This window comes from Alligator mississippiensis, chromosome 9, assembly GCF_030867095.1.
Source record: "Alligator mississippiensis isolate rAllMis1 chromosome 9, rAllMis1, whole genome shotgun sequence".
NCBI lineage: Eukaryota > Metazoa > Chordata > Crocodylia > Alligatoridae > Alligator > Alligator mississippiensis.
Genome location: NC_081832.1, coordinates 42515243 through 43005553, shown reverse-complemented (window position 1 = coordinate 43005553; position 490311 = coordinate 42515243). Strand labels below are relative to the sequence as shown.

Genomic DNA, 490311 nt, shown 5'->3' with positions numbered 1-490311 from the left:
GGCTTGGGCCTGTATGCAGGATGTGCACCAGTGGTTTTGGAAACATCTGAAGCCCCAGATGGGGGTGGAGGATGTTTGCTGGTAGTAGGGCCACTTACAGTTCTGGACTCTTGGATTTGGAATTAGTTTTGGCTAATTTGGCCTCCAATATAAAAAAAAGGGGAAAAAATTTCTCCACAGTCCTCGTCCCATCCAGTGGAACAGATGCCCTGCCAGGGATCAGCACTCCCACCCAGCAGAAATGCGCTTTGCCAAGAGCTGATGCAATGTGTGCGGCTGGGACAGCAGTCTCTCATTAGGAGGGGCCAGAGCAGGAGGAAAGAACAGTACTGCCGGATCTGAGCTCTGACTTGGCACCAGGTTTCCCAGATGGCAGCAGGAGGTAGCCAGGCCACTTTAGAGACAACCCAGAAGGTGTTAAATCCACAGGGTCCTTTAAGAGAATGACCTGAGGCAAAGGAGGGGAAGGAGGGAGACGATGCCCTTCACCATGTTGTATACCAGTGTTTCTCAACCAGTGTGCAGCAGCACAAAAGTGTGCTGTCAGCAATGAACAAGTGTGCCACGGAATTTTACCATGGCCAAGGACTTCAATAGGTATGAGGATGGGGAATGCCATAACAGGTGTGCTGTGGAAAAATTTTATTAATGCAAGAGTGCCTTGGGCTGGAAACGGTTGGGAAACACTGTTCTACAGTCGGCAGGCAGGAGAATTCCTTGGATGTCTTAGTGCTGCTGGTGGTAGTGATGGGTCAGGAAGCAGCTACAGCCTTCTTTCAAGGTCAGTTTTGACCATTATGTGGCTTTGTGATGTGGGACTGCTGTAGGCACTGCCTTTCATATGTTACATAAAAAACAGGACCCTGCTCACTTCTGGTCACAAGAGCTTCTCTGGTGCTCTGGCTCTTAATATCTGGGTGATCAGCTGCACATTATCTGGGTCAGATTAGCTGGGTATAGTATAAGAACATAAGGAGATCTCCTGGTTTCTTTTAGGAAAGAAATAGCATTAACCCTGTCATCCTGGCCAGATACCAACTTCTTCATTTATACAGCCTACTTATGTAAAATTCTCCCTGCAGTTTCAGTTAGAAGCTGGGCCTGGTTTACCACTACCCTGTGTTCAGTCCTTTATATTCACCTTACACTCACTTTCCAGCAATGCAAATAAGTAGATGAGTGCAGAGAATGGATAACCAGGACCATCTTGTTGTGTATTATTTTTGAGAATGTTTAAACAGCTGCTATATTCTACCTTAGAGTGAATGCATTTCACTGGTGGGTAAAATAAATTAACATATTGTTTAACTAGATACCTTATCCACTTCAAAAGATTGTTGTCTAATTTAAATTGTTAACCTCAGTAAACTGCTCTGAAATTCTTGTGTGAGAAGATACTAACAAGGTAAAATATTGTTAATGGTTTTTCAGATTAATTGTATGGATAATCATAATGATTCCTTCAGCAGAGCTGCAGGATGTCTCTCACTGAAGATAGGGAGGCTCTAAGCAGGGGCAATGTACAGATGCCAGGCAAAAACAAAATGTTAAGTTGCATAAGAAATAGGGTGGAGAATGATAAAGAGGACAATGTCAGATCTCCATATAAATCCATGGTGTATAAATCCATGGGCAGTCTAGTTACCTCATCTTCAAAAGATGTTGAAAAATTAGAAAGTGTTTTAAAAAGAGCAATGAGAATGGTTAGGAGCTTGGAAAATTTCTCAAAGGAAGATGAATTGCAAAGAATTGGGTTTTCCATAGAATAAACAAACAAGAGGAACTCTGAAAAAAGTATACCAAATAATAAATGATCTAGAAAAGACAGAGAAATGGAAAGCTCCTGATCAGTCTCATAAACAAGGACATGGAGAGTCCATGAAACTAAAAAGTGGCAAGTTCAAAGCCAATAAAAGGAAACCCTTTCTTATTTATGACATAATCAGGTGGTGGAAATCCTTGCCAAAACATAGTAAGACTCAAAGAGGGATTGGATGCTTGTAAGAATAACAAGGACATCCAGAACTATAATGCTACCAAGGCTACAAACAGATGTTGCATTTTAACCCTGGGACAAATTGCAGTTGTTCAAACATCCATGCCCAATGTCCTAAATCTTTAAAATGGTCATGAGATAAAAAGTGCTAACAATTTATCCTAGGCTATCACAAAGTGTATCTGAACAGTTGTCCCAGGATTGCAGTAAGTGGCAATGTATTTCAACTCTTCACTAAACCCTGATTAGATGGGTAATGTATGTATTTGCCAATCCTGGGACATTTTTGTTTTGGGACAAATAGAGGAGCAACTTGGCAAATGTAAGAAGCTCAAGAAGAGCATTGCCTGGAAGGTAAAACCCCCTGCTTCACAGCTTAAACCCATCTCTTGCCATTTGTAATCCAGATGAGAAATGATGCGAGAAGCACACATCTACCTATGGTGAGGTTCTTACCTCTTCCTCAGGATCTGATCCACTCAGGTCTCCCTTCTTTCCCATGAACATTTTTTCATCATGTGTCTTTTTCTTGTAATGTTAAATGAAATGTTTTTAGAGATGGATTCTTTGTTGAATTTCCAAAGAGGCATGGGCAGAAGGCATAGATAGCTCAGGGAGCTGGGCAGAGCCCAGAACCTGAGCTTCTGTGAGGGTCCAACCAGTCTTAGATATAATTTTAATAGAAGGCTGTTACTTAATGAGAGGCCAGGATTCCCATAGCACTGAATGTTACAGAAGTATCCCTTGCTGGTATTAGTCACATTTCCTAGACTGGCCTGTAAGAGGATGGAGCAGAGGTCCTATGTCAGCAGAGGGTTCTTCCCTGGCCTTCGGTCTCCTCTGCTCTAAGACCTCTTTGCAATATATATGTGAAGGGTGCAGTTGGCATTTTACTCACAGGAAGTCACCCAATCACTTTTAAACTTGCTTAAAAACTAGGCATAGAGCTTTAACTGGCATTTGCCTCTGAGTACTAGGTGTCCATGATGCTAGGGGCACATCATTCCTGACCTCATTGATCTTACAGGGGTGGGAATTGGGTGGCTACATCTAAAGCCTGGCATTATCAGGGCATTATGGTGCTTGCATCAGTTTAGAAAATAATTCAAGTCCTAAAAGCTGGGGCAACTGCTATAGTGAGAAATGATGGCTATTCTTCTCACCAAGGGATGTAACACCTGTAGTTATTTCAGTTCCTGGAAGTAGACTCCTCTGCACAGGGTGATCCACAGCATCACCTCACAATATGACATCCAGCCTTGTTTCCTGGATTCCATTCCAAGTTTTGTCTTTTCACTGCTTCTGCTCAGCTGCATTTACACATCTGAGTTTACTAATGAAACTAAATGTCAACAAAGCAGAGTTGCTCTGTGCTGCTCTGAATATCATCTGGATGTCAGTCCTCCTTTGACTGTTCCTTCTGTTACCTTGAACTCCTAGGTCCAAAGTCTTGATGCCAGTTTCAGTTCAGAAAGGTGCATTAACAGCATGATTAAAAATTCCTGTGATTGTTGTTGTTGTCTCTAAGAGATATTAGCTGGGTTTGGCAGCCCCAGTTCACACCCCAATTCTTGCCTGAACTTGACTGTTGTAATTATGTGTTGGCTTCTGTTCCTTTTGTTTCCTCCAGCCATCATCATCTCTTATAGAATTTGGCAGCTGGGACTAATAACGTGGACAAAACTGTTTCATCATAATATTACAATTCCAGCTGTGCTGAACAGGCTTCTAGTTCAACAACAAAGCACTGATGATTGCCCAGAAGACTGCACTGTTTATTTCCCTGTTACGTAACTTTCTGCACTGGGTTCTCCTCTACTTGAGTTTCCTGCCATATTCCACTGAACAGCCAGTGGGGCATCTGATACAGGGGCAGTGTGGGAGGTGTGCTTTGCATGACTTACCTGGCATACTGCATAGCAAGAGGATGAGTTAAGCGAGATAGGAAAGAGGATATATTATTTTGCCAAGGAGACCTTTTGCCTGGTCATTTTTCCAGTCTATGAAATTCTTGGAGCATGTAGTCACTGGGCATGTCTACATATGTGTTTTAATGTTCAGTAGCCTATTTTCCTGCGCATTAAAGCACCATGTCAAAAACCATGTTAATGTGCAGTAAAAATAGGCTACTGCACATTAATCATCACTAAAAAAGCATGTGCTTTCAATACTGCGCAGTAGGGCAGCCTATTGCACATTTATTTAGTACCTTACTTTAGAGGTACTAAATTTAGTGTGCATTAGATAAAGTGCACACTGTGGATCACATAACAAGTTATATCATTCAAAGGATTTATAATTGAATTGATGCCATGTTCTGTTCTTCAGAAAATATAAAAAAGATTCAGAAGTTTTAAAATTTAATTTCTGTTAAAAATTAAAAAATATCAGAAGATAGTCTTGTCTTTTGTGATTTTTTTGTAGGACTCGATAGTGGTCTCATAAATAAACTCTGAGATTTCTCAGCCCTTCACTGAAGGGCTTAGGTGTTCAGTCTTCAGCGTTGGAGTATTGGAGTTAAAAAAGATGCATAGAGTTTTTAAGTTTGAACAAAAAATTTTCCCCCTCTCAATTAATTAGGTTTCATTTCCGTGGTATCTCTCATGTTGTAAGTGTTGCCAAATCCCATGATTACATCACAGTTGGATTTTGGTGACTGCTGGAGGTAATCTTATCAAAAGCAATTTCAAGTTTCACCCAGAAGCTTTGACTGGTTGCCTTCCTCAGTTTCCCTCCTCCAAAAAGGGGCAGGGGGGAGGTGGTTGGGGGCAGGAACAGCCAATCAAGGTCATGTGGAAGGCAGTGTGTGCTTGTTGTCTTCCATTGTGGGGATGTGGACAAGAGAGGGATCACCTATACCATTTTAAACAGCAGGGAAGGAGGGTGCAGTTTGGATCAGTACTTCTCAAACTATCTGATGTGGTGGACTGGCAATTTTTTTTCCAGTGGGCCAGGTACCGGTGCCCAGTTCAGCCGGTGGCAGCAACTGCATGTACACAGCGCTACACAAATGCATGACCGGCTGTTTCTTTCTCTTTCCTCACCTCGCATGACGTGACGTCACCTGGAGTGTTGGAACGTATGAACTGTGGTGCTATGACATATCAATGTTATGCTTCTGAAAATATATTTCTTTCTTTCCTGGCAACTCGCTGCGGACCGGTGAATATATTTCTTTCTTTCCTGGCAACTGGCAACTGGCTGCGGACCAGCGACCGGTGGCTCACGGATCAGCAGCGGTCTGTGGACCGCCACTTTGAGAAGCACTGGTTTAGATGGCTAGTGAAGTCAAGCCTATTATTAGTTTTCCCAATATCCCAGATTCTGACTTGAGCTACCACATTTCTTAGTTTGTCTGTGTATGGGTGCAGATGCTCAACTATATCCACTGGGAGAGGAGCCCCTTTCATAAGTGCTACAGGGATCTTTCCTCTGATCTCTGGCACTCCTCTAGCATAGCTGGCCTCACAGTCAATGGCAGGATCCTTGCCCAGGGCATGAGATGCAAATTGCAAACTATGCATCTGCTGCTAACAGAGAAGCTGGGTGGACAGCCCTGGATGACTCCTTTCTGCTCAAAGGTGTCTGAGTAGACCTCAGGATCTTCTTCAGTCCCCTTGTGAATAAGGCAGGGCTGGTGCTTGCTGCCAGCCTGCCAAGGCAACAAACTAGAATTGAAACTGATGGAACTGGAAGGGAACTTGGAAGTGGCATGCCTGTAAATCCACAGTCTCCTGCCGCTGCTCCATCAGTCACTTCACTGTCTCTTCCATTTCCTCACTGCAGCAGGTCTTCAATAACCACTTCCCAGCCATCAGTCAGTTAGAGCAGGTGCCTTTCCCGGCTTGCTCTAAAGCAGGCCCCACATGCTTACATGAGTGCACAGCACTCCACCCCTCTCCTGGGCTTTGGCTTTCTTATCATGAGCATTCTTATCATCAACGTTAGCAAGAACTTGGCATAGTGCAGCCCAGTTTCTCCTATCATTGGGTTTCTCCTTGGATTTCTTTCTGAGGGCTGTTTGGCCCATCTGCTAAAAACTCTCCCTCAGAGACTTCTTTTATGCCTGCCCATGGTAAAGAACCACCTGCCCCAGTGAGACAGCAGAATTTACTTAACCCTTTTCATCAGGATGTCTTATGGAAGTGCTGTATCAAAGAGACATCTTTTTCTGATTGTGTATTACATGGAAATAGGGTCAGCTCCAAGTTGATCGGCTTCTGAGACTGGCTCAGTGTAAGATTAGCACTTGCTTGGGTGTTGTTTTAGGCAAACACTCCAGTGAAGTAAAAGTGGTTTCAGGTGCAAATCCTGTCCCCAGGTCCCCATGCCAATTTCAAGTGTTTTACAAGCACATTTGTCTATATTTTAAAGTATGCTTTTCTTTTCTGTTACTGTGTGAAAAATTCTCTATCAACAGTAGGGGAACCTGGCTAAAAAATTGACCGTGGAAAGAAACTAGTGAAACTGGCTGTACACAATGTGCTCTCAAATACATAAAGTAAACACGCTGGAAAAAGTAGAAATACCTTTGTGTGAATTCCTTTCTGTTACTGTAATTGCAGCGGGGGGCAGGGTTGTGTAAGAACAATACATAAAAACCCAGAGAGAAGTGTATTTTTATTTTATGTTGCTGGCAGTCCCTTCCTGTGTGTGCTTTTATGAAACCATCTTTAACTGCATGATCACATATTGCTTTCACCCAGGAGCCCTGCCCCATTCTGTGCACAGAGTAGACTGCGTGCACTGAAAGCAGCAGCTGCTCAGTATTTATACTTATCCTCATACATACCTTTATAAGTAATTTGGAATGAACCAGAGCTTCTGCAGGAAAAGCACCCTATTGATCATGAGCCTGCACATTCAAAATGAAATTCCAGCCTGCTTTCCCATGCATCCCCAAGCTGTGCTAAAAGGGTGAACACTCACATTGAGAAACTGGCTAGTGAATGACTAGTTATTGAATGTAAAATATCACTCATCTCACTGTATGTATGTACTCATGGTCTATGTCAATAGCACTCTGGAAGCACACAGCACACTCCTTAGTAAAATCCTGGTATCACAATGCAAATATCACTGCTCAGGCATGAAATACAACTATGATATGCAGAGCCCTAAACCCTGCTCCCCTTGTCTGAAGCAGCAAAAAGTGAACACAAACTACTATTTGGCAGAAGCCGCTGCAGTGCTAGGATTGGCTGTGTGTGGGGAGGAGCCATGGTCATGGAAGTCCAAGGGACTGAGAGAAAAGAAAAGTGAGTGGGAAAACAAAGAAGCAATAGAAGTACTAGATCATGATCTTATAGGTTTGTAGAAATCTCCATAAATCCACAGAGAGGCAGTTCTAAGGGGGCAGTGTATAATGAATGGCTGATCAGAGCCCAAATCTGATGCCTTATTGCCAATCTAGGAGAAGATTCCCTACTCCCTAATAATCTAGTAGTGGGGTCTGACATGCAAGGTCATAGCTCACAATAGTCCATGAGCTAAATCCAAGAACATGAAATATCCCCTTTCCAGTCACATAAAATGCAACAGCCAATATATAATGGTCTGGCAGAGGGTCGTGTTGAGAGCATCATATGGGCAAAATCCCCAAAGAGCACTATCCAATAACACCAGGTACTCAGTAATGGACCTATGGGAGATTATGGGTTAGCCAGAGGTTGCTGAGGAGGATAGAGGGATATTAATGAGGAGGAGAGATAAGACATTATAGGCTCGTTTTCTCATGGAGTGATCCTCAGAGGGATAATGGGAGATACACTGTTGTTGGAGCTGCACCTGTTCCTTTTGGAAACAGTGCCAATGATCCCCTGGGTGAAGTGCTGTAGACAGGCTCCATCCTGTGACAGAATGGAAGATTACACCCTGGCCACCACTACAATGATTTAAATGTTCACAGGTACCTCTGAGTTGCCCCAGTGTGTAATCATCTATGTGGCACTTAACTTCCCATCCCTGCCATCTTGTGGCTTCTGCCAGGCTCAGACTATTCTGGCCATCTCCCTTGGGGCTTCCTCCCCACTAGAGTCATTCATGTCTTCAGGGCAGGGGGCCAAAAAGAAGCCTCCATTTGGAACCCATCAAAGCAACACAATCAGCCCAAGGAATTGCTAGGAAAGCAAAGCTCATAAAGGAGCTCTGTGGTGGAAAGGAGCTCTGGGGTGGAAGGAGGGATTCGGGGGCGAAGTGCCAACATATTATACACAAACATCCTGTAAAAGATGCCAGGGGAAATTGGTGAACTACCAGTGAACTTTGGGATGCTGTATCGAGAGCCCTGTGTTGGAGTGTAGAGGGGATAGGCCTACCTGTGGGGCTCTGGTGAAACCAATGGCTAGGATAACAAGCGCACATCTGGGCATCCCAATAACAGATCAATTGGAAGGAATTAAGAAGAGAGCCACAAAAATTATTAAAGATCCTGGTTTATTCCTGGTCTTGTGAGCACTACCACAATACAAATAGGACAGAACTAGTAATGAAAGGGCCCATGAGAAAGATGAAAAGCAATAAATACGAATTTGAGACCTCTTTACTACTATAGGTACCATGTGGGTCCTGAGGAGGGAGAGGGGCTATTTATGGTAGACCAAATAATTTAGCTAAAAAAGTACTGGGACATCCTCTGGTCCGGTGGATAAGACCCTAGCCTGGGTTCCAGGAAATCAGTGTTGTAATTCAGGCTCTTCCACTGACCTACTACATGGCCTTGGGTGAGTCACTTCTCAACTTTCTTCCTTTCCCCTCCTTTCCTGGGCTATTTTCATTGAAAGATTTTTGCAGAGAGTAACTGCCTCTCACTGTGTCTTGGCTAGGATTTTTCTGTGCTAGTGCAGGACTGTCCAACTCCAGAATGGCTGCATTCTATGTGGGGACCCCCCTACAGTGCACTGCAGCACACCATGCCATACCACGCAGATGTTGCCCTATTTCATGGGAGCTCCAGGCACCTGAAAGCTGCAGGGTCCCTGGGCCCTGTGGACTGTGCTGCTTTGTCTGACCCCCAGGGATGGGAGCAGGAAGCAGAAGCTGGAAGAGTGAGGGGGAAGCCCATAGATGCCAGTGGCAGCATTAGTAGCTGGAGCTGTGCAGGAGGCAGTACTTATGCAGGAACCTGTGGGCCCCAGATTAGTTTCTCATCTTGTGGGCCATGAGTTGGACAGCTCTGTGCTATTGCTTTACAAACAGTAATATTAGGAGCAACTCATGAGCAGAGGGAAGATAATTATAGGAGCAAAAGTAGAGGGCTGGGAGATAGATGCAAGGCAAGGATCAGAGGAAGATAAATATTTGGTATAAATGGCTTGAGGGGCTGTAGCTTTGGGGTAATAGGTGAGACAAGAGGAGATCAGTACAGGAAAAATGGGTAGACTCTGGGCTACAGCTACAGGGGCCATGGGATGAAATTTACGAAAGAAATATCCTCTGAATAGCAAGAAAACCTCCTACAAGTGAGATCTTTCAGACTATGAAACATTCACCCACAGGAATTAATAGAAGTTCCATCCCATGAGTCAGTTGGACAGCCCTGATTTACAGTATCCTATATGTCCCTTTGTTGCCCAGATGGAACACGTCTCCCCACATGATCACCCGTAGATGCATTTCAGGCTGCTTCCTGCACCGGTTTCACACAGGCTAGGCTGGTTACAGTGCAAACATTCCTTGTTTGCTCATGTGTTTTGGGGTATGCTGTGGTATTTGCACTGTACACAACCAGGCAACTTGTTTGCAAAGTTATTTTGTAGAAATTTGTAGCAAAATCCAGGGCAGAATGTTATGTCCAAGTGAGTCAGTGTATTGTAACAACACTACAGGTCCCTCTCAAGTCAGACTTGTCTCACAGAGACAATACCAAGGTCTGATCAATGTTGTGGTGTTGTGTGCTGCCAGGTTTTACTACCCTGATAACCCTGTTAATGATGGGCCTGGAGACTGAGGGCTTGTCCTCATGCTGTCTGGGGTAATACATGATGATCCATTCACAGCATTCACAGTCAGCTTCAATCAGTACAGTTGTGCACAACACTTCCCCAGGCCCAGGACAGCCACTCTTGTGGGAACACCCACTTCTTTGTATTATGCCACTTGAGAGCCTTAGCCAGGATGGTGAATGGTGATGCACTTTAGTCTGGTGTCTCCTAGGTGACTGATATTGAGGGACAACTGGAGCTCCACCTGCCATGGAAACCAAGCACAGCTGTCTAAGCGAACAGTGAAAGCCCTGAATAGGGGTGTACAGTCCTTTACTTCCCAAAGATTTCCTTCTTCACCCTCTTTCTCCTTCTCTGTATTACTCATTTTGTTCCTCACCATCTCTGTTAGGGAAAGGGAGGGAGGTTTCTGAAGGACAGCTTTTAAATCAAGAGGCTCAGACAGGAAAATCTTGCAGGCAAGCTCTTGCAGCATTCTCTCAGCAAGCTAAGGAAGTATGGGCTGGATGGATGGACTGTAAGGTGGATAGAAAACTGGCTGGAACATTGGGCTCAGAGAGTAGTAATCAATGACTTGATGTCTACTTGACAGCCAGTATCAAGTGGAGTGCCCCAAGGGTTGGTCCTGGGGTTGGTTTTGTTCAATGTCTTCATCAAAAACCTGGAAGATGGAATAGAGTGCATTTTCAGCAAGTTTGCAGATGGCACCAAGGTTGTGGGGAGTAGTAAATAGGCTGGAGGTAGGGATAGGATTCAGAGTGACTTAGAGAAATTGGAGGATTGGGCCAAAAGAAGTCTCATGAGGTTCAACAAGGACAAGTGCAAAATCCTGCACTTAGGATGGAAAAACCCCATGCACCAGTACAGGCTGGGGGCTAACTGGCTAGGCAGCAGCTCTGTAGAAAAGGACCTGGGGGTTACAGTGGACAGTAAGCTGAATATGAGCCAGCAGTGTGCCCTGGTTGCCAAGAAGGCTAACAACATACTGGGCTGCATTGGTAGGTGTCTTGCCAGTAGGCCAAGGGAAGTGATTATTCCCCTCTATTCAGCACTGATGAGGCTACATCTGGAGTACTGTGTTCAGTTTTGGACCCCCCACTACAGAAAGGATGTGGACGGATTGGAGAGAATCCAGCAGAGGGCAACAAAAAATGGTGAGGAAAGACTGAGGGAACTGGGCTTATTTAGTCTAGAGAAGAGGAGACTGAGAGGTTCTTTAACAGCGGCCTTCAACTACCTGAAGGGAGGCTCAGAAGAGGATGGAGCTAGACTGTTCTCAGTGGTGGCAGATGACAGAACAAGGAGCAATGGTCTCTAGTTGCAGCAAGGGAAGTTTAGGTTAGATACTAGGAAGAATTTTCTCACTAGGAGGGTAGTAAACACCAGAACAGGTTACCCAGAGAGGTGGTGGGAGCTCCATCCTTGAAGGTTTTCAAAGCCTGGCTAGACAAAGCTTTAGCTGAGATGATCTAGTGCGAATGGTCCTGCTTTGAGCAGGGGGTTGGACTAGGTGACCTCCTGAGGTCTGTTCCAACCCTAACTTTCTATGATTCTATGACAATCTCAAGAGGCAAGACAGTGCCTGGGATGCAAGCTGTAGATCGGGGCCCACCATGATACATCTGAATCTCTCATGGATGGCCTATAGCTATGGGAAGCCTGACCCATATCCAAGTTCTGGACTTTCACTACTGATACTCATCTGAGTTTAGTGCTGGTGAGAGATCTCAGATGGATAATCCTGATGAATGGGATTCTTTATCCATGGAGCAGGGATAACATGGGAAATAGCAAATGAAGCTCCTTCCTCAGTTACCTCTCTAATTTGACTGGATCAACCATAGGATGTTGGAGAGAATTGTTGTGTCCTGTTCAGTCCCTGAATACCAATACATCACTATACCCAAAGAAGTGATGAGAAAGGGCTGCTGTTTAGTATTGACCAGATATACTTCAGCTTCAGTGACATTCAAAGAAGCATGATTCCTGCAAGCTGACACCAAACAACTTCAGAGGCTCCTGTTAGGTGGAGGCTCAAGAACTGTATCATGATATTAGTCTTGTGTAAAAGGCCAAGAGGGAGGAGCCATGTCTTTCAGGCTTGTTTACCCAAACAAAGAAGCAGCTACACTATATTTACACACAACTAAGAAGAATGACAGTGGCTTGGCAATGATTAAACATCACTGTCTCGTGGCACTCCTACTGCAACCAGAAACACGTAGCAGGAGTTTACCTGCTGCTTGGTTATCAGGACAGGAGGAAATGTGCTATAATTGATTCCCATTATCTCCATACTAGCAATAATGTAAGACACAGTGCTTTGGTTGCAGGGATTGTGTGTGTAATTCACAAAAGTAGCTTTAACTAGGCACTTCCCCTGCATTAGGTTTTGAATTGTCAATCTCTGCAGGGACCATAAGATGGTATGGTGTCTCTCTCATCCGTCTGCTCTGCTCCAGATAAGTTGACCTCTCATTACCACTATTATTAGGCCAACAGTACAGTCCACTCTGATGAAGGAACTTTCTAAACATAAAAACCAGCACAGTCCCTGTACCAAAGAGCTTACAGTCTGTAAAAACAAAACTAGATGAAGGAAGGCAGATGGGGCAGATGGTGATAAAGCATGCAAAAAACCATGGTGGAGGTAGGCACTATGTTAGCTTCATGGAAGTTTTAAGATGATTTGAGCAATCAAACCAATCTGCCTTGCAATCACTCCTTTTGAAAACGGAAATGAGTGCTTGAAAGCATAGATTTTTAGGCTCTTTGGGTCTCTGCCAAACTCAGACTTAGGTTGTACAAGCCTTCCCCCCACCTCACCCCCACATTTATTTGTGTGCATCCCTACCCTGTAACCTTCCAAGGAGCGTAGACAAGAGCAGTGTATGTTGGCAAAATGGAGCACATATAACTGAATGACAGGTGGGTAGGGGCAGCACACTAGGCTTTCCCCATTGTAGTAAAGAGTGAGGCATTTGTAAGTGCTTTGAGTATCAGTCCTAAAATTCATGCCATGCTGAAGGAACCACTGGCTTAGGGGAACAGTCCTTATTTCACAGTGCACTGAAAAACACATTCCTGCTTTGTCAAAATCAGAGAGACCAATGTATCCCATTCTGTACCAAAGGGATTTAGTTTGTGCTGGCTTCCTTGTGCTTATTGTAGTACTATCTAGCTCATATACTCAGCAGCACTGCTTGAGGTATAACAAATGAGCAGTAGTATACTGTAATGCTGCTGTGGTGCCTGCATCACTATTTATGAACAGCAGTTGAGGTGGGCTTCAGTGCTATTATAGCCATTTGCCCACTGGTGATTCTCTGACTTCCTCCATGGCTCCATTTCCTTTTACTCAGAGATAAGTCATCTCCTTTCCTTGGAAATTCCTAGGAGAAAAATGGTGCTGTAGAAGGACTGTGTGTTTAATTAGTGTGAACTGATCTTAGGATGACCACCTGGATGTTATCAGCAATACATACTTGCAAGATGATCATTAAAGTTTCAGCAATGCACAGAGTTTGGAATTGTTCTGATTTGGGGCTTTTTTACACTGAACCTTTACAAGTCAGGATTTTGCTTGCCTGTGGGAGCAACTGCCATTCTGGGGGCACAGCTGACACTAAATATGCCAGAAGAGTTGCACACACTGTACTTTCACAGAATCCTAGCTTGTAATTGTTCTTCCTGCGACATTTTTCAGAATCTAAAATAAAAATAATTGTAATAGCATAAATTCCTGCCTTTGAAAACTAAAGTGTAAGGGCAAGCTGTGTCAGAGGACTAGTGATAAAGAGCCTTACAAGTCTAGTCTAATACACCTTAGAATGGAGACAGCTCAAAATCATTACTTTGTGAAAACTGCTTGATAGCCCGGGTGAAATGGGTTGTTGGTTTCATGTCAGTTCTATCATTCAGATGCCCACATCAAACAAATAACTATCATAAAGCAAACCCCTTGGGAGGGAAAGTCCTACTATGTGTAGCTGAAAAGTGTGATGGACTGATAGGAGGCATTGCAGGGAATTCTATAGGGCAGGGATGGGCATGGTGGGTAGGTGCCAGCTGATGGTCACTGCTCATGAAAGCCCTGCTGCAACAGAAACCACACAACAGGGGTTTACCTGCTGCTTGGCAGGAGGAAATGAAACATATCCTTTATTCTTTCAAGATGCTGGGTGCCAGGCACTATGTATGGAATTTGCAAATGTGGACAGACATTGCAGTAACCTTTGGAAAACTGATATTTGCACCATCCTTCCAGTCTTCTCAAAGATGTTTATTTTTGGGGTCTTAAAGCCTATGTAGGGAGCCAGCAGACACCCTACTGAATGACCACGGCAAGGGACACATACTTCCTGCCATACACGCCATCCTGAATTGCCACAGAACTGAGGGCACATCCTTCCCTCTTGCACGCCAACCTGAATTGCCACAGCATTGTGGGTGTGCCCTTCCCCTGACACATACATCATCCTGAATGACCACAGCTGTGAGGACACACACTTCCCTCTTACGTATACCACAGAAGCCACAATTCTGAATTATCACAGAAGTGAGGTCAGCCTTTCTCCTCACAGACATGCGATCCTGAATGACCACACCATTGAGGGTGTGCTCTTTCCTGTACACACTATCTTGAATTACCACAGCAGTGTGGTCATGGCCACCCCCCTCCCACACACTGCAAGATCAGCCATCTTGAATTATCTTTGCCTGATGAGGGATGCCCTGGCTCCTCTATAAAATCTGGCTGGATTTTAAAGATGTTGTAGGTTGGAGCAAGGTGACATACATAGGAATCTGCAGTTCGGCCTCCCCTGAGGGAAATAAAGAAGCCAACTGACTGTTCACAAAGATTAGTCTGTGTGAAGTAACTACAAAGTTCAAGCTTGTCCGCAGAAGGAAGGGATGTACAGCTACAGTTCCAGTTGTCTGGCTTGGCATTAAGACCTTTGTGTCAGACAGCTGATGTTGGTGGTGGGTTCTGGATGGTGAACTCCTTGCTAGAGCCATCAAACTGGAAATGAGACAAGAGACAAACACATGACAATGCCATCAGCAAGTCAGGCAGTGGCTGGTGTTTTGGCACAGGGTGAGCACCAAGAGTGAGTGGCATCCCTGCCCAGAAAGCACTGGTTCCACACCTTCCTTCCTGTCATGGGCCAGCAGGTCAGAGTGTGCCCGATCTGTGTCACAGGGCAGCACAAAATACAACTATTCCATAGCTAACAAGAGACGTGGAGAGAGACTGGAAGGAAAGAGAAAAGGGGATAGAATGAATAAGAGGAGATAAAGGAAGGGCTGTCCTCGGAATTTCACACCCAGTGGGGTTTGGTTCAGGTGGTTCAGGTTCATTTGAACCATTCGCAAAGCCTGACTCCTTTGGTCGTCACCTCTTTCACTCTCAGATGTCAGGTGGTTTCATTGCTACCCTGACTCCTCAGCTCAGATTTCAGTGCTTCCCGAGAACATCCCGAGCTACTGTCTGATCTTTCAAATCGTGTACATTTGTAAACAAGTGTTTAGATGGGTCAGCCCTAAGAGCTGCTCACATTCATGCCCAGTGACTGGCTGGTTGGCTTGGGGCAGCATGAGCAAGCCATGGCTAGTGTTTGCCGGGCTAAGCTCCTTATTTTGATAACAGTGTTTTGGGCTGTGCTTCCAGGTGTTGAGCTGTGTTTGTCCTAAACAGGCTCCGGACTGTTATAAAGGCAGGATGACTGGAATCTCACGAGTTACTGCACTGCTCAGGGCGAGACGAGAATCAAGGACTCTGCTGCAGAGGAGTGTGGCATTCTGACACACATGGGGGAGCCGGTACCTGAACACCAGCTGTCTGATGCAATGAAAATGGAGGCAAGTGGGGGCCTCCTTCCCTGTGTGGGACCAGACACTGGTTTGGCCAGCAGCAAAGAGACTAGTCCAAATGAGCCCCACAGCAGAAACTCTGTGGTAATTTGCCAAGCAGTTGGCCGAAGTATCTTCACTTCCAGAGTCTCCACAGCAGCTGAGAGAGTTGGCTTCATGCTGCAACAGCAGGAGGAGAATGATGCAAGCTGCCCGCTGTTATTTATACAGCTCAACGAGCTGCTCAACACGTCGGAGGGCCTGGAGTGGAAGCAGACTGCCAGGTAGGTACATAGGTGCAAAAGGCATTGCAGATAGTGAAGCTCTGTACGGAAACTCCTAATTTAGGAACAAGGGGATTGCCAGAGCACTATGGAACTGGCCCACAAGACCTGGTCTTCTGCCTCTGATGAAGTTCAAAGCTGGGTACTTCAGAGAAAGACCTAAAATCCCCATGACCCTCCTCATGGTGCAACATTATTTCATGGGGGAGAGTGGGGATTTTTTCCCTTCCTCACTGAAACATGATGATTATTCATAGGTAAGTTAGATTGAAATGAAAGATGTTAAATTCTAACCTAGCTTCTGAAGGCTAGCACGGGGGCTGTCTTGCAGGAAATTCTCCAGGCCAACATCAAATGACTCAGTTCACATGAAATTACTTGAAAATGACAGATTCTTGCCTCAGTCCTGTTCAGAAATGCTGCAGTTTATATATTGTTAAGAAAAGTTGTTTGTTTCTGTTTTAATAATAGTTGCCTTTTAATCCCACTATCTGACCCTTTCTGTCTCTATGTGCTACAGGCCAGGGTAAAGGTTACCCCTTGGGTTATTCCTATTTAGAAAATCCACCTGATGTGACCTTGCAGTCTGTGCTCTCAGTTTGACGCCCCGCATTCTCAACCTAAGGTGCCTCAGCATGAATATTTCATGAAGAAGCCAAATGAAAAATGGGGTTATATTATTCAGCCAGTGTGAGAAGATGCAGATCAGGTTGCTGACATTTGGGGTAAAAATAAAATATGGTGCTAAGGGAGACACTGCTACAGATAATGATGTGTGACCCAGCACTTTCCCTAGTAGATGCTGCTGTTATTATTGCAGAGAGAGATTCCATATTTCAACAACTTGTAAGTGAACTTTGTCTGAGCTACTTCCGAAAATAAAAATATCCTTAACTGCTATTGATGGGGAAGCTGAGGCACAAAGCAGCTACGTGACTAGCCCAGAGGCAGGGAAGGGGGATGGGACCACAGCTCAAGAGAATTTGACCCTCAGGCTTGTATTTGGCTGCTGCTGCCTCATGTACATGTATGCCTGAGCCTCAGTGCTCTGACCCTTGGTATGCATCTCATTCATTTTTAAGGTCACATTACACCCTGGATCTACATAGCTTGGTTCCCATAGTTATTAGTGAGAGTGGCTTCTGTGGCTTAGGGTTCGAGGATGCAGCCTGTACAGCTAGTCCCCATGGAATGTTTTGTTTGGGTTTTTTTGGTAGATTTTATAGAAAAAGGCACATTTCTGAATTTCTGCTACCCCCAAAACTGGGCAATCCAGACTTTTTACTTCATCCTTTCTTCAGGGCTGCTCCACACATTATCCCAGTAGGTAGATGCACCTGCAGTACTGTTTACGTTATGCAGGAAACACTGACAGTATCCAACATCTGTCCCTAAGGCACTCCTAGTGTGAAAAGCCAGAGGCATTATTCCAACTGAAATGTTTTGTGGAGTGCTGCTGCCATGGCTTATCAGTTTGTGCTGTAGTTCTCTCCCCCCAGGTCACTGCTGCTCTCCTCTTCCTTGTCTCTGATCCCCATCTAACTCCTCTCAACATATACTACGTCCTCTACAAACCCATTGCCACTCCAGCTTCCGCTCTACCCCAACTTGCATGTTTCAGATTCTTGACTCATGGTAAAGGCCCTACCTCCCCATCTGATTTCCTGTCACATCCTTCTCACCTCCCTTACTGCTCTAGCAGAGCCTACCACTTTTCCAATTCTTCCTTTACAGTCTTCTTCCACATGGCCTGCATGGATAGAGAGCAAATGCCCTCCCAACCCTGGTTTAGCAGATGACCAACATCTCCTCTTGCAATATCCCCCACCAAAGTCTTGCCATATAAAAAGTATACCTGAACCAAGCACTATGAACTGTTCCTTTCATCTAGCTCTCCTAGAGTGGGATATGTTGTCTGCCCATTTAAACTCCTGGCTCCTGCATGCAAGGACTATGTCCTTTTCTCTTTTCGTATGACACCAAGCATACAGATGGAGCACAATGCACTCTAACAGTGTGTAATAATTACTGCTACTGTTAGGTGCCAAAAGCTTTACCACCATCAGGAAAATCTATAGAGACAGAAATATGACCAGTGCCTGACACTGCTCCACTCCCCGGCCCTGACACCATGTGCCTCCTTGCTCCCCGAGGCGATGCCGGGGAGAGAGCAGTGTCCCCCAGCTCATTCGGGGCAGGCAGCGGCTCCTCCCCAAGGTGAGGCAAGGCAGGGATGGAAGCTGGGGTTGGGGGCTGGCGCAGGCTCCACGGGCTCCAGGGAAGTGCTCCACTCCCTGGCTCTGATGCGGGGGAGTGCAGCACTTCCCTGGAGCTGGCGGAGCCTGCGCCAGGCTCCCACCTCCACTTCTCCTGGTGTGCGGCCTTGAAAAGGCTGTGCGCGGCACACTTTTAGTTGTGTGTGGCTGCGCACACGCGCACCTAAGAGGGAACCTTGCTGACAATTGTCACTGGTAATGCTTCTAATATCTGACCCTAGTGCAGCCACTAAAAAGGGGAGTTACATGATCAAACTAACCTGAATGGAAAGACACGTAGAGCAGAGTTCTATTCTATTTTATGTGCCTAAATGTTATTTTCCAGCTGTGTAGGTGGTCCTTTTGCCCTTTCTATGCAGTTTATGATTCTGTTATGCATGTAGCATGGATATACAAGCATCTACACAACTACTGAGCATATGCAGTAGCTTATGTACTAACCAGTAGGTACATAGCTACATGCATGCATACCTGAGCATAAGTCTAGAAAAAATGAGGACATGGGTGGCCCTCATGTTTCTATGCCAATAGGTAACTGATTTGCGCACTTGCCCAAATCTAAACTCAGTTGGGAGGAGATTTGAAGTAGCGTCTCTCTTAACTACTTTGCTACAGGTTTAGGCAGTACTTAATTACCTTACCATCCTTTCTCTTGGAGCTGAATCCCCAGTGTCCAGTGGGGAAGTTTCTGATCCTCTGGGAAAAAGGGTTCAGGCTAGAACATACATCCTGCGTCTTGCTACAGCACCATCCACCTCATTGAACCCTCCAATTTGTTCTTTTCTTCTTTGTTACACATCTGCCTCTCTTCGCTGACCGAAGAGCCAACATCAAAAGCAGGCAGTCTCTACTATCTGACCAATAGCCTGGTGGTTAGAGCAGTGTGCTGGAAAGCCAAACAGATACAGGCTCAAACTTGGTTTGGGCTAGAACCAAGATGCCTTGCTTCAGGGGTAAGTGCTCTAACAACTCAGCTACTTAGGAACAATACTGGGGTAGTCCCTTCTCCCATAGGCTTTTGCCAAGTATAATGTCCAGGTCTTGTACCCATATGCATGCATACATAGCTGTATACCTGCCTGGCTACTATTCATGTGTGCACTTATGGGTCCACAATGCAGGGAAATGGAATTGCAGACCAGCTGGAGAACTGCCACTTGGGCTCACGAAGTGGAATAGAATTCTGCTCTTACTGGCAGCATTTCATATGAATTGAAAGAAGCAATATCTAGGAGACCAGAGAAGGACTGGCTGATAACTAGAGACCATAAAAGCTAAAGAGGCGGTAGTCATGGGGGACCTAAACTACCCGGACATCTGCTGGGAGACGCAGACAGCAAGGTCCCATCGCTCACGCAGGTTTCTAACTTGTGTACAGGACCTCCACCTGACACAGGAGGTGCATGGTCCCACTAGGGGGAATGCCATACTGGATCTGGTATTGGCAACGGGAGATGACATGATAGGGGACCTCCAGATCGGTAGCTATCTGGGAGACAGTGATCACCTTATAATAGAATTCAACATAAGACGGCGAGTGGGTAAGGTAACTAGTAGGGTGAAAGTGCTAGACTTTAGGAAAGCTGATCTCAATGCACTCAGGCGATTAGTCAAGGAAGCACTGCAGAGTAGGAGTTTTGATGGGATGGGTGCCCAAGAAGGGTGGCTGTGCCTAAAGGAAACGATCCTTCGGGCACAAAGCAAGACGATCCCCGAGCGAGGCAAAAGAGGGAAAGGGGCCAGAAGGCTTCCATGGCTGACCAGAGAAATCCAGGGCAGCCTAAGGGCCAAAAGGGGAGCACATAAAAAGTGGAAACAGGGTGAGATCACTAAAGATGAATATACCTCCTCTGCTCGTTCTTGTAGGGAGGCAGTTAGGCGGGCCAAAGCTACCATGGAGCTGAGGATGGCAACCCAAGTAAAGGACAACAAGAAATTGTTTTTTAGATATATTGGGAGTAAAAGGAAGGCCCAGGGAGGAATAGGACCGCTGCTAAATGGGCAGAAACAATTGGTGACAGATAGGGGGGACAAGGCTGAACTCCTCAATGAGTTCTTTGCCTCAGTGTTCCTAAGTGAGGGGCACGACAAGTCTCTCACTGGGGTTGTAGAGAGGCAGCAGCAAGGCGCCGGACTTCCATACGTAGATCCTGAGGTGGTGCAGAGTCACTTGGAAGAACTGGATGCCTTTAAGTCGGCAGGCCCGGATGGGCTCCATCCGAGGGTGCTGAAGGCACTGGCCGACAACATTGCAGAGCCACTGGCGGGAATATTCGAATGCTCGTGGCGCACGGGCCAAGTCCCGGAGGACTGGAAAAGGGCTAACATGGTCCCCATTTTCAAAAAGGGGAGGAAGGAGGACCCGGGCAACTATAGGCCGGTCAGTCTCACCTCCATCCTTGGTAAAGTATTTGAAAAAATTATCAAGGCTCACATTTGTGAGAGCCCGGCAGGGCAAATTATGCTGAGGGGAAACCAGCATGGGTTTGCGGCGGGCAGATCGTGCCTGACCAACCTAGTCTCTTTCTATGACCAGGTTACGAAACGCCTGGACACAGGAGGAGGGGTGGATGTCGTATACTTAGACTGCAGGAAGGCCTTCAATACGGTATCCCACCCCATACTGGTGAACAAGTTAAGAGGCTGTGATGTGGATGACTGCACAGTCCGGTAGGTGGCGAATTGGCTAGAGGGTCGCACCCAAAGAGTCGTGGTAGATGGGTCGGTCTCAACCTGGAAGGGTGTGGGCAGTGGGGTCCCGCAGGGTTCGGTCCTTGGACCGATACTCTTTAATGTCTTCATCAGCGACTTGGACGTGGGAGTGAAATGTACTCTGTCCAAGTTTGCAGATGACACAAAGCTATGGGGAGAAGTGGACACGCCGGAGGGCAGGGAACAGCTGCAGGCAGACCTGGATAGGTTGGACAAGTGGGCAGAAAACAACAGGATGCAGTTCAACAAGGAGAAATGCAAAGTGCTGCACCTAGGGAGGAAAAATGTCCAGCACACCTACAGCCTAGGGAATGACCTGCTGGGTGGCACAAAGGTGGAAAGGGATCTTGGAGTCCTAGTGGACTCCAAGATGAACATGAGTCGGCAGTGTGACGAAGCCATCAGAAAAGCCAATGGCACTTTATCGTGCATCAGCAGATGCATGACAAATAGGTCCAGGGAGGTGATACTTCCCCTCTATAGGGCGTTGGTCAGACCGCAGTTGGAGTACTGCGTGCAATTCTGGGCGCCACACTTCAAGAAGGATGCGGATAACCTGGAGAGGGTACAGCGAAGGGCAACTCGTATGGTTAAGGGCCTGCAGACCAAGCCCTACGAGGAGAGACTAGAGAAACTGGACCTTTTCAGCCTCCGCAAGAGAAGGTTGAGAGGCGACCTTGTAGCTGCCTATAAGTTCATCACGGGGGCACAGAAGGGAATTGGTGAGGATTTATTCACCAAGGCGCCCCCAGGGGTTACAAGAAACAATGGCCACAAGCTAGTAGAGAGCAGATTTAGACTGGACATAAGGAAGAACTTCTTCACAGATCGAGTGGCCAAGGTCTGGAACGGGCTCCCAAGGGAGGTGGTGCTCTCCCCTACCCTGGGGGTCTTCAAGAGGAGGTTAGACGAGTATCTAGCTGGGGTCTAGACCCAGCACTCTTTCCTGCTTATGCAGGGGGTTGGACTTGATGATCTATTGAGGTCCCTTCCGACCCTAACATCTATGAATCTATGAATAACTAAGACAGGATATAATGAAGGCCTGAAGAGATTTGGTTGTGATGAAGTCAACGAAAGGAGGATTATAGGTAGGACTTAAACTGCAAGTATGGAGTAGAATGTTTAGAACAATACAATTAGGAATTCAGTCTTGGTTGCATTCAATTTCTTGAATGCCAAGTTGTCCAAGCAGAGAGGTGAGAAAGATAGGCTGAGACAGAGGAAGGGAAGGACACAGTTTTTTGATGAGGAGAGAGATTTGAAAATCCCCATAACAACTGAAACCACAGATCTTCACACCAGCATAGATCCCAAGGCCCAAATTCAGTTGGGCTGTGAGCATGTCTGGGGGCAAAAGGGGGTGCAGTTGAATGAGGCCAGAGTGAGTCTACATTGGAGTAGTGTGCCTACTGAGAAGGAGGATAAAAGGGATGTTATCCCAGCTTGAATTCCTTTGAGATTCACTCAAAATTTGTTCTCTAGTCTGATAAACTGATACCAGAGTTCAGAAAACTGGGGACTTATTTGCTGGGCCAAAAGCTGATGCTGCTAGAATCATGGAAATGTAAGGCTGGAAGGAAACTTAAGATCTCATATAGTTGAATACCCTGCAGGACCTTCTCTAAACAGGTTCATGATTAAAGTACTGCAAGTGCAATCCGGGTGATACGTGGAAGGTACCCCTTCTCCAATTGAAGGGATGTCAGTGGGTGCGTGTATGTTGTGGGAGTATGGCTACCAAGCTGTAGGCCAGCTCATCTCCTTTTCCTACAGAGCAGAGCAGAGACCGAGAACCCAGTGATATTTAACTATTTACAGGTTTAATGATACAACATAATATAAAACTTATAACCATGAACTTTACACATATACATACATGTACATATATCTATATCTATATCTATATATCTATATCTATTCTAATATTATAAAAGCTGTAGTCTGTCTGTCTGTCTGCCTGTCTGTTCATTACGCTTTATTTGCGCTCCGACTGGCTGTCTCAGCAGCCAATCAGAGTGCTCTCAGAGCGTTTGGCCTGCAGGTGGTGGCGGCAACACAGTGGACTGCCAACATGACAGCAGGGACAACAGGGACAGAGGAGACGGGGGAGTGGGGACAGTGCAAAGGGGGTGGGGAACATTTCTGGACCCATGGCAGTGGCACGAGGGAGGTGGGGAATGGGCTCAGGCCTACCATGGCGTGGGGGAAGAGCAGGCCCTGATGCTGCCATAACAGTGGGAACAGAGGGGAAGGAACAGGAGAGCAAGGCCAGTACAGCTCCTGGGAGCCAGTGGTGATAGAGTGGACAGAGTGAAGGATGAGGCCAGCATCCCTGGCCTCGCCCCCCACCCCTGCTCCTTGGATGCGGCGGTGGCACAGAGTACTGGGTGGTGGCGCTCCGTCCACGCTCCCCACCCCCTGCCCATCATTCATGGGGAGGGGAGACAAGCAGATGCAGGCCAGGTGGATGGGGGGCAGGGGAAGCAGGCCCAGACCCAAAACGGCAGCAGGAAGGGTAGGGAGGGCAGGCAGGGTGGTGGGGCATCATGCTGGGCCTGGCCTAGCCCAGCCTGGCCTGACCCAGCCCTGCATCGGCAGTGGGGCAGGCCCAGCCCCAAAATGGCAATGGGCATAGCTGGGGAACTGCACCGGGCCCAGCCTGGCCCTACAATGGCATTGGGGTGGGGGTGCACAGGGCCCAGCCCAGTCCAGCCCTGTAACAGCAGCAGGCAGAGTGGGGGGAGAGGAGCACCAGGCCCAGCCCCACAACAGCAGCGGGCAGAGGAGGGGTATCACCAGGCCCAGCATGGCCCGGCCCCACGGCGGCAGAGAGGGTTGGGGAGCAGGCTCAACCCTATCGCAGAGGGGAGGAAAGGGGGAGCAGGCCCTGTCCCTGAAGGTGAAAGGGGGTGGGAGGGCCAGAGGTAGGCCTCTGTCCCCGCTTTCACCCCCCACCCCCTGTCATTCTTGATGGGCATTTGGCTAGTGTGTGTATGTGTGTGTGTATGTGTGTGTGTATATATATATATATATATATATATATATATATACACACACACATACACACACACATACAGATAGATAGATATATACATATATATACCTCTCTCTAGATATATACATACACATACACACACAAATGTTATTTACATATACAGGTTTACACAGGCAATAGCTCTTTTTAACCTTGAACTCAAATCAATGACAGGAATATCACGGGCCAAGGAGGAATACTCCTCCTTGACCCGTGAGTGTAGGAGGGCCATTAGGAAGGCCAAGGCGGGGGTGGAGCTCAGGCTGGCAACCAGGACTAAGGACAACAAAAAGTCCTTCTTCAAATACATTGGGAGTAAGAAGTGGGCACCGGGTAATGTAGGGCCCCTGTTAGACTCAAATGGTAATCTTGTGGGTACACCAGACGAGAAAGCCGAAATCTTTAACAAGTTCTTTGCCTCTGTTTTCTTGGACAGGGAACAGGACAGCTCTCCCACCACAGGTAGGGGCAATCATGAGGATAGCACTGCCAGGCCTTGGGTCTGCGCAGAAGTAGTTATGGATCTTCTGGAAGGGCTGGATGTTTTCAAATCTGCGGACCCTGATGCCCTCCACCCACAGGTGTTGAGGGAGCTGGCGGAGGTCATTACTGTGCCCCTGGCCTGGCTGTATGAGCAATCGTGGTCCACGGGCCAGGTGCCCAGAGATTGGAAACTAGCTAATGTGGTCCCCATCTATAAGAAAGGGAGGAAGGAGGACCTGGGAAACCATAGGCCCATAAGCCTCACATCGGTCTTGGGGAAAATCCTTGAAAAAATCATTAAGGAGCACATCTGTGAGGGGCCAGCAGGGGAGATCATGTCCAGGGGAAATCAACATGGGTTCATCAAAAGCAGGTCCTGCCAGACCAACCTGATGGCCTTTTATAACCAGGTAACTAAATCCCTGGATGATGGTGTCGCCATGGACGTAGTCTTTCTGGACTTTAAGAAGGCCTTTGACACTGTCTGTCACCCCTTTCTCATTAATAAACTGAGCAACTGTGGCATTGATGCCTACACAGTTGGATGGGCCAAAAATTGGCTGATGGGGTGCACCCAGAGAGTGGTGGTGGACGGGTTGTACTTGACCTGGAGGGATGTGAATAGTGGGGTCACCCAGGGCTCGGTCCTGGGGCCTACACTGTTCAACATCTTCATCAGTGACTTGGACGAGGGGTGGAAAACACATTGTCCAAGTTTGCTGATGACACCAAGATGTGGGGAGAGGTAAGCACGCTCAAAGGGAGAGAGAGGCTGCAATTAGACTTAGACAGACTACAGAAGTGGGCAGATGGTAAAAGGATGGGGTTCAATGTAGATAAATGCAGGGTGCTGCACCTGGGGAGAAGGAATCCACAGCATACATACAAGCTGGGGAGCTCCCCCTTGCGAGCACGGAGGCAGAAAGGGATCTTGCAGTCATTATTGACTCCAAGATGAACATGAGCCGCCAATGCCAGACTGCAGCCAGCAAAGCCAACCACACCTTGTCGTGCATCCAAAGATGCATCTCAAGCTGGTCCAGATAGGTGATACTCCCCCTCTATGCGACATTGGTCCGGCCTTAACTGGAGTACTGTGTTCAGTTCTGGGCACCGCACTTTAAGAAGGATGTGGCCTGCCTTGAGAGGGTTCAGTGGAGGGCCACCCGCTTGGTCGGAAGGCAACAGGGCAGACCCTATGCAGAGAGGCTGAGGGACCTGAACCTGTTCAGCCTCAGCAAGCAGAGGCTGAGGGGGGATTTGGTGGCAGCCTACAAACTCATTAGGGGAGATCGGCAGCAAATAGGAAGAGCCCTATTCTCCCCAGCAGCGCCTGGGGTGACGAGGAATGATGGCCAGAAGCTGCTAGAGAATAGGTTCAGGTTAGAGATTAGGAGGCACTATTTCACTGTCAGGGTTGCTAGGATCTGGAACCAACTTCCTAGGGAAGTGGTCCTCGCTCCTACCTTGGGTAAATTCAAAAAGAGGTTGGATGAACACTTGTCTGGGGTCATGTGATCCCAGCATGTGCTTCAACCAGTGGCAGGGGGTTAGACTAGATGATCTATTCAGGGCCCTTCTGACCCCTAACTACTATGAAACTATGAAATATCTGGCAGTGATGGGACAATAATTAAATGCATACAAGAAGGTTACACCAAATTAAATACACATATATACAGATAACCCACGCAATGAGTTCAGATATAAAGCAGCTTACAGTCCTTTACAGTACAACACTAAGGACACAGGGTTACAACAGGAATCCCAGCAGCATAAGGAACAGCAGCGGGCGGGGCTGGGGCACAGAGGCTGTGCCCAGAGAAGAAATAGCAACCCAGGGAAAGATCACGATACTTAACAGAACATCATTACCCTCTCCCAGGTCACTCAACTAGGAGCTCCTCAGGGGCTTCCCATTGATCACGGCAGTAAGGAAGTCCCCTCCAGCTCTCCGGCCCTGTGCCCTGATCTGTGCATCATGGGACCTCTGCTGCTTGTAGAGTTTGGGACCCAAGCTACCTCATGCAGTCCTGAAGTCCCATCAGCTCTCCAGCCCTGTGCACCAATCCATGCACCGAGGGCTCCTGCCTCATGCAGGGTTGCGGACCCATGCTACCTCATGCAGCCACCGAGGTCCCATCTGCCTCCAGATCCTCCATGCAACGACCTGTGCACCATCGCTGTGGCTCCCTCTGCAGCAGGGCAGGGATGCAGCCACTTGCTGCTCCCCACTCAACAGAGGCATTTTCAGGGCACTTCTGGGGCCACTGCTCTGCCCCACTGGTCAGCTCCACCAGCTCTTCTCAAGCCCCGTCTTTGTCATTCCTTATCAAAGCTGCCCATGTGCTCAGCACGTGGGTTTTTATTCCTGCTGGAAGCTCTGCTCCAGATTGGGACTGGACCAATCAGGAAGCCTGAAAAGTTAGTTCTCTCTCAGGTCCTCTCTTTCACCTCAACACTGGGTCAGGGTGAAGCTGCCTTCCTTCTGCCTTCCCCTGACTGGTAGGGAAGGGAAAACTGCTTCCACCAATGGGGTCCTGAGCCCTTTGGATGCAAGCTAACAATCCGGGCTTCCAGTGAGGCCACTGGCCAGCCTGCCACGCAGGTTTTCTGCATTCAAAGAGAAATTCAAATAAAAGAACCCAAGGACTGAGGCATGGACTGTGCTGTCCTGCTCATTTGGAGACATCATCTTAAACCTGAGACTCTAGGCTGTGACTGGATCTCACAAGTGCTTGGCACTTTCCTCTGCTGGATATATGTAACACATGACTCTGTGAGTTCAGGACCTTTCACTGTGACCTATTCAGAGGAATGGTTGGGCATCCTTTCCCTGTATGCAGATTACTCTGTCATGTCACACTTATTTTGCAGAATTGAAGCTAGCATTCATTGGAACAGATTTCCAGACTGTTCTTAATACAAAGGAAGCCTCTGTGTGTTGTAGGAGTTTGAATGTTTGGAATCTGGTAACATGCATGGGCGTTATATGGCATTTCCCATACACACTGAGGCACTCCCTCTGATGAAGTTTAGATAGCATTGCTGCCTTCATTGCCTGAAGCAGGAAGGTAGATTATTAAATACCTGTTTTTAAAGAAATATCCATATTTTCTCATATATAACATGTGCCTTTCTCCCCAAAAACATCAGTCCCCCCAAATTGGGTGTATATTTTAAGCAGGGAACCTGTTTTATTTTCTGCAAGAAGCCAGCTGGGAGAGGCATGCCATGCAGCTGCCAAGATGACTACAGTAGAGTCCTGTATTAATCTTCTTACAGCCATGACTATTAATCCTCTCACAGCCAAGGCTATTGGCTGAGCACTATACCTTGTGTCTGAAGCAGCAAGTAAGCTGCTGGTAGTATCTTGATGAGGCTTGTGATGTGGAAACACTTTATTTACAGGAATTTATGTAAAGAACTACTTACAGTAAAGAACTAATTAGTCTTGCTACTTGCAAGGGTCTGGGGACTAATGTTGTGTGACAGAAAATAACTCCTCTTGGAAACATAAAGTATCCAGTAAGTATAGCTTCCAGGAGACAGTCTGGATGAGGCAGCTGTCACCAGGAACTTCCTGGTGCCACATGTCCTGGATACTATGTTTCCAGGAGGACTTACTGTATGTCACAGTTGGCTATGACTCTGGAAATGTCTTTTTTCTACATTCTGCCTTCCAAAAACAAGGTGTTTGTTTTATTTGGGAGGGTTATTATATGTGAGAAAATATGGTAAAAGCTCAGTTTTGAGCTGGTGAAAAGTGCCTGGCTGATAGTCTTGGAACCTGATGTAGCCTGGGTACACCCAGGGGTGTGCCCTGTCTGCCAGTGGAAGGGTTGGGGTGGTCAGGCAACAGTGCTGAGAGACGGGCCTGCCACTGGGAACCAGGAGCGGTTCCCTCTCGTCTCTACAGAGCCAGGCCAAGACCAAGCACTTAACTATATACAAATATATTGCTACAATAAATAAATATGAATAAAAAACATTAAATATTTACAGTAAAATCAGTATGTGACACCATATACAATAACCTGCAATCAACATATTGTACCACTTTGAGGGATTTCAAAAACATAAATCAGGTGATTCACAGCATATGCAATAATTAACCTCCCTGCACAGAATAAGCATTAACACTTTGGAACAGATAAGTCAAGGCATCAACCCAATAAACACATATTAGCATCAATTTAGATAACCCAGGTAAAGTGAGGTAGCAATTCCATAGACGTACACAGGCAACAATACAAGTATGTTCTGATAATAGGCAATAAACACACATAGGCAATGAAGACAGATAAACCTCTATAAACTCCCTTAAGGAATACCCAAAACTATATTAACCTCTACAGTACAAAAAAACAACAATCACAAAATAAGGGGGTGCACTCAGCACCTCACGGGGGGTTCCCAGGAGCCCCTCCCCTTTAGGGCCCTGGGATGTGGACACACCCCTCCCACAATGGAGGAGGGTGGAGGTGGCAGACCCTCCTTTCCCAAGCTCACCTCCCCTGGGGGACCCACTTCCCCAGCAACTCCCACTCCCACTCTGAAGCAGCCAAGGCTCGTCCCTGGTGGCCAGTCCCACAAGGGCCTCTCTCTGGTGGCGCCTCTGGCTCCTCTCAATGCCCCGCACTAGGTACCCTGGGTGCTCCCACGGGAGCCAAGCCCTTACTAGCTCTGGTTCCCTCACACCAGGGGCCCTTCTCTTTCCCAGGCCCTGCTCTGGGCACCAGGGCTCTTTTAGTTTAATGAAGAGCCACACTGCAGGGCTCCGGTTACTTGGCTTAGAGCCGGGGCTAACTTGAGCAGCCTTGAGCTGCTCCCAGGGCTGACACTCTGTGTGCTGACCTGCACACCGTGTGGGGCCCAAGCAGCCTCGAGTTGCTCCCAAGGCCAGCTCTCTGTGCACCAATCCATGTACCACTTACTCAGCCGCTTGCTGGGTTCGCAGGCTCAAGCCACCTTGAGCGGCTCATAAAGCCTGAGCACCGTGCACCAAATCGTGCACCATCGAGGCTCAGGCTGAGTCCTGAGGACTGTCATCTCCAAATCTCTCTCCTTGCATCTCTCTCCTCCCAGCTTGCTGAGCACACTCCCCTTTTATAGCTTTAGGGGCTCCACCCCCAAACTTCTCTGGACCTGGCAGGGCACAGTCTCAAATCAGGTCCAGACTGCTCCTTGCCCCATCCCTTTGGGGAAAGGGCATGGCCTTGCTTATCCTGGCTTGCTTCTGATTGGTGGATGGGCTCCTCCAATCAAAATTGCAGAATCTCAAGCCCAGGACTCATCCAGAGCTCAAAAAGTAAGTCTGCTACACTGAAATTCTCTAGCTGCTGAGCAGGTCTAGCAGAACCATTGGCATAGTTACATCCACTTAAAGCTCATCTTCGCTCTAATTTGGAGACTCTTATCTTCAAGTGTGAGATGCTGATCAAGTCACCAATGCTCAGCCAGTCTTTGTTTTCTCTACTGATACTCTACTGAGTCTGTATCCCATTGTCAATTCTGTGAGTTATCCTGTTATATGAAAGATACACCTAAGAGGATCAGCATTTGATGGTTTAATACACTGTTCTATTTTCTCTCTGCAGCAACCCCTAAGGATGCAGTATCTGCATCATTTACTGACCTTGGGAAATAATTCACTTCTTAGGCAACTTTATTTCTGACAGGTTTGTGAAAATGGGGCTTATGAACTGCAGTGCATCTTCTTGTTTCACTCTTCCCTGACAGAGACATTTGCTCAGTGAGTTATGTGGCTTCCCGCACTGGGAGGCAGCAATTTCTGTATCCCTCTGGAAACCACATATTGCTTCAGCCTTGGGCACTTCCATCAGTTCTGAACAATGGGGGTTCTGATGATGTCCTTTCTTTCTCTTTTTGCAGATGGATTAAGTTTGAGGAGAAAGTGGAAGATGGGGGCGAGAAGTGGAGCAAACCTCATGTCACAACCCTTTCCTTACACAGTGTGTTTGAACTAAGAACATGCATAAAGAAAGGGACTGTCCTTCTGGATTTAGATGCTCACAGCTTTAAGCAAATAGTTGGTATGTAGAAACTGTGGAGAAATCACTTCTCTGGGATGCAGCCATCCTGGGCTATGTGTTGGGTTACTAGGAGCTCCTTAATTAAAAGCATTGACATTTGATAGCAAGGTACATACATACTGGACTTTATTATTGAGACAGCAATAGAACCTCAACGTCCCAAGTGAGGCCAGGGCCTCATTGTGCTAGGCAGTGTGCAGACACATTGTAAAACCCAGTCCTGCAAGCTTTCTGTTTAAATGGACTAAACAGACAAAGGAAGCCCTGTGTTAAGGTCACGTCTGGATTCTGCAGCAGAGCAGGGACTTGAGTTCCATCTAGGGTGTTGTTAAGTAGAGCCATAACCGTAAGTGCATTTTATGTCATGACTTTAAAGTCTTGTCCACAGGGCTGAGTGTAAAATCTGGTATAGAGTATTTTGGAGACATCTCTTCTCCAGTTGTTTCAAAGTCCTGGCTGAGAATCTGGGAGATGTCTTCAGGATTACACTAAAATCAAATGTAGCATCATTTCACTATCCAAATTACTAGATGTTTTTCCTACTATGACAGTGCAATTTTCTTAGTAATCAGTAGGTTTCTTCCATCTTTAGCTTTGATAAGTCCATTGACTTGAATGGAAGCTCTGGGTGTGGACTAAGGATAATGTAAAGGCCTGGGTCTTTGGGGCATCTTTGTTAGGGCTCCATAGGAAAGAAGATTAGGACTAAGATGCCAATTGAGGCAGGAATGTAAGCTACTTACATTGCATATTGTATTGATGGGTTTGATAGACTCTGCATCACTATACCCACACCAGGTAGAAGATAAATCAGGGTGACATCTTCAAGACTGGTTGTTTCTGAGAGGCATAAGCCTTCATATACGACAGCCTGCTTCATCAGATGCTATGAATGGACTTGAAGAAGGAAAGCGCTTTTAGTATAAGAAATCTAAATACAAAGGAAAGGGGAGGGGGGAGAAGGCACTGCTGATAAAAACAAAAGGTGAGTTGAAAAGGTCAATAGAGATAAAAAGGCAGCAGTTAATACATAAAGTCATATAGAAATACACAGCTGGAGTTAAAAGCTAGTCCAGGTAATGGAATAAGAAACCATTCTTTATTGAGAATATGTTGAGAACACTATCCAGTCTGTGGATGATTTCTTGTCCTGCAATTTCACGTTCAAGTTGTTTTTAAAAGCTTTTGTTTAAGGACAGCTACTCTGAAGATAGAGATGGAATGTCCGGGGTGGTTTAAGTGTTCTGCCATGGACTTCTGTGTGTTTTTGGAATTGATGCCAAATCAGGGGCCATTTATTCTTTTACATAGGGATTGCCTCATCTGGTCAATATAGACAGTAAAGGGGCACTGTAAGTAGGTAATGGCATATATAATGTCAGTAGAGGAGGTGAACAAACCTTTGATGCTACATTTCATGCAGTTTTTTCCAGTGATAATTTGGTCTGTGTTGATAAGGGGGCACACCTGGCATCTGTAGCTCCAATTCTTATCTGGTGAGAATTGGAGCTAAGTAATCTGTTGCTGGAGAGGCATGATTTGAGGTTGGGAGGCTTGTCCCCCTATGGCTACCTTGGGAGGATGATCATTTTTCAGGAGGGGTGGGAGGTCATCAATGATGTGTTCCAAGTATTGAAGCTGGGAGCTGTAGATCAGTGGTTCTCAACCTTTGGTATCTTACATACCCTCTGCCAATTGACGCGGCAAAAGCAAAAATGGAAGTCCCACCATGGCACTTCTGGTTTTGCTGCCACTAGCTGAGTCCCACTTTTTCCACCACGACCCAGGGCAAAGCAGCCTGTGCGGGGCCTCCCTCCCTATCCCCTGGCACACTGACGCTGGGGAGTGAAAACCCCAGTATGCTGGACACAGTGAGAGGGGCGGCAGCCAGAACTTCCAGCCTGAGCAGGCAAAGACACCTTCAACCTGCTGGGTGGTGGGGCTCGGCCAAAACCAAAATGCAGCCCCCGTGTACCATGGCTTGAGAAACACTGCTATAGATGACAGCCAGAGGGATTCTATTGTCCTTGTCACAGGGTTGGTATTGTAGTAAGTCAAAGCAAAGCCTGAGCCTGGCTGTGTTGATTCAAGAGGCTACAATTTTGGGTTTATACTGTAAGTGTAGAAAGCCCTGCTCCAGATCCCTAAGGTGTGCAACCTGGTCAGAGCAGATTCAGTTGTCACTCAGAGCTTAGCTGTAAATTATGGATCTAGTAGAGTGCAGAGGATGAAAGCTAGTGGTATGGGGGTAGCTGTAGTGATCAGTTGTTTTTTGGTTTCCTATACAATGTACACTATTGCCTACAAAAGCTCATGCCTTTCTGAACCAGTTCATTTCTAAGGTGCCACCCTGCCCTACCTTCTACCAGACTGCAGACAATAGAACTAACCGCCCAAGCACCAACCCAAATAAGAGCTGTGCTCAGGAGTTCTACTCCTTGAGTCTAGGAATAAGTCTGGGGTTAGGATTCTATCTGTTGAACTTCAACATCCAAACATCTCCAGATTTCCCCTACTGCCAGTGTTGTATTTCTTCTGCTGATCTTGGTGAGCTGGGATAACTCCTGAGGTGCTGGTTGATGAGGCAATTAGAGGGAACTAATGACCCACACCTGCCTAGCCAGCTGACAAGAAGGGGCAGGGCCTGGCTCCTATATAAATCACAGGCAGGAGGCCAGGAGGCAGTTCCCTGCTGGCAGACAAGGAGGAAGGAGTTCTGCCTGTGCGAGCAGAGGCCTGAATGTATCAACAGTGAGACTGGTAAAGGATGGAGCACCCTAGGGGTGGCTGGATTAATGTTATAGCCGGATGGCTGGAGTTTGTGTTGTAGCCTAGGGGCTTGTGTTTTGTGTGCTGGTTGTAACCGGTGGTTTGGGTAAGGCTAAGAGGGGATGGAGGAGGCCTCATAGGGGACCTGTAGCAGCATGGGAACCCTAGCCCCAGAGAGAGAGGGGGCAGCGAGAAGCCCCAGAGAGGGGCAGAGATTGCTGAGTGCCGGAGAGGGTGCAGAGAGAGATGGGGCCGTGGAGAGCCCAAGCGCCAGAGGGGGCGCAGAGAGAGACCGAACAACATCAGTTACATCTGCAAGGCTTGGGGTGTGGTACAGGGGTGGTTGGAGCCACGCATAGCCCATAAGGCTGGGGTGTACAGAACACCCAATACAGGAACAGGACGAGTGATAACAGGAGAACCGTGGCCAAGAGTATGAAGGGCAGCCTCCTTATAAAATACATAGGATATCAAAGTCGTGGCAGAAAAGAATCTGAGGGTGCTTGTCAGCAGCTTGGCACGGTAAAGGAGGCAGCAGGGGAGAGCACGGCGACCCTGACCGCCTTCCTGTTACACTTGGATGCAGAATTTTATCACTTTCATCAATTTATGACCATGGCACTGACTCACTTCAAAGCTACACCAGAGGAGCACCAATACCCAGGAAATCCATATGGTTGAATGAATGCACTTTGAGAAGGGGGAAAAAAAGTATCTGCCACTTAAACGAAATCACTGATGTCGTCATTTTGCATTCAAGAGCAGGTGATTGCTGTTCAGATTGAGGAGCACACCCTGAGACCAGAACTGAGGAAGAAGCTAACACATGTGCTGCTCCGCAGACCCCAGCACCACACCACAAAGTCTGAGCTGAGGGCAGTGGCTGAGCTCACTGTTGCCTCCTGCAGAGGTAGGGGCTCAAATCCTTGAAGCTATGTCACTAGCTCTAAACTGAAACCGAACAGGACCCTAAGCTTAGAAAACATCTGCTAGTATGAATCTTTTAAAAATTAATGAGTGGAAACTTAGGGACCAGGTCCTGACCTGAGAGCAGGCTGCCAGACAGAGTCTGACAGACATTCTAGCACAGTTAATGCCATGGTTTGGTACATGGTTAATTTGCCACAATTAAGCATTTTGGCAGACTTCATTTTAGTGTCTCAAGATTAAAAGATCTTGGATGCTGAAAGTGAGGGCCAGGAGCACTGGCACAGCCAAGTAGAGGTCCAGAACTGGAAGAGTGAGGCTGCAGGGCAAGGTTAGAGTTGATTCACAGAGCATGACAGTGGTTTTAGGACTGGAATGACCTAGGGTGAGGAGCATTGGCAGAACTTAATGGATGCCCCAGGATAGGAGATGCAGGGTGTGTCTACATGTGCAATTAATGTGTTCCTGGGCACCCATCTGAACATGCACCCATTGGGAGCAAATTTGCAGGGCTGACAGTAGGCATGGGCTGGTCCCAATCTCCACAGTGCAGGGGGAGTTGTCCCAGCTCTGGGGGCAGCTGCCTCCCACCCACAAGGAGATCAGGACTGGTCCCAATCTCCACAAGGCAGAGGGAGCTGTCCCTACTCTGTGGTCAGCTCTCTCCCAGTCACGTGAAGATCATGCCTGGTCAGCATCCCAGTCAATGTCTACATGTACACTTCAGCGCATTACTTAATACACCATTTATCTAGTACTTGTATATATTGGTACCAGCAAATGGCATATTATATTATTTTCATCAGAAGTAATTGCTGTGCATGTGTAGACAATGATGCTTTACTGCTTATTAGATTAGTCTAATAGTAAAGCATCTCATGTAGACTCACCCACAGTGGTGCAACAGGTCAGAATTCCAGCACATTGGCAGAGCCTTGCAGGCACTATTACACAGCACCTGCCTGCACAGTATGTGACTGAAGTTAAGTGCTATTACTCTCTCATCTCTATAAGCCAGGGCTGGGAAAAATGTGCCCTGCGGGCTGGATGCAGCTTGCCAAGCCATTCTATCCGGCCCACAGGGCCCCTAAAAAATTTAGAAAATTAATATTAATCTACCCTGGGCTGCCTGTCATGCGGCCCTCGATGGCTTGCCAAAACTCAGTAAGCGGCCCTCTGCCCAAAATAATTGCCCTCCCCTGCTATAAGCACTAAATGCACACGCTATTTTAAAAGCAAAAAGCTATAGACACTTTTCTTCTAGAGATCTTGCCTGTAGGAACAAGTCTAACCAATGAACAACTAGGCTTTAATGATACTGCTTTGCGTACCCTTTACGCTTGTATGTTCCTTTGTCCTTCCTGTTTTTAATGTTTTGTCCCTTTTCCTTGTAGGAAAAGCTAGTAACCTGACAAATCGAGGAGCTGATGTCTCAGAAACACCCCTTAAAGAACAGGTAAAGAAGGCAAAGCTGGACAGAAAACATTAAGTTGTTAGTATAGCTGGATGAAATGTGTAGGTTTGTTCCCTAAAAAACTTGACTTGTGTTCATGCCACTGTGTGTACTCCTAGAGGGATGATGTGATTTGTGCATGGGGCAGGGGAAGTTGTGGACTGCCCACTGTGGGCTTGGGACTCCCTGCCCTGCTGCCCTACCCCTGGGGGCTGCCATGGCCCAGCAAGCGGGACCTGCCATGGAAGGGCAGAGCAGGGTGGGGAAGCTCGCTGCTGCCAGCACTGGGAGCCCTGTGCCAGCTGCACCACCATGGCAAGGTGCCCCCTGCCCACCTGGCAGCAGCAGGGACAGTGACAGCAGCAACAGTGCAGAATAGTGCCCCCTTAGGCAGGGGGCATCTCACCTTGGCGGTGCAGCTGGCACAGGGCTCCTGCTGGTGGCATCACGAGGCCTCCTTGCCCTGTTCCACCCTACCATACTGGGTCCCACCTGCTGGGTTGCAGAGGCTCCCAAGGAGGGGGCATCGGAGCAGGGAGCTCCACGCCCCACAGTGAGCAGTCTGCATCTTCCTCCATCCTACATGGACTCTGCTAAGCTCCTATCTGGCTGAGCTGCCTGTGGTGGGGGAGCAGGAGGGAGAGGGGGAGCATGCTCTGCTTGAGAAGAGCTCAGGCTGGGGGCCCCCTCCATTAGGGCTGGAGGGTGCCGGGGGCTGTGGGTTGGAAGTGAGGGGCACCAGCAGGCCCAGGGGGCTGCGGTTTGGTAGTGAGGGACAGTGGCAGGGCTTGGGGAGGCTTTGGCTTGGGAGTGAGAGGCAAAAGCTTGGGAAGGGGCAGAGCATTGGCATATCAGGGCTGCTCAGTACCACAAAGCAGGGAGGGCTTAGCTGAAGTTGGACCCACATTCTGGTGAGTGAAGGGGACAGGGGGAGCTTTGATTTTTTCCATGATAAAAAAATCAAATGCCAAAACATATAGGTATTTAGAAATTATTTTATTATAATGACTGAGGCACTGGTAGGCTTCCAAATTGCTTTAAAATTGTAAATGTATCAATTAAATATTGTGTTCAACTGATACCTATATTATATATTTATTTTTTTTTTATCAGAGAATTTTGGATTTTTTTAAACATAAAAAACCAGGATTCCTAGTTGTGAGTCCCATGGCTGCAGGGTAAAATGGGAGAAGTCTTGCTGGGGTGCTTACAGTGGCTATGCATGGGGGTGCATGAAATTCCCTCCCCCCCCTCCCCCCAGTTGCTGACTGGCTGCTGGGGGGGGGCAATGCCCCCCCAACTCAGGAGACACCAGTCATCCATGGGTACTTAGCCCATAGAAGAGAATGGGCTCATGAGGCAATGAGATAGTCAAATTGGATATAACATTGTACTAGTTCTGTTCTGAGCCAAAAAGCCAAATATTTAGGGCTTAAAAACATTGATTTTTTTCAACAATAAATACATTTAAAAATCCACAGCAGAACCTCCTTTCCTTAAAAAGTTGTAATAAAAAATCCCCCTTCATGCTGGATCCAGTGTCTGTGGTGACTTGAGAGGGTGATTTGTGTCCTGGACTTGGTGCCACAGGTGCTGGATCCAGCATGCAGCAGGGGGGTCCTGGACTGGCCCTGTCTAGATGCTGTGTGCAGCACTGGTCCCAGAGTGGATGCTGCATGTTGTGTGTGTCCCAAACCAGCCAGGGTGGGTGCTGTGTGCAGCTCACATTCTGGGCCCTGCACGTGGGGCTGGTCCGGCTTGTGCTGTATGTTGTGTGTGGGCAAAGTTAAGACCCAAGGGCAGCACCAGGGGCCAGATGATGGGACTTTGCTAGCTGGATCCCACTTGAGGGCCATATATTTGACACCTCTGTTATAAAGCAAAAGTGTGTCTAACAGATTTGTGGATATAGATGTTTATATCTTCCAGCAATTGGCTCAGGTAATCTGGCAATTGTTGCAGTTATGATAATGGCTGTTTGGTGGCTTACTCAAAAGGAGTTGATGGGTTTAATTCTGATCCCCAGAGGCATAACAGGACAGCTGGGCACCCAGGGTAGTGGCAACGCTGAGACAGGAGCAACTTTCAGCTGTTGCCATGCTGCCAGCCTGGCTGTACAGTCATGGTAGCAACGATTATTTTTCTGATGCTTCTCCCACACCCCAACAAATCAGTGCCTAGTGCTGCTGCCTCAGTTGCCCCACCTTAATTATGGTACTGCTGATTTCTAATGGAGAAACATCCCCCCAAAAATGTTTCTAATGGAGAAACATCCCCCCCCAAAAAAATCCCACATCCCCCAAAAAATCCATTTCAACTTGTCCTAGCTGGAATCTACACAGAGAAACCAAAGTCCCAATGGCATGAGAAGACTGAATTCACTTTATCCTTAAGTGTGGGTTTTTTTCAGCCTAGATTTGAGATCTCTTGATGGAGTAGTGTGCAAGGGGCTTGACCATCGCTGCCCATGCTGAAATACCCAATGGGTGCATCTACACGTCATTATGGCGATGTTGTTACTGCGCCGTGACTTAGTACTTCCTTTTGAAAGTACTAAATAGCAGTGCAGTAACAGCCCCTACTGTGCCGTAAGTGGAGCGCATGATTATTTTTAGTAGCTACTCCACCGTAGCAGTGCACTGTAATCGGGGAGTGCATTGCTACCTCAAAGTAGCTGCTGGTCACATGTAGATCCCCGTAGTGCATTGATAGGGTGACATAATGTTATATGTAGACATGCCCCATGGGTAACTTAAAGAGTGCAGCCTCCAAGGCTAGGGACAGACATTCAAAAAGCTGGAGCCTGAATTGATTCAATATTTGAAAGTTAGTCTAACCTGGCTAGGCTAAATCAGTTTTGTAACCAGACAGACATCCCAGAAATGCAGGTACATGCCTGCAGTGACTCAGGCTAGAAGCCAGGGAGCTCTAGAGCAGCCCTCCCTTCCTTCCACAGCATGGAGCTAAGGGGCGTGTGGCCAGGCTCTGGCAGGAGCTCTGATTAGCCCAGCGGGGAATTGATAACAGTGTTTATCACCCAATTAAGAAAACAACAGAGGGACATTACCAGTTACTTGTTGATTCTGCCTGTTGATTCGGCAGGGACTGTAGCTAGCATATGGTCTGCTAGCTAATACACAAACACCTCCTCAGCAAGGCAGAGGGGAGTGGGGAACTCCTGCTTAGCAGGGAACTATGATGGGAGTGAGGAAGCAGCCTGCAAGTCTCTGGAGCTCCAGCCAGGGAGCAGAGGGGAGTGACCAACCCTGCTATGGATCAGAGAGCCCTGCCCAGCCCAGAGAGCATGCTGGGGTTCTGGGGGAGTCTGGTTTACCTTAAACCAGCAAGGGGGCTGGGACAGACATTGCATAAACTGGTTTGAGCCAAATCAGTTAAGTCTGATACTACATTCATCCAGGTTTATCTCAAACCAGTTTCAGCCATTCTCAAACTGGTTTATGTGCACTGACCTGTTCTGGTACAGGTTTAAACCAGTTTCTGATCACTTAAACCGGTATATGTGTAATGTTTGTCCCTAGCCCAAAAGCCCAGCCAGTCAAATACGCTTCATCAACACTAAGAGCCAAATACCATTTCACCTCTGTATGTCTAAGTGTCACTTATGTAGCCATAGAAGAGCCATCTTCAGTGCTTATGCAAACTTTAGATTCTGTTTCCCTGGCCCTGCCCCCCTGGAGCAAAAACCATCCCACTGCTGTTTATCCATTTCATCCGATGACTGTTAGATGTAAAATGCAGAAACATGCTGCAGAAATATGATGGCCACTTACATGGCTAGGGAAATGGCACTTAGGTGTATAACAGCAAAATAGGATTTAGTCCTAATTTACCTTGAAATTATGTTCACAACTGTAACTGCCTTGTGTTCACAGAGCTTGTAGCAGGTCATGGGGGGTTTAACCCACAAGTGGTGCCCTTTGGCAGCCACTTGTGACCTGCAGGGCTACAGCCTTCCTGTATGCTATTCCTGGGGTTGTCTGTAATGCCTTGATCTTAAGCAATTTGAGAGGCAGTCCTCAATGAGTCCAGAGCAACACTAGATGCTGCTCTCTGCTCTGATCATCATGGGGCACCTCTAGATGAGCCGATCAATAGCACTGCCCTTTTCCCTGGGCTTGCTAGCTCACCAATTAGTCCAACAAAGTTAATGCCCTCACATAATCTCTTGTATTAGGCTGATATATCAATTACTGTTAAATCAGGACCTTGCCTGCTGTTATTAACTCCTTCTTGCCTCCCCTTTCAGCCTACTTGCAGAAACCTGTTATCTTCTTTGCCAGCAATTCTGCTTAAGTACAATAATGGTCCCAGGTATAAACCAAATATAAATAGTCCCCAAACAAACAATACCAAATCAGTCCTCAAAACAGAAAGCCTTTGTTTCAGGGCCTTGCCCCATTCCTGCTGGTTGATCCCAGTTACAGTCCATAACAGACCTACTTACAGTTTCTTCTGCAGTCTCCATCAGAGCTCCTATCAGTTTTCTTGCCTGAATCAGACTGACCCTTTTAGCTGCAGGGCTGGATTTATATGCTTCCTAGGCCCATCTCTTCCAGGTTCCATGTAAAACAGTTTATCTTGAAGGAGTTATGTCCCTTATCCCCTCTTCTTCCATAATGGGGTAGAGGCTGCTATAACACAGATTATTTTGTTTGCAGCTTTCTGGACAGCTGGACTAATACATTTCATTTTATTTCAGCTAAAAAATCCGTTCAAGAAGAAGATCCCAGCTGGGGCTGAAGTGTCGAACATTCTTGCTGGAGAAGTCAACTTTCTAGATAAGCCATTTATTGCCTTCATCCGACTAAAGGAGGCAGTGGGACTTGGGGCCTTGACTGAGGTAGCTTTCCCAAGCAGGTAACACTCAAACAGAGACCATCTCTGTAGAGACTCTTGGGCCTTTTCTTTTTCCTTCCTATCTCTTCAGTTCCTCTGCATATCACACAGACATGTCAATGGTTTGGAGCACAGAACTGATTGGTTCAGGATTGGTAATATAAAATAGAATTTTACTTGCTGAGAACTAAGTGTAAATCTTTCAAAAAACCAAGCATAAAGCCTCCACTGAAATCCCTAGGGAGATGTTCCTTCTTAATGTAGCTTATCATGACATCTAGTTAGGAACTGATCTTGTGGGTATCACTTAGTAAGAGACACTGAGGAGAATCTCACAATTCTCCTCAATGCCGACTTATTTCCCTACCATAGCACTGGGTCTCTGTCAGTGGGTGTGATATGTCCTATAGCTGTTCCTGAGAGCTGTTACCTGCTTCCTTTGTGCTCACCTGCCACACCTTGATCTAAAACAAATAGAGGGGAAGCTGAGTGTTGCAAAAAAGGAAAACAGAGCCCTCTTAACAGGGAATACATGGTCTTCACAGGGATATACCTCCCCTACACCCTGTCCTCACCCCACCTGCTGGGATGGATCTATGATCTTTCAAGTATGCCCAAGTCTTTTGACCCCTGGCTCACCCAATTTCCCACCACTTATTTAGACCTTTCCAAGTCACAAATTCCCCAGGGCTCAATTCATATGCACACTCTAGACCAAAGGGGTCCTTATTTATGGCTATTCACTCTGAGATTCCAGCATCAATCACTAAGTCCTTGTACTTCTTTGATTGATGGATTTTTTTTTATCAATTAATTCTTTTTTATGCCTCCTCAATCACATGTTCACTGTCCTCGAACTTATCAAATCAGTGAGCCTTCCTTAGTGATACCCTTCAGCCAGTCCCACCATTGCCAGCCTGTCAGCTCAATAAACTGGCTCCCAGAGAGGCTTCACAGCCACTCCCTGCACAAAGATGCTTACCTCATGTCCCAGTCCCAGCACCGGTGGGATGAGTGGCTGACACTTTTCTCCACTGGTTACTCTTCACCGGCTTCTGCTCCAACTGCCCAAGGCTTGTCTCCAGGCTGGGACTCAGGTCCGTTGTGCTCCTGGACTCTCTCTGTGCCTCTGCACAGAAATGCACCACTCTCCTCTGGGAGACCATGCACTCCCCTCTCCAGGGGTGTTATGATTTGGCCCTCTCTCCTTTGGGCCCGCTGCACCTCCCAGGGGCCAATCACCCACAGCTCCCCAGGCATATGGCTGCCTGCAGCTGGGGCCCACTGGCACTTCTAGGGTTATTCCAAGATGGACTTGCTGGCAGCAGTCAGCCAATGACCCTGGTTGCACTCGGGGTCCTGCTCATAACAGGGTCTGGAGAATGGCTTCCTGTTACAGTATCCATTCTTGAAAGTGGCTGACTGAAGGAGACATGGTCATGAGTATCCAGTGGCATTTCTGCTGTTGGAGTGCCTGTCCCATGCAAATCCAAGAAAGTCAAATGAGATCAATGTCACTTTATCCCAATTTGTGTGTCCCTGTCATACAAATGTATCTTCCTATTAAAGGATAAATTTGCTGGGAGCTGCTCTGGCGTCAGTGTAACATATTCATGGTCCCCTATGGGACTCCTAAATTCTACCAGCACCAGGAGCCACATAAACAACTTCCAGGCTGACAGTACAGGGTCTCTCAATCATATTTCTCAATCTCAACTCAGGTATGCTGCAGGGCCCCACCTAAAATACTGACACTGTGCTGTCAGTCTCTCCTAATAATCTACATTTGGTAGAAGCAACAGATAGGACACATACAAAGTAGGTCACAATTTCCCACTTGTTGCCAGAATGGAATAACAGGGGCCTGATGGGGCCCTGGAGCGTGAAAATCAGGGGAAAATCCTGCACTGGCCCACAAGGGGCTAAATAAGATGGGTCTCAGTAGTGAAGCTTCTCTAGCACTAGTTGACTCTGTGCTAGCAAACATTTTGCAGATGATTTCTGAAGACTTGGCAGCTTTGGTTGCATTGTGTAAGCAGTGAGCTGGAAACAGGAAGAGCCTGATTTAAAAAAAAAAAAACTTTTGCTTTATAGAACTAAGCCCTGTGCTGCTGGTGCTGTGGCTTCTACACAAAACAAACCAAACTGTCTTGTGAACTGTGTGGGATCTCAGTATCACCACTTTCCTTAGACAGACAGCCCTCTCATCCCTTGATTCCTCCTTCCTTCCAGCTGCCTTGATGGACAGCACAAGGGCTTCATATTTACTGACGGGATTTTCCAAAGCCCTCACCATTGGTCTAACTATGCTGCTGCTAAAGTCAATGCCTTACTACTCCCACTGAATTCTACGGCAGTTTATCATAGTTAACTCTAAGAAGCAGAGGCATAATGGGCAGTGTCTGTGCCCTAGGTAAACCTGGCAAGAGAGCTGGGGGTGAGGGGGAGGGTAGCAGGTGAGGTGTCACTGCTGTGCACTGGAAGGGTGGGGGTTCCAAGACCAAGGGTGGGTGTGGGACTATTACCTATGCTGGGGACTCAAAAGCAGTCCCTGGCTGCTGTAGTGACAACCACAGCATGGTCTGCTCACCCTGGTTGTTGCTCCTACAGCAGCAGAGCTGTGTTCAGGCATCCAGTTGCTATGTCAAAAGCAATGCCATCGGGCTGCTCTTTTTCCAGGGACATGGACTCCTTGGGGGTGGCGGCCAATTCTGGTACCTCTCCTAAGTTGGTACCTGGGGCTGGTGTCCCAGTTGCCCACCCCAAGATACACTATTGCTAAGGATAGCCCAACACTATTTTAGACCAGCACTGTTCACCTTTCATAGATTCATAGATTCATAGAATCTATGAAACACTAGTTCACTAGTCACTGCAGAGTTCAGAGGATAGGTAATGGTAATACATGTACTTCAATCTGACAAAGCCTTCATAAACCACCTTCCACAGCCTGGGGGACCATGTTCTCTTTCAACAGCATGCCAAGACCACCTCAGAGAATGCCTCAGTCTCTAAAACACCGAGTCCTGCCTGTAGGAAGATCTCTGAAAAGGAAAAGAGCAGTTACTCTGGAAATCTGTGTTGTTTCTGTGTTCCCTTTAGGTTCCTTTTCATCCTCCTGGGCCCCAGAGCCAAAGTGAAAGCTTACCATGAGATTGGAAGGGCCATGGCCACGTTACTCACGGATGAGGTGAGTCCATATGTCTGGAAAAGTGCTGTATGTATCTAGAAGTTGTATGAGGTGTCAGCATTAGCCCTTTGTTCCCTGTGTGTAAGGCAAGCTAGAAAAAGCTAATGGGAGGCAATGGGTGCTCTCAGTACCCTGCTAGCACTGCCAAAAGCTGGCTGAGCATGCAGGACATGGTGGGTTATAAGAGTCCTTACTTCAGATCAGGACAGAAGTCATGCCCTAGCAGTTCCTCTGCTTATACCTGTGCAGGGCTGGTGCACATAGTTTTCATCACAGACAGTGGCTGAGCACAGGGATGGATTTGATGGTATAAATGCATTTCCTTCCAGCTCTTCCAGAGAGTTGCTCATTGGGCTCAGGACAGAGAAGACCTCATTGCAGGAATTGATGAGTTTCTGGATGAGCTGACAGTGTTGCCTCCAGGCAAATGGGACCCAACCATCCGAATCCCTCCACCAAAATGCCTGCCCTCTCCACATAAAAGGTACCAAGGGATGAGCACCCAGCAAGCAACTAGGTCTCTTTTTCTAAAGATCAGAGGTAGGCCCAAGGCACAAAGTAAAGCTCAGCACTAGGCATTTAGGTCCAGACCAGATCAGCTAGTGCTAGTCAGTGGCTCTTGGAGACTGGGAGATTAAAGCCACCCCTGCTGATTCTGGCCCAGTTAACTCAGATGAGCTTCAGAACAGGGTGTTCTTGGGAGAGATGTCGCTAATTCCTCTTTTAAAAAATAAGTGTTGTGTGTGGCCACTACCTTGCCACTGGACCCTTCATTTCATGTGAAGGTAAAAGCACTATAACATTGTCTCCATTTCTGGTTTATTCATGCTACTGTGGTGAAACTTAGTGCCTCTAGGGTGAGCAGTTGTACTCAGACTCCCAGAGAACAGTCAAGTTAAGAATCCAGTAGTAAAAATCACCAGAGGAAACAAGGTTTGATTTGTTTGTGAAGAGGGTTCTGATCTGAAACTGTCCATCTGGATTCCTTTGTGTTTGTCTTAGGATATCTATGCACTTACGGGAATGGAAATCTCACTGCAATGGGAACCTATGTGCCACTGAGGACAGACATGCCCATGGGCACCAGCATGTCAGTGAAGAGCTAAAGAGAACAGGGAGGTATGCACCCAGTCAAGGGTTGGGCTTTTCTCCAGAATCATCCCCAGAGAAATCTGCTTCACAGACAGGCAGCCAGATTCAGCCCTTGTGTGAATTCAGCAGAACTTGCAGGTGCAGTTCCATTTAGTCAGTGGATTAGTGCCCATTTATACCAATGCTCAGTTTGGTCTTGAACATGGGAGTCCCATAGAAAGTGTACCATCCTGGCACAGAGTAGATGTAGGTTCATTCCTTAACCTGTTTTTCTTCCTGTTAGCATGGCTTGGGGCTCTCTCATGTGGTACTCACATGAGAAACCTGGGCTGGATTTCCATACCACAAGGTGAAGGCACACCTAAGACCCAGATTCAATTTTTGGACCTGGGTTGGATTCCTAGGGACAGTCAGAGGAGATACAGTGAGGTGTATACTGACTTCATGTTTTTGTGTTAGTATCCATCAGAGACAATCCCCATATAGTAGTGTTTTCATAGTGCCTCACTATATGGGGATTGTCTCTGATGGATGCTTCTAAGACCTGCTACAAGACAAATAATAAATAAATAATATTGATGGTGCTGGTTGGGATTTTCACTGTAATATGGGAGCTAAAACTGACTTTGGGCCAATACAGGCAAGGCTTTTTTGGTTATATCTTTATCACCAGAAAGATAACCAAACTTATAACTGGGCTACTAAAAAGAGCAGCCTGAACAAAAGCATTCGGTTCAGTTGCTTCTTTGACCTTGTTGCTTCAGGAGAGGAGGTGGTTCTGCTATTGCATTCTCTTTGCAGAGCTTTCTCAGGTTAGGCTTGGGTAAGCAGACAGCTTTGCTCCCATGGGGTAGATTGGTTGGCTTGGTTCATTATTAATCTCTTTCTTGAATTTCCCTATTTCCATGTTGGCCTGCAGGTTATTTGGAGGACTGGTAAAGGACATCCGAAGAAAGGCCCCTTGGTACTGGAGCGATTTCTATGATGCACTGAACATCCAGTGTTTTTCAGCTATTCTCTATATCTACCTGGCGACTGTTACCAATGCAATTACTTTTGGTGGCATGCTGGGAGATGCTACAGATAACATGCAGGTCTGTGTTAGCTTCACGCTCAGACTCCTTCCTACAGGCCATGCGATATGTTCTCTCTGCAGTTGCTTCATTACCTTTCTTGCCCTGGTGAACATTTTGTCAAAAGTGGAATATATCAGAACTAAACCAAGTGCTGGCTGCCCTAAAGTTAATGGTGATATGTTTAAGGTGCATATAAGAGTATGTTGTCAGGAAGGGTGCATCAGAAAGCAAAGCTAACACTGTGGTCTCTCCATAATATTATTTGGGGGAAACAACTCAAGTGTTTTCCAACTCACGCTCATTAGTTCTCACATGCTGTGTGCATCTTTCTGCCAAACTTGCAGCTGTTGCTTATGCTTTCAATTACGCACCTACTATGCAACCACTTTGGCCAGAAAACTGGTTGTAACAATTCCTGCATAGTGATAACTTTCACTCTCCTCTATGCATGAGATGCTGGGGGCCATCTGCAAGACAAGACAAGACAAAACAAGATAGTTGATATACATATGCATAGTTGATATAAATATGCATCGATTCCCTGGAGTTTATCACTTGGAGATCTCAAAGCACTTTAGAAAGAAGGATATCATGATCCTCATATTAGAGATGAGGAAATAAAGTATAGGCAAGTCAGTAGTCTCACCCACAATCCCATAGCAAATCAGTGGCACAGACAGTAATAGATCTCATATCTCCTAACACTCCCTGCAGTCTTTTATTTTAGCCACTAAACCACAGTGTCTCATTTCTGTATACTGGTTTGCTTAGCATGCAGATACACCACATAGTACATTTCTGTCTCTCTGAGGAGTGGGTATGGCAGGGATGGCCAACCTGTATGACACAAGAGGCATAGGAAGCCTCTGTGTGTGACAAATGGCAAGAGGGGAGGCAACAGGCAGATGGAGCAGGGAGCAGAAAGCAGAGCAGCAGGTCAGACAAGGGAAGGGAAGGGAAGTGGCACTCTGGGAGGCTAAGGGACTAATTAGTGGCAGGCCTGACAAAAAGGTTGGCCCTCACTGAGCTATGGTATGGGGCATGTGGGTTGAGAGAGGTTGCTTTGGAATAAAGTAGCTAATGAACAGGCAGAACAATAGACAGGAACTGTACCCAACTTGAAGTGCCTGGAGAAACACCAGCAGGGGGCTCTGGCACTCTTGCTAGTACCTGTCAGTCTGCCAGTTCCTGTAAGCCAGTGTTTCTCAGCCTTTGTATATTCAAGGCATGCCTCGTTAGGGTTGCCAAATCTGGCTGAAGCTATTCTGGGAGATTTTTTTTCCCCAACGTGATGTAATATCATTAATTGTACTGTTCAACCCGTTCACAATATCAATCTCCCGGATTGCTTTCAACAGTCACTGGGAGATCAATGCTGATTCCAGTAGACTCCTGGCCAGTTCGGAAGGGTTGGCAACCCTACACCTTGTTAGACTCAAGATGCCCCTCAGAAGATGCTAGCTCTTAGTTTTCACTCATTTTTGACTACAGAAAAATAATAGAGCAATTCTTCTGATGCAAAGAACTCTGAAAGACCTCAACAGGTCAGAATATTTTTAACACATGAATTCCTATTTGAAATCTCTGGATTTATCTTGTGAATCATGTCTGCACGCCTAACAGTGCTAACATTGCATGACACCCCATGGCACCCTTGAAAGGATCTCAGGGCATTCCAGGGTGCTGCATCACCCTGGTTGAGAATAGGTGCTGTAAATCAAGCAGGTGCAGTTGGAGACAGATGTGAATGGAAGGGGAAAGGTTCAGTTACAAGGGTTCCCTGGAATGACTGAAACTCCTGGCTGAGTTTTGTCCCTGAAAGCAGCTGAACAGTACCCTGGATCCAACCAACTGTGAGCTTCTCTGCTGGGTTTCAGTGTCACCAGTATAACACCACCACAATTCTTAGATAAATTCTACACTCCTTTATAACCTAAATTAGAACCATGGGTCAAGCCTTTATCAGATGAGCTAAATCCTCTCCTAGTTACTTAGGAGCAGAGCAAGTGCCTTAGAACCCCTTTGGGCAACAACACACATGCAAACCCAGTTCATTACTCTGACACTGCAGAATTCACATTTAGCACAGAGATGGCTGCCCAGAGAACTCACTTGCCTTGGCCATGTCCTCCTGCCTAAAGAGTCTGAGCTCATGGGGTCTTCAGAGTGAGGTGTGATGGACTAGTCTGTGTGCAGAACATTGTGCATGCTCCTCTTGCCTTGTTCTGTCTCTGGTAATAATCTTCTGTGACCCTGAACCAGTAGCATAATTTGGGCTGAGCAAGTAGGGTATCAGCCCTGGGCCTCCATTTAGTGGGACACCAAAGTTGCACCTCCCCAGAGAATCTATGGAGCTGCAGCAGCAGCTCTGCACTAGTTAGGCAGGCCACCCTGTACCAGCAGCAGTCAGGGACTTCGAGTCCTTGGGGCAGGTAGAACTGACCACCCCCTGCTCTTCAGTGCTGTACATTCCTTTGCCCCCCAGCAAGGTTTTGTCCAGGGCACAAAACCTACTAGAAACACCTCCGCCCTGAACTGGTCATTTTAGTTATCTGTGCCCTGGCTTAACTATTTTATGGGAACTGAGAACCCACAGTTTCTGGGAACTGAGACCAAATAAGTAAATCTTGGTCAGCACTTTGCAGTGAAGGGTGCTATATGAAGCCCTAGGGTTACTGGCTTCTCCTTTCTCTGGCAGAATAACTCAGCAGCAGGGAGATGGCATATAAGGAAATGGAGGCATAGGTAGGAAGAGAAAGATAGAACTTACTCAGCCTCTTGGGCGTAAAATTTTGGCAGTTGTTAATGTTTTGTTTGCGTGACTAGAACTTGTTGGCAGTAGTAACAATAAGTGAGTGAGCAGGACATGAGCCCTAGGCGCTGCCTAAAAGGGGGAGCTCTGGAATTGAGCTGGGGGAAGGGCTCATCTTCCTGGCCCTGGTCCTCTTCTTCCCTCCCCCCACACAACCGTGCACCTTCCCTGAAGGTGACTCCAGCTCCAGCAGTCAGAAGAGCAGAGCAGAGCACAGCAATGGTGGCAGCACAGGGTGTAGTTGGTGGAAGCAGCGCAGTGTAGGGGCAGTGGCCAGAGGTTCCCTGCTATGGGGCAAAGATGTCACCTCCCTCTTTTGCTGCTGAAAATTGGTGTGTTTTTGGCTATCCAACGTGTCTTGGCAGGAAAAAAAAGGAAATGACATCTCCCACAGCAGCAGCAAACCTTCAGCCTCTGCTTAGCAGCAGCAGCTAAACATAAGAAAATGATTCATAGTCACAGAGAAAATGTCTTAGGCAGAGGTAGCTTGAACAGTGGTGGGCTGAACATTTAAAGAGAATGGCACCACTCCTGCTAGCAAATCCTTTTTCCAAGTACCAGCTGCTAATCAATTCAGGCTGACAGAACTAGCACTAGGGGGATAGCTACACTGCTATTTAAGATTGACCCTCATGGCTGTGCTCTGCCAGAAGAAGCAATGTGTGTTGTGGAGCCTTGTCTCTGTGTTACTTTGTGACAACTGCTCATTGCACTTCCTGTTCCTTGAACAGAACCCTTCTAGGAATTAGTCTGAAGACCACTTATCTTTCCTTCTGTGTTTGTTTCTAATTATAACCAATATACATAGAAAGTATAGAAGGGCCAAAAGTTCAGAGTAAGGGACTGTGAGATAAGTGCTGGAAGACTTCCTGTGCTTGTGCCTTGCCACCCTTTGGTGAATTCCTGACACATTGCAGGGAGAAGCAGGCTCCACCTTGGACCCCAAAGTTCAGCCTGTCTTTTAAAACTGAGCTGACTGCTGCTGAAAAGCAACTTTAGGGGTATTCAACGTAGCTCAGCAACTATGAACTGATGCTTAGTTGAGTTTGGTTCTGTTTCAGGGGGTGCTGGAGAGTTTCCTGGGTACTGCCATTGCTGGAGCTACCTTTTGCCTCTTTGCTGGCCAGCCCTTGACCATCCTGAGTAGCACTGGTCCTGTGCTAGTATTTGAAAGACTCCTCTTCTCTTTTAGCAAGTAAGTAGAGCACTTCTGCAGAATGTCCTTGTCCTGAAGGAGTGAACGGGCACCTGGTGGTCTCCCCAAACTTCTTCTAATGGAACTTTCAGCTCTTGGGAAACTGGCTAATCCCCACTGCTTCACGTAGGGGTTGTGCCGGGCTAAGGTTTAGGGTTAGAGTTGCATTAAAGGCAGAGGTGTTAAACTCATCCTCCCTGGTAGGCCAGATGGGTGATGTGGGACTGGTCTGAGGGCTGGATTAGGCCCATTGATCCTTTCCCCCTTCTCAGCATACCTGATCAGGTGGCTGCTCTTTCTGGTCTGGGACCTGTGCTGTGTGTGGTGCAGCACAGGCCCAGCATCAGCTAGAGCAGGCATCATGTGCAATGCGTATCCCAGAGCAGGCACCACATGTGGCACAGTCCAGCCAGGGCAGTCATTGCATGCAGCATAGCTGCTGCTCCAGTCAGACTGTGCCACAAATGGTGCCCATTCTGGCCGCTCTGGGACCTTTACCCCACACAGTGCAGGACCCAGACTGGCTGGAGTGGCTGCTGAATCAGGTGTGCTGGGGGAGGGAGAGGGGAAGGAGGGGGGTGAGGGGATCCATGAGCAGGATCCATATGTTTGACATCCCTGCTTTAATTGAAAACAATTTCTGTGAGGAGGGGCCACGCTGCTACTCCTGGAAGAAGCCAACACCCCCACTGCCCTTATTCCCTCTTCTAAAAACCATCTTGTTCCAGAATCCTGTTTTGACCTAACTCTCTTCTGATGTGAGGGTCCAGATGCCACATACCCCCAACCATTAGGTCACTGTGTCCATTCTTACATATCTTGCACCCCAGCATCAGAGCAGGGACATATTCTAGCTGATTTAAACTATAGGACTGGATAGCAAATTGTATCTGATTTAAACTAGAGGACTGGAGATAGCCAGACATGATACAGTTACCCAGAGTGAATCCCTAGACACACTGAGATTGGTTCAGCCACTGCTGACCCAGAGTTCTAGCTTATTGCTCTGCCTATGGCCATGACATTAGAAGATGCTTTTAAAGCTCAAACTCTGCCTGAGAATTAGACAAATGGGGTATATTCCCAACTCGATGACTAACTCACAGCATGTCTTGGTGTGTAGAAAAAGCATAACTGATGTTTATACAGTACCTTGAGATCTTTGGACACGGGGCTAATAGAGCTTTTTGGCATGCTTTCTGAAATGCTCGAGTCCATTCCTTCCACCAGAGACTACAGTCTGAACTATTTGGAATTTCGCCTCTGGATTGGCCTCTGGGTGGCATTTTTTGGCTTGATTCTGGTAGCTACTGAAGCAAGTTACCTGGTGCAGTATTTTACCCGCTTCACTGAGGAAGGCTTCTGTGCCCTCATCAGCCTCATATTCATCTATGATTCTGTGAAGAAAATGCTGAGCCTGGCTGATTACTTCCCTATCAACTGGAATTTCAAGATCAATGACATCACCCACTACAACTGCATCTGCAATTTATCTGGCACAGGTAAGAGTAGATTTCCTGCATTTGGAGGACCTTTTGTTTTCTTCAGCTGCTGCCCCTTGGCAATGTGCTTTGGTCAGAAGAGCGGATACCGACACCTCAGTGCAGAAGAAATAATGTTTTTCCATAGTGTTGCTCCACTCTGAAGAGTGACTGTTATTTATTTTTGTATAATGGCTGTAGAGACCAGGAATCTGCTCTGCAAAATTTTGCATAGACCAGGGGTATGAAACTTACTAGGTCCCACAGGCTAGATCCAGACTAAAGGGCTGCTCACAGGCTGGATTTAAACAGTGGGACTTCCTACAGGCTGAGTGACCAGAGATGTATTTTAGTCTTCAGGACCAACTAAACCCCCTGGTTTTGGCAGCAGGTAAGGGGGAGGCATTAAAGGGGGGAGGCATCAAATCTCTGGGTTCTAAAGCTGTGCCAAATCAGTAAGGATTAGTGTCAGCTCCAAAGGTACTCTGGCAGCTATGGGGATGAGCCCCATGGGCCAGATTCAGCCCACAGAGTTGGGTGGTCCAGCCCACAGGAAGCTCCCTGGGCCATGTTTCACACCCCTGGTATAGATATAAACCTAAGAGAGAGTCTTTGCCATGAACAGCTTTCAGTCTATCAGGTAGACATAAGTATTAAGAAACAATGAGACGATGTCAGTCAGCAGGAAAGGCTTCTTTATGGCCTGCACTGAGTAGGCTGAATTACTGATTATAACTAATCCCTCCAAGAACATGGCTCTTGCTTTGTTTGTGAATCAGTCTTGAGTTCTGTGAATATATTAGCCCCTCACAGAGATTGGCCAAATAGTTTGGAAGAACCCACTTGCAAGCAACTGCTCCTGCTTTCAGTTCTTTCAATAAGCTAAAGTAATCAAGCCCTTCTGGGCTCACAATGAACTCCAGAAAACCCATGACATATGGGAGCATGGTTACTATCAAGGTGACTGTGTGGAAAGGACATCTGATCACTAGCTTTTTTGTCAATACCACAGTCTTCAGGCAGTGAAACCTGCTGCCAGCTCGTGTGGGAGATGCAGTGAGCCATATTTTGCTGGAACAATTGTCCTATGAGCACTTCCCCTGCTGTTCAACCACAGCCGATGTCCGCATAAGGGATGGTGGCATAAGGAGTGCACTTGCAGAGATGCTCAGGGAGCTGTTACATGATTTAGTCACTAGGGGATGATAAAAAGCCACATTACATAGACCTGAGTTACTCCAGGTATATTTTTTAGTATATAATTTAGTTCCCAGGCAAAAGGCAACATTAAAACAGAACGAAGTCCAAGAACAGGTATCAGTAACTTCACAGCAAAAACGTTTCTGGGATGTTGTAATTGTTTTATACCCAGGATCTATACACCAGGAAGGCTGATTTTAACTCCAGGAAGGCCAATTTAGACTACTCCCCCCCCCCAGAGGTGGTGCAAGCACCTACTCTGGACTCCTTCAAAAACAGCTGGATTTATTTCTTGCTGGGGTCTCTTGATCCCAGCTGACTTCCTGTCTATGGTGGGGGGACTGGACCAAATGATCTCATGAGGTCCCTTCCAGCCCCTAATGTCTATGAAATCTATGAACCCAGTAAATTTGGCTTTCAAGCTGTACATCAGAGAAATCTAAATGTATTAAAAAAACAACAGCTAAGGCAACCAAACACTTTAACTCTGCCCATAGGGGGCACAATGAGAAAAAAAGTAGAAAACAATCTAATGTGTTTCTGAATAGGCTTTTAATGTAATCTAGGACCATAACATTAAAGAGTCATCCTCCTAATTGCACGGTGATGACAGAGCTTCACAATCCCTTTGGGGCATTTATCTCCTCTTGCACAATAAGCATAGTGTGCAGATTTGTGCAGATTGCACCAAGGCACTCAAAGTTCTTTGATTGTCCAGCCACCGGTCTCAGCAGAGCACAAGCACAGACAGTGTCTGGATACTCCACCCAATATTTCTACTATTTTTATAGAGGATCACAGAGATCTTTACATTGCTTCTTGCAATTTGCTTTTCTACATCTCATCATCTCCAGCCCCATCCTGAGTCTTGTCTAATTTGTTATGAAGTATGAGTTCATGAAATGGGCTCTTGCATGTTTGTGAAGAACTAGCCTCCCCAAAGTCAAGACAAACTAATTCACAGGGAAGCCTTGTGGAAATGCTTGGCTCTTCTGTCCTGACCACAGCAAATGGTGTTCTGTAGCCACTGGGTGCCACTTTGGAGAATGGGTTCTCTTGTTCACTCTGCCTGGCAGCTTTCTACCATCTCTCATCACTTTGACTTTTCATAAGAATATAGGAAGTGCCGCCCTGGGCAGTGCTGGATTTAGGTTTAAGCCACTTAAGCTATAGTTTAGGGTCTCACAATATGGGGGGGCCTCTAAATAAGAAAAAAGACTGGATATTTTCATTCTAATATGAAAACAATATACATAGATATGGCTCCACAGTTATCATTCATATTGAGTTCATAAATTTGTGCAGAAATAATTCATTTTAAAATGTCATGAAAATCCATTTTTGTGGATTATTTTTATCATATGGGGCCTCTTAAACTAGACATAGTTTAAGGCCTCAGCATATCATAATCCAGCACTGACCCTGGGTCAAAACAATGGTCTATCTAGCCCAGTAGTCTGTCTCTGAAGGGGGAAGTAGTAAGTGTTTTAGAAGGACAGCATATGAACAGGACATGTCTAAAATGAGCCTTCCCCTGTCATACCTTCTCTGGCATCAACTATCATTGGATTTGGGATGTCAGAGGATAACATCGCTTATGTTCTATTTAATAGCTTTCTTAGGGTCCAGCTCCTCCTTGCTCACAGGTCACCAGCTAACAGTTCTGCAGGGGGAGAATAAAACTCTCTCGTACACTGGCAGGGGCCTTAATTTAATTCCTTTTTGAAGGGAGGAAAGGAGAATTGTCCAGTATGGCTGGAAGATGTAGGGGTTCAGCACAACTCTAGCAGATTCAACCAAGGCCTCAACTTGGTCTGTTGACCCCCTCAAACCATAATCTAGCATACCCAGGGGTCTCCTGCTCCTGCATCAGCCCTCTGTCCAAACTCCCAGATACACCTCCCCAATCATCTCCCTGAGGCGCAATTGGAGCAAATCACAGAACCCACATTCCCAGTGCCAGGATAATCCCAAATGCTCTTGGAACTGGCACCATCCTTGCTGCTCTCAGCAATGGGATAATTGTCACAGTTCCCTGTTTGCTCCCTGACTCATGCTACATGCACATTCCTGTTTGGTGCACAAGGCCTCATCTCACTCCAGCAACTTTTCTGGGTTCCTCTTCTTTCCCCCTATGTTGCCTGTTAAATCTCTTCTTTTTGGTGCTTAATTTTCCTTCTCCTCTCACTCCCTGTGTAGCCCTGGTTGTCTCGATGGACATGAGACTATGCACCCAGATCCCACCAGGCTGAGTTGTTGGGTCCCCTCCAGAAAGAGGCTTCATCTCTTGCCCAGATGGCACACCAGTTTTGTGCTGAAGGGCTGCCTTCCCAATGCAGAGCTGGGATACTCTGCTTGTTTCCCACATCAAAGAGAGGCAGTGTTTGACTGCCTCCACTTGATGCTACTCCTTTGCTGGAAGGCAGTGTGGAAGAGTCATTTCCACACTCCTGTCTGTCACAGAACATTAGCATTAGCATTTGGAAGAGTGCTCAGCCCAGGTGCTGCTTCATCTCTGTTCTTCACCACGTACACCTCTCTTTCTCCTCTGTTTTGTCTCTTGCCCCATCCCTCCTCTGCTCCTCTCTCTCCTTTTCACCCCTCTGTAGTCAAGTCAGGCATCTTCCTCCTTTGTCTCCATGCTAGCGGCAGGATCACTGAAAATTAGAGAGACCAACCATCAGGCAACTAACTCTGACCCCCAAGGAACAGCACCCCATGAATGCAGCCCATAGCTGCCTACCAAGCTAGATGCAGTTTAGCCAACATCAGACAGTGCCAGGCTGGTGTGCTACGGCCTCTCAATAGCATGCTTCCTGGATTCCCATTCCCAGGTGTCCTTGGGGCACTGAGACAGGCCCAAAATGTAGGGCTGTTCCAGAAAATTAAATTGGGTCACTTTACTGGGAACACAGGAGAGAGGATCTCTTTGCTGTCAGTTCTGGTGCTTACTGCCACAGCAACTCCTAACAGGTAGGAGCAGGAACTGCAAGGGAAGTCCTGCTGTCTCAGGACAGAGCATGTTCAGTCACCCTGTGGGAGCAGTGTGCTCAGCACACATGGGCTGTAGAGGATGGAGCACACCCAGGACAGACATAATCTGTGCAGAGTTTAGCAGGCAGCTTCCAACAAACCCTTGCTTAACTTATGCAAAGGGCCATTTTTCAGATATTTGTAACTTGGCCAAATTTGGATGGGGACATCCCTGACACCAGCATTATCCACCTGCCACATCCCATGTCCCTATTCCCAGGCAGGGAGGCACTGGAGCATCTCAATTAAGCTACTAAAAGGTAACCTTTAATGTTGGCAAACCATGTATTTCTCTCCTCAGTTCATTCTCAGGAACATCTCGACCATTCTTACTCTTCCAAAATCAAAAAGCATGAACCAGACACTTTCCATTGTCACAAACTTGGCAAACCTGAAAGCTACAGATAATGGATAGTGTTGGGTAAACATACACACAACAGTGCTCCCAACCCCAAATTAGGGGGAGGAGGCAGCACCATGTTCTCTCTCAGGAGGTGACAAATGTATCAGAGCATGATTTGGGAAGTACAGGCCTACCAGTGTCCCCAGAGGACGAGTCTCAGTTAAACCCCTTAGATCAGAACATAAGGCTTTGACTTCTAGAAGCCAACACCAGACTCAGCTGGCTGGGAGTCTTTGCATCACCTCTTCCTGGCACTGCATCAAGCAGTGTATCGGGAGGTGGGGAGTGGGGCACATGGAATGGTGCTCCCCTCCCTGCAGATGCGGTGTTTAGTGTGGCCCGGGGCAGGGCAGCACAGGATTTCCTCCACTGCTACAAAGTGGGGGAGGGATGGGGAGCACCACCAAAATTCCCCTCACCAGGAGTCTTTGTGTGGCAAGGCAGCACCCAGGGTGGGAGCCCTGTTCACCCTGCTTTCTGTATGCTACTGCATCCTGGGAGAAAGCTCTGGGAGCTTATGCTACTAATTGGAACCACACAGCAATGTGACATCCTGGGATGTCACATCCCAGTGTTTGGGAAGGAGGACAGGAGTACATGCATGTTTTTCTCTTACAGGCAACTCCTCCATATTGAATAAGACACTGCTTCCAGACCCTGACAGCCTTGGGGAGGTGAGGACCATTCTCTTCTGCTGTTAAGGGAAAACAAAGGTCTAGAAGTGTGCATGCTCTGCGGTGATGACTGGAGCAGGAGCTCTCTGTGCTCCTGGGACAGAGCCAGGGTCTCTGTATCCCTCCAAGGAGCAGGAAGTCTCACTGATCAGCCATCAAAGTGGTAGAGGTGAAACCAGGCCTTTGACCTGAGGAAACCAACTGCTGTACTTATGGATGGCCCTGCCCCGCTTAGGAGCATCCACAGGATTTATGACCTGCATCCTATCTCTGAGTCTGGGCTTCGAGGATACTGGTACCAATGCCACAAAGTTCCTTTCCTGCAGCAGGAGGGGTGGTCCTTTCAGAGCTGTGTCTTGGCAGCTTCCAGCTCAAAGAGACACCTGGCACTGGCAGGTGTTCATCCCTGATGTGTCTGTGACCCCTTTGAGCCTTTCATGTGGGCATGTGTCCACATGGTACCATCAGTTCAGCCCATGGCTGAGCAAGGCCCGTACTAGTTCTGCCATAGCCCACTTCTGTAATGGTGTGGGTCAGTGTGCTGAGTGTGGGATGGACCACCAGGAACACAAACAGGCAAGCATCCAGTGTTAGCAGCCTCTGTTACCAGCACTAGGCAGTTCCAGTGACGCTTTCCTCCCCACCCCGCTCTAGAGCGATCACTCTTCCAAGCTCTGGACAATCTGCCCCATCCTTTGCTCAGGGCTGCAGCATGCCTACCTATGGTAATCTGACAGTGTTTCACTCTGGTGCCTCTGATCCATCTGCTCTGGGCAGAGGGATGCTGTTCTTGAACGAGCAGGCTTTCCTCTTTGCCTGAAATATTTCTCTGTTTCTCCACAGTACTGGGGTCTGGAGCCTGCAAACAGGTCCCAGCTGACGAAGAAGGAATGTTTGCAACTAGGGGGCCACCTGGTGGGCACCAGTTGTAACTATGTGCCTGACATCACATTTATGTCCTTTGTCTTGTTCCTGGGGACGTTCCTCTGCTCCATGACCCTCAAGCGCTTTAAATTGAGCCGCTATTTCCCCACAGCTGTGAGTATTCCTCTTCCCTCCCCATGCACTGACAGTTTCTGCAGCTTTAGGAGGAAGTTTAGCTGCCTCTCCTGTCTGAGCTTTGTACATGATCCTTACAATGTCCTTTCCAGACCTACTTTCCTATGATCCTATGATGATGGCCTTGTGTAGATAGAAAGCCCTCACAGAGCTCCAGCAGGTGCTGTATATGCAGACCTGGCTCTGAAAGCCCAAGAAATATCCCTGAAAACAGGAATATTGCTTAAAATATTATAACATTTTACAGCTATTCAATCCAGCGAAGTCTGATGTCCCATGGATGGCAGAGGTTGTTGGGAAACCCATGGCAAGTTGTGCTCTCTCCTGGAAATGTGTATCTAAAATGCCATTAAATACATACATAGTGCCTCTCCCTGACAGAATTTAGAGTAGTTATAAGGAGGGGAAGCATCTTTAGTCCCACTTTACCTTGAGGAAACTGAGGCACAGAGCAGGTATATGGCCATATTTTCAAATGGGCTTGCTCCCTTTGGGAGTTCAGGGGAATGCATTTAGGGGGATCAAGGTGGACTCTCAACAACTGAGGAACCTAAAAGTAGTGGCCACTTCTGAATGATAAGCATACATGTTATGGCCTAGGCCACAGTGCAAATGAATGGCAGCACTAAGAATAGAGTTTAGACCCAGCTCTGAATGGCACCCAACACATGATGAACAACGTTCAGAAAACCCCTTCCCTTTCCAGCACTCACAAGACAAGAAACAAGTATACCTGAGCTCACCGTGGCTCACACGATGTGGCTTTACTGTTTCACTCACCAGCAGAAATATTAACTCTTATGTAGAAGTCAGTAGTTGTGATCAGTGGGCTATCCTGATTTTTAAAGGATTATCTGTTATAGCGGCAGAGATTGCAGGGTCAGTGCTTACCATCCACCATACTTTTTTCTATGCTCTCCAAAAAGTGGGAAGAGAGCCAGGAGACCTGCTTGGCTCACCAGCAATATTAGGGAGCTACTGAAAAAGAAAAAAAGAAGTATATATGCAATGGAGGAACAGCTCAGCAACAAGGGAGGAATACGCCTGTATCACCAGGGCCTACAGATACAAGACACGGAAAGCTAAGGCAGGACTGGAGATCAAACTGGCAACAGGTATAAAGGACAACAAAAAGTCCTTCTACAGATACACAGGGAGCAAGAAAAAATCAGGCTCCACTGTGAGACCTCTACTGGATACCCAGGGGCAGCCCACAGTTGACACACATGAAAAGGCAGAACTCCTAAATACAAACTTTGCGTCGGTACTTCTGAAACCCAACGGGGGCTGCTCTGACCAGAGCCCCAGGAAACAAGGGGAAGGTAACAACCTACACAAAATCAGCCCAGAACAGGTGAAGGATCTTTTACAATGCTTGGACATCTTCAAGTCTGCTGGACCAGATGACCTGCACCCAAGAATCCTGAAAGAATGACCAAACTTACAGTAGTGCCATCAGCCAAGATATTTGAAGAGTCATGGAACTCAGGAGTGGTCCCTGATGACTGGAAGAGGGCCACTGTGATGCCCATCTTTAAGAAAGGGAAGAGGGATGACCCCACAAACTACACGCCAGTCAGTCTGATCTTGGTCCTGCGTAAAATCTTTGAAAAGTTGGTTAAGGAGACCATCAACTACAAGCTGGTAACAGATGGGGTGCTAAACAGCAACCAGCATGCCTTTGTCGAAGGAAGATCATGCCTGATGAACCATGTGTCCTTCTATGACCAGGTCACTAACCATCTGGAGAAGGGGCATGAGGTTGGCATCATCTACTTAGACTTCAGTAAACCTTTGACTCTGTATCCCATGGGATTCTCTCTAACAAACTGGAGAGTACTGGGCTGGACCAATCTACAGTAAGGTGGGTGGACAACTGGCTCAGAGGCTGCTCTCAGAGAGTGGTGATTGATGGGATGGCCTCATCCTGGAGAGCCGTCTCCAGTGGGGTCCCCCAGGGATTGGTGCTTAGACCCATGCTATTCAATATATTCAATAACGATTTGGATGAAGGGGTAGAAAGCACAGTGATTAAGTTTGCAGATGATACCAAGCTGTGGGGAAATCCAGGCACACCAGAAGATAGGGCAGAGATCCAGGAGGACCTTGACAGACTGGATTTATGAGCGGAATGAAATCAGATGAGGTTTATCAGGGAGAAGTGCAAGGTCCTTCCCGTGGGTAGGAAGAATTCTCACCACAACTATACAATGGGTGGTGGCCTACTGGCTGGCACAACAGCTGAATGAGACCTGGGGGTCATGATTGACTGGAAGATGAATGACCCAACGGTGTGATGAGGCTGCCAAAAGGTCCAATAAAACTCTGGCGTACATCAGCTACTGTGTGGCCGACAGATCTAGAGAGGTACTGTTGCCTCTCTATTCAGTGTTGGTGAGGCCTCAGCTAGAGCACTATGCCCAGTTCTGGGCACCACACTTCAAGAAGGACATGGATAAGCTCAAAAGGGTGCAAAGAAATGCCACCCATTTGATTAAGGACATGGAGGGTAGGCCCTATGAGGAGAGGCTCCAGGAACTGGGCCTGTTCAGCCTGAGGAAGGGAAAGCTGAGGGGTGATTTGATAGCTGCCTACAGGTACCTCAGGGGGAGCATCAAGAGCTAGTAGAGCAACTATTCAGGAGGGCACCTCAAGGGAGGACGAAGGCCAATGGACATAAACTAATAGAGGGTAAATTCAGGTTGGATATAAGAAAAAACTTCTTCTCTGTAAGGGTCACCAGAATCTGGAACACACTCCTAGCAGAGGTGGTGTAGTCGCCCTCCTTGGAGGTGTTCAAGACAAGGCTGGACAGGCGCCTTGCTGAGCTCATCTAAGTCCAATACTTCCTGCCCATGCTAGGGGACCAGACTTGATGATCATACTGGTCCCTTCCAGTCATTTGATTCTGTGATTCTAAGCATGTTTAGCATTGAGCATTCTACATGCAGTGCAAGTACTGCTGATAGGGGGCACTCAAAATGCTCTTTTACTTTATCCCAAGTTCTCTCCATTACACACAGTGGCTGGCAACCTTCCAGAGCCCTGGGCTGGAACATCCTGGCTCCAGTCTGACACAGGCCAGATGTTGCCAGCCCCTGCACTGCAGGAATAGAAGTGGTTAGTGTGAAGTCAGGCAGAAGGCAGAATAGAGTTGCACATTATAAACTAACTGAGTTAGAGATGTATAAGCTTTTGTAAGCAACAGCTTACTTAATCTGATGCTATGGATGGCAGTCCCTTCATAGCATTTAATGAAGCAAGCTGTTGTTTATGAAAACTTATGCATCTCTGATTTAGTCAGTCTATAAGATGCAACACTACAGGAAGAGGCTTAGAGTATGGGAAAGAGGAAGGATATTGTCATGGCTTCATTGTATGACTGCTTTTCAGTGCAATGTGTTCTCAGGGAAGAACATCAGCATATCTGGGTTGTACACACAGTTCTCCTTCTGTTCCCTGAATGCACAGCAGCTAACTACTTCTAAAGCCCCTACTGACCAACTACCAGCTCTGTATATGTCAGTCATGGGCCATTTCTGCTAACTCCCCCAACTTCTTTCTTTGATCTATTAGCTGAGGAAGCTGGTGAGTGACTTCTCCATCATCCTGGCCATTCTCATCTTCTGTGGAATCGATGCTTGTCTTGGATTAGAGACTCCCAAGCTCATTGTCCCCATTGAGTTCAAGGTAAGAACTGAAAGCATAGTGGGGCTGCAGAAGGTAGAGAGGGTACATGAGAAGGATTGCTAGAGTGGAAGGGGATGTCTAGGGATTTGGGGGTGGGAGAAGGAGTGCTGGAAGATTAACTTGTGTAGTGATAATGGCTGAGAGTGGGGAAAAAGCCTATGCAGTGAGAAATGCCTATCGGATCTTGATGTAGCTTTTCCCTTGGACTTTCTGCTGAGACCTTGGAGACAAGGCTCATTTTCATATTTAATTCTGGGGTGAAACCTGTTCATGCAAACTAGATGCAGCCTTGAGCTCCCATTAAGTTTCTGCCTCATCCCTCAAGTGGACAAGATCTGAGATCCCCTGTTTCTGTTGGAAACACTCTTGCTCAGTAGGTGCCATGGCTGGAGGGGATATAGCTGAATCACTGTCTAAGGCTCTGTTGCTGAGGATGTACAAGGACATGACCAATAAGGCACCCAACATGCTGTCCACACAACGTGGCAGGAGTCATTCAGCAGCTAACATAATCCTGAGACATTTTCAGTTGGGATATTTTCAGTGCAAAGTGTATGTTATCCTGGGATGACCGACTTCTCATCACCTAATCTTTCCATTTTAAGGAGGGGGCCTCATAGTGTTCATCTCTGTGTCAGTCTGGGGCCCTGCCCTTTTCTCCATAATTTGGAGGGGTCCTGGAATAAGAGCTGTTGTAAAGGCCTGCCATTCTTCTGACCTCTCCCCTTGGTCTCTTCCCCCATCCTGAAAAAGAACAAACAACCCTTTAATCTGTTCAGCAAGCTGACCACTGTAGCTGGTGCCTAAATGAAGAAGTTGTCTGCATTGTAGATGGAGCCAACTTGCCATCAGGACTTGAAGGCTTGTCAGGACTTATCTGCAAACAGCCTGGGAATCAGGCAGCTCTGATCATAAAGAGGAGCTTTAGAGACAGGGAGGCCTTTGCCTGAACTCACCTGCCAGAGAGCCACTTCAGAGGGGTTCCCTGCCCACTGTGGGTGTAACTACCATAAGATCCGCCTTTCCCAAGGGGGAGACAGGCATCCCAGGTTCTAAGGTCATAAACCTCCTCCAGAATTGTTTAACCCATTGTGGAGGCCATGAAGAAAAGAGAGAAACAAGGAATTGATACAAAATCTTCTTCTGGAGAGAGAGTATCTTTCCCGGAGGAGCACTGAGTGAACTCATTCACAGGCAGCTCAACTTGAGCATCTCAGGAGTAGGAGGCAGAATGTTCATCTTGGAGACTGAAGTCTTCACTAAGCATCAGAACAGCACAAGCAGTGACAAGGTAATATTTCCTCAGTTTCCTCAACCCTGCCCTGGAGTGAGACACAAGCTCTGTTTCCATGGTCTGGTTAGTTCTGTTCCTGCTGAAACTGTCCAGAAAGTGCACAGCATCTGATAACTCCATTGATGGCTTTGTGACATGATCACCCCCCTACTCCCAGCTGGATGGAGAACCCTATCACAGGACCCCAAATAGCCCTCACATAAAATTGACTCCCCTTGCTGGCCTCTATAATAGTTGGTCACTTCCCCACTGGAAATGCCCAGTATAACTATAACTGTCTCCTGACCAGCTTATTGGCACCTTTCCTAAAGATCACTTCTCCACTCCCCCAAGATGTGTTAAATAGTACCTCCTTTCAGAAATGGTCTGTGTGAGACAGTAAGCCAGCTCCTCTTCCCCAGCCCTGCATACATACTAGCACGTGTGTGGCTGTCAGACAATCAGTGGCACATTCCGTAGCATTATGCTCAAGTCCTGAGAAATGGTGGGTGTACAGAACAAATTCAGAACAAGTGAAGACCTTGCTATGGAACAGGGAGAATTGGGTTCCTGTACTGGGCCACTTCCCACCCTAGTGTGACTCTACTGACTCCTCTGAGCTGGCACCTAGGATAAATCTGCTCATGTGTTTTTCAAGCAAACTCCTTCCCTTTTCCCTTTCAGCAGTGCAGGGCCAGGAGGGATCTACAGAGAACCAGTGCAAATAGCACTGGGATTTTCCACTTGCCGATCTGAGATTTTCGGACCCTTAACTTGACACCCTGTACTCTGCAGAGCAGGTTTCTACTGGAGCTGTCCTTGCAAATAAGTAGGCGTGAAGCTCCAGCCAGTCCCATGGTCTATAAATAACATCAACTTAGCAACTGGGCGCTAACTAAACAGTCATGTAATCATTCAAATGATGCCACAACATGCAGCAAAGCAGGAGACACAACTCAAGTCTGGGCTTGGGCTTCCTACCCCAGGCCTGGGTGTGGAAATGGATTAGCAGGGACTCCAAAGCTAGCAAACAGTCTCCATCTTATTCCCCAGTGCTCTGTGCCTGGTGGATTGTGCTTCAGTGTAATGAGGTAGATGCCTGCCTAGCCTCCAAGCTGGAGGCAGAGTGTCACTTGGCAAATGCAGGGGAGATGTCAGGACTGAAAGGGGCAGCACCAAGCACTCTGGCTAGAGCAGGGTGGTGTTGCGACTTGCTTTGGCTGCAACTCTTTGTGTATTAATGTGCGTTCAGTAATTCATAACTTGGACCTTCCCTCCATAGATCTTGAAGGGCATTTATTATATTAAGCAGCATGCAGCACCCTGGAGGGGTAGGAGGGGCTCACTTATCGCCGTGGTAGAGAAGCTTCAGCTGTGGTGCCAAGAAAGCATTGCAATAATAAACATCAAGCCAATGGAAGGGCTCAGGATGGAGTCCAGGGGTTGATTCCATAGATCCCTCTTCTAACTACTGGACCACTGGCCTTTGGATATGCCCAGTTTGGAAGGCACACATATAAATCTCTTTTTACATGATCACGTGTCTAAACAGACAGTACACAGGCATGCAAAGAGACACTGCACAAGAATCTGAAAGCTAGAGCCACAGAGCCTACCATCAATCCAGAATTGCCAGCTCTTGCAATTATATTATGGCTCATACAAAAATAAGCAGTTTTTCCCAAAACATCAGCTCCTGGAATCATGCAGAGCTTTCATTTAACAAGAAACATTCTTGGCCCTTATAATTGCAAAAAATAGTTTGAAAACATGACTCAGATGCAGCCTAGATGTTCAAAACCCAGAGAGCAGAGAAAGTGAGCTCTGCCTTTACTGCTTTCTAAACAAAAGCTTGCAATGTTTAAGTCAATCTCCTGATCTTTATGGGCCTTACTCATAAATTTTCAATCCCTGAGGTCAGCAACAAGGTGAAACCATGGCACAGACTCCCTACCATGTCACGGGTTCAGGTATTCTGTAGCTTCACAGAAATAGTCTCACCTCATCTCTCAGAATTTATACCCAATAGATCCTTGCCATACAAAAAATATCTCATTGGTTAATTGGTTTAGAGCCTGAGCGAGTACAAGTGGGCAGTTCACAAGTGCCCATTTCACGGAGTCTGATTCCTGCCGTCCCTAGTATGTAGAACAGCAGTCACCATTCTATTTCGTCTGGATGCCTTTTTTTCCCCATGTACTGCACTGCACATGTGGGGAGAGTGAGGAACTCACTGTACTATGAAGCATCATGCAGCAGCTATTGCTGGAGGCCAGTAAGTTTCATGCCATAGTCTGATTGGCTAACCCACAACAATCAGATGTTGCTCAAAAAGTTTTTTGCTATTTAGCAAATGCAGAACAGTATACCAGGTCACTTAAGACAGCCTTAGATAAGGCAGGCAAGCATTTCAGTTGTGCAAATGGCACTAGCCATATGCCAAATCCCAGTGCTATCAATACAAAAGTACCACTTAAGCCAATTTAAACACACCTTTGAATTCATGTAGGAGCAGCCTGCACTCAGCAGTTTGCACTTCATTAAGCTCCTGACCTTGTTGCTCAGAGTGCCCTGCCTCTATTGCAAGCTTCAGAATTCAAAGGGGGCAAGGTACACTGTCCTATGGAGAGTGGCACCCATGGGATCTGCTCTGCTCAAATGTTAGCCCTCAGGACATTTGCAAGTAGAATGTGGGTTTCAGTTCTGCCCCCATAGCAGAACTAGGACATGCACAGAGTAAGGATTCTCTGGGCAGCTGGTACACAAGACCCTCTTTCTGCTTTTCAAATCCCTTAGTAAAGTATTGCAATAAGGACACAAGGTGTATGCAGCATTCAGACCTCTGTTCTAATAGCACCTTTGAAATGAACAGGACCTAATCAGATTCAGGACTGCACAGAAAAGAGAGCAGTTGAGGTGGGCTAGAAGGATCAACCCATCCCACATGTCAGGCTTCTTTTCTGACTGCTGTATACAGCTGAGACTGTATCCTAGCCCTGTGATATATTATGTAACTCTTCTTATTCTCTGCAAAGCCCACCAACCCACAGCGAGGCTGGGTTGTATATCCTTTTGGAGTGAACCCCTGGTGGATGTGCCTGGTGTCAGCAGTTCCCGCCATTTTAGTCATCATCCTCATCTTCATGGACCAGCAAATCACAGCTGTCATCCTCAACCGCAAAGAGTACAAGCTGCAGGTCAGTTTTGGGAAGGTTGGCTCAAGGGTGGTGATGCTGGTAGGGCTGACTTGGGATTAGAGGATGCTTTAAGTGGTGGGCAGACCAGACAATCTCCCAGGTTTTCATAGATTTCATAGACATTAGGGCTGGAATGGACCTTGCAAGATCATCAGGTCCAGCCCCCTGCCCAAGGGGCAGGAAGTCAGCAGAGGTCAAATGATCCCAGAAAGATAGGCATCCAAGTGTTTTTTGAAAGTATCCAGTTTTGTTCTTGGACACAGAATGCAGAGCCAGGTTTCCATAGTAGATGCCTAGCACGGTTAAAACAGCTTGCTGGGCTTCATGTGTTCTGGACTTGTGACTTCCAATCATCTTGCAGTGATGGGGGTTTTCTGTGAAAGTCCTCCCTGTCCCCTAAGATCAGGCCAATAGCAGGCCAGGCCCTACAGGGCTATGTGTACATGCAGAGCTGAGAAAGCAAGTGTCTCGGCTGTGTTCTTTCTCAGTTTCCACCAAGATGGAGAATCTAGCTAATTGGGGACTGAAGACCTGGGGTGCTCAACTCGAAAACAATGGAACCTCTGATCTAAGTGTCTGCATTTAGGGGTGTTGCGACATTTGAAAACAAAAGGCTGTACAAAACTTGTGTAGTGGGTAAGCACTCAGTATGGCCTACTCAGGTGGAGTCTTGTGCTAATGTGGGTATACTGCTTTCAGCTTGTTCCAGCACATTTGTACAGCACTGCATCATGTGCCAGGGAGCAAGGTGCTGAGTCCCCTCAGTTGACACTTCTTAGCCCTTCCCAAGACTGAGCACTCAGGGTGTGTCTAAAGCCGCTCAATACATAGGAATACAGTCCCCAGCAAAGCAAGTAACAGCTCCTCTGAAGGAAACATGCCTCTGGAAGCATCATCTTATACAGAGAAAAAGTGAAGCATAGAGACTTTGGGGGCAGGTCTTACTCCACGCACAAGTAGACTTTGGGGACTAAATATGATCCAATTCCACCTTGTTTGAGTCCTAGAGAAAACATTAAGGCACTTGTGTAACACACCATCATCTTAGCCTTAAAATAAGTCACCAGAAAAAGCAAAGAGGAGGATGACCCACCCACGTACACTTAGGTGCCTAATAAGTAGATACGAATCTGGCCCCAAGCAACTTGCCCAAAGTTACCAAATGTTAGTCAGGACTAAAGGCCAAGTCTTTTCCATGGGCCCTGGATCAAACCACTGGACCACGCTGTGCCCTTCAAAAGGTGCCAGGAAGGAAGTTTCTGTACTCTTGGTCTCCCTCTCTTTCTTTCATTTGCCATAGATTGACATTCAAATTCCAGCTGCATGTCCCAGTTGTAAGCTGGCTGGACTGTGTGGGAGAGCTGAGCAAGTGATACTGAGTAGCAGCATGCCCTCTGACACCGCTGCACTGACTAATCTGTAGCTTAGCCCATGGTCCCTGACTGTCAGGGCTATTTACTCAGGGCTGAGCCTGTTGGCACTTGTTTCCTTCATTAAATTTACTGAGGTTTTCCTAACCTGTTCACACAGCCTGAGCTCAGAGCTAATGACAAAGACTTTTCTAAACATAAGACTTTATGCTAAAAGAACTAATTTTCTGGGCCTGGGAATACATATAGTTTTGCCTGGCAGCACTGAGATTGTGACTAATCTGATTGTTCTTGCATTGCTTGTTCACTCCTTCTACACATCAAACTCATTTCCTAAGAGGAGTCAGCAGGAAGATGCAGTCCCATTCCTTCCTCTTTGCAGCATTGTCCTACATCTGCCATCTTGTCAGTCCCAATTTCCTGCTTTCTTATAAAGGCTAGATAGAAATGCCCAGGTAGATTTGGGGAAGAGAAGGAGAAAGTGACCAGAGGTGCTATGAAAAGCCTTCAGATACCTCAACACACAACAGTGTCCCCACCAGGACCAAAGGAATTTGCATTTGTGAGGAATCTGGCAAATGCAAGTGCTGAGTCCTCTTCACTGTGGTCCGGGGTCAGAGTGTGTTTGCTGAACTTTCAGTATTGTCTGTGTTGACCCCATTCCAGATGGAGTATGCATCTTATGCATGCAAGGTCAGAATTTCTGAACAGTGAGATGGAGCCACATTGTGTCTGCTTGGTTCTTCTAGGTGTTGACTTGTAGGGCAGTTAGTTCTAGTTAAGATTCATTCCCTGAGAAAATCCTTTTCTGTCTCCATTTTTGTTAAAGAATCTCTCATAGTTTTGTTTCCTTGCCCTGCCCACCTCCTCTGTTTGGGTAACTCTCACACAGTGGCTGTCTACAGTGTGGACTATTCCCCTCAGTTGCTCTTTCTCAAGGTGCTTCTCAACCTTCCAGCTGTATTCTACCCAGACCTTTCTTTTTAACCTTCTGTTGTAGGCTAGGCCACCATCAGGATTAGTTATCTGGGAGACATTGGCTGTCCACCTTGCTCTGCCCCCATCTCCTATGGGGGCAGGGGAGCCGTAGGAAGAGCAACCCCTGTTGCATCCCCTGGCTGTGTAGCACACTTCTGCATGCTATTGCAGTGATTTTATAAGCACTCTGATGAGAGAGGGGCACAGTAGGTGGTTGCATGTTTGTCTGTGGTCTAAAGCATTCCACATTTTATGTGCTTCACATCAGACTGGAATTTGGAACACTTCAAATGTAAGCTTGTTAAAAGCCACAGAGGTTACCAGGTTTCTATCTGTATCATGGCCTTAAGATGGCAGTCTTTCAGACAAAGAATGGCCACTCACTAGTCAACAACAACCTATCAATTATCTTCTAAGAAAGAAACCCAGTTTCTCTCAAAGGAAGCCAACCACTTCTTTGTCCAACAACTATCCTACACCATCACCAATGCAACATGTTTAACAGAAAGTTGGGCATCAACCAAAAGAGACCAGAACCATCCCTGAATCCTCTATTTTTGGTACTGTGTATCCCTGATTTCCCAGGCTTGGCCTGGAAGAGACATTGATAAGTGAGCACTAGAAGTTATTTCTTCTGTGTACCCAGTCTCATACCCACCTTGTTTTTCTGTCTGCCTTCAGGAATTATTTGCACATAAAACAATTGAAAGGCAATGCAGCTGCCTTGCTTTGCCTAGAAGTTCCAGAGAAGATCTCTCTGGAATTCAGAAAAAGAGGTTTCTACTGATGATGTTTTCTTATTCTGAAGAAAAAGGAGGCATATTTGTTTTGCCCTCACATCTGTATGCCACTTCAGATTCAGGATGGCAACACTTACTTCATCATGCATTTTTACAGGCTCAAGATAATTTGTGACTCTCACTTTGGAAGATGCACACTTCTATATTGCGACCCATCTGGCTCAGTGTTTTTATTTTCCATTAGGGCCCAACTATTAATCAGTTCCTCCAGTTTCTCTCTGAGCAGCACACAGAGTCTTCATAAAATGCATGCATGTAGTAGTACAGAGACAAGGCATTCGTGGCAATCTGTATCTAGATGATTGGCTTAGTAGAGGTTGGTCTCATCAAGATGGTTCCACAGCCCTAAATGCTGTCCTTGACTGGTTCAGAGAGTTGGGCTTGATAATAGACAATACAAAAATATTGCCCAATTATTTACTGACAGTAGACTTAAAGGAACTCTGATAAAACTAGATGGACAAAGGCTTGCCTGTCAAAGGCAGACATTTCAGCTTATCAAGACTAGCGTCTCCAAAGGCAAGACAAATCCATAAATCACAATGGGAACCTGTCTCAGATATATCAGGCATATAAGCCATATTGTCAGTTTGCAAGTACATAACTAGACTTCAACTACACGTGTTACACAGCTGGCTGAAGTCAGCATAGTTCTCTGAGACATCAAATGGACATGCATTTTAGAGTCCTAGCTGCTATCTGGTTTTTGCAAAGTGTTTGGAAAGAAGTAATCTGCTCCACTTTATTTGTAAAAGCACTGATTATGGCACCCCTGAAACATGTTGGGGACTCATCTTTACCATCTCCAAAAATAGGGGACTTGGTCCTCAATGGAGGTAAAACTCCATGCAAACTTCTTGGAAGTCAGGAAATCAAATAAGTTTACAAAGCTTTCCTGGTGACTGTAAAGACCTCTACCAGACAGATCATAATAGATAACATGCTTGGGTTGTAGAATATAAACAAACAGGGAGATGCCTATTACTCACCCCTATGTCAAGAGGCATTCAAACTACAAACATGGTGTTAACTGTCTGGGGTAACCCCAATTCCTCTTCCATATCCCGGGTGCAATCATTTGGAAGATTTTCTCAACAAACAATCTGTCACTAATCCTAAATGGTCTCTGGAGAACTCTGTCCATAGATTGTATTTCACCAATGGGAAGACCTTCTTATAGATTTGTTCACTGCAAAAATAATTTTCCTTATGACTGCTGAACCAAAATGTAAATTGGTTCAGATAGACTTGAACTTTTTTTTCCCCAGATTTTTGGCAAACATATCTTCTTCGAAGATCAAATCAGTTTCTGAAATCACTCCCAGACTGCCTAGACACAGTAGCTCAGAACCATGATCATATATTTTTTGCTGACTTGAAATTAGTGTTGGCTGGTTAAGTGCTATTGACAAAAACTATTTACTACTGGCTTGGGGTCCTGGGTATAAGTGAAAACTGTACTGGGAGCCTAGATAAAAAGGGGCCAGTTGATCTCTCAAGATGTGATTTGCATTAGGTGAAACCAGAGAAGCTGGATTGGCTGGAAGCTGAGAAATTATTTGACAAGGGCAGTCCAGGACATAGGAGGACCTAGTACTGACCAATATTGGATCAGGAGGGGAGATATGACCAGCAGAGGATCGGTTACCTTATCCATTAATTTGAGTTGAGTTGCGCTTGTGCTTTAGTTGATCCAGACTTTACCGGAAATAGACTCTGTGAAAGACCCAGAGATTGGAGTGAAGAGCAAATCATATAGGTAATTCTTGATAGTTGAACAGTGATTCACAAGTATGTCATCTGGGTGAGTAAAGGACCAGGGTGTAGGGAAGGAGGAGCCCTGAAAAGGACCCAAAGCAAGAGATGGCAGTGAGAGACTTCACTAACAGGGCAGACATTCTTCCTGTCTGCAATAGGAACAACAAAGTGTGGTGGGTGACAAATTAACAGACAGTGGAGTGTAAACCCTAGGAAGGAAATCAAGTTAATGACTAGTCATTAACCAGTGGATCAGCAAACTCCCAGCTTTTACTGCTGACCCTCCTCACACAACCTTACTCAGCAAGAGGTAGTACTGAGACTTCATCTTCATGAAAGTTGTTTGGGAGGGTAATTTAAATCAAATTGTAAATCACCTTATTTTCTTTCCAAAACCCGTTTTTTCTCTTTAGGGGAAGCAGAACATCACATCTTGGATATTTCAAGGGCTACGTTATGTTACCCAGTATAACATTTAGATAATCTTGGCATCTCTTTGTTGCTATAAGCTGCAATTTTAAGAGAGGTCCAGAAAGTAGCTTAATGCATTGCCAAAGTATGTTAACCAGCTATCATACATGTGATGTACTTCACTTACTTACCAAGTATCAAGGCTTATTCTGCCACAGCTCAGACTGCCTTTTTCTGAGGTTGGCAAGGTAGACATTTGGAGGAATCACCTTGCTTTTGTTAAACATTATGCCCTGAACTTGGCCACAAGGTTGGGTGACAATTTAGGATAGCAGTGTTTCGATCACCAGTAGTTAGTGGCACCTAGTACTCTTTTATCCCACCTTCCAGGGGAGCACTGAAAACAGTCACTGAGAGTGAGATCCACATGAATGCTGACTGTGATTCTTCACACTCTTTTGTCCATGTGGATTCCACGATGTGGCTGCTGTTTAGTGTCACCCTTCCCTAAAATTCTGAATGAATGGGAGAACTGAGGTATTATTGTAGATTCTGTGTCCTTCATACTCTTAGGGTAAGGGATGAGTAAGGAAGTGAAGGATGCAGCTGTGGCTCAATAGACAATGCTATTCAGATATTCCAATCTTGCATGTAGAAGTTGCAAATACAATTTAAAGTCATACCCATGCAGACAAAACCTCTCAAAGGCCCATCATTACTACAAGGTAAGAAAGCATTTTTTTATCACAGACCCTTTGGGGGTTTTTGCTTTCCTCTGTACCCTTTGGGGGTTTTTGCTTTCCTCTGTAGTGGGAGCCTTTACTTGGAATCTTTTGTGTGTATATTAACAACCTTTTACCGAAGCAGGACATGGGCTACCATGGTTCTCCTGCTTTACTTGTGGCAGGTTCTGTCAGGGATGATGGTACTTTTATGAGTTTAAATTATGGATTGCATAAGATGGTTTGGATAGGGATGATTCTGCCTCAGGCAGGGGGTTGGATTAGATGACCTCTGGAGGTCCCTTCTAGCCCTAGTACTCTATGATTTTTATGATTACTGAGAACTTGGGCTGCTGGCAGGCACCTGTGAAAATGTTCAAAACTCTGGAACTTCAGTCTGAATGCTGAAATTCCACAGTAGAAGGAATGTCACTTGTGATATATTATTTGCTATTTATTATCCTTTAATTTAAAATGACTAATATATCCAATCAAGAACAGAAAAATGTGACTTAAGTGACCTGCCACACCCCAAGGAAAAATACTTGAAAAAACTCATGAACAACCCACATTCTACACTTGATAGATTCACAGTATACAGCAAATCCTACCAAATACTGAAAACAAATTCAAGATATTGGGATTAGAACACAAATGACCTGCTAACCAAAAAAGGGGCAGAGACTGTGACAGAAGTGTGACTGGTCATAATTCTATAATGCTCTTACTTTTATTTATAAGCACTTATTGCACATACTCTGCAGATCTCTGAACACTTATGCATTCACACTGCACAGGAGTAGGGTCACAAGCTGTATCTACGTGCCAGAAATGGCAGTTAAGTGTCTGGGCAGCTGCCATGTGAGCATGCAAAGTAAAAGAGGGCTCTTCTGATAGTTTTTCTACAGAAAAATGGACAGAAAGAAACACAAGAAAATTAGAAATCCTAAAGAGAACGAGTTCCTCCATTTTAATTAAAATTAAAATAGACCATTCCATTCAATTAATTAATTGTCCCTAGAAGGGTAGGATTCCACTGAGGGCTCAGATATTATTAAAGGCAGTGGAGCACTTACTACATAAAAGTTCCCAGTGCATTCTCATTGGATTACAACTGAATCTTATACTGTGCCATAAGCTAATCAGGAGCCAACATGCTTAGTTCAACTTGTCCTTCCACTAAGTTTGATTGGGTAGTTAATCATTCCAATGCAGAATCTTGAAGGAGTAGATATATAAACATATTTAGATTCCTAAAAGAAAGTGCAGACATATGGGATTTTTCAAAAGCACCTAACCCCATTGATTCCCACCAGGAAAACCTGATACCATTAACACTCAACCCCTTCACGGTTTAGAGCCTGGAGATAGGCACAGCAGCGTGACCTGTTAGTCCTAGCCTGGAAACAATTCCTGTAGTCAAAAGCTGTTCACAGAAAATGTTTTATCCCCAGCCTTTAGCTAAATACTTTAGCTCGGATGCGTCAGCTAATCCTGACTCCCTTGTAATGCCATGTGGGGAGGTGACCCCTGCTGGCTATGGAACCTCTTTGTGCTATTATGTACCATTATTAGGGCCAGATTCTGTCCCCTGGTAGCATATACAGAGCTCCTGCTAACATCAGTCAGATCCAGGCAGGCACCAGAAACAAGCTGTAACCCTTAGCCCCCGTTCCCGGCAGGCTGCTGCTTCTCTAAGCACTAACGTATCTCTCATTCCAGAAAGGGGCAGGCTTTCATCTGGATTTGTTCTGTGTTTCTCTGCTGATGATCCTCACATCTATGATGGGCCTTCCCTGGTATGTGTCTGCCACTGTCATCTCCCTGGCTCACATGGACAGCCTGAAAAAGGAGAGCATAACTTCTGCTCCAGGAGAACAGCCTAAGTTCCTTGGAATCAGGTATTGTGGAAAGCTATTTCCCAGAAAAAAAAATCTTGGCAGTTTCAGGACCAGTCCTTGCAGCTTGGAGAACATACCAATCAGATCCTAAGTGCCAGCCTGACCATGGAATCATACGACAGGGGTGCTGCAGGCTTTTCACAAGATATCACTGTTAGAAATCACTAAAGAGTGAAGAGTAAATGTTTCTTACTGATGATCTGATTCTAGAAGTTATTTGGAAATGGACAGCCTCTTTGTCTTCCTAGCCATTCAGATCCCATATTTCAGGTTATAGGCCAATTGCATGTGGGAGTCAAGGCAGAAGTTCCCCTTACTCTAATTCAGGGCTGCACAGCTGGGCAGCCACTTTCAGGAGTTTTGCCTTCCTCCAGAACACCAGGCATTGTCAGAGCAAGGCTCTGAGACTATTTGTATGGTAGTTCTTTGGAGCATTCTGGTTGTAAAAAATTAATGAGTGTATGGACTTGAATTGGATTAATATGCCCATCTGTCTGTGCAAGGTAACTATCAGCTTGGACTTTGCTTTTAACTAGAAAGATCTGGATATGATCTCTTGCTCCTGGGAAGGTCTCTAGTTGTGTCCCTATAGCATGTACTGACTATATGGATTTTGTTCTTACTGTTTTTCATAGCATACCAATTCACAACTTCACATACAACTGAGCTTGGTTCCAAAATCTTTTCAAGATGCTCTTACAAGTCCTTTACACAGCCCATCATCATTGTGCTACATGAGCGAGGCAATGATTTAGGGCCAGGGATATATCTGGGAGGATGGTGTGGCAAGATGGGCATCCCTTACTAGCCACAGCTAGCTCCCCACCTGCCTCTGGGCACACCACCCACCTGTCTCATCCGCCACGCCTTGTTGGTAATTAATAGAAGTTGGTAATTAAGGCAGGAGGCTGCCCATTGTTGCACCCCAATATTAGGGGATGTCTGTGGCTCTGTACCACCCCTACACCGCAGCCCAAGCCTCGCAGATGGCATCTCAGGCAGTTAACTGGACCCTCGCCTTCACCCATTAGCTGTGGCCCCCAACCATGGGGACCTTCGGCTTTCATAAGCCCTGGCCCCATCTCAGGCCCAGTCGGGACCCCAAGTTCCCTCGCTCATAGTGGGCGTCCCTCGTGGTGGGCCCTTTGGCCTTTTGACCCTTAGGTCCTGGCCCCAGCATTGACCAGTCAGGTCCCTCAGCAAGGTCTTCGCCTCCTGTCTGCATTTTTGGAGTGGGGTTCCCCCACTCCCAGCTCAGGTGGTCCGGGGAGCATGCTTGGCCCTACAGGGCCTCTCCCCAACTGGCGCTTCCCAAAGCTTACCTGGCCACTACTCCTTTCTTTGATCGTATTCCCCTCATTCACACCATGACTGGTGCTCCTGGGTCTCATGGGGACTCTCACTCCCCCACTAGGGCAGCAGGTCATTGTGTTGGCCTTAGATGTTACTCTCTACCCACCAGAAGGTGAAGGCTGGGGTTAAAGTGCCCCTACTCACCTTACACCAGGGTGATCACTGGCCTGGCATTTCCTGGGGGCTCCTGCACCACTGAGAGCCCCGCCAGGCCACCCACTCCCAGCAGGGTGCAGTTTTACGTGGTGCCCAGGACCAGAAGCCTTCAAGCCATCCCCTACAGCTCCTCCCTTACCTCCAGGAGAATACCAGCAGCCTTGCAGCCAGGCAATGAGGCTGCCTCATCTTCTGCTACCAGGGAACTGATCCCGTTATAAAGGCAGCCAGGGATTTAAAATGACTGCTGCAATCAGGCACCTGCTGGCAGCTTGGCTCAGGCCCTTAAAGTGGCAGGCACTTACAGTGCCCTGCCACAGGTGGCATTATGTGTCTTCTCAGCTCTTTGGAGTTGGTTTCTTCTGCTTTTGGAACCCCTATTTTGATGCCTCTGATATTAAGGCAAAGAAATAGTGGCAGAGTGGGTTCAGAGAAGGTTAGTAAAGTGGGGTGGGCAACTGAACAGGCCTGTCTGACCTAGGGCCCGCAGTTTCTGGCTTTATTGTCATCTTAGCCCTAGCAGTGAAGCAGAAATGTAGCCTTAGCAGATGTAGAATAGATATGAAAGATAGTGTTACTTTTAGGTGGTGCTGGAGCAGGCTACTGCTTCTCTGCTTTGAATCTGGGCACGCATTGGTGGGGAGGGAAGGAAGAGCTGGGGTTCAAACTTGAAATGCCAGGTGACTAACTGCAAGGATGATTGTCCACAGGGAGCAGAGGCTGACTGGTTTGGTGGTCTTTATCCTCACAGGAACATCTGTTTTTTTGGCACCTATTCTCAAGGTAATAGAGCTTTGTGTGCTTCACTTCTTTATTCTATGAGTGGGAAAGTATTGGAATATCAGCAGGAGAGCTAGAACGATTCCATGTTTCATCATTCAGCTAGTTATTGCTCGCTAATCATTCCATCACGAGACAGGATTAGGAGCATTCTACCATGTACGTATACAATTCAAAATGGACAGCAGGGAGCAAATGTAACAATATATAGTTTTAAAAAGTGTGAAAAAAACAATATAGCTGATAAAATACTGAAAGAGCAATGGTAAGAAACAGTGCCCTGAGAGTTTGGATGGACTAGATGAGACCCAGTAAGTTATGTCTTCATTCTAACTTCTGTGGGCCAAATGCTAAAAGCTTCAATTTGTCTTATTCACTCCTCACTTGGATCAAACCCTCCCTCAAGATAATGTGTATCACTGGCCTGAGCATTTTGGACCAGTCTGTGTAGCAGTTTCTTCCCCAACAAATGTCTCTTTGCCATGATCACTGTGCTATGCACAGGGCATACCTTGGGGAACAACTGGAATGAGGAGCTCCAAAAACCCCACAGAAACAACCTCTTCCCAAAAAACTAGAATTTAACTGACATGTTTAACATACAAAGCATGCGTATATAGGGAAGATGACAAAACTTTTGTGATGCTACCTTTGATTTTTTTCATCGTATAGTATGTAGTGTGATAGGGGGACAGTTAGGGTGTTTGTAGAACCTTAACTCAGAATTTCCAGTTTTCAAATATTTGTGTTTTGAAAACATTATCTTTTGGTAGTTTCCTGCTTTTTAAGCATGTTTTTGATCATCACAATAGTCTTACAAATTGTTTCCTGAAGAAACTAATCACGTCACAAACTTATCTTAACAAACTTTGCTGCCTGGGAATATATTCAGAGTCTGATTTCTTTGTAACTGTTAAGCAATAATCATAAAATTAAAACTGAAATGAAATAAGTAAACCAAACAGCCATATTTTAAGATTGATTTGGAAGATAAAGCTTTTAGAATTTAACTTCATGAAGAGAGCTGCATTAAACAATGCTAATACATTGCATTGATTTTTTCCAGTACATTCCTATGCCTGTGTTATATGGTGTCTTTCTGTACATGGGTGTGGCTGCTCTTAGCAGTATCCAGGTGAGTATAAATCCAGCCATTGTGCCACATAGCTTACCTTGACAATGTGCCAGGGTCTGGTTTTTCTATGCATGGGGTGAATCTGGGGAATGTAGCATTTTTGCTCTATAATATATATTACATCATGTAACCTGATTTTTAAATTTGCTTGTGTGTGTGCATTAATGTGTGGCTTTAGTATGAGTGGTGATACCACGAGTGCATTGTATAAATCACCCAAACAAAAGCTGGCAGACTCAGTCCCACTACATTTGTCACACTAAAACTGTCTGAGACGCATTTTAGGGAGTATATTTATCCTACACCAGTTGGATAGCAGTTGGATGTCTGGTGTTTTATGGCCTACAAGGCTAGAATTGGAGGCTTACCCTATTTGAAAGGAGAAAGATTTTTAATGGGCCATATAGCAAGGAAGGGCCTGAGCCATCAGTCCTTGAGATCACAATATTCTCATTTATCAAAAAGATATTTTAAGCCAGTTTCAGAGGTTTCTATAATTGTGCTTATTTATATTTTTTCCAGCTCTGGGCAGCCAGCTTAGGACCTGGGTAACAAAACCCCCTGGTTTTACAGTGCAAATAAAATAAATATACACTTGCTATAAAACATTCCACAAATAGCAGCTCGGGACCACTTGTGGCTAAGAGGGAATACCTGGCTAGGTAGAGTGGGGATGGTATAAAGGATCTATTGACTCCCTTTTGGATGACCTGCATAGCCCACTTGAGGTTTCAGCATCCCAAACACATGCCAATGAGACTGTTCTCCCACACTGACCCATCAAGCATTTCTATATTCAGCATTCACACCAGGTCTTTTGACAGCTCATATTTTCCAGAAAAGGCCTTAAGGAGATGTTTTAAGGCCATAGAGATGTCTTAAAAGTATTACAGCCCTTCTTTTTCTGCCACCCATCCAAAGAGAACTGACCTCATAGAAACATGGTCTGAAGGAGTTTGTGTGAGTGATCTCAGTGCTGGGAGGGAGCAGAGAAGCTGGCACACCAATTTCCCTGTAGAACAACAATGCCAATGTACATATTCAAACCAGGGAAGTTGAAATGATCATCCCTTCTGTGTTCACTGAACCAGAGTCTGTAGTAACAGAAGGAAATCTTATGAGGGAGGAGTGGTTACAGATGATAAGCCAAAAGAAAGACAAATTGAAATTGTCTCCTTTTCTGCATAATTGTAGTGCAGAAATGAGTTTAGGGTTTTGTAGGTGTAGTTTCTTTTGTTTATTTTACTACCTAACAATTGTAAGGCATGTGAAGCCTTGTGTTTTCCCTATTTTTGCTGGAGGACTTCTCTGATGACCCAGGAAGGAGACTGAAAAGAAGGGTAGTTGAATCATTCAGCAAAGAGTACTTTTCTCCCAAGGTATCAAATCTAAGTGCTAACACATTCAAGCAAAATGAAGTTTTAAGCAATCTGAATAAAAGCACTTTCATCTTAGATTACTCTGGGTTCACCTCGTGATGCTTCTGACTTCATAACCCTGACAGTTCTCTGGTCAACCATGGAGTCTTCCAGGAAGAATAGGGCTGGTAAGACCTGAGTTTCTAATGCAAATAAGAAAAGTAAGAGAATTTTTATTTTTCTTGGTAATAAAACTGTTTCAAGGCTTCTTTGTCCAGCAGAAAAGGACACAACTAGTTTTCCTCTTTTGTAAGGCAGAAGGTAGGGCAGGATGGCACTTAGAGACTACCTGTTTTTTCAACATAGCCAGAAACTCAATGCCAGAGACAATGGGGAATCCTGGCTTTCCACACTTGTGGATCTTAGGTAATAAGTGGGTGCTTGGCTTGGGTAAAAGGAGTGGAGCAGCTGGGGGTGCAGGGTGGAAAGTATATATCCTCTCTTGCTTTTCAGAGGTAGAGTCTTTAAAGAGGCTGTGTAATTCCCTCCCATATTGTTCTGTGAGGTCTGTGGTCAGGATTTTGTAGAACTCTGTGTTGGAGTGGTCTCAGGCTCCTGTATATGTACTGTTTTGACCATGACAATAGTGAGACCCTCCCTTATCAGCCTGTTGTATGATAATATCAGGGTTGTTTTTAAGACCAAGTATGGCTCTCTGTCCTATAGGACTAAGGTTGTAACATAGGCATTGTTTTATGGCAATCTCAGGATTGGCACAGAGGCAGAAACAATTTATGTACAGGTCCAAAGCAGGGCTGTGGCCCTCAAGTAGAGTCCAGAAGATGTTTTTCCTCCTGTTCTGTGTAGGGGTCAGGTCTTTGGTGCATTGGTCATTGCATGGCTCCACGTCATGGTAATCCTTCCTTTGTTAGAGGTGGCAGATAAAAGCCTCAAAGTCCCCATATAGCGGTAACTTATTGAATTGTGTAGTGGGGCAGAAGAAAAGTCCACATGATAGTACTGACACATCAAGGGAGCTGAGAGTGTGGCTGGATAGACTGATGATATTTCCTTTGGATTTTGGAATTGCTGTTGGAGAATTTAAATTTGGAAGTTTTGCTTACTTCATCCTCCCTTACAGAGTTTGCAAGAGGCTTCGTGGCTAGATGCAGAGATCTCTTCTTGGTAAACAGCTGTTTTGTCTGGATAGCTCCTTGTGCTGCTAGTTCTGCAAGTCTGCTGTTAATTTGTTTCTGTTTTGCAAGGTGTCACCCTGCCCTACCTTCTGCCTGACTTCTGACTATTGTGGCTAACCACCCCTCCACTCTCTTTTGTCAGTTATCTTTAACCCAGAAAGAACATTTACATAGAACCACTCTCAGTGAAATATGAAGAGGTTGGAGCAATCTGTACAGAGCGGTCCATGCTGTGTCCCACTGGTACTGCTGGATGTCAGACAGAAACTCCTGTTTGAGAAGGAACCAGCACCTGGGAATATCACAGAAAATCCCAGGGAGCCACTGCCAGGTTCTTGTTTTCAGCACTGAAAAAAACCCCAAACAGTAAGACAAGAGACTTTGAGTTCAGGGAAACACTGTCCAACTCCCAGGAGTGGAATGCCATATTTACATGCATACCATGTGTACCTTTCCCCAAAAGTCCTCCAAAACTGGGGAGTGTGTCTGAAGCAGGGAAGCTGTTTTTCTGCATGGACCAGAAGCATTGAGATGCTGTATAATGGCTCCTTCTTCTTTTCCTTCTCTTTCCCTGAGTAGCCACATGGAAGGAACAGACCTGAGTCTTGCAGCAGCTACAGTCAGTGGTATAACTAGGATGGGGTGACAGGGGCAGCTGCCCTGGGCATCAACTTGGAAGGACAGAAAAACAATGCTTGTCACCATAGCCACACAATCACGCCAGTGGTGGGGCAGCAACCAGAAGTTTCCATGCCCCTGTGTGTAGCAGCCTCCCCTTCCCTCCCCTCACTCACCCTCTTCTTCCTGCTCAAGCAAAAGCAGTCAATTAATCTGTGAAAGGGTTTTCTGCCTGAGATAGTTTTTGCCTGAGCAGGAAAGGGAGAGTGAGTGAACTGAATATCAGGCTCTGTCCCTGCTCCAAGCTCCCATAACTCTGGAAAAATCTTTTTTCTTTCTTCATTCTGCCTTTCCAAAAACAAGGTGCATGTCTCACTTGGGGGGAGGGGTGTAGTGTGCCAGAAAATACGGTATGCCTCTGACTCTGAGCCTTCCCTAGAGCCCACTTCCAGCATATGATCTTAAACAATTATACATACACACACACTTTTGAGCAGGTCTTATTTTAAGGTACATCAGAGCCGCTGCAGGTGAATGAAGCTGAGAGATGGGAGAATAAATGCATTTTGTGATGTGCCGTTTTGAATACCAGCCCCTCACTCTTTGTAGACTGTGAGGAGTCAAGAGTTGTAGCATGTCCAGCTAGAGGTGTAACTGGTCATTACTGTACTCCCTCCACTATACCCTGCATCTTCCCTTCTGTGGCTCTGGCTCCAGCTCCAAAAGCAGAGAAGGCAGAGCAGTGATGGTAGAGCAGAGGCAGGAGCCAGAGGTTTGCTGCTGCTGAGAGAAATGTCACTTCCATTTTTTGCCACTGACGTTTGTCAAATACCAAAAAAACCCAGTCTTCAATACCAAAAAGGAGGTGATATCTCCCTCCAGCAGTACTGAATCACTAGCCATTACTCCTCCTGTGCATGCTACCATCACTTCTCTGACCTCACTGTTACTGGAGTTGGAGCCTCTGCAGGGAAGGTGCAGACCATGGGAGGAAAGGCAGGATAGGGGGACAGGAGAGTAAAGTGCCCTCCTTAGCTCCATTCTGGTACCTCCCTTCCTCCCCTTAGGCAACACCTGGGGTTCATGCCCTGCTCACTAACCCATCATTACATTACTGGGCCCAGTGTTTCTAGCTCTCAGCACTTTATTGAAAGCATTGAGAGACTTGGTGTTCTTTCAGCTGCAGCTGCAACTGCAAGAGTCAAGTAATTATGTGAGTATTCTTTGGGTGTCAGGTGCTTGCATTACTTTGTAGATCTGTGTCTAAGAACCAAGAAGGGAATTCAAATAACTCAAAAATTATTATTATTATTTTGTAAAAATCTCATGAGTTTTGGGGCTTGTTTTATGATTTCTGAACACTTGGGGTCTGCAGCACTGACTGTTGTGGGAAGGTCTTTGTCACACACAGGTAATAGTCTCATCTGAGCTCTGATTTTGGGGTATGACATCAGTGGCATTGTGGGGGGTGCAACCTAATGCAGTGTTATGCCTTAGAAGAGAAAATGGTTTGAACTATGCTATACATAATCCCTAACAGGAAATTGGGGGATTATGAAAAATGAAATATGAAAAATAAACCCCAGTGGATTGAAATTTGGAAACCTCAGGATCCTGGGCTTTCTTTACAAAAGATAAGATCCCCTGATGATGTGTAAAATCCATGTTCATAATCTGGGTATCATGATCCATCCTGGGGACTCTTACTATATGGTTTTTGATCTGTGTTCCATTTTAGTTCATGGACAGAATGCAGCTCCTTCTTATGCCAGCTAAGCACCAGCCTGACTTAATTTACCTTCGTCACGTGCCCCTGCGCCGAGTCCACCTCTTTACCTTCATCCAGATGCTCTGCCTGGCTGTGCTCTGGGTCCTCAAGTCAACTGTGGCTGCCATTATTTTTCCAGTGATGGTAAGAAGTCCCTCTTGATGTCCCCCCTAGCTCCTGCATGGAAGAAACTCAGAGGCCACAAGGGAGGTTGCCTTTGTGCCCCGCAATTGTTGAGGATCAAAATTCAGTCCAAATTAGCAGTGCTGATTCCCCCATGTCATTTAAGAACTGGAACCACATAACCTCCCTCTGTATGTTTTATCATGGCAACTGAGGGCTGCTGGAGTCCCCCTGCTGTCTGGGCCTGTGAGTCTGATGCCTTCAGTGATGAACACCATTGCTGTGGCAAGGGAGAAATGGTTTGGAATGGCCAAAGCTTCCACATGGAATCTCCATTGATTTGTGACATTTAGGGTTTGATCCTGCTTTCAGTGAAGCCAATAGAAATTCTCTTCTGACTTTCCTGGTAGAGGTTCAGATAAGGGTCAGGACAGAATATACATACAGGATCAATCCTCCACTGGAAGGTCACGTGGCCAATTTAATAACAATGCTTTGTTCTAAACAGCTGCTTTTGTTTAAGGACTGTGGACCTCAAAGGCTCACAGCAGTGTGATTTTATGGGTGGGGAAACCAAGGCACAGAAAAGACTGTGTTTCTTGGTTTAGGGCTCATAGATCAGTGGTGGAGAAAGCAAAAGAACCCAGTTGTCCTGACTTCAGCTCCCGTAGCGTAATCTCTGGATGATGCTTTCTATAGGTCAGCAGTTTTTCTGGTTCTTCTGATTCTTTCCACTGTGCTTAATTTCTAGTAGGGGTGCACCAATAGAGATTTTGGGGCCGATACCAATAGCCAATATTTAAGGAGGCATACTGGCTGATACCAATCTGATATCTGATACAGCTGCCATCAGGTGGTAAGTTCAATGCAGTGGAAGAGGAGGGGGGAGGGAAGGAGCATGGGGGTGCAGATCAACACCCCCTGTGGTGAGGGAGGAGGTAGGTACAGGCGCTGCCCAGCCGGGGTGGGGGGGGCATGGGATGGAGGTGTGGCTAATGGTGGGAGGGCATCTCCCGTCATTGCTTGCACCCCGGGAGGGCAGGGGGGCATAGGCCTCTGGATGTGCATAGTGCAGGGTGGGCTGCAGCTGTGGGGTGGAGCCGGAGCTGGGGCTGCACAGCTCTTCTCAGCAGGGGCTGAGCTTAATGTGGGCTCTGATGGCACTGGGAGGAGGCTGCAGCCACCCCAGATTTTGCCACAGCTCAACTTCCAGCCCCACACCACCGCCTGGCACAGCCCTGGCTTTTCCTGGTGCTTGGGTGGAAGTGAGGCATTCAGCCGGGGCTACGCAGGGTGGTAGTGAGGGGCTGGGAGCAGAGCTGCAGCAAAATTTGGGGTGGCTGCAGCCTCCTCCCAGTGACACCAGAGCCTGCTCAGAGCCCAGCCTCCAGCGAGAAAAACCCTGCGCAGCACTGGCTCTGGCTACACCCTGCATCTGCAGCCCACCCTGAGCCGCACAGATCTGGGACGCATATGCCCCACCCCGGGTGCAAGCAGCAGTGAGAGCTGCCCCCACTCCATAAAGCGTGCCTCTGTCCCATGCTCCCCCACCCCAGCTAGGCAGCATATGTCCCTGCCACCTCCCTCACTGCAGGGGTGTTGATCTGCAACCCCCCCCTCCGGCCCCTTCCCTCCCCCCTCCACTTCCAACTTACCAGCTAGAAGCAGCTCTCCATGCTGCCAGCTCTGCTCTGTGCTGCGCTGCAGCTGCATGCAGCATGGGCATTTATCAGCTAAATTAGTGGTCCCATCGGGCCAACATCTGATACAGACAATTTTCTTTATATCAGTACCGATCCAATATCACGCTGATGTATCAGTGCACCTCATTTTTAGGGATGGAGATTCCATATCTTCTCTAGATAGCCTCTTCCAATCTTTAACCACCCTCATAGTCAGAAAGTACTTTCTAATATCCAAACTAAATTCCCATTGCTGCAATGGCCTCAAACTGTAGTGGAAGAAATTTAGGTTGGAGGAAGAACTTTCTGACTATGAGGATGGCTAAGCAATGGAACAGGCTACCTAGAGAATCTCCTCCATCCCTGGACATTTTCAGGGGCAGGTTGGACACTTGACTGGGATGGTTTGGTCAACAATGATCCTGCCTTGAACCTCATGAGGTCCCTTCCAGACCTACTTTCCTATGATCCTATCTGAGCTCTCGTTTTGGCCCAAGCTGCTGGCTCTAGTGGGGATACGGAAGGCAATGGAGTACATCTTCTCCCTGCATGACCTCAGCTGGCTGGATGACATCATGCCTGAAACAGACAGGAAGGAGGAAGAAGGAAAACTGCCAAGAAGTCCAGAGGCAGAGGAGAGTGACAGTGAGGAGGTAGGTGAAGAAACAGCATCATGTCCTATCTCCTTGAGCCCAGGCATAGGGGGACTAGTCATCTGGCCAGTCATCCATTCAGGACTATTTAAGTAGACTGAGCAATGGACTTGATGACAGGGAGTGCCTTAGCCTCTTTTTCAGAGATGCTGAGCTCCACATGACATCAGTGGGAGCTGGAGGTGCTCAGTACCAATGAAAACAGCACAGTCTCAGGGTCTAAGAGAGGCACTGTCTAATAAAAGATCACTTTCGAGGATAAGAAACTTGCCCAAAGTTACACAGTGTCAGAGCTGTGAGCTGAAGTCAGGGCTTTAAGTGCTGCTTGGCTGTGTATATAGCTCCATAGTGTGGTAATACAAGTTAGTCACTCCTCTGTCACAGGGAAACCACCCCCACAAAGCTGCAGGTAAAGCTACTGGATTTTCTGAGTGAGACTTAGCAGCAAGTTACAAAACAAGCAGAGAATGGGTGTTGGCTCCAAACTGGGTGTGGAGAATGCAGCTGTCTCCCAGTGTAAGTGTTTGAATGAAGCTACATATTCAGTGTCCAGGCTGCTCAGACTGTGATCCTTGCCTTGGCCTCTGCTTCTTTCTTCCAGTCTGAATTAATGTACCTTGAGAAAGGACCAGAAATCAATATCTCTGTGAATTAGAGGAAGTGAGGCTCACCGGTGGGACAAAGTGAAAGGTGAGGGGAAATAATTCATGTGATTCATCTTGTTTGGGAAGTGGCAAGCTCATGGGCCTGTGTGCAGCCAGGGAGCTGTGGGTCTTAAGGACCTCTGGAAATCTGTAGGAGCAAGGAGGTTACTTGTAACAAAAAGAGCTTCTGTCTTACCTCTCCCTGCCTGCCCCCAGCTCCTGGCTACCACCTTGTTCTTCCTGCCAAATTGAATGTTTAGTATTATCCTGATTCATGAGTAGATAGCTCCTTCAGCTTATGCTGAGACTAACCACAGCCTGTACATATCACCCAGCACTGCCTGGGAGGGATGTATGTGTTACCAGACTCATCTGGAACATTTGGCAGCACAACAATGGATTCTGCTGAACCCAGCATGGCCATCTGGCAGCAGAGTGAGTGAGCACAGTCACCTTCTAGCATGGCTGGTTGTGTATAGGGAGCCACCAGCAGCACCACTGTTGTGTTTTGTGTAGTGGCTCTTACCTGGCACAGTGGCACAGTGTATTTGCTGTAGTATTTGGTTGTAGTAGCACAGTGGATTTGCTCCTTGAAGTATATACAGTGCACATAGCAGCAGACAGTTCAGCCACCACTCTTGATGCATCTGTTTCAAGAACCCTTTTCCATTGAAAAGTTGGGCGTGGTCATTGCTGGGATTTGCTGCTGATTTGGTTAGATTCTTCCTGTGATCTGCAGCCACACTGCTGACAGATAAATACCAGGTGCATCTACCAATGTTTACTGCAGAGCTGCCTAATTAGCTCCACAGTAAAGTCTCTGCATCTATACATGCGGCCCTATTATGTCACAGTAAACTAAAATGCAGCTGTACATTAGCACTTGTAAATGTAAATACTATCCTGTGGTGGTGTTATTTACTGCACAGCAACACGTGTAGATGCTGACAGGGCTGGTTAGGAAATAAGGGTTCATCAGTGTGGGGACTGCATGCTTGCTAGCCCCACACTGGAGCATCCTTGTGCCCCAGTGAGCCCCTCTGCATCACGTTGAGCCAGGGGGAAGAAGAAGACTGGCAGGTTGACCCTCCCCCCAGGCCTCCTGCCAGCTGGAGCTACTCCAACCTAGTTCAACATACTGCATCCCTGGGCACACATGTATATGTGGTGTCCAAGAGCAATAAACTCCGGTGCTGTATATAATGTGACAGTCATTTCTGCCAGACACACCCAGAACATTGAGTGTATGGCAGGTGAGATCTTTAAATGCACCTGTGTCATTAACCAGCATATCAAGAGAACCAGGGGGACCACGAGCAAATAAGAATACAGGAAAGAGTATGAGGAGAGATTAAACAGGCCAGGACTTTTCAGCTTAGGAAAGAGATGCTTAAGAGGAGACATGATAGATATTTACAAAATATTAAATGGTACAGAGAAAGAATAGGAATTTATTATTTATAATCTCTTACAATATTAGAACTAGGGGACATAAATTAAAACTATTGGAAAGTAGGTTTAAAATTAACAAAGGAAGTTCTTTTTCACACAGTGTGCAATTAACTTGTGTAACTCATTGCCATAAGAATTTGTGGAGGCAGGTAGTTGAACCCAGTTCAAAGGTGGATCAGACCAATTCTTGGAGGAAAGGCTCATTAGAGGTCATTGAACATGGTCGATAGGGGTGCAACCTTGAAGCAGAACTTCTGAAACCTCTGAATGCTGGAAACTGCAGTGGGAGAGAAGCAGGGAGTGGAAAATGCTGAATATACCCCAGTCACCCTCCCCCTCTTGCATCCACTCTGCCACTGTGTGAGACAGGACTTGATGGACCTATGGTCTGACCCAGTGAATGGCATTTCTTATGTTCTTAGTACCAAAGGTTACATGTATTTGACCATACCCCTAATCACAGCCACTGACACACAGTCACACAAGGAGCACTGGAAAGTAGGGTTGTGTGAAGCTTCAGTCACTGATTTGATTCAGCAGAGATTCGGCCCAATTCAGTGACTGAATCTCCAAATCGAATCAGGAGACCCTTTAATCTCTCTGAATTGAATCAGAACCCTCCGAATTGATTCGAAAAGATTTGGCAATTTGGACATAGACACAGCTTTAAATGTTTTTTCTACATACCTCAAGGTATCAGGCGGCTTGTGAATGCTGTGATGCTGGGGAGGGTGGAACATCTCACGGGAGCGCCGGGGTGGGGGGCACCAGCGCGCTTGACAGCAGACCCAGAAGTGGACTCGAAGCACTTCCGATCCACTTCTGGGTCTGCTGGGGAGCACACAGGGCCGGCCCCCCCACGCCCCCTCCGGCTCAGTGACTGGTGCCTCCTGGATCTGTGGGGGTAACCAGGGTCCCCCATGGCCGATCACCAAGCTGGGCGGGGTGTAGGGGGGAGGTGCCCAGCCCGTTCCCCGGCGGACCCGGAAGTGGGCCGAAAGTACTTCCAATCCACTTCTGGGTTCACCGCTGAGCGTGCAGGGGCCACCCCCCACACTTCTGTGGGATGCTCCATCACAGCATTCACAAGCTGCGACTGGTACCTTGAGGTATGTAGAAAAAACATTTAAAGCTGTGTCTGTGGCTGAATCGCTGATTCTCTGAATCAGCATTGAATCTTGAGATGTGGATTTGGCCTAATCGAATCAGGGACAGTGATCCAAATCAACAAATTGAATCACTGTCCCTGATTTGGGCCGAATCTGAATCTGAATTGAATAGGGCCTGTTTCGTACACCCCTACTGGAAAGAAGCCCAGGCAGTGCCAGCATATTTAAAAAGTATCAGAAGTAACTGCTAATTCAGGAAGGTCAAGTCTCAGGGTGTGCACGCACACACATATCATTTTCCTAAGGGATGATGCTGGAAGCTGCATGGTAGAATAGTAGGAGATGGAGAACTGACACAGAGAGCAGGGCTGGTGAGACTCTGTTGCCAAAAATGTCAAAGTACTCTTGCATGTCACAGCTATTCTTCAGGCAGATGAGGACAACATAGGAGTCTAGCTCTCTTACTGCCTGGTGGGTAATAAGGACTGTCATAGGGGAGGCAGCATGTAGCCATATGTCCTACAGGAAGGAATCAGCCACTGTTGGGAATGAAGACACCTCCACAGGAAGGAAGAAGAGCAGGATTCTTGGCTTTAGTGTCTCTGTGAGATATGCTGGGACTTTTTATTTTGTAATTAGAACTGAGCAACAGAACTCAACTGCTAACAGTCTGCTTTATCAGGTTTCTCTCCCAAGCCACAAAGATCACAACACAGAAAAGCAAAGCAGCCTGGGCTCTGTGCTGTCCCCATCTAAATAATTCCTAGCACAGCTCCTCTTGCCACACAGGAGCCTCAAGGGCTCAAGCCACATACTGTCATAGGGGCTTTGCCCACAGATCAAAGACATTTTGCTAACAAACAGTAAAAGTACCAATGTTCTCATGTGATTTCCAACATGGCTTCTCTGTTGGGCAGGGAGTATTTCCTGATGGTCTTGCATATGCAGGAAGAAGGCAGCTTGCATTCTGGGAGAAGGTCTCCAGAGCTCTACTGACATCTCAGGTATCAAGCCCAGCTGGTGCACAGGTGGTTTATAGGAAAGGTGCAACACATGGAATGAATGTACCACGATATTCAATTTTATGAACAAAACAGACAGGTAGTCTCTCTTTCGCACTAACTCTCTTTCATATCTCATGATGCTGGATAGGACAACAGCATTTCCAAATATTTGTTCTTCGTTGTCTCTAATTGGATACCATTAGCTAAACCCTGTTTGCCACTGGGTAGCCCAGAGAATCTAACAATGTATGAAATAGGTGTCCTGTCTATTAAACTGATATTCCTCTGTCATCTCAATCCCTTGGTTGTAAATTCTCTAGCCTCATTCAATTAAAATGAAACCATGCTTTCTAAACTGATTCACTCATTCCCATTGTATTGTGCACGCAGGGGAATAAGTATTAGTGCCAGGAACAATCTTCTCAGTGCAAGAGTCACACCAAGCATTGTAAGTCTCTAACTGATCCAGAAATAGTCTCGAGCTCAATATGCTGTCTTGGAGCATCTACAGTGCTAGAAGGTCCAGTTTCTCAAAGAAAATAAAGGAGGGAGGTTAAACTCATGCTCATCTACAACTCATGAAAATCTTTCTATCCAGTGTTTACAGCTCCAGACAGCACCAAGGCATATCTCAAGGGAAAGCCTTTGGATCCTACCTTTCAGGAAAGAAATCCTATAACATCTGTAACTCAGCACAGACATATTCCGTGGTCAATAGAAGTGGCTAAAGTTATAGAATTTTACACCCTGGATTGTGGCTTCTTCCTCTCTGATAGGGATGGTGTGCTCATGAACACAATAGCTTTCAGCAAAGATGCTGGGATGTGATGGAATGTGGCATGCTGGGGGCAATAAGTTACATGTCTGTGTTAAAGACAAAAAATCTGCAGCTTGCTCCATTTTATGCTGACCAAAGGCTAAGGATATTTTTACAGCAGGGGTGACCAACCTGTGGCATGGGCAACCTCTGCGTGAGGCAGATGATAGATCAAGGAGGGGACAGCCTGCAAGCAGATAGGGTAGGAAACAGAAAGAAGAGCAGAAGATCCAGTAGAGGAAGGGGATTGGAGTGGCACTTGGGGAGAGTGTGGGGCTAATTTGTGGCATAGCTTCCAAAAAAGGTTGGCCTTTGCTGTTTTACATGAAAAGAAAATCCCTCTGTACTCAGGTGACTGTTTCTTTTGGTTTATTTTTTTCATGCTCTACAATAGGAGTCAGTTCTATATGGAACTGCCCTCCTTTCGCCACATATCTCTATCATATCCTGCTGAGCAGCGAGATAATAGTTTCTGTGAGGGCTGAGTCCTTGCTCCCTCAGGATGGACCCACATCTTCCTGAGGATGGGGCTCTCTCTCACCAATGCTTCTGGGACAGGCTGGGCCCCCCAGGCCCTATCTCCAGAAAGGTATGGGTCCATTTTGAAGGAGCCCACATGAGCTATTCTCATGCTGACACTGCCTAGTAGGACATGATAAAGGTATATGATTAGGACCTCTCATAGTGTCTTCTATTGAGAAACAGACCCCTAAAGCAGATTTCAGACTTTGTAGGAACAGGTGAATGGGGCAGGTGTCATCTCTCAAGACTGTTGTTTCAGGCTTTCTGCAGACTGAGGCAGATTACTGCCACATGAATTACACTTAGGTCACATTTTCAAGTTTTTCTTCTTACTTAGAAGGCTTGGAAACATTTTTAAGGGCTTGGGGCCTTGCACACAGCCCTCTAGTGACTATGGCCATTTTTATACATGCTTTGGGACATGGCATCAGGCACTTTAATTAGCGAGCCACAGTAATTAAAAGTGCCTGCACATCACGTGTATCAGCATTCCCACACGGAAAAAATGGTGGCAGGGAGCTTTGAACTAAAAGGCATCAAACATGTTTTATTTCAAAGTGCCCCACCACCATTTTTTCAGCACCGAGACATGTGGGGATGCTGATACACTGATGTGGAAGGCTGCCAAAGCACATCAATTTCCGTGCTCCAGCAAACTCGATTAATCAAGTCTGCTCCAATGCGCTGGATTTCCAGTGCATTGGGGCAGGCTCTGCTCATGTCTATAGAAGCCCTATATCTCAAACCAGCCCTGGCAGTGTGAATCTTAATGCTCCCTGGAGGTGTGAAAGCAATTGTGTAATATTGTAGATAAACCTTTTCACTTCCAAAATGTGACCAGCTGGTGCCACTTTTGCTATAGCCATGATGAGGTTGAACATCTGTGCCTACATTCCAGTGGCTTTGGAACTTCCCATGAAATCCAGAGGAAAGTACCTTTTACTCCACACTCTTCCCAGCCATCTTCTGATGAATTTTATTTTCTGCTACATACTTATTTGAATATGTAAAAATAGATTTAATATTTGAGACAAGCTACAAAAGTTATTGATATCATAACATTCAAGAACATTGAACACTGAACAGTTCTACAGGCCTAGTGAGAGGCAGATTCCCACCTGCACTGGAACTGCATTTGGCACCTCAATTAAGAGATGGGATGCAGAAGTAACTTTTATACCTCCCTTCATGGTCTCTTCATTCTCGAGGCTGTTAGGATTCAAACCAGGCCTCAGCACAAATTAAGGCAGCCTCAGGATAAATCCAACTTGTCTGGTACTTGAAGTTCACCATAGGATAGCTAACCAGTCCTAGTTGTTCCTTCCCATCTCTGACTAGCCCTCCCAGGCCCCAGAAGATAGGTCATGAAGGACTGGCATTATCAATTCCATCCTACCTGAGGTATTCCCTATCAATGGCTGCCAAAAGGTTTCCTTTGCACTTCTGGAATTTCTCGAAAAATTAAATTAGCTTGTGCAGAACCTGGTTCTGGTTTTGAGCTAGCTCAGGAATCTCTGTGCAGTTGTGCTGCACTACATTGTCCATATACATTATATATAATAGTGGCCCCTATGGTAGTTCCTAGATCAAGATTCTCTCCTGCCTTTGAGAGGAGAGAACAAACTTAAACTCTGAAAGCTCTACAACACTTCTAATTCTGCCTTGTTGAGCTGGGTTCAGTGGAATCAACCCACTCTACGGAAAACACACCAGTCCTGCTTAACTGGTCTTTATTTGGCCTGGATTGCTAAAACATGAAACATTTTGGATTAGAGATATTTTCATATAAAGAACATTGTTACAATTACTTTGTAATGACATTCAGTGGAAAGTTAAGAGTTAATAAAATATTGATGAACAACCTGACAAGTTTTTGAACCCAAGACATTTGAAATATGGAGCAGACTGTCCATTTGCCAGTGTTTAAAAATCTGTTTCTTGATCCTGTGAATTGAATAAAAGTGGATGAGAATGTTTCTGAAAATTCCAGACTTTTTCCCCATCCTGCACTGGGGTAAAACTGATATCTTTGAAAGTTTTCGTAAACATTGAACAAGACAGAAATAGACCTACCCACCCATCTCAGAGTATGGGAGTGACTCACCGTAGATTGTGGGTTACTGAGGTTCAAATATTGCTCCCAATGAGGCACCCTAAAAAATTACATATACTGTATCTCTCTACTGCAGTGTTTCCCAAACTTGATACCTGAGGCACACTTTTTTCTGGATTAAAAGTGGCAGGATGATTCACTTGTACACCCAAAAAAGTGTGTGTGTGTGTGTGTGTGTGTGTGTGTGTGAGTTCACAGGCCAGATCTGGTCCACAAGCTTGATCTCACCTTGTGGTCAGGGTCTGATTCTGTTGGTGGCAGAAAATGTGGAAATTTGATGTGGCAGAGAAGTAGCAGCAGTGTTAATTGCCACCACTTCCCCACTGCCAGGTTTCCAGATCCATGGGGAGCCCTGCGGTCTGGCTGATATGGCTCTACAGGCCAGATCTAACATTGCTAGGGTGCAGCTACACAAGATACTTTACTGTGCAGTAGATTAGTCTACTGCTCAGTAACATGTCACTGGCTATAGAAAATAAGTCTACTGCTCAGTAATTTGTCACTGTGCAGTAGACTAAATTTCTGTGCAGTTAACTTGTACCTGTAAATGCAGGTACTAAATGAAGTGTGCAGTAAGTACTGCTCGGTAGCACATGTGTAGATACTGACCGGGAGCAAATTTGCTCCCCGTCAGCTAAACCACAAGGAGGGCAGCTTCCTGCCTGAGCCAGAGTCACAGGGCTGGGAGTTTATCATGCCCATGGCAGGGAAGGCTTTTTACCTGTCCCAGCCTGGCCTTTAGACCCCTCGCCTGACCCTAAGGCCTGTGCCAACTGCTGCCAGCCCCTGGGCATCGGGTCTTAGAGGTGTGAGTCCATGCTGGCCACAGCAGGCTTGTGATCCCAGCTCTGGCCCCCAGGGCCTGCTCCACCACTTGTATGCCTGCCAGGTACTGTGCCCCTCTGCTGAAGGTAAGTGCCAAGCCCTGGAGGCACTTGGAGTCTCTGGCTGAGCCACAAGGGTCTGTCAAAGCACCCACGATGGCAGCCTCACCAGTGCCACAGACAGTGTCCTGGGTCCCCAGCTGAGCAGAGGGAGAGACTGCTGACCTTCCTTCACTGTGGGGCGATGCTGAGGTGCAGATCCAGTGAGGAGGACAAGCCGGGGAAGACACCAGCTGTGACCAACTCCATATCCTCCCCAGAGGGGGCCACTGCCTGGGCAGCCCAGGAGCCATGCCTCTGTGCCCTGAGGCACTGTCAGCAAGCCACACCACATTGCTGCCTGCAGGGACAGACTTGGGCCACCAGGACTGCCTGCCATCCCCATCCGGTAAGCCCCACACAGAGAGGAGGGCCAGGGAGGCAAGGGAGTGCTATGGCCACCTGTGCCCATGCCAGCTCTTCTGCCCACCCCTGGGCTGCATACCTGGCCCCCCCACCCTGCTTGGCCTGGCTTCTGGAGTTCCCCCCCAACAACACACAGAGAGGCAGGAAGTAGTGCAGAACTTCAGTGAGCAGCCAGTGTCCTCCCAGCTGGGCATCCAGAGACCTGTCACATGCAGAGAAACTTGTTAATGGCAGTGGCAATCTCCTCCTTGGCTGCAGGCATCAGGCTTGTAGTGTACCCCTCCAGGTGGTGGCACACATTGCAGAGAAGCTCAGGCTTGCCTGGGGCACCATCAAAGCTCAGGGTCCTGCACCAGGTTCTTAGGTGCACCAAAGCATGGCAATCAGCAGCAACAAGGAGTAGTGAGTTGGGCACCCCTTGGTGTGCTCAGACAGCTCATTGCTGAGCACCTGAGGGACTCTCAGCAGGTGTATGCTCAGGATGCAAGCCACATGCCATGGGGGCCACTCCAGAGAGGCCTAACAAGAAGGGAGGACAGGGGCTAAGCAGGCTACCTGGCCCCATGGAGAGAGTGGGAATGGAGGGTTCAGCTGGTGGCTGCCTTTGGCAGGGGCCTCCTGGTCAATTTACCATGGTGCCTGGGCTCCATTGTGCACGTGACCCCCAGTTTGAGGCCAGGTGATGCACAGCCCCCTCAGTACAGTGCATGTTATCTCTGAAATGTTGCAAACTCTCACAAAAACCCTCTTTGTCCTTGCTCTGCAGGTCCAGCAGCTGCACATGGGGTAGAGTCACCAGTTGCCGCTGGAGATGCACCTTCAGGGACACCACTACTATCCACCACCAGCGCCCTCTGCATGTTCTGCCTCTGCCAGTGGTGCATGCCAGATTGCATCTTTCTGCTGGACCAGTTAGTCACTGTGGCAGAGGAGTGGCTGGTAGACACACAGGCCTTGTGCACCCAGGATGTGGAGCGCAAGTGGGAGAGGGATCAAAAGGATCATGCCTTCTGGGACAGGCTCCTCAACCTCAAGAAGAGGCTCTCCTCAAGCGGTTGCTGGAGGCACAGGAATGGTAGGCTGCTGTAGTAGCCTGGGCAGTGGAAGCCATGGAGGAGGACCGCCAGGTACTGGACTCCATAGTAGCCTTGGCGGTTACCTTCATAGTTTCATAGTTTCATAATTGGTAGGGTTGGAAAGGACCTGAGCAGATCATCAAGTCTGACCCCCTGCCATGGGCAGGAAAGAATGCTGGGGTCAGGTGATTATCTAGCCTCCTTTTGAAGACCCGCAGGGTAGGAGCAAGCACCACTTCCCTTGGAAGTTGGTTCCAGATCCTAGCCACCCTGACTGTGAAGTAGTGCTTCCTGATGTCTAGCCTGAACCTACTCTCGGTCAACTTGTGGCCGTTATTCCTAGTTACTCCTGGTAGTGCTCGGGGAAACAGGGGCTCTCCTGTTCCCTGGTCGTCCCCCCTAGTAAGTTTATAGACGGCCACCAGATCCTCTCTCAGCCTTCTCTTGTGGAGGCTGAACAGGTTCAGGTCCCGTAGCCTCTCCTCGTAGGGCCTGCCCTGCTGCCCCCTGACTGTGTGAGTGGCCCTCCTCTGGACCCACATCCCTCCTGAAGTGCAGCGCCCAGAACTGGACGCAGTACTCCAACTGCGGCCTGACCAGTGTCGCATAGAGGGGGAGGATCACCTCCTTGGACCTGCTTGTGATGCATCTGTGTATGCATGACAAGGTACGGTTAGCCTTACTGACCGCATCCTCACCTTCATGCCACCTACCACTCGGCCCCCAGCTCTGACCCTGCCTGCCTCCAGGCAGCTACCCGTGCCCTGCACCAAGCCCCACAATGGGCTTGAGAGAAGGTCCAGCATTGCCTGCAGAAGCTAGAGCCCCCTGCCTGCCCCTGCTCCTGTGCTGGGTCCCCTGGCAGCCATGCTGCCTGCCTGGGCTGACACCCAATGCCCACTCTCCTTCCATGAGGCCCTCAAGTGAGAGATGGCCACTGCTGGGCCAGCTCTGCCCAAAGACTCTGCTGGCCCTGGCCCCATGGAGGAGGAGGGAGAGCAGGCTGGACAGCGCCTACTCTTGCCCCTAGTTGAGTCTCTGGCCCACCAGCCTCACTGCAATGTCTGCACCCATGGTGGTCCCTCCAGAGGCTGTGGTGCCAGGCACCTCTCCCTACACTCTGCACCATAGGCATCTCCAGCCAACCGTTCCCCCTAACACTGCATCAACCACACTCTTGTAAATAGCTGCATGGAGAACACCCCCAAAAATCTGTTGATTTGGTGGTGGTCATTGGGGCTTGGGGCGGGTGGGCTGTTGTTTGGGAGGGAGGATGGAAGGGAGTGTGTTGTGGTGGAGGGAAATAAAGATGGTTGAGTGGAAACTGTCCAGAGTATGTGTGGTCTTGGTGGGGTGCTGTGGGCCTGGGGTTCATAGGCAGCTGCCCATGATCATGGTACCCTGTCCACCCTGCCAGGGATGGGGGGAGGGCAGGGAGTGTCCATGGTGAATTCACCACAGGCTCCTGGGACAGCTTCCCCTGTCAATCTGAGCCTGTCCCCCTGAAGACCTCTGCCAGGCTGAGCCTGCCCCACCAGGAGCCCCCTGGTATCTGGGCAGTTGTAGCTGGAGCTTGCAGCTCTCTCTGGCTGTTCCAGGAGGTCAAAGCAGGGCAGAAGCAGGCCTGGATCTGCTTAATCCTATAAGGACCAAATCTGCTCCCAACAGGGTGTACATGTAGATGCATTCCCAGGGCTGGCTGGCTTTGAAAGAGTTTACTGCTCAGTAAGCCTAAATCATATTAATTGCATATATAGACATGCCCCTAAAAGTATCATTTTTTGCGGCACATTCCCACTGCTCACACAGCACATTAGTGAGCCACAGCTCACCCTTTGGGAATTGCTGCTCTACTGATAATTTTCACATAAATGTATTAGTTTTGACAGATCATCATTTTCCAACAGAAAAGTCTTTTGCTTTAGAATTCCCAACCAGTTCTAGTGGTGACTAAAGCTCCTGTGGCACTTTCCAAAATATCGGTCACAAGTGTCAGGTCAAATGCCAGCTCTCATAAAATTGCTTTCTGGCCACCCTCCATCTAAGCAGTTTCAGCTGCACATGATAGTCTTGATTTCCTGTCCTGATTGGTTGTATGGTGTTCCTATATGTTATGAAACAGCTGATGAGCCACACCCCAGGAGCGGCTGCATTTCATTCATGAGTTATTCTTTTATATAGTTTGTATCAGAGGCAATACAAATTCTTACTGACTTTTGTTCATGTAAGCAGTCCCTTTGAAATTAATGGCACTCCTTAAATGAATATAGATTTGGGAAGACTTGCAGGTTTGATTCTTGAGTTTAAGTCTGGAAAAGACTCAGACTCTTCTGGGTTGGCTGGCAGCACAGACACCTCTGACCATATAGCATTCCATGGCCTTTAATTGGTATTTATGGGGGCTGAACAATACTAGTTTGGCCACCAACTTTGTTAGTTGTTATTATTGCAATCAAAATTAAATGACATCAGTGCAATAACTATAGGGCTACAGATCTGAAACTGGGCAGCATTCTCTACATCTTGCTGAAACAGGAGAGCAAGTAAATCCTCACTGCTGGGGGTTTTGCTTCTGTAAGAGAGAGACATTTCTGGTTAACTTATACAGATAAAAGAAAACAATTATCTATTTTTAAAGCAAGTTAAGAGTGCCTGTAAGAGGGTTTCCTCTAACTAGAGTAATGCAAGTTTGCATATAGACAAGACTGAAGGCGACAGATACCTCTGTATAGGGCATATCTTCATATTAGTGGTGTGATTGGGTGGTTAGACATACAAAATAACACTGTGCATTTGTATAGTATTTTCCATTCTGGGTTTACAAAGCATATCACCAGTGGTTAAACAACACCAGTGGTTCTCAACCTTTATTGTACCAGGACCCATTTACAAACACTGATGGCCAGTCCTGACCCAGTAAATAATTTAAGTAGAAAACAGCCCCCTGGCCCTGGTGGTGCCCCTCACTCCCAGCCCACTGCCTTCCCACCCCGAGTCCCCAGCTTCCCAGTGTGTAGGGCAGGAGGTGTGTGTGTGAGGCAGGGGGATGTGTGTGGGGGTATAGGAGGACATGTGCTCCCCCAGATTTGTGTGTCCACAGTGGACACAGGGCTTCAGCCTGGCTGGAGCTGCCTCTGTGGCCCAGTGGGTGGACCTGACATGAGAGGGTGGAGCAGTGTGGTGAGACTCATTGCTGTGCTCTCTGACTGGGTCCATGAGGGTGTTTTCTACCAGCATTCCCACCGGTGGCCAGCACTGTCACCTGCCCTTCAGGTGCATGCTATTATGCATCTTCAGTTTCATGAACACATGCCATTTCCCAGGCACAGTGTCAAATTTTTAAAGTCTAAATCCCTAAATGATCCCTATATGGGAGTTCTTGTCATGGCATCTATTAGCCCATCTATTAGCCCTGTAAATGAGAAATGTTCTTCTTGGAGAAGCTTTGTAAACTGCTCCCCTGTCTTTGGGAACTGTTATACTGTAGAGAGAAAGAAAATGGGAAAGAGCTGCCTCATGGTGGAATGGGGCTGCAGGAAGCCACATTAGACATTATTATTTGCAGCCTCATCATTATTAGAATATATTTGGTTCTGGCACCTTTTGTATGTCATGTGCAGAACCAATATATTTGGTTTTGCGCATGACAACCTGACACTGCACTAGAGCATCTACCTTGTGAAGACTCCATGCTGTCATATAGTTACATCACATGATAGGCACAATGCAACACTACAGTAGTTCACCATGCTGGGACCATTAGGTGGACCTAGTCAGTTCATGGGAGCTGCATCCTGTGCCCTGATGATCTGGATGTGGCTGTGTGGTTTGGTTACCACTGTTCAATGCTCACTGTTTGGTGATCATTGAATTCTGTGTTCAGAGACAACTACTTAGTTACCAGACATTCTCTTCTATGCCTTGATTTCACCCAACCTACATTCGACCCCTTTACACTGCTCTTCAGCATCTAGGCATTGTCTTTTAGGTCATCCAGCATCTTGAAGTCCTGTCCCTGCTCCCAGCCAGTGATCCTTGCACCTGGAAAGGGCCATGAAGTATGATTTGCTTTCCTGAACACAGACTGCAGATGCCCCAATATAAGCTTGGACTGTTATATCATAGAATCATAGAACAATAGGGCTGGAAGGGACCTCAGGAGGTCACCTAGTCCATCCCCACTGCTCAAAGCAGGACTGCCCCCAACTAGATCATTTCAGCCAGGGCTTTGTCGAACCAAGCCTTAAAAACCTCCAAATGGAGATTCTACTACCTTTCCAGGTAACGTGTTCCAGTGCTTTGCCACCCTCCCAGTAAGAAAATTTTTCCTAGTATCCAATCTAAACCTCCCTTGCTGCAACCTGAGACCATTGCTCCTTGTTCTGTCATCTGTCACCACTAAGAACAGTCTAGCTCCATCCTCTTTGGAGCCACCCTTCAGGTTGTTAAAGGCTGCTATCAAATCCCTCTCAGTCTTCTCTTTACCTGACTAAATAAGCCTAGGTCCCTCAGCCTCTCCTCAGAATTCATGTGCCCCAGCCCCCCTAACCATTTTTGTTGTCCTCCACTGGACTCTCTCCAACTTTTCCACATCCTTTCTATAGTTTGGGGGGGGGGGGTTGTTTTTTTGTTTTTGATTTTGTTTTTTTTGGGGGGGGGGGGGGCAAAACCAGACACTACTCCAGATGTGGCCTCATCAGTGACAAATAGAGAGGAATAATTACTTTCCTCAATCTGCTGGCAACATTCCCAGTAATGCAGCCCAGTATGCTGTTAGCCTTCTTGGCAACAAGTACATACTGCTGACTCATATTCACCTTATTGTCCACTGTAACTCCTAGGTCCTTTTCTGCAGAGCTGCTGCTTAGCCAGTTGGACCAAAGCCTGTACTGGTGCATGGGATTCTTCGGTCCTAAGTGCAGGACTTTGTACCTGTCTTTGTTGACCCTCACGAGATTTCTTTTGGGCCAATCCTCCAATTTCTTGAGGTCACTGAATCCTAGGCCTACCCTCCAGCATATCTACTACACCACCCAGCTTGGTGTCATCCATGAACTTGCTTAGAGTGCAATCCATCCCATCTTCCAGATTGTTAGTAAAGATATTGGACAAAACCAGCCCCAGGATTGACGGCTGGGGCACATCACTTGATATCACCTGCCAATTAGACATTGAGCCATTGATCACTACCCATTAAGCCTGACAATCCAGCCCGTTTTCTATCCACCTTACAGTTCATTAATCCAATTCATACTTCCTCAGCTTACTTGCAAGAATGCTGTGGGAGACCATATCGAAGCCTTGCTTAAGTCAAGGTGTACCACATCCACTGCTTTCTCTGCATGCACAGAGCAAGTTATCTCATCATAGAAGGCAATCAGGTTGGTCCAGCATGGCTTGTGCTTAATGAATCCATGCTGACTGTTCCTGATCACTTTCTTCTCCTCCTGTTTAAAAATGGATTCCTTGAGGACCTGCTCCATGATTTTTCTGGGGATTGAGGTGAGGCTGACTGGTCTGTAGTTCCCTGGATCCTCCTTCTTCCTCTTCTTAAAGATGGACATTATATTTGCTCTTTTCCAATTGTCTAGGACCTCTCCTCAAGTGCCACAAGTTTTCAAAGATGATGGCCAGTGGCTGTGCAATCACATCAGCCAACTCCCTCAGCATCCTCAGATACACTACATCTGGCCTCATGGATTTATACACATCCAGATTTTCTTAACAGTCTCTAACCTATTCTTTCACCACTGAGGGCTGCTCACCTCCTCCGCAAACTTTGCTGCCCAGTGCAATAGTCTGGGAGCTGACCTTGCCTGTGAAGACTGAGGTAAAAAAGGCATTGAGTACTTCAGCCTTTTCCTCATCATCTGCCATTAGGTTGCCTCCCCTGTTTAGTAAAGGACCCACACTTTCCCTAACTTTCCTCTTGTTGCTAACATACTTGTAGAAACCCTTCTTGTTACTCTTGATGTCCCTTGCTAGCTGCAACTCCACTTGTGCTTTGGCCTTCCTGACTTCATCCCTGCATGCCTGAGCAATATTTGTGTACTTCTCCCTAGTCATCTGTCCAAACTTCCACTTCTTGTAGGCTTCCTTTTTGTGTTTAAGCTCACTGAAGAGTTATCTGCTAAGCCAAGCTGGTCACCTGCCATATTTGCTATTCTTTCTGCCTATCAGGATGGTTTGTTCCTGTGTCCTCAATAAGGTTTCTTTAGCATACAACCAGCTCTCCTGGACTCCTTTTCCCCTTAGACTGCTCTCCCAGGGGATCCTGCCCATCAGTTCCCTGAGGGAGTCAAAGTCTACTTTTTTGAAGTTCAGGGTCCGTACTCTGCTGCTCTTTTTTCCTTTTGTCAGGATCCTGAACTCAATCATCTCATGGTCACTGCTGCCCAAGTTGTCATCCACTTATACATCCCCCTACCAATTCTTCCCTGTTTGTGAGCAGCAGGTCAAGAAGAGCACGGCCCCTAGTTGGTCTCTCCAACACTTGTACCAGAAAGTTGTCTCCAACGCTCTCCAAAAACTTCCTAGATTGCCTGCTGCATTGCTGTCCCAGCAAATGTCAGGGTGATTGAATTCCCGCATGAGAACTAGGACCTGTGATCTGGTAACTTCTACTAGTTGTTTTAAGAGAGCCTCATCTACCTCATCCTCTTGGTTTGGTAGTCTATAGCAGACACTCACTATGACATCACCCTTGTTACTTTAACTTTAACCTAGAGACTTTCAACAGACTAGCAGAAAGACAAGCAGAATGAATACCCAGGTAGCAACAGGGGCCCGGGCAGTACTGAGATTAGGGGACCAGTGCACACATCTTCAGGTCTCAAATGCCTCTACACAAACGCTCATAGTATAGGGAACAAGCAGGAGGAACTTACCCTCCTGCTAGATGACACCAAGCCAAACATAGTGGGGCTCACAGAAATGTGGTGGGACCCAACGCACGACTGGGAGGTGAATATCAAGGGCTATAGGTTGTACAGAAGGGACAGGGCAGGGAGGAAAGGTACATCAAGAAGGAATACACATCCTCATCAAGTAGCACAAGGTCAGATGAGGGACACACTGAAGTGCTCTGGGTTAGAATACAAGGGAGTCGAGGGGAAAGGGACTTAACGGTGGGGGTCTACTACAGGCCACCCAACCAAGGGGAAGAGCTAGACCGGGAATTCTTAAGTCAGCTCATGGAGGTAGTTAGGTCAAAAGACGTGGTCATCATGGGTGACCTGAACTTTCCAGACATCTGCTGGGAAGAGCAGTCAGGCAGGTCTGACCGCTCACATAGGTTCCTAGCTGAGATACAGGACCTCCATCTAACCCAGGAGGTGCACAGCCCCACCAGGGGAGGCGCCTTGTTGGATCTGGTGCTGGCCACAGGCGACGACCACATGAGGGAGCTGCGGGTGCTCGACCACCTGGGTGACAGCGATCATCGCCTGCTGGAATTCACCATCCGGCGCAAGGTGGCAAAGGTCTGCAGCAAGGCAGCAGCCCTGGACTTCAGGAGGGCAGACTTCAATGAGGTAAGGAGAATAGTTGGGAAGTACTGTGGTCCCTGAGGGGAGAGGAGTCGGGTGTCCAAGAAGAGTGGCCGTTCCTTAAGGAGACGATCCTCCAAGCCCAAAGGGAGGTAATCCCAACAAGGGTCAAAGGGGGCAAGAGGGCGCAAAAGCCCCCATGGCTCACCAAAAGCAGACGGGAACATCTCCTAGCTTAAAAGGAGGTGTACACCCAATGGAAGGGAGGGGCCATCACCAGGGAGGACTATACCTTGGTTGCTTGGGGCTGTAGGGGGGCGGTCAGAAAGGCCAAGGCTATGGGACCTGGGACTAGCTACCTGGATCAAGGACAAGAAGAAGTCCTTTTTTAAATACATAGGGGGGAAAAAAAGGTACCGGGTAACGTGGGGCCTCTGCAAGACACGCTAGGAAATCTGGTCGTCACACAAGACAACAAAGCTAACCTATTTAACAATTTCTTTACCTCCATTTTCCTGATCAGGGACCAGATCAGCCTGTCCGCCAGGACTCCCTCAGGCCCCAGGGGAGGCGCACCCAGCCGAGGGTCAGTGAGGATTGAGTCAGGGAACTTCTGGAGGGACTGGATGTATTTAAATCAGCTGGTCCTGACGATCTCCACCCCAGAGTGCTGAGGGAATTAGCAGAGGTCATTGCGGGACCCCTCGCACGGCTTTATGAGCTCTCATGGTGCTCTGGTATGGTGCCAGATGACTGGAAAAGGGCCAATGTGGTCCCCATTTTCAAAAAAAGGAGAAGGAGGACCCAGGAAACTATAGGCCACTTAGTCTTACCTCGATCCTGGGTAAGCTTTTTGAGAGAATTACCCTGGTGCATGTCTGTGAGGGGCCAGCAGGGGAGGTTATGCTTAGGGGCAACCAACATGGGTTCATTAGAGCCAGGTCCTGTCAGACCAACCTGGTGGCCTTCTATGACCAGGTCACAAAATCCTTGGACGCAGGGGTAGCAGTGGACATAGTCTTTCTGGACTTCAGGAAGGCCTTCGACACTCTCACCCCATTCTCATTAAAAAACTAGGGGACCGTGGGGTCAACATCTACACAGTCAAATGGTTCGCTAACTGGCTGCAGGGCTGCACCCAGAGAGTGGTGGTGGATGGGTCATTTTCGACCTGGAGGGATGTGGGCAGTGGGGTCCCCCAGGGCTTGGTCCTCGAACCCGCACTGTTCAACATCATCAGTAACTTGCACAAGGGGTAAGAAGCACCCTGTTCAGATTTGCTGACGATACTAAGATGTGGGGGGATGTGGACACGCTAGAAGAGAGGAATAGGCTGCAATCGGACTTAGACAGGTTACAGGGGTGGGCAGATGAGAACAGGATGGGTTTCAACACTGACAAGTGCAAGGTGCTGCACCTGGGGAGGAAGAACCAGCAGCATACCTACAGGCTGGGGAACTCCCTTCTCGTCAGTGCAGAAACAGAAAAGGATCTTGGAGTCATTATTGATGCCAAAATGAACATGGGCCGACAGTGTGGGGACGCGGTCAGGAAGGCCAACCATACCTTGTCATGCATCCACAGATGCATCACGAGCAGGTCCAAGCAGGTGATCCTTCCCCTCTATGCAGCACTGGTCAGGCTGCAGTTGGAGTACTGTGGCCAGTTCTGGGCGTCGCACTTCAGGAGGGGTGTGGACAACTTGGAGTGGGTCCAGAGGAGGGCGACTCGCATGATCGGGGCAGCAGGGCAGGCCCTATGAGGAGAGGCTAAGGGACTGAACCTGTTCAGCCTCCACAAGAGAAGGCTGAGGGGGGATCTAGTGGCCTGTTACAAACTAGTCAGGGGGGACCAGCAGGCATTGGGAGAGTCCCTGTTCCCCCGAGCACTACCAGGAGTGACTAGAAATAACGGTCACAAGCTGGCAGACGGTAGATTCAGACTAGACATCAGGAGGCGCTACTTCACAGTCAGAGCGGCTAGGATCTGGAACCAACTTCCAAGAGAAGTGGTGCTGGCTCCTACCCTGGGGGTCTTTAAGAGGAAGCTGGATGAACACCTTGCGGGGTCGTTTGACCCCAGTGCTTTTTGCTGCCATGGCAAGGGGTCGAACTTGATGATCTGCTCAGGTCACTTCTGACCCTACCAACTATGAAACAGGCCTATCTCCAGTTTCATACTGGAGCTCTGAGCAATTATATAGCTCTTTTACACAGAGCACTACTCCTCCTCCTCTTCTCCCCTGACTGTCCTTTCTGAACAGTTTGTACCCATCCATGTAGTTCCACTCATGAAGCTATCCCACCAGGTCTCTGTTATTCCAATCACATCATAGTTGCTTGACTGTGAAAGGATTTCCAATTCTTCCTGCTTGTTTCCCGGGCTCTGTGCATTCATGTACAGGCACCTGAGATAACTAGAGAATTGCCCTACGTTCTCAGGAAAATGTGGAGACGTCCCGTTGCTCCCTCCTGCTTGTGCTTCCCTTGGTTCCCATGCTCCTGCAAACCTAGTTTAAAGCCCTATCCTGGGGGCTGTCTCTTGTCCTCTCTAGATCCTGCCACAGTTCAGTCAGCCTGAACAACTTGGCCCTATGGAAGAGGGAGAGGTCCCCAGCACTGCAGACATTTGGTGGTCATGCAAAGAAGGCTTCCCAGTGCAGATGCTCAAAAGAGACCCCTGTTCTCACTTCTAGAAGCCATGGGAGCTGTAAATCTATGTAACCAGTGTGCCTGGACCTAGCTCTGTGTGGATAAACCCAGTTTTTGAGTCCAAGGACCAGCTCTGATCTGCTGTGACTCTGGAGTTTATATGATTAACTAATGAACCCCAGCCTTGCTCAGACTGCTGCTCTGGGACTCCACCTTCCTGATCATCCTCATGTGATGAGCAGAATGTGAGAGAGAACCTGAGAGTATCTGCTGGCAGGCAGGTATTGGACAGGCTGGGTGTCGTGAACACCCAGCAAAACATGGTCTTGGTCAGGATGGGGGCAGATATTCCTTGCATGTGATCACATGTCTCAAAACATTAGAACTAGCCCTGTGTAGAGAGATCCCTCCTTATCATGGGGTTTGGATATGTTGCTCTGGGTGGTCCTGTGTTTTTCCTTAGACACAGAGAAAGTTAGCTTTTGGACATACATCCAGTTTCTTTCACCAACACGGTATCCACACGCAAAATGACATATCACTTATATCCAGTGAAAGACAACATACCCTGCACAAGTCATGCCAAACGATGCCTCCAGAACATATTGATGGTCTTGCAATTTATGTTATATAATTCACATTATAACCAACAGGCCAAACTCCTCCACTGTGATCACTCTTGGACTGGGATCTTTCATTCTCTCTGTTTTGTAGAGGTTTTGATGGTGCCTGTCACTTTAAACTTTAAGCACTTCCCAAATACTCTAAGCACTTTAGACTTCAAGCACTTCCCAAATATTTTACATGTTTGTGGAACCACATGGTGCTTTTTGGTTTTATTTCATTCCTGGCAAAGGAGTCTCTGCTTGGGGAGTATTTTAAAAAGATCATATTTATTATAGTGCCAGGTATGGTAGAAACTGTCTTTAAATGGCATAATTCCTGAGAAGGACTGTTGCTGGTTGGAGACAGAATCACTCATGTAACAAGGTCTTGACTTAGGCACAGGGAAAGGACTACAATCAGGGATAAGACTAGGGCTTAGGAAGATATGATAGAGGCAGACTAGGAATTAGTGCAAAAAGAGAATGTAGAGTATGCCTATACAGGGCAGACAAGTCCATCAGAGAGCACAGGTGGCCTGTGACTACTCATTGAGGGCATTCAAGTGAGCTGCAGATTCTGGGCCTCATTTTGTGACAAGTTTGGTATGCAGTCATGCATCCTGTGCACACATAATTACTGTAAACACACCTGTAAATTTGGCAAAGGTACGTGCAAATGAATAATTGCAGTTTTTTGTACACGCACTTACATGTATCTACAAGGATTATTGCACATGTAAACTTATTAAAAAATCAGGTCCATATCAGCCAGGGGCGCTCAGATGTCTCATTCTTCTCAGCTACTGTCTGCTTTCTAAAAGATACATGGGATTGATGGGAGCAAAAGGCAAGCTCAACCCCTGAACTCCATGCACTGTGCTGGATTTGCATGGCTGCAAGTTATACAGGATGTGCTTCTCAGTGGTTTATAATGAACAACATGAAAATCACTTCAGACCGGGGGAATAATTTTCATCCACAGATTTCAAAGGGCAGGTCAAGCATAATTATCTCCATTTTATACGTGGGAAACCCAGAGATCACTTAAGATGAAAATATTTCATGGTGTCTATAGTTATCCCCAAAAAACCTGAAGCACTGAAAGCCCCTTAGACTATTTTGGCCTAGTGATTTGCTCAAGGTCACATACCGAATCATGGGATTACAGCCCAGGTCTCCTGACTCAAAGTCCCGTGCCCTCCATTCCCACTGAGCAAATTGTGACCGATCAGTTCCTGTGTTAAACAAGTAACAAGAATGTTGCTTACAATTATTACAGTACAACAAATTCAGCTAGATCTGGCATGTTTTGATCTGTGAAGTTCCAGAAGCAGATCTGGAAATGCCTCACCCTCTAAGAAAACCATAAATCAGTAGGAGAAATGCTGCTGCAAAAAATGGGCACTGCATCTTTAAAAGAAAGTGGAATCCAGCACAAGTTCTTGCAGTGCAAATGCTGGGTTTTCAATTAAGGAACAGCCACCTCTGCAGGTGTGAATGCAGGGGGAGATGCCAGGATTGCCAAGTAAAGGTCAATCAAGATGCATTTGTGGAGTAGTAACTTCTCCCTTTCACCACTACATAAGGGCTGGGGATGGTTGAGAAGTTGGGCTATGCCCTACCCCTGCACTGATGAGCAGGGCTGTCTCAGTGCAGAGGATGGAATGTGCTTCAGTCATTCCAAGAACTATAGTGCTACATTCTGGTATGCTAGTCACAGGAGTCCTAGCAGGGATGTTTCTGCTTCAGGACTGTGGTGCAGCCCAGCCTCTGCACCCTGCTTAAGCCTGCAAGAGAAAGAGTAGAGTTTTGCTGCCAGGCTTCAATAATCTTAAAATTAACATAGGTTGAAACATCTGGGTATTGGGAAAGAAAGGTTTAATACTGGGAAATGTTCTCATGGACTTGGCAATGTGTTAGTGCTGGGCTTTATTTATGAAATGATTTTGTGCAGTGCTTGCTCTCTAAGTACAATCGCACTGTAACAGGGCAATGGAGCCAAAGGGATACTGACTAGAAAGAACAGCAGGCTTATTTGTTTCCTATTGTCACAGACAATTGATTCACTTAAAGGTGATCCAATGGTCCAAACAGTGAGTACTACAGATTTGCAAAATTAGCAGTTTTGGTCAACAAAGGTGTTATTGGCAATCTAAGTAAATACAGATATATTGTTAATTGTTTTTTAACCTTAGCATTTGCCTTTTAAACAAGTGCCCTTTTCTGGGGCCAACAAATCTGATTATTCAATCTCTTGCAGACAAAATTGCTGGAAAAAAATGCAGTTCAGCCCTCAACAAGACCTTGGCCTTTCTGTTGCTCCCAACGTGAAGTGCCATGTAGTCCATCCTTGATGGTTGCTGCTGTGCTTCAGCCCTTGGAGAACAACTTTCTTTAAATCTCTGGTTACCTGCAGAGTCCTATGATCTATAGTATACACAGGTTTTCCTTTTTGCCTCACAAGTTCTTTGTCCTATTTTCTCCTTCTTAAGCTGTAGGGCGAGTGACTCCTGCTGGTAAGCCACTTACTTGCTGTTCTGGACCCCTGTGCAGTGAAGTGCAGACTGACAGAACTGGTGGGAGACAGTGAGAATGATAGGGGTATGGAACACTATCAAGGGTGGCTTGCTTTCAGGATTACTGAAATGCTAAGTCAACAGGACTCAGGACAGAAGTCTCAGCAAAACCCCTGCTTACCAGGAAATGCTGTTACATATTTTTCCTTTGGGGAATAAACAAAAGACACCAGTCATTTCTCCTTTCCCCTCAACTTCTGGACCAAGGTCAGAAGAGCACAGCCCCAAACTGTTTCTGACTCCCCTAACAGGCCTGGGAAACTCAGGCAGGGTTACCCAAAGCCAATATTAGAAAGTTTTGCTGGTATAACTAGATGGGGCAGGAATGTGAAAGATCACAGGGCCTAGCTGGCAAAGTTCTTCTGGCAACCTCTCCCTCCCCCAACCTGGACACACCTATGCCAATAGAAAAGGGCTTCTGCTGACTTAGCTTAAGCCTACTTTACACTGTGTTTGCTGGCCCAACAGCTGTGGCACTCCAAGCTCCTCTGTGCAATCAGCAGAGTAAGGCTCCTGCTGCTATCCAGCAGCTGCTTTAAAGTGCCCATAGACCAGTGGCTCAACCCTTTCAGACTCCAGGCACCTGTCATGAGACTGGATGCATGCCTCAGGCAATGTAAGCTCTTAGTTTGCACTACAGAAAAATGAGAGAGAATTTTTCTATTGCAAAGACCTCTGAAAGCCACAGCCAGTCAGAACAATTTTGACACTACAGATTCCTATTTGAAATCTCTGGTGTATCTTGTGAACCATGCTTGCACACCCAAGAAGGCTGACCCTGCCTGGAGTCGCACAGCACCTGGGGTCTTGACAGAATCTCAAGGCATCTCTGGGAGCTGCAGCAGCCTGGCTGAGAATTGCCAGTGCAGGTGCTCCCCTGCCTTCCGCTGCAGCCTTCACCTGGGGCACGTTGGCAGCATGGATGGCTGCTAGGTGAAGGCAGAAAGGCCTGGGCCTTTAAGTGCTGGCGGTGGCTGCGACAGCAAGGGCCAGCAAACGCAGGCAAGGCCCGGGCGCCGTGTGGGGGGCTGAGAGAAATCTCCCCCACCAGCGCAGCAGGGAACAAGCCCCGAGCCCGCGGTTCTTTGCTTGTTAAACTGCGACTGGTGAAGCCGCACCCCGCCCCGCTCCCGCCCCAGCCGGGCGCCGACGAGGGGCCTCCGCGGGCCCGACCGCGACAGGAGGCGAAGCTGCCACTGCTCGGCGCCAGCAGGGCCCTCCACCGCGCTGCGCGCCCACGTGGTGCGGGGGGCTGGGGAGCGCGGCGGCCCCCATGCGGAGCCGCCGCTTCAACAATGGGCGCGGCCTGGGGAGCTCGAGCAGGACCGAGCGAGCCCCGAAGCCTGGTTGAGAAAGACGCGGACCATGCGGGCAGGGCGGCGCGGAAGGAAAGAAGGAAGAAAGGAAGTCGGGATCTCAGCTACATGACTGGCATCCCGCTCGTCCAATCACGGCCCCGCAGCGGACCGGGATCGGAGCGGGCAGCGGGAAGTGACCATGTAGCTGTCGGCATTGATAGACGTGGCTCAGACCCAATCATGCAGCCCGGCCAAAGGAGCTGGGGGCTTGTTCCCACTGACTGAGACCTTCAGACAGAGTCGAAGGGGAGGAGGCGTGACAGACTGGGACATAAGCCAATCATACGGCGCCAGAGTCTGTGCCATATGACTGATCCGACATTTGACCAATCAACCTCCGGAAAGATTAAATTAAGTTTGATTGACGGTAATCCTATCCAACCAATCATTAGAAATTCCGGGAGCGGCTTGACTGACAGGTCAGCTACCAAATCGGATTTCTGCAAGTTCAGGAAGCGAACTAGCGAGAACTGGGCGGGGCGCGGGGTACAAACCGCCTCGGCGTGTGCTCTCAAGGCAGCATGCTGGGAGCGCGTGACGAATGATTGATTGGCGGCAGCTGTGTCCAATGGGACTGCGCCATAGGCCGAGCGTGGCCAATGGCAATGGTCGAAGCGGGCGGGTTGGGCGGCGCAGAGGCCGTGGGCCTGGTAGGTTGTGAGAAGTTAGTGGCGCTGCTGCTGGTGCTGTGAGGGGACGGAGACGGCTGGGCTGGGAGAGCAGCGGCGGCCCCGGATCAGCGTGATGCTCACGGACGGCTCCGCCGCTCCCGTCGGCGACGAGGAGATAGACTCGGTCACTCCCCGCGCCTCCGCCACCGCCGAGCCCCCCGCCGCGGCCGGGCCCGCCCCGCTGGGGCTGCGGGCCGTGCGTCTCTTCGGGGAGGCCGGGCCCGGCGGGCCGGGAGGCCCCGGAGCGCCCGGCGCCGGGGAGGCCGCCCTCGACTTCAAGCTGGCAGCCGCCGTGCTGCGGAGCGGGGGCGGCGGTGGCGGTTCCGGCAGTGACGAGGACGAGGTGTCCGAGGTGAGAGCGAGGCCGGGCCGCCGCCGCGCGGCTTCCTGGCCAGGCCGGGGCCCGGAGCCGGCGCGCCGCGTTCCCCCGAGCGGCGTCTCCGCCCCTGGCCTTGCGTCCCCCGCGCACCTCGCCCTCTGGATCCCCGTTTCCCGCAGCTCCGCCGCGTCGGCGACCGCCGGGGCCTTCCGCATCCACCCGCTCCTCTCGCGGCGCCCAGGATCCGCGTCAGCTCCCTGCCCCGAGCCTCTGGGCTCGTGGATGGGGGCGGGGTCTTGTCCCGGCGCCCGCACTTCTCTGTCCGGGGGGCTCGGCTCCCTCGTGATCTTACCTTTGTAGGTGGTCTGGAGGCATCGGGGGTTTTGCGCCCCCCCCCCCCCCAACACCTCAGCCCCACAAGCTGTTTGGAGTCGGAGGTGCTGAGCACCACATCTGCACTCAGGCAGGGGGAGGGGAGCCAAGCACACATTTCTTTATCATCATTTTGAAGACTGGGCTGGGCCAAGATATTTTTCATTGAGTCTTTTTCTAAGCTGCTCGGAGACCATCATGGCTTCTAGCAGTTGGCCACTGAACCTAGGGAAGAGAATTCTTGCAGCAGCCTGCTTGCCTGCGCCTAGCCTGAAGGGGCATGTGACATTCCCAATACTAGTAGAAAGTGCACTGTTCTCTGCACCTAGCTGTCCTCCCCATGTCACTGGTTTTTGTGGAGAAAGAGTGCTCTTTCCACCTTCTCCCCTAGATGTAGTTTGAGGAGAATGAAGAAATCCCAATCTCGGATCTTCCAAGCATGCACACAAATTCAGGGGAGGGAGACAGGTTTGGTTACCTAATCTGCTTTACCCCTGGTGGAGTGTTGATAGGTATCTGAGCTTCCAGTTAACACTTCATCTAGTTTAGGGAGGGAGGAAGAATGTAAGATTTAATTAATTATTGCCACCACCTGATAGTCTTATGATGAGAGGCAAGTCTTATTTCCCTGTCCACCAAATATAGAGGGGAAAGGTTTGAGGTCTTACCCACCTCCATTATTACTCCATCAGTCTGGAAAGAAGTAAGGAGATGAATTTCAGCATCCAAAGCACGTGTGCTGCTGCTCTCCCCTACCTCTGCATGACTTCAGGAAGAAAAGGGAGTAACAGAAAAATTGGTGCCAAGTTTTCCCTGTAGTAAAATACATGGAGGTCTTCAGTGGACTGATGCATGAATTTTCCATTTCCCAGTCTCTTCTGAAGGAATGGAAGGGGGGAGCTCAGTGCTCATCCTCACTTTTAGGAATCCACTCTTCATGAAATGTCCACAAGGGTTTGTATCCATTTAGCTAAACTTTGTTTAAAATCTGACAAGCTGCTGCAACATTCATGGGTAAGCATTTTCTTATTTGAGATTGTTGCCCGCATATATAATACAACACACACATTTTCTCTAAACGTTTCCAAAATTAGTATATTTCAGTGGGGTTGGATTTTATTTGTACACTGTTTGCAGCTCCTTCCCTTCCAAGAGAAGAAAAAACAACTTATTTTCTGGCATCTGCCACCTATGAAGTTTCTTACATCAGTCCTGTCATACAGTAGCATGATTCTGAAAACATAATACATGTCTAGATGAGAAATTCCATGGAACAATTAAAGTCAGAAAGTATTCTTTAAAACATAGTGTATCAGAATCTCTGACGGTATCTTTATTGTATTGACACCATCACTCTATTTGTAATTTCTGCTTTGGAAACATTCTTTTTGGTATCTACATCTCTAAGGGATGCATCTTAGTTGAGATCCTCTTAATGATGCTAGGGAATGGTAAAGTACTATAAATAGGTTGTCTTTGGAGTGTGTTAATTCATTATAAGCAACAGGGTAAATAGACTGATTTTTTTTGTATATGTGATTTCTTAAGATTGAAATTTAGCTAATAATGTTTTTACCTGAGAGAGCCTTTTAACCCATTTTATTTTAAGTCTCTGCCAAACAGGTTGGTTTGGCACTTCAGTCTTAGCTTGACCCTCAGTATATTCTTGCTACCTGTACCCATTGTTTGTAGAGGTGACTCTATGGCGGGACTGTGACATGAATAGGTGAGCCTTTCAAAAAAACGGTTCGATGCTAAGCTATTGCAGAACAAGGTTGATTGATGTCGGGAGATAATTTTTTGACCTCCTTTAGAAACACCTGTTGCTGTTGTCTTTTATGCCGCAGAAGACTATTACATTTCTTGGATGGATATTTGACTTAAATAAAATTGTTTTGAAGACCCGGCTACTGTCTGGGAAGGACTGTCCGATGTCATGAGTCATGTATATCTTGAGGGTAGTACTGGGGCCTGGAATTAGGAAAAACTAGAAGGAAAACTTCAGAAAAATAGAATTTTAAATAGTATTTGACACATTCCCTTAATTTATGCTTTAAAAAAATATATATATAGCAGTGAAGTCACAAAAAAGGAACCATCATAAAATGGCATTCAGTACACTTCTGCTTGTGCATGTGCAGTAGTGCTTAATTTTTATATCCATATGTGAACGTTACTTTAATATGTTAGAGTAATTAAATTAGTCAAAATGCAGTTTAAGGGGGAAAAGATCAGGGAAGGAAAATTTTCTTACCTGGAATTTTAAAATAGCTTGAAAGGAAAATGTCCTTCCCATTTTACGGATGAGAAAACTGAAGCACTAAAATGATGCAATTTATCCAAGGTCACATTGCAGTTCTAGGTGAGAGCTGGGATATAACTTGGGTCTTCCAGTTCCTTGGTCTTTTGTCCTATTCACTGCATCATTTTGATTTTCATAAGATGCTAAATGGAAAAATACTTGAGGTGGGAATCAAGGAACATGCAAAATACTAATGGTAGCTTAATAAACTTTTTAACAGTATTTTTGTTTTGTTTGTCTCAAAGAATTATAGTGTAGATTGGGTCACAAAAGATGGCTGCCAGATATGGAAAATGTTCAGAGGAGGAGGAATACTGAAAGAAAACTTGTCTTGACCTGTTTTGAGGCAAATCTATACTTGAAAGAGTGGGAAGCCTTGTGATCACATGTACGTCTGTTTGAATAGACATACTACATAGACGAATCAGTAGGTGTGAAATTAGTTGTGTGAATGATCTATGGAGAGATTGACAGGTTGTGATTTAGGTGTCACTTTTCTGAATCTCCTCAAAGCTCACCAATAAAGTATGTTGGAAACACAGCTAGGCAACAGATTCAGGCATAATTCCTGGGTACCATGTGAACTAGAATATTTATTGGCTACTACTACTGAGGGCGAAAAAAACCTGAGAGAAGCTGGAGTCCTTGAGCTTGCAGAAGATATTGAAACCAATGAGACAATATCTAGATGGACACCATTTTGAAATTGCTGTGGATTGCCCAAGAATTTGCCGATAACGACATGAAACTTCTGGCCTTTGTTGCTACATTAAGCTTGGTCACAAGTCATATGAACTGCCATTTTTGTGCCTGGATTCTGTTGGTGCTGTAATTGGTTCCAAATGGAGTAAATAGGTATTGATAGTAAATGAACTTTTTAACACTAGCTCTGATACCTTTAGGTCAAGATAAAACCATGTTGGCAGGACACTATGCATGACAATGTAGAGTCTGTAGGGAATCTGTCCTTTGGCTATAGAGGACTTCTGGAGTTAGGGTAATTGCTATACTAATCTGTTAGCTTTCACTTGTATTATACCAACCGAAATATTTGACTCTTCTCTTTTAAAGAGAAAATCAGGCTGCAGAAACAAATGTGCAGTTGTAGGATTTAGAGTATTCTATGCACCTTTTACTTATAAAATGACTATTTAATGATAAATGTACTCAAGGGTCTTGAGTTTCAGTTCATTAAGAAGTGGCTTCTGGCTGTCAACATATACAATCTAGCAAATCTATTGTGTTCCATAGTTGTGGATTTGTTCAAAGGCGATTGGACTTCACTACTTTCAGCTAAGGCTTGTCAGTCAGTTTCTCCATATCTCTTTCATAGCAGAATAGTTGACACCAGTCAGATTTCTTTGCTTAAAACATGTTCTTATTGCATAAGCCTCTAGGCTTATTTCCATAAAGAACAAGTTAATAAATCAGATATAACCTGCCTCCTAAAATAAGTAGCATTTAGAGTTCTAGTACTGTGCAGCTCATCCTAATACTTAAAAGGTTTTCTTGTTTATAAGAAAAAACAAATATTATGTTTGCTCTTTAATTTTTCTTTAAAAATATTTTGATTTTAATCTTCCTAAAATGAAGACATATTATGTTGCTGTCTAAAAAGTATATGAATATATAATCTCGTAAAATAATTTAAATTGTGTTGTAAATTAGCTCTCTGCAAATTTTAATGAATTAAATGTTTTCCTTTTTAAAAATCCTGAAGAATTGGGAAGTAGACAAATACACTATGTATTACATTAAGCATTTATATTTACAGTTCAGTGATTACTAGTATTTGCACTGTTTACTGTGCAAGTACCTTCATAATTTGTTGTGTAGAAAACCTTTTGCCTTAATTATTTTTGTATCCTTTTAGTTAGCAGATACAAAGAGAGTATTATCTCTGTGCGTTGGCTGGTTTAGGGTTGAGAGAATGATTGGGAGTTGAAGAAAGAAAAGTTGGTTTTCTTCTCAGTAAATAAAAAGCAGGCAAGAGTGGACAAGATAGTCTAAAAATTTGAAGGAAAAGAAGCCTCATTTTCAAAGACATTTAGGTGCCTAAAAACGAAGTAATTGCTTCATGGAATTTTTCAAAAGTGCCTATATAGGTTAGACACCTTATTTCCATTGAAGTCAATGAGACTTAGACAGCTAACCTGTTTGGGCACGTATGTAAATCTTGCTAGGTACCTAAATATCTTTTAAAAATTTGGCCTTTGGTGACGAGACAGTCCTTTGATGTACAAAAATATAATGTTTCCTTTGCTTAATAATCATTTATGTGATTTATTAAAATGTTTATGAAAATGTCTATATAACTAGCATATTTGATAGTTGTTGTATTTAATTAAAACAATTTAAAATGCTTTAATTGTGCATTTTCAATGACAATTTATTTCCCCTCTGACTACAGTTTGACATTACTAAAATAAGAAATGCATCTTTCACCATTTTTCTTGATGTAATAAAATGTAAACATTAAGATTTTAAAAACACTGTAAGTAAGGCTATGTAACTGTCTACATTAGTGCATCCTTGTAGTTGGCAACAAATATCAGATTTGGCATAAAGGCTATATTTAGATGGAAATCAACATATTTGGATAGATAAGCCAATGAGCAAACTGTTTTAGGAAAATAACTGAAGTACAAATGCAAAATGAGATGAAAGTACTTGGTTTTAATCAAGGTTTCCTGTTTTCTGAGTTGAATCAATCCATGCTAATTTCTTGTATCCAGTTAACAGTGAAGAAAATACTTTATGCACCCATCCATAACCTTTTCTGCCTACAGTCAACAATACTGAACAGGTAACATGCTGTGGGCAACTGCATGCTTTGTTTTCCCTGACAGTCTCGGATTTAAGTTTTTAATTTTCTGTGTCTGTGAGCGACACTGGAGAGTTGTGTGACCAGCTTGTTACGCTTGAGCCACAGGTCGGGGACCAAAGCTTTAGGCAGATATAAAGCCTTGTATACAGCAGATGGTTGCTGCTTTTTTCCATAAGTGACATCAAAATGGCCTTGTTAAAGAAAAGCCTGTTTCTGGCTATTAAAGAACCCTTCCCAAGGCTTTTCCCTTTCCAAAACTTATCAAGCAAGAAATGTAGCATATACAATTAGGTCCGGAATGTTCAGTGGTATTACCTAAAATTAAAAGCCCTGTACCTAGGGAGTAAGTTGGATCACTTTACTTCCTAGAGTGGTTGACCAGAAAAATATGCTGCTGAGAATATCACCATAGACCTTTCAATAATTCTTATAATTTGTTGTGCAAATGGGCATACCTGTTTGAGAAGTGGGGGGGGGGGGGATAGCTTAAGTTTATTGAAATAATTTGTAAACCTGTAATTAAGTCCGTTTGTAAAGTTGAGAAACTTATTAAAAGATGATGTTTTCATGGTGTATGAAATCTGAAATATGTTTCTACCTATGGGGACTTGTACCTTCTTTAATTTTCCCTAAGCCTGAGGAAGGGTACATGAGCCCAAAAGCTTGCAAAGAAAGATTTTTTTTTCTGTTTGTGATTTCTTTGGTGGTCTAATAAGGTATCAATTCTGAGCCACGAATTTTAGGGTTTTGCATTTCTTTTTTGTCTCAGACCAACACAGCTACCAAATACATCCCTGAAATATGAAATCTGAGACATTTAAGAGTTAAAGTTCATTCTGTAATTGAAATTTTCATTTGCACTTCAATTTCTATGATTAGACTCAAATCTTAGTTTAACTTTTGGTAATTTAGTTTTTCTATAACAAAAGATCCTTACTTAAAAAGCCACCCTATCCCAAAGTATGAAAATGGACAGACTGGTAGACTGGTGGATTAAAATCAAAGATGGATGGGCCACTTAACCAAGAAGAGGTGTTGAAGGCCTGCAACACAATCAAAACTTCCATCAGTAGAGAATTACCTTCCCCCTAGATTTCAGTGTTTAATCCAGTTAATTTGTGGCAATGAAGATATGGGGCTTTATTAATGCCTTTTTTGAAGGCACTGTTGAGCTGCTGAAATTTAGGGGAACAGAACAGGTCAAGGTGTATTGCTTGCCTTTCTGTAATTCATAACATCTTAATACCTGTTAATGTTAATTAGGGAGTTTGTCCCTAATTTCTCTTTCTTTTTTAGTAGTACTTTGTCATAATTTTTTGCAATATTATGTATCCTACATCAAAATGGGTCTAGAGGAGGTGTATTAATACCATTTCTGGATATTGTGAACAAACAAATAGATGCTACAAGTAGTTCCGTTGCCTCTCAATTGTACTTTTTATGAGAACTCTAATTATTCCTCTTCTCTCTCCCTTTCCACCTTGGACTTTGGAAAGCTTTTAACAGTTTTCTCATAAAGTAGAGAGAATATTTCTTAACTTTGGCTAAGCAGGGTCAATCACAATTCCTAATGGAGCCATTTTGTTTCACTTGTCAGACAGCTGGCTTTAAATAGATGATTCTTGCAGTTTCCCCTTTCCATAAGGGCCCATCATATCTGCTGGTCTTCACTTGATTGTATATCTCTACAAGATCTATCAGCTGGCCCTCCTCCAAGAATTATAGTCTTTTTGAAAATGGAAGGCCTAAAATATTTAAAATAAATCCTGTAACATTTCATGGGTATAGTTTTAGCTAAGCTCACAAGTTATTCCCCTCAGTTACCTTCAGTAAAATATAACTTGTTACCTAACTAAAGAAATCCAGCAGAAAGCAGGGTATAGTCAATACACTTTGTAGACTAACTGAATCAAAGTTCAAACTTCTGCCATCAAAAACTTCCTTATTCTAAAAGCCTGAGTAAAATGGTAAATGTTACAATGTTAGGCATGTTAACAAATATCTCCTGTTTCAAACCAAAAAGGAAGGAGATGGTCAGCTTTTAGGGCTGAATGGTCCATTTACTTACCCCCTAATCTTTCAATTTTTGGTAACCTTTTTGAAAAGGAACTTCCAAGTTTTTAACCTTTTTATTGCCTGATTAAGTTCTTTGTGAAACAGAGTTTATAGCACAGGGGTTTATGCTGCTGTAATGTTTGCTGGGATGGACTTCTAGTCAGGACAGCTCTTGAATTAGAGTTTAGCCTATATCATCTGTTGGTTTCTTAAGGCTGTTCACACTGAGACAAACTTGAAACAGGCAGCTTTTACAGACTCTTAATGTATCTGAGCCCTGACAGTGTTGCTTGATCTGTGGCTTTGATTTGGAGTATAAAAATGGTGCACTGTTAAAATGTGTTGGAGAGATGTACATGTATACAACTTTTCCTTATGTAAGTAAGGTCCACTTGGGCAGATTAGTAAGTAAAGAATAACAAACATAGTTTGGAAGCCAAAATTATAATACAAGTCCATTTCCCCTAACTCCCTTTCTGATATTGAGAAAGGAAATATGAGGTTTTTCTTGAAGTGGAGTTCAGAGGTGATAAATAAGACTGCAAAAGAAGCACACTTATTAGAGAAGAAGCATGGAATTTCCTTTGTTCCCAGGAAGGGGGATTTACTTTAATTCAACCTGTAATATGAAGTAGATGGCTTTCTTGCTTGTCTAGAATTACTGGTGATATAGGCAAGTTTCAGCAGAAAAGAATAGAAAATAGACCCAAGTAAAACTAAATTTTAAACAATTTGTGCTTTTAGTTTGTTAATTAGGAGGTCTGTTTTTGATATTTGGATTCCTGGGTTGACTTACTCAAATAAGAGTCTTTTTTTTTCCCCTGGATAAGCTATTTCTACTTCATCCTGCACTGAGATCATAATACTGACATTCTTAAGTTTGTATCTCTATATCCATGATTTACCTAAGCATAAAATTATTTCTTTGGAAATAATGTTAGAAATTAAGACATACTTGCAGGATGTTGGGGATGTAAGGGCTGGGCATGGCAAGGAATGTTTATTAAATAATGAGAAAAATGGGGCATGTATGTTAATCTGGAAGTTGAATACATGTAATGTCTAACAAACTTAGCTAAGGCATATCTTAGGCACTAAGGTTTAGTGGTCTGCTTCATTTAATGGTTTTCTTGAGTGTAAGAGTAGTGTAATCTGCATGTGTACATTTTAACTCTCATGAAACACTGATAAACTCCTACTAGGAATTTTGAGAGCAGAGAAGACAGCACTTGAAACTAACTATATTGGTGAATCCCTTGTTAGTAATTGAAAAGATTTACTTGTAAATAAAACTTCCTCAGTCTGCTTATTAGTGAATCAAATTCCTGGGATAAGTCCTAGCTGCAGTCCTGGTTTTTTTCATTTGAGTACTTTTTGAAGTGTTGTCTAGGTTGTATAGCTTGCTTCTGAGCTGTTCAGAGGAATTTCATAGTGTAGTATGTTGTTTTGCAGTAAGAGGAGTTGTTCTTTTTTTTCCCTGGTATCCTTATTTAACCCCCACAAAATCTGGGTTGCAAGCATACCTATGTTCTGAGCTATTGCCTCTTAAGAGTGTCAGTTTAAAAAAGAAAACTTTGCATATTTCCTGCTCAAGGTTGTACTTCCACAGGCCAAACACTCTTATTCAAGTCATGGCTGTAACCTTAACTTTGGTCCAGTGAAGTTTGCAGTGTTCTTGAAATTAAATATTGCTTCATTTTAAGTTTTGTAGTTTGGTATAAGGAAATCGTTTTCATTGTGTATCTACAGAAGTTAGTTCTCAAGGGTGCCCTTTGGCATTTAGTGAGGTGTGAGGAAAGGGCTGTACTTGATTGATTAATGTGCTTCCTTGGGGGCAGAGGAGGATGAGTGGTTTTGGGGACAGTCATGGCCCCCCTTTGAGGCTAGGTACAGACGGTAAAAAAGCCTGAGGCTGAATCAATTTGGTCTTTCCTGCACAAACTAATCTAAGATGCACAGATTAAATTGGAACAGAAGTGGACAGACATTTACCTTTGATTCATGGAATTCAGCCACATGCGTGCAGTGGCTGAGGCTAGAAGCCAGGGTGTGCTAGAACACGGCTCTCTGGCTGTGTGTTTACTTCCTCTTCCTACTGTCCCATAGGTCTCTTGAGATTTGCAGTCCAGAGTCACAGCAACAGGACTCTGTAGGATTGCTCATGACTTCTTTTTGCTTCCAGGTGCCTCTGGGATTTGTAGTCCACAGTTGCAGCCAGCAGTAGGTTTGAACAGGGGAAGGGGTGTTTAACCACCCTCCCTGGCCCCAGATCTCAACTGGTGTTTGGGGAAGCATTCCTCCACCCCTTGTAGACTGGGGTGCATCCCCAGCCAGGCTTGCCCCCCTACCCCCTTGTCAGCCTGTCCTTACTGCTCCAGGAAGGGAACGGAGGGGCGGGGTCAGCACTGCTCTCTTGAGCAGACAGCACAGCACAGTCCAGGGCTGGAAAGCATGCTGGGGGACTGATTTAACTTGAACCAGGAAGGGGTCTGGGACAGGAGTTTCATAAAAAGGTTTGACCCAAATCAGTTAAGTCTGATACTACGTTCAACCAGGTTTATCTTAAACCAGTTTGTCATTTTGAAACTGGTTTATTTGCACTGAACTTCTATTCTGTTACAGGTTTAGACCAGTTTCTGATCACTTAAACTGGTTTATGTGTAACTTCTGTCACTAGCCTGAGAGAGAGAGAGCTATGCTATGGTTTGGTAGGGACAATAAGGGGGATACAGACACCCCTGTGCATGAGGCAGGGGATTGGGAATGGGAATTCATGGGAAGGGAATATGTTGGGCATGGGGAAGAGGAAATAAGTGATGGTTGGGAAGGTAGATCACGGGGTGGGGGGGGGTTTATTGATCAAAGGTGGTGTGGATTGCTTTCAATTTTTAGGAGGATTTTTTTTTTTTGCCTTGTGATGTAAGCTGCTCAGGACCTTTTTGGGAAGGGAGGCATATATATTTAATGGTTTTGTTTTGTTCGTTTTTTGTTGTTTTTTTTTTTTTTTAAACCATAACATTAAATGTCCTCATCCTAATGCAAGCTTTGGGTACCTAATTCAATATATATATATATTTTTTTTTTTTTTTTTGATGGAATCTGGCTGGGACGTGCATATGTAAATAAAATAGTTAAGAGCATGATGGAAATTGATTTATCTTATACAGACTTCTTAATCAACTCTTGCCTTCTGAATATATTCCCTAAAATATTTGAAATTTTGTTTTTTGAATAAAAGCATGAAAAAATGCAAAGTCTAGGACTGTGATTTGCTTAACTTTTAATATGGAATGAATGGAGAAATGCTCCTGTAATGTATTTGCATTGGTTGGGGGGGGGGGTATGTGTAGACACTGATGTATATTTTTAGAAATGACTGGTGATTTGGGGCCTATCTTGAGGTACTTTGAAGGAGCCTGTTTTTTCCCCTTCCAAAGGGTAGATTCTCCAAATACCAGGCCTCTAACTTGTTGAACACCTGTAATCTCTATAGTCACATCTCAAAATTTAGCCTGGAGTGTGTTGTTAATTGTTTAGATTATTAAAGCAAAGAAAGTATATAAATGTTTCATGTTGCAATATGATTCATTAGGAATCCACAATACTCCTGTGCTTGAACTTCAGATTTTTGGGGCATGTCTGCTTTGAAAGTGGTTCTCCTTATATACTTTGTCACTGAGCATAAATTGCATATTGTACATGCATCCTTAAAGTGAATCCATAGTTGAGTCTCCATTAAAATGTGCTCTCCTGCCCTGCCACTGTACAGTGACGTGAGAAAGGGCATGTGGTGTCTGAAAACTTGTCCAGCAGCTCTCCTAACCATACAGTTGGTCCAGTAAGATATCACAGAGGAGCTTTGCCACTTGACAGGGTACAGTCTGGATTTCTTGTCTGCTGAGGCAGATACTGCATTATGGTTTAGTATAACTGGCTTATTGTATGAATGCAGCTTAAACTCTGAATTTTCTGGTCCTGTAATGTGACCAACATTATTGAGAGGTAATGTGTGCTTAAAATCATATGCCTGCAACCTCATAATCACCTTAGTAAATATTAGGATAATAGGATCATACGTTTAGAAAGCACCTCACAACATCACCTAGTCCAACCCCCTGCTTAAGGTAGGATCATCACTGACTAAACCATCCCAGACAACTGTCTAACCTGCTCTTGAAAATTTATAAGGATGGAGGTTCCACAGTTTCTCTAGGTAGCCTGTTCCAATGCTTGACCTTATAGTCAGAAAGTTCCTTCTAAATCACCAGCTTGAATTTCCTCTAGTACAGTTTAAGGCCACTGCTCCTAATCCTGTTCCTTACAGCCACCGAGAAAATCTCTTCTCCATCCTCTCTCTGTAATGTCCCTTCAGGTATTTGAAAAGTGTAATTTAATCCGTCTCAGTCTTCTCTTTTCCATCCTAAATAACCCTAGTTATCTTTTATTACAATTTCCTTTCTTGACTTTATTGTGGGATTGAGGGGGGTAGGGGTGGGAAGGATACATGTAGGAGTAAAGGCCTACACTTAAGCATGTCTTAAATTGTGATGAAGTGGAGTTACTTCAGTGAGCAGTTTGAGCAGAATCTCTTGCTAGGCTCATTATGTGGTCTAATGAAGGAAGCAGGGGAACTCTCTTCTCTCTTCTTGCAACTACACAGTATTGGCAAGAAAACTAAGTAAGTTCATCAGCTTCTTGGTGTGGTTTAGGGCCAACCAGCTCCCTTTCCCAAAACCAGTATCAGTTTTTTAGTCTCCAGCATCTGGTTTCTTTCCAGCTAAAACTAGATTATTGAAGGTAACTGCTTGCATGTAGTGGCTGATAAAGCTATTTTAGTTTTTGGGATCTACAAAGTGAGGTTCCTTGTGAGTGTCCTTAAACGTTTTACAGCTCCTGGAGGTTATGGTGGCCTAAATGTTCCTTGTATTTTGTGTGCATCAAAGTTCAGTAATTGTTCTTGAAGTGTTGCAAATCCAAGATTTGGAGGGAGGTGGGGTGGGGGAATTGTGGTTATACAGTGATTTAGGATAATTGTCTCTTCCATTTGCTTTGTCATTCTTCCTGTACTTGGCCTACGCAGTAAAGTCCCCAAAGTCTGTGCCTCCCGTCTACCTGTGTGCACAAACACCTCTTGCTGCCTTAAGAACTATAATAAGCAACTCTAGAGCATCTTAGATAGTCTGCAGGAGGTGGATATTGAAAGTAGAAAAAAAAGAGGCCCTCTTTCACAGTGATATATCTTATTCTTTATGTCTTGAGATATGTCTTGGGGCTAGAAACTTAAATCTTTATTAAAGGAAAACCAAGTCCTCAGAAGTTACAGTTCTCATTTGTCAGTGTACCATTCTGATGTTACTAAATTGATTAAGCTAACTTAATTATAATTAAATGCTGCTCATTTTGCACTACTTTTACTGAACTAATCTACTTAAGCTGGTTCCTTTCTTTCTTGTTCTGAAATTACACAATCAAGTAGTGGACTAGGCCAAAAAGGTTCAGTCCCAACAAAAATGTTGCTGGCATTGTTATGCTGGCAAAGGGTGTGACTTCTTCCTAACCGACAGCTGAAATAGCTGTGTTGGCAAAAGTCCGTGTTGTAGATGCAATTATAGTAGCAAAATGTCTTGTTACCAGTATGGCTTATTCTGCATGGGAAACAGGTTTCAGCTATGCCAGCAAAGATCTCCTGCTGATCTAAGTTGTAGCTCTGTGCGGGGTTTGCTGGTAAAGCTATATTTTGCATAGATAAGTTCTGTATTTATGGTGTTATTTAACTCCTAAGTCCTTGTCTCATTTCATCATCTTTGGAATAAGCTATCCTGAGTCCCAGGTTTAATTTTTAAGTTTGGAAGCTGATATTCCTTAATATGTGGACTTTGGAGGGCAGCTGAAATTAGACTTAAAATGTTACCTTATGTAAAACCTTAATTTGCCTCAAAATAAAGTTAAGTGGCAGGTGCCATCCCATAACTGCTTACCTTCATTTATCAATACTATTTTTAGAGCAGAAATGATATTGATGGTAATGCTTTGGTACCGGCAAACATTCATATTATTTGAACTGATTTAAACAAGAACTGGGTAACTTAAATCATGGCTAGGCTTTGAAAGAGTTTAAAACTAGCTACTTCAGGACTACAGCATCCATCCTTTTCTTAGCTGGGGCTGTTAACATCGCTTTCCCCTTCTCTGGATAGCAGCCCAGAGAGGTGGAGGGCAAGGGCCCAGTGCATGCACCACTATGGCCACCTGAGCTGAAGGATAGAAGGGCCCAGCCAGTCTGCAGTCTCTAAAGCCCACAGGCTACCATGCAATTGACAGAAGTGTTGCGGGGTGCAGAGGGGGTTGTAGTATTTTTATTTAATTCTTTAATGTGCTGGGAAGAGGGAGGGAAGGGGAGACTAATTGTGCTGTGGCTGTCCCCAAAACCCCCTCAGAACGGGATGTATGGACTTGAGAGGGAGCTCCCCTTGGTGAGGGGCAGGAGAGTGGGAGTGGGTAAAGATGGGAGAGAACATGAGAAGAATACTTTTTTTTTTTTTTTTTCTCCTTTAATGGGGTGCGTGGGGTAAAGAACATTGGAAGGTGAAGTTATGCTGGGCAGGAGATGGTGCTCTCTCCTCTGTGACAGACTGGGAGCAGGAATGGGTTTTGGGTGGAATTTTTAAATTTTGGGGTATTTGGGGAGTTTTTGTTGCATGTAAATCTTTTTTATATTTTGTACATTATCTTTTTACTTTAAGCCACCCTGAGCCTTTTTTGAGGAGGATAGTACATAAAACAAATAAAATACCCTGATCCTAACCCAAGCTTTACTGGATATTACTAAACATTACTCGATTTTTTTTTTTTTAAGGAATGAGTAGTCAGGTGCTATTCTGTGATGACCCCTTTCAACTTAATTGCCTGGGAAAACTGAATATGTCAATCTTAAAAATAGCTATATTCTGAAAATATTCAGTATCTCTATTGATTTCCATCAAATTAATGTTATTTTAGAAGTATATCATAATGGGGCTTATCCTACAAGTGACTGAAAAATCCAAAAAATTAAAGAAAATTGGTTTATCTGCACTGTGCCTAGGACTGTTAGTCACAAACTAGGACCTTGTTATGGTAGGTGACATATAGACGCTTAATACAGAATGGGTCCCAAACAATGCATATAGCTTTTTTTGTGTGTGTGTCTAGAAAACTCAGACCTAAGAAATTGGTAGCACAGCAGCCTTTTCTTTCAAGTCCCCAATTCGTTTCATTTTGCTTCTGAATAACTTTTTCTAGGGTTAAAAGTATCTTGGGTGAGTAAAACAAAATGTTTTCTTGCTTGTTGTCTATACCATCAAACTTTTTGTAGTTTAGCTATGACAGCATCCACTCCCAATGTGACCCCACTTTGTGCTGGTAATAAGTATTTTTGTGGTATAGATGATCTTGTTCAGTAAGCTGGTATATGACACCTGGTGGTGGAGGGGGGTGGAGACCCTGTTTGTCAATAATTGAACATGCCATACTAATTTTGCCAGTGTAGAAATGTTTCAACAAAAAACACACCTCAACAGATGTTGCTGTACAAGGAAATGTATCTAATGTAGATTTGGTCTTAGTCTCTTTCTGACGCATTTTCTCTGTCCCTCTCTGCCATGGAAGTAATCAGCAGCTGGGGAGGGAGGGGAATTCCCTTCAGTTCCCCTGGGCTTGGCAACCCAGGCACCAGTCGGGGACACTTGGTTGGGCTGGCAATGGTCAGCAGACTGGGGGACATGCTTTAGTACCCCCTGCCTTTTCCAATTGAAAACTGAACGTGAGTTCAGTTGGTTACTGGTTCAATCTATGCAGCTTAGAGAAAGCTGCCTGAACTGAATTGATTCTGCCTCGGGCTTTTTGACCGTCTGTACTTAGCCATGATGTTGGTTCAGTACCATGCACCCATGACCTGAAGTAAACCCAGCCATGCTATTGACATATGAACACCAATATAGTTGTGTCCAAATATTTGTGAATGTAGCTGCTAGAGAGAGAGGAGATGGTATGTAACTCTATATCTGTAGAGCTGTCAGTGGTTGCTGCAGTCTTCTGGCAGTACTTCAGCAAAGATCCGTCAGATTCCTACAAGATGAAAGTGAAACAGAACAATGTTGCCGAGAGTGCCAGTGTTTAGTGCTCCTGCTCCTGTCCCATACGTCCAGCTGCTTATTGCCCAATAGTAGTTTGCCAGATCATTTGGATTCTTAGTACTAGGGGTTTGCTCCTGAATTTTCAGTATCACTGTCCAGTTGCAACTAGATTGGCCACCTATATCTTAAATCAGCACATTAACAAGCATTTCTAATGAGAGTTACCAAATAAGATGCTTATTAACTGCCCAAAGCAGCTAGCAAAAGAGTCCAAAAATAGCACAGTGACTGGCTGGTCTATTACACTTCTGATTGAGCTAGAGCTGAAACTGCAATACAAGCTGCCATATTAACACTTTTAGAAGCTTGAGGGCTGAACCTAGCTTGCACAAAGTTACTTTTTGTTTAAAAACTTACTGCCTAATGTTTGACTTCATTTCATTCATTGTTACATCAGTAGACACTGCATTTTTTAGTTCATTACTAATATAAGCCTGGTAAACCAATTTATTACCCTGCAGCTGTATAGATAGAGATTCTGTTTGTTTTCCCTGCTGACAAAAACCTTGTCCTGGTGTTTCAGAACCTTTTCTCCTCTCTGTCTGACTGTAAAACTTTCTTTTCAAAAAGGTCCTGGCAACATTGGAGCTACTTTGTAACTTTTATATTTGCATATTCAGTATTTTCATGTTTAAGATCTTCTAGTGTAGGGGATATCAGGTGTGGTCATGAGAAACAAATCTGAAAATGTGTAATTATAAATGCTGTATAGCCTCAGCCTTGTGTGGCTTTAAATAATGGCATATCTTCCTTTATTCAGTCCATCTCTAGCAGGCATACTTTTTATAAAAGAATTAAAAAAATGGGCTCTGACCCATATTTGAAACCATAAATTTAAACCCAGTGTATTGATCTGAGCCATTGTACTTCTCATGTTGAATTGCTTGCAAGGGTTTAGTAGTTCATGTTGTAGCATGAGATGGGTTCTCATGTTGTAGGATTAGTGGGCAGTACATTTCTAAAGTGAAAACACTGTACTTGCAGTAATATTGTCTTTGAACTTTAAAGGTCTTTTTATTTAGTATTGTGCTTTTTTTAGTTTTTGCAGGTCATTAGAACATAAAGGCAAGCTGTGAAAAAGTGGGGTACAAAAGGGTCTTGGGGAAGAAAACTACATTGCTATAACAGTTGTACCTAAAACCTCTTTGTTTTGAAATTGGTGTTGTCGTGACTCTCACAAGTGTTATGTTTTGTCACAAAGTTCAAATGTAGGTATGTGGTGAATAATGAGCTTCATCAAAATATGACTGTTGAATACAATCCCTATTTGAAACAGGTTCGTCTCACTAAAACATGGTATTTGGGGAGTTGAGGGTAAAATGTATAGTCTTAGAGTGATAAGGAATGGTAGTCTATTATTGATCAAGTTAAGGAAATGTGTTTGTATGCACTTTTCATATAACTAAAAAGCTTGAGTCTGGGGTAATGGCAGCAGTCAGTTAAATTGTCCTTAGTCTCCAATCCATATATTGAGGCTTGCTCAAGATATCCATGAACACTACACTTTCTTTTTTTAATTTCAGTACACATGCCTGTGTGTGAATATAAAAAACCCCAAAACAGTGATGACCTTGCATCTAGACTGATTAACCTACTTTTGCCCATAATATTGTCAATTTATCCTTAAGACTGATATCTGTTTTCTAGAAATCATAAATATTTTGTAGGATTATAAATATAAACTTATATATTTACTTTATATAAGCTTATACACTTTGCAGAATGGCACAAAGATTTACTCTCATTCCCAGTAAAAAATCTATTAACTAATAAATAAACTACTAACACTCTCACACACCCCTAGGGTTGGCTCTGGCCTGTGGGGGGAGGGAGGGGTGGCAGTGAGTGGCTGGAGCACAGGGGTGGGTTGGGGGGGTTCCCTCTTAAATGTACTATGACCACCTGTCCAACTTTTAATTGTTCAATACACAGGATAAAATCTTCTTAATTAGCTACTATTAAGTATGTCCACTGAAACAGGAAACTAGTTCTGTTTTGCCTGCCTTGAACATGCATAAGGAATAAATTTTAAGTTGGGACATGGACAAATATAGTCTTGGGGTGGGAACTGTTATGTATGCAGGAGACTATAGCAATACAAATTTAGCAGAACTGCCCCAAGTTTAACTCTGGAAGAAGCAGGGTTAGAGTTGAGGTAGTTAAATGTTAGTGCAACAGCAGCGTCTTCCCTCTGACTTTTTGAAACCACTACAAATAGGGGTGCGCTGATGTATTGGTTGGCCATTGGATTGGCACCGATAAAAGGAGAAATGACGTTATTGGCTATCAGCCATTTTTTGGTTGTTGTAGCCGATTTATTATGGCCACGTGCCCATGGCAGACTGCAGGTCCACTGAGCAACGGGAGGGGTAGGGGTTGCTGGGGAGTGGTCACGGAGCACACTAAGCAACAAAGGGACTGTTACTGGCTCCTGCTGCCACTGTCAGTGTCATGGCACTGCCATGCACAGTAGGGGCCTGAGTGCCGGGACTGGCGCTGAGACGTTGGGCTGAGCATGGGTGGGATAAGGTACCTTGTGAGGGACATTCTGCTCCACCAGGCATCTTTGAAAAAGTAGTTTCTCCCTGGCAGTCAACAGAGCTCAGCTGCTGGGGGTCTGCCAGCACTGAGACAGCAGCATGCGCTGGGGCTCCAAACAAGCCTGGTAATGCTGTCTGCACGAGGGTCCTTCCTGCCTGCCTGGGATAGCAGCACAGGCTGTGTGGGGAATGGGTAGGAGCTGTGGGTAAGGGGGCTATGTAGGAATAAGGGAGTTGCTGCCTTCCTGATTGAGTGGACAGGAGGTGTGTGTAAAATGCAAAACAAACCAACAGAAAGGTTTGTTTATATCAGTAGTTTAAAATGCCTTGTGCTATTACTAAACATTGGTTATTGGTTTGCCATCAGCCAATATGCTTGGTTAATCATCAGCTATCGGTATTGGCTAAGAATATCTTTTATCGGTGCATACCTAACTACCAAGTGTATATTTGTCCCTGCCCTCAGTCCTTAACTTTGATCTTTAATTTGAATAGACATCAGATGACTGCTTTGGACACTGCAGGGGTAGTGCAAACCATTTAAAAATGCTGTGCTGTCACACGGCACAGCTTGATACTCTGGGATGAGGCATTTATTAAACAAGTTGTATATTTTCTGATCTGCATTTACACTTCCTCTTACAACATGACATTACTGAGTCTGTAGACCATCTCATATCGTGTTTTAAACGGGAATGGGAAGTTCATACTTTTATCTCATTGGAATGTTATCTCTAAACTATAATGATGACATTTTCTGTATTAGCATTAGCTACAGATCACTTAATTAATGTGGGATGGGGTATTTGAGAACTGACAAGCAGGAGAAAGAGGGCATAATGGAACAAAATGAGAGCAAGGATAGCAATGGTTCTAAAGGAGGGTATAATTTTGAAGTGATGCTCTTCATGCCAATAAGGTTCTGAACAAATTTTCAATAGGGTGAAATATAAATCTAAGTAATAATAACGGCCTCATTTTTATTGTAGAGCTCTCATTGCAGTTACTGGTAGGTTATCCTTAGGATGGAAGAAAGTATATAGTGTTAAATATACACTGCAGGTGCCAATTTAAAAACAATTTTCCTCTGTTCCAAGAATGAGTTTGATATCCTTGTATTAAACTTTTTCACTCTGACAGCCTTCCACAGTATAAGATTATTGCATCTACATTATTCTAAACTGTCAATTCTTTGAGTAGGTTCATAAGCCTTATTTTAAGATCAGGCAGACCAGTGATACACTCCACTGTCTCTGGTGCCAGAGCTTCTTGTGGCAGCTGCTAAAGTGCATGTGCACCGGAATGCTTTTGGTGGTTCCTTTAAGCATCTCTGCCACCAGAATGCAAAGTCACGCTGGAGAGGTGGCAGACAGCTCAAGTCTCATGATTCATAGATTCATAGATGTTAGGGTCGGAAGGGACCTCAATAGATCATCGAGTCCGACCCCCTGCATAGGCAGGAAAGAGCGCTGGGTCTAGATGACCCCAGCTAGATGCTCATCTAACCTCCTCTTGAAGACCCCCAGGGTAGGGGAGAGCACCACCTCCCTTGGGAGCCCGTTCCAGACCTTGGCCACTCGAACTGTGAAGAAGTTCTTCCTAATGTCCAACCTAAACCTGCTCTCTGCTAGCTTGTGGCCATTATTTCTTGTAACCCCCGGGGGCGCCTTGGTGAATAAAACCTCACCAATTCCCTTCTGTGCCCCTGTGATGAACTTATAGGCAGCCACAAGGTCGCCTCTCAACCTTCTCTTGCGGAGGCTGAAAAGGTCCAGTTTCTCTAGTCTCTCCTCGTAGGGCTTGGTCTGCAGGCCCTTAACCATACGATTGGCCCTTCTCTGGACCCTCTCCAGGTTATCCACATCCCTCTTGAAGTGCGGTGACCAGAATTGAATGCAGTACTCCAACTGTGGTCTGACCAGCGCCCGATAGAGGGGAAGTGTCACCTCCTTGGATCTATTTGTCATGCAATGACGAGCATGAGTATTTACTTGTATTTTCATCTGTCTGCAATGTGGCAGCAGAAGCCTTACTCTGTTTCAGAAAGGTGAATTGACCCTCCCAAGCAGTATAGACGGGATCTGCTGCTGTGAAAGCACTCAGTTTTGATGGTAGAACTGGATGGTAAAAATTCATTATGTAGGTTAAGCCACAGAATGACATTCATATTAGTGAGCTGGGATTCCTACTGCTCAACTAATCTTTCTGTTCTTTAAAAAGAATTGGTAAATTAGAGTAAACATAAATCACAAATTGGATGGCACATTTCTTCCACTTAACTGGGTCTACTGAGAATCAAGACAGTCTTTTGACCTGTACATTGAAAGTAACCTTTCAGCTGGAGACTGAAGACCTGTATCAAGCAGGAACTATATGGGTGGCAAAAGTAAATACCTAACCTCCAGATATTATTTAGAAATCACTTGTGACACTTAGAAATGTTATGATCAGCTCCTCTCAGGCAGTTCATGAGGAGGCTGTATATTTAAGTTAGCCCTATTGGTTGGGGGTATGATTTTCTTCTTTATATTTGCAGAACTGTCAGTATAAGCCTGAGAGTGCAGGCAGTTGTGATGCAGCAATGTTTGTACTGGTGTAAATGCATCTGCAACATGAATCCTCCCTTCTCCAATATTTAGCTAGTTGTCATAACTGTACCAGGAACATTCTTCTAGGTAGAAAAGACCAAAGTGACTTTTTTTAATGGGGTTGTCTTTCTATAGGGAGTTCATCTAAGATCACATACTTGGTCTATGAGCACTTCTGATTTTGGCTGCCCTTGATCAGGTGAATTAAAAGTAAAAGTTTCTGTTCATTCAAAACATCTTAAATTCCATGACCTGGTCCTTGGAAGTGTATCTCTAATTCAGAATCATTTGACAGGAAAAACGTTAACATTTTATTTTAATCTTGCATGTAATACTGTTAAATATTTGGAAGTCTTACAGATTTTATTTCTCTTAACTTTTTTAAAAACAGGTTGAATCGTTTATTTTGGACCAAGAAGATCTGGATAATCCAGTGCTTAAAACAACATCAGAGTTATTTTTATCAAGTCCTGCAGAAGGAGCAGATTTAAGAACTGTGGATCCAGAAACACAAGCAAGATTAGAAGCATTGCTAGAAGCAGCAGGTACACTGTTTGTTTGTATAGTACTTTTCATGTCAATGGAAGCCTTAACTTTATTTTACAGAATTGCAGCCAGATGTCTCTCTTGGTCATTTAGACTATTTGAATATATTTGATATAGAGAGTCTGAGCTACAAGAGAGCTTTTAGTTCCCATAAAAAAAGTTTTTTAGTCAGTAGTTCTTTACTTATTATAATGTGAGAAACTATTGAAAGAAGTAATTTGTCATTGACCATAATAAGGGTATAAATATTTTGAGGGAGAGGACTGAGATAGCACAAGATGAAACTGGTTTGCTAAACTGCCATTTTTCCCTTCTCTCCTACAGTACACTTGTAATTCTTAATTTGTCTTACAAAATTTTAAAATTGAAATGGGCTCTGATTTGGCTATCAAATATAGCTATAACCCTCTGAATCAGTTTGATTTCTGCAAAATAATTTATTTTTATTTTCACAAGAGCCTTCCTGATGCTAGTTTTTCATGATGAATATTTTTTCTAACTTGGGTAGACACACAATGGGTAGGACAGTGTTTTAGTGCCTTACGTTTTGTTAAACTTTAATCCAATGAATATTTTTATCGAACCACTTCCTTAAACTATTTTCAAGCTGATATTTGCAGCATTGTGATATTGCATGAATATTAGAAAGCGAATCTGGCTTGTCATTGTTCATAATTAAAGCAAAGTGGTGCAAAAAAGTATACAATGTAAATAATGTAGAGAGCAAATGGTCAACAAACCATGAGCTAAGATCAGGCAAAACTAGACAGACGCATGAAAAATCACATAGATTGATGGTTAAAATCTTCATCCCCTTCTGTTGCTGACCATTGTGTATATGTACCAGGTCTACATGGGGCCAAGCCAAATTTTCCTTGTAATTGCTCTTCCAGTTACTAGAACTAAGAGTAGGAGGTCTGCTGCCTTGTGCTTTTAATGCCTTACCTATCCTTGGTGGCCTACAAGCCTTTCATGTAAAGGAAATATAAACGCACAGGGATTGAGAGCTGAACTGAAGGCAGGAGTTAATTGAGAGAGATGTAGATCAAAGTCCCATCAGATCAGAGAGTTTGGTGGGACTTTGACTTGAGGTTGGAGAGGAAGAGGGAAGAGGGAAACTGGGATTGGTGGCTCAGCGACCATGACTAAGTCCAGGAAGCAGTGACTCGTGGTTGGATATAGTGGAGAAATAGATCCAGCATGGAGCTGTGATGGGGAAGACTAGGATTAGCTGAGCAAGAAGACTGGTTTGCAAAAGCTTCAGTGGACTGTGACTGAGTATACTAAGAGAATGGGACCAGGATGAAGAGCTATGATGACGAGGCAGGAAAGTGAGGGGAGAAGGGAGTTAAGTGTTGATCAGATGTCCACAGGCAAAAGAGTCTAAGACCACTGAAAAATATTCTCCTGACCTTGGAAAGGAAACCAAGATTCCAAAGTCTCACCATTCTTGTGCTTTCAGCAAACATCTGATCTGCTGACAGTGTGTCATCCCCTTCTAATGCTGGTCCACAGAGAGAATGACGAGCTGCTTGCCTTTGTCGCTCTGTTAGCTCATGTGGTAGAAATTGGTGAAGTGGATCTGCAGGTTACATCCTGATGATGAACCATATGACTGTTATTATGCTGCCATGTGATGAAATTTTAATTTTTCAGTTGCAGGCTTTATGATGATGCATTTTTGTGGGCAGTTCATGGATTCTTAAAAAAAAAAAAAAAAAAAAAAAAAAAAAAAGCAAATCAGGTACTCAGAAGATGAAGTAAGTTCCTTTTGCAACCTTAATTAGATCAGTGTGTGTGTGTGTTTTAAGTATCCATCTCAGTCTTTACTCAGCCAGTCCAGTTCTCCCCCCTGCACACTGGCCTCTTTTTAGATTTTCCACCACAGTAATGCACAGTAAGTTTTTGTCCATTTGGTCCTTCTCCCAGCTGTTCATCTGATCTCAGTGCATTCCTGTTCCATCTTACTGGTTTGCAAGTCCTAGGGTCACCTTCCATTCTATCCTCTGAATCAGCTTACAGCCTTACTTCTGGATTGCCTAGTTCTCCTTCCTGCTCTGCCAGACCCAACATGTGACTTGCAGCAGAGAGTCATACTTACATTTCCCAGCCTCTAGTCCCAGTCTTGCTAGATTTCTTATTTCAGTTTATTTCTGCCCCCCTGCCCTGTTTTTGGTGCCTTTACCTGGGTGTGTGTTTGAGAAAGGTGGAGGGAAAGTTTAAAAAGGGACTGGTTCTGTGCTTTTGGTTCCTATGCTTGGCCTGGCCTGACCTGACTCGACCCAACCCAAACAGTGACTGCAGAGAACCACTGCCCTGCCCCCCCCCCCCCCCCCCCCCCCCAAAAAAAAAAAGACTAGCTAAATTTTTGCTGTTATTGTTCAAGTGGGGAGGGAAATCATCAAATCTAAGGTTATCTTCTCTAAATCTTGAGTCATGTGTCAAAGGTATGGAGGTGTTTAGAGCTTCTCGAGGAACAGTGTGCCAGAAACTTAGCTGGCAAATCAGTGCATTTTCCCTAACCTCATACTTAGAAATAGGTAAACTCATTTTGCTCAGCTTGAAACTTTTTTTTCCCATGTAAATATTTTGGAAAAATTTTAGTCCGTTGAAACTGGATCTTCCAATGGGAGGTGTTGGGCAACCTTAGACAGTGGTATCATCCCTACCTATAAACAGTTTAAGTGAATTGTAATGAGTGAGGAAAAGAAAGGAATCATTTTCAGAAATATCTGAAGAAGTGGACATCAAGAAGAATTGTTGTGGAATTATTTCTGTGATTTTAGGCCATTGTGAGCATATCAGGCCTTTGATACTTGGACTAATTCAGGTGTCAGCTTAAGATCTTGACACTGGATCTCAGCTATGTCCAAAGACTAAATTTGGATCTGTGGACCCCTGTGAAAGTTGAATTTTATTGAGATGATGCAGATCACTAAATTCAGAATGAAATTGTGTATTTATTTATTTATATGTCTTGAGCACCCTTTTTTCCAGAAAAGCCAGCTATCCAAAAGTGGGGTGCATGTCTTAAGTGGAGAAGCTGATTTTCTACACTAGATTGGAGAAATGGAAGCATAGAAATGACGTGAAATAACTGTGATGCTTCTTCCTCTGCCAACCTCAGTGGTGCTGAGTTTACCGTTCAGGGTTAGCGCTACAGCGTCAAGTCTTTCACAGCTGCTGTGGAAGTGGCAGTAGCTTTTGGCTGTGGAGTCCATAGCTTCTGCCTGTCCACCAGTGGCTGTGAGAGGGTTACTGTTTTTAGCTTTTTGCCTTAGCAACATGGGCCAGAATTCAACCATGTGGACAGGATCCCAGGCAGGCAGAGATCAGCTCTGCCTCTAAGAAAAAATCAGTTTTTTTCTTTTCTTCTTTCTTTTGCTTCCTCAAAACTTTGTGTCTGTCTTGGCAGTATGTAGGATGTAAGAAAATGTATAGTTACGTGAGGTGGGAACAAAGCGTTCTGCTTTGACCTTGCCTGCTCTGCAACCACCTGTTCCCGCCTCCAGTGTCTTTTCCTCCCCTCCCCCCTGTTGCCAGCCAGCTGCCTCCACTTACCCTTGTTGCTGATCCCCACCTCTCTTTCCTGAGGGTAAATTCAGACTCTGTGGTGAAGGGGAGTACTGCAGAGCTGGGGGAAGAAGGGTGGCATGATGCTGCTCTGTGCTGCTAACCCCTCCCTGCCCCAGACCCATGCTGGATTGGACCACTTTGTTTGCCAGATCGGGTGTACAAGCTATAAGTTGTTGACCCCTGTTCTAACACCCTACATTCAAACACTTCTTTCTGTTTTCACTCTTCAAGTTGTCTCCAAGGAAAAAAGCAGAGTGCCAGAGTTTCCATGAAGTCCAGCAAGGACTTCAATAGTTATATTGCTTTTCTGTGGAAAAAGCTTGAAGGCCATGGTAATTAGCAGTGTAGAACCCAAGATAAAATTATACAAGTCAAAGGGTACAAGAGAAGCAAAGGGCAGCCCCCCCCCCCCCCCAAAAAAAAAAAAAAAAAACAACTTTGGCAGAATATCAGAAATGTCATATTTCATTGCTGACCTGACAGTTAATAAAGTAGAAATTTTGTCTGTCAGGCTTCAAACAAATGTCACCCTTGTTACAACATAAAGTTTTCTGGTGGAACAAACATGAACGTATAAACATCCTTGCCACTTGTTCTGTCACAAATGTCCAATAATATTTGTGCAGCAATATCTGTAAACAGATTGTTCCACATTATTGAGATGGATGTCTACATGGTTATGTTGTGATATCGGGGAGTATGGGAGTCAGAGGCAGGAACCAGCTAGGGGTGCGGGGATTTGGGGCAACTGGTGCTCAGGAATGAGCAGCTCAGTGGGACTTGATGAGGGATGATCTCCATAGCCTGGGGCTGCTCACGCTCTCCAGCTGTCCTGGGAAGGCTCTGTTCTGGGTTGCAAAAGGCTCCATTGGATAAATGGGGAGATGCTAGGAAGATGGGCAGGAATGGGCAATCGGTATCCCCCTCCCCCACCATAGGCTGGGCAGCCATAGTCTGCACATCCTTCATTCCTCCCTGCCCTTGACTTGCCATAGAAAAGTGGTGGTGCATCCTACTTTTGAAAACCTTTTTGAAATGTGATGTCTCGACATACCAGTCAACATCAAGGCATACATTGGCACAACCAGTGCTACAACTGTAACGTCTCTTTATAGTCTCAGACTTAAAACAAGACTGGAGAGATGACTAGAGAGAAGAAATAAACAGTACTAGTAAACTGTGGAGAAGTACATCAGTCTTGAGTTTGTCTTAGCAAAAAACTGTTAGTAGCAAGCAAAAAAGGCATCTTTTAAGTGTATGGGATTATAAATATAACTTGTATAATCAAGCACTTGACTTTGAAACGTTTAAATATTTTCAGGTGAGTCTGTTTATGAAAACTCAAGTATCCTTGGGTAACTAACTGAAGAGGTGTACTAAAACAGGATGCAGTCAGACTTCGTACGTTCTGGTGGATTGACCAGGGGACTAGTAATCAAGGCACAGAGTTCCTCCTTTTAGTTCTGTTATTAACTCACTTGTCTTGAACAAGTTATTTAAATTATTTTTCCTCATCAAAGTGGGAAATATTGTGTATATATTCAGTGTTGTGAAGATTAACCAGCCCCCTGGAGATGCAGGGTGATAAAAGGACTTAGAGTACTTTTGTGAAACTTTTTCTTAGCTTTTGTATTGAAGTGTCAAACACTGAAAGTGTCATTAAGCTAAACTAAAGGAAATGCTAAAAACTTTGTAGTTTTTAGTAAAATCTGTAATATTTAAATGATTGAAAAGGAAACCAATACCTCTGCTGGGAGATTTCCATATATCCTAACTTGGATTCACATTCCCTTTGAGCTTCTTTGACTGGAAATACTAGACTTTTCTAGTCTCATGTGAGGCTTCCAAACTGTCCATCATGCATTACAGACTGTATTGCCTTATATGCTGTATTTTATTTTTTCTTGCATCCCAGAGGAGAACAAGTTTCCTGCTGATATAACCAGACTGCATTATTAAGGTTGGCCTACAAAATGATAGACGGCATGGAAACAGCCACTGTTCAAAGCAGCTGTTTAACAGACAAATGCAAGGTGTTAGCATGTAGGGAAGAACAATCAAAAACACAATACACAATGTGAGAGATCTGTTTAGGTGGCAGCATTGCTCAGAAGGATCTTGGGGTTTTAGTGGATTACAGATTCAGTGTGCCTTAGAGTGGCAGTATCACCTCCTGTGCCTTACACCTACTTGGCACTAGCTAAGCCTCATCTAGAGAATTTGTGTGCAGTTCTGGATGTTCTGTATTTTAAGAACGATGTGGAGAAATTGGAGAGGGTCCCAAGGCAGGTGACAAAAAGATAGGAGTTGTAAGACAAGCAGTATGAGGAAAGATTTAAATAATTTAGGTATGCTTAGTTTGAAAAGGTGATGAAGATGAAAGCAATCTTCAGGTATGTGAAAGGCTGCTACAAGGAAGAGGGAGAACACCTTTTCTACCTCAGCGGAGAGGTACAAACTGATGCAGCAGCATAGCTATAGATTAGATCTTGGGAAGAACTTCTTTACCCTTTGAATAGTGGGGCACAGGAATAGCCTGCCCAGGGAAATGGTGGAATCTTCTTTATAGGAGGTGTTCAAGAAGAGCTTAGATGAGCATTGGGAAGGATGGTATAAGAGTAGCTAGCATTCATGCAGGGGATTTGGCCAGATAACCCTTGAGTTCTCTTCCAACCCTGTGATTCTATAGTTCTAGCTGCTCTCTGTCCCTGAAATGGTGCACTTTTTCAGTGTAGTTGGGCTTTGAGCCTTGTTTCTTTCACATGGGTTTTCTACCTGTTTATTATTACTCTCCAGACTCTGAAGTGGGTACTTGAAAGTCCAAGTGGCATGGTCCAGTACCTGTGTATATTGGTAATGTCTGAAGTACGTGTTAATTCTTTCCTGGTATCCCTCATGCACAAGAAATGGCTAATAAGGCTGTAGCTGTATTAGTTTTTGTTGTGATAAATGTAGCTCACAGAACTAGTCTGCTTATTCCTATGAATTGCGAAAACTGTCTAGGTCTGTCATGGATCTGTTGATTTATTAACTCTGGCTCCTAGGTGGCATGCTTTGTGAAAGACTTTAAATGTGACATCTTTAGTCAGTTAGCTTACACTTTTTCAGCTGAGGTGTATTAAGTCATTGTATCCTGTAAGCCATGTCAGGAGTAACTCTTTTCACCTCTGTTTACTAGTGACCATTACATTCCCTTTATTCTAGTGCAGGGTTGTTAGATTTATCTAGAGCAGCGATACTCAGCCTTCTTGGTTGGAGGGCAGATGGGTAGTGCCTGGTTAGTCTGGCCCATGGTCCTGATCTGGCCCCCTCGGGTGGTTGTGGTGGGATACCATCTGGCTGTGCAAATGGGGCAAAGTGGGGGCAGTCCAACCTTATGCGGGAAAGGGGGCTTGGTGCAGCTGCAAGCTTCCCCGTGTGACAGAAATGGGTTTGACCTAGCCCCAATATTGCTGCAGGAGGAGGGGGTTGTGGCCCTGGGACAGTTTTTTAGCCACAGGGAGGAGGGAAGGGTTGTGGTCCAGTCCTGGATACCATGGCTCTGTGGGCCTTATTTGGCCCACGGGCTAGACGTTGAGCATTCCTGATCTAGAACATGAGGCTGGGTCTTTGGGCAGTTTCAAATCTGAGAGGCACATCTGACCTGTGGGGTTGGAAATTCAGCAAAAGCAGCATAATTTCTGTGACTCCACTGCCAAATTTCAGGCCCTGCAGGCAGCCCTGCAAGCCATATCTTTGACATCCTTATGCTAATACATACATCTAAGTTAAAGTAAAACTACATGTTAATATTTCTGTACTTAACAGGTACCTAGAAACACTATATTCAGGGGTCTTTTTCAGTTCATCTTTCATGAGAGGATAGGAGCAGTTTCTAGATGCAGTAAATGGAAATATTTTGTGTTCTTGGCAGCCTTGAATGGGATTTCCAGCATGAGAAAGCAGAACTTTTTGTTGACTATGTAAAAAAAAAAAAAAAAAAAAAAAGCCTCCATATGTATTAAATAGTGGTTAGATTTCTATTCCTAGGGTTGCTTAATGCTTGCATTATTTTCAGTGGAGAGGTCTGTGGGCACTAAAATCAATCTCTTTTAAATAAAGCAAAAGGGATTCCAACTTTTTCTTTTAAGGTTATGCAAAACTAAGTACTATTTAAATACCACTCACACCCCCAAATTCACTTCATATTCATATGGTTGTTAAAACTGTTAAGTTCCTATTCTAATGTCAGAAAGGATGGAAGACAGGTTGTCTTAAACTTTTCATTTGAAATATGAGCATTTTGTGCAAAGCAATGAACGTTTACTAATAACTGCATCTTGACTTTGGGTTGTACTCTTAAACCAGGGTAATCTTAGGCTGAAGGAAAATGAATGGAAGAGCAGCAGAAGAGGCAAGAATATATCTGAATAAAAATGCTAGTGAAAAAGAAAATGTGAAATTGATTGTGGATTTTTAGCTATCCAAATGTTCAGTTTGCAATTAAAGGCATAGCTTTATGTTCCAAAACAGTGGGCCCAGAAATGATTGCTGAAGTGATTCAGTGCTTTAGCAGTGTTAACCTGATTAATGTTCATTTATAATATATTGAGTTCTCTTTTGGAGTTTTGGAAACCTCTTATGTGGAACTCCAGGAAGGCTGGATGTACATGATGGCTATAGGGAGATTATTTAACTGGTGGAGGGAGGGTTTCTCCCCCTGTGACTCCTGTGGAACATATAGTACTGTATTATAAATTTTAGGGTTGGGGTTGGGATTGAGGGGTCCTGATCACCTTAAATCAGCCTAGCATATTTTGTTCTAGATCAGACAGAGTTCTGCCCAGAATCCACAACCCTTCAAGATTTCTTGGTTTTTGCATTTCTTCGCAGGGCACCACTCTCTTAAAAGAGAAAACGGTCATCTTGACAGGTCAGCTGTTGTCTCACTTTCTGGCTCCTCCTTCTATTGAATGATTACCAGGGTGGGAGAATGTCTCCTTGGTACAGAAGTAGTCCTCTCTATACTAAAAGCAGTGTTAGAAAGAAGCACCAGCAAAATGTCAGTGGGACAGAGAAAGTGTGGGGTACCTGGTTTCAACAAAATTCTATAAACTCAATGTTTGAAAGCACGTGGAACCATAATTAAAACAAATAAGCCAGTAAGGAGCCATATATTAATGGGCACAATTTTTACTGTATTCCTTGTGCCGCATACTGAAGTGGGCACCAGAAGGCAGCAGCTTAGTTGTTCAACAAGAATGATTCTGTTGCATTCTACAGTGGTTTATATGTTATGTGCATGATAAAACTGTTTGTAATCAGCTGAACAAAATTCATAAAGTACTTGAGGATCCTTTGGATCGAAATAACTTAATTTGTAAAACTGACCATATAAAACTAGAAGAAAAACAAAAAATGTAGCCTTGAAAGTTGGACTCTCACTTCTGAAAATGGCAATATAACATTAAAGTTGTACCCAGAGCATAGAAAAATCATGTCATTCTTAACTGTTTTCATAAGATCCATTCTTTAAAATATTTCAAGTAACATGGTTTTTCAGTGAGTTTCTTTTGGAAAATTGCATGAAAGTGTGTTGACCTGCACTTAGACTTGGAAAAGGTGGTCTTTTAAGGCTCCTATATGTGTGGAGCCTGCTCTGATGCAGTGGAAATCCAGCGCGTCAGAGCAGACTTAATAGAGTCTGCTGGAGCCTTCCATGTCGTGTGTATCAGCATTGCTGCGTGTCTCTGTGCTGAAAAAATGGTGATGTGGTGCACTTTGAAATGAAACACGTTTGATGAGCTTTAGTTCAAAGTGTCCTGCTGCCACTTTTTTTAGTTCAGGGATGCGCATCAGTGCTGATACACGTGATATGCAGGAGCTTTTAATTAGTGCGGCTCACTAATTAAAACACCCAGCTCTGCGTCCCACAACACATGTAAAAATGCCCTTAAATGCTACTCAAAAAATGGTATGCTTTCTCAAAGCAAACTCTTGAAGATGTATACTGATAATCAGACATTGAAGAAAAAATGCTGAAGTAAATAGTGAGTTTGTTTTAGCTGGGGATTTACATAGGAAAATGATGGAAGGCACATACACAGTTAATTTTACTAAAGGATGAAGAGGACTGAATAGCATGTTGCCAGTTTGGTGCCTATATAACATATGATTTTGACAGATGACTCTTTTTTAGTCAGTGCTATGAGTCTAGGGGTCATAGTGCTTGTATAGTAGGCAGAGAAGAACGGTATCAAGTTTGCACAAATTAGTTACTTAGGACCTAGGTCAGGGGCGGCCAGTTATTTTGGGCAGGGGGCTGCTTACTGAGTTTTGGCAAGCCATTGAGGGCCGCATGACAGGCAACCAGGGGCAGATAAATGTTAATTTTCTAAATTTTGTAGGGGTCCTGCAGGCTGGATGGAATGGCTTGGTGGGCTACATCCGGCCTGCAGGCCACATTTTGCCCACCCCTGACCTAGGTAGTAAAAATGAGCAGCAGGACTTTATGGGAGACTCTTAGAAATCCTACTTGTGTTGTGGGCTGAAGGTTTCTATATTATAGAATGATCAATGGGGAACTTCTTATGTTTTGGAGTGAGAGAGCATGTGTACAACTAAAGTTTGGTGTCCTGTCTGCTAACCTACAAGTCTGAGAGGAGTCCAGAGTGCAATTTAATTTGGGAACAAAGAGTGGAGGAGAGCTGTATTCAAACAGATGAAAACTGAAGGTAAATAAGAATATAAAAAGAGAAATGAGGGAGACTTGTATCCTCACACTTCTGGCAGATTCAGATAAGGGTGACTTAGATTGCATGCGAGGTAACTAGAAATGGTGAAACAAAAATCTGGTTTTAATAGAAAGTATTCACTAAGGCCATGGACATAGGTTACAAATGTCTTTGTAGTGCTACAGAAGTTGAGAGGACAGATGTTCTTGCCTCCTGCAGGAGGCAGCTACAAAATGGTCAAAATGCTTACAAAAATATTGCTGGATAAAATGACAACTTCTCTCTAATGTTGCCTTTTGTAGTTCCACCTATAATATTTGTGCACTGTACTGTAGTAGTGCTACAGAGGATCTCTTGCTTCCCTAACTTCCCATAGTGCTTCTCTTATCCTGTCTGCCCTCCAAAGGGAGTAGGGAGGGAGAACAAGGTGGACAGTCACTGTCTGCATACGCGCATTCAAATAATCTGGGAGAATTTTCCCCATGTTTTTCCTCCTGTTAGAAAGAAGTACCCAGAACTTTGTGTACATACAGTTGAATGCTGGGGCCCTGAAGAGTGGAGAGCTTGCAATGCAGTGTGAGGGGCGGCCCTTTGTACAGTGAATGTGGTGACACTGGGACTGGCCTGCCTTGCTGTCTGGCCTGCCCAGCAGCGGGACACATGTGGCGCTGTCTCTCCTCATTCAGAGTAGCGGCAATGAGGTGTAGAGCCCAGCCTGCAGCTGCAGCCTGCCGTTGCTTCATGCACAGATAAAAGAAAGTAGATCGAAAGAAAGTTACCTGCCTGCTGGGCTGGTTGCGATCCTGGCTGCGCAGGGTATAACTGTCAGAACTGCAATTTTTAGATAACTGGTACCCCCTTTACCCCACGCATGCTGGATAACAAAGCTTTTACTGTATTTGAAAATGTCCTTCCTGACTAAATGTTACTAACTGGGCAGTTAGTTCACTCCTTGAAACTGGGGGTTGGCAGCAGATGGCCTGTGAGCCAGATCCAGCCTGCAGGGCTTCCAATCAGCTGCTGCTTCCACTTCTTCCTGTAAGACCGGCGGGGCGAGCAGGAGAAGCAGGAGCAGGAAGTGTTGGCCCACCTTGAACCCATGCTGATTTAATTTGGCCTGTATTGAAAACCTTATGGACTGCTGCTTGATAGTAGTTCTGAGATTTGTATTCTGATTCAGCAGTAATGCAAAAATAATGTCCTTCATCTTATGTCCCTTCTGTTTCGTGCAGTTTTTTGGGGGGGGATACAGGGGGGAGGGAATGAGGAAGAAGGGGGTGGAGTTAAGTAAATTTTTCAGTCTTATGCTGTGATGGAGGGAAAAATCAGCATAGCAAAAATGCTGCTCTCCAGGATAAAGTTATAGCGTTCTAGTATACACAGAGTTGGTAAAGGGTGTAACTTAATATTAATCTGCAAGATGCATTAAGAATTGACTAGGCATTTCTAAATTGGCAGAGTTGCATTGGTTGCCATATTTATTCTGAAACTACATGAACTAATACTTAACCCTGCAGCATAATTTTTGTGTTCTGTTTGCTTTATGTTATATCCAACAAATAGTACCTTAAATACATCTGGCAGACCTAATTCTTGGAATGGATTTATTTAAAATAAGATTGTTTCTATGATATTCACTGTTCTTTTTGGTAAAAATTGAATCCTTTTGCCTTTGAAGATATAGTATATTATGGTGACACATGCATTTCTTTCTTCACCATCTAAAGATTCAGAATGGGAAGGAATATATGGTATGTGAAACTTACAAAAATGTTTGCTTTATTGTATATTGATTAAGCCATCTAAAACTTCTTGCATGCAACTTTTATCATTTAATCTTTTATTTTTCTTAGCTTAAACTTACAATAGTTTTAAAGTTTTATGCGCGATTAGTTTTTTTCCTAAAAATCATAGGTGTTTTCTAGTGTAAAGCACGCTTAGTTACCATGTTTGTAAAGTGTTTTAATTCCAAAGGCTCTGTTTTTGGTCCCTATCAGATAGGTACTACTAGGAAGAACATTTTAAAATTGCTGTAAAAACACTTAAATTTAACCTTTATATGACAGCACAAAGAGAATCTTTTTTTGAAATCTGGCAAAGAGAAAGTGCTGAGATATTCTAATAGTTCTAAAACTTCCCACCTTTCAGGTGGGGTAAAAAACCCCCACAAACCCCAAACTAACTGAACTTCTAACCTCCATGACTCTTTTTAGACGCCCACTTTTATAAGGCTTTGGCTCATTCTCGGCAGATGTGATATGAATCATATGAATAGACTGAATGATATGAATAGTATTTTCAGGTTTATTTTATTCACTCTTGATGCAATTCAGGAGGGAACATAGGTGCCTAAAAGAGAAGCTAGATGCAGTTCAGGCTGTTGAGAGACATTGAACACCCTCCCTCTTCCCCACCTCCCAAACCATGCTTTATTAGAAGAAGCAGCATATTAGTTTGATCCTGGTCTGCAGCATCTATATAGATTGCATGCTTCAGTTTGGCTTTTGGGTGCTCTTATGTAATAGTTGATTGACTCTAACTAGGCTATTATTTAAAATATTGAATAATAACTAGGTTATTTAAAAAGTAACTACTACCACCATGCGAATCATGAGATACCTTTGGCACTTACGTGTAAGTGTTAACTTTGGGCAGTGAATCTTAGTCTCACCCAAGCGCTTGACTTGGGCTGCAGGGAAGTGTCTTGAGTCAGGAGAGATCCAGGATTTCAGACATGACTCTTACTGTTTCCTATTGCCTGGCTTAGGCATCCACCTGCTCAATCTGAGTGTTATGAATCCTTTTCCCAGAAGTGCAGGCCTCTTTATTTAAAGTAAAGGGAAGGTTAGGTATTTAACTCAAGTTTGTCAACTCCATTCTTGCAGCTGGGTGTTTGGATACCTGTTGTACTGTGCCTAAGTTCCTTTATAAATCTTGTTCTGTGGTTTGGGTTTTTTTGGCTTTCTTGCACTGAATTACTTTTAAGCTATCAAACTTAAGTATTAACAAAATCTACTGAATATAAATCTTATTGTACTTTGAGTAGAAGTAACTATAAACTCAACCATATAATTCCATGCAGTTGGATAACTGTGATTCTGTTTAAACGTCTATTTAAAATGACTAGCTTTAGCTATAAAATGATTATTACTTTAATTCCAGTCAATGAGACAGAGAACTTGGGCCTAATTTTTCATTTTACTCGACTCTAAACCTCCTAGAAAACTAGGTTCTTATTCTCTTGTTTATATTTATTTATGAAATGACTTCTGAAACAAATATCAAATTCCAGTAGTCCTATTCATATATTCTGCTCAAATTTTCAAAAATCCTTTCATTATCTTAGTGTGTTGAAGTGCCTTAAATAACAATAAAGCTGTTCTCTTAACAATTTATGGTTTTTGAGAGAATGAAAGCACAGTGGGTTCAAAACTTTTTTAAAAGTATAATTCTGTTTCTTTATACTGTACTGCTAATTCAGGTGGAGCCTAACTTGTACCAGAATGGAAACATCTCTAGAGGATGTTTCTGACTATAAAACAGCTGGGCTTTTACACATTATAAGATTTATTGGTTGATATTGAGAAAATAATAATGTATGATTGAAGAAATCAAAACTGAACTGCTAGAGAAGGGAACATTGGGAGCCAACTTTATTTTGCATACTGTCTCTGTAAATGCATTTGGGACTTGAGCAATTAGTGAATGGATTCAGTGTGGAAATGATTGGATTGGGCATCTTTCAATGTGTTGTTGTCTTTCAAGGCTGAGACAACCTTTTTGCAGTAGACACTGCAGAAGTTTTTAGGACAAATGGGTTTTCTTTTTACAGCTAATGAAACTTATTGTGGTATGTGCCTTTCCCTTCCCTTTCCTGTCTCTGTCCATAATTAAATGCCATTGGGTTGGAAAATAGTTCTTTATGATTTCAATGGCAGATGTTACGATCATGATTTGCAGTCCACAGACTGTCCATAGCTTGTCCTTTAAAAGCTGCTCTGCAAGAATAACCTTCTACCACTAGACTTGTTCAGTCTGGACATACTGCATGTTAAACTATATGCATACCTGATGCACTTTTAAAAATAATAGTATTGGAACAAGCATGTTTCTTTTCATGTCTAATCACAAGTTCATTAAAAATGTCAGGTATAACTTTGACTTGATGATTGCTTGCGCTGTTTTTGTTCAGGTCTGTTTTTAAAGAGAGACATTCTCACATACCATCAGTTTCAGGAGAGCAGTTGCATCTTTTTTATTGCTAATATCTTGAGCATTTGAATGCTTAGTTGGGGTGGGGGGTTTTTTGGTTTTTTTTTAATTTAATCTGTATTTTCCAAAAGGCCAAAGTGTCTGGCTTGGGTATTGATATGAGAGAAGCTAAGTTACAAACCTTCCTTTTATAAGGTGGGAAGGGAAACAGATGTTTGCAGTGTTAAAGCTTACTTTAACATTGCAAAGAGGTGTCAAAGATATAGCCCAGAGCTCAGTCACCTGGCCCATGATGCTGCCCCTTGGTTTGAGTTGACCCAAGCACTGCAGTTCCTGGGCCGGGGGGGAGATGAGGGTGGGTTGTGACCAGTGTGGCCTCCATATGTAGTGTGGGTACTGTGGGCACTACAGTAACTACAGTGTAGCTTTTTTGGTAAGCTAAGGAGGCATTTAAGACCCAGCTAGACAAAGCCTTGGCTGGGATATAGTTGGGGGTGGTCTTGCTTTGAGCAAGACTTGGCCTGGGCTTGGACCAGATCCCTTCCAGCCCTAACTTTTTATGTTTCTAGGAAGTTTCTCAATTTCAGTGATTCTAAATCAGGGGTCGACAGTGTTTTTTGGATGGAGTGCTAAAACACCCGTAACCTTCACTTGTAAAATGTTGGCATGCCATGGGTGGATGGTGGGGGAGCCATAAGGGGCTTGATCCTTTTTGTGGCAGTGTAGCCCTGGCCTCTTCCTCATCATCTGCCCTGAAGCACACGTGCCAAGAAAAAGGCCTTTGTGTGCCATGCTGGCATTTGTGCTGGGTGTTGCCTACCTCTGTTCTAAGTATAGTCTTTAGAGCACTAAAGCACAGACAGATTTAATGTTTGTGTCTTTAAAATGCTGTAAAGAAAGATGAACGGGCAGGTGGTACATTAGTATTATGCATTGGTCTAAACCAGGAGTGTCAAAGATATGGCCCTCAGGCCAGGTTCAGCCTGCAGAGCTGAGTCACCTGGCCCCTGATGTTGCCTCTGGGTCTTAGCTGACCTATGCAGCACAGTTCCTGGGCCAGCAGGAGGGTGGCCTGTGACCTGGGCAGCATCCATGAGTAGTGCAGGTACTATGGACTCTGGATCCAGCTTGGGGAGGGCGGGGAAGAGCATGGATTTAGTCCTGTCCATGGACCAACCTCTTTTCACTTATTTGACCTACAGGACTAGATGAGTTTGATGCCTCTGACATAAAGTATATCAAAAATGGTTCTTGATGAAACTGGAACAAGTCTGAAGTGCTTCAGATTATGTTTGTTGTCCTGATTAGAACAGCTAGACTTTGCATGCATACTTGTTAAAGAATAGGTGGTAAAATCTGTTGGCACTAGTAAATTTATTTCTTAGCAGCGTTGCTTAAAACAGAAAAGCAGCTATGTGAAGTCTGTTTACCTAGATACAGGAAAAGCAAAGAATACTTTGTATCCCAAACCAGTGTATCCAATGCTGAGTTCATGTACAAAGAAAATTCTGGGAATTGTTGCTTCTGAGCTAAATCTTTATCCATAGAACGTGCTTGCTTCATTTTGATGCAGTGGATTACGTATGACTCTTAGGATCATAGGAAAGTTTGACTGGTAGGGAACTCATGGGGTCATCTACCTGAGGTCCCTGTTCAAGGCAGTACCCCATGGCTAAACCATCTCAGTCAGGTATCTTTCTAACTTCTCTTGGTAGCTTATTCCAATGGTTGACCATCCACAACTTCTCTAGGTAGGGTATTCCAATGGTTAACCATCATCATAGGCAGAAAGTTCCCCCTAATCATCACCCTGCACTTCCTCTGCTGCAGTTTGAGGCCCTTGCTTCTAGTTCCATTCCTTGTAGCCACAGGGAAGTCCATCTCCATCCTCTTTGTAATTGCCCCTCAGGTATTTAAAGACTATTATTAAATCCATCCTCAATCTTCTCTTCTCCAAACTAAATAATCCTAGTTCCTTCATCATTTCCTCATAAATCATGCTTCCCAGGCTTCTGATGATTTTTGTTGCTTTCTGCTGGACTCTCAGTCCACATTTTTCTTGAAATGTGTAAAGTTTTGGGACCTATATTAGCCCTGGTAAGGCCTTGCCTAGAATAAATAGAGCAGAAGAATCACTTGATCTGTAAGTCACTTACATTAATACAACCAGGTATGTTGTATTTTTTTTCCCCATTCCTCCCCACAAACAAGAGCAAGCTGTTGGCTCATTCAGTTTATGGTCCACTGTAGGGAGCTTGTTTTTGGGGCTTCCCAGCTGGTGCTAAAGGCTAGGGTAGGTGAATTGGAGTCCCTCCACCAGGGGGGGGACTCCAATAAACCTGCCCCACAGTCCAGTGGGGAGCTGAAAAACTCACAGACTGAACTCCCTCTGCTCCCTTTCCTCCACCTTCTCATTCTGAAAACAGCAACAGGCTGTAATTCTCAACTACCTTACAGCTGCCAGATGCAGGCTCTGTGTGCTTGTCTTACACAAAGTAAAATGGGATACCTTTGTAGAAAGCCTAGAAGTTTTGTAGAAAGATGAGTGTTGACCTGAACAGATGTGCTGAGAAAATATTCCAGTTCTTGAAGCAAATAGCAATGGTGTGGATTCTCTACAGAGGGGGATGTTCATGTTCAATTATTGAACTATTAGAAGTAGCTGCATTTATAACAGCAAAATTTAGTTGTTCCAAAAACATCATCAATTCCTAAACATAACACCACTCTCTATTTATATGTCCTGTTCCTGGCAGTTGCCATTTTACAGCACAAAAATTGGCCTTTAAGTGTATAGAAACTCGTGCTCTAATTTTAATTCCAAAGTTGTTTTCAAATGGAGTGTTGAAAATACTTAAGTGCTAGTTAGTGATGAAAATCTCAAGTAAATGACTGAGAGAAAATAAGCACGTGATGCTGTGGCTCTCTCCATTTTTGCCCTAGTACACGCATTAAAACTGCAAGAACTGGGAGGAATTAATTTTTTGCTTTTTCTCATGTTTTATTAAGCACCGTGTTTTTTAAAATATTGAATTGTTAATGCTACGGGATTGTGTACAGAAAACTTTTGACACATTTGTACTTGAATATTTTCAAAATTTTAAAAGTGATGATAATATTTGTATTTATTTTGATCTTTGGCTCCAGTAGTTTTCTAACATTCATTCCCTACATGTAATGGTAATGCAGTAAGTCAGTATAAGGGGCTGTAGAATACAATAATGTTTATTATAAACTTTACAATATAACAAATTAGATGTAGGCTCTTGACAACTGTTTTAATGGGGTGGGGGAGGTTTTAAATTACAACCATTTGGCCTTGACTTTGTTCAAACATCTAGAAACTAATGGTGAAAGGTGATGACAATAACTAATGTCAATCATTAAGTCTAAGTCTAGAGTAGTCAAACAGGCAGGTCTGGTTTACAGCCTGAAATGATAACCACCTGTTCTGGGTGTGGCTAGAAGTTAAATCTTGGACAATACATGCTTAATTTGGAAATAAGGTTACTTGCTATTTGTGTTGCGCATGAGAGTTGCTTAGACTATCTAGACTATTTACCATGACTGGTGCTTCTACTTGACAGAAGCAACAACCTTGTTCTTAAGTGTGAGCTAGAGTGGTATAAATGCATTTAAAATGCCATAATTGAATACATTTAATATGTTGGCTTCTTACCATTAGTTTTATTTTAATGCAGTGTTAATTTTTAGATTAAACTGAACAAAACCCGAATTTGCCTAGCTTTTAAAAGCAGAGTAGATATTGAACAGAGTGCCATTCATATTTGGTCTTAATTAGCATCTTTGAACTTGCTTGTTCTTCCAACCTGTTTGACTCCAAGACACAGCAGCGCCCCAACATTACTTTGTTAAAGATGTGTTAAATGCCTAGATAAATAAAATGGACAAAACTTAGTATGCATAATTAAGTATATAGCCAGGTGGTTTTCAACTTACGGGGGGGGGGGTGCTTCAAGCCCCCCAAAACTGATTTGTTCTTGAAATGGGGTGCTACTCAATACATTTATTACAGTACTTACCTCTTGATAGTGGAGGTAGGGAGAAACATCCTGCATTTATTTCCCCATACCTTGTCACCCTTCAAAAGATCCATGGCACTCCACATTGGCCCATCACCCTGGCTCCCTGCCTGGGAATCACTGTATAGCAAAACTGTTTCAGTGTTGAAATGACATACAGCTTATTTTACTAGTAAAGTTCAAGTGTAAATTACATAAACTCATTTTGCTGATAGTTGAGTTTCAGTTCAGATTAGCCATTGCAAATAGTATGTAAATGATTTTATTATAGTGGATCTTAAAAACTTTTTTTGGTATAGATCACTTGGAAAGAACTCAACTCAGCTACCTACCTAATGTTAAAATTCATCACCACAAGGCAAGTAGGGAATTATTTAGAATGCTGAAAAACACTAATTTGTTTATTAACACTTTATTGAGAACTTCAAATCTCATTAAAAGTAGTAACTTTCCAATTAGGACCCACATTGCCTTTGGGAAGACTTGCAACTTCCTGCAAAATCTATAACTGCCTGTAAAAACAAAACAAAAAAAAATCTGTAAAAAAAAACAAACAAACAAAAAAAACAACCCTGTAACTTCAGAGGTGCAAAAACATCTTTAGAAAAATGATCTTCATTTGTCTCCCTAGATGGCTGCTATTCCTCAACTGTATGTCACGTCTTCCAACTTGTCGGATGCAGTTGTATTTTTGTAGAAAATAAAACAAATGCTCCTAAGTCTGTAGAACAACACATTTCATCCTCAATGTTTAAAAAGTGTTCAAGCTGATGTCCATTTAAACTAGTCCTTTCCATCATACCTGGCCATTCCAACTATGGAAAAGCAGTATGCAAATGAATAAGAGAAATAGTCTAGATTCCAGCAATTTGCTGTCAGCTTTAAATGTGTAAGTGCGTGTTTCTTTTGTGCATGTTTGCTGTAGCAAAGCATTCTAAGTTTCTTGGCCTAAACTTGTTAGGAAGATTTAATTTGAAGTGGCTGGATAGTCTCAATAATATTAGTTTTTAAACTTGCAAAAGTATTTGGATGACTCTGAGTAATCAGTTTTCCATGTATGCAATATAACAGTTGTACTGAACATCTGTGGAGATGGCTGAATTAAATATAAAATGTTTAATTTATTTTTCTAATGATAGATGAAAAACAATTTTATGCTAATTTTTTAGCATCTATCTGTATTCTGAGACAAGATCTTAAAGAGTTCTGAACAAAGTGCAGTTGTGGGAACCTAATGACCTGCATAAAAGATGTCAACGTATAACATTTTATGTAATATCTTTATTTCATAAAAATCAAATTAATTACTGACCTCTGTTTTAATTCTGTGTCTATAGTGATCCCTGATTAAAAACAGTTCTTCAAAATAACTTTGGCCATATGAGGACAGTACTGGAAATTCTTTGCATACAACACTTCTATTTCCATTCATCAAGCTAGGGAGTGGGGGTGGGGACTAAACAGTATAAATCAGGAAAAGGAGATTAGGACTCAAGAAGATCTAATTTACAATCTATTTAGACACAAATAGTAGGCATCTACCTGAGAGGTTTTACTTCAGACCTTTAGTTGGAGAAAGCTATTTGAATTCTCTTCTTTTTTACACCCATCAAGTAAATGTTCATGTGTAAGACCTGATCCTTGTCTTGAGTACAGCACAAGGGAACATTAACGAGCTAGAAGACTTTCATCCTTTTCATTTCTAATTAAAAATATGTATTTGAAATGTAATAAACTTGTTATTCTGTATTAGTTTTTGTAGTGACACAGTAACTTCCACCTGTAAGCATTTAAGTTGCATCAGAATTTATTCTCCTGAGTTTTCTTCACTCTGGAGTTGTGGGGTTGTTGATATTTGTAGCCTCCAAAAAATCATAAGCTCTTAAACAGATTACGAACATAAAATGGTTCAGTTAATTTGAAGTGCCAGGAATTCAAAATGGATTTTTTTCGTCTCCTTTGTAGAGATGGATTTGGAGATATTTCCATATACCAATCACCCTTCCACATGCACAAAAAACCACTTTTTTGTGATAGTGCTATTTTCAGCCTCTTCCCCATGGACAGCATCCATCAGGCAAACTTGGTGACAATAGCAGCTTCACTAACATAGAATCACAGACTTCTAGAAAATTAGGGTTGGAAGGGACCTGAGGGGGTCATCTAGTCCAACCCCTTCTCAAACCAACCACCCCAACTATATCATCTATGGATTTGAAAGCTTAAACGATTAACTGTTTAACCAGTAAGCCCATTGATAACCAGGTAGCTTACTGATTATTATCGTTTAGTGCGGGGTAGGGTACAGTCTGACAGGAAGTAGGGGGGAAGGGAGGCTGTGTGGTGCCCCAGCAGGAACCAGAAGGCAGCAGGGCAGGCAAGAGAGGAGTGGGGGGGGGGTGAGCAGAACTAATACCCATAGCCTATGAGGTTAAAGAGGAAAACAGCAGACAGTCTAATGACTTATCAATTAAACAATTTGCTCCTTGTTCACAGGTGCTCCCTCATCCCAGCAGGGGCTTTGATGGAGTGTGTTGTCTGGCTGGGCTTGCCACCTTCCCCCTCTCTCCCCTCTGTCAAAGGGCACGGGGGAGCGGCTCCCAGCAGCAGCTGCATCTGAGTTGCTGTTATCAGTTCACCATTTAACAGATATAATTAGAGGATGTTAAATGGATAATTTTTTTTAATGATATTTACATCCCTAATATCATCTCAGCCAAGACTTTGTCTAACCAGGTCTTAAACCTCCAAGGACGGAGATTCCACAAACTCTCTGGGTAACCTGTTCCAGTGCTTTACTACCCTTTTAGTGAGAGTTTTTTTCTTAATTTCTAACGTAAACTTGCCTTGTGTCTCGGCCGGGCTGAACCGACTCGAGGTGATTCAGAAATTACTCGTTCGGCAGGGCGGGCTGGTGAATAGAGAGGCTGACAAGGCTTAATGGTTGCAAAAAACTTACGTCGCGGGTGGCTGCGACGGAAACGGTTCGGTCGTCTGGACAACAATGTGAGTTGCTCCAGCTGGCGAGGCCAATGCCAGTAAACTCGTCCGTAATTCAAGCCGGCGGGAAAAGGGTACGTCTGGGACTGCGTTCGGTGACAGGAAGAGGGATCGATAGGTGATCAGTCTATCGATCAGCTAGCCGCAAGTCGGATTTCTAAGAGGCACTCTGCAGCGTGCTCAAAGCTCTTCGACTTGGGCGGAAGTCGTGCTAGTTTTTAAACGGCCAGCAAGCCAATTACCGGCCACCATGTGTGAATAATTTAGCACTAGCCAATTGCGGGGCACGAATTTGCATCCGAATGGCGGGAACTCTTTGCACCGTGCATTTCTGTGCTGCAAAGAGAATGCATCCTGCAAAGACAGCTGCAAAGTGGCGGGAACTCTCTCCTGCACGCGGGTTCTTTATGCAGCAAAAACCCTCGCTGTGCAAGAGGCTCTCGTGTGTCAAGAAAATTCCATAGTGCCGAGGCACCAAACTCATTGGGTTATGACATGCCCCCTTGCCGACGGCACAACTGGAACTTTCGACACATGAACACATCATACGGCATCTTTGTTAGAGGATTCACTGACTTGGCAAAGCCTTTGCAACCTATATATATATATAAACAAATAACTTTGAACACATAACAACAACTGCTGATCATCGTCTGATTGGAGAACATTCTGCTTCGGTCCGTCTTCTCCTAAAACAGACAATGTCAGTAAACACAGCGAGTCCTGAGCAGATGGGTTCTTTGCCGACTCAGTGCCTCCCTCACAACCATTACTCTTTGGCTTCGAATGGACTGCAGTCTGGTCTCATAATCAGATGGTTGTGGATTACTGCTTTTGCTGGGGTCAAACCTGTGAAGAAAACAGAATAACAGGACAAAACACAACAAAAGAATCATAACTGGCTTCACTGTAAGGATACTGGGTGAACGTCGGAACGGCGAGTCATCCAGTTGTGATGAACAATAATAGGGGGACAATCCGGCTTCTCTTCCAGTTGGACAGAATAGGTATTGGGATATTGTCCCGGCCGTTGAACTGTCCATTTGTGAACTTGTGGGTGAGACTGATGAGGGTGAGGTATTGAAATCCACACCAACTCGTCAGGTTGGAACTTGGGCTCCCAAGGTGGGGGTTTCTGGACATTAGCTTCGTCCCATAACGGCTTAATAGTGTTTAGTGAAATAAGGACATCGTGATTAAATTTAGTCCAATTTTTAAACGTCCCTCCTCCTCTAAGGCGAAGCTGCTCCTTGTATAGACCTATGTGTCTCTCCACAACGCTGTTGGACTGCGGATGGTACGGCGGATGAAGATGCCATGCCACATTGTGAAGATGAGCAAATTTATCCAAAGCATTAGAGTTAAACGGAGGTCCTCCATCAGACTGAATTTCATGAGGGGGTTGCCAGGTGGCAAACACAGCAGTCAAGGCAGCAATAACAGCAGTGGCATTGCTTTTTCGTAAGGGAATAACCTGCAACTGTCTGGTCCCCAAATCAACCACAACTAGTCCTTTATTTGGCGGTTTAGACCCTGGGAAGGGTCCCAGCAAATCCACTTGCCAAACTTTTCCTGCCTGAAACTGAGAAGGATCGAAAGCTCCGATCTGATGCTTGGTTTTATGACACTTTTCTTTAGCACACGTTTCACAGGCCTGAGCTACCTTTTCCCAATCCCGCCTGGCTCCATATGAGGCCGGTTCTGTAATGGTTCGGCACCAACGTTGATGACAAGCCCGTGGTCCTGGGTGACCCCAATTTTCGTGAAGCCACGCGAGGAATGGATTTGCTTCAGGATCAGTGGTAGATGTGACAGGCAAAGCTATGTCAGTCCGGAGTGGATCCTCCAAGAGCTTATCAATTACCTCATGCACTGGATCAGTATCTGAATGATGGGACTTAGTGTGCCTAATCAATGGAAGGCGTACAAATCTAATTAACATCCTCCAGATGTCTCGCCAATCATCCAAGTTCTCAGTGGGAAAAGCTGTGCCCGTAAGAATTTTGTAGATATACTGCGAATCAATCGCGATGATCGGAACTGGGAGTGTATCGTTATGATGCATCAAACAATGTTCCAGTACCTTCAGGAATCCTAATAATTCACATTTTTGGCACAAATTATCATCTGGGTCGGCTTGAAAAATTTCCTTATCATGACAAGTTTTACAGTAGTACCCATAGGCTTCTTCATGTCGGGAGGTTCCGTCCGAGGCCATCCACGCTGGGGCAGAAGTTCCATACAGCGTAGGAACCTTTTCCTCATCTTCTGGGCTTGGATCAGGTACCGTGTCTTCCAACCTCCAACAATGCCAATTATAATGGTGGGTTAGTACTAGCGTATTCCACGTCTTAGATTCCCCTTGAAAATGTGGGTCGATTCTTCCCGCGTCCAGCAAGGGTAACAGTGTGGCACCAGGAGCGCGTAACGTCCCATGCCCCCTTGCTAACGGCTCCACCAGTTGTTTGGCTAGGAGAATCTTTCCCATAGCTCCATATCTATGTTGCGCCGCTTGAAGCGTCTTATGGGCTGTATATACCAACTCATCGCGGGGGTTATGCACGACAGCCCACACGTGATTGGTGGTGAATCCAAGGGTTATGGTTAGTGACTCACCCAGATCGATGGCATGGAGTTGTGTACCTTTAACCATGGTTAGCAGGCGAAGCAGATTCTGCTGATCCTTTTCCGTCCAAGGTGTGGACTTTCGGGATTTGTCACGAATCTGTCGCTGTCATTTAGTGAGGAGTGCCAGATCACTAGGTCCAATATAATGTCGATACCAATTTAAATGACCCAAAAGCTGTTGAAAATGCCTCTTAGTGACAAGGTGGAATGTTTTTAGCGGATCGATGTTAGGACCCTCATGCGAAACTCCGTGGCGGATGGAACCAGTGTATCGAGTGCCAAGGAACGTAATGTCATCTACAGGATGTAGGCTTTTCCTCGTTGATGGTCCATCCCTCACTTCGAAGGTGAGCAACTAGTTGGTTTACTACACTGGCAACTACAGAGCTATCGCGACCCATGATGGCAATATCAACATAACTCCAAATTTTTAATTCCTTTTCTGGGGGAAGAGAGTGCAAGGCTCGAAAATTCTTCAGGGTGTTATTCATGGCACCAGTGGCTAATGATGGAGCGTTACAATATCCTTGTGGACAAACTGTCCACCTGTACATGATGCCATCAATACACATATTCAGTATTCCCTCTGGGTCAGCTATTGGGATAGAAAAGAACATATTTTTCAGATCTAATGTAACTCCGACCCACGGACTTTGCTGGAACTGTGTCATCTCAAACATACACTGTGGCAAAGTAGACGGATTAGGTTGTTGAAGTACTTGGCATCTTTTATTGACTTCTCGATAGTCCACGACCAACCGAGCTTCATTAGGCTTCCCAGGTTTCACCACTCCCCATCCTGATGATAGATAGGTGCTGGCTGTTACGGTCTTAATACAGCCTCGTCGCTCGAGTCGCTGCAGAAGGTTAGTAAGGGACTGTTTCAGAGAATCCTTAGTTGGGATTGGCCGATATTGCCAGGTGGAGGTGTCACGAAGCGTTGGTCGATGCCAGTCCTGCTCTGGGATAATTATGGGTAATGCCTGTAGCACTTGTTCCCTGAGGTCAAGCGTTTTTATCCCCGGGATTCCTAAAATGTTGATGCCCCCTAGAACAGCTTCTAGGGGATATCAGTGGTCCTGAACCCAAAACTTGACCTTCGTTGTGACAGCGATAGCATTAAGCTCTTGTACTTTGATCGTCTTGGTGGTCTTTTGATGAGGTATCATTGAGGTAATCACATTGGTCTGAGCTCCAGTGTCAAGAAAGAAGGATACCTGTTGTTTGTCATCCGGATCGGTAGGGTTGTAAACAGTGAGTTCAGCATATGGTTGAGAATCAGTAGGATCAGGTCTGAGTTGAGGAAGGCCGCCGGCAGAGCCGCCAGCCATTACTCGTTTTTTGACGGATCCTCAAAATTAAATCCCATTGTTTTAGCCATACTGGCCTGGGCCTTGTCTCCCAAAAGTCTCAATTGAGCCTTTGTTAGTCCGGTGTGAGCGAGAAGAAATCCGAACATAGTTCTTTCCTTCAGAATTCTTTCCTTTGAGGTTCTTTCTTTTGGGGTCCTTGGAGGTGACCCCCATGGCTCTCGCTGAGGGGTATACCCTTGACGCCTAGGCCTCAATGTTGCAGCCAGGTATGCTGAAGGTCGATCCCTTGTGTCATTAGAAGCTTCCTCACCTTGCTTCATAAGTGCCTGCAATTGTGGGAGATGGCCTAAAAGACTTCCCACTGGTTGTCCTGCTATTGGGTTCAAGAAGAGTCGGAGTGTAACAGCATTCGCTCCGCCGTACACCTCCACGCAGGCATCTATAGCTTCCATGGGCGTTGGAATTGCCCCGGGGTCCGATAGGTGACGATGAGCCCATCTCTCTTTACGCTGGACTGCTGTTAGTCCCATTGGATTTGTTCTTGGGCTCCATGAGAGATACGACACTCCAACTATAGCCAGGAGAAGTTGTTCTGCTGTAGCCTTCTTCGGGCAACCCTCGTGCCAGGTGTGAAATTTGTGGGTTACCTGTCCTACCACAAGCGCCGGGAGCAGGATGGGCCAGTGGGCACTGTCAGTGACCACATTCAAATCAGTAGCGCGCCCTCCGCTCCACGCTGCTTGTCGTGTCAGGGCACTCGCTTCTTCTTTATCCAGAGTGTCGGATCCAAATTCCACTATCAGTCTTCCTAACCATATGGCCAAGGTTTCTTCCGGCCTGATTTTAGAGTCTTTGCAAAGCTCTTGAATCTCTGGTCTGGTGCGTGTACGAGAGTTAGTGGTGGTACGTGTAGCACCATCTTCATCCTCAACAAGCTTCGTCACAGCTATCGGGTAAGCTGCGGCAGAGAGAGGGTTAAATTCTGCGTCTGGGAGCGTTGAGTATATTCCTCCTCCCATTGCCCCCTCCCTGTGGTAAAGAGGCGTGATTACAGGGAATGACATCACCTCAGGGGGTGAAGTCACCAAGGGAATCCCCGCCGGGTCTTCCATAACTCCGCCCCTCCTTTCCCGGTTCCCCTGGTAGCTCCGGCTTCTTTCAGCGCCATTTTCTGCTAACAGCACCATGCGGCCAGCACTGTGAACAAACGCTGCTCCGGAGCCCTTTGCTGTCCGCTCCAGTGACTCTTTAACCGCAGTATACATCTGAGCCTCCAGATTCGCGTATTCCCTCAATAGGCCCGTTACTGCACGGAACAGCACATTCATCATCTTTCCCTTTTTCCATTTAATTAGACCCCACTTCGGCTTGTGACGGCCCTTAGTTTCTAAATCCTCCCGCAGCTGAACGAGGAGCTCATGGCCCCGCGACTCTGGCACCAAATCCGGACAGTTGAACCAGTCCACGGGGGTGGGTTCCCCCCCCCCCCCCCCCCCCTTCAAGTATCGGGTGCATTGGGCGAACTCCTGAGCGGGGGTCAGCTTTTCTGCCTTCCGCGCTTTCACCCTGGCTAGGGATATTGTTGATGTTTCTTCCGGGGGCCGATAGTAAACCCGGTCGCTCCCCATTATGCATCCGAACTCCCCTAGGGATAGCTTTGTTCTCCACTCTTTAACCATGGCTTCTTCTCTTTTTACGGATAAGTAACCATCAATACTTCTTTCCTCCCCTTCTACCGCCTGGTGGTAAGCGATATGCGCCCATAGATCGTTAGCATTTTCTACGTGGCGGTTCCCGGTGCGCCAGGGGCAGCACCCAATTAAGTTCTTCTCCATCACCGTGCCCTTTGATCCCCTCGGCATGTGCCGCAGTGATCCCGATCCCATCCTCGTCGCCATGTCTCGGCCGGGCTGAACCGACTCGAGGTGATTCAGAAATTACTCGTTCATCAGGGCGGACTGGTGAATAGAGAGGCTGACAAGGCTTAATGGTTGCAAAAAACTTTACTTACGTCACGGGTGGCTGCGACGGAAACGGTTCGGTCGTCTGGACAACAATGTGAGTTGCTCCAGCTGGTGAGGCCAGTGCCAGTAAACTTGTCCGTAATTCAAGCCGGCGGGAAAAGGGTACGTCTGGGACTGCGTTCGGCGACAGGAAGAGGGATCGATAGGTGATCAGTCTATCGATCAGCTAGCCGCAAGTCGGATCTCTAAGAGGCACTCTGCAGCGTGCTCAAAGCTCTTCAACTTGGGCGGAAGTCATGCTAGTTTTTAAACGGCCAGCAAGCCAATTACCGGCTGCCACGTGGGAATAATTTAGCACTAGCCAATTGTGGGGCACGAATTTGCATCCGAATGGCGGGAACTCTCTGCACCGTGCATTTCTGTGCTGCAAAGAGAATGCATCCTGCAAAGACAGCTGCAAAGTGGCGGGAACTCTCTCCTGCACGCGGGTTTTTTATGCAGCAAAAACCCTCGCTGTGCAAGAGGCTCTCGTGTGTCAAGAAAATTCCATAGTGCCGAGGCACCAAACTCATTGGGTTATGACACCTTGCTGCAATTTGAGACCATTGCTCCTTATTCTGTCATGTGCCACCACTGAGAACACTCTAGCCCCATCCTCTTCCAGTTCTGGGTGCTGCACTTCAAGAACGATGTGGAGAAGCTTGAAAGAGTCCAAAAGAGGGCCACACACATATGGTCTGTCCTTCAGACCTCTAATCATGAGGAGAGGCTGAAGGACACGGGACTGTTCAGCCTGGAGAAGAGAAGATTTAGGGGAACTTGGTGGCAGCCTGTAAGTATGTAAGAGGCAGACATCAGGGGCTGAGAGGGCATCTGTTCACCAAGGCACCCCAGGAGAAGACTAGGAATAATGGACATAAACTGCTAGAAGTTCGCTTCATGTTGGACATAAGGAAAAACGTCTTTAAGATTCACGTGTCCAGAGTCTAGAATAAACTCCCCCCCCAGAGGTGGTACAGTCATCAGCCCTGGAGATCTTCAAAGACCACTGGATGCGCACCTTGCTGGGGTCATCTTTCCCCAGCAGTCTTACTTTCCTGCCTAGAGCAGGGGAGCTGGACCTGATGAACTCATGAGGTCCCTTCCAGCCCCTAACTTTTACAAATCTTTGAACCAGCTTTCAGGTAGTTGAAGGTTGCTGTTAAATCCCCTCTGTCTTTTCTTCTCCAAACTAAATGAGCCCAGTTCCCCCAGTCTCTCCTTAGAAGTCATATGCCCCAACCCCCTAACCATTTTCATTGCCCTCTGCTGGACTTTCTCCAATTTGTCCACATCCTTTCTGTAGTGGGGGGGCCCCAAAACTGGACACAGTACTCCAGATGTGACCCCCTGAACGGTGCCGAATAGAAGGGAACAGTCACTTCCCTCGATGTGATGGCAGCTCTACTACTAATGTAGACCAGTATGCTGTTAGCCTTCTTGGCAGCTAGGGCACACTGTTTCTTATTCAGCCTACTGTCTACTGTAAGCCCCAGGTCCTCTTCTGCAGAGCTACTGCTTAGCCAGTTGGTCCCCAACCTGTAACGGTGCATGGGATTGTTTTGTCCTATGTGTAGTCCTACTTCGTCATCCAACTTTGCACTTTTCCTTATTGAACCTCATAAGATTTCTTTTGATCCAGTCTTCCAATTTAGTTGAGGTCTCTCTGAATCCTAGCTGTACCTTTCAGCATATCTACTACTCTTCCCAGCTTGCTGTCATCTGTAAATTTGCTGAGGGAGTACTCTGTCCCATCTTCCCAGTTATTGATTAAGATATTGAGCAAAACTGGTCTTGGGATCCATCCACTTAAGACTGGCTGCTAACTAGACCTTGAACCATTGATTACTATCCTTTGAGCACAGTGATCCAGCCAGTTTTCTGTCCACCTTAGAATCCATACATCTAACCCAGGCCCCTGTAGCTTGCTTGCAGTGATAAACTGTTCACAATTTCTTTGTTTCAGTTGAGCAGTCACCTTATTTTGAAGCAGAGCCTCAGCCTTGGTTTGGTGATAAATTGTTGGGGCTCATAATGATCAAAGGGACAAGATCCTTCTATTCATCTTGAAAGATCACTCACTAATCCTTTTACGTAAATGGACCTATTAGCCAGAAACTAAAATAATTGACTTCTTCCTAGATGCTTTTGGTTACTTATTTGGCTTTGGTCTGGTTTTATGTCATCTCATGGTATAATATAATACAATACCTGTACCCCATATTGTGGGTGCAGATCTCTCCTTGAAATGTTCAGCACTTCCTCCTTTGGTCCTAACTGACAGTCAGTTTTGCTTCCTGTGATAGTCAAGTACTGACTAATCTAATGTTCATTCAGGTAAGCTGTAAGGAACATCCCAATGAGTTGTCATAAGGTTCATGGCTTCCGCTTTTTTTTTTTTCTCCTTAGTGATGGTTCTGAACCTTTTTTAGACTTCAGGTGTCCCTCCATAACTTTGTGAATCAAGTGGCACCCCGTTTCAAAAAACCTAATTAATGTATTACAGTGCTTGAAAAGATTTGTCTTTTCAAGGAGGAACACCACCACCCTTTGGGATGTCCCTTGAAGTTGTAGGTAGAGTGATTTAATACAGGGCATATTGACCCCTGCTGTTTTGGTTTCGGACTGGAAAGGATGAATGTAAAATCTGTTTAATACATTGTGTTTAGTAGATTAAAATCCATTTAATTGGCTTTGCCTGCCTGAACAGTAAATTAGGAGCAACAAAATCTGTACTGTTCCTGTCATGTCATTGGAAAAATTGCTGGCAGAAAGAAAATTGCATAACTATGGAGGAATAAATTCCCCTTTGAAGTTCCTAAAATAGATATAAGCCTGTATTACTATGGCCCAGGGAAAGGAGGGCAGTGTTATATTGGTGCTGTTGAAAATTTTTGAGTGGCTGATGGTTACGCATGTTTTCTAGCAGTGGTAGCTCTGCTACTACTACGATTATCTGAAGAGATGGGGGAGGCTGCTTTTTTTTTTTTTTTTTTGCTCCTCAGGTTGTCGTGTGAGGTGAAGCCTTCTATAGCAGTTATAAGAATGGATTTTTAAGTGAAGTATAACTTTTTAACTTGTGACTTTCAGAAGTGGGTTAATATGGAACTAAGTACTGGGATAGTTCACTGTTAAAAGAATAAAATACTGAATATTTCACCAAGTATTATGTGAAACGTGTGTGTTTTGCTTTTTGTCGTCTTACCCCCCCCCCCCCCCCCCCTGTTTTTCCTTCTTTAAAAGGTAGTCTTTCTGATAGTACCTCTTTTATGGAGAAATCTACTTTGGTTTTTGTTGCAAGCAGATTGTAAACTTTTACGTTCTGTTCAGAATTTATCTTGATGGGTTCTATTCTTCCTGAATAGTGACTGTTATGCATTGAGACTACCAGTTCAAGGAGCAATTAACGTAAAGTTTTTCCAGCACGAGTACACATTTTCATTCTGTAACATCTCCCAAACTTGTGTTCTGGAGTTGTGGGACTTTTCTGTAGTTAGTCGTGCCAGCTTTCTCTCCCTTAGCCAAACAGGAGGATCATGCCAATTTAAAAACCACTATTTAGGCTGTGTGCATAGTAGTGAACTCTGTTTTATTACAGATTATCTAATGCCTAAAACAGTTTCCTAAAGGAGGCTTAGTGCTTGATAGAAAGTGAGAAGGCATTTTTTCGAAACATTTTTCTTATGCCTTTTCAACATACAGGGTGGGGAGTTCCCTTCTTGAAAGCACAGTGGTGGAAAGGGATCTTGGAGTCATTATTGACTCCAAGATGAACATGAGCCACCAATGCCAGACCGCAGCCAGCAAGGCCAGCCATACCTTGTCATGCATCCAAAGATGCATCTCAAGCCGGTTTAGAGAAGTGATACTGCCCCACTATGCGACTTTGGTCAGGCCGCAATTGGAGTACTGCGTCCAGTACTGGGCACCGCATCGCACTTCAAAAGGGATGTGGCCAGCCTGGAGAGAGTTTAGAGGAGGGCCACCCGTTTGGTGAGAGGGCAGCAGGACAGGCCCTATGAGGAGAGACTGAGGGACCTGAACCTGTTTAGCATCGGCAAGAGGAGGCTGAGGGAGGACCTGGTGGCTGCCTACAAACTCATCAGGGGAGATGAACAGCAAATAGGAAGAGCCCTTTTCTCCCCAGCACTATCTCGGGCGACAAGGAACAACGGTAATAAGCTGATGAAGGATAGATTTAGGTTAGAAATCAGAAGGCAATATTTTATAGTTAGGGTGGCCAGAATCTGGAACCAACTTCCCAGGGAAGTGGTTCTCATCCCTACCTTGGGCAAATTCAAAAAGAGGTTAGATGATCACCTGTCTGGGGTCTTGTGAACCCAGCATTCATTCCTGCCTGTGGCAGGGGGTCAGGCTAGATGATCTGTTCAGGTCCCTCCTGATTGTAACTACTATAAACAAATTATACTAGTTTTGACTTCTGTACTGTTAATCATCAATCGGTTATAAGTGAGGAAGACCAAGTGACCCTTTTCAAAGGGGTGTGGACTGATTGCTTACTTCAGGATGTAGAACTTAAAGTTTTCAAAAACAACTTGTGGTTTTGGGGCATCTCATTTTGTAATGTTTTAAAAGGGTCTGATTTTTGTGAATGTTGGTTGCTCAGCATTTCATCAAAACTATGACCTCTTGTCTTATTTTAGACCTCCAAAATTGCTAGTCAGTTTCAATTTAGGCCTAGTTCCTATTTAGATCTTAATGTCTCAATCGTAGTGGTGTAGTAATTTCATGTTTTATGTGGTCAATGTGGTTCAGTTCACTAAGGGCATTTTATACATGTGCTTGCGGGGTGGGGGAAGCGCTTTAGAGTAGAGTGGCTCCGAGAGCCGCTCTAATTAAAGCAGCCAGAGCATCTCGTGTATCGGTGTCCCCATGCTGAAAAATGGTGGCAGGGATGCTTTTAATTAAAGCTAGTCATCCAACGAGTTTTAGTTAAAGCGTCCCTGCTGCCATATTTCAGTGTGGGGACACTGATGCACATGATGCTAGAGCGCCATAATTACCATGCTCCAGCAGAATTAATTGAGCGCTCTGACACGCTGTAATTACAGCGCATTGGAGCAGCCTCGCTGCATGTGTGTAGATACCATAAGTTCTATTATGCTGATGTTTGCTGCGGAGAATAGGTGACATAAATGATTCTGGGTCTATCAGTTGGGTATGTCTTTCTAGAAATGTCCCAAAAAATCTAACTGAACTGTTCAGTTAATAGTTGGCTTCCTTCCTTCAGTAGTCAAGTGAATTTTGCCAGGTCATACCTTTTCTTATATGCTTCCTTGCAGTATATTTCTACACAACACAGAAAAGGGTAACTAATTCAGCCACTCATGAAATATTCTTGGTTAATTTGCCTCTTAATTTTCATAAGCTCGTTAATGGGACCCATTTGATCTTATAGAAGTGCATGAAGAGAATCCAGTGATATTTGGTTTTTAAAAGAATATTGGTTAATATAATCTATACACTTCTTTTATGATATTGTGGGAAAAATTGTATGCAATTCTGAGTGCTCTTATTATGTCAGAAACATGGCTCTAAATTTCTTTGTAAACAAACAAAAAAAAAGTGAGTCCTTGGTGGTGATTGTTGGATGGGTTTGTCTGTTAAAATGTCTGAATGATGTAATTCTCCTTATTGTAGCTAAATTAAATAAATTATTACACAGTGCCTTGGTTTGTAGAAGCATCTCTCGTTCATTGTTAGATCTCATTTTACAATGCCATATCTAGTCAAGTGGATAACTTCATTAGACCTTTTACTGTATTTTACAGTTAACTTGGGATATAGAAACAATTTTCCTTTCAGTTTGTTATTCCAGTGTAGGTGACTTTAAATATATTACAGAATTTACAGTCTGAAAATGCCTACGGTTTGTATGGCAGGGATGATCCCTTGTTGACATGTGGGTGACAGTGATTAGAGACAGAATATCTGGGTTGCAACTGTCCCAGGGTAGTGCAGTTTCTTGCTGAATAATCATGTTGTGTGACTCTTTCCTATTATAGTTCTTAACAAGCAGTCCCTATTGATTTGAAACAATTACAGGGGTTGTTTTTTTTTTCGCTAGGCTGGTCTCCTGCTTTCTCTGTTAAGCACAGGGAGTAAACAGAACCTGCCCCCCCTCCACTCCCCCAAATCCAAATAATTTGGCCTCTGCACTTGGTGTGTCTTGTTTGGCCTTAGCTCCAGAAAATAATATTCTATCTTTGGGACCCCGGTATGGCAGTTTCTGGATGGTTGGATCTTCTTTCTCTCTTCAGCTGACTGATGCTCCCCTCCCAAAGGTCTATGAAGACCCCAGGGACCTTGATCATATATATCAGAGGATATAATTTAAAAGCAAAAGTTGGGATATTTTCTTCTTCTGACTAATTTTCTTCATACCTTCTTCACTGTCCTCTGAACTTTCCTTGCTGCTGCTTGTCTTGCTGATTGGTTTCTGGGGAGATGAAATGTGACAAACTAGTAAATGTATTAGAAAGTACATAGTCGTTGGGGAAGGCATATTTGTATGCTTCTAACTTGTAGCTTGTGTGACAAGTAGTTTTGTGATTGGATCCAAACTTCCTGGGACTTACGTAATGATCTAGAGGTGGTGGCTGAAAAAATTACCATGTTTGGGACCAAGTTTTAGTTAGTTCAGCATGCCTACCTACAAGAAACCTGAGGATGAAAACTCTAGATATGTTCTGTTCAAAATATGTACTGCATTAGTGGCTGTTCACATGATAGTTATATAAAACTTGGCTGTTCTACTAACACCCATATGAACAAGTTCCTATAGGGCTGAATACTCTTCTAAGATTTGTATTGAGAATGCCAGAGTGCTATGTGGTACTCTGGGCTTCAGTTTTAGGGGCTGTTGTACATTATTGTGCTTATTCTTCATGTTAAAAGCAGCACAGGTATCTGCTGTTTAACTTGTGACAGTAGCACTAGGCTTTATTTTCAGACTGATAGCTTTTTTTAGTCTGCGGATTACCTGCCACACGTTCTAGAGAATATGGTAACTCGGTAGAGTCTGCAGAGTTGGAAGCAACTGCATGTCCAGTGCAGAAACCTGGTGGAGGAGGGGAAGGAGGACAAACAGACAATTTCTTGCAGCCCTTCTATCTCCCAGCCTGACTGCTACAGCAACTTCTAAAGTCCCAAGCCACAAGAACAGCTCATATTGACATGCACATTCTCTTGTTTGCATTAGCAGCACTCATCTCTTCAAAAATTCATGTAGTATGGCTTCCTCAGCTGAAACAGCACCTCCACTGTTGGTGAAGGGAATAGAAAAGAAGCTCCAAAGAGCAACAATTTAAAAAAATATTATGGCAGAAATTCGGGTGATAAAGGAGTAGAAGAAGTAGAGGAAGGTGACTGCAAAAGTACTAGTGGAGAATTGGAACATCCATTTGAAAATCCATCTTGAGGAAGTTCAGTAGAAAAGCTGGCAGGGTACAGTACAGAAAATGGAAGTGAATGGAGATATAAGAAAGGACCACAATGGAGAAATCAGAAACAAACATTCTTAGTAACTATATAAAGGTTTCTATAACATAACTGAATATTCTTGAGAAAATGGAATAATTTGTGTTCATGTCTCTCAATGATGAATGTGACAAAACGCTTGGGATTCTGATAGGAGCTAGTTGTGATGATGACTCAGACTCAGAAATCTTTCGTTCTGTGCACGCTCTGTTTTCTGTATGTAGAGTTCCTTTACGACCAAACTCATGTACAGTTAATATCATTCCACCACTTAAGGTAGGTTCTTGATTGTACAGTTTCTGCAGTAAAAGTGCCTCTTCATTTTTGCCAGTCCCCATGTAGTAGACAGCTGTATACATTTCCAGTTTAACTACTCATGGTTGTCAGGCAGTTTATGCATATTGACCTCTTTGAAGGAGAATAGGGTCAGAATTATAGACTTATCTGAACATAACGAAATGGATAAAGTAGAATGGATATCAGTTTAAAACATTAGTAGTAAAGCGATTAGGCTAGTAAAGCGACCAAAACGCTGGCTTGCATCCATAGATGCTTCTCAAGCAAATCCCGGGACTTCATTCTCCCCTTGTACTCAGCCTTAGTGAGGCTGCAGCTGGAGTACTGCATCCAGTTTTGGGCTCCACAATTCAGAAAGGATGTGGAGAAGCTTGAGAGAGTCCAGAGAAGAGCCACGCGCGTGATCAGAGGTCAGGGAAGCAGACCCTACGATGACAGGCTGAGAGCCCTGGGGCTCTTTAGCCTGGAAAAGCGCAGGCTTGGGTGATCTGATGGCCACCTATAAGTTTATCAGGGGTGACCACCAGTATCTGGGGGAACGTTTGTTCACCAGAGCGCCCCAAGGGATGACGACTAGGTCGAATGGTCATAAACTACTACAAGACCGTTTCAGGCTGGACATAAGGAAGAATTTCTTTACTGTCCGAGCCCCCAAGGTCTGGAACAGCCTGCCACCGGAGGTGGTTCAAGCGCCTACATTGAACACCTTCAAGAGCAAACTGGATGCTTATCTTGCTGGGATCCTATAACCCCAGCTGACTTCCTGCCCTTTGGGCAGGGGGCTAGTCTCAATGATCTTCTGAGGTCCCTTCCAGCCCTAATGTCTATGAAATTACAAGGGCCTTGGGAAAGTTCCTTTATGAGCTTATAGAAGGGGTGCTCAACCCCTGATTTGCAGGCTAGATCTGACCCATGGAGCTGTCATTTGGCCCAAAATGCTCTCTGGGGGTCCAGGAATTTGGCAGTAGGAGAACAGTGGCCTCTCCCCTGCAGTCAGATTTCCAGACCTTTGGGGGGAGCCCCACAAGCTGGATAGCATGGCCATGTGTGCTAGATTGGGCATACAGGTCCTGATGTGGGCACAAGCCAGGAAGAGGCATTGTGCTGGTAAGCAGGGGGTGGGACCAGAGGACTATGGGGGAGGGACCTCTGCCAGGCCCCATCCCCTGCCTGCTTCCTCAGCCCCTCCTGAGCGCACCGCCCCCTCCCCTTGCTTGGCCCCAATGTCCCAACTCATTGCGCATCTTGAGAGGGCATGGCGGAGGGGGTGTACCCCCAGATCTGCACAGGGCGGGGTGGACTGGGGCTGCGTGGGGCTTTTCCTGGCGGGGGCTGGGCCAAGCTGTGCTTGAAGCAGGTAGTGGTGGTGCTGGGAGGGGCTTATGCAGAAGGGGGTAGACTGCAGCAACCCCAGCCTGCCCTGTGCAGATCCAGGCCCCCCCACCGGTGCCCTCCCAGGGTACGTGCAGCAGCGGGAGCCCCCGTGCCTTCCCCAGACTAGCTGTGGCTCCATCTCCTGCCCGGCCCCCACTCCCTTCCTCACCATGTGGGCCTTGATCTGTCAGCCCCCCCTTTCCTCCCCCCTCCCCTTCCACCACAACAGACTTAACAGCTGCACATAGGTTTCCAAGCTGCCAGGCTGTGTTCCTTGCCACCTATGCTGCACTGCAGCAAGGAGATACATCAGGCTGATTTCTCATAGTCAATTTTCTTTATATTGGTACAGATCCAATATTATCCCGATGTATCGGTGCACTTCTAGTAAGAGGGTGAACGATGAGATGCAGAGTGTACATATGCATATAACAGCCATACGAGGAAAGGCTGAGGGACTTGGGCCTTTTCAGCCTGAAATATAGAAGGCTAAGATGGGACTTGGTAGCAGTTTACTGCTGCATCAGGAATATATTAAGGGTTTGGCAAACAACTGTTCACCAGGGTACCCTTGGAGAAAACCGAGAGTAATCACCACAAACTCCTGGAAGACCGTTTCAGGCTTAACACTAGGAAAAACTTCTTCATAGTTAGGGTGTCCAGACTGTGGAATAGGCTCCCTCCAGAACTGGTGCAATCACTTACCTTAGGAATCTTCAAGAGGAGACTGGATGTTCACCTTGCTAGGGTCACCTGACCCCAGTTGTCTTTCCTGCCTAGTGCAGGTGGGCTGTACCCAATGGTCTTTTAAGGTCCCTTCCAGCCCCTTACAATCTATGATTCTATGAAAAACTATATTGAGTGAATTAGATACTGAGGGATTTAACTGAACTAGGTTATTAGTAGGGGTCTACTGAACTCAGAAGGGGGTAGAGGAACCCGGCTAATTGTGTGGGCAGAGCCTTCTGCCATTTTTTTGCGGGCTGTGTGCCAGGGCCCTCCCACGCCCCTGACTGGCTGAAGGGCCCTGGCAGTCCCACACCTCCCTGCAGATTGCCATATGGCCTGAAACTATGGCTCAAGTACCCCGTTAAGTTTGGGGAAGCTATTAATCCACATGTTGTTAAGCATGGTTTAATGCAGGGATGGGCAAAATACGGCCTACGGGCCAAATGAGGCCTGCCAGGCCATTCTATCCAGCCCGCGGGCCCCTAAATATTTAGAAAATTAATATTAATCTGCCCTGGGCTGTGTCATGCAGCCCTCAATGGCTTGCTGAAACTCAGTAAGTGGCCCTCTGCCCAAAATAATTGCCCACCCCTGGATTAATGGCTTCCCCAGGTTTAACCGGGTAATTAAGCTGCAGTTTCAGGCCATCCTGAAATGGAATGCTCTGATTTTTGGAGGCCTCACTACCAGGGGGAAAAAAAAAAAAAGACTTCTTCACACCCCTCCGGCCCCGACCAGAAACAAACACAAAAATCTTACTGGCAAGCTGAAAAAAGGGCAAGAGTCCCTGCAGTCTTGAAATGAGAGGGAAGGATACAGGGAAGTGGGGGCAGGGCTTACAGCAGGAGCCTTCCCCTGTTCCCCATCAAGTTCTATAACTGCAGGGCTTCCCACACTTTTCTCTGCCTGTCAGTAAGGTGTTTTTGTAGTGAGCCTATTGTGTTTTTTTTGCAGAGCCCACCTGAATTTGTGGTTTCTGCAGAAATCACGCAATCGTGAGTCTAGTAGGTCCCTAGTTATCAGCAGAGATCTGGGTTTTCCATTTTCCATGGAAAAATGCAGATTTTGTCTTTTAAAGGAAAAAGCATGGGAAACCAGAGGTTTCCCCTTGCAGGCTGGCAGAATCCCAGCCTGCAAGGAGCTGCTTGGGGCTGGGAGGAGCAAGGAGCACTATGTACATGTGCATGACCACATGCACGTGGCAGCCAGGCAGCATGGTAGAGAGCAGCTCCTACAGCTTCCTCCAGATAAGTCTGTAGGAGGAGCGGGAGGGACAGCACAGGCAATGCATTGGGAGGGCAAGTATCCCCTGCTTTTCCCCCCCACACACAATTTCTCTGCCCACAGTTGGGTGCGAATCTGCAGCCTGGCTGGACCAGCCCCAGGCAGGAGCCACCTCCGCAGTCCCATGCTGCCATGGTGAGCTGCCCCCTGCTCATCTGGCAGCAATGTGGGGCACAACTCAGCACTGCCTGCAGCTGCATTTCACTGGAGGTGTGGTGCTCCTTTCTGCACCAGATCCAGCCCTGCTGTGGGTGCAGAAATCTGGGGGGAGGGGGCATGTGTCCCCTGTGCCCCCAACACATTGCCTGTGCCCGCCTGCCCTGCCCCCACACATTGCCTGTGTCTGTATCCTCCATTCCCCACACACCTACCCCCTTCCTCACAAGCTGGGGACAGGAGACCACGGGGGTGCTATGGGGAATTTTAGGGTGGCTCTAGCTCCCCAAGTCCTCCCTAGTACACTGCCACCTGCTTCGTGCAGACCTGGCCCTGTCCTCCTCACCGGAAAGAGGCCGGAGCAGCCCCTGGCCCCACGCCCACAGTGGGCAGCCTGCCTTCTCCCTGTACACAAATCCAGGGGGCACCTGCCTTTCATGCCACCCCTGGGGGTGTGTACAGTGGCAGGGGACCCCCCCCCCTGCCCCTGCACCCTGTAGGTGAGCAGCCCATGGTTCCCCCTCATGCCCCACCCCGGGCTCGCATTCACTGCTCTGGCTGGGTAGCCCTTGCCCCTGCCCCACTCCCTTACTTTGGGAGCCTTGATCGTCTCCTTCCCCTTCCCCCCCCCCCCCCCCCCCCCCCGAGCACACACGCACACTGGCAGGAGGTTGCTCTCCAAGCTGCCAGGCTGCATTTCTGTAAATTGGCTATCAGATCCATATTGGCTGATATGGCTGGTTAATAATCAGCAGGGACCCATGTTTTCCATTTGTCGTGGCAAAACAGAGTAGACCACAGGTTTTATCTTTTACCAGAGGGAAACATGGATTTCTTGTTTTACAAGAGAAAGCCACGGATTTTGTCATTTTGCAATGAGCTCCCTGCAGGATGGCAGAGTTCCAGCCTGCTGGGAGGAAGGCAGAGAGAGACATGCACGTGGCCCCAGGCAGCCTGTAGAGCAGCTCTCCAGCAGGTCAGTGAGAGGGAGAGAGAGCTGGGCAGGGCTGAGGTTGCTGCCCAGCCGGGTGGGGCTTGGGGCCCAGAGCTGCCATGCAGAACTGCAAGGCCCCAGTGGGGAGCAGGACAGAGCCATGGGTGGCTCATCTGGGAGAGGGGGAGGAGGAGGGCCTGCTCCCCACTGCTGCACGCACTCTTCGGGAATAGGGAAGGACTCACACCAACCAGATCTGTACCCAGGGCAGGTGCAGGCTCGGGCTCCCACCACGCTTCCCTCCCCCGGGGCTTCCATAGCCTGGCGGGCATGATCCAGCATGGCTGGGGACAGCAGGGTCGCCTAGGAATCTCCTCACCGCTGCTTGCCCCGCACTGTCCTCGCTTCTGTACCTGCCACTGCCCTCACTGAAGGCCAGTGTGCAGGAGGTGCATCACTGGGGCAGTATGGGGCGAGCAGCAGCAAGGAGATCCCCATGCACCTCTGCTGCTGCCTGCCGCACTGGGTTGAACCCACCAGGCTCCAGAGTTCCCAGGAGAGGGAAGCAGGGCGGTAGGGAACAGCTGAGCCTCATGGAGAAACTGCTAGCCACTATTTCCTACTGCCCTGCTTCCCTCCCCCGGCCCCTCTGGAGCCTGGCAGGTGTGACCTGGTGCAGCAGCGGCAGAAGGCACAGGAAGCATGTTGCCAAGGTAGCGAAGCATGAGCAGCAGTGAGGAGATCCCTGTTGTACCCAGCTGTACCGGGTTGTGCCCACCGAGCTCTGGAGTCTCCGTGGGAGGGAAGCAGGGTGGCTGCTTGAGGCTGTAGACTGCACCTGCCGTAGGTACAGGTCTGGGGGGCATGGTTCTCCCTGTCCCCTGGGAGTAGGTGGGGCAGTGGGGATCTGTCCTGCCTGAACCTGCAGCAGGGAGGAGTGGGGGCAGGGGGATGCAAACCTGGGGCCATAGTTCTAGCAGGTGGGGGCCCCCCTCAGGGAGGGCTGGAGTGGGGAGCAGAGGCTGTGGGTGCAGAATGAGGGGGGGGGGAGAACGCTTTAATTTTAATTACCAAGGAGGAGGGCTGGCTTGGGGGGAGGGGGGGGGGGTTAGCAGAGAATTGGGGGTGGGGGTTAAGCAGAGAATTTGGTATTGTTTTTATCAGGGAAAACCAGGATCCCTGATAATCGGCTAGTGTTATCGGCCCAGAAAATCTTTCTTGGCGCACCCGTAATTGAAAATATGAAATCAATAATAGTAGTAAGAACGTAGAAGGTAATGAGTGGCACAGGGGTAGTACATTGGAAGATCATGTTGTTCTTACTTTGTAATAATGGGAATTCAGTGGAAATAAGCGACCCAGCACCAGCATGGCTAACATTCAGTTTTATTCTTTGCTGTCATTAATGTTTAAGCTTGAGATATGATAAATCTTCTGTCTCAGAGCTTAAGTCAGTAGTGAACTATTAGAGATTAGGAGTGGACAATAAAGGAGATGTATTATCCCTCATCTGTCTTTCTTGGAGTTTCTTGAATGGTCCTGTCAGGTGTAGGTAAGCGATGGATAGGGAAGCAGGTGAAGTTGTGAATTTCTGAAGTGTGAGTGTTGCTAGAAAACTCCAGAAGATGAGCATTAGTTTCTGTTTAAAGGTGGCTGTCTGTTGTTGAATGTACTAGGTAGTTTCTTATTCTTAACTGTAATATATGTGAGAGTTGATCAGTATTGCAGATGGGAAGTAAGTTTAACATCCGTGTGGGGATTTATCTGACTCGGTGTTGAAGGAATAGGTTGGAGACTGGATTGAAGGAAAAATAGGTAATTTTCAAATGAAACTTAATGTTCCCAAGAATTTATAAGTGAAGTAAGGATTAGGGTTATATCAAAGTGCAGAAATTTTTGTTGTGTTTTTTTGTTTTTTTTTTTTTAAATCAAGGTCAAATGTACCTTTTTTACGAAACTAACATGCAAAGGCAGATGATTCAGTAAGTGATTCATTAAAGCAGCTGTAATAATAGGAACTTTAAATTATCATTATGCCTTTTCAGTAACTCTTCAGCCTTACTCGAGATCAAAAATGATTGTCACTCAAAAAGTAGTGAACATCAGCTTTAAATTGGGAATGTAAATATCGTTTTAAAAGTATCTGTTTAACTTCCTCTAATTTATATCAGTTAAATAGTTAACCAGTAACACAGAAGCTCAGACAGAGCTGCTGCTGGGAGCTGCTCCTTACCTTTAGGTGGAGGGAGGAGGCAGTGTCAAGCCCAGGCAGACAACACAGCCCATGGGAAGCCCCATGGTGGGAGGGAGGGAGCATCTGTGAATGAGCATGAGTGACTTAATTAATGCCTGTATGCCTGTTCCTGCTGGGGCATCATGTGGCTTCCCTCCCTCTCCACACCCGCTTCCTTTCCAGACTGCACCCTGCCCCTTTATCACTGGGCTTATCAGTTAAATGATTAATTGTTTAACCTTTCACATCCCTACTTAAATTTTGTATAAAATTAGTAGTTTAAGGGAACAATTGAGATATTTAGTCCTAGGTGGATGCCTCTAGACCAGTGGTTCTCAACCTTTTTTAGATTTGAGGCACTCCTTGGAAAATGTCAGCTCTTAATTTTTTCAAGTGTTTTTTGACTATATCAAAATAATAGAGTAATTTTTCTGTTGCAGAGAGCTCAGAGACTGCAACAGATCAGAAAGTTTGCAACAAGCCAAATGCCCCTGGCATCACTTCTCTAAACAGATATAAAGTTTCAATACAGAAAGTTAAATGAATAAGACATAGCCATTGCTTCCATTAATGTGGAAGGGTAGCTGACACACAGAGAGAATGACCTAATAATGACCTCAGGCATATGTTTGGGGGGGAAACACATTTGCATTTAACAAGAAATATATATTTGTTGAAGATTCCATGCAGGAATTCATAGATGGTTAGGGGCTGGAAGGGACCTTGTAGATCATCAGGTCCAGTCCCCCTGCACTAGGCAGGAGAAGACAACTGTGGTCAAGTGACCCCCAGCAAGGTGACTGTCCAGTCTCCTTTTGAAGATTTCCAGGGTAAGTGACTGCACCACCACTGGAGGGAGTTTTCCACAGTCTGGACACCCTGATTGCGAAGCAGTTTTTCCTGGAATTGAGCCTGAAGCAGCCTTCCAGGAATTTAGTATCCATTGCTCCTGGTCTTCCCCAGGGGTACCCTGGTGAACAGCTGTTCACTGAATTCTTGATGTACTCCCCTGATGCACAACCACTAGCAAGCCCCCCTCTCAGTCTTCTCTTCTGTAGGCTGAAGAGGTCCAAGTCCCTCAGGTTCTCCTTGTATGGCTTGTCTTGCAAGTCCCTGATCATACGAGTAGCTCTTCTCTGGACCGTCTCAAGTTTTTCCACATTCTTGTTGAAGTGTAGCGCCCAGAACTGGACACAGTACTCCAGCTGTGGTCTCACCAATGCAGAGTACAGTGGAAGTATCACTTCATGCATGCCAGTGTTGTTTGCCCTGCTGGCCACAGCATCGCACTGCTGGCTCATATTCATGCAATGGTTGATCACTACCCCATGGTCCTTCTTGGCCGTGGTGCAAGTCGAATTGTCGCCACTGAGCCTCTGGGTAGGTTGTGGATTGTTTACCCCCAGATGGAGCACCTTGCACTTCTGAGTGTTGAACATCAGAGTGTTGAATGCTGGAAAGTATGACTTAAGTGGTTTCTCAATTCAGTCAGAATTTTTAAGCGTTGGTCAAGAGCATATCTTTAATCTTGTTCTCAAAAACTATTGCTTTTTCTGAAACTTTCAGAATAATTAATTTGAGGCAAATAATACATCATAAAAAAAAAAAAAAAAAAAAGTAGCCTAAACATTTTGGCTTATCTGGAAGAGCAAGGAAACTAATATTACAGCCAAGCCCTCCAATACCACCAAATTTGCACTAAGGAGAATACCCATGACCGACTCCTTCCTAATCTCTAAAGCGCTTTCACCCAACAAGGACACTCCTCCAGAGAGAGAGATTGCTCTTTCAAAAGTGCAGTCTCAGATACCACATGAAGAATTGCTGCATTACAGAAAGAAAATCCTGATGAATCGCACACCATTAGTTATAACATACCATTGGCGATGCATAGGAGGTGCATGCGAGTACATATGCGCCCCCTGAGATTGGGAGTGCATCCCCTTAGGCTGGCTGCTGCTGGCGGTGCCTGTGGGCAGTCATGGCTCGCCACCCCTTCCCCCCTTGCTGCTGATGCTTCTGGTAGTGTCTGCGGGCAATCGCTGATCACCGATCCGTGCTCACCACCCCCTTCTCATATCCGACACTGCTGTGGCTGCCTGCAGGAACCACCCATCCTAGCCTTTAAACAAGCAGCAAACTCTGCCAATCTCATCACCAGAAGCAAACTTGCTATTGCCCAAAGCACACTGAATGGATCTAGACTATGCCAGGACAAAAACCTGCCAACACATCTCCACTACTCCCACAATAACTACAACCCACAACAGAATCATCACTGTTCCTGGATCTTATACCTCCACCTTCAGAAATGTAATACATCTCATCCAGCTCACTGAATGCCCTGGTGGAACATATGTAGGAGAAACCAAGCAACAACAGAATGCCAGAATGAATGCACAGTGCAAATCCATCAAAGACAAAAATACCCAATTACCTGTGGGTGCATTCTTCTCACAAGAAAACCACTCTTTCTCCAGTCTCTCAGTTGTAATCCTGAAAGGGAATTTACAAAACACCTGTTGCAGATGAGCCTACGAACTTCACTTCATCAACCTACTGGATAAAAAAAATCATGGACTAAATATAGGCATTGGATTTATGGCACATTTTATAATCTGCCTGCCATCTGGTAACACAAGGTAACCTGTATGCATTTTGGCAGCTACATTCTTCTATCACCAGTTAAACATTCCTTCCCACGCGCCCCTCGCTCCCCCCCGGTCCCGCACCTATTGTCTTCCACACCTCTGATCCTCACTGCCATGTATTTTCATTTTCACAGACCTGCATTTTGCATATTGGCTTTTATTTTACCTAGGAGAGCACACATTTCACCAGCAGACTCTCTCTATGCCTGAAAAAATGTGCAAGCTTTTGGGCTCAAACAAAGAACAATTTTTCTAACTATTTAGTTTTTCTAGTAAAAGATCACATCTACTCAAAGAACCTTGTCTGCCTATGTTCTTAGACCAACATGGCTACAAGCAGCAACCCTAAATCATGGATAAATATTATCATATATTATATGAGTTATAGGCCACCCTTCTGAGCAAAGGTTCAGGGAGGTTTACAGCAAGAGATGCCACTCAGGAGAACCATCTTTTATATTCCTGCAAATTATATTCGTCTGACAGCCTTCAAATAAATACACATGGATAAAGTGTGATTACCTGAACTGGGATAAATTATCAGTTTGTGGATGAGCTGCGTTAGCATCATCAAGAGGAAGTAAGAGCCCCAACTAACAGACATTTTTATAGGCACTGCTTGTCGTGCCCATCATAGCAGTGCATCTTAAAGCCAAATCTGTGCCAGGTCTTAAACCTCCAACGATGGAGATTCCACAACCTCTGGGTAACCTGTTCCAGTGCTTCACCCTTTTAGGAAGAAAGACTTTCCTAATATCGAACCTAAACTTCCTTTGATGCAACTTGAGACGGTTGTTCCTTGTTTTGTCATCTGTTACCACTGAGAACTGTCTAGCTCCGTTGTCTTTTGAACTCCGCTTCAGTTGGTTGAAGGCTGCTATTAAATCCCCTCTCAGTTTTCTCTTCTCCAGGCTAAATAAGCCTAGGTCCCTCACCTCTCCTCATAAGTCATGTGCCCCAGCCTCCAAACCATTTTCATTGCCCTTTGCTGGACTCTCTCCAATTTGTCCACATCCTTTCTATAGTGGGGGGACCAAAACTGGACACAGTACTCCAGGTGTGGCCTCCTGAACAGTGCCAAATAGAGAAGAAGAATCACTTCCCTCAGTGTGCTGGCAGCTTTCCTACTAATACAGTCCAATATGATGTTAGCTGCCTTCTCAACAAGGGCACACTGTTGGCTCTTATTCAACTTACTGTCCACTGTAAGCCCCAGGTCCTTTTTTGCAGAGCTGCTGCTTAGTCAGTTGATCCCCAGCCTGTATGTGGGATTATTCCATCCTATGTGCAGGACTTTGCACTTCTCCTTATTGAACTTCATGAGATTTCTTTCTTTCCAATCTTCCAATTAGTTGTGTTTTTTCTGAGGCCTACCCTCCAGCATATCTATTATTCCTCCCAGCTTCCTGTCACCTGCAGATTTACTGAGGGTGCTCTCTCCCCCGTCTTCCAGGGTCGTTGATGAAGACCTTGAGCAAAACTGTCCTCGGGAGCAATCCCTGGGGCACTCCACTTGAGACCATCTTTGTACTAGATATCAAGCCATTGATTGCTACCTTTTGAACCCAGTGATCCAGCTAGTTTTTTATCCAATTTAGAGTTCATTTATCTAACCTGTACTTTCTAGTTTGCTTGCAAGAATGTTGTTTGAGATCATACCAAAAGCCTTGCTAAAGTCAAGGTGCTGCATCATGCCCACTGCTCTCCCCACATCCACAAAGCCAGTCACTTTGTCATAGAAGGCAAACAGTTTGGTTAGGCATGACTGGCCCTTGGTGAATCAATGTGTCCCTATGTTTTGCTCACAGGAAGTAGCTCACTAATAGTATAGGATCCTCTTGGTTTAGGAATTTGAACTGCAACAGGGGTGTTTACCATGTGCTTGGTGGTCAGAACAATTATTCTAAGGAGACAAGGATTCTTTATATACCCATATCTTGACTGATAGATCTGAGGAAGAAGCTCAGTTGTCACCTTAAAGCCTCTTTTTCGTGCTGATTCTGAAAAGCAGCGGGAAAGAGTGTAATTTAATTGGAACATAATTCATATGAGCAGGACTGTATTCCCATTCATGTTTTCTTCTATAAGAAGATATACCTATTATAATGGACACCATAATTCAACTTCAGTCATAGTCAAATGTATTAGCTTGAATAAGCTTCAAACTTTTGCGGGGGACAAACTAATGAATATAACAACATAGCTTGCCTGACTTCACCATTACCCCATAAAGACTAGTTAAAAATCCAGTTTGGCTGTCCAGGAAGCAAGTGGATATGAGGGTCAGGCTCTTGCAAGGATTCCTCTCTACATTAAACTGGCTAATATGCTGTCTTCAGATGTGAGGGGATGTGTTCATAGCTTTGGATAACTCGTTCGCGTGCGTTGTCTCCTTATTAAGCTTATTTATACATAAATATCCTGAAACTTAGACATCCATTGGGCATGACAAATATTTCCTCCTTTGTTCCAGAAAGCCCAGGTGTGAAGTTGACGCCACCACAACTATGTGTTATCTTCAGATAAGGTTCAGCAAGGTTTTCTCCATTCAGTCATGAAACACTTCGACTAAGGTCTTCTATTTATCACTGAATTACGTTAGAGTAGTGGTGCTCAGCCTTTTGGCCCTGTGGCTCAGATGGCCTGGAGTTGGTCTGCTGGTCAGGTGGAACCTCATATGCCAAGATGGGCCCCTGACCCCATCCCTGCACACTGGGATTGGGCCCTGGGAATCCAGTCCTGGCCCTGAACCCCAGGATTGGGCCATGAGGCTTGGCACTGCCCTCTCCCACCTCCACATTCTGGGATTGGGTCTTGGGGGACCTGGCATTGCCCTTTCTTGTCCCCCCACACTGGAATTGGGGCCTGGCACCACCCTGCCACTGCCCTGTGTGGGACTGGGACAGCACACAGTGCCTGGGACTCCTTATGACTGGGAATTTGGCAGCAGAGGAGCAATGCAGCTGCTTCTCCGCTGCCAAATTTCCAGACCCATGAAGTGGCCCATGAGCCAGGGGTTGAACACAAGGTCAGGCATTAAGAATTTGTTAGCAGATAACTTGAGCAGAGAGCTCTCAAACATGAAGTCCATGTAAGACTGTTGCAGAACGTACCCCATTAAGTGGGCATATGCCCATCTTTTATGTTACAGGGCAGAGCAAAAAAAGTCAAATACTTTGGTGCAGAGGACGTTTCAGTCTAAACTGAAAGAGGAAAACTACAAGAGCATAGCTTGTTTAGTAAAATGAAGGCTGAGAGGGGGAAATACTATTGCTCTCTAAAAATACATTGGGATAAACCCCAGGGAGGGAGAAAAACTATTTAAAATAGATGACAATGTTGGCACAAGAACAAATGGGTACAAAAGGACCAGGAATTAATTTAGGCTGGAAGTTAGAATTGGAGCTTTAAAGTAGAAAGATTCTGAAATGAACTTCCAACTAGAGAGGAGTCTTTATAACTTTTAAGAAGGAATTCAGCCAGTTTATGAAAGGTATAATATGACGTGTGCCTGAGATACTGAAGGACTTGACTGTGACATAGTGTTCTCTTCCATTTTTACGTTTGTATGTCTTTGGCTGCCATAAAGAACAAGGAAGAAAAATCCATGCTGTTGTCACGGTTTCCTTTTATTTGTGGTGAGTCCATATGAATATCTCTAATGCAGATTGATATGGTTCTGGAGTCAGCTGAGGAACTGACCAATCTTTGGATAGTTTTTGTCACAATAAAGTGGTTTGACATTTTAGGCAAGGGAGCACCAGGAAGAGAATAACTCCACTGGCTTATACTTTTGAAAGCACATTATTTATATTAACTAGCCAATTGCCTGTCAAGAATGACTGGGGGGGGGGGAGAGGGGGGGATGGAGCGCTGCCACCCACCACTCTGTGCCGCCGCCACCACCTCCTGGGGGAGGGGGTGTGATGGAAGCATGGTCTGCCATCCCCCTCCACCAGCATCCTGTGCCGCTGCTGCCTCCAGTGCCACTGGCCTCGTTTCACTGCCGCCCCCACACCCGGGCCCTGCTCCTTGGAGGTGGTGGAGTGCTGCTATGATGGCAGGGATGGAGTGGGGGTCAAGGCCAGCACCACTGGCCTCCATCCCCCTGCTCCATGCCCACCGTGTCTGAGGAGCAGAGGCGGTGAGGCCAGCACCTCTGGCCTTGCCCTCCCGCTCCGTTCCAGTCGTACCATAGTGGCACTCTGTACTCTGGTTGTTTCAGTAACCAATCAGAGTGCTCCAAGAACGTGACAGACAGATGGACTAAGCTCTTTATTATATAAGAACTCTTTGAAAGGCAGTGGGAGCTACTGAGCTGTCAATACGATACACAGCTGGGGGGAAAAAAAACCAGCGTCATGTGACTCTTGGACTGTAGAGAGCGGATTTAATTGGTGGACACAGTTTGAGAAACGTTCCTCTGAAGCATCAAGTGTCAAGGAGAAGTCGAGATGGACCAGTGGTCTGATTTTTATTTCAAAATCGTATGATTGTATGAATGATTTTAGAAAGCATAATTAGATTCAACAATTTTTCAAATAAGATATATATGGAATGCCAGGCACTGTAAACCCCTTGAAAAATGATCTTGGTGTATAAGTCTGGAAGGAACCACAAGAATTTAGTCTGTCATTTTACACTGATGCAGGATCAAGCATTCCTGGACCATCCCTATGACTGTTTGTCTTGCTTCTTAAAATGAAGGAGGTTCCACAAACTCTGTATGTTGCCTACTCTGGCATTTTGCTTCCAAACAGGCTTTTAAAAAATATCCAGCCCAAATCTGTGGTGCTTGTCTTTCTTCCACTGGCCAGAGAGAACAGTTACTCATTGCTTCATTTATAACAGCTTCATGTATTGGAAGACTTACATTTCTCCCGCTTTCTTCCTCCCTAATATATAATAATATTTCTAAATTAAACCCCAGTTCCTTCAGCCTTTCCTCATAGATTATGTTTTAATAAACCTTATCATTCCAGTTGCTGTGTTCTAGACTCTCACCTGCTGGCAGGGCTGTCCCCGGGGGGGGGGGACCCTGCCCCAGGCCCCACTGCTCCACCCAGCTCCACGAGGCCCCAGAGACTGCTTTGGGGGGCCTGGTGGAGCAGTGGCTCTGTGTCCAGCCGCTTGCTATTTCTCCGGCCCCTCCCCCCCGCCCCTCCCCCAGTGACAGCTTCTTCGGGTCTGTGGCCCTTGGGATCGAAGCGGGGGCTCATTTAGTTTGGTGCACGGTAACCCCAGGTCCTTTTCTGTTGTACTGCTGCTAAACCAGTTATTTTTTGCTCTGAGAAAGAGGGGAAGAAAAAGGGAAAGAAAACAAGTTCTGAAACCAACAAGCTATTCAAAAGTTCCTTCTAATTTGTGAAGATTATTTTGAATTTGATTGTCTTCCAAGGTTCTTGCAATGTCTTCCAGCTTGGTGTTTTATATGTATGCTGTGCTCCATCTGTCACTAATGAAAATATTGATAAGAATTTGCCCTAGAAAAGACTGCCCCCCCCCCCCCACACACGCACCCTCCCACAAGCAAAAACGCATCACCAGTGGAGCTCTGTACTTTGCAGTTTGGTGGTGGGAACCACCCCTGAATTCCTAGCCACTCCAGGAGACAGCCCTTGGGTCGTATTTTTGGCACCCATGTTCTATAGCAGGGCTGTCCAACTTCTAAGTGGCTGCACTAGTGAGCCACAGGTCCCTGGGCCTCGTCTGCCCCTCCCCCACCCCTGTGCACGACCCCTTGTTGTACTGAGTATGTGAGCAGCACCCACGCATACTGCTGCATTGTGCTCACAGGTGGCAAATGCCCTCCTCCCCCCCCCCCTTTTTTTTTTGCATCACACATGGGGGTGTTGCTTCCTCCTGACCACGCACATGGACAGCTCCCACCTAAGCTTCCTTCCTGCATTGCATCATAGGCTCCCTCAGCAAGATGGGGTACACCATCCTACCCTCTGAGGCAGGACCAGGAAGTGAAAACTGAGGGAGGGAGCCTAGGGAACCCTGTTGTAGCAGCAGTTGGAGCAATGGGGGGAGTGGTGGCCTAGTAGAAGCTATGGGTCTACACACTAACCCCTTGCAGGCTACAAACAGGTTGGGCATCCTGTGCCACAGCGTAAGTTTCTGGAGTTGCTGATCAAGACCTACTAGGTAGGTACACATTTGGTTAGTTAATTAAACTTGGCCTTTTTTTTAAATATACTTGATTTTCAGGACAACTCAATTTAGTACTTCATAGAAGTTATCAAGTATAGTACTGGTTATATGTTGAAATATTAAATAATTTTGGTGTATCTTATGTTGGAGTGAAGTAAGAATGGTTTAGACTCCTGTTCATTTTTCAGAAATAAATGATGGTAGATGACATGCAGCAAATGTGGAAACATGCAGCTGACCCCTTTGGAATGCTGTAAAGTCAGTGCTATAAGCTAGAAGTTAATACGCTTAAATGAACTTAAATTGAAGGAAGAGAGGACTTAAGATAGTTTATGGGAATATAAACTCTGATAACAAGGAACAAGGGGATATGTGAAATACTTTACAGGTTATGTCAGTGTTTCTTAGGCTGGGAATTGGGAATCTTGTGCGATACATGATGGGTCTCTGGTGGCTGGAAATTGCAGAGTTTAAAGCTTAAGTGTAAATGTTCCCTTTCAAAAGTGTGTGTACTTAACAGCTAAGTACACACACAAGAAATTACCACTTAAAAATCTGAAGGCGTGAAGAACAATATTTTGGACTCAAGCTTGTCTGACTCTATTCTGGCTATGCAATTGATCCAGTAAAATATATCACTCAAATCCTTGCCTCTTGTTTAAAAATCCCGAATTTCTAAAATCTGTCGCTGTGCTATGTTAAACTTGGCTGTTTATTACAGGGTTGTGAACAATTGAGTTGTTTAATGGATCAGCTCAGTGATAACTGGCTCTAGCTTACAAATCATGATTTAGTTTAAGCACAGGCCAAGAGGGAAGAAGGTGAAGGGAAGCCCTGCAGTGCCCCAGCAGGAACTGAAAGGCAGCAGGGCAGGAGGAAGGAGGAGGGGAAGGGTTGCTTGCTCCCTCCCTTACAGTGTGTCAGCAGCTGCAGCAGGCTGGTAAAGCCCCTTGTTGGCTGCTGCCTGCTTGGCAGGGCTGTGCTGCCTGCCTTCCTCTCCCCACTGCCTCCTGCATTGGCACAGCTGGTCCTGGGGAAGCCATGCGCTGGTGGCTACAGCCTCTTGGCTGTGTTGGGCAGCACAGCCCATGAAGACCCAGTCAGTAGTAGCCAGCAAGGGGCTGCAGCCACTAGTTGCAGCTCCCCAGGAACAGCCACCTGCAGCAGCACAGGAGGTGTGGGGAGGGGCAGGCAGTACAGCCCTGCCAGGATGGCAGTTCCCTCCTCTCCCCCTGTGCTGCTGCAGCTGGCCCCAGGAAGCCATGCGTGGGTGGCTGCAGCCCCATGCTGGCTGCTGCCCCCTGGGGCTTCCTGGGCTTTGCTGCCTGCCTGGCAGGGCTGCTTTGACTCCTGACTCGACATGCTGCTCTGGGCAGATGGGTGCAGCCCCTGCTCCCATGAGAGAGTGGGGCAGGGCAAGCTCAGCACCCACCCCTCCCTGCAACTTCACAGAGCCATGGGCTGGAGCCCAGTGCTGCTGCACCTGTTCCTATCCCTGCACCCAACCAATTAATCATTTAACCTGTTGTCATTATAATAGGTTAAACAGATATTTATTTAATCAGTATTTTACATCCCTAACTTATTGGAGGCGCTACATTTATCGTACTCTGTGAAAAAAGGAAAACTAATGCTTACTTATATAGAATGGGGTATCTGAAAGGTACATACTAAAATTGTATTTCACCCCCCCCCCCAAATAAAACTAAGACTTGTCGATGTGTTACCTTCCACTCTTCTCTTGAGGCCCTAGCCTTTTATTTTTAATCTTTATACTAGATCTTCATTTCTAGAAGTAATCTTCACCTGTCTTGATAAATCTGAAAGCATCAGTTCTATGGAGTCATGCAAAGACAATGAATTAGCAGAGAAGGAAAAAGTTATTGGAATATAGCCTATGTTCAATGTAATGCAGGGGTATCAAACTCATTTGGCTCTGTGGCTCAGATGAGTGGTAAAATACCAGTTCACAGGCTGAATTGGATCCATGGACCATCTCCCACTCCCCTCACTCCTGTGCTTGAGCCACCACACATGACATCTGTTGTGTCTGCTCCAGGAAGTTCACCACATGCTGTGCCTGTTCCAGTTAGTCCAGGACTCGCTGGAGTCAGTGTTGTATGCAGTGTGTGTCGCAGATTGCCTGGGTTGGGTGCTGCATGTGGTGCAAATACCAGAGCAGCTGGAATGAGCAGCATGTGCAGTTCAGTCTGGCCGAGGTGGATGTCATATGTTGCACAGGTCCTAGACTAGCTGAAGTGGACACTGTGATGTGCCCATTCTGGCTGGACTGCACCACGTGTGGCATCTGTTCCAGGATCCACACCACACGTGGTGCCCCCTGGCTAGTCCAAGGCACACTGCATGTTGTGCCTGCTTTAGCAGGTTTGAGATGCCTGTGGGTGCCACTTACAGTACAGGACCCAAACTGGCTGGAGTGGGTTCTGTGTGCAGGGTGCATCCTGGACCAGCAGGAGCGAGTACGAAAAGGGGCACTGCATGTGGTGCATGTCCCAGGCTTTACCCTTGAGGCCAGGCCAGCGCATGTGAGTTGACTCAGACCTAGGGCTAGTGCTGGGAGCTGGATGATGGGTTTGTGGGAGAAATCTTTGATACCCCGGTGTAATTGACTTAGCAGGCAGAGCCAGCCTTGCTGAATTTGGCTTAGTGGTTTAGACTGCACTGGTAAAAATATTAATTTATATAAGTATTATATATTTTTAAAAGTCTATTCTATGAATAACCTAAGAATGCAGAAATGAAATAAGACCTCTAGCAGTATATATCCTCACTTTGTTTATGCAGATATAAACCTTGCCAATAAAACAGTCGCTGCACGCCAAGTCTACCTACCTACATAACCATAGCTCTGCTCCAATACAGATGACATCTTGCCAGCATCTGACTCTTCCAGAATTCTCAGCGTGACCTGGCTCTTTTTCTCCCATCACCTCTCATTTCTGTGCAGTTCTAGATAATACTGACTTCTCGTATTCCAGTGAGTGCTGTCAACTTCTTTCAAGAAAGGAGTTTTCCTTTCTTTTCTTCAGGAAAGAAGTTCATGGCCTTCAGCAAAGCAGTAGTTGGTTAAATTTCAGCATTTTAACTGCAATATGAATGACTTTGGTCTAGCAAAATAGGTTTCTCCTTTTCCAGAAAAATTACCAATTTTGAATGCAGAAAACTTAACTGGGTGAATAAAGTTTGTAATTATAAGCTTTTACTTAAGATTTTTTGCACTCTGCATTGGAAAATGGAAATCATTGATGAAATATTCTGGTTTCAAATAGTGGAATATAAGATTCAGTTATAAGTAATAAAGCTAGTATTTGTTTGTAAACAAAAGAATATTTATGTGATCCCAAAGAGATCCCTAAACTCATAGTTTGTAGAAACTGGATGTTCCATTGCTGGTCATTTAGATGAGCTTGCAATCATGGAACTTAAAGCATGGATGGTAAAGCTAATTTGTTAACCTCATTTCAGTCTGGTAAGTTTGTTGAAACATCAAAAAATGCAGGTGTTTCTCTGAAAGGATAATAAATCCATTTTTTTCAGGGAGAAAATGGGTGTTGAACTCCTGGTCTAAATGCAAAATAGTCTGGCTTGAACTTGTCATAGCAAAGTTGTTGCCATTTCGTATAAAACAAAACAACAGTCTGAATAGGTGTCCTCAGCACTTGAGCTTCTTTAAAGCTGTCCCTCTGACTGTACTCGGACAGCCTGTTCTGATTATTTAGTGAATCCAGAGATTGGAGTGACTCTTTGGGTTGGGATAACACAGTCTCCTGCAGCATGACTTAGAGCTGGTCTTTCTTCTAAGTAGAATGGGTAGTAGAGCATACGTTTGCTAGGCATGGCATCTGTATATTACATGCACTGAAAATTCCCATATTGGAAGAATAAATCGCTTTGCTATCTGATAAGGCAGCTGCTGCTTTCCTTGAAACATTGGCTTGCCTGCACATGAATCTGATTAGTTCTTCACTACTGTTTTTGGACAGTGATCGATCAAGAATTTTGGAGCCAAATATATAGAACCTTAGGTTTATAAATTTTCAACAGCAGCGTAGTGTCATTGAAAAATGTATATTTTTCATTTGAATTCGGTTATTTGTTTGACTCTTGGTCTAGGGTATTCTATCCTAAATTGTTTTCAGGTTGGAGAGTTTTGCAAACTCTAGGTTTCTTCATTGGTGAAAAGAGGAATTTGATGTCCTAATAAGTTTCCTGTGCCTCTAGTCTAGTGTATGAATCTCTGAAAAAACCTAGAAACCATATTTAAAATATGGTTACAATCTTTAGATGCTTAATAGAGTTATGAGCTGGAGAAAACAAAAACAAGGAATTTCAAAAGTAGGAAGAAGTGTGCATTCCAAATATTAAAAACGTGAGATTATGAAGAATAATTTTCTCAAGGTTTTATTTTTCTAGATCAGTCATACTTCAACCTGTTGAATAGTTTAAAAAGTCACTGATTCAGCAGTAGCAAAAGTAGTTCGTTGTGAGTAAACATGAGATACTGAATTACAGTAAAAGTAATTGTGCATGATACTGGAAACTGTTTCCTGATGCTTGACTAGTTGTAGATTAGGCCTTATGAACACTGCAGGGACAACTGTGCTAGGGTGTTTGCAGATGTTCAGCATGTCTTAAAAACTGTACATACATGTACCACTCTGCTGCTATGGATCTCCAAGGTGGGCACTTTGAATATCTACAGTGGCAATTTTGTGTAAGTTATGTTTCTTTCCTTTTAAAGAAACTGGAATCAATACTGTCAATCATGATATTTGTATTCTTCAAACCTAAAATGTATATACATTTTTGAGACTCCCTGTATCAATAGATAGGATTTTAGTCATGTATATATCCTTTGGTAAAATGAGTTGTATTGGGTAAGCATATAAGTCAAATTTAGTAGAATCTTTCATCAGTAATGAAAAGATATACATAGTTGGTATGTAAGTGGCATTGTGACGAATGAGGTAAATTTTCTGAGGATAAAAACTGTACTGTGGTTAGATGAACACCTTTATATCTAAATTGTGCCTGTATTTGGACCTTTCTACTTAAGAACTCGATTTTTCCAGTAATTTACTATAAATTAAATGTTTTCAAACGTGTTACATTTATTTGTACTGAGAACTAATTCCAAAGTAAAGTGCTTACATTTTATATTTGTTACTTCTGGAGTTATTTATAGGAGAGGAGCATTTGAAAATTTGGAGTGAAAAAATCTTCATATTGAAGAACCTCAACAGTTGCATGGAATTACATAAAAGTTTCCCAAAGATTTGCCTTTGGGCTTGGTCCTGTGCTTGTTCTCAGTCCTAGAAAGTCTTTTTTCCCCTCCAAAAAGCTGAAAGCCTGAAACTGGGGGCATAATGAAATAGTCAACTTAAAAAATAAAAATAATTTTACTACTGTGCTATAATTACACTTTCAGATCAGAGAAAGACAGATGTTAACTTATAACTTTAATTATATGCAATTTTTCCAGCATGTTTGCAAATTATTTTTAACTAATAGTGCATGTGGCTGAAATTTAAAATAGTGTTTTTGCATTTTTTTTTTGTGTGTGGCTTTCATACTAACCTGATTGATGAACGAACATACACTGAAGGAATTGGTAAATTATCCACTGCCGATGGTAAAGCCTTCGCAGATCCTGAGGTGCTCCGAAGACTGACATCATCTGTCAGCTGTGCGTTGGATGAAGCTGCTGCTGCATTGACCCGGATGAGAGCAGAGAACAATCACAATGCAGGACAAGTAGACAAGTATGTATTTAATTACTCAAATTTTCATATAAACTTATGGTATGTACATTTTCAGTTTGTACGTTTCACCTTTTTGCAATTTGAGTGTTCTGTAATATCAGCAATTCTTAACTCATGACCAGCGATCTGGGATTTTCATTTGTCACAGAAAAATGTGGATTTTTCTCCTTTAAAGGAGAAAAATGTGGAAAACGGTGGATTTCCCCTTGCAGTCTGGCAAAATTTCAGCCTGCAAGGGGCTGCTTGGGGGGGGGGGGGGGGTGCCACGCCTATGTGTGTGCACATGAATGTAGCAGCCAGGCAGTGGTGGAGAACAGCTCCTTCCAGGTAAGTTGGGGGGGGGGGTGTACATAGGCAATGTGGGAGAGGAGGGGAAGCACAGGTGACGCAGGTTGGGGGGAGGCACATTCCTCCCCCCCCTCCCGATTTCTGTGCCCACATTGGGGCTTGGAGCTGCAACCTGGCCAGACCAGCTCTGGGCAGGAGCAGCTTCTGTGGCCCAGTGGGCAGGACCCAGTATGGGAGGGAGGGCTGTGTCAGTCAGGCCACCAAGGTGAGGTGAGACCTGCCTGCCTGGCAGGAGTTTGTGGGGTGGGGTGTACAACTCTGTGCTGCCACCATGCGTCACCATGGTGGCATGGCATTCCCTCCCACACTGAGTCCCATTGACTGGGCTGCAGATGGGACCCAACCAGGCTGGTCCGACCAGGCTGCAACCCTGCAGTCCACTGGGTGCAGAAATCATCTGGGGATGGTATGTGCCTGCCTTCCTTGTCGCCTGAGCCCACACCCCTCCTCCCCCTTTCCCCACATACCCACCCCCTTCCTCACACATTGGGGGCTAGGGCCTGGGGGTAGGGGGCAGTGGGTCAGGAGTGAGGTATACCAGAAGGGCTGGGGAGTGTGGGGGGCTGTGGGTTGGGAGTGAGGTACACTGGGAAGGCCAGGGGGCTGTGGGTCAAGAGTGAAGAGCACCAGTAGGGTTTGGCGGGGGGGGGGGTATGGGTTGTGAGTTAGAGGCACTGGTGGGGATGGGGGACCATGGGTCGGGAGTGAAGGTCACCGGGGGCGGAGTTGGAGGCTGTGGGTTTGAAGTGAGGGGAACTGACATATCAAAGCTGCTAAGTGCTGCAAAGGGGGTCTGGGGTGGGGGGGGGAGCATCTGCAACTGGACCCATGTCCTGGTGAGTGAAGGGGCAGAGGGAGCTCTTGCTCTGAAAAAAACAAAATCAAATGCCAGAATGTATAGGTATTTAGAATGTATTTTATTATAATGACTGAGGCAGTGGTAGGCTTCCAAATTGCTTTAAAATTGTAAATATATCAATAAAAATTGTATTCAGTTGATACCTATATATATAGTGATGTTTTATTTAATCATGGAAAAACATGGATTTGGGGGTTTTTAATCGGATAATTTTGTGTTTTGTTAGAGAATTTTGGATTTTTAAATGGAGAAAACCAGAATCTCTGCTAATGATGGAACTTGTTTTCCTATTTAATAGCGGCCAGTTTTCAAATCTCAAACGCTAAAAAGTCATAACATTTCACACAGTGTTACGTGCAGTTTAACCACTGGAATTGTCTAGAAAATTTTAAATTCATAGAAATCATTTTGGTTTTGGGAATAGCAGTGGACAATTCCTAAACTGATAGCAAACTAGAGGAGTTTTATTAAAAGTGTGTTTTAACTAGAAGTCAACTCGCCAGTTAATCTTGAGTTAATGGAAAGCAAGTTTTGTCCAAGATAAAATTAAGTAGTCTAGGGCTCAAACAAATCTATGTTATGAATTAGGATGAGATCTTTATGATCAAATTAGATTATTCGAAAGCCATCTTTAGAAGTGCTTCTTGGATCTTGCTGTAGCTTCTGGGCTGGCTTAGGCATAGTGCTGACAACGTGGGCCAAGAGTCTCATCCAGAATGTCAGTCCCCATGTCAGTTGTAGATTTAACACCTGGGTGTTTTTAAGTATCTGTTGTAGTTATTTAAATTTTTGGACAAAAGGTTCAGTCTGGTAAATGATGTGTGGGAAGTTCTTATCTAGGAAGCAACAATACTTTCATTGTTAGAGAGAGGGAGAAGTCTCTTCTAATTTTTAACTAATTGTCATAATTGGGGGGGGGCAGAGTTTCTGAGGTAAACAGTGCATTTCTTCCTGCCTAAGATTATACACCTGGAGGGTCACAGCTGAGAAATTTTTGGAGCAAGTTTGCATATGCAGAATAAAAGAAAAAGGCAAACTTCCTCCAAATGCGCCTTTGAAAAATAAAATCCCTTATCTTTATTCCTTGTGTAGGAGAAGGCACATGGCTTTTCTCTCTCAAGCTAGTGGGAATTTAAAAGTAGTCTAAGTTTTAGTTGCTTGCAAGTCATCAGTACCCTGCCTACATTATATAATAGTTACATTATTATTATTATTATTATTATTATTATTACTACTACTACTATTATAATACATTTATTAATAATGGATTATTGAAACGAGTGCACCTGAATTGGTGGTGAACATGGCTTGACCTTGTTCACACTTGCAGATAAAGATCATTCAGCACTGGTTCAGTTGCATCTATTGCTGACTCTGTCAGAATTGAGCTTTCAGTGCAGAGTAAGACTTAAAGGACAAATAACTTCAAATTATTTTAAGACCAGTGGCTGTTTTTTTCCAGTTTGCTTCGGGTCATGTTTGTTTGTGGCCTAAGATCCTTGTTTTGTTTTACCCAACTGTAGTTTCCAGTGGCATACTATAAAGGAGATTTTTGCTTTGTTTTTGAAGCCCAAATAAGGTACTTTTTTATTATGCCAGTATCCTCCTTAGACTCAACTCCTGTCATGCATCCTTTTTAATATTTTAGTTTGAGGTATTTGAGGTTTTTCAGTCAACATTGTTGTCTGGAAGAGGTGTTAAATACACTATACTTTCCATAGTAATGTCTCAAGGCTGTTTAAACACTGTGTAAAGAGTTTTGAGGTCTTTAATGGTACCAAGATCCTGAGTTATGCCATGCTGAATAGTAATTACAAGTAAGAATTTTTGCTCTTTTAATTAAAGCAATAGCTGTAATTAAGGACAATTTTAATTAAATGATTCCACTTGTATATAATTTTTTTATGCTGCTAATAATTTGGGGTCTAAAAACTCTTCTTCAGAAGCCCATGCTTATTTATTTTTTTTCCCTCAGAATTGGGATCCTGAGGGAGCAAACTACCGAGCGCTCATTCTCCCTATGCTATAACTTGTAATTGTGCAGTGTAATGGAATGAGAGATGAAGCGCATGGGAAAACAGTGTAGTAATACCATGGTAGTTTCTTCCTCTTTGTGATTTAGACCTCATTTTCACACCTCATTCTTATTGCCCAGTTCTTCCTCCTTCACTGTTCATGCTTTTCGCATGCTGCTTGGACATTCAGTAGATCTTCTCCAGTGCTGGCTCAGCCATGACATTTATGTTTTTCCCACATTTAGGTCTTTGTTTTTATTCAATAACAATAAATATCCAATGCCCTAAGGGCTGATTTTAGTAAGTCCTAGTTGAGGTGGAATAAATATAACATGGACTATTAGAATAAACATACTTAAATTCTTCAAAATATTTTAAAACTTGGTTAACGATTTGGTAGGTCAAAAATCATATTACGAGATATTTCCAGTAATATTTCTAATTTACAAAACTTGTCTAAATTTTTAAATAAAAAAGGATACTTGGAACAAATTACTTCAGAGTACAGAATAGGAAATAGTCTTATGCTTAGAGCAGAGGACTGGAATTAGGAGGCCTGGTTTAGTCTTTGTTCTGTGGTATTAATTACTGTGACTTTCAACCGTTTACTTTGGCCTTTTCTCTTATACTGGGAATTTGCCTTAGTTCTTGGACTTGATGGCTAGCTACTGTCACAGCTGCATTGGTGCAAACCCCAGGTGTATACAAAGGAATCTATGATTTGCACAGTTGAATTAATATCTGTTTGATGTAGCTATGTTGTTGTAAATTAGGATATGTCTTGTTTGAACTTGGGCTTAGCATCAAACTTCCATGTCAGTTGATTGTGGGAATTGGGGCTAACTTCAACTGTAGACAAGGGACCAGATCCTACTGTACCCGTTAGGCTCATAATTTTCCACTCTGCTTGAATCTCTGGAAAACTGTTAATACAAAAGATGACAACTGGATCCTTCACTTTGCAGTTTTCTTGTGATACACTTTTTTCAGGCTAAGATGACAGCATGTTACAAAATTAGATGTATTAATGGATTTTCAAGGACTTTCAATAGGGCAGAATAGGCAGAGTAAGATGTGGCCAAAACCCCCTGTCCTTCCCAGTCTGTCTATAAAAAGGCGTTATCTCCTATGTAGGTAGTGAGTCTCATCTTTCTATATTTTTCTGGTAAAATGCTTCAAGTATTAACAGCCAGCTAATGTGTCTAGTTCACTTAGGTGAAAGTCTTCTGTTGTGCATTTGATTTTATTGTATCAAAACCGACTACCTGCCTCTTGTGGAATTGTGCATGCGTTTTGATTATACGGTAAACTATTTTTCCAGCCGCAGTTTGGCAGAAGCATGCTCAGATGGGGATGTAAATGCTGTTCGGAAGCTATTGGATGAAGGAAGAAATGTAAATGAACATACTGAAGAAGGGGAGAGCCTTCTTTGCTTGGCCTGTTCAGCTGGGTATTATGAATTGGCACAAGTAAGTAGGAAATGCACAATAACTTATGATCTAACCTCAGGGAGTATTATACAGCTGAGGTACTTTGACAAGTAAAAGTTTTACACCTTTTGATTAGGAAAATGTTGTTTTCTAAATTGGAGTATTAAGTAAAACAACAAATACCGTTAACTTTTTACTGCATGTAAAGGTTACTGCTGTAAACATTGTCAGGTTTTTCACTAAATTATGCCTTTTATATAAGGGTAGGTAATAAATTTATATTGCAACATAAATTATACTGTTTAAAAGGTATGTCCTGTATATTATCTTTGATCTACCTCTAGTTTCCTGGCATATTAGATGAAGTCTACTTCTATGGCCAAGTATGTTTAAAGTCTAACCTCTGAAGATTACTACAAAACAAAAAAATTACTTTACTTTTTTGTTTTATGTTATCACTTTCTCAGTTGCTTTTATTTTTTTTTTTTCTCGTGGCTTACATACCTACATTAACTAAATTCTGACCCCAGGGCCAGTTTTGCATTGTATCCTGATTCTACCTTCTCCACTGATGGCAATTACTAATAGTGGATTACAAATAATGAAGAAGCCCAGTTTAATTTGCTTATCTCTAACTTGGTGTGCTACAAGAAACCTGTTTACTTGGGTATGGAAATAATTGTTCTGGAATCATTAACATGCGTGTAAAAGTTATCAGTTGTAACACTTTTTTTACGCTTTATCTGGAATAGTATATTGCAATATTTTCTTTCTTTTTTTAATTCATAAATATGACAGCATAAAAGGAAAACAGTATAGTCCTTTGCTTCAGTCAGTGTATGTAGCAATCACAATTTGGCTTTAGACAGATCCATACCTACTTGTCTCCCAGCGCTTTCATAGAGAGTTTAGAAGTAGGGAAGGGAAGTGAAATAGATCGATTCCAAGTTCTAAATGCTACCTGTAGCTTTTAACTCTGGTGTTTAAGAACTAAGTGAACTTGTTCTGCTTTATATAGGTGTTACTAGCGATGCATGCAAACGTTGAAGATCGAGGGAATAAAGGAGACATAACTCCATTGATGGCAGCTGCCAGTGGAGGCTATGTTGACATTGTAAAATTGCTTCTTGTTCATTGTGCCGATGTCAATGCTCAGTCTTCAACAGGTAAGTGTGGAATCGCTGGTGGGAGAACTAACCAGATTGGCACATGTTAATCAGCCTCTTCCTCTGATTTGCATGTTTGGGAGGATCTGGTATCCACGTGCATTTGTTACAGAAAATAGTGTGTGAACTACTTAAAAGTATATAGCAAACTTCACTATTACATATTTTTAATAAACATTCCTGTTCAGTGCTTTACCTGAACCTAAACTGCTGAATGAAACGAGATGGTATTTCTTTAAAGTTGATGTTAACTTTAATGTAAAGTCATTTAATCCAGTGAGGAATAGTCCAAAGCAATATTTCAGGGTTGGCAATAAAATATACCAATTTTAGGTTGTTTTTTTTTCTTATTTAGTGTTATAATTCAGTAATTAATACTTGCGTTTCCTTAGTATGATAGTGGTATGTTAAGAAGAAATCCAAGCAAAAACATAGCGTCATGTTTCCATGCGTCAAGAAACTAACCTTGACTAAAATGTTTGGAATTAATTTGAGACCTGAGGAAGAATGCCCTGCATTTAAAAACTATTCTAACCATGCAGATGCAGTTGGTTCAGTACATAATAGCACCTACAAAAATCCTTGCCTGGCACTCGTTAGTTCTTGGGGTTTTTTGTTTTTTTCCAAATTAAATGGTTAAATGTAACCCCTTTGTTCAGACTTTAAAAAAGAACTAGCACCTGAATTCCAATTTGTACTTCTATCCAGATTGCTATTGTAAACTGAAATAGAACCAGTTTCAAAAGTTGATTTTTAAAATTAGGAAAAAAATAATTTGGTTGTTTGAGTTGGTTGGCTGAAAATAAGGTCTGATGCTTTAAATGAATACCATTTCTGGAAACTAAATTTGTTGAGTGATTTTCCCCCCCCCCCCCCCCCCCCCCCCCCCGTTTACATTTTTCTTCGTAATGTGTTAATATGTGCTTAGGCTAGTTCCAGAAGTCTTCTGACATATATCTGTCTAATTAGAGTACAAAAGCAATATGTTGCTTTTAACTATAAAATAGACCATTTTGCATAATAAAGAATTAACTAACCATGAGTTTCAAATACATAGGGACTGTAAGAATCAATAATAACAAATTGCAGTAAATATTACATTACAGCTTAATTACAGGAAAATTTGCAACAAGTTGCAGGCATGTCATGATTGCAAAACTAGAGTGGAGAGACTGGAATGCTAAGGAAGCTCATTGCAGTCTAAAAGAAGGAAAGAAACTGACATAAGTTATTTAGTGGCATCTTGAATGACTTCTGCCAGCACTGGATATGTGTTAGAGCTGTGATTTAAAAATCACAAAAGCTCTGGAGAGGGAAGATGGTGAATCTAGTCTGCTGAAATGTTCTAAGGTACTTATGGTCAAGCTCCTCTTGAAAATGAAGATGGGGAATGAAACTGTGCTTAGAGGTATTGCATTTGAACAGGTAAATGAGTGCTTGACAAAATCACTGAAAGTGTTTTACCAATTTAGAAACTTGAATTCTGGGAGGTAGGGAAGGTGGTACAGGAATGGTGCAAGAGAGGCTAAATAAAATAGTCTCAATATTTAAGTAGATTTATTTTACATTTTGGGACTGGTTAAGGCATGAAGGATTACATTTATTGTAAGTTTTTGTATGTTTTCCCTTCTCTTAGGAAACACAGCACTCACTTACGCCTGTGCTGGAGGATTTGTTGACATAGTAAAAGTGCTGTTGAAAGCAGGTGCTAATATAGAAGATCATAATGAGAATGGACATACCCCCTTAATGGAAGCAGCCAGTGCAGGTCATGTTGAGGTTGCAAGAGTACTGTTGGAATATGGTGCAGGAATCAACACTCACTCCAATGAGTTCAAAGAAAGTGCACTTACACTGGCATGCTATAAAGGTATAATATTTAAATATGTTTAAGAAGAAATGTTATTGTGTTTGCACTTGCATGTAGTGCCATGTTCTTTTAAATTGTATGATATGCACTATGGTTAATTTTGTGCTCAGTCTAAAATTTCCAGGCAGCCTTTGACATGGTTAGAAATTTCTTAAATAACCTAACCAGAGCAGTGCTATTTTGAATTTAGTTTATTAAAGTCAGAAACTGAGGTTAAGTTGCAGCAACCCTTCTTTCCTATTACGTTCCCTGCTAGAATGTGAAATAATCATATGAACTTATGCATTAGACTTCATCGTGGACCGATGAATAAAAAACTGAGTTCCTGCACCTAGTATTTGGGGGTAAAATATTTTAAAAAGTTGCCATCTTCAGAGTCTTCCTCCATTTAGATTTTGTTTGTAGATTTTTATACAGGAGATTTGGAATCTTTTGACCAGCAGTATCTCCAGACTGTCTTTGATCTCTGCGTTCCCATGCCCTGACCACCCACCTACTTACTAAACAGCATATAGAACAGATTGGCCTTAGTTTACCTTTCAGTGTCAATTTACCACAAATTCCACAGGCAGACAAAGTTCTTTGGGTGAATCTGATATCTTTTATTAGATCAGGGGTTGTCAACCAGGGGTACACGGAAAGGGGCTCGCTAGAGGGTATGGGTGGGTGGGGATGAAGCGCTACCACCCACCACCCTGTGCCGCCACCTCCCGGGGGTGGGGGCAGTGGCTTCCCTCTGCGGGCCTCGCAGATGCTGCCCAGCTGGCCAGAATGCAGGGGGTGGTGAAACTTGCATGCAGCGGCAGCTGCCACCACCTTACACCACTGCTGTGTGCATTGTGCATAGAGTGCTTTTCTTTAATCTTTACTAATCTTTTAGGAGCCTCTGGGAACCCCATAAGATTGGGCCTCTAATTTAGTCCATGGCCTGTTGTGACCTATTTATAAAACTTTTCTATAAAGGTTACGTGAATATATTGTCTCATAGTATATAATTAGAAGTTATAATCCCTATTCCATCATGATATCTTTGAGCTTTAACATGAATTAAAACTATTTGTATACATTTGTTTGTTTTTTAATGCATCTTAACAAAAATAAAAAATATGATGAAATCAAAAAATCTGACTTAAATAAAAAATGAGTTTTTTGGGGTTTGGTTGGTGGTTTGGTTGTTTATTTATTTTATCTACCCTGATGAAGGGGCAGTTGCCATCTTGTTTGCTGGTTGCCCTTTGTGCAGCCTTGCCCCCTCTGTGTTGATTGGTGGAGAGGCCCTGGCAGTGGGGAGCAGGGATGAGCAGGCAGCCATCATCTTGTCTGCTGCATTTCATACTGCCCCACCAGCCAGTGGCTTCCTCTCCTGGCAGTGAGGAAGTCTAGTTCCCCCTGGGAAGCCAGCATTGTATTTTTATTAATTTTTTTTGTTGTTTGTGAAATCTGCAAAAATTAACAATTCCAGATTTTGCAGTTTTCCCAAAATTTGCAAAACTGCAAATTAAGTGGGTCCCTAATAATGGACCCCCCCCCCTTGATTTTTGTCTCTGGGGTGAGAAACTGGAGATAACCAAGAACAATATTAATGGTAGTTAAACAAATAATGATGAAGAACTTTCACCAGTACAGTAGACTTTTGGTCTCTGAAGGGTAGTATACTTGATCCTTTATATACCATGAGTGCAGTTTTATGTTGAAAAGATGATCTGAAAGAAATGACTGTGGCCAGAGGTTCAGGATACATTGATTTAGTTGTCAGTGCAGCACAAACTTCCTGTGTCGCTTTCAGTGAGCCACTTAAACTACCCTCTGGCCTTAGCTTCCCTGTAGGGAAAGATAATAAAACTCATTAATTGTGAGGTATACAGCTATTAGAGCGAGAGAGGCCATAAAAACACCTAGATGGTGTTGGGGGTTGGGGTGGGTTTTTTTTGGTTTGTTGGGTGGGTTTTTTTGTTTGTTTGTTTTTTTTGCACTGAATAAAATGTGATTGATATAGGTGAAAGTAGAAGGCAGGGCATGGTAGCACTTTAAAGATAAACAGGTTCAGAAAGGCATAAACTTTCATAGGTAGCAGTCTATTTTTATCAGATGCGATGAATGGACCTAAATTGAAATGGAGCACAAAAAAAATTGAATGCTACTGTGGTAAAAGAAAGGTTAAGTACTTTGTAGCTTTCTCCTGGTAAGCTTTTTGTCCTCTAAATAAGATGTTTCTTCTCAACATTTTTTTTTTTTAATTTGAAGATAAATTCTAAGTAGGAATACTTAAGTTACTGAGGCTTAAAAGACAGACTTGCTAATTTGTTTATAGTTGTCAGTGTTGGAACAGCATTTTTCTGTCTCTTTATCAAGCTTGATTAATTAGTTAAAAGAAACTCTAATAACTTTGTGTAGTCAAAAGGTAATATCTCCTGGATAAAACTGCTGTCCTAAAGTTGTCATCTGTTTGTGCATTGTAATTGTTTTGACATTCTTAAAAGTGTTGTGGTTTACATATTACAATTACATAAACTTGGAATCTGCAAGCACTTAAATTATGATATTTGAGAATTCTGACTGAACCATGTAAAGCTTGGAATAAACTAATTAATTTTGTTCTGTTTTATCTGAAGGCCATTTAGATATGGTTCGCTTTCTGCTTGAAGCCGGAGCTGATCAAGAACATAAAACAGATGAGATGCATACAGCTCTAATGGAGGCCTGCATGGTAAATAGCCTTTACTGAATCAGCTTGGTTGAAAAAGTGGTAAAAGGAATTGGGGTGAAATAAAACAAGTTTTTATAGATCAGACATCCAAAATAACTTTTTTTTTAGTTGTCCTTCTAGGCAGATCTCTAAAATATATTTTAAAGAAAACTGCATAGCTCTCACTTCTTACTTTCTGGAGGCAAAAAAAATGTCAAGAAGTTTATATGTAGCTTTTCCTGCTGTACAGTATAGAATGCAGTTGACTTGTAGTGTTGAGGAATAATTCAGCAGTTTAAACAGCCAAAGCCATTTACTCCTGTGTTTTGAACATGAAGATACTGAGGAGGAAGGCTGCTTGTATTCTAAATACATTTTTACAGACTCATCCTTGTTAAGAGAGCTTTCCAGTAGTGTCTCGAGCATCATAACATGTATATTATCCTATGTTTTTCTCACCTTCTCTAGAGGAAAAAATGAGTGGGGTGCCATGTTTTGGTATGGGATTTTTTTTTGTTCTAGCTTTTTAAGATGTTTCTATGTCTTTTTCACACACAAGTGTGGTCTTCCACTTGGCATGGAAGATGAGGTGATTTGTGAGAGTGTTCAGTTCCTAGGGCAAATCATATTATTTAGGATCAGCTTTAGAACAAAAACGTGGCTTCCTGCAGGGATGATTTTTACCTTTTTTCTGTAAAGTGTCATCTTGTCAAAGGAACATCTGTGGTCTTCATACTAGAGCTTGAGATGGTCTTTTTTGATAACCGTGGGCCAGACTAAGTAGACGTGTGTGTGATCTGCTTATTGCTGTCACTTGAGTCTGTGTTGTATCTGAGTTGAACTGGTCAGATGTGTAGACTTGGAAAAGAACTGAAGAGGAAATTGATCTGTGTGGCTTTCCATAAATAAGATTAAGTGATAGGGGAGCAGCGTCTATTGCTATTTGTTGGATATGGCCCAGACATGTTCTGGTTCAAGTGAGACGACAGTATTTTAAGGTCAACAATGTTGAATTGCTACACAGTGGTTTAGAAGGATGAGAATAAATTACTATCCTTTGCACCCAAGGGATTTTCAATTTGTCCTGATCTGAGTTCAGATTGTATTGGGTCTATTTATTAACTTTAGTTGAATTGAACTTGTAGTTGACTTTTTGGGGGGTAAAGTCTCTCCTGAATATTGCTTTGTTTAAATGTAAGGGAAAACTGCAGTTCAACAAGATACTTAAACATTTGCTTAAATCAAATTTATTGAAATAATGTTCTGAACTGAGGTTTTAAAGTGTTTGGGAGGGAAAGAGTTGTTCATTGTCTTGTTCCCATTTGATCAGAATTTTGTTGAATTAATTGATTTCTGTAATGGGCATCAGCAGTCATCTTGGGATCATACAAAGAAGCTGTGCTTCAGGACTGTGTGTGTTAAGACCTGAACCACAATCTAAGCATTTGGGCTGCTTGCCCAAATGGAAAAAAAAAAACTTCACTTCAGACTGCATGCACTCCCATGCTGAACCCAGCGTATGCCCAGAAGAGGCAGTGCATTAGTTGGACCCAGCTCACTCAATGTATGTATAGATCAGGTACTTCAGTGAGGCTTTTGGTGCTTTTATCTAATAGCTGATTGACTCAACTATTAGATAAGAGCCAAAAAGCCTTGCTAAAGCACCTGATATATACAGATCCTGCAGAGCTGGGTTGAAAATAACGTGCTGCTGCTTCTGATAAAGTGTGTGTTTTGGAGTTTTTTTGTTTTTGTTTTTTTAAATGTGTGCAAGCAGGCTTAAAGACCTAAAGCACTAAGTGCAGCAGGAGGTCATTCATGTGGCCCAGGGGCCTGTGACCCCTGTTGGTGTGGCCCCTGCTGGTGTGGCCTGCAGGGCATATCCTGTTTCTTAGAAGTTGGACAGACTTGTTTTTTTTATAAGTAGGACCTGGTTTAAATTGTTTTCACTTTTTCCTGAAAATCACAAAATTAAGCAATTTTCCCCTGCCGCCGCCACCCCCCCCCCCCCCCCCCCCCCCCCCCGTGAAAAATGAGATTTGCAGTGAAGTGCCAAGATAGGGCTGTTTGCTGGGCAGTTCTCCAGCAAGCAGCCATATTATGTAGGGGTGTGCAAAACGGGCCATATCCAAATCCGAATCAAATTCGGCCCGAATTGCAGACAGTGATTTGATTTGTTGATTCGGATCACTGTCCTGACTCCATTTGGCCGAATCTGAAGATTCGATGCTGATTCAGAGAATCAGCAATTTGGCCATAGACACAGCTTTAAATGTTTTGTCTACATACTTCAAGGTACCAGGCTCGGGTTGTGAACGCTGAGATGGTGGGGCAGATGGAGTGTCCCACAGGAGCATGGGGGGGCCCCCCCATGTTCTCAGCAGCAGACCCGGAAGCGGACTGGAAGTATTTCTGGTCCGCTTCCAGGTCTGCCACCAAGTGCGTGGGGGATCTCCCTCATCCCCCTCCCCCTCTGCACTGGCTTAACAGTTGGCCACAGGGGGACCCTGGGTGCCCCCCCAGACCCAGGAGGCACCGGTTGCTGGGGGCTCCCTGTATGCTCCATGGTGGACCAAAAGTGCTTTTGGTCCACTTCCAGGTCTGCCACCAAGCACGCTGGGGACCCCTGCATGCTCCTGTGGGGCATTCCATCTGCCCCACCATCTCAGCATTCATGAGCTGCCTGGTACCTTCAGGTATGTAGGAAAGACATTTCAAGCTGTGTATGTGTCTGTATCATCGAATCTCTCTGAATCGATTCGGAGGGTTCCAGTTCAATTTGGAGAGATTAAAGGGTCTTCTGATTCAATTTGGATTCAGAGATTCGACCGCCGAATTGAACTGAATCTCCGCCTGATCAAATCAGTGACTGAAGCTTCGCACAGCCCTAATATCATGGCATTTCTTTGAAACAAATTGGCTGCTGCAAGCTGGGGAATACTTTACCCAGCCAGCAGCAAAAGCCTAGTTGCCCACAGGAGTGGGGAGGGGGTAGCAAAAGGGACAGAGGGAGGAGAGACCTTGGGAAGCAGCCTGGTGTCCTGGTAGCAACCAGAAAGCAGCAGGGCAAGCAAGAGAGGGGGAGGGTGAAAGGTGAGGGAGCTAGTTCCCATAGGCTGTGAGGTTAAGGAGGAAAACAGTAGACTACCTAATGGTTCATCTGTTAAGCAATTAACTCCCTCCCAGTCCAGGGCTTCAGTGGGCTGTATTGTCTGGCTTGACTTGCCACCACCTCCACCCCTCACCTCTCTGTCAAAGGTCCCTGGGCGGGGCTCGCAGCAGCAGCTGTCTGAGCTGCTGTATTGTTGGTTAACCATTTAACCAATACAGTTAGAGGAGGTTAAATGAATAATTTTTAAAACTATTTATAGCTCTACTGTCTTACCACATTCACTTTTTTATTATTGGCAGTGGTCACTGACTGTGGGAGGATTACTTAGCTTAAAAATTATTTTTAGCATATCCTGTATCATAGATATTACTATAGTGCCTAGCATGCTTTTCAGTGCAAGTATATAAGAAGTCCTAAATCTCTGACAATAAAAAAACTAATTGTTTTTAAATTGCATTGTTTTAGCTGAATCAAGAGTTTTTTAAGTTTGTTTATTAGTAGCAACACTTGTAATAATGTTGTACGTTCCTTTTCTAATGGAACCCAGTGATTTTGTGTTTTGTACTCTAGAACAATATTTTACTTATCTCAGATCTACCAGATGGATTTTTTTATAATTCCATTTTCCAGACCCTGGTGTGATAAGTTCTGTAACAATAGCGTCTTAATTGAATTGGAATGTTTCTGATTTTGTCTTTAACACCTGCTCTATTCTTAGGATGGACATGTGGAAGTAGCTCGTTTGCTTTTAGACAGCGGTGCTCAAGTGAACATGCCTGCAGATTCATTTGAATCTCCATTGACACTGGCTGCTTGTGGTGGACATGTAGAGCTAGCAGCTCTACTGATAGAAAGGGGAGCAAATCTTGAGGAAGTTAACGATGAAGGCTATACTCCGCTGATGGAAGCTGCCCGAGAAGGCCATGAGGAGATGGTGGCATTGCTACTAGCACAAGGTGGGACAAGAGTTATAAATTACTGGTTTTTTGGACCTTAATAGTAGTTTTTAGCATTACTGTTAGGGGTGCACCGATAAAGATTTTTTGGGCTGCTGCTGGTGGCCGATTATTAATGAGACATATAGGCTGATACAAGTCTGATTGCTGATATGCAGCCCAGCATCTTGGAGAGCAGCATCCAACTGATAAGTCTGTTGGGGGTGGGAAGAGGGGCATGCAGATCGAGGCCCCTGTGGTGTGGGAGTGAGTGGGACTGGGTGTAGGACAGAGCCATGAGTGGCTCATCTGGGAGAGGTGGGGGTGGCTTCTGCCACTGCACACACCCCCAGAGGAGCCATAGGGAGCATGTGCCCCCTGAATCTGTGCATGGGGTGAGGGCAGGCTTGGGGCACAGGGCTCTTCCTGGCAGAGGAGCTGGGTCTGGGCTGTGCTCAGGACAGGTAGTGGTGGTGCTGGGAGTGGGAGCTACCACCCTGTAGGTCCTCCTCCCAGCACTGCCACTTCCCACTCCGAGCATAGCCCTGGCCCAGCCCTGCCACCAGGAAGAGCCCAGCACCATCCCTGGTCCCAGCCTTTAGCAACAGCCTGTCCTTGCCCTGCACACAGATCTGGGGGGTTCATGCCCCCCATGGCTCCCACAGTGTGTTTATTGGTGGGAGCAGTCTTATGCCCCCTGACAAGCTGCTTGCGACTGTCCTGTGTTGCGGGGGCTTCGATGCCCCCCCCCCCCCTCCCCGCAAGCCCTCCCAACAGACTTACCAGCCAGATGTTGCTCTCCAAGCTGCCAGCCTGGCCCTGTGCATGCTGTGGCTGCGCATGCATGTGGTGTTTATTGGTGACATTGGTGACATCAGCCAAAAAAAGCCAATTGCCAATAATGTCAATTTTTGTTTTATCGGTGCTGATATGATATGAACTGATGTATTGGTGTACCTCTACTTACAGTAATCTTACTTTAAATAACTAAGTATTGACCTTACTTGTCAGAGTACAAAGGCCTGTTAGGGTTTGCCATTGAACGTGACTGTAAAATTGCTTTGTCTATAAAAGGTTGTCCAATTGGCAACTACAGGACTGTATGCAGCCTGAAAATTATTAACTTGTAAACTGCATATCCCAACTGGTTGTCACTCCCCTCCATCACTCTTGCTGCTGCTGCAGCTGGGATCTAGAGGCTTACACACCCTCCTACAGCTTCTACTTCTTGCCCTCACTCTCTGGGGGGGGGGCAGTGTGGTACAACCTGCCTGCTTTGGTGGGGTGGTTGGGGAGGACCCATGTAGTATGTGGCTGCTCAGATGTTGATTAGTCCTAGTGCATGGGAAGAATCAAACTCTCAAGTTATACTGGCTAGAAAACTGAACTGAATGTGAAGAGAGATGCCCATGATGTTGACCTGCCTGACTTGATTGATAATTGAACCTCTGTTTCTTAGGAGCAAATATAAATGCACAGACAGAAGAAACGCAGGAAACAGCTCTTACCCTGGCATGCTGTGGAGGATTCTCTGAAGTAGCTGACTTTCTTATTAAGGCCGGAGCTGATATAGAACTTGGTTGCTCTACACCTTTAATGGAGGCTGCTCAAGAGGGTCACCTTGAATTAGTGAAATATTTACTGGCAGCAGGTATGTTGACAAAGTACTAAGTGGCTGCCATAAAGGTAATTTAGACCATGCTAATCCTAAACCAGTGTTTCTCAACCTTTTAAGTAGCAAGTACCCCCTAACTTCTGAAAACTTTAACAAGTACTGCAACACTCAATTTTCCAGGGGATTTTATATTTACAGACTAATGTGCCATATGTTGAAAGAAGGCCTGCATCTATAAGGCCGTGCTATGACAGATGTCTGATCTGGTGTGGGTAGGGTTGCCACCTTTTACACCAGGGGTGCACACCAAGTATGTAGCTGGGCTAGAGGTCGTGTTGGCCAAAGCTAAGAGGGCTGAATGCCAAATTATTCCTGGGGAATTTTTTTCCATAGTTTTAAGAGGAAAAGAGGGCGAGAGTGTTGAGGGGTACACGTGTACTCCCTGCCTGTCTCGTGTACTCCCAGGGGTATGTGTACCACAGGTTGAGAAACTATGCCCTAAACCATGGACTATATGAATTAGCAAATAACAGCTACATTGTAGCAGGACATGCTATCCTTACAAATGTTTTTAAAAAATGAAAAATTGCCCATTCCTTTTCACCATCAATTTTATGTACAATACTATAAAGAACCTAATCCCTAACTTCAAAAGACTTGCTTCTATCTACAATAGGTATCCAGATGCATTCGTGTACCCCACATTCAATATGGAGATTAGTCTTAAATTACCTTATATGGTCTTATATGCTAGTCGCATTTTAACTTTGACTATAAGTCTTTTTAGATGAGCACAATTGATATTCTAGAAACTAGACCATGGGGAGCAAAAATGCATGAAAGGTGGGTCTCAAAATATGTCAAAAAGCTTACAGATTAACAAACTAGTTGAAATATTGCTACAAGGGAAAGGGGGTTATGTTGATCAGTGCATTTTATATTCTGTTATGTTTGCAATTTGAGATTTTTACAGAAGAAGAGCTTTAAATTTTTGTTAATAGCATGTACATCTATTCCTGTTAGGAGCAAGTGGCTTATTTAAAATAATTGTACGTTTCCCAAAGTGAAATTGATGTTTATAAAAGTCATCAGATTGGTAAAGTTGGAAAATGACATGCCTTAAACTGTGGGTAAGAGACAATGGCAATCAATGTCTCTTCATACTATAACTACAAAAAAGCTTCAAGCTGTCTTCACCCTTAATATTACTGTTAGTGTATCTGCAGGTATTGCCTAGTTTGAGGAAGCCAAGAGGTTTTCCTTGGCATCAGTGGTGTTTGTAAAAATAGCTAACAACACTTTTGGGAAATATGAAAATAATAAATCATTCTGATGGTTTTGATAGCAAAATAATTCCTACTATAACAATAGGGAAATCATGCATGAGTGCTGTCATGTAGGTCGTTAAATTATTTCAGTGTTATACCATATGAATGATAACCTGACAAAAGAATTACATTGGCATATCAAAATATTATGTCCCTATAGTAATAATATTTACTCCAAATTTGGTTCGGTAACTTTTCTAGTAATGTAGATATCCACACAGTCTACTGCAGAGTAGATACTAAAGGTAAGTCAGTGCAGTCAAGACTGTCAAACCAAATTACAAAAAGAAAGATAATTTCAGAGATGCTGTAGGACCAAAATCTTCAGTGCTGTAGGGGAAATTTTGTTCCCTTTGACTACTGTCAGATGTGCCAGACTTCCCTTGATTCCTGCCCCTACTCTTCACCCACAGTTGCAGGCGTCTTTCCCCATTAAGTTAAATTTCATTGGGCAGTGAGAGCTTGCCTGTAAATAGGAGAGAGAAACTGTAATTTTTATTGTTGTGGAAGGAAGGTTGCTATTCCTTTTGTTAGTGGATTCGCTCAACTGAACTGTTTGGGTAGGGGGGGCAATATTTACAGTAAGCAGTAAAACTAATGTTGTCTTCATAGGAGCTAATGTCCATGCTACAACAGCAACCGGAGACACAGCTTTGACCTACGCCTGTGAAAACGGACATACTGATGTTGCGGATGTTTTGCTCCAAGCTGGTGCTGATTTAGTAAGACTTCTCATATGTATCTTGCCCATTAACTATTTTGATTGCAAACTTCACTTATATTGCAGTAAAAGATTGGTAAACATAAATGCTGTGTGCTTAATATAGGGCCAAGTATCAGGCTTTACAAGGGTTAAGGTATGTATGCATGGGTGTATTAATCTAAAATAGAACTTGATAGCTTGCAATATCTGTCCAAGTTACTTTGAGAGACTCAAATATATACTAACTCTAGGTGATCCTTTAAATACATGCACTTGGTGACAGTTGATTTTTCGTTTTCAAGGTGCTCCATTACCATTCTGCAAGAAATATTTTTTCAAACTCTTGTATTTTTTCTAATCTCTTATTCCTCATCCATGTCCCAAAATCATGAGATTCTATTAATAGATTGAAAATTTTATCTAATCCACTTCTCAGCATTCATCTCTGGACACTTCTAAAAATCTTTTGGTGTTCTTTCAAGGTTAGCTTTCAAAAGCTAGATATTTTGTGCAGTTAAATGCCTTTTGAATAACCAGAATAATTTGAATTGTACTAACATCCCTACTTTCATGTCCTAATGATCTGCCTTCCAGGGAATTCTCCTGGTTTCCCCATGTTGCTCCCTGGTCACTTAAATTTTATGGAAAACACTCCTGCAATACTTTAAATTAAACAATCAGTTCAGTTGTTGTTTGGAGTTTATTGCTGCCTGGCAGTTATCTGGTCAAAATTTGCTTCTGAATTTATTGATCAGCTGCAGGAATCTTGCACTTTTTTTTTAATTGTGTTTAGAACTTGATTGTTAATTGTAAATAACTCAAAGAATTTTAGAACATACTTGTGAACTCTCCAGTCCTCTCAGCCTTCTGAGTCCCAGTCTAGATGAATGGGGAATCTCCTTGGAACCTTGAAACTACTGAAGAAATAAGCATTCTAGCTTTCTTTTATTCCCAGTGCCTCTAGTGTACAAGGAAATGGAAAACTAAATTTTACTTGTTTTCTAAATGTTATGCCCATACTGCTTGAGTAGTGCTTTAAATGATCTAACTAATTACATTTACTTCTTTGGCAGAAAAAACATTAGAATTAAAGTACATCATCCTTAAAGTAACTGACTTGAGCCTGGTCCTTGATGTTCTCATTTAGCTACTTACATGGGCACATCAGCATTGACATCTATACTTAAAATACTGTTTTTAAGTGACACGGTTCTTTGAGTAAACTAGATATCTTTTATTAGACCAACTAAAATAGTTGGAAAAAACTCTTCTTTGCAAGCTTTTGGGTACAAACATCTTTCTTCAGGCAGAGGAAGCGTCTGCAGTTATGTACTCTTCCTGGATGGGATAGAATAGAAGCCAGAGGTCAGTACAGGCAGTCCTCAGACTTAGGACACAATTGGTTCCTGAAAACCACATCTTAAGTTGAAATGTTGCAACTTGGAACCGATTTTGGGAAACAGCGTTATAAATGGGGGATTGGGTCCTGAACCAAGGCCTGATACCCTATTTTCACCAAAAATAACCCAGAATTTTGTACTCAATCAATTATAGATGAGTAATATAGCTACATTTAATGTATTTATATTGTAAATACCAATCATATAGATTTGGAAAGACTTCTTTGAGGTGACTTTGGACTTTCTGAAGAGTTCTTGGCTGGAGTCTTCTCAAGAGTCTTAGCTACAGGTTTTTCTGGAGTCTTGTCTGCTTTCTTAAAGGTCATTGTCCAAGGAAGTTTGGACAGATGTTCTCCAGGGAAATGGGTGACATGGCAAACTTGTTCTCTGGCATGGCGTGGTGTCAGATCAAGCGTTGTAAAGTTGAAACTGATGTCAAAGTTGAAACAGGGTGTCAATTTATAGACTTTGTAACTCGAAACGTTGTAAGTTGAGGACTGCCTGTATTCAAGAATGCCAGTCAGTGAAAATGCAAGTTGTGGCAGACAATGGATGAGAAACAGGAGTGGGGTGGGCAGACAATGTAGACCTGGTCATAAGATGTAGCTGGTAAATAGCAGAGAAGTTGCCTGGGGTATCAAAAGTTAGGCACGTTATAATGTGCCATAAATCCAATGTCTGTGTTTAGTCCATGATTTTTTGTATCCGCTAGGTCATTGAAGTGAAGTTCATAGGCTCGTTTGCAAAAGGGGTTTTGTAAATTCCCTTTTAGGATTAGAACTGAGGGATTGGAGAGAGAGTGGTTATCTTTCAGATATGTGCCCCCACAGGTAATTGGATATTCCTGTCTGTTATATTTCCAGTGTGCATTCATTCTGGTGCGCAGTTGTTGTTTGGTCTCTCCTACGTATTTTCCATCAGGGCGTTTAGTGTACTGGATGAGATGTACTACATTTCTGGAGGTGCAGCTGTAAGATCCAGGAATGTTGATGGTTCTGTTGTGGGGTGTAGTAATTGTGGGGGTGGTAGAGATATTTTGGCAAGCTTTACATTTCTTGTCTTGGCATGGTCTGGATCCATTCGGTGTGCTTTGGGCCATAAGTTTGCTTCTGGTAATGAGGTTGGTAAGGTTTGCTGCTTGTTTAAAGGCTAGGATGGGTGGCTCTGGGAAGATCTCTTTAAGAATTGGTTCTTTTTCTAGTATGGGTTGTAGTTGCTTGTGGATTTTCCGCATAGGTTCTAGGGAGGGGGTGATATGTCATAACTAATGGTGTGCGATTCATGGGGATTTTCTTTCTATACTGCAGCAGTTCTTCACATAGTATTTAAGTGGCTCTTTCAAAAGTGCATGCACTCTCTCTCTGGAGGAGTGTCCTTGTTGGGTGAAAGCGCTTTTGATATTTGTGAGGTGATGTGATGGGTGTTCTTCTCAGTGCAAATTCAGTGCTATTGGAGGGCTTGGCTGTATATTACAGCTTTCTTGGTGTGTTTAGGGCGATTGCTGGTTCTGTGTAGTTGGTCCATGGGTTTCTTGTATATGGTGGTTTGTATTTTACCATTCTGGATAGTGATCATAGTGTCTAAAAAGGAAGTGTTGGTGCTGGAGTATTCAAGAGAGAGTCTGATGGGGAGGGGTGATGATTATTGAATTTGTGATAACCTGCAATCTCTGATTGATTTCTTTCAGTTCAAATGATGAAAGTGTCCTTGATGCATCTTAAGTATAGTATGGGTTTGATGGTGTAGTCCTTGAGGAACTCTTCTTCCAGGTGGCTCATAAAAAGGTTGACATATTGTGGGGTCATTTTGGTGCCCGTAGCTGTGCCCATTATCTGGTGAAAGTGTTGGTTTTTGAAAGTTAAGTTTGTTGCGTATGGGGATGAAGTGTATAAGTTCAGAACTATCTTTAGGTTTGTACTCTGAGTTGTAATATTCCTCCTGTAAATATGCAAGGCAGGCTTGGGTGTCATCCTGGTGTGGGATGTTGGTATACAAGATGGTAACATTTTTAAATGAGGCTTTAGAAATCCTGTGTTAAAATCATGGTTGTGATACTGCATTGATGAGCTGCTGAGAGTTGCTGCAGTTTCAAACTACCTCAGTTCTTGCTTGTAGGCCTCACATTTTTCTCTCAGCAGTTGCAAATGAAAATTTCTCATTAAAGACCTGGAAATCATTGTCCTTTTTCTCTCCCACAAAGGAAATTACACGTTAATTACTTTTTAGGCTATACACAGATGTTGCTAAATGATGTAGATCAGCTGAGCTGGGAGGTGTCTCAACACAACGGATCTACTTCATTGAGCATAAGTAACCAGTGTTCCCTGTTATCCCACAGGCTCAGGGCCTTGCCACCTTGGAGGCCCAGTCCTGCAAGACAGCACTCAGGGTGCACCTCTGCAAATGGGGGATTCCATGCTTGCAGAGTTTTATATACCCCAAATCGGAATCCTTAGGGCATGCCTTCGTAAGGGAAGCACTCCCAGAGCTTCAGGGGCCTGATCCTACATGCCCCAGGAATTGATGGGGCAATTCTTGGGACATATAGGTTTGGGCCCCAGAAACCCCAGGAGTGCTTACCTGGGGTGCCTGGAGAGCATGGGCAGCTCCAGACTACCTGCTGTCTCCCACCTTAAAACAAATGGATATCAGCCACAAAATAGCAGCACAAATTAATACTGCATTTTGTCGTGGCCTCAAATTTTGGCATTTATGATATGACAAAGGGCATGGAAGACTGCTTGTTTGCTTTTGCTTCATATTGCTATAAAAATTTTTATGGCTGCACAAAGGTGTCTGGCAAGGTTGTCCTACTGTTTTTCCCTTAAAAAATGTGAAAAGTATTTGCTTAATCTAAGGCTTAATGATGGCCCATTATTCACTGTGAGACGTTTCAAAATCATGAAGTGTTTTTGAAAGTCTGCTCAAAAATCAACAGCTTTCATAATGTACATTTCTTAGAAACAAACCTGTTTCAGATGCTATTAACAAATTTTCAGAAAAGTCTTTAGTCATCTTCTGTATTTTCCACTTAATTTTTTTTTGTAGATAGGTATGAATGAGGCATGCAGGGCAATAATCATGGTTTGCGTCATCTTCTCACTGTTCAGAAGCTAATGCATTTTTAAAGGAAAAGTATATTTTCAGATGCATGCATGTAACAACTTGTAGATCGGAATGAAAACAGGCACCAAGAAGACTGATAGTAACTCTTCAAATAAAAAGTTGCTATTGGTAATGACCAGCTGTAGGCTAGACAAAAAGCAGACTGTTGTGAAAGCATTGTAATCATCTTGTCATCAATTTGCATAAAGAAAGAAGTTTTTTAAAATCAGTTACTTTTATCACAGGATTTAAAATTCACCTAGGGCAAATTTAAAGGGCAAAGAAGTGCACCATCTTAACAAATTTAGAAAACGTTAATATTCATTTTCCAAGGGGGTGTGTGATCAAGGCTATTTGATAATAGTGCAGTTATAGTCAAATAATTGGCTAGTATGGTTGTCATGTATTTCTTTGCCTGTCCAGACTGGGCCAGAGAGACGCAAGACAGACTTCACTACTGAGATGTCAGCTTGATTGTATATATTCTGTTTGGAACACAAAAAACACTTACACTACTACTTTGAGCCTCTCAGCAGTTCCCTTGAGTTGAACTTCTGACTTCCTTGTTACTTTGGCTTATTACTAGATGTGTCATCAGTTTTTAATAAACTCACCATCTCTCTACAAGTTGAATCTGGATGTCTTGCCATCAACACCAATAATAAGAATTTTCCTAATTTTTTGTTTCCTAATTACTGTAATTGGAGTATATCATAACCTTTCTTGAATATAGTTTCTCAAAAACCTCCATTGCAACTTTCTTTTAATATTAACTCTTAATCTTTAGCTTCTGTGTCAATTAATTACACTGTCTTCTTGTCATCTAGGCTCTTCAGCCTTAAATGCCATATTCAGCTACTCTGTCCTGCTCCCTCACCACACATATCCCAGGCTGTCACCAATCCATCAGTTTTTCCCATATAATATCACCAGTTTTTTACCTTCACGTCTTCTGTTTAGTTTTCTTGGTCCTTTCATCTTAACTACCATAACTTCTATCTCCCTGACCTTGTTGCTTTCCTGCTTGTTCTTCCTTTAGTCTATCCAGATGTAGCTCTGAACATTTTTCTTTGTGAACCATTTCAATACAATATTTCTTCGAAAACGTACTTTTAAAATGGAAAGATGCAGCTTAATCTTAGATTCTCTATTAAGGTCTGGAGCAGTGGTGTTTGGGAAATTCTGTTAGTCTGCGTCTGTGTAAAGTTGACCAGTATCAACTTTGATTTTAAGATGTTTTAATTTTACTGAGTGGATTTTCTGTGTACTGTCTATGCCCAGCTCAGGTTCCAAATAAATTTTTTTTCTGTGGTTGTAGGAAACAGCCAGTAGTAAGAGAAGTTTCCAGCAGTCTCCATTCATAGTTGGTAGGGTCGGAAGGGACCTGAGCAGATTATAAAGTTCAACCCACTGCCATGGCAGAAAAAGTACTGGGGTCAAACGACCCCAGCAAGGTGTTCGTCTAACCTCCTCTTAAGACCCCTGGGGTAGGAGCCAGCACCACTTCTCTTGAAAGTTGGTTCCAGATCCTAGCTGCCCTGAGAGTGAAGTAGCGCCTCCTGATATCTAGCCTAAATCTACCCTCTGCCAGCTTGTGACCGTTATTCCTTGTTACTCCCGGTAGTGGTCGGGGGAACAGGGACTCTCCCATTGCCTGCTGGTCCCCCTTGGCAAGTTTGTAGGTGGCCACCAGATCTCCTCTCAGCCTTCTTTTGTGTAGGCTGAACAGGCTCAGGTCCCCTTAGTCTCTCCTTGTAGGGCCTGCCCTGCTGCCCCTGATCACGTGGGTGGCCCTCCTCTGGACCCTCTCAATGCTGTCCACATCCCTCCTGAAGCGTGGCGCCCAGAACTGAACACAGTACTCCAACTGCAGCCTGACCAGTGCCGCATAGAGGAGGAGGATCACCTCCTTGGACCTGCTCGAGATGCATCTGTGGATGCATGACAAGGTACGGTTGGCCTTCCTGACTGTGTCGCCACACTGTTGGCCCATGTTCATTTTGGCATCAATAATGATTCCAAGATCCTTTTCTGTCTCTGCGCTGACGAGAAGGGAGTTCCTCAGCCTGTAGGTATGCTGCTGGTTCTTCCTCCCCAGGTGCAGTATCCTGCACTTGTCAGTGTTGAAACCCATCCTGTTCTCATCCACCCACCCCTGTAACCTGTCTAGGTCTGATTACAGCCTATTCCTCCCTTCTAGCGTGCCCACATCCCCCCACATGTTAGTGTCGTCAGCAAATTTGAACAGGGTGCTTTTTACCCCCTTGTCCAAGTCACTGATGAAGATGTTGAACAGTGCGTGTCTGAGGACCGAGCCCTGGGGGACCCCACTGCCCACATCCCTCCAGGTCGAAAAATGACCCATCAACCACCACTCTCTGGGTGCGGCCCTGCAGCCAGTTAGCGACCCATTTGACTGTGTAGATGTTGACGCCGCAGTCCCCTAGTTTTTTAATGAGAATGGGGTGAGAGACAGTGTCGAAGGCCTTCCTGAAATCCAGAAAGACTACGTCCACTGCTACCCCTGCGTCTAAGGATTTTGTGACCTGATCACATAAGGCCACCAGGTTGGTCTGACAGCACCTGCCTCTAATGAACCCATGTTGGTTGCCCCTAAGCATAATCCATTTGAGCCCTTTTTAATTTCTCTTTTCAGTATTTCAATTTGCCTTCTACTACTTGCAGGGACATTTAGTTTGGGCCTCTGCTCTGAACTATTTTTTGTCCGTTAGTGCCAGGGGATATGTGCACCTTATTGACTAACTCATTCAGAAATGTACCCCTCTCTCATGTCCATTATTTTATTTTGAGCAAAGGGTGTTTGGGATTTTTGTGTTTTTGGTTTTTAATAGCTGCAGCTATGGCAAAATTGGAAAGCAATGCTAGACCTATGGAGCAGGAGTGTTGACAATATGTGGTTATTGCTGGCAGGACTGCGTTAGGCAGATGACCCCTGTTCTGAGGCAGCTTCCCTTAGCCCACTCAAAAATAGCCTACATCAGCCCTTACTCTCTACAAGGCAGGAACACCTGAGATGCAGAAGTTATTGCATATTAGCTGTGTAGCTGATAACCTAAGCTAATTGTGAAAGCTATAAAGCGAAGTAACTACTTCCAGTGCCTGCTTCAGAAGATCAAAGCACACTTGGCTTTTGGAGTGCTTTCATCTCTCACCAGTCCACAAGTAGACATTGCAGCAAGACCTAATGACGACTTTAAAATGGCTTAGCGGATGTTGAAACCAGTGGAGTCCTACAGCTACTTCCTGCCTCTTGGGACATGTACCTTAAGTAACTTCCTCAGTGGTATAGTGTACATGCATTGGTTCCAGGATTCCATTCTTCCAGTATGCTACAAAAGCTGCATGTTTAGCTTTCAAAATGAACCCTCTCATTGTAAGAGTGACTTGCTACTAATTCCTTCTCTGTCTTACTCATAATGGAAAAATACTGTCTTCCATAGTGGCAGTTGAACCAGGTTCTACTTGCATATGACTCTTAAAGTGTTAAGCTGTCTGTAAAAGTTTTGAGAGAAAGCTCTAGTGATAACTACAGTTTGCATCTTGCCTTTTAACTTTAAGTACCTAATTGGGGACTTCCTACATAATCTGTCAGGTGTTTAAATCTTAAGTGTGCCTGTTCTGGAATGGGTAGAACCTGAGAGAGTATATTAATTGTCATGCAAATTATTCTCTTGGTTTATGAACCAGGATATATCTTTTCCAACTTTTAAATACTAAGTATACTTAACTTCTAGAAATCCTGCTAAACTGATAAGAGTGCATTACCTTAACTTTGCATGACCTGCTAGAGGGTGGTGGATGAAAAGATGAAGTGACTTCTTTCGTTCCATTGGAACCAAAGTCATTTTTTGCCCTTAAGGAAAATTGTTAACTAAGATATCTTTGCAACTGAACATTTAGAAGAGTTTCTAATGTGGACATCACTCAGCTGGGAAACTGTGGCAAACAGTTCTGTAGCTGTGGGTATTCTGAGGTAGGTTGAGCTGCAGTTTCTGAGGCACTGTCTGATGATTCACGCAATACTAGAGAGGTCTGATGTACATTAGGAATGTGGGTACTGTTGTACCTGAGTAGGCACCCATAAAGGCCCCTTATCTCAGATAGTTATGCTCCTCTAAATCCTTCTAAACTTGCTGGAAATTCTATAAAGAACTTTTCTTAAAAGAATCAGACTGATTATTCATGCAACTTGTACTCTAAGAAGCAAGGAAATTCCAGGCAATGGACGTATCTTGATTGTATCCTACTGCTTAAACAACACACTTCTCAGTGAGTGATAAATTCTTCATCACAGGGATCTTCCTTTTTGCCTCCAGTTGATAACACTACAAATTTCCCTTGCACAGTAACAAAACTGTAATTAGAACCTCAGTTTTCCTTGAATGCATAACATACTGAACGCTTAACCTATGTGCTTAAGTTGGTGCTGAATACGTGCTAATATTTTGGGAGTTGCAATTGAGGATTTGCATGACGTTGTAAGGAAAATCAGTCTGCTTCCCTCTGTTGTGTGGAAAATCTGGGGAAAGTGATTAGTAGCAAGTCTAGTAGTGAGATTGTTCAAGTTGTCCATCTTCACAAAAAACCTACAAAGGACACTGAAACTAAATTCTTGCAGCCATTGCCTTCTGGTTGTTCTGCTTGGCCTTACTGAGGTGTTACAGAATGTGCAGCAAGCCCCTCTCTTTCCTGCTGGGAGTGAAGAAGAAAACCCCATCTGGTATTTAATTTCCAAGGTTGCCATGTGTAACTTCCACACTCCTTAAGAGTCTTGGGTGGTTTAGGTTGAGGTCATGATGGTGAGGAATGCATCTTACAGTTAATTACTGTGCTCTCCTTGCAAATTCCAACAAAATAAAATTCTTCTAAAAATAGTTTCAGCTGATAGTGCTGGCCAGTTGAAATTGTAGTTTCCAGGTCTTCATGGCCAACATGAATTTTATTTGCAGAATAAGATCCGTGAGTTCTTCTTTTTCCTTCCGCAGGACAAGCAGGAGGACTTAAAGAAGACTATTTTGGAGGGCATAGAGACGGCCAAGCATCAGGTGAGGTTGGCCTTTGATGCTTGTAAGCTACAACCTCGAGAAGAGATGCTCACATCAAGCATGGCTTGAGGCACCTAGATTTCAACAGAGGTGCAAGGACTTTCTGGGTAGCATAGAAGATCTTTGTGCTCTACTTCCATTTTTTTTCTGCGAACCACTGGGTTTTTTGATCATTTAATTTCTTAATTACAACCCCACTCTTCCAAATAAGGGAAAGCGTTACTTCATCTCGGCTGCTTTCCAAAGGTAGGAGTGGCAGGACTCGGTGTATGATAAACGATGGCATCACATCACCATAAGTTCTTTTGATCTTTAACTATTCATGTAAAACCAAAAATCCATTTGGGTTTAAGATTATTCAGAAATTCTTGTACCTCAGATTTGTTTGTAAAGGATACCACAATGGTTTTCATAGCATTGAATTTTGTGATCAGAGTTCAAGTCTTAAGAAATATATAAAGAGGACCAAATTCATTAGAATTTAATTTGTTTTTCTGTTGAAAATTTGATGGGATGAGAAGTAGTCAAATTGACTTTACCTAGAAATTCTTTGGAACAGTACATTGAACTAGATACTTTTTAAAGGATTTGAGTTTAATTTAATTGAAGGTATTAGAACCCATTGAAACTGAGAGGCTTATTACAAAAGAATTCAAAAGAAACGTGGTTTTGTTCCTTGTTTAAAAAAAAAAAAAAAAATCGTATGCTGCATCTGTTAAGTATACAAGCATGTCCCAAACATTCAAACTGTGATTTTTTTTTTTTTCATTTTTTTTTTTTAAGTGCGGTAGTCTGTTTGCTTTATTAAGAGATCATTTTCTTTATTCATCTAGGAATAACTGTTATAATGTACCTACAGTCCAGTATTGAACATGCCAATAACTAGCTGGTCTAAGATAGATATATATATCGATATTTTATTTTTTAACTTTACATTGGCTTTAACTATTTCATGCAAAAACTCTTTTTATATGTGATCTAAGAAACTGAGGGCTTAATATCAAAGATAAAGGTAATCGAAGTAGTCATTGTACACTTGAAAGCAGTAAGCCCGATTTATCTATATTTGCCTCATTTGGAGCTTCTCTCAGTAATACATCAGCTTCTCAAACTGTATCAAGTTGTACCTAAGTTGTCTTGCACAGTTCAAGCCTAAACATACACATCATTTCCAGGGGATCTAGTTCAAAGTAGCTCTGACTCCCTATGCCTGAACTAGGCTGGGAAGTCTGTATAGTCTTTAGTTGATGCATACCATACATCTGGCTGTAACAGTATAAAAACCTGCCTACTCCACAGATTTGTTGTTCATAAATCTTTTATATCTTCAATTGCGTGATACCTGAATTCTCATAAAACTTTTACTATAGACAAGACTTTAGTAGTCATTAAGGCTGCTTACAGATGTGGAGAAAAAAATCAGCGCTTTACTTTCAGATTGGGACACCCCCGCATCAAGCTCAGTGCATGCCCTGAAGAGGCATTGCATCAGTTTGACCCAGCATGCCCAATATCTATGTAGATCATGTGCTTCAGCAGGGCTTTTTGATGCTTTTATCTAGCTAATAGCTATTAGATAAAAGCACCAAAAAGTCCTGCTGAAGTGCATGATCTATACAGACATTGGGCAAGCCAGGTCAAACTGACATGCTTTCTCTTTCAGTAAAGAAAGTTTTTGGGTTTTTTTCACGTCTGTCAGTGGCCCTAATTGTTTCCTGTAAAATACTATTTGACATTTCCATAAAGCACCAGTTGGCTAAAAGACTTCTGCTCAGTCACCAATAACTTAAGATTTTTTTCATCCCAGTTGGGAATGCCATAGCATAGTCTAGCTATGGAAAGAAACAATGGGACAGCCATCTTTCCTATTTTGAATCATTTAATTCTTAGAAACTTATTGTTCAGCTGTATGGTCTGTTTGTAACACGAGTTTCACCTTGTATAAATTGTAGGCTTCAGTTGCTGATATACTGATGCATTCTGCAGTCTATGGTAAATGAAGTGATTTTAGCGTGTGCACAAAATTCTTTTTCAGAGATTGTCTAATCTTATTGTACTCACCTCTTTGTATCTGTCTTAATGGTGCCTTATACCACAAATATTAAAATAGTTTATAGATGTTGGATTAAAACATTCAGTATGTGCAATTTTCTTGCTAAGAGTAGTTTATAAGCATATGCATGAAAACTTAAATGAAAACACATTTCCCAATATATGTGGTCATGCTAAAGCCTTTTTGGTTCATGAGCAAATTGGTAATGAAAACAATTTGAAATATAAAATAAACTACATTCAGGAGTCTTGTGAATGGTTTTTACTGAGAATTGGGCCATGCTACCTTCTTTGGCCCACCGTCTAGTGAGTAGAGCTGATGTTGCAACAAGGCCTTTCAGAACCACAAGATTCATCTCTCCTAGAAGTGTCCCTTATGTTATTGCCCTGCCTTGTCTTTATCTCAAATGGAAAATGTATGTCTAATGTAGTAGTAAGCAGTTTCACAAATCTTATTTTTATATCCTTTGAGCTTGTATTTCAGGACAAATTTGCAGGGTCCAATATTTCTGATGCCTGTGAAATCCCTCATCTCATTGTCTTGTGTACACACATATTGGATTCTTGCTGTTTCTCACTTAAGAGCAAAAGAAAAAAAAACCTTTTCTTGGCCTTTTTCCAGTGAAATTCTTAAGAAACTTTATCTTTTTGTTTTCTACATTATATACTTGGGGTTCCCATCAAGCACTTCAGAAGACATCTCCTCTTCCATATGCTGTTTCCATATCTATTTAGCTGGGAAGAATTTATTTATTGGTGTTAAGTGAAAGTTTGGTTTTGTAACCTGAAAAAATCACCTCTATGACATTAGGATTCATTCTGTAGGTTACTTTATGGCTCCAAACATTCAGGCCTGGTATCATAGTAAATTAAATTATAGAGCTGTAGTAATTGAAACTATTCTGTGATTTATATACCTACTTCCTCTAGTAGTCCATGTCTGTTACTCCAAGCACAAATTATCTAGAAGTTATTGGATATAAGAACACTTGCTCTGTGTAGGTAGTGGGTAGTTTGTGTTCCATTTCAGAAGAGGTATCATTCACAAACCAGTGGAATCTTCAGCACATTTGGATGTTTCAAAGATGAAGTCAGGGATTGGACAGGCAAAGAAAACTAATTGTTTTTAAGATAAACAAGCTGAGCCAATATTACTTCTGACTTTTTTCTCTCTTTCTGGAAATTTTGGTTTGGGACCGTAGTATGCATTTTGCTCAAGCAGTAAAATTTAAATTATTTAAAAAGTGCTTTGCCTCGGAAGTATTTTCTTTCAAACCTATCTGTATATGGTACTGTGTGTGGGAAGGTAGCAGCAACTGGCTACATATCATCTGTATCTCGGTAGGTGAAGAAAGGGAAAATTAGTGGCCACGACACCAAAACAAACTTTTTCAAAGCTTAAGGCTCAACGTTTGTTGGGTTTTTTTCATGTTCACACAGAGTGCACATATTACCTTGATTCTCTTTCTTCTTTTCTTTTAAAAAGATTTTTGCACAATAAGCTACATAGAACCTCCAGTTTGACTCTCTTATTGAGATGTAGAAATCCTTTGAAGGATAGAACCCAGTTTGTTCTAATAGTTCACTTCACTTAATTTCAGTCTAGAGCAGTAGTTCTCAGCCAGGGTGTCATGGCACCCTGGGGTGCCACAAGATCTTTTTAAAGAATGTCACAGGGATGGAAATGCATATGATTCACAAGTCAAACCTAGACATTTCCAATAGGAATTCAGTGTCAAAAAATTTCTAACCTGTTGTCATCTTTCTGAGTTCTTTGCAATAGAATCGTGCTCTTATTTTTACATAGTGAAAAAATGAGTAAAAGATAAGAGCTGGCATCTTCCGAGGGGTGGCTTGAGACTTAATGAGGTTGGGAACCATTGGTCTGGATTAGGGCTGTCAAACTCACCATGGACCTTGAACTGGATCTGGACCACAGGGCTCTTCTCAGGCCAGGTCTGTGGGGCCAGCAGCTGCAGTGAATCCAACAGGTACCAGGGACAGTAGTGGTAAATATGGGGGTGGTGGCAGGGCCAAGTGTCAGGGTTCCATGGGGATGCAGAGCTAAGCAGCACAAAGCCAATTTTGCAGCTGGCTACACCCCTCCATAGACATGCCCTCCAGCTTCTCCAAATTCCTGGTCTAGAGCAGAGGTGTCAAACGTATGGCCCATGGACCAGATTTGGTCTGTGAAGCTGCTCTATCCAGCATGCTGAGAATCCAGCGCTTCACCAGAAGCGTGGGGGCAGAGAGGGGGAATGGCTTGTCATAGAATCCCAGGGTCTTGAGCTTTGGTGGGCATGGCAGTCAGCAGCAGGAGAGCAAGTGAGGATGGTTGCCCTCCAGTTGCTTCACTTGTTACTAGTCACAGCCCTACCTCCTCAGTTGCTGGCCCCATGCTGGAGTTGCTGCCATGGTCACGGGGCACACAGCAAGAGCTGGAGCTGCATTGTGTGCCTTGGGTTGGAGCCAAAACTGCCACTGCTGCATCAGGTCAGAACTGGAACTGCTGCTGCTGTGTGCACTGGGCTGGATCCAGCCCTGAAGGATCCCTGCTTTCTGGATCTGGCCCATGGCACAAAGTAAGTTTGACACGGCTGGTTTAAAGGAATTAAGTCTCTAACTACATGTTATTTACACAGCTTAATAGACTAAATATTTTCCCTAACACAACATTTATCACTGAATAAAGTAAGTGAATTAAGAGTTCAGTGCACAGAATAAATCTGCCTCTTCAAATAGTCTCCAATAGAAGTTTTATAAGAAAAGTCTGTGTCTGGGTACCTTTCCAAATGGTGAAAGGCGGACTTTATCGGTTTGATCTCCATAATATCATAGTGTCTCTTTTTGGGCCACTGACTTGCTTAGCAGGTTTGATCGTTCATTAGTGCCAAAGATTTCTTCTCAAATTCATAACCAAAGGATTATTTTTAGCTAGATGGCCAAAACATGCCAAGGGGGGGTGCACAATGCCATCAGTCAACTGAATGCTTAGATTTATTGTGGGAGAGAAGTTGATTTGCTCTGACAGATGTAGTATTAATCCTTCAGCATTGATAAATAGTACAAGGAATAAGTTGCAGTCTTAATATATTAATACATTTTCACTGCCATATGTTAATGCAATTGCAAGGGAAAAATTAAATTAGAAATTATTTTCTTATGAAGTATTTAATTTAATTTAAATTTATTTTGAGAGACAAGTGGAGATGCTTTCATTGACATGACACTTGTTTCTTTTGCTGTCGTGGAGTAATTGCTTGTTGTTCCTCTGCATCCTTTGTAGTGTTAATTATTTCATATACAACATGCTGCTGCTTTTCCTCTGACTTCTATTGGTTCAGATAGAAATGGTTGTTGAAAACTGAAAGGATGCAATGTTCAGAAGTTGTCATCGTTGTTTCTATTGTAAAATCTTCTGTGCCACTTACCAGGGCTGTGCGAAATTTTGATGGGTGTTTAGTTTCGAAGCTGTTTCGCTGTGTTTTGAGCTTTAAAACAGCAAAATTGAAATGAAACAAAAGACTTGGAAACAGCTTTGAAATGAAATGAAGGCACTCAAAACGTTTCAAAGCAGCCCAGTGATGGGAGGCGGGGGAGAGCCAGGGCTGCGCTTGGAGTGGCTCTGCCAGCCCCACAGAGCTCAGCCTGGTGGCAGGAGCACCAGTGGCAGAGCTGCTCGGAGCGCAGCCCTGGCCAGTAGCTCTCCTGAGCCTCCTGCCACCAGGCTGTGCTCGCCAGGGTTGTGCTCCAAGTGGCTCCACCACTGGCTCTCCCACTGCTGGGCTGAGCTCAGTAGGGCCGGTGGAGCCGCTTGCAGTGCAGCCTGGAGGTGGGGAGAGCCAGGGCTGCTCTGAGTGGCTCCACCAGCCCCATGGAGCTCAACTTGCCCTCCTAGCATTGCCTGCTGTTCCCGGGGGTGCAGCCCCCCAGATCTGTGTGTGGGATGACAGAAGGCTGCCACTCCTGCCTGGAGCCAGTGGAGGCAACAGTTTTCCTGCTTCTGGGTGCAGGCTGCACCCAGTGCCAGTCCCAGGCAGTAGCAGCAGCCTACTGTCATCCCATGCACAGATCCGGAGGGCCCGCACCCCTGGAAGAGTCCAGCACAGCCCTCCTGGAGGCATAGGCCCCTAGACCTGGTGCTGGCAAATGATATGAATTTTACTTTTAGCAGTTTGAGGTGCAGTTTCCCAGAAACCCCTGCACCTATCTCCTTAAATCTTGGCAGGTGGCGTCATGCCCTCAGAAGGTGCTACCATCCCTGCAATTTTCATCCGAATCAGGCAAGAAATGACACACAGGCATTTTCATCGTTCCCCATTATAGTCTATGGGCGAAACGGGAAAACTTGTTGAAACGGCAAAATAGTTTTGACAAAACAAAATGGAACAGCGCTTTGAAATGAAACACTATCCCTTCAAAATGGCAAAACAGAAGTAGAAATGGAACGGTGCTGTTTCTCACAGCCCTACCATGTGTGCTTCTATTTGTACTTTTTATCTTATGCTTTTGTTTTGGTAAACCATATCTGATAGGTCACCATTGAAATTCAGATTATCCTTCTAACTTTCCAGCTCCCTTGTTCTATAATTTTTTGTCAACAGAAATCCCTGCCCTACCCCAAAACCCTCATATTATGGCTCTTGTGGAAACTTGATATAATTTTTTCTGTGGGTGGTGATCTTTTCAAAACATTTGATTGCTAAGATCAGAATGATTTGCTAACTCCCATGTGGTGATTTGGGACAAAAAAATTCTTCTTACTTCAGCATCACCCTTTACACCCTTGTGGTAAAATGGCAGCTTGCAGCAGCAACTTGGAGAGACATGCTTCTGCTACCCAGTAGAACTGCCCTGCATGCCTCTGTTTGGGGGAGCATATTAGAGCTGAACCTGGAAGAGCTGAAACAGAAATGACACACCTGCATACATAATGTAAGGCAGACAAGCACTTCTCATTTAGTCTCAGACATGCCTTCTGAAAATGGAGGTGTGCGAGGCAATGGAGGTGCTGGTGTCTCAGCAACCCTGGCAGGTTTTTGTGGCAGCCCAGTTGAGAACCAGTGCTTTAGAGGCAGGAGGTAAAGTAGTGTTATGTGTAGACTAGGAAATTTTCTAGTAATATCAGTAGAGTGGTGATGTGATCTCAATAGCTTACATTGACAAATGTCACTTGCTACTTAGGTGTGTGTACTGGGACCTTTTTAAGCAACTGAATGAAAATATACTGGTGGAGTTTTCAAAACAGTCTAGGCAATATAAACATAATTTTAGATCTATTCATCCATTAAACAGAATTTCAGCTACAAAGGTTGTTGGTTACAATATATTTTCCAGTACTTACAGTATTTTTTATGCATCTTTGTAACAGGAACATGAATCTGAAGGTGGAAGGACACCACTAATGAAGGCTGCAAGAGCTGGTCACTTATGCACTGTACAATTTCTCATTAGCAAAGGTAAAATATTAGTATCCACTTTAAAATTCTCAAGTGTCACTTTAGTCACTTATGCTGCTTTTATATAGCACAGGGACTGGCAACATTTTTGGGCAGAGTGCCAAAAGGCCCTGACACCTTGGCTTGTAAGATGCTGGTGTGCCAGGGCAGATAGTGGGGAAGCCGCGAGAGGCCTGATCCTTGTTGTGGCAGCGCATCCCTGGCCCCAGCCCCTTCCCCAATGTCCACCTTGAGACATGCATGCACCTGCTGTTGGTAATGAGCCGGGCTGGGGCTCCACAGACCCTGGTGCAGCTGTTTGTAGTCTCCCTGCTGTGAGCGGCCCAGGCTTCATGGCTCATGGCAGAGACCTGTCCAGAGTCCAGGCCAGCTGTGGCGTGCCAAGTAAAATGGCTTCACATGCCATGCTCTGGCACATGTGTTGAAGGCTGTTGACCCCTGGATAGTACCTGGAGTTTTTATTTTTGTGTTGTCTAGTACGTTTGTGTTGGCATATTTTAACTACTCATATTTCGTAGAATGATTAATGTCAACCACCTTGCCTTATGCAGGCAATTAATTACTTGAGTACAAAAATATTTTTACTGAGTCTACTTTCCACTGAATTGTATAGATTAGTAAATCAAAACTTTTGGTATGTGGTAGATATTTCCTGCATATTTTTTTTTATTTTAAAACCTTGCAATCAGGTGTTTCCCAGTATATTCTGGGGAAAAGCAATGAAAAAAATAGCACCATGTTAGGAGAGAATAATGATTCTTTTTTCTTAGAATACAAAAAAAAAAACAAAACACAAACCCCCTTCTAAAAGTAGTTTGAATATTTTAAGCATATGAATTCCCTCCTTGTGTAATGCTACTGTGTTTTTAAAAAAGATTAGAAATCTAGATGTAAACAGGCAGTTAATCTAAAATCATTCACTTTAATTTGTGAATTGTTTTTGCAATTTAATTGTCTCTGTTCTGTTCTTAAGATGTAATATGCACCTGGGAGCTGACATTTTCTTTTAGATGTACATTCACCAGAGCTGATGGTTTTTCCTTGTTTTCATTTGGAATTTAAAAATGAGAAATTCTTGCTAATTTTGCTTGAGATGTTTTGTTTCTAGGTGCCAACGTTAATAGGGCTACAGCTAATAATGATCATACAGTGGTGTCACTGGCATGTGCAGGAGGCCACCTTGCAGTAGTTGAGCTCCTTCTGGCTCATGGGGCAGACCCCACTCATCGGCTCAAGGTATTCAAATTAAATTACTCAGGACAATTTATGCAGTTCTTATGATTGTTTGTTTTTTTTTTAACATACAATTTAAAACTGCTGGGTAGCTGATGTTTGATATAAATGTAAAGCTGAAAAACTGTAATGCATAGACAAATCTCTGCATTTTTTATAATACAGAGTGCAGAAGAATTCACCTCATTGCATTTTCTCTCTCCAAACTATCATCCCAGGATGGTTCAACAATGCTCATAGAAGCTGCAAAGGGTGGGCATACGAATGTGGTTTCTTACTTGCTGGATTATCCAAACAATGTTCTGTCAGTACCTACCACCGACATGTCCCAGCTCACGCCACCTTCTCAGGATCAGTCTCAGGTAAAGTGTATGGTATTTCTGCAATAACAAATAAAACTCTTCTGTAACTTTTTAAAAATTACTTAACTATTTCATTAGTCTTATTTCTGCTTTTTCCATTTAGCATCTTAGATTCAGTGAATGGTATCCTGTTGCATCTGCCTGGGATTTTTCAGTAGGGCCTAAGAGAACTAGGATATGGGTCAGCTCCAGTCCCTGCAGGTGGCAGGCTTTTGCCCCTTTCCCTTCACCTTCTTCCCCCCAGCTGCTACATACCTGACCCTTTTTTCTACATCAGGGATAAGCTTACTAGCAGTGGAGCATGCAGTGGATGGAAGTAGTACAGAAGGGCTGTGTGGCACAGCATAGCCCCATGGTATCAACTTCTTTCATATCAGACCTCTTTGTGGGCCAGAACTAGCCTGAGGGTCATTGAGTGCCAAGCCCTGAATTGGGGGTAAAGTTTGTAGCTGTGTTGGTCTAAAAGACTGCTCCAATTTTTATCCGAGCCTAATTTGCATAAAATGAACTTTTCCAACCAGGAGAAATTACACCACCCTCCAGCTCTCCTGTACAATATGAATTTTCATTTCTACCTGGGATAAATTTTTACAATCTTTGCATTCCCCTATGCCTGAGGAAGGGCACATGTACCTGAAAGCTTTCAAATAAAGAAGCCATGGATTAGGGTTTTTGATGAGTTAGCCACCTAATTCTCAGAACACTTTAGGAAAATCCCAGCCTACAAAAGAACCGAGAATGACAACCGCGTGGTTTCCTACTTCCTGGATTATCCCAACAATGTTCTTTTAGTTCCTACTACAGACATGTCCCCTCATCTATCCCAACTTTTAAGAAAAGAGATGCTGACAACATATAGCTCAAAAACTGCATATATAGTACTCCAGTAAGGAGCATGTATGTATAATACATGTGTGTAAATTTAATTTCACGAATACTACATCAGTGGTATAATTATACTGGTTACATAGATATGCAGTGCATTACAAAGTTTCATTGAGCAGTATGTTCCATGCTTCCTGGCTGTAATATAACTTGAAGTGGCAATGTTCACTATTTAAAATTGGGTAGGCTACTTATATAAAACACTGGAGACTGTGAACTGTAGTATATACTAGACAAGTGACTCCCAACCTAGATCCAGCCCATGGAGGGATCTGGCATTGCCCACCTGGCCCGCAAGGCAAAAAGGCTGGGCACCATTGCTTTAAGCTGTCAGTAACAGAACTAAAATTCCAACATACAGAAAATAATATACAGCAGTTCCCTACTGTGACTCACCCCTTCTACAGGTAATGTGAAGAAGACCAGTTTGTTAATGTTGTCCTGAATGTTATAGTCTTGTAGTGGATAACAAATGTTTCCTGTGTGCCTAATTTACTTGTGTAATGGATAGTGTGGGCCTCCACATTTCTCTCTCGTCTTTCTGGACATGAGATTCTAGATGGTATTATTTACAGACCCAGCACAAGCATTCTATAACTGATTTGGAAGTAGTAGATTGGGAGGTATAGTATGTGTTAAGGAACATGGTATATTTGGAATGGGTAACATGCAGTGCACAGTTTGAGGCAAAGTGGAATAGTGTGTGTGCTAGCAAGCATGCCTCTGGTTTAATTAATGAAACCTAACCCTTTAAACGTTTACCAAGATGATCTTTTTCTTAATTTGGTTTTTTTAATTAAAAAAAAAAATTTTTTTTTAATTGATCTTTTTAAAGGTTCCACGTGTACCGGTGCATACACTTCCCATGGTTGTACCTCCCCAGGAACCTGACAGAACACCTCAAGAGAATTCCCCTCCCCTCCTGGGAGTACAGAAAGGTTAGTATGTAAGCCACTCTGAAGGTGCCTTGGTATCTTATCTTCTCATCTTAGCTTTTGGGGAAAATGTTTTGATGCTTTGAAAAGATGTAGTGCAGTCCCACTCCATTGATCCTTAAACATCTGTAATGTAGGTGTAGTTCTGATAGAAATAGAATGTTCTCTTTAGTGTATAGTTCATATTTGTTTTGTAGTATCCAGTAGTAATATCTGTTACTGATTTTTTGTTTTTTTTATTTATTTATAAAATTTCTTGAAGAACAAGTTCACTTGCAAGACAAATTGCCAAAGTCAGGATTGAATAGTGTACTTGTATGTAAGTGTGGGTTTGATTTTTTTTTTTTTTTTTTTTTTTTTTTTTTTTTTTTTAAGTCTTGCATACTGATTATACTTAAGGAGTTATAATGGGTAATCATATACTCCTTGCATCAGCCTATTTTTCTGCTTATATTAATGACATGAATAGAGGTGTTGCAGAAACAAATATGTGCAGAGCTACTTATAGAAGACTCCTGGTAGTGTCCCCTGTAAGTTATGAATATATTGGGTCCTTTCATTTTAAGAGAGGCCAAGCTGACTTTAATAGCTTTCAGTCACTTAATGGTAAATTACATCATTCATTATTGGACATGGATTGTGTGTTGAAATTGTGTTGAAAACTTGCTTCTGTTAAGTGAGTTGAGGAGGAGGAGAAGCTACTTCCATGTAGAGGTTGCTTGGGACTTGAATTTTTTTAAAATAAAAATAAAATACATATTTAAAATTATAATGGGAAATGTGGTAGATAGTAGTAAATCCGTGTTAATCTTTTTTTTTTTCATTCTGTGAGGTGTGGAATACCACATGGTAGACACAGCACACAAATGAATAGAGTAAACATAAGATAAAGATTGAATGTGGAACCACTCTACTTGTGCAAGTGTTATACATTGATTTTTATATACCTTTATTTCTCAAATGCAATTTAAAATATAGTTGAAGGAAAAACTTTAGATTAATATAAAATAAGTTATTTTTAATACATCAAGGTCCAGAAGACTGAATATGAGAAGAATATAAAGCAGACTATTTTGTTTTATACATAGTGAAAAAATGTATATATTTGAAATTAAATTTCAGTATTAAATCTCAGAGTTGCTTTGACATACATTTCTTCAAAAAAGCAAAACAAAACACCACCGCTTACCCTATTAATTATTTGGAAACCTTTTTGTAGTTTATGGGAGAGTTCAGTTGATATTGTATTCATTTGAGTAATCGGAGGTAGTTGAATCAGATCAGTATCATGTCAGCTCAAATTTTCTGCACAAAATATTATTTGAAATAAAAGTTTTAAAATATTTGAAAGTATTCTGGAATAAGAATTAGAATAAGTTGCCTCCAAACAAAATAGTTTATGCTTAACTAAACATGAACCAGAAGCCACACTGTGTCAGTAAATCTGAGTGATCTGTATAATAACATGTTTCTAGAACTGCTTTTGGGCAGTGTGTTGGTCTCCAAAAGAGAACATACATTTTCAAGAGATTTTTAGGTGTGCTGACAAAACTAAAATGTTCCATCTTGGAGAAGAGGTAAAATACTGTCATGTGTCATTGGAGCTAATGGAGCATTATAGTGAGCATAGTATTTTTAAGTTGTTATGTGTATCTAGGGGAAATGATACTTTGCATACAATAGTTAACTCGTGTATAACCAGTTTAGAGTTGTCAGATTTTAACATTTTCTTCCTTACTTTGAGAATATGTAACCTTAATATCATGTTACTTTTATTATTTTCTGGGGGGAGGGGTGTTCTAGGACAGGAGTCAGTAAAAGTCATGCTTATTATTCCTATGAACATTCTATGGTCTGATCAGTGTTGAGTTGACTTATGCCGGGAAATACAGATTAAGACTTAAATAGTTTAACAACTTTACCAGGTTTCTTGTTTAAGTGTTTGCATAGACTTTATAACTTTCAAATGACAAAATGTCATTCCTTCCATTAGTATCTAACTACCATCTCTTTTGGGAATCCATATACTAGACTTCTGCAACAGTTCCAATCACAATGAATACTTGCTAATTAAATATTATACTGGGACTGTAATACACTATTTGTAAAAATCTTCATGTGTATGTCAATTCTAAAAAAGTTAAGGAGCTGTTGTTTAGGGTTGTATAGCAAGTTATAAAATAGGTGACATGAGGGTAGAGTAAGATTCAAGATGCATTTGGCATTATGTACAGTCAAACCCTGATAATATCACATGCATGGAACTGACAGAAACCTGTGATACTAAGGTGACAATAATGAGACTTGCACGTGAAACAGAACAGGATGACCACAAGGGGAAAAAAAACTTTTTGTTCACATTCCTTGAGTGTCTGCACAATGGACTTGTTTTCAAATAGCATCTCAGAGGGTGATGTCATGGCTGTAAACTAAGAAGGGTTAGGGTTTATACCCTACTCCTTCTGTGTATCTTTTTTTATTTATGTAATTAGCTAATACAAAATTATAGCATAAGAAGTGAAATAAAAACCCTGAAAATATGCTCTGCTAAAAAGTGATATACTCACTGATTGGGGGAGAGGTTATATCACCACACAATTAAAATTGGGAGAACTTAAGTCCCTCCAGTCCTTCTGTCTATGCCTGGCTCCCCACCATCCCCTGGAACCACAACTTACTTCACCCAATCTCTGCCCTTTTATTTACTCTTTTGGCTTTTCAAGGATTTCACAAATACTCCTGAAAACTTACCCTGTGTAGTAAAACCTATTGCAATGTTTCTTCAAGAAGGTGTATTATTTTGCTAATATTTGTATGCGTACTGATTCAGAACATCATTCAATAGTGACATTAAGCAGTAAATTTATCCAGTCATGATCAGTTAAGATGTTGAATTTGATTGGTTTGTGACAGTGTCCTGAGTGAGAGTAATTAGAAGTTTTGCATTATTATGTATGGAAGTTAGCCATTGGTGACAGAAGTTGTGATTATAGGTGGAGTGTGATGAAGAGGAGTGATATTATCTGGGTTTGATTGTTTGTAAAACAATTACAAATTAATATTAACATGATTTAGGAAAAAATGAATGGTGACATTTTGACAGGAAATGTCAATAAATGTGTTGTGCAAGGATAGCAACCTGTTTAACAATGAGGTAAACAATAATCAAATGCAGGGGGAAGGAATACTACAATTTACAGAGTGAAAAGACCATGTTGGTGGCAATGACCATAGGTTTTAAGTAGATAGTGTGATACACTTAGATCAGTTTTGAGAGAATGAATCAAGAGCACAGTCATAAAGAAGTTATGATCATTTTCAACCCTTTCAAGTTTTGAATGGGAAATACTTTCACTTGAATTATAGGCATTAAGCTAAAATATTATCGTTGTGTAATAAGGAGCAATTGTGAAAAACATTCTCAGTTTTAATGGGGGGGGGGGGATATATGTATGTTACTGCTCTTAGTCTTTCTTATCACCTGAATTTAACTTATCCATGTAAAGCTTAAACAGCAGTGAGTTTAAAACCTTATGCATACCAGCTGTTTCAAATGCTAAATAAGTTTCATAGTTTCTTTTCTAAATGTAATGGAATAGAATCAACTCCTCAGCTTTAATAAGAACCAGAACCGCCACAGCTTAGGGGTTTTTCCTTTTAGCTGGGTGGTAAAAGCTACACTTCTTCAGTGGAAGGTCCAGAGGGTTTTTTTTATCAGTTTAAGTCCTTGCTAACTCTTATGTATGATACAGTAATGACACTTAAGCCTGAAGTGGGTCATGGGTCTGTTAGCTAATGAATGAGCATCTGGTGTTGCAGAACCCATCATGACTTGCTACACTGCTCTCTTCCATAAATTCAAACTGATAAACGCAATCAAATCTCATATCTCCTATGATGAAATAAATCTACTTACTCATCAACACCCCCCCCCACCCCCCAAAAAAAAAACAACAAAAAACCTCTGGCACTGAGTAGTAGATAAAGCTTTGCAAAGCTGAGCTCTTGGAAGGGGTTACTTAATAATGTTTCATAAACTGTTCTTCCTGACATGTCAGTCTAGCAGACTTAATTCTATTTCTGCTGGCAAATGCAGTTCTTCCCACTCATTCCCCAACAGATGTAACCCTTTTGTTGCTGTATTATGTATGCTATTTTTTCCATAGACTGCCTTAGTCATCAGCTCTTCCAGGTATAAACTCCTTTGAGCATACAGTTACAAGAGGTTGTTTTTTTTATTGTTGTTTGTTTTTTAATTAAGGCAGTTTTCTCCTTCTATGGAAATTAATGTTGCTAAGTCGCTTCCACTTGATAAAAAGAGCTGCCCAGGGTGCAGTAGCTTAAAATGATCATAGGCGAGTTTAAAATACTTGATATGAAACTGTCATGGATAACGGTACTCTTTTATAGCTGGTTTATAATGTAGTGCAACATTTAAGAGATGGGAATGAAGTTATTTTTTGCACTTCTAAGTTTTTTCAAGGAACAGCAGTATATGCTAAACTAATCTTCTGCAGAACATTTTCAATTAATGTTACAGTATTGCTCAGGAGATGCTTTTAGACGTTAATTTTAAAAATTGCACCTGCTTAGAAAGCTATGCACTAAGAACATGTTTAGGAAAGCCAACGGAAGCAATTTCTTTGGATTTAGAGCAAAATTCAATTTTTTTTTTTAAATTAAACAAGAATTATTTTAGGAGGTTATGAATAAATTTGAAATAAATGTCTATTTTGAAGTTTAGGTTATCAATTACTTAAGCTTCTGCAAATGGGAGTTCCATTTTTAATCTGGTATTATTACACACAGATTAACTAAGAGACTTAACAGAGAAGTTGAAACCATCACGCATGTCACTGTTGAATTTGGCTTGGGATTATGCAAGAGGTTATGTTAAAAGACTTTGCCTTCATTTGCAGTTACTTTTACATATACATTGTCCAGAAATGTTTTTGATTACTGAGCACTGGACCAGAGTGCTGTGTTAAGTCGTCTAGGTATGTTTAAGCATTGCAAATTTCAGGAACTCTACAAACAGCAGTACCATATGTATTCTTTCTTCCAGAAGCTACAAGCTCTGGGCACGTGCAAAGATGTATTCATGTGTAGCTATTGAAACAATTTGGTTAAAAAAAACCAACAAACCCTAATTTGGACCAGAACTAATCTGGATTCTAATGCTGACAGTGATAATACCACACACCCATGTATAACTAATCCAAAAAATCTGTTTTATATCAAACAGGATTTGTTAACACAATCTTGGTTCAAGGGAAGGAGCAAAGATAGCTACGAAGTCTTAATTTGTCAGACTTTTTCATTTTAATCACTTCTATATTTTTCAGATATCACCTTGTTTAATGGTGCAATTGTTGTTTCTTCTCATGCTGCACTGTTTTGTTGTTGTTGCTGTTTCCTGTTTTTTCACTCACGCCATCAATCTGCATGATCATTTTAAACAAAGGGTAGTCCAATCACTTAATTCTCTCCTATCCAGGATCCTAAATTTAAACAATTGTTTTTTGTACTACTGGAAGATCCCAAGTACTTCCATCTCCAAAAGATGTGTTGTTTTTGCTGTTTTCCCCATTTTAATGCAAAATTCCAGCTCCTTTCTTTCCCAGACTTCTACTGTCTTTCCCTTTCTTGCACCTGTCTTAGTGTCCCATCTTAAGGTCTCAGTACCCAAGGAGAAATGTTCCTTCAGTTGCATAGTCCTTCATTAGTATTTTACTTTGAGATCCCTATACCATTTTCTCTGTTTTCTCTCCAAGCTTCATTGATTTCTGCAGTGCTCTTTCTCAGTTAAGTCATTCACCTACCCTTATCAATGTTTTTTTCTTGTCAGTCTTCAGGACCAGAGACTTCTGATTACTTATGATGCTTCTTGGTTAAAAAAACAGCACTAAACTAGATGAAATAAATTGATGCTCAGTGTCTTACCTACTAACTTACATCTTGGGTAAATTCCAAACAGACTTCTAAAGTTGAAATGAAACAAAATTTTTTCCAAATCAGGAAATTGAGTTAAGATTATGTAACCTGTATCTTGTTCAGCCATCTGTAGCCCTTACCCATTTCACATCTTTACACCTCTGCTCTGCAAATCACTTGCAGAGGATGCAGGAGAAGTAATATATTTGAGCATAATACTGTGTTGCATGATTTGCAGCTTATAAAAGACTTTAACTTTTGGAAGGTGTTGGAAAAAATGTAGCGATCATACTATTCAACATTAAAAGTGAGTTGGAAAAATACCTGCAGATCTTAGGGTTCAGTTAATCTTTGGTTTGCAACTAGTTTTGTATATGGAGTATATTCCAAAATGTAATCAAAAGAACATTTGTCTTGTTTTGGTTTTTGTTTTTTTTGGAGGGAAGACGGTAGATGTTTTATTTTGGGGTTTTTTTTTTAAATAAAAGAACAGAAAGAGGAAAGAGAATGAAAGGAAACAACCTGAGTAAAGAAACAAAACGGATCTTTAAACTATTGCAAAATATCTGAGGAGCTGAGTGACTTGGTACTGTTTAGCACAGGTGTAAATCATGTGATTTTTTTTTTTTATTACCCACTTTACTTTGAATTGAGCTGCTTAGTAAACTGAATCTTAGAATTAAAGTTAGGATTTTCATAAATGCTCAGCACTGACTTAGTTCAGCTACCACAGAAGTTAGTGAGTTCTATCACTGAAGTCAGTAGAAAATTAAGTAGGGTTTTTGGAAATTAACTGCTGTTAACTGAATGAGTGGGAATAAAATCCAGAGTGCTTAAAATGAGGCAGTTGAGATGTCAGAAGTTGACTTAATGGCAAAATAACACTGTTGATCAAGGCTCCCAAGATGAGCTGAGCTGGAATACAAGCAAATTGATGAAAAATTGTATTAAAAGAAAAAGCCCCTCCTGAAAAGCAGAATTGGCTGCAAGATTCATTTTTTTTTTTTTCCAACCATTTTATCCTTTAAAATGACCATTTGCTATAAAGTCAGGCAGAGAGTAACGGAAACCTAGCCATTTAGTGCAAAGGTAAAATACCTTGTTCGCTAATTATTGGGTGTTTTTCAATTGTGATTTCTGGTCCAAAGACACTTGTCAGAGCAGTAGAACATGTCACTGCCTGCTAATTGGTAAAATGTTTTTAAGTCTGTCATTAAACTAATTTTTTAAACTACTAATATATTCATATGGCTGTTTCCTATATTCCTTTATCAGTCTTTCTTTCTTTAGGGTATATATTACTGTGATTAAACTTGCATTTGACACCTACGGCCCATACTGCAGTGAAACAAGGCTGATATTTAAGTGGGCAATAAACATGAGTGTAGTCTTATAATTGTTATTCCAAAAATCACTGAGAAAATTGTTAGAAATTATTGTAGAGTTTGAACTTAAATCTCTCCTTATGCTTATTCTTCCCTGTCAATCGATCATTGTATAAGTGGTCAAAAGTTAAAAGGTTTCTGAGAATAGAGGGTACCCTATGGATCAGAAGTCCCATGGCTGAAAAGAATATTCCTGGAGGATAGCATATAATAGGAATGAAAAATGGTGCTGGATTTATTGATAAACAGGAAACCTGCAGAGATGGCAACCATTTTTAAGTTTGGAGAGTTATGAGAAAACCATAAAATAACTTAAACTTTCAAAATTAAAGAGTATATGAATGGGTTTCAAAATACCCAAGATATTCTTTTGCAATTCATTGAACTTGAAAGGTTGATTTTCCATGGGAGACTTTGAGTTAAGATCAAATGGGTTTCCTAGATGACTGATACCGTTGGAGTGATGATGTAGTCACGATGGTTCAGGATTTGTGAAAGAGCTTTTATTAACCAAATGCATAATTAGGAGAGATTTAGACAAGCTTTCAAGGGCAGAGTACCTTTCTTCAGGTCTCAGTCCTATACAAGTGAATAATCCTTTAGTAAAGGAAGTTGAGGGTTGTAGGTGACTAATGCTAATAAGAATTCTAGTTTAGGATTACCAAGGTCAGGGAATGATGGTTAAAATTTGAATCCTCAAGAATTAGAGTGCAGAGAATGGTATGCAGTGGGGATAAAGCTCTTGAAAACACTAGTTAGAACATCAAGCAGTAGAGCAGTTACAAGATGGGAGACTTTGAATAAGAATAGGAGTCCTCTCTTGCTTTCTTGGCTTCCAAATGCTTACTGTGGGAGCATGTGGTTTGAACAGTGTTCTTCATATTGGTTGAGTTTACCTAGTAGAATTACCAATACTCTGGCAAAAGCTGGGTGTTCGGTGGTGTTGATCCTTTGTTCCTTACTGTGCGGGCTGGGCCCCGATCCCGCCCTCATCGCCATGTGCGGCAGTGATTCTGATCCCATTCTGGCCGCCATGGGCAAGCCAGGAGTGAACCGGGGTCGTACCGGACCCGTCTTCGGTGCACACAGGCTGTGGCCAGCATCCTGGGCACGCGGGGTTGGAGAGAATCGCAGGGCAGTTTAGCGCACACGAGTTAGAATTAGTTACGGAGGCGTAATGGTTGATTGAAAAGATTGTTTACTTACACTCAAAGATGGTATTGGTGTAGGCTGGACAGGTTTCCAGGCACAGCTCCCGCTTGAACCCTCGTTGGAGGACTCTTACAAATCGATTGCTGCCATGGAGTTTGCTAGGCTCCGCGGGTCCGGTAAAGTTGGGTTCGAAAAGTTTCCCCGGAGTTACTTGGGCTCTGCGGGTCCGAAGTTACAGGAAAGGGATACATCTAGGATTGCGCTCGGCGACGGGGAGAAGCGAGAAGCAAAAGCTCCGTAGGCTCGGTTCTATTGCCTGCTTAGGGGAGGCACGTCGGGTCCGCGAGGGTCCGCAGCGCTTGGAGATCTTCACACAGAATCTCTCCTGTCCTCCCTCCTCTGACTTGGGCGGAAACTACCCAAGCCTTTTGTACGGCTAGCAAGCCAATCGCCACGTGTGCCTAAATTAGGAATCGGCCAATAACATGGCGCGAATCCCAATACAAATGGCGGGAACTTCTTTACAGCGTGTATCACTACGATGCAAGAAAGAGATGCATGCTGCAAAGAAGCCATAGTCTGGCGGGAAATCCCCCGTTGCACCAGAGTTCTCTCTTGCAGCAGAGAACTCTACCGTGCAAAGAAAGCGACAAATTGGCGGGAAATAATTTAGCGGTGCCGAAGCGCGCACACAAACAAAAAATCACAACTTTGGGTTGTGACACTTACTAGCAAGATGTTCCAAAGAGCAGATTGAAACAGTTGCTCTGGAAACGATTTTTTTGTTTTTCCAGACCTTTTTTGAAGAGACTAGGGAAGGGAATGATAGATTCTTCATTGCTAATTGTATCTGATTTTTGAAAGTATCCTGAAGAAGTATCTTAGAAGTACATAGTTTAAAAAAGGAAATAAAATAATATTTATTCCAGATATACACATTAATAAGCCTTGTTAATAATTGAGTCTAAGAAGAATTGAAATAAGTATCCAAAAATGAAAATATCTGATAAGGCTCTTCACCGTCCTGTTTAGCTGCTTCCACCTACATTTTAAAGGTAATTCAAAATTCCAGATTTTGAATTAAATTCTTACATTTTGAAGATTTGCCATGTAGAAGTGGCCTCGTAAGTCCCCTCTTTGTCTCGGTGACTTAAGATCAAATGTTCCTGGTGTGTAAATAAAGATTTTGTTTTTCTAACTTTCAGCTGTGCCAAAGAACAGATAGTCCAACTGTTTTGCAATTTATAGCTCAATGGGAAGCTAGTTAAATTATTTTTTTTTTAGTACCACAGCTATATTTTTTGTACTACCAACAAGGGTAGAATTTTTTTAAAAATTGAAATGGGGCAGTAGCCATTTTCACACAGCCAACTAGTTTATAAAGCTTGACTTTTACTAAATGTTGATAGTACTGAAGTCAGCCTGTGTTCCTACATGTGGAATTGTCTGACTGTAAAATAAGATTTAAGATGAACCTTTTGTACCTCTACCAAACATTACAGCATTTTTGTAGTATGTACTCTTCATAATATTTCATGTATTTTATATTCTCTTTAAAATAAACGCATTAATAAAATGTTGAAGTCAAATTTTTATATTATGGAAATAAATCTTGCCAGTCAAGTATCATGTGAACAGATTGCCCCTCATTGTAGTAATCATGCTACCTAAACTTTAGCACTATAATTAAACGGTACAGCACAGGAGTAGAACTAAGTGCACTCGGGGCACTAAAATGTTTCTCCGTTTTGTCATATGAATAAACTATGATGAAGTTATGTTCTGGTTTCAGTTCTTATGGCTTGTTGGATGTTCAAACTAGTTTGAATTGTTAATGTTGTCCTGCCAGTGTCAAACATCCTTTGATGTTTTCCCAAAATTAATCTTTGAAAGAAACGCACTGTCAAAATGCATAAGTTATGATTGCCTAGCATTTATGAGTTCAAGTCCTATTGTATCTAAGCAATCCATGAGTTAAAGGATATGATGTTGCCTTGATATTAAAAACATACTATTTATAATCAAATGGGTGTTTTATGGATAGCTTAATATGTTTAGGGATCTGAAAATAAACAGGCAATTTAAATGGTCTTTGTTGATACTTCCTGCTGAAATCCATCTTTTCCTGTCATTTAATGTTGTTGTGACAACCATTATTATTGAAGAGTAGGATATTAAATACAACATTATGATTTCACAAGTGTTACTGAATGTGGCATCCTGGATGCAAGACTTTGTTGTCAGCATTGAAATCCCATCATGAGTTGGACTGTTTAATACATGAGCTGAGGAGCAAAGTTTTTATGCCTTTATTCAGGAGACACTGTGTAGAGCTTTACATTTGAATATTCAAGGATTTAAGTGTTAACAGTGTTTAGGTGGATCTCAGATTATCCAAAAAAGAATTTTTAGATACTGGTTTGAATATTGTAGTTGCTAACCAAATAATACTACTTTAGACATTTTAAACTACAGTTTCATTTGTTGAGCCTCTGAAAAATCACTTAAGGTTCAGAAGCTGATGTTGAATCCTACCTCTTATATGCTTTCCTATCAATCCCAAGATTACAGGCCACAGGTTTCTAATAGTTACAGGGAAAATGTTTTGTAATTTGAAAACTTAACAGCTCCCACTAATTTGATACTGATTTAAAATTTTCCTTTTCTCATAATCACGGAGAATCTATCTCTTACAATTATCCATAAGTGGTCTATATTACCCTATATTGATCTTTTCAAGAGCATTATTGGGCTTGGCTTCATCTTTGTATTGGTTGAAGATCCCAAGATCTGGATTCAGGCTACAGATTAATTTTCTCTATAAATAACAGTTTAGGGATGGGCCTGAGAGCCTCCTGTACTTGAATAAACTAGAAGGTTTGAGTCTTAGTACAAGACTATAATGTAGCTATTTCTCTTGCATTTTAGAAAATATTTTTACTTATGACAACCAGGTTGGTTTTGTCCACAGTAGAGGAGTGGAACGGCATAAAGTTACTGTTAATTGTAACTATTTTCATAGCTCCCTTTCCATCAAAAGCCCAAAGAGAAGTTCAAATATGTAGCCTTAGCACTGATGATAGAATGGCTTAACACAAGATCATTGGTTCTTAGGAAGGACCTCAGGGAGATTCTTCAGAGCCAAACGTTACCCTGACGAGGGATAAAATCCTTACAAATACAGCCCAAGTAATAGAAAAGGACTAAATCTGATTAATGTGCACTGACTTTATTTTTGAATTTTATCAGGATATCAGGAGATAACTTTAAGAATGTTTAGTGATCATAAACTATTTCTAGAGTGGTTTGTAAAATTATTTGAGAACTGTCAAGGTGTCTGCATTATATCACAGTGTGAAAGTTAGTAGATCTTTGTACAACATTAAACACCCTGGGCTAAGTGTTCCTGCTGACCAACACAAAGTAACTTAATCTTTAACTCTTTATATTTTTTTTTCTCCCTTCTTGGAAATTTTCTTGATACTTTTGGAACAGTGAACATAATGAAATAGAGCCATGAATGGTCTGTTACTACTAGTTTTATATGGAAGGCATTCAGATGCTAGGTAAAACCCTAGAATGGAAATAGAAGATTGCAAATAGTTGCACTCTCATTGTATGGCTCGTACTATGGTATATCTGTTTGCTATAATGATAGTTTCTGGAGGTGTCAGAATGCGTCAGCAATTTTAAATAAAGGGGGATGGGGAATTAGTAATGTAGGTAAAGGTTCCATTTCTAAAGGATCAGACTAGCAGAAACAGTACAGCTTTTAGTTCTATTCTATTTTAATGTTTCTCCTGCACTTGCTCTTTAATGGTGTTCATTAAAGGTGATTACATTTTTCATATAACCATAGCACTTATTTTTCCTGGTAAGGTTTTCAAAAAAGAATGAACCAAAAGCTTACTTTATTTACCCATTTGACATCTCTTGATTATTGGTGTAAAAATCACTGTATAAACAAAATGGAATTATGTAAAAATGCTGTATTTTAATCAGTGAGGGCTCAGGGAATAATGAAAAGCATTGTCTGAGGGAAGTAGTCAAACAGATGAACTGCTACAGAAAGTATGTGGAAACCACATCGAAGATTTTACTTGTCAGAAGCTGACACTGCAGCCTCATGTCATGATCGCAATTTAAAAATGGCTTGTCCATTTAACCGTATAACTCTCCAGTATTCCTCTTCTGTCACAAGACTTAGTGGCTGATCATTATTGTCACAGTAAAAAGCAGGGTTGGAATGAAGGAGTAAGTTGTCTCTTCAATAGAGTGGACTTAAACAGCCCAGGTTCTGCCATTTTGCTAAGGATTCCTCTTGATTGATAAAAAGTTGATGTAGCTTGTTCTCTGCCCAATGTCCCCTCTTTTAGGGGTATGCAAGAGGTGACTGGAAAACACAAATGAGGTGGGGGCTAAACCACAAGGCAACACTGCAAGATCTGTGCGCAGTGCTGTAGTCCCTAAGGAACTGCTTCAGCCAGGAAGTTTTTAGAGCAGTCCTGAACCTGTTCCTGGGCCTTGTCTACACTGTGAAGTTGTGCACAGCTGTGTTGGGAAAGTTATTCAAGGCTTTCAGTCTATTAGCCAAATGGTTGTATTGGGAGAACCCGGGTGTGTATGCAGCTTTTCCTGCAGAAGAAAGCTGCTGCCAGCAACATTTCTTCTACATAGGAGAACTGGCGTAATTAACAGCAAAAAAAACTTTGCTAACACAGCTGTCTAGACACAGAGGGGTCTCTGTCACCAGAGCTGTGGTGGTAACAGGCCTGTAATACAGATTAAACATAAGTTATAGTGGGCACAGTTGCTGTTCCAGAATTGGAGAGACTGAAAGATAGCATATGACTATTCAACCTGATACTTCCAGTGGGTCAAAAAAAAAAAAGATGGAAAAAGGTGTTGTCCCCTTGCTTAACGTTTCAATGCAATACTGTGAAAATTCATTAGTTCTAAATTTGCTTGCTTTGGGTTTAAGTAAATTCTTATCTATCTATCTATCTATCTATCTATCTATCTATCTATCTATCTATCTATCTATCTCTGCAAATCTGAGTTTAAAAAGTTTCAGACAGCTTAGTTTTTAGAAAAACCTGGGCACAATGTATTTAGAGGAATATAGATCTAGCTAGATCTATATTCCTCTAAATACATTGTGCCCAGGTTTTTCTAAAAACAAAGCTGTCTGAAACTTTTTAAACTCAGACTTTCAGTGGAGAAGCATGTAAATTTTCAAGTTGACTTCAGTTCTTTAAATCACTCGTATTATTTGAATATATTAAATACTGCTATGAGGAATCACCTTTCATAAAGTAAACAAACCTCTATTATCATTTTTATTAAAACATATTTTTCATACTAATATGGTTGGTATTAAATGCATAGTAAGTCTTGCTTGAAGCATAAATGTCTAACTGGAGTTACCATGCAGTAGAACTGTTTTTCAGCTCAAACTTTTTTTTCAAACCAAGGTTGGTCTCCTTGAAGGCAGTGATTTCCTGTAAGCATTTGTAGAGATGTGTGAAAGGGAGTTGAGGGGGAGGAGGGCAGGGGTTGTTGTTTTTTCCATGATTTTGAAAAGATTTTTTTAAGGTGTTTTTGTTTATTAGGGGAGGGTTGTATTGTTTTGTTTTTATCATTGAACCAAAACTTACCTTTCATTGGTTACTTAGTGGAGAAGATCAAACAGGAGGTTAATTTTCTATGATGAAATTGTTCAGATGTCCACTATGAAAATCAGTGCAAGAAGCTGAAATTTACCTTGACAAGATTTATCAAAGAGAAGAAATACTACAGCATTTTTTTTTTAAACAACTCAAAATGAAATGCTAGTATTGTTGTCAAGCTAGCCTCTCTCAGATGTGGACATTTTTGCTTGCCGCTTTTAGTTTTGGGAAGGTAGCCTCTGTAAAAGGATTTGTGCTTTTGCTAGATTTAGTTTGCTACTATATTTTGAATACTAGAACAACTTTTATTCAAGCTACTCAGTAAATTGCTAAAACTGCCTTTGGACTGCTTACTCTTGATTTAATTTCACTGATACTGTTGAAAATAGTTTTGTTTAAGGGAATATTAGGATCAGCATTGAAAATCCCATTTTAATTTGCCTTCTGCTATCTGTTCTAATATGGAGTGTAGTCTTTAATAACCCCATTTACCTTACTTCAGTTTCACAGATGTGGAGCAATAGTTGTAAAGTTTTGGGTGGGAAGAGAGGGGAGGTATGGGGTAACTTCAGCATGGCATTTTTTCAAACATTTTTCATGTGCTTAGGTACATCCAAGCAGAAGTCAAGTTCCCTGCAGGTAGCAGATAAGGACCTACTGCCACCTTTTCACCCATACCAGCCTTTGGAATGCATAGTAGAAGAGACTGAAGGCAAGCTGAATGAACTTGGACAGAGAATTAGTGCTATTGAAAAAGCACAACTCAAATCATTGGAATTAATTCAAGGCGAACCGTTAAATAAAGATAAAATTGAAGAACTTAAAAAGAACAGAGAAGAGCAAGTACAGAAGAAGAAGAAAATACTGAAGGAGCTACAGAAAGTGGAAAGGCAGTTGCAGATGAAAACACAACAGCAGTTTACCAAAGAATATTTGGAGACCAAAGGTCAGACAGACACACCACTTCCCCTGCAGCAACAGTGCCCACACACAGGTGTCTTTCCAGAAGTGGAAGGAGATAAGGGTCTACCAGAGGATAACTTTTCAGGGTTACCTCAGGTTGACACAGTCTTGTCTAAAGATGATGAGCAACAACAGTCTTCACCACCTGCTGAACCAATAGAGTTTGTCCCCATCCAGCCTTTGCCAACATCGCAGTGTAATTTTTCCAGTAATTTAGGTTATAATGGGACAGATTCTCTTGAACTTCAGAAAGCATTAGGTAATCAGCAGAATATAGGACAGCATCAGCAAATTGCTGGACATGGGCAGGGGCTGTTAGTTCAAGAACCAGACGGATTAATGGTTGCCACTCCAGCCCAGACGCTTACCGACACTCTTGATGACCTAATAGCAGGTGGGTTAAGAAATATACATATTTTTACATTAATTTGTGTGCTCAGTTTCCCTTTCTCTCCTTCCCTCCAAAAAACAAAACAAAAAAAAATCTTGGGGTTTTCCAAATTGGGAATACTTGCTTAAGAATACTCCTTATTAGTGCTATTAATCCTAACAGTCACTTCCAATTCTAACATTTTTTTCGTTTTGCCAAACTGCTGAAAACAGTGCTGTACTTTTCCTTTATAGGACATCTGTTGTCAGCCACTGCAACCTCTTCTTTTTCTGTGGTACAGACCTAGTCATGTGTAGTTAGAAGAGGCCATTGGGGAAACTTGAAAACATCACTAATTTTTTTCTTTGTTTGTTTGCTTGCTATGGAGTTTTATATATAGCCTCACACCTACATGGATTTCCTTAGTTGGCAGTTGTCTCCAGTGAAGTACATAAAATATTGTCTCATTGACAAATGTACTGTCCTTTCTGCCAGAAATGTTTGATACAGTGTAAACTCTAAACACACATGCAAGTCCATCTGTCCCTTCAATACTTATCTATAAAACTGACTTGTTTTCAGAACAAATTCTAAACCTCAGTCATTATAGTAACAATTTTAATTTTTGAAAACGGTATATGCAGCTCCATTTGTCCAAGGGAATCAAGTGGTGGTGGAACCAAGGGATGGATATGCCACAGTGGCTATCTGGATGAAAAGCAAAGATCAAAACAACTGTGGCTTTGCCAATAGCTTTATGAAGATGAATCAAGATTTCCCTAAATAAGTTCATGCTTACTAGTCACATTATGGAAAAAGTTAACTTTGTGGAGCTTGCTTCTGGTACTTAGCTAGGATATGTTTCCTGCTGAAGATGCGAAAGATCTAAATGTAGTCACAATTATGTTTAGAGACAGACTACTCCTTGATGGTCTTTGTTTTTTAGTTTTTATCCAGTATCTCACCTCTTCTCAGCTCCTTTTGTCTATTCCTTAGCCCTTATTCGCCTGTCTTTTTTCCCCCTCTTTGATTAATCAGCCTAATTTCATCTTGAATTTTTATAAATATAGAGTAGGATTTGCTAACTGGCTCGCAGGAACTTCCTAACTGGTAACTTGCCACAAGCAAGCACATGTCAGGCCTAACAGCAGTGTTGCAGCTTTCCCTGAAAGCCACATTGAGTATTTTTAGATAGTCATTATATATCTCACAAAGCCACTTTCTTTTCAGTAGTGGTGTCTGTCATTCAGAGAAGTTCTCCAGCAGTGTAGGGAGTAGGATTCCTCTTACCTGGCATGGCTTTCTCTTGTACCCTGGGCAATGTTTCTTCAGAGAATTAAATTGGGAATTAACCACTTAATTTGTAACAAGCAAAGCTGTGAATTACTCTTAAATATTCTTACTGTCTGAAGTCTGAAACTTCAGAGCAGAGTAAGGAAAACTTGGGGTAATATATAATATGACTTAAAGAGCTGAATCTTTGGACTGAGTATTGCTAACATGTTTTTTTTGCGCATCTGGCACAAGGAAGGGCACATGGCATGTTCATTTAAGCAATTAGCAGTTGTAGTTGTCTCAGATCATGTATGATCTCCACTCACATGGAAGGTAATAGCAACAGAAGGACCTGCAGGAAATTAGTTTAGATAATAGAAAAAAATCTATTTGTACTAATGTTGTTTTGTGTATATTACATAATGTAACTAACTTTTCAGAACTTATACCGTAAATAGCTTAATCTTTTAACAAGATTTACTTTTAATTTACATTTACTAAATGTACGTTGATTGAAATGTGAAATATACAGACCGCTTACTTGAAAATGCTTGCTTTTTTACTGAAGACTATTGCATATCTTGTGTATAATTGAGAAACCCTGTCAATATATTCTAAATGAGTAGTCTTTAACAGTGTCTATATACATCTCATTTATCAGTTAATACCATGAAACTATATACTGCAGTGTCTGCAGCCATTAAGAACAAATTTTCATAGAACTTACACATTTAGTTTTCATTACAAGATAGTTTTTATTTTTATATTTAGATATTAGAGTGCCAGTTAGACATGTGCTGCTATTAAATTTATCCTAATATCCAGTATGTTCACAAGAGTAACAATGAATAGTTTTCAGAAACCCAGATTCCACATGCTGCTGTTGTAACGGCTGTTACTATTGTTCCACTAAAAGGCATTTTCTGAATTTCACAAAAGTAAGAGTTAAGCTTCCAGAAGATGAACAACAGTGATTTTTTTTTTTTTTAAGCTTCTTGGTTTTAGTCAAGAATCCAATTTGTCCATTGCTTTTAGTATTGATGTAGCGCATTAGTGGCAGACTTCTTAAGAGGATTTATCTAAACTTGTAAGATAAATCTTACAAGTTAGAAACTTCAGTTAGTCTTACCTCGGTCCTGGGGAAGCTCTTTGAGAAAATTATCCAGGAGCACATCTGCAAGGAACCAGCAGGGGAGATTATGCTTAGGGGCAATCAGCATGGGTTCATTAGAGACAGGTCCTGCCAGACCAACCTGGTGGCCTTCTATGACCAGGTCACAAAAACCCTGGATGCAGGTGTCGTGGTAGACGTAGTCTTTCTGGACTTTAGGAAAGCCTTCGACACTGTCTCACCCCATCCTCATTAAAAAATTAGGTGACTGTGGTGTCGACGCCTACATAGTCAGATAGGTCACAAATTGGCTGGAGGGCCACACCCAGAGAGTGGTGGTGGACGTGTCATTTTCGACCTAGAGGGACATGGGCAGTGGGGTTCCCCAGGGCTTGGTCATCAGGCCCCCACTGTTCAATATCTTCATCGGCGACTTGGACTAGGGGTGAAAAGCACCTTGTTCAAGTTCGCAGGTGACACTAAGATGTGGGGAGAAGTTAGCATGCTAGAAGAGAGGGACAGGCTACAACTAGATCTGGACAGTTTACAGAGAATAGGATGAGTTTCAATACGGACAAGTGCAAGGTATTGCACCTGGGGAGGAAAAACTAGCAGCGTACCTACAGGCTGGGGAACTCCCTTCTTGTCAGCACAGAGGCAGAAAATGATCTTGGAGTCACTATTGATTCCAAGATGAACATGGGCTGCCAATGTGGGGACGCAGTCAGGAAGACTAACCACACGTTGTCATGCATCCATAGATGCATCACGAGCAAGTCCAAGGAGGTGATCCTCCCCCTCTATGTGATTGGTCAGGCTGCAGTTGGAGTACTGCATCCAGTTCTGGGCGTCGCACTTAAGGAGGGATGTGGATAGCATAGAGAGGGTTCAGAGGAGGGCCACTCACATGATCAGAGGGCATCAGGGTAGGCCCTATGAGGAGAGGCTACGGGACCTGAACCTGTTAAGCCTACACAAAAGAAGGCTGAGAGGAGATCTGGTGGCCACCTACAAACTTGCCAAGGGGGACCAGCAGGCAATGGGAGAGTCTCTGTTCCCCCGAGCACTACCGGGAGTAACAAGGAATAACGGCCCTAAGCTGACTGAGAGTAGGTTCAGGCTAGACATCAGGAGGCACTATTTCACAGTCAGGGTGGCTAGGATCTGGAACCAACTTCCTAGGGAAGTGGTGCTCGCTCCTACCCTGACAATCTTCAAAAGGAGACTAGATAATCACCTAGCCGGGGTCGTTTGACCCCGACCCCCTGCCATGGGCAGGAAAGAATGTTGGACTTGATGATCTGCTCAGATCCCTTCTGACCCCTACCTACCATGAAACTAAACATTAAGTGTGAACTACTTTATTTCTGCTGAATTTTAGGCCCTTCACCACAGCAGTTAATTTTTCCCCCAGCATCATTATTTATATTAACTAGTCTGCTAGTTAGTGCATCAGCTGCAGAGAGAGCACAGTGTTAAGACATAGGGCAGCTGATGTTAGGGGGGGAGGGATTGAGTTTTTATAAAAGAAAGCTGAAGCTCTTTTTTCCTTGTTTATCAAGTTACAGTAAAGCTGCCAGGCTGTACCCATCTTCAGTTATAATTAAGCAGAATTTAAGACATTAAATTCAACTTTTAAATTGAACTGATTCATCCTAAAGTAACATTTTAGTTGAAGTGGAATTTTTAGTAGTGTACAAAACAAAATTCTGAATTCTTTTACTGCAGTTGTACCAGGGTTAGGTTCAAGGCTTAATTGGTTTTGATAAAGATGGATGGAATTGTTATGGTTATTCACTGTGTTTAAAAGAGAGAAATGCCATAAATTAGTGCAGATTATTTTGAAATTTATAGTGAGTTTGACTGTCATCTTGCAGGCTCCACCATGTTAAACGACTCCATTACAATTCAGGTTTGGTAGGCAAGACATTAGGTATTGGGATTTTATTATAGTTCATATTGCACACATACAGAATAAGCTTTCTCATTTAGCCACTTTTATTTTAGAGGTCTGTTGCTGCTGAAGACCACAAACTTAACTTACTTGTTGATGTTTTTTATTAAGATTTGTTTTTATTCTCTTCAGTTTGTGCCGTTCAGCCTCCTTTTTTTATATTTTTCATAAATTTTGCATTGTTTCTGTCTGGATTTCTCACCTTAGAAAATTTGGTTGGGTGAACTGAAACTGAATTTATAAAATGTAAATTTTTCTGTTTGTTGTACAGCCATTTTGCTAATATTTGGCTCTGAAATACATGTTTGGGAATGTTTCCCCATAATGAACATCTGTTGTGATATCTTGTTATTGTTATTTCAAGATTACTTTTTAGGTTACTGCATTGTGAAATGTTGGATAACTCTTTGAACTAGTGGTCAGCAGTATAATCTAAAGTGGAAAACAGAAGTTGTCTATACTAGAGTCCCATTTAGAATACCGTTTGATCTAAACAGAGCAGATAGGTTATTATTGGTTAGAAAAGATGAATTGTTAATAATCGATAGAATACTAGAGTTTTAATGTAGTATTTTTTTTTTATTTATTTCAAGAAATGGTTTTATAAAAAGGAGCCATCAGTAGTCCCTAATCCATGAGATGAAACACATACTACCTGCAAGATACTCCAATCTAAGTGTGGTTATAGGGGCTCAAAAAGTTCAAAACCATTTGACAGGTGGAGCAGTGAGGTTGCCAGCAGCATGTGACTTCCTCAGTGTCATTGCTCGTGGACCAGGAAAGGCTGGAGATCAGTGTACAATGCAATACTGAAATATTACAAATATATATCCATGGAAAAATCAAGGGAAATAAACCTAAATTGTTAATTACATTCATTTTCTTAGCAGTCTTAGTGTAGAGTAGACAGTAAACATAAGTCATATTTAGCAGTTTACAGATGAAGCAACTGACATCTATCTTTAGCTGCAAACTAGAACTACCATTGCCATAACTCCTGCCAGTGTTCTCGAAAATTACTATAACAACCTAATGTAAAATTATAGGGTCTCACATAAGTTAGTTTCTGCTCTGTGATTCTGTTTTTAGTCTAATGTCAAACGTATTCATAATGTAATCTTCAAAAACCAATCCCAGAAAGAATAAGAATAACTCTTAAAATCAACATAGGCAAACTATTAAAACTTCATACTTATTCAAGCAAAAAGCTTATCAAATAAAACATTGGTCTGTACAGGTGCCTCTTCTAAAAGTTAATATATGGAAGCATCTAAAACCTATACTGTATTATTTAGTTCCTGAGTTGCATATGGTATTGACTCAAATTCAAGACTAGGCTTTTTCTCCTTTCCCCTGGGTTTAGGCTTGGAGTTGGAGTCAGAGCTGCTGCCTCTGCCCCCTCACTCCCACTTCTGTCCATCTTCCCTTCCCCTTTCCCGCCCCCTCCCAGGAGTTGAGGCTGTGGTGGCAGCAGTTTCTGCCCTGCCTCCTGTGCTCGGCACAGGGCCAGAGCCAGAGCCTCAACAAAAGGTAAGTGGCGGGGGCAGAGGTGAAGGGGTGAGGCAGGCACAGGATGAGGAAGCAAGTGGTGAGTGACAAAGTGCATACATCTGGCAAACAGCAGCAGGGAGGCATACAGTGGAGAAGCAGGTGCCAGAGGTTATAAGAACAGGGGAATAGGAAGCACGGGGCCAGGTCTAGTGGGCAGGGGCAAACCAAACCGCTTGCCCCATGGTGAGGGGGATGAATTTAAGACAAGCCTCTAATAAGAAAATTCTATACTTGGAAAATTACAACAAATGTATAAATTTCCCATGTATAGAATCTAATTTTTGGAATTTTTCTTAAATTCAGTGTCATTTTGGGTATGGGTGAATGTTATTTGAGGGGGGAAGGGCATATGAAGTTAAATGCATGGAGTTTTTTTAATTACATTCTTTGATAATTCCTGCAATTAAACTTTTGGCCTTATCATACCAAGAAAAATATTTTTTGTATTTTAAAAGTAAAGCAAAAACTTGGCCTCCAGGTCATTAGGATTTTGTCTGACTCACAAAATTATGGATGTCATGGGTGAAACATAATATATTTCAGTTAAATCCTGCAGAATTCTTTAGAGACCTAATTGAAGGTACTTGCTAAATTTATATAGTAATAACTGATTTTCAGGTCCTCCATCAAATACTGATATTTGTCACACCAGTTCATGAAGTGCATCAGTATAGGGTTCTTTCCAATTTAAATTTTCCTGCTTTGTTCTTCATTGCACACACAAGATCCTAGGACTGTTTTTGTGCTCATATGCATTTGTCGCAGCGTCCTTTAGCAAAGTTTCCCTTTCCTCATTATATAATTTTCTTTTCTTCCTTTGCTCTTGCATTTCTAGATAGTGCTATTTTGATACTGTGCAGATGGTAAACTGTATCAGAATCCTTCAAGAGTATGCCAAAAATAGAGAATTATGCAGGCTTCTGAGGTTAAAAACCAGCTTAGAAGTTATCCAGGAAAGTATGACCAATTCTTCTGCTTATGAAATCTATCCAGGAAGGGTTGTTCCCACATGAGGAATCTTTTCCTCCTGCTCTTGTTTCACAAACTGTCAGTGAAGTTTCCAGTTACAATAGCCACTAAATCTGTCCTGCCCCACATGAGCATCTGTTTTGTAGCTTTCCATTGGACCTTTTCTCTTTAATAGCATTCTTTTGTCTTGGCACTATGGTTTGATTCATGCAGGTTGTCTTAATTTTTGTGCTGCTGTGCTGCACCCTCAAAATATACTATTGCTGAAGGCAGCCAAAACTTGGGATGGCTATAATTCTACATGTTCAAACTGTTGCTACTAGAAATCTGCAGTTCAAGTTATACTGCAATAGGATTTAGTCATTTGCAAATTGCCCCAACATCTCAAATTGTTAAGTAGTCTGGCAAGAATACAGAGCACGTGCTGTTTTCAAGTATAATGATTTCTTTGCTTTTAAAAAGGAAATGGCGAGGTCACTCTCCCATTCTTCTACAGCACCCTCTCATAATCAAGGATTCAGTGTTGCCATGCTTTCTGAGTTTCCGTGTTCCACAAGTGAGATTTAATGCTGGCCTGCATTTCTGTTGTAATTTTTATAACGCTGAACCATAAACTTTGGGTGAAATATAGTGGTACCAGCTTAGTTAAATTTGGTCCCGTATAAATATTTTGTCAAGATAAAAGGAAAAGTTACTTGTCATAAGGGGTTCTTTGGGGATCTTTCTATAAAATAATAAAGGCAAATCCTGACCAACCTACACATTGATATTAATAGATGTTTTGATTTGATATTTCACTGAACTAAATTGGCTTCCAGATAATGTTGGAAACCTTTACGAGATATTTCTGAGCATTTAGTCTACATTAACATTTTCCTTGGTCCAATTTCAGGCTTGATAACCAATATAGAGAATCACAGGTTAGGAATCTAAAATTTGCCAATATGGTAACTTTTGAAAGCAGTGAAAAATTACTGACTTCCCTATCAGTCATCAGATATGGTAGCAAGCTGGTTGTTGGATTTAACTTGAACCACTGTGCAATATTTTTATTACTGTACAAAGTTGAACAGGCAATGCCCTGTGAATGGATTTAGGCCTTATGCATTTTTAAAGTTTTGATTTCTTCAGCATTAAGAGGAAATATATTTTAATAGGGAATCTTAAAGACATTAAATATCTGAAGTAGTATCCCTTTGTGTGCTACCTTTCTTCTTCCTTTCCAAAAAAATTAAATATGTAATGGTTGTAGGATGTGAAGTCATTGTGCTAATACATATCTTAAGGAGGGTCTATCTTGTTTTAGAAGGAATTAGTCCTTAACTGCGTAATTTTTCTTCTTACTTTGGACAGAGTAATTTTTGGAAATCCACTTACTACAAAGCACTTAATAGTGCTTCGTATATGTTAACTGTATTACATTGTCTAATTAATCAAAGCATACTGCTAAGGTAGGTATGTGTTAATCTGTATTAAGTGAATGAAGTGTAAGAACTTTTTACATTTGCAAATGTATAATACAAACCTGATTTGTTCATGATGTACTTAGCATTTGAAGTGAACTCCATTTGAGTCCAAGTGTAAGACATCACTTTTATGCTGTAATTCAAATGTAATGCTCAACTTTGAGTAGTGACTAGAGTGAACATCTGACACTACACTGAGTGTTTTTGGAACTGTATCTGAAAACTGTATCTGAAATCCTCAGAGGATTTTTTCCCCCCAGATTTCGTCAGCTCTAAGAAATACATTCTGATTCTTTTTAAAATCCATTCAGTTTTTTAACGTATCATTGGTATTCCATGTTAATAAAAACAAACATAAAACATACTGAGATTTAGAGAAGGGGGTATATCATAATATTTCTTGGTCTTCCCAGTTATAATGATATTTATCCTTGATGATAAGCTTGTTGTCTTTTAGCTAGTGTATTTGCACTTCCTATTAGTAAATAATGGTTTGTTAAAAAATTTCAAATGTTTATATTTAGGAAAAATTCTGCTTATGACCTTTATTTTTTCTTTTCATCATCCTTTTTCTACTAAGAATATTTGCATGAAAACAGGTAACACTGCTTTCTTTCCACCTGAGCTCATCAGACACCTTTGTCATCACAGTTGCTTATGGCAAAAAACAATGTAAAACACTACCTGTTTTGTGTCAGTTGTGCATTTTGTTCAGATTTGCTTAGAACAAATCGGATTACTCTGGCTGGAGCACACAATATAGGATCTCATATTTCCACAAAAGCCATTTTTGCGTCCAAATGTGATTTTCATATTTGTGGTTTTTAATAGCATGCAGGGCATTGAAACAAATTAGTGAGAAATAGGGAATATTTCTGTTCATCTGATTTCCTGTTGGAGCCTTTCTAATTTGTTTGGTTTTTCCTCAAAAATAGTAACGATCCATAGTGCTATTGAGGTTATGCTGAGGTCCTGAACTTAAAATATGCTAAGAATGTGTCCTTTTTTTGGCCTTTCTGCTTGTTCCTAGTCTTTTGTTTGAACTCTATACGACTCTATACTCAATTTTTGGGTTACTATCCCTAATGTACTTCAGATTTGATTTTTAAACTAACAGGTTTCTTGCACAGTTGAAGTGCAGACTTAATTTCACGATGGGATTTTTCCATTCTTTCGCAAAAGGTTGATTCAAAATGATAGAAATGGTTAGGGGAAATAAACAAGAACTTTTCTGCTTTCTTACTTTCCCAGACTGCTACTTCCTTACTGACATCCTCTATTCTTCTGAATTTGTTTTTGGCACCGAAACAAAATTAAGGCAATCTGGAACTCAAGTTTTAAGTCTTTCTTTATTAGCTTTACTTGACAACTTTGTACAGATGTTCACTACCCTTTAGATGAAATACTTCTGAGTTCCTGACTTGTTCCTTATTTTCCAACTCTTAGATTGTGCTTTTAGTTGTAAGTACTTTCAGTGTCTGCCTAGAGTGAACATGTAATTGAACTGTAACAGCTGAGGTTACAGTATTAAAAAAGTAACTTATATTAATGGCTATTTGCAACTAACCTTGTAAAACCACCTTTCTGATCCAAATGCAGTGCAGCATACTTGCTTTTTTATTTGCAGAAAAGTTTCTATAAATTATGTTATTTTCAGGGGCCCCTTCAAGCTGATACAGTGCTTTTAGGATATGCATTGTAAGACTCTGTACCTCTTTGTTTAATTTGAAATGAACAATTCCTAAGAGCAGAATAACAATATTAATGTTGTTTTTCAGCTGTGAATAGCAGAGTGCCCACTGGCTCCACTAGTTCCACACACACCACGGAATCTCCTACACCGGAGCCCTGTTCGCAGACGCCAAGCAATGTAGCTTCTCAGTCTGTACTCCCTATGTATCCTTCAGTGGACATTGATGCACATGTGAGTAATTTAATTTGACTACAGATTCATCTGCTTTAATGATTTGTTTTGAAATTTTGAAGTCCAGTAGCCGTATGTTTAAAACTGAGAATTCACTGTCAGAAAAAAACTTAATGTACACTTTTTTGCTTCTCACATTCAGACTGAGAGTAATCATGATACTGCACTGACCCTTGCATGTGCAGGTGGTCACGAAGAACTTGTATCTGTATTAATAGCACGAGGTGCCAATATTGAACACCGAGACAAGAAGGGTAAGCTTTACAAATAATTGTTTGAGTTCAGTGTATATTTCATTTCTTACATCTCCACCACTTTTGAGTTACTCCATGTATACCACTAGCCTCACCCTTGTCTTTGTTTCCCCATATCCCTTAGGAGTTTAGGAGTAGGTATGACCATACAGACACTTTTTTGTAAAGTAAAAGAAATATAGGTCTTTGCCATACATTAGGCACTCCATGTTGACTGTCTGTGTGTGCTGTTACCCTGCAGGAAATGAATGCTAACTCAGTGTAGCCCTCACAGTTGCCACTGATTAGCTTTCATCTATTATAGAGTAACAGTATGTGCTTAGGTAGTTACCACATAGCAGTGGACATTCAGTAAATCTCCACACTCATTCACTTCAGCCTCATCTCACTTCTAGTCCCTGAAGTATGGAAACATACCAAATTCCATAGCCCTGCTCCAAAAAGATTAGGAATCTAATCTTATGAACACTTCATATTAGAAGCTACATCAGAAATGTCTTGACCTTAAATATAATCAGGGCCTTTGTTCAGGAAACATGATTACATTCTCCTGACTGCATTTCATTTTTTTCTGTAATCTTTTAAACAGTAGTAATTGATCAATCAGTGCTGGTGCCCTGCTATAGTAATCTGCAGAGTAGAAAAGCAGCAATATAGCACGCACTCATCCCCTCATATCTACCTAGAGCATATGTAATTTATCTTATTTAAGATAATTAGCTGCACAGGTTTGCAAGTGCATTTCCTAAAAAGAAAAACAACTTTTAAAAGTGTCAGTGCCCATAGTTAATTCCTTTTTTCTGCTGAGAGTGGTGCTTAAGTTGAATGCTTTAGGCAGACTTAATATTTCAGGTTCAGTGACCACAGATTGTCTCCTTGCACCATCCAGCTCCTATGACAGAGGGCTTCTTACAGACTTCTTTGGGCTTGCTGCACATTTGCGTTTCAGTCTCCTTTGTGTGTGTTCAGGAACTCCCTTTCCAGGAGGCAGTTCTCTTTCAGTAACGTTTCCCATACAGGTTTCCCTCCGTTTGTGCTGTACATGCATTCCTGGAAAACGGTGCATAACTCAAAATCACATAAAGGGAACCCACTTTACAATGTAACAAATACGGATACATTCCAAGACCTTGACTGTACTGACCCCAAACCCGTTTCTACCACTTTTACAAGACAATTTTGGTGCTCACTAACAGCAGACAGTATACGATTATAGGGCACTGTCATAATGGGGATGGCAACTACAGAAATGTGTTGCAGGCAACGAGCGAGAAGCACAGATCCACACAGGAGACTACATTTTGGTGTACATCACTCCCACAATGCACCATATAAAGCAGCTGACTGCAGGCTTCTACCATACCCAACACATAAGAGTGAATTTACCTCGCATATAATAAATTTTTGTTATAAAAAGGGTCAGCGCATAAGAGCGAATTCGTGCATACGGAACCTGCATAAAGCGAGGGAAACCTGTATTGCTTCTGCAAAGGAGCATTGAGTCTCATGGCCTGCCTGAGATAAATGTCAAGGAACTGAAATCAGTTGGACACCTGGAGCCATAAGATGACACCCCCCCCCCCCCCCCGATGTTCAAAAAAGTGACTTTGTGGAATTTTGTGTTTTGGGGTCTCCATCTTGAACTTCTTGCTCAAATAACCCCAAATTTTGCTTGATTTCACTACCCAGCTTCCTGAACAGGTACAGGATATTTCAAAACAGCCTTAGCAAGCATGTGGATATTAGAGTACTTAAGGCCTTGCTACATTTACCTGCTTCTGTCCACAGAAGCTCTGTACCAGACAGCAGCTACCACTGTCATACTGCTTTGAGGGTGGTTGCACTCAAGTTTTGCTGTGGTGTAGACTTAACCTAAGTTACCTTTTAAGCAGAAAGCACTTAAGCTTACCTGTACCACAATGGGCACTCCACTGTAATACAGTTTGTTTAAAATATTCAGGGTGGCATCTAAGGATGATTATTCTTGTATTTGACTTGAGTACTTATGATCGATTAACCCATTGAGGCATACTTACATGCCTACCACTAATCTGTTAAGCTTGTCAGTTTTCTCACATGATCCTTGTTGGATTAGGTTTTACACCATTAATTCTGGCTGCAACTGCCGGACATGTTGGCGTAGTGGAAATCCTACTAGACAAAGGTGGGGATATAGAGGCACAGTCTGAGCGCACAAAAGACACACCACTTTCACTGGCATGTTCTGGTGGACGCCAAGAGGTACATCTTTCTCTCCTTTTTTTCTACTGGGTTTGAATTGTTGTATGTGAATGACTTCATTCTTCTCTTAATTTACCTTAAAGTGAAACATTTAATTTTTTTTCCAAGGTTTTTAAACTTAATGATTCAGTACCTGACTTTCACCTCCTACTTGTTGAAAAAAGAGAAGGGAGGAATGTCAGTACATACATGGAAAAAAGTTTATTGCACAATATGTTTCACATTTTCGGAAAGAAATAAGTATAATGAGGAGGTTGAGTGTTTGTTTTGGGTCCTCTCCACCCTCTTAATTATTCAATCTCAGGATTTTCTTCCATGTACTTTGGAATTTTGGATCTTGCAGAGTAAATCCAAAATTTGTAAGTGTCATGGAAAATGATTTTTTTTTTCTTTTTTTATAGTACACTAGTCATTTAAAGAAGTAAAAAACGGGTGTTACAGGTCTCACTTTAACTAGTAAAAGCTATATGTGAACAAAGGGCAAAATAGGAAGAGAAATGGAGGAAAGATTTATACAATGACTTAAAGCAGTACCTGTTAAATTTCCTTAATTTTCCCATTTTCTTCCATTTTTCACCCTCTTCCTCCATTTTCCTTATGTTAACAGCTCAGTGTATCACATTTTTGGCTACCTTTTAGATGAGGTATTTCCAGAATTTGCTAGTTTCCTTATTAGTTGCACAGACTTTCCATCAGTAGATGAGACCTGACACAGTTAATATTTTTGTAAATTTTCTTCCTCCAGGAGAAAGCTCCTTCTCTGTTCCTCATAAGAAGCTGGAGAGATGCCCTGCCTTCGCCCTTGTGTTTCTGTTACCTCAGTCATTTTTGGCAATATTGCACTTCTTGTTGAAAAGATGTATACAACTGACAGTCAGATTTGGCATTAATATCAATGTTTAATTCAATTTGTAGGAAATCCCTTGGGGGGAAACCCTTGAACTACCATGTCAGACTTCTCAGGATTTGGATATATACCGTAAATCTCAGACCTCCGTTCATGGGAAGAAATTCCACCATTTTTTGGTTAGATAGGATCATCCTTTTGAGAAAGAAGCGCTTCACTGCTCCAGTCCATGCAGACTGTTTTATGAATACTGTCAGCTGCTGGATCGATGCAGTGTATAAGTTAAAGAATCTAAATGAGCATCTCAAGATTACTGAAAATATGCATAAAGGTTTTTTTAAAGTGTTAATAAATTCTTCCACACCCTGGATAATGGCATCCCATGACATACCTCTTACATCCTTTTTACTATACTTTTACAGGTGGTTGACTTGTTGCTGGCTCGGGGAGCAAATAAAGAGCATAGGAATGTTTCTGATTATACACCGTTAAGTCTTGCTGCATCTGGGGGATATGTCAACATCATTAAGATTCTGCTTAATGCTGGAGCAGAAATTAATTCACGGTAAGATATTTCCACATCAGAGAAACTGCAATGTGGGACAGATGTTCCAGTGTTGGTTCTCATAGATTCATAAGATGTAGGGTCAGAAGGAACCTAAGTAGATCATCAAGTCCGACCCCCTACCCCAGGCAGGAGAGAATACTGGGCTTGTATGACCCCAGCTAGGTAATTATCAAGACTCCACTTAAAGACCTCCAAGGTAGGAGCCAGCACCACTTCCCTTGGAAGTTGGTTCCAGATCCTAGCCGCCCTGACTTTGGACATTAGAAGGCACTACTTCAGCCTGTGCTTACTCTCAAACAATTTATGGCCATTATTCCTTCTTACTCCGGGAGGTGCTTGGGGGAACAGGGTCTCTTCCATTCCTCACTGGTCCCCCATGGTAAGTTTGTAGACGGCCACCAGGTCCTCTCTCAGCCTTCTCTTGTTAAGGCTGAACAGGTTCAGGTCCCGTAGCCTCTCCTCATAGGGTCTGCCCTGCTGTCCCTGGATCATGTGCGTGGCCCTCCTCTGGACCCTCTCGATGCTGGCCACATCGCTCCTAAAGTGTGGTGCCCAGAACTGGACACAGCACTCCAACTGTGGCCTGACCAGCATCTCATAGAGGGGGATGAATCACCTCCTTGGCCCTGCTCGTGATACATCTGTGGATGCATGACAAGGTGCCTTACTGACTGTCCTCACATTGGTGGTCCTTGTTCATTTTGGAATCAGTAATGACTCCAGGATCTCTTTCTGTCACTGTGCTTATAAGAAGGGAGTTCCCTAGCCTATAGGTATGCTGCTGGTTCTTACTGCCCGAGTGTAGTACCCTGCACTTGTTAGTATTGAATCCCATCCTATTCTTATTTGCCCACCCCTGTAACCTGTCCAGGTCCAGTTGTATCCTGTCCCTGCCTTCTAGTGTGCCCACTTCACCCCAAATCTTGGTGTCATCAGCAAATTTGAACAGGGTGCTTTTCACCCCCTCGTCCAAATCACTAATAAAGAAATCGAACAGTATGAGCCTGAGGACCGAGCCCTGGGGGTCTCCACTGCCCACATCCCTCCAGGTTGAATATGATCCATCTACCACCACTCACTGGGTGCGGCCCTTCAGCCAATTTGCAATCCATCTGACTGTGTAGACATCAATGCCACAGTTGCCTAGCTTTTTAATGAGAATGGGGTGAACAGAGAGAGGTAGTTTGCCATCTTAATCTCAAGTCAGGCAGAAGGTAGGGGAGGCTTTCACTTTTTCATAGACTAACAAAATCCAAGAGGAATTGCACGTGCTTTCTTGATCCTGAGCTCAGTTCATCAGATACTATGAAGAGACATGCACAGAGCAGTTATAAAATGGAGAGAGTGATTTGAATCCAAGGCAGAGAAAGGACAGAGAGGAAGGAGAGGTGGACAGTGAGGGGTGGTCACAAAAGCTGGTCCAGATAATAGGATAAGAATCTGGAGTCTCTTTAGACCATACTTTACACAATCTAGTGTAGATGATTTCTTGTTCATCAATTTCCCATTCAAGTTGGTTTATAAAGTTTTGCTGTCTAAGATATTCTAAGATCAGTGATGGAATGTCCAGGGAGGACGAAGTGCTCTGTCATAGGGTTGTCTCTCTTTCTGGAACTGTCAGCTTGGCATTCATTCATTCGTACATGTAGGGAAATTACAGAATAATAAAAATATTTCAGAAAATTTTATTTAGTCTAAGAAACTTTTTTCTTAGATTTTAAAATTCAGATATTTGCTGTGTCTAGTTATTCTCGTAGTTCTCAATCAGTGTTGAATTAGTACCTTAGGCCAGGTTTTATGGCAATCTAGAAAATGTTACACAAATATTATTCCTCTTAAATGAAAATGTACTTGAATGTCCCAGAGTATTCATTGAATTTTGTAAAATATTTATTTTTGGGTGTTTTATTCTTTTTCTCTTTAGGACTGGGAGTAAGTTAGGTATTTCTCCTCTGATGTTGGCTGCAATGAATGGCCATGTACCTGCAGTGAAACTGTTGCTTGATATGGGTTCTGATATTAATGCCCAAATTGAGACTAATCGGAATACAGCTCTCACCCTGGCTTGCTTCCAGGGCCGAGCAGAGGTGGTCAGTCTTCTCTTGGACAGGAAAGCCAATGTTGAACATAGGGCTAAGGTAAGACCATGAATTAACTTTCCCATCAAGTTGGCTTGAGACAAGTGTACTTCAAGATTTGTCAGGTTCTCTTAATCTTTTAACCCCCTTGGTTATATCCACTTCACTGACCCCAAAGCAAACCATCATTCTTATCCAAATCAAAATGTTTCATAGAAAATGTTTTATGGAAAAGTCAGAAATATTGTTTAGAAACTGTGAAATAAATAGTGTGTAGAATGAATTGCATGATTTCTTATCAAATGGGTGGGGTTTTTTAATAAACAGCTAGCCATTCCTTTTGCATAAAAAGTAAATAGGTCCCAACAGCCAGGAACACTGTGTGCCCTCAGAGGCTGGGAGGGCACAGCGAGCTCCTGCAGGCGTCGGCAGCACTGTTGACAGTGGAAGCATGGCAGCGGTGAGCGATGAGCTCCCATAGGCGGTCACGGCGCTGGTGCGGGGGGGGGCCGAGTGGCAACCGCCTGCAGATGCTTCTGGCCATGTTGGCGGCGCTTTTGGCAGGGGGTACACTGCCAATCTCAGAGGGTGCTCGTGCATCTGCGTTGCACCCTTACGCATTGCTAATGCCAACAGTTTTCACTCTAAAAGTATAATTCTCAAGTGGCATTTTGAGCATAACACACAGATATAGCTAGCCATTTCATACACAACAAAAATGTTTTAGCTGAAATCTGCCTCTCTTGAAAATAAATCTGTGGTATTACTATAGAACTTACAGTTTAAATACTGCATCTACTGACATTTGTTATCTATTTGCCTGGGTCACTGTAATGTATAAGTAAGTAAAATTTTAAAAACTGCTTGCCTGAAGCTAGACTCATTGGTCCAGTATAGACACACAAATAAAAGGCCTGATTTTTTTTTTTTCAAGGGCTAAAATGCTTAAGGATGCATCCAGACTGCATTTTGCATAAATTGCATATTTCAGAACTATTTTTTTTGTCTCAGACTGGTCTCACCCCTCTCATGGAAGCTGCTTCTGGAGGGTATGCAGAGGTTGGAAGAGTTCTCCTTGATAAAGGAGCAGATGTCAATGCTCCACCAGTGCCTTCCTCAAGAGATACGGCTTTAACTATTGCAGCAGACAAAGGCCACTACAAGTTCTGTGAGCTCCTCATTAATCGGTAAATTATTTCCTATGTCATCTGTAGCTGCATAGTCTGTAATAAATGAGAACTAGAACTTAAATATTCTGTTAATTATCCAACTCGTAGTTAGAGGCTAATGTAGATACAGGTTCACCCCCAGTCATATTTTACTACGTAGATTTAAGTTTATCTTGTTTTAATTTACATTGTTACTTAAATAGAAAAGGATTTCCTTACATTTTGTTCTTGAGTTTTCCAACTTGCTCCTGATGGTTTGTCAATGATGGAAGTTGTAACTTCAAATGCAGTTTGAATTTTCATGTTTTTAGTAACCTTTCCCATCTCCCAGTCATCAGATATCCTATTTAACTTAATGATGTGTCTCTTTCAGGGGAGCACATATTGATGTTCGCAACAAGAAAGGAAATACACCATTGTGGTTAGCAGCTAATGGTGGCCACTTTGATGTGGTGCAGTTGCTTGTGCAGGCAGGAGCTGATGTCGATGCAGCAGATAACCGAAAAATCACACCCCTTATGTCAGCCTTTCGCAAGGTAAGTTGATAGTATTTTTCCAAATGGAATAATTTCTCAAGCAGCTTTAAATCTAAATGGTTGATCTTTAAATTATTATGTACCTGTCACTTTCGTGTTTTGAGAAAATTAGTGCTTTTAAGGTAAGTTTTAAATTCTTATCTCAAGAAAGAGCTTAAAATTGCTGATATATGAATTGCTTCAGTGTTATGTAGTCATCAGTGCGCTGTCGTCCAGCAACTTCTGGAAGTAGTGCCTCAGTCCTTCTGAAATCCAGCAGTTTGCACTTTTTCCCCCAGAAGCCACCTTGTTGTTAGAACTCTGGTTTCTTACTACATATCTGGAAAGTAAAAGCAAGTTTAGTAAAGGAATTTCTAAACCACAGATGCTTCTAACACAGCATGTTGGAAAGCTACAGATTTGAGACGAACAACAATCTTGAACATTTTTCACATCTGATTTTGTTTTTTCTGTGGGTGCTGGGTTTGAGGAGGCAGGGCTGCCTAGTCCTGTTAGCTGTATTGTCTTGCCTATAGAGACATTCAGTCTCTCCACTCAAAACGGCCCTCACACCATAACCACCAGGTTAAAATCATCCACTATAAGCCATTGGAGTTCCAGTGTCCAGCCTCCTGTCCATTGTCTTTTTAGTCCAGTGGTTTTCACCATTTTCAGACTTGAGGCACCCCTGCATAACTTTGAAATAGTTTTTATGAATTGAGCAGCACCCTAATTTATTAATGATAGTGATTGCTTCCTTGTAAAGGGGCCAGAAAGTTGGGGCAGGGCAGGGCAGTGGCCAGGCAGGAACAAGCCTGAGCCTACAGTTATCTCCTCATACTTTGTGTCACCCTTCAAAAGATCTTGGGGCACCCTAGGGTACTCTGTCAACCTAGTTAAGAATCACTGTTTTAGTCCATGAATTCACTGCAGCAGGGGCTATATTTGTTTCTTTCTTGTACAACAAGATCATTGTCAGTGCTTTATAAATTCTGATGATCACTACCACTTACGTAGGTGGATTTTTTTTAATGTCACTATTTCTGCTGTTGTTTTAACAGCACTCACTGTTGTAATTGCCAGCATGTGCTGTTCATAGCCAGAGGAGACTGCAATTTTATTTAATTTTCTAGGGTCATGTGAAAGTAGTTCAGTTCCTGGTGAAAGAAGTTAACCAGTTCCCTTCAGATATTGAGTGTATGCGATACATAGCCACCATAACTGACAAGGTAAGTTTAACTGTGAAAGCAGACCAAGTGCATTAAGTCTTTTAAAAATATGCAGATAGAAGTGCCAGTGTCTTAGCAAACCTGTGAAATAGAAACATCATACTTGAATGTTAGATGTACATTGTTCTGTTTAGAAAATTGTTGCTCTTATGGCAGAGCTTGGGCCTCTCCATGATTATTTATTAGATAACTGAGTGTTTTCAGTTTCTGCTGCAACTTTGTTGTCTTGCTATTTTAGTATGACTTTTCAACCTTAGCTCAGCTAACAGTTCTCTTCTGGATATGTGCAAAATACGGTCCTGGGCCCTTCAAAGATCTTAAGCCTAAAAAAAAAGTTTAAGCCATCTTAAAATAAAAACACAAATACAATAAAGCTGGTTGGTTGGTTGGTTAGTTGTTGTTAACAACTCTTGTATGACAAATTGGTCTTTCCATCATGGATTGTTTTCTTTTTTGACTCAAAATTGCTTAGAAAAATTAAAAGCTTTTAAAATCAGGTTACAGCCTGTGATTCTGCCTCTCACAGAAGGCAAAGGAGGGTGGCACCTTTAAAACTAACTTGTTTAAAAAATACATACTTTTTTTTTTTTGTAGTTGACTGGCTACTTCATCAGATGCTGTCACCTGCAAAAGCTTATGCATTTCTGAATGAGTTTCTCTCTAAGGTGCCACCCTGCCCTACATTGTGCTTGACTTTCAGACTAATGTGACTAATTTACATACCTGTATCATATAATTTTATTTTTTTCTTTCTGTTTTAAGACTTTAAAGGAGTGTCCCCAAAACAAAGCCCTTTGCATTTCACTTTATTTAATTTTTAGGAAGTTTATTTAAATAGCTATTGTAATGAAGGAAAGGAGACCAAATAAAAAATAATTTATTTTTCTTATTTTAAAATGAGTCCTCTTTTGTAGTAGTGTAAGAGTTCTAGCCATGATGATCCAGTAATTCCATAACAGGCAACGGTTTCTTAGGGTGTTGATTTTTATTGGATCAATTGTATAGTTGGGCTAGCTGGACAAGATTTTGAATATAATACATTCTTCTTTGAAAAGCAAAACATCGGGTCAGATGATGAAAAATGGCATCTTAGTGAAATGTTTGAGAAGTTATTCACAGTTTGGTAATGAGCTTCTTTTAATATCAAACAGTCCTTAGTAAATTACTGAATACAAGCCTTTGAGAAGTATCTTCTTATGTCATACTAATTGACTCATTAATATTCATAAACATGCTATCTCATATTTGCAGAATAAGCTCCAATAATTAATTTTGGATTTTTTCGATTCTTTTCATAAAGTAGTATTTTTACTTTTCAGGAGCTGCTGAAAAAATGTCACCAGTGTGTGGAGACAATTGTGAAGGCTAAAGATCAGCAAGCTGCAGAAGCAAATAAGAATGCTAGTATCCTGCTAAAGGAGCTTGACCTGGAAAAGGTGAGGGGAAAAATGCCATCATCTTAGCTTGGTTTTTGACTGGTATAAAGGAACTTTATCTCAGGTATATTGAAACTGGCTGGTTTTCCTTTCTTCAGATTTGTAGTTGCTGCTGTCATTTGGGTCTGCAGTGTATACTTTGACTGTACATGTTCTAGATATTGTTTTGCTGCTTCAGATTTGTTTAAATGTATTTTTGCAGTATTAATCTGAGATGGTGACAGATCATTTTATATTTTAATAAGTCATAAATTGCCATTAAACGCAGTCTGTAGCATTCTGGTTACATGCATGTTGGTGACACCAGTTCCTTGCATGTTTTTTCAGCGTGGTAAGTCTCTGAAAGCTTCTGTTCCAGTTAATCTCATTTTGTATGATCTAGTGTTAGGATGTCTGGGTTCTATATAACAGTTTATAACCATTTCTTTACCTCCCCCTCATTTTCATGCAAAGACCTAATTATGAGCATAAGTAAGTACTAATGCTTAGTATGGTTAAATATGGATGCTTTCACTTCCCACAGTCAAGAGAAGAAAGCAGAAAACAAGCTCTTGCAGCTAAACGAGAGAAGAGAAAGGAAAAGAGAAAGAAGAAGAAAGAGGAACAAAAAAGAAAGCAGGAAGAAGATGAAGAAAACAAACCTAAGGAAACTCTAGAGCTTCAAGAAGATGATGATGAAGAGGAAAATGATGATGAAGGTAAAAAATATAAAATATTTTTATTTTGAAAAACATGCATTTTCTGGAGTGTTGGTTGTAACTGTGTTGGTCTAAGGACATAGGCAGACAAGGTTATTTGGGTAAATATGATATCTTTTATTTAAATGTATCACTATATTTGTTTTTTAGTGTGTTAATTGTAGACCTATGCATAACATTTTATAGATTCATGATCTATCACCATATTTGTACTTGATTATATTAATTCTAGGAGTAGGAATAATGCTTTTATAATGGTTGGCCCTATTTTATTATTTTTATTATTTTGCATTTCTATTATTTTTGTTTAAACTTTATATTATGGTTGTATATCTGTTATGTTGTTTTCAGGAGCATGGCTTTCAGCCTGAATCCTTAATAATAAATTTAATTTATCTTTTATTAGACCAACTGAATAATTGGAATAATTGTTCTTTGAAAGCTTTTGGGCACAGGTGTCGTTCAGGCATCAAAGAAGTCCGCTGGTCTTCCTTCTAGGGTCCAAATAGAAGGCTTAAGCTTGTATTTGTAATTTATGTACCGGATTGTATGTGTGAGCAAGCTTGTGTTTTTGAGCAAAATTTACTGGCAAACTGACTGTTTTTTAATTTGTTATTAGTAGAGAGCTTACAATGGGTGAAATAGTGTAGATGAATAAAAAAAAAAAAAAAAATAAGCATGGGAACATAATTATACCATGCCACGTTCTTTTAGTCATTGGTTTGCAGCTTGAACACACTTTTTTTTAGATTTTAGTACAAATACTGAAGTGTACTTATTCTGGAATAGCCAAAAACAACTTTAAAACCTAACGTGACTTCTAGTTTAAAAAAAATGTCTTATTTGCTTCGGAGAAGAGCAAACTATTATCTTTAAAGAAATCGAAAGTCTTGCTGAATAGACTGGTCCAGTTCTCTCACTCCACTTCAGGGTTGCTTCTTGCTCTGGTTTTCACCATACAGCCAAAAGTTAAATTTGACAATTCAGTGTTCCTAGTGAGTAAAACTGCTTTTGTTAATTGTCACATACTTTCAGTTCTTTCCTTCTTCCCAAATCAAAATCCCCTCAGCACATCTAGGATGTTTACTAATAACTAAAACAGTTGCTTTTATTATTTTAGTGGCAGCTGAGACCAGAATTGCAACTTTAAATGTGAAGTATCTTTGATCAGGAAGAATTTTCTATCTTTGTTCTTGTGTACAAGTGGACTTGGAAAAATATATTTTTCCCTGAAATCCTCTTAAGCATTATGCAGACAAGGTTCCTTGGGTGAATTTGATATCTTTTATTAGACCAACCCAAATAGTTGGAGAATAGTTATTAAGCAAGCTTTTGGGTTCAAAAACCCTCGTCAGGCTAAGGAAGTTTCAGCAGTTGGTGTGTGCTCTTCCTGGATGGAATGAAAAGTAAAGAAGCCAGGGGCTGGGCTGGGGAGTCAGTTGCGAGGCAGATTTGGATTAAGGAACCTTGTCTGCCTATGTCCTTAGACCAACACGGCTACAACCTAAACCTCTTAAGCATTATAGCATTAATAGGTAAAGAAACTTCAGACAGATGTGAGTTTGAGTCCCCTTTATCCGTAACCTTTAGCGCTTCTCATATGGCATATGTAAAAGATCTTTTGGCTCTGTTCTCTTACAGAAGAGGTTACAAGATCAAACCATTTTACCTGTTCAGCTCCCTTCCTTCCCCACTTAAATAGTGGCCTACTTCCCCACTTAAATAGTAGACCATTATTTACACATGGTATGTGTAAATTGTACAATGTGTGTAAATTTTACACACAATTTAAAATTGTAACATTTTAAATTTTACAATGTGTGATTGGTATTTACGATATAATACACACGGTAAATAACTTTTATCTATTTTTATTTATTTAAGTGGAGCAAGAAGTTCCTATAGAGCCTCCCAGTGCAACCACTACAACTACAATTGGAATCTCTGCAACATCAGCAACTTTCACAAATGTCTTCGGGAAGAAGAGAGCCAATGTGGTGACTACCCCCAGCACCAACCGAAAAAACAAGAAAAATAAAACTAAGGACACTCCTCAGAATGTGCAGATAATTTTGCCAGATCAGCATATATCTCTAGCACAACAAAAAGCAGATACAAATAAAATAAATGGAGAGCCAAGAGGTGGCGGTGCAGGTGGGAATAGTGATTCTGATAACCTGGATAGCACAGATTGTAATAGCGAGAGTAGCAGTGGAAGTAAAAGCCAGGAATTAAACTTCACAATGGATACAAACTCATCTACTGATAGGCGATACTCCTCGTTGCTGCTCCCTTCTCAGGAAGAAAAGTCTAGCACCTCAGCTCCAAAAACACCGACAAGGTGAGCCATCAGTTTCTGTTCCTCGCCCTTTTGGAATTGTACCTTGGTCTGTATCTGTGAATGTTTGTTGGAGATAAAGTACAGCAGGTAAATCTCATCAGTTTGTGAGACTAAGGTCTTAAAATTCTGTTTTATTGCATGGTTTTTAAATAGCTGAATTGACTTGGGTGTGCCAGTTTTAAAAATGAAAAGTAAATGAGAATTCTGGCATTGTTGGCAACCCCATACAAAATTGGACTGCTCTGCTAAATCAGGATCTCTGTGCACTTGTTAGATGTATAAAGTGAATCATTAACTGAATGGATTGTGAAAAGAGCTTACAGTAAGAGGATTGGAAACCTCAGTGTCAGCTTTATTTATAGTCTTACAAAAGTAGTTCCATTACTCAGTAATGCTGTTATATGGTTTGATAATTCATTCACACGAATAGTTCTGTGACTTTTTTTTTTGTTTTAAATAGAAGGACAGGATGACAGGTTATTTGGTAATGAGATATAGAACCCTTCATCTTCAGACTGTCTGCTTGATTCATTAATATCCAGCCTGGACCAGAAGGTCAAAGCAGTGTAATGGCTGTATACTGGCTTACGTAAAATAAGTTGGAGGTTCAGTGTGGTTCCAAGTGAATAGGTAACCTTATAAAATACAGAAGCCACAGTCTGAATAGTGGCACAAATCTGAATTTATGACCCTCAACATAGCTACTTTTAAAGTCATGTTTTGAGACACCTTTACAGGGTTTTATGCAGGAATCTTGTAGCATTACTGCCTGTGTTTTGCCTGCACTGAGCAAACAGAGGGCATCATTTTTTATGGTTGTGATCAAGATGATTTCAATAGTAAAAAAAGTAAAACAAAAATCTTTTAAAAGAACACAACACCTGTACCTTGATTTGTGCTTTAGTATCTCTCATTTACTTGACAGCCTGAAAAGAGGCAAAAAATCTAATTTCATTTAAAATGTGTCCATTGAAGACTAAGATACATTTTGCAGACTGGAGGTTAGGGCTTAGGTAATCAAACGTCTTCCTGTAACTTGGCACAATTTAGAATATTCCTCAATCCATAGTAGTTTTCCTTCTTCTTAACTATTTTGGCCCTGCTTGCATTTTCAGTACCAGGTACCAGTGTATAGACAGTTCAGTCTAAAAATGCTTGCTTGTTCTTTGATGCTTCAAGACGAAGCCTCTTAAATATATATCCACAGAAGCTTGCAAGGCACACGATAATGTCACTATAAACATCACTTTTTTCATCATAATTTATTTTTCAAGACAGCAGCAAACTTTTCAGTTATCCAGATAAGCAGTCCTTTGTCTCAAGTAAATGGAAAGCCAGAATTGGACAAGTGAAATTGGACTCATGTATTAAACTACAGGCAGTTCTCAGACTTAAGACACAATTGGTTCCTGAAAACCGCGTCCTAAGTCGAAACGTTGCAACTCGGAACCAATTTTCTCATAAGAAACAATGTTATAAATGGGGGATTGGTTCCTGAACCACGGCCCAATACCCTATTTTCACCAAAAATACCCCAGAATTTTGTAATCTATCAATTATAGATGAGTAATATAGCTACATTAATGTATTTATATCGTAAATACCAATCATATTGATTTGGAAGGACTTCTTTGAGGTGACTTTGCTGGACTTTTTGAGGGTTCTTGGCTGGAGTCTTCTCAGGAGTCTTACCTGCAGGTTTTTCTGGAGTCTTATCTGCTTTCTTAAAGAAAGTGTCCAAGGAAGTTTGGACAGATGTTCTCCAGGGAGGTGAGCAACACAGCGAACTCGTTCGCTGGCATGGTGTTGCATCAGATTAAGTGTTGTAAGTCAAAACTAACATCAAAGTTGAAACAGGGTGTCAATTTATAAACGTTGTAAGTGCGAAATGTTGCAACTCAAAACGGTGTAAGTCGAGGACTGCCTATATTAAGTTTCTGAAACATGAGCATCTTTTTCCCTAAATGATACCTTTAACAGCCCATTTGAATTTTTTGTATTTGACTGCCTGCTTCCCTTGCCATGCCTATGATAAAATTAACCATATCTGTACTTCAGAACATTTGCTTTAAAAAGTCACTTCGTACTGAAAGTTTAGCTATTGTAATTACAAATATAACCTAATAATTACTTAGTGGCAGGAAAAAACTTTGCTCTGTTTGCCTTTGGTACTTTATTTTGTACATCATCAGTTTCATAGAATCATAGAGAAGCAGGGCTGGAAGGGACCTCTAGAGGTCATCTAGTCTAACCCTCTGCCTGAAGCAGGATTGCCCCTATCCAAGCCATATATCTCACTGTTTGGGGGTTTTTCTCTAATAGGCTTTTGTAGGAAATGTTTTAATTCCATAATGATCAGATTTTTGAGGCTGAGAGTCTACAGGAAACATTCAGGTGGTCTGTTGAACTGCTTTGTTACATTGGTAAAGCATGCACAAGCAAAAAGAAAATTTTGTGAAATGTATTGCTTGAGCATCAGTCCTCAAGCAGAGTTCTTTTATATGTAGGGTTTGCTTACACACAAATTGAAATCTGGGTTTATTCAGTAGATAGAACATGAACAGATTGGCTGACTTAATCACTTGAGACAGCAAATAAAGGAAGACAGAATGAGAAAGTAGAACAAAGGGGCTGCAGGTAACAAGGGAAGACCTAGTATAGGGGTAGGCAACCCCTGGCACAAATGCCAGTGTGGCACTCAAAGGCATTTTGCTTGGCATGTGTGCTTCTAGGTGGATGGCAGGGAAGGGGCCAGGGCTACATGGCCACAACAAAGATAGGGCCCCTTGTGGATCCCCTGCCATCCACACCTGGCACACCAACATCTTACAAGTTGAAGTTGGTGTTTTTGGCATTCTGCCCAAAAACATTGCCGACCCCTGACTAATACAAGAGGGATTGATGGCTCCAAGGCTAGAGATCTTCGCTAACTTCCATTAACTTTCCTGCTGTGCCACAGATATACTGTTAGCTTAGACCAAGTCACGTAAGGGAAGGTTCATTGTTAAAAGATGTCTTGGTGCTTAACTTACTGAAATCAGTGGGAATTAAACGCCTAAATACCTTTAAAAATACGTGACCTTTACTATTTTTACTCTGCTTTGTCATCTTTAAAGTTGGGGGGGAGTAGATTTTTCTTCCTGCTTCATGTAAGGATTAGTGCATGTTTATGAAATGTTCAGATTTTGATAATATGGGACAGAACTACCTAAAGTTAAGTTGTTAACAAAGTGTTAAACCATGGCAAAAATATAGCATGCATCACAGGGATTTAACCAGGGGGTTATGCACCTCCTAGCATAAAGGTCATTTTAATCTTGTCTCTGGTATTGTTTGATGTAATTTAGGCATATGGTTGTCAGAGAACTTGTGGGTTCTGGACAACTGGTGAGGAGATACCTGATAGAGGCTCCCTTTCAACAACTATTGCACAATATGAATAAAAGAATTAAAAGAATTTTAGTATTTATATTTTGCCTAACTTATTTAATATGTATATATTACAACTACTTTTTGTAACTTAATTTTATAATCTGTGATCAATACATCTCTGTTCCCAGACTTGATGATGAAACTAATCCAAATTCATTATCAACAAGTTATAAATCTGTGTCCCTGCCTCTTGCGTCTCCAAATGTGAAGCTGAATCTTACTAGTCCAAAAAGAGGCCAGAAGAGAGAAGAAGGCTGGAAAGAAGTGGTTAGAAGGTAAAAAAATAAATAAATAAAAAAATACATACACACACACCTGTGCAGAAAGTCCAGTAGAATTTGTTTCAGTATGATAATATTATTATTATTATTATTTTATAAAATCCCTTCTTCCCTGATGTGTATGTACAGTGCTGCCAACAAAAAAGAAGTGTAATTGGTTTGTAGTTACACACTAGTCAAAAAACCCAACATGGCATTATGTTGGAAAATAGGAATTGGAATCTTTTACTGTATTAACGCTGATCACATAGAAGCCCCTTTTGTGAGGAGAAACTTATTCAAGCTGCTAAGTGGCAAGGGTTGGGGCTTGACAGGTAACGAAAAGACATCATAGCAAAAGCTTGGTCTGGAGCTTAAGATGGGATTCTTTAAAGTTGGGTGCGGATCAGTGATGATGATGATAAATAGAACTGGACAGTGGGCAAAAGCAATTCAGTCACAGCCCTAGAATAGGCTTTAGGGACATGTTTAAATCAAAGCTGCTTCTGCTGAAAGGCTTCTTCCTAACTGAAAAAATTGTGTGCATTTTTGTGACATCAGGTGGCTTATGAGTCTTTCATGTTATTAACCTTTTTCTGTTTGCTAGCTGTAGCTGGCAAGTGTTTGTTATCCTTTTTTTTTTTTTTAATTCTGTTTATTGAAGCAAAATACAATATAAAACCATAGCTACTGGATGTTTTGGTGCTTGGTGCTTTTATCCCTGACTTTTTTTCACATTTTGAAATGCTAAGTAGCCCATTCAAGAGCATCTTCTAGCATATGTATACTGAACACTATTTTAGAGGATATGAAGTATGAGTTTCAGGGAACCTACCTAAACTGCCTATTTTTTTTTTTTGCTGCTAGAAAAGCCATACAGTTTCAGTCTCTCAAGTTGTTATTTCACGTCAGTCATAGTATGCAGGGTTCCTCCTTTGTTTTGAATATATTCACAAATATTGTTTCTTGTTATGAGGTCCTTTTGATAAATGCTTGCTCACAGATGCCCACTTGGTGAGTCATGCAGGCATTTAAACCATTAGAAACATGGCTTTGCCAGGGGACCCCACTATTGACCCTGGAGTTGCTACCATCTCTCAAGACAGGTCTCTTGAGTTTCATAGACTCAGTTGAACTGTTATGCTTTACATTTGCTTTTTTTTTTGGTTAATACACATTACTGTCTTGTCAGCAATGTTAGTGTTTGAAACATTTCATTCTAAAATGGTGGATTTTGGTAACCCTAAGAAATTAAGATTTGTTTTATAAGGAATGTACTCAAAAAATCTATTCTGGACCTATGTTTGCTGTACCCTGCCGTGAATGGCAGTACACTGATATAATTAAAGAATCATTTAGCAACTGAAGTGCCTGGGAGTTGCACACTTTAGAAGGAAATTAAAGTCCCTCCCAGTTCCAGAAACAATTCTTCCCACTCCCTCTACTGCATGCATCCCATTGGGTAGAAGGGATTTCTAGCAAAGAAATAACCAATGAAAACATTCCTTCTACCATTGACAGGCAAGTGGGCAGAGTTTTGAAAGACCCACCCCCTAGCAATACTCTGCAGCCAACACCCATTGAGCAGTTCCAGCTACAGAGAGGAGGGCGCTGCTGTTCAGGAGCAAAAAGGTACTGTTGGGGGGCTTTTCAGAGTTAAAAGCAGTGAGCTTGGTGTGGGTAGGGTGGGAGACATTAGTGGGTGATTCAGTGTTGCCAACTCATGATTTTTGGTGTTGCTGTTAAAGTCTACACTTCAGGAACATGTAAAACTTAGCTTTCTTATATATACATGTATATAAATATATATAAAAGAAAAAACTATAGTTATAGTGTGCACTTGATAGAGGGAAGGGAGAGAGAAATTAAGGCAGGGAGGCATTTAGAATTTTAATATAGTCAGATGTAAGTCTAAAAATGTCAATTTTAAATAAAACGAAATTTAAAATAGGTGGAGCTGGCAGCAATTAAGATTATTTACAGTCTATACTGTACTAAAAAATTATTGAACCTTCATCATAGTGGTTTCTGGAACCCCTTTGAGTCCCCTCTAACTGCATAGTTCACTCGTTATTATATACCACTGGTAAGCTTGAAAGTTACGTATGGGCTTAAGAGGTCCAGCATTTAAGTTTGGGAGCAAGGGGTGACCCAAAGGGACTTTGGCTAGGATCTAGATGCAAGTATACCTTATGTTCTAAGATTTCTCAGTGCTGTATGCGTGCGCTGACCCACCAATGCCACATAAACATAAATCCTAGCACTTCATTTAGTTAGCTTACTGAGTTTGGGTTGTGGTGTTGTGGCCTGAAATACTCATTATTTGTATTTCTGAACATCAGTGCTGCCCTTTATAGTGGCTTCTGCATCCTTTTGGACCCAAGAATTTTATAATTGACCAATTTGTTAGACAACAGTATGTAGATAGTGTCACTTGCAGGCTTTCAGAGCCTGTGTCATTTTTCACTTGAAGTTTGTGAGATATGGACTCTAAAAAGGATGTGTGATTGCAACCCTGATTTCAAAATCTTGCTCAGGCAAGGTTTTCCAAAGATGTTCAGTGCAAACATGTTAAAAAAGGTTAGTATTCTGGTTATAACGCATGGAAGCACCTTGAATCTAACGACTAATTTTTGTGATTGAAAACCACAAACTTTAGCATTTGAAATGGTGTAGTAATATGTAAATTAAGATGGTCAGCTAAGATTTCATGTCATTAGAAATTGTAAAAATAAACAATTTAGGACAAATCATGAAGAGAATCACATCAAACATTGTATATGTGGTATAACGTGCATATATCTGTGATGCCACAGTTGGGTGAAGTTCTCTAAAGAAACTTGAGTGTTGAGAAAGACAACTTATTTCAGTGGGAGAGTTTGAAAGGCTCCAAAGAGTGAACTAATTACCAGCAGACAGCCACTTTGCTGCCATGAAATTAAAAAAAAATGAATGTGTCCATTTTGTCAAACAGTAAGCTTTTTAATGCTGTTTTTACCTTCTCTGAGCTTCACATGTTTGCAATCTCTGTGATTATAGGTCAAAGAAATTATCTGTCCCAGCTTCTGTCGTATCTAGAATAATGGGAAGAGGTGGGTGTAACATCACGGCAATTCAGGATGTCACTGGTGCTCATATTGATGTGGATAAACAAAAAGATAAGAATGGAGAGCGAATGATCACAATAAGGTACCGTATATGGAAATAAATATCTGAGTTTGTACAGTGTGTTACATTCATGGAGTGTTTTACCCTTTAACATAGGACACATTAGTTCCTTGGCAGTAGCATAATGGGTATATTGTTGAGATGTATGCTAAGATTTGGCTTGCTCGAAATTAAATCCATAAAGCAAATATTGGGAAATAAGCTTATTTATTATTAACTTTCATTTTAATGCTAATATAGCCAACACACTTTATAAACCTATTTACAGTTATGATGCCCCAAAAAGCATTACAACACAGTGAGGGTTCCATTTTAAGGAAAGATTAATGCTATACTTTTTTTAAATTTCAGGGGTGGTACAGAGTCAACAAGATATGCAGTGCAGCTCATCAATGCTCTTATTCAAGATCCTGCCAAGGAACTGGAAGATTTGATTCCTAAAACTCATATAAGAACACCTGCTTCTAGCACCAAATCAATTCATGCAAATTTTTCGACTGGAGTTAGTACTGCAGCTGCTTCTAACAAAAATTCGTTTCCTCTTGGTGCACCACCTCTGGTCACATCGCAGTCATCAACGCTATCAACTTTCCAGCCCACTAGTAAACTAAACAAGAATGTTCCAGCAAACGTACGTTCTTCTTTTCCAGTGTCTCTTCCTTTAGCTTATTCCCACCCTCACTTTGCCTTGCTGGCTGCCCAAACTATGCAACAGATTCGGCACCCTCGCTTACCTATGGCCCAGTTTGGAGGAACTTTTTCACCTTCACCGAACACTTGGGGACCATTCCCAGTGAGACCAGTTAACCCTGGCAGCACAAACAGCTCTCCGAAGCATAATAGTTCAAGTCGTGTAGGTAATCAGAATGGGAATATTTTACAGTCTGAGTCTACTGGATTAGCTACTTCTAGTTGTCCTATTACTGTCTCATCTGTAGCTGCTTCCACCCAACCACTGTGTGTAACCAGCAATCGGACTCCCTCATCAGTCAGAAAGCAGTTGTTTGCTTGTGTTCCGAAGACAAGTACTGGAGCAACAGCGGTCTCAACTGTGACAAGCACCTGTAGCAGTCTGCCTTCTGCTTCCTCTGCACCTGCCAACAATGGGCAAGTTCCCACAGCATTTCTGCCCTCTAATGGTCCACAGACGCAGCAATCTACACTTAAAACGGACTCTCTTTCAACTGTTTCTGCACCCAAAGAGAAGGTGTCAACACCTGACCAGCCTGTTGGAAGTGTGAACGCACCAACTTCCGTTGCAAGTAGTTGCAGTATGTCAACTAGCAGCAATCCAGGAGTCGTAGAAACTCGCCCAGCAAGCAGTCCTGCACCTCTGAATAATGTCCAAGATGAGATATTGCCAACCAGCATGTCAGAGATGAGTCCTTCTATGTCGATGCCTTTTTCATCTAGCTCAGAACCCACTCCATTAAGCTTAGCTTCACCCAGATCAGTTGCTGCAGATAATCAGGACAACAGTAATTTACCTCAATTAGCTGTACCAGCACCTCGAGTTTCTCACAGAATGCAGCCTAGGAGTTCTTTCTATTCAGTGGTACCAAATGCAAACCTACATCAAGATCCTCAGTCTATTTTTGTTACAAATCCAGTTCCTTTAACACCTTCGCAAGGCCCGCCTGCTGCAGTGCAGCTTTCATCAGCCATGAACGTTATGAATGGTTCTCAGATGCACATTAACCCAGCAAACAAATCCTTGCCTCCTACGTTTGGGCCAGCGACGCTCTTCAATCACTTTAGTAGTCTCTTTGATAGCAACCAGGTGCCAGCCAACCAAGGATGGGGAGACTGTCCGTTATCCACGCGAGCAGCAGCAGACCCATCTTTCGCTGTTCAGTCTACTTTTCTGAATAACTCTGTGCTTGGACATGTAGAAAATGTGCATCCTGACAACTCCAAGGCTCCTGGATTTAGGCCACCTTCCCAGAGAGTTTCTACTAGTCCTGTAGGTAAGTCGCTAAAATGATGTGCTGGATTAAGGTGAAAGTTGTCATTGATCTTTAACCTCCTCAGGTTGGTCCAGAAGTATTTTATAAGGTAACATTCATAGAACCCCAGCACAAGAGCGGAGTCAGCCAAGTTTGATTTTTCAAATGCTGTTTTGAATGATAAACATGGATCCTCTGACCTCCCCCTCCAACTCTTCTGGCACTGGGAATGCTGCAGGAGCAGCTTGCAACTTTTGGCCACTTAGCGGAAAGTTAAAGCTCTGTTGTGCTTGATACGTATGGGTGGAATTCACTCTAGCATTTATTAGCTGTAGGATGGATTGTCAAGACACTAAACCAAAAGTAGTAGGGGAGGAGGATCTTGTTCCCTATTGCTTGTATGGCAGTTGTCTAACCTTCTCATCCTTTGGGACTTGATCTATCAGTAAGGAGCAAAACACATGGTAGACCTGATTGCTCCTTCATAGCACCTTATCCAAGCTGTTAAGGACCTCAAGAGATCATTTAGTTCAACCTGTATGATTGGGGGGGGGCTGTTTTAACAGAGCTTAGCCTCAAGTATGTGGCACTTTCAACTTGGCCCATACTGCTGCTACCAGAGTCCAGTCAATGATCCTCTCCAACCACCGCTCACCACCCCCAACTCCCGTCCCCCATGCCAAAATATTGCAGAAGCCCCCCTTAGCTCTGAGAGTCAGTAAAAATAGCTCTGCAGGTAGGTTGCTGACCCCCAAAATAGAGAATTAGTGAATTTTGAATGTGGGTAGCTGGACAGCTTTCCTTCAAGCTTTTTCAACTTAATTGGCTTTGAGTCCTCCTGTCTTTGATCCCAAAAATCATCTTCATTTTTAGGGCAACATTTTTAAACTTGAATATTCAACTTGGACATGTACATGAAGTTTGTCTTCAGTAGTGCTGCATTCACATTGGTTTCAGATGGCACTACAGGTGTTAAATGTCTGAAAATCAGTCCACTTTCCTTTTACCTTCCTAGCTTCAGGCATACAACTTGGAAGATGTTTGCCATAATCCCTAAAAGAGCTTTTAAAGGTATTTGCTTAAATTGGCCACCTCATGAAGGATGCAAGTAAATAGCACATTTATGACTTGTCTATTCCCAGTGTGCCAAACAAGACTAGATGTTGTTAAAATTGTTGCAGTTGAAGTAGTCTGACTTCATTCCTCCAGTCCTCTAAATAAATTTGTTTGCCTTTCTCCAGTGGTCTTCAGCAGCTATTCTTTCTCTTATGGGTGTTTATAGTTGACCAGTTGTCACTGTTGTAAGAAACTTTATGGTAAATAGGACAGTTTGCCATGCCACTCTGATCCCCTAGAATTATTTATGTTCAGGAGTTCTGAGAGTAACTACACTTATAAAGGCAAAATGATACTCCTTCACTGCAGTAATTTTGCTATTAAATTTATACTCATTTCATTTCTTTAATTAAAAAAAAAAAAAGCAAACCCTTTGTCCCTTGCACTTGCATAGCTGATTTTACTCCAAGTATATCAGGAGGTTCTGGAACTATGTGCAATATTGAGATAGAAATAGTAGATATTATGTTCCAGCACAATTTACACTATTTCCTTGCATCTTTTGAGGTCAAAACTCCCAGTTACCAATTTTGGTATTTTTGTGCTGAGGAGTGTAACAACTCTGGGCATCTAAGACTGATAGTTTTCACTGGTAGGTCATCTTATTTTCATATGACAGGGTGTACAGTAAGGCTTATCAAAATTTTGTTATCTATGAAGTTGCCACCAAGATTTATATCACCTGTGTGACTAAGCATAAGTTTATTCTTTTAAGTTCCTTTTCCATAAGCTTACACTTCTTTGAGTTTGCCCTAGAAATGGGCTTTCAGTAGAGTGCCTAGTTAAGTTCCTTATTCACTCAAATATTGTGGCATACGTTGCCTCTGTATCATGAGGCAGAATTTGAGCTGTCTTCTTTTCTTCTAATATAGAAAAATACAAGTTGGAAGCAAAGGGTCTCAGTCTGAAATGAAACCCAAATGAACACAAAAAAATCTGGTTCTATCCTAATTTATGTATATTTATTAATAAACTATGATAAAGGGTGTTGAAGGATTTTGGTGGTGATGCATTTAGTTAAAAGTCTTGGCTTGATTAGAAAATTTGAATCTTCATCAGTTGTTATGAAACAGACTTTTACTTTGGGAAGTGCTGCTAAGTCAGTTCTTTTTCCCTTTACTTATAATTGAGTATTTAAGAGGGTGCATCAGAAATGTAGCAGCAAAATGACTACTCGTGCTGCATGTCTGAGACCAAGCAGGGAGTTGCACAGTAACAGGGGACTACTGATGGCAGCCTTATCCCATGCACCCATCAGTCATGACTGTGTAGAAAAGTGATGTGATTATTGTAGACAAAGTAGTTTTATTTCAAAATTGCTGTTACTTTCTGAAATACCCTCCCTCATATATTAATGCTATCTCATTGGGTTTGGTCAGAAGTACCTTGGAAGAAGACTTTTTTTTCCCGTCACATCTAGGAAGATTTCAAGCAATAAAAGTTTAAAAAAAAAATTTAAAAAAAAACCTCTGAACCTTTAGATAATGTCTAGTATTGTATGCAAGAAAATATGGTATCCATCTGACTCACTGCTTGGTAAAGTGTGTTCTGCCCTCTGTCTTCCACCAACCCAGGTCATTCCTGTTTGTTTTGGTGGTTGTACTTGGCTGCTTGGGTGACTGAAGAGGAAGCTGGGACAGTGACTTCTGTGTTAGTCTTGCATTAATATCTCAGAGTAACTGAAAGTATGACCTACACAGTATTGTCACAACACCTGACAAAAAATTAACTTTCCAGAATGTAGCTCTCCCTTGACCTGGAACCTGTTTAAGAAATGAAAACCTTATTACACATGAAAATAACCCAGAAGAGGGTGTCTGAACACCAGGTTTAAATTGTGTTTGTAGTAGGCCTTTTGGTACACTGAAGTACTTTCTCAAACTTGTACATTTGACCAATTTTCCTTCTTTTTTTTTTTTTTTTTTTTTTTTTTCTTTCCAGGATTACCTTCTTTAGATCCATCAAACATCTCTACAACATCGTCTTCAGGGCCTCTGACAGGCTTTTCAGCCAACATACAAGGAGCACGGGTTTATCTTCAAGGGCCAGCACCTGTTGGGACCCCCAGTTTTAACAGACAGCATTTTTCACCACATCCGTGGACAAGCGCAACAAATTCATGTAGGAACTTCATGGGTCTGTCTTAATATTATATATCTTCTTAGTTATTGTCTTAGCTAATGATGACTTTTTTTTTTAAATATAACTGGGTTTAGAAACTAAGTTGGTTGTTTTTAGCTTTATCAAATATAAGTCATGTAGAAAAGTTTTTAACTTGGTTCTACTCATATTTTGTATAAAAAGCCATTGGGTTTTGACGGTGTTATTACTGGCTTATGTGGGCAGCACTCCCAGGGGCTTAGACTGCATCAACAAGCTTCATTTTTGTGACTAACCCTTGGACTTGTCATAAAATATAATTACATTAGATGAAATTGATGTGGCTTCTTTTAGATTCCATGATGCTTGGTTTCAAAAAAGTGAAGCCATTGGATTTATTTGGTACTCTGTCTTCATACAATTAAAAAAATTCAGTAAGGGCTTCCCTTTTTATGGTGAGTGAAAATTGAAGAGTGGTTTGAGTCTTTAATATATTCTCTTGAACAGAAAGACTCTCCTGTCTTTTCCTGCCACAACGTAGTTGTAGTCATTGCAGCTGCTAGAACACACGAGGGCCCAGCCAGTCAGCTCAGAATGAGATTTCCAAAAGGATAACAGTGTCTTAGTGCAAGGTGGTGGAAACTGGGAGGGGGAGGGTAGGGGAAGGGATGCATGTTTGAAAATGCTGTCCTTAATTTGTTCCCACTTAGGTTTGAATGTTCAGCAGTTGCAAGAATCAGGCTTCTTGGATGCCTAGATAATTTTGGCCAGGACTTTAAAATAGCTTTGGAAAATATTTCAGGTTTCTTATTTTTTCGTTTAATTTTTTTAACTGTACTAGTATGTCCAGTGAGTGTCATGTGATGCTCAGGTGGCTGAAACCATTTGTACATTTATAAAATTATTTTAAGCTAAACACTTTGAAAGAAGAATCTTTCTGGAGAACCAAACAGTGATTAGTGCAATTAATATTCAGCCACAAAATATATTATTCAATTGGCTTAGAAAAATAAAATGTATACACTTGCTTTTTTTCTGTCTACTTTACAGAATTTGATTGACAATGTAGAAGACCATTTATAATATTTAGCTTTATTTGTTAAATGTTTCATGTATAATAAAGCAAGAGAAATATTTTTGTCAGCAGGTGAATCTCCTATTCCATCAGTTTCCTCGGGATCATCCTCACCCCTATCAGCTGCTTCTGCACCTTCTAGCTTGGGCCAGCCAAAAACGGGTAACACAAGTCAAGATCGAAAAGTACCACCTCCCATTGGGACAGAGAGACTTGCTAGAATTCGACAGGGAGGGTCTGTTACTCCTACCCCACTGGGAACCAACTTCACAGCTCCAGTTGGTCACAGTGGTATCTGGTCATTTGGAGTTAACAGTGTATCGGGTAAGTAAGTGTAATACATCTTAACTAAACTAGTTTAAGAAAGCTGTGTGACTTATTATGGTATTTGCATGCTAAAAAGCTATTGGAGTAATACAGAATTCCAAATGTATTATTTCAGGATGAAATTTAAAGTAATGAATGAAACTTGCTAGTTACACATAAAAATGTACCTTTATGGACTAAGGAATCAAATGTTCCATTTAGGGATGGGATAAAGATTTTTGAAGAACAAAAATACTTTTCTCCATGATTACTTTTTTGTTCATCACTGTGCAGTATTTTCAGAGATAGAGACCTCTGTTAGTCCCAAAATCAATTGGTGCCAAATCTCTAACCTATAAGGGAGACTCTAAGGGTTGCTTCATGTTCGGCAATCTCAAAACACATTTCTAGCCAATTACCAATTGCTTTCATGTAAGATCATACCAAATTTATTCTGCTAAAACCGTAGTAATTTTCTCTCATGTAATTTTTTTACCTGGTTTACAATCTGCTGAGTTACAGGGTAAATGTGGAAGATTGAAATCTTCTGTACTACTGAATTTGATAGGTGAACTTGTGTCCCATGACACCCTTAAAAGGAACTCATGGCACCCCAGTTGAGAATCAGCATCTTAAGTGTGTTAAAGTATGTAATGAGCAGAGATCCAGGTTTTCTGTTGGCTGTGGAAAAATGTGGATTTTCTCCTTTTAAAGGAGAAAAACTTTGCCTCCTTTATTTTCTCCTTTAAAGGAGAAAAACCTGGGAAACGGTGGGTTTCCCCTTGGAGGCTAGCAGAGTTTCAGCCTGCAAGGGGCTGCTTGGGGCTGGGAGAACTAGAATGCAGGGGGCGCCACATGCATGTAGCCAGCTGTACAGCCAGGCAACGGTGAAGAGCACCTTTTTCTAGCTGCCTGCAGGTAGGTCTGGGGGAGGAGGGGGGCAGATTGAGGCCCCCCACAGTGAGGGAGGGAGTGGGGCAGGGTTGGGGGCTGGGGTGCACTGCCCAGCCAGGACAGTCCCTAGGGCCAGGGCAAGAATGCGCGGCCACAGGGTCCAGCTGGGGAATATGACAGTGTCATGGGCAGCTCATCCAGGGGGCAACAGGGAAGCTGGCTCCCTACCACCATACGTACTCCTGGGGAAAGGGGAATGTCCCCCCAGATTTGTGCACAGGGCAGGGGAGGATGTGGACTGCCCACTGAGGGCTCAGGCCTCCCTGCTCTGCTGTCCTCTCCCCTGGGCTTCTTCAGCCCAGCAGGTGGGACCTGGCTTGGGAAGGTGGAGACTCAGTGCCGCTACCGCTGCTGGGAGCCCCACACCACCATGGTGAGGCACCCCGCTGCTCTCCTGGCAGCAGTGGGAAAAGGGAGGGGGTCATAACCCTGCCATGGCTGACCTTCTGCTGCCAGATGGGCAGGGGGCACCTTGCCATGGCGGCACAACTGGTGTGGGGCTCCCAGCAGTGGTGCTGGCAGCAGCAGCACTGAGCCTCTCCACTATCCTATGCTGGGTCCCACATACTGGGCTGTGAAGGCCCCCAGGGGAAGGACAGCAGGGCGGGGAGCCCCATAGTGGGCAGCCCACATTCCCTTCCCATGGGATCTACTTTGGCTATGCTGCCCATGTTGAGGGGGGTGGGAGGAGAAGCTTGGCTCTGTGCTCTGCTTCAGCTGCAGCAGCTACTGCTTCCTGCGTGTGGCAGTCAGGGCTTAGGTGCTGCTGTGGGAGGGAAGAGGGGGTTGTGTGGGCCCTAGCCCTGGCAGATGGGAACCCCCTCCAGCAGGACTAGGTGAGGGGGGCAAGGGGCTGTAGGTTGGGAGCAGGGCTGGGGGGTGGGGGACTGCAGGTCATAGTGAGGGGTGCTGGCGGGGCCAGGGGAGTGCAGATTGGGAGTGAGAGGCACTTGCAGGGCTGGAAGGGTGGGGTTCTATGGGTCAGGAGTGAGGGGCACTGGCAGGGACAGGGATCTGCATGTCAGGAGTGAGGGGGAACTCCAGGAATGGGGACAAAGCACTTGGCATATCAAGGCTTCTCAGCGCCACAAAGCAGCAGGGGGAACGGCTGCAGTTGGACCCATGTCCTGATGAGTGTAAGAGGCAGGCAGAGCTCTGATTTTTCTACGATAAAAAGACCAAAATCAAACGCCAAAATATATAGGTATTTAGAATTTGTTTTATTATAATGGTTTGAGGTACTGATATCCTTCCAAATTACATTTCACTTTAATCGTGGAAAAATGTGAATTCGGGGGTTTTTAATAAGAGAATTCTGGACCTGTGCATTTTAATTAGAGAATTTAGGATTTTTAAACGGAGAAAACCAGGATCCCTGCAGTGAGGCCTAAATTTTGTTTCAGATCTGAGATAATGGCTTCCTACTTAATTTTGGTGTTTCACTGTTGCTTTTCTGTTTTGAGAATTAGCTTATAAAGTTCTCATACAGTGGTGCTGTACATGGATGATACCACTCCCAAAGTTTTGGCTCTGTTGGAGGCATCTGAAATACCATTTTTGGTGACTAGTACAGGCATTAGACTTGTCTGGCATATATAAGGGGATGAGAGAATAGCAGATGCATTCACTCCCCCACCACCTGAGATATCGTCATCATAATCTCCTGCCTCAGCCTTCAGAATGTTCTCTGCATTTCCATTAGTAACAGTTTACATCCCAAGTGTGACTTTTGGGACCTTCCCATCTTGCATTGACATAGTCATGAAAGGTGTTTGAGGCCTGTTAGGGAAGAAAGGCTGTGTATATATAGCTGGGTCTTATGGCTGTGTACAGCTGTTTTGAGAGCGGCTTATGAGACTGAAGATGGTAGGCTCGTGTGCTTCCCTTGTCAGTAACCAGTCACTAAGGTTGCAAGATAGGAAACGGATCAAAAGCATTCTGTGTTTAAGATGTCTAAAATATGTGGAAGTGGTATCTGCAACTGACTGACTTCCATTCCAGAATGTTTTCAATTGACGTGTGTGCACATGAATATGTTGCTATAATCATTTTTAATTTCCTCTTTTTAGAAGGCTTGTCTGGTTGGTCCCAACCCGTAATGGGGAATCATCCAATGCATCAACAGTTATCAGACCCAGGCACGTTTTCTCAGCATCAGCCAATGGAAAGAGATGATTCTGGAATAGTGGCTCCCTCAAACATTTTCCACCAACCTATGCCAAATAGTTTTGTGGATTTTTCTAAGGTAAGTTGCAAAGAAACTGCATTTGTTACAACTATCTGCATTTCCCTTACAAACATGCCCCTTGGCAGATGGCTAGTTTGACTATAAAAGTACAAAAATGTGCAAAGGGATTTGATCTTAATGCCCTTTCTCTGAAGTAAATTGGGATTAGGTTCACAGGCCACTGGTCTCTTCAGACATAATTATTTTGTATCAGATGAGAGGATTCTGTCATTCAGGCCTCCTCCTACCTTAAAATACTCTTTAGGCATGAGGGGCATTATTCACACCTAGAATTTTATGGACCTGAAATGTAATATTTTTGGACACTGACCAGTACCCCAGGTCTATGGGGAAACTTGCTTAATGACACCTTCCACTTTTTCTTCTTCACATGCTGTGTTGGATCCTGAAATTTTTGAATTGTGGGACTTGATCATCTCTTCAAGCTGGTTAATGTTTAATACTTCCAGTGCAAGTTACAGATAAGAGACTGTATGTAACCTATCCTATGGTTTTCTTAAAAACATGTGGCAGTGTTGCAAAGAACTACAGAAGTGGTTTAACGTTGAAAAGTAGCTCAGAGCAGTACATCCAAATCATCATCCATTTCATGTAGCTGAAGAATAGCTAGGACCATGTGCAGTCCTACCAATGTTGTGAGAAGACTCTAAGAACTTTTGGAGAAAATACTTGGTCAGAATCCTCTGAACTTGACATGTGATTGTTCTAATGCAGGAAGAATACTTTCCGCCCATAAGCAGCAAGTGACAGGAAATTGGAAAGTACAGTAAAATCTCTGTTAACCAGCATTTCTATTAACTGGAATTTCTGGCCAACTGGCCAGATGCGGGTGGGGGGAAGCTTGCACGCGGCAGCTGCCACCCACCACCCTGCACTGTTGCCACTCCGTGTGTGGCCGCTGCTACCGCCGCCGCCCCCCCCCCCCCCCCCCCCCCCCCCAAAAAAAAAGCGTCCTGCCTCGGGTAACTGGAATTTTTATATAACTGGCACGCCAGGTTCCCCACTTATGCCAGTTAATACAGCTTTTACTGTACTGAGAATTGTATTCCCTTCTACCATGTGTAGGAATGTAGGGAATGCATGTGAGAACTGCCAGAACGTCATGGCAGGCAAGACTCAATATAGGATACTTTCTTCAGAGAAAGCCATTAGCATATATATATTGGCTAAACTCGAAGACTATTGCAGTTGGCTATTAAAATATTTTATATGGCACCTCACATTTGCCATGCTTATACAAGGCTGGGTGTGATAGAAGGACATGTGGCATATAAGGAGGCAACACTTTGCCAGTGACAGCATGACATGAGAACTGACATTCCCCAGTGCAGAGCAGACACATCTGGCTTTAGATTCATATGAAAGAAGCATGTGCATACAGTCATGGTGCTTAATTTGGATGAGTCAGGAAGATGAAGAATTAAATTAGCACTTCTGGGATTTAAGACTTCTGTGGGTCAGAGTTCAAGTATTCCAAGCAAGATGCTTAGACCAGCAAATGTTACCCTTTTTCTCACAGAGTGCAGAGATGTTCGCATTTCTTCAATGTTGCATGGGGGTATGAATTGCCTGTGTACCTCCATCTTGGAGAATACATTTTACTCTGTTGTGCATCCCATTGGAAAATGCTAGTGACATTCTGTTTTGCACTGAATTGTGCCTGGAGTTGAATATGAAGTATTTTTTCCCCTCACTGCACTGTTGATGCAAAATTGTTCCTGTATTTCTAACCCAGTGTTCAGGGGTAGATGGAATTTAATCTCTGCCCATAACTGCTGGAGGGGACTCTGGCATTCTTGTGCTGAAAGGTCCTACATAATAGAAACATAAGGTACATAATGTCATTGCCCATAACCAGAGGACTATTCAGCAGTTGTTCCTTTTGATCTTTTAGGGTTTACCAATTTCCATGTATGGAGGCACTCTAATACCTTCGCATCCTCAGCTCGCTGATGGCCCAGGAGGCCCTCTGTTTAATGGGCTTCATACTCCAGATCCAGCCTGGAACCCTATGATCAAGGTTGTCCAAAATTCAACAGAATGTACTGATGCTCAGCAGGTAAAGTTGCCTGTGTCTTTAAAATGAAACCTTGCATCATGTTTCCCTAATATTTCTGTACTTTGTGAATAAATGAAACTGTTTAAAACCTGACTTGTATTTAAAGTGAGACTTTTTCACATGACTTTTTTTTCCTAAAATGTCTTGTTTAGATACATGGGCACTATGTTTTAAAGCTCAATATACAGGTCAAAACTTTCAATCCTGCGTTCCTTAAATAAGCGGTCTGGTTCTCAGAAGCATTCATCAAAGTAATACATTTTACTAGGAGCAGTATGAAGTATTAATACACATTGATAGGACTATTTTATACAATACCATACAGACAAGACCTTGGCATCACCTGAGGAAAGCTCACGCCTCAATATCTGACCACTTTTATGTAGGAGCCTGAACTTATACACCCAGTTTTAACATATTTGGCCACAGTAAGTCTTAGTTGGGAACTGTATCTGTGTCTAAATTTTTTCTTGACTTTTTCTTCCTGCTGTAGATTTGGCCTGGCACCTGGGCACCTCACATTGGAAACATGCATCTCAAGTACGTCAACTGATTTGAGGGTCTATCCTTTTTAGCATTGTTCGGGAAACCTATGACCTTGAAGAACCCTGGGGATTTTTTTAATGTGCCTAACAAAGCATTTTTCTTTTTCTGTGGGCTGTAAAAATGGAAACTTGATTGCCCATTGTATAAGAACAAATTTGATTTACCTATACAACTGATTCTGTTCTCCAGTTAGTTTAGCCATTTTGAACTTAAAATCAGATGAATTTAGTGCTTTTGGCTAAACACTACTGAATGCTACTTGTATGCAGCAGAGAACTAGATGATTACATGATTTCAACCTTTTAGGGTGGTAAATACATGTATAATTGTTTACATACTTAAAAAGGAAAAGTTGAGTAAATTTCATGTCGTATAGTGGCTCTACTTTATGTAGCCTGTATTAATGTGAAATATTTACCTGAATATTCAATAAAAAGGCGAACAGTATTTATAGGTTGTGCGTGTGAATTTTGGTGGAGGCCACATTTTGTTGTCCATGATACTTCTAATGTTTAGCAGTGTCTCTTAGGGTATCCACTGTCACTTCAAAACTTTGATTATATTAATCAGCTCACAGAGGAACAAAGTCGAGTAGTTTTTGCAGAAGAGGCAAGATTGTCTGTAAACTGTTTTGCAGATACCTCCCCCCTCTCTATTTTCTCTTTCCCTGAGTAGTGATCATATCTTTCTTGTATTTTTAATTTCATCTAACAGATCTCTAGGTTTTTGTTACATTGGTTTTTACTGGTGTATCAACTAAGATACTGGATATTGTTCTGGCACTGGGAATATATGGCTTCACTTGACATCCTGCCAACCAATGACTGCTTGGCAACAGAACAGAAAACACTGGGTGGCTCCTAGATAAATGATGGGATTTTTCATTTAATATGCATCTTGGTGTCTGGATTTCTTTTTAAAAAAAACCCACACAAAATGGTATTAGGAAACAAAATGTTTTCCCCATCAACATATGTAAGTTAGTATTTGTTGTAAAGGGACACAGTAATTTAAACCTGTTGAGAAGAATATATAGTGTCACTTCAGTGAAGAACTGGACTTTGTAGTTTCCTCTGCATGCTATTTGAAACCTGCACTTATTATCCATATTAATGATAATATCAGCATTCCCACAGGTTGGTAACTTGAGAATTTGGTTTTAAAACTATGCTTAATTCTGCTTTTGCTCAGTAGTGATGCACCATCTGAAGGTATGGTCCGCTTATGAAGCAGGTCTACATGACTCAGTGTCCAGTGTACTAAGCCACTTTCAGCACTCAGGTCTGTATATTAACAGACTTTATCACCTTAGTACCCTTCTTGAGAATTCCTTAAATGCAACAATGAAGTTTCTCTGGGAAAAACTTGAGGAAAGAACAACCAAAAGAAAAACTTCAGTGGGAATTTGCAAAGATGGTACAGCATTATGGTGCATCTTTTGTCCCAGATACCTTTTTAAATGTTAAAGGTTTTTTTAAAATACTAGGTGAACACATTATCCAAGCATTTTGGGCAGGCCAACATACTCCTTTGGGCATACTCAGTTTTTCTTCTAGTATTTAAGATGGCTAATTAAATGCTAAACTGCTCATTTTAGTGACTTACCACTGTACAGCAAAGCAGTGCCATGGCAAAGGCTGCCAGTGTGTATGGTGGGGAAAGGGAGGGGTTGGGGGGAGCACTGCAGGAGAGCTACTACCACATTAGAGACTGAGGTGAGATCTTGAGAACAGTTACTGTCAAGCTGAGGAAGATGGAGTGATTGAGTGACAGAGGACAGGAAGTATCTGGGGCCTAGGTTGTCCAGTGGATGCTGCATCTTCCAGAAACTGAGTCTTTGGTGAGAGCTCCAGAAGAGCAAGGACAAGAGCTAGTGAAAGTGAGCAGGTGTGAGGAAGGAGGGGGAGAGTCTACACAGTGCAGAGCTGCTGTATCACAACCAGAATGGTGCTGTGGAGCCCTGAGCCAATCTCTTTCTTCCTGCATATGGACTGATGGGCACTGGAATAATGGTTGCAGGTATTTAAATTTATCTCATGTGCCTCATGGGCATGTGAGCTGCTGTTTTCCACCTGTCTCCATGAGCATAGCTAGTGAGTACTGAGTAAGTGGCCATGCTGTTTTTTGGTTTATTTCTCTGCTTTTTAAATTCCATGTTTGCAGTGGGATCACAAGGGAATAGGGCCTGCTGCTTTCCTGCAAGGACGGGAACTGAGCTATGTGCCCTTCCACAAAGGCCTCTGCTTTCACAGCCACAGCCCTCCAGTCTGTCAGCCTCCTTTCCCCAAAACACAGGTGTGCGCACCACTCTCAAAGAAATCTTGTTCTTTTACAAAGCGCTCGTTGGTGCAGCTGGGGCAACCCCTGCGAGGGGGTCTCGAGCCCAGGCCGGCAGTCGCCCCTGCAGGGGGAAACCCCGGGCTGTGCGGTGCTAGACAGGGGCTGCCCTACGACCACAGCAGCCCTGCGCCTACTTGGCGCTGGTCTCCGCATACTCTTGCCCTCCGGCTTGTACGGCCCGGCCCGAAGGTCTGAGCGGGGCCCTGCAGGCGCGGAGCTGTGAGCGAAGCGGGGCTGGCGGCAGGGCGGACCCGTCCTCCCCGCTCCGGGCGCTGCCTATTAACCCGGCCGCTGCCTGCACCGCCGGGCCGAGCCTGCAGCTTCGTCTCCAGCAGCTGTCTGCGAGCGCCCCCTGCTGGGAGCGGCGCCTGCTGTGGCCGCAGCCCCGCCCCGCCCCGCCCCCAGCCCCGCACGTGCTGCGAGCCCGGGCGCGCCGCGCTGCTCAGGCCATGGCTGCGGTTGCTGCTGCGGCTCCGGGCGCCGCCGACTCCGGCTCTTGCCCTATCCCCGGCGGCCGCTGCCCGCCCTCCGCGGACGGCTACAGCTGCACCCCCGGCGGGACGCTCTACTCTACCACCCCGGGGGGTAAGGCCGGGTCGGGCCGCTCTCCGGGGCTTTCCCGTTGGCCGCGCCGCCCGCAGTGCGGCTGTGGCCAGGCCCGGGGCGGGAGCTGCGGGGGCACGGAGCCGCGGGCCCGGGCGCGCCCGGTTTCTCGCTCTTCGGGCGGAGGCAGGAGGCGGCGGCGGCCCGGGCCTGGCGCGGGGGAGCGGTGGCGCCTGCGCCTCTGGGGCCGGGTGCGGCCGCACGGGTCTCGGGATCCTCTGAACGGGAGCTCCTAGGAGCGGCCTCGGAGGCTGCCGGTCTCGGCAGGGCCACGGCGTCACCCGGGCCAGACCCTGGTCTCGGGGAGGAGGCTGCTCCCCTGCGTACTCAGGCCCTGGCCGCCGGTTTTGAGGGAGTCTGGAGACCCGCGCTGGGCTGTCCCTGCCCCTGCCACGTGGGCAAGGATAGCTGCCCTGCCCTGCCCGTACCCAGTGGGCAGGGACATGTTTCGTTAAACTTCCAGCTACAGCTGTGGGCGCTGCCCGGTCATGCACCTCTTGATAAGCCCTATCTGGGGGGCGAGGGCAGGGCAGGGCAGGGGCTGGGCGGGCACGCGGGCAGGCCCCGTTGTGTAACGTGTTTGCTCTGGCAGGAGGGTGTAGCCCATGCCCAAGCACAGGCAGTTCTGCACTGAGCTGTTACTGGCTCTGCTGCCCTGGGGCTGACACTTCTGGCTGCAGCCTCCCCGCAGACATGAAAGCAAACACTCCTGCCTGTTTGCCCCCGAAGCAGCCTGGCTCCCTCCCTCCCTCCCTCCCTCCCTCCCTAGCTAGCTCAGCCCTGGCTGCTAGCGGGGTCTGGGTTACACAGCACTGAGCAGAATGCCCACTGTTTGGGAGGGAGGGAGGGAAGGAAGCTGGATGCTGGCATCTTGTGCTCAGTAGGTAAAGTGTGGCATGTTTGCAGGAGGATTTACCAGCTGGGAGGAGAAACTCCTTGGGGACTCCCTGACACTCCTACCCCAGCCCCTTCCCAGGGTAGCAGACACACAAGGCCTCTGCAGCCTGATTGGAAATAGTTTTGCAGAGGCAGCCTGGGAAGACACTGGCAGATCCCTGAACAAAGTTACTGCCTGCGGCTGGTCTGCTAAAGGGCCATGCTTTCTGCAGCCCCCAGCTGGGCAGGATGCCTTGCTGGGAAAGAGGTGGTGTTGGCAGCGGGTGGTGCCAGACTGCATATGGTCCCGGATTGGTGCTGCTCCAAGGTGCTAGGGAGCATGGTGCTGTGGGAGGAGAGGGAGGACCCAGGTTCTTGTGCTTCACAGTAGACTCAGATCCCAGGGTGCTTGATACATGCATGTAGCCCAGCCGGTTGCTCCTAGTGCCACTCCTTTGGGGCACCCCTGGCACTTCAACCGCTGTGTCCTCATTCTCCAATTGGGAGGACTCAGTGACAGCATGAGCACACTGCTACCTGGTAGCCTCTTCCTGTGCCCACGCCCCTACCAGGGGAGCTGAAACGGAAATATGAGGGAGCAAGCTGGGACAGAGAAGGCCTTAATGAGAAGGGCAGCCTGGCCATGCCCCTTCTGCCTCCCAGTTCCCAGAGCATTATGAGCTGTTATGCATCTGCTGAGAGCTGCCCCAGCAACAGTTGTATTTCAGATATGGGTGCAGCAATTCCTGTGTTTGCACTGAAAGGTATATTTAAATGCTGAATTAATGCTCCTAGCAGCTCAACCTAAGTTTAACACACACTGCACAACTGTACTGATCTGGGCAGCATTGAAGGGGCCAACCCAGACCCCCCTACATAAACTGCAGTAACTGGTGCCTGCCTGGGAGCTCAGTCTCACTAGCCAGGACAGCCCCAGGGTGGGACACATCAGAGGATGACGAATGTAATGGCAGCAAAGGGCAGATTTGTGCTGAGAGGATTAGCAAAGTGGAAAGAAGGAAAGGGATGAGCAGGTCAGAGGGGCATGTGTGCAGGAAGCAGAGGTGGAGCAACTGTGGGAGCAAACAAACATGAGTTAGCAAGAGGCCCTGAGTGCCCAGGGGTCCCTGCTGTGGCACCCCAGAGGGAGGGGAAGGGTTGGTGAACAGGAAGCCCAGGAGAAGTTGGCACGAGGCTGAGCTTTCATCTCTGCTCCAGACAGGAAAAGGGCTTTAGCAGCAACACCAGGTCTCCACCCTTCTCCCAGAGCTCCCTGCCAGGTACCGGCACTGCAGTGTAGCAGAGGTTCCCCCTAGCTGCAAGGGGCAGGTCAGCCTTGGGCAGGTGGAAAGCGTTGCTAGGAGGTGAGTGATGAACTCATGCTGGGCTGCAGGTCAGGGTCATTTCCAGGAGCAGGGGCTGCTCCCCGCAGCTTGCCAAAGGCATGGAGCTTCCCACTAATGCAACAGCTGAAGGTGCCAATAAGTCTCTGTGGTGTGTGCCACAAAGCATGTAAGTGTAGCACCCTCATGCTAGAGAATGGGCACCTCTGCTGTAGCCCAGGCTTCAACATCTCTCTTGGGATCCAGGTAAGCAGGTCAGAATGACCAGGGTACTTCCCCAGCCCATGCCCTGCTCAGCTGCTACTTTTGCACCAGACTAGGAAGGCAATAGGCCCTTGCCTGCTATTGTGCATCTTCAGTATTTGAGAAAGCCTTTCAGGCTACCCCCACCCTTCCTGGCAGCAGGTTTGTGGAACTGCCCAGGCCCCTGTGATGTGGGCAGGGGCTGCGATTCCCCCAAGCTGTGGGCTGTTTTGAAGAGGGTGAGTACCTTGGGCCCTTGGGGTGATGCTTTGCTTGGCTTTGGCAGGTACCAGGATCATCTATGACCGCAAGTTCCTGCTGGAGTGTAAAAACTCCCCCATCGCTAAGACTCCACCCTGCTGCCTCCCACAGATCCCTGGTGTCACCACTCCTACCCATACAGCACTCTCCAAGCTCGAGGACCTGAAAGAGCAAAATGAGCTGGAGGAAGAGAGTCCAGGTAGGAGCTGCATACACAGCACCCTGCCCTGGCCCTTCCTTTCCTGAGGGGCCTGGCTGTAAGGTAACATCTTTGGGTGGTCTAGCCTGAGCAGAGGTTTGAGTCTATGGGGCAAATCCCACTGAGCTGCAGGGACCAACAACTTCTCTGCAGGAATCAGTGCACCAGGCTGCAGCTCCCCCACCACCATTGGGACCAGTCTGCATAGGGTGGTTGTGCCTGGAAGATCATAGAAAATTGCATTAACTCCTGCCCTGGGTTGGCCTAGCCAGAGCCTAACCCCTCCCCCCCTCTTCTGCTCATTGCTTCCTGTCAAAACGCCCCTTCTGTTCTGTTGTGACTGCAGCAAGTGTGGTCTGGACTAAAGGAGACTTTCTGTGCCACTGGACACAAGCTGAGACTCCCTCCACGTGCCTTCTGTAGGGGCTGCTCTGGAGTGAGCACCGTGCTGGAAGCCACATCAGCACAGAGCCTGGGCTAGCAGTCAGCCCAATACCAGCACCTCAGCCATTGCTGAGAGGCAGGGGGAGGGGTTAGGGACCAGCAGGGGGCTCCTTCCACAGGCACCCCAGCATTCACCACAGGGAGCCCAACCCTTCCATCTGCCTCCTTGGCTGACTTCATCCCCTTCAAGGTGGGAGTACTGAGTACGCAGGCCCAGCCTTATGCTAACCAGCCCTTGTCTCCCCTCCCACAGAGGAAGAGCAGTTTAAGATGGACATCTGAGCTCCCTGCCAGCATGCTCTACTGGCCGATGTGAGGGAACTCCCAGCCCCTTGCCCTGTCTCTCAGCCCTGGGGCAGCAGAAGAGAGTGAGGCTTTGGTGGTGGTGCCAGCTGCATGCCTGGCTTGAGTTTTTAATACTGCCTTTCTGCAATTGATTTTTGTCCTGGATCTCTTTATGGAACTGGAGGCCTGGGCTCTGCTGCCCAGGGGGGCTGGTTTTGGCTCCTGCCCTGCTGACTGTTAAGCATGAGTTCTCCCAGACTCACTGTGGGGCTCTTCAATAAAGAATCTGAAAAGCCTCCTGCTCAGAGTATCTTCTGTGCCTCGTGTCCAACTCTGTTGCCCATGTCTGCCTTTGCTCAGGGCACAGGAAGCGCTCACTGCTCCCCTGGACTCCTCTTTTGTCCTGGAACTGCTGCCTTATGGAATCAGATCAAAAATGGGTGAACGTCCAGGTACTGCTGGGCCCTGTGGCAGCTCTAGGGGAGGGTGGGATATTGTAGATCTTCGCATTCAATGACCCACAGCAGGAAGACCTCCCCCCACCCCCATCACTGCAACAAGGAGCACCCTGTTGGGTTGGTGTAGTCCAAGCAGCTCTGAGGCCTGGGACGTCCTTTTTGTGGCTTAAGGCCGTTTGGAATGTGGAGGACTTCAGGACTCAGCTTATTTTTAGCTTTGCCCAGACATGTGAGCTATTAGGAAACCACAGACAGGCTCCACTCTCTGCTTCCCAAGGATCTCTTTGGGGCTGACAGAACTTTCTCCAAGTGGAGATGGGCAGGTGAAGCTCCTATCCTTTCCAGGGCCAAAATATGAGGGCAGCAGAGTGGCTTTTTAAAGAGCTACAGCAAAATGATTGGTCCACAAGCTGGGAGCAGCATTTCAGCCTGTGGGGGCCTTGGGGACTGCTGAAAGGTCTGATATGTTGCAAACCCCAGGAACCACCCATGAGCCCTGCAATCCCAGGGCTTGGCCTTGCCTGTGCCCAGTGGTGCTTGATTTTGCAAGGGAGAGGTCAGCTTTGTCTCAGCCCTGCTCTCCTAGGAAGATCAGGGCCAGACTTTCACCCCCACTTGCTGCTTGTGTCCGATTGCTCCATTGAACTGCAGCAGGCATCAGGAGTGGCCAGCTCATTCCTCCTTTTCTAGCCACACCTACTGTCAGGTCCTGGGGCACATTAGACTCAGCAAACATCTGTGCCTTGGTCAGGTGTCCCATGCAGGGCTATAGTGCTTCTGCTATTTGTGAAGCTTCTGTAATGCCGGTTACCCTCAAGGCCCTGCAGTGCTCCCTCGTCTTGTACCATGGAACCTACTGACTGCAGGGGCTCCCTCAGCACTGGGCTCTGAGTTAGCTCAGAGGCTTAGACATAGAGGAATGATATTTTTTATTACTATTATTAAATAGTGTGCAGCACATTGTCACAAGATGAACTGGTAATTAAAAAGCTCCCCTTGGAGAATATGTCTTGGATCAGGTCCTTGGAGCAGCAGAGGGAGATGGAGGAGTCCCATCCTTCTTCCACTAGTGCTGTATAATGTTCCCAATACCTCAGAGTGTAGTTTGCCCAGGTGCAGCTCAAGTCCCCATGGCTTTGCCCATCTCACTAAGCTTCTCCACTTGGCTGAGCTCCAGCAATTTCTTCAGTATCTGCAGCCACAACTCCAGGGAGCAAGTCCCTTGTCTCGGCAATTAAGCGTTTAACTCCCACCATCCACTGACTGACTTCATTGACATGGTCCACCATAAGCGAGCGATGGATTTCATCTGCGGAGTCCCAGTTCTTCTTCTGTAGCTCTAAAATAAAAGGAGAGTGCCAGTGCGCACCCCAAGCCTCCTGGCTGCAAGAAAGGATCCATCCCCCAGCAGGGAACAATGCTTTCCCCCCAGTCCCCACAACATGGCTGGGCCTAGTGGAAGTCACATGCACAGAACTACAGGGGTGCAAATCAGGTGAGGGACATAGCTGCCTGCCACCTCTGAATGGACAGGGGTGGAGATGGGAATAACAGCAACTGACTGAGATGCAAGATGAGGGGCAGCAGGACAGCACCTCAGCCATGGGTGACTGGTGCCTCCAGAGCTGGGGGGGAGGGGTCTTCCAGTGTCACTTCCAGTTTAGTGGCTGGTGCTTCCAGGGAGTGCACAGCTGATCTTGGGGTGCACATGCACCCCCTACGTGTCACCAATGACTTAAGCGATGAGGGAGCACGTGCAAAGGTGGGGAGCCTGGGAAGCAGTATGCAAAAGGCAGCAGTGGCCTCATCCCTCCTTAGATTCAAGCTGTGGCCCCATCACTAAAGGTCATGGTCCCCAGGCTCACCTTGCACCAGGATGGCCATTCTCTTCTTCACAGGGGCAGACAGCTTCCCCTGGGCCCACATGTCCTGAAGCACAGCAAGGCGTCTGCTGATGTCATCACAAACCTGTTTCTGTGAGAGCACAGATAGGATCTCTACTAAAAAGCTCCACGCACCATCCCCCTCACTGCTGCCAGCCCATGCCCCTTGCCCAGGCTAAGGTATCCCCATGCAAAAAGCAAGCAGGAGCCTCTTAGAGTCTGCACCCCCTGCTCCACCGCAGGATGGGGGGGAACTTGGGGAGCACCCATGGGGACTGGGGCTCAGAGCCATGGACAGGCACTAACCGCACCCTCACACCCCGCATCTGAGGGAGGCCCTGGCACTCCCTTCACACTGGGGCTCGTGCTCGGGGGCCCGCCGTGCAACACAAAGGCCCCCTCCAGCCAAACCCTGGCGTGAGCGGCAGGCACAGCGGGCAGCTGCTATGATAACATCCCCACGTGTGGAAGGCGGCCCTGGCCAGCCACCCTCACCCGCACACAGGCCCGGCAGGTGCCCAGAGCCTCCATTAGAGGGGCCATCACGTCCTCCGCACTCGGACTGCTGCCGTCGTGCTCCTCCGCAGCTCCGCTGGTGACTCGGCTCACGGCACCCTCCCGCAGCGCCGGGCTCGCCGGCCCCAGCGGCGGGGGCCCCACGGGCTTTGGACTCGAGGCCGGGGGAGCGGCGTCCTCCGGAGCTGGAGCAAGAACAGAGCAGCAGACATCAGAGCCCCCCGGGGGGTGCGGGCTGCCTGCCCGCTCGGGGGGCACCCGCCTGCGCCGTCGACACCTGCCCGGTCGGCGCCAGGCGTCACCCATCCCGGGGACTGACCTGGGGCGGCGGCGGGCGGCGGCGCATGCGCCCTGCGGGTGAGCGGGCCCCGGCGGCCGCCCCGGGCCTGCAGCGCGTACGAGAGCTGCGGAGGGTCGTTCCAGCCACGCGCCGCGTTCCCTGCGGGACACGAGACACCGCGGTCACGGGGGGAACACAGCAGACCCCAGCCCGCCCCTAGCCCCAACGCCCCTCACCCGGCTTCACGTAGAGCTCCGCCATAGCGACACCACACTTCCGGTCTCCGCCTACCATCAGGCCCCTTCCCTTCCGCTTCCGGACTGCCCCGCTTGGCCTGGCTACGCCCCCAGATCGGGGGCAGTGCGGGGCGGCTGAGCGCCTGGCGCCGGGCCGGGCTGGGCTGGGCTGGGCCCGGGCTTGGGGCGCTGCTGCAGGGGCGGGGCGGGGCGGGGCGGGGCGGGGCGATGGGCAGCGGTGGCGCCCGAGGGCCGGTGCGGAGCGGTCGCGGCGGCCCAGGCGCGCCCCCACGTGGCCTGGGGCTGAAGGTTCCTTTTTCAAAGCTAATCGGCGCGCACGGGCTGTCGGTGATGAATTGCACAGGCTGAGGGTTGGGGTTTCATCACACGTATATGTTTACTAACAAAAATGTCAAATAAAACCATGCATCGAGCCTTGAAAAATGACCTGAGACTCGGCTGGGATTATGGGGCAAAAGTATTTTCGGGCTCCGAATCCGGCACTGCGTGGTATCAGACATGTCTTTGGGTTAGGCCGGGCCCTGCCCAGACTTCCTCAGCAATCCTCTGGTGGCAGACCTGGTTTGGGGTGACCCAAAAGGGATTTTTACTGAAGACCTCAGCCCCAAATCTTATCACTGGGTGCTGTGTAACTAGTACGCAGCTCGGGGGAGCATCAGTTGAGGCCGGCACGCAAAAACGGAGCTTTGGGCCGGGCAGGGGCATCCCAGAATTCTTCAGGCGAGTCTGCACGTGGGGCTGACGTGTGCGCTGGCATGACCAGGAGAGGATTTTACCTGATAATCCCAGCCCAAATTTGGCTCTATATTTGGGGCTAGGTACAGAGCACATTGGCATGGGGCCTGTCCATTGTCAGGTTGGCACTCACAAACCAAGCTTCAATTCAGGCTGGACTCTTCTCAGACTTCTTCAGGAGAGTCCCCTAATGGCAGGAAGGTGTGCCATGGGGTGACCCAAAGAGGATTTGCACCCATAATCCCGGTCCAAATCTTGCTCCATGTTCTGTATAGAGCACACAGGTCAGAGGGCCTGTAAGCGGGCAGCCTGGCATGCAGAAACCAAGCTTTGGGCCAGGCAAGACTCTGACCAGACTTCTTCAGGAGAGTCCCCCAATGCCAGAGACATCTTTTGGGATGACCAAAGAGGATTTCTACTAGGGGTGCACCAGAGGTTTTGGGCAGATACCAATGGCTGATTTTTAATGAGCCATATCGGCTGTTACTGATCCAATTGCTGATATGTAGCCGGACACCTTGGAGAGCAGGGTCTGGCTGGTAAGTCTGTTGTGCGGGAAGGAACGAGGAAGAAAGGTAGATCGAGGCCCCACAGTGAGGGAGGGAGTGAGGCTGGGGCAGGTGCTGCACAGCTGGGGCGGGGCGGAGCACGGAGCCACAAGTGGCACATCTGGGAGGAGTGGCGGGGGGGGGCGGGGTGTGGCTCCTGCCACTACACGCACACAGGGAGGTGTGCTCCCGCATTTTCGTGTGCCCCCAGATGTGCATGCAGAGCGAGGGCGGGCTGCAGCTGCGGGTTGGGGCCAGTGCCGAGCTCTTCCTGGCAGGAGGCTGGGTGGGCAGCAGCAGTGCTGGGAGGGGCTACAGGGGGGGCTGCAGCCACCCCAAAATTCACCATAGACCCCCTCCCAGTGCCACTGCTGCCCACACCAAGTGCAGCCCCAGGCCAGCCCCCTGTTGGGAAGAGCCCAGCACCGCCCCCGGCCCCAGCTCGCCCTCGCCTTGCATGCAGATCTGGCGGTACGCACCTCCCATGCCCTTGCAGGGTGCGTGCAACAGTGGGAGCTACCCCCCCCCCTTCCCGCAGCTCCCTCCTTCACCTCGCCCCAGCTGTGCAGCGCCTGCCCTGCCCCAGCCCCAGCCCCACTCCCAGAATTACCAGCTGGACCTGGCTGATCTCCATGCTGCCAGGCTGCGCTCCTGGTTGCCTGAAAGCTGAGCTCTGGCTGCACAAGCACAGGGCATTTATCAGCGACATTATCAACAACATCAGCCAAAAAAAGCCAATTGGCTGATATTGTCAATTTTCCTTGTATCGGTGCTGATCTGATAAGTGATCCATGTATCAGTGCACCTCTAATTTCTACCCATAATCACAGCTGAAACCAAGCTCCTTAATCAGGGCTGGGAGCCTGTGAGTTGGCAGCCTGGCGCACAGAGGCCAAGCTTCAGGTCAGGCTGGACTCTTCCCAGACTTCTTGGCTAAAGTCCTCCAATGCCAGAGATGTGTTTTTCCACCTGCAATCCCAGATGAAACCCAGCTCCTTATTCAGGACTGGGGTCCTGAGTTGGCAGCCTAATACTAACAAACCAAGCTTTGGGTCAGGCAGGATGCTAACCAGGCTTCTTCAGGAAAGTCCCCCAATGTCAGGGATGTGTACTTTGGGGTGATCTGAAAAGAATTTTCACCTATAATCACAGTCTAAACCAAACTCCTTATTCAGGCCCTGGGAGCCCATGAGTTGGCAGCCTAGCACTCAAACCAAGCTTGGGGTCAGGCTAGACTCTGCCCAAACTTTCTGGGGAGAGTGTTTTGGGGTGACCCAAAAAGGATTTCCACCCGTAATCACACCCCCAGCCCAGCGCCTTATTAAGGGCTGGGGGCCTGTGAGTTGGTAGCCTGGCACGCACAAACCAGCTTCAGGTCAGGCTGGAGTTTGGCCAGACCTCTTTGGAAGATTCTCCTGGTGGCAGATTCTTGCGTTTTAGGGTGACCAGAAAAAGATTTTCACGCATAATCTAGTCCAAACACAGTTCCTTATTTAGTGTTATATACATTGCACACAGGCCTGGGGGGGGGGGGGGGGGTGTCCATTGGTGGGCTGACTGGCACTCAAAAACCAAGCTTTGGATGGGGCAGCACACTGCTCAAACTTATTCAGTCAGAAGAATCCCCTGGTGGTGTAGACATGTTTTGAAATGATCCAAAAGGGATTCCCATAATTCCAGCCTAATCTCAGGTCTTTTTTCAGGGCTATGTATTTGATACATGGTGTTGTTTTACATTTTTATTAGTAAATATGCATTTTTGATTAAAACCTAACTCTTTAGCTTGTGTAATTTATTACCAACACTCAGTGCTGTAGCAAGGGGGTGGAAAGGGGGGGGGGGGGGCGCACGGGCAAGCGGGGTGACCACCCCAGGTGCCAAAGCAAAGGAGTTGCCCAGTCAGAGCGGGACATGGGAATGAGCCACAAATAGCTCATTTGTGGGGGTGTGGGGATGGGGGAAGGAGTGGCTCCTGCCGCAGCATGCACTCCCAGGCATGCATGGGGGGGCATGTGCCCCCCAGATCTGTGCATGGGGTGAGGGCAGGCTGCCACTGCAGGCCTTAGCCCAAGCGCCAAACTTTGTTCCTAATCCTTACACAATTAAAGACTATTAGAAGTGCTGTATCTTTGAAAAAGGAATCAGGAACCAGGCATAAGGAATTGGCAATAAGAAACCAACTTCAGGTTCATCTCCATGGAGGCACTGATTCAAAATCTGTCTGGTACCTCAAGGGCAGCACTGCAGCCCCTCCTCCCCATATATTCCAGATATGGTTTCCCACCCTGCATTGTTCACCTCAGCTCTGCCTCCTCCTCTCCCAGGCGTCTGCTGGCTGCCACAGGATCCACAGCCCAGGTGATGATGAATGTCTGCTTCCTGCTGTAATGGGCTCATCACATCATGGGAAGAAGTGGCACCATGCCTTCCCAGACAGCTCCCCAGTGGGGCCTTGCCCTCTTGCCTGCCACACCACTATGTCCCATTAATGGGTGTTCTAAGAGGCTGCCCACAGAGAACCAGAGCTCGGCCTTTGGTGCCTTGCTCATTGTCAGGCTGCCAGCCTGCCCCATCCTCACACCCTGGCCTGAGCAGAACCAGGTCTCTCTTCTTGCCTTCTCATTGTGGTCTCAGCTGCTGGCCTTGTCTTGCTCTGGTCTGAACTTCAGCCTCTCCCAGACTTTCACCCCTCTTGCTCCTGCTGGGCCCCTGGCTCTGTCCCAGCTTCAGCCTCCTGTGCCTGTTTTGCTCTCATCTGTGCTTCCTCCTCCTCCAGACTTTAGCCCCCTTCCCCAGGCCCCTCACAACCCACCAGGTCCCAGATCTTTTTTTGGGTCTACCTGGGCTTTAGCCCCTCATAACACATAGTGCATACCAGGCAGCCCACCTGTGGCCTCCTCCCCCCTTTCAAACCACCCCAAAGCTCACACTAGCCACAAACCCAAATCAGAAGCAAAATATAGTGTATCTCTGTATACAGCTCGCTGCAGAATTCCTATACTCATGGGGATCTGGACTGGACTAAGCCTTCTGCCCCAGGCTCAGGTTTATATGGCCCTTGATTCCTCTTCCTTTTGGTCACCTAATTTGGACTCCCTGGAAAAACAAGACCCAAATGCTGCCAATTATCTAAACCAGCAAAAGGGCTGTCAAACCCCTCATTAGCTGTGCGGAATCCAGCAGCTCATCTTTCTCCAGGCTGCATTCCCTAACCTGCCTTCTGTAACACTGCTCTTTTCTTCCTTCTAGCAGCGGGTGTAGGAGTCCCCTGCTACACCCCACTAACAACCTCCCAGCCCTCAGAAGTGCTGCCAGATCTGGAAAATGGAGTTGTCCTGTTGGAGCTTCAAAATGATTTTCTTTGAGAAAAGGCTGTCATGCATAGCTCACCAACAAGCTCAGCACTAAGGCATTTTTGTCCTTAATAAATGCTCATATCACTGTGAATAACAAATATTTTTGATCATTTTACTCTTGCAATGTTAATATCCCAGATAAATTCTACTCTGGCACTGTTCTCCTCCGCTGCTCCAGTCTTTTTTTTTTAGGCAGGCATGTGTGACCTGCCTCTGAGCAAATCTGCTGCATGAGGGTGACAAAAAACTGATTCAAGGTCAACTGCAAAAGGAAGCTTGATCAACTATGAACATTTTTTTCCAAATTCAAGCACACACTGGATCAGCCCAAATGCTTGTACAGCTGCGCCACTTTTGCAGCTGTGTTTTTTAAGATGAGGAATGATAGATATCTCTATGGAATGCTTTAGGTCAATCAGTCCTGGAACTATGCAGGGGTTGGATTAAAAGATGGTCCCATTGCTTCCAACCAGCCCTGTCTCCATCAGTCCTTTGAGCACACACCAACCGTTTCTTCATTCTCTCCACCCAAGCCTCATGTAGTCTGCAGACCTGGGTGACTCTTCTTTCTGCCCTCCGCCACCCCCTCAACCTGCTTTTCTTTACCAGGTCTTACTAAGTTCTGCTTTTTCTCTAATCTTTCCACTGCAAAATTTTCCCTTCCTGATCACAGGTGATCTCCACATTCTTTCCATTGTGCTCTGCCTTCTCCTGTAACTCTCACACAGAGCCTGCTTCCAGATTGTACGCTTTCCCTCAATAGCTTCTCTCACATCTGACCTATTCTACAAGCCTGAGTGTTCTTTGATGGGGCTCCTTCAAGTGCTGGCTCTGTTTAGCTGGGAGATTGCAGCATGCTGGAGTCTGGGAACACCATATTAGAAATGGAACAAATAAATGTTTAATTTGGAAGCTATGGGTGCAAGTCTGTCCTTGCAATCAGTGGGCTATTTGTCATTGAGTTCGGGGTGGTCAGGCCTTCCCCTATAGGATTTCCCATAAGTGTGCACATGGAGGTCTCATAGACATAAGGTCAATTGCAGACAGCATCCAAGAAAGGATTGATTCAGGGACCAGGATGTGGTAGGTTTGGAGCTCAACCTTATCCCTGCGAGAAAGTAGATGAACCTGGATGTGATCATTCATGCACTGTCCTCTAAAACAGCCACTGCTGGACACGTGCCTGAGCCAGCATTGCAGTTCCTTTGTTTGTGAAGCAAAAGGTTCCTTCCCTTCTCCTGCCCCCTGTATCAGTCACCCTGCTTTGGCTGCATGCTTAGCCAACAGGGAGCAACATAAAGACAGGGCAGGATCCAGTTTTCTGCATGGTAGTGTTTTATTTGCACAAATGATCAGATATAAAGTGTTATTGAGGTAGACGTCAGTCTGTCATACCAGGGGGCTCCCCACAGGGGCACTGACTGGAGGGGATTAATAAACTGGGCAATGTTGACAGATTGGGGTGATGTCTAAACTGATCAAGAGAACAATCCCTCATAGCACACAGCAGGTGATTCATGTGGCTGCCAAGCTGGGCTCATGGCAGCTGGATGGACATCTGTTCTGCTCCATTCCTACAACTTGGCAACACTAGTTGTGCTGCGGGGCACACCTCAAGCCACACTGAGAGTTAACACAGGACTGTCCACTGAAGGGCAATGAGACCATGCCAGAGCTTTATATTCAGACATTGTAAATGCTTTTCTTTTCCTGACTAACACTACCTTGCTGAGCCAAGCCCTGGCTTGGTGTTGTGGGGCTAGGCCTGAGTGCTGGGCTCTGCATGCCAGTGTAACTGTCAGCTTAGTTATTGATGCCAGTGCCATGCACGCTGGTCTATTAGGGTCAGGTCATCCATAGGCACCAGAGCTGTGTGCATCAGTTGGCTACTGGAGGTTGCTAGGGCTCACTAAGCAGTGCTCTCATCAGTCATCCAGGCATGTTAACCTCAGAGCAGGAGGGCTGTTGGCTTGGACATTGTAGAAAGGAAAAGAAACACAAATTTTGTTTAGAATGAAAACATTTTACATGCTGTAAATGTTACGGGCTCCCTGATGCACCCAGTTCCTCATTAACTGGCTAGTTACTGAGTGAAGTGGGATGGCACCACATCCAGCCGTTTTTCAGGGCATGATGTACAGGGTGCTTACTCAGTTGCCAGGGAAAGGATTTTCCTTGTTTCCAAAGCCAGCAACTCAAGCAGCCCACAGGAAGCATCTTTCCTCCGTGGTGGTGTCAATGTTCAGGCTGCTCTGAATTTCACTTAGAACAGTGGTTTTCAGCCTGTGGTCTGTAGTGGTTTTCAGCCAGGGGTCCACAGACTGTATCTAAGAGGTGTCCTCAAAAGATGACTATGATCAATCAGAAGCATGTGAATACCCACACTTATAATTCAAGGGAGTCTGCATCTCCATTCAAATTTTTTTAGGGGTCCACAAATGAAAAAAGGTTGAAAACCACTGACATAGATCTAAGGCAGTGATTCTCAACCAGGGTGCTGTGGCCTTGAGAGACTTTCAAGGGTGTCACACAATGTTAGCACTGTTAAGTGTGCAAACATGATTCACAAGTTAAATCCCGAGATAGCAAATAGGAATCCACAGTGTCAAAAACATTCTGACCTGCTGTGGTCTTTCTGAGTTCTTTGCAACAAAATAAGTGGTCTATTTTTTTTCTGTAGTAAAAATGAGTGAAAATTAAGAACTGGAAATTTCTGGAGGTGTCTTGAGCCTAAGGAGGAGGTGCCTTGAGCCTAAAACATTGAGAAACATTGATCTAGGCCTACATAGTTGAATCCCATTATTTGGCCCTGCAGGTAGAGTTCATAGGCTAAGCACTCATTCTCTGGCAGACAGGAAACCTTGAGCTAACAACCAAGATGAGCTCCTGTTCAGAAGTGAAACCCAAGAGGCAGCAGAGGTGACTGGGGTATCTGCCCCCCAAGCTACCTCATCTACCTCCAATCTCAAGTTGGGTTGTGAGGGCAGAACTCAGCTGGCATTGGGCTTGACTGTCAAATTTGCTGCTTCAGATATTAGGAAACATTCCCTACTTGAAAACGTACATGTGCTGCATTATTGCGACTCCCCAGAGTGCCCCCACAGTGTCCCCGCTCCTCATGGGATCATCTACATAGCAAGGGACTCTAGGGTTCTGCTTAGGACATCCATAACCAGCTGGAACTCTCCCTGCAGGCCATAGACTTGTCATTTGGGCCTGTTGGGTCTTTGCTACAGTGAAAGAGCCAACAGATCTGAGTATGCTATTTACACAGGCCAGTCAAGCAGACTCCTTGCTGCTGCCTTGGTCTCTACCACCCCCCACCCCCCACACCGACCCTCCCCAGCCCACAGCTTGCAGTCTACGGGGTGTGTAGCATAGAATGCTTCTGCCGGAACACTTCCAAAAAAGAGAGGACCCCTCTTTTGCGAGTACTGGTGCCACTGCCACTTTTCTGCAGGACATGGCCTGTGGCAGAAAATGGGCACCCTGGGGAGTCAACAGATGCTGTCCTCTTCATTTTCAGCATGGAGCGTGAGGCGCCCTTTGGCCTCATCCGTGAGGTGGAGGCCACCAAACACTTCTGGTACTGCACCTGTGATGTAAACAAAGCAAGGGCTCAGAGAATTGCCCACCCTGCTTTACAAAGAGGCGGTGGCCCTTCCAGCACCTGGGAAGCCCTGGCAAGAAAAAGTGTCCTGTTGCCACCACTTCATGTGTAATCACTGCACACACCATGGCACAGGTTGCAGGTAGTTCCCCCAACTCAGAGAGAACCCAGAAGTCCTGATTCACAGTCCCACCCACCTCCACTAGCTGCAAAACTCTACTTCCTCCCAAAGCTGGGAATGAAACCCAGGAGTCCCACCTTACTCTTCTTCCTAATTTGCACCAGTAGACCTCACACACCCATGTATTCAAATTTCTTCTGAACTTCCCACATCCTATGCATAGTTGGGCTGGAGCTCTTACTGGGAAATAGCAAGAGGAAGGCAGCTTCCAGACTCTCCCTTCCAATCTGACCTCTAAACCTAACTCTTCCGAGACCCTCTCCCATTTTCATCCCCCCAACTTGGAGTCACCCAGTCAGACTGTGCTCTAGCACAGGTCTTGCCTCTCCTCTTAGATATTTTGATATTCCGCTCTGTTTAGAATGTTTTTCCAGGGACTGGCCTTTTTCCTAACCCTCAAGTGCATTCCCCACAGTGTGGTGATGGGAATACTCAGAGCTCCTGGGAAAGGCCAGGAGTTCCAATGGAAACACAAGGAGAAGCAGAGACCTCCAGTAGTTCTGGTGGGAGACCAGGATTTGTGATAAATCAGTAGAGCACTGAGCTTTTAAAGACAATGATCTAGTTCTTCACTAGTCATCAGTATTTTATTCCCACTAAAACCAAATTGAGTATCATTGAAATCAATGGGAATCAGACATCTAAATACTAGGGGTGCACCAATAGAGATTTTTGGGGCCAATATCAATCCAATTTCTGATACCAGCCTGGTGGCTTGAAGAGCAGTGTCCAGCTGGTAAGTCTGTTGTGGTGGAAGGGGAGGAAGAAGGGAAGGGGAGTGGGGGTGCAGATCAAGGCCCCTGTGGTGTGAGAGGGAGTGGGGTTGGGGCAAGGGCTGGGGCTGGGGCAGGCACTGCCCAGCCGGGGCAGGGTGGGGCATAGGACGGAGCTGTAAGCAGCTCATCTGGGAGATGTGGGGAGGGGGTAGGGGGTGGCTCCCACCGCTGCACCCAGCCCAGGAGAGAACAGGGGGCTGCCCACTAATTCTGTGTGGGGCGGGGAGGCTGCTGCTGCAGGCTGGGGCTAGGGCCAGCACTGTACCAGGCTCTTCCTGGCAGGGGCCTAAGCTGGGCTGCACTTGGGGCGGGTAGTGGTGGCTCTGGGAGGAGGTTATGGGGGTGGGGGAGGCTGCAGCCACTTCAAAATTTGCTGTAGCTACCCCAGGCCCCCCTCCCATCACCACCACTTGCCCTGAGCACAGCCTGGCCTAGCCCCCACCGGGAAGAGCCCCGTGCAGCCCCAGCCCCAACCTGTCCCTGCCCCATGCAGATCTGGGGACACATGCCCCCCCTGCCCCCATGCTCTCCTGGACAAGTGGCAGGCGCAGTGGTGAGACCTGCCCCCCTCCCTCCCCATGCCCTCTGGATGAGCCACAGCTCCATCTGGTGCACCTTGCCCTGCCCCAGCCCCACTCACTCCCTCACCGCTGGGGCCTTGATCTGCCCCGTCATGCCCCTTCTCTTCCCCCTCCCCCCCCCTTCCCTTCCACCACAATGGACTTACCAGCTGCACCTAGCTCTCCAAGCTGTCAGGCTATGCTCCTCGCTGCCTACATGCTGCGCTGCAGCTGCACACATGCACAAGCCATTTATCGGCCAAATTATAATCCATATTAGGCTGACTTCCGATACAGACAATTGTCTTTATATCGGTGTCCAATCCAATATCGGACCAATGTATTGGTGCACCTCTACTAAATACCTTTCAGAATCTATGAAAAACCTCTCGGCAGCTGCTCCAAACTAAAGCCACCCAGACTAAGTCCCTCCCCTTTTCAAGTCAAGCTACACCCCCTACCTATGGCCACAGTCTCATCAGGGAAGTGCACCAGCACCCTTGGATGACCCAGTTCTGGCTGGGTCCTAAAGCCTTTAGGTCCATCCCATGCCCCAGTGTCTGAGAAGAGCAACATAGCAGGCTGTTCATCTCCTAAACTCCCCCCTCTCACCTTGCCATGGAAGCAGCTTTCTAATGATGAGCTCCCTCAAGGTTCTGAAAGGGAAACGCTTTCAAAAGGCAACATCTGGCCCCAAGGCTCAGGTGTGATGGTCTCCTGGCCCCAGACAGGGAGGAAGAACCAGTGTGTCTGCCCTAAAGGAGCTTCCCTGTTCCAAGCACCCTGCTGGAGACACACTGGCAGGGCCTGTGTGCTGGACACCAAGAACAGCCACTACCATAGACTGTAATGGATAACAGGACATAGAAGCTGCTTGAATTCCCACAGCAAGGTGGACAGTTGTGGGGGCAGAAGTCCTGTTAGATTGCAAGGGCAGGACAGAGTGGGCATGGACTGGAAGGTAAGCAGCCAGAAGGCCAAGGCTTGATTAAACTGCAGACAACTTTGACAGCAGTCCCAAGAAGACTGAAGGGGTTGGGGGAAGTTGCCTTGCAGCTATCCCAGCTCTGAGGTAATAGAAGGTGGTTACTAGGCCTTTCAGTCCAGAACCTTTCACCACCATGGAGGTCCTTGCACATAGATGCTTCTCAGCAAGTCAGGAGAGGGCACACTCACCATGCATGCAGCTTGCACGGCCTCGGAGATGGTGCCAGCATCTGGCTCACACCAGAAAGCCGTACACTGGAAATGCTGCTGCCCCAAATCTACAATGAGAGCAAAGGTGTGGGCATCCTTCCCAACCCCGATGAAGGTCACGTAGCGGACCTGGCATTCCCAGATGTGGGCATCTTCCTCGTCAGCCTCAAAGGAACATACAAGAGATCAGTCACTCAACTAAAGCAGGGAGAGAGGAAAAAGGACACCCCTCAACATCACTTCTCAGTGAGAACCAGGGGGCAAAAGCAGGACTCTTCCTTTTGTCCACACCCCAGGCTTTGTCCAGCCTAGTTAGAAGAGTCCCAAGCAATGGCCCATCCATGCCAGACCTTGAGAGATGTTCCGTGGCTTGGTGCATGGCCAGCCATCCCCAACCATCAGCCTTAGGGCACAGACAGAAGTGCAGCTCCTGGGTCTAACTCATGGCATTTCACAGAAAATGCCATGAGATAAACTGATCCTCCCCACCCAACAGATGTTAGTTGTTGGGTTATAGAAACATAGAAAATTAGGGTTTGAAGGGACATCAGGAGGTCATCTAGTCCAACCCCCTGCTCAAGGCAGCACTAGACCCAACTAGATCATTCCAGCCAAAGCTTTGTATAGCCGGGTCTTGAAAACCTCCAAGGATGGAGACTCCAACACCTCTCTGGGTAACCTGTTCCAGTTTTATTACCCTTCTAGTGAGGAAATTCTTCCTAATATCTAACTTAAACTTCCCTTGCTGCAACTTGAGACCATTGCTCCTTGTTCTGTCATCTGCCATCATTGAGAATAATTTAGCTCCATCCTCTTTCAACACCCCCCAGCCCCCTCAAGGTATTTGAAGGCTGCTATTAAGTCACCTCTTAGTCTCCTCTTCTCTAGACTAAATAAGCCTAGTGACCTCAATCCTTGCTCATAAATCACGTCCCCCAGTCCCTCACCATTTTTGTTGCCCTCTGCTGGACTCTCTCCAATTTATCCACATCTTTTCTATGTGGGGGGGGGGTGGCGCAAAACTGAACACAGTACTCCAGATGTGGCCTCACCAGTGCTGAATAGAGGGGAATAATTTCCCTGACCTACTGGCGAGACACCTACCAATGCAGCCCAGTATGCCAATAGCCTTCTTGGCAACAAGGGCACAATGCTGGCTCATATTCAACTTATTGTCCATGGTTGAGAGCGTGGGAGGGAGATCGAGCTCCAATTCGGAGCTAATCCAGGGACAGAGGCTGCATCTCTGCAGCCTCTTCCCCTACTTCTGCCCCCCCTCTCCCAGTTCCTGTGTTAACTCAGGATGGAAGGGGGAGAAGGCAGGAGAGGGAGGTCTGTTTTGGGGTTTCCCCAGCCACCTTGTAGTGGGGGGAGGGGGGAGGATAGACAGGAAAACAACCACTCTAAAAGAAGATGATTGGTGGATATTTATGACATAACCATATCTGGGACATACAAAAGAGAACTATAAATAGTGTATATAAACATGGAATAAAACCCTTGACGTTGGAGGGAGAGTGACACACAGGAAAAGAAACAACAACTACTGAACCTCTGGTGCAGTGACGGATGTCTGGCCAGCCGAACTCACTGTATCCATAGTTGGAAGGCTCATGTAAGAATATCTATGTTGACTGCTAGGGCTTGCTTAAAAGTTGTGTTATATTTAAAGCCTTGCTTAAAATATTGGTATTGCTTGTGTGTTCAGTAAATTAGGATTTAAGACTGGAATAGTCTCACCAATCATTTCATTTCCATTCACCCCCTCCCCTTAACTACTGTTTAGTACAACAATGTCTGCCTCTAGAAGGGCCTCTGGATTTGCCTGTGCCTGAGGAGCTCTGAGATGCACTGGCAGCTTGAGGTCTGTGCCCATTTCCCCCTCAGAATCGGTTCTACTGCATGCCAGGGCAACCACAAAGCCCAAGAGCTAGCAGCACTGAGCTCCTTCCAGCCTGAGCTGGGCACCAGCACCACCAGGATTGCCCAGAGGCATTTGTTTATGAGTGGCTTAGATCTGCTACGGCACTGGTGGCCTAGGTGAACAGTCCTCAACCCCACCCTACAGCCCTTTCCTTGGGCTGCTGTGGGGACCAAATGCAAAAGTCCATGGCTCTTCAGGCTCCCTTCTCTATCCCCTTCACCTTGCATTTGTCTCTCTCACCCTGGTCTTGTGTCCTGCTTTCTCCTCTCTGTTCCCTCCTACATCCCTCCTCTCACTTTGTCTCTGCAGGGTCCCTGAAGGGGGCTGCAAAGGCAAATCATTTGGTTAAGCCAGTTGCCATAAGGAACAAGCATAGGCCAATGGACAAATTGGAGAGAGTCCAGAGGAGGGCAACAAAAATGGTGAGGGGGCTGGGGAACATAACTTATGAGGACAGGCTGAGGGAAATGGGCTTATTTAGCCTAGAGAAGAGAAGACTGAGGGGGGATATAATAGCAGCCTTCAACTACCTGAAGAGGGATTTGAAGGAGGATGGAGCTAGACTGTGACAGAACAAGGAGCAATGGTCTCAAGTTGCAGCAAGGGAAGTTTAGGTTAGATATTAGGAAGAATTTCCTCACTAGAAGGGTAAATAAAACACTGAAACACGCTACCCAGAGAGGTGGTGGAAGTTCCATCCTTGGAGGTTTTCAAAACCTGGCTAGACAAAGCTTTGGCTGGGATGATCTAGTTGGAGATGGTCCTGCTTTGAGCAGGGGGTTGGACTAGATGACCTGCTGAGGTCCCTTCCAAACCTAACTTTCTGTGATTCCATGATATAGAAGGAAACACACCAGGGTTGCAGAAAATATGCCACTTACTTCCTGTGGTTAGAACTGGCCTGTATGGGTGTTTGCAGTAATGTGGGTGGGATGGTGCTTCCTGCAGGTCACCTGTCCTATATCCTGTCTGCCCTGTTCACCAGTCCCTAGTGCAGGGGTGAGCAAAATACGGCCCGCAGGCCGGATCTGTCCTGCTCATTCCCATTCTATTGGGTCCATGGGGCCCCTAAAAAATTTAGAAAATGAATATCTGCCCCAGGCTGCCTGTCAAAGATGACAGGAGCCAGGGGCAGTAGGACCCCGGGGAAACCATGGCAGGACCCTGAACAGCAAGGCCAGCCTGGCCCCCACCCCCCAGCCAGAAGTCCCTGCCTGGTAGGGGCTTCTGGCCCACTGTGCAGGAGCAGGAAATTCAGGTAAGAAGGGGTGGGGGGCAGGGATGCAGGGAAGGACCATGGGTGATAGCCCCAGTCCTCAGGGCTGGGCCAGCTCCTGCTGAGTCCTGTGGTCCAGCCATATAGCTGGGAGCTACATGGTGCAGAGTGGCTGGCAGGCAGGCAAGAAAGTGAGGAAAGTGGGGGAAGGGGGAGTGGAAGCAAGCAGGCATGTGGGACCACGGGGCCTGTGCCAATATCCCAGGGCCAGTACCAGTGGGGCCCAAAGCAGGGAGGCAGGAGCCTGGGGCATCTGCTGGCAGGGGTCTGTAGAGCCAGGCTAAGCTGTGCCAGCAGGGAGAGCGGGGAGCTGTCCCAGCTTCATATAGCCCCTGCCAGCTGGGACCCTGCACTCCTGCTGCCCTGCTCTGGCCCCCACCAGTGCGGGGCCTGGGACACCAGCATTGGTCCTGCGCTTCCGTCCAGCTGTCGCTGCCTCCCATGCACCTGCTCATTCCCAGTCCCGCCTGCCTCAGCCCCGTGGTATAGGCAGGGGCGAGTGCGCACAGCTCTGCCCCTGTGCTCACCCATTTGGGTTAAGCAGCAGTGACGCAGAACAAACTTCTGCTCAGTGCGGGAGAAAAGCGGTCCTCCACCCCTACCCCCTGCCCTTGGCCATCACTTCCTGGGGCAGCCACCCAAAGCCCATGCAGGACTGTCCTGTGTCTCTGCCATGTCACCCTTGCCTCTGTGGGACAGTGGTGGTAGCACAGAGCAGGCACAGGGAGGCCTGCATGGGATGAGTGGCTGAACCAAGGAGCACTGGCAGCGGGAGGGGGAGGGGCTGCTTTTCTCCTGCATTGAGCAGCAGTTTGTCCTGTGCTGCTGCTGCTGAGCCTGGGCCCTGCTCCGGCTCTGGGCTCGTCTGTCGGGGCTGAGTGGCAGCGGTAGCAGCAGCAGCAACTGGGCAGAAAACAGCTGTTCAGTGGGGGGGAAATGGCCCCTCCCCCTCGCTGCCGCTGGGCAGTTTTATCTGCGTCCACAGGTGACTGGTTGGGGGAGCACGGGGGGGAGAGGCACATGCCACCCCTAAGATTGGCCCCCAAAAGTGGGGCAGTTTTTTTGCCACAGTTTTCTTGCCACATGGGCCAGCGGCGTGTTGGCACTAAGCCACAGCACAGAAGCATAGAATGGATATGGGGCTTTTGGTCCATCCCCAGGCCCGCCCCTGGGCCCGCCCACAAATTGTGCCCCCCCAGACTCAGGAGTCACCAGTCACCCCTGGCTGCATCTGCCAGGAGCCCGCACCACGCTAGGCTGCGGTACGGCTCCTTCACTACTGCTTGTGAGCTGCCCTGCTTTCCTCATTTCGGGCTATCGTGGCTGCTCCACATGGCCACTGCTGCCGCACTGGGCAGCACAGAGGCAGTGCTGAAGGAGCCACACTGCAGTGTAGCTCAATGTGGGCTCCAGGCAGACACAGCTAAAACTGGCGGGAGAGGGGTGGTGCTTTCCCCCGTGCCAAGCATTAGTTTCTGCCCAGGAGTGCAGGGTCTGGGCCAGCAGGGGCTGTATGGAACTGGGCTGCACTGCTCAAGCAGAGAGAAGAGGAGCCAGCTCAGCTTCATAGACCTCTGCTGACCCAGACCCTGCGCTGCCCAGCTGTTGCTGTGCTCCGCATGCCTGCTCACTGCCCCTGTCCCCCACCTACTGCAGCCATTTCCACACTCCCCCCCCCCCCCCCCGCTTGCCCGCCAGCGGCTCCGGGACCATCTGGTTCCCAGCTGCATTGCTGGGACTGCAAAAGCAGCTGGAACACAGTGCCGGAGCAGTGGGAGGGCGGGAGGGAAGGAAGTGGCAGGAGAAAGACAGTGGTGGCAAATGGGGAGAAGTGGCAACGAGTGGGAGTATGGGCCCTGCACTGCTGCCCTGGTGTCAGAAGCAGCAAAAGTGTGGAGCCCAGGCTTGCAGGAGTGCTGGCAGGGGCTCTGCCTGCCATGTGGGGATGGGCTGTGGGCAAGTCTTCCCCCTTCATGTAAGCCACAACCTTCCCCAGCCACCCTCCTTCCACATACTCACAGCTCCCTACAAAATCCACACACACCCACACCCCACACAACCACACCCTCCACACCTATCCACCCCCACAAATCCCACACAGGCACCCACACCCTCCTCCACACCCCACATAACCACAAACCTATACCCACCCTCCCACAATATACAAGAGTAAGACTTCATTTTAAGCTATTAAACTAACACCTCTATGTACACTACACAAACACATGTAAATCAGGACAAAATTATTTTTTGAAATTAAATTAATGAACGCTGTAGTACATATTTGATTTTTAGAATATAATTTGGTATTTTTCTGGTTCCAAGATGGCAAACTCTCTTGCTGAAAGGAGTACTTCTGGGAGACAAGGAGAGGGACTTCTGGTGGCAAGGTCAGGGATTAGGGGACTTCTGATCCCAAGATGGTAACCAGGGGGTGGGGCACCTATCAAGGGGCGGGGCTACCCATGCAGCCCTTGATGACTTGTCAAAATTCGGTAAGCAGCCCTCCGCCCAAAATAATTGCCCGCCCCTGCCCTAGTGGATCCAGGTGTAGCTTCAATATGGGATAGCTACCAGAACAATTGTGCCCTTGGGCCTGGGTGGGTGATGGGTCCAGATGCCATGGCTTGGGTGACAGTGTCTGTGGAGCTCACAGCAGAGGCCCTCTGGCATGGGCAGCCTGGCAGATGTGTAACTGCAGAAGTCAAGAGGACTCAGCTCCATTACCCAGCTCAGGTCAGAGTTCCATTAGTAACCCCCTTCCATGTGCCTGAAATGGAGCTGACTTCAGCTGCCCTCCCATTCAAGAGGAGCCATCTCCAGCAGTACAGCTCCCTGCCTGCAGCACAGCCTGCATACTCAGGGCAGAAAGGTCCTTCAGGAACCCCTTGGTGGGTGTGCTGCAGTATGAGCTATGTGTGCACCATGGCTGAGCACCCAGAAGGTGAATCAGTAGGAGAGTTACCTCTGCCTGGTGCACTTTCATCACCGAGTCTGACACGCTGATAAGGGATGGGGTCCACTGCTCACGGCCATGACTGTTTGTCAGGTTCTCAATGGCCTCATTCAGCACATCCATCCCTGAGGAGACAAGGGGATGGGATGAAGCAGAAAATCTAGATCCAGCCCAACAGGGCCAGTTTTCAGCTACTGGCCAAACTCCTCTGTAGCCACATGATCCAGCCAGCCCCACACTGCCCTGCAGGAAATGCTGGGGTAAGAGTGCCTTCCCCAACTCAGGAGAGACAAGGGGGAAAAAGGGGAGGGAGAGAAAGGGCCATAGGCAGCTTCTGTCAGAGGGGCAAAGAGAGGCCCGGGTAGTGTCAGGTACAGGCTGGCAGGATAGTTCAGACAATCCTAAAGAAAATGCAAGCCACAGGATATAGCACAGAGCGACTGTGGGAGCCAATGGGGAGACCAACTTCAGAGGCACCCTGGGAACTTGGGGTCCCTGAAGGAACCCATACAACTAGGCAAAGACACAACAGTAGTGGGGAACATGTCAGATGAGAGCAGAGCACAGTCACAATCACAGCACCAGGCCAGCCCATAGCCCTGCCTAAAGGCCTTCCCACAACAGGAGAGTGGAGATGGCAGGGACATGTAACAGCCAGCCACCCCAAACCAGCTGTGCAGCATGGCCAGGACACATGGGTGAGACACTCCCATTCCAGGCTGGAAAAATGGCACTTCAGTTGAGGGCCATTCCAATCACTGCTGTCATAAGCATACCCCTCCCTGCCCTTCCGCTGCCCTTGCAGTAATGCCTAAGCCAGGACATTCAGAGCCCACGCTGTTGGATCCTCAGGAAGGGGGTTTCAGAACAGCTCTGGCTTGTAAACTCCTGTTACCAGAGAGTACATTTCATTTCCTAGGGACGATTCTAGTTCTTTCAGTGAAGGAGACAGAAGAACGCATGGATTCTTCATGCTGTGAGGAAGCTCAGCCAAGCACATCACTCAAGGCAAGGACTTGTTGCTAAGATAGTTCTCTAGACTGGGGGAGAGCTATTTCCAGGCAGCTCCCAGGCTCTTATCTGGGCATGCATCTGCCCCCTGGAGCTCGAGTGACCCCTGAGCTGCTGGGTGGGCTGGTTGGGAACAAGCATAAAAAGACATGAGGACACAGGAAATCATGTGCTTTAGTGAATTCTTGAGATAAAGTTAAGAGTGTGGTGAAGTGCCTCATCCCAGCTGGCTGGGTTGCATGGGCACTAAGTGCAGTAGCAGTGACTGGGCCATACAGGTAGATTTCTTCCTGCACCCCCTCCAGAGTAGGACTGAGATACACTGACAAGTGGGTGCCTGAGGCTGGGAAGCCTGCAGTGCCCTGCCTGTGCTAGGTTCTCAACAGGGGAGAGACAGTAGTTCCTAGTCAAGTACTGCAGCTTGGAAAGCCCAGTCAGGGCAGATTTAATTTTGTTCCCTCTAGATATGTTTCCCTTGATGCTTTGCAGGGGGAGCTAATTTGGCACAGCTGCCACCCATGGAGCACAAAGGAACCAAGCCCAGCTGCCCAAGCAGTATAACAGAATGACAGTGCAGCCAGAGGTTCACCATCTAAGTTACTTACCCATTGCTTTGGACACAGGTAAGCTGCCAATGTAGAGGGCATCATACTTCTGGATAGACTGCCTCACAGCATCCAGAATATCCACTGCCAAAGACAATGAGAAAGGTGGAATAATTTCTCCTCCAGCTTCTCAGTACATTGAACAAAGCAAAGGTCTTTGCCAAGGAGGGCACATTCAGAATCCAGCCAATGGGAAGGGGTTGGCATTACACTGCCCAGTGCCAACAGAGAACCCAGGGCTGCACGTGCTAGAGCAGGCTCTGCAGCACAGGCGCCTGGGCCCTGGGAATTTGGATTGTCTCATCTAGCAACAGACATTTTGCTTTGAGATTCACAGGAAAGTGTGAGTGGGAGGCAAGCAATTCTATTGTCACAACACCCCTCCCAAGGGGAGCCTTGGGCACTCCCCAGCCCTTGGATTGTTCCTTTGCATGTGGGTTTGTTTTCAAGATTTCACTAATAAACAACACTATTTAAAAGCACTCCAGTACAACTCATGCCTCCACGATGGTCCCACAGGCTCTCAGAGTAGCTGAGGACAGGCTGCAGCATGTGTAGGGTAGGCACTTTACTTCTGCATTTAAGTTGGGGCTCTTTGGTTCCTCTTTACAAAGCCAGGCTGCTAGGAGTCTGACTGAGCAGGCATTAGTTGAGGAGACAGGTTTACTCTAAGACAGATTTCAAGCCTCTTGTTTAAAATCAAGGCATCATCAGTTTCCAATCAGATATCCCAGGGCTAGCAAAGAGTCCTCTATGCCCTTGAGAAGGGGTTTCTTGGCTCTCCCTAAGTTTTAGGCAGCAGTTTCCAGCACTGAAGGGTTGAGGGGTATCAGACTGTATCCTCAATCATTGGTCTAAGGCCCCCTAGCACATCCTTGGCAGGAAAGCAGGGCCACTTCCAGTTTTCCACAAGAGGGAGAGTAAGAAATATTCTGGGTTGGTGTGGCAGGTCACCTTTGGTGCCTGCCACTTTAAGAGGTTTGAGCAGGGTTTGGAGCAGCCAGCAGGTATGATGTGGCCTAATGAGGTGGTCACATGACCGTGGGAGAGATCCTGGATTGGAGAATGGGGCTGAGCAGCCTCAGTATAAACAGAGGCCCTCAGAGATGGGCTGGCAGTTGCTGCAGGGAGCCAGAAGGATAACGGTAGCAACTGGAGCTGCTGCTCCCAGAGCACCTGGTGGTCAAGGGTAGTAGCTATGGGGATGGAGGAGGTCCCTGGCCCTGTGGAATGACTTAAAACTACACCCTGCTGGGGTTGGATGATGTGGTGGGGCTGCCTGTGGTGGGGTGGTCCCCAGGAAATGCCACACCAGTGCCTCCCTAGTGAAAGGTGAGGATGGGGTGCCATATAGGCTCAGTCCCCATAACCTGGTGGGTTATCCTATAGAGAGGACAGGCAAGGGGTCCAGACATGTCATCAGGCCTGAGACCCAAGGGGTGTAAGGCTGGGAGCCCCAGTGAGGGGCAGAGTAGTGGGCCCAGTAAGGGTGTGTGAGAAGGCCGTGTAAAGTAGGGTCTGCATGGGTGGGCCTGAACTTCCTGAAGGACCGTACATGGGCTGGCCTTAGAGACTGAGTGAGCTGGGTTTGGGGGGGCACAAGAAGGTGGACCCGTATGAGACAGAAAGAGCAAGTGACTCAATAACCTGACCAGAGAAACCCTCGACTGGTCAATGCTCAGGCCAGGACAAGAACGGCTTAAGGGGCAGAATGCCCATCATGACGGATGCCCAGAGCCAGGAGCCGGGGGTTCTGACTGGCTTAGAGGTGAGGCCGGGGCCTGTGTGGCTAAAGGTCCCAGAGGGAGCCATGGCTGAGTTGGAGAAGGGCTTAGGGAGCTTGGCAACCCAGAATAAGAGCAGAGTAGATTGCCTGAGAAGGAAGGATTCAGTTGGGTCTGAATGCCAGGCGGGCAAAGAAGGAGGTCCTTTGTGGGGCTGGAGTCATATAGTGATGTCGTCTTTGAGGAATGGGACATGGTATAAGGGAAGGTTCAGAGCCATGTATTATGCCCTTGGCATCAGGCAGTAAATGCGTTGCCTCCTGCCTTATAAACTTTTCTGAGTTACATCAAAGGTATGGCAGGAAAGGCAGGTGAGCGGACTGCCCTAGACAGGTGGGTGGGCCAACGTATGGACCACTTGCAAGATGGCCCCCTGTCCCAGATGGGTTCTTCTGATTTCTAGCAGTAACAGCTGTCCAAGGCCGTGTTGGAGTGAATGCAGGTGAGGAAGTCAGACCTGGAATTGATGACAACACATGGAACGGAAGCTTGCACAGGGGAAGGGATCAGGGGAAACCACTTGGTACCTTGCAGTGGCAGGTTGTCTGGAGAGATGGGCTCCAGTGTAACAGATCGGGTAAGGCTGTTGTTGGTCACTGCCCGCTCGGCCATAAGCTATGAGAGACAGAGAAACACCATCACAAAGGGGACTTCTGCCTGTCTTCTGCTTGGGTCCTGGGCTCTTGACAGGAGCACCCCTGCAAGACAGTACGGAAGAGCCAGCACCAGAGGAAAAGGATACAAAACTCATTCCCTTGGGAAGGAGGGAGGAATGTACAGGTGTCCTCTCCCCTGTATAGATGTAGAGACCAAGGCACAGGTGCTGGATGGGAGGACTCTGAGGGTAATCAACAAGTCTGCAGTAGAGCATGGATTGGGATCTGGTCCCTGCTGACTCCCAGCCTCGTGCTCTACCTGCCACCCAGTGATGCCCATCAAAGCCCTTGCCATTGTCCCTGCCACTGTCTACCCAATGAAGTTGGTACCAAACGCCCCTCATTCAGATGACAGGATTGACTGCAGTTTATTCAGAGCTTCTTTTTCTTACTTCCTCCTACAGTCCCCAAGCAGGCACTGCAGATATGCTGCTTGTGTGAGATGCCTCATCTCCAGGTTGGAAGGGAGCTCTCAGGGGAGTCTGCGTGTGGGCTGAGGGAGCCAGGACATGTTCAGGTCTCCTTGGGTCTTCATACATGTACCTTGGAGCACATCTCATGCAGGGCCTTGGCTATTGCCTTGGCAGGCACATTGCAGTGGAAGACGTGGCACTTCAGCATACATGTATCCTTGTCACTGGCCACGAAAGCAAAATCCCTACAAACAGAGAAGAGGCAGGTGAGGTGGAGGCAGAGGGCTCAAGGTACCATCCCTCACCTGGAAGCAGAACATGTTACCTGTCCCTGCATCCAGCATGGCAGCATGTGGAAAGAGGAATGGAGACAGCAGTTACTGCACAGATTGCTACAGGGTGGCAGTGAGCTGGGGCCTGCATCCCAACACCTCCTTCACCCTGGGAACCAGCCCCTTGAGACAGGAGAAAGGGACTAGAACAGGCACGGGCAATTATTTTGGCTGGAGGGCCACTTAATGAGTTTTGGTGAGCTATCGAGGGCCATGAGGGCAGCCCCGCCCCTTGACAGGTGCTCCACCCCCTGGTCACTATCTTGAGACCAGAAGTCATGCCCCCTAACCCCTGACCTTTGCCACTGGAAGTTCCTCCCCTTGCCCCCAGAAATACCCCTTTTGGGGGAGGAAACCGGAAACTTGGAACCATCTTGGAACCGGAAAAAAACAAATCATATACTAAAAATAAAACATTTACTATAATGTATTTTAATTTTATTTCAAAAAATATTTTTGTCCTGATTTATGTGTGTTTGCATAGTGTACATAGAGACAATTGCATAATAGCTCAAAATAAAATCTTATTCTTGTATATTGTGGGGGGGGGTGTAGGGGAGTGTGTGGGCTGTGGTTGAGGGGTGTGTTTCTGTGTGTAGGTGTGTGTGTGGGGTTTGTGGGGTGCATTTGGGGGGGATGCTTTGAGGTATGTGGGTGTGGGCTGTGTGTGTGTGGACCCTCCAATACCTCCCCATGGCACAGAGCCCCTGCCACTGGGGGAAGCAGTAGCAGGCACAGGTCCGTGGGGTGCTCATGGCCCACAGCAGGCAGAGGCCCCCAGGAGCTGCACGTGGTGGCAGGAAGTAGGGCCAGGCTGGCCTGGCACCATTGTGCACTGCTATATTGCGGCTCACATGCAGCTCCCAGGCCTTGGCCAGGAGCAGCAGGGAGCCCTGTGTAATGGACCCAAGCCAGTTCAGCCCAGCTCCCTGCTGCCCTGGCCAAGTCCCAGGAGCTGTGTGTGGCGGGAGGGAGCAGGGAGAGGCCACTGACTCCATTGTGCATGGCTTCCAGCTGAGACCCAGGAGCTGCATGTGAGTCACAGGGAACCCCATACAATGGAGTTAGGCTCCAGTGTGGGGCCCACACTTCCATTGGCCCTAGCCTTGTGCTCTGCACTCCTGCCAGCCTGGCTGCTGGCCCTGAGCTCCCACCCAGCTGCAGCTTTCCCCTACCCACCCCCGCTTCCCTATCTGCTGCCCAGAGTGCTGCAGCAGGGACAGGAGGAGGAGCCACTTGGCCCCCCTGGCCTCCAGCAGTTCCCTGGGGTGGTAGCAGCAGCCCCACCCAGAAGATGTGGGCGGGGCCAGGGTGGGGGCTAGGGACTTCCCACAGGCAAAGGTAGGAGCGTAGTGCACTGGCCTGGCAGGAGTGGACTGGGCTCAGCCCCATGCGGAGCACAGCAAGGGCAGCTGCGGCCCTGCCGATATCATTTAATTGGTGGGCGCCTGCCTGCAGGCTGAATGAAATTGTCTGATGGACCAGATCCAGCTCATGGGCTGTATTTTGCCCACCCCCTGGCCTAGAACAATAGTTCTGAACCCTTTAGACTTAAGGGCGCCTCTGAAAGTGTCAGCTCTTCCCTTTCACTTGTTTCTTTTCAATGGAAAAAAAAATAGAGCAATTCTTCTATTACAAAGAACTCAGAAGGCCCACAGCGGGTCAGAATGTTTTTGACTCTATTGATTCCTATTTGAGATTTCTGGGTTTACCTTGTGAATCATGTATACATGTTTGCACCTATCAGTACACCCTTAAAAAGTTCTTATAGCACCAAAGGCTACTGTGGCACCCTGGTTGAGAATTACTGGCCTAGAATAAAGAACCAGCAATGGTTATGGGCAAAGGCTGGTTATAACAGGGTTCATCTCCAAGGGTGGCCATGAACCTCCTGGGGTCCCCCTCAGCCCTTATCCACTTCACCTTCTTTGGTCAGTTGCCCTTTCATTTACCCACCACACCTTGATGTATCTAGCATCTAGATAAAGGGAGGCTGCCACAGGGCTTCCCAAGCCTGATCTTGCCAATTACATGGGCTCCATCCTCCCTAATATCCACTCCCATGCCTTACAGATGATGTGCACACATGCCCTTCTGGGACTACAGGCTTCCAGCCCTAGTCCTCACCTCTCCTGGGCTATGGGCTCCTTGGCCCCCCCTCAGTCTCCAGCTGTGACCCCCCCGGTCTTTGGTTTATCTATTCCAAGGCTCTGGCTCCACTCTGAGGCCAGGTGAGACTTGGCCAGGTGAGACCTACTTAGTACTTCCTATCTATCCCCTTGGCCTCTCTCTGGGACCCTGGCCCCACTCCTGAGTCAGTGAGACCTTTGGGCTCACTTAGCCCTGCTAACACTCACCCCTCCTGGGCTCCAGACCTCTGGGCTCTCTAGCCCTGCTAACAGACTGCCCTCTCTCTGGGCTTGGGCCCTTTGGCCCCACACTTAGCCCTCTGACCCCACTCTCTGCCCCTCTATGGGCTCTGGGCCCTCTGACCCCACTCTGCCCTTTGCTCAGGCTCCAGCCTTACTTCAAGACAGAGCAAGGTGGGCAGACTGGAGCAGGTACCACCTCACCTGCATGTGCCCAACCTGGTTACTCCTCAGCAGCAGCTAGAGGCAAAGGGCAGGGAGGGGGAGGTGGGCTGGGCTGGGCACTGCTTCTCCTGCCCGGGGCAGAGATCAGCCAGAGTGGGCAGGGGAGAGCTCTGCTGTGAGCATGAGTGGCTCACACATGTGTGTGTGTGCATGTGTGTGTGTGTTTGGTGCCCCCCTGACCACTGCCCTGGGAAGTCACCCACATCGACTACCCCTAAGGCCGGCTCTATATAAGATATAAGAGGATGGTTTCAAATGCCCTAAGAGGCTGCATTACAGGACGTAGAGCAGCTGTGCCTACACTCTGAGAAGTGGGCTTCCCACAGCTGACTCCCACAGAGATAAGCTCCTGCAGCCTCCTGCTCACCTCAGCCTCTCACCTGCCATTGTTGCAGCCCACCCCCCAGACACGGATATTGATGATGGGCTGGCAGTGGATCAGGCTGTGGTCCAGAGGGTCCACCAAGCTCATTGTGTCCTTCTTCAGGATCATCACCATGTTCTGGCCCTGCAAAGAGTGAGCAGGAGCACTCAGCACTGAGGCCTCCCTTTCTTGCCTACCCTGCTCCCCCTTCCCACCTTGCTCAGATAGAAGTTGTACTAAAGAAAGCTGGGGTGGGAAGCCCTTTTCACCACCACCAAGCACCATCTGGTGCCCCCAGGATGGCCTGGTCAGGAATGGCTGGTGATCTGCAAGGCCTGCTTGTGTCTAGTGGTGCACACCTGAATGTGACCAAGAAGGATGGGTGGGGGAGTGGGGGAAGGGGCTGACAAGCAAGTGGCACCCTGTGCCCAGGGCTTTTCCATCTAGGGGCAGAGTTTCTACTGCCAACACACCCACTCTTACAAACAGAGCCACATTTCCCACAGGGACCAGACAAGAGAGACTTACCTCACCCCAGCTGCCTGCAGGGTCCAAACTCTCACATTTGCTCTGTGAAAGCTGCTGGATGCAGTTGTTCACTGCAATGCTGCTCTTGCCAGGGGCCAAGTCCTCCTCTGGGATCTCCACCCAGCCCAGGGAACGCACAGCAAAGCACTGAGAAAGGGAGACATATAAGGGAGGTCACACTCAGCAGTGGCCCGGACTCCCCACCCACTCCACACAGTTTCACTAAGCCTGCCAGAGCAAAGGCCAAGTCTGGGCACAGGGCTAATAGAAACAATGTCCTCTACCTTGCCAGCTTCCCAGGGGTCTAAGCACTGTGCCTAGTGCCCCAGCTACCCCAGCTAAGAGCCCTACTCCTATGCTAATGGGAGTAGCGGAGCACATGGATGAGAATTCAGGGTCCTCAAGGCTCTCTCACATCAGGCAGGGGAGCTGGAAGACTACACTGGCCATTGATACATAGACAAGCAGGTGAAAAGGCAGTGTGAGGGGGCTGCCTTGTGCCCATGGTGTGGTCCTGTGCCTCAGAAAGTGACCTACAGCTGATGTATGGTGCCAGGCTAACTACACGAAGTGCCATAGAGCAAGTCATGGAAAACCTCTCTGTTAGACAAGCCCTAGTGAGTGGTCCCTCAGCCAGGGTGGCATGAAATTACTCTTGCATGGCCCACTCCCCCCTACTCCCAACAGTACCTTAGAGCCTGGCTCCATACTGCTGCGGTGAAACTCCTCCCCGTGCCAGGCCAGTGAGGTTCTGCAATGGAAAACAAAGGCTCAGCCACTGCAGTGAATAAGGCACAAGGTGGCTCCTAGCAGGTTCTGGGGGAAGCTCCAGAGGCTGAGGGTTTCTGCTTCTTCCCAGGGCAGGGAGGGCATGGGCAACACAGAACAATACATCTGCCCCTATGTAGGGCCAGCCTTGGCTTGCTAGTGCTCAGTGAGGTTGGATTTCTTGGGAAGGACCCAGCTCCACTAGGAACTGGACTAAGATCCAGCTCCTTCCCCACTAGCCAGCCAAGAGCCACTCACTTCCAGTTGGGCCATCTCATCCTAGGAGAACCAGTCCAGGTCCCCTGGTGGTTGGACCAATTCCAGACTGAATAAGGCATGTGTTGTGACCAGTTTTTCTGATAGCTGAGCAGCACCAGTAAGCAGGGCTCTGAGACCCCTAGCTATAGCCCTGCTCTCAGAATGGAAGTCAGCTACAAGCATGTCCTGCTGCTGGCTTGCTCAGATCCAAAGATCTACCTGCAGCACACAGTTCCAACTTCCTTCCCTGATGCAGAGGCCTTGGGAATCACTGTCTTAGATCCAGGGAGCATCCTCTGGCCCCCATCCAGAAATCAAGGTAAGTTCTCTGTCTGCCTAGCAAGAAACAAGGACAAACACTCTGCCTATCTATCCCCTTATGCCTGGGATCAGGGAAAGCCATTCTGCTCTCATCCAAAAATCAAGGCCAGTTGTCTGCCCAGCCCTGTGTCCTGGTTCATGCAGCACCGCACAGATGCTGAGGCAAGTAACTCCCCCCGCCACCTCAAGCCAGCTATGCAACACAGCATGGACACCTCTGAGTCATATGCTCCCAGTCCAGCCTGGTAAAGGTCCCCCTTAGCTACACCCATTATAGTCATCACTGCCATGAGCACACATGAAAGGTCTCTTAGACCACCCCAGATAATGGAATGCAGGTTACTTAACTGGACTAGGTTACTTAGCAAAGGAACCATGAGGTCAGGCCTACCTTCTGGGCAATGATGCCATTGGACTGGGAATGGGCATCTCCTTAGACAAGTGCTTTACTGTGGCTGCCTGGAGATCCTGAGCAGAAAGAGAAGTGAAGAGATTCATGAGAATGGCATCAGTAGCTACACAGAACTTGTTTTTCCATGAAATCCAAGTGGTAGCTTTAGGGCCCCAGACAAAGCTCCTGATAAGCCCTTGCTATCAGGTCTGCCAAGGCAGAAGGGAGCTGAGGGGTCTAATTTCATTTATTTAGCATGGAATGGCCAGTGTTAAGATATAAGTTGATACCCTCTGAGGATTCCATACCATTTCCTGTAATGTAGCATCACCACCAGGCCCCAGGCTTCCTCCCAGACCAGAGTTGCACGATGGATGTTGCCACTGTGTGGTGCCCGTGGGTACATGCCAATAGTAAGTGCCAGAGGAGTCGCGAATTTTCCTCCATCCTGGGGGAAGATCAGGATCTGTCTCCAGGTTCTGGTCACTCCACAGGTTATCTAGAAACACAGAAAGCACCAGGCTGTGGGGTCCAGGGCTTGAAGAGCAGCTTTCATCCGAAAGGATCCCAGTGTTCTTTACAGATGGCACTACCCCTTCACCCATTACAGAAATGTAGCCAGCTGTGGGGTGCGATACAATGTCTCTTTGTCACCATCCCAATATAATGATTTAGGCCAGAAAACAAAGGACACTTCAGCCAATTCACCTAAGAACTGAGAAGCTTCCAGAATGCAGGTCTGGCCAGGAAACCAAAGCAAACACCCCAGCTCCTGGAATACTGGATGACACAAGTAATCAGGATTTTGATTGTATCTCTGGCAACACAGCATTCCCTGGGAATACCTTGTGGTAGTTCAGGATATTCCCAGGACAGGAAATGATAGTTCAGTCCTACTGAAGGATACCATAGATTCATAGATTCATAGATGTTAGGGTCGGAAGGGACCTCAATAGATCATCGAGTCCGACCCCCTGCATAGGCAGGAAAGAGTGCTGGGTCTAGATGACCCCAGCTAGATGCCTATCTAACCCCCTCTTGAAGACCCCCAGGGTAGGGGAGAGCACCACCTCCCTTGGGAGCCCGTTCCAGACTTTGGCCACTCGAACTGTGAAGTTCTTCTTAATGTCCAGTCTAAATCTAAGTTGTGGTCTAGCTGACATCCTCCTGGGGAGTGTGGAAAGAGGCTGATTGCTCCCCAGGTGCAACACATGAAGTCCAAGGCTTCAAACCCAACTGGAAATATTGGCCAGTATTTGATGACACAGATGCCTTCAGTGTCAGGGCCCAATCCTGCATACACTCCTCAGCCAAAGCAGGAGTCTTTGGGAGCTCTCCACATACAGGACCACAGGGGCCTGCTCTCTAACACTCTGGGCCTGTAGCCCACATCCTTGGGAGTAGCCCACCAAACACAGCTCTCAGGGCATGCATTTCAATGTAACAACTCTCCATCATCTCATTTTCTCCAGCAATTTCCATCCCGAAGTGTTGCATACATACTATCTGTGTGGTCCCATTGAACTGCAGCTACTTTTGGGGTGCAGGACATCACATAAGACCACACAACAAAACAGGAATTGCATGTTCCCATGCTGAAAAAAAGCATTCTGGGATCTTTAATAGCCATGAACAGGACTTATTCTCTCAGGTCTCATCCAGAAGATGCTGACACATATCACACTCAACTTATCCTGAGAAGGAGGAAGGGCTAAATGGATACCTCTGGGGTTTGCAGGCAGCCTGTGCATTTTAGAGCAGGTGTTATCTTTCAAAGCCAATCCCTCCAGTCTGCTAAAGTGCTGGGGAAGTTGCAAAGGACAAGACCATGCCAGTTTCATTTCCAGACCCTTCCATGAATGCTGATGGCACCAAAATAGCCCCTCTGCCTTTCTGTGCCTAGATAAGCCTTCCTGCCACTCCAAGCACACCAAGGCAGAGGCAGTCTGGGTCTGCTGAACTCCACGGCATTCCACCAGGACTTGCAAAGGGCTCAGAACAGCAGAGGCTTGGCACTATAGTCCACTCTGCTTGGGGACTTCCAACGGGTCAGGTACAGAGCATGGAAAAGCAAGGCAAAGGCATGATGTGTGAAGGAGCTACCAAGAAAGAAGTGGGGATACATGTGTTCCAGACACAAGAAATCCTCTCCAGGCCCCAGTGAGTACAGCCTGCCAGCAACACACCCATGCCAACTCAGCCAATGCAGGGATTAATGCATTTATCTGAATGAATGAGGATGCTGCAGACCCAACACTGATTAATGCACTGATTCACTGGCAAGATCCTACAGGCACAGAAATGTGTGCCTGCCTGGACAATGTCAGGGACCATTTCATTGAATTAAGGGATGGTGTTAGAGGTTGCAGTCACATTCTTTCCACAAAGATCTCTAAGCACTTTTCACACATGGAGCAGCAATGCAAGTGCCTCAGGAAATGGGGTGGGAGCATCTGACCCATTTTATGGGTGGAGAAACAGCCTGAGGCCCCAGAGCAAATAAACTGCTAAGCCTTGACTAGAGTACCTTACCACTGCTCTAACCACTACTTCAGGTTTCTTCCACACAGTGAGCATTGCCACCCACACAGCTGAAGCAAGCACACATAGCTTGGTCTGGGAGAGACTGAACATATTTTTGATTAGCAAGACAACAGCAAAGGGAATTCAATGACAACAGCACAACATAAAGGTTGAGAACACAGACAGGCGATTCAAAGTGATGGTTCCTGCCAGCCTGTGCCTTGAGCCCTGGGATCTCCTTACTGTTTCAGGCACACCATGCTCTGTACTAGAGTGCCTGATTCCTGGCAGGCTCGTACACTGCAATCCCTGCCCCAGACATTGCATTAGCAAATCTAGATTATTTGGACTGAAGAGAAAAGCAGCCATCTCCTCAGCAGAGCTGTTAAAATGGGAAAATCATACAGTGCTCAGGGGGCTTCCTAGACAAACTGATCCCCTCCTTCAAGGAGGTAGGAGGGATCCAGTTAATCTCAAAGGTCTCCTGAGGAGCCTCTGAAAGCAAAGGGAACAGCACTGCTGAGGGCACAGCTTCACTATCCTGCATGTAGTCAAGAGCTTTGGGACCCAAGTCCCAGCATGAGAACCATCCTACCAACAAAGACCTAATGTAGCTGCCACACACACTGCACTGGGGCCCTGAAGAAGGGGCTGGAGCTGATGTCCCCAAGAGACATTCAGGAGCAAATGCACCATTAATTTGATGGAGCCAAAGCTAATTCATTCCAGGGAGCTGGCACTGCTCCAGCACAGGAAGTTTAGTATCTCCTCTACCAACAGCCATCTCAAGCACATGGGATCTGAGCCAAAGGCATTTTCCAAAGCCTCCATTTACACAGGCAGGTAAATCAGTGATCTTAGCCTCACAGTCCAAATCCCCAGCAGTGCCCAACCTGAAAGATCTCCTGCTGCCAGACAGAGAAAGTGCTTCAGAAAAGAGCAGAGACCCCACACAGGGCAGGCCTATCATTTCACTGCAGGAGGGCAAGGTGCTACAGCTTCAGGATTCAAGCAGGATCCCTCTCCTCCAACCCTTCTGCAGCAGAGCTGTGGTAACTGGGAACACAGGGCATCTCTAGCATTTCTAGTTCCAGCCTCTCAATAGGAATGGCTTCAACCACCCAAAGACAGCCGTGCCTTCATGTTATAGGTCACCCAGCCACCTGGTACCTCAGAGCACTGTCTCAACTTTCACCCAGTGGAAAGTGTGACTCAGATTGTCACCCCAACACCATCTGAGGCTCCTCTGCCTTTTCTTCAGCCCCTTACCAAGTGGTGAGTTCACAGACCAGGAGGGAAGGCTGCAGAGGCAATGGGTCTCATGGTGCACCATACCCAGTAACACTTCATAAGGGGGAGAACAAAGAAGGAAATTATGAAGATCTCAAAGATCTCTGAATGAGTTCCCACTTCCCACCCCCACTCCCCCAATAGCCCACTCCCTGCCCCATCTCAGAACAGACAGGATGAGTCCTGCAGGGATAAAAGGTGCAGAACTGTAACTGTAGCTGTTCCAGTGGATGCAGCTAAAAATACCTAAAGGTCAGTGTGCCCCTTCCATATTCTTATCCTCTTGATACTCACAACATGGGAGGAACAGAAGGTGAATAATCCATCACAGCAACTCAATATACTCTGGGCCTCTGCTGTCTCTGGCTGCACAGCCTGGCTTGCAGCTGGTAGATGCACTCTGCTTAATCAGGTCCTGCCATCATCTGAAGCAGCTCAGCCAGCTGCCGAGACAAGAAGCCTGCATCTTCCACACACAGAAGCTAATGTCACTGCATACAGTCTGCTGCAGTGCAACCAATCACTGCCAAGCTCCTTCCTGCCATCATACCCATTCCCAGCCATGTAGCCTCTCTCTGTCATTTGCAAAGCACTTCCCTGGGGAACCAGGTACTTCTCAGACAGAGCCTGTTACTTGCTAGGACCCTGGTGGCCGCCTCCACTCTATGTTAAATGATGCCAAATATTTCCAGCCCCAGGACACCCGGGGTGACATGCAGATGGAATAGGAGAGGCTGGTGCCATTGGTATATGAAACAGGGTAAGATTATACCTGATCTAACAGAAAAAAGAGACCATCCCTCTCTACACAATCTTTGTGATCCTGCTTCTGTAACACTGCATTCAGGCCAGGCTAGGGGGACAGAAGCAAGTGATCAAGGAGCTGAAAAGTTAAAGGAACTAGTGGTTCAATCCAGCACTCAGTGAGGTCCCTGGGCAGTGTATCAAGACCCAAATCCTCAGAGGCTGGCAGAGGGAGCAGAAAGAGGAATCTTGTGGCATGGGGTTGGATTTAAGGCAATTGACCTGGAGTCAGAGGTGAGATAGTTCCTCTACTGAGGCCAAGGCTGCCTAAGGTGTCTTCCCTGTGCATGGCTAATTCCTATCTAAACTGACCTGCCCCAACAATGGGACTCCCAGGCCTCCCCTTGGAGACTCTATCCCATCCGTCTATCCCATCTCCCCTTAGTGTCCCCTTCTCCCCTCCACTGCACATGTTGCTCCCAGTCTAGCACTTTAATCTTGCTGAATCTCAGCAAAGAGGCATGAACCCAAAGCAAAAAAAGGCAGGAAAAGCACTTTACAAAATAGCCTTCCCCTCAGGGCCACAAAAGGGCATGATACATACCAGTCTCCTCTCCCAACATGGACACGCCCTCTAATGGGCAGTCAATGCCCCTGAACCCAGCCAGTTGGGAGTGCTGGGGTCACACCAGTTGCTGCGGCCATTGCATCACTATGAAAGGTTCCTCTCCCACCAGGGTCTGATCCATGTCCTTTGGCACCACTTTGGCTTGGTTGTTTGTAAGTTGTTCACCCACAGAGTGATCTGGCCTCATTCACTTCACCTGGGGGTTCAGTTCTTCCAGTCAAGAAACCTGGAAGCCACAGCCAGGAAGGCCAAGGGCACTGTCTCAGCTCGAGGCTCTTCGCAGTATTGTTCCTTCCTTTTTTCCCCCCAAAGAATGCTCAGACAGACTCTGCTGAGAATCTGACCTCAGACCCTCCCTCCCCAAACCTCTTATTGCCCAGCCAGCCAGGGGCTCTGCTGCCAATGTGAATGAGTTCTAAGATGCTCATGCTGGAGACAGCTTAGTGGAGGAGGTGTCTGTAGCTTGGCTGACAGACCTGCTCTTTGGATTGTGTCCAACCAAAAAGCCACCATATCCTGCAGTTGGAGCCACAGAGACCTCTCACCCCTCATCTGGACTTCAGTGAAAGAGAGGAACACCAAGCATCTTACAGTATCAGACCCTTGAAGAAGGTCTTCTCTGGAGCATCTCATTTGACACTGATACAAATGCATTTGCCCTCCCACAAAGTTGATCCCTTTCCTTTGTTAGAGGATCCTGCTCCTCATAGTAAATCCCCATCAGTGTCAAAGCCAAGAACTACTAAGGAGCTCTGTGCTGTAATGTCATTGACTCTCAGTCCATAATTCTGCAAATCGCAGCTCAGAGTTACACTGCAGGATAATAACATCACTCCCAGAAAAACACTAAACCACTGCCAAACCCATGCCAACTCCAGGAATTTAATCAAGGGACTGCAGACATTCAGCACAGGGATTAATCTGGCCAGAGTGAACTGCAGCAGAGCACGGGCTCCCCCCAGCTCCAGCTGGCCCTCCCCAGGGACAGAATGTGTTCAAGTTGGAGGGGAGATAACTTTCCTTCAGGTGTTAAGCTGCTACACGAAAACAGTAGGAGTCTTTCTGATCTCTCACTGGGCTGAGAAAGCATCTGGGCAGGAAGCTCTGGGAAATGTTATGGGAACTGTTTCTTTAGCAACAGATCCTCTTCAATAAAATCTGTCCTTGTTTGTAAAGCTTCTCATATTCAGTGTGAATTTCATGCCTGTAAGCAGCAACACTCCCTCAGCCTGAATCCTCTTTCTAGCCACAGATCAAGTACAGCCAGGCAGTGGCAATTCCAGGTCCCCTCATCTTCCCTCCTTCTTAACCCAAAAGTGGCCCAACAATGAGGAAGGCAAGGGATTGACCTCCACTCAGTCCTTGGCTTCTCTCCTGGGACTGGCAAAATGCAGCGATGGTTTGGGTGATGTGGAAACCTGCTCAAGGGGCAATGGACTGAAATCCCCAAACTCACTGCACACAGGCCAGCCACCAAATGGCTATCTACTGGCATCACTGTCAGGTCAATTTAGTTTCACAAAGCTTTTGGGGAGGCACTTCCTTGATTCAGCATGTCTGCTCTCAATAATGAAGACGATGGCTTGTCTATATGGAACAAGACTGCAAGGAAATCTGGGGTACATCTGGCAGCTCAAGACAAGAAGCGGGCTTTGTTTTAAAATACAGCAGGTGCATTTTCAGTGAGAAGGGGGCTGGATTTGTTACAGCAGCTCTGCTACCCATTGTGGGGTGCTGGCACACATGTCCAGAGCAATCAGAAGATTGCTGCATACAGAGCAGGAGCCCACAGCCAGGCCTTGCTCACACACCAAGTGCTTCTCACAAGAACACAGCAAGGATGGAAGTTAAGGGCCATTCCTGATGTTAATGGGACCTGGTCTGCCAGCCTTAGAGACCATGTCCTCCACTTATCCACAGAGCAGCATCAACAGATCATGGCAAAGCATGTCTCCCACTCCCATCTTCTGTAGCCAGCTACCAGGCCAAGAGGCATCTTCTGTGCCTGCAGCCCATTCCACCTTTGGACTCCTGCAAAAGTGCTGCTTTTGAGGTAGGTGTTTCAATGGAGCCCCCAAGTCAGTGCCTGCTGGTGGGTCACTCCTAGGGGAAGTCTCTGGAGATGGGCTGGTAGAGGGAGACATGGTTGGTAGAGAGGCAGAGGAGCCCCAAATCCCACAGCCAGAGCTGGTGCTGCCCCTCCAGTGACCTGCTACATGAGCATCTCAGAGCAGCACCCTGCCCTGCCCCTGCCCCTGCCCCTGCCCCTGCCCTGGGCCGGCCGCCTCCCCTCCTGGAGCCGGGAAACTCCGGCAGCTGCTTAGCGCCGGCTCGGGGTTGCGGGCATCGGCGGGGAGGACTCGGCGGCCGGGCCCGGACTCCCAGGGGCAGGGGCAGAGGCCGGGAGGCCCCGAGCCGCGATCAGCACCGCGGAGAGCGCAGGGCAGGGCGGGGGCCCGGCCTGGGCAGAGCCCGCTGGGGAGCCCGAGGCAGCCGCGCCCGCGACAAGGCGGCGCCGGAGGGAAGCAGCGGAGGCGCCACCCGGCCCCGCCAGCCCGGCAACAGGTCTGCGCCCCTCGCCCGCCGCCCGCCGCCCGGCCCCGGCGCTCACCGTCGCAGTTGACCAGGATGATGGCGAGCATGTAGTCCTTGCCCAGCATGGCCGCGGCGCGGGCCGCTCGGGCACTGGCGGCGGCTGCGGGCCAGGGCTGAGCGCGGCGGGCGGGGCGGGGCGGGGCGGGGGGCGGGCCCGGGATGCGGCGCGGGGCGGGCAGAACCAGCGGCCTCCCCGTGCGGGCCTCGGCGGGGCGGGAGGGGTCAGGAGCTGCCGGCGGCCCCGCATCCCGCCCACGAGCCCGCTGCGACCCGCACGGCTCAGCCCCGGCCCCGGCTCCGGCCCCGGCCCCGGCAGGGGAGCTGCTGTCTCTGTCTCTGCCGTGACGGGCCGGGCCCGCGCCGAGAGCGAGGCAGCAGCTGCCTCAGAGGGAACCGGGACCCCCCACGGCTGCTCCGGGGCCCTGGGTGCGGTGGGAAGCGTCCCTGCCCGCCTGGGACCCGACCATGTGCGGGAAGCACGGGAGGAGCTGGTTTCTCCTCGTGGCAACCCCCCTCCAGGAGCCAGGAGCTCTCCTGTGGGACTGGAGGAGCTGGTGGCAGCACTTGGCACCGCCTGAAACTCTGGGAAGAATTAACAGCTGCCCTAATTTCCATTCCCACTCAGCCCCAGGCTGAGAGTGAGAGCTCTGCACCGTGGGAGCACAGGGCCCAAAGCCGGCTTTGGCCACCGCACACGACTTCCTCACGCAGAACAGCCCTGCAGTGAGTTCACACTGAAGAGGACATCTTCCCTCTTCCTCCATGGGGGTCTTTCAATTCAGCTTGTTAGAGAGCTTGCATTCAGCCTGACTCCCTGCTAGAAGGAAGCATGGGCTAAAACACAGGCCCAGGAGCCAGACAGCAAAGCTGTGCTCCCAGCTTGGCTTAGCCCTCAGTGATGAGCTCTGGACAACTCAACTGCCCCTCTCTGCTCATTAGTTTGCTCATCAGCTGCAAGGCCATCCTTCATCAGTACTGGAAGATGCTCTGAGATTCTCATGTGGGAAGTCTTAGAAACAGAGAACTTAGATTCAGCACTCAGAAATAGCAACATATCATAATACCACATTTACCTGAATCCATGATGACTTTTAATTTAAGGTGACCCTCCAATAATTAGATTCTATACATGGAAAATTTATAAATTTGTTATAATTTTCCATGTATAAAATCTTATTATTGGAGAGTCACCTTAAATTCATCCCTGCTCTGACAGGGAGAATGACAGAGAGGCAAGCGGTGGAGGAGTCAAGCAGCCTGACCCCCACCCCTTGCCCCTGCCTGACCCCCCCATGCCTGTGCTCCAGCTACCCATGCTCCCCACACTTGCCCCTTCCTCATAGTGCCTGCACCCCTTTGTGCTTTCATCCCCCCACTGCTTGCCCCCCCCCGCTTTGGCCCAACCCTTCCTGCTGCTTTCCCTGAGTTACAGCTCAAGTTCTGGCTCCAGCTCCAGCCCTGCTTGGGTCCAGGGAATGGAGCACATGCTGCATCGAACCTCCACGTGGCCTAGAACCAGTGGTAGCAGCCATGGCAGCTCCAGCAGCAGTGCCAGAGTTCAGGCTAGAACCAGGGCCTGGGCCAGAGCTTCTACTGCCACTGCTACCACTGCTTCCTGGCCAGGCAGTAGCTGGAGTCAGCATGTGCTCCATACCTCAGGTCAGAGTGGGGCCAGAGCCAGAGCCAAGACTCAGGGTGTGGGGAAGGCAGGTGGCAGGGAAGAACAGCAATTTCATCTCTAACTTTGATCCCAGGTTGGGGTTAGGGTTGGAGCTGGGGCAGGGGCAAGAGCTGCAGCAGCCACGCTTGTACTCAAATCCAAAACAAAAGGTTTTTTCCCCTATACCGGAATGGGGGTGGGGGTTGGGAGCTCATCTTGGATTTGAGTAAATTTGGTACTTAGGGGTGAACATTACTAAAAAATGGCAGAACTTGTACAGTTTTAATTATATTTCTTTGACTGAAATAACCCAAATAGACTTAGAACATTGGTCACAATGTCAAATTTCATGGTTAGGTAGAATCACAGCAGTTAAAATGAATATTTTATTTTGAATTAATTTGCTATTCCAAATTCTAACCATTACAGTGCCAACAAATCTCTGAGATGAATGGCAGACTACAATTTATTTGCGGAAATAGGAAACCTAGATTTAAAAATTCCATCCTTGGTAAAGTATTTGAAAAAATTATCAAGGCTCACATTTGTGAGAGCCCGGCAGGACAAATTATGCTGAGGGGAAACCAGCATGGGTTTGTGGCGGGCAGATCGTGCCTGACCAACCTAGTCTCTTTCTATGACCAGGTTACGAAACGCCTGGACACAGGAGGAGGGGTGGATGTCGTATACCTGGACTTCAGGAAGGCCTTCGATACGGTATCCCACCCCATACTGGTGAACAAATTAAGAGGCTGTGATGTGGATGACTGCACAGTCCGGTGGGTGGCGAATTGGCTAGAGGGTCGCACCCAAAGAGTCGTGGTAGATGGGTCGGTCTCGACCTGGAAGGGTGTGGGCAGTGGGGTCCCGCAGGGTTCGGTCCTTGGACCGATACTCTTTAATGTCTTCATCAGCGACTTGGACGTGGGAGTGAAATGTACTCTGTCCAAGTTTGCAGATGACACAAAGCTATGGGGAGAAGTGGACACGCCGGAGGGCAGGGAACAGCTGCAGGCAGACCTGGATAGGCTGGACAAGTGGGCAGAAAACAACAGGATGCAGTTCAACAAGGAGAAATGCAAAGTGCTGCACCTAGGGAGGAAAAATGTCCAGCACACCTACAGCCTAGGGAATGACCTGCTGGGTGGCACGGAGGTGGAAAGGGATCTTGGAGTCCTAGTGGACTCCAAGTTGAACATGAGCCGGCAGTGTGACGAAGCCATCAGAAAAGCCAATGGCACTTTATCGTGCATCAGCAGATGCATGATAAATAGGTCCAGGGAGGTGATACTTCCCCTCTATAGGGCGTTGGTCAGACCGCAGTTGGAGTACTGCGTGCAATTCTGGGCACCACACTTCAAGAAGGATGCGGATAACCTGGAGAGGGTACAGCAAAGGGCAACTCGTATGGTCAAGGGCCTGCAAACCAAGCCCTACGAGGAGAGACTAGAGAAACTGGACCTTTTCAGCCTCCGCAAGAGAAGGTTGAGAGGCGACCTTGTGGCTGCCTATAAGTTCATCACGGGGGCACAGAAGGGAATTGGTGAGGATTTATTCACCAAGGCGCCCCCGGGGGTTACAAGAAACAATGGCCACAAGCTAGCAGAGAGCAGATTTAGACTGGACATTAGGAAGAACTTCTTCACAGTTCGAGTGGCCAAGGTCTGGAACGGGCTCCCAAGGGAGGTGGTGCTCTCCCCTACCCTGGGGGTCTTCAAGAGGAGGTTAGACGAGTATCTAGCTGGGGTCATTTAGACCCAGCACTCTTTCCTGCTTATGCAGGGGGTCGGACTTGATGATCTATTGAGGTCCCTTCCGACCCTAACATCTATGAATCTATGAATCTATGAATCCTGCAAAGGTATCAGCAAGAGAGGGGAACTGAAGCTTCCAAACACTAAATATTACTATCAAGCCAGACAACTTAACAATTTGGTATACTGGATAATATCAACACATGGTAAACACTGGGTAAAGATAGAGCAAACATACTGTTCAGTAGTCAAACTTAACATATTACCATGGAAAAAGAAATCATCAAGGCCAAATTAAATATATAAACACCCCTTTGAGAAAACAACAATGAAAATCTAGGATACCACTTAAAAGAAATTAAGCTCACACCCATCACTTCTAGTGCCTATACATAATAATATTGAATTTAATCTTATTCATTTCTTAAGAAGCTTTAATATCTGGAAACATATTGGTATTATACATTTTGGATAACTATTCAAAGAAAATATATTTAGATCTTTCGAAGAAATACAATGTACTGCAGGTGATATTAAAATCCCATTCTTTCAATACCTGCATTTGAGACAGTTTTCAACATTCTCCCAAAAAAGGCAAACCTCAATAGAAATCTTACTGAATTTGAGAAAATATTGTTTACACATATGAAACACACAGGCCTATTGTGTTGCATCTTCAGCAATCCCTTGCAGTCAAGAATGATTGTCTTCCATGATGGTCCTATCTGTGAGTTGGAAGATCGCTGATGAGGCTGATCCAGGATCAAAAGACTCCACTGGAACTCAGGCATATGTTTCTGTGTGGGGTGCATGGTACCAGATTCTTGATTTCATCCACAACATGCTGTTTCTACCTCTTCTGCTTTTCTGTCACCTATTGTCTTTGTAAAGTTTCAAAGTACTAAGATCCTTGCAGCAGCCTCTTTCTCCATTTGGGATGCTCCTGGGCGATAATCTTCCATGAGTTGATGTCAATGTTGCATTTTTTTCAAGCTGCTGAGGACATCCTTGAAGCACTTTCTCTGCCCTCCTCCTGACCATACACCTTGACTGAGCCAGGAGAATAAGACTTGCTTCAGGAGTCTGGAGTCAGACATCCGGATGATGAGGCCAGCCCAGCAAAGTTGATGTTGGATGATCATCACTTCAGTGTTCATGGGGTTTGTTTGTGAGGGGACACTAATGTTGGTGCATCTATTTTGCTGTTGGATTTGAAGGATCTTCCGCAGGCAGTGTTGAGCAGCAGGTATTTCTCCAATGATTTTGAGGTGTCTTCTGTACACTACACACATCTCAGCTCTGTAGAGTAAGGTGGGAATCACAACTGCCTGATAAACCATGATTTTGGTGTCAAATCTGATGTTATGATCTTCAAACACTTGTTTCCTCAGGCATCTGAAGGCTACACTTACACTTTTCATGTGATGTTGGTGGGGAGCCAGAGGCTCTTGCCACTTTAAGGAGAGAGTGAAGCAGGCCTGCTGTGCGAGGGTTGCAGCTGAAGAACACAGGCCAGCCATTAGGCAAAGGAGAAACCCCTGTGTGGCTGGGAAGCCACATAACCAGAAGAAGAGGGGCTTACAGGCATATACAGGCCCAGGGCCTGAGGCAAGGCAGACAGTCTGGCCCTTCACGCTGCAAGGAGCAGAGCTCTGGGAGGAGGGACCTGACTGGCCAGGGAGGAAGGACTCTGGACTGCAGGGAGTCACTGCACCACTGGGCAGTCAAGCTAAGTATTTTGACCTTGTGTTGTAGTGTTACCATGGTGTGATATTGACTCAGAGTTGGGGGAACCTTTTGGAGTGGATGTGTTGGCTACAAATGTCCAACTCGGGATCCTTAAAATTCTGGTTTATTAGGTGGATTGAAACACTGTAATGAGTTAAATCATAAACCTTGGGGCTGGTCCTTCTGTTGTCCCCAAAGGACAGTGAGTTCGTGCCCGGTGCGCTTGTGCCAATAAACACACAGGGGTGAAGGATCCAACTTAATCTTTATTTCTGCGCAGAAAGCGGTGCTTGGCAATCGTTTGCAAAGCAAGCACACCCACCCAAGTGGGCATTAGCCTTATATAGCCTCTTCTAGCCTTACACGTTATGCAGTTACTATAGGTTGCCCCTTTTAGTCCATGCGCACTTCACCCTAGCTACAGACCCCTCCCTAGTCAGTTTGAACTTGCCTTCATGACAGTGTAATTTGCTGATATGGCACCTGTTATTCAGCAAGCTTAGCCAGTAACCCCCCTTTCCAACCCCTTAGGGACCTTGCTGATATGGCTTTCCCTCTAGCAAGGCCAGCAATTAAGCAACTAGGCAACAAGCGATCTCCCCCAGCCTAAACACCCTACTGTATGCCCTTGGTTAGATAAAATACTTTTTCAAAACATACAGCTGTTCCCAAAGTATAAAAAAACCTATAAAAGTTTCAGGGGTACTCATCACTTACACACACACACACACACACACACAGTAGCAAGCTACAAGAGTCAGGTATACCTATCCCACAGGCGCTGGAGTCTGTCGTTGAAGCTTCTTTCAGCGTGGTGTTATCTTCCAGAAGGGGGTCACCAGCTGGTCCTTCTGGCTGGACAGGTCGGGTGCTGGTCAAGTTGGAGATCAAGAGGGTGCCCCTGAGGGTCACTTTTCACTGCTTTTTATCTGTCCTTGGCAGACTTTGGTGACTCCCCAGTTTTCATGTTTGCCCAATCCAGGGGTCGTTGACCCTCGTGGGACTTCCCCCTCAGTGGCTACTGGATGGCATCTGTCAGCCCCAGGGGTCGTCCGCATGTACGTGCAGGTTTGGGAGTCTGTTGATGAATTTTGAATAGGGCTCTGGGAGCAGTCGATCTGGAGATATTCAGCCCAGAAGTTGGTCCCCGGCGTTGATTAACTCAGGCCAGGGCTTCTAGCCCTTGATCAGTGACGTTTAGATATTTCCCGGTTGTTACATTGTCTTCTATTGAGTTCTTCCCTTGGTTGATCTGCAGTTTCCTTAGGTTTTAATTGCTGCCTGCTACCGTGTTACACATTCAATCACTGATTCACTCGCTCTTTCAGGGGCCAGCCTGATACAGGGAAGGGCAGTTTGATTCCTGCCCTTGTTAACATTGTTACAATGTATAACTTACTTATGAAACTAAACACATTTAGTTGAAAGTTAAAAGGTGAGGAGTATAAAATATAAGCTACAAAAGTAATGCCATGGCGCACAAAGATAAAAATACCAAAATACAAGGGGAGATACAAAATGCACACACACAAATTTCAAAACACAATTCCTTATCTTAAAGTGAAAGAAAGAGGAAGGAAGAAAAGGTAGAAGAGGAAAAACATATCCAAGGAAGGGAGAGCAACTGCAGGCAAGAGGAAAAGGGGCTTTCTGATACAGATGCTCATATTTTTCATTGGGGTTAAAGTTGGACTGATTGTAGCTGTACAGATTGTAGGTGTAGAGGAAGAGGAGGCCACTGAGGCCACTAGGGGCACCCTGGGTCCCAAAGCCCTGCAGAGGGGGTGGGGCAAGAGGGCCAAGGCCCAGTCATAAGCCCCAAGAAACTTGGAGACTGCAAGTAGTAAGGTAAGCACTACTATCGGCTGGGGCCAAAGGGCCAAGAGCCTGTAAGCGTGAGACCAGCAGCTGAGTGGCCTAGAGCCCATGGCTGGAAGCTGGGGCCCAGGAAGTTAGGGTCCTGGGACAGTGGATCTTGAGTGAAAAGGCCAAGTAAAGTGGGCCGAGGCCAGAGGGCCTCAGCCCAGACAAGGGCCTAAAATTTGAGGCAAAACCCCCCTGCTCTTTAGGAGCAGCCTCCCTGTCCAGTCATAACATCAAGGTGTGGCAGATGAGACAACAGGGTACCAGAGGGGTTAAGCAAGGTGGGACCCAGGAGGCTGCTAGGGCGTGCCTTAGCTGCCCCAGCAGTGGACCCCACTACACAGATACTGAAAGGAAGAGAAGAAACGAACACAAGACTTCTGTGGACATTGGTTAAGGATATGGTAGCACTGTTGATAGAAGAGTATCTGTCTCTTTGTATATTTTAGGGCAGGGGTGGGCAAAATGCAGACCAGGGACCAGATGCGGCCCCCAAGCCATTCTATCCGGCCTGCGGGGCCCCTAAAAAATTTTAGAAAATATTAATCTACCCTGGGCTGCCTGTCATGTGTTCCTTGATGGCTTGCTGAAACTCAGTAAGCAGCCCTCTGCCCAAAATAATTGCCCACCCCTGTTTTAGGGGATTGGATACATTTTAAAATATTAAACCTGTTATTTGATGTTGGATTCATTAATAAAGTTTTAAAAAGCAACATAGGACTGGAAGGAGCCTCCTGGGCCATTGGGTCGAATCTCTTTCATTTGCATGCAACCATTTACCCAAGAAATCCTTGTAATCATCACTTCAAACCCTCCCATACAACTACAAATCACTATACCCAAAACGCCAACAATGCCTTTTAACAGGGATATGGAACACTGGATCTGGCCATATATGTGGGCTGGATCTAGTCTGGCAGACTACCAGTGGGCCACCAGAAGTTGGGGGCCTGGCTGGGCTGTGGGAGTAAGTGTGGCCTATTGCAGAATCTGGACTGCTTAAGCCTACTGGACATAGCAATCAGCTGCAGGAGGGTAAATGGGGGCTGATACGCCTGTCCCCACTGCTGCAGCACTGCCTCCCAGTGTGCCCCATGCTGGAGTCAGAACTAGAGCTACTGGTGCAGCATGAGGCATTGTGGCAGCAGCAGCTCTAGCTCTGATCTGGGGCATGCATTGGCACCAGCTTTGGCTCTGACAGGGGTACATGATGGGGCCTGGAGCCACTGCTGTGTACCCTGGGTCAGAGCTGGAATTGCTGCCACCATTGCCACTTCCCTCATGCCCCAGACTGGATCTGGCCTGGGGCACAAAGAGTTTGAAACCCTGCCTTATAAAATAACTGAAAACAGGGGCGATAAGGACACTGCCAGTATCCTGCCACTGCAATGACATAAAAGTAGTTGGTTTATTTATTCTCAGAAGATCCAAAGAAAAGGACCATACCCCACATTACAGAGGAAGGTAAAAACTCATATTCATTCCTGACCCTAAATGAGATGATCATTCTTCTTTGTCATGTCTCCAATCCAACCTTTCTATATGGTCTGTTACCAATATTCTGCACAGGCCGCTGCTTTTGATGTTGGCATTGCCAAATCTCACGAGGTGCATCATGGTGCTGCAGGGCTTCTCAGATGGTTCATGGTTTGCTTCTCCTGACAAACACATTGGTCAGTTGTGTAGAGGCCCCATGATTTCAGGAGAGAGTTGCATCTGTCAAGACCCGCTCTCAATCTGTTCAGGCTCCGTCGTGTGTACCATTTGTAATTAGAGCCTGATGCTGACTCCTCACTGGGGGTAATTCCTCACCAGCTCCATTCAACAGCTTTGTCACCTAGTTTCTCCTACTCTTTTTGCAGAAGGTAGTTCTAGCTAATTTTGGTGATGTGGTCAGTGATATGGTAGAAGACAAAAAACCATAAGGGTGGATGGATGTGTTCCCCACTTGGAATTTGTGAGCTTATACAGAATGTTGTTTCGTGTTCACCTAGGCTTTGGGATTTAATATGTATTTTTGTAACTACGTGTACAGTCCAGTGTTACCCCTAAGTAGACCAGGTGTTTCTGATGTTTGAGACTCTAGTCACCCCAGGTGACATTCAGGTGTCATTCAACATCCTGTTTTTTTCAGATGGAAAGCACAGATCTGTATTTAGCCTATGAGGGAAGTGGCATTATCAGTTTTACAGGGTAAAGTGAAATTGTAAGGCACAGTGCAAGGTCAGAAGGTAAACAGAATCCAAAGACACCAGGTACCAAATCTCCTGATTCAACCACTGGAGGTGCTAGTAACTATGGAAGGGAGACTGCAGTGATGGTTACTTTAGGATAATGGTACCCAACCGTCTCAGCCCACCAGCCAGATGATTGGTGCCAGGTCCTTCCATGGGCTCAGTCTAGTCAGTGAGCTGTCTGGCATGTAGTACCAACCGAGTCTGTGCCCAATCCAGCTGTGTGGAAAACAGAATCATAGAAAATTAGGGTTGGAAAGGGCTTCCGGTGGTCATCTAGTCCAACCTCTTCCTCAAGGCAGGACCATCTCCAGCTAGATCATTCCAGCCAGGGCTTTGTCAAGTCTGGCCTTAAAAACCTCCAAGGATGGAGATTTCACTGCCTGTCTAGGTAACCCATTCCAGTGCTTCACCACCCTCCTAGTGAGAGAGTTTCTCCTAATATCCAACTTAAACCTCCCTTGCTACAACTTGAGACCACTGTTCCATTTCATCATATGCACCACTGAGAACAGCCTAGCTCCATCCTCTTTGGAACCACCCTTCAGATAGCTAAAGGATGCTATTGAATCCCTCCTCAGTCTTTTCTTCTGTAGACTAAGTAAGTCCAGGTCCCCCAGCCTTGCCTCAGAAGTCATGTGTCCCAGCCCCCTAACCATTTTCACTGCCCTCAGCTGGACTCTCTTCAATTTGTCCATGCCCTTAATGTAGCGGGGGGCCCAAAACTGGACACAGTACTCCAGATGTGGCCTCACCAGTGCTAAATAGAGGGGACTAATTACTTCCCTCTATCTGCTGGCAATGCTCCTACTAATGCAACCCATTATGCTGTTAGCCTTCTTGGAAACAAGGGCAGTGTTGGCTTATATTCAACTTCTTGTCCACTGTAACCCCCAGGTACTTTTCTGCAGACCTGCTGCTTAGCCAGTTGGTCCCAAGCCTGTACTAGTGCATGGAATTGTTCCATCTTAAGTGCAGGACTTTGCATTTGTCCTTGTTGAACCTAATGAGATTTCTTTTTGGCCCAACCCTCCAATTCGTCTAGGTCACTCTGAATCCTGGTTCTAACCTCCAGTGTATCTACTACTCCCCACAACTTGGTATCATCTGTGAACTTGCTGAGGGTACCCTGCATCCAATCTTCCCGCTTGTCAATAAAGATACTGAACAAAACCAGCCCCAGGACTGACCCTTGGGGCATTCCACTTCATACCAGGTACCAACTAGACATCAAACTGCTAATCACTATTCTGTTGAGCCTGACAATCCAGGCAACTTTCTATCCACCTTGCAGTCCATTCATCCAACCCATATGTCCTTAACTTGTTTGGAAGAATGTTGAGAGACTGTATTAAAAGCCTTGCTGAAGTCAACCTATAGCTTTCCCCGTGTCCACAGAGCCAGTCATCTCGTCATAGAAGGCAACCAGGTTGGTCAGACATGGAGTTGCCCTTGGTGAATCCATGCTGGCAGTTCCTGATCACTTTCTTCTCCTCCTCCAAGTGCTTTGAAATGGATTTCTTGAGGACCTGCTCCATGATTTTTTCCAGAGATTGAGGTGAGGCTGACTAGTTTGTAGTTCCCTGGATCCTCCTCCTTCCCTTTCTTAAGTGGCCTGCCCTGAACTCAGCTGTGTGCAAATGGCACAGCTAGGACACCACTTACCCTATCCCTGGGTCGTGGGAGGAGGGGGAAAGGGGCCCATCCCTGGCTGGGGCTGATGAAGCCACAGGAGCTTGGAAATGTGGCAACTGCCACCACTTCCGCTGCCGCCACACTTCCGGCCCTGGGAGGGGCCCCTGGCTCCGGGCCCGGCCTAGGCTGCGAGCCCCTGCTTTGGGGTGACCCTAGACTGGGTCAGACGGCAGAGGCACGCAGTAGGGCGGTAGCGTGCTCGGGCGGCGGAAGAACACGCACAGCTGTGCGGGCAGCCATGTGCACAGCGCCCGGTCCGCGGCCCTGGGACACGCGCTGCCCTAGTCCCCAGCCCTAGGACACGCGGAAGTGGTCGCGTCATTTCCGCCCTTTGCCGCGGCGGCCGCGTGGCTGCGGCAGGCACGTGATCCATGCGGGCCAATGCGTGTCCGCGCTGCTGCGGAGGGGGCGGGGCGGCCGTGGCAGGAAGATGGCGGATGATAAGGTGAGCAGAAGCGGGCGGCGAGCCGTTTCTCTTCGCGTTCGCGGCCGGGGCTAGGCCGTGCTGTATCGGGCGTCGGACGAGTCCGGGCAGCGGGGCAGGCCGAGCCTCTGCGAGGTCCGCCCGGCCTGGCCCCCGGGGCCGCTCCCGTCTCGGGCACTCGGGGCTACGGCCGCGGGCTCCCCCGCTCGGGCCGTGCCGCTGCGGCTGGGCTGCCCCGCCCCCGGCCGGGCCGTCGCTGCGTGCGCGAGGAAGCAGCAGCCGTCCTGCGCCGCGGGAGGCTTCTCGACCTCTGGGGGGCTGGCCCCGCTCTGCCTCGCCCGTCGGGCCGGGCCCGGCGCTCCCCAGGCCCCTCGAACGGTCTGTCGCTTGCGACAGCACAGCAGTTTCTTCTGAAAACGGGGTTGTGCCGGACGTGCCCCTGGGGTTGGCCCCTCGCTGCGACCTGTCATTGCAGGTGGAAGTGCTATTCTTTGGCATCGCATGGCTGACTGGCCTCTCCTCCGGGTTACAGCAAAGCTGGGCCAAGCTTCCTGTGGGGTTGTATCTTTCCTCACCCCCTGTTTCCTGTAGCTGCAGCGGCTGACCTGGCTTTCCTCAGCGCTCTGAAGCAGCCATCAGCTTCTGAGCCTTGGATTTTATAATGCTGTTTTCAGCCTGTGACTTCCTTGTGTAACCTTACTTCTGTGCCAGTTATTGAGCTTGTGTGCCCATATGCCCGTAAGTGGCAGGTCATATTGTTTCAATCCCTCTCAAAATTGCACTCGGACGCCCCTTCGACTTGGTCTGAGCTTCCTTAGAATTTGAATGACTGAAGCTGAGTTCATTAACAGCGGATATGTTAAACGCATGATCCCTGTGCGTACCCACCTGGGGTAACCTTACTTTTTTTAACCCTGTTAGAGTAAAAATTATCTGTAACTAAAATATGGCTGGAATTGGATACGTCTGCCTTATTGGCTAATATCACTAATTGCTTATCATTTGCTATCCCTCCTGGTTTGTGGCTTAATTACTTGACTAAAGAGTCATTTTCTGAGCTAAAGGAATCTTACTGCCTGTAATTAAATTGCAGAATTGCATATTTGTATGCAATATACATAGTCTTGACAGAATTCAGTTCCTGTTTTTTAACAATTTTGAGGGCTAAAATTGATGTTTATTTTAAACATTTATTTCAATTTTTATCAATTTAAATTTTCCATTTAAATTGTACAAAATTAAGGGTATGGGGGGACAGATAATTTAGTAATGACAGTACACTGTTACAAGCTTTCTAAAATCACGTCAAAATATAAAAAGTAAATATCCATAAATCAATAAAGCATATCTGCTCTAAATCATGCTGTTCATTTGGTAGTACATTTATACCAGGCTGTGAGAGTGGAGGCCAGAGTAGGGTGTGGGGGCAGGGGCTGGGCTAGGGGCTGCCGGCTGCAGCTGCCTGCGGCACAAGGTTTGTCAGGGGACTCCTGGCTGTCGAATGCTGCTGAATTCCCTGAGCTGTGCTATGTTGAGAGGCAGTGGCTGCCCAGCCCAGGTAGGAAGCAGCTCCCTGCAACCCCTGAGGGGGCAAGACCTGCCTAGTGGGCACTAGCTGGGGGCTGGCCCGGCCCCTTGACAATCTTTGCCTCCTGCCTCACTGGTTGGTGCAGAGGCAGCAGCTGGGCCCTGGGGGAACCCCTACCCCAGGCATGCAGGGGCTGAGCTCGGTGGGAGTTTGGCAGTTGATCCCAGGCTGGTTCCTGAGCAGAGTGAGTGGCCAGAGGCACTGGGCTTCCGGCTGCCAACAGCCCTGCCCCTCCACGCAGAACTTGTGACTCCTCAGCAGCCAACCAACCCCCTTCCCATCCTCCCCAGCACGCCTTGCTGTCATGGGCCCCAGCTCCTGCAGTGGCTGCATGTGTCTGTGTGTTCACACACGTGCATGTGGGTGCTGCCCCCTATCCCAGATTTCCTTGCCCCCATCCCAGATTTTTTTTCCTTGCATCCCCTTGCTATACATTTTTATTATTACCAATAGAAATATATTTTTTTTTTTGTGTGGTGCTGTAAGTGTGAGGTGAAATCAACCTTTATCAATGTTTAGCAATAAAAATCCAATCCTGCCAAGCCTAAATATACAATGTCGAGTCTTTGTTTCCACTACATAGGACTCGTTACCAAAGCTGAAGGATCTAGCTTTTTTGAAGAATCAGTTGGAAAGCTTACAGCGAAGAGTTGAAGATGAAGTGCATGCTGGAGTGGGACAGGTAAAGTCAGAGTTCCTTAATGCTTTAGCCTTTAACCTTCCAAATAATGATGAATAGGCTGTTGTATCATTTCCCAAGAGAGAGAATGTATCCCCATTCTTTCAGAGTAGCTCCTAGCAAGTGAAATGTAGTATTCCTTAATGCGTCTTTTTTGGCAGAAATGTTATCTTTCCTATGTTAATAACATTACACCATCCCTACATTTGGGGGAATCTGGTGGGGGGAAAAAGAACGCATTTCAGCTCTTCTGTGCTACATAATGGTTTTGTCCAAAAGGTTGTTTTATTCCTTTCTTATCTCTTTCTCTGCAGAATGGATCTTTGCTGGCATCTCCATTTCTCAAAGGCTTCCTGGCAGGTTACGTTGTAGCCAAACTCCGCTCTTCTGCAGTCCTTGGATTTGTGGTTGGGACTTGCACTGGAATATACACAGCTCAAAACTATGCCATTCCCAATGTTGAAAAGACAATCCGAGACTATATCAGCTCGATGAAGAAAGGACCAGATTAAAGGGGAAGCCTTTGGGCAGAGGTGCACTCCAGAAACGGCTCTTCTCATTTTAGACATGCTAGACAATTGACAATAAAAGGATGCTACAGGCCTCCCAGGATAGCAGCTATATACATCATTTATCTCCTTTGGAAAACAAATTCAATACCAGATCAGTGTGAAATCAGCAGGTCTGATTAATAACATGTTGTAATCAGAATAACATGCAAATGCCAGTCACTATTTTACACTGTTCAGGACTTTCATGTGTCAAAATCTGAATGTGGACAGCTGCCTTTCTCGTAATAATATATCAACCTGCTTTTACCCTGGTGTAGTGAAAGGGCATGTGTCAGATCATTTCACTTGCCATATGCATATTTTTCCACATTTTGGTTCCAGGAAACCTATTTTGTGCCACTTTGTAGCAAGACCTCTGCTTCCTTCCTTAACAAAGTGCAAACATGTTCCTCTCCATGTTCCTTGCTGTTATGAATAGTTCACTGTCTTCCTAATCATACATCTATTAATATGTGGCATTCATTGCATCTCCCTGCTGGTAGATGATTTGATTTTTATTTTATTTTTTTTAAGTATGTTTGCACCTTAGGTTGATCTGGCCTCTATTGAGGCCCTGACCTGGAAAAGGGTTCAGTGCTATCCTTTGCTCTTTGCTGCATTCTTTCATGAGGATGGTTATTGCTAATGTTAGTGCAACTGGCTCTCTCCTCCACCCTGCCACTGGGAGGCTCAGGAGAGTGCTGTGGGGTCTGATGCTGATCCTGTCTGTAGCTATCTATGGCGCTCATGCTCCCCTATTGACTCTGTGCAAAGTGGATGGGAAGATCCCATTCAGCTCCTCATCTGTTGTGGTCCTTATTGAGCTGACCAAGCTAGTACTCTCCTTACTCTTTTTGCTGATTTGGGATCGAAAACTACTGGGACGATCTGTTTCATGGAATCACACCGCCCCCTTTGCCCTCTCTGCACTATTATATGCTGCTAACAACAACCTTGTGGTTCACATGCAGCTCTTTATGGATCCTAGCACCTACCAGGTCTTAAGTAACTTGAAGATTGGCAGCACCGCTCTCCTTTATAGCTTGTTCCTGCACCAAAGGCTCTCTCTGCGCAAGTGGCTGGCCCTCTTCCTGCTAACAGCTGCGGGGGTGAGCTACACCTACGGAGGTCTCCAGGATTTGCAGCACCCCACCAGCACCTCCAGGATGCAGCTGCACATCACTGTCCTTGGCTTGCTGCTGATCTCCATGTACTGCCTGATATCTGGCTTGTCTGCTGTTTATACTGAAGTCATTCTGAAAACCCAAGACCTGCCTCTGAACCTCCAGAACTTGTTTCTTTATTCCTTTGGAGTCCTGCTAAATGTGGTTGTCCATCTCTTGAGCAGCAGGGGGACTGGATTCCTGGAGGGCTTCTCATCCTGGGTGCTGGTAATCATTGTCACCCAGGCTCTGAATGGTTTGATCATGTCTGCAGTCATGAAGCACAGCAGTAATATTACCAGGCTCTTCGTGATCTCCTGCTCCATACTGGTGAATGCCCTGCTGTCTGTTGTACTCTTTAACCTGCAGCTCACCACCTTTTTCTTCCTCGCTGTCCTGTTAATTGGGTTGGCTGTTCACTTGTACTATGGAGCCACATAAGCTGTATCTCCCTGTCTTGCAAGATACAGCTGGGTGTTGAGGCAACATCTGAGCAAGTCTGGGCCGTTCTGAGGGGATGTAACTACATGTGGTCCTGTATCTCCTTTTTATACAGCAAACACATACTTTACTTTGGTCTGTCTACCTAGAGGATGGATCCTACTCAGAACCACTTTCTCTGAGGGGTGGGGAAGAGAGCATGGGGGATGTTTTGCCTGCAGCCAAACATTAATTGTCATGACAAAGGAAGCTTGTCCATAGCTAGTGCATGCACAGCCAGGAATTAGATCATTCCCATGCAGAGATCGATGCTAGGAGGAAGAGGAGGGAAACTGCTCATTGCTCTGTAGTTTGCAGACATGGGACTTGATGCCATGATATGTTAGGTCTTCAACTCCCTGTTGATTTCCTCCTCATCCCTTCACTTTGTAGATTCCCTTTTAGGAGACAGGTAAGAGAGCTTCCTAGTGAAGACTATAGTAGTGGGACAGAAACGGCAGATTGATGGATGCTCTAAATGCCCCCCTCCCTCCACCTTTCTTCTCTCTTTGCCTATGCTCCCATCCCCACGCCCTCTCTCAGGAGAGCGCTGACTCTTTTCCTGACCACTGACAGCACTATTCCCAGGGTCATATAGAAGGCCTCCACTTAAGTGTTGTGTGCTGCCTTCTCTGCCCCTGGGCTGTGCTGTTGCCTTCACAATGCTCTGGACCTTGATGGCTCCCATGCATGACAGACTCAAAGTGCCTTTGAAAGGATGTAACATCCTTTGCAGTCTGCTCAGTTTTTACTCTGAAGCAGAACCTGGAGCCTTGTGTTGCTGCAGTGTGTGGTGGCTGGTTGCCCAGACCCCTCCCATCCTACATCCTGCTTTTGTGACGGAGCACCAAAGAACTGCCTCTTTGTCTCTTCTGTTGCTGGTGACTTCTGCCAATGTGTCACAAGGAGGTCCCATTGGAGCAACCAGCTCCTGGTTTGGTGTAGATCTGGGGTTTCAGCCTTACGTGTGCATACACTCGCCATCTACACCAAGCATGTGCACTTTGGAAGACTCAGGTGTTAGTCTTTATTAGACTCCTTGATACCTGGGACCCCACCAGGGCAGGAATCTTGCTAGTACCACACTGTTCTCTTAAGTAGCTGAGTTCTGACTTTTCTGCTGCCACTCTTTATTTGGCTATAAATCTATGTCTTTATAACAAAAATGCTCGACAGAACTTGTTAGCAGAGTTCTCATTTTTAGTGTCTCATGGGAGCTGCTGTGGAGGCCAGAGAAAAGCCGTGTTCTTTGGGAGAGGGTGGGAATCTTCCAGAATGGCAGGAATCCTTAGCAAATGCCCAGGCCCGATTCAGAATCAGCTGGGAGCTTGTGCAGTGCTGGGGGAGGGGTAGCTTGGCAGTCCTGGAGAATGAATTGTGTTGTCACAGAGTAGGTGTAGCAGTGGCCATGGCAGTTCCCTTCCCATTCCATGGTCTGGCCTCTGTCTCTGCTCAGTACCTATGGTCCAGCTGTATTTTGGTGTCTCAGTCTGGGCACTGGAATTGTCAGTCTGTGTCTGTTGCTGGGGATATATCCCCTTGAAAATCTCTCTTTCTATCCCTGCCAGCCTCCTAGTCTATGACTACAACTGAAGCCGAGGCAGGAAGCTCTGTGCTCTGCCCTTGCTGGAGCAGGGTCCTGAGCAGCCAGCTTGGCGGGGGTGGGGGCTTTACTTGGTGCCTTTATTTGTACCAGAGCTCAACAGTGGTCTCTGTGGTGAGTGGGGTTCAGGTGCCTTTGAGGTGGGCCTAATGCTGCTGCTTTCTCCTCACCCAGGAGCACAGCCTCTTTCTGAGGCTAGGAAGGAAACTTGTGCTGGCCCTCTGGCCTTGTGCTGCTTTTCTCCTGCACTTTTGGCCTGACTAGGCTGTAGGAGTTTAACCTGTCAGCTTGCAGAACTAGAGAGGTGCTGCCCTATAGGGTGGCATCTGTCTGCTCTGCACTCCTGCCAGCTCAGGCAACCCCAGCAGTGTGTATCCTGACTGCTGCAGGGTGATCTCTCTGTACATGCAGGCTAGACTCTACTACTGGGCAGCTACCTCCTCTCTCAAGCTGAATTGCTAATCTCCCTTTGTGCCAATCCCATGCTTGCAAGGAGGGGCTGAGGCCAGGGAGGGGGTGCTCCTGCTTCACACCTCTGATTAGTACAAGACCTGTGGGCTTCTGGGGGGCCCTCTTACGGTGCACCTCTGCAGAGGGGTATTGTTCTGAGAGCACAGCTCCTAGCCTGTTTTAGAAATGATGGGATTGTATCTGGACTTGCATGAACTTTGGTTGGATGTGGTTTGATGACCATTTCTCCAATGCACCAATCAGCAAAGCCTGCTCTGGTTCAGTTATTAAAGTTTATGGATCACCAGGCCTGCGTGAATCTCATAACTGTCCTTTTGCCAAGAAGGAGACTGGCCAGTTTGGTTTGGACCATGCATGAGTCTGTAGTGGCTCTAATGGTGATATCATGGGGCCCTTCACTCAGCTTGACAGGGTAGGAGGAGGGAGCTTGTTCAGTAGAGCTCAGCACCTGTATGAATATGAACCCAACAGTGCGTAGGCTGTGGTATCCCACGGAGGGAACACAAACCTGCCTTTAGGTTCTGATCTGATTGGGTCCCCTGTGTTTTGATTTCCCAGGTTGTTTCAAATGTGCTTGGTATTCCTGTGGGGTGTGATCCCTGGGGTCCCAGCATAAAGCCATGGAGAGGAGGAAGGCTATTTAACCCTTTCCTTTCAGCTTTCCCTTTGCAGAGAGAATCCTTGCTCTGGGTCAGATTGATAGAACATGTTTATGTGCTTCCTGTGGCTATTCCCAGAGCTGCGACCTGCCGCTGTGTGCCCATTCCCTGCAGTGCTGTAGTACATGTGCATAACAGGCTGTTGCTCTGATGCCTGCACCTTGGATGTCTGAATCCAAAGTGGGAATGAACCAGTAAGAAAGCAGCCCACCTGGCTGTGTGGTTTGACCCATGGCAGAGGCCTTCAACACCCTACCTGGGAAGGAGAGGAGACCCCAGTTGCTGGTCCCATAGGTGTGAACTGCTAGAAGGCTATAGCTTGCTTTCTCACTGCTGGGTATTATGGGCCCTGTCCTATGCTATAGCCACTTAGCTCATTTGGGGTAAGATTTCTCATCTCTTAGGTACCTGGGCTCTGGATTCACTTTTGCTATTGTAGAGCTGGCTCACCTGGGTGAAATCCTGCAATAACCCAGGGTTTAAGCCCCTCAGCTCCTGTTTGTACCACAGCTCTTCTAGGGGTGTTTCCCACCTGTTTCACTGAACTGGGTGCTATGGCAAGTGTAGCCTGGGGATTGTGCCCCAGTAGCATGTGCTTTCACAGCATCCTGAGTGAAGAAGGGCTGTGGGTGTCTTAAGGTTCTTTTCCTGCTCTCAAGAGTCAGACTAAAGGGGCTGCCAGTAAGAGTTTTTGGTCTATGGGACCTCTGAACATCAGCTTCTTCAGACGCTTAGTGCTGCCCTAGAAGGATCATGTTGGCCTCTGCTTCTGACCCTTACTGGAGGATAAAGTTCCTCAGCTCCAGAGCAGGCACTGATTGGCATAGCTTCCTCTGCTCTCTGACCTGCAAGCAGGAATGGGGGAGCTGCTTCTCTTCGCTGCTGCTGTGGATTGTGTCTTCACAGTATGTGAAGACTGAACTGAGCAGGGATTGCTGGTGGCAGCTGCTGCAGGTTGCAAGCTCTACAGCAGGTCCAGGCCCTTGTACACTCTTGTCCTAATGCTGAGGGAAGGAGTCCATCATACCTATGTTCTGGAAGCTAATGGCAGCTGTAGCTTTACAGAGCAACTATGGCTCTAGTCCCCCAGCCTTGTGTGTGTGGCCAGTGCAGTGTTTCACTACAAATTCATGCACCTGCTGCCTGCTCTGTCTATAACTCCCAGGGCTCATCTGCCATCAGCCCCCCACTCAGCAGGTGCAGGGAGGACATTCTGGCTACATGGTGTTAAATCTGATGAAGAACCATAGCATCCTGCTGGGGCTCTTGGAAAGGCTGTGCCCAAAGCACTGCCTGCATGACAAGTACTTCTTCCCTGCAATGCCAGGCACTCAGCCCCACCCTCTCCCTGCTTGCTGATGGCCTTCAATGCCCCATCCCCATTAGGCAGAGAGCTCCTGCACCCAATAGCAGGCTGGTGCTCTGGCCTGGCTGGAGTCTCAGTCTGTCTGTGTGGCTCTGTCGGTGTAGTGCAGCTGGTTGTGTGCCCGAAGTTGCTGGTTTTGTGCAGAGAGGTGGATTGCATCCTGTAGGCATTCCCTCAGCAATTTCTGGTACCGTTGATCCAGAGCATCTGTACGTTCCTCAAAGAGGTTTCGATAGGCCCGAAACACCTGCAGAGAGACCCAGTGGGGCCCTTTACCATACTGCAACTCAGACCTGCCGCTCAGCTACAAACCAGCAAAGGGCAGCAGCACTGAGGGTCCTTTGCCAGGCATGAGCTGCAGTTGACATGGTTTTGGGGTACAACCTGCCTTGCAAACATTTTGTGTTCCTATTCAGGACAGCACTCAGCCTGGTCCAGTCCTTGAGAGGAGCAATGTCAAGGGAGCTATTGCCCAGGTGGAAGTGACTGAGGTTTATCTGGTCTAGGCTGTCCCCAGATTACCAGGAATGACTGCTTTCCCTGCTCCAGCAGCACTGACTGGTGACTGGGGGAGGTTTGGTTTGAAGTCCTGTTTAGGGGCCAGGAAGGGGATGGTGCTGCTGTTCATTGGTGTTGCTGGTATAGGCATTACAAGAGCATCCCATGGTCTCCTGTATGGCAGCACTGCCAGCCCCTTGCTCTGCCTCTGGTGCTAGTTCCTTCCCGCTGCAGCTGCTTTCAGATCTTCAAGTTGATTACTTTATTAACAGTGAAAGCTTGCACCATACCAGCTGACTCACCTCTTCACACTGCTGCAAGAGCTTGTCAGAACAGATCCTAGGGGACGATGGGCTGATATCATCTGTCTGTGCTCACCAACCTGCCCCATGTGCCCTTACCCTACCCAGAGGGGCTGCTGTCTCTCATAATCCATCCACGCACCTCAGGCCCTGGCTTGTCACCATGGGGGAGCTGGCAGTAAGAGCTGATTTGGTGACAGGGATTAGTTTCCATCTGAAGCCAGCTGCTGTGAGCCCCAATTCCTGACCCTCCCACTCTCCCCACCCCCCTTCTCCACCTCAGGTATGTAACACCTGGTGTCTGGGCACATGGCCAATGGCAGCTTAACCCTTTGGTGACCTGCAGGATGTGCTGTTTCTGAGCCTCCACTTCCCATCTGTGCTGCTGGTACAGCGCCTCGAGGTCCTTCTCTGCTTCAGCCTGTTCCTGCCGCAGTGCTTCTAGTTGCAGTGCCAGTATGGCCTTTTCCTTCTGCATGCTCAGAGCTTCCTGCTCAGAGGGAGAGAGCTGGAGCCAAAGGGAATAGATCTGTCAGTCACCTTCCCAGCAGCGGAGGAGGCCCCCTCCCAACACCACCTGGACAGCACATGCAGTGTGAACCTGCTGCCTCAGCCCTGTGTCTGGTCATCGCCTGGCTGTGCTACCTGGTTACATGGTCTATCAGGTCTCATCGCTAATAAGTGCAGCGGGCTAAACAAGGGGCAACTGTCTGTCCAGCCATCTGTCTGTCATAAAAGATATAAGAAGTGCCATACTGGGGCAGACCAATGGGCTATCTAGCCCAGTAGCCCATCTCCAACAGTGGCAGGAGTAGATACTATAGATCTACTAGTCTATAGTACTGTAGACTATAGACTACAGTATACAGAGTCTATAGTCTACTCTGTATACTGTACAGAGTGTTGAGCCAGATATAGAGATGCCAGAGGAAACATCTCCAATCCTTCTGTTTGATAGCCATTAATAGACTCTCATCCATGAATTTATCTAGTCCCTTTTTGAACCTGGCTGTGCTACCATCTCCTGTGGTAATGAATTCCATAAGTTAATTATGTGTTGCATAAAAAAGTACTTTTTCTTGTCACCTACTAATTTCAGAGGGTGCACCCTAGTTCTAAGTACTCTGGGACTTGGTGAACAGTTCCCTGTTCACGTGGTCCGCACCCTTCATGATTTTATAGGCCACTATCATATGCCTGCCTCAGCCTTCTGCTTTCCAAACTGAGGAGTCCTAGCCTTTATAGTGTTCCATACCCCTGATCATCTTAGGTGCCCTTTTTTGTACTTTGTCTAATTCTACTACATCCTTTTTGAGATGTGGGAACCAGATCTGCAGATAGTATTCAATTGTGTGGGTGCACCAAGGACTTGTAAAATGGCAGAATGACATTTTCTATTTTGTTTTCAGTTCCTTTAATGATGCCCAGCATTTTACTGGCATTTTTGGTCACCACTGTACATTGAGCTGACATTTTTAGAGAACTAGCTACAGTGACTCCAAGGTCCTTTTCCTCAGCTATACTGGGTTCTGAATTCAGCTGTCCATCCATGTAGACCTCTGCAACACCCAGGTACTGCATCTTCCTTGCAGACATGGTTTAGGGAAGACTTCCCTGCTGGACTCTTGCTCTGGCCTTTTCCCATGATCTCTTCTGTTCACTTCCTGTACTGCCCAGCAGTGGAAGGTGCTAACCAATCTGGCAGAGGAGGACACCATGTTTGAAGTGGCACATGCAGAGCACGTGGGAGGGAAAGGGTTTAGGCAGCAGATGCTTCAAACCACAAGGACTGCTCCCCAAACTGCCTGCTCTTCCCCACCTCAGTCCCATCCTTCCAGAAGCACTTTCAGGTATCTCTCACTAATAATGCTTCTTTGTCTGTCCTTCCCAAGGACTTATCCCATCTGCCCATGCCCCCCAGCCCCAAGCCTCCATTTCCTCCTAGTTTCCTTGGAGTCCGCTGTCCCCTGAGCACAGTTTCTGATTTGGAGACAGAAGGGCCCATAGTTTTGCTTCTCAGTTTCCCAGTTTCTGAAGTACCAGGAGGGGCAGAGTTCCTTGGTATTATTTCAGAGCTCTCAGCTAATCACAGAGTACTACCCCTCCACAAACTGCTGTCTCAACCTTGCTTGCTCCCACTGGTCACTGCTCTTGGCTTCTTGCCTTATCACCAGGGGCTAGGATTCACTCACCTCCTGCTTTCCTGCTAGCTCCCCCTCCAGTTTCAGGCGTTCCTGCTGGATGAGAGACCAATGCTGTTGCTGTAGACATTGCCTCCTGGCCTTGGCCAAGGAGAACTGCAGCTCCAGGGCTGGGCGATGTTGAGAGGACCAACTCCTCACCTGGCAGAGAAGAGAAGAGAGAAGGACCCCAGTGCCCCAGCACAGTGATGCAGAGGCAGGGCCAACTTGGCAGCCCAGTGCCCCTTCCTGTTGACATTGGTTCTGCTTGGATTTGGGGGGTGCACTACTCTGAGCACTGGGGCAGAAGGGAGGGGACATCCTCCAAATGACCTTCCCTGTCCTCTCGCACAGAGCAAGGAGGCCCTGAGTCACTGAAAGAGTACAAGGCTGCCATATAGTAGATGGAGCCAGATACAGGCAAGATGCCAAGTAGAGCAAGAAAAAAACAATGCAGCTTGGACAAGTGTTGTCCTCTGTGACATGTATGATTCCTTGCTGATACAGCATGGTAGCATGTGCTCCAGGGGTTGTGCATGCTGAACAGGTACCATATGGTGTGACCGCAATGCAGGAAGCTAAAAGCCCTGGAACCACTACAGTGCACAGCTCTCTGGGAAGTTCACAACATTGGGACTGTCAGATGGTGCATGCACCTGAAGTATTGAAGAGCCCAGTGGTCTTTCTCCAGGGTCTAGGAGTTTCCACTTCCCTCACTGGACATGCCCTTATGGAGTTATCTTTGTTGGAGCAGGAAGCCTCAGCTGGGTTCAGGCAGATGTCCTGCTTCCCTCTATCCCCTACCCAATAGCAGATTTCCCCAGGACTATCCAGCCTCCATGTGGGGAGCTCATATGCAGAAACGGTAATCAGGATCTCCCCCTACACAATAACACAGAAGCTTGAACCTGGGGAAACATCTGGCTGCTTGATAGTGTATGCATTGCCTGCAGGGCAATTACAACCCCAATCACTTGCAGTAGGAGGTTTTACAGCAAGAAGATGCTTGTAGTTGGGAAAGGGAGCTCAGTTACTGCAGTCCATACATCTGCCAGCAGGAGGTGCTCTACAGGGAGGTGTAAGAGCATTGGCTGGTCCAGCCAGCTGCCTGGCTGAGGAAACCTGGGTCCCTTTTGGGAGATCACAGCCCAGTCTACTGGGATGCACAGATGAGAACACTTGCACAGCTCTGGCAGGATGTGGGATGAGATGCAGGGAACTGAGGGCTAGAGCCACAAAAGGACTTTACCACTGCAATACCTTCCCTTTAAGTGCCCTGCAGCTTAGTGGAATCCAGTGCTTCAAGTTAGGGGCCCAGGATCCTGCTAAAATGCAGAGGAAGTGCTGGATGCCTCAAAATGGGACCCCAAACACAGCTACTATGTGTGGGCAGTTGTGTAAAGGAGCTGATAAAAAACACCCAGAAAGTCAGGTGTCCACCTGCACCAGAAAGAAATGCATGTTTCTCCTGGGGGCTTTCACATAATCCCTTCCCTGGAACTAGGCACCTAATCCAGCCCTTGCTTACAGATGGAGGACAGGACAGGTGCTGCCCTCCTCTTTCTCAATTGTTCAGTACACAGGGCACTCACCAAGCTGAATGAGGGACTGGAAGATCCAGAGGTTGGATTTGGGCTTTTAATGTGACAGTGAATCACCTAATTCCCTGTGTGAAACTGGCACCTAGTCCTCAGCTCTCATTGTGGCAGAAGAATAATGAACTTTCACAAAAGCAGCTCCCAGTCACTTGGAAAGGTCACTCCAAGAAGAACAACTGTGGGGTCAGTTTCCTCCCAAGGCAGCAGCAAGTCTGAGCACAATTAGCAGTTCTACTCACAGCTGGGGCTCTGGTCGGTCTGGCTGAGGTCTGGGCAGGTACAGGAAGCAGCAGCTTAGGCAGGCTCCAGCTCATTGGAAATATGCAGGACTGAGGCTTGCAAGTGACACATGACACCTGCACTACTGAAGACCTCAGTGGCTTTTCCCCAGGGTCAACGGGTAAGTCCCTGTAATGGGGCTCATTTCCCTTGCCTCACAAATTCCCCTGACTTCCCTTTTGGGCTTACTGATCTTTGTAACTTCTTGGGCCTTGTTCTATGCTCATGTACAAAGGGGTAGAAAGGGAATAACAGCATGTAAGGAACAGCCTTACAATGGTGTGATACTGGTGCATGTATGGGGACAACCAGACTCTATGTGCCCAAAATGTGACCAAGCCTGCCTGGAAAATTGCCACATTGCACTCCAGAGGTGGTTGCATTTCAGTTGTCATATCTGTAGAGTGTGAGCTGCAGGTTCCTAGGGTACCTGCAGAGTGAAATGCAGTGGATTATAGGGAATATTGTAGCTTATTTACTGTGCATTACTAGAGGAGTTGTGACAGAAGCGGAGCTGCTCTGAAATAATTTATGAGGCCTTTACCTTTACCTGATTACAGGGACATTTGCAATGTGAAGGTGTTGCCTTAATTTTAATAAGTTTAATAAGAGGCTATAGGAAAAACAACTGTGGGAGCAATTTAAGATGAGAAGTGGCTTTTTAGACATGTAAGGACCATTAAAAGAGGGCCCCAGGCTGAGGAAAAGGTCAGGGGCCCAAACAATCTAAAGAACAAACATTTTAAAGGTCTCTTTCCCCAGGGGGTGGGAATTGTCAGATAACCATTCAGGACAAGAGGCATTGCTCACCTGGGTATCTGCTGAGCTCTTGTCAAGCAGGTAATGGGGATCCTTTAGGAAAGATAGAAAGGCCTGGAGACTACTGTGTTTAAAATTATTTTTCCTTTTCTGCTTTGTCCCTTCTGCCACACTGATGTGGTGGGTATATGACAAAGACTGCCTGGTTACCATCTACACTACTGGTTACAGAATCACAAAGGCAGAAGGGCAGGGCTGGGCCCAGCTGGCCTGAGAGGTAAGCAGGATGGATAAGCTGAACCAAGGACCTGGTTAATTGTGAAACTCCACCTGTGGAGATGTCAAGGCTCCCAGCTGACACCTGCCTCAGAATGAGCTGGAAGGGGGCACAGGTGCCACTAGCCCTGCAACTGTGACAAAAATCTTAGCTAGGTGGGGAGACAGCCTACTGATTTCTGCAAACCCTTCCCTGCCCACTCTGTGCCTCACTTACCACATCAGCTGGGCCTGCTGCACAGGTTGGTGCCTTTGCTCTACTCCTTGCCCCTTGTGAAGGCTGTTCCTCTGTCACCTGCTCCACCCTCAGGGAGAGTTGGCCAAAGGATTTTGGACTGTTCCCTACAGCTCTGTCTCCTTCAGCAGAAAAGGAAACAAAACCTGCATGAAAGGAATGGGACAGCTGCTGAGGAGGCAGGGCAATGGGTGAAAACAAGGAGCACTTTAACATATAGATGCCCCCCAGGCATTAGACCAGCATGGAGCCAGGCCACCATGTAGTATTGTAACAGGTTTGTGTGTATCTATTTTCTTTTTCTCTCAGTGTCCGAACCCCCTCCCTCCCCTGCCCCCCTCCCCCTACCCCAGGGCTTAGTTGGCTAACATTGTATCACCTGTAACCTAGTTGCCTTCCCCTCCTCACCCCCATCCTTCTATTGTTAGTCCCTCACCCCGGCGCTATGTATTTCCCTATCGACTTTGTCAGCTTTTTTGGATTTACAATCCTAAACATCTACTCTGTCACCACACACAGAGCCAAGCTAACAGAAACACAGCCAGGTCACATCACCTGCCACCAGCAACCACAAAAAAAGAGTGTTCAAGGCAAGCCTCCTTCCTGGTTCCTTTTCTTCCCCTAAAGAAGCCAAGACCCTGCTTCTTTCTCCTCTGCAGGCCCCATTTAGGGCACACTAGGTTGCATCCATTATCCTTCCCTCTGGGCTGGTGTGGGGCAGGCTGAGGTAGGGACATTTTCTTGTACTTGAAGAGCTGTCTGCCCCCTCAGGTCAGCCATTGAAGCCCCATGGCTGGGCAGCAGGAACCAGCCCTGAAATCTTCCCCCACCTTGGACATCTGCCTGTCTGGGGTTGTCTTTGCCCAGGAGCACTTGGCTTCTCAACTCCTCTGTCAGCACCTGGTTCACAAGTTGATCTTCCTGTCCCAGCCACAGTGGTATTGGACCCTGCAGTGTGTGATATGTCCAAAAGGGCACATTAAAGCTAAGTGGAGCCTAGAGCCATACAGCCTTGTACACCCTTGACAGATCTTTTCCCAACCTGTGCTCTTCACACACTCCTCGTCCCCTCCACTCCCCAGCCTTCCTCCCAAGTGGGAAAGTGTAGCTATTTCTAGCTCTCCATGGCAGGTAGCCAACCCACCGTGCACAATTATCAGGGCTGGGTGTGAACTTCTGTTCCCCGTGGGGCCCAGATCCTGAAGATCCCACCTTGCTGGTGGATAAAGTGCTGGGACGAGCCCCAGAGGTGCCTGGCTGAAGGCCATATAGTGTGGCATGCCCAGGATACACTGCATGGCTTGGGTGGGGCAGGAGTGTAGCACTTTATCTGTTTCAGTGCCAGCTACTCCTCCAGCTGTGCAGCTGGAGGAAGGTCGTCTCTCTGCCCTGTGCCCTGTAGTACCTCTCTGCCTGTGCAACCCCAGCAGGATTGATAGCAAGATCCAGGGCTCACCTTGGCTCCAGGATTATGGTTCTTGTTTTTTGCTTCTGATGCTGCTTTCTTTTTCTCCCAACTCTGGTTCTTCAGCACCTGGAAGACAGTCCAGGGAGACTTCACTGTGCTTTGAATCCCCACACTAGGATCTAGTGCTGGCCAAGAAAGCCAAGTCACAGTAAAGGCACCATACACAAAGTCTCCAGCATCTGCTGGACCCTTAGCTCCATGTGGCAAGCTGTGCCCAGCTGTCCACAGCTCCCTGTTTAGCTACAGATGCCCTCTTCCCCAAGGGGCAACACTTGGGGTGCTTACAGGCAGGCTTCTAAGACAAGGGGCTTACTTCTGTTCAGATTTAGATCCGAAGCATTACTGCCACATAACTCAGTAGCATGGTCACACAAGCCAGATCCGTATATCTGGAGACAGCATTGGGTATGCACACTGCCACATGGCGCACATGCACATAGCTATGAGCACCCACTGCTTGCAGGCCCGGCTGAGGGGTGCATACACTTCTGGTGCTATTCATCAATAAGCTGCATTGCTCCCTGGAACAGCATCCCCTACTGAAGTGCTAAGGGACAGATTTTCTCAGAATGCATTGGCATGGTAACCATGGATGGCAGAGGTGTGGTTGTGAAGAGCACTGGGATACAGATACTGCTGGGTGACAGTGTCCTAATCTGGGGGCAGCAAAGCCAGCTGGACATGCTGTGTGCCTGGATCTCCCACCTGCAGCTCCCTCAGTGCTCTCTGCAGCTGGCCTATCATGCTGTCCTGTGTGGAGTGGCTGTTCCTGAAGAGGAGCTGGGCCCTCAGTTCTTGGATCTCTGCTCGCTGCCTCAAGGCCACTTTGGTAGGATCCCAGAGGGTTGGTGAGACCTTCTTGGCCAGTCCCCGCACCTGCTCAGCCAGTGAGAAGGCTGACAGGATCTCTTCTGTGGAGGCATCTAAAAAAATGGAGAATATCCAGCCACAAAGGCTACTTGAGTAGGACACAAAGCAATGCATACTTGAGACCACTAGAGGGGACAGAAGCCAGGGGACCAGGGGGCAGGAGTCTACTTGGCTGGATTGCATTGTAGGCCTTAGCAAACAGGCGTGAAACAATTGTTCAGGCCAGCCATTCAGGGTGGCAGAGATTAGCCACCATGCTTTGGTGACCGGAGTGATGATCAGGCCCCAAAATAGACCCTCCAGAGAGTGTCTGTTGCCTGCTGGTCTGGACAGCTGCTTTGCAGAGTGAGTGCAGCTGGCAGGTGCTACAGTAAGGCAGTGGGACAGTCCTAAATGAGGGGCCTGTGTGTGTCCTGCTGAAACCTGACCTGAGCCCAGACACAGGGGAAAGCTTCTGCTGCAGGGCAGAAGGTTCTTGCATCCTGGTTGGGGGATGGGCCTGAGGCAACCAGTGCTGGATAAGTGCAGCAGTGAGGTCCTCTTCTTGGGACAGCACTGAGGGGGCAGGGATCTGGTTCTCTCTGTCTGGAGCAGTGCTGCAAGGGGGAATGGGGAGGGGCAGGTGTTAATCCCACTATGCCTGTCTCTTTCTTCGGTTTATTGCCTGGCCTGACTGTAGAATCACACAAGAGCCAACAACGTGGCTTCTTTCAGCTCAGCTCAGAGCTTAGCAGAGCACCTGCCTCCAGACTAGCAGGATTCCTGCCTGAAGGGATGTCCCAGATGCCTGCACAGCCCCTGATTCAGCCCACTGAGGAACACTACTCTAGGGCTTGCCCAGCACAGAGATTTGGCGTTGGTGCTTCCCAGCAATGCCCCACCCTGCCTGGTGGGGAATAGCTGATCATGACAAGTAAGGACCTGGCAGGGTCAGACACAGCAGCAGGAATGTGAAGCTGTTTCCTTCCAGCGTCTGCTTGAGAATCCTAGGGAGGAACCCAGCTTCTGCTGGCAGGTCTCCAGCAGCCAGAGCCTGGAGCAGGGGGGAGAACCTGCAAAGAGACAGGGCAAGGAGTGTAGCAGAACCAAGGGCAGGGCCAAGAATGGCTTCATGGGGGGGAAGTGGTGAAGAGAAGCAGTAACATCACAATTAGCATTTCAATGGGTGAGACCTGGGGCTCCAGAACAGCCCACCCCCACCTGGCCCAGATCCTGCTTGTGATGGGGCCAGTGCTGGGTGCTCTGAGAAGGGAGAGGACAATACTCTTGGCATATGGATGTCATCAGTCCATGGGAAATCCCTCCCTGTCCCCCACTGGTGACCTGGCAGGCTCAATACAGCCTTAACCCATAATGGGGAAGCAAGGGGCTGAGGGCCCTGCTGCTGCTTTAGACAGACAGATCATCAACACCTGCCCTCACTCCAACCGTCAGGGATTCTTTCCCACTTCATGATACAGCAGTAAGTTCCAGTGTCAGCCCTGTGATAAGGCTTTGTCCTTGAGCATCACTTGGTGCACATATTGCCCATTGCAGTGTGTCACCCTGGGTGGGCTAGCATGACTCCAGCTGGGGGCACCTTTGAGCTCATCTGCCCTAGAACTCAGTCTTGCCAGGGTGGCAGCCAGGTCTGGATGTAGCACTGGGTGGACTTGTGGCTCTCTTGATGATTTCCCCAGGCTGTTTGATGCCCCTGGAGCCTTTCCTGGGGTCCCAGTGCCCCCAGCTTTGGTCATCTGTAAGCATCCTATTCTCAGGGGATGGAAAGACCATGGGCAGAGCAGTTCTAGTAATACTCTGGCCCAGGAAAGATGTCCCTTAGGCAAGGGAAGAGTCAGAGAAAACAGAGACCCCAATAAAGATATCAGGAATCACAGGGGGAAGTGCCTGGTGAATGTGAGGAAGGAGGGACTTTATCTCCATGGAGTGGGGACAGCAAGACAGCCCTGCATACTGCCAGGACAGTAAAGGGCCAGCAGTCTGGCTGCCAGCAGGCACAGAAGAGCCTGGGGCTCATCACCTGGAGTAGCAGCTCAGAGCTGCCCCATCCCCTGGTACATACGGCTCTGCACAGGGCCCAGCCTGGCCAGGGAACTCGAAGATCCTGACAGCTGAGCGCTGGTGCCCACAGCTCTCCAGATCCCGCTCCACAGTGAGTGTGAACAGGCTGCCACACCTAGGGAAAACAGGAGGGACTGGGCATATGCTAGGAGGGATACTTTTCACCTTCCACACAAACCCACAGCAATAGGCCACGGCAACTGGAAGGGCCCCTCCCCCTGGCTATGCCAACTGGGTGGGAGGCTTGGGCTTGTGAGCACCACAGTGCCACAGATCTGAGTCAGTCCTGGTAACATGTTGACACCCGTGCTATTTACCAGAATTTCCCATCCTGGGTAGGTGCCTGGGAAACTTGAATACTCTGCCTAGGAAGGGACATTGGCTCAAACCACTGCAGGGACCAAGCCAGGTCCCAGCAAGCACAGAGAGTCTGTAGCCTATTCCACCTACTGGGTCTCTCAGTGGACTTGGGTACCTAAGGACAATTCTATTCCATCCTGCTGAATGACTACTTTGCTTCGGTATTTCACTGGGCCAAGGGGAAAATCATGCCAGATAGGGCACAAAATGGGCATGGTGGGAATGGCCACCTTCCTACTATTGATGTTGAACTGGTGTGTGATCAATTAAAAAATTAGACATATATGTCAGCAGGACTGGACGAACTTCATCTAAGAGTGCTGAAAGAGCTGGCCGAAGTCATCGCGGAACCCCTGGCAAAACTCTTCCAAAACTCGTGGTGCTCCGAAGAGGTCCCTGAGGACTAGAAGAGGGCCAATGTTGTGCCCATCTTTAAGAAGAGGAGGAGAGAGGATTTGGGTAACTGTAGGCCAATTAGCCTAACTTGTATCCCAGGGAAAATCCTGGAAAAATTCATTAAGGAGTCTATGCGTGATAGGCTTGCAGAAGGTAGGAACCTGAACAACAGCCAGCATGGCTTTGTTGCAGGCAGGTCTTGTTTTACCAATCTCATCTCCTTCTACAACCATGTAACTCACCACCTGGATAAGAGAGAGGAGGTTGACATTGTATACCTTGACTTCCAAAAGGCCTTTGATCTGGTATCCCACAATGTTCTCATGGAAGAATTGGAGGACTGTGGAATTAACTGAGTGACAGTTAGGGGGTAGGAAGCTGGCTACAGGCTAGGACCCAGAGAGTTCAAATGAACGGACCTGTGTCATACTGGTGAGAAGTGGCCAGTGGTGTCCCTCGGGTTGATGCTTGGTCTAGTTCTTTTCAACTTCTTTATCAATGATTTGGATGTGGGCATGAAGAGCTCACTAGCCAAGTTCACAGACGACACCAAGTTATGGGGGAATGTAGTCACACTTGAAGACAGGCTGCAGGTACAGGTGGACCTAGACAGACTAGCAAGTTGGGTGGATCAGAACCAGATGAAGTTCAACATCGAGAAATGTAAAGTGCTCCACCTGGGGACAAACAATCGCCAACATACCTACAGGCTTGGCGGTGCCAAACTGACCAGCACCACAACTGAAAGGGACCTAGGGATAATAATAGACCACAGTATGAATATGAGCTGTCAGTGCGATGCTGTAGCAAGCAGGCCAAATAATACTCTGGCATGCATCAACCAATGCATCTCAAGCAAACCAAAGGAAGTTATTCTTCTGTTTTACTCAGCATGGGTGAGATTACAGCTGGAGTACTGCATCCAGTTCTGGATGTGGTAAAGCTTGAGAGAGTCCACAGAAGAGCCACCCATATGATTTCATAGATTTCATAGACATTAGGGCTGGAAGGGACCTCATAAGATCATTGGGTTCAGCCCCCTGCCCAAGGGGCAGGAAGTCAGCTAAGGTCAAAGGGTCACAGCAAGATAAGCATCCAAATGTTTTTTTAAAGTGTCCAGAGTAGGTGCTTGTACCACCTCTGGGGGGGAGTCTGTTCCAGGCCTTGGGGGCTCAGACAGTAAAGACATTTTTCCTTATGTCCAGCCTGAAACGGTCTTGCAGGAGTTTGTGATTGTTGGACCTTGTCATCCCCTGGGGTGCTCTGGTGAACAGGTGTTCCCCCAGATCCTGATGCGCACCCCTTATGTACTTATAGGCTGCCACCATGTCACCCCTGAGCCTGAGCTTCTTCAGGCTGAAGAGTCCCATAGCTCACAGCCTTTCTTCATAAGGCCTGTTCTCTTGCCCTCTGATCATGCGTGTGGCTCTCCTCTGGACTCTTTCATGCTTCTCCACATCCTTCCTAAATGATCAGAGACTTGCAGGGCAAGCCATACGATGAAAGGCTGAGGGACCTGGGACTCTTTAACCTAAAAAAAAGAAGGCTGAGAGGGGACTTGGTAACAGCTTACTGCTACATCAGGGGAATACATCAGGGGCTTGGTGAACAACTGTTCACCAGGGCACCCTTGGCGAAAACCAGGAGCAATGGCCACAAACTCCTGGAAGACCATTTCAGGCTTAATACTAGGAAAAAACTTCTTTACAGTCAGGGTGTCCAGACTGTGGAATAGGCTCCCTCCAGAGGTGGTGCAATCACTTACCCTAGAAATCTTCAAGAGGAAACTGGATGGTCACTTTGCTGGGGTCACCTGACTCAAGTTGTCTTTCCTGCCTAGTGCAGTGGGGCTGGACACAATGGTCTTGCAAGGTCCCTTCCAGCCCTTACAGTTTATGAATCTGCTGAGGTCCATGAAAAATCCATTAATACATCTGCTTATGTAACATGCTGTTGTCTGAGACTTAAAGATGAGTCACAGAAAGCAGCAAGAAGGAGGACAACCCACCCATTTTGCATTAATAGTTTTTCGGGGACAGGAGCAGGATGGAAGAGAATTACACTTAGGCGCCTAAGTCCACTTATACATCTAATACGTAGGGACCTACTGTTTCACAGTTTCTTGGATTTCACGGAAACTGAAATCCAGGATCGTCCACAAAATCCACACAATCAACAACAACAACAAAACTTAATAAAAATAAATTGCTGGCCCCCCAGGGGGAGACAGTAGTTCTTGGTGTTGGGAAGGGAAGGAACTGGCTGGTGGGGAGGCATGAAGGGCAGCAGACAAGATGGCAGTGGCTCCCTCATCCCTCCTGCCCCCCAGGCTTCTCCACCAATCAGCGCCAAGGAGCTGGGGCTCTCTGCCAATCAGTGCCGACGGGCAGGGCCACTATGATATACCCATGAAATTGGCTCTGCACACCAGGAACAGGTCATGAAAAACCCTTTGTTTCACCACAATTTAGGTAGAGCCTTACTAACAGGTGGAATAGAAGCTGGTCCATAGTGCTCAGATCTGGCCAGAAACCTCTTTAACCTTTCCCCTTCCTGGACTTTGGGAAAGACTCTTTTGTTCCATTTCTGATCCTTTTCTTATCCCATTCCCCTCCCTCTCCAGAACCAGCTAAGGCCACAGAGATGGCAGGTGACCATCCTCCACTCTGGGGGCATTGCCCAGCTTTATAGGACTAGGCCTGCTTGGGAGACCTCTCAGGAATATGGAGGGTAGATGGGCTGGTCCCAAGGCATTAACAGAGAGGTGCAGAGTGTGATCTTGTTTCTAGGGCCTCACCCCTCCCTGTGTGAAAACCCCCACCTAGCAATCCCACAGGGGCTACCCGCCCTTTACCCCAATCCTTACACAGGGGGGTGTTGGGCCATCTGCAAATGCTGCAAACACCCTGAGGACAGCGCTGTGCCATCTTCATTCCCCCATGAGTAGAAACTGGAAGCAGCTTTAGAGCTGGACACAACAATTTCTGTCACCTCCTCCACCACCCTGAAAGCAGAGAAGTTAAGAGTATGAAGCTTACAAGAGTACGGAGTCATCCCCCAGCTAGTTGGGATGCTTTAGGACATGCCCATAGCCAAGGAGATGTGCCCCACATTTTGGGAAACACTGGCTCACAGTCCCATGTGAATAAGGGAAACTGCAGTGGGATCCTGGCTGGGAATCCCCACAGTTTGGCAACACCTTCAGGTACTCTGTTGTTGTGCTTCCACCCCCAATTCTGCCAATGACTGCTACTCTGAGCCATGTCCCCTTGCCACTCCCATAATGGGCTCCCCCAATATCTCTGCTGAGTGCTGCCCTACTAGCCTGGTCCCCACTCTGCCAATGCTTTTTCCTGAGCACAATCACCAATTGCCGTGACGCCCCAAGACCAGCTCTATAAGCCATTCTCAAGGGCAGTGCCTCACTCATAGCTGTGCTGCCAAAGCCATCACCAGTCTGTGTGGCCTCATCTTATCTATTGTCCAACTCAATGCTGGTGACTGTAACTTTTGTGCTAATGACCTGGGAGGAGCCAGGATGAGGCATCTGGTACTTACAGACCCAGAGGGGAGACTTCCATCACTTGCAGAGCTTGGTTACTGGGACTGAGCAGGTCATGGGCTTTTCCATCTCCATGGAACTGAAACAAGGACAGCATTAGTAGTAAGCAAGAGCTGCATGCAAAGGAGCAGAGCCAGTGGTGAGCTGTCTGGGTGGGAAATGCTCAGTTCACATCACCATGGGGCAGAGAGCAGGGAGGGGAGCCAAGGGGTAGTACTAACCTGGAAAGCATTAGTGGTTACCAACAGTGATAACCCTGGGTAAAGCTGATAGGTGTGCTTATCAACCATCATTCAGGCTAACTGGGAGGAACTTTGGAACAGTGTAATTTTCCAGGGAGCAGAACACAGAGTGTAGGTGTTAGTGCTGGGCATTGAAACCACAGAGCCTTGGAGACTGGGGAGAAAATCAGAGGAACTTATAGAGACACTAGAAGCTTGGAAAGGGAAGGGGAGTAGCGGCATGATTCCATCACAGAGGGGTCTCATTTAACCACATGGCCAACAAAGGAAGAAGGAAACTAGTTGCATAGAATAGAGAGACTCCAAGGTTGAGAGGAAGAAGGTAGATCTTGGACCCCTCAGAAACCACTGACCTGGGGCCAAAGAATGCTCCTGTGTGAAGAAACTGAAGCAGCAAATGCAGAAAAGTATGTACTATTTTGTCTAGATCTATATATTTCTTCTGCTAGCTATAGTAAAGAGTGATTGGTTTGCTTCAGCTATCATTTGAAGCTATTTCAAGGACACCAGAGTTCCACAAGAAACTAGGGTCCATTGACAAGCTTCCAGCAAACATCATATTAGCTACTATGGACATCATATCTATGTGCACCAAAATCCTCCATGAGGACAGATTACAATCCACAAGGAACATTATCCCCAATGCCAGCACCACTTCTGTTACCATTACAGTCTCCCACTTCATCTGGACACACAACTATGTCAGATTTGGAAATTCACTATACCTATAAATGAATGGCACTGCCACACATGGCCCACCAATATGCCAGTATTTTTATTACAAATGTTAAAGTCTTGCTTCCTCTGCAGCTTCCCTCTCATTGCCCTAATATACCTGAGGTACCTCAATGATATCTTCATCATGTAGACACACAGGAAGGAATCTCTAAAACAGTGGTTCTGAACCCTTTTAGACTCAAGGTACCCCCCATTAGATGCCAGGCACCCTTGGAAAAACTCTTCACTTTCATTTTTTTTTACTATGGAAAAATAATAGAGCAATTCTTCTGTGGCAAAAAAACTCAGAAAGACCACAGCAGGTGTTGACCCCCCACCCCAACCTCCCAGGGGAGCTAGGGTCCATGGCACAATATTAGACCAGCCCTTTGGTACCCAGCAAAACAGAAAATATATGAATTAATCACACAGCAAACTATACTAAACTTCTAAGAGCTATATGGCTAGCATTAAAATGAGAAAATATAGATCGTGCGTTACATGAATATATCTAGATACACTCTATTCCCAATTACACTTAACAGAAATAAGCTGTTTTACAATTTACAGCCAACACTTTATGAAGATTAAATGTTCTGGGCCTGGCTAATCTTCCAAGAAGTATTTCACTCCAGGGGACTTAGTTTTGCTTTTCTCACACTATTTTGCTTAAAATAATTAATACTAATTTAACAGTCTTTAAGACCTGCTAAAACCACACACTATGGATAGCAGACCAACTTCACACAGGCCAGAATGTTTTTCACATGATAGATTCCTGTTTGAAATTTCTAGGTTTATCTTGTGAATCATGCATAGGTGTTTGCTCACCTAACAGTGTTAATATTGAACAGTATCCTACAGGCCCCCTTAAAATGATCTTATGGCACTCTAGGGTGCTATAAGAGTCAATTGCTCTAGAAAAATCCCACCAGGGCTTAAACATCTTCCACCCCTCTATCAAATTGACTCTTTAATACTTCACCCAGTAACTTTATTTCTTGGACTTCACTGTGAAGCTTTGTAGTGTCCACATTGTACTGGAAACCAACTGAATGCTACAGCTATCTGCATTCTGCTCGCTTTCATCCTGAGTCCACCACTAAATCCACTGTTCACAGCTAAGCTCTCTGTTATAGCTAGAGCTGCTCTGATCCCACTGACCAGGATGCACACCTTAGGAATCTGGAGCAGAGCTTCCTACACTTACAATAGTCACAAAACCATAGCCACTCAAATCAACACAGCCAGACTTAGATCTTGTTCCAACCTGCTACAATACTAGAAGTGTCCAGCTGGGTGGCAAGGAGCTATCAAGCAGCTTAACTGGAACCATGGGTGGGTCTCCATGGGGGACATGTAGAAATGTGAAAAGGAAATGGGGAATTCAGTTAGCAGTATAAGCCTGGTTCTGGCCAGGCCCAGGCAGTGTCACAGTGTCACCACAAGTGTTGGGGGCTGGCATAGAGAAGTGGTGTAGAGGACTGGCACAGAGAAGATGAAGTGTGGGCTGTGGTTGGAGGTGTTTCTCCAGAGGGCACATGAAAGGCCCTCAAAATTTCTCATAGGTGTGAGTGGTCTTAGAAATACTAAAAGAATTGGACATATCTGGGACTCACTGAAATCTGTGATATCAGTAAGCTTGGGACCAGGCCTTTGGGAGAGGTGGGGACTGTACTGGTAGGCAGGATTCCTGGCTAGATATATTCTTTCACATTAAAAAAATAATCATCTCACTAAAATTGACCCTGGTTTAACTGCCCAGAGCTCCTGCTGCTACTCCTCTGTGAGCTTGCCTATTCCCCTAATAGTGGCTGTAGGAAACAGGATTTTTGCTCTTAGGAAACCAAAGGCCTCCATTTCTTAAGAGCAGCTAATTCATGGGCCTTACATGCCAACATCTAAACTGCTGACCCCCATCTTTGGCCTGCACTAGAGAAAACGAGAAGTCACCCCTGAGTGCAAACACCTGAATGTCCATTTCTTTAAACAGCCAGGTGGTCCTTGTGACTGAATGGAAGGACCATCATAGCTGGACCTGTGAGAACTGTGACATGCCCCTGCGCAGGACTCAACCTGTGGCCAGTCACTGGATCAGGGCTTCCCATGGGTGCCAGTATTTAAAATGTTTAAAATGTTTCTATTCTGATTACGTCTGCTTTGCACAACTGTCACTGGCAGCACAAGCAGAAGGGCAGGGGTTAACGGGCTCCTCACTTTGAACACCAAAAGCCAGACTGGTGGCGTGCAGCACAGAGGTGATCAGGCAGAATCAGAGAATCAGGGAAATCAGGACTGGATCAGGGTTGCTAACCCAAGCCATTTTTTTTTTTTTACTGGCAATCTGCAGACTTTTTACTGACAACAAACTTTTTTACTGGCATATGTTTTTACTGACAGGTGTTTTGCATAATGTAAATGTAACTCCTTTGACAGGCCCTGAACAAGGGCTGGGTTCAAATTTAGAGGTTTAACACCAACCACAGTAAAAAGTTTTCAGTTTATCTATAATAAAAATGGTCTTGTGTTGGCAACCATGCTTGATTGCAGCAATGACGTTACACTGTGCTGCCTCCACTCCAGGGGTTCTCTACTTACCCCTATACCCTGATGCCCCCTACTATACCCTGAGCTATTCTGTTCCCCCCCACAACTCAGCCCCACAGGCCCCAACCCGCATCCCAGCAGTAGGGGTCTCCCTATTGCCTGCCTACCTGTGACCCAGGACAGAATGCAGGAGCAGCAGCAGCAGTAGCACATGGCTGGGGGATGGGGGAGAAGGCTAAGTGGGCTACAAAGCCCTGAGAGAATGCTTCCTGCAGGGTGCTGTGCTCCTCGTCAGATACCAGGTGGCAATGACGTGCTATCTTTGTCCTTCAACATCCAGCCCTGTTCATAAACCTCCCCATTGCTTAGTTACTTATGGAATATTCCATGCTTTTTATAGACTTTACAGACAGGCATTTTAGCTGTTTTTGTATCGACTGTTTGTAAATTTTTGGACAGTTGGCAACTCTGAAAGGGACCTTGAGAGAACAGCTAGTCCAACCACTTGTTCTCCAGGACCTAATATCTAATCTAAACTTCCCTTGTTGTGGCTTCTTGTCTTGTCCTCTGCAGACACTGAGAACAATCCATCTCTGTCCTTTTTATAGCCAGAAGACTACTAGCAACGCCCCCCCCCCCCAGTTTTCTCTTCTCCAAACTAAATAATTGCAGTTCTTTTAACTTTTCCTCAATGTTATGTTTTCTAAACCTTCAGTCATCTTTGTTACTCTCATCTGGACTCATTCCAATTTGTCTACAGTTTCTTGAAGTAAGGTGCCCCAAACTAGACACAGTTCTCCAGGTGAGGCCTCAGCAGTGCTGAGGAAAGTAGAAGAATCACTTTCTGTGACTTGCATGCCGTCCTCTTGTTCATACAGCCTAGTATGCTACTGACTTTTTTTTGCAACAATAGTACACTCTTGGCTTATATGCAGCTTTTGGTTCACTTTAACCCCAGGGCCCTTTCTGCAGTGCTACAGACTACCTTGTTGTTCTTCACATTGTATTTGTGCATTTGGCTGTAACTTCCTACACACAGGCTTAGGAAAGAAACAGAAACATGAGGAGGAAGGAAAAGCCACTCCGGTTGCCATACGGAACCAGAAGCAGGAACTTAGGTGGGGTGGAGGACATGCTTCTGCACACAAGAAACCCCAGACCATTGTCTTATAGATTCATAGATTCATAGATGTTAGGGTCGGAAGGGACCTCAATAGATCATCGAGTCCGACCCCCTGCATAAGCAGGAAAGAGTGCTGGGTCTAGATGACCCCAGCTAGATACTCATCTAACCTCCTCTTGAAGACCCCCAGGGTAGGGGAGAGCACCACCTCCCTTGGGAGCCCGTTCCAGACCTTGGCCACTCGAACTGTGAAGAAGTTCCTCCTAGTGTCCAATCTAAATCTGCTCTCTGCTTAGGGTAGTCCTCATGCTTTCTGACTCTTCAGTGCCTTTGCCCGGATCCTCCTGTCTCCAACGTTGACATTTAATACATTGGCTCTGGGAGACAGGCATTCCCATGCCCTACACATGAGGAATCACAATGGGGCCAAAACCACAGCTGCGCTAGCCAGGTAGGCAATGGTGAAGAGAAGATAGGACCTGTGACAGGCCAGTCATCAGGCTGTGGAGAAGGTGGCTGGAGGGCCCCATCACACCCCTGCATACATACCTCCAGTGAGGGGTATTGCTCTCACAGGATGTATAAAATAATTCCCCAATGGCCCAGGGTAGGATCAGCAGTGGGTCAGACACCTGACCCCTTGAGGGACTTCATGGCTTCCAACACATTGGCTGCCCCCTCCCTCCATCTTACCTGGACAAAGCTGACAGTGTACAGATCCCTTACACTTCCCCCTAAGGTCTCAAGCTCCTGGAAGATGGTGTCTATCACCTGGAGAAGGATTACAAATGCTCAGAGGGCTTTGGTTTGCTCCCCAGGCCCCACATACTTTTTCTTGAGGGTTCTTTCTGATACTGGAATCAGGTCTTCCCTCAGACACCCAAGGGCAACTCCCATGGATTTCGGGGTCCCCTTGAGTGAGCTGGGAGCTCAGATCCAAAACCATACTGCATGAGGGACAAGGACAGAAACAGTAGTGTCCCTAGGCTTCCTCCCTCCCTCCCTGCACTCTTACAAGACTCAGGTGGATGCAACAGACTACAGAATAAGCACAATGCTGGCCCCTGGCTACCCTTGACCCTGGGATGGCATCAGATGGCTTCATGGGACACTAACCACTGGCCCCCAGCTGCTCCCTGACCTCTGGGACTCCATATCTAGTGGACTCCAGACTGCTTTGTGACCTCTTGGATGCTGGTCCAGGGACTGTGTCCAGTTGCCACAGCTATTCCCTGACCCCTGGGACACTGTCTAATGCACCTCTAAGAAACTGTGCCCAGTACACCTGAGCATATTTCTTCTTGCCCTAGGCAACCTGCAGGCAAAACATTCACTTTATGCCCTTGGGTGAAGGAAGCTGGGGTGAAATATCAATCCTGAACATCTGAAAGGCAGGGGGTCCCATGGGATATAGCAGGAGCTTCTCACGCAGTGTCCTCACCTGCTGGACCATGCTACACTGCCATCCAGTGCTGTGGAACTGTGACTGGGTCCTGGAGTGGTTGGCTTCCCAGAGCAACAGAGAGACACTGTAGCCAAGGGGCACCATCACCAGCAGGGGTCTCAATAGCTCCAAGAACACCTTATCCTGGAAAGCAAAGATTCTTGTGGGTGGTTTCTTTTATTGGATTAATTGCATGGTTAGTGTAGACTTAAACAAGTTTTTAAATGCAAAGCTTTGACCCAAAGAAGAATGCATTTGATTCAAGACCTTGTCTCATTCCTTCCAACCATGCATTTAATAAAAAATATCACCATCAAAAAATCCTTGCCACTCACAAATTTCCTGAACCATTATGACTACAGGATCACTCTAACGCTATCTAATCCTTCAAGGGTGGTTCACAGACAACATCCCAGCTAGGGGAGGGATTCAGGACCCAGGCATTAAAGAAGAAACGGGTAGTGGTCAAAAACACTAGTTGCTGGGTAGCAGGCAAGACCCTTGGCAACAGTCCCAAACCTCAGGGTGATGCTTCTCTCCAGAGCACCCTCTGCTAATAAAACATCCCTAGCATAGACTGGAAGGGTTGGTGATGTCTTTTGTGGGTTCTGATGCTGGTTCTCAGGAGGGGTAGATCTACACAGACTGTTAAAATGTGCTCATCCGGTTAAACTACAGGGCATTTACCACCTGGGCTGGGAGACTTTAATTAATGCAAGCTCCTAGGCCAGTCTGTCCCTGGAAAAGCAGGCTGGGATATCATGGCATCAGTCTGCTGGGAGCCAGCCTCATCACTAAGGGAGATAGGTCACCCTGTGCAGTATTTGGGATGAAAGCATCAATGATTGAACCTAACCGCTCCCCCTGGACTCCCCCAGGACTTCCTGGTGCAGCCACCCAAAGCCCAAGCAGGGCTGTCCTGTGGGGCAGTGGTGGCAGTGCAGAGCATGCACAGGCAGCCCTGTGTGGGCTCCAAGTGACTGACTCAGCTAAAACTGCCTGGCAGTGGCGAAACGGTGGGAGCTGCTTTCCTCTGCACCAAGCAGCAGGTTCTGCCTAAGAGCATGGGGTCTGGACTGCCAGGGTTTGTATGGAGCTGGGCTGCACTGCTCAAGCAGAGAGAGAAGGAACCAGCCCAGCTCCATAGGCCCCTGCCAGGGCAGACCCCACACGCCTGCTACCCTGCTCTGGGCCCCACTGGTGCTGGCCCCAGTGCAGCAGCACAGGCCCCCACGCTCCCGCCCACCTGTTGCTGTGCTCCATGCACCCGCTCACTGCCCCTTCCCCCCACCTGGCCCAGCCATTTCCGCACTGCCCCCCCCCCCCCCCCCCCCCCACTCACCCGCCAGCAGCTCCAGCACCACCTGGTTCCCAGCTCCATCACTGGGACTGCAGGAGCAGCTGAAATGTGGTGCCGGAGTGGTGAGGGGGAGGGGAGAGATGCAGAAGTGGCAGAAGGACAGTGGTGGCAAACGGGGGAAAGTGGCAGCAAGCAGGAGCACAGGGCCTGGACTGGTGACCTGGGACCAGGAGCAGCAGGAGCGCGGAGCCTGGGCTTGCAGGAGTGCTGGTTGGGGCTCTGCCTGCCGTGGGGTGGGGGGTGGGCTGCAGGCAAGCCTTCCTTCTCCACACAAGCCACAACCCTCCCCAGTTACCCTCCTTCCACACACTCACAGCTCCCTACAAAATCCACACACACCCACACCCCACACAACCACACCACTCATGCCTATTCACCCCCATAAATCCCACACATGTACCCACACTCTCCCCCACACCCCACATACCCACAAACCTATACCCACCCTCCCACAATATACAAGAGTATGACTTCATTTTAAGCTATTATACTATCACCTCTATGAACACTACACAAACACGTGTAAATTAGGACAAAAATATTTTTTGAAATTAAATTAACGAATGTTGTACATGTTTGATTTTTAGAATATAATTTGGTATTTTTCTGGTTCCAAGATGGCAAACCCTCTTGCTGAAAATAGTACTTCTGGGGGACAAGGGGAGGGACTTCTGGTGGCAAAGGTCAGGGGTTAGGGGGCTTCTGATCCCAAGATGGCAACCAGGGGGCGGGGCACCTATCAAGGGGCGGGGCTACCCATGCGGCCCTCGATGACTTGCCAAAACTCGGTAAGTGGTCCTCCGCCCAAAATAATTGCCTGCCTCTGGTCTAGACAGAGCCACAGGACAGATGGATCTGCTCATGGCTTACCCTAGTAGGTTGCCTTCAATCTAAGGTGCAGGCTTTAGGGTTATGAGGCCTTAGGCCTTCTCCCTTCCCAGCTTGGACATGCCTAGAACCTACTGTACCTGCTCGGCATCCAGACTAAAGATGCTGTCAAATGCGAAGCTGCCATCCTGGAATGAAAAGACAATTGAGTCAGTGCTCAATCCCACTTACCTGTTCTCCTGCCTTGCCCTCTCTCCAGCTCTCCCTAACCTCCAGGACATTCTGCCCCCAGTGTTGGGTGTGGGAGTATCACTTCCAGCTGGAGACAGTGGGCCTGTATCCATGGTTCCACATGTGGTCCTTCCCTACTCTGAACAGGGGATGAGCCTTCAGTGACCTGCTCCCTTGTGCTCTATCTAGAGCTGTAGATTAGTAGAGAGCAGGAGGCAGACCTAGCACAGCAGGATGGCATGAAGGGGATCAGGGCTAAGAGCTGCAATGAACCAGGCCTACAAGCGAGCCCTGGGCCTGAGATATCCCCGGGGCCCCCTTCCTAACACAGTAGGGCAGGGGACTCTCTGAAGCTTAAAGGCTCAAAGGCAGATTTGGAAAAAGAACTCAGCATCACTGCTTTGTCCTGTGCCTGGCTGGGGGGCTCAGCAGGGTGGGTCAACTCCTTCCCTGGACATAGTCACTAAGTCACATTCTGGACACAAGCAACCATCCTACACAAACATCTGCTGGACACCTGTACCTGACATGTGACACTGGCTCCATGTGTTAGCCTTTACCCTGAAACCCCACTCCCCTCCCCACCCTTGGCCAGGTTGAGGCCCCAGCTCTGCTGCCCCCCAGCCTCTCACCTGAATTCCCTTGTCTGCCTTGTTCTTGAAAATCAACTGTTTGGCATCTTCATTAACAATCATGAGACTCTCATGCTTCTCCAGGCCTGAAACATGAAGTAAGGAGGCAGTTTGGGGAAGTGGCTTCTTCCTCTCCCCCCACAACCATGTACTCACAGCTCAGTGGTGCCTGGGACTGTATCATAGCATTAGCTCTGGGAGACCACACTCCAGCAGAGGCAGGTAGGGGCTGATGAGTCCCTTCACTGCTCAGCTCTGGTTTGGTGTCTTTAAGTTCAGTCTCCTCTACAACCAGGCACAATGGGGCTCATATATATGTTCAGACTTGCATTGTGGGTGGAGGGCGTCTGACAGGCAAGGCTCAGACTGAGCAGTGAAGTCAAGTCAAACAATGGAGGTGAAAGGATCAAGAAGACCCTTGTGTGGTGCCTTGTTCTGCCATCAGGAGGTGTCTAAAATGAGTGATCCAACCTACCATTTACAACACAGTGAATATGGCACAGATTTCCACAGGCATTTCACCCAGTGACTCCAGACTGCGTTTGATGTTATAACCTCTCACTGCCCCAAACCCATTCCCCTTCACAAAGCTCATCAGCCTCGTCCTGGCCCCTCTGGGCTTTCTCTGCATCTGCTCTGGGTAGTGGAATAGGTCACTGAACCTGGTGGTAGCTGGACTGGACTGCTATTTCTCTGCAGCAGAGCAGGAAGTAGTACCCACAAGATCAGGCTAGGGCCACAGGAGAAGCTGTGGCTAAGAGAACAACGCAAGTGCTGATTGCTCAACTGGAATATGTGCAGATTTGCAGCCTGAAAATAGCCCTGGGTTCCTCTTGTATCACACTGTACTGGGGCAAGACAAGGGGTGTAATGATAAAAATTATAATTTAGAGACCCTCCCTAGTTTAGAAGATACAGGAATTGGGAGATTGTCTCTCAGTTAGGGAGTAACCAGTTAGTAGAGATAGACTTAAGGTCTGCCAGGGTTGCCTACTGCTACAGAATAGAACCTGTTTTTCTCATTCATGTATGCCTCTTTTTACTAAACCTAATTATCACTAAAGAGGAAAGTTCAGATCTCAGCAAACAGGAAACCATGGGCATCAAAAAGAGACACTTACTTCCAAGGGCTGGCCACACATTACCACATGGAACAGGAGCCTGACCAGCCCCCTTTGTCATCAGGCTGAAGATAGACTGGGCTCTGCTGAACAAGCCTATTTACTGCACGGAATCATTAGGCATAGGCTTACCAAGAAACTATAAGATAAGCCTCTCTTAAATAAAGGGAAGTTACTAAGTATACAGTTATTGAACTCTTGGGACAACAAAAGAGAAAATAGCAACAAGAGTAAAGGTCACAGGTTAATAACAAGGGTTCCAAGGCAAGACACTGAACAGAGAACACTGGTCAGTGCCCACTGCCCCTTGACCACAGCCAAGGAGCTTGTGGATATCACCCAGTGAAACTCTGACCAGAAATATAAGTGGAGGAGTGATAGGACAGCAGCCCTACAGTTACCCAGGTTCCTTCCCAGCCAGGGCTTCCCTCCTGGTCTGGAAGACAGCAAATTTGGCCAAAGCAAGAAGGAGGTTGACCATGAGGTCCTGGATCTCCTGACTAGACTGAAGACAGATAGAGTTCTCTTGCTTCCAGTGCCCTTTACCCTGAGGTACCAGCAGTTCAAAGACCACTTGTGCAATACCCAAGGGGCCAGATCAGCACCTTTTCACCTAGCCCATTCCTTCTCTGCTTCCCTCTCCATGCCTTTGATGGCTGCCTCTGAAACTCTTCCTTAGCTGCTCTCAGTACCCTTGGTCTCAGTAATATTCTCATTATAAGCTATCCTAGGGAAAGTTGGGAAGGAGTTTTTATTGGTTTTTTGTTGTTTTCTTGTTGTAATTGAGGCTGAGATCCCAAACAGCAGGGAATGGTTTCTGCTTTCAATCACACCCAGCACGGGGAGCTTTAAACCAGACACCCAGAACAGTGGTCCAAACCCACTGGCAAGTCAGTTCCCTAGGAAAGGGCCTGAGGACTCTCAGGGACCCTTCTGTAACAGCATGGTCTGTTCCCTTAAGAAGGACAACCAGCCCTATTAAAAACATCCAGCTGTGGGGCATTCTGCAAATGAGGGAGTGTCCCACTGGGAGCTTAAAACCTCAGAGGAGAGAGCAGAAGGGAGCAAGCTATGAGGAAATAGCTTGCAAGGAGGAGAAACCAGGATGCTGTGCTAGGGAAAAGCTAGAGTAGAAAGTGGCTCTTCTAAAGTCTGGAGAAAGCAGATGATTTTGGTTTGTTCTGTTTGTGTTCTAAGAGCCTGAACTGGTGGGCACTGAACTTCCTAAGGAACTAATACCAGAGCTAAATGGCCTGCAAAAGGCAGTAGGTTAAAGGAACCGCTTACACCATCCCCCTTTACTCCCCAGGGGCACTCTACCTGCTGCCTGTCGCAGTCCTACAGCTGCTCTCACACACGCTTCCTGCTGAACCTGGAAGAAAAGACAAGAGAAAGCATGGGTCTAAGGGCTCCTGAGTGCATACCATGAGGGAGCTGAGTGAGAAGCATAAGGGAAGCCATCTACCCAGCCTCTGACCACTGGCCAGCTCCAAACAGAATCTTTTCCCAGTAAGCCTCATATGAAAGTGGTGGGCACGTAGGCCAAGGAGTCAAAAGCAGCAGATCAGTGGTCAGGCTGAGCTGATCCTGACAGGGCAGTTTGCAGTGAGAGAACAGCTATACCTGATAGCCCCTCAGGGACCATGCAGACCCCTAAGCAGGTCCCTACAGCACTCACCTGCCCAGCATCCATGGCTGATGCTGTAACATACTCTGCAGCCTGCAAACTCCTCCCTCTTCGTGAAAGGACAGCAGGATAATATCAGGTTGGAGAGGGTGGAGGATGAGTAATGTTACCATGTATTTTTAATTAGTCTGTCCTATTGAATCTCAATGGTGGCAGCGCAGCCAGTGAGGCAGAAGCAGGGCAATCTTCTCTCCTATTCCTTCCTTCAGATATGCTTCAGTTCTGCCCTGCCAGAACCATTGCTAGGACTGATAGGGGCATGTAGACTTTAAGGATCTTTTCAACTCTTGGCCCTGCTGGGTCACCTCCTGGGGACAAGTCACAATGGACATCTCACAATTGGGACCCCTGCGGCCCACCAACTCATTCCACCCAATTGCAACGATCTTGCATTAAATACATAATACTCTCGCTGTTCCCAGGTTGCAGAGCAGAATGGAGGGTTCTTAGTATTTCCCATGCTTCTGGGCTTTGCTAGTTGCTACAAGGTGTTGGGAAGGAATTTCCCCCACTCCCCTTCTTTTGCTACAAGTATCAGAGGTTGGGTGGGAGGTCATCTTCCTCAGAAGCATTGGGTGTTGGCTGCAACCAAGACTGGGGATTTTAACTGGGGTGTGGAAATGTTCCTGCTGGAATTAAAATCCAGAAATTCCTGGCTGGAGGGTCCTGCCTCTTTGCGCAGGGTCAGACAGATCACCAAATTTGTGATCAGGAAGGAATTTTACCCCATGGTCGGACTTGTATGGACTGTGGAGAGAAGTAATGCCTTCCTCTCTAGTGAGGTCATGGTCCTCTTGGATATCTTGGGTGTGTCCCCACATGCAGAGGTGTGCGTTTGCTGTGACCAAAATAGCAGCGGCACAGATTTGTGCCACTGCTTTTTACTGCTGTGTACTCCCTTACACATGAGGTTTGGTACAGGGCAAAGCGTCCCCATTGGGGTAGGGAACTATGGGGCCAGCACCTATACTGGCCTTAGCAGCCTTATCTGGGGTCCTGGGGCAGCAGTGGCACTGATCTGGCTGCTCGTAGCCTGACTGGCAACCAGAGCGTGGCTCTGGCTGGCCAGGCTCATAGATTTCACAGACATTTGGGCTGGAAGGGACCCCAGAGGATCATCGAGTCCAGCCCCCTGCCCCAGGAGCAAGAAGTCAGCAGGGATCGTAGGATCCCAGCAAGATAAGCATCCAAATGTGTCTTGAAGGCGTTCAAAGTGGGTGCTTGAACTGCTTCTGGCAGCAGTCTATTCCAAACCTTGGGGGCTCAGACAGTGAAGAAGTTCTTTCTTATGTCCAGTCTGAATCGGTCGTGGCGGAGCTTGTGACCGTTCGATCTTGTCATCCCTTGGGGTGCTCTGGTGAACAGACATTCCCCCAGATCCTGATGAGCACCCCTGATAAACTCATAGGTGGCCATCAGATCACCCCTGAGCTTGTGCTTTTCCAGGCTGAAGAGCCCCATGGTTCTGAGCCTCTCATCATAAGGTCTGTTTTCCTGACCTCTGATCATGCGCGTGGCTCTCCTCTGCACCCTCTCAAGCTTCTCCACAACCTTTTTGAATTGTAGAGCCCAAAACTGGACGCAGTACTCCAGCTGCAGCCTCACCAAGGCCGAGTACAACAGGAGCATGACGTCCCGGAATTTGCTTGAGAAGCATCTATGGATGCAAGCCAGCGTTTTGCTCTCTTTACTAGATGCAGCATCACACTGAAGGCCCATGTTCATCTTGTGGTCAACCATGACCCCCAAGTCCCTTTCATCTGTAGTGCTAACCAGCGTAGCACTACCAAGCCTATAAGCATGCTGCAGGTTTTTCCTCCCAAGGTGGAGAACCTTGCATTTTTTGGTGTTGAACACCATCAGGTTCTCGTCGGCCCATTTCATGAGCCTGTCAAGATCAGCCTGGATCACCCTCCTGTCCTCAGGTGTGGATGCTTTACCCCAGAGTTTGGTGTCGTCAGCAAACTTGGTCAGTCCACTTCTGACACCAATGTCCACATCATTGATGAAGATGTTAAATAGTATAGGCCCTAGGACAGAGTCTTGAGGGACCCCACTGTTCACAATGCACCAAGACAATTGGCTCCCGTCAACCACTACCCTCTGGGTCTGACCACGGAACCAATTCCTCAGCCAATGGATCGTGGTGAGGTCAAGGCCACTGTTAGCCAGTTTAGCCAAGAGGTGATCATGGGATACCAGATCGAAGGCTTTTTTAAAGTCAAGATATACAATGTCGATCTCTTCCCCCTTGTCTAGGTGATGTCACCTGGTCATAAAAGGAAATTAGATTAGTCAAGCAAGACCTACCCGCAACCAACTCATGCTGGGCATCCCTCAGGATATTGCCTTCAGCTAGTCTGATAGGATGGCCTCCTTGATAATCTTTTCCAAGACCTTCCCCAGAATAGAGGTCAGGCTGATGGGCCTGTAGTTCGCTGGATCTATTTTCCTTCCTTTCTTGAAGACAGGCACAACACTGGCCTTCTTCCAATCTTCGGGCACTTCACCAGAGCTCCGGGAGCTCTCAAAGATCCGTGCCAGGGGCTGAGCTATGATGCTCGCCAGCCCCCTGCGTACCCTTGGATGTATACCATCGGGGCAGCTGACTTGAAGGTATCCAGCCTGTCAAGGTGTTCCTTCACGAAGTCAGCTTCGATGGAGGGCAAGGAATCTCCTTCACCTGGGCCTCCCTGACCCATAGTGGGCAGGGCCATCCCATGGGACTGGTGAAAAACTGACACAAAGTACCCATTTAGCAAGTTTGCTTTTTCCTAGGCATCAGTTGTCAGTTGCCTCATCTGGTTTAGCAGGGGTCCAACGTTGCCCTTGCTTTTCCTCCAGCTCCCCACATATCTAAAAAAGGACTTTTTATTGTTCTTGATATTTGTAGCTAGTTGGAGTTCTGTTGCAGCCTTGGCTTTCCTGATTTGCTCCCTGCAGGTCCGGACCAGTGCAGAATATTCCTCCTTGGTGGAGGTTCCAGTCCTCCATCCTTTGTAGGTCTTCCTTTTAAGATGCAGGAGGTCTGCTAGTTCCCTGGAGAGCCAAGGGGGCTGCTGTGCCCTTTTGCTGCCTTTCCTCTGAGACGGGATGGACTTTGCTTGTGCATCCAGGATTGCTCCCTTGAGGAGCAACCACTCGTCCTGAACTCCCTTCTCCATTGGGTTGTGGCCTTTTAGGGCCTCACTGACAAGCCTGCTTAGCTTGTCAAAGTCAGCTTTCCTGAAGTCGAGGACTTCTGTATTGCTGACTGACTTGCCAGCTTTATGGCAGATGGTGAAGGTGATCAGCTCATGGTCACTGTCACCCAGCTTCCCTTCGACCGTTAGGTCACTGATTAGGTCATCCCCGGTTGCCAGTATGAGGTCAAGCAACGCTTTACCTTTTGTCGGCCCATAGACTTCCTGCATCAGATAGAGCTCATCCACTCAGGAGAGAAAGCTTTGTGACCGCTCGGATTTGCCCGAGTGCTCCTCCCACGAGGTGTCTGGGTAGTTAAAGTCTCCCATGACAACCATACACCGGGAGTGTGCGACCTCAGCCAATTCCCTGGTGAACTCCTGATCAAGTTCTTGACCCTGGGTAGGGGGTCTGTAGTAGATTCCCACCATAGTATCCCCTGTGCTGTGTTCCCCATGGATTTTAACCCAGAGGGTCTCAAGTCATCCATCGCGGGTGCCAATGTCAGCTTGTAGCTTTCCTTGACATAGAGAGCTACGCCCCCACCCCTTTTGTCCACTCGATCCCTCCTGTACAGGGTATAGCCATCTATACCCATAGTCCAGTCATGGGTGGAGTCCCATCAGGTCTCCGTTATCCCTATGACATCATAGTTATTTGCATTTAGCAGGAGAACAAGTTCCTCCTGTTTATTCCCCAGGCTCCTGGCATTTGTGTATAGACATGCAAGTGTCCCCTTGGGGGCCCATGCCCTGACTACAGTTTGTTCCAGGGCTGAGGCTGGGGTGGGCTCCCTTATATGCCTTGGCCTGCTGGCTTTGCAAGAGCCGCTCAGTGGGCCAGCAGTGGCGCTAGTCCCCCCATCCCCCGGCGGGCTTAATTTAAAGCCCGGTGGAGCAGGTCAGCCAGTCTGGCTGAGAAGAGCCTCCTCCCCAGGGGAGAGAGGTGGAGGCCATCTCTTCCCAGCAGCTTGCTGCCTCTCTCTCCAAAGAGCAGACTGTGGTCATGGAAGCCAAAGCCTTCCTGATGACACCAGCGCCGCAGTCTTTGGTTCACTACCTGGATCCTCTTCTCCCTCCTCAGCCCATAGCCCAAGACTGGGAGGATCGAAGAAAACACCACCTGTGCCCCCAGACCCTTTAGACCCGCACCCAAATCCCTGTAGCGCCTCATGACCCAGCTGGGAGCACTCCGAGCTGTGTCATTGATGCCCACATGGATGAGGAGCATGGGATAGTGGTCAGTGGACTGGAGGAGCTTAGGAATCTTCTCCGCAGAGTCTCGATTCATGCTCCTGGGAAGAAGCAAACTTCCCAGGCTAAGGGGTCGGGGCAGCAGATTACCCCCTCAGTCCCCCTCAGGATGGAGTCTCCCATGACAAACACTTTACGTTTAGTCTTAGGGAGAGCGAGGGTGGTAGCTACAGCGTCGTCTGTGTTGCCCGCGGGAGCTGGCAACTCAGCATGCTCTGCTGGGGCTGCAAGAGGCTCGTACCTGAGGCTCCATTTCTGGCAGTGCACACTGCTGTTGCATGCACCACGATGGGTTTTTCCCATGGTTTTTTTTTTTACACTGGGATCTCCCGGTAGCCTTGGACTGGCTGCTCCCCTGTATTTGCGTGCCTCAGCGTGAGGGCTCAACTGAAGAGCTCCTGCATTGAAGTATGTGGAGTCAACTCAGGGCTGCCTTGCTCCCCCATCTCAAGGCACGCTGTTCCCCAGCCAACCAGGGAGTGGCTGGCTGGGTCTCATGGTGCCTCGGAACCGGGGCTTCACAGCACGCAGAGATGGATTTGTCTCTGCATTTGTCCCAGCATTCGCCACTTTGGCATGTTTTGCACTGCTTTTTTGCCAGTTTTGTTTTTTGGGGGGTTTTTTGCTACCAGGAAATCCTGGTATAAGTTGCCTGAGTGTTACAGTTAATAACATAATTGCTTTTGTTAGATGATAAGTATTTGCTTTATCTGCTGGTATAGATTATTATTGAACTCACTGAAAATATTTTGTTTGTAATTTATGGGATGTTGAATTTGTCGGTCTCAGTTATTGTAAATAATAAATTATTATAAATAATTATTATAAAAAAATTATTTAGTGTGTGGTTTGGTGTGGGGATGATCATGGGAGAGCACTCCAATGAGTGGAGGCTCCCAGCCTGTAGACAGAGTGGGAGTAGACGGAGACCTATTGGCACCCCAGGATCCCAAAAATTTGGACATGGCTGCAGGTAGTGCAGCTGCCAGGGTTACATTAATATAAGTCCTTACTTGTATGGGATGGTTTCGATAGGGATGATCCTGCCTCAGGCAGGTGATTAGACAAGATGACCTCTGGAGTTCTCTTCCTGCCCTCCTTTTCTATGAGTCTGTGATTCCTCAACACCTCACTTGTTAATGATAAAGCACTATGTAACAGCTGCAGAGTTTTGCTTGGCTGCAAACTGAGTAGGTGAGCCGTGCCTAAGGACTTTGCAGAGAAGGGCGGCAAAAAGTTTGCAGAGGGTGCACAGCTTTCCAAACAGAGGGTGTGCTGTGCAAAATGCATGCTTTTTACTGGTGCATTTGAACTGCACTTCCGGGTCTGCTGTAGAGTGCATTGGCCCCCCCCCACGCCTCCCTGGCTCAACAACTGGTGCCTCCTGGGTCTGGAGGTGCACCCAGGGTCCCCCCTGTGGCCAATTGCTGAGCTAGGGGGGTAGAGGGCACCCCCCTGCGCGCTCCCTGGCAGACACAGGTTCGTCACCAAGCACACGGGGGGCCCCCCATACGCTTCTGTGGGATACTCCATCTGCCCCAGTATTGCAGCATTCACAAGCCATGCCTGGAACCACAAGGTATGTAGAAAAAACATTTAAAGCTGTCTATGATCAAATTGCCAATTCTGTGAATCAGCATCAAATCTTCAGATTCAGATTTGGCCAAACTGAATCAGGGACAGTGATCCAAATCAACAAATTCAGGCCGATTCCGAATTGATTATGGCCCGTTTCACACTCCCCTAACATATATCCCTTTCTATGATTGTCCTGGGCTTCTGAAATCATGAACCTAGTTAGATGCCCTTCAGTATAACACTACAAGACAGAGCCTTCACACTATAATAGCAGACAACAACCAAGAACAAGGACTCTGGAGGTGGATGCTAATGAGTGTTAATAAATAAATGATCAGTAAGCACGACGGCTTAAAATATAAATGACTGCTAGACATGGCAGAGGGTGTTGCTGAAATGTGTGCACAGACTGTAACATTAACAGAAGATGTTGCAGCTACTGCCTCTAGAGTCCCAGATACACAAGCAGATAAATTCAGGGAGAGCTGTTATAGCTTTTTTATAGCATAGCCCAAGCAATCTGGAACTGACACTCACTCCTTATTAATGCTGGGTCCAGAAATGGGACCTTCATGTTAAATGCTCTTGCGGTCAAAGGGAACAATAGGAAAATGTCTCCTTACCTCTCCACTGATCTGCACCTTGGGGATCTCTGAGGCCTGTCCTCCCAACTGTAATTGCTCTTGGCTCTGTAAGAGCTACTGCAGCTAAGGAGAGGGATAAGGAGTCTGCCCTGCCTTGGGTATTACCAGTGGGCATTTGTACGTGTGATGGGGGTTTAATCCTCACTAAATTAAACAGCTTTATTATAACTGAAACAGGAGATGTGTTTTAATTTGTTACACCACTGTGTATAAGTGACAGCTTTTAAATCAAATCAATTTCAGTACACAATTCACAGTAAATTACAGCAGGGGATGCAGCATAACAATCCACCCCGCTGATCTTTTTTGTACTCAATTACAGAAGAGAGCACTGGCAAACCAGTAATCTCTTCACGCCCTCATTGCCTGGGGCACCCCGATCCATGTCCTGCACTGCAGCCACAGGCTCTGTCCCTGGCCGGCGCAATGGGAACAGTGGACGGAGAACACATGCTGCCTCTGAGGTCTGGGGCAGGACCTGCAGCCTCCCCCACCCGCAGGTCCACTCTGGAGACAGTGCTGGGAGTGCAGAGCCACTGCCTGGTGGGCACATGCATTGCAGACCAAGGTCTGGGAGCAGGTCTTCAGCCCGCTGTGGCTCAGTGTGGTTGTAGCAGCACCTGGCTAATAACAGGATCATGGTCAGGCCGGGCCAGGACCTGGCTGCACTGGGACTGTCCTGCAGCCTCCAGGTCCCAGTCATGCATTGCGCCCAACTCTGCTCCTTGCCACCTGCGGCTCCAGCTACTCCCAGGGCTCTAATATGGTCATGTCCTGCCGCCTGGTAACTGGCAGTCAAGGGAGGCCACGTCATGCATGCCTGAGCCAGCCTGGGTACCAGTTTCATCCATGCCAAGCCAGGGGCCCAGTTGGCCTGTGTGTTAATCCACGTATGCAAAAAGCACACGAAATCTGGAACATTGCAAAAGAAAACCTTTATTTTAAATTAACTAGGGAGACAGTCACCATGGGATGGGAACCCTCCCTGTGGTAGGACGGGGGAAGGGGGTGGCCCATCCCTACAAGGAAAGCCCTGAAACCAGGGCAAACTCACCAATTTCAGACCGGGACGTGTGGGATGAGCCACACCAAGAAGAAATGCCTGTGAGGTTTGTAAACTGCGCTTACTTCCGGTTGGAACCAGCTTGGGCAACTGACATTGCAGAACGCTGCCTGGACGGGATAAAAGCCGGCACCGGCAGAAACAGACGAAGAGCGGAGGAGATGGCCGGTGAGGAATGTGCTCTCCATGCCAAGCACAGGCAGTGCCAGCGTGCAACTGAAGAGCCGGTGTCAGGGAAGGAAGAGCGGTCCTTGGCAGGAGGGAGGACCTGGAGCAGCGTTGGGGGACATCCTAAACCCCAGGCACAAGGGCTGTGAGGGAGGAGTGGCTGCTAGCCTACTCCCTCAGGTTTTTTTTCTTTTTTTTTCTCTTCTTTTTTTTATTTTTATTTTTTTTAAGTGCTGGGATTCCTTTTTTTCTTTGTGGGTTTTTTTTTTTTTAGTTGTTGTCTTGGCTGGGGCATAGGCAACACTCCGGGAGATGGGAGCTGCCTCAGATCCATGGCAGGCAGCCAAATGGCCACGAAGAAACACCAGGAGGTCAGGGTGATCCAGCCATCCTGGGAGCACAGGGACAGGGAAGAACCAGGTCACAGTTCATGTGTTGTGAAGAGCAAGGGGAAGCCGCACGAAGACCAAGTGACTCATCCTGGAGGCTGGCATATGGAAGGGATGGAGGGGAGGTGGAGCCCCATGGATACCCAACAGGAGGCGTGACCTACCTGGGACAGTCTTTAACAGGGGAACCCACCTCTGAAGATTCAATCAAAGTTGTGGCAGGTAAGTTTCTGGGCTTTTCCCGGGGTGATTGAGGACCACTCCAGAGGTCACAAGAGCCCACATGGCACCCAACACCAGGTGCATGTGCTAAGGCAACCCATGGGTGCATATTCGAGACCAGGTGGGCACATAAATATAAATAAATAAATAAATAACCCAAAAATAAATAAACAGAAGACACAAAAACCAGGCAAACACAAGCTCAGCAATGTTCTTTTCTTGTTGTCATGCAAGGAAAGAAAAAAGACAGGTTTTGCCCCATACTCCCAAACCCACCTTCTTCACCTCCCCCTACAGGCCACAAAATCTCCCATGGGAGATTTCTTCACGCATTGTCTGATAATACCAATACATTCTTCTTGCAGCTGCATATCCTAGTGGAGGGGTCTGGCATGCTGCATCAGCCATCTCTTGTGTTTCTGGAGGGAAATTATAAGAGCCGCAAGTTACCCCCAAATATTAACATGTTAACATGTGCTCCCCTCAAAGGAAAACTTACCACATGCTGCACCTGCTGCACTTGTGCAAAAATGAAGTTTATTTCCTACCTATGGGGACTTTTTACCATCTTGTACCATCTCTACTTTTCCCAGAGCCTAACGAAGGAACTTTGATCCTGAAAGCTTGCAGAAAGGACAATTTTCTTGCAATTTCCTAGTTGGTTTAATAAAAGGTATCATTTTGGAACCAAGAGTTCTAGTTTTTTGTATGTCTTCTAATGCATTATAATGCATTTCATATGCATGGTTGCCAAGACGGGTTGGGGGTTGGGGTTAACACCTACTGTCACAGCTCCAAAACAGCTTATTTTTTTTTTATTTTTTTCTTTGCAGTCTGTACTGCTATGGGAGGTGCGATGCAACAATGATTTTTTTTAACGTTTTCTTTGCAATGCAGTGTTTTCTTTACAAAATTCTTCGTGCAGCACCTTTCGGAGCTGGGTTTACAGACCGCCCCCATCCCCCCTGTCAACTGCAACCCACTCCCCCCCTGGAGAGAGCTCATCAGATTTTGTTCAGGGTTGCTTTGTCCTCCTTTGCCATATCTCTCCTCTCAGCTTTCTCAAAGGACAGGGAAAAGGTGAGAGGGCAACAAGGAGTAGCACTCCCAAGGCAGACCAAGGTAATCTCTTCAGCTACCTCTAGGCCTCTGCAGAATCAAGTGTATTCAAAGAAAGCATCAAAGTGGGAGAACTTCTTTTCATCCAAATTCAAGAAATTTATAATACCTCCTTCTCCTACACTGGGTATTGGCATGTCCTCATCAGATGGGTCTCAGTTAAGCAGGGAGCTGCTAATTAGCCAAGGCCAGGGTTTCAAAAAGCACTCTGCACACTATAAAGAGGCCAGAAGTGTTATGTAGCAGATGGCTATCCCCAGACATATTATTGAGGTGCCTGGAGGGGAGGCCAACCAATCTGAAATACAGACTCTGACCAGCTTTGTGTCCAGCCTGTGAAGCTACTGCACTCCCACCCCTAGCTGGCTTCAAACCACTCCCCTGCTCCCAGGTCCATGTCCTGAAATCAAGCAGGAGTAAGCATAAATCAGAATTTTTTGTTCCTCATCTTAATTTTTTTCACAATAAATTGAATTGCAATCAATTCAATTAAGAAATCACAGTAAAGCTAAAACAGTATAGACATTTTGTTTTTACTCAACAATGCCATTGGTAGTCAACTGGTGAATACATGTTTTTACAGTACAGCCTTTGCCAGCAAACACAATACAATAGGATAACATACCAATTCACAATATGCTCCCAAGGTCCCTTTAGTAATCCCTTGATATGATAAGGATGGATGGAGGGCTGCATGTTGGGAGAGTGAGAGGGAGGGGGCCAGGCAGGTAGCCAGCCTGGTTACTGGCCCTTCCTGGTTACTGGCCCTTCCTGGCTACTGATGATGACCAGAGATCTGGGTTTTCCATTTCCCATGGAAAAACAGAGAAAACCATGGAGTTCCTGTTTTTAGCAGAGAAAATGTGGATTTTCTCTTTTAGCAGAGAAACCCATGGATTTCCCTGCTTTTGCAAAGAATTCTGCAGGCTGGCAGAGTTCCAGCCTGAAAAAGCTGTTTGTAAAAGGGGTGGGAAAGCCCCAACCCTGCCCCAAGGGGCAGAGGGAGAGGGAAAGGAGGGGTCCGACACTTGCATTTACCAGAGGCTTCTCTTCAGGCTCACTGTTCTTGCTGCTGGTAAGTGGGACTTGGGGTTGTGGGGCAGGGCTGGGAGGGGAAGCTGGTTAGGGGCTGAGGGAGCAGGGAGATTTGCAGCCAGCTGGGCACTCTGGCCAGGAGGGGGTTTGCAGCCTCCCCACTCCCAGCCAGAGTGCTTGGATGGCTGCAAACCCCCACTGCTCCCAGCCAGCTGCAAACTGGAGTGCCTGGCCGACTGAAAACCTCCCCGCTCCTTCAGCCCCCAGCCAGCTTGGGCAATCCCTGACTGGGCACTCTGGCTGGGAGGGGGAGTTTGCAGCTGGCTGGGAGTGGTGGGGGTTTGCAGCCAGACAAGCACTCTGGCTGGGAGCAGGGAGACTGAAAATCCTCTCCTGGCTGGAGTGCTCAGCTGGCTGCAAACCCCCGCTGCTCCCGGCCAGCTGCAAAATGCCCCCTCCTGGCCAGAGTGTCCAGCCAGGGAGTGTCCAAGCTGGCTGGGGGATGAGGGAGCGGGGAGGTATTCAGGAGAGCATGCCTAGTAGCTTAGGTAGGGGTTAACCTTTTGTTTAACAGTTGGGGATGTGATCTTTGACCACAAATACTTTGTTCTCCAATTCCTGTTATCAGCTACTGCACCCAGTGGAAGCTGGGGATGTATGCCCAAACCATGGACACCAGCTTGCACTGGAGCAGAGCAGATGCAGAAATTCCGCTGCAGGTAGCAATGCTCCAGAGAGAGCATGATGGAGTCTTTGGTGGAGATTGTGCAATCATGCGACCACTGCAGATGACTGGCAGGATGAAGCCTGAGAGGTGCTTAGACAGTTTAAATAGAGGAAGACACAAAGCACAGCAGGTACTAGGGAATTCTGAAGGATATCATAGACATCACAAAACAATTCCTTGAGTTGGCCTCATGGTGCCACACAGGTCTCAAGGAGACCTGCACAGTGATTAAGGAAGAGATCCTTAAGCATGTGAACAAGCCCCCGATTCAGAAGTGGGTCCCCCCCAGAAGCAAGCATGCGAGGTCCACTAGGCTTGCCTCTATCTGGGAGGTCACCAGCAGTGAGACCACTGAGCCTGTTCCCCCACCCCATGCAGCAACAACCTCAGGGACACCCACAAGGTCTGGAAGTGAGGTGTGCCCCAATTCTAGTAGGGCCAGAAGAGCACCGCTATGTTTCAGGGAACAAGGGGCAGGTAAGACACAGAGTGCACAGCCAGGAAAGAACAGCATATGACAGGAGAGGGGTTTTTAGTTGTTAATGCTGCTGTTTATAGAGGCAATTGGGGAATGGACATCCTGCGTTATTTTATTGCCAAGAAATTAACTGCTCTGGTTTAATAAAAATTATTTTTCATCCATGTCTGCCTGCTGTAATGGGAAGGGTTGATAAGGCCTGGTTTTGCGTGCTGGGTGATGTAAGCAAAGCCAGACATTCCCTGGTTTGCTTCAGACACATAGTGGTAATAAGAAGGAGTACTTCCCCACAAGTGGACAGTGGGTGGGGGAGGTTGTACAGAACAAGGGTACCTCGGTAACTTGGGTATGACAGAATGGAGTTTGGGTGATGGGGGGTAGGGGCAGATCCAACACTGGTTGCCCGCATACTATAATAGTGGTGCTGGTGCTGAAGGCAGGGCACAGGAGCAGGGCCACTCATGTTTTCATAGATTTCATAGATTTCATAGACATTAGGGCTGGAAGGGACCTTGAAGATCATCAAGTCCAGCCCCCTGCTCAGGGGCAGGAAGTCAGCCAGGGTCAAAGGATCCCAGCAAGATAAGCACCCAAGCGTTTCTGGAATAAGTCCAGAGTACGAGGCTGCACCACTTCTGGAGGGAGTCTATTCCAGGACTTGGGGGTTCAGACAGTAAAGGAATTTTTCCTTATGTCCAGCCTAAAACGGTTTTGAAGGAGTTTATGACTGTTAGTCCTTGTTATCCCTTGGGGCACTCTGATGAACAGACGTTCCCCCAGATCCTGATGCACACCCCTTATGTACTTGTAGGCAGCCACCAGGTCTACCCTGAGCCTGTGCTTTTCCAGGCTGAAGAGTCCCATGGCTCTCAGCCTCTCTTCATAAGGCCTGTTCTCTTGCCCTCTGATCATGCGTGTGGCTCTCCTCTGGACTCTCAAGCTTCTCGACAGCCTTCTTGAATTGTGGAGCCCAGAATTGGATGCAGTACTCCAGGTGCGGCCTCACCAAGGCCAAGTACAATGGAAGAATGACATCCTGAGATTTACTTGAGAAGCATCTATAGATGCAAGCCAGAGTTTTGTTTGCTTTACCAGTTATGACATTGCATTGGTGGCTCATGTTCATCTTGTGGTCAATCATGACTCCCAAGTCTTTTTCAGCTGTGGTGCTAGTGAGTGTAGCACCATCAAGCCTGTAAGCATGCTGCAGGTTTTTTCCCCCCGAGGTGGAGTACCTTGCATTTATCGGTATTAAACATCATCCGGTTTGTATCAGCCCACTTACTAAGTGTCCCAATGTCTGCATCGTTGATAAAGATGTTGAAGAGAACTGGTCCAAAGACAGAACCTTGGGGGACACCACTGGTCACGGAGCACCATAATGATTTGCTACCATCAACTACTACTCTCTGGGTCTGACCTTGGAGCCAATATCCCAGCCATTGGACTGTGGTATAGCTGAGGCCACAGTTGGCCAATTTTTCCATGAGACCATGGGACACCAGATCAAAGGCTTTTTTAAAGTCCAGATCTATGATGTCAATCTCTTCTCCCTTGTCCAGGTGGTATGTCACCTGGCCAAAGAAGGAGATAAGATTGATCAGGCAGGACCTACCCGTAACAAAACTATGCTGGCTGTCCCTCAGGATGCTGCCCTCAGCCAGCTTATCAAGAAGGGTCCCTTTGGTAATTTTCTCCAGAATCTTACCCGGGATTGAGGTCAAGCTGATTGGCCTGTAATTCCCGGGATCTACTTTCTTAAAGATAGGTACCACATTGGCTTTCTTCCAGTCTTCAGGTACTTCACCTGAGCACCATGAGTTTTTGAATATTTTTGCCAGTGGTTGGGCGATGACACCTGGCAGGTCCTTGAATACTCTAGGGTGTAATCTATCAGGGCCAGCTGACTTGAAGGTCTCCAACCTCTCAAGGTGTTGCTTTACAAGGTCTACACCAATGCTGGGTATAAATACACCCTCACCCTGGCTGTCCCATGTCATGCTAGGCAGGGCAGTCCCTTTGGGCAGATGAAAGACTGATGCGAAGGGCCCATTGAGCAAGTTGGCTTTTTCCTTGGTGTCAGTTATCAGCTGTCCCATTTGGTTCAGCAGGGGTCCAATGTTACCCTTGCTTTTTTTTTCAACTCCCTACGTATCTGAAAAAGGACTTTTTATTATCCTTGATATGTGAAGCCAGATGGAGTTTGGTTGCAGCCTTAGCTTTCCTGGTCTGCTCCCTGCAGGCATGGACCAGTGCTGAGTACTCCTCCTTGGTGGTTATTCCAGCCTTCCATCCTTTATAAGTCTCTCTTTTTAGGTGTAGGAGGTCCTCAAGTTCCCTGCTAAGCCAAGGGGGTTGCTGTGCCCTTTTGCTACCCTTCCTCCGAGATGGGATGGACAACCCTTGTGCTGTCAGGATCCTTGAGGAGCAACCACTCCTCTTGGACTCCTCTTCCTGTTGAGTCATGGTCCCTTAGGGCCTCGACAATGAGCCTCCTGAGCTTGTCAAAGTCAGCTTTCCTAAAGTCAAGGACTTCTGCATTGCTGCAGGCATCCTGCAGGCAGCACACATCCCTCTATGCTGCACCCCACCGTGCCATGCCCCTCCACATGTCCATGGCCAGGGTGACCCCTGTGATGTGTCACCCTTTAATTCACCCTTGGTTCCTGGAAGGACTTAATAACTGCTTGGGTGCCTAAAGTGGGCACCTGGGAACACTTTCATTTGCCCTTAACAGCAAATGGTGCCCTGCTGGTCCCATGCCTACCACACGTGTCTGGCCAAGGTGCCATCCTGGGCCATGCTCCCCTTGGCTCCCGACATTTTTGTTCTCCCCCCACCCCTAAAGGAGATCTGCAATTTTAACAGGTTTTGCAGTTTTAAAAGTTTAACAAACCCCTCTATGGATGCCTCTGTCAACTGCTATTGCTTTTGAGGAGAACAAAGCCAGGGAGTCTGGTTTGAGTATATGATAATGACCCATGTTGAAAAAGAAAGTGCCTGCCCATCAAGGCTATGCAAGTCCCTCCCTTTGGCCATAACACACATGGAACCTGGAGTAAAGCAGATAGAAACTTTGATTTTAATATTTAAATATAATTGATATATTAAGCGTAAACTGGTTGCCCATAGCACTCATTTGGGAAAAAAGAACTCCTCTGTTCAGGCTGTAGTGAGCATGTTTGTTATTACCCTGAAATAGAATAGTTTTCTGATAGCATACTGTTAAGTTAACAATAATTTGGATTATTAAGAAGTATTAGCTTTGCAGCTGAATACAAGGCATGACCTGTGGCCTAGCAATGCTGCTGACCACAAAGCAGAATGATAGCTAAGCCTTTGCTTGTGTCAAGTAATCATTTTAACTGTGTTAAGCATTTTCTGAGTAAAATGCAGCAAGTGAATCTGTGTCTGTGTGCTGTAAAATCAGCTACAGCAAGGAACAAGATAAAACAAAGAAGCCATTGTTCTAAGTACAGTGATAGTGTCCTTAAGAAGTATCTACCACTGCAAGTTCTTGCTAACCTATCATAATGTTACTGTTACTTAACGTTTAGCTTTTAAAAAGTGCTAGTTCAGCTTAATAGAAATATGCTGTTATGAAGATTTGTGAAGCACCGCCCAAGTATTGCTTTTGTTAACCCTGTAGTCTTGCTTTGTTGTAAAAAGTATAAAAGATCGCCTCACCCTTGAGGGGGGGCCATTTTGCCTCTTTGCTGGCTTTATGGTCATTGCTCGAGCAAATATACTGCAGTAAACTTTACCCATATTGTCTGGTTCCTATGCAGCTAGACAATGAAACCCAGGGAGTTTTCTCCCACCACAGGGTAACTGAACACCTCTGGGGAAGTCTTCCCCTGCCCAAAGCTGGACTTAGACATGGGCTGTCCAAGAACTGACAGTTCTCTCTGCTCCCTTCCCCCCACCCCCATGCCCACTGTACTAAGTATATGTGCTTGTAAAAGGAACTGGCTTTTGGTCAGTCATCACAGATGAAAAGCCTTCTTTGGCCACCCCACGCCATGCCTCTTTGCATGTGACCTTGAGATGTTCGGGACCCTGAGCTGGACTCTCCCCTGCATATAGATATTGGTTCTGCAGAGCCAAGAAACAGAAGCCTTTTGTAAAATTTTGCAACATTCCACTGATAAGATGCTCTGCATCAAGTGCTGTCCACTGCCTTTCCTCAGACTGGGGCTTGGCCGTGCACAGGGGTACCCAGAGAGAATGGTAAATTAGAATTACCATATTTCCAATATCAAAAAAGAGGACATCTGTGGGGGGGGGGGGAAGGAGGAGAGGGGGAAGGGATATATGATTCTGGTGGGGGGCAGTGATATGCCCATGCCCTGCCTCAGCCCCTCACTCCTAAACCACAGGCTGCTTCACCCCCACCCCCAAGCAGCCAAGCTGCAAGTGCCGGGGAAATGAGGAGGCAAAGCAAAAACCTGGACATTTGCTTGAATTTTAAAAACCTGCCTGGATGGAGAACAGGGAACCAAAAAAGAAGACATGTCCAGGAAAACCTGGACATATGATAACCCTAGATAAGTCAACCAGTCAGATCCAGCAGCCAGAAGGCTGCCAGATGAGCTGCCCCCTTCCCAGTTTGGTCCACTATGGCCAGCGTCCAGTTGGGTGATGGCTGCAGGTAACTGCTGCCACTGCTCCCAAACCCTTTTCCCCATCCCGCTATCTGCCTTGCAGGACAACCACTCTGTTCTGCTGCAGCACACCCCTTGGTCATGTGGGGCTGCAGGACAATTGTTGCCAGGGTCTTGCCGGGCAGCCACCAACCCTTCTAGGGGCCTTTCTGGGGAGGTACCCTGGGGCAGTCACCCACCATGATGCCAAAGTGCCCAAAGCATACCACTGCTGCATATTCCCGGGGTGGTGCATGATGAGCTGTTTGTACAGACTGAAGGTTGCCTGAGCCACTACATGCTGCTGCTGCTGATCCTGCTGGTGCCTCAGGCATACCTGTACTCCTATAGCTCAGGACCCTTAGCTATGATGGCATGGGGGGGCAAGTCTGGCCTGCCACACAACCTCTGCTAATGGCTGGATGGAGGATCCCTGTTGCAGCACTACATGACCCTAACCCCTGATACCCAGGATGGCATAGCTGTAGGAATTGACACCTTCCTCAGAGTGTGAGTGGCATGGTCCTGCCCAGCTCTGGGGAAAAAGGATGATAAATAAGGTTGTGAACCTTGTCATGACTCTGTGTGTGCTGTGCTGGTGAATTCAAGGGGCCAGGGTGGTGCAGTCATGCCAACCTAATCCTAATCCTGCTCTGATCTTCTTTTAGTGCTGTCATACCTGGTGAGGAAAGAACTGACCTGATATTCATAAAGCGGACAGCCACACTTAATGGCCCTGCGGGCTCACAGAACACTTTGTTGGGTTTTCTGTAAAACCGTTATGTGAATGTGTGGGGTGGGGGTGGGGTGGGAAGGAAATTTCAGTCACAGCAAACCAGAAAGGGCGTTTCATTGGAGGGTGGAGGGGATCAGTGGTTCGTCAAGGCTACTTCTTTTGTGCAACATCTGGGGAGCTATTTTCTGCTAAGGTGTGTTCTGCAACTGTTGCAATTTCAGCTGGCACCAGTGAATGGCATGCTCTGAATGGCTTGTTGCCACAGCCAGAGCAGTTCTGGGGAGTCACAATGAGGAAAAGATCCTTTGCCAACCAAAGTGACCCAGACACTGTGACCCATTAACCCAGACACCAGTTGCAGGGGCGCCTGCCTGACCACCTCCCCACCCCCGACTGACTGGGACCACAGATGCCCCTTTCCTGGCAGTGGCCCAGGCACAATCCTTGAGTCTGGCATATGTATGCCCTGGTCAAACTAAAGGTGGGGTGGGGGGGAAACACGGGGCAAAGTTGTTCCAATGCCTGCAAATATGGAATCAGAGAACCCCATGCTAGTTTAAATGGCAAATGAAACCGCGCTTGGGAGCCCACTTAAAACAGAGAAGTGGTTATTAGTTTTATGCCAGGGTTGGATTAACTCACGGGCACATGGGGCCAGGATCCAGGGTTCCCTTGCTAATCATAATCTGCCTCGGGTTGACAGAAGCAGGGGTGTTGGCCACTGTTATCTGTTGCGGGCAACGTGTGCCTCCTTCCTCCCCCTCCCTTCCATCCGTGCACTGTGAAGGGGAAGACTGTGCTCAGGGATGTACTGGAGATTCCCCCCCCAGTGCTACAGAGGCATGGTGCTGTGTGGCTCAGAAAGGATTTAGAGATGTAATGCCAGCCAAATAGGCAGTTCTTTATTTAAGCCATTATACACAGCACATCTGTATTATACAGAGTACAATGCCCTTTATTGACTCACTGTTTTTACATAAAATAAGCAGTTTTCTGTGAGCCCACTTGAGTATTAAACTGGCCTGCTTTATGAATAGCAGGTCATTTCTGTCAGCATTCATTCATTCCCTCACCAGCTATATAAGAAACTGTGAGCAGGGACCGGTGTCTTGACACATGGGTGACTGGTGGGTAGCCCTCTGTTGTGGCATGGCCAAAAGGGACCCTGTGGGCAACCCTTGTTGGCCTACCAGTCAGTATATAGCTCATTGATTAGTTACACCTTCCAGATATTTTGCACCCAAAAATTGCAACAAACCATCCTGAGCAAGTATGCCCATAAGAAACAACATTTCTGGGTCTGTTGTCCAAACATTGTGCACCAAAAAGAGGGTTGGAGCGGGGTGAACTTTACTTGACCAGGTCACCTGAAGACCTACACATTGCAAGTATAGCTGCTCAGATTTGAGTACTCCTTATTGATCTGAGATGTCTGACGCTGAGGATATAAGATTGCAGACCAGGGAGAGATCAAACCAGGGAGAGAAGATAGCAGACCATGGCACGTAGGGCATGTAGGACTAAGACCACTTGGTTCTATGCAGAAACTAAGAGCCTTGTGTGGGTGCTGGGGGATCCTGAGGTGTTAATCTAGTTCCACAACAGCCCACATGCTAACTTGCATATATACCTCTATGTGTCCAGGAGACTTGCTGAGCGTGGGCACAACTAGACAGCAGCCCAGTGCAGGATGAAGGCCAAGATTCAGAATGCTGCTTTCTGATGTGAAGCTGCAAGAGCTCAGCAGCAGGGCATCCCTATGCATAACATGTTGTACTATCGACACCTCCACCCACTAATGGAGATTCTTGAACGCCATGAAATGAGACGGTCAACATATCCAGGCCATCCTCCACTCCTAAGACCTTGACAACCATGGGTCCAACTCATGCTGCCTCAAGTGAGGAGGACAGGGGCAGGGTACTAGTACTGGCTCATGAAGATTCCTTCGAAGAGGAGAGACTGGGGACATTGACTTCCACACCTGGTATGTGAAGCCCTGGGAAATCTTTAAGTCAACCGTCAGCTGAACTGACAATTGTGATTAGGCTAGACTGTGAGGTGAAGGGGAGGTGGGGATGGTATCGGGGTGGCATCAGACACTGCTTTAAAGACTCGTCAAGTTAGTAGGCAATGCAGGGAGGTACAGGGTAACATATGGCAGGGAGGCTATGCTGGGCAATTGTTTGCAGGTGCTCAGGGCTTGCAACCCACCACTTGGCCATGCAAACCCTTCTTGGTGATTTTTTGCCTGACTGCTTCTTATCCACTCACAAGATTTGCTGAGCACAGAGCTCTCTGTGGTGGCCAGAACCAGAGGGGTTACTATCATGAGCAATAAATATATGCTCTTGAAAGCATCTGGTAATTGTCTAAGCAGTTAAGATTAACTAATGCAAAGCTTGTAAGTTTGCAACCTGCAAGCAGAATTTGTCGGTCACAATTTAACCAGTGTTGAATCTGTAGTGTGCAGGTTTGTCATTACCCTGAAATAGAATAGTTTTCTGAAAGCATAGTTAGGTTTACAATAATTTGGATTATTAAGAAGTATTAGCTTTACAGCTGAATACAAGGCATGACCTGTGGCCTAGCAATGCAGCTGACCACAAGGCAGAATGATAGCTAGGCCTTTGCTTGTGTCAAGTAATCATTTTAACTGCACCAAGCATTTTCTGAGTTAAAAAGTGAATCTGTGTCTGTGTGCTAAAAAAAAATCAGCTACAGCAAGAAGTAAGATAAGACAGAGAAACCATTGTTTGAGCTTACTGGTTGTGTCCTTGAGAAGTTTCTTCTACTGTGTAAGGTTTTGCTAACATAATGTTACTGTTACTTAACTTTTAGCTTTTAAAAAGTGCTAGTTCAGCTTAACAGAAATATGCTGTTACAAAGATTTGTAGAGCACCGCCCCAAGTATTGCTTTTTGTTAACCATATAGTCTTGCTTTGTTGTAAGAAGTATAAAAGATCGCCTCACCCTTGAGGGGGGGCCATTTTGCCTTTTGCTGGCTTTATGGTCTTTGCTCGAGCAAATAAACAGCTGTCTTTCTTTACCCGCGTTGTCTGTCAATCAAATTACAGCTAGACAACGGACCTTAGGGAGGTTTCTCCCACCACAAATCTAACTGTTTGCACTGATCATGGGACCACTGAGCCCCAAAAATAAGCAGAGCTACAAGATTAGTTGATCTAACAGGTTTTTTAAAGGTCAAGCCATAACAATATTTGACCACCTAATATAATTAGCACATTCCAAGGAATCCAGGAATAAGAGACTAAGGGCAAAGTAATGCTAATTTCAAACCTCGAAGTAATGTGGTGTAATTTGCTTATTGGGTGAACCTGAGTTCGGGCGGTAACCTTTCATGATAATTTCTAACACCTTTTGATCCCATAGGGTAACACCTATAGGGCAAGATTGTGAGTGGCTCTAAAACCAACAGATTAGCACAAGACAGGGTATAAGGAATCACGTATGTCAGATGACCAGCATGAAGGACAGGACAGAAGGACCATTGCTGTACCAAGCCTGGACCCCGGACTCCCAGTGTGAGTGAGGACCAGATCCCGACCAAGGGACCTTCCCAGTGACCCCTCGGACAGTGTTGATCGGGGATGCCTGACTTTGCTGGAACAACTTGGCGTGCACCTGGCATAGTGGAACTGCCGATAAATTGCCAACCCCATGTGGGAACTCTTTGTCATTCTGTCTATCTGTTGTTATCATTCACTATTAGCTCTTTATTACTGTACTATCTATTTGTCGCATTAACCTTTCTGTTAACTGTTGTATGCTAAACTGTAAATAAATTTGCCTTTACTTCACTCCTGACTCGCCTCCTTGATCCTGAACCCAGCAGCCTCACGGCTGATACATTCACAGCACCTAGTGTTGCCCTGAGGGGTCAGGCCAACGCTCAGGATCTCAATATTGCGCTGTTAGACAGGAGGGTGTGGTGTACAATTGCACATGCACACATAAAAATCAATTAAGCACACATACACTCACTAGGTGCATAAACCCCTACTAGGCATACATACTCACACTAGCAGCTCAGATAACCACACGTTCAAAATAATTAGTCTAGGTTCATGCACACCTATCAGCAGTTTAAGCCCATACACGCTACACACACACCAAATTTAGACAGAATCAGTTACCAATTACCAACACCTGCACATCTAATACACATACGTGGATTACTAATTCATATACCACACACACACTGATATCTATATATATGTATATATGTGTATTCACTAATTCACACACATACCACCCACCTACACATACACACAGGTGAGTTCCTAAGTTGGGTGTTGTGATGTGTATGTATGTATGTGCTTGGTGTACTTGGGATACCTGGGGAAAGGTTAAGGTAAGAAAATAGAAGTGTAAGGAGTCAAAGTTACCAGGACCGGGATTAGAACCAGTAGACTACAGGGGCCTGGGCTGAAGAACTGAGGCTCAGGGGTAACTTTAGCTTAATTGATCTTAATTGATTAAAAGACAACGGCCCAAAGTCTTCAGAACAGGGAAGCATGCTGGCACAGAGGCTGGGTCTGGAGCCAGAGCTGTGGGGAAGCTGAAAAGGTAGATGGGGAGAGGGAAAAATGGGACTAAGGGAAAGTGTGGGTGTTAAAGAGGGGCTCTGGGTGTGGGGGAGCCAAAGGATGGCTCCGGGGCAGATAGAGAAGTCTGGGAAGCTGCAGGGAGGGGGGAAGCCTGAAAACAGAGAGATGGACAGCAGAAAATCACAGAAAGAGCAGCAGGAGAGACTGAAAGGCAGCAGGGGAAGCAGGAAAGCAGAAAAATGCAGCAAAAAGTCACAGGGAAAAGGCAGTAGGAATTGAGAGGAGACTGGGAAACTAGTGGAAAGGGGTGGGGGTTGGAATTGAGAGAGAGAGAGAATGAGGCTGGTGTGCGGGCCGGGGGTGATCCGGGCCCTTTTCGTGCTGCACGCGGGCTGTGGCCAGCAGCCCGGGCACGCCGGGTCGGAGAGGGCGGGCGACGAGCTAGAATTAGGCACAGACGCGTAATGGTAGATTTGAAGATTGTTTACTTACACCGGAGATGGTCGCGGTGCAGGCTGAAAACTTGCTTGAGTTGCGGTTACAAACAAAAATGACACGAACAATCACATGGAGTTTGCTAGGCTGCACGTAGACAGAGCTCCGGATGCCCTGGACAAGCGCGCCACTGAAATGGAAACTCATAGATATGTCTTATAAATTTTTTCGTTCAAAGACGGGAGGAGGTGGACGGTGGATCAGGCCGCCGGACTCCTCTGAGTCTCACACAGGTTTTCTATTGCCCTGCTGTGTACCCAGAGTCCCCACGAGATCTATGCGGAGTCCTCCTCGGCTTGGGCGGAAACCGCTCAAGCCTCTTATACGGCTAGCAGGCCAATCGCTAGACGCCACATGGGAATAATTTAGAACTAGCCAATAGCAGGGAACAAATTTGCATACGGGTGGTGGGAACTCCTTTGCACTGTGCATTTCTGTTGCAACTTGAGAAATGCACGCCGCAAATAGAGCTGCAAATTGGCGGGAGCTTTTCCCTTACACGCGGGTTCTCTATGCAGCAAAACTCCACCATGCAATGAAGCTGTAATTCAACAGGGATAATTCTAGTGCCGAAGCACACACAAAATCATACCTTTGGGTTATGACAGCTGGAATTTAAGATAAGGAAGGGACTGGGATTCAGTAAAACATGACCCAACTCAGGGTTGCAAATGACAGTGGTTTTATTGAACAGGGGAGATGGTGACACAATGACAAATTGGTTCGCTTGCACCCACACACCCACCCACACACCCACATACACACACACACAAAATAGCAGCAGGGGTTAGAGAGGCTTGATGCAGGGGCTGAAGTCCACTGAAGTGGAGAGACAGAGAGAGAAAGACACTGAGGAGAGAGACAGAGAGAGAAAGAGAGAGTCCAAATTGTAGGAGGAGGTGTGCAGGTAATATCTACCTATCCCAGGCTGGAAGTTGATCCTTGATGGCCAGTTGGGGTCTCCTTCAGCTCAGTGTTGTCCAGAGGGGGTCTGCAGCAGGGCCTCTGGGGTGAATAGGTGATGTGAAGCTGTTCTGGTCCGGATGGAAATAGCGTTCTCACTGGGTCTGTCTTCACTGCCCCTTTTTATAGGGGCAGACCATGTGTGACCCTAGTGACAGGAGGCATGCCCAGGCAAGGGTCAGCCCCTGATGTACTGAGCATGTGTGCTCCATGCAGGGATGTGCAATTTTGGGTGACTGTAATGGTGGGGTACAATGATAGAGTTGCTGGTTCTGCAGGGTCTTTTGTTTTTCAAATGCTGGTCTGGTCTCTGTTCCTGGGTGAGGTCGTGGTTCCTGGGTGAATCAATGCGAGGGGATGGCCTGGTCATTACAGGCCATTCAGTAGAGGCCTGTTACCATTGTATTTCAATCATTCTCAATCACTCTCATTCATCCGGGAACCAATTTACATGGGAGGGGTACAATGAATCATATTATTGCAACATGGGATGCCCAGGCAGAGGACAGAAGATGGAGGCTTGACATATAAAATGGAAACTTGACATGACTTTGGTTCACTTAAAAACACAGGCCTAAATCATACAATATCCATATGAAACAATAAAAATCAATATGAAAATAATACAATATACAACAGTAAAGATTAATACAAACCTAATAATTATACAATATAAAACAGTGGCTATCAAAAACCAAAAACTTGCTAGCAAAATAAAAATATTCAAAGCTTATCCTAAGTTTGAGCTCACTTATACTAATCTATAGGGAATAGAGAGGGAGAGAAAAGTCAGAAATGGGTTGGGGAAGGAGGGGAAATGCATTTTAAAATAAAAGAAAAAAAGAAAAACTGGGGGTTTTGCTACAGTAGCTGGCCTGTAACAGCTCTCAAAAAAGCTCATTTCCCTGCATTCTTTGATTTTCCACTCCACTTGTTATGCTGCTGCCGAAAAAATGCAGACCAGATAGGAACTCTGTTAATGATGCCTGGATAGATAGGGTTGTCAAAATCATCAGTACCTGTGTGGTGTGCTTGCATGAGATTGCAAGACAGGTACGTCATGTCTGTGGCCACGTGTTGACCGGACAATGTGGCAGGAGGTATTCATGAGAACAGGAGAGAGAATGGCAGTCCAGCTCGGGAATGTAGAAAATAGTATTGCTTATCTGTAGTGAAAGTTGTTGATTAATGATTATCATGTGTTTCTCATTTTAAACAGTCAATGCTTTTTGTTATTGATTGTTGTTATAAAAGTTGTTGTAATAACAGTTGTTGTTATAAAAGTTGTTGATTATTGCTTGTGGTTTTAAAAGTTGAAGAATATTGCTTGTTGATTACTGTTACCTTGTAAATGCTGTATGGTTTGGTGATTTATGTAAATGATGCTTAATAGACCAGTTACAGTTAATGATGATAAACTATTTTATTTTCTTTCAATGTGGGCTATTAGCAGGTAATCAAGTCAGGCTCCCTGGCTTTGTTCTTAGCACTGGCAAATCAACAGTTGTTGACAGAGGCACCAGGAGAAAGGGTAGTAAAACTTGTAAAACTGGAAAACCTGGTAAATCCCCATCCAGGACCCATGGTGTGGCAGGTCACCAATGTGGGGCACTGTCAGGGCTGTGGGTGGGGTATGACAGAGATAGTATCAGTGACAGGTGGGGGGGGGTCTCACTTTGGACCTGGAGATCTTTTGGACCAAGCCTGTTTAGATCTGGGGAGTCCTGTGAGAGGGCAGGTGCCATCTGCTTTGAAGGGCAAATGAAAGCATGCAAGGCGCCCTCTTCAAGCAGCCAAGCAGTTCTTCATTCCTGGATGGAACCAGGAGAAGATTATGGGGTGACAGTGCCGTTGTCAGTAAGGGCTGCCTGCTGCTGTTGCAAGAACACCCATGGGTCTGATTGTGGGGTGAGCATCATGCAACTGTGACTGACATGGCAGCACAAGGAAAAAAAATCAATTATGAAGCATGGACGCTATGGGTTTCAGTCATGTGAGCAGGAGGGCACCATTTGCTCTGAAACCAAATGAAAGCACTCCCCCCTTCAGGCAGCCAAGTGGTTCTTCATTCCTGGGTGAAACCAGGGACAGGTGATGGTGCCATTGTCACCCTGGCCAGAGCATTGCAGGGGCGGAGGGATGGGGGTGCAGTTGTCTGTGCAGGTGAGCAGAAGATTGATTCATGTTGAGCTGGATGGGCTGCTACATATGGTGTTCAAATATACACAGTTTACACAAGCACCTAAAAAATTGCAGGTATCCTCTCCCTCTCCTATCTGCAAATCAAAGCGACATCTGATGGACAAACAGGCTCACTACATAAAAATTGTAATGGCATCTGGTGGACAAAAGGATTTCTTACATGTCATTCAATAAATTACCATGTATACTTGACAGCTCTATGGACGCATTGTATTAATTTGTGTCGATGCAAATTAAAATATATCAGGATGTGGTTTATTTGGAATCACAAACAAGTAATTTAAATCGCAAAAAACCCCCATACATGTAAACTGTGATGCAGTTAAACTGAAAAAAGGGGCAATTTTTGTCATGTGTACAATAGGCCTATATGACGTGTTGTAAAGGGACATCACACAACTCACACAGCTGGTTCCAGTCTTCCATAAACAAAGATAAGCCATCCCTTTTGGTCTAAACTCCTTTTATTTCAGGTCAATCAAAACAAAGAAAGTACAGAAGTAAAGTCTCCCTGAGGGGACCTGAGAATGCCTTCACTGTAGTATTCTGCCCTGAGCTGATGGGTCAGCCCCTTGTTTCTGGAGGCTGCAAGCTCTTTGAGAGTTGAAAGACATGGTGTGCAGTGAAGAAAGGCTTTGTGTTAAGTAGCTAACTATAGTGTGCCCTAGGCATTAGCAAAAAGTCCTTGACTTGTGAACTGAGTACATTGGGGTGAATCCTGATCTCCTTCCACTGATGTAAATCTGCATTAACCACTTTGATTCAAAATAGCTGAAAGCAGTTTGCTGCCTGTATTGTTGCTAGTGCTAAGAACCTGTTGACATACCTAAGTTCTACTGTACTTTTTTATACCAATACTGTTGAGGTGCTACAACTCCAATACTGTGCATGCAATTAGACTGGTGCTTATATAAAGGCCTTCCTCTTGTATAACTTATTCCAATATGGGAAGTGGAATAAGCTGTGTGTTTACGTTGTATCTCCATAGGGCTGTATGGGTATAATGGCAAAAATCTGGTCTGGTGCATTTATACTCAAAGAAAATTTGTGTATAGATCCAGCCTACATGAATGGGACAGGAAATATTCAGTACATCACTGGCAACATTCACAAGGACCTGGCAGGCAAAGGCATTAAACTACCTTGTGTTATGGAGCTTGTCTGGATACAAAATTTAGATCCTCTTCTTTCCACCTTGCTCACTCCAGACAAATACAGGCATGATTGTGCTGGGTATAGTGCCAGAGAGTGACTGGGGAGTTTCTATAATGCTACTGGAGCACTAATACTTTTCTGATAACTATGGTACTTTAAAGTGATGGCAATACATTTGCTAACATCTCAGATGTCTGCAGCCTCCCAACAGATCATCCCTACAAATGGTGTGTTGAGGAGGCTCAGACAGTGGTGCTTCACTGGAAGTTTCATCCATGTAAATCACAGGAGTTGGTTGGTCCTTCTAATCCTCTAGCCTGAGCAGCTATCCCAGGAGAGCTCATCCTACAGGCCCTGGTGCTGCAGCAGAATTGGTCACTGAGATGTTTTGTCCTTGCAGAAACAATATGTCTTATAGCCTCTTTTCTGCTGCATGAAGGGAAGAAGCTACAGCCTAGGAGCAGGGGTGGCCAGACCATGCTTTATGTCTGGGAAATCAAATTATTCCAGCCACACACATTTGTATGAGAATGGCACAGACAGGAACAATCACTGCGGCCTTGTTGAAGTGTACTGCTGAAACAGGCACATCTTTCACCAAAGTACCCTGGTAATGGGGTGGGGACTTGCATACATAGTCTTGAGGCCAGCCTTGCAGCAAGGACTCTATGTTTGCCAAGGCCTGGATTTCACTGGCACCTGAGCATGAACAATTATAGGGATTCAGACCTGCCTTCACATTCCGCAGGTGTCTCAGAGACCACAGCTCTTCCTTTGAGAGATGTGAGATCAGGTTTCCATCTAGAATGAGGACTTCTAAAGCAGGGTAGTTCTTGGCTGAGGGGACAGCATGCAGTTTGTTATTGGACAAGTGGAGTTCCTTCAGGAAGTGGAGTGAGAGGTCTAGAGAATGAAGATTATTGAAACTTACATCTAGAACTTCAATGTTGGGAGGCAGAGGTATGACAATGTGATCTATGCCTGTGCTGGACAAGTTAAAGATGGAGAGAGAAGGCTGCCATAGACATGAAGACGACGAGGAAGCTGCAAGGTTGTTTTCACTCAGATCTAGGTGGGCTAGACTGGTCAGCTGCTGCAGCATTTCACATATGGTGTGGTAGGAGATCAGGTTATTGCGACGGAGTTTTAGTACCTGTAGCTCTGGGAAAGCTCCCTGGCAGAATGAAGATCCCAGACTTTGATCTTGGAAGTGGTTTTCTGATAAATCCAGATGGTTTAAGGTTCTAAACATTTTGCCAATACCACATGGAACACGGGCAACCTGGGACTGTGTCACAGTCAGATTCTGCAGGCTCTCCAGCCAGCTGCTCAAGCTGAAGAAGTCCTGGGCTCTGTCCACCAGGGAAGTGGAGGTCACATTGTGAAAGCGTAATGATGAGATTGGCAAAATCTGCCCAGCCATGTGAGCCCAGCTGGCATTTCCAAGGAAGGTGCAACTTTCAAATCCAAGCATTGTGACTTGAGTGTAGGAAAAGAATTTCATGACAGATGCCAAGAGAACCTCTGGCACATCAAGTTCTCCAAAGATCACCTTGGTCACCATCAGAGTTCCCAGCATGTCAATTACTGATGGTTCTAATTTGAATGGTAAGAACCCTAAATATTTCTCCAAGTTTCCTCCTCGAAACTCAAATTCAGTGGCAAGGAGACAACGTGTGAGACTTCTTAGGGTTTTCTCAGATAAATGTAAGCAGATGCAGTGCTGTTGGGAGTTATTGAAAAAACATCTTCCTTCTACCTTGGAGAGTTTCAGTCCTGTGAAGAGCAGAATCACCAAGTACTGAGTGATGTGCATGATGATTAGCCTAGAAAACACAAGAGTATATCTCAGACCTTTGCCTATTACAATGGTGGGGCTGATTTAGCTCCTGCAGGTGTGGCCTCCTCTCATTGAAGTCAGTGAGAGCAACTTGTACTTAGTAGCAAGAAGAGAACACCTGATATGACAAAACTTTTGGGGTAGAGGCAATATCTTTTATTAGACTAACTAGATAGCTGCAAAAATATTTCTTTATTTGCAAGTTTTCAGGCCTAAATGCCCTTCATCAAACAAGGGAGAATTCAAAGATTGTAAAATGTCTCCTAGGTAGAAACAAAACTTCATATTGCACAGGAAAAGTAAAAGCTGGTAAGGTTCTCCTGAGTAGGAAAGTTCATTTGTAAAGAGGCTGCTCCATGAGTATGCGAATTAGGCTCAAACAAAGGCTGGATCATATTGTTTATCTCAGGTGTCCGATGGCATGTAAGTTGCTGAATTTTGCTTCCTTCTTAAGTTGTTCATCTTGTACAGAAGAACTAAAAGATGGTATTGTTTTCTGGGTGTTAAAGTTCATTTGTGAAAAAGCTGCTCTGTGAGTATGTAAATTAGGCTCAAACACGGGCTTGAGCTGGTTGTTTACTTCAAGGTGACCAATAGCAGGCCAGATGCTGGATTTTGCTTCTTTTTACTTATGTTGTGAATTTTTCATTTCAAAATGGCTAATTATGAAAGTTTGCAAACAAAATATTGTTTTTGCAACTATCTAGTTGTTTCATAGATTTCATAGACATTAGGGCTGGAAGGGACCTCAGAAGATCATCGAGTCCAGCCCCCTGCCCAAAGGGCAGGAAGTCAGCTGGGGTCATAGGATCCCAGCAAGATAAGCATCCAATTTACTCTTGAAGGTGTTCAATGTAGGTGCTTGAACCACCTCCGATGGCAGGCTGTTCCAGACCTTGGGGGCTCAGACAGTAAAGAAATTCTTCCTTATGTCTAGTCTGAATCAGTCTTGCAGTAGTTTGTAACCATTTGACCTCGTCATCCTTTGGGGCACTCTCATGAATAAATGTTCCCCCAGATACTGGTGGTCACCCCTGATAAACTTATAGGTGGCCATCAGATCACCCCTGAGCCTGCGCTTTTCCAGGCAAAAGAGCCCCATGGCTCTCAGCCTGTTGTTGTAAGGTCTGTTTTCCTGACCTCTGATCATGTGCGTGGCTCTTCTCTGGACTCTCTCAAGCTTCTCCACATCCTTTTTGAATTGTGGAGCCCAAAACTGGACACAGTACTCCATCTGCAGCCTCACCAAGGCCAAGTACAAGGGGAGAACGATGTCCTGGGATTTGCCTGAGAAGCATCGATGGATGCAAGCCAGCATTTTGGTCGCTTTACTAGCCTCAGCATCACATTGCAGGCTCATGTTCGTCTTGTGGTCAATCATGACCCCCAAGTCCCTTTCATCTGTAGTGCTAGCCAGTGTAGCACTGCTGAGCCTATAAGGATGCTGCAGGTTTTTCCTCCCAAGATGGAGAACCTTGCATTTTTCAGTGTTAAACACCGTCAGGTTCTCATTCGCCCATTTGCTGAGCCTGCCAGGTCAGCCTGGATCCCCCTCCTGTCTTCAGGTGTTGATGCTTTGCCCCAAAGTTTGGTGTCATCGGCGAACTTGGCCAGTCCACTTCTGACTCGAATGTCCACATCATTAATGAAGATGTTGAACAATATGGATCCAAGGACAGAGTCTTGGGGGACCCCACTGGTCACAGGGCACCATGATGATTAACTTCTGTCAATTACTACCCTCTGGGTTCAACCACGGAGCCAATTTCCGAGCCAGCGGATTGTGGTGGACCCAAGGCCACAATTGGCCAGTTTCGCCAAGAGGTGATCATGGGATACCAGATCGAAGGCTTTTTTGAAGTCAAGATATATGACATCAATCTCTTCTCCCTTGCCCAGGCGATGTCACCTGGTCATAGAAGGAAATGAGATTGGTCAAGCAAAACCTACCCACAACAAACCCATGCTGGCTATCCCTCAGGATGTAAGTGTCGGCCAGTCCATTAAGGATGGCCTCTTTAAATAAACATTTCTAAGCTCTTCCCCGGGATAGAAGTCAGGCTGATGGGCCTATAGTTTGCCGGATCCACTTTCCTCCCTTTCTTGAAGATAGGCATCACACTGGCCTAGTTGTAATAAAAGATATTGCCTCTACCGCAAGAGTTTTGTCTGCCTATGCCTCTAGACCAACACAGCTATAACAAAATCATCTGATACGAAGACTTCTCACATCCACTGCTGCCAGATTCCCCTTTTCACTGTCTTGGATCCAGTACTGGCCTGGCACACCCAAGGGATCAAAAGGGGGGGAAAATGGAAATGCTAAATTACCTTGTCCTAATTACCCAGGTAGCTTATTTGGTAGACTGCAAGATAACTTCAGGTCATAAGTTCATAATATGGTGGGTTTGCTACATCAAGGAATCATAGAAAAGTAAGGCATATAATTTATATAATGCAAAAGGTCAGTATATTTGTGAACTGAAATGAGTGTGGTTTGAGTCCACTCCGAGACGTTGGTTGGGAAGTTGATGTAGCTGTGGATAAAATTCAATAATTAATTATTTAAGTGCAAGTTAGACAAACATTTGTCTTGGATGCTTCAGTCAGGAGTGAATCTGTCTCAAGCAAGGGCTTGGACCAGATGACCTCTTGTAGTCCTTCCCAGCCCTATCAGTCTATGAACTCATAGACTAGTGATCTGAACACAGAATTTGGGGCCAATAACTCTTTTTTCTTTTCCAGTCATGACAGGGGCTACACACAAACATTTGGTTTTTACTGAGAGAATCACTGTTCTCCTAGTAGAAATCAAAAGTGTACAGGCATTCAGGTTTTTTCTCTCAGAACAAAAATGGCTCCTCCAGGAGAATAACCCTGGGACAATCAGGACTACATTACTCCTGGAAGACTGAATATCACCAGTATCTGTATGGGAAGGCTTTCACCATCATAACAGACCACAAACTTTTGGTAGGATTATTTAAGGAAAATAAAGCAGTACTCACTATGGCAGTGGCACAACTATAGCGGTGGGCTTTGACCCTAGCCACGTATGAGTACAAGATTCTTTACAAGGCAGGCCATCGGCATGGGAATGCTGATGCCCTGAGCAGACTAACACTACCAGACTCAGCCCCTAAAGAACAGTGCCCCAGGGAAGTAGTCTTGCTGTTGGAACATTTGGAACAGACACCAGTGAAGGCTTCTCAGATCAAAATGTGGACTAGGCAGGATCCTATCCTGTCTAGGGCAATGCGCTACACCTTGTTGTATAGCCGGATAGCCCCCCCTTCCATTTTTTTGCTAGGTGTCCTAGCAAAAATCTTTCTGCATTTATGGCACTGGGACATTTTGTGCAAACTGGGGCTGAACGCATGCCTCCATGGCAAAAACATCTCTCCAAGTCTCTAAACTTTTGTTGAGAGCTTTGCACTTGGTTTATGGGCTCATGTTGAGTTTCTTTATTGTCTAGATGTAAATCCTGTACATTTTTCACTGCTGCTTCCATGGCAGTTGCTACCTTTACACTTTGTCCCAGGTCAGGTCCCCATCTACAAGTAATTGTTTTTGGATTTTGATGTCACCAACTCCACAAACAAATGTCTCTCATCATATTCTCTAGGACATTTCTAAAAGAGCAGTGTTCAGCTAGCTTTTTGAGTTCAGCAGTATACTCTAAAATAGATTCACCTTCCTCCCTCCTTCTTTTATGGAATTTGAAAAGTTCTGCAATGGTGTTTGGCATTGGAGTATAATGTTCAGATAAGATATTTTGCAACTCTGCCAATTTTTTATCTCCTGGCTTTCGAGGATTCAACAAACTTCTTAAAATGGAATATGTTTTGCTGTCACAAACACTGAGAAATACTGCCTTTTGTTTGTCCCTATTAGTGATTTTATTAGCTTGAAAATAATGGTCCAATCTCTCAATATACTGCTTGCCAATCTTCAGTGTCTGGATTAAATTCCTCAATTTTCCCCATAGAAAGACATAGTTAGATTTTCTCAGTGCCACGATTAAGTTCCTTCCTTAACAAAGAATACTGAGACCTGCTTTTCTCCAGCCCCAAAACAACAGGCTGTTTTATTCAGGATCAAACAACTGGCTGGGAAAATGAAAGTAACTCTGGATAACAGAGGATGGGGTTCTAGCGCCATCCTATAATAATGAGGACTAACAATTTAACCCTATAATTGCCCAATTACTGCACTGCTCCCCTCCCCTTCTCCAGACCAGGATCACCCCTGTCTCAGGAAGGCATGGAGAGCACGGGAGAGGGGAGTGGCTACAGACTGAATGTCTGTACAGCTCCCTCTCCCAAAAGGATTTCTGCTGGGAAATTAATGGCTGGGAGCATCTAGTGATTCACTCCACTGCCTATTATGGGCAGGTTACCCTGACTCTCTCCATTTCTTAAACTAGGATTTTAATAAACACCATCCTCACAGAGGGTAAAAGTTGATACACAAATATCTGAATGGATAAAGTGCTGTTCTGCAGGCCTTACCCTGATCTGGGTTCTCAAAGAGCAGTCTGGAAAATGCAAGTGATCAAAGGTTTCAAAGGTGGTAGGAATGCCTTGCTTGTTTTCTTTTTAAATGTTTAGTTCAGCTGCTCCTGGGTGACTAGGGGAGTGATCTCATTCCAGCAACATTGCAGAGGTTGCTATTGAAAGACTCACCAGCCAAGCTGGAAACTGGGATCTTTTCCAGCCAAGGAAGAAGCTCAGTTGCTCTTGCTTCTAAGAGTCCTTAATTAAGTTGCCAGGGATTTTTCTCCTGTGAGCACCTCTGCTCTGGTGAGTGTGATCCTTTCACTCAGTGACCTACTGCCTGGCAGAGGCTCCCAGCTGCTATTTCCTCTTGTGCAGCCCAGCTGCTTCAGTTTTCCAAAAACCCAAGCCAAAAAAGCACAACTGCAGTTCAGGCACACAAAGAGGAAGAAGGTTTCTGAGTAATGGTCATTTCATAATCCTGCTGAGAAACTTCCTTCCCAGAACATGCGCGCCAGCAACAGGCTTCTCCAAGACACAAAAACTGATTGAGTCTGTTGTAATCTGTTGTCCAGAAATCACTTCTGTTTCATTTCCTTATTGCGTGCGTTCACTCCTCAAACGATGCCTGTTGAAATGAAGCAGTCCTGGACATGCCCCACTAACTCCAGGTCCAACCTGTGTTAGGCAGACAGGGAATAACTGGGATTGGTGGGTGGAGTGCTGTTAAGACCAAGAAAACATTCCAGTAATTGGCTTAATTTTATTAACAAACTACAAACTTGCCCAGTAAACAATGTTATATACCAGCAAGTGCAGCTGCAAGTAGGATAGGAAGATTTCAGTGCTAGGATGTTTAAGGTCTGCTGGCCAGGTGTCTAGGATATCCTGGGGAATACTTCAGCAAAATGTTAAATGAGTGCTGTAAGGTGAATTTTTGGTGATTCCAACTTGCTTTAGAAGCTTATTCTTTTATATATTTTGTTCAGAGTGGGCTGCTGTCAGTTTGAGAGTGAATTAATCAATCACTTTGAACAAGCCAAGCACATTTTATAATTCAGTCTAAATTCTACAAATGTATGTAAGATTTCCTGACAACTTTTGTGGTCACATGCTGTACCATACCAGCCAGCATCCAATCATTTTGCTTGTTCATGTGCCACCATGCTGTTTCCTTTAATGTTTGTCAAAGTCTGAGTTGTCAAACCATATCCTTTTGCAGCTTGCTTACTGACATGGGTTACAAATAAGTTACAAAATTATGTCTTCAGAAATACACAAAATAGCTAATTAATTATATTAAAGCACAGATGGCCCTCTTTAATGTTACAACCCCTCCTTAATAGGGGCAGACCTTGGTTAATGCATGGTTTTTACACATGAAACCTAATTTATGCTTTTGAAAAAAAATACACATGCAATTATGGTGTTCTGGGGTTTTTTTGAGGGTTTTTTTTAGAGAGAGGCAGCATTTTACACATATTTTTAACCTTTGCAGGGAGGACTTTACTATTTTTTGAACCCATACTTGACTTTGAATGCATGCTGAAGCTAAGGATACATTGTTTGTGCTACTTTTAGAGCCGTTAACAACAAGAGATGATTTTGCATATTATTTTTTTTTATTGTGGCAGTAAACCGCTGGAATCATTGTAATCAATTAACCAGTGCTTAAATGACCCAATTAGAATCTGCTTTTTGGGGGAGGGGGGAAGGTATCGGTTTCAGATGTTATGATTACTATATTTTTTGCTGCTTGAGCTGAATGAGGTGCACAGCTTCCTTTTACAATATTTGCTGGGTTATTAAACCTGATAACATAACCCATTGTGGGTTTCTTTTGTAGTAGCTGGAACCATTTACAAACCAAACCCAAGGGTGTTTTGGTGGGACTTTTTTTTTTAATACCAACTCTTTTTTATATGGTATTAAACCATCTGGTGCCAAAGCAGGTGTATACTACATAGCAGTTTTAACATTATAATTTAGTAAAGGCAATGCTCATGTCGCTAGCTGTGAACTGGACACTTCACCATTATTGCCATTTTTATTAAGTATTTTTAATGTTCCAGTGCTTACATGAGCACTAGCACCTCTTTTTTACAGGGTGTATGTTTTTGTTCTACCTAGCTCAGGACTTGGGATGCATACACAACTGGTTTACAAGCCATACCTTCATTTTGACTACAGCTCCCAAACCTTGTTCTGTGACAGCTAATTTTAGTACAAAGGGCTGATTTGGGTTTGGATATGCCAAGGCAGGTGCTTGCATCAGTGCCATTTTTAATTGGGTTATTGCCTTCATTTGTTTTTTATTTTGAAGCTATTTTTTTAGAAGCTTAAATAAGGGTGCAGCCTTTTTAGCATACTTTTTTAATAAATGTTTGGGAAAATTCAGTTAGGCCCAAGAATGATTTTAAGGAGGCAATATTTGTGGGTGCTGGTAATTTTTAATTTTTACCTTAACTCTTTCTTTATTAGGACTTTGGTCCTTAAATTACTATTTTTGCTTTTAAAAAATATATATTAGCTTATTTTTAGCCCACACCTCCAGGTGTCACTGGCTAAATTTTTAACCTTTTTGTTCAGTCCAGAGGCAAATTTAAAACTTGATTTGTTTCAATGGCTGCACACCTGTGCTTCTGAGGAATTACATGTAAATTATTATTTTTTTTTTTTTTTTTACTTTTTGCAAAAATATTTTCTTTTAGCTTGGTAAAGGATTTTTGGGGGGTTTTATTGATTTTTTTTTTAAAAGGACTTTATTATATTTGCCTTCCAGAACTGGAACAGGGATCTATTACCGAAGAAAAGCTGGTCCTGTATTTACTAACATATTTTGCTTAGGTGTTTCTCTTTCCTTTTGAGAGATGGAACTATACAATTGGTTGGCCCCATGAGTATAACATGAGGGCACTTTTTGTAGGGCCACCTTTGCTGACACTGGGCATTCCTATTTTTGGGGGGAAGCTAAAGATTTTTGCTGACTATTTTTTAAAAATGTTGGAAACCCATGGATGGGGAATGCATTTTTAAACCTGCAAAACAAAACTAAGAAACAGTTGAGGCAGATGCTTCACTAAACATTTGGTTGTTGTTTTTAGGGGTTTTGCCCCCTGGTCAAGCCTTTAATTGGGATGTATTTTAATTAATTATAATTATATTAAAGCACAAATAGCCCCTTTTAATGTTATAACTTCTCCATTCACATGAAAACAGGAAGTTTTTCTAAGTGCCAACCCTGCAAACTTAGGGAGCAGGGAGTCAAGCGAGGCTCTCAGGTGCGTAACTGCCAGCTGGCTGAGCACCAAACATAGTGAATTACAGGGATCAATAAAACTGCACTTTCATTGTAAAATACTATCTTGATGATATAGCCAAAATCCAGATTTGATTCTCAGATCCCCAGGTAAAATGTATGCTAGTATGGCAGCAGAACAAACACCTCTTAGGCCTGAGGGATATATGGTAATGTGTGTTAATACACTGTATGGTATCCATGTTCCCCATAGCAACTTTCTGTCTTGTCCCATCCCATATTACTAAAGCATATGAAAAGGAGACCTCGTGTGGGAGAAAATTATAGCTGCAGCCTGTATATTTTTGTGTATATTCTCTGCAGTGTCCTAGGTCTGTAGGGCCCTCCCGTGTCTTGTTTTCAGGTAGGGGACTCAGTTCCTTCCTCAGACTTTTCCACTTTCCCTGCTGGTATGATGAGATTGCCTGGCGTTCTCCATTTCCCAGCTGTTTCTATAGCTAAAGTCACTCCAGTTCCCACAAGGGTACAGGGGAATTGTACAGCCCACCTTTTGCTCCAGCAGTCAGGATCATCTCCACTCTTGTCCATCCCTGACAGTCAGAATCACTTCTCTACCTATGTGATCTCCCTTTCCACCCTCAGATTCAAGATCACACCAAACCTGCACTTTGTTTGCACCCTGATAGCCAGGCTCACACTCATGTCCTCACACCTTATCTGTGCCCCCCCCCCCAGGATTTAAGAGCAGACAAGGCTCTTTGGGTGAATCGGATAGCTTTTATTAAACCAACTTAAATAGCTGGACAACATTTTTCTTAGCAAGCTTTCGGGTTTAAATACCCTCTGTCAGGCAGGCTGAGGAAGCCTCTACAGCTGGCGTGTGCTCTTCCATCCAAAAGCAAGTTAGCAAACTGTCGTGTGGAAGAGCACACACCAACTGCAGAGGCTTCCTCAGCCTGATGAAGGGTTTTTAAACTCAAAAGCTTGCTAATTTTTTTTTCCAACTATTTAAGTTGGTCTAATAAAAGATATCAGATTCACCCAAAGAACCTTGTCTGCCCACAACACGGCTACAACCTTCACCCCTGTGACACGGAGGATTTCCAGGGGAAATTCACTGAAAAGTCTGGGAACGGACTACGCCCCGGCCCCGGCCCCGGCCCCGGCCCCGGCCCGCCGGGCTCCCGGAAGTGCGCGGCTCTCGGCTGCCGCCGGCAGCTTCCTGCGGAGCGGGGCCGCCTCGGCCGCGGCATGTGGGGCCGGCGCGGGCCTGGGGCCGGCGGCCTGGAGGGGCTGCGCGCCCGGCGGCGCCAGCAGGAGGCAGGTGCGCGCGGGGAGGGAGCAGCCCCCGGGTCTGCCGGGGCCGGGGCCGGGGCCGGGGCCGGGGCCGGGCCGGGCCCATCCCGTCCGATCGGCTCCGGGCAGCGGGGCCGCCTGCCTGAGACCGGCTCCGGAGAGGGGCTGCTCCAGTTGTCTGGCTTCTCTCCGCGCCCACCCGGGGCCGCCGCTCGCGTCCGTCTCGGCCAAGCAGCGCGGGGCTCTGGCCGGGTTCAGCTGCGGCGGGAGGCGGCTGCTCTGGTACCGACCGGCTCCATCCTGCGCCAAGGCCCCGTGGGCCGCTGCCGGCCGGGTGCCCCCACCTGCATAATCACACCCCCTTCTCTGGCCTTTCTGCCAAGACTCCCTCAGTCCCCAAAGGTTCCGGCCCTCTTCCTTTTCCTTACCTGCCTCTAGTTTGACTTGGACCAGTTACATTTGGCTCTTTGCTTTGAGGCCAGCCTGTTCGACAGGTGTGCCACTCTGATCCCCTGCCCCTGCCCAAGCTGTTGCTCTGCTTTCTGCTTCCTTCCCTGTGCTCCCTGCCTGATTTGCTGCTTTGGTTTTTGATCCCTGCCCCATCTGTCACTGTGCTGCCTGTCCGCGCCCCCATTAGCCGTATGCCATACATAGAGGCTGCCTGTGCCACAGGTTGGCTACCCCTGATTTATGTTATGGCTTGATGGTAGTGATAATCTGCGCCTTCTTTTCAGCATCATTTGACTCAGAAACTCTAAATGCCTCTCTCTTACATCTGCAAATATGCCTCCATGTCTTCTGTTTTGGTTCAGAACTCCAGCTTGCCTCTGCTATCATCCCTGAACTTTTCTTTTCCCATCTCAGTAAATTGGCCTTTCATTACCTCCACTGTGTCATCCATGTATTCAAATGCCTCAGTTCTGCCTTTGCTATCCTGACTTGCAACTCCTAAATTTATGCCCAGGCTCAGACCTCCCTTTCCCGTGTATGCAAATTCTTCTTTTATTTATTTGTAAAGAACATATAACCCCCCTATCCTAGATGTCTTTCGCTAAATTATACGTAACTGACACACAGGAGAAAAACAGCAGCTTCTCCTAGTCACAGAAGAGCTCTTGCTTCATTCAGAGAAAACTTGTCTTGATCTGGAATGGTCTGTTGTCTGCAATCAGTGATTGTTTTGTTTGTAGCTCTAAGAAAGGCCCGGAAGCAACAGCAGTTGATTAGCAAGAGACTTCTGCGGGAAGATACCCAAAATGGAGAAGGGAAAGCTGGTATGGAGATCCCAACAGATCCTCTGTCAGAGCAAGAGGTATAGAGCTTATATATTTGGTTTTTGGTTCCTTTTCTGTTAATAAATTAGGCTTGTTTAGCAGTTTGAATTCTAAAAAATTTAACAAATGCTGTATAAGCCTGAGACATAGCACATAAGCACACACTTTGAATTTTTTAATAACTACAGGTGATCATGTCTTCAGTTTCCTCATATCTGGAAAGAAGGATGGGGCTTTAGACTTTTACTGTGGAACTTTGTTGGAAATTCACCCAGCTTCTTGCTTTCTGCCAGGTGTTGCAGCTGCTCCGAGATACCCAGAAGGGAACAGAGGAACGGAAGAAATCACTGAGTTGCCTTCGACAGGCACTGCAGCACAAAGAGACACAGCAGAAATTTGTCAGGTTAATCAATCTGTGTTTCTGTGTTTACACCCAGCTGTCACAAATTTAAACTTATCAAGGACCAGGTTAGCCATAGACCATTTGTCCACTCTATTAGCAACCATTGCAAGGACAGTCTGTGCATCCACTTAGATGAACCTGGCCTACATGTCCTGTATAGCAGGGGTCACTGTAAATGTTTCATAGAATCATAGAAGTAGGGTCGGAAGGGACCTTGTAGATCTTCAAGTCCGACCCCCTGCCTGGGCAGGAGGAAAACTGGGCTCAAATGACTCCATCCAGGTAGGCATCAAGCCGCTTCTTAAAGACCCCCAGGGTAGGAGCCAGCACCACTTCCCTTGGAAGTTGATTCCAGATCCTAGCCGCCCTAACTGTGAAGTAGTTCTTACGGATGTCCAATCTAAACCTACTCTCAGTGAAGCTGGGGACTTTGCTATGGTGAAAAATGTGGCTTATTTAAAAAATGCATTAAAAAAGGCATCTTTATTTTATGTGATGTCTTCCATGTTCTGTTGAGAACAAAGCTTGCAAGGACCTCTGGAGATTGTGGCCTGGGTTCCTTTGTGCTCTGCTGGGCTGCTTACAGGCAAGCCTGTGCTGTTAGATGTCTATAGGAACACAGTGGGTTGTGAGCTGCAAGCTGACTTGTTAGCCCATCTAGGTTGACAAAGGGAGGCTGAGAGCTTTGCTCTAGTTCTCCCTAACTTTAGCTTTCAGGACAATATTCTGCAAAGGGTTGCTACAAGGTCCTTCCTCTTAACCAGGAGAGCTGGGTACTGAACTCCCTTGTCTACATTGCCCCTGGTTTGCTTGGGGTTTCATTCTGTATATCTTCTTATGGGGGTTATTGTCCAACCCCACAACTTCCCTCTGGTTGCTCAGTACTGCAAATGCCACATCACCCACTTGTGACAAAGTGACTTTGGAAACAGCAACTTTTGCCTCAAGAAAAAGGAAAAAGCAGAAGTGGGTGGAGGAGAAAACATAAAAGAAGAGGGATGGAATCAGTAACCAAAGATTGGGCCAAATTCATTCTAGTATAACTGCAGTGAAGTCAGAGCTTTGGCCTTTCAAGTGAAGGTACTTAAAAAATGGCCAGGCCAGCCATGAACTGGGCTGGGGTTTAGTGCCTGCTTCACGGGAGATACTCTGTCCTCCCCTTCATGGGGAGTAGGGTGTGAGGAGTGTGTGGGGAAGCAAAAGCAACAATGCTGTACTTGGATTTTTCAGGTTAGAGGGCAGCATGAGGGTGCTAATTGGGCTGTTCACCAGTAGCCTGGCTGACGTACAGATGGAGGCAGCTCGCTGTCTGCATGAACTCTCACACTCCAGTGACCCTGCTGTGGCTGAGGCATGTTTGCCAGCAACTTCCTATCTCCTAACCTACCTCTCGGGACATAGTATAGAATTCACAGTAAGATACAAATCTTTATTTTGCTATTATTCTTGCTTCTTTTGATTCTTTGCTATTGGCCATATGCAAGCCAAAATGGTCTCTACTACAGCCCTGTAACTGCCCTCAGTTTCAGTACTGAACCAGAGAGGTAGAAAGGTACAGGTCCCAGTGTGTAGTGCTCTATTATAAGACTGCTGGCCTTGCCTCTTGGCTCAACATGGAACAGCATAAGATGGCGTGTAGTCTCTGGAAGGCATCTTCATTCTGGATAGTGGCAAACTGTTGGTACAATTCATTTCAACTTCTATAAGACTTTTGGCCAAATTGTTCACAAAAGGCTTTACTGAGAAAATGTTAAAATTAGGTTTGTTATATGGCTTGATAGAGTTGGAAGATGAAGCAGGACTCCATGCCTGGTGGCTACATAGATACATACTTGTTATATGTTAATGCAATCTAAGACATGCAGTTGGTCATACAGCTTACATTAGTCCAACGTGAAATTTCTATATGGCTAGGGTAAGAAGAGGGGCAGGACCCCATGCATGGTCACTGCATTAGTAGAGTTGTAAGATATTATGGCATTTTTGAAGCTAGCTCTTCATTTTGGCAGTGGGCAATATAAGGATTCTAAGTAGCCATGGGTGAGAGAGAAAATATTATCCTGCATCACACATTAGGTAAGAGACAGAAAACAAAGAGCAAGAATAAATTATCATTTTTCATTCTCGTAGAGAGGAACAGTTGGGCACTTTGGGTGCCTACGCACGTGTAGCGAGGCTGCTTTGATGCCCTGTAATTACAGTGCGTCAAAGCATGGTAATTACTGTGCTCCAGCAGACTCCAGCATCATTTGTATCAGTGTCCCCATGCTGAAGAATGGTGGCAGGGCCACTTTTAACTAAAGCTCGTTCACCCCCACCATTTTTCAGCATGGGGATGCTGATACATGTGACACTGGGTGCTAATACATGTGACACTGGGTGCTTTTTAATTAGAGTGGCTCTTGGAGCCACTGTAATAAAAGTGCTCCCTACCCCCTACCTCCCACTCTTGGAGCACATGTATAAATGCCCTTCTTGGTTCTGCATCCCAGGGTATTGTGAAAATGGGGAGAGGTGAACACTGAGGTAGCCAAATCTGTGTATAAGGCAAAATGATTTTGGTCAGTTAAAATTGTGGGGGACTTGCTGAAGCATGGGGCAGCAACATTAATAAATGCAAAAATATACACACTGGAGGGAGAGAACTGTTCTATGCATACACCATGTAGGACTCAAAATTAACTATCAGCTTGGGAAAGGGACGTGTCTTTATGGACAACTCAGTGAAGACCTCTGCTCAATGTGCAGTTGTAGTCAAAAAACAAACTGGATGTAAGGCTGAATGAGACACAGGATAAGTGATAATACAGGAAAGTGTGTAATGCTTTTGTGTAAGTGGGTGGTGCATCTTCATCTCTCATACTGTGTGCAGCAGCAGTCCCTGCTTCGCAGAAAGAAGATTGCACAAGTGGAGGGGTCTCAGAAGTGTTGGTGAAAATGACCAGGGCCTTGGAAACTCCTTTTCAAAGAGACCTTGAAAAGATCAGGAATGACAGAGACCTAGTTTCAGCCTCAGAGGAGACAAATAAGAAAGAGAAAAACATAAAAGCATATAAAACAGTGAATGGCTTGGCTTAGTTAGCTGAAGAGTGTCCATCCTTCCTGGGTCATAACACAAACAGGGGGATGGTAATGGAAACAAGTTCACAGCTGATTTAAAGAAAATATTTTTTCCACTTTGCATAGTTAGGCTGTGGAATCTGCTGCTGCCGGATGTCATGGAGGCCAGGAACCCAGGAAGAATGAAAGCCATAGACTCTCATGAAGATAACAACAGTGCCTTGAGTTCTAACATTAAATGCAGAAGCCTTGTAACAAGGTTGTGGAATCTCTATCCTTGGATGATTTTAAGATTAGGTTAGACAGATACTTGTCTAGGATGATTTAGTCAGGGATGATCCTGCCTTGAGCAGGGGTTGGACTCAATGTGACCTCCTGAAGTCTCTTCTCAAACAGCATTTTGGAAGGGATAGAAGACAATCTCATGCTTCAGGGTTTAAGCCAGTCTCCAACTACTGGGGATCAGGAGGAGATCTAGTGTGGGAGCTCAATTGTCCCAGCTCTGCTGTTGTGAGGCTCTTTCATGTTTCCTTTGAAGCATCTGGTTCTGGCTATTCAGAGATAGGAGACTTGTCTTAGAGCTTGAATCTGACCCAGTCTGACAGCTCCTACATTCCTATGTTGGAGATGAAGGTTGCTACAGTTTTTAATAAGTCTTAGGTCCCCGACATGCTGCTAGTATGGCCCTCAGCTAGCCATGACTTCCTGCATAAGCAGGGGAAGCTGCGATCAGTGAAGTTTTTAGTTGGCATTAGTTTCTTTGCCTGCTTATCCATCTGGAGACCATATCTCTCTTGCCTTAGGGTCAGCATACAGGCATCTCAAGGTTCTGGTTGCTGTTTTCTGCTCTACAGAGAATATCTCTGTTGCTAGTGGGGCCCCTTTCACCAGGTTGGGCTGGGGCCCTGGTGGCACATAGGGATAGGAGATATGTTTTCTCACGTGTGTCTTTCAGGAGCTGTGTTTGTACACACTAGGGAACTTGGTAGTGGAGAGTGAAGCAGTGAGGAAGCAGCTTCTACCTCAGGGCATTATTTCAGCACTGGCCTCCTGTATCCAGGTAAGTGACCCAGCTGCCCCATCCCAGATTCTTCCTCTGCTACCTCTTCACATGTCCTGCCAAGCAGAAAGGTGTATTCCCTGTGTAGTAAGTTGCTGTAGTCATGAATAGCTTGTTTGAATGGCAGAGAGAAACTCCTTCACACAGGCCATTTGCAAAAAATGTCTTCCTGTGATGCAAGTGGGGTGCACCTTGGAACTGTTATGATTTTAAGTTGCTAGGCTTGCATTTCAAGGGTAACTGTCTGGGATTTGTGCTCTTCCTTACCAGGACCCTCTCAGTCTCTTATCTGCAGATGAGTATAGAACATTTCTGCCATGAGAGATTTCCTAGAGTACTGGAGGCTCTTGGCAGTGGCTTGACACATTTCAAGCTCCAGTGAAATCAAATACAACCTCTCCCCTCCTCTGTATTACATTAAAGCTGTTTTATATGTACCTTCTTGTCCCCTTTCTCTTGTAAAGTGGATGGAGTATCTGACTCTTATTGGGTTTGTTTCACAGAGTTAGCACTATACTCTTTGATTTCAGTCCCCACACGAGGCAGTGCTGGAAGGCCTGGGCTATGTCCTGTCGCAACTCCTGCAGGCCAAAGAAGCTTCCATCGAGATCATACCGTAAGCAGAACTCCCTTCTCTCATGTGAAGCTTGTGGCTGAATACCAGGGATCATGGAGCATCATGTGTCTCAATAACATTGATATCTCAGAGCAGACCCCTAACAAAATCTGGGGAGTGCTGGGGGTGTGTGTGGTTATCCCTTGTCCTGCAGTTCAGGCTGAATTTTCCACAATGGAGATAGTGTTGCTTGTCCTCCTGTTTAATCCCCCTTTAACAAAAATCCATATTTCTCTGAATTCTGTCCTTAGCTTGGTTCTGGACTCTGCTCTCCCCCAGCATATGCTTCAACTGGTTTGTTCCAACCTGGAGTTGGGTATGGGAGTCGCCGTGGAATTTGCTTGGTGTCTGCATTACATTGTTTGTAGGTAAACACATTATTATGGGTTTGGACCTCTCTAAAGCTGGAAGGGCACCCAGATACACAGGCATGGGTGAAGGTCCTATCTGTGAGATTAACATTAGAAAGAGCTGATCCTTAGTATTGCTTTGGTTTACTCTGTGCTGAGTGCTTTAGCTTAGAGACAGGGTCACTCTGTGTAATGCTTTCTTTCATCCCCTTGGGCAGATCTCTAGGGGAGAACTGACTTATGGATTTTTCCCTTATATGCTTATCTGGCTACATCCAGTTTTGATGGGACTTGTTAACTGTAATCCCTGTCACTTGTGCTGAGGCCATTTGCAATCTCCTGTTACTGACTCTGTCTAAACTGAAGACTTTTCCTAGGCTAGTGACTCTCCAAGCTTTTTCATCCTGTTATTCTGCCCCGGCTGTGTGGTCCAGATGGCCAGAAAAGGCTCATATCAACTTTGTGCCACTGTTTTCTTCAATCTGTTGCCTGGGATTGGTTTGAGATGAGGCCTTCCTTTTTGGACTGTGTAATCTTATGCTGCAGTGTCACACAGCTGCTTCAGGGGTATCTCTGACAGCTTCCCAGGCTTAGAGGAAGAAGGCATGCACAAAAGGATGGGGTTGAATGGATGTATGCTATGGGTACCAGTCTGCAGAATGAACATCCTCAAACAGTTTAATCTCTAACCTTCTCTTTTTCATGCCCTGAATTTGCTAAAACATTGTTTTCTAGGGATTGATATGTCCCAGCAACACTCTGCCCAGAGGTGAGCTACCCTATAGAGCGACCCTGTGAGCACAACTCAAAGTTGTTTGTGACTTTAGAGAGTGGAAACAATTTGAACCCCGTGTTTTTTGCTAGAGCTGCAGTCAAGCCGGAGAAGACAACAATACTGGAAGGTGGATAGGGTGATCTGGAGTTTACTAGGTTCTGTGTTTTCTCATTTAATTCTCTGTAACATTCCCTCCCTTTGCAGCTGCGTGAATAATGCCTTGTTAATATCCCAAGGCATCATGTCCACCTTGGTGCTGCTTTTGTTGGAACTTGCTTCCATGGTATCAAAAGCAGTTGCTGATGGCTTGGAGTTGGTAAGTAGAAAGGTGGAGAGGTCGCTGGTTGGTTGGCAGAGTCACCCAGTGGGCTCTGCTGTCTGAAGCATTACTGTAGGAGGGGTACAGCTACTTGATCATCATTGCTGTTTTTCTCACTGTTTCAGCTGATCTGCCCTGTGCTGAGGTGTCTCAGTAACCTACTTGCCGAGGAGATGGAAGGTTGTAACATGCAGGTCCAGGATGAGCGCTTGCTTGTGGCCTTGTTTACCTTCATGCAGTATTTTCTTAACCACCACCTGTTCATCGTACAGGAGTGTCTCTGGCTTCTCAACAACCTCACAGGTGAATTTCTCCTGCACTATGGGTGGTCACCCAGCCTAACAGGAAAGCTCCTGCACTTGTCAGCAAAAAACCCTGCTGGCATAACTAATAATGGGAGTTCCTTGGATTTGCTCCAAATCAGTCTTGAGATTCACATTTTTACAACCTCAGAAGGAATAAAGCTTCAAAGAGACCTTGAATCGGAACCTGTGATACTGCAAGTGGCCTTTAAACTAGGACTAGAGTCACATGCATGAAGCTGGTGCTGGGGTCTCTTTTAGGGAAATATAGTAGTTTAAAGCACTCCTGGACAGAACAGCCATTAGCTCACTCCAGCCTCACCTGTTCCCTAGATCAAGTTCTTTTCCTTAAGCCTAAGAGTTTCTGCCTCTGACAGGTTCTTTGCTATGCTTGATGAGGGGTGTCACTGGCAATTGCTAAGTTTTCTTATTTATATCTTGTAAGCTCAGTTATTCTGAGGCTGATTCTGTCACAACATGCCTCAGCCTATGCAATGAGCATTCGTTTGTGTGCAGCATTCCTTCCCCTCTCCTGACTCGTTTGGTGAAAGCTCTATTTGAGTCATGCCGGCATCATATTCAGGTTTTGTGAATCTATTCTTGGCCTCTTGTGGGCTCAGATCAAGCATAGTCTATGCTTACCTAGGGAAAATACCATGATCACCACAGTGGCTTCCTAGTTGCACCCAGGGAAGACTGCTCTGCTGGCATGGGATAGTACCTGTGTAGGTAATACGTAGTTAACCTTGGCTTTATACCCACTTTATGAAAATGGGAGACTCCTCCCTAACTTACTCCTAGGGCCTTATGGTTAAGGGCAAGCGAAACTCAGGAGCATCCAAACCCCAAGCCTCCAGGCTTGGGCCTGCAAGTAGGATGCCCACTAAAGAATTTGGGAACATCTGAAGTCCCAAATGGGGGTGGAGGATGTTTGCCAGTAGTAGGGACACTTATGGTTCTGGACTAACACATGGATTTGGAATTGATTTGGCCAATTTGGCTTGGGATACAGAAACTTAAAAATATATGTATCAGGTTTTGTTAATACCTTTCTCTTTTCTCTTAGCTGATGAACCTTTCTTCTGCTCTGCTATGCTTACCCTGGACCTTATTCCAGCTCTCCTGCAGCTCTTGCCCTGTTCCCGGATGGTGGCTTTGCTGGTAGGGCATTTTTCACAACATAGAAAATAGTTTTCTTTGGCGAATGTCAAATTACTAGTGGTCTGGGAATGCAATTATAGACTGTTGCCTCTGTGTGCCTTTGTACCAGGGGTTGAGTCAAGCCAGGAGACAAGTATAGTGTAGGAACACTCAGTGCTTCTGTCTGGTTCTGCATGTTATGTTTGGATCAGACATTTTAGTGGTCTGACATCAAGGTTGGGGTCAGTGTCACACTCTTCAGCTGGTTAATTTTTCTCTGTCTTTTTTCTTTTTAAAGGCACACCTCTGACGCTAGTTGTTAGACTCTCTTTAGACATCTGATATCTCCTGTCCTTGGAGGCTCTCTGCCACCCAGGAAGGATGAATTATTAATCACTCTCTTCCTTGGGTCATGGGAGGAGCTGCATTGATGCAACTGCTTGCCTGACTGTTCAGGTTCTAAGCTTTCTAGCATGACTATTTGGTGTGGATAATATGATATGCCCAGTACCTTCTTTCTCTAAAAGGAGGCTGTCCCAGCTGACTGCATCAGGCAGACTTCCCCAAAATTAGCAGGGACCAACCAGATGCTCTAATCTTCAGTTAGTAAAAGGAATAACACTTATTGTGCATGTCTAAGTGAGACATTTATTGCAAAGCTGCTTGCCTGATTAGCTTTGCAGTAAACATTTCAGCATCTACACATGCAGCTCTATTAGGGTACATGAAACTAATAAACTCTGCAGCAAAGTAATACCTGCAAGTACAAGTACTATCCTGCTGTGGACTTTTCATGTGCAGCAATCTTGTGTAGACACTGACCCAGCTGGCTGGGGCACAAGGATGCTTCAGTCAGGGGGCTGCCTGTCGGCTAGTTCTGCACTGGAGCACCCTTGTGCCCCAGCCAGTCCCTCCACAGCACACTGAGTCAGGTCAGAGCAGCGCCTGGCTGGCAGGATGACACTCTCCCTCCTCCCCCCTACAGTTCCCTGCCAGCCACGGCTGCTCCAACCCAGCTCAACATGCTGCATTCCTTGGCACATGTGTAAATGCAGCACCTGGGAGCAATAAACTCCAGCGCGATATGTGCCAGAACTTATTCCTGTGTATTAATATGCATGTGTAGATGCACCCACTGTATTGCAAATCAGCTGAGAGCAGAACAGGAGCCAGTGCTTCTAGTGCACTGCTGGGGAAGGAGCAAATTCAAGAGCAGTCTGCATGAAATGGTTTCTAATAATCTCTAAAAGGTTCTAGAGCTGCAGCATGGTTAGGGAGGGAGGACACAGGGAAACAACAGACATCAATAACAGGCATCCGTGGTAAGCAGACACCAGATTTACTGTATCAGAACTATCTCCTGCTCAAGTCTTCCCTTGGGCTGCCTGCCCAAGTGCCATGCAGACAACTCTAGAGGAATATGCTGTAAACATGCCCACAAATGGTGATGCAATTTCCCTCTGTTGAATCCAGACAGTCAGGGAGTATGGGGGACAGGGAAATTGGACAGTGCCTGAGACTATTTCCTGCTTCTCCCTCTTTGTTGATAGGAGCCATGTTGCCCAGCCTGCACCAGTCTTTGGCAGATAGAAGTGTAGGAAATGTAGTTTGAAGTACAAGAATGTTATAGCTCAACTTTGCAGCTAAGGGACACACACCACACAAGCTGCATGTTGCAGGGGTAATCCCTCCAGGATCCCCTCCTGCTGTGCAGGCTGTGCCAGCAATATAAGCCCCTCTGCTCTTTGGGCTGTGCCAGTGGCATGCAGATTCCCCCCCACCCCTGCTGCACCCGCAGCACACAGCCCCCTTGCCCTCCACTTCACAGGTTGTGCTGGCAACACATGTATGTACTCTGGGCCTTCTCCTGCTGCACAGGAATGGGAGTAGTGGCTGTCAGTGCCTGCAGGTCACATGCTAACTGTTTGTGGGTTGCACACTACTCCTAGCAGCCTGCTAATTGGACAGCCTTGTTACAGATGGTTGTTTACAGCCAGCATAACCAGCCATAGTTACTTCAGTGTCACCTGGGTGGCAGTTGTGGAGTGGTGCAGCTTAGCATACTTATGTCATCTCTTTGTAGGTTTTAACAGTGTTGTGCAACATAGCTGAGAAGGGCTGCGCCTACTGCCAACAGCTACACCAGAAGGCTGTGCTTTCTTCGCTGATCAGTATCCTCACCCTCTCTGATGCTGAAGTGGCAGGCCAGTGCCTTGAGCTGCTGCATCTCCTCTTCCTGCATTGGCCAGAGGTACAGCTTGGTTGTCTTTCCTTGTGTTGTCCAAACAAATGTGTTGTTTAAAAAGCTTTAATGTGTTTAACTTCACCAAACACAGAACAATGAAGCAAAGAATGTCGTAGGGCAAGGTGCTGGTGACACCTGCTGACTTAAGCTCACCTGTACTGAAAATACAGTCCAGGGAAACTTCTGTTCTTTTGCCACCACCCAGAACCAGGAAAGTTCAAGTTCCATGGGTTTACCACAGCAATATGAGACAGTTAAACTACCTTGTCTAATCTGAGCATTGCACCTGGATATTGTTGTAGCGGGCATATTATAAATTCAACTAACCCTTAAACCTCATTCCCAAGAGCTGGTAGGATGAGTTGAGTTTTATTCAAGATCCAAGGCAGTACAGTTCACATAGGCTACACAGAAGCCTTTGGGACAGCTCCCAGTCTGGGCTAGCTCTTAATTTACTGTCCTCTTCTGGAACAGGCTGCTGCTGACTTTTTCACCCAAGCAGGACTGCAGGCCCTAGAACAGCATCAGCACCACCCAGAGCTTCAGGAACGAGTAAGAGCGCTCATGAACTTGGCTACCCAGCCAGCTGCAGCCTCACCCTGTTCCTTGGTTTCTTCAGCTGCTGTACCATCTTCTCTCCCCTAGAGGATACTGCCTCCACACTAGTTACTTTTCCTATTAATCACCCCACCAGTTTTGTATATTGATAAATATTTTGGAGTTTAATAAACCATTTTATTATGTCCTACTTTCATATTATGAGCCAAGTGCACTGGCTATTTTCTGATAAAGTATCAATCTGAAAACTTGAGTGATCTTACAGACAACTAGCTGGGAGATCAGTAAGTGGTACCTAGGTGAAGGGTATCATAACTAAGCATTATTGGCAAGGTTCATTGTATTCAAATTTGAGATTACCCAGCCTAGCACACTCACTACTAGAGGATAGCTTAGTATTAATGAGAAGCTTTCCCCTTATCCTTAAGTACCTCCTGCCTGCCACTACAGGAAGCTGTTCTGCTCAGGCAAGGACCAGAATAGTCTCAGTTGACCAGGAGGAAAAGGTCTCCTTCCTCAAACAGGTCATCACTGAATCACCACAGACTTAGTCCCTCTAGTAAGGGGCACAGATTACAAGATACCTTCCAGCACAGCATCTCTATTAAAAGCATGCATCTTACAATATGCTTTATATGCAGTGAATAAGTTACAATGACAGATAGAACATGTTCTTTGTTAGCCCGTTTGAGCAAAGGCTCCAGCACATGCAGGCTTAATTCTTTGTATTCATGCCTTGCTTTTAACAATGTTCTCCAGGGCCTGGGCAACTTGGTCCACATTCAGGTTGTTCAGGGGCACGCACTTTTCCCTGCCAAACTCTGGGGGGAAAAAGAGAGAATTAGCAACATCCAGAAGAACCAGTTCATTCTTTTCCCTCCCTAGCCTCAGTGTACAGTTTATTCTCTATTGCAGATCTGGAGTGTATTAGTTGGTCTCACAAATATGGCATGTCATAAAGCTTTTCCCCTTCCTTTTCTCAAGTTTTGGCCTCTCCACTTCCTAGCTGTAAATGGTCTTCCTCCTCCTCAGTGTTCACATAGTTCTGTCCTATTGTTTTGCTTACCTGCGTTCTGTACTGTTTGTCCCTTGAAAGAGACTATTCAGAAAGATAGCCTCACTTGCTAGCTCCATGAGCAAGGCTCCTAGTCTGTCAGAGGCACTGCTCTGCCAGGGGCAAAACAGCCATGTCTTATTTCATTCATCTCAAAATCCTGAGAAGTGCTTGAGGAAAAGCTGTCTGAAAGATTTTCTGGTGTGCCCCCTGCTGGTTGTATTGTAACTCTCCTGCTTGGTTCTTGCTGCACTACTTGCCTCCATAATTTGTTCCATATGCTAATTCTAAGGATGTTTAAGGATTTTTTCAGCAAAGAATAAGTAGTAGAAGAAAAAAAAAAAAGTGAAAAAACCCAGCAGAACACAGTACAAAGTAAGACTAAAGAGAACAAAAGAAAATAGTACAGAACATAACAAAACAAGACACATGCATCTGTTACAGGAATCTCAGCTTAGTAGACACCCATATCAGACAGAAATATTCAAAGGGAAAAATTAACTTCAATCAAAGACTTAAGCACACTGCACACTAATGCTAGCATTCAGAACTATTTGGACTTATCACCATCATGGTAAATTTAAATGTCTTAACTCCTTAACGATCTCATGAAGAATGTCTTGAATTTGAAAGCTTGTCTAAATTGAACTGGACCCACTGCCTGGTTGGAATAAACATATTTCCCCCCCCCCGCCAAATCCTTGCTTCACATCATTTCATAGTAGCTAGGGTCAGGAAGGACCTGAACAGATCATCTAGCCTGACCCCCTGCCACAGGCAGGAACGAATGCTGGGTTCACAAGACCCTAGACAGGTGATCATCCAACCACATAATTCCTAAACTATCGCAGCTGCAACATACTTTAACTCCTTAATCTCTCGTCCTTTTATAAATCAGGCTCTTGTTTTGATTTGCTGTCTTGCTTTCTTATTTCTCAAACTGAGTAGGCCCCACAGCCTCATCCTGAATCCATTCCCTTGTGTGCAATGTATATTGTCACCCTTCTCTGTATTAAAAGCAATCCACTTGATGAGTTTGTGGTTTAATACAGACACCAAGTGTATAGTGCCACAATTGCTCGTGTGAGCTTTTTCTGAAGGTAGTACATGAACCAAGAGGCTAACCTTCAAAACAAAAGGGCCATGATACTGATAGGGTGCTGCAGGCTCCCAACTCACCATATCGAGCCCAGAGTTTAGGCTTCACCTCTGAGCATTCCCGGATTAGGATGGGGAAATCTGGATTTGCTTTCTTCAGAGTCACATAATGCTGTTCAATGAAGTCTCTGCAAAAAGAGAACAAATTAAATCCCAATATCATTGCCAACCATAGCTACTGCGAGAGAGATTTAAAATATATTTAATTCTTAAGGCCTCAAAAGCTCCACATGCACTCAGTCCTTCTAAAGCAAACTCTGAAGCGTTCAGAGGGAGAGGCTGTCCTATTCCCCATAGAAGTTACAGTAATGAAAATATGTTCCTCAGCTCTGCTCCCTCTCACCTATATCAAAGTGCTCATCTGGTAGCATCAGGGCTGTGCAAGGTTTTGGAGGGTAGCAAAATAAATGCAAAAGGTTACAAGGGATCTCTTATCTCCTTTGTGTTCAGACAGACAAGTGTCATAACATCAATATCGTCCTTTCACCTCAGGCAGAGACAAGTGTCACCTATCACAGTACAGGAAGTTCCTCTGGCATGCACAGAGGGAGTCTAGCTGCAAGAGAGAAGTGCAGAGGAATATTTTTTATTAGTCTTCCTCCTGCTGGGGGAAGCTGTCAAAGGGAGCAGGCTCAAAACAACTGTTATCTCACTCCACTGCTTCAAGTCACACTGCCCAGGAGGGTCTCATACATCACTGACCACCATCATGGAACATTACAGGACACTGAGACCAGGCCACAGCATATAGACCGGTCTCTCAGCTAATTCATACCAAGCCTTATCACTTTTGCTAACTCTCTGTTAACATACCATTTTGTTATAGCTTATAGGAAACTTACAAGTTTATAGGCTTTAGGCATTAAAAAATGAAACAATAGAAAGCCCAGTCATTCTTAATGCTCAAACCCATTAGCTGAATTAGTGTCGCTAGAAACGATGCCCACTTTAATGGCAAGCCTAACAAAGCAAAGCAAGAGTCAACACATTCAGAATCTAAGGGCTGGGAATAGATGTTAGGATGACAGACAATTTGTGCAGTTGTACAGTAATTATGCTTTTGTCCCAGGAAAAAGCCTTCCCCCCACCCCAGGATCCAATCTCTCTGAACTATGCAGGATAAAGTGTGCCAACACTTTTTCCCCAGGACATGGCTGCATGCACCTGTAAGGTTACTCTGCTTTTTTGCCCACCCAGGACAAGCCAGCTAGGCTGTACATTCCTCTCTGGCAGAGCAGCAGCAGCAGCAACACAGCCTGAAAGGGCATCATGTAAATGATTGCACCACACCCGTTTTGATCCAGGTCAAACATCAGGACAAACAAGGCTAGTGTCAAATGAGAGATATCTATTTACATTAGATTACCCTATAATTCAGAAGGGCTGTGCTGAAGACACACACTGTCCAAACAGTCACTCCCGTAACATCCAATCAAACGAAACTGCAGCACAAGTAAGTATTATGGGGGCTTTTCAATTATAAAATGTACTCTGGCTCACTCTCAGCTAGTTCCAGGGAAAGAAACCCCATAAGCTCCCTAGAAGAGAATTCAAGTGAGTGTGTCTAGTCCCTGGGACCATACTACACACCAGGCTCTCACTATCACTTGTCCCAAAGGGAGTTCAGAAGAAACTACCTCATAAGTAGGTTTCTCCATACTCGTCACTTTAGAGTTCTTACATCTTTTTCTGCATAAGCCCACCTGCCCAGCCTGGCTCTCCCATATGCACTGCTGTCAGAGAATAAATATTAGAGTCAAATGAACACTGGCCTGACCTCACACAGCAATATCTAGGGGCCCAGCCTTGACTATGTGCTGGGGGAAGCAGGAGCTGGAGAAGCTGCCAGCAAAACGGACACCAGGGCACCCTGAAGGGCAGTGAGGGAAGCGTACAGTGACCACCCCAGGAAGGAAGCACATCCAGCAGGGTCCAAGAGAAACCATTTCCAGCAGCGGCTCAAGCACAACCCCCTTCCCCGCGGGGCTCTTTCACGCGGCCCCTGGTGGTCTCCCGCTGCCCGCCCCCGCGCCTCTGGCCGGAGCAGGGCCGCTCCTCCGCCTCGGGGTGCAGCGCCGAGCACGGCGGGGCCGCGACGCAGGAACAAGGAAGGGCCGTTCCGGGAGGAGTCCGTGCCCAGGGGCGTCACGGCGGGCCGGGGCCCTCACCTGGTGCCCTGGCTGCCTGGCGAGCGCTGGCACAGGTGGATCCGAATCTCCTTGAGGCTCCGGCCCAGGCTGCCCCCGATGCCCCGAACCGCTGCGGCTGCAGCTGCCATCTTCGCAGCACACCACCAACCAATCCCGTACCCCGCAAGTCTGGAAGACGCGCCGTGTCACAGGGGCTCCAGCCAATCGAGCCGCGCTTTGGGAACCTCCTTAGCCAATCCGAAAACAGCTACCCAGGATGCCCTAGAGCGCTGCATTGTGGGTAGTGGTGGGCGCGGTGCATGGTGGGAAGAGGTGACCCCAGCTCTCAGGTGTTGTGTTGTCGCAGCCGCGCGGGCCGAGATGCCGGAGCGGGACAGTGAGTGTCAGCGGTGGCGCGGGCACGTCCCCGTCCCCGCGGCCGAGGCGCTGCGGGCCCCCGGCTGGGAGCTTAGCCGCAGCGCGGCGGCCCCGACTCCGGCAGCGGCCTGCGCCTAGGGTGCGCGGGGCTCCGGGCCAGTGGCGGCGGCGGCTCTGGGTTTGCCACTAACCTGCCCTACGCGTACCGGGGGCCGTGACGTGTGTGTGTGTCTGTCTGTCTGTCTGTCTGTCTGTGTGTGCGTGCTCCCCCTGGGGACCCACCTTGGCAGCTGCACCACAGAGCAGCCCGACCCCCTCTCCCGCCTGATCTGCTGCTCTGCTGCTGCGCTGTTCACCCTAAAAGCAGCTTGTTTTCTGAAAACGACTGCAAATTATTCCTGAGCATTTTCATATGGACTTGAAGCTGCAAGAACATGGGGTCAGTGCAGGTTGCTGTTGGCTAGTGACTATCTGGAGTAAAACGAGTACCAGTTCTGTACGTTCTGTGTAGGGACTAGCTGCCACATGTACATGGAGCAGCACATACTTGTTTACTTTGGCCAACAAAAAGTGTTGCTATTCTCTGTTTGCTGTTGACTGAATTCCTATGTTATCGCTCTCTAGTTTGGTGTTTACAAACTTCCCCAGTAGGCGTAGGAGTGGGCTTGGGAGCACGGTGTTCAGGTTGAAAGGCTCAGTTCTGTGTTTCTTTCTCCTAGATGAGCCGTTCTCCAACCCTCTGGCCCCAGATGGCCATGATGTGGATGACTCCCACACCTTCAACCAGTGAGTATATGAGTTTTGGTGTCTTTCTCTTTGGAGGGAAAGTTTAGAATAATTTGTCCTGTGGAAAGGTAGGATTTTGAGAGTTTTATTGCTACAGAAAAAAAAATTAGCAACAGGTAATAGATTTCAAGATCAAAAGGGGAGACCTTTATGAACCTTTACTCTGACTTGCTGTATAGCATAGGCCAAAGAGTGCCAGTGATTATCACACCTAATACCTGTTAGCTGAATTGCAGTGTATGTTTAGGATCCAATTTTGGTCTAAGGACAACAAAGGAACGGAGTACCAACCTCATCCGTAGGCTCTTTTTCAGTGGTTGGTAGTCCTCTGTTAAAAACTTTTGTCGTATTTCCAATTTGAACTTGATTACGTGTGTAATCCAGTGCAGGCAGCTGTGCCATAATCTACTGGGAACGCAGTATTCAGATTGAGATGCTTCAGTTAATTATTGTCCTGTTTTCAGGTTCAGGGAAGGTAAAATTCATCAAGGAAAAAGAGTTATGATGTTGGAAAAAATAGTATGTTGTCACTACTGCAACAAGCTACATTTCTTCTAGGTCCAAGCTGACCAATGAAGACTTTCGAAAGCTTCTCATGACCCCGCGGGCTGCGCCAACATCTGCACCACCCTCCAAATCTCGTCACCATGAGTAAGTAGATTTGTGTACCCCTTTACTTTGCTCTTTGACCCAATATGAGCTCATTGGTCTTGGACAACTTATACATTCAGTTCCAGTTCTCATTTTAAAGATTTTCGGATTCTGTTTCTGCCTCCCTGTTAGTTCAGTTAAACTAGATATACACCTGGGCAGAAAGTCTAAAGGCCCTATTCTGAATGTATTTGGTTTCTGGGTATGTTGGTGCTAGCTCTGAGTTCCCTGTGTGGCTTGTTGCCTTTAGTTCCTCCTGCTCCTGTCTTGTGCACCTCTGCAGTTTGTGATGTGTATGTATGTTTTTGCCTCTCCAGGATGCCCCGGGAGTACAATGAAGATGAAGATCCAGCTGCTCGCAGAAGAAAGAAGAAAAGGTAAATTGGGAAAGCAATGTCTCAGGACCCCCCTGCGCCCATCAGCTATCCACTTCCCAAGCAGTGCATCAGAAAGTGACCCTTACTGGTCTGGAATATCAGTGGGTTGTGGAATGAAGGAAAAGGACCACTTGTATTAGAAGTATTTTTGATAGTGGTTGTAACCTTTCACAACCCCCATCATAGGAATTGAGGAGTGCAGTAGGATGGTATCAGAGATTGCGTAGATTGTCCCAAGAAGGATACTAGAAAAGAGGGAGCACCTGAGGTAGCTCCCCTCTTTGATGGTAATTAGGAAGCAAATAGGATATCTTGCCTGTTCAGCATTTCACTTCAAGTACTGCAGATGTCTCTACTGTGGCATGTGTACATGGGGCAGTGTAGAGTGGGTTCTTCAGTTACAGTTTTTCTACAGTATCTAACTAGATATCTGTCGCCTTCCACACTAGCTGTGTACCTAAATACATTAGGAGTAAGTATACAAAGAGAGTTAGGCAAGAAAGATGGTCTTTGTTTTCCACTGAGAAGTGATGACCTGAATGGAGCAGTCTGATGCAGGAAGGCTGTCCTGGATAACAGAAGCTGCTGAGACAGCTTTTGCACTTATAACAAAGCAAATATGAAAAGGGACAATCAAGGCCAGTCCCTGAAAAGCAGAGGAGTGGAGGGAGACCTTGTCTAGGGGAGACTGCAGCAGTTTGAGCAAGGTTTTATAAACATGTTTTGTTTGTTTATTTTTGTTTGTTTGTTTTCTGAATGGTGTTGGGGTAACAAGAGGAGCACAGTACAAGTGTTTGAGGATGGGGTGCTGTGGCCAAAGGCAGAGAGCAGTATTCCATGCTTATTGGAGCTTGGAGATCTGTGACCTTGGGGGAATAATGGAAAAAGAGTTGCAAGAAGCTAAAAGCCTGGCTGAAGATTTGAATAAACGATGGGGGGTGACATGCAGTGCTGTATGAATGGCTGTTGGCAACATTAGCCAGCATCTCGCAAGTATAACCCAATAGCTCAACGACCTAACCCTTTTCCCACCCTAGCTATTATGCAAAGCTGCGTCAACAAGAGATTGAACGAGAGAGGGAGTTGGCTGAGAAATACAGGGATCGAGCAAAGGAGAGAAGAGATGGTGTTAACAAAGACTATGAAGAAACTGAACTGATTAGTACAACTGCCAACTACAGGGCAGTGGGACCCACTGCAGAAGCGTAAGTGAGCTTGTGTCCATTCATTGCCCATCAAGGTGTAGCCTAGAGTTGGTCATACACAATGTGCTCCCTTTTTATTGCATAGGGATAAATCAGCTGCAGAGAAGAGAAGACAGTTGATCCAGGAGTCCAAGTTCTTGGGTGGTGACATGGAGCACACTCACTTGGTGAAAGGTCTGGATTTTGCGTTGCTGCAGAAGGTAAGCACAGATAATACAGCAATAGGGCTTTCTATTAGAGGTGCACTGATGCATCAGTCCGATATTGGATTGCAATGATATAAAGAAAATTGACTGTACTGGAAATTAGCCGATAAATGCCCTGTGCATGCATGCAGCCACAGCACAGCATGTAGGTGGTGAGGAGCACAGCCTGGCAGCTTAGAGAGCTGCATCCAGCTTGTAAGTCTGTTGTGGTAGAAGGGGAGGGGCGCAGATCAAGGTCCCCCATGGTGAGAGAAGGGGTGGGGCAGGCACAGCCCAGCTGGGATGAGGCAGAGCACAGGATGGAGCTGTGGCTTGTCCAGCGGGCGTGGGGAGGGGCTACAGCTTCCATGGCTGTGCGCACCCCAGGAGGGCACGGGGGAGTGGGGGGGGAGGCGTGTGCCCCCAGATCTGCTCAGGGTGGGGCAGGGCAGACTGCCGCTGTGGGCTAGGGCCAGGGCTGGGCCAGGCTGCACTTGGAGCAGGCAGTGGCAGTGCTGGGAGGGGGTCTACATGGGGGGTCTACATGGGGGGCTGCAGCCACCCCAAAATTTGCTCTAGCTCCTCCCATAGCCCCCTTCCCAGCACTGCCACCGCCCACCCCAAGTGCAGCCCCAGCTCTCCCCTTCCCACGCACCAGGAAGAGCCTGGTGCAGCCCTGACCCCAGCCCGCAGTGACATCCTGCTCCACCCTGCACTGCACAGATCTGGGGGCACATGCCTTCCCCCCATGCCCTCTTGGGGTGTGTGCAGCCTTGGGAGCTACCCCCCTCTCCCCACACCCTCTGGAAGAGCTGTGGCTCCGTCCTGCGCTCCGCTACTCCCCAGCTGGGCTTTGCCTGCCCCAATCCCACTCCCTCCCTCACCGTGGGGGCCTTGATCTGCTCCCCCATGCCTCTTCCCTTCCCCCTCCCCTTCCACCACAACAGACTTACCAGCTGGATGCAGCTCTCCAAGCTGCCTACATGCTGTGCTGTGGCTGCACTCATGTACAGGGTACTCTGCCCCAACTCAAGCCCTCAGTGGCATCCCACCCCACCCTGTGCAGATTTGGGGGCACATGCCCCCCTTCCCTCCCCCCCCCATGCGCTCCCAGGGTGCGTGCAGTGTGGGAGGCGCCCCCCCAGATGAGCCGCAGCTCTGTCCTGCGTCTGTTCTGCCCTGGCTGGGCAGTGCCTACTCCTGCCCCAGCCCTCTTCCACCCCCCCCTCACTGCAGAGCCACATCATTTCCCCCCCCCGGCGCACGCGCACTCATCCTTCCCCTGTCCTTCCCTTCCACCACAACAGACTTATCAGCCAGACACTGCTCTTTAAGCTGCTGGGATGTGTATCAGAAATCAGATAGGTATTGGCTGATATGCCTCCTTAAAAATCAACTATTGGTATTGGCCCCAAAAATCTTGGTCGGTGCACCCCTACTTCCTATTTGAAGTACAGTGGGCTTGCCAGAGTCCTCATAAAGTGAATCATTCTGTGAATCAGTGTTGGAATTGGGACTAGAACGCATGAGTTCTCTCTCATTCTCTTGCTGTAATCTAGCAAATGAAGATGAAGAACACTGGGGAAATAATGCAGTTAAATACTACTCTCTCTCATTTGGCTTGTTCTTTGGCTGGATCCTTGCCCTGTGCGGGGGCAGCTTAAGATAGGATAATCCAGTGCAGGCAGTAGAACTGGGGTGGTTCTTTGGTACTTGTTCACAGATGTTCACTGTATCTATGATTTATTCTGCTGCAGCTTTTTTGCTTTTTGATAACACTTCCATTTCTGTCCCTTGCCTGTCTAACCAGGTGCGTGCTGAGATTGCCAGCAAAGAGAAGGAAGAGGAGGAGATGATGGAGAAACCCCAGAAAGAAACAAAGTGAGTGCAACAGTTCTCTGAGTAGCAGAGCAGACCTTTGCTTGGGGAAAGGGAGGAGAATAGAAGTGGCTATTCTTAAAATGGTTTTCTCTTTCTTTTCAGAAAAGATGAAGATCCTGAAACTAAAATTGAATTCAAGACTCGTTTGGGTAAGAACATGGACATGCTTCACTTGGGCATGTGGAAAATGTAAAAAAGAGTTTTGGTTTGGTGAATGCAAGGGCATGACAAACTGGATAAGGTTCCCTTAGTCAAAGGAAGTTTAGGAAAGCTTTATGGAGGCTGGCAGATCAGCTGAGGTCCTCAAAGGAGAGACTTTGTTCTTTGGACCAAGGCTGCTCATCTTCAAGGAGCCCACGTGCATGCCTCATCCTAAGCCCAATGCTCCCCGGCCATGTGCTCCTCTGCTGTATTGCACACCTTGTGCATCCCAGGCACTGCAGGCTGTGTACCATGCTGTGCTGCCCTGTTCCTGGGGCAGGAAAAGAGAAGCTGGAGGAGGAGTGAACAAAGAGCTCCTATACACATCCAGGGAGCCTGTTCCAACGCGTTGTAATTCCAGCACGTCTGAGCAGACTTGATTAATTGAGTCTGCTGTAGCATGAAAATGACTGCACTCCAGCAGCCTCCCGGTGTCACGTGTATCAGTGTCATAGTTTCATAGTAGCTAGGGTCAGGAGGGACCTGAACAGATCATCTAGCCTGACCCCCTGCCACTGGCAGGAATGAATGCTGGGTTCACAAGACCCCAGACAGGTGATCATCCAACCTCCTCTTGAATTTGCCCAAGGTAGGGGCGAGGACCACTTCCCTGGGAAGTTGGTTCCAGATTTTGGCCACCCTAACTGTAAAATATTGCCTTCTGATCTCTAACCTAAACCTATTCTCCATCAGCTTATTACCATTGTTCCTTGTCACCCCAGGTGGTGCTGGGGAGAAAAGGCTCTGCCTGTTTGCTGTTGATCCCCCCTGATGAGCTTGTAGGCAGCCACCAGGTCCCCCCTCAGCCTCCTCTTCCTGAGGCTGAACACAGGTTCAAGTCCTTCAGTCTCTCCTCGTAGGGCCTGTCCTGCTGCCCTCTCACCAAGCGGGTGGCCCTCTGAACCCTCTCCAGGCTGGCCACATCCCTTTTGAAGTGCAGCGCCCAGTACTGGATGCAGTACTCCAACTGCGGCCTGACCAAAGACGCATAGAGGGGGAGTATCACTCCTCTGGACCGGCTTGAGATGCACCTTTGGATGCATGACAAGGTATGGCTGGCCTTGCTGGCTGTGGTCTGGCATTGGCAGCTCATGTTCATCTTGGAGTCATTCAACTTCAATGAGCACTCTGTGCTTTCAAGAAGGGAACTCCCCAGCCTGTATGTATGCTGTGGATTCCTTCTCCCAAGGTGCAGCACCCTGCATTTGTCTACGTTGAATCCCATCCTATTCTCATCTGCCCACTTCTGTAATCTGTCTAAATCTATTTGCAGCCTCTCTCTCCCTTCAAGTGTGTCCACCTCGCCCCACATCTTAGTGTCATCAGCAAACTTGGACAGCATGCTTTCCACCCCCTTGTCCAAGTCGCTAATGAAGATGTTAAACAGTGCGGGCCCGAGGACCGAGCCCTGGGGTACCCCACTGCTCACATCTTGCCAGGTTGAGTACAACCCGTCCACCAGTACTCTCTGGGTGCTCCCCATCAGCCAATTTTTTACCCATCCAACTGTGCAGGCATCAATGCCGCAGTCGCTTAATTTATTGATGAGCATGGGGTGAGAGACAGTGTCAAGGGCCTTCTTAAAGTCTAGAAAGACTATGTCCACAGCAACACCATCATCCAAGGATTTAGTTACTTGGTCATAAAAGGCAATCAGGTTGGTCTGGCAGGACCTGCCTTTGATGAACCCATGCTGATTGCCCCTGAGCATGATCTCCCCTGTAGGCCCCCCACAGATGTGCTCCTTGATGATTCTCTCCAAGATCTTCCCGAGCACCGAGGTGAGGCTTACAGGCCTATAGTTACTTGGGTCCTCCTTCCTCCCCTTCTTGAAAATAGGGACCATGTTAGCCAGTTTCCAATCCCCCGGCACCTGGCCAGATGACCACGAATGCTCATCCAGCCGGGCCAAGGGCTCCGCGATGACCTCTGCCAGCTCTCTCAACACCCTTGGGTGGAGGGCGTCTGGACCTGCAGATTTAAAAATGTCTAGCCCTTCCAGAAGATCTCTAACTACATCCACGCTGACTGAAGGCTTGATAGAGCTATCCCCAAGATTGTCCCTACCTCTGGTAGGTGGGATATCCTGGTCCCTGTTCAGGAAAACAGAGGCAAAGAAACTGTTAAAAATATCAGCTTTCTTGTCTGGCATGGCCACCAGATTACCGTTTGTGTCTTGCAGGGGCCCTACATTGCCTGGTGCCCTCTTGCTCCCAATGTACTTGAAAAAGGACTTTTTGTTGTCCTTAATCCTGGATGCTAGCTTGAGTTCCATCTCTACCTTGGCCTTCCTAACAGCCCTCCTACACTCCCAGGCCAAGGAGGAGTACTCCTCCTTGGTGATAGCTCCTCCCTTCCACTGGTTGTACGCCCCCCTTTTAGTCCTCAGGCATTCCTGTATGCCCTTGCTGAGCCAAGGGGGTTTCTGAGCACTCTTACCCCCCTTGCTTCTCTCAGGGACTGTTATCCTTTGAGCCTGGAGGATCGCCCCCTTAAGGTACAACTATCCCTCATGGACTCCCATCTCCTCTACCTTCTGGGCCCTTACCTTCTGGGCCTCCCCCACTAGTCTCCTAAGCTCATTGAAGTTGGCCCTTTTGAAGTCAAGGGCTTTAGCCTTGGTGTGAGCCCTAGACGCCCTGCGTTGGATAATGAAATCCATTAGGTGGTGATCGCTATTGCCCAGGTGGTCAAGGACCTGCAGTCCCCTCACCAGTTCATCCCCCGTGGCCAGGACCAGGTCCAGCAAGGCATTACCCCTAGTGGGGCTGTGCACTTCCTGGTTAAGGTGAAGGTCCTGTAATATAGCCAGGAACCTACATGAGCAGTCAGACCCGGCTGTCTGCTCTTCCCAGCAAATGTCTGGGTAGTTTAGGTCACCCATGACAATAACATCCCTTGAGCTAACCGTCTCCTTTAGATGGCTGGAGAAGTCCTGGTCTAGCTCTTCCCCCTGTTTGGGTGGTCTGTAGTAGACACCCACCTGTCCCTGTGTTGAAAAATGGTGATGGGGCACTTTAAATTAAAGCTCGTTTGACAGATTTTTGTTCAAAGCACGCCAACGCTATTTTTCAGCGTGGGGATGCTGATACATGTGATGCTCTGGGCACTTTTAATTAGCATGGCTCTCAGAGGTCCGCTAATTAAAGTGCCCCCTCGTGCCTCCCAGAGCACATGTATAAACACCCTTAGAGACCCTTGCTGCTTCTGTAGCCTGAGCATCACAGGGAGCAAGTCTGGAGTCTCTGGTCAGCAGGAAACCTGGTTTTCTCTGATTTAAAAAAAAAAATTAAAAATCTCTGATTTAAAAAAAAATCTACCCAATTACACGTTTTTCTGTGATTTAAAAATGAAACGCCTCTTTATTTATATATACCCCTGTCTCTTCCTGTATCAGGTGAACACAATGTTTTATTGATATATTTACAGTTTTAAATCAATTGAAAGCCTACCAGTGCCTCAATCATCATAATAATAAATTCTAAGTACCTACATATTTTGGTGTTTGATTTTGGTTGGGTTTTTTTATCTTGGAAAATCAGAGCTCCCCTGGCCCCCTTCACTTAACAGAATGCGAGTCCAGCTGCAGCTGTACCCTTGCTGTTTTATGGTGCTGAGCAGCCCTGACATGTCATTGCCCCTTGCTTCCAAGCCACAGCACCCCTAGCCCTGCCAGTTGCCTCTCACTCCTGACCCTTGGCCCCTGCCTGCCCCCTATTCGCACCTTCCCAGCAGCAGCTCTCACTCCGCACTAGGTGGGTGTGTGGGGCAGGGGTGTGTGGTCACAGGTGTTGCAAGGGGGAGCAAATACCTGCCCACTCCAGACTTCTGTGCCAACAACAGGGCACAGGGCAGCACTCTGGCTGGACTAGCACCAGGTGGGAACCAGTGCAGGATGGTGGAGCAGGACAGGGAGACTTGGTGCTCCCACTGCCAGGAGCCCTGCACCAGCTGCACCACCATGGTCACCAAGGTGAGGCATCCCCTGCCTGCTGCCGCAGTGGGGAGATACAGCTCCATGCTGCTGTCCCCACTGATGCTGGGTGGGGAAAGGGTGCCTTACTTTGGCCATGATGTTGTGGCTGGCGTGGGGTTCCCAGTGGCAGCAGCTAGACCAAGTCTCCCTGCCCTGTTCTGCCTTCCTGCACTAGGTTCCGCCTGCTGGGCTGCGGAGGCAGCTTCTGCCTGGTGCCAGTTCAGCCAGGTTGCAGCCTTGCGACCCACTGTTGGTGCAGAAATCTTGGGGCACGTACCCTCCTCATGCACCCCGCAACATGTTGCTAATGGGTGTGCCCAGACGGTCCCCAAGCCTTGGCCCTCCAACCTCCCCCCCATAGACTTATCTGTATCCAGCTGGCAGAGTTGCTCCCACTACCCTGCCTGGCTGTATTGCCAGCTGTGTGCACACTTGCATGTGTGAGTGTGTGTGTACACATGCATAGGCACATGGTGCCTCTTGCTTCTGATCATGCTCGTGTCTGCCCCAAGCAGCTCATTGAAGGCTGGAACTCTGCTAGCCTGGAAGGGGAAACCCATGGTTTCCAGCTTTAAAGGGGAATATCCATGTTTTTTCTGTGGGAAATGGAAAACCCAGATCCTTGCTGATCAGCAGAAATTGTTTCTGGGTTTCTTGGGTGGATGTTTCTTCTCTCAGAAGTATCTTCATCTTATGTTTCTGTCCCTTCCCCAGGTCGGAATATCTACCGTATACTGTTCAAGAATAAATCATACGAGCGGAATGAGCTGTTCCTGCCAGGGAGAATGGCTTATGTTGTGGATCTGGATGATGAATATGCAGACACAGATATTCCAACCACGTTGATCCGAAGCAAAGCTGACTGCCCCACCATGGAGGTAATCGCTTAGGGTTTCTTCTAGTCCCCTTACTGCACTGTCTGAAAGCACTACTTCTCAGTCAGCAGAATTGTTCAGAGCAGCACCTCATAGAGGGGCTCCTTGGCCAGGAAGTCACTCCTTTCATTGGCATTTTCTTTCAGGCACAGACCACGCTGACCACAAATGACATTGTCATCAGCAAACTGACTCAGATTCTTTCCTATCTGAGGCAGGGTACGCGCAACAAGAAGCTGAAGAAGAAGGACAAAGGTAGGAGCTGTGATAAATGCAGAATGGGCCTTAAACTCTAAGCACATTCCAAAGGAGTGAAAAGGTGGCAGGCTTAGATAACTGTGGCCTTTCAGGGTGGTGAATGTTTGAGGGGGCTGGTCCAAAATTCAAGTTTCCTAAAGATGAGAATGGGGAGTCACCAGCTTGTCCAGTTGCTCTGTAGATTGGACTTGAACTGGGCTTCTTCCAGTTTCTCCTTTCAGGCTGAGGGGGAGCTGGTTAAGTAGTCAGTTATGTGAGTGGGCACAGGGGGAGGTATCTGTCTAAAGGCAGATTGCTTTCACAAAGGTATGTATATGTGTTCTGTGAGCCTCTTGCAGACCTGCACTCAAGCTGCTGTGTAGTGGCTTTGTGAGCTGCTCTGCTGTACAAAGCTTTATTAGACAAGGTAGGGGAAGTAGAGGAATGGAGATGGGCTGCCTTTGACTGCTTTCTTTGGCTTGCAGGAAAGCTAGATGAGAAAAAACCCCCAGAAGCTGATATGAAGTAAGTAACCCCTGTCCCACTCTATCCCCATTAGGGAATCTGGAGTGAGGTTTCTCCTCTAGGATTTCCCTTAGGCTGCTCACACTTGGGACAAGCTCTCCAGGAAGCTGCTTGATTCTTTTCTGGGAAGTTGGTGGGTTTGTCTCAGGAACTGGGGAAGGGGGCTGGTAAGAGGCACCTTGCAGATGCTCGGGCTTATCTTTTTGATATTAGGACTTGGAGAGATGATGAGGTCAGGCCAGGGTGAAAAGATATTTTTAGGTGAGCCATGAAATTGCTGGAGCATTTGTACTGTCCTGGGGCATACAGAATGCAGGAGCTGCAGAGGAGCAGGCTTTTGTTTTCACGTGAGCATGGCTTCAGCCAACTTGGGACTGTTTTGTTGATCTCCTTTCAGGGGCTGTAGCCTTCTCTGAGCTTGTGTTTGCTTCTGAGTATGCCTCTGTGTTAAAATGGGTGATCTTTTGGCCTCTGCTCTTATGTTACTGGTAACTTCAGAATCCATTTTGTTCTTAGCATCTTTGAAGACATTGGTGATTATGTGCCAGCCACAGCAAAGGTGCCCCGGGAAAAGGAGCGGGAAAGGTACCGGGAAAGGGAGCGAGATCGTGAGAGGGAGCGAGATCGTGAGAGGGAGCGTGAGAGAGAGAGGGATCGTGACCGTGATCGTGACAGGGACCGTGACCGGGAAAGGGAAGAAGAAAAGAAGAGACACAGCTATTTTGAGAAACCCAAAGCTGATGATGAGGTGAGTCCATCCATGGAACTGAGGTTAATTATGAAGCATAGAGTATTTCATAACTAGAGAGCATTCTCTGTGCCATAGTGGTCCTGTGGCCTGGAGGAAGCTTGGGATAGTGACACCTTTTATCAGCTCCCCATGCTCATTTGTTAATATACACACTCCATGGGGATTGTCATAGCCCTAAGGTATCGTGGTATCTTCTGCCGTCAAATCAGGGCAGATCCAGTGTCTTGGCCAGGATTCATGTTATGACAGACTTCACGGGTGGGATTGCTTTAACTGCAGGCTACTCATAAGCCTTGCTTGAGTCGTTGTCAAAGTTCAGGTTTGAAACAGGCCTATAAAGTAATTGTGTAAATCCAAATAGACTTTGCAAAAATTGGCCCCCATGGATGAGTTCAGAATCAGATCCTTTGGCTTTGAACTGTTAAAGCATATGTACTTAGGCCGTCTGCTCTCTGGGGACAGAATGTGGCTCTGTTGCTTGCTGTTGTGATAGTGAGCAGAATGATTGGAGCATTTGTTGATAGGAAAGTTAAGTTGAAATCTACAGATACAGCAGTGCTTTTTTCCATGACCCATCCGCAAATGCTCACATGTTCGTTTCTGACTTGGGTAGAGTATCACTGCTCAACCAGTTGGTGGGTTAGCTGGACATCTTCCCCCTCCTGCAGCAGTTGCCTTGGTAAACCAGAGCTGAAGAGAGTTTTTAGGCTTTCACTGACTTAAGTTGTATTCCTGAATCCCTTACGTACCTGTGAGTTCAGTGATAATTTGGAGTCCAGCTTACTATGAGATTAACCCTTCAGATCCTGAGGTCATGAGCAATGTTCTTTCATTTGTTTTCTAGCCCATCAGGATAATGCTTTTCTCTCCTTTCTTTTCCAGCCCTTGGATATTGATAAAGGTGAGTTAGTTTGATGTACATGTGGGCATGGCATGAAGTGGGCAAAACTGAACTCCAGTACACAGCTGGGACTTTCTAAACCAGGGGTGGGCAAAATATGGGCCATGGGCTGGATTTGGCCATCCAGTTGATTGGATCCAGCCCACAGGCAGGCACCCACCAACTGATTGGATACGGCCCACGGTGCTCCACATGGAGCTGAGCCCTACCTGCTCCCACCTGGAGCAGCCAGAACCATGCTACGGCTCAGCCAGGCTGCTCCCAGTGCAGTTCAGTCCCCCCCTCCCCTCTCCTGCAGCTTCTCCTTCTGCCCCTGCTGTGCAGCTCTGGGCGAGGAGGGGGCGGGGGAGGAGTCGGGGGAAAGCTGCAGCTGGAGCCCCGTGTACTGGGGAATGAGCTGCCTGGCTGCAGCTTCCTCCCTGCCCAGAGCAGAGCAGGAGGAGGCGGCGGCGGGGAGAGCCGAACAGCTAGGCAGCAGCAGCCGCGTGGGAGCAGCCCCATAGGGAAGCTGTCCACATTGACCAAGACTGGAGGTAGGTGCAGGCAGTAGCACAGTGCTGGCTGCCCTGGGAAGGAATGGGTGGGGCTCAGCCCCATGTGGAGCACTGCAGGGACAGCAGCAGGCCGGATTGGGGAGCAGGGAGGGTAGAATGCACCTGCACTAAACTGCCTGGGCAAGCTTTGCTGCACATGCCCTCTGCCTGCCCTCCCTCCCCATATTTCCCGCTACTCCCAGACCTAGTATGCAGGCAGCCCTCCCCCTCCCCACCACTCTCCTTTCCCCCACCACACACATCTTCCACCCCACGTGCCTATTTCCCCGCACATACTTCACGCACATGCCCCCCCCCTGCAATATACAAGAGTAAGACACTTGATTTTGAGCTATTATGCAATTGTCTCTATATACACTAAAAAAAACCATAAATCAAGACAAATTATTTTTTGAAATAAAATACAGTAGATGTTTGGTTGTGTTTTTCTTTAAGTTTATGATTTGTTTCTTATTTATATTTCTTTAAAATGATATCTTCTGAAAAATTGTGTGTGTGGCCCTTGGCAACTCACCAAAACTCATTAAGTGGAGCTCCAACTGAAATAATTGCCCACCCCCTGTTCTAAACATGCTGGTTCTGTGAGGAGCATAGCTCCTGGGCACTTTAGGGAATAACTTTTTTTAATAGTAGGGAAGTTGGCTGCCCCAGGGTATTGGGAATGGGGTGAAGAGCTCTTCACCTCTGTGACGTGTATATACAGTTCAGGTTGTTGGTGATAGCAATAATTTCCATCTTGGAGAAGTTTGGCCTGTGCAGAACTACTTAGTGGGTCTGAGCTGGCTCCTGCTTGAACAGGGTTCCCCATCCCATTGGAATTAGCCAGCAGGAAGGTCAGGGGCTGATTAGGCCTTGCCTGTACTACATCTTTCTTTAGAAATTGACTTTATTTGCTTTGTTGTGGGTTCCATTAGCCCCAGCCCCTGTCCATCCTCCTCCTATTGGGTGTTTTCCTAGGACCACCTTTTTTCCATCAGCTGGCAGAGTGGGATATTTGTTTCTCCATATGCCCAGCTGAAAGACTTGTTTTGATTGATTGCTGTGGCTATGAGAACAGGTTGTGAATTGTTCTAGTCTCCTACCAGCCCTGTGCCTGCAGCAGATGAGAAGCTAGACCTGCCCCTTTCCCCCCTTGCGAGACTGGAGCCTAACTGCTTTTGTTTCTTATCAGGGCCAGGCTCAGCCAAGGAGCTGATTAAATCTATCAATGAGAAGTTTGCTGGAGCAGCTGGCTGGGAAGGAACAGAATCATATCTTTTTACACTGGCACACCATCTAGACCATTATCAGGACTCTGGGGTTTTCTCACTGCATCTTGCTGTATGGGTTTAACTGTCTGGGCATCTCTCCTTTCCTGCAGGAAGGCACCTCCCCAGTCTGCCATGTGCCTTGTCCCACAAAAGTTTCTCACTTGTGCATATGCACAACTTGTATAGAGAGGGCTGGGCAAGAAATGCCCATTTGAGCCGTGCCTCTTTGTGGCACATTAAGCAAACTGTGTACCATCACTGCCCTCTCCCTGCTGGGAAAGGAGTCCTACTGACCTTCTCAGCCTCCTGCCACTGTCTTCCTGGTATGTGTGTGCCCTGTGCACTTGCCAGATTGGCTCTGGGAGTACAGCCTGTTCATTTGGCTTCTTCCTCTTCCTACTAGACAGTCTCTCCTCACTGAATTTCCTTAACATGAGGCACATTAAAAAAGCCTGAAGACAAGAAGCAGCTAGGTGACTTCTTTGGGATGTCGAACAGCTATGCCGAGTGCTACCCTGCTACGTAAGAGTCTGCCCACTGAAGGTGGGGGCTGCAGGGTGGGACCTGGGGGGTGCTGTTGTGTTGCTGTTTCTCTGGAAACTGGTGTGACTTAGAGCTGAGAAGCACAGGTACACTCACTTGTCCTGCCTCTGTGGCCTTTGGCTATGTGGGAATGCAGCATGACAGATGTCACTTGGCCTGGGGTGTGGCAGTGGTTAAAGTGTGGGGGCTGATGTCATTGAAGAGCTAGTGTTAAAGTCAAAAGCTGATGGATCCCTTTGCAGTATGAAGTGCACTTGTGGCCAATATGTCCCTTCTTAGCTGGTTGCACTAATCACTGCCACAGCTGTTAAGTGACTCAAAGCAGCTTCTACTCATGTTGACCTGTCAGAGCCTGCAGCTAAGAGCATGGGAAGGAGACGGAAGCTATTCCTACTTATGCATTATTATGACTTGGTTAACTAGCACCAGGTGTTGGCTAGATTCATATTCTGTTTACAAGTTGACCTTTAGTGCGATTTTTCAGGTATAACTGAGGGCATTTGGCCTTACAGTCTCTCTACTGCCAGTGATGCCTGAGATCTAGCAAGCCATCAGAAAGCGAAGCTTGCTTCTATTTGTGTGGCTTGCAGTTAAAAAAAAACAGCTTTTAGCCAGTAAGCTGAGCACATTTTGTCTGGAATTATCTAGGGACAGTTTGTTCAAAGCCGCACTAGATTATTCTCCATAATAGAACATAGTTTAAACCCTGGAGCTGGATTTCCAGGGCACTGGTATGTGTTACATGCCCCATTCAAATCATCCCCTCCCTTTCCTTTTCAGAATGGATGATATGGCTGTGGACAGTGATGAAGAAGTGGACTACAGCAAAATGGATCAGGTATTTCCAGACTATGACCTAGCTAAAAAGCCCAGAGGAGTCTAGCTGGAAGGCAAGATCCCATACACAGTGGGCTTGGACATAGCAGACACAGATATAACTGTCTGATTTTTATTTTTTTTGTTGTTGGCTAGATAAATATTAGACCTCTTTTGATCTTTCTGTGGTGCTAGTGAAAGTTACGTGCTCAAATAAGTAGGCTAGGAGAAGGATTCTAATTGAATTTGGCTTTATTGACTTCTTGATCCATCATTCTGTGTTCTCTGACCAAGCCTGAAGCCTTGTTTTCTGCCTTCAGATTTACTGCTCCAAACTAAATTGGTTAGAGGAGTTCAACTAGTGAGCCAAGAGAAATTAGATAATCTTGATCATTCAACAAGAGAACCTATTGAAAGATTTGCCTTTGTGTGAAGGCTGAAGCAAAACCCCATGGGTACACTTACTGATGTCTTATCCCTGCTCTCTATTGTTCTGAGCATTGTTCAGTGATGTGTCTTCTAGCTGGAGTTAAAATCCTCTTAGAGTTGGTGGCCAAGGGTTCCTGGAACTTTGTGGTCAAGTTGGGTGTGAGCATTCAGATTGCTACCTACTCCAGGCTGCATTGATTTGGAATATAGATTGTGGGCATGTTCATCTCTTCCTGGTCTTGCAGTCTGGGTGGGGAGTAGCATTTGGTGCCTTCAGAGGAGTAGCAATGATTCTGTCTTACTGCAGGGAAACAAGAAGGGGCCCCTGGGCCGCTGGGACTTTGACACACAGGAGGAGTACAGCGAGTACATGAACAACAAGGAGGCCCTGCCCAAGTAAGTTTAGAGTTTACCCAGAAGTTGGGGATTCTCTTGGAGGGAGCAGAGCAGGTGGAACCTGTCCTGCCATCTCCTGCTTAGCCAGAACAGTACCTCTTTCAGGGGCCCAGATTGGTCTTGAGGTCTAGGGGCCTGCTGCCATCCCACCCATCTCATTAAACTGAGGGGCCTGTCTTTGTCCTTATTACCTGAGCTCTTTATTTGTTTGTTCCTTCCAGAGCTGCTTTCCAGTATGGAATTAAGATGTCCGAGGGTCGTAAAACACGGCGTTTCAAGGAGACAAATGACAAAGCTGAGCTGGACCGGCAATGGAAGAAGATCAGTGCAGTGAGTAGCTTGAGCAAAGACTATTAACAATCAGTTCCCAAAAGGGATTCTAAGGCCAAGTGAAGTTTCTAGAGTACTGGAAAAGGCTGCCTTCTCTAGTGTGTAACAGACTCATTCTGCGAGTCCACCAGCACTTGCCATCCAGTTGCCTTCAGCAGTCTCTCCAGGCTGGCTTCTTCCCTCATGGCTTGGTGCTTTTGGCACAGAAAGGTATGACGGGTGTTTGTGTGTTCAGGACTGATGGCTTGACTCTGCTAGTCTTGCTAACTCCCTCCTGCCCATCACAGAGCCTCATCAGCCATCCCAAAGCCTTACACTTTCAAGATCAGCTTGCATCTAAAAGGTTAGGGACTGTGAGCTGCCTGTGCCTTGTGTTGCAGGAAAGATTCCTGAATAGAAAATGAGGAAGGGTCTTGGCAAAGATTTTTTGGGTGATATCTTTTATTGGACCAGTTACATGGTAGGATAGACTTAGATAAACTTTCAGATGTGGGGTGTTCTTTAAAGAATAACATCATTCTAACGCTAAGAAAGTCCTTCATTTGAAGCAGGCCCTGAGCAAGGGTCTCTTCGTAAGTGACCAGTGAGGCTTGTCACCAGAGCCAGCAGTTCATATAACTCTTCCCCATAGAAATAGAATCTAAGGAGACCAACAAGGATTAGTGCTCTGCATAGCTGGGGAAGGGTCTGGCTCCTAGCTGGGGGCCCTGGGTGTAGATGGGGGGACTACCTTTATAAGAATGTGTTGGCTGTAAATGGCTAGGAGATCAGCTGTTCCAAGACAAAACTAGAGGAAATGAGACACTCAACACAGACAAGTGCAGGGTACTGCATTTGGGGAGAAGGAACCAGCAACACCCCTATAGGCTGGGGAACACCCTTCTTGTCAACACAGTGGCAGAAAGGGACCTTGGATTCCTTGTTGACTCCAGGATGAACATGAGCCACCAATGTGAGAAAGCAGTCAGTAAGGCTAGCCGCACCTTGTCATGCATCTACAGATGCATCACAAATAGGTCCATGAAGGTGATCCTTCCCCTCTGCAGCATTGGTCAGGCCACAGTTGGAGTATTGCGTCCAGTTCTGGGTGCTGCACTTCAAGAGGGGTGTGGCTAGCATTGAGAGGGTCCAGAGGAGGGCCACTTGCATGATTAAGGGGCAGCGGGTCAGGCCCTATGAAGAGAGGCTGAAGGGCCTGCGTCTATTCAGCCTCCACACGAGAAGGCTGAGAGAGGATCTGGTGGCCATTTACAAACTCACCAGGGGGGACTAGTGGGAACTGTGGGAGGCTCTTTCCCCTGGGCACCATCGAGGGTTACTAGGAATAATGGCCACGAATTGTTAGAGAGAAGGTTCAGGCTGGACATCAGGAGGCATTACTTTACAGTTAGGGCTGCCAGGCTCTGAAATGGACTCCCAAGGGAGGTGGTGCTCTCCTACTTGGGGGTCTTCAAGAGGAGGCTGGACAGATATTTGGCTGGGGTGTTATGACCCTGCACTCATTCTTGCCCAGGGCAGGGGGTCGGACCTGATGATCTGTTTAGGTCCCTTCTGACCCAAAGCTCTATGAGACTAAGACAAAAACAGGTAAAAATGGGTAAAAAATGAGAGAGACTTTCTGGCCAGGACAATTGTTGCCATGAGCAAAGCTGAAGAGGGGGAATGGGGTGCCTTCCCCAGTCTGTGAGAGCTGTGGGAAAGCTCCCTTCCTCCAGCAGCATCTAGGAAAAATACAAATTAATGTGGTTGCACAGTTTTCTTTGTATTACAGCTGCAAGAGTTCCAGGTGCTTAAGAATCACCAAGCCTTGGAGCTTCCCCCTCGGTCTGAGGATGATGAAAGTGCCTTAGGGCTGCCAGTGGCACTCTTAGTAATATGTTAACTGTGCTTTCTCTGCAGATCATTGAGAAGAGGAAGAAGATGGAAGCTGATGGGTTAGTAGACTTTCTTCTTTAATGCTAATTCGCTGCTTTCCTGAAAAATGCCTGCACTGGGACAGAACTGCCTTTACCTCGGGACAGGCAGTGCCAGGATAAGCTTTCCTTTCGTAACCCCATCAGTCCTGCCACAGTGGGTACATGTTTGGGAACAGAAGAAACTCTAGGACTTTGTAGGCTTTGCCTCTAAGTCTGCTGGCAATGGAGCCAGTTCTTTTATTTCAGTGCCCCACATCCCTCTGTCTAACTTTTAAGCTCTGTGTACTCAAGAAGCATGTTCTAGCTGATAACTATCAAACTTCCCACTGAACAGAACATTTCCAGGCTTCAGAACTTTTTCAGCCCATCTTGCCCACAGGAGAAGTCTGCCCATCTTGATGGGGGTGGAGGGGGGGGGTGTTGTGTTGTGTTAGATATGTGTCTTCTAGAAGTTGGTCTACATGAGCCACCGGACCCAGGCTTGAAATAGTGTGGCTGTCCTGAACACTGTAATGTCGCCACCACCACCTAACTTGAAATCTTCTTAAATACCCTTCACTTAGTTGCACTGAGTGGGCCTAGGACCCCCACTTGCTTTAAGCTAGCTGGATTTTAAATTTCAGAGGAGTTTATCCTTGGCTTTTCTATGTCATTTCAGTACCCAGGGCCTTGCTAGATTGGCTCAGGCAATAGGACATGAAGGGCTCTTTCAGAGACCACAAAACTGCTTTCCTGCTTATTATTACTTACTTGCTGCTTTGGTTAGGAAATTGCTTCACCCTCCATACCCAGCCCCCGAGTGAGCTCCAAGGAGTAGCTGTGATCAGGCTTTAGCCCAGGCTGTCTGTCCCAGACTTCAACTGAATACCTGCTTGGGAGCATGGTTTTGATGTTGGCTTATGGCAGGCAGAGTGCCATATAGTATACTACTGCTCCCTGTGCACACTGTGACTTCCAGTCCATTAGGTTGTATTTGGCTTTGAGAGCTAAGTGCAGCTTCTTTTGTGCGTCTGCCCTGCTTTGGAAGACAGGCTATGTGTGCACCTGGAAAACAGTGGGTGCCTCCAGGATGATGATCATTCCTCAACAGGAAATGGGTTGAGGGGAAATGGGTCTGGAGCACTAAAAAATCTCTCATCCTTGCTGACAGGATGTTACTATCATTGGCCTTATGTCTGTCTTTTGTTTCAGGGTTGAGGTGAAGAGACCAAAGTATTGAAGTCCCAGTTGAGTTTCTCTGTCTTGTCCTCCAATCTCTGGAACCTTGATTCAGTGGACACTTTTTATTTCCTGTTTTTATTCAAGTTCTTCCCTTCAGATTCTTCTTGAAGGCTCTGGACTAGAGCTGCTTTCCTCTCAGCACTCAGCAAGGAACAGGGTAAATGTGTATGTGTAGGGGGCAGGGAGACCTTTCTGGGGCCAGTAGACCATGGGATTGGTGCAGGCAGTTTGCCCTGGCTGTGTTTCTTCCTCCCACATCTTTGCTGTGATTTATAATTGATGTAACTGCAATAAAATTGCACTAAATCCTTGTGTGTACAGCGTTCCTTGTGTTTTGGCTTGGGATAAGGGGTGGTTAGGCTGAAGCGGGGGAATTTTTTTTGTTCTTCATCTAAAACAGGGGCAGATTGGGTTTAGAGGACAGAAGACTGGATTTCAAGAGCAATACTAGGAGAACTGAGGTCTAGAGAGCACAAAGCAAAAATTAGTGTTTTCACTGCCTTACCACAGCATCATGGAAATCAGGGCAGAACTAGGACTTGAACACTAGTGCACTGAGCCTTAGTCTGACTGCTAGAAAAAAGCTGGCTTTCTTCTGACTCCTTGCAGGAAAAGCAGTTGTACTAAAGCAAATTTGTTCTGGACCTCAGAGGGGGATATAGAGCAGTCACCCTGTTTAACAGACCAACAGACAGAGGGTGTAGACTTGAGACATGCATCAGAAGAGCAAGGTCACTATGGAGCTCAGACTTGGTGTTTTCCTAAAAGAAACTTGGGTCTCTTGTTGGACTGGAAATGAATTTATGCACCCTGTTTTTTTCTGAGAGAACAATAAAGTTATTTGCTTCCCACCAGACAGGGAAAGCCTTTCCCTTTCTCTGGGGCAGGAGCAGGTTTTGGTTTCTGCTGTGCAAAACTTCCGGGGTAAAGAATCTATCCTAGGTTGAACTCTGGCTTCTTGCATTCAAAATCCAGACGGGGAAAACAGTGTGTGGCCTGGGAGCAGCAGAGCATCTAGGCCTCCTGGGCCAAGGGTGTCTAACTCGTCTGCCCCGCGGCTGGGAGTCGGGGCCGGCCGGGAGCCCGGGTCGGTCGGGGAGGGGAGTCGCCCTGGTGCAGCAGTGGCTGGCTCAGGCGGCCGGACGGTGACCCACGTGGGCTGAGAAGAACCGGGGCCCGACAGCCGCCCCCGGAGCCACTGCGTCCCGCGGGGGGGGGTCGGGCTGCGCTGCGGGGGACGTGCTGCTGTCCCCCCGGAGGTCACGGCGCTCGCGCCCGGGCTACAACCGGGGAGGAGGAGAAGGGACCGGCTACTGCCGCCAAGGGGGTTGGGGGGAGCACGAGCGTCCCGCAGCCTCACCGCTGACCGCGGGGTGTGCAGCCGGCGCCGGGCGCTGGGCCCGCGGACCACCTCGCTGCAGCCGCCGCTCACAGCCGGGGGCGCCCGCGGGGCTCGAACCTGCAGCCGGAACCTCCGCTGGGGGCGGGGGCGGGCTCGGCCGGGCGCAGGCGCGGGGCCGCCCCTCTCCCCGCGACAGCAATGGCGGCGCCCGGGCAGGTGCGCGCAGCCCGGCCCTTCCGGCTCTCCGCGGGCCCGGGGCGGTCGGGGTGGTGGCCCCGCCCTCCCCCACCGGGCCGGGGCAGTGCCCAGCCGGGTCCTGAAGTGTCTTTCTCGTCCTGCTTAGGAAACGGTGCTGGAGCAAGAGGCGGCCCTGGAGGAAGCGGAGCCGCCGGCGCAGGTAGGCGGTGTGGGCGGATCTTTGCGGGACCCGCAGCAGCGAGCTCTGGCGCCCCGGCCCTCCGTGCGCAGGGAGAGCTGGGCTGGGGGGAGGGGGGGCTTCTGGTCCTTGCACCGACTTCTTCTCACTCCGCCCACAAAGGCAGATGCCGAGGAGGAGAAGGAGCCCAAGCTCCGAGACACGCCGGAGGACATTTCCTTTGAGGCTTCAGCCAACACCATCGCTTTCCACCCCAGCCGGGACATCATAGCCGCAGGAGATGTGGACGGTGACGTCTACTTGTGAGTTTGACACTTATCTGAGCAAAGAGCATCATGGATAACTGGCAGCAAGTAGTACAACCAGTAAGCCCCCTGGGCTTTTCTATGAACTTACCTTCTGCTTGACTTCACACTAACACAGTTAACCATCTTTTGGGAAAACCCCTAAAGACCAGTACTGCTCAGGTACTGTGGAGAGAGACTTGTGTGTTGTCTGCTGTTAATTGAGGTCAGTCGCTTGGTGTCCAGCCTTACCCAGCCTACCCCACCATGGTCAAATCAGGCCAGGTGCAGCTGTCGGAGAGGATGGTGCCAGAGGGTGGAGCCTTGGAATTGGAGACAGTTCTTGTGGAGAGTGGTGTGAGCTTAGTTATCCTGCTCCTTGCCCCTGAGCTATGCTAGTCTGAAGAATCAGCCTGTTCTCTGCAGAGGTGGGAGAAACAGATTAAGTAGAGCTGCTGCCAGTCTCAGAGCAGCAGCGGTTGGGATACTGTAGCAATATTCTGCTGTCTGCAAGGGCTCAGTCTTGGAACAGACTCTTGGCTGGTGTTATTCCATTTCACCATTTGATGTTGCCACAAATCTGTCAGTAGAGCAGGCATAGTAAGTAGTGTCTGTGCTTTTTAGGGCGTTTCTGCACAGCAGAAGGAAGGTGCAGTTGTAGTTCAGATGTATGTAGTACCCTCCCCTCCCCTCCTTTTAAATAGCATGGGTAATGGAATATTGATGGCATGGCAGCGTGGGCAACCAGACTATATGCTCTCTAGGGATGTACAGCTGCTAGCCAGTGCTGAAACTTGTGCCATTGTGCTTTCACTGGTATGCTAGTCAGGTTAAATTCAGTGCGACTAAACCTGCCTGTGTTACAATTGTCCCCTTGTTCTGCTACACAGGCATGGAATTGAAGGGTAGGATCATCCCTCTCTATATGGTCCAAGACAGGATATTTGTCTAATTTGCACTTAACAACTTCCAGTGACTGAGTATTCCACATCATCCCTAGGTAATCTATTCCAGTGCTTAACCACTGTCAGCAGTAGGTTCTTCCAAAGACCTAACTGTCATATACCTTTCTGCAATTTAAGCTGTACTTCTTGCTATGTCCTTTGTGGGCCTACCCTCATAATTTCTACATCAGCTCCCAGCCAGGATGATGCCTCTTTAGTAACCTTCCCTGGGTGGCCTCTAGATGGATTTGTAAGGAAATCAGCCCCAAATGTTCCCTCTCAATCCTATTGTTTGGGGACTCATCTCCTCCTAGCCTGGGCAGATGCCAGGTCTTGGTGGGGATTGGTGGAGCTGGAGCTTGATGTCTAGGTGATGCTGTTTTTTTTCTTCCTGTTACATAGTCAGAATTTCTGTTGTGTTAGAATTTTCATATGAATTCAATACCTTGAAGCTCTTGTCCAGGCTTTCCTTCTACCTCTAGGGCAGCTGGTAACTACCACTGGGATCTAATCATGGCACATTTCCTCCCCTCTCTAGTCCTGCTCCCTAGAAGCCTCTCCTTGGTCATGGATCTCCTACTTGGTCCTGCACCAGGATGTCCCCACCTCTGATGCATGTACTCCCACAGCTGCGCTTTTTGGTTGGATGGGTAAAGCAGGGGGCAGCTCCCTGTTGTGGTGCTCTCAACAGCTTGCCTTTGTTTCAGGTATTCATACTCCTGCCTGGAGGGTGGGAACCAGGAACTCTGGTCCTCTGGGCATCACCTGAAATCCTGCCGGGAAGTGTCGTTTTCCCACGATGGTCAGAGTGAGTGCACTTCTCACTGGCTATTCCATACCATTGTAGCAAGCAGTGCAGATCCCCTGGGGGCTGAGGTTAAGCTAACAATGAGGATATCTTTCTCTGGCTTTTGTGGGGTAGCATTTCTTCCTAAGCTCTAAAAAACATGCTTTGCAGCAGCATGTTATAGGGTGCAGAGCATTGCTTTAATTGAATCAGAACAAGCTGGTTGGTACCTGATCTCATCAGGTTGCTGACTTGGAAAGGAGGCATACTGGGGAAAAATAGTTGCTGAAAGAGACTGAACCTTATAGCTGGTGGTGGTGTGGATGAGACGGGGTGCCTGTGAGTGGTAGGGCTAATGAAGCAGAAAGCCTACACATGAGCCCTGGTGAGGGGAGTGAACAAGCAGTAGAGCAGAGGAAGAGGCTGTAGGGCTCCCACGCTGAGATTCCACCTTCTGGCTCACTGAAATTCCAGGGATTTTCTTCCTGCAGCTCAGAATCCTAGTCTTGTATACAAACATGGAGTTATGGTTCTCCATCACAGAGTGAGGGTTCCTGGCTGCATCAACTACCATATAACCCAGTGATAACAGTTGGCAGGGTGGATTCTAGATGGGGCTTGTGGGATGCAGAGTTCCAGCATAGGTGCTGCAGTGGGCAATTCTCAGTCTCATTGACCTGTGTGCTCCTTGCTGTGGAGGCTGGGGGTGGATGGGGCTGTGTATGTGAGGTACTTTTGCATCTTGTCTCCAGAGCTCTTCACAGTGTCCAAGGACAAATCCATCCATATTCTGAGTGTGGAGGAGGGCCGGCTGGTAACACGTTTCCCGAAGGCTCACAGGTATGCACCACCAGGAGTCTCCTAGTTCCATGTGCCCATCTGTCCCACCCCTTCCCTGTTGAGCTGCTGCACAGCAAGAGCCTACTGGGACCTGGCTGGAGCCTTAGAGCGGGAAGGGCTCTTCAGATGGCTGCTTCTCTCTGGGCATTCCCAGGGTCAGTGTTTCCCTTAGCACAGGCAGTTCTCCTTGTTAGGGAACTGAAACTGTGCCTGGCCCTCTACAGAGGGTGACTGCCCTGCCCTCCACTCCTGAGAGCTTGGATGGACTGTGGGTAAGGTGGGGCGAGGAAGCATCTGTCCTGATGTCTTGTTTTTTGCCCTGTCCAGTAAGGTAATCCAGAAGCTCAGTTTGAACTGTTGCATGTAGAACAGATCCAGAGACAAAAGGCCCCAAGAGGCCATGGGACTGAGACTGTCCAGGTGACCATGTGTAGCTGTCCAGAGTGCTCCAGCTGACTTGAAGGAAGCTGCTTCCAGGTTGCTTTAGTACGAGGGAGATGATAAGAGGAGGTGGAATGATTCCCTTTCCCCAACATGCACTGATAGTACAGCCTCTCCTCTCTTCAGTAAGTGAACAGAGGAGGAGCACTCTCAGCTCTTTCCAGGCACCCTGTCCTGGGGGGAATTCTGTGTTCTGGGAGTGCTGCCTAAAGCTCTTCTCCCCAAATTCACTCTGTGCTGAGCATTGAGACTAGCATGGGCTTACCAATAGTGAGGAGCTGTCTGAGGTGCCTCTGGGTTCCTGCTGGGGGGGTGGGGAGGGGGAAAAAGTTACAGGGCTGCCTAAGGTAGAATGGTTCTGTTGCTGCCACAGTCAGCCCATGACTCTGCTGATAATTATAAAGAGGTAGGGGGGTCTCTGCAGCTCTGCCTTGAACAGCCTACTGGTGATAGATGAGCACCTGTTTGCCACGGGAGATGACAATGGAATGCTAAAGGTGTGGGATCTCCGCAAAGGGACTGCTTTCATGGAGATGCAGCAGCATGAGGAATACATCAGTGGCATGTCAATAGATGAGAACAAGAAGCTCCTGCTCACCACCAGGTAATGCTAGGTTCCCTGCTTTTGGCCACATCATCAGGGAAAGTCATGGCTTCTGTGTTCCTGTTGGCCTGATGGGCTGCAAACCCTCCACTGGGGCAGCTGAAAGCAAACTTCCTCAAGGGTGAGAGAAGGGATCATTTTCACCAAGTGGATCTGGCCTGGCCTGCAAAGAAGTTGGATCCAGCATGGGGAAGGTGTGACCCAACCAGCAGCAGCACAGGAGATCAGACATACTGCACAGTGCTTCATGTCCCCACTGTAGATCCTGCTGCTCTGTCCTACATACACTTACCCTTGCTGCAGAGAGGCTGGGTGTCTGCAGGGAGGGCAAGCACAAGCAGCTTGAGCACTTGGTTGGCAGGGGGCGGGGTCAGAGGTTTGTGGCCTGTGGCAGGGGCTCAGGTTGCAAGCATGGCTCAACCCATGGCAGAAGGTTGCCATCCCTTGTCTTAGACTTTATATTGGATTTTTCTTCCTGGAAAATCCCAAAGCACTTCCCGAACTGAGGGGGTCACTTACATTCCCTTACATATACTTATCTTTGGGTCTGCATAAGAATCTGACTAGCCAGGGTAGAGAAGAAAGTGAAGAGTTCCACATCCAAGTGACAGTGCAATGTGCTGGTTTGATTCCCGCAGTGGCGATGGAACCATGGGTGTCTTCAATCTCAAAAGACGTCGCTTTGAGCTGCAGTCAGAGTCTCAAAATGGAGACCTGACATCCATTGCTCTGATGAAGGTAAGTACTTACTGGCTATCTTTGAGCAAGTGCTGTCTGCGTGGGGTTTTTCAGCTTCCATGCGGGGGAGGTATAACGGGGCCTACCATAAAGCAAAGGCCTTAATTTCCCTGTCCCTGGAAAGCTGTTTCTCATGGGAGCAGCACTGGCTTCTCCAGGGTCCTTTAATAGTCAGCCTTTTGAGTCCGAGATCTCTAAAGTTATGTTTCTACTGCTACCTTAGGGCTGCTGCCCAGCTCTCACTTGAGCCTAAATGTACTGGTTATCTGCATTACAAACCTTTAGCTCCCTGATGTCAGCCTTGCCCCTCCTCAGGAGCTCTCCTGTGCTGCAGGGCTGGAGGCTGTGTTCCTCAGCTTACCCCTTCCACTTCTCTGCAACTTGCCAGAGTTCAGAACTCACCAGAGTGTACCACAGGAAGTATGCCACTGGCCCTCCTGCATCCTGCCTGTTCTGATAGCGCAGTAGTAGGCTAGTTGCCTATTGACCACGCAGTCCTAGATTCAAGACAAGTCTGTGGCTGGGCCAGGTGTGGCTTTTTTGAATGCCTAGAAACCAACATCCACATACAGACAGGAGGTTCCCTCTGCAGGCCTCTGTCCCTGCAGTACAAGCCTTTCCAACCCAAACAGAGGACTTCCCTCTGAAGGTCCCTGACCAGGCAGCTTCTCCCAGCTAGCTTACCAACCCCTCCCTACTTTTTCCTTGGGTACCCGTGTCCCTGATTGCACAGTTCCGACCCTGGGTTGTGATCTTCACTCCTGTTCCTGTTTTGTCATTTGTATTGCTATGTAGCTAATGGCCATTCTGTAGCTTTTGGGGGTGGGGCTTATACTTCCTAGTGAGCCCAGACCTACTGTCTACAGCCTGTAACTAGTGAAGTTCAGAATAGACAAGTATGGGTTGTGATTCCTAGAAAGGCTGTATGAGTTTTCTGTTCCTCTAAGAATCCATTTGCCCAATGTCTCTCTTTCCTGTGCTCTCTGCAAGTTCCTGCAGGGATACAGTAAGGTAGACAGTGAAGGGCGTTAACTTGCCCAAACCAGTTGTAGACATGCCCTCAGTTAAATACATGAGCTTACTTCCCCTTCGTCTTTTACTTCTGGGCTAAGAAGAAAGGAGCTCCTTCTATCTTTTGTCCAGTGAACTTTGACCCATTGCTGTTAGGATTCTTATGGGGACGGAAGGGGAAAATCCTGAAGTGCTGCAGTTTCAGCTCAACTCTTCTCTTCCAGAGGGGGAAGAAAGTGGCTTGCGGCTCCAGTGAGGGAACCATTTATCTATTCAACTGGAATGGCTTTGGTGCTACTAGTGACCGCTTTGCGGTGAAGGCAGAGTCCATCGACTGCATGGTCCCAGTCACAGAGAATGTCCTATGCACAGGCTCCATTGATGGAGTAATCAGGTTAGAGTGTCTGGTGACCCCGATACCTCCCAGAAGGGCCGCTGGGAAAGGAGGCTTCTTGCAGGGCTGGGAGGATATTAAGACAGGATTTGAAAATGTCAGATAGCAGGGAAGACAAGATGGGAGGCTTGGGGAACGGAACGGGGAGGAAACAGGCCAACTATCAGGAGAGACCTTGAACTGATAAGTGGAAGTGAGGAAGAGGTTCCAAAGGGAAGGATGGGATCCCCCTTGCCATGGCATTTTTAGGGACAAAGTCATGGAGGACATGCTGTAAGCAAAACTGACACCAGAGAATGGATCTGAAGTATTTAATGCAGGGGTGGGCAAACTGCAGCCCATGGGCCAGATGCGGCCCGTCAGGCCATTCTATCCAGCCCGCGGGGCCCCTAAAAAACTTAAAAAATTAATATTTATCTGCCCCTGTCTGCCTGTCATGCAGCCCTCGATGGCTTGCTAAAACTCGGTAAGTGGCCCTCCACCCGAAATAATTGCCTGCCCCTAATTTAATGGATCCCTCTAGGTCAGAAGCAGGCAATTATTTAAGGTGGAGGGCCATTCACTGAGTTTTGGCAAGCCATCAAGGGCTGCATGACAGGCAGCCAGGGGCAGATATATATTAATTTTCTACATTTTTTTTAGGGGCCCCACAGGCTGGATAGAATGGCCTGGCGGGCTGCATTTTGCCCACCCCTGCTCTAGGTGCATCCACAAAAGGACCATTGGTGGGGATCTCTTCCAAGGATGGAGACAGTTTAACTGGAGGGAATGAAAACAATCCTGTCTTCTTTCTTCTGTCTGTCTCTCTGGGTGGCTTTGTTCTCAGAGCATTTTCCTTCCTGGCTTCCAGCTGTTGCAAGGGAGTCATGACAGTGTTACAGTCAGAAGGGCTGGAATATTGATTCCACATTACTGCTTCCTGAAGCTGTATCTCTGAACCCCCTGCTGATCAAGGCAAGGGGTGTGGGAGTATGCATGGCTATTGCAGAGCGGACTTGATGTTAATTTATGCTTCTGTTTTTGTCCTAGGGCTGTGAATATCTTGCCAAATCGGGTCATTGGCAGTGTCGGACAACACCTGGGAGAGCCCATTGAACAGCTAGCCAAGTCTCGCACTGGGCAGCTCTTGGCCAGCTGTGGCCATGACCAGAAGGTGAAGTTTTGGGACATCTCATCACTCAGCTCCATAGTGGTGGATGACTACAGGAAGAGGAAGAAGGGTGGGCAGCTGAAGGCCCTGAGCCGCAAAGCCTTTGGGGGTGGAGACGACTTCTTTGCTGACCTGAGAGAGGAGATTGAGGCCCCAAAGGAGGAGGAGAAGGAGAAAGAGAAAGAGGACAGCGGCAGTGATGAGAGTGACAGTGACTGAAGGCCTAGGGAGGCTAGGTACATGGCCAGAGTGAATCCAATGGTGGTATGACTGATGAAGTCAGCAGAATGGGAAAGAGGCACATCCTTACTATGGTGTGAAAGCAGCAGGAAGCCAAGCCTATTTCTTTATCTTTAAAAGATGCTGGGCAAAGGACTGAGTGAATGACTTGGTTTCCTGGAATAGCTCCAGCATAACTGCAAGCAAATCCTCTGTGTCTTCATGGGAGAGCCAGGGCCTGCAGCCATCTACCCAGTGAAACCACCTGGTCTTGTATGAAAAAAATGCATTCTTGGAAACAACGCATCTCAATGCCCCTTTTTCCCACCCAGACATCTTCCTATGCCTTGTCATGGACAGTAGGTTGATGCTCTGTCTGACCTGCCGACCAACTCCTGAGTTTCTTCCACAGAGGCACTTGTTGGTCAAGAGCTTGGAGGTAGCATTTGATGCCCTAAGACGGGGTGAGCAAAGTCCAGTCTGCAGGCTGAATCCGGCTAGCAATGCACTCCATTTCCCAGCAGCCCCTGCCTACATGGCTGCTGGAGGTTTCTATGGAGACCCCAGTGCAGCTGCACTATGATAGCAAGGCTGGGGTTGCCATGGAGACTGGCCCCAGCCATGCTGGCAGGGTGTGCAGCAGGGCAGGAGGCTACTTCGGAGCCACTGGGATCTTGCGGCAGAGGCAGCTTGGTCTTGGGCTAGGGCAGACCCACAATCTGTAGCCTAAATGCTCCAGGCAGGGGTGCATAGGCAGTGGATTGCAGCTCTGCCTTGGCCCTGGACCAAGCTGCCCCTGCTGCTAGATTCCAGTGGCTCCGGAGCAGCCCCTTGCCCTGCCAGCGTGGCTGGGGCTGGCCTCCGTGGTGACCTCAGCCTTGTGCTATCCTAGCACAGCTTTGGCTGGGGTCACCATGGAGACTGGTCCCAGCTGTGCAGGCAGGGGTTGCTGGAAAATGGAGTCTGGCTACTGGACGAATCTGTCATTTTGCACACCCCAGCCTTAGGATCAACTACTGCTTTCCAAACATTTCTTTTGAGGTGACTGTAGTGAGCACTGCGTGAGCCCCAGGGAGCTGCCCAAGTTTGAAGTGGCTTGGCCTGGCCTGGCCTGTGTAAGTACCTAGGAGGGTCTTTCTTGGGATCTGGCTGCATATCTAAAGCAGGTACTTGGTGCTTCCCCAAGGAAGAGCCCAACTCTGGGTGGGGAGAATCCTTGGCTCGTCTTTCAGGTGCACGAAGCAACTTTTTGTGCACTCTTGCACCTTCAGTAACAACCCTGGTGTAGAGGAATGGAAGGCAGAATGCCCTGGCTGGAGGTAGCATTTGTTCTGTCCCTGTCCCCAGGGAGGCTGGTTCTGCATGTTCTCTTGGAAGTGCTGAAGCTGGCCTGGATGTTCTGGGTAGACTGCAGAGAGTTAGAGCATGATCAAAATCCCCAGCTACCTTCACAAGCTTCTCTTAAAGTCTTGTAGAAGGAGAGAACAAAAATACCCAAATCCACAAGCTTTTTTCACTGCAACAGTTGCAGACATTGTGCAAACAAGAAAACTGGGCAGGTAGGTAGGTACTTCCTCTCTCAGGAAAGTAACCACAGGACCTGCTGCTAACTAGTCTGTGAATAAACCGTTTAAAAAAAAAACCCCAAAACCTGCTTCCCAAGCTGATTTGGGCTACTCATGTTTTTCATTTTGTTGGTGGATTTAATGTGCCATTTGAATACTTATAGCAGTGTAGTCTCTAGGCAGGGCTTCCTATCATGCGAGCTGCTGTGTGTTCCTTGGAGTGATGCTGGCTGGCAATTCCACAGCCTCTGCTGACCCATGAGTCCTGCTTGCTACCTCTTACACCGTATCTACCTGAAACCAAGATGACTTCAATTTAAGACGACCCCCCAGGTAGATTGCATCCCTGGAAAGCGATCCGGTGAGAATTCTCCGCAGATGGACTCCCCGCGGCGGCTGGCTGCCCTCGCCTGCCCGCTCTGCCGTGGCAGGGGTGGGGGGAGGAGGCGGACGCCTGGCCCTGCCACACCCTGGTGCCCCGTGCAGGTGCAGTGGTTTCCTGCCGCCTCTTGTGGTCACGGGTCCTGCGTGTCCCCCCGGCTCCAGTGGGGCTGGTTCCCGCGGTCCCGGAGGAGCAGGGGGTGCGTTGGCGATGCCGCGAGAGCGACCTGGGGCCGGGCAGGAGGCTGCAGCCCCCTCACCCCCCGCGCGCTGGGGGCTGGGGCGGGGCGGCGCCTCCCAAGGAGCCCCCAGAGCTGGTGCCTCGCGCTGCGGCCCCACGCTTGGGTCCGTGCACGGTAGGGAGTGGGGCCCGGGCCATGAGTCCCGGCTACGGCTCGTCCCACCTGAACGGGGCCGGCCCCGGGACAGACACGCATTGGCTTCCTGAGCGGCCCAGCCCGCGGGCTCCACGCGGGAAGGGCCTTCTGTCGGGCACAAGGGGCTTCCCTCGCCCTGAAAGGGACGTTCAGGCTGTTGGCTGCACAGGCTGGGCTGGGGGGGCTGCGCCAGTCCCCTTTGCCCCCACATCGCTGGGGCAGCAGGGCTGTCTAACCTCTGCCTTTCAGTCCTGCCTGTCCTCAGTAGCCCTAGCACCTCAGGGCCCGGATGAAACTGCTGCAGTTACCAGGCTTGATGGGAGGACTGTCAGCTTCCTCCAGAGCCCCCATCCTACCACAGCTGAAACCAAACTAAGCAAAACAAGTGCTTCTACGTGTGGCCCCCTGAGTCCCATAGTGGCTTCACAGTCTGTGCCCCCAGCACCTCGTGCCTGAAAGCGGTGTTGCAGGTTCGCTAGGAACGTTGTCTGTGATAGGGTTCTAGGCGCAGTTCTCAGAAGTGTCTTTTCCCCTTGAGGTGAGGGAGACCAGGTTAGAGCTCAACCAGGCTTCAAGCTCTGGCTGTGCCTGTACAGCAGTTGTCTCCACTGCAAAGCTGACCAGGGTTTGATTCAAGTGGCTCAGTCACTGCTGGCCAGGAATCCTTTCATGCATCTCCCCAGCTGTAATTCTAGCAGTAACACTGGCTGTGCTAGCTGGCATGCTGCATGGTTGCACTTGAATCAGTCTCTCCTAGGAATCAGTGACTGCCTTTCCAAAGAGTTGTCCTCAGCAGCTTGGTTCAGGTCAAAGCGTGGGGGTGCAGAGCACGGTTTGAAAGGACTGAGGAACCTGGTTGTATGGTCCAATGCAGGTCTCATTAATATGTTAAATCCAGTTCAGCCTTGTCTGTGAGCTGGATAAGCAGTCAATATTACCTACCCAGGTAGCCTTGTCATGGAAGGTCAGACCTCTTTACAAAATTAGCAGGGCCTGGCTCTGAGTTGGGATCTTAGCTCCTGTGTGGCTCCAGCATGTGGAGCACAGGGAGCTTCAGGTTTGTCACAGCTAATGCATGGTTGATCTTCCTACTCTGCACACAGGGGGAGCTTAGTACGTGGAAGTTTAGCCTTGGCACATCTTTTCATCCAAAAAAAAAGGGGGCAGACCACCTGAGAAACTTTCTGCCTCCTTTGAGTCCAGATGTTTTAATCCCTGATCAATTTGTGGGCTAAAGCATGGCTCCAAACCCCTGGCTGTCTGCCTTCCAGGACAGGAGAAGGAGACCTGTTGGAACCTGCTTTGGCCCCAGCTAGGGTTTAACAGAGCCTTTTTGTCATACACAAATGCCTTTCAGAAGTGCTTGCTTTCAGTGCCATGGTCATTTTCCACACCAGCTTGGATGGGAGGGGGAGGGGAGGGAACGGGAGAAGTGAAATGACTGTTCCCAAGCTGTGGCAGCTGAATTTAGTGCTTCTCTTGTAGGTGATGTGGTGTGCTCTGTCTGTGGCTCTCTGGGACCTAGACCAGCTGTGTTGTAACAATGGTGCATGTGAAGCGCATATGCTGCATCAGTGCTGGCTGTGTTGGGGGCCCAACATGCAGCGTCATTGCCCAGATGTGTCCGGAAATTGCTGTCACAGTGGTGGACGTAAATGAGGAGCAGATTCGGGCATGGAACTCGGATCAGCTGACCATCTTTGAGGTACAGCACAGAAGGGAGCTGTGTTTTAGCAGGGCATAGGGGAGGTAGCTTTCTCAAGTTTCACAAGATCTCTACAGTTCAGTGTCTGTGCAGACAAGGGTTCCCTACCCCATGCTGGGATGGTCAAGTTCCTTTCATCCTTGCTACTATGACCAGGCAGTTGCAAGTCCTGGGAAGGCTGATCTGTGTTTGGGGAAGGCCCTGTGGCCTTTTGCATGGACTTATTAGCTTGGCACTCAAAAGCAATGAGAGCTGGTCAGTGGCAGTCTCTCACAGCAGCTACTTTTCTTTAATATACCAGTAACTTGGGCTTGCCCAAATGATGCAACTGGCTGGGGCCAGTGTTCTCTCTCCAGCTGCAATCAGTGCCCATGGTTCAAAGGAAGCTGTAATGCTGCTACTGTTTGTGTGCATGTATTGTCTGTAATAAGCTCACTTGCAGCCTAGGTTCAGAGTCTGTCCTGGTAAATGTTGCTCTGTCTAACCACTGTCCTTAAACATGGGGATGTCCCATGTGTTGGGTGGTATTTAGAGGTGACAAACGGGGCTGTTGGGCTTCCCTACAGCAGGGCTTTAACACCTTGTTTATCAAGGTTCCCTGGAAGCTGCTGAAGGGTTTAGTGCCCAGTGTAAAAAGCCTTTTTTCTCCAGTCCTCTCTATTCACCAGTTTCCCTGGGAGGTGGGCGTGATTAATGCTGTACGAGTCCCCAGGACCCTCTGTCCCCACAGCCCAGCCTGCAGGAGGTGGTGGAAGCCTGTTGGGGGGTCAGCCTCTTCTTTTCCTCTGATATTGACAAAGCCGTGAGAGAGGCCGACATCTTCTTCATATCAGTGAGTGACTACTTTGGATGGAGCCCTGAGCCCTTGTTGTGGAGTTGGGGAAGGTGGAAGCTGTTTGGCTTCTGATTCACCTGAGTAGAGACTTGAGACTGTAGGCCTCACTGGACTTGCATGGAACAAAGTGTTTTGTTTTCTTCTCCCTGATGCACTCATAGATTCATAGATGTAGGGTTGGAAGGGACCTTGTAGATCTTCTAGTCCGACCCCCTGCCCTGGGCAGGAGAGAAAACGGCTCAAATGACCCCAGCCAGGTAAACATTGAGCCTCCTCTTAAAGACTCCCAGGGTAGGAGCCAGCACCACTTCCCTTGGAAGTTGGTTCCAGATCCTAGCTGCCCTGACTGTGAAGTAGTGCCTTCTAATGTCTAGTCTAAACCTACACTCTAGCAACTTATGGCCATTATTTCTTGTTACTCCGGGAGGCGCTCGGGGGAACAAGGTCTCTCCCAAACCCCGCTGGTCCCCCCAGTAAGTTTATAGATGGCCACCAGGTCCTCCCTCAGCTAAACAAATTAAGTTGCCGTAGCCTCTCCTCATAGGGTCTGCCCTGCTGTCCCCGGATCATGCGATGCCTTTGGGCCCTCTCAATGCTGTCCACATCCCTCCTGAAGTGCAGCACCCAGAACTGGACGCAGTACTCCAGCTGCAGCCTGACCAGTGTCACATAGAGGGGGAGGATCACCTCCTTGGCCCTGCTTGTGATGCATCTGTGGATGCAGGACAAGGTACGGTTAGCCCTACTGAGCGTGTTCTCGCATTGTCGGCCCATGTTCATCTTGGAGTCAGTAATCATCTCTTTCTGCCACCATGCCTTTGAGAAGAGAGTTCCCCAACCTATAGATATGCTGCTGGTTTCTACTGCCCAAGTGCAGCACCCTACACTTGTCAGTATTGAATCTCATCCTGTTTTCATTTGCCCACCCCTGTAACCTGTCTAGGTCCTGCTGTAATCTGTCCTTCCTTTCTAGCATGCCCACCTCACCCCAAATTTTGGTGTCGTCTGTGAATTTAAACAGGCTGCTCTTCACCCTGTTGTCCAAGTCACTAATAAAGAAATTGAACAGTGCAGGCCCAAGGACCGAGCCCTGGGGGACTCCACTGGCCACTTCCCTCAAGTTCGAAAATGACCCGTCCACCTCTCTGAGTACGACCCTTCAGCCAATTTGCAATCCATCTGACTGTGTAGGCATCAATGCCACAATCACCTAGCTCTTTAATGAGAATGGGGTGGGAGACAGTGTCAAAGGCCTTCCTGAAGTCCAGAAAGACTACATGCACTGCGACACCTGTGTCCAGTGATTTTGTGACCTGATCGTAGAAGGCAATCAGGTTGGTCTGACAGGCCCTGCCCCTAATGAAACCATGCTGGTTGCCCTTGAGCATCATCCCCGCTGCTTGGCCCATCACAGTTGGGCTCCTTGATAATTTTCTCAAACAGCTTCCCCAGGATTGAAGTAAGACTAACAGGCCTATAGTTGCCCGGGTCCTCCCTCTTCCCTTTTTTAAAGATGGGGACCACATTGGCCCTCTTCCAGTTGTGGTGCTCTGGCCAGGTGCCGGTCAAGTGCTTGTAAAGCCGTGCCAGGGGCCCTGCAATAACTCCTGCCAATTCCCTCAACACCCTGGGGTGGAGAGCATCTGGACCTGCTGATTTGAACATGTCCAGCCCCTCCAGAAGTTCTGTAACCTGGTCCTCCGTGACCCTAGGCTTGGCAGAGTTTCTCCTGAGTCCGTCCTGAATCTCGGTAGGGGAATCCCGGTCCCTGCACAAGAAAATGGAGGCGAAGAAATTATTAAAAAGGTCTGCTTTCTCCTCTGGTGCGACCACCAGATTGCCAAGCATATCCTGCAGTGGCCCCACATTACCTTGCCTTCTTCGTTCTCCCTATTCATTTAAAAAAGGACTTTTTGTTATCCTTGATGCTAGCCCTAGTTCTGTATCTGCCTTAGTTTTCCTAAAAGCCCCTCTACAGACCTGAGCGGTGGAGTTATACTCCTCTTTGGCGATAGCCCCTCCCTTCCACTGGGTGTACTCCTCCTTTTTGGCAATCAGGCATTCGTGAATGCCCTTGGTGAGTCGGGGGCTTTTGGGCACCCTTGCCCCCTTTGCTTCTTGTTGGGATTGTCACCCTTCGGGATCTGGGTATCTTCTCCTTAAGGAATGACCACTTATCTTGGGCACCCAGTTCCCCTACTCTCCAGGACCCTAGTGCCTCCCCCACTAATCCCCTCAGCTCATTGAAGTTGGCCCTCTTAAAGTCTAAGGCTACTGCCTTGCTGCAGGCCCTTGAAACCCTGCGCTGGATGGTGAATTCCAGCAAGTGATGATTGCTATTGCCCAGGTTGTCACCTATGGCCAGGACCAGGTCCAGCAGGGCATTCGCCCTGGTGGGACTGTGCACCTCTTGGGTTAAGCTGTCAGACCTGGCTGACTGCTCCTCACAGCAGACATCCAGGTAATTTAGATCACCCATGACAACTACATCCCCTGCCTTAAGTGCCTCCACAAGCTGACCTGGGAATTCATGGTCCAGCTCTTCCCCTTGGTTGGGAGGTCTGTAATAGACCCCTACCATTAAGTCCCTTTCCCCATGACCCCCTTGTATCCTGACCCAGAGCACTTCAGCCTGCCCCTCCTCTGACCCCATCCTGCTAGTTGAGGATGTGTATTGCTCTTTGATGTAGAGCGCCACACCCCCACCTTTCCTCCCTGTTCTATCCCGCCTGTATAGCCTATAGCCCCTAATGTTGACCACCCAGTCGTGGGATGAATCCCACTAGGTTTCTGTGAGCCCTACTATGCCTGGGTTTGAACTACCTATCTGGACAGCGAGTTCCTCCTGCTTATTCCCCATACTACGAGCATTGGTATAGAGGCATTTAAGGCCTTGAATTGGTGCGTATACTGTCCTCCCCTTTCTCAGAACTATCTGGACCCCTGCTGCTTACCTGGGTACTCCTTGTGTATGTCACCTGTCTTGGTTGGAAGGTGTCCTCTTCCTGTGGCCCCATCCCCCGGCGAAGCTGTCCTCTGGATGTTGTAAGTGCTCCAGGCAGAGCAGGACAGCCTTATCTCTGCAGTTCTGAAGTTCCAGTAAATGCTTAATTTAAACCCATAACCCACCTCATTCAGGTGGGTGTCACCAGGGCAGGTGATAGGAAGGCATGCTCTTTCACTTCCTCCCAAAGCTGCTAGTGGATGGTGTGACTACCTGCTGCAATGCTGATCTTGATTTACTCTGAGCAGAGATAGCAGTGGTCAGGATCTCTGCCCACAGATTTGGTCACTCACAGACAGAGCCAACCTGGGGACTAGCCCAGCAAACTAACGCTGAGATTTTCATCAGCTCAGTAATCTTCTGTTCTGGCAGGTGAACACACCCACTGAGACTTTTGGCCTTGGTAAGGGGCGAGCAGCTGATCTCAAGTACATAGAGGCATGTGCCCTCTGCACATTGCAGAGGTGGCTACAGGATACAAGGTTGTGGTGGAGAAAAGCATGGTGCCGGTGCAACCAGCAAGAGAGCATCCAACGGATCTTCAATGCTAATACCAAGTCCAACCTGTCCTTCCAGGTGAGGCACAGACTGTGCTCTAGCCCTAGGGCATGGGGACATCTGTGCAGGGTGCATGAGAGATGCTACTTCTGTCTGAACATTCAGTCTAGCAGGGGAGAGTTGACCCTTCCTGTTCTGGGTGCAGTCACTTTACCATGAGAGCACTGTTGGCTCTTGCATGATCCAAAAGGTGTGGACATGCAATACATTACTCTGGGGTAATCTACCCTGGATTTTACACTGTAGCAAGGAACAGACACATGACCAGCTCTCTCAAATTGGCTGCCTGAAGTAGGTGCTATTAGAGTAGAGGTGGGCAATTATTTTGGCCTGAGGGCCACTTAAGGAGTTTTGGTGAGCTGTCACAGGCCAGGTCAGCACTCCCCTGCGCCCAGCCCAACAGCTCACCAAAATTCCCTAAATGGCTCTGCTCCATGCTTGGTTGGGTGGCTGGGATACGGCCATGGATGGGTGGGCAGGGAGCAGCATCTGGGAGCGGGATGGGCAAGCGGGGCCCTGGCTGGGATTACAGGGCTGTGAGAGCCCTGGGGCAGAGCCAAGATCTGCTCCCTGCATGCCCCTGCAACAGGCACCAGTTCCACAGGCAGGGGCTTCTGGGGAACAGATCGCGGCTCTGCCTTGGCCCTGTGCTATCACTGCCCCACAATCCTGGGGTCTCCATGGAGACATGCTGGGACCTACACAGACAGGGCACAGCCATGTGGACAGGTTGGGGCTGCAGATGGGTGGAGAGCTGTGTCTGGGAACAGGACAGGTGGGCAGGGGTGGGATCTTGGCGTGGTGATAGCACAGGGCCTGGGGCAGAGCTATGATCCACTCACACACCCCTGCGCACACAGGGATGTGCAAGCAGCAGATCACAGCTCTGCCCTGGGCCCCAGTCCTGCTGTGTCATAGCCTCATGATCCTGCCCACCTGCCCTGCTCCCAAACACTGCTCCCTGCCCACCCGCATCCCTATTCCATCCGCCCAGCTGCATGTCTTGCCTGCATGGGTCCTGCCCTCAGTGGTAGGTACAGGGCAGATGGGCTGGTGTGCCCAGGTGAAAGTGACAGTGGTAATAGACACGTGACATACACAGGAGTAACTTTCTCCAGCGTGTATTTACTTCATACTGGAAAACAGCATTTCTTGTGGAGTGCTGTATACTTGTGTGCCTGCTCCCCTTTTCTTATGGAGCAAATGAAGACTACCCTGAAGGACATGTTTTGTCTTCACTTAGGTCTGGACAGTTCTTGGATGGGAGACTTGGAGGGAATGCAAAGCTGTGAGGACCCCTCTGACAGGCTATGTAGCATTGGGTTGCTGACAGTCCTGCTTTTGTGTCATACAGCTGAGCTGCTGATCATTTACAATCATTAATAGTCCCTGACACTGCAGAGGAGTAGGCCACATGGGTCTCAGATTTGCTGCTACTGCCTCAACTTCTGTTTGGAATTTCAGTCAGAGAAACTCTCTGTTATTTCCCTTTCTATGCTACTTGTGTTAAATAGCTACTTTGCATCCCAGATGTGGCTGAGTTTGGAAAGGGGTGGAGTGATCCCAGTGGTTGCAGGATGCTCTTTCCATACACGTTGTTGTCCCCCTCCCAGGTACTCTCTAACCCAGAGTTCTTGGTGGAAAGGACAGCCATTGCAGATCTGAAGAATCCAGACAGAGTCCTGATAGGAGGGGATGAAACAGTTGAAGGACAAAAGGCAATCAAGACACTCAGCAGCATCTATGAGCACTGGGTCCCTAAAAGCTGCATCATCACCACCAGCACATGGTCATCAGAACTCTAAGCTGGTATGGTGCCACATGCTTTTCCTGTCAGAGGCAGTTCCTGACCTGTGCTGACTGAAGCTGGGTTGTGGTGCTTAGGACTGGGGAAGGGCCTTCTCAAAGTGGCTTGGTCTGATCCAGTCCTCTCCTTTCCCAGGCTGCCAATGCGTTCCTGGCCGAGATGATCAGCAGCATTAATTCCATCAGTGTCCTGTGTGAGGTGACTAGGGCTGATGTGGAGGAGGTGGCACATGCCATTGGCACTGACCAGCGTATTGGGAACCGTTTCCTTAAGGCCAGTGTGGGTAAGTCCCAGTCTCTGCCATCTTGCTGCTATGTGCTGCCTACATGAGGCTGAGCACCTGTAACAGGACTGAGAACCATCTTATTGCTCTGGAATATGTTGGATTTCCACTGCAGCAGGGGATGGGAGTGAGACTGGATCAGCTCTTTAATTTACAGGGAAAATGGAGCAGCCATGTGCACATCCGTGAGGCTGCTACAGTGTGGGCTGGACCACGAGAGAATGATCAGCTAGAACTAGCCTGGAGGAAAAGTGCACAGGGACTGGTTGGAGGCAAGCCAGCATTAGGAAACATCTTCCTTTGAAGCCAAGGAGGGAAAAATAGTCATGTGATTCCTTCCCCTGGCATCTGGGATTTGTGCATGAATGGGGGTGTGTGCGCTCCTTTGCCAACTCATTGATGTAGTCCAGGCAGATGGTCTATCCAGCCATTGACTGTGGAGACTGAACCTCCACCCCATTCCAACACCTCCATGTGCCCATAGGCAGGGAAAGCTCTCCCTGCTGCACTTCTTGCTGCATGTGCTATGACTGATTGGAGGCAGCTCCTAAAGGGCACAATACTGAAATCTCAGCAAGAAGCTATTTTGACATGATAGAAGCCCAAGAAGAACAACAAGAGACCCATGTTGCTGCAAAATGAGCTTTCAGGGTGCCTCAAAAGCCAAAGGAGAGTATACAGGCTGTGGAAGAAGGCTACCAAAGAGACATACCAGGAAACAGCAAGAGCTTGTAGGGGTAAAATCAGGCAGGGAAAGGTTAAAAAAAAAAAAAAAAAAGCTATACCCAGGAGTTGATCCAGAGGGGGTGCAGTAGCGCAGCTGGACCCCCTTTCTGATTGGATGATGCTAAAGGAGCCACTGAGGACTTCTTTAAAGTCCCCACAGCACTTTAGAATCTGCACACCCTTCCTGTTCATGCTCAAAGGCATATCCTCTCCCCTTCCATTCCCTCTTTCCCCACCTGACTCTACTGCTTTCCTCACTGTCCTGGGGCAGGGAAGCTTCAAAGCTGTTCCTGCCCACTCCAGACAGTCTGTGTGGGGGCTGGGCTCAGCTGCAAACAGCAGCAGCAGTAGGGGCGATGGGTGGGGGAGTCCCCTTTCCCATGCCTGTTCCTGGGAGACTGAGCAGGGTGGGGAAACGCACCCCTCTGCCCATCACTGCTGCAGCTGTCTAGCTGAACCCAGCCCCCACATAGCCTGGCTGGAATGGGCAGGTACAGTTTTAAACATTTCCCTGCCCCAGGGGACATGCCTTTGTGTATGGAGGGGAAGGGGATGTGGATTCTTGCCCGCTTTGAGGACTGTAAAAACAACTCCCACAGCTCAGTCTGCCTGCACTGGTTGGTGAGGTGCAGGGGGAGAAGCTGGGAGCAGGGGTGCAGCCACACCTGCAGCACAGGTGGCTGCTCCTGTACTCACCTTTGTCCAATCCTGTATCTGCCCCTGAGCAGCTATACCTGCAATGCACTGAAAGAGCAACAGTTGGAAGCCCAGGGCAGGTGGAAACAAGAGAGGACTGTGCTCAGCAGCAGGAGAATGAAGCAGAGCTCCACAACCAGTTGAGTTATGAAAGAAGATTAAAGAGGCTGAGTGAAGTTTATGGAGGGAATAGGCTGACAGAAAAGGCAGTTTAGGGTGTGTGATGTGCGATGGAGGGATTTTTCTGGTCCCTAGGTTGCAGAGCTGAGTACAAGGTGCTTGGTTTTTCTCATGCTCCTGGGTTTTGCTGATCTGCTACATGCGGCAGGGAAGGAATTTTTTTCCCTTCCTGTTGCTATAGGAATCAGTGGCATTTTTTTCCAGCTTCCTCAGAAGTGTTCGGTGTTGACTGCAGCCAAGACTGGGGATTTGAACTGAGGTTTGCCAGTGCTCCTGTTGGGTCTGAAAAAGCCTGAAGGTTCCTGGTTAGAGGGCCTTGCTCTTCCATGGTCCCTTCCAGCTTTGTGGTTCAGTGACTCCATCCAGCCCCCTCTTCACTCTGTGTAATGCTCCCCTCTAGGCTACTTTCTGAGGAGAGCTTTGGACATGGGGCTCCAGGGAGTCAGAGGAAGCATGTGTCTGGGGGAGGATGGGGGACTCCTCACCCCTGTTGCAGTTTGTCCTTCCTCCTCTATCTCTTGCTCTACTTTCTGGTGCCTGTTTCCAAGGCAGGTGAGCACTAGTCAGTAAGACCAGGACTGGGTGACCTGGGCAGTGTTTTCATGGTTCTCAGGGGTGCTGGTGGCTAGTTTGGCAAAGTGACTGTTGTAGTCACATAATCACAATCTGTGAAGCACAGTAAGCTTCTGACCAGTGGCTGCCTGCTGGCAAGGAGTTGGAGGAGGGTAGGGTTGAGTTTCCAGTATCACTTGAAGAGTGTATGGGTTCTGGAGTGTGCTGTGGCCTTTGGCTGGAGAGGGGAGCCAGCTGGATTCCTTTCGGAGTTGCTGGAGCCACTCCATGACATCAGCCCCAGCTGGAGTGGGAGGCTGACTCCAGCATCACTGCTGCTACTACCAATCCCACCCACCTCCCCTTGTCCTCTTTTATCCCTCTGTTTTACAGGCATTATAGATTTCATACATTTCATAGACATTAGGGCTGGTAGGGACCTTGAAGATCATCAAGTCCAGCCCCCTGCCTAGGGGCAGGAAGTCAGCTAGGGTCAAAGGATCCCAGCAAGATAAGCATCCAAAGATTTCTTGAATGAGTCCAGAGTAGGTGCCTGCACCACGTGTGGAGGGAGTCTATTCCATGCCTTGGGGGTTCAGACAGTAAAGAAATTTTTCCGTATGTCCAGCCTAAAATGGTCTTGGAGGGGTTTATGACCATTAGTCCTTGTTATCCCTCAGGGTGCTCTGGTGAACAGATGTTCCCCCAGATCCTGATGCACACTCCTTATGTACTTGTAGGCAGCCACCAGGTTCCCCCTGAGCCTGCGCTTCTCCAGGCTGAAGAGTGCAGTGGCTCTCAGCCTCTCTTCATAAGGCTTATTCTCTTGCCCTCTGATCATGCGTGTGGCTCTCCTCTGGACTCTCTCAAGCTTCTCGACAGCCTTCTTGAATTGTGGAGCCCAGAATTGGATACAGTACTCCAGCTGCAGCGTCACTAAGGCTGAGTACAGTGGGAGGATGACATCCTGAGATTTACTTGAGAAGCATCTATAGATGCAAGCCAGAGTTTTGTTTGCTTTACCAGCTGCGACATTGCATTGGTGGCTCATGTTCATCTTGTGGTCAGTCATGACCCCCAAGTCTCTTTCAGCCGTGGTGCTAGCGAGCGTAGCTCTGCTAAGCCTATAAGCATGCTGCGGGGTTTTTTTCCCCTGAGGTGGAGTACCTTGCATTTATCGGTATTGAACATCATTAGGTTTGTATCTGCCCACTTACTAAGTTTATTCAAGTCAGCCTGGATCACTAGCCTGTCCTCAGGTGTGGATGCTATGCCCCAAAGTTTAGTGTCATCGGCGAACTTGGCCAGCGTGCTTCTGACACCACTGGTTACGGAGCACCATAATGATTTGCTACCGTTGACTACTACTCTCTGGGTCTGATCTCGGAGCCAGTTTCCCAGCCATTGGACTGTGGTGTAGCCGAGGCCACAGTTGGCCAATTTTTCCATGAGGAGATCATGGGACACCAGATCATATATCTGGACTTGAAAAAAACCTTTGATGTCAATCTTTTCTCCCTTGTCCAGGTGATATGTCACCTGGTCATAGAAGGAGATGAGATTGGTCAGGCAAGACCTATCCATGACAAACCCGTGCTGGCTGTCCCTCAGGATGTTGCCATCAGCCAGCTTATCAAGAAGTGTCTCTTTGATAATTTTCTCCAGAATCTTACTGGGGATTGAGGTCAAGCTGATTGGCCTATAATTCCTGGGATCTACTTTCTGCCCTTTCTTGAAGATGTGTACCACATTGGCTTTCTTCCAGTCTTCAGGTACTTCACCTGAGCACCAAGAGTTTTTGCATATTTTTGCCAGTGGTTGGGTTATGACACCTGCCAGCTCCTTGAGTACTGTGGAAGAAACAAGTTTCACTTTGTTGTTTGGTTTTGAAGTTGTCAGAGACTCTTTATTATACAAGCAGCTGCAGGGGAGGACACTGAGCCCCTCTCACAGACAGTTAAAGCAAGCTTTTTATATGTTTCAATTCAGGTCACATGATGCAAGATATAACAAGTCAAACAGAAAACTGGTTTGAACCAGAAAGCTGTGAGAGGGCATAGACCTATTGACCTCGTAGGCCTACTCAGCGTTATGGAAAATTTTACAATGCACTTCTTAAACAGAAATTAAGGCCTGGGGTTCTCTTCTTCCACATTCCCCCCTTTTGTACTTATAGTACAACCGATGAGATTTTGTAACCGTGTGTTGGGCAACAGACTGCAAGTGAGCCAATAGGAGAACAGTCTGACTTATGCATCCTTCGAGGCACAGTGAGACTTGTTCTTAGGTAGAGTATCTTCCAATGCTCCCTTTGGAACAATGGTGAGACTAATCTCAATTGACCCAGCATCACGTTAGACATATCTGTTGCATCTTTTGCGGGATGCACTAAGGTTACAATTGCGTAGCAACAAAAGGAGTGCTTGTAGAAAGAGAATAAACCCAAGGACCATGATTGCGATATAAAATAATTTGGCCCCAAGTCCATCAAACTAGTCCCAAAGACGCCATTGATTGGTTTGGTGTAGTTTAGCAGCTTCTTTCTCAATAATTTCGACCTGGTTCTCAATAGCACTAGAAGCATCTGGTATATAAACGCAGCATTCTGATTTTATCAAAGCGCACACACCTCCTTTGCTAGCTAATATATAATCTAAGGTGAGTCTGTTTTGTAGAGTCATTTGTCTCATTTCTTTCATTTCTTTACTTATTTCACGGAAACCAATGGCAGTAGCATTAGCTATTTTCTCTAGGGATGCTGCAACTTTCTTTATTTCGGACATAGCTAAGCCTGTGCCGTAGTTAGGGAACATTATACCTCCAAACCTTTGATTTTCTGTGATTTCATGAACATTGTGAATTCTTCCTTTAGGTAATTGAGATCTAATAGTAAAGGCAGCATATGCTGCAGAGACATAGCATGTTCCTCCCCAACTGGAAGGAAGATTTTTATAAGCCGTATCTCCACGTACAAAATAGTGACCAGCTAGCGCGGTAAACGAAAAGTTACAAACTAGTTTTAACATCCATACTGAATAATAACCTAAATATCCAGCCGAAATGAGAGAATAACTGGGTATCCGAGAACCGTTAGAGAGCCAAGCACCATTTACCTTAAATTCTACTTCACACTTACTGACTCCAGCTGCAACACGAGATCCATTACAGGTCCAACAAAACTTTCCAGGGGTGGCATATGCTAGTTGTACATAGTCAGCTCGGTTACAATTTATATCTTGCCAAGTTTCATTCCCATGAAAGGGTGAATAATAAGGAGCTGACATTTGGGTCACATTCAAGGGCATGGGTATCCCTCCGGTAGAATGGATAGGGACATGACTACATATCCAACAACTAGAGACATTTAAGTCTATCCTAATTTGGTTGACTGAAGACAAAAACACATTTCCATAGGCCAGGTTTAAAAGTCTAATACAAATAGTCAATAGGAGGGACTCCATGTTTGGTTATTAATGGGCTCTTTTCTTGGAGTCTTAATCTTTAATCCTTGGTTTCATCAGGAGGAACAGTCTTTTTGCAGTATGACACGTGGATCCAAGTAGATAGTCCTTGACACTTTACTGCAGTGCTAGTGGTGAGAAGAACTTGGAATGGACCTTTTCAGTGAGGTTCTAAAGCTGATTTCCTTTGGTGGATTTTTACATGAACTCAGTTTCCTGGCTGCAAGGAATAGCAGGCTTCTTCAGGCTCTCTGGGTAAAGCTTCTTGGACCTGTGAACAAAAGGCCTTAACACATTTCATTAATGCTTGACAATATTGTAATACAAGATCATCAGCTAAGTGGGTATTAATCTGAGAAGGCAGTAAGGGTGGGGAGGATGGAAGTTGCATAGGTCTCCCCATCAGGACTTCATGTGGGCTGAGTCCAGTCTTCCGATTAGGGGTGGATCTCATGCTCATTAATGCTAATGGTAGAGCATCTGGCCATTTTAAACCAGTTTCAGCACAGATTTTTGCTAGTTTATTTTTCAGTATCCTGTTTTGTCTCTCTACAGCACCTGCTGAGTGTGGGTGATAAGGGCAGTGAAAGTTCTGTTGAATCTGCATATTTCTTGCATAATTTGCCCAGTAAAGTGAGATCCCATGTCACTTAATGGTAAGTGGGATTCCAAATCACAGGATAAAGTCCTTTAAAAGGATTTTAGAGACAGCTTTAGTATCGGCCCTTGCCACAGGATAGGCTTCAATCCAACTTGAAAACATACGAAGTATAACAAGTATATATTGATATTTACAACATTTCGGCATTTGTATAAAGCCAATCTGAATATTTACAAATGGTCCCCAAGGTGGGGGATGTGCGGCTTTCTTAGTTTAACAGGTTTGCCTACATTATGGGCTTGACACACAGGACAAGCCTGGCAGTAGTGCTGAGCGACGGAAGGAAAATTTGGAGCATACCAATCAGGTTGAAAAGCCGCGATCATCCCCCACTTTGCTCACATGGGCCACTCTGTGGTACATGCGAGCAAGGTAGGGAAGTAAGTCTTGGGTGCAACCAGGTGGCTATCCAGGGAACGCCAAAGGTGGTCAGGGTGTAATATGCACCCATGCAGTCTCCAGGTGTCTTTTTCAGAATCTGCGGCCTGATCTTGGAGAAGTGCAACATCATGAAGAGTTTTAATAGGAGACTGTTCACAGCTATGAGAAAAGAACAATTGCTCAGCCTGAGGGGGTGAAAGGGCCACAGCTGTGGCTGCAGAGTCAGCCAGAGTATTTATTTCCACGCGTAACTTCATCCTGGAAAGATTGGTGAGCAGCACATTTAATAATAGCAACAGCAACAGGTAATTGAAAGGCATCTAATAAGGCGGCTACATAAGAACCATTAGGAACGGGTGTGCCATTTGAGGTAAGAAACACTCGTTGTTTCCATAATTGCCCCTAATTGTGTCATGGACAACACCAAAGGCATAACGCGAATCTATATATATATATATATATATATATATATATATATATATATTAATAGTTTTACCTTTACCAAGGGTACAGGCACGAGTGAGGGCAACAAGTTCAGCAATTTGGGCAAAATAGACAGAAGGTAAAAAATTACTTTCGAGTACCTTGTGCTGGGAACATACAGCGTAACCTGCAACAAGAGAGCCTTTAGAGTTTCTTAGGCAGGACCCATCAACATACAAGACTAGATCAGCATTTGGAATTGGAATGTCCTTAAGATCAACCGGGGTAAAATTAAATGAGCGGTAACAGCGAGGCAGTCATGAGGCTCACCATCAGAAGGTGCAGATAACAAGGAAGCAGGATTAAGTACAGGGCACCGAACTAAAGTAATGTGGGCCGCAGAAAGTAGCAGAATTTCATATTTAGTTAAACGAGCATTTGAAAAGTGCTGGGTTTTGGTTTTTAAAAGAAGTGCGGTCACTGAGTGGGGTATGGCAACAGTTAAGGGCAAAGCTAGAACAATATTTTCAGATGATTCTACAAGAATAGCAGCAGCAGCAACTGCCCGAAGGCATGGTGGAAACCTGGTTGCTACAGGATCTAAGGCTGTACTATAGTAGGTGATAGGACGATGTTTATCTCCATAGGATTGAGTAAGTACCCCCAGAGCAAAGCCATCTTTTTCATGACAAAAGAGTGAATAATCAGGAAGTCCCAGTGCGGGTGCCTGCGAAAGGGCAACTTTAATGACAGAAAAAGCATTTTCGGCTTCTAGAGACCACCGCAAGGGTTCAGGGGTGTCCTTTAAGGTAAGATTTTGCAAGGGTTTTACAATTGAGGCATAGCCCAAAATCCATTGGCAGCAATATCTAGCCATACCTAAGAAGGTGCACATTTGATAGACAGTTGTGGGCCAAGGGATTTTAAGAATTGTTTCAACTCACGCAGTTGAAAGGTGACATTCTCCAGCAGAAATATCATGGCCTAAATAATGAACCTTTGGTAAGCAGAGCTGAAGTTTTTCTTTAGAAGCTTGCCTTTTAGAGCAAGAAGGTCAAAAGGTGCAGAGAATCAATTTTACAGGCTTCAAAGGAAGGTGAGGCAAGTAAAAGATCATCGACATACTGGATAAGGACAGAACAGTTTTTCAACTGAATGTCATAAAATCTTTCTTCAAAATTTGTGAAAAGATAGAAGGGGACTCTGTATTTGTGGGAGTCTAATCCAAGTATATTGTAAGCCTTTATAAGTAAATACAAACAAAAACTGACTATCTGCATGAATAGGAATTGGAAAAAAAAGCAGAGCACAAGTCTACAACAGTAAAGAAACAAGCTTTTGGTGGAATGCAAGAAAGAATGGTAGCTGGGTTAGGTACTACAGGAAAAATAGGTAAAACAACAGAATTAACAGCTCGCAGGTCTTGCATAAAGTGATAGGTAGTTTTGCCTGGTTTCTTAACTGGCAGAATTGGAGTATTACAAGGACTAGAAGTGGGGACCAAGTTACCTTGTTGAAGGAGGGAAGAAATGACTGGCGTGATTCCTTGCTCAGCCTCCTTCCTGAGAGGATACTGGGAACTGTGCGGGAGCTGCTTTCGCGGATCAAGACGAATTTTAACAGGTTCAGCGGTGTGTATCTGCCCCACTTCATTAGCATGCTGCGACCATAGGGGAGGGGGTACCTGTTTAAGGATTTCTTCTTTGAAATCAGGGTTTGTTGTAGAAATAAGTGGGATTGCTGGTTCAATCATAGCAGCAAGAACTGCGCATTCGTTTTCTGCTGGTACTTCAAGGAAAACTCCATCCGCTGTACAATAAATAATACAACCGAGTTTACAAAGTAGGTTGCAACCTAAAAGATTAACGGGGGGGTAAAAGGGCTTAAAAGGAAGGCATGGTGGTCAGAGATAGGACCAAGAGTAACGGACAAGTGTTGAGTTACAGGATGAGAAATTACTTGGTTAGAAAAGCCGACAGCATTAACAACAGCATCAGAAAGAGGTGGATCGGGAAGATCAAAAAGACACAAAACGGAACGGCTTGCCCCTGTGTCAACAAGGCAAGTTACCTTTTTCCCTGCTATGGTACATTCTACAAAGGGTCCAGACTGATCAATGGGTAAGAGTGGTGAAAGGATGAAGTTACTATCCCTCAGGCGGTCCTAATATTGGGACAAAGAATTTTGGGAAAGAGGCAGGGAAAATTGCTGATGGTGATTTGCAGTGTTTCCCATTGAAGGGGTAGAGGTAGGCGGTCTGTTGGGACATTCTCCTTTCCAATGACTGGTTTGACCACAGTAAAAACAGGAAGGACGGTCAATGGAGGAAACATTCATCTGCCAGTACCCGCGTCCCCTTCCTCGGCCTCGTGAATTCCCTTTTCCACGACCTCGTCCTCTGGGGTGATAGGTTTGAAGTTGCAAAGCCATTAACTTGGCTTCATTATTTTCTTTCTTTCTTTCCTGACACGCTAAACAATGGTTGGCAACCGTAACTAGTTCGTTTAATGGTTTTGTTTGCCAGCCCACACAGATGTTACACAATTGGTCTCCTAATTTAGGCTGTAGGCCTTGGACAAATGCGGCTGCAATTGCTTCCTGAGCATTTTGGGTAGCTTCATCTATTCCTGAGTGTCTTTCAAAGACTTCTTTGAGTTGGTCTAAACAGTCTGCTGGATACTCTCCTTTATTCTGTTTACAATTATTAATTTTAGCCCAGTCAGTTTTCTTAGGACATACAACAGATATGGCTTCTAGTAAATGGCGTTGGGCAGTTGCGAGATCTGTCCCATGACCAGGGTCTTGCTGTGGCCAATCTGCCTCATGTGTCAGGTGTTGTCGGACTTCAGAAGGAAGTACGGCACGCAAAAGCTGATTCATATCAGACCATGTAGGGTTGTAACAGTTAATAACGGTTTGGAGCTCATCTTTAAACTTCTAGGGCTTTTCTCTGGTGTTAGGAAATTCTTTAACTAGATTTCTTAAATCTCCAGGTGTCCAAGGGGCATGTACTGTTACCAAACCTTGTGCGCCTGGTAATTGGCACAACGGTTCTTGAATAATAGGGTCCTTTTTATGGCATTTGTTATTTAAACCCACAGGGGAATATGAGCCTGCAGAAGCACCCTCTGGACTACAAGGTGGAGTTTCTAATTCAGGTGGGAGGTGTTCAGGATAAGGTGGTGGTCAGGCCAAACAAGAAGTACTTTCTAAAATATCTTCTACAGACTTGGTCTCGGTCTCATGAGTTAGTTGGGGATATAAAGGGGTAGAAGGTGCTGAGGGATGATTAGCCTGGCTAGGGCTGTATCCATTTTTCAATTGCCTAATTTCAGCTTTTAGTTTTTCTTACCCAGGATTCTTGTTGCCTCTTACTACCTTCTTCATACTGATCAAAATAGACATCCCATTGAGTCTGAGGGGTCTTGCTACCTCAGGACTCTTGATCTTGATAAACTGATCCACCTCCAAAAAGTTCTAAAGTTCCTTCTGAAGGAAATTGTTTTGGAGGGTTATCCCTGGTATATCAATTCCATTTATCTAAAAACTTACACGATTTTTTTACCATAATACGCATACATATAACCTGCTGGGGTCCTTAATCTCAGACCTGGTCAGCGGCTTATTCTTCCACACAAGGGAACTTCTGCACTGAGGCACAGGGTTCAAGAATATTTCTTTAGTCCCAGCCTTGGTCAGCGACACCATGGAAAACACACACACTATTCCTCAGGTTTCTATGTTCCTTAGTCTAGACTTTTCCTTTTACTCTTTTATTTGTAAACCGGTTTCATACAAATCCTTTAGAGTGTCTGACAAGTTCGTATTTCAAAAGTTTAGATGGCGTAAGCTCGAACTGGTTTCCTGACCCACACGGGCAGTCCTCCACCGATAACCCCTTTAGAGATTTCAAAAGGTCTCTTACCTTGATTTGGCACCTGGGGTTTCGGAGGGGAACGGTTCACAAGCCTGTCATCTGAGTCATGGCACCAAGAATTGTGGAAGAAACAAGCTTCACTTTGTTGTTTGGTTTTGAAGTTGTCAGAGACTCTTTATTATACAAGCAGCTGCGGGGGGGTGTGAGCCCCCCCCCCCCCCACTGTTAATGCAAGCTTTTTATATGTTTCAATTCAAGTCACATGACGCAAGATATAACAAGTCAAATAGAAAACTGGTTTGAACCAGAAACCTGCAAGAGGGCATAGACTGTGGTTTGACCTATTGACCTCATAGGCCTACTCAGCATTATGGAAAATTTTACAATGCACTTCTTAAACAGAAATTAAGGCCTGGGGTTCTCCTCTTCCACAGTAGTCTAGGGTGTAATCTGTCAGGGCCAGCTGACTTGAAGGTGTCCAGCCTCTTTAGGTGTTCCTTTACTAGATAAACACCGATGCTGGGTATAAATATGCCCTCACCCTTAGAAACTGTGTGAAGTGTCATCCTGGTTCACCTATTCTAGTTCTTTGCCCACAGTCATAGGTGCTGGTCAGAGGCAGCCACTCCATGCCCTACCCCTCCTGCAAAGGTGACTGGAGGTTGTCTTGGTCAGGTCTAGGCCTGTGTTGACTGTGCTGTCTCTTTCCTGGGCAGGTTTTGGGGGCAGCTGTTTCCAGAAGGATGTTCTCAACCTGGTTTACCTCTGTGAGGCACTCAACCTGCCTGAGGTGGCTCAATACTGGCAACAGGTAATGTGGTGCTGGGGCAGAACGGAGGCTGGGTTGTCAGGATTTAATTTATGGAGACTCCTCCATGCTGGGGCTGAGGGTTGGTAGAACAGGCCTTCCATGCATGTTTTGCCAGGGACAAGGGAGCTGTTGCTCCAACCAAAGGCTGAGCTAGCAGCTTTAGGGCCTTGCTGTGGGAAAGACTGCCTTCGTCCCCCTCCAGCATGGCAGGATGAGGCGAGTGGGGTCAGCTCTTGGGCTACCCCAACAGGGCATTTTCTGCCAGGTGATTGAGATCAATAAGTATCAACGCAGGAGGTTCGCTGCCCGCATTATCAGCTGTCTCTTCAACACGGTCATGGACAAGAAAATTGCACTACTGGGCTTTGCCTTCAAGAAGGACACGGGAGACACCAGGTACCCGCTGATAGAGCCCATCCACAGAGTAGAGAGAGGCTGTAGAGCACACTGTGTAGAGGAGCTGCCTGCTGAGGTGCCTGTGGATTTGGGGGCTACACCATGCTGATCTGAGTGCTACTGTTAGGACCAGGCGACAGGAAAGGAGGACATGTAGAAAAGTGGGTCAAGTTGTGTCCCCTGGTGGCCAAGCTGCCTCCCTGGGTTCCATTGGCAGCCCATCACTCCCAGGCCAGCTATGTTTCTGTACTGCTGACTCTCCTAACCTGAGCTGGGCCTATAATAGGAGTCTAGGACACTGTGCAGATTAACGGATATCATTTGGAGGCCAGCATCTCCAGGTCTCTGTATCTTTGGGGCTCTTTCTGGGCAGGGACCCCCCAGCTCAGCACTTCCTTTAGCAGTGACCAACAGGCACTGGATGTAAGAAGCAGAAGCCAAGCTGGAGATATTCCTCCTCCGACAGATATGAACCACTGCAGTCACATGTGTAGCAAGTTTCTCAGGTTTCTGGAAATAATGGAAAATCAAGAGCCCAGAGCCCTGACTCCCTATTCTGCTATTCCTGTTCCTTGCTCTTAGTTTGTACCTGCCCATGGTGATCTACATTGAACCTGACTGCTCCTTCCATCCCCATTTGGGGAGAAATACCCTGTGTTCCAGGGCAGAAATGCAGTAGTCTGTGCCATGGCATTCCAGGGGGCACTTCTGGGTCAGTGGGACCTGTCTGTGCCAGGAGCTGCAGGGTGAGTTCTCTCCTGCTTCAGGGAGTCCTCCAGCATCCACATCAGCAAGTACCTGATGGACGAGGGAGCTCAGCTGCACATCTATGATCCCAAAGTGAAGAAAGAGCAGATCATGCAAGACCTGTCCCACTCCAGCACCTCTGCCCTAAGGTCTCTCTAAGGTCTGCAGCCTGATGATTCATAAGAGTATTTCTGTACCCAACATGGCTGTCTCAGTAGAAAATCTTGTCAGAGGTAGCCATGAGAAAATCTATAAGGCAGTGCTCAAACCGGCTTTTATCTTTGATGGAAGGAGAATCCTGGACAGTTTGCATGATTGGCTGCAGCAGTTAGGCTTCCAGGTATTTCCTGGGCTTTCTCGGTTCTTTGCCACAGAGGAATTAGTCTATTATTTTCCTGTAGTCAGAAAATGAACAAAAACTAAGAGCTGGCATTTTCTGAGGGGTGTCTTGAGTCTGATGGGGAGGGTCTTCTAGTTTTAAAAGGCTGAGGACCATTGAGGTAGCATGAGTAATAAGGAGGGAACTGGGTTTCCTGTTTGCCATGGAAAAAACACGAATTTTCTCTTTCAAAGAAAAAAAAACCCTGGGAAACTGTGGGTTTCCCTTGCAGGCTGGCAGAGTTCCAGCCTATAAGGGGCTGCTGGGGGATGGGGAAGCAGGATTCAGGAGGTGCCACATGCATGTGCATGTGCACACATGTACATGGCAGCCAGGCACTGTGGTGGAGAGCAGCTCCTGCAGTTCCCTCCAGGTAAGCCTATGGAGGTGGTTGGGGCACAGGCAAAGCTTTGGGATGGGCGGGGGGGGCATAGGCAATGGGTGGGGAGCAGGGAGGCACATGCCTTTCAGTTTTCTGGGCCCACAGTGGGGCATAGGGCTGCAGCCTGGCCGCACCAGCTCTGGGCAGGAGCTGCCTCTGTGGCCCTGCAGGTGGGACCCAAAGCAGGATGGAGTGCTGTGCTGCCATGGCCACCAAGGTGAGGCACCAGTGGTGCAGAGTTGTGCCCCCCACTGCTGCTGGGTGGGCAGGGGGCGCTTCATGGCAGCACAGTTCTTCCTCCTGCGCCAGGCCCACCTGCTGGGCCATGGAGGTGGCTCCTGTCTAGAGTTGGTCTGGCCAGATTGCAGCACTCTCCACATTGTGGGCACAGAAATTGGGGACACACACACACATTCTCACTGTCCCCTGGACATATTGTTTATGCCCTCCATGCCCCCTCCCCCCCAACATATTGCCTGTGCCCACATGCCCCCTTACCCACACACCCACCTCCTCACACACTGGGGCTCAGGTCTGGGGGCAGGGTCAGGAGTGAGGGGCATCAGTATGGCCATGGGGGTGGGGGACTGTGGGTTGGGAGTGAGGTGCACTGGCAGGGCCAGAGGGCTGTGGGTTGGGAATGAGGGGCACTAGCAAGACCAGGGAGGGTTGTGGGTCAGGAGTGAGGGGCATCAGCAGGGCCAGGGGGACTAGGTTGGAAGTGAGGGGCAACAGCATAGGCAGGGACAGGGCACTGGCATATCAGGGCTGCTTAGCACCACAAAGCAGCAGGGGTGACAGCCATAGCTGGACCTGTGTTCTGGTGAGCAAAGGGGGCAGCTCTGATTTTCTATGATGAAATAACCAAAATCAAATGCCAAAATATATAGGTATCTAGAATTTATTTTACTATAATGATTGAGGTACTGATAGGCTTCCAAATTGCTGTAAAATTGTAAATATATCAATAAAACATGTTCAAATTATGCCTATGTTTATAGTGGCATTTCATTTTAATTACAGAAAAACATGGATTTTGAGGGGTTTTAAATCAGAGGATTTGGGATTTTAAGCAGAGAAAACCAGAATCCCTAGTGATAAGTTCCATTGCTGGATGTAGTGTGTCTTGGTTCTGCTGGCTATGCTAGCACTGTCTAGTGGAGATTTTAGCTCACTGGGTACAGCAGTACTTTGGGAGCTGGGGTTTCTGTCCTGTGTGGCTGTGCATGGCTGTGGCGCACAGAGCAGAGGGTGTTGGCTGAACTTTGTTCTATGACTTCCTCTGTCTAGGTGGAGATGATTGGGAAGAAAATCAGCCAGAGAATCCCATTCACAGCAAATGCCATATCCAAGCTGGACCTACAGGCTCCTCCCCTAAAGAAAATGAAGATTTAACCCTGTTGCCTGTCACATGGTATAACATGGAATGAGACCCTGGGCAGAGACTGCAGCTGTGTGCAGGGCCTTCTCTGGCTGCATGTCTCAGGCACTGGTGCACTGTGCCTCCTACCACACTGCGGCTGACTCCCATCTGGCTGGGCTCTTCCCTTCACAACTGGCTCAGCCCAGCAGATCTCCTGGTGGGACTACAGCCCTGGCTCTGCAGAGGGTAGAAGTAGCCTTTGGGCACCTTTTTATTTGTGCCATTAGTAAGATCTTTTACTTTGCCCTTTTAACCCATTGGGCTCCACATGGTTTTTTGCCCACAGTGAGCACTCAGCACTGTCCACATTCCTCCTGCAACTCCCATGTGGGACAGGGTGGGTGTGGGCCAGGCTGGCAGTAGAAGCCAGGCTTTTGGTATCTCCTGTAACCTAGTTGCGTTCCCCTCCTCACCCCCATCCTTCTATTGTTAGTCCCTTGCTCAGGCGCTATGTATTTCCCTACTGGCTTTGTCAGCTTTTTTTTTTGGATTTACAATCCTAAACATTGACTTTTATTAGTAAATCTGACTCCCCTGCTTATTTCTGCTCAGGAAAGTTCGTTCCAGACTTTCATAATAAAATTGCATTTGGCCGCCTCTGACTGCACAGTGTCCGTGATGTGAATTTCTGCCTCTGCTCTGCTCTGCTCTGAAGGGCAAGGGTTAGTTCCTCCAGGGTTGTCTCCATGTGTGAAGCAGCAGCTCCCACACTGCTCTGCAGAGCCCTGGCTTGCTCCAGGCTACTTGCTGTATCTGCTTGCACATTTAGAGAGTGGATGACATTAAATATTCTGCTGCTAACTTTTCAGGTGGGCCCTTGGTTATTTGCCAGTGGGAAGCCAAGTGTGCCTGGCAACTGCAGGTGTCAGAGGCAGGTGTCCTTGAGCCTGTCATGTGGACTGTGTTGTTTGGGAACCTCTGCCTGGTTCTAACTGGGAGTTTGTGTTTCTGCATGGCATTGGATTGACAGCTGCAAGATGAATTGCTGCTCCCAGGATTCCTCTGGCGTCTTTTGCTAATTTTATCCTGAAGCACAAGATAAGCTGGAGTAAATTCCTCCACTGTATACACTGCTTTACTGGGATATTAGCAATCAGGCAAAATTACCAGTAGCAGCTGTATACTGCAGAAAATAGACTTATACTCATAACCAGATAGTGAGTTCTTAGGTACCCCAGTTCCTGTCTTCGTTGTAAAGGCATGTTCCAGCCTTCACGCGTAGGCTTCTGCATCTGGCGTTTTGTACACTTCCAGACTCCAACTTCTCTGTATTCCTGCCCATTCCTCTGAAATAACGTTCACATGGCTAAATCAGCAGAGAAGAATGAAAGGTTGAGTCATGATGTGACCATTGTTTCTACTTGGGGTCATCTTTCCAGCACTGATGGGCATGTGCATATTCATTTCAACTCACTAAAAACTGTCATTGACCGATCCACCCTTTCTCACATGCTAATGTAGACTGAACCTGTCCCTGGAATCAGTTTATCTATGAGGTGGAATAGAGTTACACATGCAGCACTGAGGGGTTTGGGGGTGAAAGGACTCCTCAGTAGTAGTTGCATGTCACCAGTCTGGGTAGCAAGATTAGGAAGCTGGAAACTAACTCAAGGAAGGAGCTGGATGCTGCCCCAGTCATGATTTGCTTAATTGTGTTTAAGGCATAAACTGTCCCCCTCTCCTGCATAATTGAGGGGGAAAGTCCCCTGCTAATGGTGAGCTGCTAAATTGACACACAGCAGCTACCATCCACACCACCCGCTGCCAGCACAGCATTCCCATCCTCCATGGGAGTGTTGCTTAGCTCCTGGCCTGCCCCTTTCTGGTCTGTTGGCATAGGCCCTGTCATTTCTGCTGCTGCTGCTTATTCTCCCCTCAACCCTTGTTGCTTCAGTTTCTTTTCTCATCAGTGAGGAAGTGGAATCAGGGCAAGCACTTCTGTGGGGTGAAGTAAGAGTTCTTGTGTGCAGGGGGCAAACTGAGGCATAGAGAAATTAGACAATAATTCTTAGTGGCTGCATTCAAGCTTAGGTACCTCCAGCCATACCACTGCCCAGGCACTTGGCGATCACCCTGTGTCATGTGTTCTCAAAGGGGCTTTATGTGCTCTGGCAGGTAAGCCTCCAGATTGAAATGAGCAGGGAGGTTGTTCACTGGTGGCCACATGATGTAGGCACAGGGGTCCCAAGAGGCATCTGTGGTCCCAAGTGACTGTGAGCTGTCTACTTGCAGATGCCAAAGCACCTTGGCTGGGCTCTGCTGGTTCAGTGTCTGAGTCAGTAGGGGCATCTGCCTCTGGAGGTCAAGTCTCCTTGTCTACGCACCCGACCCCCTGGGGTAGCTCATCTATTTTAAAAAGAAAGCACCCACACCCAATCCCTGTCCCTGTGGTTAGCTGTCTGCCTTCCAGCTCCCCGAGCCTCCCCTCCCCGGCCCCGTGCGGCGGCCCGTGCTCCCGGAGCGGTCTGTGCCCGGGCAGGGCGCGCTGCCACTGCTGAGCTGCCCGCTTCCCTCCCGCAGCCCTGCGCGCTCCTTCATCGGGCCCGCGCGGACGGCGGGTGGCGGCAGCCGGCCCCGGCTTCCTGGCAGCGGCAGCTGCAGACCGCTCCGCCCCTCGCACCGCAGGCAGGGGGGGCTGAGCCCTAGGGCCTTGCTCCGCCCGCGAGCTCGCGCCGCACCCGCTCAGCCCCGGCCGGACCAGGAGACTAGAGGCGCTGCAGGCTCCACACCTGCCCCCACCCCTGTCACGGGCCGAAGTAGGGTTAGTAAAATGTAATTTGTCAGGAGTGGGATTCGAACCCACGCCTCCAGAGGAGACTGCGACCTGAACGCAGCGCCTTAGACCGCTCGGCCATCCTGACCCTGCTAAAAGGGCTTTCAGGGTGTGCTCTCAAGCAGATCTGTGTCATTCCTTGTCCCATAGCTTCGCCTTTTTTAGAGCAGGGTCCTGCAGCCTCCGCTGGCCCGTGCCCCACAGGCAAGAAAAGCGAGGAACGGGAGACACGGCTCTCCCTGCCACTGTCTCTAGACCATTTTTTTTCCCTGAGGCTGTGAGCACCTTCAGAGAGGCAATGTGCTGCCGCAGGAGTGAAGATCACGGTTCTGAACTTTCTCCACCTCCAACCCATGGAGTTTCGTACTGCCCCTTTCCTCCCATTTCCCCGCTATACTAACTTATAGGAGCTCCTTCCAGTTCTTTAGGAAGGACACTAGCACGTGGCTACTTTAAGACATAACAAGTGGCTTGTGCATTTCTCCTCTTAGGGTCGGGAAGACAGGGGATTTTTAGACAGGCAGATGAGTCACTGTGCCTTGGTTCGCCTTACTTGTGGTATTAACTAAAGCAAGAGAATGCACCCCGGCTCAGGAAGCTGTGCAGGTTGGGAGCAGCTCCACCATCCCTCCCCACAGCAGGGGAACTTAGCATCAGGTGCTTGATGGGATGTAAAAAGCCCCATTACATTAAAAAAAAATTGCCTTCTGCACCGTTCAAGACAGGCTCTACAACTAGGGCTCTGCTTGCATGCCCAGGTTGACAGGTCTATTTGCTAAGCACTTTCTGCAGTAAGAACTGATGGGTTGGCTAATTAATTGAACACTCTTTGTATTTTATAACAAGGAGTATCTCAAGTGCCTCTGACTTGCAGTGACAGGAAAGGCTTAGCACCTGCTGGTAGAGCAAGGGACCCAAGAGCAACTTAAGACACACGGTAGAATTGGTGTGTGATCAATTGAAGAAGTTAGACATATACAAGTCAGCAGGACCGGATGAACTCCAGCTGAGAGTGCTACTCTTCCAAAACTCACTGTGATCTGGAGTGGTCCCTGAGGACTGGAAGTGGGCCAATGTTGTGCCCATCTCCAAGAAAGGGATGAGGGAGGACCCAGATAACTATAGGCCAATTAGCCCAACTTCTTCCCCAAGGAAAATCTTGGGAAAATTCATTAAGGAGTCTATCTGTGATAAGCTTGCAGAAGGTAGGATGCTGAACAACAGCCAGCATGACTTGATTGCAGGCAGGTCTTGTCTTACCAAAGTCATCTCCTTTTATGACCAGGTAACTTGTCACCTGGATAAGAGAAGAGGTTGATGTTCTATACCTTGACATCCAAAAAACCTTTGATCTGGTATTCCACGATGTTCTTACAAGAAAATTGGAGGACTGTGGGCTTAACTGTGAGACAGTTAGGTGGGTAGGAAGCTGGGTGCAGGGTAGGACCCAGAGAGTCCTAAGGAACAGATCTGTGTCATCCTGATGAGAAGTGGGCAGCAGTGTCCCTCAGG

The 490311-nt window shown here is 46.1% G+C and overlaps 13 protein-coding genes, 2 long non-coding RNA genes, 1 other non-coding gene and 1 pseudogene across 34 annotated transcripts; 10 read left to right on the top strand and 7 right to left on the bottom strand.

Moving 5' to 3' along the window:
- Positions 1–15654: 15654 nt before the first annotated feature.
- On the top strand, positions 15655–96042 carry SLC4A9 (solute carrier family 4 member 9). 3 transcript variants are annotated; one of them, XR_002090098.2, is made up of 23 exons: positions 15669–16076; positions 30480–30640; positions 34170–34319; positions 35731–35792; positions 40510–40667; positions 43749–43836; positions 44166–44320; positions 44839–44955; positions 45848–46022; positions 49878–50011; positions 51242–51513; positions 56747–56802; positions 57646–57840; positions 61438–61551; positions 65860–66021; positions 73783–73961; positions 76181–76253; positions 77317–77385; positions 82296–82469; positions 84628–84783; positions 85385–85473; positions 88906–88992; positions 94500–96042. XR_002090098.2 is itself a non-coding variant. In XM_019487109.2 (22 exons), exons 1-21 carry the CDS (start codon positions 15751–15753, stop codon positions 85436–85438), a joined length of 3030 nt encoding a protein of 1009 aa, XP_019342654.1. In that variant the 5' UTR covers positions 15655–15750; the 3' UTR covers positions 85439–85473; positions 88906–93160. The 3 variants fall into 3 exon arrangements, 2 of the variants coding, with proteins under 2 accessions (XP_019342654.1, XP_019342655.1); XM_019487109.2 differs by lacking the exon at positions 94500–96042 and having other exon boundaries at positions 15655–16076; positions 88906–93160; XM_019487110.2 differs by lacking the exon at positions 88906–88992.
- A 14113-nt stretch (positions 96043–110155) lies between these two features.
- ANKHD1 (ankyrin repeat and KH domain containing 1) lies at positions 110156–285785 on the top strand. 8 transcript variants are annotated; one of them, XM_059733400.1, is made up of 36 exons: positions 110156–110509; positions 131726–131879; positions 188309–188465; positions 193009–193156; positions 194136–194283; positions 195920–196153; positions 198766–198860; positions 202670–202907; positions 204346–204537; positions 206442–206551; positions 216044–216103; positions 223527–223614; positions 224723–224850; positions 225066–225209; positions 226930–227032; positions 241777–242526; positions 252607–252752; positions 252895–253006; positions 255102–255247; positions 256517–256659; positions 258587–258800; positions 259752–259927; positions 260283–260445; positions 261558–261653; positions 262973–263089; positions 263613–263787; positions 265672–266128; positions 269689–269835; positions 271342–271452; positions 272860–273009; positions 273340–274955; positions 277992–278171; positions 279298–279549; positions 282555–282730; positions 284628–284792; positions 285286–285785. In XM_059733400.1, the coding sequence occupies exons 1-36, from the start codon at positions 110231–110233 to the stop codon at positions 285343–285345; spliced, it is 7830 nt and encodes a 2609-aa protein (XP_059589383.1). In that variant the 5' UTR covers positions 110156–110230; the 3' UTR covers positions 285346–285785. The 8 variants fall into 8 exon arrangements, with proteins under 8 accessions (XP_059589383.1, XP_059589382.1, XP_059589381.1 ...); XM_059733399.1 differs by having other exon boundaries at positions 279295–279549; XM_059733398.1 differs by having other exon boundaries at positions 277992–278186.
- Positions 285786–288084: 2299 nt separating this feature from the next.
- On the top strand, positions 288085–292228 carry EIF4EBP3 (eukaryotic translation initiation factor 4E binding protein 3). The gene is made up of 3 exons (XM_006261782.4): positions 288085–288263; positions 291030–291203; positions 291901–292228. The coding sequence occupies exons 1-3, from the start codon at positions 288128–288130 to the stop codon at positions 291927–291929; spliced, it is 339 nt and encodes a 112-aa protein (XP_006261844.1). The 5' UTR covers positions 288085–288127; the 3' UTR covers positions 291930–292228.
- A 1074-nt stretch (positions 292229–293302) lies between these two features.
- Positions 293303–295436, bottom strand: SRA1 (steroid receptor RNA activator 1). The gene is made up of 5 exons (XM_006261786.4): positions 295306–295436; positions 295109–295228; positions 294769–294974; positions 294256–294364; positions 293303–293729 (listed from the first exon to the last, which is right to left on the bottom strand). Exons 1-5 carry the CDS (start codon positions 295361–295363, stop codon positions 293539–293541), a joined length of 684 nt encoding a protein of 227 aa, XP_006261848.2. The 5' UTR covers positions 295364–295436; the 3' UTR covers positions 293303–293538.
- Positions 295437–301279: 5843 nt separating this feature from the next.
- Positions 301280–330380, bottom strand: APBB3 (amyloid beta precursor protein binding family B member 3). Of its 3 annotated transcripts, none has more exons than XM_019487105.2 (12): positions 330267–330380; positions 322779–322969; positions 322471–322547; positions 321423–321483; positions 320733–320879; positions 320221–320348; positions 317045–317159; positions 316373–316460; positions 314062–314145; positions 312455–312570; positions 306269–306454; positions 301280–303560 (listed from the first exon to the last, which is right to left on the bottom strand). In XM_019487105.2, the coding sequence occupies exons 1-12, from the start codon at positions 330313–330315 to the stop codon at positions 303327–303329; spliced, it is 1476 nt and encodes a 491-aa protein (XP_019342650.1). In that variant the 5' UTR covers positions 330316–330380; the 3' UTR covers positions 301280–303326. The 3 variants fall into 3 exon arrangements, with proteins under 3 accessions (XP_019342650.1, XP_059589378.1, XP_059589379.1); XM_059733396.1 differs by having other exon boundaries at positions 303430–303560; positions 306269–306357; XM_059733395.1 differs by lacking the exon at positions 306269–306454.
- A 5258-nt stretch (positions 330381–335638) lies between these two features.
- On the bottom strand, positions 335639–341518 carry LOC109283072 (uncharacterized). Its single transcript, XR_002090097.2, has 2 exons — positions 341155–341518; positions 335639–339708 (listed from the first exon to the last, which is right to left on the bottom strand). It is a non-coding gene; the product is annotated as an uncharacterized LOC109283072 (long non-coding RNA).
- A 4-nt stretch (positions 341519–341522) lies between these two features.
- Positions 341523–344693, top strand: LOC102571935 (SLC35A4 upstream open reading frame protein). 2 transcript variants are annotated; one of them, XM_014606571.3, is made up of 3 exons: positions 341523–341629; positions 343780–343878; positions 344190–344693. In XM_014606571.3, exons 1-3 carry the CDS (start codon positions 341615–341617, stop codon positions 344385–344387), a joined length of 312 nt encoding a protein of 103 aa, XP_014462057.3. In that variant the 5' UTR covers positions 341523–341614; the 3' UTR covers positions 344388–344693. The 2 variants fall into 2 exon arrangements, with proteins under 2 accessions (XP_014462057.3, XP_059589377.1); XM_059733394.1 differs by lacking the exon at positions 341523–341629 and adding an exon at positions 342115–342484.
- A 94-nt stretch (positions 344694–344787) lies between these two features.
- Positions 344788–348429, top strand: LOC132243288 (probable UDP-sugar transporter protein SLC35A4). Its single transcript, XM_059733393.1, has one exon. It carries the CDS (start codon positions 345053–345055, stop codon positions 346028–346030), a length of 978 nt encoding a protein of 325 aa, XP_059589376.1. The 5' UTR covers positions 344788–345052; the 3' UTR covers positions 346031–348429.
- Positions 348430–349483: 1054 nt separating this feature from the next.
- On the bottom strand, positions 349484–384874 carry LOC109283071 (uncharacterized). The gene is made up of 17 exons (XM_059733392.1): positions 384657–384874; positions 376578–376629; positions 374137–374222; positions 373414–373461; positions 371083–371229; positions 370335–370412; positions 365009–365091; positions 364317–364454; positions 360696–360809; positions 359555–359685; positions 358469–358686; positions 357752–357829; positions 357126–357243; positions 356278–356441; positions 353161–353310; positions 351309–351476; positions 349484–350415 (listed from the first exon to the last, which is right to left on the bottom strand). The coding sequence occupies exons 3-17, from the start codon at positions 374197–374199 to the stop codon at positions 350242–350244; spliced, it is 1872 nt and encodes a 623-aa protein (XP_059589375.1). The 5' UTR covers positions 374200–374222; positions 376578–376629; positions 384657–384874; the 3' UTR covers positions 349484–350241.
- Positions 384875–387480: 2606 nt separating this feature from the next.
- Positions 387481–398003, top strand: LOC132252475 (uncharacterized). The gene is made up of 2 exons (XR_009464382.1): positions 387481–387638; positions 395827–398003. It is a non-coding gene; the product is annotated as an uncharacterized LOC132252475 (long non-coding RNA).
- A 3029-nt stretch (positions 398004–401032) lies between these two features.
- LOC102571171 (toll-like receptor 2) lies at positions 401033–415013 on the bottom strand. Of its 4 annotated transcripts, none has more exons than XM_019487098.2 (3): positions 414888–415003; positions 409920–410627; positions 401033–405394 (listed from the first exon to the last, which is right to left on the bottom strand). In XM_019487098.2, exon 3 carries the CDS (start codon positions 405382–405384, stop codon positions 404065–404067), a length of 1320 nt encoding a protein of 439 aa, XP_019342643.1. In that variant the 5' UTR covers positions 405385–405394; positions 409920–410627; positions 414888–415003; the 3' UTR covers positions 401033–404064. The 4 variants fall into 4 exon arrangements, with proteins under 4 accessions (XP_019342643.1, XP_006264523.1, XP_019342644.1 ...); XM_006264461.4 differs by having other exon boundaries at positions 410094–410627; XM_019487099.2 differs by having other exon boundaries at positions 410094–410582.
- TMCO6 (transmembrane and coiled-coil domains 6) lies at positions 414202–426757 on the top strand. Of its 4 annotated transcripts, none has more exons than XM_059733388.1 (12): positions 414202–414487; positions 415650–415771; positions 416027–416136; positions 417367–417550; positions 420152–420256; positions 420787–420872; positions 421124–421240; positions 422202–422313; positions 422442–422619; positions 423685–423779; positions 425842–426009; positions 426478–426757. In XM_059733388.1, exons 1-12 carry the CDS (start codon positions 414415–414417, stop codon positions 426646–426648), a joined length of 1521 nt encoding a protein of 506 aa, XP_059589371.1. In that variant the 5' UTR covers positions 414202–414414; the 3' UTR covers positions 426649–426757. The 4 variants fall into 4 exon arrangements, with proteins under 4 accessions (XP_059589371.1, XP_059589372.1, XP_059589373.1 ...); XM_059733390.1 differs by having other exon boundaries at positions 414419–414483; XM_059733389.1 differs by lacking the exon at positions 421124–421240.
- Positions 426758–427142: 385 nt separating this feature from the next.
- On the bottom strand, positions 427143–431088 carry NDUFA2 (NADH:ubiquinone oxidoreductase subunit A2). Its single transcript, XM_006264459.4, has 3 exons — positions 430942–431088; positions 428795–428901; positions 427143–427382 (listed from the first exon to the last, which is right to left on the bottom strand). Exons 1-3 carry the CDS (start codon positions 431049–431051, stop codon positions 427291–427293), a joined length of 309 nt encoding a protein of 102 aa, XP_006264521.1. The 5' UTR covers positions 431052–431088; the 3' UTR covers positions 427143–427290.
- A 103-nt stretch (positions 431089–431191) lies between these two features.
- Positions 431192–451594, top strand: IK (IK cytokine). The gene is made up of 20 exons (XM_059733387.1): positions 431192–431299; positions 432000–432066; positions 432625–432717; positions 433035–433094; positions 434132–434299; positions 434385–434499; positions 436295–436365; positions 436468–436514; positions 441257–441420; positions 441564–441672; positions 442140–442179; positions 442696–442927; positions 443813–443831; positions 445557–445637; positions 446079–446157; positions 446959–447016; positions 447731–447819; positions 448041–448149; positions 450049–450083; positions 451257–451594. Exons 1-20 carry the CDS (start codon positions 431284–431286, stop codon positions 451282–451284), a joined length of 1680 nt encoding a protein of 559 aa, XP_059589370.1. The 5' UTR covers positions 431192–431283; the 3' UTR covers positions 451285–451594.
- A 1185-nt stretch (positions 451595–452779) lies between these two features.
- On the top strand, positions 452780–460722 carry WDR55 (WD repeat domain 55). The gene is made up of 9 exons (XM_006264463.4): positions 452780–452844; positions 452972–453025; positions 453167–453306; positions 454940–455040; positions 455772–455859; positions 456725–456904; positions 457543–457642; positions 458878–459047; positions 460077–460722. Exons 1-9 carry the CDS (start codon positions 452827–452829, stop codon positions 460414–460416), a joined length of 1191 nt encoding a protein of 396 aa, XP_006264525.1. The 5' UTR covers positions 452780–452826; the 3' UTR covers positions 460417–460722.
- A 107-nt stretch (positions 460723–460829) lies between these two features.
- Positions 460830–486629, top strand: LOC102570240 (UDP-glucose 6-dehydrogenase-like; annotated as a pseudogene).
- Positions 486630–488804: 2175 nt separating this feature from the next.
- TRNAL-CAG (transfer RNA leucine (anticodon CAG)) lies at positions 488805–488887 on the bottom strand. The gene has a single exon. It is a non-coding gene; the product is annotated as a tRNA-Leu (tRNA).
- Between the last annotated feature and the right edge of the window lie 1424 nt (positions 488888–490311).

Coding starts and splice junctions, on each gene's coding strand:
- SLC4A9 (XM_019487110.2), top strand. CDS start 15,751: ATGGGGGAGCCGGTACCTGAACACCAGCTGTCTGATGCAATGAAAATG. Junction 61,552..65,859: donor TTGTCCCCATTGAGTTCAAG/GTAAGAACTGAA, acceptor TTCTCTGCAAAG/CCCACCAACCCACAGCGAGG. Junction 84,784..85,384: donor AGGAGAGTGACAGTGAGGAG/GTAGGTGAAGAA, acceptor TCTTTCTTCCAG/TCTGAATTAATGTACCTTGA.
- ANKHD1 (XM_059733397.1), top strand. CDS start 110,231: ATGCTCACGGACGGCTCCGCCGCTCCCGTCGGCGACGAGGAGATAGAC. Junction 266,129..269,688: donor GCTCCAAAAACACCGACAAG/GTGAGCCATCAG, acceptor CTCTGTTCCCAG/ACTTGATGATGAAACTAATC. Junction 269,836..271,341: donor TGGAAAGAAGTGGTTAGAAG/GTAAAAAAATAA, acceptor TACCATTGACAG/GCAAGTGGGCAGAGTTTTGA.
- EIF4EBP3 (XM_006261782.4), top strand. CDS start 288,128: ATGGCTGCGGTTGCTGCTGCGGCTCCGGGCGCCGCCGACTCCGGCTCT. Junction 288,264..291,029: donor CTACTCTACCACCCCGGGGG/GTAAGGCCGGGT, acceptor TGGCTTTGGCAG/GTACCAGGATCATCTATGAC. Junction 291,204..291,900: donor GCTGGAGGAAGAGAGTCCAG/GTAGGAGCTGCA, acceptor CCCCTCCCACAG/AGGAAGAGCAGTTTAAGATG.
- SRA1 (XM_006261786.4), bottom strand. CDS start 295,363: ATGGTAGGCGGAGACCGGAAGTGTGGTGTCGCTATGGCGGAGCTCTAC. Junction 294,365..294,768: donor CCTGCCGGGCCTGTGTGCGG/GTGAGGGTGGCT, acceptor GTGCTCTCACAG/AAACAGGTTTGTGATGACAT. Junction 293,730..294,255: donor AATGGCCATCCTGGTGCAAG/GTGAGCCTGGGG, acceptor CTTTTATTTTAG/AGCTACAGAAGAAGAACTGG.
- APBB3 (XM_019487105.2), bottom strand. CDS start 330,315: ATGCTGGGCAAGGACTACATGCTCGCCATCATCCTGGTCAACTGCGAC. Junction 317,160..320,220: donor GTGGGCTGCAACAATGGCAG/GTGAGAGGCTGA, acceptor CTCTGTTTGTAG/GGATTTTGCTTTCGTGGCCA. Junction 303,561..306,268: donor CCGTGCAAGCTGCATGCATG/GTGAGTGTGCCC, acceptor TTTACATCACAG/GTGCAGTACCAGAAGTGTTT.
- LOC102571935 (XM_059733394.1), top strand. CDS start 342,434: ATGACTGAAGCTGAGTTCATTAACAGCGGATATGTTAAACGCATGATC. Junction 342,485..343,779: donor ATGTTAAACGCATGATCCCT/GTGCGTACCCAC, acceptor TCCACTACATAG/GACTCGTTACCAAAGCTGAA. Junction 343,879..344,189: donor TGCATGCTGGAGTGGGACAG/GTAAAGTCAGAG, acceptor CTTTCTCTGCAG/AATGGATCTTTGCTGGCATC.
- LOC132243288 (XM_059733393.1), top strand. CDS start 345,053: ATGAGGATGGTTATTGCTAATGTTAGTGCAACTGGCTCTCTCCTCCAC.
- LOC109283071 (XM_059733392.1), bottom strand. CDS start 374,199: ATGATTGTTAATGAAGATGCCAAACAGTTGATTTTCAAGAACAAGGCA. Junction 365,092..370,334: donor ACACTGTCAGCTTTGTCCAG/GTAAGATGGAGG, acceptor TCCTTGTTTCAG/TTCCATGGAGATGGAAAAGC. Junction 356,442..357,125: donor CAGACAGGCAGATGTCCAAG/GTGGGGGAAGAT, acceptor CCTTTCATGCAG/GTTTTGTTTCCTTTTCTGCT.
- LOC102571171 (XM_019487097.2), bottom strand. CDS start 405,384: ATGCACATCACTCAGTACTTGGTGATTCTGCTCTTCACAGGACTGAAA.
- TMCO6 (XM_059733388.1), top strand. CDS start 414,415: ATGTGGGGCCGGCGCGGGCCTGGGGCCGGCGGCCTGGAGGGGCTGCGC. Junction 417,551..420,151: donor GACATAGTATAGAATTCACA/GTAAGATACAAA, acceptor TGTGTCTTTCAG/GAGCTGTGTTTGTACACACT. Junction 422,314..422,441: donor TTGCTGATGGCTTGGAGTTG/GTAAGTAGAAAG, acceptor TCACTGTTTCAG/CTGATCTGCCCTGTGCTGAG.
- NDUFA2 (XM_006264459.4), bottom strand. CDS start 431,051: ATGGCAGCTGCAGCCGCAGCGGTTCGGGGCATCGGGGGCAGCCTGGGC. Junction 428,902..430,941: donor CCAGGCAGCCAGGGCACCAG/GTGAGGGCCCCG, acceptor CTCTTTTTGCAG/AGACTTCATTGAACAGCATT. Junction 427,383..428,794: donor TAAACTCTGGGCTCGATATG/GTGAGTTGGGAG, acceptor TTTTCCCCCCAG/AGTTTGGCAGGGAAAAGTGC.
- IK (XM_059733387.1), top strand. Junction 436,366..436,467: donor AAACCCCAGAAAGAAACAAA/GTGAGTGCAACA, acceptor CTTTCTTTTCAG/AAAAGATGAAGATCCTGAAA. Junction 446,158..446,958: donor GCCGAGTGCTACCCTGCTAC/GTAAGAGTCTGC, acceptor TTTCCTTTTCAG/AATGGATGATATGGCTGTGG.
- WDR55 (XM_006264463.4), top strand. Junction 453,307..454,939: donor GTGGACGGTGACGTCTACTT/GTGAGTTTGACA, acceptor CCTTTGTTTCAG/GTATTCATACTCCTGCCTGG. Junction 459,048..460,076: donor TCCATTGATGGAGTAATCAG/GTTAGAGTGTCT, acceptor TTTTTGTCCTAG/GGCTGTGAATATCTTGCCAA.